The 576716-nt window shown below is 42.1% G+C and overlaps 3 protein-coding genes, 1 non-coding gene and 1 pseudogene across 7 annotated transcripts; 4 read left to right on the top strand and 1 right to left on the bottom strand.

Moving 5' to 3' along the window:
* The first annotated feature begins 970 nt into the window (after positions 1-970).
* On the top strand, positions 971-43827 carry LOC126248920 (phosphoglucomutase). Its single transcript, XM_049950414.1, has 11 exons — positions 971-1333; positions 2289-2451; positions 4523-4641; positions 7533-7689; positions 7772-7962; positions 8047-8201; positions 19295-19405; positions 23562-23702; positions 34113-34296; positions 38909-39037; positions 43642-43827. Exons 1-11 carry the CDS (start codon positions 1091-1093, stop codon positions 43729-43731), a joined length of 1683 nt encoding a protein of 560 aa, XP_049806371.1. The 5' UTR covers positions 971-1090; the 3' UTR covers positions 43732-43827.
* A 27496-nt stretch (positions 43828-71323) lies between these two features.
* Trnat-agu (transfer RNA threonine (anticodon AGU)) lies at positions 71324-71395 on the top strand. Its single transcript has one exon. It is a non-coding gene; the product is annotated as a tRNA-Thr (tRNA).
* Positions 71396-73392: 1997 nt separating this feature from the next.
* LOC126249799 (protein phosphatase inhibitor 2-like) lies at positions 73393-106985 on the bottom strand. The gene is made up of 4 exons (XM_049951491.1): positions 106852-106985; positions 103572-103736; positions 87611-87702; positions 73393-74673 (listed from the first exon to the last, which is right to left on the bottom strand). Exons 1-4 carry the CDS (start codon positions 106932-106934, stop codon positions 74432-74434), a joined length of 582 nt encoding a protein of 193 aa, XP_049807448.1. The 5' UTR covers positions 106935-106985; the 3' UTR covers positions 73393-74431.
* A 63134-nt stretch (positions 106986-170119) lies between these two features.
* On the top strand, positions 170120-557959 carry LOC126249798 (osmotic avoidance abnormal protein 3). 4 transcript variants are annotated; one of them, XM_049951490.1, is made up of 18 exons: positions 170120-170295; positions 220074-220164; positions 296380-296535; positions 297472-297757; positions 305074-305319; positions 305407-305546; positions 344893-345118; positions 368027-368196; positions 369156-369226; positions 383348-383392; positions 392414-392573; positions 397586-397651; positions 402821-402981; positions 434937-435037; positions 441408-441574; positions 461180-461297; positions 550339-550427; positions 557728-557861. In XM_049951490.1, exons 2-18 carry the CDS (start codon positions 220081-220083, stop codon positions 557746-557748), a joined length of 2307 nt encoding a protein of 768 aa, XP_049807447.1. In that variant the 5' UTR covers positions 170120-170295; positions 220074-220080; the 3' UTR covers positions 557749-557861. The 4 variants fall into 4 exon arrangements, with proteins under 4 accessions (XP_049807447.1, XP_049807445.1, XP_049807443.1 ...); XM_049951488.1 differs by lacking the exon at positions 550339-550427 and having other exon boundaries at positions 557728-557959; XM_049951486.1 differs by lacking the exon at positions 557728-557861 and having other exon boundaries at positions 550339-550748.
* On the top strand, positions 521523-521640 carry LOC126250190 (5S ribosomal RNA; annotated as a pseudogene).
* Positions 557960-576716: the final 18757 nt, after the last annotated feature.

Genomic DNA, 576716 nt, shown 5'->3' with positions numbered 1-576716 from the left:
TTTGGTGTTAGAGGGTTCGCGAGTGCTACAGTGAATTTTGCAACTGCCATTCTCTTATTTTGTTTTCTCTTCAATGACCTCCGTCGTAATCGTTCAACATAGGCTTTCGTCCGCGTTGTAACTTATCACATTATGTTTTTCCACTTTCTCTGCATACAGTATAAATCTTCGATACGGTGCGTGATTTGGCCACGACTGACACTTGCAACGTTTCGAGAACATTGCACAGGTGGCATTCGTAGTAAATTATGACAACGCCACCTGCACGCTTGGCTATCATCTGAATTTAGGCTATGTTCATTCATGCGTTTCTCGCGTTGGTTCAGTATTTTATGCCCAACCCCTGTATGTGAGAGCGAGACAACAAAACCGTTAATCGCATAAAACACCTATAAAAAGTCCGTTAGGTAATTTTAGATACCGGGTATTGCGGAACAAGCCTATTTTTTTTTTTTCAATTTTTGTCTGTTTCACTCAGTGGGTTGTTGGCTACTGATGTGAAAATGTCGGATTCCGTTCCCATTGTTCACTTGGAATTTTTCTGCGGAAGTAAAGTTGAAGGGATGTCACCCACTTTCATGATACTGGGAAACTGCTTGAGTTAATAGTCAGCGACTCTGATGCGCATGCCGCTGAATTCGAAAGCTCGTCAGATTTTCACAAGGTTGTGAGTTTCAAGTTTCTTTATCAACGTGCTGTTTACACAAAAAAGAATTCAGAATATAACCACACATTATTCTGATAAGCCCATTGGTGAGAGCAATATCTCCTTGATGTATGAATTCACGAGAGTACGGCTCCAAGCGTTGTTCAATCTGACTTAACACTATGCCGCACCGGAATTTCTGCTAAGATTTCATGGCGCAAATTGTTGTGATATTCGTGCAATTTTGAACTTGAAGAGACTCACATTAAGAACCAGTCCGCGTCCTCTAGTGCAAACTCTGGTAAATCACCTTCAAACGCCCTTCGCAATGAGATAAGAAACTGTGTGTGTGTCTGCTATAAGTATGTGTGAGAGAGCGTATATATAGGCACTTGAGAGAGCGCCGGTTAAGTGTGAAAGTGTGAAGGTGGTTAGTGGTCAGAGATGTCGTTAAATGTGGAAAATGTGAAAACAAATGCTTTCGGCGACCAGAAGCCGGGAACAAGTGGTTTACGTAAAGCTGTCAAAGTTTTTCAGCAACCAAATTATACAGAAAATTTTGTGCAGAGTATTCTTAATTCCCTGGGCGACAAACTACAAGGTTCCACGTTAATCGTTGGAGGAGATGGGAGGTACTATTGTAAAGAAGCTGTTGACAAGATCATCAAAATCTGTGCAGCAAATAAGGTTCGTAGCAGATTAAACAGTGCACCGGTGATACATGTGGTATGTCATGTTTACTGCATGCTCACAATGACATTACTGTAATTAAGAATTATGCTCGACCATGGAATTCGCAGATGAGTTGTATTTAGGAAAGAAGGTCTACTGTCAGTGAGCGTATATATTATGTATTCAGCTAGGTTTTCGATTTTTTATTTTAGTGGCCAACATTTTATACGTTCTAATAACGTGACAGCGTCACATTTTTTCCCTCCTGTTTGAATGCTGTTTCTGTTGTGTGTCTAGGATGGGGGAGAACCAACAATGTAATCTATTGAAATCAAATTACTGAAATTAGATGATTAAAGTTAAAATTATTAGCGTTCTGCAGTAATATTACTACAGACATTTAGGTGTAATGGACCAGAACAAAAGTAGGAAATTCATGAGAGGTACATTGTGATAAGTGGTGGGAACTTCATTTGTGTTCAGAATTTCACATGCTGCTCTGATCATCAGGTCATTCCCAATACATTGTAACTAAATACTGCATAATTTCATAAAGAAAATGTTAGTGAACTATGTTGTAACCATGACCTATGACTTAGTATTGGGGGATGCACAAAAGCGGTGCTGACATCTAGTATTCTCAATACAGTAATAATCGTTGATGGTTAATTCTGAAGGTATTGAACTTGGGCAGAGTAACTGTTGATGACTTGACAAGAATAACAATTCACTGTCAAAGCATGTCCACCAGAACTAATGTACCAGCAGTCAGCACAAGTTCACATCAATTTACTGTCATGTAAATGTGTAAAAATTTGTACATGGCTGAGATTGCTGGTATGTTTCCGTATTTATTGATATGCTCATTGATCTGCAAAAATCAAGGTGTTTATGATACATTAGTAATGTTTAATAAGATTCAGGTTTTTAAACTATTTTATTGACACAATGTTGATCAATTTTGTTTTAGGTTTCAAAGCTCTTTGTTGGACAAAATGGTATTTTATCCACACCAGCAGTTTCCGCTCTCATTAGGACACACAAAGCAACAGGGGCCATTATTCTCACTGCCAGTCACAACCCTGGTGGACCAGATAAGGATTTTGGAATAAAGTTCAACGTATCAAATGGAGGTAAGAATGTGGTTTATGGTTGTTGTTGACAGTATGGCCAGTCTGAGTTGTGTGTGTCTAAGAGCCCAAACATAGTGCTTTCTACCAAAAGATTTTATGTAAATATATTGCCTTCAGATCCACTGTGACTTTGTCCCATGACTTGAAGAACCACTGACATCTTTGCTGTCTGGCCGAGTATCCATTCAGTACCCACATTTGCCCAGGCTGACAGATCACACACACTGCCTTGATATACTTGTATATGTTATACACACATTTTATAGGGTTTGTTAATCAATTGTTATAAATTTTTCCCATCTTTGTGTTTGCGTCACTCATGGCACATGTTGTTCTGTTGTTTACCTGTGTGTTTCCCAGCTATTCCAGCAAAGAGAATCATAGAGATCATGCACATGAATGAGGAAATAGACATATTTTTGCCATACAACCTCTTCCATTACATAGATGAAGCACACTTAAGGCAGGGTATCCTTGCAGTCAGAGTAACAAATTACCTTGTTTTTCCATTTTTTTAATTAAAAAAAAGAAAACACTATGTCATGGGGCACTATTAGTCAGTTACCTTGTGGCAAATTGGCTCTGCACTTTAAATATGCATAAAACAACTTTCCATGTGAAACATATGTCAGATGCTGAACCAAAACACGTTTAGCTGTCTAAATTTCTGGTGGTTATTTTATTTGAACAACCAGTTTAAACACGACATTATGCCACCTTCAACCACCTCACTTACAGGTAGGAAGAATTCCATCTCTGGTCCAGTCAAAATAAAAATAAAACAGCAGCTGGAAATTTAGACAGCTGAAGGTGTTTTGATTCTACATTTTATATTGAACAGCTGAGGTCGTGCAACCATCTGTATAAAATGGACTGGCAGAGACTGTTTCCATATCAGTGATTTTGAAAACTACTTGCTTCCATGATAAGAATTACTCGTAACTCTTTCCTCCTGAAACACTAAAAGCATTCATTTCAGTTTTTCTATTACCTTATACACCTTTCTTGTTTTACATTGTGATTTAAGTTAGTGTACTTGTAAACAGAAGTTTATAAAATATGAACTGAATGTTAACAATTGCACACACTGAATGTTAACAACTGCATTAATCTGTGTGACACCATAATAAAGATTATGAGTAGGAATTGTCTAAAACACTGTTGTCATAAAATTGAGGGTCAACATGGTTTCAGCATCTGGTGAAATTCCCAGTAAGTTTAGCATAAAACTTAATTTCAAATTTATTTTCCCATGAAGTGTCATGTACCTTGTATTTATTACATGTTTTTTTAATTATTATTATTATTTATATGGTTTTGAAACACACATACTTGTGTGTAAGTCAGCTGATCCTCAAAGATACCATATTTCATCTCTAATATCTGCCAGTTATATTATTTTTTAACTGAAGAAAGTGATACTCTAGACTTCTCCATTGCAGTTATGTACACTGTTGGCTATTAAAATTGCAACACCATGAAGGTGGCATGCAGCAAGCATGTAATTGGCTTAGAAGTGTTCCAGTGTGTGTTTAGATATGCAAATGATTAGCATTTCTGCTCAGTTGTACAAAGTAGGTAAGAGCAATGTCAAATACAGTTTGGGAAAGATTATGCATAGCTTCTGATTCAGAAATTGCCTTTGAATGTTGTTTGTTTGTGAGGGGATAATGTTATGGCTTGTGTAACAAGGAAAAAGTCTACCATCTTTCGGTGGTTCCAGTTTTCATTTTTTGCCTCCGTCCATTTTCTAAAAACTGAGTGATTATAGTTAGTAATATTTATCAAGTAGTATCTCTTGAATGATCAACAGTCAAAGACATAGACCATAAATGAGAGCTTTATGTTGTGTTATATGTACAAAATTTTTTGCTGTTTTGTATGTGCATGAATGTGTTTTTTATCTATTCTTGGGTATGTGACTGACATGTGATTTTGCTTATAGATAGAACTTGATGTGCAACACTCCTGTTTTTTTCATATATTATGATCTTGTTCATCCAAATTATTTAACTAGCTGAAAAGTAGATTTTTTAGTATGTTTCATTCACATATTTCCTTATGTCTACAGGGCCAGCACCAGATGGTGTAACAAATGCAATTTTTGAGCTTTCAAAAACTTTAAGCTCGTACAGTATTGTCCCAAACTTGAAGGTTGACATTTCAAAATGTGGAAGTCAGGCTTTCACAGTAAGTTATTACTTTACTTCTGTGCATGATTTTTCATTGCATGGCAATTAGTAACACATTTATATAAAATTATCACAAGTGTTGAAGTTACCACTCACCCCAGAAGTCTAAATTTATGAACAGTATAATTGCCTTTGTAATTGTTCAGGCAATGGTTATACATAATTTTAAAGTTTTTTACTATACTGTGTTCTTTCATTCACATTTTACTGAAATAAAATTTGGCCATCAAAAAACTGGTGTAGGTAATCATCTATTTCCAAACTCCAGATAATTTGCACTGTGCCAGAATTTGATTAGTTACAACATTTTAACTGTATTGTATTTCATGAAGAAGTTTCCTTGTTCACTGAGTTGTACTTGAAAATCAAAAACACTGAAAATGCATAGTTTTTGTGTGAAATTGTTTCATTGGTTTTGCTGTGATTTAAGTTGTTGTATGCCGTTTTGCATAAATGCACACACAGCTAAGTAATGTTTCTGTTAAAAGTATGATAGTTTTTTAAAAAACTATTAGTAAAAGTGTTATGCACCTCAGCCATTAGAAACTTTATACTGTCATGGTAGTACGATATTTTATGAGCACAGAAGTGTTTCTTTATTCATAGCATTCTAGTTTGTCCTTCTAAAGTAAGCAATACTCATATTTTCAGTGGGCAGAGTGGAAGTTCTGCGGACTGCCATTTCTATTGTTAATAAAAATTATAGTATTGATCTCTAAGAAAAGATGGGATTACCAGTAGCATGATGGATTAATAAATTTTGTCCATCATGCTTCAAAACATCAAAATTATCTAAAGAGATGATGTTTTAAAAGAAATATCATCAGTATAGTAATGTTTATTTTGTCATATGTTATATACAGTAGATGACACTTCCATATTTATGATAATTTCACAGATAGTACTTTATCATCATGTTGTTTACTCTAGTAATTAAAACTTAAAAGTTAGCAGTTAGTTACAAAAGAACTTCTTCCTAGTCTCAACAGATTTTACTGTCTTTCTTGCCATTTGCAGCTTTGTTCTAGGCAGACATTGACTCTATAGCCAATGCAGTTTATTTAGTAGTCTGGTCTGCATTAACTAGACCCTATGAACCACTTTGTTGTTTTTGTGTGTGCATTGTGTGGGGGGAAGGGGGAGGGAGGTACTGTGTATACTACTATCATTTCTTCTTTCTTGCATTTCCATTCATTAATGATATGCAGGAAGAACTACCGTCAGCTACCCTCAAAATTAGATCACACTACTCGGATGGTACCATCATTTTGCGAGATGTGTGGGGAGGTAATATGTGCCTTGTCTCCTCTTGGAACATATGCCTCTGAAATTTTAACTGTAAACCTGCTGGTTATGTGCTATTGCCTCTCGTGTAGTAGCTGACAACGAAGATGGATTAGCATTTTTGACACTTTTGTTTATTTATTTATTTATTTATTTATCGGGTTCAGTGGGGCCCTGTGAGCCAATGTTACTTAACCATGGAATGAGTCAGTACATTCTTCAAGAATGCTAATTATAAAATTAATAAAAGAAAGAAACTAAAGAATTAAAAAAACATGGAAGAAAGAGAGGAAGTATATTAATAAATTACAGAGAAAAGTTTCCAACTACTGTGGGGAACCCTTGTAAAAAAAAAAAAAAAGAAAGAAAGAAAGAAAGAAAAAACTGCCACAAGGAAACCTTTCAAGATAGATTTAAAGATCTGGGGTTTATTATTCAGTTTTGTCAGTTCTGCTGAATAATGCACACTCTTCCATACAATGCTTAAGGAAGTTGTTATCAAAATGCATTTATTTTTCCATCCTGTGTTCACTGAATTAATTTTATAGTTTCTTCTGAGTGGTTCACTATTGTCAGCAACAAATGCCACAGTGTAATATAAATAGAGAGATGACAGACTTAGAATTCCCAGATGTTTTTCTGTGGGAAATCTGAAAACTGCTTTCTACAAGGACATACTAACTGATCCAAAAGATATACAATGATGTATTAACAGAACCTGCTCAGACTTCTCCAATAAAATGCTAGCACGTGTGCAGCAGTCATTTCGTATCAGATTGGAAATTTGTATTGCTGCTGCCAGTGTTCATTTTGAATACAACCAGTTGTCTTGTTGGTGGTCAGAATTCACATAGCTAGTGTATGCATTAGTATTGACTTTGTGTGTGCCACCACAGGTATTGTACAAGTGTCAGTGTGGAAACTTTACACAATACAATGCCTCATAAACAACTTGCTCTAGACTTCTGCATCAAATGCCACTGACATTCTAATTTACCCTACATTTAGTTTGGTAATGTCAGTAGGCATTGTTTCATGTAAAAAGCGTTTGTTTGCACAAAAATACACTTTATAAGTGTTATTGCACTCTGTTTACAGGATAACAGTACAGGCCCCTGACTACCAATCCATTCTGTGAAAACTGCACATGAATAGCACTTCCCATTTTGCAATATCCACAGTGCAAGTTTTAGGTAATTCACCCTGTATACATAAAATTGTTTATGAAGGATGTCAGATGTATTAAGGATGAAGAACTGAAGAAGTACATACAATATAAGAACAGACAAATACTAGCATCAAAAATGTAAAAGGAATGCTGCATACACATGGAAAGAAGTGTTTTGCAGAATGTCTTAATGAGTACTGGGGATTACCTGTATTTGTCAGATAGTGTCCCAGAATGTTTTGTATCTGAATGATTGGAGGAGCTATATTATTTGACAGGAAAATTGTTTGTTTATTTTTATTTGCAAATTCACTGTATCTGTGTCACAAGGTCATAAAACAATATTAATCGACAATTTGCTGATTTTTGGGAGTTTAACATTTTGGACTATTGTTTTGTACCTCTTTGTTAGTAATGTTTACTTATATTTTTCACAGGTTGACAACCAAAAGTTTGAAGTTGAAGTGATAGATTCTGTTGAGCATTATGTTACCTATATGAAAGAAATTTTTGATTTCTCTGCCTTGAGAGCACTGATTAAAGGTGACAGTACTGGGAAGCCCTTCAGCATTCTCATCAACTGTTTACATGGAGGTATGGTGATTAAGTTCTCTGTTCTGTACCTTTATGTGGAAAGAGTTTGTGGTTAGCTTATTTTCTTATGATTTTTTTCTAGTTACTGGACCATATGCTAGCCAGATATTTGTAAAAGAACTTGGAGCACCTGCAGATAGTGTAGTGAATGCAGTTCCCTTAGAAGATTTTGGTGGGCATCATCCTGATCCTAATCTTACTTATGCTGCTGATTTGGTGAATGCTATGAAAGCAGGAGAATATGATTTTGGAGCTGCATTTGATGGTGATGGGGTAAGTACCATTAGCTATCCTGAAATTTTGAGTGTATATATCAACATGTACTTTACCAGTAACTGTGACTTATAATTTTTTTAGGACCGTAACATGATTCTTGGGAAAAAAGCATGTTTTGTTACACCTTCAGACTCCCTTGCTGTATTAGCTGCCAACTTAGAATGTATACCTTATTTCAAGCGCACTGGTGTGAAGGGATTTGCAAGAAGTATGCCAACTGGAGCAGCGGTTGACAGGTAATCACTAAGCTATGTTTATACTGCACAAATTTCTGTTCATAGCATAATGTGAAGTCTCATGTCATAACTGTGCAGTTTTAGATTTCCAGGATAATGTCTTTGTTACTATTATTTATTACAGTTTTTGTTGCTATTTTTTACTACAGTTCACATTCATGTAGACTGTTAAGGGTGTACAGTGAGAATCAGTGTTAGATATCTGGAAAAAGTAGACCATAAAAATAAACAATATTACCAATTTTGTTTTCAGCCTTGGTGCTGAGAAGTATGAGAAGGAACAGTGTTCTTTCTCACTGATTTGGCAGGAGATTAGTTCTGCTATTACAAACAATACCTTGCAAATAGAAAATTTTCTACAATGTGTGGTTATTGTGTAGTTTCCATACTGTACTTTAGTGAGGATAAGACATGTATGAGGATATTCAGTTCAGAGTGCAGGAAGAACTTTATACTTTTGTTCACTCGTTTGCTGCTACAGTTGTCTTTGTAAGCATGTGTCCCTAGGGAAAGTGGAAGGTAATTACATCCACAGAATAGATTTTCTCAATACTGACAACTGTTGTTTGAAGTGGCTGATACTGTAGGGATTTCAGGGATTTGATGAAGAATATTATAATTGGTCTATTTTCCTGTTGGATTCACTTTTTCTGCCAGTATAATAGTTTGGTGAAATAATTTTAATTATACTGCCAATGATGTCTTACTCCTGTGAGAAATAACACGGCCTTGAGATACCTTTGGTTTCTAATTAAAGTTCAGTTCTTTTTGCTATAGGTTTCCATTGTACTATATTAAGTCCAATTTGTGTTAATACTGGACTGTGGAAGTATATAAAGTTAGAATAGAGCTCATATAGGTCTGTAACAGAACAATTTTTGTTTTCTTCATTTTTTAATACAGAGTGATAAAACTAGACTGCACTTGACTGTCACTTTTGTACTTTGCTTACTAAGAGCTCAGAAATATAAAACTAGCTCTTATTTTTGGATCTTGAATAAAATATATAATAATTTTCACATTAATGTAAGAAATTTGTATAATTTTTTTAAAAAATGTGATTCCAACTACGTATTAACACACCAGAAAGAGACAGAAATGACAAACCATCAGTCTGGTTGGAGCCCAGACAGTGAGCACATCAAAATAATCATTTTGAGCACCAGAAGATTATTACTGTGTCAGTCTTTGAAATATTGTCATAAATAGAATTTGTAGCACAACTGAACACTTGAAAATGTATTTTGTACTGATATGTTATTATGGGGACACCCACAGAGCATATATAGTAAAAATCAAAAAGTTTGTGAAACTTAGTGTACAAATTGTGATAGGATGATCACCAACTGGGATTTCATACTCCTCAAATCAGTAACTCTTGGATTGCAGCAGTGATTTTGAGTACTGTGCAGATTAAAGCAACTCAGTAATCAGTGCCATAGCAATACCAGCATTTTTGCATCATCGTATTTTGGAATGTCTTTTACTAAACGGTATGAGATCATCATATTCAGTATACTGCTACAGAAACCACTATACAGAGGATATAGAAAGGAGCCTACAGAAATTAATTAATAAAAATACCTCAAATGTTAGACTGGCACAAAGATTGTAGCTGTACAGCCATCTTTCTACTTTATCTGTGACAGAAATATTGACTCTAGTCATAAAATCATCCAGGCAGACAGATGACAAAAGATTCATTGAGGTTGCATCTCACTTATGTGTATCAAATGGGAGTGTTCAAAGCATTCAGGATAATATTTTGAAAATGTATCAGATTTATTTAACACAGGTTTCCAGCAATGTAGTTTACTGAACAAAAAAACTTAAATGGCAAACAATCCCTTTGCAATAGCAGACATAGATATGAACTTTATGAAAACTATGATGAAACCTGACATTCCTCTATGGCTCTAAAGTGAGACAAAGGATTTGTTAATAGAACATAATAATTTGTCAAAAGATGTGGGATTTTGCATTGTCAAAAGCAAAAGAAAAGTGCAGTTACTATTTTTGTTGAGCAGCACTCGTTTATTATAAATTCATCCAAGACGGATAGACTATGGCCAAAATAGTTTACTCCCCGTGAGCATCATCTCATCACACATATAATACTATCTGAAGAAAACATCCAAAGAAGTTCACAGCAAACAGTGGAATTTTGCTGCAGGACAACATCCTTGCATTAATGATTAAAATCCTTTGCTTTCCATTAATGAATTAACTTGACAGGCACCTGTGCTCCCCAGGGTACTGTTAGTAAGTTTAAGCATGGCCTCTGGGTTTTCCTTGAGCATTATTGACGTTGCCATCCTTCGAGCACTATTGACAGGTATAGTCATGTCACAGCTCTGGGCCCTATGTGCTGTTGATGCATTTAAGCACACATCAGACTTTGGTTGTTGTTATTATTCATCAGGATTGGTATCACACTGTTTTCTTGTTAACTATTTCACTGAGGAACAGATCATGGAGCTACTGATGAGCAGTAGTGAGGATGAATTAGTCAGCATCAAAATAGTTGTAGATGTCACAGTTTACATGATACATTTCCTTGGAAAAAAAATTAGTTTCAACTGCATATTATACATTTGATGATTTGCCTTCCGGACTTGACTGTCAGTTAGGCTGTGATCCAAGCATTCCGTCATTCTTCATGTAAGATACCGTGTGCTGACAATTACACAGACTGTAAGTTTGATGTGCTGGGATGTCTATTTCTTTTGTGAAGTGCATGAAATTAAAAATGCAGCACGCATCGCTTCAGACACACTAAAATAATAAATGGTCATTTATTACAGATATTGCCCTATTCGTATACCAACAAAAAATATTCATACACCTTGATTTCCAGTGCCTTGAAAATTTTCTTGCATAGCTGTACACAAAACACTGTTTTCATATGTTTCCATAATCAGTCCAGGCTCATACGCACCATGTCCTTTGTGGCAGTCAATGGACGAATGGTGGCACCAGAAAACACACAAGAAAGGGCGAACATTTTGGATTATGTAAGCCTGATTCTGAAATCTACATTAAAGTTATGAAATATTACTAACTGCATGACAGAGAAGTATGCTATCCATTTCCGATAGACAAGAAGTTATCAGAAATTTAAGAAATGCATTGCCAAATTTCGTAACAGGATGAAAGCTGTTCCATAGATGCACTGTTTACATATTGTACTTATTACGGACATGCAATGTGTCCTCCTCCAGTGATTAAGAAGTCAGTTAATCTGATGAAAAATTTTCCATGAGACTATCAAATAATCTCATGATACCATAAAAGTTTTTAATGTAGTTTAGAGTGAATGCCAATAGATGAGAATTATGTCACAGATGGTTAGTGTATTTTGTTCGCCATGCGAAGTGACAGGATGATCTTAACTACAAAACACCACAAAAGAGAACTGTGTCATTGATGGCTTTCATCCGTCAGATGTAACAAAATAGTAAAATTTGCACATGTACAGAAAGTAACCATCAGCATATGATTCAAAAATATCAGCATAACTAAAACCAAATGTGTTCATTTCTTTGTTTATTGGAGCAAATAGCACATGCAGTACAGAAGGTATTATTGATGTATAGCTATGAAGGAACACAGAACTACTGATTTATATTGAAAGTGACATGTAACAGTCAGAATGGGCTATCAAAGTGGCATAAGAAACCACTGGAGAAAAAAGCAGGTTTTAAATCTGTGGTTTTTTAATAACAGTTAAATTGCTGACAACTCTCAAAGTCAGAAACTAATTTTTACATTCACAATTATATTCCTCTTGGTGGTGACAAATCTTAGTGACAGGAGACATTGCAGATAGCACTCCAGAAGTATTCAGTACAGGCAAAGACAGGTCGTTCGGATAGCGTCAGTCATGAAAGAAGCCCAGGTGCATGCTACTTAGCACAGGTAGATTGGGTGATAACAACACAGCATTCAGCTCAGCTTTTTGCAAGCATGTCTGTACCAGCCAAAGGGTTAATAGTCCACAATGAGACCTCTTTGAAACACTGTAAGGTTCTAATAACACTGCCACATATGAGTTTGTGGCCTCTCCATGTCCTTCACATTGATCACTCAGTGATGCTGTACACGTCCCATATATACCCTACCAAGCCTGATAACAACACTAATGCACTCTGGTGACCATTCTACCTATCACAGAGAGTTGCAACTATAATAAGTTACGTATCCACCATTGGTGCGTACTACACTGACATCTGACCACGTGTTTTTGGTGCTTCACATTTTTTGTGAGGCAGTGTAGAAGTGGGTAAATGATAGTGGTACCAAAAGTATCCTTCACCACACATTTATGCCATGCCCTCTATTAAGTACGGAGGAGCTAGTGAGACAATCCAGATTTATTATTTTAGTTTCTTTCTGTTACCCTTATTATATTTCTATGGCAACTATATTACCAATTTAACAAATGTGAAGGGTGTGCTTGAGAGAAGGCAAATGAGATCCTTATTAGGTTTACATATTACCTATGTACTAATTTTAGATCTTCATCTCCAATTATGTTAATAATAATGTAACTGATAACTTTGTTGTTGAGTGATTAAATAATGATGACTATAGGAGCAGCAGCACCTGAACTTATGTAAAAACTGTAACTAATGAGCCATAAACAAGTGACTTACTTTGGACATGCCATGTATCGAACTCTTTGTTGGGAACATAGGGAATCATATGCAATGAGAAATCGTTAGACTTTAGACACAGTGACTAGGATGCAATCAGAAAAGAAGTTTGACGTCTGTAATGAGGAGTGGCTGTCCAACGTCATAGCGTCTTGGCAGGTTCCACCTTGGTTTCACCACATGTTCAAGACACTCACCACAGCACTGCTTGAACATCAGACAAGTAGTCAAGTCGTGCAGTTTATGAAATGCTCGTGCCAAGCCTATGGGCCATCACAATCTGCCCTCGGTTGATCTCAGATCGCATGCCTTCCCCATTCTATACATGGTCAGTATGCTCGCTGATATTGCGTGCACCGTGCATGTATGCACTAGCAGTGATTCCTCGCCAGGTGATGCAGCTATCGTCTGGACAGTTTTATATCGATTGTAGGTCAGTGGTTGTAATGTTCTGGATGATCAGTGTATTCTACCATAGTATAGTGTCACCACTGATGAGCATCTTATATTTTGAATGAGAATCCTAAGAGCATACATTAGTGTATTCAGCTTTTTATTTAGATTGGTAAGATGCATCTCCCACTTCAAATCCTCCTGAATATGCAAGCCTAAAAATTTTGTATGACTGACATTTGAGACGTTTTTTCCTTTAGTGATGAAAACAAGGTTTGCAGGATTGAAATTTTACGTGGTCTGAAAGTCCTCTATCACATTTTTTCAAAGTTTACAATGAGCCCTTTTGGTCTTGAATCACTGTGCTATGCTATTCATAACTGATGTTGCAGTTTCTTGCAGATTTTCCTTACTGTGTGATTTAATTAAAATATCTGCATTGTCTGTAAGGAGTACTATGGTTCCATCATGTATTTTATCAACAAAGTCATTGACATAAAGCAGAAATAGGACAGGTCCTAGCACTGACCCTTGGGGACTTCAGACTTTATTTTTTCCTGCAAAAACAAGAAATTTTTTTTATGTTTCTCTCTCTTTTATTTTACTTCTGTAATTTTTCATTGATTATTGAGGTAGGATTGTATCCATCTTTCAGAGTGGCATTTAATTCCATAAATTAACTTACACAAGTGACTTTCATGATCAGTAACATCAAAGGTTTTACTGAGATCAAGATATATTCCAGATACATGTTGTTTATCATCTACTGCTTTTAATATTTCATTTAAAATGTCAGTTTGCTGACTGGGTTGAATTTCCATTTCTGAACACATGTTGTGGGTCATTTATCAACATTTCTTTATTTAAGAAGCCTGCTTATCTTCTAAGGAACTTTTTTCAATAATTTTGTTGAAGGCTGACAAAACTGAAATTGGCCTATAATTGGAAATTTCATATTTTGTACTCTGCTTATGCAGAGGTGTTACTTTTGCAGTTTTGAGACTATTTGCAAATCCACCACTCTAAAATGATGTATTCACTATGTCTGCTAGTGGCTCTACAATAAATGTTGCACTACCTTTGGTGATAGCAACTGATATCTCATCAGCACCCATAGAATATTTATTACACAATTCTTTAATTATTTTTAACAATTCCTCTGGTGTCTCTGGATACATAATAATGTATTTGCTTGAATTTTTTGATCTGAATTTACTGTCCACTGTCTTGCTGTGTGTCATGATGTGTATTTATCAGCTGCTGTGTTTTGTTTGAGAAATAATGGTTGAATGCGGTAGCCATGTGTTTGGGATCAGTTAGCTTTTTGTTACTCATAATCAGCTGTAAATTACTATGATTAACTGACCTTGCAGCTGTTTCTCTTCTTATAATTTGCCAAGTTGCTGTAGTTTTATTCTTGGGATTACACATTATTTTATCATTTTGTAGTTTTTGTTGCTTTTGAAATAAATTGTGTTAGTATTTGTTTCTATCTTTTGAAATAGGTATCAATATCAGGACTAGTATTTTTCTTGGAGTACTCATATAGTCTCCTCTTATTTTGATGTGATATTCTTATCCCTTTCATAATCAACTTGTTTGTTTTTTGAACAGAGTTAATTGTTGTTTTCTTGGGCAAAGCTATTTCTTTAAAAAATGGCTTAAATGTGGCCATAAACTTACCATATTTTTCATTGGTATCATTACAGTTGTATGCGAGGTGTATTCAAAAAAATAAGGCAGCTATATTTTTATGAAAAAATATTTATTTATTCATCAATATTCATGTTGTCCCCTTCAAAGTAATCCCCTCAGATACTATACACTTGTGCCAACACTTCTTTCAATCCTCAAAACACTTCTCATAAGCACTTTTTGGTACAGCATTGAGTACTTCCAGCGATGCAGTTTTTATTTCCTCAATCATTGAAAATCTTCGTCCTTTCATAGGTCTCTTCAGTTTTGGGAACAGGAAGCAGAGGGCCAAATCTGGTGAATATGATGGGTGAGGCACGATTGTCATGTTGCTTTTGGCCAAAAACTCACTCACAAGCAACGATGAATGAACAGATGCATTGTCATGGTGCAAAAGCCGTGAATTTTTTTCCATGATTCCTGACATTTTTTGCATATTGCTTCTCACAAACGGGGCACAACATCAAGTTAATACTCCTTATTGACCGTATGACCTTCAGGCAAAATTCATGATGCACTATGCCACGGTAATTGGAAAAAACAGTGAGTAAATCTTTGACATTTGATCGAACTTGGTGTGCTTTTTTTCGGTCTTGGTTCTCCAGGATGCTTCCATTGGGACGACTGGGCTTTGATTTTGACGTTATAACTGTAAACCCATGTTTCAAACCAGTTATGACCCTCTTGAGCAAATCAGGATCATCATTGACGTCATTCAATAGCTGCTGAGCAAAGCTTATGGGATGGTTCTTCTGTTCAAAATCGAGAAGTTCTTGAACAAACTTCGCTGACACACATCTGGCGCCCAAAACATCCGAAAAAATTGCACAACACGAGCTGACCGATATGACAACATCCTCAACAACTCCTCTTATGGTAATTAAATGATTTTCCAAACCAATTTTCTTTGCAGCTTCGATGTTATCATCTGTTGTTGATGTGTGGTGCATCCAGAGCGAGGTTTGTCATTGGCATCTTCTTGGCCATCTTGAAAGAGCTTGTCCCACTTGTAAACATTTTTTTAAACTTAGAACAGACTCACCATATGCCACTGTCAACCTTTCAAGTGTTTTAGAGCACTTGATTCCATTTTTCACACAAAATTTGATGCATATTCTTTGCTCCATTTTTTATAATAATTGAAAATTGTCGATCACATTAAAACACATTCAACTTTTCGATCTGTCAAAAACGAACATACTATGCTGTACACTTGAAACTGTGAACATATGTGTGGGACATGTATACCAACATAACAAAAAAATAAAAAAATAAATCGATATTCAAATGTACGTTGTGCACGCAATTTGAAAAGTCACTTTACTGTTCGAACAGCCCTCTTACATCATTCCAGTTTTTACTCTTCAGGGGAAAACAAAAATATTCCACATTTTCTGTATTGAAAACTCCTAACAGTGCATCTTATTCCATTGAGTTTTTGAGTTTCCTGCAGCATTCATTGTAAGAATTTGAGGTTAGTGATCAGGAATACCTGTGTTTACCACTTGTATGTTATAGGCAGATTTGCGTGTATTTAACAAAATCTGGTCTGCAGAGGTTGTTGTTTTTTTGAAATAATCGTCTTTGAATTTATTGGATTTTGAAAAATTAATATTGAAGTCACAACATACAATTATATTTTCATTGGGAGAGAGAATTTCTTCCAAAAGTTCCTCCATGTGGTTGTGAAATACTGTTTTGTCTCCATCTGGTAACCTGTGCACACAAATAATTGAGCACAGGGAAAACTGTGAGACTGTGAAACTGTTGCATTCATTTGTTGCAGTTTATGTGACAAACTCTTATGTTTTCATCACTTTTTTGGAGTGATTATCACATCCACAAGAAAACCTAAATCGGACAAGGTAGAAGAATCTTTTTAACCATTCGCCAAGGGTACAAGTTAGGTGGGTCGACAACATATTCCTGTCATGTGACGCATATGCCGTCACCAGTGTCGTATAGAATGTATCAGACGTGTTTTCCTGTGGAGGAATCGGTTGACCTATGACCTTGCGATCAAATGTTTTTGATTCCCATTGGAGAGGCACGTCCTTTCGGCTACTAATCGCACAGTTTTGTGGTGCGGTCGCAAAACACAGACATTAAACTTATTACAGTGAACAGAGATGTCAATGAACGAATGGACAGATCATAACTTTGCAAAAATAAAGAAAGTAAAATTTTCACTCGAGGAAAGACTTGAACCAGGGACCTCTCACTCCTCAGCTGCTCACGCTAACCACGGAACCATGGCGCTCCTGAGCTCACATTATCCTTGATGTTGCATATCTTGCGCATGGACTGCTCAGTTTGTATGTTTTGCGTATTTTTTTCATAGTTCCACACAACTTCTTCTTGTTTTCTCTGTGTTCAATTTTTCAAGGCCTATCAACTGCACCAACTTATAACTAAATCTGAGACGGGTGTGATGGGGAGGTTCCCTTGTTAGTTACGTTGTTGAATTCAACAGTTGTTCGTGTACTGAGCAGGATTGCTGTCACAATGACACAGTTATCAGCAGAATAAAACTAATCTGTTTTGTGATATTTTATACCACATGACTTTAAAAAGCAGTAAAAGTGAAGGCTTGAATGTAAAACTAGGTATATTTTACTCAATGGAAATCAAAACACTGAGAGTCCTAGTAGATATTTTTTTGTAGTTTTTCCTTCTCAACCTGTCTATTGATTCAAGATTCCTTTTTTTATTTTAAAAAATAAATTTTAATCCTATTTTTTCTAAATACACATTGCACACTGATTTCAGTTTGATTAATTTCCTTTACAGTTTTATTCACTATCATTACTCTTATATTCACATTTTGCACATGTAGCACATGCATATTTACAGTAACAGCACACTTGAAAGTAACACCCATGTTGGATGCATCTGGAACCTTCATATGTAGCAACATTGCCTCAGTACTGTGGAGACTAATCTGTATCCAAGTTTGCTGTTGAAAGATGACAAATTACAGTGACTAGATTCTTCTGTGTGGGAAAACTAATAAAATTCTACCCTATAAGACAAATGTATTTTGAATTACACTGAGGTGACAAAAGTCTGGCGATAGTGATATGCATGTATACAGATGATGATAGTATCGCGTACACGAGGTATAAAAGGGTAGTACATTGGCAGAGCTGTCATTGTACTCAAGTGATTCATGTGAAAAAGTTTCCAACATGTATGGCTGCACAACGGGAATTAAGACTTTTAATGCAAAATTGTAGTTGGAGCTAGAAATATGGAACATTACATTTTAGAAATCACTAAGGAATTCATTATTCCAAGATTTGTAGTGTCAAGGGTGTGCCAAGAATACCTAATTTCAGGCATTACCTCTCACCAAGGTCAATGCAGTGGCTGACAGTCTTCACTTAATGACAGAGAGCAGTGGTGTTTAGTTCTCAGAGCTAACAGACAAGCAGCACTGTGTGAAATAACTGCAGAAATCAGTGTGGGATGTACGATGAACGTATCCATTAGGACAGTGCGGTGAAATTTGGGCTATGGCATCTGACAACTAACATGAATGCCTTAGCTAACAATAAGACATTGCCTGCAGTGACTCTCCTGGGCTCGTGACCATGCTGGTTGGACCCTAGAGACTGGAAAACTGTAGTCTGGTCAGATGAGTCCAAATTTCAGTTTGTAAGAGCAGATGGTAAGACTCCATGATGCCATGGACACAAGTTGTCAGCAAGGTATTGTGCAAGCTGGTGATGGCTCCATAATAGTGTGGGCTGTGTTTGCATGGAATGGACTTGATCCTCTGGTCCATCTGAACCAATCATTGACTGGAAATTGTTATGTCCGGCTATGTGAAGGCCATTTGCAGCCACTTGTGAATTTCATGTTCCCAAACAACAATAGAATGTTTGAATATTTTTGTATGGCAATGTGCCATGTCATTGGGCCACAGTTGTTTTCGTCTAGTTTGAAGAACATTCTGGACAGTTTGAAGCTTTCATGATTACGGATGCCTCTAGAGGCAACATGGCCCAATATTTCTGTAGGGGACTTCCAGTGACTTGTAGAGTTCACGCCATACTGAGTTGTTGCACTACTCCTGGGAAAAGGAAGTCCTACATGACATTAGGAGGTATTTGATTACTTTTATCACCTCAGTTTATGACTAACTACAATAATTTGATGCCTAAGCAATTTTTTTGTCGCATGATTATTTAGCATATGTGTTATCTGCAGTGCTTGATGATTCTGTGGCCACATTTGAAGTAATCTGAAATCAAAGATCTTGAATGCCAGTCCAGTTTTTCCCTGTTAGTGTGCTATTGAAGTTTCATTTGTGGTTCACAATTCTGAATGTACTGTTTATCTTTACAGAGTTGGCAAGAAGTTGGGTAAAGATGTTTATGAGGTCCCCACTGGTTGGAAGTACTTTGGTAACTTAATGGATGCTGGAAAACTGTCACTGTGTGGCGAAGAAAGCTTTGGGTAAGTTACTGTCTAATTCTGAAACATGTTAAAGAGAAACAGGATGTGAATATTAAAACAGAGTGGATGGGTGGGAAAGAGGGGGAGGGGGGGGGCAAATTTGTTTGGTACATAGCCCTGTGACTGCAGTAAAGAAATACGCACAGGTGCATATTAGAGGAAACCAGGACATAAAAGATTATTGTTCTTGTGCATGTCACTTTGTCACTATAACATTTTTGTCCTTGACAGTTTAGGATGTCTGCATTATCTGCTTGCCAATTATTACTTTACATCTCATCATTTGTGACAAAATACTTAGTGGTAAGACACTGAACTCGTGCTCAAAAGCATGGCAGTTCAAATCCCTGACCAGACATCCAGATTTATGTTTTGTTATTTATCTCAAATGTTGTGTTGGTTTCCTCAAAATTGCATGGCCAATGTCCTTCCCTATTCTTCCCCAATCTGAGCTTGTGCTCCATCACTATACAAGGTAGCAGCAAAACACACTCACTGTTGCCATGGTTGCCATGTGGGTAGCATCATAAGTAGCAGTGAGTACCAAATGAACTCTTATTGTTAACAGGGTTGATGAGGCAGTACTGCATTTCATTCATGCTGCTGCATTTGCAAATTTGTTGCTACCCAGCATTCACCTATGTTGTACATCTGTGAAGAGAGTAGAGATTTTCATCACATAGTCCTGCTGTTTTAATTTGTTATCTAAGATGATTGGGGTTGAAAATTCACAAAGCCAAGCAAAGGGAGCCATATACAAGATGTACGAATTTCTTTGTGACCTTGAAGACAGTGCCGGAAGGTACAAAATCTTGTCGGCATCACAGGCTACAACAGCGAAGATGGGCAGTGTTCCATTGTAAACCATACAGAGTATATTTGCAGAAGCACAGGCAGTGGAAACCTGTGTTCAGGAAGTAAAGTTTCAATCCCTGAGGAAAGATATTAGTGGCAGAAAAAGCGTCACTTATTTGGACAGTTTCCAGAAAGACAGTTTTTCATCACACTATATTGATTTTTATAACTGTGGTGAGTATCCTACAAGACAAAAAATAGCAGATGCTTCATATGACAAGATTACTTTCACAGGGTGCCGCCATTCTGAGATCTTTCATATTAGAACACAAAAATACAACAATGGAAGACACATTCTGATGGAAAGATCTTGTATTGTAGCAACTAGGGCAACTGTTCAGAGAAAAATGCACAAAATCAGAAAAGAAAAGCATTGTTGCCCTATTATTTATGTTGATGATGAGACCTGGCTAAATCAAAATAGTACCAGAAAGTGCATCCATGATCCTGATGTCGTGGCCTCCCCATGTAAGATACGGAAAAACTAGTAGAGGCCAATCTTGGGGAAGATCATTTTGGATTCCGTAGAAATGTAGGAACACAAGAGGCAATACCGACCCTATGACTTACCTTAGAAGATAGGTTGAGGAAAGGCAAACCTTCATTTATAGCATTTGTAGACTTAGAGAAAGGTTTTGACCATGTTTTTTGGAATACTCTCTTTCAAATTCTGAAGGTGGTGTGTAAAATACAGGGAGCGAAAGGCTATTGACAATTTGTACAGAAACCAGATGGCAGTTATGAGTCAAGGGGCATGAAAGGGAGGCAGTGGTTGAGAAGAGAGTGTGACAGGGATCCCCGGTGTTATTAAATCTCTATATTGAGCAAGCAGTAAAGGAAACAAAGAAAGAATTTAGAGTAGGAATTAAAATCCAGGGAGAAGAAATAAAAGCCTTGAAGTTTCTGTCAGAGACAGCAAAGGACGTGGAAGAGCAGTTGAACGAAATGGACAGTATCTTGAAAGGAGTATACAAGATCAACATCAACAAAAGCAAAACAAGGACGATGGAATGTAGTCGAATTAAATCAGGTGATGCTGAGGGAATTAAATTAGGAAATGAGACACTTAAAGTAGTAGATGAGCTCTGCTATTTGGGCAGCAAAATAACTGCTGATGGTCGAAATATAGAGGATATAAAATATAGATTGGCAATGGCAAGAAAAGCTTTTCCGAAAGAGGAAGTTGTTAATGTCAAGTATAGATTTAAGTGTCAGGAAGTCTTTTCTGAAAGTATTTGTATGGAGTGTAGCCACATATCAAAGTGAAACATGGATGGTAAACAGTGTAGACAAGAAGAAAATAGAAGCTTTTGAAACATAGTGCTACAGAAAAATGCTGAAGATTAGATGGGTATTTCATGTAACTAATGAGGAGATACTGAATAGCATTGGGGAGAAGAGGTATTTGTGCCACAACTTGACTAGGAGAAAGGATTGGTTGATAGGACATGTTCTGAGGCATCAATGGATGGCCAATTTAGTATTGGAGGGAAGTGTGGATGGTAAAAATAGTAGAGGGAGACAGAGAGATGAATACACTACGCAGATTCAGAAGGATGTAGGTTGCAGTAGGTACTGGGAGATGAAGAACCTTGCACAGTATAGAGTAGCATGGAGAGCTGCATCAAACCAGTCTTTGGACTTAAGACCACAACAACAACAGAATAGGTTAAAACTAATGTGCAAAGCAGAGTAATGCTTTAATGGTCAAAGAATTGAAACTGAAAGAGATTCATAATTTAACAGATGGACAGTAACAATATATCTGGCTGTAATATACCTTTGATATCAATGAGAATACTGTGTTGTTTCAGAGCCATAATAAATTGTTAATAAGTCATTACCTGCTTCTGGATATAAAATCTTTATTTCAGTGTGCTATCTGCTGATTTTAAATAGCATTTCAAATTGAGCACCTTGTAATGAAATGTGCCAGACAGCATTGTCTGTGGTATAGTTTGCCAGATTTGGCTCAACCTACAGGAACAGAAGACTTCCGGCTTGTGATAACTGAGGTGTGCTGAAAGGAAGTGTGCAGAAAAGGTGGAGGGAGGACCTTTTACACTTGTCCCATGAGCCACTACTTCCGCTGCTCTCTAGTGTAATGACTTTGTCATTCATGTGATGTTGAACCCTAATTTTCTCACTTCCTTTTTGAAAATACTCTGACCACTTCCTTATAACAAATGTCCAGGCAAGATCTCTCTTACCATTTTATTAACTGGTGCATCATTTGATACTGATATTGCAAGTTAGCAGCTGAAGTATTTATTATGGAATGGCTATTTCAGTCATGAGATCTTTAGCTACATATCTACTGCTCTCAGTGTAGCCTTACAAACAGTTGCTATATGACATGTGGAATGTGTGACTGTGCACTTCCTCTATCTAGTAAAGGAGATAGACCAACAGGTCCGGTAAGAGCAGTATAATGAGGCAAGATTGACATTGCCTCCTCATTGTAAGAACTGTGATAATCTGCTGCCCTCTGAAAAGTGAAAAAAGATTGAGGGGAGAGAAAATGTACGTCCTCTTTCTGCAAGTATCAAAAATACTGGAATAAATATTTTAAGGTACAGTATGGTACAAATTGCATGGGAACAATTCTCATACGTAAAAGGCTCAATAATAACAGAAGACAGTAAAACACTACCCGCTCAGATAGCCGATTGCATTAAAGTGCTCGCTTTGGGACATGGTAGGTGCGCTAGTCCCAGATCAAATCGGCTCTCCAGATTAATGATGGGGACTGGAGAGCTGGCCAGTCTGGGTGTGTTTTTTAGGTGTTTTTCCATATCCACCTAGGTGAATATTGGGCTATCTCCTCAGATACACAATGTGCAAACATTTTGTAGCACATCACATTTGATAATGCGGAGGAGCTGGCTGTAGCTTTAAAAAATCCCGCAAAAATAGATGAAGTACCATACCAATCCAGAGCCAACATTGGCTCGATAAAGGATGCATGATAGGAACAAAAGAAGAAAGGATTAAAACACTAAAAAGTATACTTCCAAATCTGCAGCAGATGTTTGCAAAATATTGTGTATGTATTCCTCTTTGTCACTAGTAATTATTATATATAAGGATTTAAAACTGCAATTGTCTTATTACTTTGAAGGGGACTTCATTATTGCAATGGATGAGTAAATTTTGGGATTGATTTTAGCATGATAAGGGATGCATGGCAGGAATAAAATTTGGGTGTACTTTCGGATAAAAGAAAGTATTCTGACCTGTGTATGTTTTTACTGTTTTTGCTAGAATATAAGTTATAAAGCGAATTATTGCTTTGTTTCAGGACAGGCTCAGACCACATCCGTGAGAAGGATGGGGTGTGGGCAGCTCTTGCCTGGCTTTCAGTTATCGCAAATTTAAAAAAATCAGTAGAAGAGATTCTAAAAGATCACTGGGCAACATATGGACGAAACTATTTTACTCGGTAAACTTCTTTTATTATAATAATGCTGTAAGAAGTAAGTCGGTTGGCCTGGTTTAGTTTTATACTGTCAGCTCAATGTTCATTTTGATAAAGCAGAAATGCTTCAGCTGTAGTTGAATTTTGCACTGCTACAATTAATTAGTGAGACATGCCAGTTTACTTCATTATTTTGATATTTGTAGACAAGTTAGGAAATTACATTGCTATTTGTGGTTATGCCTGCTTTGATACATGCACAACTGCAAGATACAATGTTTAATTTATTTTTCACTTGTTGGTGTAGTGTTTAGTGTTATTGTGACTAATAGTGCAGTTTCAGTTTAAAAAATTCTTCATTGTTAGGCTAAGAAAGAAAGAAAAATATTACCTGGAACTAGGAGTGAGAGCAAATTTCATACCTCTCTCAATTTCACAGCAGTTGCATTAAGCTTTAAGAAGCCAGGGTTTTCGAGCTGTGTGCTGGCCATTGTCACAAGTGCTCTACCAGTGTAAGGTTTGGACATGCTTACGTGTCCACAGTAGAGCATGATGATGGAATACTGTGTGTACAGCGTTGGTGTAATCGCTAAGAACATTGAATAGTAAGATTTCTATGAAACAAATCTCAGCCACAAGGTGAGCTGCACACCAATGAGGTGGATGCTATTGATACAAAACAATTGGTAGTGGACAATCCCTAGGAATCCTGCTGCCAGTAAAAGACAATCCTTGAGGCTCCTGCTGTATTCTCGTTGTATTAAGGTTGCCCAGGTCTTGCACTGATCATTATTTCTCATGCATTTTGTGGACTCAATACGGGTCATAATAACTGAAAAAACTACCGGGAACTAGGGTTGTAGGCTGTAATGAAGCTGTAACACCCCACGTATCGAGAATTCAACAGCAGAGCCCTCTTGGTGAAAAATCTGTTACAAAAAGTGGTACAACACATATTTTGTGTAATAATACTTGCATTGTCAAAGAGAAGAGATTTGCAAAATTACCTGTCTTCTACACACCAAGGACTGGTAAGAACTCTAAAATCTATGAAGTATGTTTATAATGGAATGCCTCTTGGGTTTTCTATAACTTGCAATGAAACCTGCAACCTTAAGAGAAAGAGAGGTAGGTGTTCCAGACACAACACCTGCTGTCAGTAAGAAGTAATAAACCATGTTGCAACACTGCACAGGGAATTTTCTTTGATATTTATAGGTGATTGGGACATTTCTAGATTGTTGGCAGTAGTAATTTTAAATCTCACTTAAACTTTGAAAGGTTCATACTAACCCCATCAGTTGCTGCTTTCACTGGTATCACAAGAAATATCTTGGAGTTAGTGGTGAACTGTTGCCCGATTTAGACATTAAAATCCAAGTATCTCAATAGGCACTATCAGTATGAACACAGACGGTTTCACTCCTCACTTTACATTATGCTTGATTATGTATTAACCGTCTGATAGTTACATTTTTTTGTTTTTGAGGAGGCTGTCTTCAATACTACATGCTGGTGTAAGATATGTAGACAGTACCACAAATGGTATTTCCTTGTCCAAAGTATATAATATCCAACAAAAGGAAGCCTGTACCTTGCCTTTAATTTGTAGATGACTTTTCTGTTTTAAGCCCCTCTTCCATCACTCTTACAAAAATTTATCAGTGACTGCTGACAGTGAAGTTAGAGAAGTTTACGGAGAACACAGGTTGTAACTTTTGACTGAGGAATAGGTGTGTTTATTTTAATAAAAGTGTTTTAAGCTTTCCTGAATGAATGCCGTCTGAACAATTCTAAAAATATAGTGACATATCAGGGATTTAATTGCAGTGATAAATTGACTTGACTACAATGTTTAAAGCCCCCTGCGGGTTCGGGGGTTAGAATAGGCCCGCGGTATTCCTGCCTGTCGTAAGAGGCGACTAAAAGGAGTCTCACATGTTTCGGCCTTACGTGATGGTCCCCTCTCGGGTTTGACCTCCATATTTCTAAATTATTCCGAAGAGCGAGCCAATTGGGGAAGGGCGCCTTACATGGTGCACTGTATCCGTCGTGCAATTAGACCTTTAGCCGGATTTCTCGTCGTTGCAATGATGTCCCGCTCGTTTTCGATCTCTTGGGCGATTACCACGCTGCACTCTGCAGTGTTTCTTTTAACTGCGACGACGACGTTGAACATTTTGCACCTAAGATCCAGCACGGTAGCCAGTCCGTTGTGGTGGGGCCGCCATGTACCCTCTTGGTTGTAGCCCCCTGACAACACAGGGATCGCTCTACTGATGCCTGCGCCGTTAACTCCCCACGTATGCCAAGGAGTAGATGCCCATCTCCCTGGGGCATCGGGACTCCCGGCAATGGCCATCCTGCCAGGTGGCTATTGCTGCGGCTGGGTGGCGCCCGTGGGGAGGGCCCTTGGTCGGAGTAGGTGGCATCAGGGTGGATGACACGCAATGAAGCGTGGCACTTCTTCTCTTGCTGGTGGCCAGCCACCAGCAGTCTCTAAGCGTTCTCGGGCTCACTTTAATGCTGACAAGTACAATCCGAAAACGTTCCCCTCTCTGGCCACGCCGTGGGAGGAACGTAAATCTCAGGATGGCAGTAGCAAATATTCGCCCCGATTCTTAGTTTGTACGAGAGCTGATGGGGAGTCTTTTCTCTCCACAAAGCCTCAGTTCTTCGTCGAGCATTTAGAGGACAAGTTTGGGGAGGTGGAGGGTTTGTCAAAAATGCGCTCTGGATCGGTCCTGATACAAACGGCATCCTCTGCCCAGTCACGGCGGTTACTTGCTTGTGACAAGTTGGGGGATGTTGCTGTTACGATCACACCGCATAAGAGTTTAAATATGGTCCAGGGTGTTATTTTCCATAGGGACCTCCTTTTGCAGTCTGATGACGAGCTGCGCGCCAACCTCGAACGACGAGGTGTTCATTTCGTCCGGCGCGTTCATCGGGGTCCGAGGGACAATCAGGTTGCTACCGGTGCCTTCATCTTGGCCTTCGAGGGTGATACGTTACCGGAAAAGGTCAAGGTGATGGTCTACCGATGCGACGTCAAGCCCTATATCCCTCCCCCGATGCGGTGCTTCAAGTGCTGGAAGTTCGGCCATATGTCTTCCCGCTGCACTTCCGGCCTCACATGTCGAGATTGCGGACGCCCATCTCATCCCGATACTCCATGTGCCCCGCCTCCTATCTGTGTTAACTGCGGAGAACACCATTCCCCCTGCTCGCCGGACTGTCGGATCTTCCAGAAGGAAAGGAAGATAATGGAATATAAGACCCTGGACCGCCTGACCTACACCGAGGCACGGCGGAAGTTTGAAAGGCTACATCCTGTGCCCATGCCGTCCACCTATGCTGCTGCTGCAACACCTGTTCGAACTTCTTCAGTGTCGTCCCCAACAGTTCGAACTCAGCTCTGTCAGCCATCACCGGCCCCCTCGGTTGTGGGGGGCACTTCACTCCCTGTTGCTCCTGCTCCATCTCCTTCAGGAGCAACACCTCCCCAACCACCGGGGACATCTGTTCCCCCTTCACAGCCGGAGAAGCGTGGGCCTTCTTCGGCTCCTCTCGCCCGGAAGGGGTCCCTTGGGGCCCTCCCATCCCAGGCTTTGCCCAGTGCCAAAGCGGACACTCGCCAGTCTGCCAAAAAACCACCGGTCGCTGGTTGTAGGGCGTCGCGGTCGTCTTCAGTCCCTGAGACTGACCCAGTGACGCCCTCCCAGCCAGAACCACCAAAGGCACAGCGAGCAAAGCAGTCAAAGAAAAAGGCTCCCAAGAATCCTGAAATTGCGGTGGCACCTGTCCCACCGCAACCTTCTCCCTCTGCGTCCGAAGATGAGGTGGAGATTCTGGCGTCCGCTGAGGACCTCGATCTCGGCGGTCCCTCAGACGCCATGAATGGCACTAGCGCGGGTGCTCAGTCGGAGGCAGCAGGTGATCCAGCGGCGTAATCTGCCTTCCCAGTCCCGTCACGCCTTTCCCAGCCATGGACAACACCATCCTCCAGTGGAACTGCAGCGGTTTCTTCCACCATCTAGCTGAGCTCCGCCAACTTATCAGCCTTCACCCTTTCTTCTGCATTGCTCTCCAGGAAACTTGGTTTCCAGCAATGCGAACCCCCGCCCTCCGTGGCTATCGGGGTTACTATAAGAACCGAGCAGCTTATGAAAGGGTGTCTGGTGGCGTCTGCATATATGTCCTTCACACTCTGCACAGCGAGTCTGTCCCTCTCCAGACGCCTTTAGAGGCTGTCGCTGTACGCGTGTGGACGCCACAGGCTGTTACCGTCTGCAGCCTTTACATTCCACCGGATGGTGATGTCTCGCAGCATGTCCTGGCTGCACTAGTCGCCCAATTGCCGCCACCTTTCTTGCTATTGGGCGACTTCAACGCCCATAACCCTCTGTGGGGTGGGTCAGTGGCAACAGGTCGAGGCGCCATCGTTGAGCGTTTATTGTCGCAGCTCGATCTCTCGTTGTTAAATGATGGTGCCTTCACACACTTCAGTGTGGCGCATGGCACCTACTCCGCCATTGACCTTTCACTCTGTAGCCATAGCCTCTTACCGTCTGTCCAATGGAGTGTGCATGACGACCTGTGTGGTAGTGACCACTTTCCGATCTTTTTGTCACTACCACAGCGCCACTCTTCTGGGCGCCCTAGCAGATGGGCTATGAATAAGGCTGACTGGGACTTGTTCTCCTCCACTGCCGCTTTTGAGCCTCTCCCTACTGATGACATTGATGCGGTGGTTCAATCGGTCACCACCGGCATCGTTACTGCCGCCGAATCTGCCATTCCCCGTTCTTCTGGGTCCCCTCGGCGGAAGGCTGTGCCTTGGTGGTCGCCTGAGATCGCTGAAGCGATTAAAGATCGCCGGCGGGCGCTCCAGCGTCACAAGCGACATCCCTCCATCGACCACCTTATCGCCTTCAAACGGCTGCGTGCGCGGGCACGCCTCCTTATCCGCCAAGGCAAGAAGGAGTGCTGGGAGCGGTATGTATCCACCATTGGCCTCCATGTCACTCCATCGCAGGTCTGGGCCAAGATTCGACGCGTCTACGGCAATCGGACCCCTGCCAGCGTCCCTGCGCTCTCACTGAATGGAGCAGTTTGTACTGACTCCGACGTCATTGCAATTCGCTTAGCAGAGCATTTTGCTATGAGTTCCGCCTCTGCGAATTACCCCCAGGCCTTCCGCTCCATTAAAGAGCGGATGGAACGTCGGAGCCTTTCGTTTCGCACCCACCACCTAGAATCTTACAATGCTCCATTTAGTGAGTGGGAATTTCGCAGTGCCCTAGCTGCTTGCCCTGATACCGCTCCTGGGCCGGATGGCATCCACTGTCAGATGCTGAAACACCTTTCAGTGGACTGCCAGCGGCGCCTTCTCGATCTTTACAACCGTCTTTGGGTCGAGGGGGAGTTTCCATCGCAATGGCGGGAAGGCGTTGTCATCCCCGTCTTGAAACCTGGAAAGAACCCTCTGGAGGTGGACAGCTACCGTCCCATTAGCCTCACCAACGTTCTTTGCAAGTTGCTTGAACGGATGGTGAGCCGGCGCTTGAATTGGGTACTGGAGTCTCGGGGCCTTCTTGCTCCGTCTCAGGGTGGGTTCCGTAAAGGCCGCTCCGCCACCGACAATCTGGTGAGCCTGGAGTCGGCCATCCGTACTGCCTTTGCCCGCCGTCAGCACCTGGTCGCTGTCTTTTTCGACATGCGGAAGGCGTACGATACGACATGGCGTCATCACATCCTTTCTACGCTTCATGGATGGGGTCTTCGGGGTCCTCTGCCGATTTTTATCCGCAATTTTCTGTCGTGTCGTACCTTCCGCGTGCAAGTCGCGGCCTCGTATAGTTCCTCCCACGTCCAGGAGAACGGTGTGCCACAGGGTTCTGTTTTAAGTGTCTGTCTGTTTTTAATAGCCATTAACGGGCTTGCTGCGGCCGTGGGAAATTCTGTCTCCGCTTCCCTGTATGCTGACGACTTCTGCCTTTATTACAGCTCTACTGGCATTGCAGCAGTTGAACGTCAGCTACAGGGCGCTATCCGCAAGGCGCAGTCTTGGGCTGTAGCGCATGGGTTTCAGTTTTCGGCAGCCAAGACCCGCGTTATGCATTTCTGCCGGCGCCGAACAGTCCATCCTGACCCGCAGCTTTATCTTGCCGACGAACTGCTTGCTGTGGTGGAGACCCACAGGTTTTTGGGGGTGGTTTTCGATGCCCGGTTGACTTGGCTGCCTCATATCCGGCAGCTCAAACAGGCGTGTTGGCGGCATCTCAATGCTCTGCGCTGTTTGAGCCACACCCGCTGGGGCGCCGACCGCTCTACCCTGTTACGGCTCTACCAGGCGTTAATCCAGTCCCGCCTGGATTATGGGTGCCTGGCTTATGGCTCAGCATCCCCATCTGCGTTACAGGTGTTGGACCCAATTCTCCACAGCGGGATACGCCTTGCCACTGGTGCTTTCCGCACCAGCCCTGTGGACAGCGTACTAGTTGAGGCAGGTGTACCTCCACTGCGGTTCCGACGCCAACGTTTGCTGGCCGCTTATGCTGCCCATGTTCTCAGCTCGCCCGGGCATCCTAACTATCGTCTCCTGTTCCCACGATCGGTCGTCCGTCTGCCAGAACGTCGGCCCCGCTCTGGTTGTACAATAGCGGTCCGCGTCAAAGAGCTTCTCTCTGGGCTTCAGGTTTTCACTGTTCCACCTCCTTTCCGGGCTACTTTGCATACACCCCCATGGTGTGTTCGTCGCCCTTGCCTTCGGCTCGACTTGGCACAGTGCCCGAAGGATTCAGTCCCTCCAGAGGCCTTCCGCCGCCGCTTTCATTCCATCCTGGCCACGTATCAGGGCTCTGGCATTGTTTACACCGACGGCTCGATGGTTGCTGGTCGAGTCGGTTATGCGCTCACTCTAGGGGACCATTCCGAACAACGTTCCTTGCCGGCTGGCTGCAGCGTTTACACTGCGGAGCTGGTCGCCATCTTTCGAGCCCTAGAGTATATCCGCTCCTGCTCAGGTGAGTCCTTCGTTCTCTGTAGCGATTCCCTGAGCAGTTTACGAGCTCTCGACCAGTGTTTTCCTCGTTCCCGTCTGGTGATGGCTATCCATGAGTCCCTGCATACTCTTGCGCGTTGCGGCCGCTCTGTGGTCTTTGTATGGACCCCCGGTCATGTCGGTATCCCGGGCAATGAACATGCTGACCGCCTGGCGAAGGAGGCCACGGGACAACCGTCTCTGGATGTTGGCCTCCCAGAGACTGATTTGCGGGCAGTCCTCTGCCGAAAAGTTTTTGCGATTTGGGACGCTGAATGGCACGATCGGATCACGCACAATAAACTCCGTGCCATTAAGGAGACGACGACTGTGTGGCGGTCATCCATGCGAGCCAACCGCAGGGACTCAGTCGTCCTTTGTCGGCTCCGAATTGGCCACTCCCGGCTGACACACAGTTATTTACTGCGACGGGAGGACCCACCTTTATGTCGCTGCGGCTCCATTTTGACGGCGGTCCACATTTTATTGGACTGTCCACTTTTAGCTGTGGTCAGGCAGTCGTTCGCACTGCCTGACACGCTCCCTGCCCTTTTAACAGATGACTCGGCTATGGCTGACTTAGTTTTACGTTTTATTCGGGCAGGGGGCTTTTATCATTTAATCTGAGTGTTTGATTTATGTTATTGTTTTGTTGATTCTGGCCTTTGGCTTATGCTTTTCAACTGGTTTTTTAACGTGTTTCTAAGTGGTTGGCTTTTCCTTTTTTTATTTCTATGGTCGGCCAACCACCGTCACACTCTGTGTGGTTTTAGTTCGTTTTGTCTTGTCTTTGCGTTTCTCTTGTTCTGTTTTCGTCTGCGTCCTATTCTGTTCCTCGTTTTTATTCTCTGTGGGTGTTCTTTGTCTGTGGAAAAAGGGACCGATGACCGTAGCAGTCTGGTCCCTTTCATCCCCCCAAACCAACCAACCAATGTTTAAAAGCAACAGCTCTGACTGCGATCAGTGTTCTTGAGTGCCACATTGTATGAGACAAAGGGATTGCTGGTCAGTAGTTTTCAGTATGCAACTTTTAAAGAAGATTCATTCTACAGTGCAGAATTACATGCTCTGAATGAACGCATTGGTGGATAAAATTATTGAAACTTTTGCTCTGATTCCTGAAATGGGAGTGTGTGCCTAAAAATCATCTTCATGTGGGAGAATGGCTGGCTGGAGATGGCAAATAAAGTTTTTTCCTCTGAACGTACCTTTTTCAGCTGTTTTGATGAATGGAGTTTTCCTTATACTTTTATGCCTGATGAAACATGACCATCTCCTCTAACAAGAGGATAAAACGGCAGGTTGTTCTTATAGTGTTACTGACTAAGCAGTTTAGTTCATATTTTAACTGAATGTCTTATACAAGGTAATTTTTTTTCATCATGTACGAACTATAAGGATTGATTGATAAGAGGATATGGAACATAAAAGTCTAATGAACTTATGTCCAGAAATGCATGGTTTCCATGCTAGAGACCATTTATTCCATTATACATTGTCACAGAGACTGTGGTCTAATACACACTGTTCCATGCAGCCACAGTTACAGTGTGTGTTAAACATGGTTTCCATGTGCCTAAACGCATGTGTGTATGTGCTATAGCATGTTCTGCCTCACACATTCACATTGGCCAGGCTGCATCCGAACAGTTCAAAGGGAGCATGAACATGCTGCTCCAGTGTCTCCACATGTGGAATGGGCTCTGCATACACAATACTTTTGAGATAGCCCCATAACCAGAAATCACATGAATTGAGATCTGGTGAATGAACAGGCCATGCAACTGGACCCGCTTGTCTGATCTATTGACCAGGGATCCATCGACCAGGGAAGACAAGATTGAGATGCATCTGGACATTAATGGCGAAGTGGGCTGTAGCACCATCATATAGCACCCTTATAAACCTTCGAATCATCAGTGGCACTTTTTCCAGCAAGAGAGGCAAAAGTCACCTGCAAGAAACACAGATAGTTCCAGCCTGTTAGGCAACATGAAAGGAGGACTACTCCCAAAATAGGGTTACCAATTATGCTGGCCCACACATCCCGGCTGCACTGATGCTGATGATTCTCTGTCACCATATCATAGGGTTCTCCATATTATCCCATAGATGACTGTTATGTTATGAAAGTTGAAGATACCACTCCATGTAACGGTGGCCTGATTTGTGAATAGGATGGTTGACACAAACCCCAGAATCATGGTTACCTGGTTAAGAAACCAGTGACAAGCGCTCCCGATGTGGAAAGTCTGTCGCTAGTAAGCCCTGCGTACACTGTAAGTAGTAAGGGTAGTAACGATTGTCGTGGAGAATGTTCCACACGGTCATCTGTCTTACACTTTCTGGTGGACCAACTGCCTGATACTGACACTGTGGTTGCCTTCAACAGTGTTAATCATGTTTTCCTCCAAGTCTGGTGTCTTAGCATTTCAGGTAAGTCCTTCATGATTTCCTGTTTCCTGAAATGACCCACTCTCAGACAAACAGCGAAACACTGTTGCAAACATTGAATGCTGCAGTTGTGGTCGGTATGGATAGGTCTCAGGATACAACCTTGCTGCCTGCTGCTCGTTGCCATTTGCCTTTCCATAAGTAAACACCACGTCGGCCAGCTCTTGGTTCAAATACGCAACTATCATGTAAAATGCTTTTTCACATCCACTACAAGGTGAGGTGAACCACCAAGGTAACAGAATTGGACTCAATATTACCAATTCCTATGGCAGGAGAGGTTGCTAGGATGTGACGTATGAGGAACAGTACCACCCTCTAGAAGGAAACCATGCATACTGTAACTGTGGCTGCATGGTACAGCGTGTATTAGACCACAGTCTCTGTAACAAAGTGACTCAATAAATGGTCTCTAGCATGAAAACCATGCATTTCCAGAAATAAGTTCATTAGAACTTTTTTGTTCTGTATCCTCTCATCAATCATCCCTAGAGTTTGTACACAGTGGAAAAAGTCATCCTGTATTTAGACAAAATAGCAACCGCAGGTTTTTCGAAGGAATGTGACCTTAATTTAAAGTGAGGATGTGCAACAGAATTGTAAAAGCCTTTTTTAGGTCTGGTGTTCTTAAATTGATGGGGATAGGATGTTGACATGTTTGCTGGGGGTCTGCCTCTTTCCCCCCCCCCCCCCCCCCCCCAAGTGCTGTGCCAGCCACATTTATGTGACACATTACTTTAGTTTTTTTAGATGATGTGTATTTTCAATATGATTTTAACACAAATTTTATGATTTGAATGAAATTATTATAGTTTTAATGTAATTAGGTGTGCGTGTGTGTGTGTGTGTGTGTGTGTGTGTGTGTGTGTGTGTGTGTGTGTGTGTGTGAGTGTGTCAATCAGTATTCATTGCTTTTTATGTTAAATTATTTGTAGGTATGATTATGAAAACTGTGAAAGTGATCCTTGCAACAAAATGATGGCAGAATTAGAAGCCCTGGTTACATCTGGAGCCTTCAAGGGCAAAGAACTTTCCTCCAATGGAAGGAAATATGTTGTCAAACTTGGTGACAATTTTCAGTTCACTGATTTAATTGATGGGAGTGTTGCAACAAAACAGGTAATAAAAAGTTGTGTAAACATAACTATATATCTCTCTTTAGCTTTAAAAATGTGCATGCCAGTTTCAATCACTGGCTTTCAAACATAACCTTACCATTTTTATCCTTCTTTGTATTTCATACAGTTCTCTCAATTACATGCACATAGTGACTTCAGCATTTGTAATGTTGCTAAGATAAGCTGAAATGTTCCAACCCATATTTTATTTTTTGTGACTGACTAGGAAGAGTTAAGCACTGCCACTATTTATTCCTGTATTTTTGTATGCCAGTAAAACGCACAGGGTAAGAAACTGTAGAAAATAGTGATGTGTTGGATTACTTGCAGCTGCAGACATAACCAAAGAGAGATGCTGTAAGAAAACTGTCAGCTAGAAGTAAAAGTGATGGAGGAACATCAGTGCACAGATACTTTATCACATTACATTACATCAGAATATTCATCCTCTAAGAAGACAGTAACAGTACTTGGTATTCTGCACGATTTATTTGCAGTCACAGCTACACAAGTCCTTTACAAGATGACTGATTCCAACACATGCGGCCATAACCAAACCTGTATTCATCACGAAATGATCAATCTAAGTGACAGCATGACTGAAATCCTTGGGCAGTCACCACCTTTCTCATTCAAAAAATATTTTTCCACTTTTGATTAACCAATTGCAGATGATGATCCAGGACCATTTCACACACTGATGAACTGAAATAATTCAAATATGCTATTACTAGATTTAGAAATTGATGAGGGCTCTGGTATCTGATTATGGGTTGTCCTATGTGTGGACAGTAGGCAGGAACTAAGCTGCTCATGGATCAAACATTGCTGTTTAGTAAAGTTTTTATTCAGTCATGGTTTCTGATTTGATTCAGGGTGGTGAACTCTTTATACTGAGGTGACAAAATTCATGGGATAGCGCTATGCACATATACAGATGGCGGTAGTATCACTTACACAAGGTGCATTGGTGAAGCTGTCATTTGTACTCAAGTGACTCATGTGAAAAGGTTTCCAACATGGATGGCTGTGCAACGGTAATTAACAGACTCTGAACACAGAATGGTTAGTAAGAGGTAGACACATGGGCATTCCATTTCAGAAATTGTTAGGATATTCAATATTCAGAGATCCAAAGTGTCAAGAGTGTGCCAAGAATCCCAAATTTCAGGCATTACCTCTCACCATGGACAACACAGTGACCGGTGGCCTTTACTTAACAACTGAGAGCAGCGGCGTTTGCATCGAGTTGTTAGTGCTAACAGATGAGCAACACTGTGTGAAATAACTGCAGAAGTCAGTGTGGGACGTACGATTAATGTATCCGTTAGGACAGTCCGGAAAAAAATGTGGTGTTAATGGACTATGACAGCAGATGACCAACAGCAGATGACCAACATGAGTGCCTTTTCTAACAGCACAGCATCGCCTGCAGTGCCTCTCCTTGGCTTGTGATGATATCTGTTGGACGCTAGATGACTGGAAAATCGTGTTCTGATCAGATGAGTCCCAATTTCAATGGTAAGAGCAGATGGTAGGGTTTGAGTGTGACACGAACTCCATGAAGCCATGGACCCGAGTTTTCAACAAGGGACTGTGCAGACTGGTGGTAATTCCATAATGGTGTGGGCTGTGTTTACATGGAATGAACTTGGTCCTCTGGTGCAACTGAACTGGTCATTGGCTGGACATGGTTATGTACGGCTACTTGGAGACCATTTGCAGCCATTGTTGGACTTTGTTTCCAGACAATGATGTCATGTCACGGGGCCACAATTGGTGTGGAGAATGTTCTGGACAATTCAAGTGAATGATTTGGCCACGCAGAGTGCCCAACATGAATCCCATCAAACATTTATGTGGCATATTAGAAAGGTCAGTTTATGCATAAAATCCTGCATCAACAACACTTTCTCAATTAAGGACTGTCTAATGGTAAGGTGACCACTGGTGATAAGTGGGAAATCTGGGTTCGAGTCTTGGTCCAGCACAGATTTTCTTTGTTGTCATTCCATTATACACCTGATGGTTGCCCATATTCACAATTACGAATACATTTCACGTATTTCATAACGGCTGTAATCATCATGCATGTCCAAAGGAGCATTGCATTGAAATTCAGAATAACACAGGCACTTCAGTACCATACTTCTCAGTGATGGTGCATGTTTGTGCTTCCACTCAGCTGAATGGCACTTTGTTTCAGGATTGTGAAACAGCATCCATTGTCACTGTTGAAATTAAAGTGCTACTCAAGCTGTCATTGTGTATCAGTATCACCTCGCAAAATGCCTCACACATAGCCATGAGGTCATAGGGCAGTATTCATGGCATCTGCCTGGAGGACACTTCCCACATTTTCAGGTCATAATGCAGGACTGTGCACAGATCCCACAGAATACTTTTCACACTCAGTCTGTGATCTTGTTTGTTTGTTTGTGTGTCTATCGACGTGCCAGCGCTTTCGTTTAGTAAGTCACATCATCTTTGTTTTTAGATATATTTTTTCCCACGTGGAATGTTTCCTTCTATATTATTATATATATATTACTTGTGGTCCCAGCAAAATTGAACCTCCTGAAGGTAAGTGTTGGTCAGACCTTCTGTCCCTTTGTAATTTTAACACTTTTCTCAACTGAAGTATCACTTATTTTACCTCTATAAATACTGCATATATGTGAAAAATGCCAAGTTGAACTGTGGTTCATATTCCTTATTAAATTTTAAGTTTCTCTGTTATTGGAGGAAACCATGATTGCACCAAAAGGACTATTGCCTAGTGAAGCACATTGGTATCCAAATCAACCTCCCACTTGAGGACAGATTTACATTTATTCCAAACAGTTAGAAGTTTGCTTTGAACTGGCACTACTTTTTACTGCTGAAATAATGTTGCTGCTACTGTTCTCAAGATTATGAACTTGACACTCAACTGAAAGGTTCTTAGCTATGATTTTATCTGCTTAAACTGTTATGTTAAATGACAAGTTACATTAGTATTCACGTGAAAAGAAAGAACATTTGTCTGAAAATGTAGCATCATTTTTTTGTGAATGATTAGATGTATAATTTTTAAAAGTTTGCCACATTACGTGCCTGAAGATGAAAAATTATTGTAAAAATAAAAGAACACTGACTGGAGATGATAAGAGAGAATAAATACTTTTTGTTCTTTACAGTAAGAGCTGTGTGAGTGGAATATTTGCTTTTCCAAAACTTAACCAGTTTTTCCCCATAATAGTCTTTGCTTGTTTTCTATTTTAGTAGGCTTTCAACAGATAATTGTTTCTGTTGAGACGCAGCAGCTTTTTCTCACCAGTGAACAAAGTTTATTTAACTTAAAGTTTTTCTCAACAGTCATCTTTCTTTTCACATCCAGTGTGATAATTGCAAAATTTGGAGAAGAGTGATTTCGAATCTGTTGCAACCAAGCTCTGAGAAGCATACTGCAGAGCCCTTTTATGAACCATATGACCAATTCTTGACAATGGTACAGATAGAACTGACTAGTACTTGAAGTAGAAGCAGGATTGAAATAGCTCTATTTGCATTTTAGTGGAAGATTCTTGGTTTAATCAAAATGTGTTGACAGATTATGTTTTCTGATCGCTGTAGTATGGAAACTGCAACCAATACTACATGGCAGGTGTTCATGAGCATAAACAAATGACTTTGACCACCTCAGAGGTGTGGGGTGATGCCGGGGGATCAAGCCCCACCTCCTTTTGACAGGGCACCCAGCCTATACCCATGTTCTTTGCTTCTGCGAAAGCAGAACTGACATGTGGTTGTAGGAATTGCTGATCCATTCTGGTGTTGTGAGAGCCATACTCAAAATCTGCAATGGATCAAGATCAGTGTTTTTAGTTATTTTAGAATAAGAAAAGAAAATGAGCTATGCACAGAGCGAAGAAAAGCCAAGTGTAAAAAGCAATTGATAGTGGCTACCGTACAGTTGCTTGCCAAGGTTGACAGCATTGTAAACGAAGTTGTTCAGGCACAACCTCTACCGTTACCTTGTGCAACAATCGTTCACATGTTCCAAATCTAAAATTACCACATTAAAGTGGTATAATTTTTCAGAATACAACATGCAGCTATGAGCATTTCATTGTTCTATTGTGGTATGTCCCACAGCTGAGTCCTGCACTGCCATACACAACTTGTACCCACTCATTGTTTGACGTGGCTCCAGAGCATAACTTACAGGAGTACGCTGATAAGTCACTGTGTTCATGCAGAGGTGTGCTGTTTATTTTGGAGACACATTCCTACACACATTATCTTTCCTGTTTGGCTTTTCCAGATGCTGTGCTATACCATTAATCACAACTGATTACTGTTTCAATGTTTACATTGAGAAAATAAAGCAGTTTCAAACCATCCCTCATGAAATTGTTCATCTGGATACAGTTAACTATGAAACAACATTTGTTATACATAAATTTGCATTTTGAGGCAGAATATGCATTGTGTTTGTATTTATAGCAAATGTGAATTTTCAGGTCTCTAGTAATTATGAATATGTGATAACTTTCACAAATAAGTTATTAATATTAGCCAAGTTTTCCTTCCACTGAAATATAATGCATTGTGTGTTGATGTCTCCATAGGGAATCCGTGTTCTTTTTGAGGATGGGTCACGTATAGTGTATCGTCTTAGTGGTACTGGCAGTAGTGGTGCTACTGTTAGAGTGTATATTGAGAGCTATGAGCCACAAGCATACACAGAAGAGCCTCAGGCAAGTAATATATCTACTACACTTGTAAATTATTGTAATTTCTTCTTATTAGATATTTTCTGGCTTTGTGTATACCATATTATGGAATTAAAGAAAGATGATTTATTTTTTAAATGAATCTGTCATGATTTCATGAGGCACAGAGAGAAAGTGAAATATACATCATATTTTACCTATATTTGTATCTCAGAATACAATTATTGGACTTTAATTCATAAATAAAAGGAGATTGGTGATTTGAGTAATTTTTCTGTCATTCATGAAAAACCGATTTTACTTCCAATTTATTCACATAAAACACATATACAGTTCTCGAGACTAATTAGACCTGTACCTTAAATTATGAATTATTTTGTCAACAGTTTCTACAGAGCTGTGTTCTTAGCATTCATTTTTGGAAAATGGTAAAAAAATATCGTTGGAATGATATTTGAGGTGATTGTGAATGTGGTAATAACAGATTTCTTTGCAACACTATTAAACATGTAAATAAAGAGCAGTGAACCACAAAAAGAACTTCATTGCAAAAAATATTAAGAGTTCTTGAGTTCAAACAGCTAAATGACCAAAACAATACAATTCTTTTTTACAGTGGGAGAAACAGACGTTACAAAAATTGATTTTTGTCTGGCTGTTGACTAGTTAGGAAATATGTGTTAGTTGTGATCTGACTGATATATATGCCACATAACATGATAACAACCTGCATGAGAACTTAACAATGAGGCTTCAGCCGTGAAACCAGTTGTGACTTAATAAATAAAGTGTGGTAGTGGAAGAGTTGTTTCCTAAAACATTAGTTACAGGCACATAACATGTTTTCCAGAACTATGTGGATTATTATGAAGTATCTTTAGTTACATTATTATGCAGCTGCACATTTTAATTAATGTTACATTTGTGGTTGACGTAAATGGGTTTGATCATACAAATAGTAAACCAATTTTGCCTGATAAAAGCATGAAAAAGGACTACATTGAGGATACATACATTGTAAGTCAATTATTAAGTGGTATTAGAGGCAAGGGATTGCACAGTAGAGCAGAATATATTTCCTAGTTTTCATGGTGTCCTCTGTTATTAATTTTGCTTCGTGAGGAGCTTTCAGATTTGTCGACAACCCACTCATCTATACAGATTTCTTCAAACTTCTAAGTTTCACTAAGTTTGATTTCTCAGTTTTAAAAGGGCTATGATGTTCAATCATTGCAGTATCACAAACCCTGATGTGAAATAATTTATGCATAAGGATAAATATTAATTTGAAAAGTGATGCACAAATCTATCATGTTGGATGAATATACGAGTATATAAATGACTAAGACTTGCAGGTCACAGTTGGTAGTGAATTCAGGAACTAGGGCAGCTTGATTATATGCCACGAACATACTGCATTCTTGTCTGAAAGTAAGGTGGTGCTATTTTGCATCGGGGTAATGCTCATCCACACAATACATGTCTCTATGAACTGTCGTCGCCTGTGGATTTTGAGGTACTAACATGGCCAGTAAGATCTGTCCCTGATAGAATGTGTGGGACCATCTCGGGTATCAACTCTATCCCAGTGGCAGCACCCAATGTGGGCCAGATTGCTTTAGGAAAGGATACAATGGTTTTATGACCCTCTTCCCAGCTGAGTTCGTGCATATATCCAACGATAGATGGTGCAACATCATACTGATAAATAAGTTTATACTATCAAGTTACTCATACATTTGACTCGATTTTGTAATCACTTAAATAACATCACATACCCTCTCAACCTGGGAAGTTTCATTTCAGTACCTTCTCCCCTTCAGGGTGCAGTGTATGTACCAGCTTTTTATGTTTAATCATCATTCTGAAGATTCTGAGAAATGAATACAAAGTAATGGTTTTCCAAATGCTTCTCTCCATGACTTCTTGAAGTTCAACACTTCAGCAGCTATCCATTTACCATCTTCACATTTTCCTTCATGAATGTTTAATGGAATTTTTTCCCAGGCGTAATTGGTACACAGATGCAGTTACTTTTAAGGGTTCAAAACAATCCTCATGGGCAGTGTCCTATGTTGTCAGTGGTCCCCTTAAGAAGGCTCAAATCTTAGCTGCTTTAGTGATGGGGTGTTTTGATGGCACAAGATCCTTTGCATACCAGTTCCTCTGGTTTTTTTCGAGGAACTAGTGCCAACAGTGAGGTGTTACAGAGAGCCCCTAGATCAATTGGAAATCAATGAGGGGAAGGTATTGTCATGTCTTTAGTCTAGTAATAAGACTCACTGATTAGTTACATTGAGATCCCAGGTTAAATTACCACACAAGACACTCCTGTTATGTAATGACATAGTACGGGCTCCACATAGCCTCATTATGCCAAATGAGAAGTTGCATGAATATCCAAGTACCGAAGCTGACACACCAGCTGCCGATACAGCAACAAATTGAAAGGCATTTACCCTATGAGATTTTGAGTAACCTAAGAAAACCTAAAACTGATGGCCAGACAGTGATTTTACCCTTCTCCTGTTACACCATATCATATCCTACCTCAGCTTTACAGTTGTGATTTGAAGATCGTGTGCATTTTCTGTGTTGCAAGTAGACTCATTTTGCATCTCACTTCATTTTTGTTGGATTAGCCTAATTCAAAATTAAGACACATAGTTGATACTTTACATAAAGGCCAATTCGCAGAACTGCATTCCATCACTAGTCAAGACTTCTAATATTGAGCTACCAAAATGAAGCATGTTTCCACAGGCTTCCAAATATCCAGCTCTCTGTTACTGGCTGTTGATATACTTTTCGGGATGTGAGGTCGTGGTCCAAGAACTTTTCTGCTCCTTACGTTTCGTCCAGAACTGCGCTGGACTTCCTCAGAGGCGCTGCTCCGCTGAGTCTTGCCGAGTCTTGGACCACGACCTCACATCCCGAAAAGTATATCAACAGCCATGTCACCCGGTCGTGAAAGCCTTCATTCTACAATCTCTGTTACTGGTTTAAGTGTGATAATATCAACTAACTGCAAACTTCCCTGATCTGTGTGCTATAAGAATAGATCCGAACACTACACAGAATGCATGGCAGTAGGTGCAGTGGGAGGCATTTTATATGAGAGAGTTTCTGTTGGTAGCCACTATTGCTAAGTATCTAGATCAAATTATTGCTTTCAAAACAATTCGTTTTGTTTCTGAATTAGTTGTACCAACATAATGCCATGACTATGAAAGGATGAAAAGCTCCAAATCCAAAATATGCACTATGCTAGCTGATACATACTGAGTCTCACTGAAACCCACTACACAGTCATTAAACTGGATCCATGAAAATATTGCTGTTCAGTGGTGTGACTGGAGCATCTGGAGGATCACCGTGGAAGCCTTTCCACCAGTTCTATTAATTGCACATTGCTTAACATGTTTAGTACGACAAGCATTCTGATGATTCGATGCTGTGTCTCATTACAATAACAAGATACTTGGAAATAATATAAATAAAATCATTTCATTTCACCATCAGAATACAGATAAGTTACAGCTCAGTCTAGTGAAAATTTTTTTGCTTACAATGGCATCTCAGTGAAACACGAATACTGGAAAAGCGTTACAGTAATTTCTTCCCTTTATTGTTGCCAAAATGTTATTCAAAACATGATTTGTATTCAAGAATGTGACATCACTTCGGTTAGGCTTGCACGGTTGTCCTCTGTGTAGTATTTCTGTTGGCCTCAGTCATAACCAAATTAATCACCTTATTGTAAAATACATTGCAAACAGAGTGATTCGAAGCATCTTGTTGTATGCAAAGTTTTCTTTTATTATAATATCTGTTTCACATGTCTACCACTAACATCATACAGTACCCAAGTGACCACAGATTGACATCTGCACCCAAACCTAGAGGTTTCTATCATTACTATCACAATCAGTGCCACTGACATCATGATTGTCAACAACTGTATTTTAACATACACCTGAGTGTTCAGAATCACCTATTTCAAACCACGAGTCTTCCAACAATGTCAACACCTGAGTGTTCAGAATTACCTATTTCAAACCACGAGTCTTTCAACAATGTCAGTGAAAATGTTTTGAAATGTTTCATTTTTGGTGTGAGAATTGTGTGAATTAATGCTATTCACAACAATACTGAATAAGCAGTCAACTTTTCAGTTTTAAAGTACATTTTGCCAAAAAAGGAAAAAAAACAGTAACGAGTTACTGAATCCATTTTCCTGCACATCCACACCAGCATAAACACAAATATATGTACAGGGTAGCAAGAAAATGATAACAAGTAGAACTGTAAAAATCTAAAGCTCTAGCAAGACTCCACTGTTCTCACCATGTATTGAGATCACTTCTAAATGCAACATGTCATATGTTTCAAGTCGCATATGGCCTCCCCTCCAGTTGTATTACAAATAAGACATCCTTTCTTAAAGAGGATCATAGGGCCAGTTCTGTCCTTACGGTAGTCAACAAAATTTTTTAATAAAAGTTTAGATTGTATGTCTTCTATGAGCGACAGTGGACCAGAATCCACTCAGTCTTAATATCCTCAGTGTAGTCATTTTAAAAGCATTGCTGCTGTTGCCTTATAATAGTTTCTTATTTTGATTTCAGGTTGTCCTCAAGCCACTTATCTCACTCGCTTTGGAGTTGGCTCGATTGCAAGAATTTACTGGACGTGACAAACCTACAGTTATTACATAATTGAAAATTATTTGTTGAAGTTGTTTTTATCAGTGATGTATGTTTGCATGGAATGTCTGTACAGTAATAAATATCGTGTATGCCGTTATCATAAAATACTGTGTTATAATCATTTTCTTCCTGTCTGGTACCACAGCCTTAGATTTGTTGAAGGGCATTGTAATGGTTCCACCTTGGTTGTTGCTTACACGTGTTCAATTTAGTTTCACTTAGTTGGTCAATTTTGACCATTTTCAGAACTGCCATTTCTGCAGTTAAATAGTGTGATATACAGTATTGTGACATGTTGCCCACAAATTGCCAATTGCGCAAAACTATATAAATATGTGTAAGAGCTGATGTGGAACCATTACAATGTCCATCTGTGTTACTTATTCAATTATTATTCTACATTGCACCCACAAAAAACAAATTAAGAAAGTGTGAATCATGCAGTAAACTTTCACTTTAGGAGGAGGCACCTGTTTCACTGCCAAATAACGCCCTCGCCAAGTTTCTTCAAGAAAAGCTCATTTATCAGTAACCTACTTATCTTTATGAAGGCTAACAGGATCTACATATTTTTCAGGTCAAGATCATAAGCAGCGTTTGTTGTACATAACGAGGTATTTCTGAAATCTAAACTTAGGAGATACTGCCATCAAAATAAAGTAAATAGTGTCCAAACAGCTGTTATTTTAGTTACTATTTTATCTTAATGAGAATCACATGTGATGCCAGTGTTAATGCCAGAAGAGTTGGCAACATGTTCGTGATTATGCAAAGGAAGTAATGATCTATACAAGAAACTAAAAACATAATTGTCTCATTTTAGAAATATACTGTACTTCCTTATGTAAAGGTGAAAGGTGTATTTATTTAATAAGTGGCAATAGATATGGGCACACCCTTTTATTTACTTGAATTTGAGTGTCAATTACAGTGCTGTAGAATTGACATTTGAAATTTATTTTCATGGACTATTCGCACAAATTAATTCCCAATTTCCACAATTGCCCCAACAAAAAGAAACCTGAATGTGGCAACTGTGCTCAGTTGAGAAAAACCTTCTCTGCCCATTCTTTTAGCCTCCTAGTTGTCAGATCCAATCATCTACAAAGAAGCAACTCTGGACAATACGTCTTACAGTGGTCATTGTACCATCAACAACAATTTCAGTGAGTCACACTTTAAACACTGCCTAGAGGGATTCCATTCTCTTTAGTCAGACAGGATATCGTAGTCTCTGTGTTTAAAATAGCAGGACTATAAAAATGGAAAGACACAATTTTGAAGTCTATGTCGTGAAGTAACTGGCGAATGTTGTTTCCAAATACTATTAAATTAGGTCGTGCAACAGTCTTCAACAGGGCCATGTTACCACTAGTGGAGTGATATATCTTGCACTCAAACTGATAGTGACAGAGGAACTTCCTGGATTCCAAGATCTAGATAAGGCAACAGTTGACCATCTGCTCAAAGATCTTACCCATGCAACCCATAAGGGAGAAGAATGATAACAACTTGAGTCCATGAGTCAGGAAATGGTCACCTTCAGCCAGATGAAATTCAAAGATGATCTTAAGAGATCGCTGCATTAATCCATCTGTGCGATGGAGGCAGGAGTAAACCTGGATTGTCAATAGTTCGGTAGGGTGCACTGCATCTCCAATTTAGAATGGAACAATACAGCTTATGTGCAATGTTAAGTCTGTTACCAGGCCTCGAATGATAATTTGAAGCTTAAACTTTACAGTAAGGGCTGTTAACCCAGAATTGGCATACGCCACAGCTACAGCATTCAATCAACTCCTGTTGTGAAACACAAAATACTGAAGATATGCCAAGTGATGGTTGGCTGCAATCAACATCAGGTGACACCACCTACAAATTATGGTCTCGCGTACCTCAGACAGAATGTAACAGAACTGTGCACTGTCTTTCTGGAGGTGGCAAGAAGGCCTGTGTTGACCCATTACTAACAACAGAACAAACCTCTGTAGCAATATGGTACATGAGGGTGGGCTAGGGCACATCTGCAATAGAACGTCACCCCACTAGTAATAACATGGCATCAGTGGAGTCTGCTTCTCTTCACTGCCGAATATAGGATGATGATAACAATGTAGTAGTAGTAGTAGTAGTAGTAACTGCTTGCAAGAAATGGCCTGAGCATACTTAGAACAGGTTGAAACTTGAAGCAGATCATCTCAGAAACCCACAAGCCTACCATCTACGGGCAGGCTGAAGTAGCAATGTTTCTACTGCCTCGTGGACAGCATGCCAAGGAGGATCCAAGCAACACAGACTTTAATGTGACCAAGTAGCATTTTTTGTTCTTTGAGGGTGGGCAGAAAAATGATTCTGAATTTCTGTGAAAACCCAAGAGCTTTATTTTTAAACTTTATTGACATTCTACATCTTTCCCAACACAGTCAGCCTGGCAATGAATACATTTCTCCCAGGGAGACACCAGTTTGTTGTTACTGTCACTGCATAACTTTGTTGACAGAGCCACAACCTCACCACTTCATCACTATTTAAGAGAAGTCCTCAAAGATGTTCTTTAAGTTTTGGAAACATGGAAAATCTGATAGGGCCAAGTCAGGACAGTATGGAGGATGATCAATGACAGTGAACACGAGGTGCCAGTGTGTTGCAGGACTTTTGCGTGGATGACCTCGAATTTGTGCTTCAGTTTTCTGATGGTCTCTCAGTATCTTGTAGAGTTTATGGTAGTGCCTTCCAGCATGAATTCAATCTTTCCCCCTCCCCCCCCCCCCCCCCACCATCAGTGATCATTTGTGGTCTAACTCCAGTGATGATCTTGCTTTTGGGATCAAAATGGTGAACACAGCTTTCATCATGACACAATGTTGTTATGGAACCCATCACCCTCATGCTTCATGCTCAAAATGCAAAAGAAATTGTTGACAGATGCCCACTCTCCTTTGTTTGTCAGGAGTGAGCATTTGAGGCACCCACCATGCACATTGTTTTATGTTCTGCAATAATGGCCTGTAAATGATCTCGTGATATGCCACACTTACCTGAGAGCTGCATGTGCATTATCTGACAATTTTGTCTCATAAGTTCATCAACCCGATTCCGATGAGCCCTCAAAGGCCAAGATGAAGGCACCGTGGCAACCTGATTATCCCTCGGATCCCGGTGGACACGCCGGACGAAATGTACATCTTGCCACTCTAAATTGGCGCACAGCTCATCGTCAGACTGCAAAAGAAGGTCCCTGTGAAATATGACACCCTGAAACATATTTAAGCTTTTATGGGGCGTGATGGTTACAGAAACATCCCCCAGCTTGTCACAAGCAAGTAGCACCCGTGAATGGGCAGAGGATGCTGTTTTGATCAAGACTGACCCAGATCTCATTTTGGACAATCCCTCCACCTCCCCAAACTTGTCCTCTAAATGCTCAACAAAAAACAGAGGCTTCATCGTCATGAAAGATTCCCCATCAGCTCTTGAACATACACGGTACTGGGGTGAATAAGATCCGCTGCTGTCATTAGCCTGACATTCCTCCCATGGTGTGGCCAGGGAGGGGAACGACTTGGGGTCATACTTCTGTGCGTTGAATTGAGCTCGTGAATGCTTAGAGACTGCTGGTGATTTACCACCAGCAATAGATGATGGACTACGCTTCATCGCATGTAGTCCGCCCTGACCAGGGGCCCTCCCCACAGGTGCCACCCAGCCACAGCGAAGGCCACCTGGCATTATGGCCATTGCCTGGAGACCCAATGCCCCAGGGCGATGGGCATCTACCCCTTGGCATATGTGGGGAGTTAACAGCACAGGCATCAGCAGAGTGATCTCCTTGTGGTCAGGGGGCTACAACCAACAGGGTAAATGGTGAACTCACCACAACGGACTGGCTACCGTGCTGGATATCAGGTGCAAAGAAGTCCATGGTCATCGTCTACGCAGGAAGTGACACTGCATAGTGCGTTGTGGAAAACACACCCAGGGTGTCCTCGCCCAAGAGATGGAGAATGAATGGGACTGATATGCGACGGTGAGAAAGTGGGCTAAAGATCTCAATGGACGATGGACACGATGCACTATGTAAGACGCCCTTCCCCAATTCGCTTACTCTTTGGGAAAATTTTGAAGAACGGAGGTCAAACCCTACAGGGGACCATCACAAAGGCCGAAATATGTGAGACTTCTTTTAGTCGCCTCTTACGACAGGCAGGAATACTTCAGGCCTATTGTAAACCCCAGACCCGCAGGGGGGACAGGGGGGTTAGGCATGTTGAGATGGTATTCTGTCAATCAACTGTTGTGCTGAGCTGATCATGAGAACAAAATTGTTTCCAGTTCTTCATATAAAACACTCACAATGGGATGGAAGGGCCATATGGGGGACAATACCTCCCACTCCTCCCTCTGGAGACCAGTGACTTGTAACAGCACTAAATACTTTAGATAATGTTTCTGATTGTGAAAAGAAAAAAAAATGTCTCTTGAAAACATGTATTAGGCTAGCTAAAATTAGTAAGCTCAGAAATGAGGTACTTTTCATACAGACAGTGACTTGGTGTCAAGTTGCAGTTAAATTTCCAAATTAAATGAAGATTACCAAATTACGAGAGCATGCTGAAAAGTAATACCTCAAAATTTTTTGCTTCATTCTCGATATCAGTTGCGGTATTACATGTGATGGATATTACTCAGTTAATTTTCCTGCTTCGCTGACCAAAGTTGCAACCCTCTGCTGCCAGAGGGCTCCACATTGGTGTGTAGCGTAACTATCAGCGCATGAGAAGGTGAGGTGATGGTCTACCGCTGTGACATAAAGCCCTATATGCCTCCCCTGACACGGTGCTTTAAGTGCTGGAAGTTCAGCCATATGTCTTCTGGCTGCACCTCCAGCATCACATGTCAAGATTGTGCACACCCATCACATCCCAATACTCCATGTGCCCCGCCTCCCATCTGTGTCAACTACGGAGAGCACCATTCACCTTGCTCGCCAGACTGCAGGATTCTCCAGAAATAAAGGAAAATCATGAAGAACAAGACCCTGGACTGACTGACCTACACTGAGGCTAAGAGAAAATTTGAATGCCTACATCCTATACATATGACATCATCTTAGGCCGCCGCTACAACCGATCTGGCCCCATCAACTTTGCCAACCCCAGTAACCTCTCAGAGCCGGAAGACTACACCTGCCCCCTTGATGGTGCGGGGCATTTCCCTCCCTGTTGCTCCCACACCACCTAATTTGGGGGCAACACCCCCCCCCCAACCATCAGGGACGTCTGTCCCCACTTCTAAGCTGGGAAAGTGTAAGTCGTCTTCGGCTTCTCTCGCTAGAAAGGGGTCCCTTGGATCACACCTTTCCCAGGTTTCTGCTATTGGGAAAAAAGACACCCGCCAGTGACTGAGGAGCTCAAAAGCAGCTGGTTCTAGGGCTTCATGCTCATCCTGAGTCCCACAGACTGAATCAGTTAGGTCCTCCCAGCCAGGGAAACCCAAGGAGCAGCGAGAAAAATAAAAAAGGAAGACCCTAAGACAAAGGAAATTGTAGTGGCACCCACGCCACCGGTTGGTCACAGCCAGTGTGCTCCCTGCCGCCTTTGGATAAGCAGCTGCAGCAGCAAGTCGTATAACCCTAGCTTACTTATTTGTTACATAGTTTAATTCTTAATTTCTTTGCGTATTTTTGGGTACTTGCAGTGTTTAATTCATAAATTTCGGGCGTATTATAGTATTTGAGAGTTGTAGCATCGCGCTTTAGTGTTTACTTCGTAGATTCTTACTTAAATTGCGTGTGAGTTTCGTATAGGAGGTGTAATTTCGAGTTTTAGTTACTGTAATCGTAAATTCAGGCAGATTGTAGCGCAGTCGTTAGGCATTTGTACAGGTTAGTTAATACATTCTTTGCGTGTTTCCCTTACGTTATCTAGGCACTGACTCGTATTTCAGTAACTGTTGTTCAACATCGATTAGAATGGACAGGGACTGTGATTGCTGTGTTCGGATGAGGGCTGAGTTGGCATCCCTTCGCTCACAGCTGCAAGTGGCGCTGACTTAGGTCGCAGCTTGGGGCTGTTGCCAATGGGCACCACTGTGGGGAGCCGGACTTGGGTATCACGGGGATGTCAACCTCATCCCGTCTGTCCCCAGATCGGTCTGCCACTGTGGTTGCCCCGGTTGCTGCCCGCAGTGGGGCTGAGCCCTCGCCTGTGGTCGATTGGGAGGTCTTTCCAAGGCGTGGCAGGCAGCGAAAGACGTCCCCGGAGGCTGATCAGAAAGCCTCCCCGGTCCGTCTGACAAACAGGTTTCAGGCACTGTCTCTGGCTGAGCCAGATGCAGCTGCCTGTCCTGTTTCAGAGGATGATTCTCAGTCTTCAAGGTCCGGGCAATCACAGAGGGTGGGCTTATTGGTAGTTGGGAGCTCCAATGTTAGGCGCGTAATGGGGCCCGTTAGGGATATGGCGGCTAAGGAGGGGAAGAAATCCAGTGTGCACTCCGTGTGGAGTCGTTCCTTATGTGGAAAGGGTCCTTCCGGATAGCATGAAGAGCACAGGGTGCAGCCAGCTGCAGGTGGTGGCACATGTTGGCACTAATGACGTGTGTCGCTTTGGATCTGAGGAAATTCTCTCTGGATTCCAGCGGCTATCTGATTTGGTGAAGGCTGCCGGTCTTGCTTACGAGATGAAGGCAGAGCTCACCATCTGCAGCATCGTTGACAGAACCGACTGCGGACCTTTGGTGCAGAGCCGGGTGGAGGGTCTGAATCAGAGGCTCAGACGGTTTTGCGACCGTGTTGGCTGCAGATTCCTTGACTTGCGCCATAGGGTGGTGGGGTTTCGGGTTCCGCTGAATAGGTCAGGAGTTCACTACACTCAGCTGGCGGCTACACGGGTAGCGGAGGCTGTGTGGCGTGGACTGGGCGGTTTTTTAGGTTAGAAGGCCTCAGGAAAGTACGGGGTGGGCTGCAATCTCAAAGGGTGCATGGCAAATGCAGGACGTGCTTGGATCAAGGAACATTCGGAATTGTAGTTGTAAATTGTTGTAGTTGTGCTGGGAAAGTCCCTGAGCTTCAAGCACTAATAGAAAGCACAGAAGCCGAAATCGTTATAGGTACAGAAAGCTGGCTAAAGCCTGAAATAAGTTCTGCAGAAATTTTTACGAAGTCTCAGACGGTGTTCAGGAAAGATAGATTAGGCAGAATTGGTGGTGGAGTGTTTGTGCCTGTCAGTAGTGGTTTATCTTGTAGTGAAGTCGAAGTAGATACTCCGTGCGAATTGGTATGGGTGGAGGTTATACTTAACAGCCGAACTAAGTTAATAATTGGCTCCTTCTACCGACCCCCAGACTCCGATGATATAGTTGCGGAACAGTTCAGAGAAAATTTGAGTCTCGTAACAAATAAATACCCCACTCATACGGTTATAGTTGGTGGGGACTTCAACCTTCCCTCGATATGTTGGCAAAAATACTTGTTCAAAACCGGTGGTAGGCAGAAAACATCTTCCGAGATTGTCCTAAATGCTTTCTCCGAAAATTATTTCGAACAGTTAGTCCACGAACCCACGCGAATTGTAAATGGTTATGAAAACACACTTGACCTCTTAGCCACAAACAATCCAGAGCTGATAGCATCATGACTGATACAGGGATTAGTGATCACAAGGTCGTTGTAGCTAGGCTCAATAGCGTTTCTTCCAAATCCACCAGAAACAAACGCAAAATAATTTTATTTAAAAAAGCGGATAAAGTGTCACTAGAAGCCTTCCTGAGAGACAATCTCCATTCCTTCCGAACTGACTATGCAAATGTAGACGAGATGTGGCTCAAATTCAAAGATATAATAGCAACAGCAATTGAGAGATTCATACCTCATAAATTGGTAAGAGATGGAACTGATCCCCCGTGGTACACAAAACAGGTCCGAACTCTATTGCAGAGGCAACGGAAAAAGCATGCGAAGTTCAGAAGAACGCGAAATCCCGAAGATTGGCTAAAATTTACAGACGCGCGAAATTTGGCACGGACTTCAATGCGAGATGCCTTTAATACAGTGCCGGCCAAACGGTGCACAGTGTGCAGACGTGCGGAAGTGCTGCACATGTGCGCACGTGTGCGACAGGGAGCGACAGCGACATCTGTTATTAGACATGTGTCCTAAATGAACGGCGGCGGCTCCACTTCCCTGTTTATGTGGTACAAGCAAGAGGAAAATTGGTCATTAAACCGATTGTTTCAATGTATACTTACATTTAGGGTTTTTTTTTTATTATTTTTTTTTAATGTGTGAAGGGCTACGCTCAGCTGAAGTCGATAAAACATAACACTCATCAACTGTCGGTTATTATGCAGATTTCAGACGGAACTGATGAAAGATATAGCAATAATGGTATTGAAATAACAGGTGATCATCGAGAGGTGTGCGGTTGTTATTATGTTCAGAGGTCAGTGAGACAGAAATTATGTAGGTGTAACTGAGGGCACCGAGAATTAGTTATAGGAAACCTTGCATTAGTTTAATGTTATTTGAAATCATGAATAAGGTTCGTTGGAATTCGCTAAGTGCTCTCTTTCTTAAATACTAGCTCAAAAACATTACGCGTATTTACCTGCCGTCAGTCAAGCTTGCTTAATAAAAACCCACGATTTTTAACTGTATTAAATGTCTTACTGGGTTAAACTGTTAACATAAAAGTAGATGTCTCAATGAGTAGACTGCGACAGTATTTTAAATGTTTAATACGCGAAATACCTTCCCATGGTTGGCTTGCAAGCTGTGTAAAGAGCACTAGAATGCGCCGGTACAGAGTATCCCAGCAAGTGGATAAAGCGACATCTGTGCGTAGAAACATGCACTACATGGACGCTGACGGCTGCGACGTGCACGCCGTGACCCGGTAGTTGCACATGTGCAGGATCACCGCACGCGTGCAGAATTTCTGGTCGGCCCTGCTTTAATAGGTTCCACAACGAAACATTGTCTCGAAATTTGGTAGAAAATACGAAGAAATTCTGGTCGTATGTAAAGTACACAAGCGGCAAGACGCAGTCACTACCTTCGCTGCGCAGTGCCGATTGTACTGTTACAGACGACTGTGCCGCTAAAGCGGAGTTATTGAAGGCAGTTTTCCGAAATTCCTTCACCAGGGAAGATGAATGGAATATTCCAGAATTTGAAACACGAACAGCTGCTAGCATGAGTTTCTTAGAAGTAGATACCTTAGGGCAGGGCCGGCCAGAAATTCTGCACGCGTGCGGTGCTCCTGCACATGTGCAACTTCCGGGTCACAGCGTGCACGCCGTAGCCGTCAGCGTTCATGTAGTGCATGTTTCTACCCACTTGATGTCGCCTTATCCACTTGCTGGGATACTCTGTACCGGCGCATTCTAGTGCTCTTTCCACAGCTAGCAAGCCAACCATGGGAAGGTATTTCGCGTATTAAACATTTAAAATACTGTCACAGTCTATTCATTGAGACGTCTACTTTTATGTTAACAGTTTAACCCAGTAAGACAAGTAATACAGTTAACAACCGTGGGTTTTTATTAAGGCAGCTTGACTGACGGCACGTAAATACGAGTAATGTTTTTGATCTAGTATTTAAGAAAGAGAGCACTTAGCGAATTCCAACGAACCTTATTCATGATTTCAAATAACATTAAACTAATGCAAGGTTTCCTATAACTAATTCTCGGTGCCCTCAGTTACACCTACATAATTTCTGTCTCACTGACCTCTGAACAGAATGATAACCGCAGACCTCTCGAGGATCACCTGTTATTTCAATACCATTATTGCTACATCTTCCATCAGCTCCGTCTGAAATCTGCATAATAACCGACAATTAGATGAATGTTACGTTTTATCGACTTTAGCTGAGCGGAGCCCTTCACACATTTAAAAAAAAACCCTAAATGTTAGTATACATGTGAACAATCGGTTTAATGACCAACTTCCCTGATAATAATGTAACATGGAGCAAAATGAGGCACTAATGCACAGTTAGTAAACAATAATTTTTAATTATGAAAGGAATAAATCCAAACACGTTTATCACTGGTCATGAGAAATGATAATCGAGTTGTGTCTCATCCAATTTCTTAAGGACATTTAATTTTGCTTGCCGTTCTTCACTCTTGAGTATACTACACTCGTCTTTGTGATATGTATTGTAGTGTCTTTCAATTGAAAACTTACGCTGGCCGCCTATTATTCCGCGGCATAGCAAACACTGTGAGTTTTCACCAACGGACACAAAAAAGAATTGCAGTTCCCAGTCATTTTTAAACGACTGAGAACATAGATCTCCTGTCTTTTGCTTTTTCACAGTACCTGCCATTTCTCAGTACTTCTCTGTTAAGGTTACGGTTACCAGGGGTAAACGAGACTGGGTATGTTGCGCTCTTGCTTGTACCACATAAACAGAGAAGTGGAGCCGCCGCCGTTCATTTAGGACACGTGTCTGATAACAGATGTCGCTGTCGCTCGCTGTCGCACACGTGCGCACATGTGCAGCACTTCCGCACGTCTGCACACTGTGCAGCGTTTGGCCGGCCCTGCCTTAGGGGTTGCGAAGCAACTCAAATCGCTTGATACGGGCAAGTCTTCAGGTTCAGATTGTATACCGATTAGGTTCCTTTCAGATTACGCTGATGCAATAGCTCCCTACTTAGCACTCATATACAACCGCTCGGTCACCGATAGATCTATACCTACAGATTGGAAAATTGCGGAGGTCGCACCTGTGTTTAAGAAGGGTAGTAGGAGTAATCCTTCGAACTACAGACCTATATCATTGACGTCGGTTTGCAGTAGGGTTTTGGAGCATATACTGTATTCAAACATTATGAATCACCTCGAAGGGAACGATCTATTGATACGTAATCAGCATGGTTTCAGAAAACATCGTTCTTGTGCAACGCAGCTAGCTCTTTATTCACACGAGGTAATGGCCGCTATCGACAGGGGATCTCAAGTTGATTCCGTATTTCTAGATTTCCGGAAAGCTTTTGACGCCGATCCTGACAAGCGACTTCTAATCAAGCTGCGGGCCTATGAGGTATCGTCTCAGTTGTGCGACTGGATTCGTGATTTCCTGTCAGGAAGGTCGCAGTTCGTAGTAATAGACAGCAAATCATCGAGTAAAACTGAAGTGATATCAGGTGTTCCCCAGAGAAGCGTCCTCGGACCTCTGCTGTTCCTGATCTATATAAATGACCTGGGTGACTATCTGAGCAGTTCTCTTAGGTTGTTCGCAGATGATGCTGTAATTTACCATCTAGTAAGGTCATCCGAAGACCAGTATCAGTTGCAAAGCGATTTAGAAAAGATTGCTGTATGGTGTGGCAGGAGGCAGTTGACGCTAAATAACGAAAAGTGTGAGGTGATCCACATGAGTTCCAAAAGAAATCCGTTGGAATTCGATTACTCGATAAATAGTACAGTTCTCAAGGCTGTCAATTCAACTAACAAGGGAACCTCCCCATCGCACCCCTCTCAGATTTAGATATAAGTTGGCACACTGGATAGGCCTTGAAAAACTGAACACAGATCAACCGAGAAAACAGGAAGAAGTTGTATGGAACTATGAAAAAACAAGCAAAATATACAAACTGAGTAGTCCATGCCTAAGATAGGCAACATCAAGGCTTATGTGAGCTCAAGAGCGCCGTGGTCCCGTGGTTAGCGTGAGCAGGTGCGGAACGTGAGGTCCTTCGTTCAAGTCTTCCCTCCAGTGAAAAGTTTAATTTCTTTATTTTCGCAAAGTTATGATCTGTCCGTTCGTTCATTGACGTCTCTGTTCACTGTAATAAGTTTAGTGTCTGTGTTTTGCGATCGCACCGCAAAACCGTGTATTAGTAGACGAAAGGACGTGCCTCTCCAATGGGAACCGGAAACATTTGATCGCAAGGTCATAGGTCAACTGATTCCTCCACAGGAAAACGCGTCTGATATATTCTATGCGACACTGGTGACGGCATGTGCGTCACATGACAGGAATATATTATCGATCCACCTAACTTGTACACTTGGGAACGGGTAAAAAGATTCTTCTACCTTACGCGATTTCGGTTTTCTTGTGGATGTGATGATCACTCCCTAAAGAGTGATGAAAACACAAGAGTTTGTTACATAAACTGAAAATAAAAAATCAAACTTTTCGCTGGAGGGAGGACTTGAACCAAGGACTTTTCGTTCCGCAGCTGCTCACGCTAACCACGGGACCACGGAGCTCACCTTAGCCTTGATAATGCCTATCTTGCACATGGACTACTCAGTTTGTATATTTTGCTTATTTTTTCGTAGTTCCACACAACTTCTTCCTGTTTTCTCGGTTGATCTGTGTTCAGTTTTTCAAGGCCTATCAACTGTGCCAACTTGTAACTAAGTCTGAGGGGGGTGCGATGGGAAGGTTCCCTTGTAAGTACCTGGGTGCTAAAATTACGAACAACTTCAGTTGGAAAGACCACAGAGATAATATTGTGGGGAAGGCGAGCCAAAGGTTGCGTTTCATTGGTAGGACACTTAGAAGATGCAACAAGTCCACTAAAGAGACAGCTTACACTACACTCGTTCGTCCTCTGTTAGAATATTGCTGCGCGGTGTGGGATCCTTACCAGGTGGGATTGACGGAGGACATCGAAAGGGTGCAAAAAAGGGCAGCTCGTTTTGTGTTATCATGTAGTAGGGGAGAGAGTGTGGCAGATATGATACGCGAATTGGGATGGAAGTCATTACAGCAAAGACGTATTTCGTCGCGGCGAGATCTATTTACGAAATTTCAGTCACCAACTTTCTCTTCCGAATGCGAAAATATTTTGTTGAGCCCAACCTACATAGGTAGGAATGATCATCAAAATAAAATAAGAGAAATCAGAGCTCGAACAGAAAGGTTTATGTGTTCGTTTTTCCCGTGCGCTGTTCGGGAGTGGAATGGTAGAGAGATAGTATGATTGTGGTTCGACGAACCCTCTGCCAAGCACTTAAATGTGAATTGCAGAGTAGTCATGTAGATGTAGATGTACCTACAAGCTCTGTGTCTGAGGATGCAGTGGGGATCCTGGCGTCTGCTGAGGATCTAGATCTCACCAGACGCTCAGACACAATGGATATAGACTGCTCAGGCAATAAGTCGGTGGCAGCAAGTGACCCTGAGGTGTAAACTGCCTCATTGAATGTTCCATGCCTTCCCAGTCTCACGAACACATAATCCTCCAGTGGAATTGTGGCGGTTTTTTCCACCACCTGGCTGAGCTACAGCAACTGTTAAGCTTTACACCTGCTATCTGCATTGCCCTGCAGGAAACCCGATTCCCGTCAATGCAGACCCCTGCCCTCTGCAGCTATAAGGGATATTACAGGAACCGTAGCGACTATAATCGAGTGTCAGGTGGAGTTTGCATTTATGTCCTAAACTCAGACTGTAGTGACACTGTGCCCCTTCAAACCCCTCTTGAAGCTGTGGCTGTCAGAATAAGAACGACACAAGAAATAACTGTCTGCAATGTATATCTTCCTCCAGACGGTACAGTACCCCCTGCATGTATTAGCTGCACTGATTGATCAGCTCCCTAAACCTTTCCTCCTTTTGGGAGATTTTAATTCCCATAACCCCTTGTGGGGTGGCACCGTGCTTACTGACCGAGGCAGAGATGTCGAAACTTTACTGTCGAAATTCAACCTCTACCTCTTAAATACTGGGGCCGCCACACATTTCAGTGTGGCTCATGGTAGTTACTCGGCCATTTATTTATCAATTTGCAGCCCAGGACGTCCCCCATCTATCCCCTGGAGTCCGCCCCGATAGCTGAATGGTCAGCATGACGGACTGCCGTCCTAAGGGGCCCAGGTTTGATTCCCAGCTGGGTCAGGGATTTTCTCCACTCAGGGACTGAGTATTGTGTTGTCTTCATCATCATTTCATCCTCATCCAGCGCGCAGGTCACCCAATGTGGCGTCGAATGTAATAAGACCTGCACCAAGGCAGGTGGACCTGCCTCGTAAGCAGCCTTCCGGCCAAAGACGCCAAACGCTCATTTCCATTTTTATCCACTGGAGAGCACATGACAACCTGTGTGGTAGTGACCGCTGCCCCATCTTCCTGTCACTGCCCCAGTGTCAGGGCCATGGACGCCTGCCCAGATGGGCTTTAAACAAGGCGGACTGGGAAACTTTCACCTCTGCTGTTACCGGTGAATCTCCCCCACATGGTAACATCGATGTCATAGTTGAGCTGGTGACTACAACAATTGTTTCTGCGGCAGAAAACGTGATTCCTCGCTCTTCAGGGTGCCTCCTGCGTAAGACAGTCCCTTTGTGGTCTCCGGAAGTCGCTGAAGCAATTGAGGAGCGTCGGTGAGCTTTACAGTGGCACCCTTCCCTGGAGCACCTCATAGCCTTTGAACAGCTCCATGCCCGCATCCACCAGCTTATCAAAAGGCGGAAGCAGGAATGTTGGGAGAGAGATGTCTCGACCATTAGGTGCCATACGTCACCTTCCCAAGTCTGCGCAAAGATCAAACGTCTTTTCAGGTACGAGATCCCAGCAGGTGTTCCCATAAATGGCGTGTTATCTACTGACGCAAACACAATTGCCGAGCACTTTCCTCGAGCCTCTGCATTGGAGAATTACCCCCCAGCCTTTTGCACTCTCATACAGCGGCTGGAAGGGAAAGTCCTCTCATTCACTACATGCCACAGCGAATCCTATAACGCCCCATTTACAGAGTGGGAGCTCCTCAGTGCCCTTGCACGTTGCCCCAACACAGCTCCTGGGCCAGATTGGGTCCACAGACGATTAAACATCTCTCATCTGACTTCAAGTGACATCTCCTCATCATCTTCAACCGGATCTGGTGCGATGGCGTCTTTCCATTGCTATGGCGGGAGAGCACCATCATTCCAGTTCTCAAACCCAGTATAAACCCGCTTGATGTGAATAGCTATCAGCCCATCGGCCTCACCAACATTCTTTGTAAGCTGCTGAAATGTATAGTGTGTCGGCAGTTGGGTCCTGGAGTCATGGGGCCTACTGGCTCCATGCCAGGGCGGCTTCTGCCATGGTCGCTCTACCACTGATAATCTTGTGTCCCTCGAGTCTGCCATCCAAACAGCCTTTTCCAGAAGCCAACAGCTGGTTGCCATCTTTTTTGACTTATGTAAACCATACAGCACAACCTGGCGACATCATATCCCTGCCACATTGTACGAGTGTGGTCTCTGGGGCCTGCTCCCGATTTTTGTCCAAAACTTCCTTTCGCTCCGTACTTTCCGTGTCCAAGTTGGTGCCTCCCGTAGTTCCCTCCATACCCAGGAGAATAGGGTCCCGCAGGGATCTGTATTGAGTGTGTCTCTATTTTTAGTGGCCATTAAAGGCCTAGCAGCAGCTGTAGGGCTGTCCGTTTCACCCTCTCTGTATGCAGACGACTTCTGCATTTCCTACTGCTCCACCAGTACTGGTGTTGTTGAGCATTGCCTACAGGGAGCCATCCACAAGGCGCAGTCATGGGCTCTAGTCCATGGCTTCCAGTTTTCTGCCATGAAGACTTGTGTCATGCATTTGTAGGCGGCATGCCATTCATCAGAAACCAGCACTTTACCTTAATGACGATCCATTCACTGTAGTGGAGACATATTGATTCTTAGGTCTGGTTTTCAACACTCATTTGACTTGACTTCCTCATTTTTGTCGTCTTAAATGGAAGTGTTGGCAGCACCTCAACGTCCCCCACTGCCTGATCAACACCAACTGGGGTGCAGATTGGTCCACGCTGCTGCAGCTCTACAGAGCCATTTTTAGCGGCAACTTCTGCCACCAAATGTAACAGCAACACCAAATGTAGCAGGAAGAGGCAGAAGGCACCGTATTAAGACTTGTTTGAGCTTCCCAAGTGATTTATTGTACCCAACTACAGTGCCCTCGTTCCTCTCGGTCTGCGTCACGGGGTCCTGCAATGCTGAGGACACCAATTCGCTGTCTGCGAAACGGCTTGGTGCAGAATGGCTGCTTCAGAGACCCATGCACGCACTGCTGTGTGTCGGCCTTGTACAGCAGTGGAGTTGCGGTGTCGTCAGGATGCGCCGGCAGCTGATTCAGCGGACTTCGACTCTGCCACCTCAGCACCGCCCGCTGCAAGGCGACCCGCGACACGCTACCTCGCCAGTGTGACTAAGAATGCGGCGACAACAAGTGCCCGCGATCCGGCGTCTGAATCTGTGGCCCTCGCCCTGGATGTCTCCAGTGCATGTTGGGAGCCAAGACGACTGCCATCGGTAGCCTGCTGTGGAGTGGCCCGTCGCTGGCTGCCCACGGACCCTGCATCAGCCTCAGAGGGTCGAACCAGTGATCTGCCAGGGACTGGAATGCTGGCACCCCATCTGCTGCTGTGTGTAGCCAGTTGTGTGACACACCCCACCATCCAGGAGAGCTGCCACACTTGAATGCCTTATTAGAAAACCGGCACCTATTTATATGCAGCTGTGCACCTCTGTTTTCCTAACGCGCAACTCCTAGTCACGTACTCGTAACACTTAAGTAGGCCAGTGGGCCCTTTCTGCCTGTAACTTGCGCCATGCAAACCACTGCGTGTACTTTTTCTGGTGGCTCTATGCCTGTGTGGCGTCTATTTTACTTTGCAACTGCTGGCGAGCGTAACTCACTGTAAACAGGCCCGCACCTGACTGTAACTTGTGCACTCCGAAATATTGCACCAAAACTGTCTTTTCCTATCCCAAACAGTAGTGCTGCTACACCTTGTTCAATCCCACCTTGACTATGGGAGTGTGATTTATGGTTTGGTGGCGCCCTCAGCTTTGTGTTTGCTCGACCCATTGCACCATTGCGGAGTTCGACTAGCGACAGGAGCTTTTCGGATGAGTCCGGTGATAAGCGTACTGGTGGAGTCCCTCCATTGAAGATTAGACATGCACAACTGCTCGCCAGTTATGTTGCACACATTCATAGCTCTCCTGAACATCCTAATTACCGTCGTCTTTTCCCAACCATGGTGGTTCACCTCCCGCATTGGAGAACCAGGTCAGGGCTAACAATTGTGGTTTTTGTGCAATCGCTTCTGTCTGAACTGGAGTCCTTCCCGTTACCACCTCTCCTCGAGGTCCATTCACATACACCTCCATGGTGTAGCTGTAGGCTGAAGCTTCGCCTGGACCTTTCGTGTGACCCTAAGGACTCCATTAACCGTGCAGCTCTTTGCTGTCACTTCCTTTCGATTCTTGAACTGTTCCTGGGCTCTGAACTGGTTTACACCAACGGCTTAATGGCTGATTGTAATGTTGGCTTCGCCTTTGCCCACAGAGGCCATACTGAACAGCATTCCTTGACCGATGGCTGCAGTGTATTCACAGCAGAGCTCGTGGCGATATCTCATGTACTTCAGTATATCCGCTCATGTTCTTCTGTGTACTGACTCCTTGAGCAGCCTGCAAGTTATCGACCAGCGCTACCCTCGACATCCTTTGGTAGTGTCCTTCCACGAGTCCATCTATGCCCTGAACCAGTCCCGTCATTCAGTGGTGTTTGTGTGGAACCCAGGACACATCAGCATCCCAGGCAACAAACTTGCCAAACGGGCTACGCTTCTGGCGATGGGCATCTCTGAACCTGACCTGCATTCTGACTTACGCCACAGGGTTTTTCGGCTTTGGGAGACGGATTGGCATAACAATACACACAACAAACTGCGTGTCATTACGAAGACTACGAATGTGTGGAAGTCTTCCATGTGGGCCTCTCGCAGGGAATCAGTTGTCCTCTAGTGGCTCCACATTGGCCATGCTTGGGCGACCCACAGTTACCTCCTGCACCGTGAAGGCGCGCCTCAGTGATGGTGCAGTTCCCGGCTGGCAGTGGCCCATATTCTGGTGCACTGTCCCACTTTGACTGCCCAGCGACGAAATCTTGGATTACAGGACTCGTTGCCGCTCATTTTATCTGACAAGTGGCTGATTTAGTTTTACGTTTTATTCGTGAGGGTGGGTTTTATCATTTGATCTAAGTTTTAGCACATGTCTTGTGTCCCTCTGTGTCCTCCACCCTAGTGCTTTTAGGGTGGAGGTTTTAATGTGCTGCAGAGTGGCTGGTTTTCCTTTTTATTGTCGTGGTCGACCAGCCGCTGTAATCTGCTTTCTTGTCTTACTGTCTTCTGTTTCTAGTGTCACTCTGTTGTTTCCTTGTCCTCTTTTGTTCCTTTTAGTGTTCGTTGCTTTTCCTTCGTTCCTGTGGTTTTTCCTTTCTATCCATTTTGTGTTATATGTCTCGTCTGTTTTATTCTCACACTTGTGGCATTGTTTTATTAGGAACAAGGGGCCAATGGCCTTGTAGTTTGGTCCCGTCCCCCTCTTTTAAACCAACCAACCAACATGCCTAAAATGTGACATGCCACAGATGTTTCCCACAAAAGCTGCTTCTTCACAATAGTCATTCAGACTCACCCACATGTAGCACAGATTGAGATTCATGTTTCATGGGGTGCTCAACATTTTTCATAAAATGACCACATAACACACACAGATCTGACTGAAATAGGGTGTCCTGGTGCTGATAATATCACATTAGTCCCACTATTACACATGATATGGCCCCTGTTACTCTCTGTTGATACCTTATCCTGGATCTTGTATTCAATACCAAAAAATCATATTTTTAGTGCCAGGGTGGTCCAGTGGTTTGCACATCTGCTTAGTTAGCTGGAGACATGGTGTCAAATCCCAGTCTTGGTTGAAATTTTCATTCATCACTTCAGTCTGCATATGAGGCACTGAGAGCAATAGTGGACTAACCCCAACCTTCCTTCAACAGTGATAATCAAGGTAGAAAGATACTGGATTTAGCAAACATATTGTCACGTAGATGAAGGTGTAAGTAGATGAATGACGAACACTAACTTTACTTAACGAAGGTTTATTCAGCACTTGCACATACAGGAGCCCAGAGCGAACTGCCTCCGGCCAGAACACACATGGTATACAGGGTGTTACAAAAAGGTACGGCCAGACTTTCAGGAAACATTCCTCACACGCAAATAAAGAAAAGATGTTACGTGGACATGTGTCCGGAAACGCTTAATTTCCATGTTAGAGCTCATTTTATTACTTCTATTCAAATCACATTAATCATGGAATGGAAACACACAGCAACAGAACGTACCAGCGTAACTTCAAACACTTTGTTACAGGAAATGTTCAAAATGTCCTCCGTTAGCGATGATACATGCACCCACCCTCCGTCGCATGGAATCCCTGATGCGCTGATGCAGGCCTGGAGAATGGCGTATTGTATCACAACCGTCCACAATACGAGCACGAAGAGTCTCTACGTTTGGTACCGGGGTTGCGTAGACAAGAGCTTTCAAATGCCCCCATAAATGAAAGTCAAGAGGGTTGAGGTCAGGAGAGCGTGGAGGCCACGGAATTGGTCCGCCTCTACCAATCCATCGGTCACCGAATCTGTTGTTAAGAAGCATACGAACACTTCGACTGAAATGTGCAGGAGCTCCATTGTGCATGAACTACATGTTGTGTCGTACTTGTAAAGGCACATGTTCTAGCAGCACAGGTAGAGTATCCTGTATGAAATCATGATAACGTGCTCCATTGAGCGTAGGTGGAAGAATATGGGGCCCAATCAAGACATCACCAACAATGCCTGCCCAAACGTTCACAGAAAATCTGTGTTGATGACGTGACTGCACAATTGCGTGCGGATTCTCGCCAGCCCACACATGCTGATTGTGAAAATTTACAATTTCATCACGTTGGAATGAAGCCTCATCCGTAAAGAGAACATTTGCACTGAAATGAGGATTGACACATTGTTGGATGAAACATTCGCAGAAGTGTACCCGTGGAGGCCAATCAGCTGCTGATAGTGCCTGCACACGCTGTACATGGTACGGAAACAACTGGTTCTCCCGTAGCACTCTCCATACAGTGGCATGGTCAACGTTACCTTGTACAGCAACTTCTCTGACGCTGACTGCACGAAGAATTGCCTTGTCCATTGCAGGTGTCCTCGTCGTTCTAGGTCTTCCCCAGTCGCGAGTCATAGGCTGGAATGTTCCGTGCTCCCTAAGACGCCGATCAATTGCTTCGAACGTCTTCCTGTCGGGACACCTTCGTTCTGGAAATCTGTCTCAATACAAACGTACCGTGCCACGGCTATTGCCCCGTGCTGATCCATACATCAAATGGGCATCTGCCAACTCCGCATTTGTAAACATTGCACTGACTGCAAAACGACGTTCGTGATGAACACTATCCTGTTGATGCTACGTACTGATGTGCTTGATGCTAGTACTGTAGAGCAATGAGTCGCATGTCAACACAAGCACCGAAGTCAACATCTCCTACCTTGAATTGGGTCAACTGGCGGTGAATCGAGGAAGTACAGTACATACTGACGAAAATGAAATGAGCTCTAACATGGAAATTAAGCGTTTCCGGACACATGTCCACATAACATCTTTTCTTTATTTGTGTGTGAGGAAAGTTTCCTGAAAGTTTGGCCGTACCTTTTTGTAACACCCTGTATACTGCTATAGAACATTCCACTACAATGATTCTTGCCATTTGTAGATACAGGGTGTTTCAAAAATGACCGGTATATTTGAAACGGCAATAAAACCTAAACGAGCAGCGATAGAAATACACCGTTTGTTGCAATATGCTTGGGACAACAGTACATTTTCAGGCGGACTAACTTTCGAAATTACAGTAGTTACAATTTTCAACAACAGATGGCGCTGCAAGTGATGTGAAAGATATAGAAGACAACGCAGTCTGTGGGTGCGCCATTCTGTACGTCGTATTTCTGCTGTAAGCGTGTGCTGTTCACAACGTGCACGTGTGCTGTAGACAACATGGTTTATTCCTTAGAACAGAGGATTTTTCTGGTGTTGGAATTCCACCGCCTAGAACACAGTGTTGTTGCAACAAGACGAAGTTTTCAACGGAGGTTTAATGTAACCAAAGGACCTAAAAGTGATACAATAAAGGATCTGTTTGAAAAATTTTAACGGACTGGGAACGTGACGGATGAACGTGCTGGAAAGGTAGGGCGACCGCGTACGGCAACCACAGAGGGCAACGCGCAGCTAGTGCAGCAGGTGATCCAACAGCGGCCTCGGGTTTCCGTTCGCCGTGTTGCAGCTGCAGTCAAAATGACGCCAACGTCCACATATCGTCTCATGCGCCAGAGTTTACACCTCTATCCATACAAAATTCAAACGCGGCAACCCCTCAGCGCCGCTACCATTGCTGCATGAGAGACATTCGCTAACGATATAGTGCACAGGATTGATGACGGCGATATGCATGTGGGCAGCATTTGGTTTACTGACGAAGCTTATTTTTACCTGGACGGCTTCGTCAATAAACAGAACTGGCGCATATGGGGAACCGTAAAGCCCCATGTTGCAGTCCCATCGTCCCTGCATCGTAAAAAAGTACTGGTCTGGGCCGCCATTTCTTCCAAAGGAATCATTGGCCCATTTTTCAGATCCGAAACGATTACTGCATCACGCTATCTGGACATTCTTCGTGAATTTGTGGCGGTACAAACTGCCTTAGACGACACTGCGAACACCTCGTGGTTTATGCAAGATGGTGCCCGGCCACATCGCACGGCCGACGTCTTTAATTTGCTAAATGAATATTTCGATGATCGTGTGATTGCTTTGGGCTATCCGAAACATACAGGAGGCGGCGTGGATTGGCCTCCCTATTCGCCAGACATGAACCCCTGTGACTTCTTTCTGTGGGGACACTTGAAAGACCAGGTGTACCGCCAGAATCCAGAAACAATTGAACAGCTGAAGCAGTACATCTCATCTGCATGTGAAGCCATTCCGCCAGACACGTTGTCAAAGGTTTCGGGTAATTTCATTCAGAGACTACGCCATATTATTGCCACGCATGGTGGATATGTGGAAAATATCGTATTATAGAGTTTCCCAGACCGCAGCGCCATCTGTTGTTGAAAATTGTAACTACTGTAATTTCGAAAGTTTGTCGGCCTGAAAATGTACTGTTGTCCCAAGCATATTGCAACAAACAGTGTATTTCTATCGCTGCTCGTTTAGTTTTAATTGCCGTTTCAAATATACCGGTCATTTTTGAAACACCCTGTACTTCTAGAATGTATTCAAACCGAATATAGAAATTAAAATTGCACAGTCCAGGTGAGTTTTGAACTCACGACCCTCGCTGCAACAGCTTAGTATCATATCCGCTACACCACGGTGCTACTCAGCTTCTTTTGCGGCAATATTCTGTTCTTTACCCGGTTATTGTATGTTACAACTTTTAGCTTCTAGCAGTACTGCAGGTCTCATAAGTGGATTATACAACCAAATTACATCTTGACCTCTAAATTTCCCTATTTTTATGTGGGTTAGTCCACTTTTGCATTAGGTGTACAGCCTCTTTCACAAAAGGATTTCCATTTACTTTTGGATTCAAACATATTTTAGATTGTGTACTTTGCAATCCAAGTATGAAAACATCATCATTGGAAAAGAAAGTAAAGTAATGCACATGAAACAAATGAACAAGCAAATACAATGAGGAATGAAATACAACATATTCATTGAAATAGCTACAAAATAGTGAGAATACACACAGTTATTGTTTTTTATAGACTATTGTAGAGGAAAAGGATCTATAGTTTGTTTACAGCATTGAAAAGCTTTAAGAAACGGTGTAATGAAATAATGCAATTACAACAACCACAAAGGTTTCCAGAAACTGTTATTGCACATCATAATCTTCAGTATCAAGATATGATAAAGCACTTCGTCTTCAGGCCGCAAGCGGCCCATCGGGACCATCCGACCACCGTATCATCCTCAGGTGAGGATGCGGATAGGAGGGGCGTGTGGTCAGCACACCGCTCTCCCAGTCGTTATGATGGTTTTCTTTGACCAGAGCCGCTACTATTCGGTCGAGTAGCTCCTCAATTGGCATCACGAGGCTGAGTGCACCCCGAAAAATGGGAACAGTGCATGGCGGCTGGATGGTCACCAATCCAAGCGCCGGCCACGCCTGACAGCGCTTAACTTTGGTGATCTCACGGGAACCGGTATATCCACTGTGGCAAGGCCGTTGCCCATCAAGATATGATACAGGCAACATATTTGCAGGCTTGCCAACAGCTGTCATCAGGTTCTTATAAAAATCATGGTGAACTTAAGTCCAGTAGACTCAGTAAATCTTTCTTCTTCAGTTCACTCATTGCATTACCTTCTGGATACAGCCGTTCTAACTCCTTATGAGTTGATGTCTTTTTGGACACATCGACTTTATTAAATACATTAAGTGTTTCATTGGAATATTTAGAAAGTACATCAAAAGGAAGCTTTTCCACAAATTGTAGCCACTGGATCCTGAACCACTCTACTTTGGTTTGATCAACCGATATTTTGCAGTTTGTAATATTCCTTTCAAGCGTTTTTGTTGAAAAAAAGTCTTTACCCATGTGAACTAATTTGAAAGGCTTTTTCTTCCTAGCAGTCTCAATAATCTCATTCCAGTGTTCTAGAATGTAAAGATTTTTAAAATACTTTTGTTTTTCAATCACGCCAAAATCTTGATCACAAGGTAAATATGAATGACCACTGACTACAAATTTGTGATCAATTTCATTTACTATGTAAACAGAATTGGAAACTATTTGCTGGCACATAAGTGACAGTTTAATATTCCTATTTTGACCTCCACACTGACCCGAGTACATAATTAACCAGGAAGATTTCACAAAATGGTTCACGTAGTACAACAAATATGAGCCAATCTCCTGAGGACCTCTAGATGCTATCAACTTGTTCCAAAGAAACATGTTACCATCATCATTCCCTACGTTATGAATACCGAGATAGGTCCACATTTGCGTTTTGTAGTAGCATACCCCTGTTGATAATACAGGTGTAAGCGAAGTTTTCATCAGGTCAAATGTTATAACTGTAACATTATCATTTGGTTTAGCAAGCAAAGTATCGTTCTGCAAGCCTTTACGTGCACACACAGCAATCCTCAAATGTTTGTCTTTCTGCGAGATGAATGAACTGTCATTTGGTAAGGTCACTATTTTGATCTAGAAAGAATCACATTTCTTACATGAATCTGAACCAGCAACTGTGTGCCACCACACGAGACATCCTTCCGGGTTCTCTGTTGATGCTGGACAAGATCCAAACAAGTGGCTGAAGGTATATGAGCGTATAGCAAAATTTAACAAATGGGATGACACCGTGTGTTTGGCTAACGTATTTTTCTACTTGGAGGGCACTGCCAAGCAATGGTATGAGGACGACGATGGATGGGAAGAAACTGTTCATTGAAATATATGATCAAATACTGGGTTCACTGTTTCTTTGCAATATAATGAATACATACTGATACTATATCAAGTGCCAAATACTTTCTACTCAATTTGTGTATGGCGTAGTGACTTCCATATGCTGAAAATTAGTCAACAAAACGCTTCAGCTATTCTATCTGACAGTGTTTTGTTGGCAAATTCATATCACCCTCATCGGTCAAGTGTAGCAGTTAAGCTAACACATTTCTGCTTCAATATTCTATCCATTCAACCTGCATATACTGCTAATGTGTGCTGAAAAAAAAAATGGTTTGCACACTTTCACATCATTGCCATGAATATCAGGCAAAATGTATTGCCTGTTATTTTCCCGTTGAGAAAGGAATGTTATATACATTCATGATGTTTTACAAAAATGGATACTGTTAATTAGAAAGGCCAATTGCAAATCTAAGTTCGCCAATCCATAATAATCATGAAATATTCTACACTGCCTGGCTGCATTTATCTTTAGGTGGCATTGCTTCATCCAAGAACATGGTCCCATTCGAGATTCTTTTTGAGGTGTGAGCTTGCCCTTACCATTTACATATTCTTCCCCTTTGGCTCGTCCAATTTCTTACATTCTGTTTCCAATCTTTCTCATTCCTCAAATGCTTTTTGCCTTTCATACTGTTCACATTATCAGGGATGATGATGCAAATGGTCCTGTACTGAGGACATTTCCAAACCATCGTTAACATCGAGCTGCTCTCTATCACGTGCTTGATCGCCACCTCCCTCCTCCGATTGAAACCTATCTGTGAAGTTCAATGTCAAACATACGGGACTCAATATTTTCATATTATCGCTACACAATACGATAACACACACCAACAATAACAACATACCTTGTAATTTGTTCCTCTATAGTTTTAGGTTGTGTGTTTTCATCCATCATTGTAACTTCAACAACTATCACCCAACCAACACACTACAACTGTACTACGTGATTCCAGGATGTGAATCAATGCGGAGTGACGTGAATACTGTGATAGCACTACTACAGAAGGCAACATCGTTGCATCACACTGGGCACGACTGCACGTAGCGAACGCTGGATTTGGTTTAGGGAACTGCTGTCGGTGCAGCAGTGGACTAATTAATCCTAGTCCACTATTGCTCCATGAAAACGTGACAAAGGCTCAGCACAAATAGTAGTAATTGGCCCCTCATCTACATTTACCATACAGAATTTAAATGTGTGGTTTTGTACGGTTTTTATACTTCACATAGGCATCATTTCATGTAAGTAACTTAACAAGGCAACAAATGTGGGTTAGTCCACTCTTGCTCTCAGTGCCTCATATGAGGGTTGGAACTTTAATAGTGGCAACTATTTATCTACAGCTCCTACAAAATACGCGTTTCAAAGTTTTACTGACCTTTAAAGTAGTCACCAGCATTGAGTATAGCCCGTTGCCAGCAGTGTGGAAGTCGTAGAATACTCTTAGCAGTGCTAGTTGTATTTGCTTGAGCATTGTCCTGCAAAATGATGGTCAGGTCCTGCAGAAAGTGTCATCACTTCTGTCTCTATGCTGTTCACTTTTTGAACACAACCTACGACCAGCTTAGAGACAGAAGTGATGACACTTTCTGCAGGACCTGATCATCATTTTGCAGGACAATGTCCAAGCACGTAGAGTGCAACCTGTTACCGATTTGTTTGACTGATGGGGCTGCTAAGTTCTATACAATCTACTGCACTACCGACTTAAGCCCTCGTAAGTTCAACTCTATTTCTATACTGAAGGAAACACTTCACGGCAATCGTTTCAGAACTGCTACAAATTCGTTGGGCAATAAACCGCACCACTCTGTCAACACAACTGGCACTGCTAAGAGTATCCTACAACTTGAACATTGCTGGCAACGGATTAAACACACTCACAGTGAGACTCAAATGTCCATCGTATGCAGTAAGTGCCGAGGTGCTATTCCAATACAGTTGAAGAGCCTCTGTAATGCTGTTTGAGTTTATAGTGAATACCAAGGGGGCTGTGTGCACAGGCATTTGGACTGAGGAGGGAGGCATGCTAGGGTAGTTTGTGCAGTTGTTCAAAGCCACTGTGCCTGGGTGGTATAGACGTTAACGCATCTACCTAGCGAGCAGGAGAAACATATGGCAACTGATGAGACTCATTAGAACTGGGCTGATGTACACACCATAGAAACTTATTGGATAACGCGGAGACAGCTCTCAGCTAAGTGTGGCATATCGAGAGCATGTACACACCATCATTGCGGAGCTGTGGTACAGTACAGAAGAATTTTTCTAGTAACACTGTAAACATGGTTGCAGGACAACTCTCACCAAGTCTGCTAGTAACTTCCTAACTCATGTTCACAATAACCTAATAAAAGATTAAGCTGTGGTACAAAAATCAACCCAGAACATGACTTAATGTGAATCAAACAAGACTAAGAATAGTATGAAAAGGGTTGAGTGTTATTCATCACATGGGAGGCAGTGAGTTGCAAACAGGCACAATGAAAAGACTGCTAAACAGTTAAGCTTTTGGACAAAAAAGTCCTCTTTCAGAAACAGAAAATGTACACACATGGCTGTATGTGGCCCACCTGTTTTACAAGCAACCAGGCTATGTGCATTTTCTATTTCCGAAGAACTTTTTTGTTGTCTGAAAGCTAAAATGTTTAACAGTCTTTTCATTGTACCTGTCTGCAACTCTCTATATCTGTGTGTGGTACTTGGTAACGAATTACACACTACGGACTAATTGCGTAATTTAAAATGGTACAAAATTATGACACTGCACCACACTACCAATGTCCTGGCAACCAGTTTCTTTGGCTCATTAATGGCTTGCAGCTCTATGCTGCTATGACCAGTGTTCTTTTACAAGGTATGTACATAAAATAAAGAAAAGGTAATCACTCACCTGTAGCTGACATGTGGCACATAGCAACACAAAACAGTATTTATACTATCTTTTGAGCTCTTGGTCTTTCTCTAGTGAAAGTACACACACACACACACACACACACACACACACACACACACACACACACACAAACAAACAATTACACCCATGATGAGACTCAAATGTTCATTGCATGCTGTAGGCGTTGTGCTATTCTAATACAGATGGAGGAGCCTCTGAAATGCTGTTCGAGTTTAAGGTAAAACCCAAGTAGGCTGAGGAGTGAATGGGAATTTGGATTGATGAAGGAGACACGCTATGGTTTTCCACGCAGTTGTGCAAAGCAACTGTGCCAGGGTGGCGTAGTGGTTAGCACATCTGCCTAGTGAGCAGGAGACCTGGGTTCTAATCCCAGCCTTGGTAAAAATTTTCATTCATCACTTCAGCCTGCATACACATACTTCACAGTGTTCACTTGGAAACTGGCCAAGACGGACCTGCTTACACTTAAGCAGCAATTCCTGTTGGGTTTGAATCAGATTGTCACTGAGATGGCGTTACATTCTTCTCTACACCCTGTCAATTAGGATCTGTTTATGGCCAGTGTCCTTATGCTATGTTACATGGCTAGGTAACGTCACTCCTAGTCAAATTGGGCGGTGTGTTGATTTACCAACAAATAAGGAACCTTAATTCACAGTGGGATCATCCAAAATACCTCCTTTCCGTCGCGTCTCCATGCTGACCTATTTTATTGTGCCAATTCCATATAATCTATTCACATAAAAATAGCACTTCAATGTGAAAAGTCACATGATTAACTGGTATCAGTGATATGCAAACTACAACTCTCCAAAGTATCCAATGGGGTAACTTATTTTATCTGGCGAGCTTATGTATGAATATGTAATACACTATCTAGCACAATGCACATTATTTCCTTTCACTGCACCAACGAATGACATGTGAAGGACCCCATATTTTGATTTCACATGTCACAAAAGTTGCAGTGTTCTGGAAAAGCCATAAGAATTGCTACATTTTCAAGATTTTTCTCTCAAAGTTCTGGTTTAATAGCATTGATAAGATTTTTTTTAATGTCAGAAGAAAAATTAACTTTGTATTATTACTACATTTTAATTAACGTCTTGACGACTTAGAAAACAGCAACATTAAAACACCAGTTAACACTGCAAAATGTTTGAGATCTCTCTTTTGGTACTACATAATTAATTCATGTTCAGGACACAAATGTGAAATTTTCTTGCAATACTTCCACAGAAAGTACAATTTTTTTTTTGTACTTCAATCTATCTTTCCCACAGGTTTGCTATTATCTGCTTTCTTCAAAAAAGTGGAGGAAGGCTACTCTCCAACACACACACATGCAGTAGGCCATATCAATTGTCTAACTGCAAATTGGAATGCTCTTTTCTCACTCCAACTTGGTGTACATTTATGCATATAAACAATAAATTAGCTATGGAAATTCCATATTTTATAAACTGTGTCACTGACCATGGCCATCTTTTCAGTGTCACAACTTAAAGATGTTAGCTAACACTGTAAACACCATTATTAATAACCTACAGTGCAAGTTCTTTATTTAAATGAAAGAAAATGTAATAAATTTTTAATCTTGGTAAGAAGGTAGCATTACTGAATATTTCCTTCATGGCATAACGTTCACCATTACTTTACATGCTAAGCAAATCAAATATAAAAGCAATGCTAGTTAGATGTTCTTGCACCCACTGTTCTCACAGAGCACTCTCTCTCCTACCTTCCCTAAAAGCTTCATCACCAATAACATACATCAGAGTTCCTTTCCTCATTACAATGGAACTATTACAGACTGAAATGTGTGCACAATACTCACCATTGAGTTTCTCTGTGCAATGGTGTTACACTCAATGTGTTCGCATTAAGAATGATCAGTATTTTATTTCACAACAAAAATGCAGGGATAAACTACTGTTCATTTTGGTTGCTAAAATCTGCAAAGAAATTATTAACTTTAAAGATTTCTGTAATGTTTATTGTGAAACACAGGTTGGGTAGGATTGCATTTGTTTGAAGAGAATAACCAGTGTTTTGAGTACAGTACACTGCATGAAAATGAACATGAAAAGTCAAGCACCAGTTTAAATTTTTGTTCTGCATCCAAGTGGTGTTCATACAAATATGCCTCCTGCACTATGAGGAGAGAGGAAAAAAAACATACCTTTTCTGCAAACAATGGAACTACAAAGAAACAATTTTAATGCATAGATGACAAACTAGTCCCAGGATGATGTATGATGTGTGTCTTACACAACACAGGGGGTGGGTGGCGGGGGGGGGGGGGGTGTACACAATTAATAAGGAACTTTGTCAGGGTGAAATATCTTTTTTATATACCAGAAATATGAAACAAAATATTTCAGAAAAAATAAGAATTTGCATTTCAGTACTTTATACAATTAAGAATAACATCTTACAACATATCCACAATATAATAAAGAAATGTATTTACAAATTTCTTACCAGTGGTTACAGGAATGTAGCATGATGCATTTCATCCCTATGAAAACAGATCACGAACATAACTGTTTGCACTAGCAATAAATCTATCACACTGGGAAGCTTAGGAATGGTACATGCTATATGACACAAATCACGACTGACAAAACTTCCTTGCAGTCCAAAGGTAGGAGCAAACTGTCACTGACCAGTGAACTGAAGCTATTATATATAAAGATAGCACCCAAATACAAATTTTAATTTGCTAGGTAAAATAAAAATAAAGAGCTTGACAGACTTCAATGCTGCCCCATATATGTGTGGGGAAAAAAATAACTGCATAGGAAAATAAAGCCATTTTATTTGTCTATTCTCATATGTGAGAATAACTCTTTCAAAAGTCTTTAAACAAAAAACTGTCCTTTCAGCCATAATTCTACCTTCAACATCATCTCTCTAAACCCTTCTAACAATTTCTTCAGTAGATTTTTATCAGCTCTGCCACATGTTCATCTGGTAAGTGACAGCCCACCAATCCTCAGACTTCAAATTTCCCTAATTTTTTTCTAAGTAACCTCAGTTTTGTTACAAACTTAAGCATTAATCTACCGGAAAAAAAAAAAAAAGATTTCAGTTCTAAAAGAATTCCAGCTTCCACTTTTCAAATCTCACACATATATATGCCCTACATTGGACAAAATACTGAAGGGTTTTTACATCTGATACATACATACATATATATATATATATATTAAAATTTTTAGCTGCATTTAATTGTGCATTCACATTTAGCAATTAATGTCAAAAACCAATGTTATACTTTTACTGATCAGTTTTGTCATTTGGGAAGGGGGAAAAGTATTGTTTCTTTTGATAAATTAAACTTAATGGACACAGATGAACACCAGTCTGTAATGTTTTAAATAAGATCCAGTTAGTAACACAATCCAGAAAGATTTAACTGCAATGTCCTGTTGCTGCAGGTACTGTGACACAGTTCATATTTGAAGCACTGGCACTGTTCTCAGTCGTTTGTTGTGCATGTTTATCATCCTCCTCCATTTCTACTGCGTCATCATGCTCACAGTAATCATCTTCTTCAACCTCTTCCTCTTGCTCCATCAGCTTCCGAGCAAGCTTTACAGCATAATACTCATTGTAGTGAGCTTTTCGTTTGCTTTCAAATGCCACACGCTTGGCTGTAATGCAAGAAAATATATATTAACTTTGTGAATACAATAGTGAACTGAAATTCATAAAACAATAACTGAATGATTGTCCACAATAACATATGAGTTCTTAGCGATGATAAAAAAAAATATTCATAAACGTGATGCGATATCCAGAAGCTCTATTTATGCTCCACTGTACAACAATCTAAAATATGAAACTGGTATATGAATGCATCAACAGAATTACAAAACCCACAATTTCAGTGTGCTGACAGATCGTAAAACATATTCTGAACTATTTAACGTTATGATACCGTTTGATAAAAAGATTCTTCTAAAAAAATTATGAAGGGTCCAGAAACTAGCGCTCTTGTGAAACAGCAGCTCATTTTTTTCTCTGCACAATATCTTGCAAAAAAACTTGGGTGAATCATCAAATTCTGCAAGTACGGATAATAGCAGCTCTAATGTTCTCAATACAAAAACAATTTATCAGATAGGGTCACTAGCACTCTCAGATTGTCCACTGAGGATGCTATTGTCTACAGAAAAGTATCAGTCACTGAATGATACGGAGATGCAGTGACTATAGCATTTCCAATTGATGTACTTACAGGCAGTTCTCTTTAAATGTGGGTAAATACATAATAATGCTCATAAATAAAGGAATACAAAAGGTTCCAAGAAGTTCGCCACCAATTCTATTACTGAATATTGCCATAATGTTTAAATAAATGGGAAACTACATGAAATAGAAAGAAGAATAATTAGTATTTAACATCATGTTGGGAACTAAGTCATCAGAGATAGAGCACAAATGCAAATTTTGGCTAAGATGGAAAAGAATTTGGTTGTTACTCTCAAAGGAACCATCCATGTATGTAAAGTTATTGAAGACTATGGAAAACTTTAATCACAATGGCTGGATGGTAGTTGAACTGCTGTTCTTTGTAATGTGAGTACCATCTGTTCACCATTACACATTCTTGCTCAAAACCATGAAACAGAATGAATTCACGAAACCTGTACCACGGAAGACCAATGGAAGACTTCGATTTCATGGTAGGATTCTCAAAGCATGTGGCACCTCTAACAGAAATAATAATAATAATAATAATAATAATAATAATAATAATAATAATAATAATAAACCCCGTGGAGGCCCGGGAAAAGAATAGGCCTCCGGTATGATCTGCCAGTCGTAAAAGGCGACGAAAAGAACAAACCACTAATAGGGCTAACCCCCCCTTTTAGTGTGATTACTTGGTTCAGGACAGAACTAAAGAAGCCTCGGACAAGCGCCGTCATGGTCGGGGACGACGCTTGAACCCTATGCCCGCCCACAATGGTAACGACACTGCTAGCCAACTGGAAAATGATTTAAATCCAAATAGAGGTGTTTTGCAGGATATGCTTCCTGCAACCACCCTAGAAGGAAAACAAAGACAGAGGATGAGATGGTCAGATGAAGTTAATCGACACCTCATGTTCTGTTATTACCAAGCAACAAACCTAGGAACCAACACAACTGGATACAGATCACAAGTATACACAACATTTATTACCAGATACCCAGAATTAAAATTTTTAACAGAACAACGTCTAGCTGATCAGATTCGTGTAATAATAAAAAATAACAGGATACCCCAGTCAGAATTAGAAAACATCAAACAACAAGTACAACAAATACTGGAACAAAATAATGTGCAATTAGAAGAAGAAGAAAATACAGTAATGGACTCAAACATCCCAGAGCAAACAAACAAAGAACAACACGCATCAATTAAACAATCAGAGGAAAATGAAATTTTAAGACAGCCACCAGCACAAGCACAAATAGAACACGAAGTGACACACATGTTAGATATAGAAGAAAAATTTCAGTTGACATATATAGAATACAAAGACACAAATACAGACATTAGACCATTCTTGCATAGACCACCAAATAGCCCACAAGTCGAAACAACAATAAAAACTATCAACACAATCATACACAACAAAATAAATGAATACACAACTATGGAAGAGTTACAACTACTGGTTTATGTAGGAGCACTCACTACACTAAATATACACACTAGGCAGATATCAGAACCAACCAACACACAGAAGAAACCCACAAAACCAGCATGGCAACACAGGCTACAAATCAGAATAGAAAAACTGAGAAAAGACATCGGACAGTTAACACAATTTATAAGAAATGAAATATCAGACAAAAAACGAAAAAGGTTAGGTAAAATCTCACAACAAGAAGCAATAGAGCAATTAGATGAAAAGAAGCAAAAATTACAAGCTTTGGCGAAACGACTTAGAAGATACAAAAAAAGTGAAAATAGAAGGAAACAAAACCAAACATTCAACACAAACCAAAAGAAATTTTACCAAACAATAGATAACACACACATAAAAATAGACAATCCACCAAACATAACAGACATGGAACACTTCTGGAGCAGCATATGGTCAAACCCGGTACAACATAACAGGCATGCACGGTGGATACAAGCAGAAACAGATACATACAAGATGATACCACAAATGCCTGAAGTGATAATTTTGCAACATGAAGTCACCCGAGCAATTAATTCTACGTACAATTGGAAAGCCCCTGGAAATGATAAAATAGCAAATTTCTGGCTAAAGAAGTTCACCTCAACACATTCACATCTAACTAAATTATTTAACAGTTACATTGCAGACCCATACATATTCCCTGATACACTTACACATGGAATAACTTATCTGAAACCTAAAGATCAAGCAGACACAGCAAACCCAGCTAAATATCGCCCCATAACATGCCTACCAACAATCTACAAAATATTAACTTCAGTCATTACACAGAAATTAATGACACATACAACACAGAACAAAATTATAAATGAGGAACAAAAAGGCTGCTGCAAAGGAGCGCGAGGATGTAAAGAGCAACTGATAATAGATGCAGAGGTGACATATCAAGCTAAAACTAAACAAAGGTCTCTACACTACGCATACATTGATTACCAAAAAGCTTTTGATAGTGTACCCCACTCATGGTTACTACAAATATTGGAAATATACAAAGTAGATCCTAAATTGATACAGTTCCTAAACATAGTAATGAAAAACTGGAAAACCACACTTAATATCCAAACAAATTCAGATAATATCACATCACAGCCAATACAGATTAAGCGTGGAATATACCAAGGAGACTCATTAAGTCCTTTCTGGTTCTGCCTTGCTCTGAACCCACTATCCAACATGCTAAATAATACAAATTATGGATACAATATTACTGGAACATACCCACACAAAATCACACATTTGCTATACATGGATGATCTAAAACTACTGGCAGCAACAAATCAACAACTCAACCAATTACTAAAGATAACAAAAGTATTCAGCAATGATATAAGTATGGCGTTTGGAACAGACAAATGTAAGAAAAATAGCATAGTAAAGGGAAAACACACTAAACAAGAAGATTACATATTGGATAACCACAGCGACTGCATAGAAGCGATGGAAAAAACGGATGCCTATAAATATCTAGGATACAGACAAAAAATAGGAATAGATAATACAAATATTAAAGAAGAACTAAAAGAAAAATATAGACAAAGACTAACAAAAATACTGAAAACAGAATTGACAGCAAGAAACAAGACCAAAGCTATAAATACTTATGCCATACCAATATTGACCTACTCATTTGGAGTAGTGAAATGGAGTAACACAGACCTAGAAGCACTCAATACACTTACACGATCACAATGCCATAAATATAGAATACATCACATACATTCAGCAACAGAAAGATTCACATTAAGCAGAAAGGAAGGAGGAAGGGGATTTATCGATATAAAAAACCTACATTATGGACAGGTAGACAATTTAAGAAAATTCTTTATAGAACGAGCAGAAACTAGCAAAATACACAAAGCAATCACTCATATAAATACATCGGCTACACCACTACAATTTCATAACCACCTCTACAACCCGTTAGACCACGTAACATCAACAGATACGAAGAAAGTAAATTGGAAAGGGAAAGCACTTCATGGCAAGCACCCGTATCATCTAACACAGCCACACATCGATCAAGACGCATCCAACACATGGCTAAGAAAAGGCAATATATACAGTGAGACAGAAGGATTCATGATTGCAATACAGGATCAAACAATAAACACCAGGTATTACAGCAAGCATATTATTAAAGATCCCAATACCACAACAGATAAATGCAGACTTTGTAAACAACAAATAGAAACAGTAGATCACATCACAAGCGGATGTACAATACTAGCAAATACAGAATACCCCAGAAGACATGACAATGTAGCAAAAATAATACATCAACAGCTTGCCTTACAACATAAACTTTTAAAACAACAAGTTCCTACATACAAGTATGCACCACAAAATGTACTGGAGAATGATGAATACAAATTATACTGGAACAGGACCATTATAACAGATAAAACAACGCCACATAACAAACCTGACATCATACTCACCAATAAAAAGAAGAACTTAACACAACTAATCGAAATATCCATACCCAATACAACAAATATACAAAAGAAAACAGGAGAAAAAATTGAAAAATACATCCAACTGGCTGAGGAAGTCAAAGACATGTGGCATCAGGATAAAGTTGACATCATACCAATTATACTATCAACTACAGGAGTCATACCACACAATATCCACCAGTACATCAATGCAATAGAGCTACATCCAAACGTATATATACAACTACAGAAATCAGTAATTATTGATACATGTTCAATTACCCGAAAGTTCCTAAATGCAATATAACACATACCATACAGTTAAAAGGAAGTGACGCCTGATCAAGGTCCGCGTCACTTTTCATTTTTAACCAGACTTAACGTCTGAGAAAGTAAAGAATAATAATAATATGAATACTACAGCTCAGTCCCTATCAAGTAGGTCTGGTAGGATGCATCAGAGGAATTCAGACACACTGTCAAGATTTTAACACATCAGTATAGCTCACACACAAGTCTGAGATGCTTGGTGAAATAAAATAGGAGCAGTCTGAAGATGTGAAATAATATAGGAATAGTTTAAAGCCAGGCAAAATTCTTTTAAACCCACATTGAATGAATTTAGATGAACAATATTTCACGTATACTGTACATAAATTCTGCTGTCTTTGACATATCTTGCATAGGGTGATACACAGTTACTTCTACACCATATGCTAGTAGAATAGGATAGACAATGCCTATTATTAGTAAAGATTACACTCTGTCATTCACAGCACACTGGCTTGGGAGTATACATGTAAGAGAGAAGAGCAACTGTTGGATTCTTCCTGGTTGCACACTGAAAATATTTATCATGTTTGTACTAAGAGGGTACCAATAAAGTTATTTTCATATTTCAGTGCCTTTGTAAGCCATCCGTTCTGACATATGCCTTTAGAGGCACTTCAGGTATTTTTATGTAGATGTGAAATGAACAGTGTAAAATCTAATTAAATATTAATGAATCACATCATCATCATCATCATCATCATCATCTCTGGCAACAGAATTCAACATATCAATTGGCAATTAAAAATTATGCCATACTCAACAATCTCACCATTGGCGGTAACTAATATTTAACTCTAAATGTGTTTTTGCACCTACAAATCACACATGAAAACTCTTAACAAAAGCACAAAATTTACATGTCTTGAGTATCTTAGTAGATGGAAAAAATGCTTCTACATAACTATTTTATCTGTCCCGGTAAAAAAAATAGTATTAAAATGGTATATCTAAACTTTCTTCTACCACTGAATTTCTTATTACTGCTAATTCACAGCCAAACACCTCTTCTGTATGGTAAGTTGGTTTCTTAATCCAGTCTACTGTTCGCATTTGACCAACGATTTCCCACCACCATTTTAAATATAAACTTAATAGAGGTTGAAGTTGTTTTCAGGTGGAAGGTACGTACACTCTGTGAAGAAATATCAATAACGTACAGAACAAGTGCTATTAGTTTTTTCAAATAGGTGAATAATACAGCATTTGATCGGACTTATCAATGTTGGGTATGTCACTGACTGTCTTGGGTTTCTAAGATTTTTGTGATTTTTTATAATGAACTATCATTTCAGTATGAAACATGTTATAAAGAGAGGAAACATCCCTTTGGCTTCCTATTCTGAAACAGCAATGTTATTTATTTCCCATGGTGTCACAGACTTCTTCAGTTTAATAGAAACTAACATTTTTGAGTTATCCTTCCTGATATGTAATGACCCAAACATTTTATAAGTCTATGACAGGTTTGTTAAAATTCTTAAAATCATCCATAAATATCACACACCCTTGGTTCCTGGGAGTTTTAAAAGAAAAATCAAATACATTACTGATCTCTGCCTTTTCCTCTGACTTGCCACAGCAGAGTTTCATTTCACAAGCAAAATTAGCTTCATACAGTTCATAAAGTTTCAAACCATATTTGTTTTTATATACTGACTGGGAAATAGGCACCTGCATCACAAAGTCACCGATTTACCACAAAAAGAGTACTGCCCTGAAAATGATTACTACTAACAGGGATACTGAAATGGTCTAAAGCTAGTGTATTTTGGGGTGGGCGTCATTAATTCTGCACTGAGTTGTCAGAGACATTGATAACAGTTCAATTCTTTTCTATTTAGAACCTGATAATGAAATGAAAATTTTTACAGCATTAAGGTTATACTGAAGCAATAAATCAAGGGCCTATGTACAGCAAAACTTCAGAAACAACTATTTTATAAATATGTTTATTCCTCCAGTCAGAGGGCTGCCCTATTATTTTGATTCACATTTTTCTATGTCATGGTTTACAGAGACATTTGTTTCTTCAGTTAATGAAGCCATGAACTCTTTGGAATAGTACTGAAAAAACTGTCTAACAAGAAGAGCCAGACTTTGCGAACCACCAATTTCAATATGGTACTGCTATAAAGTGACACCTGAGGAAATGTTTAGGTAATTACAGTCCCATTAAAAATAACTAAGGTCCAAGATCTTGAGTAACAATATGTTTCAGAGCAGATGGAATCAGAGTACTCAATAACACAGAAATTTTATTTTTATTATCAGGTTCACAATCTAACAAGCTTCAAGATTTCAAATAATTAATGATTCTGATCCACTGCAGATGTACTTCAGGTGGAAATCCCTTGCTAACTGAAGCACTGACCAAATGGCATCATCAGGCTAGCATGCAGTTGTTTACTGCTTCTGTGCACATGGGTTCGAATCACTTCATACAATTTTTTTTTACTCCTTAGCGCGAGAAATTCTGCAGATTGATCACTACCACTTACAAAAAGGAAGGAAGGAGTGGATTTAGCGTCCTGTCGACAACAAGGTTTACACATGGACAAGGAAAAAATTTCTGGGTTTTTCCCCAAATTTTCCAGGTGAAAATGCACTTTTTCTATGTTAAGTGACAGTATGCTTTCCCTCTGAACTGTAAAAATTATCAACCTTTCCAATGGTTAAGGTTTTATACACCATCTTAGAACTTTCTGGCACTTACAAAATTTGAAAGATCTTTGATGTGCAGCAACATGTATTATGAAAGTATAAATTTGAATTCCACCAAAACTAGCACGTCATTTCCAAAGCATTGAAATTGAGATTGCAATGCGATTTTGTAAGCCAATCATAGCTCGTCACATGATCTCGCCAGTCGATGATACCAGGTATTCAGAGCATAGGGCACATGATGTAGTCACCCAATAGCAACAACACTTAAGTACCATGAACACACAAATAGAAGAAGTTAATGGTTTAATTTAATACACATGGTGTTGCTACAAGAAAAGCTAACAAAATTCTTTTAAGTGGCTGGTCCTCACAGTGTTAAGTTCTAAATGAGAATAAAATGCCCTGCGATTTAAGAAATTCATCGAACATTCTCACACATAGCATCCACTCGCAATGTTTTCCTGCTACCTGTTACAAACAGCAGTTGCTAGAGAGGGCCAGAAAATAGGCGTTACTGTGTGTACACATCCACGATGACGTGGGAAGCCCATATGCTCGTATGTGTAATCTTAACAAGAGGATACTCCAAGAGCATCGGAAATTTGTAAACCATAGGAAAATGCATAATTTGACTCATAGTGCACATTCTTATGTCCAGATTCGCTATGAAGCACACCCCAACCTGATGTTAAGCTTTCAGTGTGGTTTTCGGGATGTAAATTTTCTTGGAATACCACCACTGCTATTATGCCATAATAAAGAACAAAACATGAAATAATATCTCTCATGTTTTGTTCTTCATTATGGCATAATTCCATATGTGCCAGAAGATGAAAACGTGCACTTGAAACTCAGTGAACAGTTGAAAGTAGCAGGGAATACAGAATGAAACACTGTTTCACATAAATTGAATGCATCAGCAGAAAAGATTAATAAAAGCCAAATTTCTTTAGCAAACCGACAAAAATAACTTCATTGTCCTGCAAGGGGACAGTTCTTACTAGTCAAAATTACGAAAAATTAACTGAAAACTGAAACGATGAAAAGTTCCCAGAATTCTTAAATATTCCCAGTTTTATCCCAGATGAAAAAACTCCCGGGTTTCTCCCTTATTTCCCAGTTGTCCCATGGCGTATACACCCTGAACAATGACATTAGAGAGCATGAGCTCTGATTGTTTCATGGATGGGACAGACATTGACTGTGCCCTTCCAAAGGAACCACCCCAATATTTGCCTGGAGTACTTTATAGGGAAATAGCAGAAAACTGAATGGGCAAATTGATATAGTTACCTATAATTCCATATTTCTGGACAACCCAAGTCAGCAGGTTTATAGAACCAGAGTCATTCTGGCAGAAGTGTACATCCCTCTGCCAATCATGTGACTTTCTTCTCTCATTAAGTTAAGGACTTTGGAAATTATGAAACTGCTGCACACTTCTTGAAACATTTAGAGAACTGCATAACCAAGCATAAGGGTGCAAACTTTATGCACAGTTAGCTGTCTGTTCCAGGAGTTCACACAAAGTTGTCATGTCATCAACTGTGTAGAGGATTTCTCTGTTTTCCCCCCAATAGTGAGTACCATTTGATGCACTGAGAAGGCTTGCCCTGACACGGGATGTAAGATAATGAGATAGAGGGTTGGGTTGTTTGGGGGAAGAGACCAAAGTGCGAGGCCATCAGTCTCATTGAATAAGGGAAGGACAGGGAAGGAAGCAGGCCGTGCCCTTTCAAAGGAACCATCCCGGCATTTGCCTGGAGCGATTTAGGGAAATCGCGGAAAACCTAAAGCAGGATGGCCGGACGCGGGATTGAACCGTCGTCCTCCCAGAGAGAGAGAGAGAGAGAGAGAGAGAGAGAGAGAGAGAGAGAGAGGGGGGGGGGGTGATGATGAGAGATTACCAATAAGTATGTCATGCTTTATTGCTCCCATCTTGATATTCCCTAAAGCACTATAATATATTTTGTAAGAAATCCAGAAATCCACACAAAATCCAGTCTGCAATAAGGATCAACAAACGTTATCAATGTTCATATGGATATACACTGATTTTTTTCCTTGTTCAGAAGTTTTTTTTAATGATAAACAGATTTCACAACTACTTTCATTCCCCTGCCAAGAAGTTAATAGTAATGCATAAAAAGTGATTCACAATCCATGGGCATGGAAGCTGACATGTGAATGCAAGGCTTGCACTACTTCGCAACAGCCCCAATTAGCAAATGTATCCACAACAGATCGAAATTACTACCATTCTACAATCTCTGACACTAACAGGTTGTGGACCTGATACACATAACTAGAATTTTATTATTTATGAGTGATCTAATGATTTCATTGAGCTCAAAATGGATCCTATAGCAATTTTTTACCCCCGTTACTTTTCATAAACAGAAGAACAGCAACCTAAAGCCTTTCACAGGAGTTTCTTTCAAGTAATCCCATACAGTATGCTGAAGCCAATCAAAATTGGTGATACTTGGTCTGGCCTCTCATTGTAAGGCACATTTCAATCCCATCTTTCAGATTTTAAATAAAAAAATAAAAACAAAACAACAACAGATTATCTGGAGAAATTTTATTCCATACATCAATGTCACTTGTAATGTCTGCCAATGGACCAATCAGTTCTTCTCCACTACATCCACCACTGGTTGTACCTGAATCTGGAGCATCTTTTGGCAAAATTCACACTTAAAATTTTTTGTCTGTAAATGATGAGACATCCAAACTTAAAAGGTTGCCATGCTACATGCCTGAAGTTGAAGCCTTAGTGCTTCTTGACTGGAATATTTGGTTCTGCCAAAACTTCAACAATTTTTTTCTGAAATCATTATTGCTTGTTTTCTTCTTTTGGCTCTATTTATGCTTTCAACACGATAGTTTCTGTTAAGAACCAGCAGTGTTTTCCCACTGGTGAACATAATCTTTGCTGATTTAAGGTGTTCCTCCACATTTTTCTTTTCCCACCCACTTCAATGATTACAAACTTTGCAGAATATTGATTTCAATCTTTCATTGGCATTAATAGCGGGAGACCCACAACTGACATCGCTACAGGAAGAATTGATAAGGTATTTAGCATAGAAGTAGAATCTAAAGTAACTATTCATAAGTTAGGGGAAGATTTTGACACTGTTGAAATATGTTGACAGGTTTTGTTTTCCTGTCACTGTATTAGATCCTATAAACTGGCTGCCAGCCCTCAGTGTAAATAAACTAGCATTAGGACCACCAGAGGGGCAGTGGGGGGAAAGAAGCTGTGCCTCCCTCCTGCAGGGCAGCCACCTTACACACATATTGTGTGTTACTGCAATAGCCAAACTGCTGAAAGGTCATAGGGCTCACCGACCCCTTCTGGTGTGATGAAGATTGTAATCTAAGTCCATGATAGAATCATTTCAAAATAAGAAAACAACCACCAATGTACAACACTCAGCAATCGGTAACTGCTACTACAATATTGCTTGTTGAGGTTAGCAGTGTTGAACTTTGTAGTTCAGACCCAACCTCTCCTGGTATTTGATGCAACCACAGTTCAAAACAGCCAGAACCCAAAAGTCTCCAGACTGTACCAACTTTCGAATTTTAGCTAGCAGGCGAACTATACATTTCTTTGTTCCAAGATGTTAAGTCTGCAGCTGAGTCCTGTATTGCCCTATGCAGTGTGCGTTTTATAGCACCATCTGAACCACAGACAATTGGATTGACACTAGAGCACTGAGCACACAAATACGTCGCCGCAGTCATGCAGTTTTTTATTTTACAAATATGTTATTAAGCACATTTTCTTGCCTAATTTGTTAAGATGATGTGCAAACACCAGTGACTGAAAATTGCTCAATATCGCTGATATTGGTAAATATCAGCGATATGGCAGAAATCATAATTTCGAGCAAAAAGTCTAGTAAACATGGGTCTAAAATGCATGAAGAGCTATGAGCACTTTAGTAGGAGGTAGAACCCATGTTTACTATACTGTTTTGCTTCGGATCATTCCTGACATATGCCTGAATATTAACCATTCCTCCTGGGACACCATGTTTATGCAGAAAATAAACATATTTCACACACTCAGACAAAAATAGTTCATCTGGATACAATTCACCATCAAATAGCATTTATTAGGTACGAGGGCATGTTAGAAAGTAATGCCTCCGAGTTTTTTATTCACTTTTCAATATCGGCTGAGGTATTACAAGGCATGCATATATGCATATTACTCTGTTGACTTTCCTGCTTCACTGACAAGTAGCAATCCTCTGACACAAGAGGACTCTGAATGTAAGTGGGTAACATGGTGGTATGTAACTGTCACTGCATGACCCCCCCCCCCCAAAAAAAAAAAAAAAAAAAAAAAAAAAAAAAAAAAAAAAAAAAAAAATCTGGAAATTGAAAACACAAATTCAAAGAGAGTGTCCTACACATGGAGCACCCTCTCCTTCGGCACAACGCTGCCAGACCACACACGAGCGCCACAACAACTGCAACAATCTGGCGCCTTGCGTTCACTTTCATCGATCATCCTCCATACAGTCCTGACTTGGCCCAATTCAATTTTCATCTGTTTCCAAAACTTAAAGAACACCTTCGAGGACTTCTCTTTGACAATGATGAAGCAGTGCAAGCAGAGGTAAGGTTGTGGCTTCATTAGTGAAGTCAGCCACTCTACACTGACAGTATCAGTAATCCGGTATTTCTTTGTGCCAAATGTGTTCGTCGCCCTGGCAACTATTTTGATAAAGGTGTAGAATATTAAGAAAGGTTTTTTTTTTTTAATTTTAAAAGCCTAAAGAGTTCTCAAATTAAAAAATTCAGAGGCCTTACTTTTCAGCACACCCTAGTAATTTCACATTTTTGCATTCTGGGGCAGAATTTGAATCTATATTTGTATTTGTACCAAATGTTAATTTTTTCAGGTACCTAGTCATCATATAATCACAGGATATGTTGACCGCAACCTGATTCATCATTTTTTCTTCTGCCTAGGAGACTAGAGTGAAATTCAATCTGCAAACCACAATAATGATGAAATGCCACTAAAAACCTAGAAGAATTTGAACTAAACACTGAAAACAATCTTTGCAAATTATTAACAAATTTATACACTATTCTGAGTGAACTGATCATTAATGTTCATGGAACTATTTGATGCACTGCCTTAAATTGAAGATAAATATAATATTAGGAAACCAATTACACAAAAAATCCTGTCAATTTACCCTGGGCACAGTCAAATATGTCTGTTTATACCATCACGGATATACTTATTTGAGCAAATGCACTAAAATTACTGTACTGCTGAATATGTATTTCCTCCTTGTTTCATGCACACTACCAGCAGGCAAACTACTGACAGTGGAACACACAAAATACAATTACTACAAAAACACAATGTGTTCATTTTCAATTCTTGTAGTATCGAAAAGTGCTTTGTCAAGTATTACCTTTCATTTCATCAGTTTCATCTTCACTATCTTCTTCGCTTTCTGAATCTTCTTCAATGCTTTTTGGTGGCTTTGTTGCCTCAAGTCGAATTCTGTGGAAATAAGATCAAAATTAAAGAATGTACACATACGCTGAATTACTGAGAATATGCAACATTACAACTATGAAGGTAAATGGCAGAAAGTACAAGAAACAGAGCATAGTGAAGTTAGTGGTACTGGCAATCTGCTTTTATCAGTGATGCCACCAATGACATTTTATTTATTAATTTTGGTGTAAAAGTTCAGGTGACTGACTGGTCTGTAGTGTAAACCAAGGTCTACATTAGGTTGAAATGCGATTGTTTTGTTGTGATGAAATGCCACTACATACCGAGCCAACAAATTTATCGTGGCACTTTATACATAATTCATTCTGTATTTATATTAATGTCCCTACTTTGGGCTCAAATTCTCAAGTTTTTAGTGCTTTTGACGGCATTAAGAACAAGAAAATGCCCACCCAAAAGTCCTGTATTCCCATGAGGTTCCCATTACTTTCATGGTTAAAATACGCATTATTGTACGAAATATATACAATATATATATACTTTTTAATGTTGTGACTTACCAAACGTAAGCGCTGGCATGTCGATACACACACAAACAAACACAAACATACACACAAAATTCAAGCATTCACAACCAACGGTTGTTTCATCAGGAAAGAGAGGGAAAGACTTACCTTATGGGGGAAAAAAAGGACAGGTATACACTCGCGCGCGCGCACACACACACACACACACACACACACACACACACACACACACACACACACACACACACACACACACAAAAATATCCATCTGCACATACACAGACAGACATAAGCCCTGTGACTGATTATTTAGAAATACTTCTCAAAGAGAGAGAGAGAGAGAGAGAGAGAGAGAGAGAGAGAGAGAGAGAGAGGCGTGGGAAAAAGGAACACCTAAATCTTTCCATTTGAGCTCTGATTTCTCTTATTTTATTATGGTGATCATTTCTCCCTACGTAGGTGGGTGTCAACAAAATATTTTCCCATTCGGAAGAGAAAGTTTGTTACAAATTTCTTAAATAGATCTTGCCGCAAAGAAAACAACCTTTGTTTCACTGACTGGCAACCCAACTCGCGTATCACCCCTACTGTGCAATAACACGAAACGAGCTGCCCTTCTTTGCACTTTTTTGATGTCCTCCATCAAACGTACCAGGTAAGGATCCCACACCGCGCAGCAATATTCCAGCAGACGACGGACACGTGTAATGTAGGTTGTCTCTTTAGTGGGTTTGTCGCATCTTCTAAGTGTTCTGCCAACAAAGCGCAGTCATTGTTTCACCTTCCCCACAATATTATCTATGTGGTCTTTCCAATTTAAGTTGCTCATAATTGTAATTCCTAGGTATTTAATCGAATTGACAGCCCTTTGATTTGTGCGATTTACCACATACCCAAAATTTATCAGATTTCTTTTAGTACCCATATGGATGATCTCGCACTTTTCTTTGTTTAGTGCCAATTGCCACTTTTCACACCATACAGAAATTTTCTCTACATCATTTTGTAATTGATCGTCAGATGATTTTACTAGATGGTAAATTACAGCGTCATCTTCAAACAATCTAAGGGGGCTGCTCAGATTATCACCTAGATCATTTATGTAAATCAGGAACAGCAGAGGGCCTATGACACTACCTCACTTCTGTTCTTGATGATTTACAGTCTATCACTACGAACTGTGACCTCTCTGAGAGGAAATCACGAATCCAGTCACACAACTGAGACGATACTCTATATGCACGCAATTTGATTAATAGTCGTTTGTGAGAAACGGTACCAGAAACCTTCTGGAAATCTAGGAATATGGAATCTATCTGAGATCCCTTGTTGACAGCACTCACTACTTCTTGGGAATAAAGAGCTAGCTGTGTTGCACAAGAATGATATTTTCTGAATCTGTGTTGGTCATGTATCAAGTTATTTTCTTCAAGGTGATTCATAATGTTAGAGTACAGTATACGCTCCAAAATCCTACTGTAAATTGAGGTCAGTGGTATGGGACTGTAATTCAATGGGTTACTCCTATTTCCTTTCTTGAATATTGGTGTGACCTGTGCTACTTTCAAGTCTTTAGGAACAGACCTTTCATCATCAAGTGAGCGGTTGGATATGATTGCATACTGTCATATGTTCCAGAAGATGAAAATGTGCACTTGAAATTCAGAGAATGGTTGAAACTAGCCAATAGCGTGAAAAGCCATACTTATTTAGCAAACTGACAAAAATAGCTTCATTGTTCTGCAAAGCAACTGACTGACAAAAACCATGGAAATAAAATAAAACCAGAAAACTAACAACATATGTTAGCCTTCATAGTTATGTGAATGTATTTTAATTCACTTTAAGCTCTCACCCACATACACCTGTTTTGATTTCATTTGATGTGAAACATATAAACAAACACGAAACAGCAAAATCACTAAACATGAACACTGCTTACGTGGAAACTAACCCCCTCCCCACTACAACCCAGACTGCTATGCACATGCGGCAATCTTTGGCAGCTTGGGCGAGTCAGAGAAGTTTTTCTGGATAGCATCTGGCTGGTTGCTGCTACTGCTGATACAGCTAACAGCCACACGTCAAGTAGTTGGAAGAGGGAGAAGGTACTACCCATATGCAACTCAACTGTGCACGCAAGTGAGCCTGTGGGCAACTGCTCAAACATACTTTATGTAAACAGTTGTGACGTCACACTCGCTGGCAGCAGTTTATTGTTATTAAGTATTTCATAGTCTTCATCCTAAAGCCTTTGACATATTTTGCTGTTCATCACTTCTTACCAGTCAAAATTACAAAAATTTAACTCAAGTCTAAAATAATGAAAAATTTCCGGGTTTTTCCCGGATGTCCCAGAGTGTATACACCCTGTCAACCTTTGAGACTACTGTGAGAAACCAAACCTACAAATCAAGTAATTTGTCAAGTATAAATTGTTGCCAACATGAGATGTGCTATTTGCCAGTTGTTACTTCATTAGACAAAAATTTGCACCATTATTCTGTTTAAAAAAATTAAGAAGTAATTGCTACAACATTTTTGCAATGTGGTACAATTATGTACAAAAGGTACAAGGCAAAGCTCTTTAAGAGATTTCCTCTCAACAGCTTTACCACCGATCGTACCCCCTCAACAAAACTGACACAGCTCTGAAATTACACATACATACATCCATTCATTGTCACAATTTATGATCATGAAGACCAACATTATTTCCAGTACAGAAAATCTTATCAAAGCAAGAGTTGAACAGTTTCAACATTTTTTTTCTGATAGCCCTTATGAAACAAACCTACTCAACCTATGTTAATAAACTGAAGAATATATATATATATATATATATATATATATATATATATATATATATATATATATAACAGAGGGAAACATTCCACGTGGAAAAAATATATCTAAAAAGAAAGATGATGAGACTTACCAAACAAAAGCGCTGGCAGGTCGATAGACACACAAACAAACACAAATATACACACAAAATTCAAGCTTTCGCAACAAACTGTTGCCTCATCAGGAAAGAGGGAAGGAGAGGGAAAGACGAAAGGATGTAGGTTTTAAGGGAGAGGGTAAGGAGTCATTCCAATCCCGGGAGAGGAAAGACTTACCTTAGGGGGAAAAAAGGACAGGTATACACTCGCACACACACACACACACACACACACACACACCCATCCACACATACAGACACAAGCAGACATATGTCTGCTTGTGTCTGTATGTGTGGATGGATATGTGTGTGTGTGTGTGCGCGCGCGAGTGTATACCTGTCCTTTTTTCCCCCTAAGGTAAGTCTTTCCGCTCCCGGGATTGGAATCGTCTTTCCCTCTCCTTCCCTCTTTCCTGATGAGGCAACAGTTTGTTGCGAAAGCTTGAATTTTGTGTGTATATTTGTGTGTTTGTGTGTCTATCGACCTGCCAGCGCTTTTGTTTGGTATATATATATATATAATCAATGGTACAGCTATACATGAGCACAGGGAAAGAGGAGTCATAAGAAGATGCCGTTATCACCAAAACTATTCCAAGTAATCTTACAGTAAGTTTTGAGATCCTTGAACTGGGAGAACTTAGGAGTAAGGCATAACTAACACACCTTCGTTTTCCTGATGGCACTGTGTTGTTTGACACTAGAACACAAAAACTTCAACAACTAATCAGAGAACTTATTAGAGCAAGTTTGAAGCCAGGCCAGAAAATCATACAAAATTGATAACATCTCTTCCACAGAGACAGAGCAGCCATTCGTTTCCTTAGGAATGATGATGATGTAGTATTACCAGCTGACAAGGGGAATGCCATGGTTGTAGTAATGTGGGATGATTATGCCCTAAAAATGGATTTACAACTCAACAACCCGGTGTACAGAAGTCTATCTAGTGACCCCACAAAAAGGATTATGCACAAGGAGTCCGTTGTCTAAAGATTTATGTAAGAAACTTCATCCTGGTGCTGCCGTTCTGTCTGGGTTGTATGGTCTGCCGAAGTTGCATAAGGAAGGGGTTCCTCTATGCCCTATTGCTAGTAATTTGAGTGCACCCACTTATAACCTGGCGAAATATTTATCATCTGTTCTCAGTCCATATGTTGGCAAGTGTGAACACCATATCTCCAATTCAGTGGATTTTATTCGGCGACTGAAATCTTTGAGGCTGGGTACTTCAGATAAGCGAGTTTTGACGCGGTATCTCTGTTTATACGAGTCCTTTTGGAAGAGTCCCTTAGTTTGATCAGTGGAAAACTGGATGATGAGTTGGTGAAGATTTGTCATCATGTGCTGACATCCACATATTTTTTATTTAATGACAATATTTTTTAACAGAACGACGGGGTGGCTATGGGCAGTCCTTTATCACCCATATTTGCCAGTTTATTTATGGAGGACTTCGAGGATATGGTACTGAGGATTTCGGCTTTGCAACCAACGTGCTTCTGGAGATGTGTGGATGATACCTTCTTCATCTGACCCCATGGACGTGATGCTCTTAAAAGAGTTTTGGACCACTTCAACTGTCTTCATCCCCACATTAAATTTACCATGAAGGTTGAAAGTGATGGAATGGTTCCATTTTCAGACATTATGGTTTATAAAAAACCAGATGGTACTTTGGATCATAGTGTTCACCAAAAGCTGATGCACACAGATCGGAATCTGTATTCTACCAGTTGTCATCCACCACACCAATGCAGTGGAATCCTTAGGACTTTGGTACACAGAGCATATGCCATTTCTGACTAGGACAACTTAACCTAAGAACTTGCACATTTTATGGCTGTTTTTAAGGAAAATGGATACTCTGAGAAGCATATTCATCGGGCTATGGAGTATGGACCATCACTGGAGGTGCATGAAGAGGAACATAGATAGGTGGCCCTTCTTCCTTATGCTGGAGGGATATTGTTTAAGACTGGAAGAATTTTAAGGAATTTTAATATTAAGAGTGTGTCTCTTCCACCTTCCAAGATTAGGGAACTACTTGGCTGTGTGAAAGACTATTTGGGGCCTAGGAAACCCAGAGTATACAAAATTCTGTATCAATGTGGGAATGCTTACATTGGCCGTTCGATTCACACAATTCATGACAGGTGTGTGGAACATTGCTGTCATATGAAGCTACACCAGACAGAAAAAAATCAGCAGTAGCAGCAAAACATTGCTTAAATGAGGGACACGGTATGAAATTTGATGAAACTGAGATAGTTGCCAACACTTCCGGTTTTTGGAACAGTGTCTATGAAGAGGCACTTGAAATTAGGTTGGAGGATAAGTTAATCAACAGATACATTGGCTTCTGTCTCTGGTTCTTCGGCCGATGTTCATCTAATGATTTTTCTGACGTTTCGCCAGCACGAGTGGCTGGCATTGTCAAAGCTTCACCCTCCATTGCCAGTGGTGATCTGGAGCCAAGCTCGTGGGCGCGGACTATATGTACCTGGCGCCCCAACGTCCGAGGGCTTCTCCGCGGTCATTTCCGGTGCGGTTCTCCTCTTGCTACCTGCGACGGTAGTTCGCTGCAGTATGGGAAGCCAGGATCCGTTTACATTAAGGCTTTCCTCTTTCTTGTTCAAACTGTTCGCGTGTTTTTGTATCTCTACAGCTTCTCTGAACAAGCGCGTGTGTGAATGGTTCTCTACAGCCAGAACAGTTTGAACAAGAAAGAGGAAAGCCTTAAGGTAAACGGATCCTGGCTTCCCGTACTGCAGCGAACTACCGTCGCAGGTAGCAAGAGGAGAACCGCACCAGAAATGACCGCGGAGAAGCCCTCGGACGTTGGGGCGCCAGGTACATATAGTCTGCGCCCGCGAGCTCGGCTCCAGTTCACCACCGGCAATGGAGGGTGAAGCTTTGACAATGCCAGCCACTCGTGCTGGCGAAACGTCAGAAAAATCATTAGATGAACGTCGGCCGAAGAACCCGAGACAGAAGCCAATAGGCAGTTTGTCAACAAGTGGCCACGAAAGCCTCAACAATTTTGTAGATACATTGGGTTTACTCTTGGCAGGAAGTGGAATCCTGTGCTATCCCACATCAAAAAAGAACGTTCTTCGGTGCGGCCCTGAGTGCAATATATTGCTGCCGCCAGTGTTCTAAGGGCAGCGCCACCTCCCCGTCTTGGAGGGCAGCAACCGTGATGGGCGGTGCATGCGCCGTGTACTGTGTGGTGGCCTATATAGGACGTTATTTCGCAGCCTGGCATTGGTTCTCAGTGGGCCTCATCAGCAGAAGCAGCATAGCATTCTCCTGAAGACGGTGACCAGTTGGATTGCCGAAACATTGAACTGAGTTGATTTTAGGCTCCGGCAGCAAACCTGAAGAGACTTCCAAAAATTACAATGCTTAACCAATAAATTGAAATGGAAACAGAATACATTAGCAATGAAGTCCTAGAATCAGTTGACAAGTTTGCTTGTTCAGAACAGTGATTGGATGGACAGCACAGAACAAGCAAAGTACAATATCCTTGAAACTAAATACAGGTTTCAAAACCGCACTTCTGATGTGTCTCAAAGCAAAAGCTTAGAATCAGCATGTCCTGCCAGTTTTGACTCGTGAAAGCAAGACAGACTTAATGTGAAAACCATTAAAAAAGTTGAGGATTGTCCAGTGAGCAATGGAGGAAAAGAAACACATAAATTAGAAAACACACCAGAGTTGAAGATTTTATTATGGCTATTATGAAAATGCAAGGGAGGTAGATGGGCTGCAGCTGGGTAAATACACTCCTGGAAAATGAATGCCGAACACCATTAATTCGTAGCCTCCGCAGGGGGAATTTTTGTTGCCACATTCTTGAGGACATATATAACACATGATCACTCAGACAGAGCCACACACGAGTATGTCAACAGAGCATGCACAACGTCAGTGCTAGTACTGTGTATACCCTCCTTTTGCAGCAAAGTAGGCTGCAATTCTCCCATGGAGACAATCGTAGAGGTGCTGAATGTATTCTTGCAGAATGGACTGCCATTCAGTTTCCACCTGGTGCTCCAGCTGTGCCAGAGTTCATGCCATACATGCAGACGACGCAAGACAACATTTTGTCCAATCCCAAACATGCTAAATGGGGGAGAGATCCGGAGATAGTGCTGGCCAGGGTAGTTTATGTACAACTTCAAGAGCATGTTGGGTGACATGGGACACATGTGGATGTGCCTTGTCCTGTTGGAGAAGCCCATCACCTTGCCTGTCCATAAACAGTAGCATGATGGTTTGAATGTACCATGCACTGTTCAACACTATGTCAATCACAAGAGAGGTACAGCCACTGTAGGATATTGTTCCCCATATTCTGATGCCGAGTGATGGCCCTTTGTGCCTCTGTCATATACACACCCGATTTTAGCACTCACCTGCGTAATGCCACACATGCGTACGACCCTCATTGGCACCAAGGCAGAAGCAACTCCATCACTGAAGACGGCATATCTCCATTCGTCCTTCGATAAACACCTATCGCAACACCACTGGAAGCTGGCTGAATGACGATGGGGTGTGAGTAGAAGATGCTCTGACAGTACGCAGGACTGTAGCCCAGCTCCATGGAGATGGTTGCGAATGGTTCTCGCTGATACCCCTGGAGCAACAGTGTCCGTAAGTTGTTGTGAAGTGACAGTGCAGTCCAATACGGAATTTTGTAGGATGTGATGGTCTTAGCGTGCAGCTGTGCATCACCTCTGTCCAGACTCAGGTCGATGGGAATGTGCACCTTCTGCTGACCACTGGTGACAACATCGATGCACTGTGGAGACCTCATGACCCATGTGTTGCACAATTCTGGGATATGTCCGCCCAGCCTTCCACAGGCCCACTATATGCCCTCGTTCACACTCTGTCAATTGCACAAACGGTTCACGTACACACTGTTGTGGCATGCTAACAATGTTGCAGACAGAGCTCTGTATGCCACGGCAAACTGGCAGTGACCAACCACAGCGCAATTAGCAACATTCCACTACTGATAACGTAGTTCCTGGTGTGTCCACAGCACTGCATGTTTGATCATTGCATGCACTGCCCTCTCGTAGTGTCCAGTGCAAATGTACCTCATTGCATGCTATCATTTGGAAAAACCTTGTTTCGATAACATGAATAATTTATGAGATGTGATAATTGATATGACCACAATTTGCCATGGACAAGGATATGAATGGGCGCATCACATGCAACAATCTGTCGGATATATGACTCAGTAATTCGAGAATGAAATAACATGTTCTGCTCTGTGTTTTAAATGTAATTCTGATACCTTATCTACATTTCATTCACTGCAACCATATGCAAGTTTATCTCTGGAAACTATTTAAAATTTTATGCAATGCTTTACTTAACCATATGAAGCACAGTAAGTATGGCAGATAACTAAAAAGAAATTCAGTTCTTAATATAGTGTAAGATGTGCAAAAATCAAATGTTTTCACCTAAAAGTTTTCAAAAAGATTAGTTCACACTGGCCGGAATACCAGGCACCAGCATTTGGCAAGCAGTACAGACATAACAAAAAGGCGCCCTCATCACAGATTGCAGAGCAATTTTGTAGCAGCAAAAGATTTAACTTATTTGCCATGTTTTCTAATATAAGGTGTCCTCAACACCAAACATTCAAGCATCTCACTGGAGATGTCTTTTCTGTCCAGTCAGTGTATGTGACAATTTGCAGTTATGTGCTATATCTCAAAAACTCTTATCCCTAAGTTTATGGCATTTAGATTAAGGGATAAGTGGTTTCTCTTGTGGAAAAATAATCTAGTTATTGACTAACTGGCATTAACGTGCAATGGTAGAACTACAGTGAATGCACAATACTGCACACATGTCGAAAACAAGTATAAAATGAAAGTTTGAATGTCCCTATGTGGAAAAGAAAATCAATCATCATCAATGGAGAATAACTGAAGTTTAACAAAGACGAAAGCTGCTGAGATATTGGAATTCAAGTCAGCTGCCTTGATGCACCCCAGCACCTAAGAAAAGCTACATGAGAATTTAAGTGTTTGGTATGGCTTAGGGCAAAGTCACCAAAAAAGGCACGACAGTGAATTAATATGACAAAACATACAGATGCAGCAAATAATGATGAAGCATACTTATATGGGTAAAACGGAAAAACATTCTTTTAAATTAATGGATTCCTCAGAAGATCCATTTGCTTTTACACGTGTATTTTTCCACGCAAGAAAGGAAGATATAGGTCTCAATTTTACAACACACACTACTTTCTAGAAACTTTTCTAAAGTTTTGCACCAGTGTATTGACAATTTTTTTGATCTAAATAATTCTTTCTCAGTACCTACTAGATCACAGGAAGTCACTAGTACCTGTACGTACAGTCACCTGTGTCACGTAGGTAACAGTAAACCCCTATTTTCAGTGCAATTAAGTAGACCAAAGAGTCATCAACTGTGAACAAGACAATATGGCTTGTGTAGAATACTGGATCCATCAACACTTTACAGGCCATTTCAAGCTTAATCCACATTTACTCAGAGTCCAAAAACACGTTTCTGTTCATACCATTGTTTCTGAACAGGTCTGCAACATGTTTATCGTCGTCTCCCCATCCATCCTAGTGACAAAACATTTCTGTATGTTAATTCACACTGACTGCAACAATGAAGCTGCCAATATTTTACATAGTGTACTTAATTGTGTACAGCAAAGAAAGACATTGCCATCAGGTTGGATGAAAACATACATGGTATGAATGATATGCTGTGTATGCTAAATGTGGAAGAAGGTCCCGCTTCTAGTAACTTTGATGTTGCCACCCAATTTTGTAATTATAGTTTATTTGATGCAGCCTTTTGTTAAAAAAATTCAGAAAAGCAATTCCTGTGAAGCAGTTTGCTGTTATTCTTCAGTTTTTGGCAATGAGAGATTCATTTCATTGCACTGCACATTTATTTCACACACTCATTCTCAGGAAAGAAGCTGTTCCCAGAAGGACGAGGTGGACTGTGTGCAGATGGTTCCACACACATGAAATCTTAACACTTTCAACTTTGAGGGCCCAACATGTACTATGCTACGCTGCCACAAAATGTACTTGCTAAAATGGCATTGGATACCCATTATTGTCACTGGAAGGGTCCAGATGCCACGGAATGGAATTGTCAAGGTATCAGATTTTCCCCTGTAATACTCCATCCTATGCCGCTTGCACCTGATCAAGCAGATCCCACAGAGGTGAGGGTCCTGATGACATGCTTCACGGAACCTACACATTGTTATCTGGGGAGCAACCATGTTATGTGGCTGGCCGTAGCAGTGTATCTATAGCTGCACAGCACGATCAGGAGGTAGCAGCGGTATGAGGATAGCAGTTGTCCGGTAGAAATAGGGCATAAGTGTATTCACGAAAAGCAGAGCTACCAATTGCAGGACATCATTCATGTACCGTGCAGCTGTCACCGAGCCCATAAGGAATACCAACAGTGAATAAGCACAATAGGATATCACCATCACATCAGTCTGGTGGGACATGTAATGGGGGACTACAAACTACTCTTTGTGGCACTCTCCACTGCGCTTCCAGACATGGACTCAGCTGCAAGTCTGAAAAGCCCCATGTTCATTGTTGCCAACAGCAGGTGAGTCGGGTGCGACACTGTGTGTCAGGCATCGTAATGGTCAGTGTGCAGTGCGCCACTTAAGCTACCACCTGCCAACAGTACTAACACTTGCAGTATGTTGTATAGAAGGCAGACCATCCCACTGACTTGCCCTTATTGTTGTGGTTGGATCTGCTCAAATGCAGCGGATAATTCTGTGGTGCTCATTCCTTGTGGTTGTTGGGCATCTAGATCCTACATGTCCAGCACAAATGATTTCCTGTATCCAATGCCACCAACAATGGGCACTGGTGGTGTTCGCACAACTCGCGTAGTGTGCAGTATGATGACAGGACCACCCAACCTCTCATGGGGCCACAATGTGGCCCCTCTCCAACACTTCCAGCTGGGCACCTGATCAACAAACATTGCACATGTGCAAAGTGCATGCATGTCCAGGTGATGTACCCTACTTCATACTTGCCAGCACAGCTCTTTGGGGCACTTTTATATCAATTGATGGGCTTGAAATCGTGGCCTAACTGCGCTCCTTGAGTGAGCAGCCAACTGTGCAAACCAATAATTAGCATAGCTGATGATGTACAACATAACCACCCAGTTTGCAGTGTACCGGTCAGGTTCTTCTGGGTGCAGCTGTTTATGACAATGAGTATTTCAAAGCAAGCTATATATCTTACAGTTCTTGTAGTTTGTGAACTGTCGGTTAGGAAATATGCAAAAGCATTCCAATTATGTACATAACATGGAAGTATATGAAGATTACAGAAAAAGAACATGCTTTGTCCACTTTTTTCCCTAACTGAGTTGTGCATGCTATGAAATTTAGGATTCCGTGTCACCCACAGAGAACATCACTAGATAATGACTGCTAACTACAAATTATAACTCTTTAGCATTCCAAGGAGAAAGCAACAGATTTGCATGCTGTCCTTTTGGAGCAACTGAGAGGACTAGGGCTACCCCGAAACTATACAACCATCTCCACATGATAAGTTTGGCCACTATGCATCAATTACAGATAATAGTGAGCACCCCCCTCTCCATCCCCACCAGCACTTTAGTGGATGAAGAAAGTGGGCAAGTGAACACCTAAAACATAGCCTGCATCATTTGTTCTCTTCATTCTCATGCACAAGATTTGTCTGATACCTTAATATCACCATAGGTGTGTGTGGAGGGGACTGGTATCACCACAAATCTCAGGAAAGCAGTCTCTCATATTCAGTATGGTGGTGAGTCAGTCACATTCTGGGTCTAAATTATGTACAGATTTCTGACCAGGGTTGCCAAAAGTTTCCTGAAGTGAAATTCCATGACATTTCCCTGATTTCCAGACAAATTTTAGCGTATTTCCCTGACAAATTTTGAGATTTCAACTGTACGCACAGACATAAGTTGACAAAAAATGTAAGGACTTCTGTATTTCTAAATGTGTGAGCAAAAGTCATAAGTGTTAACATCAACATCTTTTGTAATGAACTGTTTTTAGATGGAGAAAGCAAGCCAAATGGTATATATGCTTCATTAAGACAACAGATGTTATTTTATTTCAATAAAATGAAACATTTGGTAACAAAAACACACGTTTCATTGGAGTTGCAAGACAGATTTAAAATACCTTCACTGATTTAAGTTATAACCCCAGAAAAAGTAGGCCCTGTGAGAGAAGTGTATAAGGCAGGGAAGAGTTGTGTAAACCAACACTATGGGTTACCACCAATACGACGTTGGTTCTGCTATGTTCATTACTGTAAGTTATTACCCACTGTGTTGTCTATTATTTTACAGGTACTGTGTGGTTTTTCCTTCAAGAAATACTTGACTACATAGCGTACAAACTGCCAGCGACTGCCACAATTTTTTTCCTTCTTATGGTCCATACTCTCTAATATATAAACTACTTTTGAAGTGCCAAAATGTACTAGAATAAATAAAATGTCTACACGACACCGCACTGTACAATTTACTAGCAGTCAGACAGTCACAATTACTGAAGTCCATTGCCTGTGGCCTCTGGACTGCCGAGGAGCACTGCAGTCCTCGGTCCACAGATAAACCACGAAAATCCACTGCATTATGCCACACACAAACAGATCTGGCTTGCAGGCAGATCAGTGAGACTAGATCTGACAGGCAGGGCCTGCACATTAGTGGAAAATGATGGATTCAGATCAGCAGGCCTGATCCGTTAAATATACTCATAGAAATGGCCTGTGGTTTAGGCCCATCATGGAAGTCTACTCATGTGGCCAGCTATTCACGTGTCGCAGACACAATGACGATGAAATGAGACTGCGATGATCAATCCACGCACAGATAAGTTGCACGAATACTCTGAAAATCAATATCAATGAGGATAGGTAGCAACCCACTGCAAAGAGGATTGCTGAGCTGCAGACAGGCACAGAGAAAAGGCAATCACACTCACTACTAAATTTTTAGCCATAGCCTTTGTCATAAAACCAGCACGCACACATTCACACAGTCACAAATGTGCACACCACCGTCTCTCGCCACTGTGTCAACGATCTCTAAGAATCGGATTCAAACAAACCACTCCTCGCGCCTCTCTGCCTTTTGTCGGCAGCTGCTAGGCCAGCAGCAAGAAGTGGTGGCAGCACTGACTGCAAGCTGAGGGGAGTGGCAGGAAGAGGAGAATCAGTAGGAACGAGGGCATAGGGAAGCAACACACGCATTCAGTTGCGCCCAGCCAGCGAAAATGCGTAACATCTCAGTAAACAAACCATTTCGTCCACTGAGACAGAAAACATTTTTTAGTCTCCCCCCCCCCCCAAATTTCCCGGACACATTTGAAATTCCCTGATCCCTGATTTCCAGAACTTGTGGCAACCATGTCACACTTCACGTCACTGCCAAGGGTTATTGGAGGCCTGTGCCATATTGAGATAGTAACCACCAACCTGCTGTCTAGTCTTACATTCAAGATCTAACTAACAGGTTTGCTTTCAAGACTGCAGTGCATGAGCACATTTTGCTAACTTCATTAACACCTTCCTTCAAGAGGCAGGAGTCAACCAAATGGAATGGCTTGCAGAACCTGCTGACATTACCCCAATTAAACATGTCTCAGACCAAACTTGCAATGCAGAGTTGCAGAAATCCTAATCACACACCAGATTAAGACAGAGCTACACTATCAATGAGTGGGGGTAAACTGAAGCGTCCGATTCCACCTGTCTGGTTTGACCCATGATGTATGGGTGTTGTGTGTGACGTCATTGCGGCGTGGAGTTTGAGTTGGTTGTGTTTGATGGCGCCCTGTGTGTGTGTGCGCGCGCGCAGGCGCGCGCACGATGGCCGGCCAAAATTTGTTGGTGGTAAGTAATTTTTTTTTGGTCTATTTTTCTCTAGATGTAATGTTTTGTGTGTTTATTGTGTATTGAATGCATTTTAATTTACATAGGGATGTTTCAGTTTTTAATTTTTGAGGTGTTGTGGTTTTGATTTTGTTTTTGTAGTTGTAGGTGTTGGCTCTTTTGTATCAGTAGTTATAGTTGACCTAAACAGGTTAAGGGAAATGACCTATTCCTATTTTCGTATGTAGGTATAGGTGTTTTGGTACTGTCAGCTGAGGTCAAAGCATATGGGTGGAATTGGACACTTCCCTATTCCCAACGAGTGGGACAAATGTGTGTAGCAGCGAGCTCTGCTACACTGTAGACAGCATGTCTAGGAGTATCCAGGCATATTACAATGAATTGTGTAAAGCAACACTGTTAAATTTTACCCTTAGTAGATTTTGATTTCACAGATATGCAATTTCACACTGACTGCAGCTTTGTTGCTGCTTTGTTTACACCCTAAAACAGTTAACTTTTTCAGTTTAATAAAACTTTTTGTTTTTTCCCACTCCCTCTGCATATAAGCAGTCACATGGCCACAGATATGCTAGTGGTGCAAATTATTCTTGAACAATTTATTTCTCAGTACACCAACAATATGGCACTTCCCACATTTTTTTGCTCTTTAATCTTATTTGAAAAAAACCACTTTCCAAGCAACAGTACCATACCATTTGTATTCTATTAGAAAGATGAGAAATTTCAGGTGTTTAAATAATTTTACATACACTCCCAACTCTACATTTTTCATTATAGAACCCTAAAAATTCTGCCGACGATAAAATGAAGAATTTTACAACATTCCACACAAAAAACCTGTTTGCTTTTCTGATAGTTTGCAAGACGTGGATAAATGTGTCTTGCTTTATTTTTGTGAGGTCTTCCTTGATTTAACAGTTCTGTTCATTCGTATTTAAGTGTTCTAGAGTGCTAAAGGCAAAGTCACCAGTGCCCACAACAGTTCAAACAACACTATACCATGCTGACAAAGCAATGCCAATAATATAGGAAAGTCTTTAATCAAGACAAAATATGTGACCGTGCATATGCGGAGATAAAGGCAAATGCGAAATTCTGAGAAATAGCACTAAAGTAGACCACTTGGTAACCAGAACTGTAAGAAAGGAATGGTTTTAAATCAAAGGTTGTTTTAACCAGGTGACATGACTTAAGCAACACACAAAACTATCTTTAAATTCATCTTGCTCTCAAAAAGGCATAAACAAGGTGTTAGTCCTTTTCTTAGTACAAAATGATTTAACTAAGCACAATTCCAGCCTCAATGCATTCACACTTCATTGGTATTACAAGAATCACCTGATGCACTATTAGAAACCACAAAGGAGAAAAAACTGTTAAACAAAAAAAATGGAACACAGTACAAATACCTTTACAGTCAAAAACATGCACAAGCAGAATTTAAAACCAACTCACTTCTCTGCGAGTACAGCCGCATCAAGTTCATCTACCATTGCATCTTCATCAACCCAATTGAATGGTGTTTTGGGTTCCTCGATCTTCATATGGCCATACTCTTTGTCAGGTGGATGAAGTGTTGCTATTATATTCATTTCATCCCATTTTGTCTCTTTCTGTTTCCTATGAAAACAAAACAGTAGCAAGAAAATGCAAACATCTAGGGAAACAACTTAGTTTTAATGTATGTAGTCAACTGGTTCTAATACAATACATTAAGATATTGTGGTACCTAGTCTGTTGATGCAGATTTGGTTTTCATTAACTTACAAAACTTAATGATTCAAGATTACTTCAATGCCTGCTGAAGAATATACATCTGAATGACACTTACGCGATGCAAAGAATCAATAGTATTACTTGAAATCTGTCTTTTTCACACACTGCATTAGCACTGAAGGAAAGTTCTCTGATGGAATCATATTCTCAAAGCATGTCAGATTGGAGCAACAATCAGTAATTACTCTTGATGTAGAAATATGAAGTTCTGGAACTCACAAATTCACAATGTACTAAACTAACTTTGAAATAATTACTGAAGCCAAATAGGAGTTTAGTTATGTTTCACAGAGATGTATGTGTGACTGGACTGCCAGGTATTCATATTTTTTTTTTTTTTTTTTTTTTTACCAAACTGTTCGGTATTTCAGCCCTGTGTTTGCTAGCAATGTACACATTGCCTGGTACTTTTAGAATTCCATTCATATCACTAATTTATTTACTCATTATAACTGTACCTGCTCAGTGCTTCAAAAGTTACAAAATCATTAAAGCTAGCTGCAATTGTTATGTCTTGCATAATGCAGCAAAACATTGCACGAAATTATTATCTTTCAATACTGAAAGTCTTGTGCCAAATGTTTTCCATGAATTTTGCTATCAATGCTGAAACAGTGGAGGTGTTTAAAAATGCTTTGCTTTTGTTATAGTTAGGTGGGCAACTTTACTGCCAGCCGTGGAAATGCTTTTGCTCGGGTGGAAAGTGATCAAAATACATTTTCACCAAGGGGGGTGAGAATGAGTGCAATTAGCTGATTTGGTCTTTTGTTTGTAATGAAGAAAGTGGATTACCAAAGTGCTACATTTATTTTGTACACGATTTATTAAATGAAGTCCACAAATGCATCAAAAGTCTGGAATCAGAATAGTACATAAATCCTGTAGAATTATGTAATATTTTCGTCACATTAGAAGAGGATATTGAATTATGCAGGAGCAATTGTTTCTTTGGAGCAAACGCGAACCAAGAAATGTTAAAATCAAATTAAACCAAGGAAAATAAATTCAAGAACCCAGCTCTCATAGCTTACAAAAAAGCTGAAGGTTATCTTAAAAGGTGGTTTGACAAAAAAAAACTTTTGCCAAAAAGACAAAAATAACAAAAATGTATTGGAAGCTGTAAATAGCAACAATAACTGAAATTTTTATGGCTTCTTAGTGTTTCACTGTAGTCTCTGATTAGCATATTATTTCACCTTGCAATGTTTGATATGTTCGTCAATTTAATCTGGCAACCCTAATGTGAGGAGACACCAGTATTATCATGAAGACTCACTTGTTGGTCAAGTGATCAACAAGCTTCAATTTACTGGTACAACATACAGTAACTGTAACTCTTACAAGAATTCTTTACAAAATATTTGTAGCATCTGTACTGCAATACAACTCGGCAGTAAATCTGAAAGTTGGAACAACACGACACCTAATACATATATAGAAGGACAGCTGAACTTGGAAATATTAAAATAATGAGTTTTGTACTTTATATTTCAAAAACACCAAGAACTAGTTTTCAGGACACAAATTATGGATATCATTGCACCCCTATCTATTGCTTCCACAAATAAATTAGAATGACAACACCTTTCACGGTAGCATCTAAGAATTCACCCCTCCCCCTCAAGTCAGTGGAAATAAGAACTGGCCTTTACATGCTACAGAGTACACGCATAGATGTAAAACTCACTCTGAATGATTGGACACAATTCATTACCCACTCAACTTTCTCATACAATGCTCTGCTAACACCATTTTCTGAAGAGAGAAAAGTAACAGTTGCATGTAGTGTACTCAACTGGCATGCATGAATAAACTAATCATATTCATAAAATTCAACAATGTTAGCAAATCGTTCTAAGTAAAGAACAGCGACACACAACTAGAGCTAACTAACTAAATCAGGAAAGCAACAGACTGTCGTCAATAGTATAGTATTGTTAACTTTAAATCACAACTAATGAAACAACAAAATATGAAAAACAAAACTAATATTTACAGTATTGTTCATTTCCGTTAATGAGGAAATCTTAGACTTCTTGATAATTCAGTTGAAAAATGTGTTAACCAGAATATCATCTTGTCTTGAAGACTACTGCAGTTATGGAACCGTTGCACAAAATGTCTTTTACACACACACACACACACACACACAGAGCCCTTGATACCTCGCAATTGATTAAAAAGACAAGAATATAACAGACAAATTATTTTATTAGTTGCAAAGCAATAGCAAACATGGAAGAAGCAAAGTTTTCCACGTCCAGCTACTGAACTAAAAAAGTATACTAAACATGTATTTAATACGAATTGCCAATAAAACAGCGAAAACAAAACGGGTAAGAAAACTACACCGAATACGTATTAGGACTAACCAATGTTTAATGTAGTACACAATACATGCCACGAGCATTGTTTTTTAAACACAATGTGTATTGAAAACAAACAGTTCAGTTCACGACTGAACTCCCAACGTAACTAAACATTGAAAGTTGTTAATGATATCCAATGCACAATGACCGGCGTCTTTTCATGACATTGCATACTACGCCCAAAACCTATGCGTAAACCTCTACGTTGCTCCATTATATTCATTGCTTTTATTATGAGTACTGAAAGTTAATTATTTCGTATTTCAGAGAAATGTATGCAATGTTTTAAATCCTTGATGCTCTAGTGGGTCACGGGAAAAAAATCAAAGCAAATATTTTGGGCGAATGAAAATCTACGACTTACGACGAAACAGGAATGTACAAACTATCAACATGTTCTTGTCTACATCACTGCAGGCTTCTTTAGAAGTCAAAGGCAGAATGTGACAACATCGAAAAAAGTATTAGATTTTCGAAACTCACGTACACACCAACATAAAAATCTATACATTTGGAAGCACCATTGTGTAATATTTCTTTCATAAGATTTCACTACGAAATTCTGCCATAAACTAAAGAAGCAAAGTTACCTCTTCGGTGCATCCGGCTTCTCAAAACTTGAAGAGGTTTTCAGAATACCCTTCGATGGTCGTTTTCCCAAATTTTCAGCCATCGTTCACTATACCGATAATTTTGCCTGCGATGCTTTGACATTCAATTCAAAGATAAACAATATACTTTGTCGCATAGCTGCGATTGTCGATAGTGCGGTCTATATAATAACAATCGCAGTTTCCACAGTGGTTGCATTGCGTGCTTCTCTGCGGAAATTTTTGTACTGTTTATGAGAATTAAATGAATGAGAATTTCCCTAGTTTTCTCTTTGCATCAGTTTATCACTAACAATTTTGTCTAATGTTCTCAATGAGCCTGATGCTCAGTAGCTTAAAAAAAAAATGCGAAAGACAGACTATGGGATACTGGGTATTGACGGGTTTATTATCAGTTCTTTATTTCTTATCAAGCACCACCCATTGCAAAATTTTTGTTACGAAAAATGTGAATGGAGTTCCTTGGTAAATCGTGAGTGCTGAATTCGAAAACGAAATTAACTTTGGCTGTAGGGTTCAAGTTCCTTCCTGACACGCTACTCCATCTATCGAAATCTTTGATAATGCTCCAAATTACTCACTCTTCTGTGGCTTAACTCAGATGTTCAGCAGATTTAATGGTTAAAAATAATATAAATATGTTCAAGGAATTAGCACACATGGCTCTCAGTTCAGAAATCTACTTCAGGGAAATAAACATAATTAAATTCTCTCATGTTGACACATGAGAAGGAGCGACCTGTTTCACGTGATAAAAAGCTCTCTATAACCAAGATCACATAAATACCTCTTTGTTTTCGACAACGGGTTTTGACAAACTTTGCTGTAATCTTCTGGCCTTCAAAAATTTCTGTTACAAAACGTGTTCATTTGAGTTGGAACCTTGTGACAAGTTACCATACTAGTGGATAAAACGTAGCACATTATACAAATATTTGTCAGAAATAAAACATTTACAATGAGAAAGCATCTTGTGCACATGACGATGTCTGCATATGTAGCTCTCACAGACGATATCGAATCTTAAAAGTCAAAGTGTACAGCAACATTCACATTAGCACATCTGTTTACGTTAGCTTTACATGTTCTATTTCAAAGACTCGTCAATGATCTGTGAGCGTTACATATACAGACATGTCCATTGCGCGTGAGGTGCTTTTTGATCGCAAATGTTTCATTTCTGACAATCATTTGTACAGTGTGCTACATTTTACCTACTAAAATCACAAACTGGCATGAGACTTCAACTCACAATGAAAATGTACTGTAACAAAACTTTTTGAAAACCAGAAGATGACGGAGAAGTGTGCCGAAACTGATTGTTGAAAATAAAGAAGTATCTATGCGATCTTGGCTACAGAACATTTTTTATCAAGAAATAACGGTGGTTTGACAGCACTGCTAATGAGTCATGCTTGAAGACATAGAATCAAGCTGGGTTTCGAATTGCAAGAAAATTGACTTCACTTGAGTGACGCCACTTTTAGTCATGTTACACAAACTAAAGTCGCTTTAACTTTGTGATGCCACTTTTCTGCCTCCATCGCCGATTAGTGCCATGTCAAATATCTTTGTCAAACAAATATGACGAATATTGGATCATATCTTTGATTAAATTTTTGTCAAAGAAATATGATAGTGTAATACTAGCCTTAGTGACTTTCGACTGCCAGCTTATGGCTGAATTTCGAAGCACCATCGTTATGTTTTGGTTTATATGTCAGTAATTTAACTAATTCAAATGTCTAAGAAGACGTCAGTAGCAACAATTGTACAGTTTATTGTGTTGTATGAGTGATGATCTTGTTTGCAGAAACTCTGAAATCAGTGCTAGAAATGCAGGATTTTGAGTATTGATGGAAACTGTGGATGGAATCTGGGAACACTTTTCCAGTAGTGATTTACTTATTGCAAAAGATAAAATAGGGAATCACAATGCCTATGTCTGTGAACATGACAAAGTAGTATAATCTTATAAGAGTGGTGCATCTGCAGGTCCAGCTGGCACCAGACGATATTAATTTCTGAAAAATATTTAGCAAATATATAGTAATAAAAAAATATGTTGTATTAAAATACTTGTCACTTCCTTTTATGCATGGTTACAAAATATTTCCTACATTTAATTGAAAATGCAAGTGAGATAGTTTGTGGAAGTTGAATTTAAATAATCATAATACTGTACTTCGCCAATACAAAAGAAATTGATCATTTTATGCTGCAAGGTAAGCACACAGCTATAATGACAGTAAAATGATGTAGCATAAGATTTCACTCTGTGTAAGAGCACCAAGGAACTCCAACAACATGAAGTCTGTGTTTTTATTCCAAATTGTATGTGGCTAATCTATGACAACATGGTGTGTATTTTAAAAGAAATACAATGCCATCTTTCTGTATTCCTGGTTTCAGGTAGATCAAGGTTTTGTTACTGCAGTTATACATAAAAATGTCGTGAAAGTACCGCTATATGATACTTCTGTTATCTGATACAGGCATAAGATTCTTGTGTAAGTAAGTATTATTGAGTAGTTAATGAAAGGTGATTTATAGCTGCACAGTAACTCATTTAATTCTATAAGTGATGAGAAGTAATGCAATATTGGCAGTATATTCAGATTCAACTACTGGCAACATAAGTGCACTTAAACACCTGTTCAGCGAATTTTAGAAAGGAAGTAACAAGGTCTCTGGTGGTGGTATAGTTTCAGCTTGAAAGCCGCTTTTAATATAGGACCATGAGTATACCATCACCACCTAGATTGCAATGTCTTTTTGTGCACTTTTAGAAAGCACAGTTCCAATATTCAGCATAGAGTAGCTTTAATATTTCGTCTTGTTTAAGTAATGTCGATTGCAAAAGAGAAAATATTAGCTTCCAAATGAGCTTTGAGGGCTCAGCATCCAACTTTTGGGAATGTGGTATATATTGGAGAGCTGCCAGGTAGTTGCCAGATGTCAAATTTGAAGTGACACTTGTAGTTTCACTCGAGCAAGCACTGCATCTGTAATGTCCATATCGTGTTTTTTTAATAGACCTCCATATCCATCTCAACAAGTACTTAAATTTTACTTTTTTAAAGTGGTTTGCGAATGGATTTTCGCTTATGACTGCTACTTCATTTATAAATGTGTGTATGCCCCTGTGTTATTCCTGTGCAACAAAACCCACTTCCAGATTCCACATTTATACTTCCTCTTCTACTTGTTGGATTCTGGGCTTGATTTTTAATGCCATAACCTGAACGACAAAACCAATGTCTGTTCAAACAATCTTTCACAGTATTGGAAATGGTGTCACAGGAATTTTGACAGAAGTATGTAGAAACATCAGCACATGACATGACTGGTGTATCAGTTGTCATACAACAAGCTGTGGCTTCACTTAAGTTGCATATTGAAACTCGTCTTCACATTGTGTATGTTGCCACTTACGACTCAGCATTGATAGTTCTGGAAAGTGTTGGAAATGACTCTTCATGAAGGTTTGTTGTTTATGCTTTAATTCAGAAGAAAGCTGATTATATCTTTGTAAATAGCGCACATTCTTTCTGTAATGTATATCTGTGGCGAGTTAACTTTGAAATCACAAAAATGGAAACTTGATCCTCTTTTAAAGATGTATTACGAAATTTTGGTGACTTTTGCCCAACAAAAAATATGGAATCGCTTTGAAAACAAGGGAAACTGTACAAAATCCTAATTTAACGAATACTACAATGCTTATATAGCAGAGTGAAGAACTGTGATAGCAGTGTGTCCTCAGAATGTGGCAGCCAGTGAAGATGAATATGGTGATGAACTCAAAGAAGACAGTGAAGGAGATATACATGCCGATCCAACATTCCAAGGCCACTGTGAATCAAATGAGCCACACTTTTTGTCTCAAGGGGATCTCAGCGATCTTATTTTTGACTTAAACTTGATAAAGCAACAGGCTGAGCTTTTACCTTTGTGGTTACAAGGATTGAATCGTCATCTCTGCAAATTAAAGTGAGTGTTTATTATGACTATCGTGCTGTTTTTTGTGAATATTTCTGTAAAGAAAGTGAGATGGTTTTTTTGTAATGATATTAAGTCCATTATGGAGACTCTTGCTCATGATATCTGCGAAAATGAGTAACACTTGTTCACATATTTGAGTAAAACTGGTCTGAAAACAGTACTTCTTCACAATATCACAATGGTAACGAATTTCCTTCTTTTATAAAATAAACAACTCGCTTCAGTTGCCAGCAACTGAAGTGAACTTTTTATTCTATAAATATGTTTCTCAGTTGTTCCTGATCAAGACTTTCATTCTGTTACTGTTTCTCATATGGTTAATCTGAAGGAGACATATGAGAACTTCAAACTGCAGCTCACTCTTATCTAGTATTATGAATACAAATGGGATAAATGTGGAGATATAGGTAACTGGAATTCCTGCTGGTATGCAGCTGTGGTACAGAAAGCACTGCTGCTTTCAGTGTGAATGTGACAGCAAAGACAGAAAAAGCTTACTATTATTTAAAAAAAACGGCCTGCTCAGAAAGAATTACTGCCTGGGAAGAAGGTTGTGCTGAACTAATTTGGTAGCAAATCCGAAGAAATTCTGATCGTATGTAAAGTACACAAGCGGCAAGACGCAGTAAATACCTTCGCTGCACAGTGCCGATGGTACTATTACCGATGACTGTGCCGCTAAAGCGGAGTTATTGAACGCAGTTTTCCGAAATTCCTTCACTAGGGAAGACGAATGGAATATTCCAGAATTTGAAACATGAACAGCTGCTAGCATGAGTTTCTTAGAAGTAGATACCTTAGGGGTTGCGAAGCAACTCAAATCGCTTGATACGGGCAAGTCTTCAGGTCCAGATTGTATACCGATTGGGTTCCTTCCAGATTATGCTGATACAATAGCTCCCTACTTAGCAATCACATACAACCGCTCGCTCACCGATAGAGCTGTACCTACAGATTGGAAAATTGCGCAGGTCACACCAGTGTTTAAGAAGGGTAGTAGGAGTAATCCATCAAACTACAGACCTATATCATTGACGTTGGTTTGCAGTAGGGTTTTGGAGCATATACTGTATTCAAACATTATGAATCACCTCGAAGGGAACGATCTATTGATATGTAATCAGCATGGTTTCAGAAAACATCGTTCTTGTGCAATGCAGCTAGCTCTTTATTCACACGAAGTAATGGCCGCTATCGACAGGGGATCTCAGGTTGATTCCGTATTTCTAGATTTCCGGAAAGCTTTTGACACCGTTCCTCACAAGCGACTTCTAATCAAGCTGCGGGCCTATGAGGTATCGTCTCAGTTGTGCGACTGGATTCGTGATTTCCTGTCAGGAAGGTCGCAGTACGTAGTAATAGACGGCAAATCATCGAGTAAAACTGAAGTGATATCAGGTGTTCCCAAGGGAAGCGTCCTCGGACCTCTGCTGTTCCTGATCTATATAAATGACCTGGGTGACAATCTGAGCACTTCTCTAAGGTCGTTCGCAGATGATGCTGTAATTTACCGTCTAGTAAGGTCATCTGAAGACTAGTATCAGTTGCAAAACGATTTAGAAAAGATTGTTGTATGGTGTGGCAGGTGGCAGTTGACGCTAAATAACGAAAAGTGTGAGGTGATCCACATGAGATCCAAAAGAAATCAGTTGGAATTCGATTACTCGATAAATAGTACGATTCTCAAGGCTGTCAATTCAACTAAGTACCTGGGTGTTAAAATTACGAACAAGTTCAGTTGGAAAGACCACATAGATAATATTGTGTGGAAGGCGAGCCAAAGGTTGCGTTTCATTGGCAGGACACTTAGAAGATGTAACAAGTCCACTAAAGAGACAGCTGACACTACACTCGTTCGTCCTCTGTTAGAATATTGCTGCGCGGTGTGGGATCCTTACTAGGTGGGATTGACAGAGGACATCGAAAGGGTGCAGAAAAGGGCAGATCGTTTTGTATTATCACGTAATAGGGGAGAGAGTGTGGAAGATTTGATACGCGAATTGGGATGGAAGTCATTAAAGCGAAGACGTTTTTCGTCGCGGCGAGATCTATTTACGAAATTTCAATCACCAACTTTCTCTTCCGAATGCGAATATATTTTGTCGAGCCCAACCTACATAGGTAGGAATGGTCATCAAAATAAAATAAGAGAAATCAGAGCTCGAACAGAAAGGTTTAGGTGTTTATTTTTCCCACGCGCTGTTCGGGAGTGGAATGGTAGAGAGATAGTATGATTGTGGTTCGATGAACCCTCTGCCAAGCACTTAAATGTGAATTGCAGAGTAGTCATGTAGATGTAGAACACATCTCTAGTTAACCCCAAAAACGTGTGTCTGCCTGCACTGCACATTGAAATGAGCTCATCAGAAACTTTGTGGAAGCTATGGATAAACCTATACATAAATCCAGGTATTTGTGAGAGAGGTAGTCAAGGATCAGTGAAGTAAAAATAAGGGAAGGATATTGATTGGTTTACAAATTACGTAATTAATGCCTGATGAATACTTCCTCACATTGTTGAGTGATACTTAAATATAAGAAGTTCTTAGGTAACCATAGGGAAGAGAACTATAGTCACATTGCACTATAAATAATTTCTTGAATGATCAATTTGTGTTCTCCCAGATAACCTTGGTACACTGGTGATGAACATGGATAATGATTCCACTAGGCCAGTTCTCAAATGGAAAAGTATTGTGAAGGCAAATCGTGTAGGGCAATGTTGTCGAACTACTGCTTGTCCTTATGAAGCAACGTTACTGAAGCAAAATATCACAGAAAATTGGGAAGGAAATATTTATAGGTACATTTATTTACTTTTCTTTATTCTAATGCAATTAATTTCTTTGAGTCCTTTGTACAATGACACATTTGTTTGCCATTTATATTTGAGAGTCAGTACACACACACACACACACACTCACTCACACACACACACACACACACACACACACACACACATATATATATATACATATATACATATATATATATATATATATATATATATATATATATATATATATATATATATATATATATGTGTGTGTGTGTGTGTGTGTGTGTGTGTGTGTGTGTGTGTGTGTGTGTGTGTGTGTGTAATATATAGGCTGCTATAAGGTTATAGAAAAACCAGTGTTACATGAAAACTGAGGCCCCTACAGAAGTTGTGGTATCAGATATGTATTCAGGGACAAATTACCTTCCAGAAACAGTGTATATTGTTCTAGTAACAGATAATAAGAGTTATTTGTTGACCAATGTAATTGCTCTGCAGTACAGAACGAAGGAAGGACCACAGTTTAACATCCTCTCAAGGACAAGGCCATTAGAGACAGAGCATAAGCTCAGATTAGGAAAGGATGGGGAAGGAATTCAGTTGTGCCACTATTAAAGGAGCCATTCTAGCATCCAACCTAAGCGATTTAGAGAAATCATTGAATACTTGAATATAGATAGCTGGCCAAGGATTTGAACCATTATCCTTCTGAATGCAGGTCCAATGTGCTAACCACTACACCAACTCGAGCAGTAGCATAGAAAGAGTTGGCAGGGGAAAGCAACTCTAAAATATATTTTTAAAAATTCTTCTGCTGTTTCTCTGGCACTTTATATGTATGAGTGAAAAATCTCTACAGCTATGCCTTTTACATTGTAGTAGTCTGGCTTGGACACTGCTATTTAGTCATTCAAGAATAGCAGGATGGCCACCTAGAGTCAAGATGTCGAGAATGGGTGACCTCAGAGAATGGGTAATGCCAGGTCCAGGTTACAGCAAAGCCAGAAAATAACCAGCAGTTGTTGGCCACACATTCTATACAACAGAGTAAGCTAGTGGCCATGGTGAGGAAGCACTGATGTAGTGATATGCATTGAATGCTATGTTGGCAGCATCTCGCAGGGTGGCTTTGCTGAAGTAGATGATGATAATACTACTCAGCAGTGGATAGGCAGCCCTGGGGACAGCTAGCTGGATTCGATGTGGCCTGTGCCAAATCCATGATCTCCGCAGTCAATGGAGTGCTAGAAGCTGGTGTGTGCTGAACAGAACCTCTGCGTTAGTCCCAGTTTGATGCCAAAGAGCATTAGGCTAACAGGCCCGTGATTGAGTCTAATAGCAGATGCAGCCCTTACAGGCCACTATCTCATGCAGAGACTGCATCAGAACCAAGGGTTGATCAGAATTTGATCAAGGTTGAAGAGCAGCATGGTGGTAGACACGTCAGATGCCCTGTCTAATGCCAAGACAGGTTAAGTCAGAAGTCAGGTGATAAGAAAAGTCTCCATTGCAAGCGGTCTTCAGCTGGGCTGGTGGCCCAGATATATTTGTCTGGGTGGCGTTGGTGTGCCAGAAACACCACTTCCTGGCACATATGCCTGAAAAGCACTGCCCCAGACATTTGCATGGAGTACCTGAGCCATCACAAGGCAGCCTGCTTGTGCTGAGGTAGCAGTATTACAGGGCCTGCCACTAGAGTTCCATAACTGGCAGCCCACTTCCCCTGCTGGCATCTCACACTGAGGCCAATGACATAATAATGACTCCCCTTTAGGAAAGAAGTCAGTCCTCCAAATTCTAGACTGCTGCTGAACCTGTGAATTTCCTACAATTACATGATGGTGTTGTATTACTTGTATTTGTGTCTCTACTTTCCCACACCTACTGTGTACAGGTTGTCCTCTATTCTTCTTAATCAGAGTCACTACTCATGGCATAAAGTCTTTTGGAGCAGTGTACTCACTTCACACTTGGTGGACAACCCACTGGAGTGACAGATATTGGAGTGGAAGTTCAGAAGGACAGATAGTTCTCCACTGATAATGAACATAGACAACACAATTGGCGACTAAGATTAAGAAGGTTTCTGATACTGAGAGTCCTGTTACCATGATGTGACGCTGGTTTATGTTGCAGTGCTGTTGAATGTAGTGGAACAAGTGTTCTGCAACTAAAGCGTCCATTCTGTGCTGCTGTTAGCCTGTTGAGGGAATTTATCTTGGTGGTGTCAAGGGTATTATTAAAGTAGGTTGGGTACTGTCAGGCATATTCAACAGAGGATATGTTAGGTTCAAGAGTGTAAGCCTCTGCTATTGCAACAGGAAGATGAAAAGTCAGCCCCAAGATGTCTCACTGGGTTCTGTTCAACAGTAACCTACTGCCCCACACCTCTAAGCTCTATGCCACCCTTGTGCAGCCTTGTTTGTAGCAAGCAGTGATAGCTATGACTGCATCATACATCAAGTACATCCAGTGTGATACTTCTATCTGGAAGTAGTAAAAACACAATTCATTCCTCAATAAACTTTGTAAAGAATCCTTTTCCTCCACACTCACAACTTTCAAAAGAAAAAATGCTGTTGCCACAGCTGTGTCCACAGTAATAAATCAGAAAATACTCATAGTCATACTTAACTCACACTGCATCCATACAACAAAATAAACAAACATCATCTCTTGTCATTTGAAGATCATTATAAAACGAAAACAAACATCCAATTTACCACACTAACAAGACACCAGAATCACTTCAGTTAAACAATGCACATAATATCCCCTAATCAAGTGTTAACATATCACAAGAATGAAAATCATCCACATATTAAATCTTGTCATCTGTCAACATCGCGTGACTGTCAGTCAGTCAGTGACAATACATTGATATAGCCACAGTACACTCCAAGACTTTGATATACTTTCAAGCAAAATACATATACATGTAAAAAAAACATTTAGCATTTGTACATCATTTGCTTCACATATTCTCATTACGGCGGTACACGAGATGATATGTAAAAAAATTCACTTAATAAAAGCCTAAATTTTTAAATAACATGTTCGTTCTGTGGCTGGCAATGCTCTTTGTGGGCATTTCTGTCGGGATGTTATGTATAGCAGGGAAGCTCCAAGCATTCTCTCCTCCTCTTTATACTGGCCTAACTCTGGATCTTAAGGCCTACAGCAGAGTACACACAGATTGTATGGGAGTGGCTTAATGAACCTGATGTGCCATTTTTTCTTTCTTACCACCTCCCACTTTTATTGGGACTGGTACCAGTAATGTGGTAAAGCTGAAAGGGTAGAATACACCCTGCATAGACGACTGTTGTCCGCATAGGTTGTTGTAATATCACATTTACCAGGAGGACATCTCCACTACTTCATTCGAATCCTAATAATGACTATAAAACCTTTTAGTCTTCCTTTTTGGGGTACAAGAGCTTGTCAACATCAGCCTTAATCCCACACAGTATGTAGGTCACTTGGCATTTCATTGCTCCATTCAGTCTTGCCATTCTAAGGCTGTTGTATTTTCTCCCTGCAGTTCGAACCATACCATCTGTAATGTTTGCACGAACTTTCGTACTGATTCACTGTCCTTTCGCATTCCGGGTTTCAGTATCTCGAATGGTGATGACGTCTCCTGTGCACATAACGCACAGACCTGTACACTCATGGATTTTTTAATTGTATGTTGCGAGGGCGTGAGGTAATGGTGTATCCCAGCTGGTATGGTGACTGTTGACAATGCGAGTTAACATATTTTCTGCTTTTTTGTGCACCCATTCTATTCTGCCATTTGCTTGCAGGTGTAAAGCACTTGTTCAAAAATTTGTGATAAACGGCACAGTTGTTTTATTAGTTATGACATGAAGTTAGTACCTTGTTAGGTAATCAATAGTTCTGAAGTTCCGAATTTTAACAACCAATTTTTGTCCATTCCTTGTGCTACTGTAGGTAGCTGCTGATTTTTGGTAGCTATCATCTTCACATAGCATGAGAACCGATCTATTATTGTTAATACATAACGATTAGCTGTTGGCATTTGCCCTAAATGGCCCAGTAGGTCCAATCCCATTATCACAAACTATTTGCTTGCTTCTGGTAATCTCTGCAATGAAATACATTGGTGATGTAACTCAGCTCACTGCATGCATACATATTCTGACACATCCTTTTTCTGTGTTTGCCACCAGTATATCATCCCATGGTTCTACATCTCCATGATCTGCTAACATATGATAATGTACTTGTCTGAGTACTTTCTCCAACATTGTCGCTGGCACTACAACATGAGGTCCACGTTTTACTTCCTTACACAATAGTCCATTGTTTACAATGAATTCTGGTTGATTTGCAAATAGCTTGTAGTTATCATCCTGAGCTTGCGATTGCTGTCATTCTGCAGAAATGTTGCGCACTCTTCATAACAAACAAACCTTCCGACTGAGGCCATCTGCATTTCTGTGTTCCTTGCCATGTTGATAAATCCCCTCAAAATTCAATTCACTGAGTTTCAGTGCCCAGCATATTAACTTGCTAGATTGGTCTCTTAAACCTAATAGCCATTTAATGCTGCATGATCTGCTATGACCTTGAATTTCCTTCCATGTAAATGACATAGAAAGTTGGTTACTCCAACATTTCCAAATTGGCCATAAAGCAGCTTTTATCTGCTGCACTCAACTGTCATGATGCATACACAATCAAACGTTCTGCCCTCTCCACATCTTGGTTCAGTACACAACCAAGTGCACAACTGCTAACATTATGTGACAATCTGTATTCCTTTTCATAATTTGTGAAAACCTATACTGGTCCAGTTTTTAAAAATTCTTTCAGTTTACTGAATGCATCTTCACACTGCAATTACCAGTGAAGCTTTACTCTTTTCTTCAGTAGGTGAGTAAGTGGTCGTGCTATCTCTGCAAATTTCGGTACAAACTTTCGATAATAATTCGTTACATCTGAAGAATGTTGGAACTCATTCTCCATATGTGGTGTCGAAAAATCTTGTATGGCTTTTATTATCCCAGGTTCCATATTGACTCCCTCACAACTAACTGCATGCCTTAAATATTGTACTTCTTCCAGTGTAAAGTGTAATTGCTCTGTAGTGAGTATTAGGTGTTCCACATGCAACCGCTTAAACACTTCCATTAGTTGTAACATATGCTCTTCGATGTCCTACACAAAGACAATTATCCCATCTAAATATACCATACTCAGCCTAGTTTTCAACCCTTGTAAAACTCCATCCAAAAGGCAATGAAATATAGCTGGAGCAATTTTCAACGGGAACTGCATACATCGATGTTATAATGTCCCAATGTTACCAAAAATGCTGCTTTTGTCTGACGTTCTGGTGGCGCTTCTAGCTGATGACAACAACTCCACAGATCTATGGTAGAAAACTATATGTACTTCCCCAGATCATACGAAGTTCCCGTTATATTTACGATTGGACAAGCATCTGTAACCGGGCACTTATAAAGACGTCAATAATCACAACAAAACCAATATGGTTTTGCCCCTTCTGTATCTTTCTTCAGGACAATCACCATCAGTGTTCCTCGGGGACTGATACTTTCCCCAATAATACCATCTCGTAACTATTGATTAATAAACTTCTTCATCATTACTTGTAGGTGATGATGCACACAGTATGGTTTATGATAAACAGGCAGCTCATTCCCCTTTGGGGGTCTATGCAGTGTTACTGAGGTCACTGGCAATGGTCCATGGTCCTCAGACTCTAACAACTCCTCCATTGCTAACTGATCTGCTCCTTTCAAGTGACCTACCTTCTCCCATAATGTAACTGAACTGGCCGCTTGTTTAAGTTTACGTTCTGAATTTGTTCTGTCCAAATGGTCTACCTCTATAATCAATCCCATAAACAAGTCAACATCCATGGCCCCCAAAATTATCTAACCCAATGGACACTACCTGCTCACTGTCTAATTCGCTTACGTGCACAACACTCCTGGATACAAAACACTATGATTTATCCAATTCCTCATTCTCCTGAGGTAGCTGTCTTACACACAACGCATTTGAATAAAATATTTCCGGTTTTTCAAACGTGCAAGTGATAAGTCCCTGCAGTCGTGCTATTCATCTGTGTCCTCAGTGGCTCAGATGGATAGAGTGTCTGCCATGTAAGCAGGAGATCCCGGGTTCGAGTCTTGGTTGGGGCACACATTTTCAGCTGTCCACATCGAGGTATATCAACAACACCTGTCGGCAGCTGAGGGTTTCAGTTAGTCATCATTTATTTCAGGGAAAAGCTGCATGGTCATCAACAGTATTCTGTTCTTTCGAGAACAGTTACTGTCTTCATATATATAGTTAAAGGCTACCCAGCCATTGACCTTCATCTGTGCGAATGCGCACAGGTTGCCCAAACTCTTACGGGAATCGCCAAAGCGTGTGCTTGTAATGAGTGAATGGGCAAATGTCTATAAGGTACATTACATATGTAGAATTGTGGACAGTTGGGAATGTGAGTCTCACGGGAAGCGTGCAAGGGATAAGTCCCTGCAGTCGCGCTATTCATCCGTGTCCTCGGTGGCTCAGATGGATAGACCGTCTGCCATGTAAGCAGGAGATCCCGGGTTCGAGTCCCGGTCGGGGCACACATTTTCAGCTGTCCACATCGAGGTATATCAACAACACCTGTCGGCAGCTGAGGTTTTCAGTTAGTCATCATTTATTTCAGGGAAAAGTTGCACGGTCATCAACAGTATTCTATTCATTCGAGAACAGTTACTGTCTTCATATATATAGAGAAATTTGTGCCTAGTTAAATGTTGGTAGACGTGTAGACACACTGACCTTTGATGACTGTATGAATAATGATGATTTTGGTGACTGCATCACTTGGCACTGTAGTAGACTCAGGTGTATGGGCAAGGAGAGACTTACATACTGCAATATGTTTGCACTGCGAGGACAACATAGAAAAGGAGTTAGCTGATATTATTGACGACAAGGTATGTCACATAGAAATGAGGTATGAGTGGAAATAGTTAGATGGGATACTGAAAGCAAGCAGAATTGTATTTTGTGAATTACCAGGGACGATTAACAATTTTCTATAGTAGTTCCACATGATGGAGCACCAAATGTTCTTTATGTGGCCATATCCAAAACTGCAAGTTTACAAAGATGGAGTTGAAGCTGCAATTCAATTGATTTTAAAATAAGCCATAAAGAGCCAACAGTGTGCTCACATAACAGCCCATGGCTTTGTGTACCAAAAAGGCACAGAGCAATCGGGCTAATCCTAGACTCAAGGCAGACTAACAGCATTTTTGAAATGGAGATGCACTGACCAGAGACTTTAGACGAGTTACTCCAACGATTTCATAGAGCTAAGGTGTGGACATCAGTTGACCTGACAGTAGTCACTGGCAAGTAGAATTGCACCCCTCATACCAGGAGTACACAGTATTTCTGTGTTATGGAAAGTGTTATCAATTTAGGAAGCTACTATTAGGCTTGAACATGTCTGCATCGGCATTTATTCGAACATTAGCACGGCAGTAGCTGAATCATAGCCTAAACATGTCACTTTCTAGGTTGACAATGTCCTCACAGCTGAAAAATTATGGGCAGCACACAACCAAACGTTAGATACGTTGTTGCAAAACATTTCACGTGCGCGACATCACTGTGAATCTAAGTAAATTAAAGTTTGGAGGAAAGACTTAAACTTTTTAGGTTATGTTGTCTTGTCCAAGGGGATTCGTCCAGACCTGGAATTGCAGACAGTTTGGGAGCATCCTGCATCAGATGAAAGGTGCTAGGGTTTCCCAGTCTCATAAATTTATAAAAAGGGTTCATTAAAACTGAAAACTTAACGCCAACAATTTTTTGTAGTCTGGTAGGGGAAAAGACAGTATGGAAGTGAAGTGAGGATGCACAGAAATAATTTGAGGAAATAAAAAGAGCATTATTGTTGGCTCTGATATTTCCAGAATGAGATTTTTCACTCTGCAGCAGAGTGTGCGCTGATATGAAACTTCCTGGCAGATTAAAACTGCGTGCCCAACCGAGACTCGAACTCGGGACCGTTGCCTTTCGCGGGCAATTGCTCTACTATCTGAGCTACCGAAGCGTAAGGCAACGGTCCCGAGTCCGAGTCTCGGTCGGGCACACAGTTTTAATCTGCCAGGAAGTTTCAGCTCTGATATTGTTTCATCCTGATCTGAACAAGGAATCCTGTGTCTCATTGGTCAGTTTCCAGTCCATTTTAGGTGTGACTCTCTTTCAGATATTTTAGCATCTTGGGGCAATACGTCCACAAACAACGACATTCACAAGCTGAATCTTTAATCAAGTGGAGAAAAATTATTCGTTTACCAAGCTAGCCCTCTTTACCAAGCCTAGGCACTTAATTTTTGGTCATATAACTGAGGTGCATTCAGATCACAAGGCACTGCAATTTCTAATACCAGCAAAACTAACTCACAGATTATTAATACAAGAACTTCAACTCAAAATCATTTACGTGCTGGGACCAAAAAATGCAGTGGCTGATTTGCTATACTATGCTCCCATTGGACTCACACAAGGAATCAAAGAGGGATTAAATAAGAATCGTTACAGTTTAATGTACATTCGTTGATTAGCACTCGGAAATTACATAGGAACAGCTCTACAAAATCTTGTGCAAGAGCAAAGCAAAGACCCCACATCAAAATTAGGAATCAAGAGACAGGTAGCGCTCTGAATTTATATATGATAAAGAATAACGTTTTGTTCCACAGGGAAAGTCCTGGAGATGCAAACTGGGTAATATGTATCCTGGACGAGTTGATAAAGAAGTGTGTTTGTCATTTTAGTTCACGGAAATGTTTTAAAAAACTGCGAGAATCCGCCTATTTTTATAACATGGAAAAACATATTACGAAAGTACTTGCCACCTGTAAAGTGTGCAGAAGGCGAAACCACCTACTATCTCACGAAAGGCATCCCTCTTTCCAATTGTTCTGGAAAAACTTTGTGACTTTGTGGCAGTTGATTGTTTTGGACCGTTACTGCAGACAACACAACGATTACCGTCTGCCTTCGTAGCCATAGAGTATGTTTCCACATTTTTTACTCTTGCCCTTTTGGGTAACGCAACAACAAAAACCATAGTTACAGCATTCGCTAGTCATTTCCTAGAGGAAGTAGAGCACATTGAGAAAGTTACCTCTGATAACAGGCTGTAATTTTAGTCAAAATTTCAAATTCAAATGTGTGTGAAATCTTATGGGACTTAATTGCTAAGGTCATCAGTCCCTAAGCTTACACACTACTTAACCTAAATTATCCTAAGGACAAACACACACACCCATGCCCGAGGAAAGACTCGAACCTCCGCTGGGATCAGCCACAATTTTAGTCACACTGGTGGCAAACCCTTCTTAAATATCAGTAGGTGAAGTCCCTATTCATTTCAAGTTATCAACCATCGTTAAACCAAGCTGAATATATAACGTAAAAGTCAGTTGGGACATATTCTTAAGTCAGTTTCAGGAAGTAATGAATTAGCTACCGCATGGTTCAAGAGGAATATCTCCCCTGGCAGTTTTAAAAAAAAGCCGGCCGACTGCAGACATGAACTGATGAACTTCCCATGTACTTGAAGGTGCAGACGTGCTAAGGTTGCCCAACTCGCGATTGACCACACAAGGAAAAAGGAAGAAGGAAGGAAGTGCAGACAGAAGGGCCTACTGTATCTGTGGTAGATCACTTCCTTTCGCCATCTGCTGGGCTTCCAGAGTGATACTCTGCGCTTGCCGCATGAGCAGTTCATCATGTCGGCATGTCACAGCTGTGGCTTCTTGTGCTCATCTGAGGCTCGATAGCTGTATATTTTCGGCTGAGACCAGAGGCTACACCACTGCTTGTGGACTTTGGTTCTCTGTACTGTGAACAGCGAACAGCACGTGTTTTTCCTTCTTTTCACTCACCATGGACGAACTACCTTCAGTCATGCAGCAGCTGATGGCTCAACATATGGAAAGTCAAAAACGTATTGATGAGCTCTTGGGCATATGCCCCAGATTTAGATATCGATCTCCTTCCAGCCTGGACTGTTTTCAGAAGCATGCTAGAAAAGATTGTCCGGCAGGTGGACAGATTGTACTAAATCCTTGAAACATGGTCAACTCGCATCCGTTTGTAGGCCTCCATTTCATCTTCATGATAGTAAGATCAAATGGACGTAAATGTTATCGGTTTTGACCAATCAATCCATGGAAGATCGTCCAATAAACTACTCATTTCACTCTGAGCAGCTGGCAAATCAGTAAACGTTCAAGTTGATATGGATGTCGCTGCAAGTCTCGTAAATTTTCAAACGAATTTGCAGTTAGGGGCATATGTTCTAACTCTGTCAGCTCGACGGTTGGTCAGTTATAACTAGCAATAAGTTCCGTTTAAAGATCGGTTTAGCATAGAAGCCACTTACCCAAATATGACAAGGGAAATAACTTTCTTAGTTGTAACCAGTGCTAACAAGGAAAAACTTTTTGGTCCGGACACATTTACGTCTTTTGGATTCTTCACCAATGATGCGTATCAGAGAAAGAAGAATAATTTCGAAGCTCATATTTTGCTAAAAGCTACAGCATGATCTCGATTTTTCGTCCAGGCAGGTTCCACTGGCACTTTGTGATCAGGTCAAGGACGAATTACGCAGCCTGCCGGAGCTGGATGTGATCGAAACTATCTCATCGAGCAAGCGGACAACACCCATGGTTACTGACAAAAAACCATCCCGGAAACTCAGGCTTTGCTGGGATTTCAATGTCACATTGAATACTCAATCTAAAGTGGATATATACCCAATCCTGAAGCTTGGTAAACCATATGCAAAGCCGGCAGGCGGATACTTGTTCTCCGTTGTTGACTTCGCTGAGCATACTTACAGCTTTCTTTAGATAACAGTTCTGAGAAGATTTTAGTAGTCAACACAATGCACGGTTTATATATTTCTAAGCAGTTTGTCTGGAGGGTTCCCAATGCCCCTGCAATTTTACAGAGGTTTTGGGAACAGCTAATTCACAATGTGCCTGGTTGCATAAACTATTTGGATGACATCATGGTAATGGGCATTTCCACAGCATTTAGCAAACCTGAAGTCACTCTTTTTCGTTTTGCGGGAGGTAGGATTAAGGCACAGTCTCAGCAGATATAAAGTTTTTCAGCCTTCACTGAAGTACTTAGGCCACATCATTTGTCACAAATGTATTTTACCAATGAAAGAACACTTGAAAGTAACTGAATCAATTCCTTGGCCAGCAAACCTAGAGCGACACTAGGCTTCTCTGGGAAAATTAAATATTACAGAAAATTTATTCCCATTGCATCCCAGATGGTTCATCCATTACATAACTTGTGTAACAAAGGAGTGGCAGTCATATGGTCCATAGCGTGTAAAAAGGAGCTCACGGAGCTCAAGCAGCGTCTTCTCCCAGCACGCATCGGAATATGGGTTGGGGGCCTTCTTCATTCACAGAAATGACGATGAGCCAGAGCAACCCGGTGCAAAGTGGGCGCTGTACCAGACGCAAAAAATCATCGACATACAACACAGGGTGACTAGTGGCCCAACAGAGGCCACCATCCCATTAATGGTGATGAGGAAAAGAGTGACACTCAACACAGAGGCCTGTGGAACACTGTTCACTTGGACCTGAAGGGAGCTGAGTGAAGTGCTGATTCTAATCTGGAACAACTGTTGGGATAAAAACTAACGAATAAAGATCCGTAGGGGGCCTCTAAGCCTTATGAAGATCAAAAAGGGCTGTGAAAAGGTGTTGGCGTTCAGAAAAAGCCTGTTGGACTGCTATTTCCGACCTAAGCAGGTGGTCGGTTACGGATCGTCCCTCCTGGAAACCACACTGACAGGCGGACAAAACGCCTCGAGTCTCGAGAACCCAGCATAATATTTGGGCAACTATCCTTTCAAGCAGCTTAAAGAGCACTTTAGTCAGGCTAATCGCACGGTAACTATCGAGAGACTTTGGATTTTTGGCTGTCTTAAGGATAGGGACTACTATGCTTTCTCTCCATTGCAAGAGGAAGGCACCTTGGAGCCAAAGACAGTTGAAGATCCTGGAGAGGTGTTGCTTTTTGGGAACATTTAGGCACTGGATCACCTGACTGTGGATTGAATCAGGGCTTGAGGTGATGTCATGGAGCGAGGTAAGAGCCTGAAGTTGTTCCCAGTCAGTGAAGAGTCCGTTATAGGATTCAGCTTAGTGGGGACTGAAACATAAGGGAATATTTCAGCTTGTTGCTTCTGCAGTATAGAGGTAACCTGATAGGAAGAGAATGCCGACGCTGTCGCAAACTGGATCTTAAGATGTTCCTTAAGAACCAATGAATCAGTACAAAGATCACCCTGTAGGACCAGACCTGGAACGTCTGTTGACGATTGGAGGCCCATGAGACCATGGAGCTCGGCTCACACCTGAGATGAAGAGGCACAGGTCCCCAGAGAAGAATCGCAGCGCTCCAAGAATTCCTTCTTACTGCGTTTGATTAAATAGCGAGACTTAGCACGAAGTCACTTAAAAGTGATAAGATTGTTCTGTCCAGGATGCCGTTTGAATCGCTGTAGGGCCCTTCGGCGATCCTGAATAGCTATTGCAATGTCCCTGATCCATCAGGGCGCCGGTCGACGGTACGGGGGACATGTAGAGAGAGGAACGGCAGTTGCAGCGGCGTGGATGATCACGTCTGAGACTCCTTGCACAACCTCATCAATACAATCCAACAGAGAGACGGGAAATCTAATAGCAGAGGCATGCAAGGGCCAGTTGGCTCTGTGAATTGCCCAACATGATAGTCGGTGTGTCTGGCGGTGGCAAGGAAACGACAGGATAACTGGAAAGTGTTTACTGTCACAAAGGTTGTCGTGTAGTGACCAGTGTAGTGAAGCTACAAGATGATGGGAAGAGATATTAGATCGATAGCTGAAGGGTGCCATGGGCGGCACTGAAGTGGGTTAGGGAACCATCAATGAGCAGGCACAGATCATGGTCTGTGGAAGCTGGTCAATTAGAAGGCCTCTACCAGATGAAGCGGTTCTCCCCCACTGGTGGTGGTGGTGTGCATTGAAGTTCTTAAGCAAGAGAAGCGGTTATCCCCCACAGGTGGTGGTCTGCATTGAAGTTCTTAAGCAAGAGAAAAGAGGTGAAAGTCGTTGGATTAATGTGGCCAGTTCAACATAAACAAGTGGCCTGCCTGTAGGTTGGTAAATGTTGCAAATAATAATCGCTGAGGACGTTTCCGCCCACACCAGCAATCAGTTCACCAACGCCACCTGTATGAACCAACGTACAGATTCCTCCAGATACCTCTTCGGCCCATTAAGGTTCTGACAGAATGCATGATACGTACAGGGTGTTGGAGCATGATCACTACTGAAGTGTATTTCTTGGAGAGCAACGCGAACTGCCGAAAAACATGTTCAAAATGGTTCAAATGGCTCTAAGCACTATGGGACTTAACATCTGAGGTCATCAGTCCCCCAGACTTAGAACTACTTAAACCTAACTAACCTAAGGACATCACATACATCCATGCCCGAGGCAGGATTCGAACCAGCGACCATAGCAGCACCGTGGTTCCGGACTGAAGTGCCTAGAACCGCTCGGCCTCAGTTTGTGGGGAAGTAGTCGTCCGATAATGTCTCAAATGTGCTCGATGGAAGACAGATCTGGTGATCGAACAGGCCAGGGCAACATGTCGACGCTCTGTAGAGGACGTTGGGTTACAACAGCGGTATTTCCTATTGGAAAACACCTGCTGGAATGCTGTTGGTGAATGGCGGCACAACAGGTCGAATCACCAAATTGACATACAATTTTGCTTTCAGGGCGCATGGAACAACTATGAGATTGCTCCTGCTGTCATACGAAATTGCACCCCAGACCATAACTCCAGGTGTAGGTCCAATTTATCTAACACACACAAACACACACAAACAGGCTGTTTACAGGTCCTCAACTGGCTTCCTTCTAACTAATACAGGGCCTTCACTGACACCGAGGCAGAACCAGATTTCATCAGAAAACACAACGGACCTTCACCCCACCCTCCAAAGAGCTGTTGCATGACAACACTGAAGTCTTAAATGGTGGTGGTTTGGGATCAGTGGAATGCACGCTACAGGGCGTCTGGCTCGGAGCTGTCCTTGAAGTAACCGATTTGTAACAGTTCGTTGTGTCGCTGCAGATGCAGGACGATGCGTCAGAGCCACATGCCGAACACGATGGTCTTCCCTCTCCGTTGTGGGACGTGCCCATCCGGAGCCCGCTCTTCTTGCGATCGTACATTCTCGCGACCACCGCTGTCTGCAATCATGTACAGTGGCTACATTTCTGCCAAGTCTTTATGTAATATCGGAGGAGAAACATCCAATTTCTCATAGCCCTATTACAGGACCTCTTCCAAACTCAGTGAGGTGTTTATAATGGAGTCTTTGTCGCCTTAAAGGCTTTCTTGACTAACATCAACTCTCCACTTCCAATCTTAAAGGTAACTAACGCTCACGACCGTTTCAGCGTGTATTTAAATCAAACCCGATTTGCATCCTCATAGTAGCGCTACTAGCGCCCCTCTTATGCGACTACAGCGAAATTTGAACAGACATCATCTTTTAGATGTAGAAACGCGCCTACCAGCTTTCGTTAATGTCGCAACTCCTTCTTAGAGTTTTTTATTTTTTTTGTAGTCAGTGTATTTAAGAAAATATTTAAAAAGAGATGTGAAATTGGATGAGGCAGTAGTGGGGAGGACTTAGATTTATTGGATGTTTTCTGGGGAACAGCAGTGCATCGTAAATAGAGATCGGATACAAGTCGCTAGTGCCACCAGTTCTAGAGTACTGTTCCAGCTTTTGGAGTCAGCATTAAGTAGGCGGGACGTTAGTCATCGAACAACTTCAGTGACCTGGTGCTAGGATAGTAACAGATCGTTATGGCCTACGCGAACGTGTAACAGAGACGCTCGGGAAATTTAAAGGGGAACTTTGGAAAAAAAGGCGTCGTTAATGTTGTTTGTCAAGCATGTCTGACAGCTAGGGGCACCAAATATCCTATCACCTGTTTCGTTGTTGTAAGCTATAGTATCAATTTCTTCACTTTTTTATGTGGTTCGTAGGTTTTAAACTTTCATAATTTCATGTTTGGAAACTGTTGAATGCTAAATATCTTGTGATTGAGCTTTGCACTGTTCTGCAGTCATTCCGATATCCTATTCGGGAAACACGTGTTGATTTTTATGATTCCGTACCTCATTTGGTAAGAACGTCAATCTTACAGGATCGCTTTGTTGCCCGTCGATCTAGGTTTCTGTCTGTCCGTCCGACTGTTAATAATCCTTCTTTTCAGAACGGGCAGACGTATCAAGTTGAAATCTGTCACATACTATGGGCAGCGGCTTCTTGGCGGTAAGTCGATGAAATCCAAAGATACAGCTATTTATGCCATATATTTTGATACTCGCATTTCACTCATCATAACCTATATGGTACGTTGACCTACAATCACGGAATTCGGCAAGAAGCAAGGTTTCACAGTACAAGTAAAGGAAGAAATTCAAACATTGTTATTTTGTAATTATATCAAATAAAAATATTTTTTGTCTTTTTTATTCGTCTGTCCGTCTGTTAAAACCCCTTTTCCTCAGGAAAAAGTTGACGTATGGAAGGGAAATTTATGTCACGTACTAGTGTCTACAGTCCCTTAGCGGTGTAAAATATTTAAAGGTCGAAGTTAAAAGTTACAGCTACACTACTGGCCATTATAATTGCTGCACCACGAAGATGACGTGCTGCAGACGCGAAATTTAATCGACAGGAAGAAGATGCTGTGATATGCAAATAATTAGCTTTTCAGAGCATTCACACAAGGCTGGCGCCAGTGGCGACACCTACAACGTGCTGACATGAGGAAAGTTTCCAACCGATTTCTCATACACAAACAGCACTTGACCGGCGTTGCCTGGTGAAACGTTGTTGTGATGCCTCGTGTAAGGAAAAGAAATGTGTACCATCACGTTTCCGACTTTGATAAAGGTCGGATTGTAGCGTATCGCGATTGCGGTTTATCGCATCGCGACATTGCTGCTCGCGTTGGTCGAGATCCAATGACTGTTAGCAGAATACGGAATCGGTGGGTTCAGGAGGGTAATACGGAACGCCGTGCTGGATCACAACGGCCTCGTATCACTAGCAGTCGAGATGACAGGCATCTTATCCGCATGGCTGTAACGGATTGTGCAGCCACGTCTCGATCCCTGAGTCAGCAGATGGGGACGTTTGCAAGACAGCAACCATCTGCACGAACAGTTCGACGACGTTTGCAGCAGCATGGACTATCAGCTCGGAGACTGTGGCTGCGGTTACCGTTGACGCTGCCATCACAGACAGGAGCGCCTGCGATGGTGTACTCAACGACGAACCTGGGTGCACGAATGGCAAAACGTCAATTTTTCGGATGAATCCAGGTTCTGTTTACAGCATCATGATGGTCGCATCCGTGTTTGGCGACATCGCGGTGAACGCATATTGGAAGCGTGTATTAGTCATCGCCATAATGGCATATAACCCGGCGTGATGGTATGGGGTGCCATTGGTTACACGTCTCGGTCACGTCTTGTTTTCATCGACGGCACTTTGAACTGTGGACGTTACATTTCAGATGTGTTACGACCCGTGGCTCTTCTCTTCATTCGATCCCTGCGAAACCCTACATTTCAGCAGGATAATGCACGACCGCATGTTGCAGGTCCTGTACGGGCCTTTCTGGATACATAAAATGTTCGACTTTAACCCTGGCCAGTACATTCTCCAGATCTCTCACCAATTGAAAACGTCTGGTCAATGGTGGCCGACCAACTTGCTCGTCACAATACGCCAGTCATTACTCTTGATGAACTGTGGTATCGTGCTGAAGCTGCATGGACAGCTGTACCTGTACACGCCATCCAAGCTCTTTTTGACTCAATGTCCAGGCGTATCAAGGCCGTTATAACGGCCAGAGGTTGTTGTTCTGGGTACTGGTTTCTCAGGATCTATGCCCCCAAATTGCGTGAAAATGTATCACATGTCAGTTCTAGTATAATATATTTGTCCAATAAATACCGGTTTTATCATCTGAATTTCTTCTTGGTGTAGCAATTTTAATGGCCAGTTTACATTGCATTCATCATCACTCAAAAGCTTAACAGAAAAATGTTACTGCATGAAAACGTAACAAGTAAGTTGCAGACGTGTTTCAGTAAGTAAATAAAAAATATTTTATTAAATCTTCTCTCTCTACATATATAATCTGAAGTCCCCTGCTCCCTGATTTTAGTCTCAGGAACTACTGTAGAAATTTTGATACAGTCTTGCAATTCCTGGGACCGATATCTTGCCAGTATCGATATCTATAACAGGTAAAAATTGTCTAGATTCTCGGTTCTATGAATGTATGATGTATGTCAGCCCAGTGATGTTTAAAGAATCCTCCCAGCATTCATCTGATTTCATTTGGGGAAGTGACAGTACACCTAACTCAGAATGGTCGGAGGGGATTTAGAATTCCGTTCCTGCTGAATACGTATCCAGCGCCTTGTCTTTGCCATCCATCTCTCGGAACATCGATTGCTAGTAGATAGAAAGCAAAATTAGGATTTAATGTCCTTCCGATAACGACGCCATTAACTCTGGTTGGGCAAGGATCCGGGAGGAAATCGATAGTTTCTGTTTCAAAGGAACCATCCCTCTGTCAGCGGGAGACAACAAAATATTTGACATTGTGAGTAAAAGGTTTTTGGCTGAATTTTCATTAAAACTTTCCCCCCACCCCGAATCAGATTACTGGATATCTATGAACACTCTACATAAGGTTAAAAGGCGGTAGATGTAAGCGATTGGCTTGACGTACTTCATGGAACGCTCGGAAATTACCTAACGCCTGGGAAAGAAACTAAACTGCTCTTGCAACGCTTCTGCCCTTTATCTGGTGTCGGAGGACGTTAGATGAGAATTGCGGAAGAAGAACGAAGCTTAGAATGTAACATGCCGTCGACAATTAGAATACTTCAAATGGACAAGGACTGGAAGAAAACCGGCAGTGGTTTTGTGGAAGGAAACCCCGACGCAGTCCCGCGAAGTGGTTTGGGAAACCACAGAAAACATAAATCTAGATATTTCGATAGGTACTTGAACACACATCAAATACGAAATCAAATAGAAATTGCACCAACTCGTTCGACCTTTTTTTTATGGTAGATGTAAAATGTGCACAAACATGGAGTCACAACGAGGATGGCCGGCCTTGATGGCCGAGCGGTTCTAGGCGCTACAGTCTGGAAGCGCGCGACCGCTATGGTCGCAGGTTCGAATCCTGCCTCGGGCATGGATGTGTGTGATATCCTTAGGTTAGTTAGGTTTAAGTAGTTCTAAGTTCTAGGGGACTGATGACCTCAGAAGTTAAGTCGCATAGTGCTCAGAGCCATTTGAACCAATTTTGAACAACGAGGATGATTTCAGCTATTCTCAGTACACGCGACGGACGGATATATTAAACTCGCTAAAATTGTAGACACTCGATGAAAGACGTCGATTAGCTCTAGAAGCACTTCTTGTAAATTTTAGAGAGCTCGTTTGCGCAGAACTTTCGACATATGCTTGTATATCGTCAATGAAAAATCGGTTCGCACTACGCTTGAAAAATTAGATGTGCGAAAATACGGACACGCTCATTTTCCCACGCTTCATTTGGAAATGTAAAGGAGAAAGCGCTTGATAGTTTTGTTAGAAATAACAATTGTCTGACGCGAAAGACTGTATAGATACATATCTTTGTTGCTGTCTTTCAAAAACTCTCACTATAAATTTAAAATCAGATATAGAAGCATAACTGGAAAATGTGAGATATGTACCATTTATCAGACGCTTTTTGAATGGCTATTCAACAAACGATTTGGAAACTGAGCACACTTTAGTTGAAAGATTTGCTGGATAGCTCTTCACACTGAGGTAACGAAAGTCATGGGATGCTTCCCACTATTGTGTCGGAACTGCTTTTGCCCGGCGTAGTGCAGTGACTCGATGTGGCACGGACTCAAGAAGTCGATGGAAGCCCCCGGCAGAAATATTGAGCCATGGTGCCCCTATAGCCGTCCACAAATGCGAAAGTGTGGCCGTTGCAGGATTTTGTGCACGAACTGACCTCCCGATTACGTCCCATACATGTTCGACGAGATCATCTCGGGCGTTCTGGGTGGGCAAATCATTCGCTCAAATTGTCCAGAATGTTATTCAAACCAGTCGCGAACATTTGTGGCCTGGTGACTTGGAGCGTTGTCATCCATAAAAACTCCATCGTTGTTTGAGAACATGCAGTCCATCAATGGCTGCAAATAGTCTCCAAGTAGCCGAACATTCCAGCCAATAAACCGTGAGGACCCAATCAATTCCATGTAAAAACAGATCACACCATTATGGAGCCACCACCAGCTTGCACAGTGTCTTGTTGACAACTTGGGACCATGGCTTCGTGGGGTCTGCGCCACACTCCAACCCTACCATCAGCTCTTACCAACTGAAATCGGGACTAATCTGATCAGGCCACGATTATCCAGTCATATAGGGTCCAACCGATATGGTCACGAGTCTAGGGGAGACGGTGCAGGCGATGTAGTGCTTTTAGCGGAGGCACTCGCTTCGATCGACTGCTGCCATAGTCCACTGACGCCACATTTCGCCGCACTGACCTAATGGACACGTTCGTCGTTGGCAACACATTGATTTTTGCGGTTATTTCGTGCAGTGTTGCTTGTTGTTAGCACTGACAATTCTACGCAAACGCCGCTGCTCTCAGTCGTTAAGTGAAGGACATCGGCCACTGGGTTGTCCGTGCCTTTTCACATGAATCACCTTTGTACAAATGACAGCTCCGCCAACGTACTTCCCCTTTAAGCCTTGTGTACCCGATACTACCGCATCTGTAGATATGCATATCGCTGTTTTATTGACTTTTGTCAGCACAGTGTATATCAATATTCGAGCCTGAAACTTCCTTGAACGCAGATTAAAGATAGTGGTTCAGTGCAGCAGACCCAGAACAATGCATGCACAGTACATCAAGTTTTGATTCCATGTGTAATCAAACGGAACTTATTCTATTGCAAGTGGAGAAAGGTGTCTGTGTTGCCAACCCAAATCACCAAATTTAATTTCTGTGGGTGTTAGTATCTTCAGACAAACAAAAAATTGTGAGAACTTAGGTTATTCGTCGGAAAAACATGTCGGGGAATAATTTAATGCAGTTCTAATGCACGTGATGAACCGCATCTCAGTGGAGAGTTTGGCTCAAAACACAAATATAGCAACGGTAAGGGCAGCAGGCTAATCCAGAACTCATTTGCGACACTCGTTTCCGCAGCAGCGGGCTAAATGTATGAAACACGTACTTTTGCGATTCAATAAGGTTTAAAATCGTTTAAAGTGGACTACATTTCGCAAATACAAAAAATTGTGTTTTATTTTTAATGTAACTGGAGATCACCGCGATAATACGTAACGCTTCCGAAGATCGAATTGTGCTGACAAGAGGACCATACGAACTTCCCCCCACCCATTTCATTCATACTGGCAGTGTGTGTAGGTAACGACTAGCATTTCAGCGTATATAAACAGGAAGACGCAACTCTGAATCGTTTTCGAGAAAATCGAGTTTGAAAATTGTAGGCGTTTTCACTTACTTTGTAGGGTCGCTAGTAATCAACGAGACCGCAGCCAAGCGAGTAAGCGATGCGTTTCGTAAGTGCAAGGTCTCTGGTTTGAATGGCTCGAAGCACTATGGGACTTAACATCTGAGGTCATCAGTCCCCTAGACTTATAACTATTTAAACCTAACTAAACTAAGGACATTACCCACATCCATGCCCGAGGCAGGATTCGAATCTGCGACCGTAGCAGCAGCGCGGTTCCGGACTAAAGCGCCTAGAACCGCTCGGTCACAGCGGCCGGCCTCTGGATTGAATCTCGTACACGGTACCTTTTCTTTATGTCCACATAATCCTAACAACAAATCTGTTATGACTGTACAAATTATCAATATTTAATGATCCATTTTGTTATTTTCCTTGTTTTAATCCTGAAAAAAGGAGAAAAAAGTTTCTGTAGGAGACTGAAATTAAAAAAAAAAAAAAAACATACACGAGAACTTTCAAATGAGTGTCGTCATTTTGTTTATATTATTCTATCTACATTTGTGACAAGTGTAATATATAACCTATGGAGCACTTCAAGAATCAGGATGATACTGACAGTAGAAGCATGAGTAAACAATAGTTATCATGATGCAATGAACGCCGAAGTTTTCGATGTGCACAGTGTTTTCAACATGTCTGTTGAAAAACAAACTTGGTTTACATTCATAAACGGCTTTCGTTCGCCATACAGTTTCGCGGGGTACCACGCATATCCAAGCATATCACCGAATATCGATGCAGATGGCTCACAAAAAGACAGTAGCGGCGCGAGATTAGAATCCAGCGACTTCTCGCATATGAAAGTAAATGCTGGCTCGCTCGGCAGTGGACTCCTCGAACACTAGCGACCCTAGAAAGCATGAAAGCACGCCTAAAATTTTCAAACTCGATTTTTCCCGAAAACAGTTGAGAGTTGTATCTTCGTTTATACATATGCTGAAGACCTACTCGTGCCCTACACACCATGCCAATATGAATCCAATCGGCGAGAAGTCCGTTCGGTCCGCTTGTGAGTGCCTGGTTATCAGGTGTAAATGCGCACAACGCCTGCTCTCCTCAGGGAAGCGTGCGTGTCTTATCCTCCAACTCTTGTTACTAAAAGTTGGACTATTATTTTCTAATGACGATGTTATGTACATTTGTTCGTTCTTGGATGTAGGAAAGTTGTGCAATGATTACTGTGATCTTTTTGAGTTATAATCATATTTATGTCAAAGTGAATAAAAGTTCTTGTTACTCGCAAGTCGCAGATGCTCACTTACGTTCAGAACATTGGAATTATTATTGATATTTCTACATGCTGGGAACACGAAATCTCTTCGGAATATTTCAAATAAAAAGTGATGATAGCTTTTTACAAGACTGTGAATATATTTCAAGAGGGGAAGAAATATAAGTAGTTTGGTTTTGTTTTACATACACTGCCAGAAAAACAATTGTACACCCTTTTTGAGATTTCCAATTCGCTCAAGATTTATCGTTGTGACAGTGAGTATAGAGTACGTGAAATGATTACATTTCCGTATCAATAGCTCAAGCGGTTCTGAGGTATCAGGTATGGACACCTGCTGGAAGAACCATGTTAGTATGTGGTGTAGCCTCCATGGGAGGCAATGCAGACACTGACACTGGCATCCAGTCGATCGAACATATTGCGAATGCTGTCCGGGTATACGTTATTCCACGTCTGATCGACCTCTTCACGTAGTTCTGTAAGAGTTGTTGGTCGATGAGTCGCGTGAGTCACTTCTCGTGTCATAATACACTACTGGCCATTAAAATTGCTACACCATGATGATTACGTGCTACAGACGCGAAATTTAACCGACAGGAAGAAGAGGCTGTGATATGCAAACGATTACCTTTTCAGAGCATTCACAGAAGGTTGGCGCCGGTGGCGACACCTACAACGTGCTGACATGAGGAAAGTTTCCAACCGATTTCTCATACACAAACAGCAATTGACCGGCGTTGCCTGGTGAAACGTTGTTGAGACGCCTCGTGTAAGGAGGAGAAAAGCGTACCATCACGTTTCCGACTTTGATAAAGGTCTGATTGTAGCCTACCGCGATTGAGGTTTATCGTATTGCGACATTGCTGCTCGCGTTGGTTGAGATCCAATGACTGTTAGCAGAATATGGAATCGGTGGGTTTAGGAGGGTAATACGGAACACCACGCTGGATCCCAAGGGCCTCGTATCACTAGCAGTCGTGATGACAGGCTTCTTATCCGCATGGCAGTAACTGATCGTGCAGCCACGTCTCGATCCCTGCGTCAACAGATGGGGACGTTTGCAAGACAACAACCATATGTACGAACAGTTCGACGACGTTTGCAGCAGCATGGACTATCAGCTCGGAGACCGTGGCTGCGGTTACCCTTGAGACTGCATCACAGACAGGAGCGCCTGCGATGGTGTACTCAACGACGAACCTGGGTGCACGAATGGCAAAACGTCATTTTTTCCTCCAGGTTCTGTTTACAGCATCATGATGGTCGCATCCATGTTTGGTGACATCGCGGTGAACGCACATTGGAAGCGTGTATTCGTCATCTCCATACTGGCGTATCACCCGGCGTAATAGTATGGGATGCCATTGGTTACACGTCTCGGTCACCTCTTGTTCGCATTGACGGCACTTTGAACAGTGGACGTTACATTTCAGATGTGTTACGACTCGTGTCTCTACCCTTCATTCGATCCCTGCAGGATAATGCACGACCGCATGTTGCAGGTTCTGTAAGGGCCTTTCTGGATACAGAAAATGTTCGACTGCTGCCCTGGGCAGCACATTCTCCAGATCTCTCACTAATTGAAAACGTCTCGTCAATGGTGGCCGACCAACTTTCTCGTCACAATACGCCAGTCATTACTCTTGATGAACTGTGGTATCGTGCTGAAGCTGCATGGGCAGCTGTACCTGTACACGCCATCCAAGCTCTTTTTGACTCAATGTCCAGGCGTATCAAGGCCGTTATTACGGCCAGAGGTGGCTGTTCTGGGTACTGATTTCTCACGATCGATGCACCCAAATTGCGTAAAAATGTAATTACATGGCAGTTCCAGTATAATATATTTTGCCAATGAATACCCATTTATCATCTGCATTTCATCTTGGTATAGTAATTTTAATGGCCAGTAGTGTATCTCACTCGTGCTCTATTGAAGAGAAGTCCAGCGATGATGCTAGAGCCAGCCGCTGTGGCCGAGCGGTTCTAGGTGCTTCAGTCCGGAACCGCGCTGCTGCTACGGTCGCAGTTTCGAATCCTGCCTCGGGCATGGATGTGTGTGATGTCCTTAGGTTAGTTAGGTTTAAGTAGTTCTACGTCTAGGGGACTGATGACCTCAGATGAGTCCCATAGTGCTTAGAGCCATTTTTGATGGTGCTAGAGGAAAGTTGCTGCCCATCTTACAGAGCACGATGAGTTTCTCGGGCAATGTATGGGTCGATATTATCCTATTGGAACATTACACCACATTTCTGCTGCAAGAACGGCAAAAGAAAGGATCTAACAACATTATCCATTTCCGAGCGAAGGTTAATGTCCCCTCCAGAAACATCGAAGATGAACGAGAGTTGTAGCTTATTACCCGCCAGACCATAAGGTCTGGGGCTGGGCCAGTATGTCTTGGACAAATCCTCTCCACAAGACAGCGCTCAGCAGGTCTACGTCGGACGCGCAAACGATCATTACCTGCGTGCTGGCGAAATCTACTTTCATTGATGAAGATCATGGCGCGTCATTCCATCTACCAAGGGGTCCTCTGACGGCATCAGTCGGGCCGTGCACGTCCATGTTGTGGCCTGAGTGGAAGACGGACTAGAGATGTGCGTGCCCGTAGTCTCACTGTTAGTAACCGTTTCCAAACCAATCTACATCTACATCTACATCCATACTCCCCAAGCCACCTGACGGTGTGTGGCGGAGGGTACTTTGAGTACCTCTATCAGTTCTCCCTTCTATTCCAGTCTCCTATTGTTCGTGGAAAGAAAGATTGTCGGTATGCCTCTGTGTGGGCTCTAATCTCTCTGATTTTATCGTCATGGTATCTTCGCGAGATACACGTAGGAGGGAGCAATATACAGCTTGACTCCTCGGTGAAGGTATGTTCTCGAAACTTCAACAAAAGCCCGTACCGAGCTACTGAGCGTCTCTCCTGCAGAGTCTTCCACTGGAGTTTATCTATCATCTCAGTAACGCTTTCGTGATTACTAAATGATCCTGTAACGAAGCGCGCTGCTCTCCGTTGGATCTTATCTGTCTCATCTATCAACCCTATCTGGTACGGATCCCACACTGGTGAGCAATATTCAAGCAGTGGGCGAACAAGTGTACTGTAACCTACTTCCTTTGTTTTCGGATTTCATTTCCTTAGGATTCTTCCAATGAATCTCAGTCTGGCATCCGCTTTACCGACGATCAACTTTATATGATCATTCCATTTTAAATCACTCCTAATACCTACTCCAAGGTAATTCACGGAAGTAACTGCTTCCAGTTGCTGACCTGCTATATTGTAGCTAAATGATAAAGGATCTTTCTTTCCATGTATTCGCAGCACATTACACTTGTTTACATTGAGATTCAATTGCCATTCCCTGCGCCATGCGTCAATTCGTTGCAGATCCTCCTGCATTTCCGTACAATTTTCCATTGTTACAACCTCTCGATATGCTACAGCATCATCCGCAAAAAGCCTCGTGAACTTCCGATGTTATCCACGAGGTCATCTATGTATATTGTGAATAGCAACGGTCCTACGACACTCCCCTGTGGCACACCTGAAATCACTCTTACTTCGGAAGACTTCTCTCCATTGAGAATGACATGCTGCTTTCTGTTGTCTAGGAACTCTTCAATCCAATCACACAATTGGTCTGATAGTCCATCTGCTCTTACTTTGTTCATTAAACGACTGTGGGGAACTACACTCCTGGAAATGGAAAAAAGAACACATTGACACCGGTGTGTCAGACCCACCATACTTGCTCCGGACACTGCGAGAGGGCTGTACAAGCAATGATCACACGCACGGCACAGCGGACACACCAGGAACCGCGGTGTTGGCCGTCGAATGGCGCGAGCTGCGCAGCATTTGTGCACCGCCGCCGTCAGTGTCAGCCAGTTTGCCGTGGCATACGGAGCTCCATCGCAGTCTTTAACACTGGTAGCATGCCGCGACAGCGTGGACGTGAACCGTATGTGCAGTTGACGGACTTTGAGCGAGGGCGTATAGTGGGCATGCGGGAGGCCGGGTGGACGTACCGCCGAATTGCTCAACACGTGGGGCGTGAGGTCTCCACAGTACATCGATGTTGTCGCCAGTGGTCGGCGGAAGGTGCACGTGCCCGTCGACCTGGGACCGGACCGCAGCGACGCACGGATGCACGCCAAGACCATAGGATCCTACGCAGTGCCGTAGGGGACCGCACCGCCACTTCCCAGCAAATTAGGGACACTTTTGCTCCTGGGGTATCGGCGAGGACCATTCGCAACCGTCTCCATGAAGCTGGGCTACGGTCCCGCACACCGTTAGGCCGTCTTCCGCTCACGCCCCAACATCGTGCAGCCCGCCTCCAGTGGTGTCGCGACAGGCGTGAATGGAGGGACGAATGGAGACGTGTCGTCTTCAGCGATGAGAGTCGCTTCTGCCTTGGTGCCAATGATGGTCGTATGCGTGTTTGGCGCCGTGCAGGTGAGCGCCACAATCAGGACTGCATACGACCGAGGCACACAGGGCCAACACCCGGCATCATGGTGTGGGGAGCGATCTCCTACACTGGCCGTACACCACTGGTGATCGTCGAGGGGACACTGAATAGTGCACGGTACATCCAAACCGTCATCGAACCCATCGTTCTACCATTCCTAGACCGGCAAGGGAACTTGCTGTTCCAACAGGACAATGCACGTCCGCATGTATCCCGTGCCACCCAACGTGCTCTAGAAGGTGTAAGTCAACTACCCTGGCCAGCAAGATCTCCGGATCTGTCCCCCATTGAGCATGTTTGGGACTGGATGAAGCGTCGTCTCACGCGGTCTGCAAGTCCAGCACGAACGCTGGTCCAACTGAGACGCCAGGTGGAAATGGCATGGCAAGCCTTTCCACAGGACTACATCCAGCATCTCTACGATCGTCTCCATGGGAGAATAGCAGCCTGCATTGCTGCGAAAGGTGGATATACACTGTACTAGTGCCGACATTGTGCATGCTCTGTTGCCTGTGTCTATGTGCCTGTGGTTCTGTCAGTGTGATCATGTGATGTATCTGACCCCAGGAATGTGTCAATAAAGTTTCCCCTTCCTGGGACAACGAATTCACGGTGTTCTTATTTCAATTTCCAGGAGTGTATATCGAACGTCTTGCGGAAGTCAAGAAACACGGCATCTACCTGGGAACCCGTGTCTATGGCCCTGTGAGTCTCGTGGACGAATAGCGCGAGCTGGGTTTTACACGATCGTCTTTTTCGAAACCCATGCTGATTCCTACAGAGTAGATTTCTTGTCTCCAGAAAAGTCATTATACTCGAACATAATACGTGTTCCAAAACTCTACAACTGATCGGCGTTAGAGATATTGGTCTATAGTTCTGCACATCTGTTCGACGTCCCTTCTTGAAAACGGGGATGTCCTGTGCCCTTTTCCAATCCTTTGGAACGCTACGCTCTTCTAGAGACCGAAGGTACACCGCTGCAGATTCATGTTGACATGTCTGGGCTCACAAGCCCTCTTATCTGTGTTGTGTTAGCTGTACGATCTGCCACTGCTGCCACGATCCTGGCGGGTGTCTATGCTGCGTGGATGTCCAGAATGTTGTGTACGGGTGTGAGAATGTTCACGTGACCATTGATACAAGCATCGTTGCACAACTGACACAGCACGTCCAACTTATGCGGAAATTCTCCGAAAGGACCGTCTCGTCACTCGTTTGCCCATAATTTAACCCCTGTCAAACTCGTTCAGTTCACTGTCGGAAGCAAGAGTGTGTCTCCGCGACATAGCTGCTTGCACGCTTCCCATGTTTGCACCACACGAACCTTCTGGCTGTGAGCATTCCCTATAAAAGTGTAGACACAGATGGCCCTCTGGTAGCTGTGCCATGACGCTCATCTATTGGTGAACGACGTAAAACCATTATCAGTTCATCTCATATCCCTCAGGTGGCATATGCCGTCATCGGATCAAAATCGATGTCGTCTTTCCAGGTCCACTATTTTTTTCCGGCAGTGTATACACTTTTGTTGCCTATCTGAGGCAGATCTTTGAGTTACCGGTATATTGGAAGAAGGCAGTCACTATCGTGATCCCTCAACTTTCTTCTACCAGCTTTTCTCTCTTTTGTTGATAAACGAACCCTGCAACAACATTTTGACTAATTAATTTAGAAGAGAGCTTGGATAGAAGGAAACAGAATATGTACAAAGAAATTATTGAGTTTCCGTGACAGACAGAGTTGATTTTTATGTGAGTTACAAAACACGCTTCACTTGGAAGTTTAAAGGAGATTTCGAGAGTTCTGTTAGAAATAACATGAATTGTCTGACAATAAAGATTATTCTCTCTGTTAAAAGCATTCAGTAAAAATTTAATATCAGGAACAGAAACATAACAGAAAAATATGATTTATATGTACAATTTATTAGAAGATTACTTTTTAAATTGGTTTTTATAACTGATCTGAAAACTGTGTGTATTTAACTTGAATGATTTGCTGACAGTTCTTTATAACGGAGTTCAGCATGCAATGCAGCACAGTCAGAGAGCATTATATGCAAAGTACATCGTGTTTAGATACGGTGCGGAAAGAAACGGAACTCATTCTATTCTAGTGGAGAAATGTGTCTGTTTTGCCAACACAAATGACTAAATTTAAATTCTTTGGGCGTTTGTATCTTTAGAGAAACAAAAAACTATAGGATCTGAGGTTACTGGTTAAAAAAAATTCGGCAAATAATTTAAGGTAGTTTTAAGGCACGTGATGAATCGCATTACAGTGGAGATTTTGGATCGAAACAAAATACAGCAACGATAAAGGCACTAAAAGGGTGGTATTTAAATATTAGTGGGATTATTCAGACTGAGCTTATCTAGTGTTGTTTATAAAATCAATTGAGTGGAATACAGCATGTGTTGCTTCCAAATTGCCTCCATTATTCCCCTCCGCCTTGTTCATCTTGGTTTATCTAACGACTACAAGACGTACAGCTACGAACTCCTTTTCGCAAGGATAGCATTTCGAATATCCATTTTGTAAACCGAGATGATTCTGTGATGTTGAAAGTACGAGTAAAATATTATTCCTACCTACCACAACATTTAATACATACCGTTTGTGGAAATTGCAACACCAAGAAGGAAACGCATGAATTCAATTAATTTAATGCCACAGGTTAGGTACATGATTACCTTTTCAAATCTATACATGTCCTTTGAGCCCTACCATTCAGTATGTTGTGTGGCCATCAGGCCCTGCAATTAGAGCTGCTACACGCGGTAGCATAGAATCAATAAGGTTCTGAATACGTTCCTGAGAGATTTCCCTCCACGCAGTTTGTATCCGAGCCCACTAATCCGTGACACCAGTTACTGGAGGACCGTGACACACCAGCTGCCGACCAACCATATCCCAGACATGTTCAATGGGCGACATGTCTGGCGAACGTGCAGGCTCTTCGAAGAAGGCCTCTACATTCCTCGCAATATGTGGCCGGGCATTGTCCTGTTGAAATGTGGCCTGTGGAGATGCCTGAAGCAGGGGGAGTACCACAGGCTCCACAACCTCCGTTAGGCGGCTGTTGCTGTTCAAAGTACCCGCAATACATATGTTGTTGTAACCAATGGCGCCCCAAACTATCACACCTGATGTTTGTCCACTAAGCCGTTCCACAATGCAGCCCTCCAGGTTGCGCTCACCACGGTACCGCCGGACACGTATACTGCCCTATATAAGTTTGGAAACACCATGCTGCGTATTACAGCGGAGCAAGATGGAAGTGATCTGTGTGAGTTATTGGTTAGAATACGGAATAGCAAGCTCAAATAACGGTTAACAATGAAACGTACAGGACTGTACACTTAATTATTGTACATATACATACATATTGGAACATTCTAGTATTGTTCAAATGGTTCAAATGGCTCTGAGCACTATGGGACTCAACTGCTGAGGTCATTAGTCCCCTAGAACTTAGAACTAGTTAAACCTAACTAACCTAAGGACATCACAAACATCCATGCCCGAGGCAGGATTCGAACCTGCGACCGTAGCGGTCTTGCGGTTCCAGACTGCAGCGCCTTTAACCGCACGGCCACTTCGACCGGCACTCTAGTATTGTTCCGTTTTATGTAAACCGACGTTAGCTGTCCAAGCAGTTCTACTAAACACGCCAGGTGGCGCGAATAGGCCGCATGGCTATGTAGAGGTACGTTGTTTACATTTCTGCTCACTTGTGGTTGCGTTCGCATAAAGGTATAACACGCCGCGAAAGTAATTGAAAATGGCCCCAAAGTTCCAGATTCCTTATGAATCACGGGTAATGATAATCACTTTGCACCAATAATGCAATAGTGTCCGACAAATAGCAAAGAAACTGATGATTTCCATCAGCGAAGTTGTCAAAACCATACACTGGCATCGAGAAACAGGCTCCTATGGAGATAGTCCTCGCTCAGGAGCACCCAGGAAAATATCAGAACGCCAGGAAAAGTATTTAGTAGTAACAGATTAAAAACTGTCCGTGAATTGACTGATGAACTAAACGTAACGAGGGATACACCAGTGAGCGAGTCAACGGTGAGACGACGCCTGGCAGACAACAACTTCCGAGGTTATGTAGCAACAAGGAAACCACTGTTGCGCCCTGTTAACAAGAAGAAAAGGCTTCAGTGGGCTAAGACACACCATCATTGGACAGCGGGGGATTGGGAAAGAGTCTTATTCACTGATGAATCCATGTTCGAAATATTTGGAAGTAAACGCCGTCAATTTGTACGCCGTTTACCCCATGAACGCTTGAATCCTCAGTGCATAATTCTAACTGTAAAACATGGAGGGGGCTCTGTGATGGTATGGAGATTCTGTGGAGGGAATAAAGTTGGATATTTGGTGAAAATAGATGGAATAATGAACCAAAAGAATTATCATATCATTCTCCAGCGACATGCTAAGACATCTGGTTTTGCGTCTGATTGGGAAAGGGTTTATCTTGCAGCAAGACAACGATCCGAAATATACGTCTCGCTTGTGTCATAACTATGTGAAGTCTCTAGAGGTTCGTAAAATATCGAAAAAAAAATGGAATGGCCGCCCCAATCCCCTGATTGTAACCCAATCGAGCTGTCATGGGATAAATTGGACAGGAGGATCCGAAAACTGGAAATCATGCGTGAGTCACAATTGTGGGAGGTCCTGCAGAAAGAATGGAGATTAATTCCAACTGAAACGTTGGCAAAACTGACGCAGCGCATGCCGAGAGTGTGCAAGGCAGTGATGAAAGCAAAGGGTGGCTATTTTGAGGAATCGAAAATTTAATTGTTGCATCTCCCTGTGTATTATTTGAGTTTAATAAATATTTGGAAAACAACAAAATGCATTTTTATACTCTATTTCCTTTCCACTGTCTATAATTATTAGGTGTTTCCAAACGTATGGAGGGTAGTGTATGCGGCCATCACTGTAGGACACGCTGAACGGGACTCATCCGAAAAGATTACATGTTGCCACTCAGCACCCCAGTGACGTTGTTCACGTGCCCATTGCAATCGGAGGAGCTTTTGGTTTCTGGACAATGGATGCCGATGTCATGGCATGCGTGCAACCAGTCCAACCTGCAGCAGACGGCGACGAACCGTCGATGCAGACAAGTTCACACCTGTTACAGTGCTCCAGCGACGAGCCAACACTGTGGATGACGCTGTACGGTCCGTGATGGCCATGCAGACAAGATGACGGTCATCCCGTGCTGTGGTCATATTCCGTTGTCCAGTCCCCGCTCATCGCTACGTACGACCTTCCTCTATCCACTGCTTCCACTCACGCACCACTGTCGTAGCAGCATGCCCTGTGCGAGCCGAAATGTCACGGTAAGACAACCCCGTTTCCCGGAGACAGATCATTCTGCCCCGTTCGAAGTCGCTCATGCCGATATGGCTCCCTTTGACGTCGACGAGGCATGCTGGCACTCACCGTATTGTTTTCACCTTGTGTGACAGCTCTGCACCGACTACACTAGGCGCAACACCCACTCTGTCGGACAGACACGAGAGGGCTCTGCTCGGCTTACGTGTCCCCGTCTCGCTACAAAACGTATCACGTATTGCTTGCACACCCGTAGCCACTTCCACCTAGTGTGGCACTATCCGAGTAATTCCTTCTCGGTGTTGCAGTTTTCACAAACGGCAGTGTAGAATTGCGCTTGCGACAGGCTTCTTAGCAGCTGAAACTTACCGACAACTGGCATAATCAGATGTAGACCTTAACAGAAAATGTTTCCTATTTCATAAGCTTCACATTAACTTATTAAAACAACATTCCTCCCTGTCGCTGGCATTTTCGATACCCAAACGTCGTATAAATGCCCACTTGAAGGACCACTACATGCAAATTGACAGAAATGTGGCTAACGTTTACCCACAAACTCATTTTTTCCTAATTTGCACAAACTACAATTTCTGTATGCCATGTATCTTCTGTTGCTAGGTAGTCAACATCCTTACATCATTTTCTCCTCGAAATTCCTTCAATCACATACGGGGTGTGAAAAGACGCTGCTCGCTCGAAAATTCATAGTGGAACAATTAAAAGGCTACATATCTCCAGAGTTGATGCTAGTGTAAGCGCAGCAGTTAATTTCTAGTGTATTCTGTAATTCTTAACATTATTTGTTACAAATATAAAAAAGACGGATTCTTCACACTTGACTTTGGAACGGACAGCTGAAGTCTCCATTGAATGTCGAAAAACGTCAAAATTCAATATTACGGCGCCTGTAAAGTTTCCATTCCGGAACACCGAAAAAAGAGCAGCTGTAATAAAACCTGCTGCTGTTTTCTATTTATGGAAAATTTCTCAGACTTACTTATGAATGTGTGTAAAAGGATCAGATACATAAATGACGTAATTATAGTCCACGACATTTTCAATAAAATAATGAAAACGTTTTCTAAAGAAGTAATGAATATTATATTCAAGGTGCTGCCTGTTGGATTCTGTCTCGGGTTCCTCGATCGACATTTGTTCCATGATTTTTCTGATGTTTCTCCAGCACGAGTAGACAAACGTCGGCCTAAGAACCCGAGACAGAAGCCAGTAGGCGGTTTATCAACAAGTGGCTTCGATAACCTTAACAATTTTGTAATATTATGTTTATTTAAATTCCTGCTATCTTAACAAGCCTAGGCTGTTCTACATCTACATTTACATCCATGCGCCGCGAGACACCTGACGGTGTGTGGTGGAGGGTACCTTGAGTACCTCTATCGGTTCTCCCTTCTATTCCAGTCTCGTATTGTTCGTGGAAAGAAAGATTGTCTGTATGCCTCTGTGTTGGCTCTAATCTCTCTGATTTTATCCTCATGGTCTCTTCGCAAGATATACGTAGGAGGGAGCAATATACAACTTGACTCCTCGGTGAAGGTATGTTCTCGAAACTTCAACAAAAGCCCGTGCCGAGCTACTGAGCGTCTCTCTTGCAGAGTCTTCCACTGGAGTTTATCTATCATCTCCATAACGCTTTCGCGATTACTAAATGATCCTGTAACTAAGCGCGCTGCTCCCCGTTGGATCTTCTCTATCTCTTCTATCAACCCTATCTGGCACGGATCCCACACTGGTGAGCAGTATTCAAGCAGTGGTCGAACAAGTGTACTGTAACCTACTTCCTTTGTTTTTGGATTGCATATCATTAGGATTCTTCCAATGAATCTCAGTCTGTCATCCGCTTTGCCGACGATTAATTTTATGTGGTAATTCCATTTTAAATCACTCCTAATACCTACTCCAAGGTAATTCACGGAATTAACTGCTTCCAGTTGCTGACCTGCTATATTGTAGCTAAATGATAAAGGATCTTTCTTTCTGTGTATTCGCAGCACATCACACTTGTTTACATTGAGATTCAATTGCCATTCCCTGCATCATGCGTCAATTCGTTGCAGACCCTCCTGCATTTCCGTACAATTTTCCATTGTTACAACCTCTCGATATACTACAGCATCATCCGCAAAAAGCCTCAGTGAACTTCCGATGTTATCCACAAGGTCATTTATTTAAATTGTAAATAGCAACGGTCCTACGACACTCCCCTGCGGCACACCTAAAATCACTCTTACTTCGGAAGACTTCTCTCCATTGAGAATGACATGCTGCGTTCTGTTATTTCGGAACTCTTCAATCCAATCACACAATTGGTCTGATAGTCCATATGCTCTTACTTTGTTCATTAAACGACTGTGGGGAACTATATCGAACGCCTTGCGGAAGTCAAGAAACACGGCATCTACCTGTGAACCCGTGTCTATGGCCCTCTGAGTCTCGTGGACGAATAGCGCGAGCTGAGTTTTACACGATCGTCTTTTTCGAAACCCATGCTGATTCCTACAGAGTAGATTTTTAGTCTCCAGAAAAGTCATTATACTCGAACATAATACGTGTTCCAAAATTCTACAACTGATCGACGTTAGAGATATAGGTCCTTAGCTCTGCACATCTGTTCGACGTGCCTTCTTGAAAACGGGGGTGACCTGTGCCCTTTTCCAATCCTTTGGAACGCTACGCTCTTCTAGAGACCTACGGTACACCACTGCAAGAAGAGGGGCAAGTTACTTCGCGTACTCTGTGTAAAATCGAACTGGTATCCCATCAGGTTCAGCGGCCTTTCCTCTTTAGAACGATTTTAATTGTTTTTCTATCCCTCTGTCATCTATTTCGATATCTACCATTTTGCCATCTGTGCGACAATCTAGAGAAGGAACTACAGTGCAGTTTTCCTCCGTGAAGCAGCTTTTAAAAAAGACATTTAATATTTCGGCCTTTAGTCTGTCATCCTCTGTTTCAGTTCCATTTTGGTCACAGTGTCTGGACATTTTGTTTTGATCCACCTACCGCTTTGACATAAGACCAAAAATTTCTTAGGATTTTCTGCCAAGTCAGTAGATAGAACCTTACTTTCGAATTCGTCTAACGCCTCTCGCATAGCCCTCCTCACACTACACTTCGCTTCGCGTAATTTTTGTTTGTCTGCAAGGCATTGGCTATGTTTATGTTTGCTGTGAAGTTCCCTGTGCTTCCATAGCAGTTTTCTAACTCGGTTGTTGTACCACAGTGGCTCTTTTCCATCTCTTACGATCTTGCTTGGCACATACTCATCTAATGCATATTGTACGACGGTTTTGAACTTTGTCCACTGATCCTCAACACTATCTGTACTTTTGTGTTAAGCCGTCAAGTATTCGGAAATCTGCTTTTTGTCACTTGTGCTAAACAGAAAAATCTTCCTACCTTTTTTAATATTTCTATTTACGGCTGAAATCACCGATGCAGTAACCGCTTTATGATCGCTGGTTCCCTGTTCTGCGTTAACTGTTTCAAATAGTTCGGGTCTGTTTGTCACCAGAAGGTCTAATATGTTATCGCCACGAGTCGGTTCTCTGTTTAATTGATCAAGGTAGTTTTCAGATAATGCACTTAAAAAGATTTCACTGGATTCTTTGTCCCTACCACCCGTTATAAACGTTTGAGTCTCCCAGTCTATATCTGGTAAATTAAAATCTACACCCAAAACTATAACATGGTCGGGAAATATTTTCCAAATTTTTCTTCAGGTGTTCTGCCACAACAGCTGCTGAGCCAGGGGGCCTATAGAGACATCCAATTACCATGTTTGAGCCTGCGTTAACCGTGACCTTCATCCAAATTATTTCACATTTTATTTCACATTTCGGATCTCCGTCAATTTCCTTCGATACTATTGCACTTTTTATCGCTATAAACACGTCTTCCCCTTCACTGTCCAGCCTGTCCCTGCGGTATACATTCCAATCTGAGTTTAGAATTTCATTACTGTTTACATCAGGTTTCAGCCAACTTTCCGTCCCTTGTACTATGTGGGCATTGGGACCGTTTATTAATTAGAGCAGTCCTGGGACCTTTCTATAGACGCTCCTGCTGTTTGTTATTACCACATTAATATCGTCATTTCCTGTTGCGTTTTGCCTACTGCTACCTTGTCGCATCTCAGGAGGCGTCTTGTCGGGTCTAGGGAGAGAATTCTGTAACCTAAAAAACCCACATGTGCACTCCACACGTACTCCGCTACTCTTGTACCCGCTTCCTGCGTGTATCGCACGCCTGACCTATTCAGGGGGACCCTACATTTCTCCACCCTATTGCGGAGGTCGAGAAATTTGCAACACAGATCTCCGCAGAATCGACTGAGCCTCTGGTTTAAGCCTTCCACTCGGCTCCAAACCAGAGGACCGCTATCGGTTCTGGGAACGACACTACAAATACCCTCCTGGAAATGGAAAAAAGAACACATTGACACCGGTGTGTCAGACCCACCATACGTGCTCCGGACACTGCGAGAGGGCTGTACAAGCAATGATCACACGCACGGCACAGCGGACACACCAGGAACCGCGGTGTTGGCCGTCGAATGGCGCTAGCTGCGCAGCATTTGTGCACCGCCGCCGTCAGTGTCAGCCAGTTTGCCGTGGCATACGGAGCTCCATCGCAGTCTTTAACACTGGTAGCATGCCGCGACAGCGTGGACGTGAACCGTATGTGCAGTTGACGGACTTTGAGCGAGGGCGTATAGTGGGCATGCGGGAGGCCGGGTGGACGTACCGCCGAATTGCTCAACACGTGGGGCGTGAGGTATCCACAGTACATCGATGTTGTCGCCAGTGGTCGGCGGAAGGTGCACGTGCCCGTCAACCTGGGACCGGACCGCAGCGACGCACGGATGCACGCCAAGACCGTAGGATCCTACGCAGTGCCGTAGGGGACCGCACCGCAAATTAGGGACACTGTTGCTCCTGGGGTATCGGCGAGGACCATTCGCAACCGTCTCCATGAAGCTGGGCTACGGTCCCGCACACCGTTAGGCCGTCTTCCGCTCACGCCCCAACATCGTGCAGCCCGCCTCCAGTGGTGTCGCGACAGGCGTGAATGGAGGGACGAATGGAGACGTGTCGTCTTCAGCGATGAGAGTCGCTTCTGCCTTGGTGCCAATGATGGTCGTATGCGTGTTTGGCGCCGTGCAGGTGAGCGCCACAATCAGGACTGCATACGACCGAGGCACACAGGGCCAACACCCGGCATCATGGTGTGGGGAGCGATCTCCTACACTGGCCGTACACCACTGGTGATCGTCGAGGGGACACTGAATAGTGCACGGTACATCCAAACCGTCATCGAACCCATCGTTCTACCATTCCTAGACCGGCAAGGGAACTTGCTGTTCCAACAGGACAATGCACGTCCGCATGTATCCCGTGCCACCCAACGTGCTCTAGAAGGTGTAAGTCAACTACCCTGGCCAGCAAGATCTCCGGATCTGTCCCCCATTGAGCATGTTTGGGACTGGATGAAGCGTCGTCTCACGCGGTCTACACGTCCAGCACGAATGCTGGTCCAACTGAGGCGCCAGGTGGAAATGGCATGGCAAGCCGTTCCACAGGACTACATCCAGCATCTCTACGATCGTCTCCATGGGAGAATAGCAGCCTGCATTGCTGCGAAAGGTGGATATACACTGTACTAGTGCCGACATTGTGCATGCTCTGTTGCCTGTGTCTATGTGCCTGTGGTTCTGTCAGTGTGATCATGTGATGTATCTGACCCCAGGAATGTGTCAATAAAGTTTCCCCTTCCTGGGACAATGAATTCACGGTGTTCTTATTTCAATTTCCAGGAGTGTAGTTAACTCAGATTCCCCCCCACGAGCGAGGCTTTCTGCCTTCACCAACTCCGCTAACCGCCTGTATGAACTGAGGATGACCTCTGAACCCAGACGGCAGGAGTCATTGGTGCCGACATGAGCAACAATTAGCAGTCGGGTACACCCAGTGCTCTCTATCGCCCCCGGCAGCGCCTCCTCCACATCTCGGATGAGATCCCCCGGCAAGCAGACAGAGTGAACACTGGCCTTCTTCCCCGACCTTTCCGCTATTTCCCTAAGGGACTCTATCACCCGCTAACACTGGAGCTCCTAATCACTAATAAACCCCTCCCCCCTGTGCCTGTTCAGACCTTGTTAAAGAAATACACTCCTGGAAATTGAAATAAGAACACCGTGAATTCATTGTCCCAGGAAGGGGAAACTTTATTGACACATTCCTGGGGTCAGATACATCACATGATCACACTGACAGAACCACAGGCACATAGACACAGGCAACAGAGCATGCACAATGTCGGCACTGCTGGGAAGTGGCGGTGCGGTCCCCTACGGCACTGCGTAGGATCCTACGGTCTTGGCGTGCATCCGTGCGTCGCTGCGGTCCGGTCCCAGGTCGACGGGCACGTGCACCTTCCGCCGACCACTGGCGACAACATCGATGTACTGTGGAGACCTCACGCCCCACGTGTTGAGCAATTCGGCGGTACGTCCACCCGGCCTCCCGCATGCCCACTATACGCCCTCGCTCAAAGTCCGTCAACTGCACATACGCTTCACGTCCACGCTGTCGCGGCATGCTACCAGTGTTAATGACTGCGATGGAGCTCCGTATGCCACGGCAAACTGGCTGACACTGACGGCGGCGGTGCACAAATGCTGCGCAGCTAGCGCCATTCGACGGCCAACACCGCGGTTCTTGGTGTGTCCGCTGTGCCGTGCGTGTGATCATTGCTTGTACAGCCCTCTCGCAGTGTCCGGAGCAAGTATGGTGGGTTTGACACACCGGTGTCAATGTGTTCTTTTTTCCATTTCCAGGAGTGTAGTCTAATGTTTGGATTGTCGTTCAGTTACCAGTTGCTTTAGTTTCATTAATATCCTTGAAAGTATCATTTTCACTGTAAATTATCTTATTTTAATGCTTATTAACGTATATCTGAGATAACCGAGATTTTTAATTAGTTTAATTCGCTCTAAACACTCCATTTTTTATTTAAAACGGGTGGAATGGTATTTAGTCATAAACAAGAAACAAATAACTCCCTGGGAAACACTAAATATAATGAAACACAGTTTTGTTTCTGTTCTGTAACTGAAAGTATTTGTTCATCCATGGATTTAAGCCACAGTGTACGATACAGCCACTTTCAAAGAAGTGTTTGAATTACCGACCGAAGCGAAGTGTAAATATTGACAGTTAGGGTACGCTAAACTGAATTAAAAGATATTTCATTACCCAGAGCTCCGTTTCTTGTTCCAGAAGTGTTTCAGTAATACAGTACACACAGTTCCCTCCATAGCGCTTTCGATTTACAGTCTAAAAATAGTAGCTTTGTGCGTTTTACTGCTCTAATCACAAAGCTTTTTTTTAAAATAGCTGTCAGTCTTATCTAAAATACTACCACATCGAAATCTCCACTTAGTCATGCCTCAAGGAATGAACTGTGCATGTTCATGTTTAATCTGTTAACGATAGCCATAGTTCAGAGACGATTCATGTCAGTACTCTAAAATATAACTACATTTCTACGCTTACTTCTTTTAGACAAAGTCGAATTTCGGCTGTAACAAGACAGAAATGAAGATCTACTGCTAATGGTACTAATGTCGCTAGTGTATTTTATGTTAAACGGTGTCTGCCCTACGGGTTGTACTACTTATCTTGACTACCCCAAATACCTTTCTGTCCAGAAAAAACGTACCAAGCAAATGTTGTTTAGCTACCAGGCGGACATTAACCTGCATGATTTTCTTCCTTGTAATTTTATTCGTTACAGAGATATGAACGGCATTACGTTTTTTTAAAATATCAACCTATATTTCATTCGATAATCCACTTCCTCTCCTCGACAGCCGTCCATCATGACGTTATTAAAAACGTAACACAAAAATAACTTTGACTCTCCAGTACTAGCACACACATGTATGTAACTCGTCCACTTGCTAGAGTTGACGGTAAACAAACGGATGCACAAGGAAAAAGGAAGCGAGATTAGTACTTAACGTGTCGTCAGCATAGAGGTCGAAGTCATTAGAGACGGAGCACAAGCTCGGACTGTTTCAAGGATAGAGAAGGAAATCGGCTTTCCCCTTTCAAAGGGACCATCCCGGCATTTGCTTGGAACGATTTAGGTAAATCATGGAGAATCTAAACCAGGATGTTCAGACGTGGATTTGAACTGTCGTTCTCCCGAATGCAAGTCCAGTGTACTAACTATTGCATCACCTCTCTCGGTCCCAAGAAAAATTTGCACCGGTCATTCCGACAATTACCTCGGTTGTCTGAGTACAATGTCAACTGCGTAACAACATGTGCTTGAAACATTTTTCATTTTGTTTCTGGGCAACAAGTTATTTTGGATTTTCAAGGTAAATGGGACACCCTGATTACTAATTTATGTCAAACTGAGTGGAAATTACTTATTAATTTGCTTCTGTAATGTGCTCTTATATGAGTATTCGTGTTCTTCGTCTATCACTGTTGTATTGCTTGATGTAATTACTGTAGTGACCCTGGCCGTAGAGTACAACTAACGGAATGAAATCATAAAATATTGGCAGAAATCGAATGGAATAGGAGGAAAAAGCAGTGTTCCATCGTAATTTAGAAAATTTACGGAACGTTTACTACGCAGATAAGCATGTTTAAAAATACGTAGAATGCTGTTCCCCGTACGAACTTTGACGGGCGGCATAGTTACAGAGAAATTCATTTACATGTTGTTAGCACGAACGTAGCATCGATCGCAGTAAACTTGAGACACCACCCCTTACCACATGACCTCGACATTATCTTGCGTGACGAATGTAGGTGACTATGCTTCTCTTCCGTTTCTTGGAAGATGCCTTTAATGTTTCGCGTAATTAAGAAGCACTGCCTTTCTTTTCAAGAGTGGCTTACATAAAATAAAATGTTTTCTTCACAGAGAAAGACCAAAGATTTATGGATGAAAAAGTTACTTCAGAATAAAAACTATGTTGAATGGGAAATTATTTAATATCAATGACGCGTTTCTCCCTTTTGGCGGTTCTAGGCGCTGCAGTCCGGAACTGCGGGACTGCTACGGTCGCAGGTTCGAATCCTGCCTCGGGCATGGATGTGTGTGATGTCCTTAGGTTAGTTAGGTTTAAGTCGTTCTAAGTTCTAGGGGACTGATGACCTAAGATGTTAAGTCCCATAGTGCTCAGAGCCATTTGAACCATTTTGAACCATCTCCCTTTTGGGGCATCATCAGATTGTGTAAAAGTAGCTGGATATGTAACCTGTCCGTCATAAAGCCATATAGAATGGAAATGGCCGCATCATTAACTGTATATGTAATCCAACCGCCATAAAAACTTATAAAATGCAAGGTGGACCTTCAACACACCAGCTGACCCTGCCATAGGTGTACAAAATAGGACCACGCTTACAAATTAACGAGGTATGAGCATCACGTAGCTGCTATGTTAAATGTCCACCTTGCATTTTATATTGTTTTTATGACTGTTGCGTGCATTTGCTTTTTATATGGATGGCCTTATGATAGATGGGGTACATATCCAGCTGCTTTTACACAACCTGATGATGCCCCAAAAGGGTGAAACGCGTCATTGATATTAAATAATTTCGGAACTAACACTGTTTCTTCTGAAATATTTCGAAAAGGATTGCTGTAGCACCCTTCCACAATGGTTTGGAATAATTTTTGAAAAAGTTATTGCTGAAACATAATAGAAAATTTGTCAGCGGGACCGTATTTGAGACAGTTAGTAGCGATACACTTACGTTGCGGCAATGTCACAATGAAGGAATCTGCAGGGGAAAACATTAATTAAAGAATGAGCGTACACTAGGGAGACTGGAACAAGATAGGAGGAAACATGGAGGTGCGTGGCATCAGATGACAATGACAGCAGCAGCTTAGAGCCTCTTGTCTGGCTCTCTTCTCAGTGGACTTCGAACCTGACGTAAAAGCATGACCTGGTCTGGACGTGAGTAGACCCTTTAATCACCACCCGTCCCACGCTGGAAAGCTGTCAGCGCAATTAGGGAGTGCCTTCTATAGCGAATGATTAGTCGCCGTTTAATGGCTTACCGTCCTCTGCAGAGAACCGAAGGGGAATCGGAGTTCAGACACTACACTTGCATTCCGGACGACATCGGTTCAAATCTCCCACTCGTCATTTCCGTGATTTCCCGAAATCGATAAAGGCAAATGTTGGGATATATTCTTTGGATAGGGAGCGGCCGATTCGCTTCTCTACCTTTCCCAAATTCGAGTTCGTGGGCTGTTTTTAATTCTCTCGTCATCGGTGGCGCATTAAACATTTATCTTCCTTCTTTGCGAAGCAGGAACGAAGCCCTTGCGCAAAGAGCCAGCTTGCCTGCTATTTCTTGTCCAACCCAGCTCCCATTGCACACGTCGGTCTTTAGATTTACGATGATCGCTGAGGTTTGTCAACGTATGCTGCTAAGATGCGAAGGACAAACCGACATGATGATTTTAGGGGTTTAGGTTAGGGGATCTCGGGAAATTACAGAAAGGGCGTCAGACTAAAAGAGTGGAATGTAAACACAGGAAGGTAGACGTAGTAAAAATCGCTATTGTAGTTGTAAACTGTCGTAGCCATGTTATACGTACGGAAAGCTGGCTAAATCCGGAAATATGTTCAGCTGAAGTTTTAAGGGCTCAACCGTGTTCAGAAAGGATAGATTTAAACAATTGGTGGTGGAGTGTCTATTTCTATCAGGAGTAGTTTAGTGAAACTGAAGTAGATAGTTACTGTGAGTTAGTATGGGTAGAAGTTATGCTTGACAACTGGAATAAATTAATAATTGGTTCTTTTACTGACCCCACGACTCAGATGATACAGTTGCTGAACAGTTCAAAGGAAACTTGAGTCTCATCTCAAATAGGTACCCCACTCATTTGATTATAGTTGAACGTGACTTTTAACTACCCTCGATATGATGGCGAAAATACATGTTTAAAGTCGGTGGTAGGACTAATGTCGTCCGCAATTGTACTGAATGAATTCTCAGGAAATTATTTTGAACAATTAGCTCAGGAGGCTACCCGAAGTGTAAATGTTTGCGAAAACGTACTTGACCTACTAGCAACAAATAATCCTGAGCAAATTGGGAGCATTATGACAGATATAGGAATTAACGACCACAAGGTTGTAGGAAGACTGAATACCATAACATAGAAACCCACCAAAAATAAACGCAAAATACGTCTGTCTAAAAAGGCAGATAAAAAATTCGCTGACGTCTTCCTCAGAGACAGTCTTAACTCCTTCCAATCTGACTATGTGAGCGTTGACCAGATCTGGCTTAGATTCGAAGAAATAGTATCGACGACAATAGAGAGATATATACCAAATAAATTAATAAGACATCGTACTGCTTCCATGGTACACAAAACATGTCAAAACACCGTTGTAGAAGCAACCAAAGAGGCATGCCAAATATAAAATAACGCAAACCCCCAAGATTGGCGAAGTTTGACAGAAGCTCGAAATTTAGGGCGAACTTCAATGCAACATGCTTTGAATGTTTTCCACAACGAAACTGACTCTAGAAATCTGGCAGAAAACCCAAGGAGATTCTAGTCATTTGTTAAGCGCACCAGCGGCAAGACACCATCAGTAACTTCACTGAGCGGTGTTACTGATGACAGTGCCACTAAAGCGGAGTTACTAAACGCAGTTTTCCGGAATTCCTTCACCGAAGAAGACGAAGTAATATTCCCGAATTCGAATCATGAACAACTGCCAACATGGTTAACTTAGAAGTAGATATCCTCAGTGTAACGAAGCAGTTTAAATAACTTAATAAAGGCAAGGCCTCCGGTCCGGACTGTATACCAGGCACGTACCTTTCAGAGTATGCTGGTACAATAGCTCCATACTTAGCAATCATATACAACCGGCAGCTCGTCGAAAGATACGTACTTAATGACTGGAAAGTTGCACAAATCACACACATAACCAAGAAAGAAAATAGAAGTAATCCGTTGAATTATAGACCCGTATCATTAACGTCGAATAGTAGTAGGGATTTGGATCATATACTGTATACGAATGTTATGAACTACCTTGAAGAAAACGATTTGTTGATAAGGAGCCAGCATGGCTTCAGAAAATATCAATCTTGTAAAACTCAACTATTTCTTTATTCTCACGAAGTTATGAGTGCTACCGACGGAGGATGTAAAAATGATTAAATTTTTTAAAATTATTTTCAGAAGGTTTTGACTCCATTCCTCACTAGCGACTTCTAATCAAATTGCTTGCCTATGGAGTATCGTCTCAGTTGTGCGACTTGATTCGTGATTTCCTGCCAGAAAGGTCTTAATTCGGAGTTATTGTCGGAAAGTCATCGAGTAAAAGAAAATTAATACCTGACGTTCCCCAGGGAGGTGTTACAGGCCCTCTGCAGTTCCTGGTCTACATAAACGATTTAGGAGATAATCTGAACAGTCCTCTTATATAGTTTGCAGATGATGCTGTCATTTACCTTCTTGTAAAGTCATTAGATGATCAAAACCATTTGCAAAACGAATTAGAGAAGATGTCTGTATGGTGTGGAAAATGACAATTGACTCTAAATAATGAAAAAGGGTGAAGTCTTCCGCATGAGTGATAAAAAGAATCCGCCAAATTTCAGTTACATGATAAATCACAAAACTCTGAAGGCAGTAAATTCAGCTAAATATCAGGGATTACAAGAACGAACAACTGTAGCTGGAACGAACTTTTTGGGGAAAGCAAATCAAAGAACGCGATTTATTTCCGGAACATTTAGAAAATACAACAGGTCTACTAAAGAGACTGCTTACATTACACTTGTCCACCCTCTTCTGGAGTACTGCTGAGCGGTGTGGGACTCGCGTCAGATACGATTGACGGAGGACATAGAAGAAGTCCAAAGAAGGGCAGTTGGTTTTTTGTTATCGCGAGGCAGGGGAGAGAGTATGCTATGGATATGATACGTGAACTGGGTTGGTAATCATTAAAACAAAGGCGTTTTTCGTTGCACCAGGATCTTCTCGTGATATTTCAATCACCAAATTTCTCATCAGAGTGTGAAACTATTTCTTGGTGTCCACCTACAAGGAGGGAATGGTCATCACAAAATAAGGGATATCAAAGCTCGGCCGGAAAGGTTTAAGTGTTCGTTTTTCCTGCGCGTTGTTCGAGAGTCGAACAATAGAGAAACAGCTTGAAGGTGCCAGCCACAACTGTTAATTGCAGAGGAATCATGTAGATGCCAATGTAGATGAGGGTTTCAATGTCTTTCGTCAAAGAATTATATTATTTTAAGAAAGGGATAATTTCCCTTCTGTTTTTCCACCTTATTCATCTGATAATTCTCATCTTATTCTTCCGTGGATGTTTAACATATGGCTGTATCGGTTGCTATCAGAAACGATAAAATTTTCAAGGCTGCAATGTTATAAAATTCAATTACGTCATTATTTGTCTTCTTCACTATTTGTGGTTTTATATGATCTACATATTGGTCGGTATTGATCGACACTATGCTGGCGTAAGCTGTCGCGATCACGCCAGTAGGCAAAGATGCAGCGAAGATCGATTAATAGGCGCTGGATCGAGCGCGCCAGTCACCGTGAGAGGCCAGAGACACACCTGCAAGGAACACGCATCCAACACCCTCTTGGCAGCATGTATTTAGTCCGCCGCAGCTGACCGGAGGGCAGTCACTAACTCTCACTCCTGTTTGGCGTCTGTCAGCATCTTCGCTGAGGGGGCTCAGTTCGCGTAACAGGCTACGGCTGTGCATGACGCCCAGATTAGTGATTACAGCGGGACCAACAGCCAGACTAAATTTTGTAATAGCAAGATTACCGATATTGTCCACAAGAGGACTATTACTGATGAGTTTGTACCACAACACGTGCACTATATTCAAGACAAGTAAATACTTCAAGTTCATGTAAATAAAGAACTCTATTAATCCATGTGTGCATTTGTGTTGTAGAAGGAGGATGCCGGCCAGCCATAACAACATCCTCTCCCTTGCTTCCTTACGGTACAAGACTCAACAGACACAATACTTTTAATTGTATTTTTTAACTACGTCAAGATTATTTTCTTTTAAATGTTGTAATTTAATATGTTTTAAAAGCAGGCTCCTTTATGTGATGCCACGGAGAGTCGTGCGATATTGTGAAATTTTCTTTCACGAGTTCAGCAATAATTTGTCATTTATTTTAGCAGTGTGCCGATAGGTTGCTATTTTATTGCTTGGTGTTTATATGTGTTTCACTTAACGTCTGTTGAAAACTGCAGCTCATAAAAGAACACAATACGTAAGTCCATCCATTAACTCTAAAAGATCGTTGAAATGGCAGAAAACTAAATGAGTCTGTGGAGCAACTAAGAGACAGGGTATTAGAAGGGCAACACGTAAAACATGATTTTACAAGGCTTACCACGATCAGATCAGAAAATTCTCCTAACATTCGCTACCGTTCGATGCAAGGACGCCAGCCATTTAGCTAACAGGGTGTATGGCTTCTCTTTCTGTGTCTGTACCATTCTGTTTTGGGGGAGACATGCCACGCAATTACGATGCAGAAAAGGAGGAATTTGTTTACATTTATACTGAAGCACGGTAAATTGCTGTTTCTCGTTTTGGAGTACAGCGATCAGACACTCAACCGATGCCTAAATCATTCCAAAGGTGGTCGACGGGATGTTGGCTGGGGCTTTGAACTCGCCAGTCCGGCAAAGCCGCATGTTTTTCTTAGCTACCTTGCGTCGTCCTTGCTTTGTACCTGCACCTTCCAAACATTGGCACAATATGGTTCAAATGGCTCTGAGCACTATGGGACTTAACATCTGAGGTCATCAGTCCCCTAGAACTTAGAACTACTTAAACCTAACTAACCTAAGGACATCACACACATCCATGCCCGAGGCAGGATTCGAACCTGCGACCGTAGCGGTCGCGCGGCCCCAGACTGAAGCGCCTAGAACCGCTCGGCCACCGCGGCCGGCGGCACAATATGATCAAGGGGCAATTTCTTAAATGTTGTACAAAATTCCTATGTATGTTTTGTCATCAATGAAAACTAATCGTCCAATACCAAGCAAGAAAAGGTAGTGGTAGACTTTCATACCACTTCCAGCGAATTCTACTGTCGCCACGTCGCACTGAGCTAAATACAGTTCGCTTGCATCTGTCACTGTACCGAGACTCACCACTCCATTGAAAACCTTCTTCTACAGCTTTACAGACCAATGACAGTGCCATTTAAACCATTCTAAACGTCGCCTTGCAGTTCTCCTTGGGATTAGTGGCGCCTAGTCTGTAGCACGACCTTGAGAAGTGAATTCTGCACTTCTTGACAGACATTTTTGTTGCTAAAACTATGTACTCGAACTGTAAGGGAAGTCTTCCGTATAACTGACGAGGATGATTGACGACTGGTTTGTACAGCACGCTTTATAATCCAGTGGTCCCTTTCAGTTAATGCGAGGGTTGGAACTTTAATAGTGGCAACTATTTATTTACAGCTCGTACAAAATAGATACGTGTTTCAAAGTTTTACTGATCTTCAAAGTAGTCACCACCATTGTGTATAACCCTTTGCTAGTGATGTGGAAGTCGTAGGATACTCTTAGCAGCGCCAGTTGTGTTGACAGTTCGAGCGGCGCGGTCTATTGCTCGACGTATTTGTAGCAGTTCTGAAGCGAATGCCTTGAAGCGTTTCCTTCAGTTTAGAAATCGAGTTGAATTTAACGAGGGCTAAAGTCAGGGGAGTGCAATAGGTGGTATATCACTTAGCAGCTCCATCAGTCAAACAACTCAATAACAGAATGAGGTTTTCACTCTGCAGCGGAGTGTGCGCTGATATGGAACTTCCTGGCAAATTAAAACTGTGTGGCGGACCGAGACTCGAACTCGGGACCTTTGCCTTTCGCGGGCAAGTGCTCTACCAACTGAGCTACCCAAGTACGACTCACGCCCCGTCCTCACAGCTTTACTTCTGCCAGTACCTCGTCTCCTACCTTCCAAACTTTACAGAAGCTCTCCTGCGAACCTGGGTAGCTCAGTTGGTAGAGCGCTTGCCCGCGAAAGGCAAAGGTCACGAGTTCGAGTCTCGGTCCGGCACACAGTTTTAATTTGCCAGGAAGTTTCATGTGAGCGCACACTCCGCTGCAGAGTGAAAATCTCATTCTAGAAACATCCCCCAGGCTGAGGCTAAGCCATGTCCCCGCAATATCCTTTCTTTCAGGAGTGCTAGTTCTGCAAGGGTCGCGAGGGAGTACCCTTGCACGACACAAAGCTTTACGCCTCGCCTGGGACCGTCAACACCGACATTGGATTTTTGATGACTGGAAACATGCTGGCTGATCGGACGAGTCTCGTTTCAAATTGAATCGCGCGGATGGTCGTGTACGGGTATGGAGACAGTCTCATGAATCCATGTACCCTGCATGACAGCAGGGGACTGTTCAAGTTTATGGAGGCTCTGTAATGGTGTGGGACGTGTGCAGTTGGAGTGGGACTCCTGATACGTCAAGATACGACTCTGACAGGTGACACATACGTAAGCATCTTACCTGATCACCTGATCCATTCAAGTCCATTGTGCATTCCGATGGACTTGAGCAATTCAAGCAGGACAATCTCTTACGGATTTACGGACAGTCTGTAGGATTCATGGTGTCATTTCTCTCCAGCAGTACTTAAGACATTAGTCGAGTCCACGGCACGTCGCGTTGCGGCACTTCAGCGTGATCACGGGGACTCTACACTATATTAGGCAGCTGTACCACTTTCTTTGGCTCTTCAGTGTATAAGAATGCATGAATTTCGACCGCTGTATATTGAGGGCAGGTTGAACAGTAACTGTTGCATTGGGGAAGATTTAGAGATCAAGGTACTACTTCTCCTTCACGCAGGCCTATAAGACATATTTCAAGAGGACAATACCTGTCCATATGTGGTGAGAAACTTGCAAGTGTTCCTCGAAGAACGAATAGTACCACTACTACCCTGACTTACTCATTCTTCTGGTATGTTATCCATTGAAGATGCATGTGTTATGGTTGTTCGGCAAACTTTTCAGTATGGTTCTGCAGCGACCACAGTTAATGAGCTGTGGACTCGCGTATAGACTGCGTCGGGAGATAATCCTCAGAAATAGCTAGATACTCTTTGATTCAATGGCACGAATGTTGGATATCCTGAGTGTAATAGACCATCACGGCGAGTTCTGAAAGAAAGAAATAAGGCACAGTTTTGTTATCCTTATTATTTGTGTGTTAGCATGATACGAGCATGGTATATAGTTCATTTTAGTCACATCTTTCGGTCTTGATGCAGCAGTTCTCATAATATTTAGTGCATATGCTTCACCGAGCGAGGTGGCGCAGTGGTTAACACACAGGACTCGCATTCAGAAGTACGCTGGTTTAAATCCGCGTTCGACCATGAAGATTCAGATTTTCCATGATTTCCGTATGTCACTCCATCTAAATGCCTGGTGATGATTTTCGAAGGGTCTGGTCGATTTCCTTTCCTAATCCGAGCTTGCACTCTCTCCCTAATGATCTCGTTGTCGAGAGCACGTTAAACACTAACCTCCCTTCCTTCTTTTTTGGTGCATCCTGTGAAATACTTCTGACACAGTTTTCAGACCTATAGGCCTCTTCAAATCCGTTAGTTCGGTGTCTCTCCATACTTCCCATCGGCTTATTCTGACAGAAGAAGCGTCTATGATGTGTATACATATGTTTACATTTATATATCCTTAAGTGCATAGCTTGACAACCTACAGAATATGTTCAATAAAATAATGTAACATGATACTGTAATACGAAAGTAACGTCATGTCTCTTCTGTTACCACGTTTTGAACTAGGTAAAAATAATAATACGGCCGATGTGCTCTGGTTACAGCAAATGAGATTCATCGTTTCGGGGTGGTGTGTGACAGGTACTGTAGGTGGAGTGGTGACATAGCAGAGTCAGCACTTATCTTCATAGCATACTCCGTAAAGGTATGTTAAATAAAACACGATATATTGTTAGATGCAATTCGATTTTTGGAAGGGGAAGTCACGACCCGCAGCTCCCTAGATTGTTTTCTCCTTGTTGTGTTTCCCTGTCCAAAAATTTAATCCAATGCATTCACTGCATATACAGAATACTAACCTCATCCACCTATACGAGCACTCTGGCTCGTGGACTGGATACTCGAGTAACAATCTAATTTTAAATACTGAGTACTGAACTCGACTGTTGTGAAGTGATTAGAAATCCTAATCAACAGTACGTCCTTTTCATTACAAATGTTGCAAACTACGGGACCCTGGGATTAGTCTGCAGTCATTGTTAACTCATTTCTGGAATGAATGCTACTATTGTTTCTGGCTTAATCTTTAGCCACATTGTCAGACAGGTTTCACGTGACAGTGTTACAATAAGTTTGCCGGCCGGAGTGGCCGAGCGGTTCTAGGCGCTACAGTCTGGAACCGGGCGACCGCTACGGTCGCAGGTTAGAATCCTGCCTCGGGCATGGATGTGTGTGATGTCCTTAGGTTAGTTAGGTTTAAGTAATTCTAAGTTCTAGGGGACTGATGACCTCAGAAGTTAAGTCCCATAGTGCTCAGAGCCATTTCAACCATTTTGTTATAATAAGTTTAAATATTATTAATCTTATAAAATTAATTTATTAGCGAGGCGTTTCCAGACACTAGTGTTCATCATCAGGCATCAAGGCATACAAACTTAAATATTATTTACGCAAGTAATATGAGTACTGTTAACTAGGTTATCCATAGTTTATTGAATTGCCAGGGTTTTTGTTAAGCCCAGAACGTGCGCCTCCTTTATACAAATATCTAGAGGAAATGATGGAGGATATTAAACTGAGTATTTCGAAATAAGGGACTAATTTTTTGTTGACATACGCAACCTTACAGATATATTTTAAGCTTGCAAAAACTGTTCAGAATGACGACCATCAGTCTCAAATTTCATTACAATGGTGCATAGATTTTTTGTTGCACAATGAGAGAGGCAGCAAGGGCCCTACCAAATACTACCTCTGCAATTTCTTTTGAGATTTTATGCACAAACGACTAATTCCCTGGAGGGAAGGCAACGTTCTTTTCGAGGAACACTATCGAGAAAATTCAGAGAACATGCATTTGAAGCTGACTGCAGAACGATTCTACTGCCGCGTAAGGACTACTAAGAAAAAATGAAAGAAATCGGGTCTCGTGCGGAGGCATACAGGCAGTAGTTTTTCCCTCGCTTTATTTGCGAGTGGAACAGGAAATGAAATGACTAGTAGTGGTACAGGGTACCCTCCACAGAACATCATGAGGTGGTTTGTGGAATATGTATCTTGATGCAGAGGTACAAAAGTAACCTCATAGGACTGGCCCGCCCGGTTGGCCGTGCAGTCTAACGCACGGCTTTCCGGGCGGGAAGGAGCACCTGGTCCCCGGCACGAATACGCCCAGCGGAATTGTGTCGAGGTCCGGAGAACCGGCCAGTCTGTGGATGGTTTTTAGGCGGTTTTCCATCTGCCCGGGCGAATGCGGGATGGTTCCCCTTATTCCGCCTCACTTACACTATGTCGGCGATTGCTGCGCAAACAAGTTCTCCACGTATGCGTACGCCACCATTACTCTACCACGCAAACATAGGGGTTACAGAATGAAGGCTTTCACGACCGGGTGACATGGCTGTTGATACACTTTCCGGGATGTGAGGTCGTGGTCCAAGAACTTTTCTGCTCCTTACGTTTCGTCCAGGACTGCGCTGGACTTCCTCAGAGGCGCTGCTCCGCTGAGTCTTGCCGACTGACTGGTCGGGTGTCTGAGAGCGACTTATATATTGTGAGAAAGGGGGATGTGGTTCAGGTGACACGTGATGAGCAGTGATAATCCATAGCAAAGATAAGGTTGACTATCGATTTCCACCTTGTCAAAGATAAAAATTGTTAGCAATTTTGTTGAGCCACTGTCCATATATCGCTAAGTTTCATAGCCTCCTTAGCGATATATGGACAGTGGCTCTACAAAATTGCTAACAATTTTTATCTTTGACAAGGTGGTAATCGATAGTCAATCTTATCTTTGCTATGGATCATCACTGCTCATCACGTGTCACCTGAACCACGTCCCCCTTTCTCACAACATATAAGTCGCTCTCAGACACCCGACCAGTCAGTCGGCAAGACTCAGCGGAGCAGCGCCTCTGAGGAAGTCCAGCGCAGTCCTGGACGAAACGTAAGGAGCAGAAAAGTTCTTGGACCACGACCTCACATCCCGGAAAGTGTATCAACAGCCATAGGGGTTACACTCGTCTGATGTGAGATGTTCCCCGGGTGGTCCATCGAGGGCCGAACCGCACCATAACCCTGGGTTCGGTGTGGGGCGGCGGAGGGGTGAAGTGGACTACGGTAGTCGTCATAGGATTGTGGACCACTGCGGCTGCGGCTGCGGCGGGGACGGAGCCTCTCCGTCTTTTCTAGGTCCCCGGTTAACATACAATACAATACAAAACAACCTCATAGGAAAACAAAATGCACCATGACTCTTTACAGACCATTGTGTATTGTTGATCAAGGCAGCACCAGCGACGTTGATGCAGAGAGATAAAACTGTTGGGAAACACGAGTTGCCTATACATGTGGTGTCTGTTCTTTCGAACAAGTCCGAAGGCGAGGACAGCCAATGATCACTTCAGTGCGGATGAACACCAAGCTCGAACTCTTACGAAAATTGGCGAAATGTGGATAAGTTGAGAATTTGGGTCTAATGGGAAGCATGCTAGGGTAGCGCATGCAGTGACGCTGACCGCTGTATCTGGATGGCGCAGTGGTCAACACATCAACCTAGCAAGCAGGAGACCATTTGGACCAGGACAAATTTTGAACTTTCCCCATTGATTTGAATCATTGTTTCTAGGCAGCTAACGTTATTAATTCCTTTGTGCCTTGAAACACGAATTGCTTATTCAAGCCGACGTACCCATTGAAATATTCAGTTCTTGTCATTATCTCAAAACGTTCAGTTAAGGATCCCCTACCATCTATATACTTTTGAGCGTAAGCGTTTCGGACGTTCTGTATGTCGCTGCAGACGAATGCTGAGAAATTTTCTTCAAGAAGACTGCGGACGATTTCGTGCTCAGCTTTGTCCAGATGTGCTATTCTTCTGCCACTAGTCATTGCTATGCGAATGGGACTATAAAGCCAAACTTTTATCTCCATTTCGACAGCACGATTCAAAGGAATAGCTTACAACGAGAAAAGATTGGCGGGACCCTAGAAGTATAATGGGTGGTCCAGTGATCGTGACCGGGCCAAATATCTCACGAAATAAGCATCAAACGAAAAAACTACAAAGAACGAAACTCGTATAGCTTGAAGGAGGAAACCAGATGGCGCCTGAGTTGGCCCGCTAGATGGCACTGCCATAGGTCAAACGGATATCACTGCGTTTACATATTCGTGTAGTACGTAAAGAAATATGAATGTTTTAGTTGGACAACTTTTTTCGCTTTGTGATAGATGGCGCTGTAATAGTTAAAAACGTATAAGTACGTTGTATCACGCAACATTCCGCCAGTGCGGACAGTATTTGCTTCGTGATACATTACCCGTGTTAAAATGGACCGTTTACCAATTGCGGAAAAGGTCGATTTCGTGTTGATGTATGGCTATTGTGATCAAAATGCCCAACGGGCGTGTGCTATGTATGCTTCAGCCACATGTGAAACGTCAGTCACGACCCGCAACAAATGATGAGATCCAAGTAGCTGTCGTGGCTAATCCGCACATCAGTAGCAGACAAATTGCGCGAGAATCGGGAATCTCAAAAACGTCGGTGTTGAGAAAGCTACATCAACCTCGATTGCACCCATACTGTATTTCTATGCACCAGGACTTGCATGGCGATGACTTTGAACGTCGTGTACATTTCTGCCACTGGGTCCAAAAAAAATTTCGGGACGATGACAGATTTTTTGCCCGCGTTCTATTTAGCGACGAAGCGTCATTCACCAACAGCGGCAACGTAAACTGGCATAATATGCACTATTGGGCCACGGAAAATCTACGATGGCTGCGACAAGTGGAATATCAGCGACCTTGGCGGGTTGATGTATGGAGCGGCATTATGGGAGGAAGGATAATTGGCCCCCATTTTATCGATGGCAATCTCAATGGTGCAATCTATGCTGATTTCCTACGTAATGTTCGACCGATGTTCCTACAAGATGTTTCACTGCATGACGCATGACAGAATGGCGATGTACTTCCAACATGATGGATGTCCGGCACATAGCTCGCGTGCGGTTGAAGGGGTATTGAATAGCGTATTTCATGACAGGTGGATTGGTCGTCGAAACACCATACCATGGCCCGCACGTTCACCGAATCTGACGTTCTTTCTGTGGGGAAAATTGAAGGATATTTGCTATCATGATCCACCGACAACGCCTGACAACATGCGTCAGCGCATTGTCAATGCATGTGCGAACATTACGGAAGGTGAACTACTCGCTGTTGAGAGGAATGTCGTTACACGTATTGCCAAATGCACTGAGGTTGACGGACATCATTTTGAGCATTTATTGCATTAATGTGATATTTACAGGTAATCACGCTGTAACAGCATTCGTTCTCAGAAATGATAACTTCACAAATGTACATGTATCACATTGGAACAACCGAAACAAAATGTTCAGACATACCTAAGTTCTGTATTTTAATTTAAAAAACCTACCTGTTACCAACTGTTTGTCTAAAATTGTGAGCCATATGTTTGTGACTATTACAGCGCTATCTGTCACAAAGCGAAAAAAGTGCTCCAACCAAAACATTCATATTTCTTTATGTACTACACGAATATGTAATAAAAAATGGGGGTTCCTATTTAGAAAAAAACGCAGTTGGTATCCGTTTGACCTATGGCAGCGCCATCTAGCGGGCCAACCATAGCGCCATCTGGTTTCCCCCTTCAAGCTAAACAAGTTTCGTTGTTTGTAGTTTTTTCGTTTGACGCTTATTTCGTGAGATATTTGGCCCGCTAACGATCAATGGACCACCCTGTATACATTCGAATGTTACTGCTGCTGCATGAGAAGGCATGAACTTATTGTTGTGTTGTGTTACAGGCATAGAGTGTAACCTTATCGTTTTCTGGTTACGTTTAGGGCTAGTGCCAACTAGGTGCGTAAACCCGCGACAAAGCGTTGCACGATTTATCACGCGCAGAGCAGTGGCGGACGAAACGGTCGGCGGTTGTCTTGCAATGTCAAGCGACGGAGCACGAGCTACAAATCAGTTTGAATCTTGCGATCTCTCTTGCCCTGTAAACTGCACTACGTAAAAACTAACTGAGGCAGGAGTGGAGGCGTGCTGGTGTCACATGCCAAACCTGAAAACGAATATGCGGGTGGAGTTTCATGGTTCAAATGGCTCTAAGCACTATGAGACTTAACATCTGAGGTCATCAGTCCCCTAGACTTAGAACTACTTAAAACTAACTAATGTAAGGACATCACACACATCCATGCCCGAGGCAGGATTCGAACCTGCGACCGTAGCAGCAGTGCGGTTCCAGACTGAAGCGCCTAGAACCGCTCGGTCACAGCGGCCGGCCTGTTCTGTAGAAAAGTAATACATTTTACACTGTAACGACAGTATAACTGTCAAAGATGCTAGACAGTGGCGTTTCTTCACTCAGATGTTCTTCCTGAAGAACACATCAGTCCAGACAACACTCAACGCAGCATTAACGATGAAACGGAAAGCTTTGCTTCTGATGACTCGAATGAAACCTGTCGTAGTGAAGAGCATTTTACCAATGATGGAGATAATTTAGAAGAATATAGATGATATTCAGAGACAAGCGTCACAATATGAAACCCAGGCAACACTTACAATGCAAAAAAAAGTTTCAAGCGCCCGTACAGAAGTAAGATTCAGAAGATGAATTATGATGAGAAGTTACTTGAAATTGAAAATACGAAGCTTTCCCTTATTCAAGAAAGGCCTTACAAAGTGAGTATAGTTAATATCAGTTTTTGATGACTATGTTGCTACATCTGTGTGAAGTTTCTTCGTCTAGCACACTCTGATTTGATCGGACGACATCGTCAGCAAAGGACGCGCTGTTGTCGCGCAGTGTGACGCACAACGTGCAACGATCTGTCACATATTTACGCATACAGTGGACACGTAGCCTTAGTTTGTCAAGGTCATTGCCTGTCAACTTGAAATCGATCAACGGTAGAACTTCTGCGCAAGTGTAATTTCCCCGCTCTTGTCAGCAACAAAATAATTTACGTAATATTCTTAGAAGAGGAATAACAGCATGATATGTTAACTAGTATTTAACATGTGAAATCAAGTATGTATAAAAAAGTCTGTGCGGAAATGTAAAGTGAAATGCATCCGTAATTCGCCAGCGGAACTGTTGTCGCAACGTCTCTGGGGATCGATACGCGCATGCGCAGTGACAGCTACATTCCAGACGGTTATTCAAAGGCGGCTAAAACAGCGCACACCGTCGACGATTTGAACGCTCGCTAGCCGCTGGAAAGGATCATGTTCGCCGAAGTCTGACTGTGCCAATTATTCTCTTCGGAAGCTTACAGAGATGCATTTAGTAACAAAGATGTTCCTGACAGCAGACCAATAACATTGTAACATAACTATACAGTACAAATTTCCCTTGAAAAAGAAACATCGTCTCAGGTGAGTTTGATACCCGACTTTTTGGTACGGAACTGGCGGGGATATATCTATTTCATAAAATTACTCCATGCTACAGCATTTCTGTTTCACTGCTTCCTTCACGCGTTATAAATGCTATGTTTTGTTAAAGCACGATCGTTTGACTAAAATCGCACATCACACTATTTTGTTAACAGGTATACGATTTCCTGATCATATACGATATCTCACAATGCCACAAGTAGTACATGTCAGGTGGATAGTGATATTTATATTTTAAATGTCTCTGATGTAACTACGACATGGCAAAAAGATCAGATAAATATATCGCCGTCAATTCGAAATCACATAGTCATCTGTTTTGGCGCATTTGATGGCGTACTTGTATGCAAGCTCTAAAGTCAAGGAAAAATTTACGTAGCAAGTGTATACAGAAGCGTTATTTTCTGTAACAGCTGCTAAACTGTGGCAAGGCCGCAGTCGGATCTTTGGGTACGACTCACGACCCTCAGGGTCAGCTCCGCATCTTAATGAAGCAAGGTGGCCACGCGACGTTGCAGAGCAAGGTCGCCTGAGCCAAATCAGCTGTAGCAAGCTTTGGCGTTTCGAAACAAGCGGAGCGAGGAATTTCGCGGAATTTGAAAAGCGCTTTACGTTCCTTTAGGGTCCGAGTGTTTTGTTCCTATATGGCTCTAGAAGTCCAAATTTTCAGATCACATTACTCACTTTGAGGAGCATTGCTCACGAAAAGCAAAGGAGAGGTTTCGAATTCGGCTGTGGCACACAGTTCAGTCCTCCGAGAAATTTCATTATTCGCGCAATTTAGCAACTAGGACTAAGAATTTAAAGTGATTCATCACTTAAATGTCTAGCTATCATGAGTTAAATTCAGACAAAGTGAGGTACGCCGCTGAACTCTGAATGTTCGTCGTGACACGTAAATTAAAATACTGATGCTTTTTGCAGAGAAATGGATTTGAGACCTTGCTAGACGTTCCGAATGTGGTTTACCGTGTTTTCCTTAAATCAACCGATACGAATGCTTGGATGATTTCTTACATAAATCAGGGCCGCTCCCTACAACTGATTTACCTCCGCCTAGAATCACTACATCCTTGACAAAAACGATAAAATCTAAGCTGCTTTTTTCGTTAAACTTGTGTCTATTGTTTCCTTTCATTTCATTTTGGGAATAACGTGTTTTCTGCTGGTATTATGTTACACTATGAAGCTTTCAAATATCTGGGTTCGAGTATCGCTGCAAAACATAGTTTCAGCCCCTCAGATATATCCGAATATCTCAAAGCATGGAACTTGGGCATTGTGTGTCACGCCCAAGTAGACTGTGGGGGACTGTAATATGTACGTGTGTGGATGCACATGTGTGCATGTGTGCATGCGTGCGAACACGCGCGTTTGTGTGTGTGTGTGTGTGATTGTGTATGTGTGCAATTGCATGACTGTAGGTTAAGTTATGCGCTACGTTTGTGCTAGACTTCATATCGAGACTTTGTATTCAACTCAGGAAGTTGGCACACATTCTATTGATTAGCAACTATACGTTACATTTGATGAACAAAGACAGCTGATTAGACTACTTTTCGTTACTAGTATTATTTCCAACTAAATACAGCCTCAAAGCTCGGTTTGAAAAGCTCGATCACGGAGATGAACCATTCGATATGTATGAAGAACTTAACGGCTCGCTGAAGAGACTAGGAACGCATCATGTAGGGTCATATTACTCACTGGACTTCATGTAAATGTTCAGTCTCTGGTAACTGTTGAATTAAGGACACTTACTCTCAGACTTTCTCTGTTTCTTACTCTTCTCTCTCTCTCTCTCTCTCTCTCTCTCTCTCCCTCCCTCCCTCCCTCTGTCTCTGTGAGATGGTGCCACACTCCTGGCGTACGACTATTACTGCATTTTGTCCACCCCCAACTCTTTTACGTTAATCAGCACTACGCAAACTCCGTTATCTCCAATTCCTCTTTGATCTGAAAATGGCTTGATCGATTGCAAGAGTGGGAACAAGCCAGCACATAAATAGTCTTTCCTGCTGCTTCTCAAACCAACAACAGATGTGAGCACAGTGTTTTGCTACAAATATTGATACAAATCCGTGAACTATTTCTTTGGATTTTTTTTGCCATTGTTAAGGAAGGACGTCATTCTTTTCTGCCTTGACACACGGTTCTATCAACTAGTCTTATGCTGGCCCAAATGGCTTTTCTTTGTACCTCAGTCTGTCATAGCTCGTAATAAAGGATGCTTGGAAAACTAGGCATTTTTCGGTTTTGTGAATTTATCGATATCCATCTACATCCATGCTCCGCAAGCCACCTAACGGGGTGTGGCGGAGGGTACCCTGAGTACCTCTATCGGTTCTCCCTTCTATTCCAGTCTCGTATTGTTCGTGGAAAGAAGGATTGTCGGTATGCTTCTGTATGGGCTCTAATCTCTCTGATTTTATCCTCATGGTCTCTTCGCGAGATATACGTAGGAGGGAGCAATATACTGCTTGACTCTTCGGTGAAGGTATGTTCTCGAAACTTTAACAAAAGCCTGTACCGAGCTACTGAGCGTCTCTCCTGCAGTCTTCCACTGGAGTTTATCTATCATCTCCGTAACGCTTTCGCGATTACTAAATGATCCTGTAAAGAAGCGCGCTGCTCTCCGTTGGATCTTCTCTATCTCTTCTATCAACCCTATCTGGTACGGATCCCACACTGCTGAGCAGTATTCAAGCAGTGGGCGAACAAGTGTACTGTAACCTACTTCCTTTGTTTTCGGATTGCATTTCCTTAGGATTCTTCCAATGAATCTCAGTCTGGCATCTGCTTTACCGACGATCAACTTTATATGATCTTTCCATTTTAAATCACTCCTAATGCGTACTCCCAGATAATTTATAACTGCTTCCAGTTGCTGACCTGCTATTTTGTAGCTAAATGATAAGGGAGCTATCTTTCTATGTATTCGCAGCACATTACACTTGTCTACATTGAGATTCAATTGCCATTCCCTGCACCATGCGTCAATTCGCTGCAGATCCTCCTGCATTTCAGTACAATTTTCCATTGTTACAACCTCTCGATACACCACAGCATCATCTGCAAAAAGCCTCAGTGAACTTCCGATGTCATCCACAAGGTCATTTATGTATATTGTGAATAGCAACGGTCCTATGACACTCCCCTGGGGCACACCTGAAATCACTCTTACTTCGGAAGACCTCTCTCCATTGAGAATGACATGCTGCGTTCTGTTATCTAGGAACTCTTCAATCCAATCACACAATTGGCCTGATAGTCCATATGCTCTAACTTTGTTCATTAAACGACTGTGGGGAACTGTATCGAACGCCTTGCGCAAGTCAAGAAACACAGTATCTACCTGAGAACCCGTGTCTATGGCCCTCATAGTCTCGTGGACGAATAGCGCGAGCTGGGTTTCACACGACCGTCTTTTTCTAAACCCATACTGATGCGGAAAATGCTCTCGTTTCCGTGGTGCAAGGTATCTTCGACGACCATGAGACAACATCAACTGCGATATAGTGCGCTCTGAATGGTTCGTTAGCAACGTTGTGATATAATGAGACAGGTAGGAGGAAAACCGCGTTACGTGCGTGGCCAGACTCGGCCGATAGTATGCAAAACGCCAATACCCCGCATGTCAATACAGGATACACAACAACAGTATTTTCTGTAGATCTGCCAATCCGAAATGATTGCAACAGCATCTCCCGTTGTTGGACAAACACCTTTCGGAGGCCAACCGTGTTCTGCTCTGGCGATGTTGTTGCATTGTTTCGGCCACCAGTATGTCACGAAGTTTAACAGTACGTTGATATGCGACATGACTTGCGGAAGTCGAATTTGCGGAACAATTATTCGCTGCCGTCTTTAAATGTTCGACCTAAATCGATTTTCCTAGCTCAATCAAATATACGTTTTCAGAGCGTCAGCTGCTTTACGCAAACGGTATCTGTAAACCAATTTTTCGATTTCGTCTGTACAGTGAATTACGGTTCTCAAATGGTCAAATGTGTGTGAATTCCTAAGGGACCAAACTGCTTAGGTCGTGGGTCCCTAGACTTACACAATACTTAAACTAATCTATGCTAAGAACAACGCACACACCCATGCCCGAGGGAGGACTCGAACCTCCGGCGGAAGGGGCCGCGCATTCCGTGACATGACGCCTCAAACCGCGCGGCCACTCCGCGCGGCTGCGGTTCTCAATACTTTCGTAATGTTTATAGTGAAGAGAGAGTATGTTTCGTTTGTGTGTGTTTGTGAACTCACACGGAGTAGGAGGTTCCACAATAAAAAATGGTTCAAATGGCTCTGAGCACTATGGGACTCAACTTCTGAGGTTATCAGTCCCCTACAACTTGAAACTACTTAAACCTAACTAACCTAACGACATCACACACATTCATGCCCGAGGCAGGATTCGAACCTGCGACCGTAGCGGTCGCTCGGCTCCAGACTGTAGCGCCTAGAACCGCACGGCCACAAGAAAAGATGTTTAAAAATCTTATCCACGACAATTAATGTATCATAAGCTGTTTTACTAACCCAGTCCAAAGTACAGTCGTACTGGAAAAAGTATGCAGTGTACACTGGTGAAAGATTATTGTAGTCAAACGTTTTGAAGGTCTGTAATGGCTAGAAAATATCCTAATGATTAGATATGTTTATGTTCTTGAGCGTAAAAAGAGCAAATATTTTGATGATAGCTACTGATAGTGTACGCAGAGACAACCCTAGCCCATCCGTTCTCGGGTTGAAGTACTTTCTTGGCGCCCCTGATAGGTTAACCAGCTAAACCAGCCCCACCATTTAAAAAATTGTTGGGATGCTAATTTTGTTTTAGTATTTACACAAAAACAAATTTATTATTTACTTTAGAAAATTTAGCTTTCACTAAATTCTTGACAAACTAATGTCAGTTCAGTTTACGGGAGGGTCCAACTGAACAAGTGAGTCACAAGTGTTTAGAAGTCTGTCACTCATACAGTACATATCTTATTTCCAGTTACATCTCTCTTCTCTTCTCTTCTCTTCTCTTCTCTTCTCTTCTCTTCTCTTCTCTTCTCTTCTCTTCTCTTCTCTTCTCTTCTCTTCTCTTCTCTTCTCTTCTCTTCTCTTCTCTTCTCTTCTCTTCTCTTCTCTTCTCTTCTCTTCTCTTCTCTTCTCTTCTCTTCTCTTCTCTTCTCTTCTCTTCTCTTCTCTTCTCTTCTCTTCTCTTCTCTTCTCTTCTCTTCTCTTCTCTTCTCTTCTCTTCTCTTCTCTTCTCTTCTCTTCTCTTCTCTTCTCTTCCCTATACATAGTGTGTCTCTCCTAAGAGTGGATCACAGGATCCCGGGTTCGAATCCCTGCTGGGTTGGCGATTTTATTCGCCTGGGGACTGTGTGTTTGTGTTGTCCTCATCACCTCATCATCTTTGGGGTAGTGGCGAGACTGGAAATGGAAAGATTGTAACTTGTACGGGCGCCAATTACCATGATGTTGAGCGCCCTACAAACCAACATCATCATCATCTTCTCCAAAGAGTCGTCTCGCACATTTTCTCTGGTGTTTCGGCAGATATCTGCAATTTCGTTTTTGCATTATGTAGCTGAAGTCAGGCCAAACAATTACTGCTCGCCACGTCTTCCATGCGACGGCCAGTGTCAGCAGAAAGTGTCGAATTTTATGTGCCCATTCGACAGAGCACCCCCAAATTAGTCAAGTCGTTTTATCAGCATGTATTAAAAGGGACATTAAAACACGAAGAATAAATAGCAATCCAGCAGCGACTCAGTAGAGCTGCATGTTTGGCGCTAGCAGTCAGCGCGGACCAGCGCAGTGCTGTCGCTGCTCGAATATATATGGCAGCGAAACTTGGTACATATTCTAGTGCGTTACCTCAGAAGCAATTTACGCTGAAAAAAAAAGAGTTCTAATTTTGGCCACCAGGTGCAAATCTGGCGCTGCGAATGCAAGAATGACATATAAAGATGTCCCCATGTGTAATCGACTACGAACGATACATGGACAGACAAGGTCAAACAAGAGAGAAAAAGCACAATGTTGATTTTAATATTAACCACTGCTAACACAATCCTCACAGTATGAGCACTAGAGACGCCAACTAGATGCTGCATTCATAAAACGACGTATTAACAGTTGCTCGCAGCAGTTGTGATGGTATCTGAGCCACGTGTTCCTATGTACTGGCCTTCATATCAGGTAGGGACTGAATGTCTCCCTGGCCAACACGATCTTTTAGATATCCCCAGAGCTAAAAATCAGATGGATGCAAATCAGGCGATCTGGCAGGCCATACATTTGGAAAATCTCTGGAGATAACACGTTCGCGTATGGTTTTACTAACAAGGGAACCTCCCCATCGCACCCCCCTCAGATTTAGTTGTAAGTTGGCACAGTGGATAGGCCTTGAAAAACTGAACACAGATTAACTGAGAAAACAGGAAGAAGTTGTGTGGAACTATGGAAAAAATAAGCAAAATATACAAACTGAGTAGTCCATGCGTAAGATAGGCAACATTTAAGACAATTTAAGCCAAAGAGTGCCGTGGTCCCGTGGTTAGCGTGAGCAGCTGCGGAGCGACAGATCCTTGGTTCAAGTCCTCCCTCGAGTGAAAATCTTAACTTCTTTATTTTCGCAGAGTTATGATCTGTCCGTTCGTTCATTGACGTCTCTGTTCACTGTAATAAGTTTAGTGTCTGTGTTTTGCGACCGCATCACAAAACCGTGCGATTAGTAGACGTAAGGACGTGCCTCTCCAATGGGAACAGAAAACATTTGATCGCAAGGTCATAGGTCAACCGATTCCTCCACAGGAAAACACGTCTGATATATTCTATACGACACTGGTGACGACATGTGCGTCACATGACAGGAATAGGTTGTCGACCCACCTAACGTGTACACTTGGCAAATGGGTAAAAAGATTCTTCTACCTTGCCCGATTTAGGTTTTCTTGTGGATGTGATAATCACTCCCAAAAAAGTGATGCAAACATAAAAGTTTAATACATAAACTGCAACAAATGAATGTAACAGTTTCACAGTCGCAGTTTTCCCTGTGCTCTATCAAAACATATGTTTTTAACGTTTTCAAATTTTTCCGTGTGTAGACCGTCAAATCCTGCATATGCCCAAGTAAATCTGAAGATGTCCTGAAATTTTGGAGAGCGTATTTGATTATGTGTGAGTGCCTGGACTTTGATAATTGTCTGAAAATTAAACTTTTCACGCGAGGGAAGTCTTGAACCTAGGACCTCTCGCTCCGCAGCTGCTCACGCTAACCACGGGACCACGGCGCTCCTGAACTCATATTCTCCTTGATGTTGCCTATCTTGCGCATAGACTATTCAGTTTGTATATTTTGTTTATTTTTTTCATAGTTCCACACAACTTCTTCCTGTTTTCGCAGTTAATCTGTGTTCAGTTTTACAAGGCCTGTCCACTGTGCCAACCTATAACTAAATCTGAGGGGGGTGCGATGGGGAGGTTCCCTTGTAAGCAGATCTTTCACTGAGCGAGTGGCATGAGGTGTTGCCCCACCTTTCATGAAAACAGTGGTTTCCACGCAGTTGAGTTCTTCCAAACCGGGAATCACATGCTGTACAAGGATGTCCTGGTAACGTGCAGACATCACGGCACACCTGACACGCGCCTTGATGTCCCTTCAAAGAAGAAAGGACCTAAAATAAAGGTGCTTGTGAATCCACACTACACAATCGCTTACGGCGAGTGTACTGGCTCTTCGTGCACCACACGAGGTTAAATAGTACCTCATTTTCGGCAGTTATTCACTGCACCCTGTTGTGTAAAATGTGCCTCGTCACTCCATAGAATATTACCTGGGCACATTTCGTCTACTTCGATCCTTGTCAGAAACAGAAGAGCAAATTCAGAACGTTTCTGCGGATCATGAGGTTTCAGATGTTGCACCATCTGTATCTTGTACGGGTACCAGAGTAATACAGCCTGCAGAACTTGCCATACTGTTGACCATGGAGTGAACAATTCTCGCGATACTGCCCAGGGCACGTGCTGTATAGTCAGTTACAGCAACAGTGACTTCGTCAGTAACTTCCATCGTGACTGGACGTCTTCCTTTTCCAGTTGACATACCAAGCTTACCCGTGTTTTCGAATTTCGTTATCATCTTCTTTAAATCATTTAGTGACGTCAGGCCTCTCCTCAGACCTTTCAGTTGACGCTACTCTGTCAATGCAGCACTATAATTGCTGCCATTCTCATAAAACAGTGTCACCAACAGCGCACAGTCTCTCTCTCGATAACCATTATATTTACTCAAGTTATGGCTTGTCAGACGAGAGCGGCAATGCCATAAAGTCATACAAACAGTGTACAGCGCCAGATTTACACCTAGTGGCCAAAATTGTAAATAATTTTTCCAGCGTAAATCGGTTCCGTATTAACGCATTAGCAAATCTACCAAGTTTCGCTGCCATACGATAATTACACCTCACACTGGGTCTTCGTGAGAAGCTGCACTTTAATTATAACCTCTTCATATAATGTGGTTCGGAATCTACGTTAAGCTATATATGTCATTTTCAAGAACTAAATCGCAGTTGGGCTTGATAGTCTAGCAGGCCTGATCCTAGAGCAAGTTGCATGTGTGTGGCGACTCCTGCTCTACCCTCCGCCCTACTCCCGCAGTGCTTCTTTTCTTGAGGGGGGAGGGGGGGGGGAGAAGTGGTTAAGAGGAAAGGCGTTGGACAAAAAAGAAGTGGTGACGGTGTTGAACACAAAAAAATAGGAATGTAGGAATGTGCGTGCTTGTTAACGGACGCATCCTGCGACTGAATCATGGGAAGACCACAAATTCTTTACGTTTCTTTTCAACCTTGCAAGCATCTGTCAGTGATATGGGGCTTCGCCACAACCGAAGCGTGTTTCAGATTCCACGTTAAACTGCAGGTAGCCTTTTCCCGGTTGGAGAACTGGCCAGGGAGAAGCATTCGCCGCAGTGACGCCCAATGGAAACACTTACACCAGGACACAGACCGACACGAAATAATCTGTACATATACAGTGTGTTTGGAATTTTCCGTTACAAACTTCTGCGACTTTCAGAGGTAGTGGGTACATAATATTTTGAACATCCATATCCGGAAACGTCGTCCAAGAGGCTAGAGAGTTTCAAAGTTATGGATGCCTGGGTGATTCCATGATGATGTTACAAACTTTCTAGGGTGATGGAGGAGGATAAATGTATAAACTTGAGGTTATGGTCTCTGTACCGGAAACGGACGAGTCGAAAGTTATAAGCGAAAACCGTTCTCATACCTCTGACGGTGGAATACATGAACTGGTACAGTTGTCGTTAAGATTGTAGGGTAGGCAACTTTAAGAGACGATAGCATGGGCGAAAACAAGGAAAAAATATCCAGTGGAGATGGGCTTTGAAATGCACACCTGAGTTGCTATGAGCACTTGTTCATCTTCGCTACTGTGCAACACATCTCCTCTACTGAACAAGTGCTCATAGCTCTTAAGGCATGCATGTTACAGCCCATAATTACTTGACATTTTTTTCTCGTTTTGGTCTGTACTGCCACCTTCTAAGGTGCATACGCTACATTCCTAGCAACAACAGTACCAGTACATGCATTCCACTGTCCGAGATATCAGAACGGTTTCCTCTCATAACTTCTGAATCGAGATATCAGAACGGTTTCCGCTCATAACTTCTGACTCGTACATATCCGGCAGTCGTTCTTCCCGTGAACCATACGCGACTGGAACAGGAAAGGGAGGTAATAACAGTGGCACGTAAAGTGCCCTACGCCACACACCGTTAGGTGGCTTGCGGAGAATAAATGTAGATGTAGATGTGAAGTTGATACTTTTCTCCTTCTCCATCATCCTAGAAAGTTTGTAACGTCATCACGGAATCACCCCGTATATACATACATTTATAGGCACCGGCGCCTATGACTTTGACGCTCTGTAGCATCGTTGGATGACGTTTCCGGACATGGGTTCCTATTCAAAATATTACGTATTCACTCCCCTCTTCAATACCTAGAAGTTTGTAACGGGAATTTCCGAACAACCTGCATACATACATTCCACTTCTACACATTGCTTGTTATTTAAAGTCCCCGCCGCCTTTTTCTGCCTGTATATTAAGGTTAATCTCTGGAACTATCGTAGGAATTTTTAATAAGGTTTTCACTAATAGACACACCGATTCACGAGGAAGCTTCTTGTATATAATTTATAAATATTTGTCGCAAATTGGCTGAAATACGATGAATTATATTCCCCCACCACACTTTTCTGTCCGTATGTGAAGGCTATTCGCAAAAACTACTGTATGAATTGTGATACTCGCGACGCATCTACATCTACATCTACATTTATACTCCGCAAGCCACCCAACGGTGTGTGGCGGAGGGCACTTTACGTGCCACTGTCATTACCTCCCTTTCCTGTTCCAGTCGCGTATGGTTTGCGGGAAGAACGACTGTCTGAAAGCCTCCGTGCGCGCTCTAATCTCTCTAATTTTACATTCGTGATCTCCTCGGGAGGTATAAGTAGGGGGAAGCAATATATTCGATACCTCATCCAGAAACGCACCCTCTCGAAACCTGGACAGCAAGCTACACCGCGATGCAGAGCGCCTCTCTTGCAGAGTCTGCCACTTGAGTTTATTAAACATCTCCGTAACGCTATCACGGTTACCAAATAACCCTGTGACGAAACGCGCCGCTCTCCTTTGGATCTTCTCTATCTCCTCCGTCAACCCGATCTGGTACGGATCCCACACTGATGAGCAATACTCAAGTATAGGTCGAACGAGTGTTTTGTAAGCCACCTCCTTTGTTGATGGACTACATTTTCTAAGCACTCTCCCAATGAATCTCAACCTGGCACCCGCCTTACCAACAATTAATTTTATATGATCATTCCACTTCAAATCGTTCCGCACGCATACTCCCAGATATTTTACAGAAGTAACTGCTACCAGTGTTTGTTCCGCTATCATATAATCATACAATAAAGGATCCTTCTTTCTATGTATTCGCAATACATTACATTTGTCTATGTTAAGGGACAGTTGCCACTCCCTGCACCAAGTGCCTATCCGCTGCAGATCTTCCTGCATTTCGCTACAATTTTCTAACGCTGCAACTTCTCTGTACACTACAGCATCATCCGCGAAAAGCCGCATGGAACTTCCGACACTATCTACTAGGTCACTGGTAGACCGCCCCGTAGACAAAGGAGCAGCCGAGACGCCTTTGATGCGAGGTTCGCATTGTTAGCGGGTCGCGGTCGAGCAGCGCACTTAGGCCTTCAGACGCTGCAGTACGCCAGCAAGTGGCCCGTACTGCTTGCATCGTTTAATTTTAAGGGTCACTACGTAGAGTTGCGGATAAAAATCAGTGAACAACGTTGGGTAAGTGAAAATATTTATTTGCAGAGGTGGTAGAATGGGCCAAAACAAAGAAAAAAAAGTCCAATAAACATGGGCTCTGAAATGCATACCTGAGGAGCACTTGTTCATCAGTAAACAACGTCAGGTAAGTGAACATATTCACTTACCTGACGTTGTTCACTGATTTATTATGCTTAACTCTACGTAGTGACCCTTAAACAAAATTATCGCTACGCGAGACAGGTCGTCCGTGGCCGTAGATATTTACAAGGGAAACTCCCAATCGTATTCCTCTGCCCCCCTCCTCCCCCCCCCCCCCACATTTAGTGGTAACAGGGCCCAGTGGACAGCCAGTGAAAAACTGAACACAGATCTGGTATGAAAACAGGAAGGAGGTGTACCGAATTGTGACAAAAAAAGCAAAATAGAACCACTGAACGGCCCAAGCGTAAGAAGTATAACATAGAGCAGTCTAGACTAGCCATGGCGTCGTGGTTAACGCCGGTACGGTAGCTCAGCGTGTTCGGTTGCCGGTTGTGGCCGAGCGGTTCTAGGCACTTCAGTCTGGAACCGCGCGACCGCTACGGTCGCAGGTACGAATCCTGCCTCGGGCATGGATGTGTGTAATGTCGTTAGGTTAGTTAGGTTTAAGTAGTTCTAAGTTCTAGGGGACTGATGACCTCAGATATGAAGTCCCATAGCGCTCAGAGCCATTTGAACCATTTTTCGTGTTCGGTCAGAGGGTTTAGCTACCCTCTGCAATAAAAAAACTGAATGAACGAATCAACGAACAACCTGCACGAGTGTCATCGGACGACCGCCACGAACAAATTCAACGAACAGTATAGAACAAAAAAAAAAAAAAAAAAATAAAAAAAATAATAATAATAAAAAAATAATAATAATAGAAAAACTGAGTGCATGGATCAACAATGAACCTGACTGGGTGTCACGGGGCATCCGCCGTGGGCGAATACAGTGAACAATAACGAACAAAATGAGATTTTTAAAGAAGTGGTCACGGTGTAGGACTGTAAAGTGGACTAGCCGTGTTCAAAGCTCCCTCGTGTCAATTCTTTTTCCGCTGTTCTCTGTATTCAAATTTGTGTCTGTGTCGTGGTGTAACATCCGTTTGCAACAGCGATGTGTAAGGTAGGCACCTAGAAAAAGTGTTGACTCTGCACAACTACTCTATTAGCAGCCGGAAGGAAGTGGCTTTCGAATGGTAACCGCAAACGTTTGATAACAAGGTGAAAAGTCAGCCGAATCCTCCATCGGAAAACACGTTTGGTGTGTCATACACGACATTAGTCACAGTACGCGTGTCATATGATAGGAATCTCTTATCGGCGCACTTAATTCGTAGGCCTGGTGAGTGAGTGAGTGAGTGAGATATGCCTCCTTGTCCGATTTAGCTGTTCGTATGAATGTGACTGTGATCCCTTCTAAGGAAATGATGAAAACATAATAGTTTGTCACATAAGCTGCAACAAATGAAGGCAACAGTTTCACAATCACACAGTTTCTCTGTGCTCTGTCGAGATATACATTTTTAACGTTTTTCAAATTGCATTCAGTTTTGGATGTTTTGACTATTGAATTCCTTGGTTGTAACATAGTTCAAACCAGTTTATTTGTTGCTTTCATTTCCATGAGACGTCTGTTTAGTATCTCGCCTGCTCTCACTGTTCATCACATTTACTTGCGACAGCAATTTATTCTTACCACATGACTCATATTCTATAACCAATGTATAGTATGAGAACTGCCAAGACTACAGAAGAGGGACCGATGACCGTAGCAGTCTGGTCCCTTTAATCCCACAAACCAACCAAGCAACTACAGAAGAGAACAAACATTTCAATGACCAGACGGACAGTTCATAATGTGGTGAAAAAAATAAATAAAGAAATGGTACACCGGAGTTTTGACTCCGGCTCATCCTCTTTGCAATCCAAAACGCGACCACCACGACGCCGTGGTTCTTCCATTTGGCTTGATGTTCTCACTTGAGCTTCGACCGTCCACTGTTCCTGTTTTGCTTTTTTTCACACTTCAGTACACGTTCTTCCTGTTTTCATGGTTGATCTGTGTTCAGTTTTTGACGGGCTATCCACTGAGTCGTCTTACCACTAAATACGAGGGGAGTGTGATGGGGAGTTTTCCTTGTTAGTGCTACCCGTGGGAAGCCAGGGCGGTTCACTCCTGTAAAATAATTAGTAACGTAGTAGCTTTTAGTACAATGAATAATTAACTTAGTGATAGAAGCTGCGGTCAGTCTTCAGGGCCCCGCTGTAGCCGGCGTCCGGACTCTCTTGCATCCTCCACTGCTAAAGATAAAATGCGCCTCTCTTCAATTAAAAAAGGAAATGAATAAATACTTTCTCAGTCGAATATGCGTTCTCTCGACTGCAGAAGAGAGATTTCGGCCGCTAGGACCACATTTCCAGAATCGATAATGAAGTGTTTACACAAAAAAAAAAAAAAAAAAATGAAATGAGTGTATGGCATCGTTGGCCGGGAGGCACCATTCGGGGAAGTTCGGCCGCCAAGTGCAAGTCTTATTTCAGTCGATGACATGTTGGGCGACTTGAGGATGAAATGATGATGAGGACAACACAACGACCAGTCCCTGAGCGGAGAAAATCTCCTAACCGCCCGGGAATGGAACTCGGGTCCGCTTGCATGGGAGGCGAGCACGTTACCACCTTTTTTTTCTTTTTTTTCTCATTTCGTTCAGTATAGTTCGTTGCGTTTGGTCTGTGCGGACGTGCCGGCCGCGGTGGCCGTGCGGTTCTAGGCGCTTCAGTCCGGAACCGCGCGACTGCTAAGGTCGCAGGTTCGAATCCTGCCTCGGGCATGGATGTGTGTGATGTGCTTAGGTTAGTTAGGTTTAAGTAGTTCTAAGTTCTAGGGGACTGATGACCTCAGATGTTAAGTCCCATATTGCTCAGAGCCATTTGAACCAACCTGTGCGGACGTCACATGGCGTGCGTTAAAGTTGATCGTTGATTCCTTTACTCAGTTTTTTTATTACAGAGGACAATCGGCCCTCTGACTGAACAAGCTGAGCTACCGTGCCGGCACCGCCCAGCTAAGCAGGCGGACTGTGTTTACACAAATAACCAGACATGGTATTGGGCAATCAGTCTACGAAAACCGAATTTGGGAGCCCAATGTAAATATAAGTATAAAAAGGACAATATAATTTGTAAATATGTAAGGGGCGTGTACAGTGTCAGATGTCGAGTGTCGCTGTCAAGCACACGGAGATGCCGCGTACTCATGTGAGACAGCGTTATCAGCATCTAACTGAGTTTGTGGGTCTCTATTTGGTCGGCTAGTCGAATCGTGCAATATCAATATTTGTGGGACATTCTGATGTGACAGTGGCCCATGTTCTATTGCACGCGACCGTGAGGGCAGGCGTAGTCATTATGAAGGTTCCGGTCGACTACGTGAGATCGCCATATTGTCTACCAAACACGTCGTGATCCGTTCACATCTGCGCGTGCCATCCGAAGGAAGAAAGATTATGGTTTAACGTCCCGTCGACATCATGGTCATTAGACAGAGAGCACAAGCTCGCAATGTTTCAAGGATGGGGAAGAAAATCGGCCGTATCATTTCAAAAGAACCATCCAAGCACTTGCGACTTGAGCAATTTAGGGAACCAAGGAAAACCTAAATTTGGATGGCCGGACACGGTTTTGAACTGTCGTCCTCCCGAATACGAGTTCATTGTGTGAACCACTGCGCTATCTCGCTCGGTGCCTGAAATCTCAGAACAAGTAATAGACTTCCTGTAACGTTCTGAGTCATGCCGCACTATTGGTCGTAGGCCACCAGCAGTCGGACTAGGGAATTACCATTCCATGCGTAGACTGCCGTTAACCCTGCAACATAAACAGCTGCATCTGGAGTGGTCCCGTGACCGGGAACCGGACTGATGGTGAATGGCATCGCATTGTGTTCAAAGATGAATTGCAGTTCTGCACTACCACGGACGGCCGTTGTCGGCGAATATGGAGGCTTCCTGGGGAGAGATCTCATCATTACGACGCTTTTGAGAGTCCTAGCGGTGTCATGGTGTGGGAAACATCGGGTATGACTTCAGGGAACCACTGGTAGTGATCGAGGGAACTCTGATGGCACAACGGTAAATTACGGACTTCCTGCACCGCCATGTGCTACCTCTCATGTGACAGTATCACGGTGCCATTTTTTAACAGGACAATGCTCTTCCGCACAGGACACGCGTCTCTGAGAACTGTCAGCGTGATGTTGAGTCCCAGGTAGAACGTACGAGTATGTGGGATCAGGTCGGACGTCAACTCCATCCTAGTGCCTATACCCAGGATTTCAAGGACCAGTTACAACAGTTGTGGGCCAGTTTGCCTCAGAAGAGGATACAACAATTTTATGACATCCTTCCCAACCGAATCAGTACACACATCCAGGCCGGAGGAGATGTAACGTTAGACAGACAAGTGCGCTCACACTGCCAAGTTATCTGTAATTTTGCTCGAGTTTTTAAATCACTGCTTTATCAGCCTGAGGCGTCTTCAGTGGTTAATGTGGCTGCCTGCGAAATGCAGAGGAAATCAGAGTTTGAGCCCGGTCTAGCACAAATTTTCAATATTTAAATGATTTGACAACGCATGCAGTTGTCATTTTTCTTACAGAGACTAGTAGGCATAATGTACCACCATCGATTCCTGGAAACGGTTTACGGCTGAAATTGTACAACAGTACAACTAATAAAGAAAAAGTGACAGCCACAGGCGGTCTCAAATAATTTAAAAAATTTGTCACACCTGTGGACCCACATTCAATGAAAATTTTCATTGTGCACGATATATTCACTACGCTGTGGACCTCTGATCGGCTTTAGTTGATTTAATTTCATTTAATAGCATCTCCATTGATTTCACCCGCACCATCCATTAATTTCATTTCAGCAAAGCTAACCCAATTCATTTAATGCGCTAATTATTTTATCCAGCCACGTGTAACATTATGTAAATCCGATCCTTTGGCAATTGTGCTTCCCTGCCTCTCGACTTCTGTAAGCTGAACGAACAAACGTGCAGTCAGAACTACACTGAATAGCCAAAGAAACGAGTACACCTGGCTAATAAATATCGTGTAGGGCCCCCGCGAGCACACAGAAGTGCCGCAACACGATGTGTCATGGACTCGAATAATGTTTGAAGTAGTGCTGGAGGGTTCTGACACCATGAATCCTGCAGGGCTATCGATAAATCGGTAAGAGCAAGAGGGGGTGGAGATCTCTTCTGAACAGTACGTTGCTAGGCATTCCAGATATGCTCAATAATGTTCATGTCCGGGGAGTCGGGTGGCCAGAAGAGTGTTCCTGAAGCCACTCTGTAGCAATTCTGGACGTGTGGGGTGTCGCATTGTCCTGCTGGAATTTCCCAGGTCCGTCAGAATGCACAATGGATATGAATGGATGCAGGTGATCAGACAGGATGCTTATTTACGTGTCACCTGTCAGAGTCGTATCTAACCTTATCAGGGGTCCCACATCACTCCAACTGCACCCGACCCACCCTATTACAGTACTTCCACCAGCTTGTACAATCCCCTACGGACATGAAGGGTCCATGGATTCATTAGGTTGTCTCCATACCCGTACACGTCCATCCGCTCGATACAATTTAAAACGAGACTCGTCCGACCAGGCAACATGTTTCCAGTCATCAACAGTCCATTGTCGGTGCTGACGGGCCCAGGCAAGCCGTAATGCTTAATGTTCTGCGGTCATCAAGTGTAAACGAATGGGTCTTCGGCTCAGAAAGACCATATCGATAGTGTTTCGTTGAATGGTTCGCACGCTGACATTTGTTGATGGCCCAGCATTGAAATCTGCAGCAATTTGAGGAAGAGTTGCACTTCTGTCACATTGAACGATTCTCTTCAGTCGTCGTTGGTCCCTTTCTTGCAGGATCTTTTTCAGGCCGCAGCGATGTCGGAGATCTGACTTTTACCGGATTCCTGATATTCACGGTCACTCGTGAAATGGTCATACGGGAAAATCCCCACTTCATCGCTACCTCGGAGATGCTGTATCCCACCGCTTGTGCACCAACTATAACACCACGTTCAGATTCACTTAAATCTTGATACCCTGCCACTGTAGCAGCAGTAACCGATCTAACAACTGCGCCAGACACTTATTGTCTTAGATGGGCGTTGCCGACCGACGGGTCGTATTCTGCCTGTTTACATATCTACATCTACATTTACATCTACATCTACATGAATACTCTGCAAATCACATTTAAGTGCCTGGCAGAGAGTTCACCGAACCACCTTCACAATTCTCTATCATTCCAATCTCGTCTAGCACGCGGGAAGAACGAACACATGTATCTTTCCGTACTAGCCCCGATTTCCCTTATTTTATCATGGTGATTGTTTCTCCCTATGTAGCTCGGTGTCAAAAAATATTTTCGCATTCGGAGGAGAAAGTTGGTGATTGGAATTTCGTGAGAAGATCCCGTCGCAACGAAAAATTCCACCCCGAATCCTGTATCATTTCAGTGACACTCTCTCCCCTATTTCGCGATAGTACAAAACGTGCTGCCTTCTTTGAACTTTTTCGATGTACTCCGTCAATCCTGTATGGTAAGCATCCAACACCACGCAGCAGTATTCTAAAAGAGGACGGACAAGCGTAGTGTAGGCAGTCTCCTTAGTTGATATGTTACATTTTCTAAGTTTTCTGACAATGAAACGCAGTCTTTGGTTAGCCTTCCCCACAACATTTTCTGTAGGTTATTTCCAGTTTAAGTTGCTCGTAATTGTAGTTCCTAGGTATTTAGTTCAATTAACGCCCTTTAGATTTGACTGATTTATCATGTAACCGAAGTTTAACGAATTTCTTTTAGCACTCTCGTGGATGAACTCACACGTTTCGTTATTTAGAGTCAATTGCCAATTTTCGCACCATACAGATATCTTTTGTAAATAGTTTTTCAATTTGATTGAGCTTCTGATGACTTTATTTGTCGATAAATGACAGCGTCATCTGCAAACATCCTAGGACGGCAGCTCAGATTGTCTCCCAAATCGTTAATACAGATAAGGAACAGCGCAGGGTCTATAACATTACCTTGAGGAACGCCAGAAATCACTTCTGTTTTACTCGATGACTTTCCGTCAATTACTACGAACTGTGACCTCTCTGACAGGAAATCACGAATCCAGTCACATAACTGAAATGATATTCCACATGCACGCAATTTCGCTACAAGCTGCTTATGTGGTACAGTGTCAAAAGCCTTCCGGAAATCCAAAAATACGGAATCAATCTGAAATCCCTTGTCAATAGCACTGAACACTTCATGCGAGTAAAGAGCTAGTTGTGTTTCAGAAGAACCATGTTTTCTAAGTCCATGTTGACTGTGTGTCAATAGACCCTTTTCTTCCAGGTAATTCATAATGTTCGAACACAATACATGTTTCAAAATCCTGCTGCATATCGACGTTAATGCTATGGGCCGGTAATTTAGTGGATTACTCCTACTACCTTTCTTGAATATTGGTGTAACCTGTGCAACTTTCCAATCTTTGGGTACGGATATTTCATCGAGCGAACGGGTATCTATGGTTGTTAAGCATGGAGCTATTGCATCAACAAACTCTGAAAGGAACCTAATTGGTATACAGTCTGGACCAGAAGACTTGCTTTTATTAAGTGATTTAACTTGTGTCGCTACTCCGAGGAAATTTACTTCTACGTTACTCATGTTGGCAGCTGTTCTTGATTCTAATTCCGGAATATTTACTTCGTCATCTTTTGTGAAGGCATTTCTGAAAGATGTGTTTAGTGACTCTGCTTTGGCAGCACTGCCTTCCATAGTATCTTCATTGCTATCGCGCAGAGAAGGCATTGATAGTGTGTTGCTGCCAGCATATTTCACATTCGACCAGAATCTCTTTGGATATTCTGCCAGGTTTCGAGACAAAGTTTCATTGTGGAAACTATTATAAGCGCTAAATTTCGGGCTAAATTTCGGGCTTCTGTAAAAGATCGCCAATCTTGGGGATTTGGGTCTGTTTAAATTTGGTATGTTTGTTTCGTTGTTTCTGCAACAGCGTTCTGACCCATTTTGTGTACCAAGGAGAGTCAACTCCGTCGCTTGTTAATTTATTTGGTATAAAGCTTTCAATTGCTACCGACAATATTTATATGAATTCAAGCCACATTGGTCTACACTTACATTGTGAATTTGGAAGGAGTGGAGATTGTCTCTCAGGAAGGCGTCAAGTGAATTTTTATCTGCTTTTTTGAATAGGTATATTTTTCGCTCATTTTTGGAGGATTTGTGGTTACAATATTCTAGGTCTCTACGACAACCCTGTGTTTGCTATTCCCTGTATCCGTTTTGATGTTCGTTATAAACTCAGAATCATTTATTGCTAAGCGGTCTAGTGGGTTTTCACAACCGTTTACTACTCGCGCGGGGTCATGAAGTAACTGCTCGAAATAATTTTCAGTGAATGCGTTTAGCATAATTTCGGATGATGTTTTATGCGTACCTCCGGAATTAAACGTGTATTTTCGTCAACATATTGAGGGCAAATTAAAGTCACCACCAACTATAATCTTATGAGTCGGGTACGCGTTTGAAATCAATCTCAATTTTTCTTTGGTCCTTTCAGCAATTGTATCATCTGAATTGGAAGGTCGGTAAAATGATCCAATTATTATTTTATTCCCGTTGCCAACAATGACCTCTGCCCATATTAAGTCACAGGAACCATCTACTTGAATTTCGCGACAAGATAAACTACTTCTAACAGCAAAAAAACACACCACCGCCAACCGTGTTTAGCCTATCCTTTTGGAACACCATTAGGTTCTTAGAAAAAAATTTCGGCTGTGCTTATCTCCGGTTTTAGCCAGTTTCAGTGTTTGAATATGCATGCCTATACTAGTTTCTTTAGCGCTTCAGTGTATATTCAAAGAACTCTACCCTCACGAAGAGCAGACACGCTAATCACTCTCGTACTGGACCACCATATTTGAAGTGAACCAGAACTCTACTGTTAAACTTTCAGAGGTTGTTCAGCGAAACCTTCCGAGTCTTTTGGTAGGTCAGGGACCCACAGTCTCTGGCAGCTTGTTACAGAGTTATTGCATTTCATTTGTTTTCTAGCCCCAATTAGCTTTTCAACTGAATTGCTCTGAAAACGACACAACAGTTCAAATGTTTACGGTATGTACTGTGCCTCTTGTTTCCATTGGATCACGGCATCTGCTGTGAACAACAATACTGCTCTCTTTAACTCGTCGCCCTCAAGCTTGCATTCAGTGCTGCTCGGCTCTATCTATCGTTTTGTTTTCCGGCAGTATCAGTTGTGCGTTAACGGTGACACACAGCAGTACTATGGATAGCTTTACTGGTGAATAGTTGGCTAATTTGCACCTCGTGTCTGGCTTCGCTGAATGCGATGGAAGAGCGGCGCAATGACGTAAGGTTGAGCTGTCGCCACAGCGACGCCGACCACGTCAGCTGTACATAGTCACCTATGACAAACTAAATCCTGTGTTCTATGTTGTATGCTTTTGCGATTACTTTTTACAGGATTTTTCACTGCTGTGAAGGTAATTTCTGACAAACAACGGTAATTGACGTAGCAAACTAAATATACGCACATCAAAAAAAGTTTTGTATCACCCCGGTTCCCAGAACTCCTGAAGATAGACGTTGACTGTGGATATTCTATCACAGACACAGTCCGTTTGACTGTTCAGTGACGTCACTAAACCTGCCCAAAGACGTAAACAACAATGCATGGGCAGCGTCCATTAGACGAAGGGCATCTGACAACTGATCAGTTCCAGTCATTCCACCAGGAAGGAGGTACACAGCTCGTGTTGCCTGTAGTTCAACCGTCCCGAGACGGTCAATACCGCTGTTCGATCGCGTCCGCATTGGTACTTTGTGCCAGGAAGCGCTCTCAACAAGAGAAGTGTCCAGGCGTCTCGGAGTGAACCAAAGCGATGTTGTTCGGAGATGGTAGAGATACAGAGAGACAGGAACTATCGATGACATGCCTCGCTCAGGCCGCCCAGGGTTTACTACTGCAGTGGATGATCGCTACCTACGGATTATGGCTCGGAGGAACGCTGACAGCAACGCCACCACGTTGAATAATGCTTTTCGTGCAGCCACAGGATGTCGTGTTACGCCTCAATCTGTGCACAATAGGCTGCGTGATGCGCAACTTCACTCCCGGCGTCCATGGCGAGGTCCGTCTTTGCAACCACGACACCATGCAGCGCAGTACAGATTGGCCCAACAACATGCCGAATGGACCGCTCAGGATTGGCATCACGTTCTCTTCACCGATGAGTGTCGCATATAGCTTCAACCAGACAATCGTCGGAGACGTGATTGGAGTCAACCCGGTGAGGCTGAATGCCTTAGACACACTGTCCAGCGAGTGCAGCAAGGTGGAGGTTCCCTGCTGTTTTGGGGCTGAAGGACGCCGCTGGTGGTCATGGAAGGCGCCGTAACGGCTGTACGTTACGTGAATGCCATCCTCCGACCGATAGTGCAACCATATCAGCAGCATATTGGCGGGGCATTTGTCCTCATGAACGACAATTCGCGCCTCCATCGTGCACATCTTGTGAATGATTTCCTTCAGGATAACGACATCGCTCGACTAGCCAACATGTTCTCCAGACATGAACCCTATCGAACATACCTCGAATAGATTGAAAAGGGCTGTTTATGGACGACGTGATCCACCAACGACTCTGAGGGATCTACGCCGAATCGCCGTTGAGGAGTGGGACAATTTGGACCAATAGTGCCTTGACGAACTTGTGGATAGTGCGCCGCGACGAATACAGGCATGCATCAAAGCAAGAAGACGTGCTACCTCTAATAAGATGTACCGATGTGTACAGCAATCTGGACCACCACATCTGCAGATCTCGCTGTATTGTGGCACAACATACAATGTGTTGTTTTCATGAGAATAAAAAGGGCGGAAATAATGTTTATGTTGATCTCTATTCAATTTTCTGCACAGGTTCGCTAACTCTCGGAACCAAGGTGATGCAAAACTTTTTTTGATGTAAGTATCACAATTACATTATTTCTCTGTAACGAGCCAGTGGCAACTGTGTGTTTGTTATACCAAAATACTGATTAGGTAACTATGGATAACATCTGAAAGTTTGTGGATGCAGTTCTAGTTCACCCTTTACAACACCTGTTTCCACTTGTCCCCTCAAAATGTCCCATTATTGTCGGAATGACTGATTTGTCTTTTTAGCTCTACGACCCCCTACCTTATGTCCATGAGTGTAATTCTTTGTAATCACTTACTTCCACCAAGTTGCAGAAATTTCAGTCGGTGGAGGAAGAGGGTCTTACGCATCTTACAGAAATGTTGAACTGGTCTATGACGCTAAATTGATACATACACTCTGTTTTTACGTTGGGGGAAAATTGTCTTTTCGCCTCAACATGTAAACAGCTTTAAATACGCATCTGAAGGAACAGAGTACATCACACAAAAATATAAGGACCAAAGAAACAATTTCGTGTACACCGAATACAGTATTAAGTACATAACTTTAAATTAAGTAACTTTCTTATTTTTACCGAAGATGCATAAGTAGAGTCACTTTCATTTTGGTGGGTATGTGAAAGCGCAAAACTATCTTTGATGGTTACGATACTGTTGCATGAACATACGACAACGGTGCTTAGCTCTAAAATCTTAAGCAGCGTTAAAAGCTTTCCCATGTATAAAACAGCTTCAAACATCTGATTACTTAACAAATGAGTTAATGTGCTGATTGTTTGACTCTAAGCATGTAAGCCAGAAAAAGTTTATAAAATGTTTGAAATTATGCTTAAAGTTTATTGGAAGTCGCTGAATGCTGTCATTATGAAACCCTGGATGAATATTCCGTAAAATCGTGTTCAATAACTCTCCTTCAGAGTCTGAAATACTACAATTACTTTCAAGCATTGAAGGTACTGATTTTTTCTTAGCACCCATATGCTTTACATATGACCAAAATTTATTGAAGTTTTTGCCACATTTCGTGACCGAATTTCATTGTGGAGATAATTAAAGCACCTCAATTTAAATCAGTACTTAATTTCGATTTCTGTAAACAGTTTCCAATTATTAATTTGTTTCCGTTATCGTGTATAAATTGTACCCTCAGAACTCACAGAACTTCAATTTAGCTACAAGACATATCATTTCTAAGAGTAGTATACACGCCATCACTACCCGAATTTGATCTATCCGTTACGTCCTTAGTAAACATTTCCGCTCGGCTTATCTCTGGCTTTAGTTAGCTTTCAATATCTATAACGTTTTATGCTTCAGTGCTTTCTATGAGAAAGCGGAGCTCTGTTTTTTCGCAACAGTTACGACAGCCGACCACTGCGATATTAAATGTTTTCTTTATCTGTCCTTGTCCTATGTTTAATCTGTTCCCTTTCAGACTGTTCCCCTAAATCAACTTTTCCGAGAATCGTCGAACAAAAAACAGTCCAGTCCACTTCACACAGACTCCGCTGTTAGTATAGCTGTCTGAGGTCTGTAGTGGACTCCTGACCTACTTAAGGAGTTTGTGTTTAATAAACATATCAAGTTGAAAGTAATAGGATATTTATTTTTGATATTACATGTACCTAAGTACAGAAATTTGTGTTTTGGGGAAAATGGCCATTAAAGTTTCTGCTTGTATTAGGCATTCTTTTAGAAATTTCCAGCACCATTAGGAGGATCTTTTTCATTTTTAGAAATCAGTTTTCTTCCTTTTCACTTTCCTATGATGCACTCTTCTTGATTTTATCACCTCCAAAAATGTTTTGTCTGCTTTCACTACACGCTCTCTGTCCATAGCATACAAAGCTTTGATGCAGTTCATCCGGGCTTAATTCCCATCATCTGTAAAACATATTTCCTGCTTTGCACACCTTCATTAAAACATGAAGCTGCATCATAAACACCAATAGCAAGTGCATTTCTTCTCACAAAAACGGTTTTTGGCAATCTTTCCCATACATATTGGTTAAAACTTTCATTTCTTTTTTGGGAACCGCCATGAAGACATTTCTTCAATAAGTTTTCATTTGCAAGGTCCCTGAATATAGGTTTGATGGCTTCCATTACAGCAGTTGGTAGGGAATTCCTGTGATGATATTCTTCACCACCAGCAATTGACCTTTGGTAGTCACACCATGATGAACATTTCATGTGGCACCCTTTACTGTGTGTCTGTCGCCATGGTGACGTTGTTGAAGGTTGAAGCAACGAATTCTAGGCATCTTGTGGATAATATACCACAAAGTAACATAAAACAACACAACCAAATGAAAATCGTTTCGAAATTCACAATACCACACTGCAACCCTTTCAAAACAGAGAACAAACGAAATCAGCGATTAAAACAATGCACGTCGATAGCAGCAGAGAAAGTATCTCGCGTATGACAATCTCTGGCGCAAATATAAACATTCGAATTCTACAGAGCGAAATACACTTACGTATGACGGAAGAATACTGTGCAAATGGGTGTGGCGCTGCATCTTGGTACACTTAAGACCAAATAACGTGCCTTATAATCTCTCAAATATGTAACTTTTATATAGCAAACTATTCAGGAAGATGTGTGCTACAAAATAGGCATATTTTTTTAAAAATCGAATTTTTTTAAATTTTTGACGTCCTACACGCCTTAAGTTGTCATTTTATCTCTCGGAGTCCAATAAGAAACTTCCTTTATCCATCTACCATCCATCCGATTGTAAGGTAGTAGCTTCCAAAAATAATTGATTTAGTTCTTCTAGATAAGCTGTCCAATTTTTTCCCTTTCTTGTTGTCTTTACAGAATGTAAATCATCATGGTATCAGTTCATGTTCTTTACGAACAAGGCACTCTTCTCTCTACTGCCCAATTACTCCACCTTTATCAGGGCGGTATCACGTTTCATCTTCGTTGTGGTGCGTGCTCGATGGTGAGAAGAAAGGAAGCAATATTAGGGTTCGACGATGAGATCGTTAGAGACTGAGCATAAAATCGTATTGGGGAATGATGAGGATGGAAATGGCCTTCCTCTTTTCAAAACGACCATCGCAGCATTCGCCTTAAGGATTCATTCTCCTCAGTCAGCCTATAAAGTAAGCGATTTTTACTTTTTTTGTTGGAAAGATTAAGTAATTAACATAGATCTTTTTGCACATTATTTATTGATTCTTGGACAACATTTTCTGATTTTTTAAGCAATTCAGTCATCATTAAGCCCCCATCCGAGGAGTTAAAGTTGCCCTGTCCAAAATGAAGTGTGCCCATGACGTAAGTCTTACAGTCTTCAAATCTCACCTGAAATAAAAAAAAACTAACAGTTTTGTAACCTATAGGATATTGCGCACGGAGTAATAACACAGTTTTTCGAAACAAAGATGTGGTATTGTCGTGTGATTTGGTTACTTTTTTGCAATAACTAATGAATAAATTAAAATAAAAGAAATTAGCAGTATCCTATATAGATTTCCTATATGTATTTCCCTAAAAAATCAGAAAAAGTTGTCCAAGACTCAATAAATAATGTGCAAACAGATTTACATTTATTGCTTCACTAATTTTTCTAAAAAATCGAAAAAACGCGTATTTTATAGACTGACTGAGGAGAATGAACCCTTAAACGATTTAGAGATTTATGGAAAACGAAAATCTGGACGAGAGGACAGGAACGTGAACCACTGTCCTCCCGAATGCCAATCGAGTGTCGTATCGCCTCACTCGGCGTTTATACTCTACAGTTAACTCTGACAGATATAAAGTATGTTGTCTGATGAAGTTTTCGAAATTATTTATCGCAAAGGACTTCATTTGTTGAGAGTCTCACGCAGGGAACCATCGAGATAAAATAAAGAGAGCCTGTTCAGCACACTAAAATTGTAGTCCTTAAAGATCCCGAGATAACGCTGTGGCCCTCCAGTTTGGGAGTTATGAGGAAGATCGTTATCCTCTCTTCATAAAAATGTCCTATGTATAAGATCAAACGCAGCTTTGCAAATGGAGAAATACATCTTCAACCACAGTCTTTTTTTAGTGTGCGAGACTCAAGTCCAATTGATTCTTGTTATCTCTATTGTTATTTAAATTGTTTCAAACTGACCTACAACAGATAGCTCGATTCAAAGATTATAATATTATTGTCTACCTTAAGAACCACAGATATTGCCTAGGTAAGGTGCCTCAACGGTACAGATAGCCGTACTGTCGGTGCAACCACAACGCAGGGATATCTATAGCGAGGCCACATAAACAGGTGGTTCCTGAAGAGGGGCAGCCTTTCAGTAGCCAACACGACCTTGCTGTGCTGATACTGTGAACAACTGAAAGCAAGTGAAAACTACAGCAGTTATTTTTCCCCAGGACATGCAGCTCTACTGAAAACCAAAACTGGCATTTTACGTATCGGAACGGCGAGTGTTGTATTCCTTTATCGGTTAGGTAGGATAGAAAACTGAAAAATGGGAATGGCCACGTTGAAGTTAGATATGGTGGGGGTGGGTGAAGTTCAGCTGCAGGATGAACAGGGTGTATGGTCAGATGAGTACCGGATTATAAATACAAAATCAAATAGAAATATTGCAGAGGTAGGTATAATAATGAATAAGAAAACAGGAATGTGAGTAAGACGCATTATCATACCCAGGATAGGTGCAAAGCTAACACCCACCGCAGTAGTACAAATTTATATGTCAACTAATTACGCAGGTGGAGAAGAGCTTGAAGGAATGTACAGGGTGTTTCAAAAATGACCGGTATATTTGAAACGGCAATAAAAACTAAACGAGCAGCGATAGAAATACACCGTTTGTTGCAATATGCTTGGGACAACAGTACATTTTCAGGCAGACAAACTTTCGAAATTACAGTAGTTACAATTTTCAACAACAGATGGCGCTGCAAGTGATGTGAAAGATATAGAAGACAACGCAGTCTGTGGGTGCGCCAATCTGTACGTCGTCTTTCTGCTGTAAGCGTGTGCTGTTCACAACGTGCAAGTGTGCTGTAGACAACATGGTTTATTCCTTAGAACAGAGGATTTTTCTGGTGTTGGAATTCCACCGCCTAGAACATAGTGTTGTTGCAACAAGACGAAGTTTTCAACGGAGGTTTAATGTAACCAAAGGACCGAAAAGCGATACAATAAAGGATCTGTTTGAAAAATTTCAACGGACTGGGAACGTGACGGATGAACGTGCTGGAAAGGTAGGGCGACCGCGTACAGCAACCACAGAGGGCAACGCGCAGCTAGTGCAGCAGGTGATCCAACAGCGGCCTCGGGTTTCCGTTCGCCGTGTTGCAGCTGCGGTCCAAATGACGCCAACGTCCACGTATCGTCTCATGCGCCAGAGTTTACACCTCTATCCATACAAAATTCAAACGCGGCAACCCCTCAGCGCCGCTACCATTGCTGCACGAGAGACATTCGCTAATGATATAGTGCACAGGATTGATGACGGCGATATGCATGTGGGCAGCATTTGGTTTACTGACGAAGCTTATTTTTACCTGGACGGCTTCGTCAATAAACAGAACTGGCGCATATGGGGAACCGAAAAGCCCCATGTTGCAGTCCCATCGTCCCTGCATCCTCAAAAAGTACTGGTCTGGGCCGCCATTTCTTCCAAAGGAATCATTGGCCCATTTTTCAGATCCGAAACGATTACTGCATCACGCTATCTGGACATTCTTCGTGAATTTGTGGCGGTACAAACTGCCTTAGACGACACTGCGAACACCTCGTGGTTTATGCAAGATGGTGCCCGGCCACATCGCACGGCCGACGTCTTTACTTTCCTGAATGAATATTTCGATGATCGTGTGATTGCTTTGGGCTATCCGAAACATACAGGAGGCGGCGTGGATTGGCCTCCCTATTCGCCAGACATGAACCCCTGTGACTTCTTTCTGTGGGGACACTTGAAAGACCAGGTGTACCGCCAGAATCCAGAAACAATTGAACAGCTGAAGCAGTACATCTCATATGCATGTGAAGCCATTCCGCCTGACACGTTGTCAAAGGTTTCGGGTAATTTCATTCAGAGACTACGCCATATTATTGCTACGCATGGTGGATATGTGGAAAATATCGTACTATAGAGTTTCCCAGACCGCAGCGCCATCTGTTGTTGAAAAGTGTAACTACTGTAATTTCGAAAGTTTGTCTGCCTGAAAATGTACTGTTGTCCCAAGCATATTGCAACAAACGGTGTATTTCTAGCGCTGCTCGTTTAGTTTTTATTGCCGTTTCAAATATACCGGTCATTTTTGAAACAGCCTGTATGATGTCATCAGAGAAATTATTCATATAGTTAAGGAAGAGGAAAATTTAATTGTGATGGGTGGCTGGAATTCGGTAGTACAAAGAGGAATAGAAGGAAAAACAGCAAGAGAATATGTGCTGATGAAAAGGAATGAAGGAGCAAGCCCCCTCGTAGAATTTTGCACAGAGCACAATTTCACCATCGCTAAACGATTGGGTTAGAATCGTGAAAGAAGGTTGCATACGTGGAAGAGACCTGGAGATACTGAAAGGTTTTAGATTGATTATATAATAGTAAGACGGAGGTTTCGGAACCAGATTTTAAACTGTGAGACATTTCTGGAGGCGGATGCCATCTCTGGCCGTAATCTAGTGGCGATGGACTGAAGATCAAAACTGAAAAAATTGCAAAAAGTTAGGAAATTAAGAACATGGGACTTGGACAAGTTGAAAGAACCAGATTTTTTGAGAGTTGCAGAGGGAGCAATAGGCAAAGATTGCCTGAAAAGGGGAAAGGAATACACCAGAAGACGGATGGTTAACTTTGAGATATGAAATAGTAAAGACAGCAGAGAATCAAATAAGTAAATAGACAAGTCTTCATCCTTGAATATCACAGCAGATATTGAATTTAATTGCCTGAAGAAAGGGAATACCAACGCCTAGAGAATGAGAGTGGCAGAAAGTGCAAAATGGCTAATCAGGAATGGCTTGAGTACAGATTTAAGTTTATAGAAACTCGTATAACTATTAGAAAGATAGATATGGCCTATAGGAAAATTAAAGAGGTCTTTGGAGAAAAGAGAGGCTGCTGTACGATATCAGTAGCTCAGGTGGAAAACCAGTACTAAGCAAAGAAGGGAAAGTTGAAAGGTGGAAGGAGTGATATAGAGGGGCTATAGAAGAGAAATGAACTTGAGGGTAATATTATAGAAACGGAAGAGGAAGTAGATGAAGATGAGATCGGAGAAGAATCTGACAGTGCTGAAAGGCCTAAGCCGAAACAAGGCCCCTGGAGTAGTCTACACTGCCACGCGGGATTAGTCGAGCGGTCTAAGGCGCTGCAGTCATGGACTGTGCGGCTAGTCCCGGCGGAGGTTCGAGTCCTCCCTCGTGCATGGGTGTGTGTGCATGTCCTGAGGATAATTTAGGTTAAGTAATGTATAAGCTTAGAGACTGATGACCTTAGCAGTTAAGTCCCATGAGATTTCACACACATCTGAACATTTTTTAGTAGTCTACATTCTCACAGAACTTCTGACATCTTTGGGAGAGCCAGCCGTGACGGAAGTGTTCCACTCGGTGTGCAAGACATATGAGACAGGGGAAATACCCTCAGACTTCAAGGAGAAGGTAATATAGTAATTCCAGTTCTATAGAATGCATTGGATAGGTGTGAATATTACCGAAATATCAGTTTAATAAGTCATGATTGCAAGATACTGACGCGAATTATTTACAGAAGACTGAAAAACTGGTAGAAGCCGACTTCAGGGAAGATAACTTTGGGTTCCAGAGAACAGTTGGAATACACTAGGCAGTACTAATCTTACCACTGATCTTAGAAGACAGGTTAAAAAAGGGCAAACCCACGTTGCTTTTGTAGACTTAGAGACAGCTTTCGGCAGTGTTGACTGGAATGCACTCTTTTGAATTCGATGGTAACAAGAGTAAAATACAGGGAGCCAAAGGTTATAAACAACTTGGACAGAAACCAGACGGCCGTTATAAGTGTCGAAGGGCATGAAAGTGGCTGAGGAAGGAGTGAGACTTGGCTGTAGCTTATCACCAATTTTATTCATACTGTGCATTCAGCAAGCGCTAAACGTAGCCAAAGAAAAATTTGGTGAAAGGATTATAGTTCAGAGAGAAGGAATAAAAACTATGAGGATCGTCGACGAAACTGTAGTTCTGTCAGAGACGCAAAGGACTTGGAACAGCAGTTGAATGGGTTGGACAGTGTCTTGAAAGGAGGATAAAAAGTGAACGTTAACAAAAGCAAAACAAGTGTAAAGGAATGTAGTCAAATCAAATTAGGCAATGCTGAGATAATTATTGTTGCTGTTGTTGTTGCTGCTTTTGTTGTCTTCAGTCCGAAGACTGGTTTGATGCAACTGTCCTGTGCAAGCCTCTTCATCTCCAAATAGCTACTTACGTCCTTTTGAATCTACTTATTGTATTCATCTCTTGGTCCCCCTCTACCATTTTTATCCTCCCCCCCCCCCCCCACACCGGGCACACACAAAAATTCCCCTCCGATACTAAACTGGTCGTCCCTTGGTGAGTCAGAATGTGTCCTATCTGAGATAATTAGGTAAGAAAACGAGGCAATAAGAGTAGTAGGTGAGGATTTCTACTTGGGCAGTAAAATAACTGATGATAGCCAAAGTAGAGAGGATATAAAATGTAGACTGGCAATGGTAAGAAAAGGTTTCTGAAGCAGATGAATGTGTTAACATGGAATGTAAATTTATGTTAGGAAATATTATCTGAAGGTATTGTCTAAGTGAAGTCTTGTACTGAAATGAAACGTGGACGGTAAGCTGTTCCGAAAAGAAGAGAAGAGAAGCGTTTGAAATGTGTTGCTACAGAAGAATACGGAAGAACAGTTCGGTAGGCCTCGTAACTAATGAGGTACTCGATGGAAATGGCGAGAAAAGAAATTTGTGACATAACTTCACTAAACAAAGGAATGGTTGCTACGGCACATTCTGAGACGTAAAGGAATCGTCAGTTTAGTATTGGAGTGAAGTGTGAGGAGTAAAAATTTCAGAGGGAGATCAAGAGACGAGTATAATAAGCAGGTTCAAATGAATGTGGGTTTCAGTAGTTATTCGGACATCGAGAGGCTTGCACAGGATACAGTAGCGTTTTGAGCTGTATCACAGTATCCTTCGGATTGAAGACCACAACAGCAACAACAATATTATTGTTGCAGTTATTTGTATCATGTTGGATAACGTCCTAAGTCTATTACACACATCAAAAAAAGTTTTGCATCACCTCGGTTCCGAGAGTTACCGAAACTGTACAGAAAATTGGAATAGAGATCGACATAAACATCACTTCCGCCCTTTTTATTGCTCATGAAAACCACACATTGCATGTTGTACCGCCATACAGCGAGACCTTCAGAGGTGGTGGTCCAGATTGCTGTTCACACCGGTTCCTCAGATACCCAGTAGCACGTCCTCTTGCATTGATGCATGCCTGTATTCGTCGTGGTATACTATCCACAAGTTCATCAAGGCACTGTTGGTCCAGATTGACCCATTCCTCAACGGCGATTCTGCGTAGATACCTCAAAGTGGTTAGTGAGTAACATCGTCCATAAACAGCCCTTTTCAATCTATCCCAGGCGTGTTCGATAGGATTCATATCTGGAGACATGCTGGCCACTCTAGTCCAGCGATGTCGTTATCCTGCGGGAAGCCATTCACAAGATATGCACGATGGGGGCGCGAATTGTCGTTCATCAAGACGAATGCCTCGCCTATACGCTGCCGATATGGTTGTACTATCGGTCGGAGGATGGCATTCACGTATCGTACAGCCGTTACGGCGCCTTACATGACCACCAGCGGATTACGTCGGCCCCACATAATGCCATCCCACAACAGCAAGGACCCTCCACCTTGCTGCACTCACTGGACAGTGTGTCTAAGGCGTTCAGCCTGACCGGGTTGCCTCCAAACACGTCTCCGACGATTGTCTGGTTGAAGGCATATGCGACACTCATCGGTGAAGAGAACGTGATGCCAATCCTGAGCAGTCCATTCGGCATGTTGTTGGGCCCATATGTACCCCGCTGTATGATGTCGTGGTTGCGAAGATGGACCTCGTCATGGACGTCGGGAGTGACGTTGCGCTTCATACAGCCTATTGCGCACAGTTTGAGTCGTTATTCAACATGGTGGCGTTGCTGTCAGGGTTCCTCCGTGCCATGATCCGTAGGTAGCGGTCATCCACTGCAGTAGTAGCCCTTGGGCGGCCTGAGCGAAGCATGTCATCGACAGTTCCTGTCTCTCTGTATCTCCTCCATGTACGAACAACACCGCTTAGGTTCACCCCAAAACGCTGGACACTTCCCTTGTTGAGAGCCCTTTATGGCACAAAGTAACAATACGGATGCGATCGAACCGCGGTATTGACCGTCTAGGCATGATTGAACTACAGACAACATGAACCGTGTACCTCCTTCCTGGTGGAATCTGATTGGCTGTCGGATCCCGTCCGTCTGATAGACGCTGGTCATGCATGGTTGTTTACATCTTTGAGCGAGTTTAGTGACATCTCTGAACAGTCAAAGGGACTGTGTCTGTGTCACCATATGCACACTCAACGTCTATCTTCAGGAGTTCTGGGAACCGGGGTGATGCAAAACTTCTTGATATAACATCTTGTATTAAAGGTACTTCCGAGACGTATTTCTCATAGGGCATGAATGTGTGTGATGTCCTTAGGTTAGTTAGGTTTAAGTAGTTCTAAGTCTAGGGGACTGATGACCTCAGATGTTAAGTCCCATAGTGCTTAGAGCCATTTGAACCATTTGAACTCGATCCAGGGGTATTGTAGTTAAATGAAATTTTCGTTTACATTTGAGAAACTGAAGTGCTTCAGTACAAGCTGACTCCTCTGTGTCCGCCTATTGCGGGGGCAGCTAGATTTTCCCGTCTCGGATATGGAGACGGGTTGAACATTCGTAAGATTTGTTTGTTGTAGTTCTTCGATATTGGGAAAAAGCGTCCTGAAACGATTAGAGTTCTTGCTGACCTATAACCTCCTTAGTCTTTATGTAGGATATATGCCACATCCAGTTTCTATTTCGATATACCTCAAGGAACAAATTGTAAAATATAGACAATATTGTGTTTTTCATTTATTATAAATAGTAATCACTTTGAACATGTCCTAAAATTTTGCTTCATCACACAATTTTTTTTTAAATTTGGAGTTTAAGTCTTATTTAGTACCAGAACAATTCACTGAAAACCAATATAAATTTTTGATTCATAAAATCTAAGCTCAGGACTGAAGGGGATGAAGAGCGACGTACACATCGAAGAGCAATCCCAAGTATATTACCATCATCATAAATATCAAGCTGTCTCACAGAAATAGCGTAGTTATGCCTTGTCATTAAAGGCAATCACACAATTTAGCATTTGTCACATGCGTTTACAAAGAATAAGGACGCGTAGATATCTTTCCCTTAACAGCCAACAAAAAGCCACCTGACGATACGTAGAATATCTGTTGTACAAATGTCTCTTGAATTGGTACTGAGACTGTTACGCCATCGGTTGTCAATTGTGTGTTAATTTTACCACAACGTGTTTCGGGCCGACGTTATCCTATTATGGAATACAAACTTTAAGCACTTGATAATGGGGTAATGTAGTCCTGAAACATGTCGTGGGAAAATTATCACACTTTTTAGAACTGATGTCATAATATTCTCAGTACCGATACATAGAATACTTCAACATTTTTGTAGAACCTGAATCAGCCCATTAACTTGACATTTGAATTATGCGGAAAGTGATTTATTAACATTAGTTCTGCACCCTGACTCAACAAACACTAAATCAGCGTCATTTCGGTTTTGAGATTCTCTCAAGCAGTGGCTTGTACTCGTATGCTCGCCCTCTGTTCAAGGAGGAACTGCGCCTCAATAGGTCGCTGTTTCATTCTACGTTCGGAGATGGGATTTGAGAATTCTCATACAGGAACTGTCCATCATGTGGGAAGACAGTTTGACATTTAGACAGATATGCAGTGCGCGATGTTCTGTCTGGGAGACGTTCCTACTCGTAGGTCATTGGTCATAAACAGGTGTTCATTTCCCAATGACGGAGAACAAGTCTTCGTGTCGACGGCGTCACTTGATAGCTGCCGAGGTTCTGCGCAGCCAGGAATAGAGCCGGCAGTCACGAAGGCCTTGATACCAGCTATTCTGTTTCCGACTAACCGAGGTCCTTGCAGTAACCATGCGAGTAGTTAAACCAGTAACGAAAATTCAGGGAGAATATTTCATTACAGTTTCATTACCATACTGAAATATTCACACTTTTGCGTCGCAAAATTAGGGCACTTTTATTCTGTATAAGTCCCGGTGTGAAGAGTGAATTTCACAATCCGAATATGGCCTGGGGGACGTTTAATGTAAGTTCAGATATCGGAAACGCACGTTCAAAAATGGTTCAAATGGCTCTGAGCACTATGGGACTCAACTGCTGTGGTCATTAGTCCCCTAGAACTTAGAACTACTTAAACCTAACTAACCTAAGAACATCACACACATCCATGCCCGAGGCAGGATTCGAACCTGCGACCGTAGCAGTCGCACGGTTCCGGACTGCACGCCTAGAACCGCGAGACCACCGCGGCCGGCAAAACGCACGTGCTGGCACTGATACAGGATCTGTATTTGAAAGGACGACAGTTCAGATGCCCGTCAGGTCATCCTGGCTTTGGTTTTCCATCGATGACGATTATCGCTGAAGGGAAATGCTGCAAAGATTGCTTTGGAAAGGACGTGTCCGTTGTCCTCCACAGCCCAGGCTGCACAGCTGCGTCTCTGGGACCCTCCTTGTTAACGGACAGTAAACCCTGTTCTTCTCGTCTACAGCTACATCTGTATAGATACTCCGCAAGCCACCGGACGGTGCGCGGCGGAGGGTACCGTGTACGACGACTAATCATTCCCCTTCCTGTTCCACTCGCAAACAGAGCGAGGTACAAAAGACTGTCTATACGCTTCCGAACGAGTCTTAATTTCTATTTTTTTTTTTTTTTTATGATCCTCTCGCGAAATGTACGCTGGCGGCAGTAGGATCGCTTTGCAGGCAGTTTCAAATGCCAGTTCTCTGAATTTTCTCAATAGTGTTCCGCGTAAAGAAAGTCATCCTTCCTCCAGGGGCTCCTATTTGATTCCACAAAGTATCTCCGTAATACTCGCATGTTGGTCGAACCTACCAGTAACAAATCTAGCGGCCCACCTCTGAACTGCTTTGATGTCTTCCTTTAATACGTCCTGTTAGCGATCGCAAACGCTCTACTTATATTCAATGATGGGTCGCACTAGTATTCTATACTCGGTCTCCTTTACAGATGAACCATACTTTCCTAAAATTCTCCCAATATACCGAAGTCGACCATTCGCCTTCCCCACTAACGTCCTTATGTGCTCGTCTGATTTCATATCGCTTTCCAACGTTACACCATGATATTTCACCGACGTGACTGTGTCAAGCCGCGCAGGACTAGCCAAGCGGTCTAGGGCGCTGCAAATTGTTCAAATGGCTCTGAGCACTATGGGACTCAACATCTGAGGTCATCAGTCCCCTAGAACTTAGAACTACTTAAACCTAACTAACCTAAGGACATCACACACATCCATGCCCGAGGCAGGATTCGAACCTGCGACCGTAGCGGTCGCCCGGTTCCAGACTGCAGCGCCTAGAACCGCTCGGCCACAACGGCCGGCTAGGGCGCTGCAGTCATGGACTGTGCGACTGGTCCCGGCGGAGGTTCGAGTCCTCCCTCGGACATGGGTGTGTGTGTTTGTTCTTAGGATAATTTAGGTTAAATAGTGTGTAAGCTTAGGGACTGATGACCTTAGCAGTTAAGTCCCATAAGATTTCACACACATTTGAACATTTGACTGTGTCAAGCAGAACACCACTAATGCTGTATTACGACATTACGGGATTGTTTTTCCCACTCATCCGCATTAACTTACATTTTTCTACATTTAGAGCAGGCTCCAATCATCACCCCACCTAGAATGGCTCTAAACACTATGGGACTTAACATCTGAGGTCATCAGTCCCCTAGACTTAGAACTACTTAAACCTAACTAACCTAAGGACATCACACACATCCATGCCCGAGGCAGGATTCGAACCTGCGACCGTAGCAGCAGCGCGTTTCCGGACTGAAGCGCCTAGAACTGCTCGGCCACAGTGGGTGGCTCACCCAACAAGAAATTTTGTCCAAGTTATCTTGTATCGTCCTACAGTCACTCAACGACGCCACCTCCCGTATACCACGGCATTATCAGCAAACAGCCGCGGATTGCTGCTCGCCCTGTCCGTCAAATCATTCATGAATACAGAGAATAATAGCAGTCCTATCACAATTCTCTGAGGATATCTTTGTCTATATCTTCTTTCTTTAGCCGCCGAGCTGGTTTTTTTTTTGTGCCACATAGCGTGGATATGTTTCTTGATATGAAATGCTCCCTGCTATTGTCGGTTGCGGGATGGTTTTGTTCATCCTCTAATCACTAACGGTTACATTACAAAGAATTTAGTGTTGCGATTTGTTTGAAAATGATTCAGTTAAAGATAAGTTAGATGAGCAGACGCCATGGGCCATTTGTATAGACATATATCATTTATCTATATACCCCAAAAACCACAGCGAAAGGCACCTATTCCCCGTCTCCCTTGCTGTCTTTTCATTTCCTTTCATGTATGATGTACAGAAAAGATAACTGCTTTATCGCTTTGTTATGTGAATTAATTAATCTAATTTTGCGACAGTTACGCGATTTGCAGTGGATAGGCCACACTAATATAGTATCATCTTTGCCTCAACGCTGATGACATATTGTCAAAGTTTTGAGAGTGCCCTACAAGCTATGAATCGCGACTTTCTTGTGATGAAATGGCGTTTATCGACCATTTCTGCACTTGTGGAAAATTGAGAATAAAAAGCATCTGTATAGACGTGACGTAGGAATATCATACTTGCACGGGAGATCGACGAATGGAATTAAAGGGAATAATTCAAAGCGCCATACCGTGGACGGTGTAAGAACAACGTTTATAGCGTGAAAGCGCTGCAACAGAACATGACTTGCTGAAAGGATGGGTCTTTGTTTCGATCACCGAACAGCATTAGTAAAATCTGTAGAGATGGCAGGATGATACCGATGAACATAATTTGTGGAATTAATTGAATCTTAGTGGAGTGCGGTTGAGGCAATTCTCCAACAATTTACTCACCTCTGTAGACGTTATCGCTAAAGCACGCCCTTGAGGTAGTGTTCGATTCGGACGTGGTCGATTCGAATCCTTTTGGTTGCAGAAATTGTCACTAAAAGTATTTCGTTGACAAAGGGAAGTCTCCAATCAGTAGCTGGCCGCGGTGGCCGAGCGGTTCTAGGTGTTTCAGTCCGGAACCGCGCGACTACTACGGTCGCAGGTTCGAATCCTGCCTCGGGCGTGGATGTATGTGATGTCCTTAGGTTAGTTAGGTTTAAGTAGTTCTAAGTTATAGGGGACTGATGACCTCAGATGTTAAGTCCCATTGTGCTGAGATCCATTTGAACCATTTGAACCAATCAGTAGATTTAGCACCAATGGCTTGGATCAAATTCCAAATTTCAAGTCAATGTCTCTTGAAGCGAGAGCATACGATACTGTTGGTGGTGATACGTCAAGCGAAGGAGACATTTAGCACGGCGATCCCCTTGTTGTTATTCGAGACTCAGGCTACGTGCCGGCATTAGGTTTCATCCTCTCCCTTCTCTAATCATAAGACAACGGACGCACGACACCACTCTACTCACATACCTATTACCATCACTCCTCCTCAACAGATACATTTAAGGCACAACTGACATACACCGGTTGGAAAGAAACCGTTGTGAGCGAAGGAAGACATTCCTTCCCGGTTAGGTGCCTGAGAAATCCTCGAAGTTACCCATTCAGTAATGCCATACGAATTTTCTCTTTATTCCAGCGAGTTTGACATTGCTGCTGTTTGTGCTTACACAGTCATTGTCCTCTTTCCGATGGCAGAGGCAAACAGATTAATTCCTCGAGCTCGGCAATTAAGGAGCTGCCATTGTTAAGCGCACGAAGACTGAAGCACAATACTGAAACGAGAATATTGCTAGCCCCATAGGAAACGTTTGCTGAAAGTTTGGTTACGAATGGAATGCCCCTGATACGCTTTCTCTCACACCTCATCCCCGTGCAACCATGCTCCGTCAATGTAGAAAGAGGTGCAGTTAGAGGGATGTTAAGCTCCAAGTTTTGTTCATTGACGAAAACAGATTTTTCCTTGGGTCCGCTGATACTCTTCTAGTCTACAAGAAGAACAGCAGATGCGTGAGGGAATTGGGAAGTTACATAAATGAAATCTCTGAACATCACGAAGTGGAGAGGTGGAGCCAGCAATGGTGTTTGTTAAGGGAAAACTTAACGTGCATGAGTATGACATGAAGGGGCAACATCTGGTCTTGTCTCTGTTGTGAATAACATAGTGTGAAAGACTGAAAAATAATGCGTTTACTTATTCAAATGTTTCAGTTTGGTCTTTCAAGTTATCATTGTCTTTGGAAGTACGGGTCAACACAACATTTTTCATTTCCTTTAACATTTATTTTCGCACCAGGAAGTATGCATAATACACTACTGGCCATTAAAATTGCTACACCAAGAAGAAATGCAGATGATAAACGGGTATTCATTGGACAAATATATTATACCAGAACTGACATGTGATTACATTTTCACGCAATTTGGGTGCATAGATCCTGAGAAATCAGTACCCAGAACAACTACCTCTGGCCGTAATAACGGCCTTGATACGCCTGGGCATTGAATCAAACAGAGCTTGGATGGCGTGTAAGGTACAGCTGCACATGCAGCTTCAACACGATATCACAGTTCATCAAGAGTAGTGACTGGCGTATTGTGACGAGCCAGTTGCTCGGCCACCATTGACCAGACGTTTTTAATTGGTGAGAGATCTGGAGAATGTACTGGCCAGGGCAGCAGTCGAACATTTTCTGTATCCAAAAGGGCCCGTTCAGGACTTGCAACATCCTGCTGAAATTTAGAGTTTCGCAGGGATCGAATGAAGGGTACAGCCACGGGTCGTAACACATTTGAAATGTAACGTCCACTGTTCAAAGTGCCGTCAATGCGAACAAGAGGTGACCGAGACGTGTAACCAATGGCACCCCATACCATCACGCCGGGTGATACGCCTCTCTGGCGATGACGAATACACGCTTCCAATGTGCGTTCACCGCGATTTCGCCAAACACGGATGCGGCCATCATGATGCTGTAAACAAAACCTGGAGCCATCCGAAAAAATGACGTTTTGCCATTCGTGCACCCAGGTTCGTCGTTGAGTACACCATCACAGGCGCTCCTGTCTGTGATGCAGGGTCAAGGGTAACCGCAGCCATGGTCTCCGAGCTGATAGTCCATGCTGCTGCAAACGTCGTCGAACTATTCATGCAGATGGTTGTTGTCTTGTAGACGTCCCCATCTGTTGACTCATGTATCGAGACGTGGCTGCACGATCCATTACAGCCATGCGGATAAGATGTCTGTCATCTCGACTTCTAGTGATACGAGGCCGTTGGTATCCAGCATGTCATTCCGTATTACTCTCCTGAACCCACCGATTCCATATTCTGCTAACAGTCATTGGATCTCGACCAACGCGAGCAGCAATGTCGCGATACGATAAACCGCATTCGCGATAGGCTACAAACCGACCTTTATCAAAGTCGGAAACGTGATGGTACGCATTTCTCCTACTTACACGAGGCATCTCAACAACGTTTCACCACGCAATGCCGATCAACTGCTGTTTGTGTATGAGAAATCGGTTGGAAACTTTCCCCATGTCAGCACGTTGTAGGTGTCGCCACCGGCGCCAACTTTGTGTGAATGCTCTGAAAAGCTAATCATTTGCATATCACAGCCTCTTCTACCTGTCGGTTAAATTTCGCGTCTGTATCACGTCATCTTCGTGGTGTAGCAATTTTAATGGCCAGTAGTGTAGAAACGAACATTCATTCCAAAGAAGACGATAATGCGAAATTCAACCCAAATTTGAGCACACGGTCATCACCAAACGACGCGAGCATTAGATCTTTCACGCGTCTAGCAGTATGAGGCGTTTTTTTTTCTGTTTTGGTTCTAATAAAACCCCATGTCATTCCAAGCATGTGTGTCAATTTTTACCTCTCTATCTACATTATCCCGTGGTTTATTAAGTTTTCAAATTTATACTGACTTTTTGATCACCCGGTACTTTCCTTTTCGTAACGTACGCGCAACGCCACCAGGCGGCGGCATTCACCTGGCTGTGGAAAATGGAAATTTGTGGTAAGTTCCTATGGGACCAAACTGCTGAGGTCATCTGTCCCTAGGCTTACACACTACTTAATCTAACTTAAACTAACTTACGCTAGGACAACACACAAAATGCCCGAGGGAGGACTCGAACCTCCGACGACGGGGGAGGGGGGGGGGGCCTAGACCGCCAGGCTGCCATCTGGCTGTGGGTCCCATAGTGTTTTGGCTCACCTGTGTAGCATCCTTCACTGTACTGAAACGAAATGCTGTCTGGTGATGGTTCTGTGCTTTTGAGTACTCAGAGACTCAGACTGTACTCCTGTCCAGATACTCCATCATGTGACTCAGAGGGCCATAGACACGCGTTCCCTGGTAGATGCCGTGTTTCTTGACTTCCGCAAGGCGTTCGATACAGTTCCCCACAGTCGTTTAACGAACAAAGTAGGAGCATATGGACTATCAGACCAATTGTGTATTTGGATTGATGAGTTCCTAGATAACAGAACGCAGCATGTGATTCTCAATGGAGAGAAGTCTTCCGAAGTAAGAGTGATTTCAGGTGTGCCTCAGGGGAGTGTCGTAGGACCGTTGCTATTCACAATATACATAAATGACCTTGTGGATAACAACGGAAGTTCACTGAGGCTTTTTGCGGATGATGCTGTGGTATATCGAGAGGTTGTAACAGTGGACAATTGTACTGAAATGCGGGAGGATCTGTAGCGAATTGACGCATGGTGCAGAGAATGGCAATTGAATCTCAATGTAAACAAGTGTAATGTGCTGCGAATACATAGAAAGAAAGATCCTTTATCATTTAGCTACAATATAGCAGGTCAGCAACTGGAAGCAGTTAATTACATAAATTATCTGTGAGTAGGCATTAGGAGTGATTTAAAATGTAATGATCATATAAAGTTGATCGTCGGTTAAGCCGATGCCAGACTGAGATTCATTGGAAGAATCCTAAGGAAATGCAATCCGAAAACAAAGGAAGGAGGTTACAGTACACTTGTTCGCCCACTGCTTGAATACTGCTCACCAGTGTGGGATCCGTACCAGATAGGGTTAATAGAGGAGACAGAGAAGATCCAACGGAGAGCAGGGCGCTTCGTTGCAAGATCATTTAGTATTCGCGAAAGCGTTACGGAGATGATAGATAAACTCCGGTGGAAGACTCTGCAGGATAGACGCTCAGTAGCTCGGTTCGGGCTTTTGTGAAGTTTCGAGAACATTCCTTCACCGAGGAGTCAAGCAGTATATTGCTCCCTCCTACGTATATCTCGCGAAGAGATCATGAGGATAAAATCAAAGAGATTAGAGCCCACACAGAGGCATACCGACAATCTTTCTTTCCACGAACAATACGAGACTGGAATAGAAGGGAGAACCGATAGAGGTACTCAAAGTACCCTCGGCCACACACCGTCAGGTAGCTTGCGGAGTATGGTTGTAGATGTAGATGTAGACTCTATGATTACCATCATGAAAATAATAGAAAACGTCTACATGTAACCTTACCCTCTTTGTTACATTGTTCTTCTGTAAATCACTGCTTCCATTAATGCTTCGTCTCTGATGTGTAATGCTGAAGCCCATTTCATCTACTGACGAACAATGTCGTTTGAACATACTAGAATTACGTTTAAATAAGTGTGCAAAGTCTTGAGAAGTATTCTTTCTTAAGTACATTCTAAGACAAAAAAAAAAAAAAAAAAAAAAAGGACGCACCACGAAGGAACTATCCGAATGAGACGGATATCGGTAGATGAGATGTACATTTACAAACAAACAAATGATTACAATTTCAGAAAAACTAGATATTTATTCAAGACAAAGAGCTTCACAAATTCTGGAAGTTAATAACGCGTGGACCAGCTCTGCCCCTTATGCAAGCAGTTATTCGACTTGGAATTGAGGGTCCAATGAGCCACCTTCAAGCTGTCTCTCTACCGTTCCACTCTCGAATGGTACGCGGGAAAAACGAGCACTTAAATTTTTCTGTGCGAGCCCTGATTTCTCTTATTTTATCATGATGATCATTTCTCCCTATGTAGTTGGGTGGGAACAGAATGTTTTCGCAATCGGAGGAGAAAATTGGTGATTGAAATTTCATCAGAAGATCCCGTCGCAACGAAAAACGCCTTTGTGTTAATGATTACCACTCCAATTCACGTATCATGTCTGTGACACTATCTCCCCTATTTCGTGATAATACAAAACGAGCTGCCCTTCTTTGTACTTTTTCGATGTCATCCGTCAGTCTCACCTGATGCGGATCCCACACCGCACAGCAATACTCCAGAATAGGGCGGACAAGCGTGGTGTATTCAGTCTCTTTAGTAGACCTGTTGCACCTTCTCAGTGTTCTGCCAATGAATCGAGGCCTTTGGTTTGCTCTACCCACAATATTATCCATGTGATCGTTCCAATTTAGGTCATTTGTAATTGTAATCCCTAAGTGTTTAGATGAATTTACAGCCTTCAGATTTGTGTGACTTACCGCGTAATCGAAATTTAGCGGATTTCGGTTAGTACTCATGTGAATAACTTCACACTTTTCTTTATTCAGGGTCAATTGCCACTTTTCGCACCATACAGATATCTTATCTAAATCATTTCACAAGTCGTTTTGATCATCTGATGACTTTACAAGACAGTAAATGACAGCATCATCTGCAAACAATGTAAGACGGCTACTCAGATTGTCTCCTATATCGTTAATATAGATCAGGAACAATAGAGGGCCTATAACACTTCCTTGGGGAACGCCGTATATTACTTCTGTTTTACTTGATGACTTCCTGTCTATTACTTAGCACTGTGACCTTTGTGACAGGAAATCACGAATCCAGTCGCACAACTGAGGCGATACTCCATAGGCACGCAGTTTGGTTAGAAGACGGTTGTGAGGAACGGTGTCGAAAGCCTTCTGGAAATCTAAAAATATGGAATCAATTTGACATCCCCTGTCGATAGCACTTATTACTTCATGAGTATAAATGGTTCAAATGGCTCTGAGCACTATGGGACTTAACTTCGGAGGTCATCAGTCCTCTAGAAGTTAGAACTACTTAAACCTAACCAACCTAAGGACATCACACACATCCATGTCCGAGGCAGCATTCGAACCTGTGACCGTAGCGGTCGCGCGGTTCCATACTGTAGCGCCTAGAACCGCTCGGCCACAACGGCCGGCACATGAGTATAAAGAGCTAGTTGTGTTTCACAAGAACGATATTTTCTGAATCCGTGCTGACTATGAGTCAATAAATCGTTTTCTTCGAGGTACTTCATAGTGTTCGAATACAGTATATATTCCGAAACCCTACTGCAAATCGACGTTAGTGATATGGGCCTGTAATTCAGCGGATTACTCCTACTTCCCTTTTTGGCAATTTTCCAGTCTTTAGGTACGGATCTTTCTGTGAGCGAGTGGTTGTATATAATTGCTAAATATGGAGCTACTATATCAGCATACTCTGAGAGGAACCTGACTGGTATACAACCTGGACCGGAGTCCTTGCCTTTATTAAGTGATTTAAGCTGCTTTGTTACACCGGGGATATCTACTTCTATGTTTCTCATCTTGGCAGTTGTTCTTGATTGGAATTCAGGAATATTTACTTCGTCTTCTTTGGTAAAGGAGTTTCGGAAAACCGTGTTTAATAACTCTGATTTAGTTGCACTGTCATCAGTGACTTCACCGTTGTTATCGCGCAGTGAAGGTAATGATTGCGTCGTGTCATTGGTGTGCTTTATGTATGACCAGAATCTCTTTGGGTTTTCTGCCAGATTTCGAGTCAGAATTTCGTTGTGGAAATTATTAAAAAGCATAGAGTTGTTGGATGTCCTCCTGAGGGAGGGACGTCGTGCCAAATTCTGTGAAGTTGGCTCATTAGAACGTCAAAATCCCGAGATTGTTGGAGGACACTTCCCACAATGTTCCAAACGTCCTCAGTTGGGAAGAGATCCAGTCATCAGCGCTCATTTCTACTCCAGTCAATGAAATTCCTATCCCGCATCTCGTGGTCGTGCGGTAGCGTTCTCGCTTCCCACACCCGGGTTCCCGGGTTCGATTCCCGGCGGGGTCAGGGATTTTCTCTGCCTCGTGGTGGCTGGGTGTTGTGTGCTGTCCTTAGGTTAGTTAGGTTTAAGTAGTTCTAAGTTCTAGGGGACTGATGACCATAGATGTTAAGTCCCATAGTGCTCAGAGCCATATGAACCATATGAAATTCCTAGGTGAAGACATTTCTAGAGACCCCCCGGACAGCAGTGGGATACCAGCATGACTGTCGCCCACTATACTGCCCGACAACCATTAGTGATGGCCTGGTAAGCCATTTCTTTTCATAGCAGGACCCATTCGGTTGTCAACCGCTGCAGCCTTACAGCACAGCGGTAGTCGTCGATATTCTACGCCCCGTTGTGTTGCCCTTCATAGCAAGTCATCCTGAGCTAACATTTTAGCAAGATAATTCCCACCTGCACATGGTGAGAGTTTTCACTGCTTGTCTTCGTGTTTGCCAAACCCTATCTTGTCGGGCAAGGTCGCCGGATATCTTCCCAATTGCGACCGTTTGGAGCTTTATGGTTAGGTCTTTCCAACCAGCTCTGGATTTTGACGAGCTATCGCGCCAATTGGACAGATTCTGACACGGTATCCGTCAGGAGGACATCGAACAATTCTGTCAATCAATACCAAACCGAATAACTCCTTGCATAAAGACCATAGGTGGACCAACGCGTTATTGACCTGCCCAATTTGTGAATCTCTTTCTCTTGAATAAATCATGCAGTTTTTCTGAAACTGTAATCATTTGTTTGACTGTATATGTATATAACATCTACCGATTTCAGTCCCATTTGGATAATTCCTTCGTGGTAAGTCGTCTGTCTTAGACTGTATTTTCAATCTTTGGTTAGCATACGTGGGACCCATAAAGTGAAAAGCTCTGTAATGCACAAAAATTCGTGTAAAATGACCTGGGCACGGCCTATCGGGATCCTTGCGACGTCAGCGAGCTCGCATACCTTCAATCAGTGATCACTGTTCCCACAATCTCGTCAGTGGTTGTACAGGTTTTTATACGTCCTTAATGCTCTCATCTTCAGTGGATACATGCCCACGGTTAGATTCAGCAGCTTAGGTCTTAATCTGGTCTGGCCGCTGGCGAGCCGTAAGCCCGGGGCCAGCCGGCATCGCTCGCCGCCGGAAGCCCTATCTGGCTGGCTGGCCGGTGGACCTCGCTGTAAGATAAGCAGCTTACGGAATTTCACCTGTCAGCAGAGACGATGTCAACTGCCCGCTGCCGTCCGCTCGCATCAGGCAGCACATCCGTTACAGAAAGAGCTGCGCAGCGCAAGCCACATATCAAATGCAAGCGTCAGCACGTTCTCTAAAATCACGCATGGCCGAAAGCAGTCTTGAAAAGTAGAAGAATTCACTGAGCTTGTGATTGTTGTGTGTGTTATACTGACAACCTTTTGTTGACTAATGCAAATCTGCTTAGGAAGATTCTTTACGCAATTTACATTCATTTTTAGTACCTAACCAATTATCTGTGTTGTGGGAAACCAATCCCGTATTATTTGGGATGCACATCAAATATTGTGAGTGGTTGGACGGTGAGAACCTGCCTTCAGCCTATTGTGTATGAAAAAGATGCAATAAAAGCATCAAAGCGTATGACAAAGGCAAATGCTATAGCAAACCACAGCTAAAAGCAAGCTCACGGTTCAGCAACAAATACACACTAAACTCGATGTTATACATTATGCAGTCTTTGGCATAAAAAACAGATCTTATGATATATGAGATGTTTACACACATTTGTGAACGAATCTGTTGTGTGTGAACGTGTTCTCGGCTTATGGAGAGTCTTTCTTGGCTACAGTGGAAGCGCTCATAAAAAACTTCCCAGCTAAGAAGCACTGTAATATTAAATAACAAAAAGTGTTAATAATTTTCTAATATAGACAAATGCAAACAACTTGAAACACCACACACACAAGCAATACAAGCTGAATGGATAATAAATTACTATACACCTGAAAATAGCAAGATTTCTCCTCAAAAGATTTCGTAAGAAAGTAATAAAACGGAAAAAAGTAACTGATTATATTGCTAATAATTTCCAGCGATCACACTAATTACCACAGTTCCAGTATTTTCCAGACATACAAGTAATAACATGGACAACGAACTGAAACGAGAAGAACGGCTTCACCCTTTCTAAAATTTTGACAGTTCTCTTTCAAAGGTGACTCCGATATCCTATGCTATACCATTAATACATACAGTCATAATGATACATCCAGTGAAATAAGTGAAAAGATACAGGAATATAAACAGTTATATCCTTCAGTCTCCATGAGAAAGAAAACAAATGCTGTCATAAACCATTCTCCGTACACTTACAGATTGCAGCAGTGTAAAATGGTTCAAATGGCTCTGAGCACCATGGGACTTAACATCTGAGGTCATCAGTACCCTAGAACTTAGAACTACTTAAACCCAACTAACCTAAGGACATCACACACATCCATGCCCGAGGCAGGATTCGAACCTGTGACCGTAGCGGTCGCGCGGGTCCAGACTGTAGCGCCTAGAACCGCGCGGCCACACCGGCCGGCATGCAGCAGTGTACACCGATATGTTAGGCCTATGTCATGAGAAGCTTTAAGTCAAGTAGACCTTCCCATAAAAAGATTTGCGAAACCATCAAGCGAATTGTAATACACAGAATCTACGTTGTAGATTTGCTTTCTACAAACACGCGAATTTTCTGAAACATGAAGATGGTATCTGATTTTTTGTCACTTGCGATTATTACAAAATATTGTTTATTCGACGCTGCATTTTGTTTCTCCCTCGTCGAAAGTTTGCGACAGTGGAATGACGTACAGAAAGATTCATGGTCAAAGGTGTGTTCCATATAAAATTTTCCTGTTTGTAGTTTGGAGAAAGTTTGTTCACAAACTGTTATTTTATTCAAATATTGACCGCTGTCAACGTATCGAAGTGCTCCAGACATAAATTATGACAACCTAATTGGCTGTTGGTCGTGGAAGTTGCTACTGCATGTTACAAGTTATTGGCAGCTACACTCACCGTAATTTGAAGACATGATAGAAGAGAGGCACTGGTACCAAATAATTACTCTCAAGTCATCGCAGAAAAGATGGCTAATAAATGGAAAAGACGTTCTGCGAGGGCGTGGTGAAAAGTAATGCCTACGAAGTTCTAGTGTGAAGTTTCGCTCCCATGCGATAATTACAGCCCGTACTGGAGCTCTGTGAGTAGCTACACTATAATTATGACTACTTGGTATAATTGCGTATCTGCATTGGCTAAAAATCTTACTCTCATCCACATCGATGAATAGCTGGAGGCGTTAGCTGTTGATACACGTATTCTGAAATTCTGTACGTACTCATTTTTCGTATTCGGTCACTGGTTCTGGCGTTAACAACATGTAATATTCAGTTCATTTAACTGCTAATTCTCTACCACGTAAAATATTCTTCCTTCGAAAATTGGATGTAATTCTTCATCGCCATTTTAAGCTTTTCTCCAGACTGTTTACTGTATGTTTGTTAAATTTAAACCCGTTCGTGAAATGTCAGACTACAGACATTTCCTATTCTTCCCTAAAAATACTTATGCAACGTTCAACATTATAATATAACGACGCCGGCCGCGGTGGTCTAGCGGTTCAGGCGCTCAGTCCGGAACCGCGCGACTACTACGGTCGCAGGTTCGAATCCTGCCTCGGGCATGGATGTGTGTGATGTCCTTAGGTTAGTTAGGTTTAAGTAGTTCTAAGTTCTAGGGGACTGATGACCACAGATGTTAAGTCCCATTTGAACCAATATAACGACAATTGTTCACACACCATTAGAAGCTCCCATAACCGCAATAAAATAGCACATTAAATATAACTCTTGAAATCTCTATCACCTTAATCAACACAAAAACAAATTTTAATCATAATAAAATTGTGACCTTTATTAATGTGAACGTCCCATATATTAAAAGGACGTAAAATGGTCTTTAGAGGGGTTTTGTTATGGCAACAGATGAATTTATTAGCAAGAGCAACCGGTTGCGTGACTTAAGTCTGACATCTTGTAGCAGCTCTAGACTCGTGATAGTCAAGTTTCGTAACTGGACATTGATTGATTGGCGACTGGACATGCGCGTTCCAGTGTGGAAGGTTAGTGCAGCAGCACCAGAGGTCAGCAGGCGGCCACTCAACTACGCAATAGCTCGTTCAGCTCACTTAACAGTTTTTCGCCGGTCTGTCTTTGACAACTGGTTAGCGATAACAAGAACTGCTATTTTGTGATACAAGAAGGACGTACGTAAGAATCCTTTCGTTAAATAAGTTAAAAAGTATTAAGCGACGTTTATCAACTTTAGAAAATGTCGGTAAATAAATGCTACTCTTTTCATGGTGATCATGTGTTTCAAACATCTGAATTCATAAATTACCCACTTCATAGGCGAGGAGTCGTAAAATTCCCAGTATACAGAATGACGAAAGTCGGAGACTTTAGAACATTTGCTGCTATATCCAAGGAAAAAAATGTAGTAGCTCTCTATTATTAAATACATTTAACGATAATATTCGCTGAAAATAACAATCGCCACTAAATTACTTCAGACTGTGAATACTCTTGCTTAGCTATTTTACAATGTAATTCTTAACAAGTCATAAACAATGTTACTGAAAATACAATTTTTGTCTCGGAGAGATTATTTCATAATAGTTGTTGTCAAAACTGGCGAAAGAGTTATTTAATATCTTGTTGCATAGAGTGGAACTATGGAAATACGATGTTATATTTTGTGTTCTAATATGGACTTATTCTGTTGTCACAGGCGATTCATGGTGTCGGCTATGGCAGAATGCGTGAGAGTGGTGGTTCGCTGCCGCCCCATGAACAAAAGAGAACTAGACCTACGTTGTAAAGTAAGTCCTTACAAAATAATTGCCTAATGCCACAGTCTACATATAGAGTCACTTTTCGACACAGCTAAGCGACTTATCATATGAGTTTACTTTTCCACGAAGACGTGCAGGAACACGTATGAGATTCGTCAGGAAGTAGACGGTGATCTAGCAAGTTGTTGTCCAGCAATTTTGTACACTCCTTTGGAAAAATTCTCCACTTCATCCACCCTCTCTACAAATGCGCACACAACAAAGCATATATGAATAGTCAGGCATTTTGTTAACACGACGCTTTCTCAAAAATATAAATTTTTATGAAATTTACGGTGTAGCAAACAAATAATGTACCACATGTATGAAGATAAATGTTGAAAACCTCGTTTGGTAAGTAAATAGCTTACAAACGAAAGGAATTCTTCTATATATTGTGTAATAAGGTATTTACTCAGAACTTTATGATGAATACTCTGTTATTCCAGAGGTATGTTTATGACCAAAAAAGTAAGGACGAAAATTAGTTCTTCTTTTCAATGAAAGTGCTATACTTTATCCCATAAAACATGAAACAACATAGAAAATTGTAACCGGTTGTTTAAATAATTATTAAGTTGTGTTCTCATAAAGAACGAATCCTTTTAGATATAGAGCATTTAATTTTAAGGAAAGCATCACAGAGCTCTACAAGCAACTGAATTGAACCACTGTTATAATTTGTGTTTGTGCTAGTTTTGGGAAAAGACTGTTTGGTAAGGTGTCATAGAATTTGAGCTCAATAGGCTCTGGACATCTCACTATGTGATGCCCGGCTATGCATTCGGAATTAAACAGAAGTAGTCGCAATGTATTAACATCATTGTCTTGTAGCTTGTCAATAAATCCAAGGTGACAAATGTGTAAGATCAAATACGGCGTAATTATAGGCGTCCACTCTGGGTTACTGTGTCAGAAAAATTTCACAGGGTTGCACGCGGCCAGATTTTTAGTCAACGAAGTTATTGTGAAACAGCCTGGGAAACGCTAAATTCTGTCGAAGCCTTAGTGGGCCTAATAAATTAACGGTAGGCGATCACCAAATTGTAAGGCTACTGTGCAGTCCAGTCGCCAACAGTACTGAATTGTTATAGTTAATTTGCAGCTGGTTAGAGAGGTGTAGTGTGGGCTGTAACTATCGTACGGCCGAGCAACTTGGTAGATATTCTAATGCGTTAACGCGGAACCGAAGAACGCTGGAAAAAAATTGGTTCCAATTTTGGCCACCAGGTGCAAATCTAGCGCTGTGTATAGAAGAAACGCGTATGTAAATATTTCCATATGTAGTGGATTACTAACAGGAGATGGGCAAAAAAAAGTGAGAAAGACATAATATTGATTTTATTAATAACCGCCGCTTGCACAATTGTTTCAATATGAGCGCCGGAGACGTCGACTACATACTGTATAGCGTCAGATTTGCACCTGGTAACCGAAACTGGAACTAACTTTCTTCAGTGTAAATCGGTTCCGCATTAACGCGTTAGAATATCTATCAAGTCTCTCTGACGTACGATAATTACAGTCCACACTGGACCTCCGTGAACAGCTGTGCTTTAATTATAACCAACCGGTGCCTGCTATGAACCGTGGAGAATATTCATTGCCGCTCAACCAGAGAGGTCAGGAACAGACAGACTCCTTAAGAGGCGGTACATTTCCGTTCTCATGGCCGCGCAGCTGTCCAGAGGTCACGGATCACCAGAACGAATGCAAGATGTCGCATACAACTGTAAGGGCGCTTATTACGAGTACAAACGAAAGGGGGGGGGGAGAGGAGTAGAGGACAATGAAGGAAGCAAATAATCCTAATTAACATAGGCCCGGAAACCACTGGTTTCCCCGACACGATAAATTACGACAGATTACATGAACACTTTGTAACTGAGTCCCCGAGGATACAAACTGCAGATATATACTTGAAGGCAAGCATATTAAACAAGTGTTCCACATAACCCCTGTTCATGTGAAGCCAAGCTTCAACATGTGTCCTCATCGATGCCCCTGCATTTTCAAAAATGCTAGGCGTGTTCCGAGTGCACTGAAAGCCATCCACAATGCGTTGCTGGAATTAATCGATGTTACCAACATGGACTGAATGAGCCAAAATTTTTAAATATCCAAATACAAAAAAACTCCAACGGGTTGAAGTCGTGGGTTGTGGAAGGCCATGATATAGGCAAGCCACGACCGATACATTTGTCGTCGAAACGCTATTTACCTATACTTAGGTATCCGTTATGATGATGATAAAATCAAAAGAGGGCAGTTTCTCAGTTTCCAATTAACGCCTCATTTGCGGTGTTTCGAAATAAACGTAGTGTTGGATATTAACAGTGCGGTAATATCGGCATGACAGCAGTTATGCATACATCGTACTGGGGAAACCTTTGATTTCCGTGTCTATGTTTATTAGCATTATTTACCTGTTTCATTATCCTCTACTCACTCCTTCCTAAAATAGGCATACAGTCTGTATAACTGATTTCTGGAGCAGTGGAAAGTGGTTTTATGGAGTGATGAGTCGCGATACATAGAGAACAGCAAACTGGCGTATATGGAATACGCGAATGTCTAGCATGTCATTTACTTCCGTGCTGAGATGACAGTAAAATTAGGTGAATGCAGTGTGATTATTTAGAGCTGTTATTTCTCGTCTGGACTCGGTTCGTTAGTCTTCGACGATCGTAAAATGATCAATCACAGGTGTTTTTGAAAATATTATTTCCATAATGTAGTAACTGGTATGGAATTGAACAGTTTTGTACCACCGCTATAAAAAAGTTAGGACCGTTCGTAAAAGACCATATGCCACATTGGTAAAATAAGAAAGTGAAACTTCTAACATATGGAAACAATACGTAAAGAAACTACCGAATGCTCCAACAGTAAATAGCTCTCATGAAGAAAATACTGAATATTTTATCGCTGACCCAGTTCTGAAGAACTCAGTTTACTAGAAATTAAAGTAAGCACAAGGAAATGAAAAAGCTAGAAGCTCCTGGAAGTGATGGTGTAGACACGGGTTTATGGAAGTTCTATAAATTTCCTTTTATAAACAGCCCCCACAAAATTACCAGCCCTCTCCGGAAGGAGGAACGGGCCCCACATGACTGGAAATAACTTTTTTACAAAAAGGAAGACCTAACAAATTGGTCGAACTATACAGAGAGTCGCTCGTAAGAATCGCCAGACAAATTTTCTCTGGTGTTTCGGGAGATGTTTGCAATTTGGTTTTTGGAATATGTAGCTGGAGTCAGTCCAAACAAACACTGCTCATCACGTCTTTCACGCGACGCTCGGTGTAAACGGAAAGCGCCGGTTTGTTTCCCGTTAACAACACAAACACATTGCACAAGGAAGCATCAAAGCCATCCACACGACATAGCTATCCAGCTGGCATGGGCATACTACACTCAAGAACTCTCATGAGATTCGATTGTAACATTCCGTTTCGAACTAATGACATGGCTGGTTTTATAATATCGCTCAATATTAGCTTAGACGCAGTACTCTATGGTTTCATTTCATACGTGGAAGCGTTCTCAATTTAAAACAGGAAACAGATACTCGGTTGCGTCATTTTGCAAAAAGTTTCCGTCCTGTTTAGGAAACAGCTCCAGTTGTATTTCAGTTCTTACAATGAAAAAATATTGTTGAAGGAACTTATCGGTAAAGAAAGGTTGTTAAATGAAGGTAAAACGGCTATGAAGTCGTTTTAAGCGGTGTTCTCGTGTGGATAGTACAGAAAATACTGCTGCGCGTAACTGCAGTGTGATGGGTGAGTAATTAGGTAGCTCGGATCGATCGTGACAATATTTACAGGCCAACGAGGCCAATAAAGCGAACGCAGTGCCACGCGCCGCTGCCTGGCCAGCCATTTTAACGACCGAGCGCAAATTAAAATCACTATCTACTTATTTAGCTGATGTGCTACCGTTTTCCATACTGAGCGTGGTGGTACTTTTTGTATGTTGTAGACTTTTATGGAACCTGCCGAGTGAGAGCTCCAACAGACTTAGCAGAAAAGAGGTGTAATTTCGTGCAATTCTACAGCTCTTTTGTAATATACAACTTGTTTGAAGTTACTGGCAAACAGTTACTTAGCAGAGCATTAAGTAATCTTGAAGCCGTCTTAAATAAAAGTTACCGCACCTATCTGTACTAGACATTCCATCACACAGTCCACGAAGATGCACTGATGAGTAAAAGAATTTACAGTTTGAGTAAAGCTGCAGCACCACACTTCAGATGTATTTAGTAAATAGTAAACTCTGCTGGAGACACTTTCAGTGAAATGTCTATGGAGCAATGGGAGATAATTCTTGTGTCCGTAAGAAAACGGTTCAAATGGCTCTGAGCACTATGAGACTTAACATCTGAGGTCATCAGTCGCCTAGAACTTAGAACTACTTAAACCTAACTAACCTAAGGACATCACACACATCCATGCCAGAGGCAGGATTCGAACATGCGACCGTAGCAGTCGCGCGGTTCCGGACTGATGCACCTAGAACCGCTTGGCCACCGCGGCCGGCTGTCCGTAAGATATAGACTGATGAGCCAAAACATTATGATCACTGCCCAAGGCGACGTTGGATGCCGCCTGACGGCGTTGCGGGCACGTAACGCGGTAACATAAGTATGTAAGCGGAGCAGATCGGACGTGGGACCACCCTAGCGAACATATGGGCTGCAAAAGGGGAAATTCGTTGAGAAAAGCAACTGACAAAGGGCAGGTCATTATACGCGGATCCTGTGAACGAATATCTCGAAAACGGCGAAGCTGGTCGAATGTTCACGAGCTCCTGTCTTGAGCACCTACGGAAAGAGGTAGAAGGGCAGTGGAACTACCACTAGGCGCTAAATGGTTGGACGTCCTTAACTCTTCACAGAACTTAGGGTTCGGGGTCTTGTCTGCTCTGTAAAGTAGGATAGAGTAATGACCTCGATGTCGGCCAGGTAAACATTAAGTACGAGCAACATTTATGCACTCCAGTGGCCAGCATGCCTGAGGAGACGAACAACGGCTTTATGACGATCTTCCCAACCGAATCCGTGCATGCATCTAGGCCAGCGAGGGCAGAGAGAGGAAGGAAAGAATATTAGGGTTTAACGTCCCGTCGACCGTTCTGCCTCTCGCCAATGGTGTATACGTTTACGAAGTTACATTGACATCCGACCATTTCTTCTGGATGCTTCATTTTTTTTCGTCATGCAGCGTATTTTAGACATCCTGGCTAGACACAGAAATGGTCTCTTCCAGGGCGTCGTTTATGAGAGAGCAATTAAAAAAAATGGCTCTGAGCACTATGGGACTTAACATCAGAGGTCGTCAGTCCCCTAGAACTACGTAAACCTAACTAACCTAAGGACATCACACACATCCATGCCCGAGGTAGGACTCGAACCTGCGACCGTAGTGGTCGCGCGGTTCCAGACTGAAGAGCCTAGAACCGGTCGGCCATTCCTGCCGGCGAGCAATTATAGACTGTGATGCTATTACATGAACGATAGTCACAGAATGCAAAAAAAGTCATCAAGAAAGCATGGTGAGTATGTGTGTTTGGTCGAACTTATAGACGGTTTCACTCACGCCCTTGTGTGATCATTACTTTCTCTCGTTTTTCCCTAACGAGAGAAGATGGTTGGAGGGAGCAGAATCGTTCTGCCCTCTGTCAGTAATGCTACTAGCTGTCTAAACTTGCTGAAAACCGTTTCGCGAAAAGACCGTCTTCTTTCCTCTAAGGTTTCGCATCAACACGTCTAGCATCACCTCTGAATTGCTTCGATGTACAGGGTTACTCGTAAGTCCGGGATTTCGGAAGACGACTACGTGAAAACCACAAGACATATAGAAAATAGATAGAAAATATAGAAACATACAGAAAATGGATAGAGCGTCTCTCTCGATTCGTAATACGCGTCGTGGCGTAGCTGCACTAGGAACTAGGCGTGACAGTACATGATAACATGTAAACAAATCATCTGCTGTGTACTGTACCATCATTCTAACTCGCGGCCGCGCGGGGTAGCCGCGCGGTCTCAGGCACCTTGTCACGGTTTCGCGCGGGTGCACCCGTCGAAGGTTCGAGTCTCCCTCGGGTATGATTGTGTGTGTTGTCCTTAGCGTAAATTAGTTTAAGTTAGATTAAGTAGTGTGTAAGCATAGGGACCGATGACGTCCGCAGATTGGTCCCATAGGAACTTACCACTAATCTCCAAAAAAATTCTAACTCGCGCCTGCAGATAGGCATCCTAATGAACTGATTTCCAAAGCGTGCTATGTAGCGCCTTCCCAGCCTGCTCGTGTCTGCGACTTCAGTGAAGTATGGACGTTTGTCGTGTCACAAACGGCGCCCATGTTCATCACCTGTAACTTGCGTTAAAAACTTGGAGAGATGCGCTATCCACTGATATGTGTATTTTCTGTTTGCCTTATAGTTTCCGTGCAGTCGTCTTCTGTAAGCCTGGAGATACCCATGAATAACGATGTACCCGTTTAATCCTGCCTGGTGTGGATCCCAAATACTCGAGAATGGAATTTCACAAGCGTTCTATTTGCAGTCTCGTTTAGCGATGCGGTACAGTTTCTCAGAATCCAAATAAACCGAAGTCAACCATGTGCCTAGCCTACGGATAAATAAATAAACGTCTTGTGACTAGGGCCTCCCGTCGGGTAGACCGTTCGCCGGGTGCAAGTCTTTCGATTTAACGCCACTTCGGCGTCTGGCGCGTCGATGGGGATGAAAGGATGATGTTAGGACAACACAGCACCCGACCCAGCCGAGAATCGAACCCGGGCCCTTAGGATTAACATTCTGTCGCGCTGACCACTCAGCTGCCGGGGGCGGACGCCCTACGGATTATCTTTTGCAAAGTTGCTAAGACACGCCTTCCATGAAAAATTCGTGTAACCAAGTCCATCCAGCCTGATAGCTAGACTTTCATACGAGTGTAACACGAGCGGCGTTCGATAAGTAATGTAACACTTTTTCCTCGGCTAATTTCAGTTGAAAAAATGCAGAATTCATTGTGGGACATAGAGGAATATCCCCGCTTCAGCTCCTACAGTTTCATGAAGTTCTGATAGGTGGCGGCGCTATAAGTAGCCTTCAAAATGACGTCTCTAACAGAGGTGCTTTCCAAGCAGAGAGCTGGCGTTGAGCTTATTTTGGCTCAAAACCAGAGCATCGCAGATATTCATAGGCACTGGCAGAATATCTACGGAGACCTGGAAGTGAACAAAAGCACGGTGAGTCGTTGAGCGCGGCGTCTGTCATCATCGCAAGGTCGTGCAAACCTGTCGGATCTCCCACGTGCCGCCCAGCCTCACATAGCCGTGACTCCTGGATTGTTGGAACGTGCTGACTCTTATTCGAGATGATCGACGGATTACAATCAACCACCTAGCTGCTCAACTGGACGTCTCTGTTGGTAGCGCTGACACATTCGTCCACAAAACTTTATTGGACTGTTCTTCCTCATCCATCCTACAGCCAGGATCTCGCACCTCCCGACTTCCATTTACTTGGCCCAATGAAGGACGCACCCCGCTGGAAGCAGTACGTGGGCGATGTGGAGGTTACTGATGCGGCAAGACGTTGGCTTCGACATTGACAAGTAGAGTGGTGCCATGTGGATACAGGCCTTCCCAGTAAAGTGGAGTAAGCCCGTCGCACTGAACGGAGATTATGTTGAAAAATAGAGTTTTGTAGCCAAACGAGTGGGGAATAATATGGTGTAGTGGAATCCTGAATAACACCAACCTGCTTTCAGAAAAAAAGTGTTGCATTACTTATTAAACGCCCCTTGTTTATTTGCTACGTTCGACTGTCTCACAACCGACCTAAAAAGTTTCTAGGCTCAGATATCCATCTACGTCGATACTCTGCATAGAATGGCTCTGAGCACTATGGGACTCAACTGCTGTGGTCATAAGTCTCTGCATAGAATACTTACAGTTCCTCTCTTATTGCCCACTTTCCTTTTTCCACTCGCGAATACTGTGTGGAAACAGCGACTGTCGGTAAACCTCTGTATGAGCTCTAATTTCTCTGTTTATCTTACTGTGGTCATTTTGCGATATGTATGCGGGACAAAGTAATATATTACCATTTTGTTATTGGAGCGTACGCTCTCGGAATTTTAACTGTAAACCACTTCTAGATGCGCAACGCCTCTTTCGTAGAGTCTGCCACTGGAGTTCGTTGAACACTTCCGTAAAGTTCTGGTGCTTACTACGCGACCCGGCGACGAAACGAGTGGCTCTTTGTTGGATATTGCGTTTCTTCTAATAAGCCAGCCTGGCAACAGTCCCAGAATGAGGAGAAATACTCAAGAATCGATCGACCTCCTTAGGTCATATTTAGGTTTCCTTTAATAAAGACAAGGCAGTTATAGATGTACAGGCTAGGAACTGTCATTACGATTACATTAAGATGATTGAAATAAACCCTATATTATTCATGTTGGCTAGGTCCTGAACTGTACCTGATAGCTTTCTTTTGCTATTCGAACAGCCCTCAGTAGAAATCCATAACTCAGATGATAGTGGGCTAATGTGAAATATGCGTATAATAGGAGCTGTTTACTGACACTGCTCCTCAGCTTGTGGAGCAGACGGATGATATCTGCTGGTCTGTCGTATAATTCCCCTGTGTGGGTATCCTAGCTGAGTTTTTGATCCATGTGAAATGCCGGCCGGAGTGGCCGAGCGGTTCTAGGCGCTTCAGTCTGGAGCCGCGCGACCGCTACGGTCGCAGGTTCGAATCCTGCCGCGGGCATGGATGTGTGTGATGTCCTTAGGTTAGTTAGGTTTAAGTAGTTCTAAGTTCTAGGGGACTGATGACGTCAGAAGTGAAGTCCCATAGAGCTCAGAGCCATTTGAACCACTTTTTGAACCATGTGAAATCCTAAGACTTCGACTGTTTTACTGTCAGGAGTGGAAGAATTCGGACAGGATATGATGTCTTCAGTTTTTCTGTCATTTTTCTGTACTACATATACCTCCACACTGTGTTACGCGATTTCAAGGTTGGTATCACATGTGATCAGTGTTGTGTCATCTGCCCACGAGGCACATCTGTGAATCAATCATTTATATAAATAATGAATAGGAAAGGTCCATGAACAGATTCGTGAGGTACGCATTTCGTAGCCGGTAGATAATCTGACATTTATTATTTATCTTCACTGACTGTTTCGTATTGTCAAAGAGATACTGCACTCCACAGTGGTCGAATTATCAGAGAAGAATATTTTTGGGGACCATATTAAATGCTTTCCTTAGGTCCAATAGTGTTACACAGAATATCTCTTTATCTTCAAAACGATTTTATATTTTTGGTACCAAGCTCTGAACTGCTTTGGGTGGAGAAAAGGTGGACATGAACCCATGTTGTGAGGTGCTAAGTATAACATTAGTTTCAAAGTAGGGCTCATCTGTTTATGCACGCAATATTCAGTTATTTTTTATCATAAGAGTACGTGATATACATCTAGTTTTATGCGGTCATACCATGTTAAGTGCGTATGTTAAGCGGCATGCCGAGAACTTAATCGTCTGTGGAAGGAAGATAAGCTGAAGTTCACAGTCCAGAATTCTCTTAGTGATCATATACTCGTAAATCGAGAGATTGAAAAGATTCGTAATCATTCAATTCAACGGAAAGCACAAAGAACGTTGTCTCTCGTGTACAAAGAAGATAACGTTCAATCACATTTAATGTATATAATGTATCAATAAAAGGTAAATGCTTTAGGGACCCATCATAACAAAGACCATTTTCGCGGACATTTTTTTTTGTCTGTCTGTCTGTCTGTCTGTCCGAATACTTCTCAGGGTGCCGTATTTAAGATAAACTGTTTTTAATAACATGTTAAAAACACTGTTCAATACACTTTCCAAATCTACGTATTATATTTTTTCTGTGAAATTGGATGCGGAAATAACTACGATTAAGGTGGACTATAACGAGTTTAATTCATTGTGTTGAAAGTGCCAAATGGCAGAGAACATTCAGAGAATATCCATTCTTATAACATACACTTTTGTTTTACAAAATTAATTTTGAGCAATCTTATAGGTATTTTTAGTGGTATGAAGTAAAAACATGAACATATCAAATTTAATTATTTAAAAAATATAGGATAGGTCCCACGTGCGAGGGAGGGCGGTTCCCCCACTTCACGCAATTAATGGGCGTTCCCTTAGGTGTTTTACAGATACGGTAGAACCTCGCTAATCCGACATCGGATGGTCCGAGTCCTCGCGCAGTCCGACCATGCCACTTCCGATATTTGTTTGCAATTGTCGACGACTCAGCGTCTGCGATATGGCTCAGTAAGTAGCTGACGATGATAGAAGCGGGAGTTCGATGAGTTTTAGTACGAAATAATTTGTTTCTAACTCGAGCAATAAGTGTTATTGAGCTCACATTTGAATTATAAATTACTGACAGTGTTCTTCTTACATATTAAAGAGTGCAAAACTAAATTATTGCATGAACTAAACGTAAACGTTCAACGCTGCCTTAGCGAAGAAATTGAAAGTGCATGAAAGGTAAGACAAAGGTGAGTCTCTTTAAAACATTGCAAGTGAGGTATGGTTGTCTTAATAATGTTAAAGACTGAAGAAGAGATAGGAGAACTCTTGGAAGTCATACAATGATAATTGATGATGAGAAATGAACGGAAAACACAGGACTTTGAAGAAGCCGGCCGGAGTGGCCGAGCGGTTCTAGGCGCTTCAGTCTGGAACCGCGCGACCGCTACGGTCGCAGGTTCGAATCCTGCCTCGGTCATGGATGTGTGTGACGTCCTTAGGTTAGTTAGGTTTAAGCAGTTCTAAGTAATAGAGGAGTAGTGACCTCAGATGTTAAGTCCCATAGTGCTCAGAGCCATTTGAAGAAGCTTAAAAGTGAAATTCCAGGTAATGCTTTGTGGGTGTGAGTTGAACAGGAGAGACGAAAAGGAACTCTGTAGTCTGGATCAGTCATAAAAGAAAAGGCACTGTTTTTTCTATCAAATATTAGACGGAGACAATGAAAATGAAATGTTTACAGCGAGTGAAAGTTGGCTACAGCGGTGGAAAAAGCTGCACGAGATTCTAAAATGTAACCATTTCCAGCGAGAAGCTGTCTGCTGACGAAACAGTTGCCAATGAATTTGTTCCGAAATTTTGAAAACTTAGCTAAAGAGTTTAAGCTGATTTTTGATCAAGTGTATAATATCCATGAATCTGGCTTAAACTACAAAATGCTTTTTCCCTATAAGAACTCTTCCTGCTCAAAATGAACCAGCTGTGTGTCAGTGCAGTACTATAATAAGGTACATACGGATGTCAGCTGCCGGCCGGAGTGGCCGAGCGGTTCTAGGAGCTACAGTCTGGAACCGCGCGACCGCTGCGGTCGCAGATTCGAATCCTGCCTCGGGCATGGATGTGTGTGATGTCCTTAGGTTAGTTAGGTTTAAGTATTTCTAAGTTCTAGGGGACTGATGACCTCAGATGTTAAGTCCCACAGTGCTCAGAGCCATTTTTGATGTCAGCTCACAGAACCATCATCTTACCGTGTGATACAGACGTATTAAACAGTACTGGCACTACCGTACATTGCACTTTCGTCTAATATTTTTTTGTGTATCGACGATTTCTTTTCGTTTATTTGCTGTTTTATTACGGAATAATATTTCAGACCGTATTTTGAGGTGAAAATCAAAATTTTACTGTACTGTATTGTGATGTTACGCGTTTATGAAAGTGTTCCTCTGATTTTCCGACCTTTTTTGCGTTCCAACCTTGCTGCCGATCTCGTAGGGAACGGATTAGCGAAGAACCTCGCTAATCCGTTCCCTGTATTACTGTTCACAGTAATTTATTGGCTATAGTGTAATAATCGAACGGTAATTGACATCTACTACCATTTAAGCTTAATACGTGGCGTTTATTTCCGTCGAGTATTAACAGTGAGGTAGCGCAGCAGTCGTCAGTTATGTGCAGGTCTTCGTGCCATTGTTTTCTGTGCTCCGTTTGCCGCACGAGAGGGAGAACGTTCTCTTGCGAGACAGAGCTGCTTACAGTGCGGCGATCTCTTACGTGGTGTCCTTCCGGAGCTGGAGAAAGGAGGGGGCAGAGCTGGCCCCCGGGACCAGCCTGTGGCCCACTGACCCCAGGCCGCGTGCCTGGCCTACACTCGCGGCCCCCGGACACCCGCATCCACACGGCGCAGCCGCGGCCCGGGCAAACCAGCTGCACAGCCGCCTACCTCCTCTCTCTGCTATACACCGAAGCGCCAAACAAACTGGTATAGGCACGAGTATTCAGATACAGAGATATGTAAACAGGCAAAATACGGCGCTGCGATTGGCAATGCCTATACGAGGTGCGGCTAGAAAAAAACCGGACTGATGCTGGAAAAAACATTTATTTACAATTATTTACAATTTCATGTTATCTCCTTCAATGTACTCTCCTCCTCGGTCTCTACACCGCTCCATACGAATTTTCCACTGTTCGTAGCAATGCTGCAGATCATTTTCGGTAAGTCCATACATTACTTCCGTCGCTTTTTCTTTTACTGCTTCAACAGTCTCAAATCTAGTTCCTTTCAAAGCTGACTTGACTTTAGGGAAAAGAAAAAAGTCACAGGGGGCCAAATCAGGTGAGTAGGGTGGATGATCTAAGATGGGAATGTTGTGTTTTGTCAAAAACGTCTTCACTGACGACGCACTGTGAGCTGGGGCATTGTCTTGGTGAAGGATCCATGACTTTTTTCTCCACAAATCGTTCCGTTTTCTCCGTACTCGCTCACGTAGGGTAGCCAGGACGCTAATGTAGTAATGCTGATTCACTGTTTGTCCCTCTGGTACCCAATCAATGTGCACAATCCCTTTGATGTCAAAAAAAACAATCATCATTGCCTTGAATTTCGATTTTGACATTCGTGCTTTTTTTTGTCGTGGAGAACCAGGAGTTTTCCAATGCATCGATTGGCGTTTAGTTTCGGGATCGTAAGTAAAAAACCACGATTCATCGCAAGTAATAACATTTTGTAACAAGGTGGGATCACTTTCAATGTTTTCCAGGATGTCAGAACAAATCATTCTTCGGCGTTCCTTCTGTTCAATTGTGAGACACTTTGGAACCTTTTTTGAACACACTTTGTTCATGTTGAAACTTTCATGAAGAATCTGCCTAACACTTTCCTTGTCAACTCCTGTTAACTCAGACACTGCTCTGATTGTTAAACGGCGATCTTGTCGAACAAGTTTACCGATTTTTTCAATGTTTGCATCAGTTTTTGCTGACAATGGTCTGCCAGTGCGAGTGTCATCACTGGTGTCTTCGCGGCCATGTTTAAATCGTTTAAACCACTCAAACACTTGTGTTCGCGATAAACAATCATCGCCGTACACTTGTTGTAACATTACAAACGTTTCACTTGCAGATTTTCCTAGTTTGAAACAAAATTTGATGTTAACACGCTGTTCTTTCTGTACACTCAACATTTTCCGACGCACAGACAAAACGTCAACTACTTAAAACAGACGCCACGGGCAGACTGAGTGCAGGAGGCAGATGAAACTCGAGCAGTAGGCGGAGCGAGAGTCACGTGACAGGCCACGCGACTTTCAGCCTTATTGCATTCGTTTTATTGTTTCACCAGTACTAGTCCGGTTTTTTTCTAGCCACACCTCGTATATCACAACAAGTGTCTGGCGCAGTTGTTTTATCGGTTACAGCTGCTACCACGGCAGGTTACCAAGATTTAAGTGAGTTTGAACGTGGTGTTCTAGTCGGCGCACGAGCGATGGGACACAGCGTCTCTGAGGTGGCGATGAAGTGGGGATTTTCCCGTACGACTACTTCACGAGTGTACCGTGTATATCAGGGATCCGCCATCCTCGCCGCCGGGAAAAGATCCTGCAAGAACAGGACCAACGACGACTGAAGAGAATCGTTCAACGTGACAGAAGCGCAACCCTTCCGACATTGGACTGTTGATGACTGGAAACTTCTTGCCTGATCGGACGAGTCTCGCTTCAAATTGTATCGAGCGGATGGACGTGTACGGGTATGGAGACAACCTCATGAATCCTTGGACCCTAGAATTTAAAAAAAATGTTCAAATGTGTGTGAAATCTTATGGGACTTGAAACTTCCTGGCAGATTAAAACTGTGTGCCAGGCCGAGACTCGAACTCGGGACCTTTGCCTTTCGCACGCAAGTGCTCTACCAACCTTTTTTTTCCCCGTTGTTGATCGTTGTGTTTGGTCGTTGCAGACGTCGCATGACATCCGTTCAAGTTCGTTGTTGATCCTTTCACTCGGTTTTTTTATTACAGGGGCCAACCAGCTCTCTGACCGAACACGCTGAGCTACCGTGCCGGCTTTACGGGATCTCAGAGACCAACTGAACTACCCAAGCACGACTCACGCCCCGTCCTCACTGCTTTACTTCTGCAGTACCTCGTCTCCTACCTTCCAAACTTTACAGAAGCTCTCCTGCGAACCTTGCAGAACTAGCACTCCTATATTGCGGAGACATGGCTTAGCCACAGCCTGGGGGATGTTTCTAGAATGAGATTTTCACTCTGCAGCGGAGTGTGCGCTAATATGAAACTTCCTGGCAGATTTCCTTTCTTTCAGGAGTGCTAGTTCTGGAAGGTTCGCAGGAGAGCTTCTGTAAAGTTTGGAAGGTAGGAGAAGAGGTACTGGCAGAAGTAAAGCTGTGAGGACGGGGCGTGAGTCGTGCTTGGGTAGCTCAGTTGGTAGAGCACTTGCCCGCGAAAGGCAAAGGTCCCGAGTTCGAGTCTCGGTCCGGCACACCGTTCTAATCTGCCAGGAAGTTTCATATCAGCGCACACTCCGCTGTAGAGTGAAAATTTCATTTTTATGGGACTTAACTGCTAAGGTCATCAGTCCCTAAGCTTACACACTACTTAACGTAAATTATCCTAAGGACAAACACACGCATCCATGTCGGAGGGAGGACTCGAACCTCCGCGGGGATCAGCCGCACTGTCCATGACTGCAGCGCCTTAGACCGCTCGGCTAATCCCCCTAGAATTTAGCAGGGAACTGTTCGAGCTGATGGGAGGCTCTGTAATGGTGTGGGCCGTGTGCAGCTGAAGTGATACGGGACCCCTGATATCTCTAGATACGACTCTGACAGGTGACACGTATGTAAGTATCCTGTCTGATCACCTGCAACCATTCATGTGCATTGTGTATTCCGACGGACTAGGGCAATTTCTGCAGGACAATGCGACACCCCACACGACCAGAATTGCTACAGAGTGGCTCCAAGAAGTCTCTTCTGATTTTAAAAATTTCCGCTGGCCACCAAACTCACCATACATGAACATTATTGAGCATATCTGGGATGCCTTGCAACGTGTTGTTCAGAAGGGATCTCCTCCCCCTCGTACTCTTACGGATTTATGGACAGCCCTGCAGGATTCGTGCTCTCAATTCCCTCCAACACTATTTCAGACGTTAGTAGAGTCCATGCCATGTCGTGTTGCTGCATTTCTGCATGCTCGCGGGGGCCCTACACGATATTAGACAAGTGTACCAATTTCTTTGGCTCCTTAGCTTATTTAGTGTGGTAGCGGCCAATTGTATCTCTGAAGATGTCTCTCGCAGACGGGGGCCAAATTTTAGTAAATAGTTTGAAGCGACCCTCACACGCGCAGTATACTGACTAATATTATCCGAGGCTGCGAACGGCACAGTAATATTGCACAATGTTTATTTTCGGGAAGCGTCAGTTAGAACTCAGCCTTGATGGCGAACACGTCGGCGGGCGACGATGTGAAACACACGTGTATTGTGATTGAGTTGCTTGCCTCGCGTAACTAAGTAGACATTACGCAGAACAGATGAAGCAAGTCCGAGAAGCTTCTAATTAACATTTCAGTGGAGCAGGGGTTTATTCGTGACAGTATACAGGGTGTTACTAAAAGGTACCGCCAAACTTTCAGGAAACATTCCTCACACCCAAAGAAAGAAAATATGTTATGTGGACATGTGTCCGGAAACGCTTACTTTCCATGTTAGAGCTCATTTTATTACTTCTCTTCAAATCACATTAATCATGGAATGGAAACACACAGCAACAGAACGTACCAGCGTGACTTCAAACACTTTGTTACAGGAAATGTTCAAAATGTCCTCCGTTAGCGAGGATACATGCATCCACCCTCCGTCGCATGCAATCCCTGATGCGCTGGTGCAGCCCTGGAGAATGGCGTATTATATCACAGCCGTCCCCAATACGAGCACGAAGAGTCTCGACATTGGGTACCGGGGTTGCGTAGACAAGTGCTTTCAAATGCCCCCATAAATGAAAGTCAAGAGGGTTGACGTCAGGAGAGCGGTCACCGAATCTGTTGTTGAGAAGCGTACGAACACTTCGACTGAAATGTGCAGGAGCTCCATCGTGCATGAATCACATGTTGTGTCGTACTTGTAAAGGCACATGTTCTAGCAGCACAGGTAGAGTATCCCGTATGAAATCATGATAACGTGCTCCATTGAGCGTAGGTGGAAGAACGAAACTAAAATGAGCTCTAACATGGAAATTAAGCGTTTCCGGACACATGTCCACATAACATCTTTTCTTTATGTGTGTGTGAGGAATGTTTCCTGAAAGTTTGTCCGTACCTATTTGTAACACCCTGTATATTCCTAAGCCATAGCAAAGACTAATTACACATTTAACAAATGAACTGTATAATTTATCGCGTGCATGTGCTGTTTTCTATGTATTTCCCTAGTGCAACATCTGTTGTAAATGGTATAAAACAATTATTTACTGATTACTAGTTGAAATCTTCTGTGATCTTATGTCTGTGGTGTAACAACTGTTGCAAGAAAATAAACATGGGCTCACTGGGCAGATGTGGTGACCTTAATTTTTAATACTAAGAACTACTGCAGTACAATTAAAATCAACACTTCTGATTCTAATCCTTTGTCATTTCCTTTTTTCGGCTCTTTGCGGAAATTGTTTCGGAGGAAATTGAACTTCTCTCTGTCTCGGCAGGTACTGCCGTGTATTGCGCGACACCACCCTTAAACCGTACAATTTTTAAAGCTCTGCTATCTTATCCAGTATATTGCGCGAACGGTCAATACTGAAGCGTATTATTGCTTAATACCCAGTATTGCGAAATATGCAGGGTATCCCATAAGGAATAGTCAATATTCATGGATGTCACAGGAACGATCACTCGAAGCAGAAATGTCTGGTAAACATGGGCGCTAATATGCATACTTTAAGAGCTACGAGCCCTTGTTCATCTTCCCTACTGTGAAACACATCTCTTATACTGAAGAACTGCTCATAGCTCATAATGTATGCAGTATAGAGCGCGTGTTTACCACACAATTTTTTCTAGTTTTGGCCCATACTATCTCCTCGAAAAATATGGAAAGTAAAGCTCTAGCAGTAGAAGAGATTTATGTAGCGGTCTTGAAGATGAAGAGCTGCTCATAACTTCTTAAGGTGTACATTTCAGAGCCCAAGTTCACTAGACATATTTGATTCGTTTGGTCATTCCTATCATACCCTTAAATACTGTCAGTCCTGCGACATGCTATACATTGATCGTGTGAGGACCCTATTATACACCAACCACGGACTCTGCCCGGAAGTTTTATCTGAAGAAATGTTTTCTGTTGTTTAGCTCTCCATGTTAGTCTAACCTGTGCAACCCTTTTAATCTCTGCATAACTACTGCAATCTACATCCATTTGAACCTGCTTAATGTACTGGAACCTAAGTCTCCCTTTACAATTTTTACCCCTCCCCCCCACATTTCCCCCCATTAGCAAACTGGCGATACCTTAATGCCTCACGATGAGTCCTATCATCCGATCTCTTCTTTCAGCCTAGTTATTGCATAAGTTTATTTTCTGCTCGATTCGATTCAGTACCTCGTCATTATTTCGAGCTACCCATCCAGTCTTCAGCATTCTTATATAGCCCCACATTTGAAAAGCTTCTCTCTCTTCTCGTCTATACTGCTTACTGTTCACGTTTCACTTTTGTACAAGGCTACACTCCAAACAGGTACCTTAAATTTATATTCGATATTAAGAAATTTCTCTTTGTCAGAAACGCTCTTCTCGCTATTGACAGTCTGAACTTAATACCTTATCTACTCCGGCCATCGTCATTTATTTTGCTGTCCAAATAACAAACCTGTTCTACTACTTTTAGTGTCTCATTCCCTATTTTCACTCTCTTAGCACCGCCTAATTTAAACACACTACACTCCATTACTCTTGACTTATGCTTGTTGACGCCAATCTTCTAAATTCTTTTCAAGACGTTATGCACTTCATTCAACTGATTTCCAAGTCTTTTGTTATCTCCAACAGAACCATACCATCCTAGGCAAATTTTAAAATTTTTGTTTCTTTTCCCTCAATTTTAATCCCTTTCCAGTATTCCTCCTTGGTCCCCTCTACGTACAGATTAAATAACATGGGAGTCAGATTACAACACTTTTTCTCTCCTCGTTTTATTACAGCCTCACATTAATTTCCTTTGACTCTTTATATCTTCAGTCTGGTTTCTATGCAATTTGTAGATAACTTGTCGCTCCCCGTGCGTTACTCTGTTTAATATTTGGAACTACTGTAGGTTCGAACTACGTCCTATCTCTGCAGTGGCAACTGCAGATTTGTCTGAAATACAAGGATAATCGGAGTTGTGCCTCGACATTAAAGATTTAGTATAAACAACTTCTTGTTACGGACATCTGCAACTCTGGATATATAATCATTTCATCGCTACCTGTTCACAGCAGATCTTCCCTTATGACCTCCTGTAAAACATTGGGATCGTTAATCACAGAACTGCATGGTGCTATGATTTAGTGTCTGTTGGCACAAACTAGTTTTGCTCTTTTAAATTAGACTACAAGCTTCATTTATGGTTGTCTGGACGAATGTAAGACGAGAAATTATTTATGGTCGTTACACAATAAACTCCAGTTGTCTAAACGAACAGACAGAACATCTGCCGTTTGAGCATCTTAACTTTCTATACGACCTTAGTTATTCCTAAGTGTGTACAGGTAAGGCTGAAACGAATATTTAGTTTTTCATAAAAATAACAACTTAAACAGTATAGCGATAGAAAAAGATCATAGCAAAAGTCCAAAAAGCGATGGACACCTGCATCAGAGCATGAATTACAGCTGCGAATGAAATGTCCTTGAACTATATCTTTTGTCTGTTGTGCTATATCATGGGCAGCTAGGACACCACCAAACTTTTCCATTTCAAATTCTACTGGTGTCACACATTAAGGATCCAATGTAAGCCAGCAGAAAGAATCCACAGTGGAAGCATCACAGACGACTGTGTATTCCTTCAAGAACTTCATGGTGACTAAAAAGTTGACATCGAGTAGAAGGTAGGATTGATTTAAAATTTGTTATGCCAGGCTGGTGTCGGGCCTGATGCTCATCTTCAGCGGCACACCATAAAAGACAAGGCAGAACGTTAAAACACGTATAGTAACACACCTAAGTCAAGTGTTCAACAGGGATTATTTAAGCAGTGTAGCACTGCATTTTAATACACACAGTGTCTAATAGAACACTTTTGGCATCATGATTAACGTTTCTGAAGTCTCATGCCTAACACAAGACATAAATTTTAACCTGAAAAGCGAACTGAACTTCTGGCAGCGAGGCAGCAGTGTTGTGTTTACTTTCCTGAAATAGGGAAAGGAGTGTACACTTCATTATTCTTAAAAGTGGAGCGCTGTTACAGTCTACGATCAACTATTCGTCAATACCCTCCTTAGCACAACAATTGAACGTTGACAGGCAATCTCATGTGACAATATTACTCAGACACTATCACCATGCCTGCATTTGTTCACAGTGTAATATGAATGAGTCCACTGGCTGCTCTTATTCCACGACTTGATTTTTTTCAAACTTTTTATGCTGTTTGCCTTTGCTTAAACTATCTCATCTCGTTCGTACATATCTTGTTCATTCTGGCACCTTTTAAAACCAAATCCCACTGACAGAACAATTTTTCTCGGAATTTATTTTCTGGCATTCAAGAAAAGTTCCACGCAACAAAAGGTGTGAAGTTTTTGCAAAGTTGGTGTTTCATTATGTTGATCATAATGTGGCGATAATTGCTGTGTAATAAAATATTTATCCACATTATCAATGGGACATTTATTTCCCGCAGTTTGCTGCTTGTTGTCTGAGATGGATACCTTAATTCCATTTAATTGCACATTCCGTCATCTTCTCCATCTGTACTGTCATTTCATTCTCCTTCTCATCGTCAGTAAATTAAGAGTAGAAATCTCAAACGTTTTAAGTGCCAAATTATACATTTGTCATGAGAATAAAAAATGCAGCTCTTTTTTACATAAATTATTTTTGTCTAACAAATCGGAAAGGTATTCCAGCAGCTGAGAATTATGGTACTTACCTCATCACTGCAAAAAATGAGACACATTAGGAAATACATGGTTTGTAAAGAAGATCCAAGCTGCTATACTGTGGAACTGATTGGTTCTAAATACCAGTAAGAAAGTTTTTGTTTAAAGTGCCATTAATACTGAGGCTCTGCGTTTAATTTGTGATAATAGAAGTACAGAAATACAACAATAATGTTTTAACTAGTAGGATGTAGTCTACACAAACCGTTTTTCATATCTTTTACATTTTTACAAGAGAAGAACAAAATTAAATTCAAGAAAAAATATCTCAGTATTGATTTCTGTTTCTTACAGAACTCCATTCTTGGGATCAGATGTTGCAAAGTTTATTCTAGAAATCACTGTGCTGTTGACGAAAAAATGGAAACACTGCCAACACATCTATATGTTTTGTAAATGATAAACATGGCTGGTTATACATATGAAGTATGGCGTCCCATACAACAGCCGTGGTCTTTCCTCTTTTGAATACAATGATATTTACCCACTCTTGTGTGCATCAACTACGATGACTATTTTGAAATTAAGATCTGATTGGGTGCAAAATGGAAAACACAGTGAAAATCCAATGAATCTTTGCACAGATGTGCTGGGCAGCACATCTTCGATCTCATTATGTCGCTATTTTCAGTTCTGAGTGCGCAGTGAGCACAAAAGATGTCTGCAACAATAGTGTCTTCCGCCATGTAAGTAGTACATGTATACCAATTCTTGACCAAAAGGTATATTTTTTTAAAAACTCCCAGCTTTAAAACCAAGATTTTAATTTCGCTGTTTCACCCAGGTAAAAATTTAAATATCCAGCAACGAAATTTTCATTTCACTAAAAAACAAATTTATTCAATTAAAATTTATCATTCAAAAATCTAAATTTCAAAAAATTCCAAAATTTATGCAAATTCAATAACATCAATCGAATGATCTTCATTTTGTCTTTTACTTCGATAAATAAATTTTAATCCAACATTATTTTCTAATTAATCATCTTCTAATAAGATTTTAGTATAACGATCTGGAAGAGTAATTTTATATCTCTTATCTAAAAGTAATAAAACTTTTTGTTCATATCTAGTTATTAATATTACAGATTTTTTTCAGCTCTGATAATTCAGTGAACACTTCTGCATAGCCATTACTAGACCTGTTATGTTCATTTATTAGAGTATTATCAAAGTAGTTAATGCTGCTTTTGTTTTGCTTCTATTTATATAAAGAATTTAAATTTTCAAATTTTTTAAAATTAAAAATTTATATATTTGAAATTGATAGTTCTGTAAATTTCAAAATTTTGGTTTTCAAAAATTAAAACGTTTGACCAAATGTTTCAATTTTTGAAACACCAAAGTTTTCTGATTTTTTATTCATTTATGAATTAAAATTTTCAATTAAAATTATATGTTGTGATTCATAAGTTCTTTTTGTTATACATAATTATTGATGCAATTTTATCTTTTATAATGTCTATATATAAGGTTTTTTCAATTGAATAATTTTTTAAAATTTTTCAAACTATATTGAATAAAAGGAATTTCTATTGTTTCTTATTAGTATGTAATTCAGTATTTTTCGATATAATATTTGAAGTTTAAAAAAGTGAATAAAAACCAACTAGTGAAGCATTTTTATATATTTCTTTTATTAGAATACTTAATCTTTTTTCAGAACAGATGAATTGTCACTTAATTGAAATATATACTTATTTATATTAAAAATTATTTAAAAATGACAAATTGGGAACCAAAAATAACAATTCCAGAAAAATTAAAAATATACATGGTAAACTTTCACCAAATTCTCTTCAGTGTTCAATAATAGGACCAAGTGGTGAGGGAAAACAACACAAATGAGTCATAATTAGATTCTAGCTCCAGGATGGCAGATTCGGAAAAAAGTTTATCATTTGAATGTGTGTTCTAAAAGTTTAGATCAACCAAAATATCAGGAACTTATAAAAAGATGTTAAAAAATTGAAGACAAAATTAGTGAAAAGGTTGCCACTTTCATTGAAAATAATAATGAAAATATTTTGTTAAATGAATGTGAAGATAATTTAGTTGTAGTTTTTGATAAATTCATTCTTGAAAATCAAGATATAATTAGAGAATATTTTACTAGAGGTAGACATAATGGAATAGACTGTTTTTACTCAGCTCAAACTTATTCAAAATACTAAAACAATTAGTTAGAGACAACTGTATTTTTTAAAATATTTTCTGACAATTGATACAATTAAAATCTTTTTATAATAAATTTGTTGGTGGCGATTTAAAATTTGATGATATTAAAGAATTGTTGGTACATGTTTGAATTCAGATTAATTTGGTTTCATAACAATAGATATGACAAGAAAAATTTGTAATGACAAATAAACAGAAAAGTTTGTGAATTTTTTGAACCTTAAATGTTGAACATAAAAACGTTAAACATAAGCATTGAACACAAAAATGTTGAGCATAAACATTGAACATAAAAGTATTGAACATAAATGTTGAACATAAAAACGTTGAACATAAGAACATTGAACAGAAAAATGTTGAACAAAAAAACTTTAAATGGAAATGTTGAAGATAAAAACGTTGAATGTGAAAACATTGAATGTGAAGTAAAAACTTTCATTGTATTGTTATGCTTAATAAATGTTTTCAAACCATGATTCAGAAATTTTTAAAAAAGCTAAACAAAATAGAAAAGTTAAAGAACAAATAAATGATTAGTTTTATAAATGGAATAAACTACCAAGAACAGAATATGAACAATTTAAAAAAGATCAACTAGTTACTGATGCAATTGATTCAGTTAAACAAGGAATCCAAGGATTAGTTGCTAATATGTTAATAGCTATTGAAGAAAACAGAGAAGCTGAAAAACAAATGATTCCTTATTGTCATTATACAAAAGATGTTTTATTTTTTAGGAAATTAAATTTTACGAATGTTCACAATGTGATTGTACATTAAGTGAATCAGAAATATTGGATGTATCAGGGAAGTATGAAGAAGAGACGAAAAGTAAATCCAAGAGAGGCACTTTTAAATAATAATGAATAGTGATGTTAACAAAATAAATGTTAGTAAAAGAATGTTAAGGTATGTTAATCATAGTAGAGATGAAGTTTTTGGATTCAGAACGGTAAATATAGGGGTTGGACCTTAATTGTGGCAAATATTAATTCACAACCGATACAAAAGAATTACATGTTTGCACCTGTTACTGTCCTTTAAAGTAGTCACCAGCATTGTGTAGAACCCATTGCCAGCGATATGGAAGGAGTAGTATATCGTTAGCAGAACCTGTTACGTTGATGGTGCGAATGGAGCAGTCTAAAGTTATGGTGATTCTTGTGTACAACTGTGATGGTGTTATCCTAATGCATTATGGCTCTCTTTGGCAGACCATCAATGAACAGTATTACTGTTCGTTGTTGGAGCATCATCTGCGACCAGCTTTGTGACAGAAGCTTCAACAATTTCTTGTGCAACCCACCCATCATTTTGCTTTTACAATGTGCGGGTGCATATAGCATAGCTGTGACTGCTCTGTTCAGTCGATGGGACTGGGAAATACTGTACCATCCACCATACTCCCCAGACTAAAGTTGTTGTGATTTTGATTTGATTCTGAAGATGAAGGAACCACTTCATGGCACTCATTTTAGAACTGTTCCAGAGATTCAACAGCCAGTCGACCGCTCTATTCGCACCATCAACAGGACAGGCTCTGCTAATGGTATACTACGCCTTCCACATCACTGGCAACAGGTTCTACACAACGCTGGTGACTACTTTAAAGGACAGTAATAGATGCAAACATGTAACTCTTTTGTGTCAGTTGTGAATAAATAGTTGCCACCATTTAAGTTCCAACCCTCATATGTTGGTAAATTACCAGTCTAATTCAATGGAGATATATTAATTGTTGGTGGACAGGAATATGAAGGAACAGATGGATTAATGAATCTTTTAATTAAAAAAACAGTTTAATATGGCTGATATGAATAAAACAGAAAATGGTGTTGATTTATCTGAATATGTTAATATATAATACAGGAGCATTGTATTCTGATAAAAATCCAAATGAAATAAAATCAGATGGAGGTAATAAACATAAATATCTGATAAAAAATTGTTGATGACTGTTTCCCAAACTTAAGAAAGCCAACTACAGATTCTTCAGATTATTCAGAAATAAGTTCAACTGAGAAAAACGGTAAAGGCTTAGTAAATAAATCTACAGAAAAAGGAAATGATTATATTTGGATGAATGATGTTTGTCAATTAATTGATAGATTAACAGTTATCCATAGTCAAGAATTAGCTAGAAATATAAAATTATTATAATGAAAAAGTTGGAATAACAAAAATGTTTGGTAAAAATTTATTGATTTTATAATTAACAAACCAAAAGGAATTCCATATCATTTTAGAATTTTGAATAATTTACCTCATACATTTTGGGAAAGTGAATATAGAGAAGGTTTAGTTATTGATGCAATTAATAATTTAGCATTTGAAATGCATTTACCTGGTTATAACTGGTGTGGCACTGGGACCAAAGTAAATGAAAGACCAGCATGTGGTGATCCTGGAATAAATAAGTTAGATGCCGCATGCAAAAAAACACATGACACCACCTATTACGATGATGAAGATTTAGAATCTAAACATTGAGCTGATAAACTTTGATTAACAGCAAAAGAAAGAGTGTATGCTTCAGTTTGTGATACGTTAGCTGCAACTGTAGTAGCAGGAATGATGTATGGAAAACGAAAATTAGGACTTGGATTAAATACTGACGAAAATATAAGGAGATGATAATGAAAAAATTCTTTATTAATTGTTAATCTATATAAAAGCATAACTTTAGTATTGATTATACAAAACTTACAAATGGTAAAATAAAACCAAAACCGATTAAAGTTAACATGAATAATGAAGAATTAAATTGCATTGTTAAGTTTTTAACTGATGAACAAAAAGAAAAGGTGTAATTATTATATAAGGTATTTATGTTGTGATAAAAGTAATGCATGTTTAATGAACAAAAAAGAAACAGTACACAAAGGTGGATTTTTCGCATTATAATTAACTGCATTACTGTATCTGGCAACTATTGGTTCACACACTGGTGAATCTGCAGCAATTCTAAATGCAGTTATAAAAATAAGAAAAAAGTTGATAAAGAATTAGAAACACAAAAAAGGCATAATTTAGCAATAGAAAAGAAATGAAGTGCATGTAGAAAAAAATTTATAGGAATTAATTAAAAATTCAAGAATACTTAATCTAATTTTGATATTGAAGAACTAGTTAAACAATTACAAATTATATATTTTCCTAGCGTTTTATGATTGATGAATTACCTGATAAACCAAAAAAATGTGCAATGTGGAACAGTAAATTTAGATGCATCTGATCATGTTGATACTCATTGGATTTGTTATTATAAGAATAAAGACATAATATTTCTTTTTCATTTGTTTGGAGGTAATATAACAAAACAGCTACTAAATTATTTAGGAAAAAAACATCGAAAGGATACAAAATTTTGATGCAGTAATATGTGGTCATTAGTGTTTATTTGTTTTAAAATTATTATGTATGAATTATGATGTTAATGATACTTTAAATATAATAAATGGACGCTTTTGGAAGTAAGTTAGATGCTAAAGTCAATAGTGACATAGAAGAAGTAAAAGATTTTCAATCATTACAGCCAAAAATTATTAATGAATCAATTACAAAAATTGAAGATTTTCAATCAAAAATCAAAGAATTTCAATTAAAAATATTCAGTCAACAATAGGTCTAAAAATTCAGGTAGAATTGGCATCAGAATTTAAAGAATTCGAAACATCATAACAGTTGAAACTTTCTGGCAGAATAAAACTCTTTGTTGGATGGAGACTCAAACTCGGGACCTTTGCCTTTTGCGGGCAAGTGCTCTATCATCTGAGCTACCCAACCACGACTCGCATCCCGTCCTCACAGCTTTACTTCTGCCAGTATTTCGTCTTCTACCTCCCACACTTCATAGAAGCTCTCCTGCAGATCTGAAAGTGACTTAATTTATATATAAAAAGTTTAATATATTTTTATTTCTTTGATTCGAATCAATTGACTTTTATATGAAAAGTGAAAATAAAATTATTTGTGCATTGTGCAGTCAAGAAAAAGAAATTCATAAAGAAATACAAGTAACGAAGCAGAGTACACCTTGAAAAATGGGTTTTATTGATTGTATGAAAAAAGAAACAGAAAGAATATGCAGAAAATAAAAATGAACATACAGGAGAACTTGTTAATAACTTGAATAAAAAAAAATTATTTGTGAAAATTGTAAAAAAGAAATTAAGAATTCCTCTAAATATATTCTTGAATGTGACCATAATCATTTGAAAAACGAGATAATAGCTTTCAATTATCAAAAACATAAAGATATTTCAAAAACTTTAATATTTTTGTGGAAGTTTGTTTATTAAATGTATCTGGAAAAATGTCGAAAGTTACCTTAGCATGAAAAATATTAAAAACTGATTAATTTTTTTTATTTTGTGTTTTTCGGTAATCTTTTACACAAATGCTTTATTCCCATAAGAAATGATTGTTATTACATATTATTTTAATCTAGGTTGATGTGTAATATCCATATGGTAATGTATTAATTCTATTTCGTAATTTAATATGTTTATCAACATCAGAACTTAAAATAACTTCAATACATTCAGTTCTATACAATTCAAATTTAAATGATCTACTTAAATTTATTTTTCTTCATTTTTATGTTATCCAAAAACTTTTTATAATCATCAAACTAATTGCCCTTTTTGCAACACATTTTTTAAATCCCTTAGATCTTTTTCTCTTATCACTGTCTGTATAAGCACACATTCTCGATCTAAAACTAATGTTCTGTAACGCATTTTTTTCACAGTTTTCATCTTCCATTGTCTCTAAAACTTTCTTATGGAATTCCATAAATATTATCTTTTGAATAATCAGTTGTGTCTAACTCGTTTATCATCGATCATATCTCCATAAAAATCTTCAGTTCTTATATAATAAATAAAGGACTCTTTATCCATATGACATATATTAATATTTTTGGTTTAAATAACATTATAATGAAAATCATAAATTTTTATTTTCGAAACTTCTAGAATAGTCATTCCAATAAAATTTTTGTTTATTAAATGTTGTTATTGTTTTGTTCATATTAACTGCAAGTAGATTTTCTGAAAATACAGTAGTATAACTTAACACTTCCGGCCTGAGATACCATGGTCCATACATAAACTCTCCCCAGATGTTTCACCTTCGACTGCGGAAGGCATTCTTTGGTGCCAATGGGTGAACTGCCATCCTCTGAGGATGCCTTCTGCAGTCAAAGGCGAAACATCAGGGGAGAGTTTTATGTATGGACCATGGCATCTCAACCCAAGAGTGTTGACTGAAGACAACACCTGCCATGGAAGCCTTCCTTCTGTGATACAGTAGTATGTTCATAATTTGGTTTTGAAATATGTTTTGTATATTTATGTGGATCTGTAATTTTTCTATTTTTTGTCTGTTTCTAATGTTTTCCATTGTTTTTCGAGCTACTGAATTATTCATCAGTTTATAGAAATCTTATTCAGAATCATTTTGGGCTTTAGTACTCATTTCTGTATTAAAAACAATACATTTTCCCCACCAATCTGATCATTCAAATAAGATTCCATGAATTTTCGTTAATTTTAAAGCAAGATATAAACATCGTTTTAGATTCATAAATATAAAACATACTTTTATTTATTATTTAATGTTGTTAATAATTAATTTCCTCCATTGGTACTAAGCATATCTCTTCATACATTGAGAAATTCCATGTCAAAGACCTTTTTCAAAAAATTAAATGATATAATAATTGTTTAATAAATCCAATTCAATTTTTGTTATTTTTAACATTAAATACCAAGGTAAACCAATAGCTGTAAAATAACAAGATAGATTGGGTATATAATATTTAATACATGTGTCTTTAATACCTTCAAAAATATCTGCTAGTATTAAACTATAAGATTTGTTATATGTTCTTTTATATTCATCTGAACTTTTAAAATTGAATTTTTTCCAAATTGTTTTTAGATGATTATAATCTTCATCAGAATCATGGTCTTTTTATGTCTCAAAAATATATTCTTTGAAGACAATTTATTTTCTTGTAGTTTTTTCATCCATATATTCATAAGGATAAACTCGTTTTTTTAATTATCAAATCTAAATTTTCACCTTCAAAATATTTTACTGTTTCTCTAAATTTTTCTTTTTTTTATTAGAAGATAATTTAACATTACGTCAGGCCATATAATTAAAGTGTCTAAAAACTTTAATATAAATCCACCTTCAACATTTTTAATATAAGAAATATATTTTTGTTCATTATTTGGGATTCCATCAATACCTCGGTTACCTATGGCTATATCTTAAACAAACAAATGAACATCGTAATTCTTGAAATTATGAATATAAACTGGAATAAAATTGGGATTTTGATAATTAATTTTACATTCTTTGTGTGCAGCTTCCCAATATTTACCCATTAAATGACAATGATCTCTTATTTTATTCCTCCTTTAGTAAATTTCTTTTCACAAATACAAGGTTTTGAATTTACAAAATTTATTTTATCCTCATTTCTCATTATCATTATAATATTTCGTTGACATATTTTAGCACTTTCTCTGGATCATTCTTTTAATACTTCAACGAATTTTTTGCTACATCCTTACCAGTATACATAAGTTTTTTATATTCACAGTTACAATATATTTAATATAATAACTAAATGAAACTGGTAATTTTTTTATATTTATTAATATAGGCTTTTTTTGGATTTGTTTGACAAGTGTTAATACCTTTTAACACACATTCTAAATCTGCAAATCTTCCAACAGATACTTATAAAGAATGATAACATATTTCAAATTCAGTTTTTTCACCTTCTACAGCATATCTATTTTTATTTGTTTATTTTCTTTACAATCAATGGCATGATTGTTTAATTTATGTTGTGTTTAATTTATCTTAAATGTCAGTCATAAAGATAAATTTAATGTCCATATATAGTTAGTTCTGAGATAAGTAATCTACATAAATCCTTTACCCAATAATTTGAATTATATTTATTTTGAATGACAAAATGATTAACATGTTTGCCTAGTTTGTTTTTTGCATGGTAAAGAGGATATACAGTTAATTCTTCATTATATACATAAACATCAACTTATTATTTGACCTATTTTCATATTTAATAGGAAAAGTTTCTCTTTTTCAAAAATTTCATCTTATTCTAATCGAATATTTTTATATCTTTTAGCTCTTACAAGATGATCATTTGCTGGATATAAAGCTGATTTTATTGAATAAAAGGAACATTTTTATATGTGAATTTTACACTAATAACAGCTTTTTTGTCTTTCATTTCTTTTGGTAAATCTATATAAGAATAACCAAAAATCGGATTGTGTCTATTAACATTTAGTTCTAAACTATTTGTATAAAATAAAACCAACCATGTTTGTTTCTTTGCATGTCTTCCATTTCAGTTAATAGTTTACTCATTGATTTTTTATTATAACTTTCTATATCAGTAGTTCTTAATAATACTTCATTACTTGCTTTAAAATCAAATTCTTGTGTTTTATCTTGTTTTTAAAATTACAATAAAATTTTTTATTAGTTCTAATCACTCTTTTTTGCATTAAAATATTCTTTAATTTGGTGATAACTTCTTCTTTAATTTATTAAGAAGTTCTTTTGGTTCAACAATATTACCAGTATTGTAAATTTCATAAGTTTTAATTCTTGATTTAAAAGCAGAAGCTTTTCTATTAATTTTGTAGGTGCTTTAAATAAATTGTCTTCCTCTAGGAAATTATAATGTGAAGATTTTTTTAAGTGAATTTTTTTATTTATTTATCAGTATTTATCTGTTAGAAGGATTTGAAAATAAGTCTCACTATCGGTATTATTAACATTATTTTCAGATCTATTTCTAAGATCGTTGAAATGTTGCTTATTAAGTTTATAATATTTTTTAATTTTTTTATCTTACAGATTTGATGAATTTCTTTTCAAGATTTTTTATTCAATTTTTTATCATTATTGAAGACATTGCTCTCAGATTTTTTGATAAGATCGATTAATTGTCATTTATTAAGTTTGCAAAACAAACAGATTAAAGGATTATAACAGAGTTTATGAAGTTCTTTTAAAGAGATTTTATTTCATTTCTTATCGTTATTATTAATATTGTCAACAGGATTTAGCTTAAGATCGATTAGTTTCTCTTGATTAATTTTAGAATATTTTTTAAATTTTTTTGTTTTCCAGATTGATGAAACTACCTTTTATACTTTTATATCGAATTTATCTGCTCTTGATTTCTTTCATATTAAAACAGCCAATAGAATCTTAGAGATCTTGTCTAGTGACATTTGAATAACCATTTTATTTACAATAATTTTCTAAATCTGTATAACTCAAGCCTTGATTTTCTTTACATTAGTTTTCCAAGTTTTTAAATAGTTCAGGTTTTGATTACATTTAGTTTTTGTTTTTTATTTACATAGAAAAAATTAGATCTTTAATTTTTAAAAACGTTTCCGGTTGAATTGTACCTTTGAAAATTTCAAGTGCTGTTATATATAGTCGAGGTTTGACAAAGCCTATTTATAAGTAGCAAATTTTGTTAGACTTTTTGTTTTTCAAATTAATGAAAATTTGGATCATGGATATATAAAAACACACAATCTTGGCAAACGTATTTATAAAGAACATATTAAATTTTTACTTTTTAAGTAAATTAAAATTTGCTGTGTGGATATAGATAAACAAATCTCAGAGAACCTGTTTATAAAGAAAAAAACTTATTACATTATTTTTTAAATTTTTTGAGTAAATGAAAATTTCGTTCACAGATATAGATAAGTTCTTAAATGGGGTAACAGCGAAATAAAATACTGGTTTTAAATCAGAGAATTTATATAAAAAAACATGCTCTTTGGTTCAGAATCAGCATACATATACTACTCATGTATGAGGTCTTGATGGGAGATTTGGACTGATGTGTGTTGCCCACATAACATAAGTCACATGTATCCTTTTTCATGACAATTCTCGGCTGCACACCCACAATGCACAAAGCATGCTGTAATTGTCTCCTATATCACTTATGTCGACCAAGAGCAGGAGAGGGCCTGTAACACTTCCTTGGGGAAAACTAATATTACTTTCGTTTTACTCGACGACTTTCCCTCAGTTACTATGGGCTATGACCTTCCTGACAGTGAGTCACGAATCCTGTCGCAAAACTGAGACGATGATCCATAGGAACGCAATTTGATTGGAAGTCGATTATGAGGAACCGTGTCAACAGCCTTATGGAAATCTAAAAATGTAGAATAAATTTGACATCCCTTGTCGACAGCACTCATTACTTCGTGAGAATAAAGAGCTAGTTGTGTTTCACAACAACGATGTTTCTGAATCCGTGTTGGCTGTTTGTCGACAAATCGTTTTCTTCGAGGTAACCCATGATGTTCGAACACAGCATATATTCCAAAATCCTGCTGCAAATCGACGTTAGCGATATGGGTCCGTAAGCCAGCAGATTATTTCTATTTCCTTTCTCAGGTGTTGGCGTGACCTGTACAACATTCTAGCCTTTAGGTACGGACAACTACTTCTAAGTTACGCAAGTGATTCTTTATTCGAGTTCAGTAATGTTTACTTCCTCTTCTTTGGTGAAGCACTTTCGGGAAACTGTGTTCAGTAACCTTGCTTTAGTGGCACTGTCACTCTTACTATCATCATTGTTATCACGCAGTGAGGGTACTGATTGCGTCCTTCCGCTACTGTACTTTACATACGACCAAAATATATTTGGCCTCTGTCATATTTCGAGTCTGAGTTTCGTCGTGGAAACTATGACGCATTGAAGTTTGCTCTAAGTTTCGAGCATCTGTATAATTTTTCCAATCTTGGGGGTTTTGCGTTCTTTGAAATTTGGCATGATTTTTTTCGTTGCTTCTGCAATAGTGTCCTGACCATTTTTGTGTACCATTAGGGATCAGAACCATCTCTTGTTAGGTTATTTGGTACATATCGCTCAATTGTCGCCGACAATATTTCTCTGAATTTAAACCACATGTGGTATAAGCTCACATAGTCAGATGAAAGGAGTGGAGACTGTCTCTTAGGAGGGCGTCAAGTGAAACTTTATCTGCATTTTTAAATAGACGAATTTTACGTTTATTTTTGGTGTGTTTTAATTTTACGGTATTTAGTCTTGTTACAACCACCTTGTGGTGACTAGTCCCTGTATTCGCCATGATGCATCGTATTTGCTCATACCATTTGTTGCAAATAGGTGAAGTATGTTTTTGCAACCATTTACACTTTGAGTAGGCTCCTGTACTAATTGTTCAAAATAATTTTCTGACAACACGTTCAGAAGGATTTCGCATGACGTTTGATGCCTACCACCGCCTTTAAACATTTATTTTTGCCAACATATAGAGGGTAGATTTAAGTCACCACCAATTGTACTGGTATGAGTGGGGTACCTATTAGAATTGAAACTCACGTTTTGTTTGAACTGGTAAGCAACTGTATCAACCGAGTCGGTGAGCCGGTAAAAGGAACCAATCATTAATCTATTCCCGTTGTCAAGTTTTAACCTCTACCCATACTAGCTCACAGGAACTATCTACTTTAATTTCATTTCAAGGTAAACTACTTCAGACAGCAATAACCACTCCACCACCAGCTGTATTTAATTTATCCTTTCTGAATACGGTTTGGTCCATTGTAAAACGTCGGCCGAAGTTACTTCCGGCCTTAGTCCGTTTCCGTAACGATTTGAGCTTCAGTACTTTCTATTAGCGACTGGAGCTTTGGTTCTTTTCCAACACACCTACGACGATTTACTACTACAATACCGATTGTTTCTAGGTATACCTTCCAATCTTCGTCCTGCACCCTTTTAGAATGATGCCCTTTCTGGTGGGCAGGTTCGATCAGGTGCCGACGCAACACACCGTCCCGGATGTGACGCTTTAAGACGCACGGATATCCGGGCGGTTGCTTTGTAGTAATGAATCTTTGAAACCTTTGTTCCGTGATGTGTCACATGGAATAAGTCGAGCGACATATAATAGAGTACCAAGAACACAACAGCTGTTTTGTGAAAAAATGGCACTTCGAGCGTTTTGACATTTCCTGCTTCAAGTGTAATGGAGCTCCCACGGTCACGCGCTAAGGCATTGTCTGCGGCCGCTTTCGTCACTTGCACTGCAAGGTAACAACGCGTAATACTTTGTACTAGAATCTGACTGCACCTAGTCACGTGGCACAGCTGTCGCTTCGCCCGGATATACACTTACAGAATAGAAGCTTTTGAAATGTGGTGCTACAGACGGGTGCTCAAGAGTAGATGGGTAGATAGAATAACTTATGAAGAAATATAGAATCGAACTGGGCAATACAGAAATTTATAGCATAACTTGACTAAAAGAAGGGATCGGTTTATACTACACATCCTGAGGCATTAATGATTCGTCAAATTCGTGTTGGAGGGGAATGTGAGGAGCAAAAATTGTAGAGTGAGAGTTACACGTGAATAAATTAAGCAGGTTCGAATGGATGTACATTGTAGCAGTTATTCAGAGATGAAGAGGCTTGCACAGGATAGAGTGGCGTGGAGAGCTGCATAAAATCAACAGGACCAGAATTTCTACATCTACATACATACTCCGCAATCCACCATACGGTGCGTGGCGGTGGGTACCTCGTACCATAACTAGCATCTTCTCTCCCTGTTCCACTCCCAAACAGAACGAGGGAAAAATGACTGCCTATATGCCTCTGTACGAGCCCTAATCTCTCTTATCTTTGTGGTCTTTCCGCGAAATGTAAGTTGTCGGCAGTAAAATTGTACTGCAGTCAGCCTCAAATGCTGGTTCTCTAAATTTCCTCAGTATAGATTCACGAAAAGAACGCCTCCTTTCCTCCAGAGACTCCCACTCGAGTTCCTGAAGCATTTCCGTAACACTCGTGTGATGATCAAACCTACCAGTAAGAAATCTAGCAGCCCGCCTCTGAATTGCTTCTATGTCCTCCCTCAATTCGACCTGATAGGGATCCCAAACGCTCGAGCAGTACTCAAGAATAGGTCGTATTAGTGTTTTATAAGCGGTCTCCTTTACAGATGAACCACATCTTCCCAAAATTCTGCCAATGAACCGAAGACGACTATCCGCCTTCCCCACAACTGCCATTACATGCTTGTCCCACTTCATATCGCTCTGCAATGTTACGCCCAAATATTTAATCGACGTGACTGTGTCAAGCGCTACACTACTAATGGAGTATTCAAACATTACGGGATTCTTTTTCCTATTCATCTGCATTAATTTACATTTATCTATATTTAGAGTTAGTTCACTGAGACGGGAAAGAGTGACGTGTTTCAGTATGTAATGAAAGAGATTGCGTTATATGAGGAATGTTAAGGAAGATTATTATTTTTACATTCTGGTTCAAATGGTTCAAATGGCTCTGAGCACTATGGGACTTAATAGCTATGGTCATCAGTCCCATGGAACTTAGAACTACTTAAACCTAACTAACCTAAGGACAACACACAACACCCAGCCATCACGAGGCAGAGAAAATCCCTGACCCCGCCGGGAATAGAACCCGGGAACCCGGGCGTGTTTTACATTCTGTCCACAACGAGGTCGCTAGGTACCTACCACAAGCTCGAATTGTGGAAGGATGTCGAAAGAAATTGGCCGAGGCATTTCCGAAGGAACCATCCAGAAATTCACCTCAAGCAATTTAGGAAAACACGGGAAATGTAAAGCTAGATATTCAGATGGGAATCTGACCCGCCGCCCTCCCCAACGCGAGTCCACTGTTTTACGACTAGCTCGGATGGACGTCAGAGTACAGAGAATCGCTGAAGCTTGAACTAAAGAGAAACAACAGATTACATAGCTGGAAGCTTCCCGAGCGTATAAATTAAACGCAGCGCAACTGCAGCTTGTAACAAGATATATTAAAGCTAACAAAGGTACAGGAGTTAAAAAATAATATGGAAATGCATGCTTGAACATAAATGCAGATGTTAGCCAAAGCTGCACATTGCGCTGTTGTATTTGACAACGAATGGCACCTGTGTAACATTCTAAACACGTTGCAAGTGTCAGTCTTGGTCAGAGCAGTGTTTTGTGTAGTTGTGAGTGCACTGTGTCGGAGCTAAGTGAATTAGAACGTGGGAAAATTGCTAGCGCTCGTATGGTGGATGTTTCGTAACCAAGATAGCTGAAGTGCTTGGTGTTTCAAGAGGCACCGTATCGAAAATTTATATCGCATAAGAGGGAAAGCAGAAAAACATCATCCACTAACAAGGGGAGGCCACGACGTTTGGAACGCGGATTTACTGCAAACTTCGTACACTCGTAGTACTCCATTAGGACAACAAAATGTGTAAGCAGTAGCGCGTACTTCTCAAGCGTTATTGAAAAAATCGCGAGATAATTTCGGTCGTCAAATATATACATGTGCGTGGCCGTTTTTACCATGAAGCGGCGGCAGCCGAGTGGTTAGCGTTCAAGCCCCGTAATCGCTGGATCGAGTTCCGTTCGTCTGTTTTTTTTTATTTATTTTTTTTTATTTTCAACACAGTCATTTTCTTTACTACTTACATTACAATTGATATGATGGGAAAAATACATGTAATCGGATGAACTTTTATTAAATTTACAATGTTGTTTGGCAGTTTACTAATTTTTATTATCACAAATAATGTATTATTCATAACTATCGATTAGTAAACGACTAAAAGTATAAAGTGATACTGAAAATGTATGCTCCGTGATTTGAGAAATCCCTTATACCTGGAAGGACCCCGAAATGACTTGTTACCTCCAATTTTTAACCGGCACAGATGGCTTTCGAAAGATGTACAATTAATCATCGCTTTCGACACTACGAGTACAAGTTGCAGGTTGGTATTTCTCGTAAAAACATGGAAAACGAAGTTAAACGGCACCAGCTGCATTGAATAAATTCTATGTTTCCTCATATGCAAGGTCTTTTGAAGTTTTCCGTGGAAATATAAACCTCGTTAACATTTTCAAAAACCTCTCTTTTCAGACGATAATTTGGAAGCACACCATGCATAACGCAGTATTTCCTTAAAAATCGGCGCTGATAATTGGTTATGCAGTATCGAGTGTACTTTAATAGCGTCTTCCGAGAAGCATTTTCTCGTTCTCTTTCGATTAAATACGAACTATTTTGAAGACACGGACAAGCATACATTTTCTGTATCACTTTATGCGTTTGGTCGTTTACTAGTCGATAGTTATGAATAATACTTTATTTGTGATAATAAAAATTAGTAGACTGCCAAATAACATTGTAAATTTAATAAAAGTTCATCGGATTACACGTATTTTTCCCATTATATCAACTGTAATATAAGTAGTAAAGAAAATGACTGTGTTGAGAGAAAAAAAAAAAAAAACAGACGAACGGAACTCGATCCAGCGATTACGGGTCTTGAACGCTAATAATTTTTTTTTTTTTTGCTAATGCTCTACCGACCTTATTTTAAACATTTATTTATTGCTATTCTATTTGGATACAAAATCAGGCAGTTCACAAACACTAAATGAAATGCATCCTCTGAAAAAAAAAAAAATATTTTAAAACAAATCACAAATTTAAAGGAACAGGGATGTTGTTTTTTTTATTATTTATTGATTTATTTTCAATAAAGATCACTCTGTTAAAAGGAATATGTAGATCATTTCATCGTATAGTATGTGCATTACATATTGAGTGGCGAGGGAAGCGTGAGGTTCATTATCAACTGTCAATGTGCACACCGACTGCACCCGGCACATCCCAACTGCGTGGGGGGTCAAGGAAGACTGCCTCAAGATGGTTGGCAAAGGTTTTCCGATAGTGTGACCATCTATGAACCTCATTGTGGGCTTGCTGCAAGAAATACCAAAAGTCAAGTCGCGACTTGGCAGCATCCCCATAGAGGTACGCGATCGTCCAACCTTTGACCCAGATGATTGATTGTGATTTAGTCGCCGGAAAGTAGTCACTCTCCGGATGTAAGAAGGAAGCAGGGGTAATATGTTGCGGGGTCACACGGAGGTAGCAAGCCACCACCTGTCTTCCTAGGAGCCAGACGTCCTCCACCGCGATACAAGTTACGCGGTGATGGTCGTCATCCACTTGGCGACATTTCGGACCACTCGGCTGCCGCCGCTTCATGGTAAAAATGGCCACGCACATGTATATATTTGACGACCGAAATTATCTTGCGATTTTCTCAATAACGCTTGAGAAGTACGCGCTACTGCCTACACATTTTGTTGTCCTAATGGAGTACTACGAGTGTACGAAGTTTGCAGTAAATCCGCGTTCCAAATGTCGTGGCCTCCCCTTGTAAGTACAACACCGACGAAAATGTGTTTTGATTGATCGTTACAGACGGCCATGAAGAGGATTGTGACGAAGAAGAAGAAGACGGCAACTGAAATAGTCAATGCAGAACTGAATGTTGCGTTCGTGAATCCTGTCTGCACCAAAACAACACGAAAAAGGTTCCATGAGCATGGAATCGCAGGGAGAGCTGGAATTCCAAAACCACTCATCAGTGATACAAATGCCCGTAACAGGAAGATGTCTAAGGGCTTCCCAGCGAAACTCCCGCAGCGTCGTAGAAACAACTTTGGCAACATGTGGGCCTACCCAGAAATTTCGCTGGGAAGCCCTCACACATCCTTCATACAGTCCCGATCTCTCCTCATGCGATTTCCATATTTTTGGGTCAATGAGGAAAGACATTTGTGACTGTCGATTTGTTTCTGACGAAGAGATGCACGCCTGGCTACAATCATGATTCCGTAGGCAACCGCAAACACTTTTCCACATAGTTCTTGTCTCACAGTAGTATAAATGTATTAACAGTTATGGGGGCCGGCCGGAGTGGCCGAGCGGTTCTAGGCGCTTCAGTCTGGAACTGCGCGACCGCTACGGACGCAGGTTCGAATCCTGCCTCGGGCATGGATGTGTGTGATGTCCTTAGGTTAGTTAGGTTTAAGGAGTTCTAAGTTCTAGGGGACTACTGACATCAGATGTTAAGTCCCACAGTGCTCAAAGCCATTTTGAAGTTGTGGGGCTTACTTTTGAAATAATAAACAGTTTGCTTACTTTTTTTCTATCTGTCTCGCTTTCGTTTGACTCCCGCTTATAATAAATGGCTCGAATTAAAACTGGATGGGAAAATTTATGATGAAAATTTTCAACAAATAACTGGTTTTCTAGCTGAATTATACAATGATTACGTAGTTTGGTTGCATTCTAAACCACAATATTTGTTTTAATCCTAACCCGTCTTTAAACTAAATTTTTATGCTCTCTGGATCCAAAATAATTTGCTTCTGTGACATTTATAACAATTTATATTTTACCCTTACGTTTTTTCTGTTATTCCAGCCCGTTTTCAAGCCATTTAATCCTGACGTTGGGTCCATTCATAATTTAATCCCACCCTCTGACGAAACGAATAAAAAGTGCTCAACTTGAGACCCTACAACAGATACAAGCAACCATTCAAATCCCAAAGTAACACCCATGAAAGCAGACTTAAAATAAGGCCAAAAAACTCACACTGGATTACCTTATAGCCGACGCGATCTTTGCCACTTCACTCTTTCTAGTAGACATAAAATTCCCTTCAATACTATTGTCCAACCCACCCAGTTCAAGCACATGATCTTCCTTTGTGAAGTCTTTACGCAGTGCTCCTATATGGTTTATCACCTCACCCAGATGAGAACAAGGTTCACAGAAAATGAACTTTTGTGTTTCTTGGAATAATACGCAAAAAAAATTGAGACCGCCATAAGAATGTTTAGGATAGACAATAATATACGTGCATTAGATGCACTCTTAAACAATATGAATGTTATTGAAAGTTAAATAACTTATTTTTACGAGGTCATCGCCCCATACATCTCGTCTGGTGTAGGCGGGGCTGCCAGCTATGTGTATGCAAAAGAAAGACTTCGCTGACCCAAGAAATACGAATACTGGACTGCTGACTAACAGAAACAAACTGTGGTCACATGAGTTTACTTTTACACATTACCGTAGGCTGTGTTCACATGTGGAGAAGACCAGAGAAAGTGTACAATCGAGTCTTTATCTCTCTGTGAAGCAAGATGGACTTTCCGATTTGACTTGAGTGGTTACATAATGGTTTTAAGTGAGTTCTGTGGGCACACTTAAAGAAAGGTATCTGGTTAGATCTACGAAATTATTTTAATCTACATATTTATTTAATGGCGAAAGATTTGCGTGTTCCAATACCATAATGTAGTCCTTAGAATTGTTCTAGACTGATTTAAATAAGTATCAAAATAAAATGACACTTAGTTTGCCTTCACAATCGCCGGATTTGAATATTACCGAACCATCCTGATCTGCAGTGGGGAAACACCATGTTTCAGTGGATGGAGAGTGTCTTTCATTGCGTGCAACAGAATCCAATTGTCCATCATTATGCATATATTTGCATCGGTTTCCAGGAGAACTGAGCCTGTTTTTGATGAAAAAGTTGACCTGACATCATATGTGGGGGATGTTTTGTTCACCGTTCCTGAATAAAAAGTAGAATTTTTTCCCTTTCATTTATTCAGTTATTACTCATCACTTAAACGAAACATCTTTTGGTTCTAGACAGGTGAACAAGTGGCAGCTTCCACTTCCACGCCATTACTGAAACTTTCGAATCATCAAATTACGGTAAACGGGGCACTGATATTGGAGATACGTGTTTTTTTTTTTCGTGAAAATTGAGTTCCTTGTCAATATATTGTCTATGTAGTGTTTACACATACCAAGTAAGTAAAACGTTTTTTAGGACAATGTAACATTATGAAACTGCTTGACGTGCTGTAGGCGTTGGGCATTATTATTCTGAATTATTTTTGTGTTTCTTTTTCCTCTAGAGATAGAAATACCGTAATGGGGAAATTCAGATATAGTCTCAAATTTTCCTATTTTCGTTGGATCTGAGTAGACGTAAAACTCTACCTGCTTGTCTTTGAGGAGCAATACGGCACACTGCTTATCTCATTGGCAGACAGACAGACACACACACACACACACACACACATACATACACACACACACACACACACACACACACACACACACATTTCGCTTGTTAACGCAATTTCCAAACATTTTCCACGAGTTTCAGACAGAGACCTTCTGAACGGTATACTACCGACCACCAAACATAAGAAACCTGAAAACGAAAGAGCTTCGTTGTATATTGACCTCATCTCTAAACTATTGTACCTGGTGGTCTGGTGCTGCCGGCACGGTAGCTCAGTGTGTCCGGCCAGAGACTGGCTGCCCTTTGTAATAATAAATAAAAAAAAGAAACTGACAAGGGAACATTCCCAAGTGTCAATAAACGATCTTGATAGAACTTCACGATTGTGTAGAGGGTGCAAAATAGCCCAATATGTATTTTTTGTTCACGTCCAGTTTCACTTTTAAGGATTAAAACACATTTCGAAAGGTAGTTTGGTATATTAAGTTTGGAGGGAATATCTTCGAAACGATAATATACAAACAATGTTACTCATGAAAAGTTGATATGTAATTAACGTTCTTGAAAACTTTATAATCGAATTTTGTAATAACTGGGAGTTTTGCAAAATATAACTCCACTATTAATTAATTTTAAAAATTAAAGCTTTTGTTACAACGTAAATTAAAGAAGCTTTCAAGCTACATACTTCCATGTGTAAGAAAGCTGGTTTCGAAATACCATTTTTGGAAAATAAGCTGTACACGATGTCCTGTTGGAGTATATTCAACATACATAATTAAAATACCTAAACATTCATTATTAGTCTGGTAATTTATTTTTCTTAGATTTACTTCATGTTTTCAATTGGTATTTTAAGTTTTATACTCTTTTTGTTTTGTTTTTTAGTTCGCTATGTCACATACGTGTATTTTGTTAGCTGAAATTAATAACTCATTATTATGATTGGAAATCATTATAATAATGATAATCTGTCAATAGATGCTTAACACAACGTTAAAACCTTTTTTTTATATCATGCACATAAAATGAATGAAATTTCTTCACATAATATACACAATAAAGAACACAGTATGAAACAAAATTCAGTAGCTTTTTAAACTGTCGCAGGTGATCCTCTACATATCCTGATTTGACTCAGACATATTTCAGTAGATTTGTATGCCTTGCCGAGGAGAACTGATTATCTACTAGTGACTTCAGCTTGATTATATTGTTTCTCAAGTGGAGATTGATATCACAATCATTCAACAGAACTAGATCTGAAAATCTTCACACAAAGTTCTTCCAACATCGAAAGCTGTATATATCCCACGACGGTACGTCTGCCGTCGAGCCCCTTGGGATCCCCAGATGAATAAGATCCTTGTCCTCGGGTATAATGATGAACCGGTTTTTTCACACTGACCACCCACATTTTAGAGTTTTGAAAGAAACTAATGCTGAATTTGGACCGAGGATCTGAGAGTCTCTTTTTGAAACCCCAAATGTCATTGCGACAGCACCGAAATCTGGTAAACAAACGGCTGACCAGATCAAAAGATATTTGAAAGATGTTTTATTTCCCAGTGAGGGAGAAAAAGCTGTATTATTCTTAGATTTTTGTGGCTGTCAATGTGAAAGAATCGTACAGAGCGTCGTACATGAGGACAAGGAACTTGTTCATCTGGTCATCCCAAGGGCTCGATGGCACACGTTCCGTCGTCATATGTATACAGCTTTCGAAGTTGGTAGAGCTTTCTGAAAAGAGTTTCAGATCTAGTTCTGTTGGATGATTCTGAAGCCCATCTCCACCTGAGAAACAATATAATCAAGTTGCAGTCACTAATAATTAATCAATTATCTTCGCCAATGCTCATCATCGTACTTAAATATGCCTGAAACAAATCAGGATATTTAGAGGGTCACCTATGACAATTTGAAATGCAACTGAATTTTGTTTTATATTGCGTTCTCCGTCGTGTATGCTACGTGAAGAAATTTCGTTCATTTTATATGCGTGGTATAAGAAAATGTTAAGTTTTAAGCATTTATGTACAGATTATCGTTACTGTAATGGTTTTGTATCACAATAATGAGCTGTTATTTTCAAGTAACAAAAGACAAGTTTGTGACACCGTAAACTAAAAAGAAAACAAAAAAGTATGTAAAACGTAAATTACCAATTGAAAATAGAAAGTAAATCTAAGAAAAATAAATGACTAAATTAATAATGAATGTTTAGATATTTTAATTAAGTATATCGAAAATACTTCGACAGCAAATTGTGTACAGCTTATTGTCCAAAAATGGTATTTCAGAAACTAGCTTTATTACACATGGATGTATGTAGCCTGAAAGCTTCTTTAATTTATGTTGTAACAGAAGTTTTCATTTCTAAAATTAATTAATGGTGGTTGGCTAGTTTGCAGAATTACAAATTATTACAAAATTCGATTGTATAGTTTTCAAAAACGAGAGTTACTTATCAACTTTTGTATGAGAAACGTTTTTTATATATCATCGTTTCGAAGATATACCCTCCAGACTTCATGTGCCAAATTGCCTTTCGAGGTGTGTTTTACGCCTTAGAAAATGAAACTGGGCATGAACAAAAAATACGTATCGCATTATTTCTGGCCTCTCTACACACCCGCCGAGTTTCATCAAGACACTTGGGAATTTTCCCTTGTGAGTGAAAGTTTCGACGATGAACTTGAAGGGGTGTCATTGGACGTCTGCCCAGACCCAATGACGAGATCAACGACGAAAAATGGCTTCTTAATTGCCTCGTACTCTGAATTAAGGGAAATGAATTACAAATTCTGACATTTATACGCCTCAGATTGACTGTGGTCTATATTTTCAGTATCACTGTGCACAATTTCATTCACAGCGACTTTGATACCAAATGGCAGCCATACAGTAAACCAGAAAGATGAATTCGGGATATTGTGTAACAAGTAGAAATACGAATTTCTTTACGAAATCGCATCAGCTTGTGTTTCCAAACACCTGATGCGTGTAATACGTTCCTGACAGCAGGACGTTAATCGGAAACTTGTTACTCAACGCGCGTGTGGCGTCAGCACGAGCCACAAAACCTGGTATAGATCCGCAGCGATGGTGACTACCGGGCCCGTTAAGCTTTCATGACAATGCCGGAAGGACGGAAGTCCCCAGGACACGAACTGTCATTGCATTAACCGTCGACATGACAACCGCACTCACGATCTCGCATTTTATCCGTTTCTTCCGCACGCAAGCGTAGTCACACGGCAGGTTCCCTCATGCAAATGTTACTTCTTCTGTAGTGCGTTGGCCCGTGGTTTCATTAATAGAGCACAAGACTGTAGCTTTCAGTTTCGCTCATCATCTAATATCCATGGTGCCAGACCGTGTCTACAATTTTAATCAAAAGTTAGCATGTATAACAGTTCAAAAGAGGTTGGGCGTTACGAGAGTAACTGTTCAAAAATAACAAATGAAAAACAATTTTGGCACAAATAATTTAATTGGTTCTCAAATCATTTACCTTGAAAATTCATACATTTTCGCAGGCGTTTGAACCAGTTCTGAAAACATTTTTTTCAATTCCGACATTGGAACCGCAAAAACATGGTTTTGGAATTTCTTTATTGTGATGGACATCACTGACCGCGCAGTTTTGTTTGACGTAATGGAGCAATAAGAAGTCGTTAGGCAATGATCGGACGGTCACTGCCAATGAGATGTTAATCCCACGTTTTTCAACGACAGATAATCAATTTTGCGATAGCAGGCATTATCGTGATGAACAATGATGCCACGTTTTGGTGTCTGATACGATTTCATTGTTGACTTGTGGCAAGCAAACTCCGCTATACACCTGTTTTGAGTCATCAGTCTTCTGACTGATTTGATGTCGCTCGCCCCGAATTCCTCTCCTGTGCCAACCTCTTCATCTCAGAGTAGCACTTGCAACCTACACGTCCTCAAATATTTTCTGGATGTCTTACAGTCTCTGACTTCCTCTACAGTTTTCACCCTCTACAGCTCCCTCCAATCACATGGAAGTTATTCCAAGATGTCATAACTGGTGTCTTATCATCTTATACCTCTTCTGTCTGTGGCTCGTGGTCTTGCGATAGCGTTCTCGCTTCCCGCGCACGGGCTCCCGCGTTCGATTCCTCGCGGGGTCGGGGATTTCCTCTGCCTCGGGATGACTGAGTGTTGTGTGTCTTTCATCATCATTTCATTCACTCGCAAGTCGCCGTAGTGGCGTTAAAGAACTTGTGGAGCGGCGGCCGAACCGCCCCGCGAGGGGTCTCCCGACCACCAATGCCATACACTCATTATTATCCCTCTTCTAGTCAGTGTTTTCCATTTATTACACTACTGGCCATTAAAATTGCTACACCAAGAAGAAATGCAGATGATAAACGGGTATTCATTGGACAAATATATTATACTAGAACTGACATGTGTTTACATTTTCACGCAATTTGGGTGCATAGATCCTGAGAAATCAGTACCCAGGACAACCACCTCTGGCCGTAATAACGGCCTTGATACGCCTGGGCATTGAGTCAAACAGAGCTTGGATGGAGTGTACAGGTACAGCTGCCCATGTAGCTTCAACACGATACCACAGTTCATCAAGAATAGTGGTTGGTTGGTTGGTTTGGGGAAGGAGACCAGACAGCGTGGTCATCGGTCTCATCGGATTAGGGAAGGAAGTCGGCCGTGCCCTTTCAGAGGAACCATCCCGGCATTTGCCTGGAGTGATTTAGGGAAATCACGGAAAACCTAAATCAGGATGGCCGGACGCGGGATTGAACCGTCGTCCTCCCGAATGCGAGTCCAGTGTCTGACCACTGCGCCACCTCGCTCGGTCCAAGAGTAGTGACTGGCGTATTGTGATGAGCCAGTTGCTCGTCCACCATTGACCAGATGTTTTTTCAATTGGTGAGAGATCTGGAGAATGTGCTGGCCAGGGCAGCAGTCGAACATTTTCTGTATCCAGAAAGGCCCGTACAGGACCAGCAACATGCGGTCGTGCATTATCCTGCTGAAATGTAGGGTTTCGCAGGGATCGAATGAAGGGTAGAGCCACGGGTCGTAACACATCTGAAATGTTACGTCCACAGTTCATAGTGCCGTCAATGCGAACAAGAGGTGATCGAGACGTGTAACGAATGGCACCCCACACCATCACGCCGGGTGATACGCCAGTATGGCGATGACAAATACACGCTTCCAATGTGCGTTCACCGCGATGTCACCAAACACGGATGCGACCATCATGATGCTGTAAACAGAACCTGGATTCATCCGAGAAAATGACGTTTTGCCATTCGTGCACCCAGGTTCGTCGTTGAGTACACCATTGCAGGCGCTCCTGTCTGTGATGCAGCGTCAAGGGTAACCGCAGCCATGGTCTTCGAGCTGATAGTCCATGCTGCTGCAAACGTCGTCGAACTGTTCGTGCAGATGGTTGCTGTCTGGCAAACGTCCCCATCTGCTGACTCAGGGATCGAAACGTGGCTGCACGATCCGTTACAGCCACGTGGATAAGATGCCTGTCATGTCGACTGTTAGTGATACGAGGCCTTTGGGATCTAGCACGGCGTTCCGTATTACCCTCCTGAACCCACCGATTCCATATTCTGCTAACAGTCATTGGATCTCGACCAACGCGAGCAGCAATGTCTCGATACGATAAACCACAATCGCGATAGGCTACAATCCTACCTTTGTGAAAGTCGGAAACGTGATGGTACTCATTCCTCCTCCTTACACGAAGCATCACAACAACGTTTCACCAGGCCACGCCGGTCAACTGCTGTTTGTGTATGAGAAATCGGTTGGAAACTTTCCTCATGTCAGCACGTTGTAGGTGTCGCCACCGGCGCCAACCTTGTGTGAATGCTCTGAAAAGCTAATCATTTGCATATCACAGCATCTTCTTCCTGTCGTTTAAATTTCGTGTCTGTAGCACGTCATCTTTGTGGTGTAGCAATTTTAATGGCCAGTAGTGTACTTTCGTCGCCGTTACTGCGGAGAACCTCCTCATCGCTTACCTTAATAGTACACCTAATTTTTAGCATTCTTCTGTAACATCACATCTCAAATGCTTCGATTCTCTTCTCTTTCGGTTTTCCCACAGTCCATGTTTCACTGCCATACAATGCTGTGCTCCAAACGTACGTTCTCAGAAATTTCTACCTCAAACTAAGGCCTACTTATCTTGACCAGGAATGCCCTTTTTGTCATTGCTAGTCTGATTTTTATGTCCTCCTTGTTATGTCCGTCATGGCTTATTTAGCTGCTTAGGTAGCAGATTTACTTAACTTCTTCCGCTTCGTGCTCGCCATTTCTTATGTTTCTAGGTATTCTCATTTCTGCTACTTCTCATTACTTTGGTCTTACTTCGATTTACTCGCAGTCCATATTCTGTACTCATTAGACGGTTCATTCCACTCAAGAGATCCTGTAATTCTTCTTCACTTTCACTGAGGATAGCAATGTCCTCAGCTAATCGTATCATTGAAATTGTTTCACCTTGAATTTTAATCCCACTCTTGAACCTTTCTTTTATTTCCGTCAATGCTTCTTCGATGTATAGACTGAGCAATGGGGGCGAAAGACTACATTCCTTTTACGGCGAGTTGAAAGAGAGGGAGGAAAAGGGAGAGAGGGAGTGCGTATGAGAAACCCCTTCCCTCAAAAATATTTCTCTCCTTCATGCCTCCTGTGTGTTACCACAGATGACGTGTCACTGATATCATTTGTACTATTTCAGTAGACGCGAGATGCCTGTTTGCTTCCAGCGCTCTAAGTGGAATGCGTAAGTGCTAATAAATGTTCACCAGCCTGCAGTCCTCTATAGTTATCCCCGCACAGAAAATAGCACGTAGGTCGTGAATCCGTAATCTTGAGGCTGTAAGAAACGCTTAGCGAGCAACTGTTATTTTAGAAATGATTAAATTTCCAATCAGTTTGTTTATATAGTATGCTACTCGCTTTTTATTGGCATAACACGAGAAACTGCACATTATATTCCACTTTAGAGTCACAAATGATTTCCATTCTTCAACAAATTAATGAACTGCGTATTTTGGTAATCACTGTCACACTGTTCTCAACTGTATGTTCCAAATAACCATACATTCATAACAAACACCGACCGAGGCAGGCAACGTGTCTGTCCTCCGAAGTTTCCCAATCAGCTCTGATCTTACAGCCCAACCACTTCGCCCGCCATCCAAGTTAGGTGTGATCCGAAGATTGCCGAAGTGCCTTTTCGTTTAGCAGTTGTTCATTATTCTGCTGGTTATTAATACTTGTGAAATAATTGAATGATAGCACTCTATTGAGAGATGCTTTAAATATGAAATACAAGAAAAAACGCTGTCACTGAAGATTAACGTTTTGGCGCGCAACTTACGAATGCAGCAGCCAATCGCGGAGAAGGACCACAATTTGTACGGTCTTTCTCACGATACCCGTACGGAACAAACCATCTGTCATCAGTACTGAAACGTCCCCTTTGAACATTTATACAGGACTGTGCTTAAACTGACACACAATATTTTTAGCGCAACGCAATCTGACTTTCAATAATCCCTACAAGAGAATGGCCCTGACTAACATTAACCTGTACTTTTCACAAATCACTTACCTCACAAAAATCTTGGTTACTCCCACTACTGCAATAGAGCAAGCGCCACTACTGCCAGCTAAATAAAAGATTCAAACTATAGAAGGCACTAACTACTGATAGGGATAGTTAGCAAATGAAAGATATTAATAGAGAACAATCAATGTATTTACCATGATATCATCATATGTATATATATATATATATATATATATATATATATATATATATATATATATATATATATATATAGAGCAGTTCATGACAAATTCCAAAACTCCGCCATCTCTCTCCCCACATCCACCACTGCTGGCGGCTCACCTCCAACTGCGCAACGCTACGCGCTGTTCACAGCCAGCTGCCTAACACTACAATGGCGAGTATTACAACAATGCAAAGCAGCCACAGACTGCACACAGCACAGCCAGTGATTTTCATACAGAGGTGGCGTTACCAATAAAAAAACCTAAACAGCCTACTTACAGTACCTCATACTACATTACGTCATCTTGGCACTTCTGCCTTCTCAACTGCTCTAAGAAGAGCTTCTTGTACCTGAATGTGATGGCTGCAAAGCCAGAAATATTACTGTCTTACCCATTTTTTAAACGAAGCACATCGTCCTTAGTCTTCCACTCTTTTTGTTCCCTCTTGGTTCTTGTACGTATTGTATATTACCCGTCTCTCCTTATAGCTTACCCCCATTTTTCTCAGAATTTCGAATATTTTACCTCATTTTACATTGTCAAACGCTTTTTCCAGGTCTACAAATCCTATGAACATGTCTAGGTTCTTCTTCATCTTGCTTCCATTGTCAAACGCAACGTCAGAACTAGCTATCTGTATCCAATTAAAAGTATCTGGACACCCATGTGTAATAATAAATTGACCACTAGATATCACGAGAGCTGGACTCACCAGTATAGGAGGCACGGGGTATTGTCTATTCAGCAGTGAAGCAGTAACCTCAGAATGGATCGATCAGGAGAGCTCAGTGACTTCGAAAGTGGGCTAGCCCGCATCTCGTGGTCGTGCGGTAACGTTCTCGCTTCCCACGCCCGGGTTCCCGGGTTCGATTCCCGGCGGGGTCAGGGATTTTCTCTGCCTCGTGATGGCTGGGTGTTGTGTGCTGTCCTTAGGTTAGTTAGGTTTAAGTAGTTCTAAGTTCTAGGGGACTTATGACCACAGCAGTTGAGTCCCATAGTGCTCAGAGCCATTTGAACCATTTTTTGAAAGTGGGCTAATTGTTGGAAGTGACCCGAGTAAAAAACTCCATCAGGAACATCTCAATCCTTCTAAAGCTGCCGAAGTCGACTGTTGGTAATGTGACTGTGAAGCGGAAACGTGAAGGAACAAACACATCTAAAACTAGATCAGGCAGATCTCATGTACTGAAGGACAGGGCAGTCGAGCACTGCGGAGGATGGAAGTAAAAAATCGCATGAAATCAGTGGAAGGAATCGATCGTAAGTTCCAAAGTACTACCAGCAGTCCAGATAGCACAGTGACTCTGCGTAGGAAGTTAAAAATGATGGGGTACAATGTTAAGGCAGCCCCACTTGGGTCACACATTTCTGTGGTCAGTGTAAGCGACGCTTGAGGAGGCGTAAAGAGTGACGCCACTGGGTAGGGGATGCATGAAACGAGAGATTTGAAGTGATGAAGCACGCCGTATCCTATCGCAATCCGATGCAAGCGTTTGGGTTTGGTGAATGCCTGGAGAACGTCACCTGCCAACATGTATAGTGCCAACTGTCAATTACCGAAGAGGTGGTGTTACGGTGTGGAGATGTTTTTCTTGGTTAGGGTCTGTCCCCTTCTTGTGCTTAAGAAAACGCTAAGTACGGAAGGATACGAACACACTTTACAACACTATGTACTGCGTATAGCAGAGGAACAGTTCGGAGACGAGGACTGTTTGTATCAGCACGATAATGTACCTGTCAGAGAGCAGCATCTGTGAGACAGTGGTTTGTGGACAATAACATTCCTGAAATGAACTGACCGGAACGCAATGGGGCAACTTTGGGATGAGTTAGAACTTCACTTCCTCCAGACCCCAGCGTCGAACATCACTATCTTCTCTGGTTTCGGCTCTTGAAGAAGAATTGGCTCTCACTCCTCCACAGATTCAGACACCTCATTAAAAGCGGACCTACCACAATTGAAGCCATCATAAGGGATAAGGGTGGACACACCCCATATTAAATGTCCACTAATAGTTGTCCAGATACTTTTGGTCATATTGTGTACCATTTAAAATTAGCTGCTCTTCGATTCTCTAAAGCAACTTTCGGAAAATGTGCAGTTTAACAAAAAAAAGTCATTTTCTTGAAAATGCTCCACGAACCGAGGGAGCTGATTTTACAAAATTTCTGCGGGTGCATGTCAATGCCCCCCCCATGAACCATGGACCTTGCCGTTGGTGGGGAGGCTCGCGTGCCTCAACGATACAGATAGCCGTAGCGTAGGTGCAACAACAACGGAGGGGTATCTGTCGAGAGGGCAGACAAACGTGTGGTTCCTGAAGAGGGGCAGCAGCCTTTCCAGTAGTTGCAGGGGCAACAGTCTGGATGATTGACTGATCTGGCCTTGTAACACTAACCAAAATGGCCTTGCTGTTCTGGTACTGCGAACGGCTGAAAGCAAGGGGAAACTACAGCCGTAATTTTTCCCGAGGGCATGCAGCTTTACTGTATGATTAAATGATGGCGTCCTCTTGGGTAAAATATTCCGGAGGTAAAATAGTCCCCCATTCGGATCTCCGGGCGGGGACTACTCAAGAGGACATCATTATCAGGAGAAAGAAAACTGGCGTTCTACGGATCGGAGCGTGGAATGTCAGATCCCTTAATCGGGCAGGTAGATTAGAAAATTTAAAAAGGGAAATGGATAGGTTAAAGTTAGATATGATGGGAATTGGTGAAGTTTGGTGGCAGGAGGAACAAGACTTTTGGTCAGGTGAATACAGGGTTATAAATACAAAGTCAAATAGGGGTAATGCTGGAGTAGGTTTAATAATGAATAGAAAAAATAGGGGTACGGGTAAGCTACTACAAACAGTATAGTGAACGCATTTTTGTGGCCAAGATAGACACGAAGCCCACGCCTACTACTGTAGTACAAGTTTATATGCCAACCAGCTCCGCAGATGACGAAGAAATTGATGAAATGTATGATGAGATAAAAGAAATTATTCAGGTAGTGAAGGGAGACGAAAATTTGATAGTCATGGGTGACTGGAATTCGGGAGTAGGAAAAGGGAGAGAAGGAAACATAGTAAGTGAATATGGATTGGGGCTAAGAAATGAAACAGGAAGCCGCCTGGTAGAATTTTGCGCAGAGTATAACTTAATCATAGCTAACATTTGGTTCAAGAATCATGAAAGAAGGTTGTATACATGGAAGAACCCTGGAGATACTAAAAGGTAGCAGATAGATTATATTATGGTAAGACAGAGATTTAGGAACCAGGTTTTAAATTGTAAGACATTTCCAGGGGCAGACGTGGACTCTGACCACAATCTATTGGTTATGAACTGTAGATTAAAACTGAAGAAACTGCAAAAAGGTGGGAATTTAAGGAGATGGGACCTGGATAAACTGAAAGAACCAGAGGTTGTACAGAGTTTCAGGGAGAGCATAAGGGAACAATTGACAGGAATGGGGGAAAGAAATACAGTAGGAGAAGAATGGGTAGCTTTGAGGGATGAAGTAGTGAAGGCAGCAGAGGATCAAGTAGGTAAAAAGACGAGGGCTAGTAGAAATCGTTGGGTAACAGAAGAAATATTGAATTTAATTGACGAAAGGAGAAAATATAAAAATGCAGTAAATGAAGCAGGCAAAAAGGAATACAAACGTCTCAAAAATGAGATCGACAGGAAGTGCAAAATGGCTAAGCAGGGATGGCTAGAGGACAAATGTAAGGATGTAGAGGCTTATCTCACTAGGGGTAAGATAGATACTGCCTGCCGGCCGAAGTGGCCGCGCGGTTCTGGCGCTGCAGTCTGGAACCGCGAGACCGCTACGGTCGCAGGTTCGACTCCTGCCTCGGGCATGGATGTGTGTGATGTCCTTAGGTTGGTTAGGTTTAACTAGTTCTAAGTTCTAGGGGACTAATGACCTCAGCAGTTGAGTCCCATAGTGCTCAGAGCCATTTGAACCATAGATACTGCCTACAGGAAAATTAAAGAGACCTTTGGAGAAAAGAGAACCACTTGCATGGATATCAAGAGCTTTGATGGAAACCCAGTTCTAAGCAAAGAAGGGAAAGCAGAAAGGTGGAAGGAGTATATAGAGGGTCTATACAAGGGTGATGTACTTGAGGACAATATTATGGAAATGGAAGAGGATGTAGATGTAGATGAAGATGAAATGGAAGATGTGATACTGCGTGAAGAGTTTGACAAAGCACTGAAAGACCTGAGTCGAAACAAAGCCCCCGGAGTAGACAACATTCCATTAGAACTACTGACAGCCTTGGGAGAGTCAGTCCTGACAAAACTCTACCATCTGGTGAGCGAGATGTATGAGACAGGCGAAATACCCTCAGACTTTAAGAAGACCGTAATAATTCCAATCCCAAAGAAAGCAGGTGTTGACAGATGCGAAAATTACGGAACTATCAGTTTAATAAGTCACAGCTGCAAAATACTAAAGCGATTTCTTTATAGACGAATGGAAAAACTTATAGAAGCCGACCTCGGGGAAGATCAGTTTGGATTCCGTAGAAATGTTGGAACACATGAGGCAATACTGACCCTACGACTTATCTTAGAAGAAAGATTAAGAAAAGGCAAACCTACGTTTCTAGCATTTGTAGACTTAGAGAAAGCTTTTGACAATGTTGATTGGAATACTCTCTTTCAAATTCTGACGGTGGCAAGGGTAAAATACAGGGAGCGAAAGGCCATTTACAATTTATACAGAAAGCAGATGACAGTCATACGAGTCGAGGGGTATGAAAGGGAAGCAGTGGTTGGGAAGGGAGTGAGACAGGGTTGTAGCCTCTACCCGATGTCATTCAATCTGTATATTGAGCAAGCAATAAAGGAAACAAAGGAAAAGTTCGGAGTAGGTATTAAAATCCATGGAGAAGAAATAAAAACTTTGAGGTTCGCCGATGACATTGTAATTCTGTCAGAGACAGCAAAGGACTTGGAAGAGCAGTTGAACGGAACGGACAGTGTCTTGAAAGGAGGGTATAAGATGAACATCAACAAAAGCAAAACGAGGATAATGGAATGTAGTCAAATTAAGTCGGGTGATGCTGAGGGAATTTGATTAGGAAATGAGACACTTAAAGTAGTAAAGGAGTTTTGCTATTTGGGGAGCAACATAACTGATGATGGTCGAAGTAGAGAGGATATAAAATGTAGACTGGCAATGGCAAGGAAAGCGTTTCTGAAGAAGAGAAATTTGTTAACATCGTGTATAGATTTAAGTGTCAGGAAGTCGTTTCTGAAAGTATTTGTATGGGGTGTAGCCATGTATGGAAGTGAAACATGTACGATAAATAGTTTGGACAAGAAGAGAATAGAAGCTTTCGAAATGTGGTGCTACAGAAGAATGCTGAAGATTAGATGGGTAGATCACATAACTAATGAGGAGGTACTGAATAGGATTGGGGAGAAGAGGAGTTTGTGGCACAACTTGACTAGAAGAAGGGATCGGTTGGTAGGACATGTTCTGAGGCATCAAGGGGTCACCAATTTAGTATTGGAGGGCAGCGTGGAGGGCAAAAATCGTAGAGGGAGACCAAGAGATGAATACACTAAGCAGATTCAGAAGGATGTAGGCTGCAGTATGTACTGGGAGATGAAGAAGCTTGCACAGGATAAAGTAGCATGGAGAGCTGCATCAAACCAGTCTCAGGACTGAAGACGACAACAACAACAATGTCAATGGAGGAATGTTGTATATGTTTCCTGGGGAGTGTCGATATTTTATAAAGCGATTACCTTTCATTTACAATCTTTTATGAAGACTGCCTGTGTAATTAAGGTCTGTACTGTGATAAAGTAAAATATACCGCTACTAGAAGCAAACACTGAGGTTGCCTTAGCTCAATTGTTAATATAGCTGCCTTAAAAGCAACAGAAATGAGATCAAAGTCGGTTTCAAATGTATTTGGGCGAACCCACCGACCCAGAGGCGTAATGTACGCGATACGGGCCCGCTTGCAACAATAAAAATCCTGAACCCTGAACATAAAATGTATAACCTATCATTAACTTAAGTAACTTTCTTTACTGCAGGCAGAAATAGAAATTTAATGGAGTGTGTTGTAAAATCCCATGTAATGTAAACAAACAGATCATTCGTTTACTATATTCCAAGTGTTAAACAAAAATTATTAATACCGGTAAACGTTATTAAAAATTAAACACATTACAGTGATTTACAGTAAATATAAAACTGCATAGGCCTTTAGTTCTATCTGTTGTTTGATTGATTTGTACTTACAAAACCTCACTGTACTCACTCTGACTTCTCGTGAAACTCGTTCATGCTGCGTGCTTGCTGTGTTGGAATATATTGATTATTTCATTGGTATCAATAAATCACTTTTGATACTGTGGATTCAAAGAAAATAACACGTTCATACAAATTAAAATGAAAAATCTTCATAAATCAGTTAGTTTTAATTTATTGGGGAAAGAAGTACGCAAAGATTTATTTGTGAACAGAATTACAAAATAACTCACTTCACGTACCAAATAATAATCATGGAGTAATAACTTTCAGTACAAAACAATTTCCTTCTTAGGTCATTTGCACTGACGAATTTGTTTACAATTTTGGTAATATCAAAAATTTAGTCATTTCTTTATCAATATGCAAAACTGTCAACTCATGCAACCTTTTTGTCATTGTTGACCGCTTAAACGTTCTCAATTATTTAAGCGCTGAATACTGCCGCTCAGAGGTACAAAAAGGAACAGGTACAGTTAAAATGATCCGAACAAACTTCACAAATTCTGTGAGCATTTCACGCGTGCGACCACTGTTTTCTCTCCTTATAATATTTGTAATGCCTGAAAATTCGGCCAATTCCTTTTCCTTCGTTCCTGAGCACATCTAGAAACATGTACCTATGAATTGTTAGCTTGTCCGCCCCATAGAACTGCAGAATTCGAATAGCACCAATTTGACCGATAGAGCTTTAGGTTGTGAAATAGGTTCCAGAACCTTTGAGTCAAATCTACGATTCAGCAAATCCACAGCCCCACCAATTATTTAAAAAAATATTTGTCTGTACATTTCCTCCGGCGTTTGATGCGTAGCGTTTTGGCATCTTTTTTTTCTAGGCAAAACTGCTTCATCACTGTTAAGTTGCTCCGCTTTCCTAATGGTTTCATTCCACAACTCAAGAAATATATTCCTCTGTGAACCTAAACTTGCAGACAAGATTTCCACCAATGTTTTAATTTCTCCGTGTGACAATGATTTCCTTTGAAAAGAAGAATGAAGTTCCTCAATTCTGCCGAAAACTGAAGTCAACATTTTCAGGGAAATAAGAAATCTTAATCCACTAGCCTTCCCACCGACTTCACTTTTTCTACTGACAGATCTTCCAATAATTTCAAGAGAACGTCATAATTACTTTCCAACGGTTTTAGTGCTTGTACCCTGATACAATGGCCTCGTAGGATAGAATGGTCGCAAATTCAGTCTGTGAAATTTTTTTACAATATCATCTTTGTTGTCTTCTTGTAGGGATTGAAACACCGGTAGCCTCTTTGGCGAATGTCTTAAAATGATATTAATTCACGAAGAATCACCAGAAAGTCTCGCACGTAACTAATTCCTTGAATAGCATCTTGTACTACCAAATTCAAATTATGCGCCGAACAAAGAACAAATATAACTCTCGGTTGCAACTGAGTACTCATACTTTGTAATACTGTTAAATGTACAGTGACACTGCTCGCGCAATCGTAACATTGACCACGATAATATTTTATGTCGAGGGATAATCATCTTATGACATCCTGAACGACCTCAACTCCTAGAACTTGTTGAAACTACTTCTTAGAATCCCATAAAAACTTCAACTTGAAGATTTTTATTGACATATCTGAAACATATGGATTCCTGCACTGTTACGTCGGAAGTCCCATCTACAGTAAGAGAAAAATATACTGCCTCCTTAATAGATTTCACAATGTTCTGCTGCACATCGCTGGGCAGTAACGAGACAATTTCATTCAATTTATCGTGAGATACCTACTTATATGAAGTTCGCTGCAGCCAAGATTTAAAGTCAGGAACATGATCTGCTCTAAGCAGCAGCAACTGATGAATATTTGATGATTCATCGGTGTGACCACGAATTGCTATTTCTTGCTGACTTAAAAAGTGGAGGGGCTTTATTATCTTTCAAATCGCTTTGAGTGCATTTTTCATACCTGCTAATTTATGTGCTGAGATAAGGGATGACACATTGGCACCTGGTTTCGTAGTTGCCGGAGCAGTCACGGACGAACGGTGAAGTGAACATTTTTCATGAACTCTGAAACGTTTAACTGCCTTTTGCCACTGGGAAAATCCATTTCGAACAACTGCAATAAGCGAATCCCCGTCTATAGAACTAGCAGTTGCCGACGGAAGCACTATACTGGAATCAAAAGCTTTTGTACACACACTACAGAACACTTTGTCCAATTCTCTTTATCGTAATAAATCCAAGGAAATGTGTTTTCCATCCTTCATGGTATGACCTGCCCGACGATTTCTTGACATTTCTTGCTGAAGTACTACAGAAACGCAGAAAACACATTCTCGGGTTCCTTATTTTTTGGCTGTACATGCTTTTCACTATTGTCGGAGTTCGTAATATCCACCCGCGATGATGACAACAAACATATGTCAAATTTATAAATGTTGTTGTTGTGGTCTTCAGTCCTGAGACTGGTTTGATGCAGCTCTCCATGCTACTCTATCCTGTGCAAGCTTCTTCATCTCCCAGTACCTACTGCAGCCTACATCCTTCTGAATCTGCTTAGTGTATTCATCTCTTGGTCTCCCTCTACGATTTTTACCCTCCACACTGCCCTCCAATGCTAAATTTGTGATCCCTTGATGCCTCAAAACATGTCCTACCAACCGATCCCTTCTTCTAGTCAAGTTGTGCCACAAACTTCTCTTCTCCCCAATCCTATTCAGTACCTCCTCATTAGTTATGTGATCTACCCATCTAATCTTCAGCATTCTTCTGTAGCACCACATTTCGAAAGCTTCTATTCTCTTCTTGTCCAAACTATTAATCGTCCATGTTTCACTTTCATACATGGCTACACCCATACAAATACTTTCAGAAACGACTTCCTGACACTTAAATCTATACACGATGTTAACAAATTTCTCTTCTTCAGAAACGCTTTCCTTGCCATTGCCAGTCTACATTTTATATCCTCTCTACTTCGACCATCATCAGTTATTTTACTCCCAAAATAGCAAAACTCCTTTACTACTTTGTGTCTCATTTCCTAATCAAATTCCCTCAGCATCACCCGACTTAATTCGACTACATTCCATTATCCTTATTTTGCTTTTGTTGATGTTCATCTTATATAAATAACGGCCAGGAAATTGTTGGAATTCGAAAATATGTATAGAAGCAATACTCAATACTGTAATTCAGATTTCCGCACGCGTCCAGTAATCCCGCAACGTTTGAAAACTGCGAAAATTTTTGCCCGGCGAAGAGCTTTTGCTCCACTCATCCCGTGAAGACCCGCTTCTTTGTACTAGCTATTAATGCGGTAGCACCCCTTCAATCTACGATATAAGTTTTCGCGTCCTTCAAAGCCGTAGTCTTAACAAACAGAACGATAACAATCCAGATTACTTGAAAGACTTTCACTTAAATCTTAAACAACACCTTGCTATGTTTAAAAAATAACTATTGAGGTAGTCTATCAATTCGCTTCTCCCCATAAACTCGCTCGTTGCTAACCCGATAGGCCGATGGTGCAGGACCACATTCCAGATGATATGTGGTCGCCATGATGGAATAGCAACAGGCGTAATCTACTAAAGATTGTGAGTGCTCTCCACAGTAGCCAATATCTCACAGAAGTAATGGAAGCTTTCGTATCATTATTTTATCAGAGTTTGTGACCAACTGGAAGTACACTGATGAATCAAAATAGTATGACCACTATCCACCGCGAGGTTGGATGCCTCCTGGTGGCTTTGCGGGCTCGTGACTCAGTAAGGGAAGAACGTAAGTGGAAGAGAGGCGAATTGGTGGTCACTAATGCGGAAATCCACTGATATAATAGGTTTTGCAAAAGGCCCATTGTTGTGGCGCTGAGGCTAGAAACAAGAATCTCTGAAACCGTTAAGCTGGTCTCCTGTTGGCATACTATTGTCGTGAGCACCTATGGAAAATAGTTGAAGGATGGTAAATTAACCAGTAGGCCATATGGTGTTGGGCAACCACGTCTCATCACAAAAATAGAGGCTTCCTTGTATCTCGGATTATTCTTTATTATTGCTCCATAATGGCAAATAGATATTTTAAAACAGTTGGACGTATCGTAGCGTGTCACTTGTAAGTAAATATGAAAGCAAGCCGAAAGGGTGGGATTCCATACACAGTATAGTGCGACTGTTATTCTGGGGAGTTCCTTTGACGTATTTAGAGAAAGGCAAGAAACAGGGGGGGGGGGGGGGGCGGGGGAGGGGGCGCTTGATTGCCTTTGCACAAAGAAATCTGAAACAAACAGATATGTTTTAGAGGTCAGAAATTTTTTGATAAAGGCAAGAGAGAAACATTTGTTTTATTTTATTTTTATCCGACTAAAACTTTTATGGGTGCAGCGCACCCACAAGATAATGTATGTGGGTGCTCGAGCCCCGGTGCACCCACGTAGTCGGCGCGTAGGCCGCGAACTACCCATATTTGTTGCTTTTGCTCCATCTTGGGAAACCCAAATAGTTGCTGTTTAGTTTCCTGTTCCTACGAATATATCCAAGTCTCGTCTCATGTTGTATACAGATTTTATAATTCTTCGGTAGAATTTTTTTAGTAGTTCCTTACGCCAGTTGTGAGAAATGTGTTTTTCAAATTCGATTAGACTGTGTGGAATCCATCGGGAACGATCTTTTTCGCAGCTCAATGCTGTTACACCTAAATAACCTCTAATTTGCCGGTAACTTCCTTATACACTGATGCGCCAAAGAAACTGGTACAGTCATGCATATACAGAGATAAGTAAGCAGGGAGAATACGACGCTGCGGTCGGCAACGCCTATATAAGACAAGTGTCTGGCCCAGTTGTTAGATTAGTTACTGCTGCTACAATGACAGGTTATCAAGATTTAAGTGAGTTTGACTCTGGTGTTATAGTAGGCGCACGAGCGATAGGACACAACATCTCCGAGGTAGCGATGAAGTGGGGATTTTCCAGTACGACCATTTCACGACTGTACCGTGAGTATCAGGAATCCACTAAAACATCAAATCTCCGAAATCGCTGCGGCCAGCAAACGATCGTGCAAGAACGGGACCATCGACGACTGAAGAGAATCGTTCAACGTAACAGACGTGCAACCCTTCCGCAAATTGCTTCAGATTTCAATGATGAGCCAGCAACAAGTGTCAGCGTGCGAACCATTCAACGAAACACTATCGATATAGGCTTTCGGAGTCGAAGGCTCACTCCTGTACCCTTGATGACTGCACGACACAGAGCTGTACACCTTGCCTGGGCCCGTCAACACCGACATTGGACTGTTGATGACTGGAAACATGTTGCATGGTCGGAGGAGTCTCGTTTCAAATTGTATCGAGCGGATGGACGTGTACGGGTATGGAGACAACCTCATGAATCCATGGATCCTACATTGTCAGCAAGGGACTACTCAAGCTGGTTGAGGCTCTGTAATGATGTGGGGCCTGTGTGGTTGGAGTGGTATGGGACCCCTCATACGTCTAGTTAAGACTATGTCAGGTGACACGTACGTAAGCATCCTGTCTGATCACCTGCATTCATGTCCATTGTGCATTCCGACGGACGTGGGAAATTACAGCAGGACAATGCGACACTCCACACGTCCATAATTGCTACATAGTGGCTTCAGGAACACTCTTCCGAGTTTAAACAATTCCGCTGGCCACCAGACTCACCAGACATGATCATTATTGAGCATATCTGGGATGCATTGCAACGTGATGATCATAAGAGATCTCAACCTCTCGTACTCTTATGGATTTATGGACAACCCTGCTGGATTCATGGTGTCAGTTCCCTGCAACACTACTTCAGACATTAGTCGAGCCCATGCCTCGTCGTGTTGCGGCACTTCTGCGTGCTCGCGGGGGCCGTACACGATATTAGGCAGGTGTACCAGTTTCTTTGGCTCTTCAGTGTATAATTACCTGTGCCAACTGACAGGATAATATTAACCCCTTGCTGTTTCATGCGCCGGAAGAACGGCTGTCGGTAGGCCTTTGTCTGAGCCCAAATTAAACTAACACTATAGCAATGGATATCGCGGAATAAGTCTCTGCGAGGGACCCGTCCTGGAAAGCGTGATGCACAATGTCTTTCCTGTAGAGACTCCCTCAGTAGCTTGCAATCAGATGTGTGACGCATCGTCCAGCGCTTCTTTAAGTCGTCCTTGTCTCGTTCGTCACAGCAAATTGGAAGGGTTCCAGAGAGATGAATAACGCACGTCACTTATAAAGAGTTCTATAACGGACCTCTTCGTAGATGCAGTGTGCAATCTCAGGATTCTTATAATGAATCTCAGACTGTCATCTGATTACCCCCAACCTGAATCCATACATATTACAAAAATGGATGTACGTATATTTGCATGTATGTATGTTGCATATCTGTTCCTAAATCACTGGACAAATTTAAACTAAACTTGGTATACATATCACGTACTGTCTGCAAAGAATCACTATGGAAGTAAGAACCAACTACTTATCAAAGGGGTTGGGGGTGGGAGTCAGGGGGAAAAAAAGCAACGTAGCCCCACGACACGCGAATACCCTTATCCATAATTTGAGAATGTCTTAGTGTCTTGTAACAAACATTACATGTAATTTTTAACCTGTAAGAAACTTTTTGTCGTAGAAACCCTCACAAAATGATGAAAGGTTAAAAAAAAAGGCTCTGAGCACTATGGGACTTCTTCTGAGGTCATCAGTCCCCTAGAACTTAGAACTACTTAAACCTAACTAACCTAAGGACATCACACACATCCATGCCCAAGACAGGATTAGAATCTGCGACCGTAGGGGTCGCGCGGTTCCAGACTGTAGCGCCTAGAACCGCTCGGCCATCCCTGCCTGCGAAAGGTAAAAAGTTCGTCGCTTACCGTATTTTCGATGTTCATGCTGTAAAACTGCCGCGAAAACCACGACGTTTTAATTTGTTACCTCTTTACTACTAACAATATTCCAAACACATTTTGCTGACAGTGTTCAGGTATACCACTGAATGTACCAGCAAATTTGTATCATTGTACTACAGATAGTTCAGAAAAGATGACGTCATAAACACTGAGATGCGTGAAAAACTGCCGCATCATGCAAGACGTTTTAATTTATTACTTCTTTACTACTTACTCTATAAGCAGCACATTTTGCAGTTAGTATTCACGTATTTCGCTGAATGTACCTACAAAAATACATCATTGAACGACGCATAGCTCAGGAGATATAACGTCAAATATCGAGATGTGTGAAAGACTGTGGCGTCATGCATGACGTTATAATGTATTGCGTCTTTACTAGTAACGATATTCGCAAAAAATACTAAAAAATTGCGAATGGTACTGACATATACCACTCGATGCGCCTGCAAAATTATATCATTCTACGACATATAATTCAAGAGGTACGACGTCATATGCATCGAGCTGCGTGAAAATGAAACTGCAGGGTGAGACTCGCTAGAAATAAAACTGAAATATGAGTACAAACACATGTTAAATATGTTAAATGTATGTGAATATATTTGACATGTGTGTTCACGGACAAAGCCACGGATAGAAAGCTGATCCTAAACCCTTGGAACGATTTCAACTAAATGTGGTACACACATTAGTTACGATTTGGAAAGAAATACTGTTGAGGTAAGAACCACCAGTCTGGTATCGGGGTGATGGCGATAATGCGAAGAGAGAATGGGGAGAGGAGGCTGACAGGCAGAGAGGGGGAAGGAAGAGATAGACACAGATAGAGGGAGAAGGAGGTGAACAGAGAAAGGAAAGAGTGGGAGATGACATGGAGAGGGGCGGAGGAAATGGACAGAGAAGGAGGGTAGAGGAGAAGAGGGACAGAGAGAGGGGGAAGAAGAGATGGACAAAGAGAGTTGGAAGGAGAATATGGAATTAGAGGGGAAAAGAGGAGATGGACAGAGGGGAGAGGAGCAGGTGGACTGAGAGAGGGAGGGAAAAGATGGACAGAGAGAGGGGCAAGTTGAGAGAGGAGGTGGACAGATAGAGAGGGTGGAGGAGATGGAGGGAGAGGGATGGAGGAAGAGTTGGAAAGAGATAGGGACAAGGATGATACGGACTACTAGAAGACTGGAATACATACTTATCCGTGCAATGCTGGGTATTCAGCTAGTATGAAAATATTCTTTGGCGTCTATGATGGGTGTGTTGCGGTTCTAAGTCCTCCATCTGACTTTAATTTGCATATTTTATTTGGATTTAAATTTGCTTTATCTCATAAGGCTCTTCACAGGTCTAACAAGTGAAGTGTATCACCAACATAAATGACAAAATAAGCCCACACCGATACCACATTCACTGATGAGAGTGGTGGAGGGGCGTGGGGCATGCTACCCCGCACTCTTAATAAATCTCCTTTGCTATTGCCTTCCTCTGAGCTGTAAGGAAGGGCGAGCATAAAACCTGGCCCTGGCATATTGTTCACACCCCTCAAATAGCACCAATTCGACTCACTCCTCCTCTCTCTCTCTCTCTCTCTCTCTCTCTCTCTCTCTCTCTGTACATCTCCTCCTTCACCCTATCTCTCTGTCCACCTCCTCAACCCCATTCTCTTTCCATCTCCTCCTACCCTTCTTTATATCCATCTCCTCCTCTCCCCTCTCTCTGTCCATCTGCTCCTCTCATCTTCCTCTGTCCATTTCTTTCTCTCCATCTCTCTATCTATCTCCTCCTCCCCCATCTCTCTATCTATCTCTGCTTCCCCCTGTCTCTGCCCATCTCTTCCTCTTCCCTTTCACCATCCATCTACTCCTCTCCCCTCTCTCTGTCCATTTCCCCTCCCCCTCTCTCTGTCTGTCTTCTCCTCCCTGTTACTATGCCCATCTCCTCCATCCCCTCTCTGTCTGTTCACCTCCTCCTTTCCCTTCTCTCTCCACATTATCATCCTCACCGCAATAGGAGGCTGTTGGTTCTTACCCCACAATATTTCTTTCAATATTGTAACTAATATGTGTACCAAATTTGGTTGAAATCGTTCATTCATTTAGGATGAGAATTTTACCCATGGACTTGCCCACGTACACACATGTTAAACATCATTCACATATATTTAACATTTCCACACGTATTTGTACGCATATTTCAGCTGTAGCTCTAGTTAATTTCGCCCTGCAGTATCATTTTCATGTAGCTCTATGTTTATGATATCGTATCTCCTGAACTACATGTCGTATAATGATATAATTTTGCTGGTTCATTCAGTGGCATATGTGAATACTGTCTGTAAAATACGTCGCGGATACAGCTATTAGTAATGAAGTAATAAACTAAAACGTCATACTTCAAACAGCTGTTTTACCGTATGAACAGCGCAAATGTGGTAAACGATAAGCTTTTTTTCTTTCATCATTTTGGTGAGTTTGTCAGCGAGAAAAAGGTTTTAAAGGTTTGAAATTATGTGTAAATTTTGTTGCAACTCACTAAGTGCTCTCATTCTCAAATACTGGATGACGAAGCAAGGATATTCGCGCGTTGTGGGCTAAGCTGCTTTTCTTCCTCCAGCCACCACCCCTTCGATACGTTTTACACTGAAGCGCCAAAGAAACTGGTATATACATCGGTATTCGAATACAGAGACATGTAAACAGGCAGAGTATGGCACTGCCGTCAGAAACGCCTATACAAGAAAACAAGTGTCTGGCGCCGTTGTTAGATCTGTTACTGCTGCTACAACGCAGGTTGTCAAGATTTAAGTGGGTTTGAACGTGATGTTATAATCGGCGCACGAGCGATGGGACACTGCATCTCCGAGGCAGCGATGAAGTGGTGATTTTCCCGTACGACCATCTCACGAGAGTACTGTGAATGTCAGAAATCCGGTAAAACATCAAATCTCAGACATCGCTGCAGTCGGAAAAAGATCCTGCAAGAACAGGACCAACGACGACTGAAGAGAATGGTTCAACGTGACGGAAGTGCAGGCCTTCCGCAGATTGCCGCAGATTCCAATGTTGGGCCACCAACAAGTGTCAGCATGCGAACCATTTAACGAAACATCATCGATATGTGCTTTCGGAGCAGAAGGCACACTCCTGTACCCCTGATGACTGCACGACACAAAGCTTTACGCCTCGCCTGGGTCCGTCAACATTGACATTGGACCGTTGATGACTGGAAACATGTTCCTTGGTCGGACGAGTCACGTTTCAAATTATGTCGAGGGGGTGAACGTGTAAAGGTATAGAGACAACCCCATGAATCCATGGATCCTGCATGTCAGCAGGGGACAGTTCAGGCTGGTGGAGGCTCTGTAATGGTGTGGGGTGTGTGCAGTTGGAGTGATATGGGACTGCTCATAGGTCTAGATACGACTCTGACAGGTGACACGTACGTACGCATCCTTTCTGATCACCTGCATCCATTCATGTCCATTGTGCATTCCGACGGACTTGGGCAATTCCAGCAGGACAATGCGCCACACTACACGTCCAGAATTGCTACAGAGTGGCTCCAGGAACACTCTTCAGAGTTTAAACAATTCCACTGGTCACCAAACTCCCTAGACATGAACATTATTGAGCATATCTGGGTTGCATTGCAACGTGCTGTTCAGAAGGGATCTCCTCCCCCTCGTACTCTTACGGATTTGTGGACAGCACTGCAGTATTCATGGTGTCAATTTCCTGCAGCGCTACTTCCGTCATTAGTTGAACCCATGCCACGCCGTGTAGCGGCACCTCTGCATACTCGCGGGGCCCTACATGATATTAGCTAGTTGTATCAGTTTCTTTGGCTCTTCAGTGTAAGTGGAAACAAACATATGTACATAAAGACGTAAGTATATGTACATAGACGTACGTATATGTACATACACAACTGACCATTAAAATTGCTACACCAAGAAGAAATGCAGATAATAAACGGGTACTCTTTGGACAAATATATTACACTAGAACTGACACGTGATTACATTTTCACGCAATTTGGGTGCATAGATCCTGGGCATTGAGTCAAACAGAGCTTGGATGGCGTGTACATGTACAGCTGCCCATGCAGCTTCAACACGATACCACAGTTCATCAAGAGTAGTGACTGGCGAATTGTGTCGAGCCAGTTGCTCGACCACCATTGATCAGATGTTTTCAATTGGTGAGAGATCTGGAAAATGTGCTGGCCAGGACAGCAGTCGAACATTTTCTGTATCCAGAAAGGCCCGTACAGGACCTGCAACATGCGGTCGTGCATTATCCTGCTAAAATGTAGGGTTTCGCAGGGATCGAATGAAGGGTAGATCCACGGGTCGTAACACATCTGAAATGTAATGTCCATTGTTCAAAGTGCCGTCAGTGGGAACAAGAGGTGACCGAGACGTGTAACCAATGGAACCCATACCATCACGCCGGGTGATACGCCAGTATGGCCAAACACGGATGCGACCATCATGATGCTGTAAGCAGAACCTGGATTCATCCGAAAAAATGAAGTTTCGCCATTCGTGCACCCAGGTTCGTCGTTGAGTACACCATCGCATGCGCTCCTGTCTGTGATGCAGCGTCAAAGGTAACTGCAGCCATGGTCTCCGAGCTGATAGTCCATGCTGCTGCAAACGTCGTCGAACTGTTCGTGCAGATGGTTGTTGTCTTGCAAACGTCCCCATCTGTTGACTTTGGGATCGAGACGTGGCTGCACGATCCGTTAGAGCCATCTCGACTCTCGACTGCTAGTGATACGAGGCCGTTGGGATCCAGCACGGCGTTCCGTATTACCCTCCTGAACCCACCGATTCCATATTCTGTTAACAGTCATTGGATCTCGACCAACGCGAGCAGCAATGTCGCGATACGATAAACAATCCGACCTTTATCAAAGTCGGAAACGTGATGGTTCGCATTTCTCCTCCTTACGCGAGGCATCACAACAACGTTTCACCAGGCAACGCCGGTCTACTGCTGTTAGTGTATGTGAAATCGGTTGGAAAGTTTCCTCATGTCAGCATGATGTATGTGTCGCCACCGGCGCCAACCTTGTGTGAAGGCTCTGAAAAGCTAATCATTTGCATATCACAGCATCTTCTTCCTGTCGGTTAAATTTCGCGTCTGTAGCATGTCATCTTCTTGGTGTAGCAATTTTAATGTCCAGTGGTGTATAGACGCACATCTGTTTTTATAATATGTATGGATTAGGAACATGACAATTTTTAGATTAGATTAGATTAGTTTACGTTCCATAGATCCGTGCTGAGGAGATTCTCGTGGACGTGGAACACGTCAATTTTTTTTTTTTTTTTTTTTTTTTTTTACATAGAGGAATATAATTACAGATCTGTACATTAGTGTTGTGGACGGTGTGAGGTGGCCACTTGCTGCAATGATATAGAATCAAACAGGACCAGCAGGATCTCAGTCTTACACAACATTGTTCGAAGAAGTCTTGCAAATACCTTACCACATGTGGCTGGGCTTTGCCCTTGCCTGGATGCCTAAGACGTTCCTGATGTCACTGTTGCTGCTCAGATTCCCTTCAATATCTACGACGCGAGATCACAAGCTACAGCCAGTGGCGGCGCAAACCATCTCACTAGGCACTTGGTGCAATGTGTCGCTCACAATGCATTCTTCCTGACTGCGTTCACCACTGTAGCGTCTAACACGTACGCGGCCATCACTGTTCGATAAGTTGGAGCGCGATTCGTCCGAAAACACTACATTTTGCGGCTCAGCACGCCAATGACGGCGTTCATACGCCCATAGTAGGCTGGGACGTAGGTGGTTACTGGTCAGTGGAAGTAGACGCAGTGGCACCAGTCCGGTCCTCAGCAGACGGCGGTGAATCGTAGACGTAGAGACGTCGACATCCGTTGGCGTGCTCCAACATCGAGCCACCATTGTGGACTAAATGGTTTTGTCGGTTACGGTCGTGCGGACAAGTTGACGGTCAATACGCGCTGCGTCGTAGGCTACGGCTGGGGTCACATTGTGTGGCCAGGTACCACATCAGCGTCACTGTCGTAGAAGCCTATTCTGTTCCAGCTGCAACGTCACGGAGCTGCAAATTCATTTCACGGAGCTATCATTCTGCCCCATTCGCACTCATTCACATGGTGTCATTATGCCCTTTGACGTCGACGAGGCACACCGGCACTCTCGTGCACGTTTCCACTTACGTTGGCGGCTCAGGGCTGACTGAAGCGTTGATTATGACTCACTTGTCCCGTCAAGAGGGCGCTGCTGGGCCAACGTGCTCGCCATCTCTCTGCAATCTTAATCTGCCTTTACGTAAAGACAAACTAGAAGTGAATCCATTGTCTACATCTACATCTACATTTATACTCCGCAAGCCACCCAACGGTGTGTGGCGGAGGGCACTTTATGTGCCACTGTCATTACCTCCCTTTCCTGTTCCAGTCGCGTATGGTTCACGGGAAGAACGACTGTCTGAAAGCCTCCGTGCGCGCTCTAATCTCTCTAATTTTACATTCGTGACCTCCTCGGGAGGTATAAGTAGGGGGAAGCAATATATTCGATACCTCATCCAGAACCGCACCCTCTCGAAACCTGGCGAGCAAGCTACACCGCGATGCAGAGCGCCTCTCTTGCAGAGTCTGCCACTTGAGTTTATTAAACATCTCCGTAACGCTATCACGGTTACCAAATAACCCTGTGACGAAACGCGCCGCTCTTCTTTGGATCTTCTGTATCTCCTCCGTCAACCCGATCTGGTATGGATCCCACACTGATGAGCAATACTCAAGTATAGGTCGAACGAGTGTTTTGTAAGCCACCTCCTTTGTTGGTACATTTACTAAGGACTCTCCCAATGAATCTCAACCTGTCACCCGCCTTACCAACAATTAATTTTATATGATCATTCCACTTCAAATCGTTCCGCACGCATACTCCCAGATATTGTACAGAAGTAACTGCTACCAGTGTTTGTTCCGCTATCATATAATCATACAATAAAGGATCCATCTTTCTATGTATTCGCAATACATTACATTTGTCTATGTTAAGGGTCAGTTGCCACTCCCTGCACCAAGTGCCTATCCGCTGCAGATCTTCCTGCATTTCGCTACAATTTTCTAATGCTGCATCTTCTCTGTATACTACAGCATCATCCGCGAAAAGCCGCATGGAACTTCCGGCACTATCTACTAGGTCATTTATATACACTCCTGGAAATGGAAAAAAGAACACATTGACACCGGTGTGTCAGACCCACCATACTTGCTCCGGACACTGCGAGAGGGCTGTACAAGCAATGATCACACGCACGGCACAGCGGACACACAAGGAACCGCGGTGTTGGCCGTCGAATGGCGCTAGCTGCGCAGCATTTGTGCACCGCCGCCGTCAGTGTCAGCCAGTTTGCCGTGGCATACGGAGCTCCATCGCAGTCTTTAACACTGGTAGCATGCCGCGACAGCGTGGACGTGAACCGTATGTGCAGTTGACGGACTTTGAGCGAGGGCGTATAGTGGGCATGCGGGAGGCCGGGTGGACGTACCGCCGAATTGCTCAACACGTGGGGCGTGAGGTCTCCACAGTACATCGATGTTGTCGCCAGTGGTCGGCGGAAGGTGCACGTGCCCGTCGACCTGGGACCGGACCGCAGCGACGCACGGATGCACGCCAAGACCGTAGGATCCTACGCAGTGCCGTAGGGGACCGCACCGCCACTTCCCAGCAAATTAGGGACACTGTTGCTCCTGGGGTATCGGCGAGGACCATTCGCAACCGTCTCCATGAAGCTGGGCTACGGTCCCGCACACCGTTAGGCCGTCTTCCGCTCACGCCCCAACATCGTGCAGCCCGCCTCCAGTGGTGTCGCGACAGGCGTGAATGGAGGGACGAATGGAGACGTGTCGTCTTCAGCGATGAGAGTCGCTTCTGCCTTGGTGCCAATGATGGTCGTATGCGTGTTTGGCGCCGTGCAGGTGAGCGCCACAATCAGGACTGCATACGACCGAGGCACACAGGGCCAACACCCGGCATCATGGTGTGGGGAGCGATCTCCTACACTGGCCGTACACCACTGGTGATCGTCGAGGGGACACTGAATAGTGCACGGTACATCCAAACCGTCATCGAACCCATCGTTCTACCATCCCTAGACCGGCAAGGGAACTTGCTGTTCCAACAGGACAATGCACGTCCGCATGTATCCCGTGCCACCCAACGTGCTCTAGAAGGTGTAAGTCAACTACCCTGGCCAGCAAGATCTCCGGATCTGTCCCCCATTGAGCATGTTTGGGACTGGATGAAGCGTCGTCTCACGCGGTCTGCACGTCCAGCACGAACGCTGGTCCAACTGAGGCGCCAGGTGGAAATGGCATGGCAAGCCGTTCCACAGGACTACATCCAGCATCTCTACGATCGTCTCCATGGGAGAATAGCAGCCTGCATTGCTGCGAAAGGTGGATATACACTGTACTAGTGCCGACATTGTGCATGCTCTGTTGCCTGTGTCTATGTGCCTGTGGTTCTGTCAGTGTGATCATGTGATGTATCTGACCTCAGGAATGTGTCAATAAAGTTTCCCCTTCCTGGGATAATGAATTCACGGTGTTCTTATTTCAATTTCCAGGAGTGTATATTGTGAAAAGCAATGGTCCCAAAACACTCCCCTGTGGCACGCCAGAGGTTACCTTAACGTCTGTGACGTCTCTCCATTGATAACAACATGCTGTGTTCTGTTTGCTAAAAACTCTTCAATCCAGCCACACAGCTGGTCTGATATTCCGTAGGCTCTTACTTTGTTTATCAGGCGACAGTGCGGAACTGTATCGAACGCCTTCCGGAAGTCAAGAAAAATAGCATCTACCTGGGAGCCTGTATCTAATATTTTCTGGGTCTCATGAACAAATAAAGCGAGTTGGGTATCACACGATCGCTGTTTCCGGAATCCATGTTGATTCCTACATAGTAAAATGGCTCTGAGCACTATGGGACTCAACTGCTGAGGTCATTAGTCCCCTAGAACTTAGAACTAGTTAAACCTAACTAACCTAAGGACATCACAAACATCCTACATAGTAGATTCTGGGTTTCCAAAAACGACATGATACTCGAGCAAAAAACATGTTCTAAAATTCTACAACAGATCGACGTCAGAGATATAGGTCTATAGTTTTGCGCATCTGCTCGACGACCCTTCTTGAAGACTGTGACTACCTGTGCTCTTTTCCAATCATTTGGAACCCTCCGTTCCTCTAGAGACTTGCGGTACACGGCTGTTAGAAGGGGGGCAAGTTCTTTCGCGTGCTCTGTGTAGAATCGAATTGGTATCCCGTCAGGTCCAGTGGACTTTCCTCTGTTGAGTGATTCCAGTTGCTTTTCTATTCCTTGGACAGCGCAAATTTCGCATTCACATCACACTGCGGCTGTGAATATTTGTGGTTCTGTGATACTACCCTACGTAGTGATTTACAAAGTAAGTCGAAGCGATGAGTGCATCATTGTGCCTTGTTCTCATTTTGAGTAACACAGTTGCTCGCTTGATCATGGAAATGAAAAGTGGAATTTTAAGGGTATCCTTTCACAGACACTATTAGTCATCTCTGAGGAGAAAGAAGGCAGAAAAGTAAGACAGGCATCACGGTCAAGGTGCACGCCAAGAAATTCCAAAATGCATTGTTGTCTTTCCAGCTGTACTTATCGGTTGGTTAGCTGTAACACGGCGGTGCAACAACTATTTTACGTACCTACCACGCAAAGGTCATTGTTTCAGTCGAAAATAGATTACAAAAAAATGGCTAGAAGCACTATGGGACTTAACATCTGAGGTCATCAGTCTCCTAGACTTAGAACTATTTAAACCTAACTAACCTAAGGACACCACACACATCCATGCCCGAGGCAGGATTCGAACCTGCAACCGTAGCAGCAGCGCGATTCCGGACTGAAGCGCCTAGAACCGCTCGGCCACAGCGGCCTGCAGATCACAATTAGCATCTTCTTGTGTGCTGTTTAGGTTAATGACAAGTATATATAAAGAAGAACAGTACATAAACTTTTGGCGTGTATGAAATTAATTATTTGGTTTCTATTTTTAATGTTAACGTACGAAGTTCTATGGTAGTGTACATGGACTGTGAAATTTCTGGGATTAATAGAACAAGTAAAAATAAACATTTTCGCATACTTATGAAGGATGTCCAGATCTACGATAAACCGGAGTGCAATATAGCCACCACAAACTTTGGTTAAATTGCCTCATTTGGCTGCTAGGGCTTTCCGTCTTCTTCTGCATCACAAATCATTCCTTGATGGACGGCGTGACGTAAAAGAATTTGTCAGCTGATGGTTATCATTGTCGGCAGTAATTTTCTGAGAGCTGGGTGTATCAAAAGTGGGAGAGAGAGAGAGAGAGAGAGAGAGAGAGAGAGAAAGCTGTTAGGTGTTTCCACATCTAGAACTTAAAGAATTGCAGTTTTTAGATTTTATACATCTTTTCATCATACCATAGGTAGAGGAACCTTAATATATAGAGATTGAGAGGAAGACTCCTTTACTTGCGGTGATAACGAAAAATTGTTTCAAAAAATTTAAGCCGAAGAGGCTGAAATGTCCACCTTAATTTCTATATCAGAAGTGTGGAAACCTCTGCAATCGATCTCGAATTACACATAATGGCAGCCTGTATGAGAGTTTAATGTTCGAATAATAAACAGATCTTCAGACATCTTGAAGAAAATGGTTACTTTAAAACATTACAAAATCCTCCTTAAAACAACTTGTCCTATAGTCCCTAAATAGTAAGTTTACTCTTAGAGTAAAGGCCTGTTTCTGTTATTGACGTGTTGAACCTCCTACACATTTTCTTTGTCTAGTTTAGATCTTTTCTTGATAGGAAATGAATGCTATATTTGCTTACTGAATGCTCTTTGTAGTGTAAACAAAAACATCAAATGTAAAGCACGTGAGCGAAGCTCAAACTGACATGAAGAATATTATGAAGTGTATGTGTGTCCGAGTAAGTTATTTGAAATATGTGTGCTGTTTACACTGCAACAGCTTATACATTCCCCTGGAAGAGCATTAGGACCCATAGCAAGACTAACCGCCATCCACGGGAACGAATGCAAGTCTACACGACTGTTTCACCTTACATCTAACAAATACAGACCACATTAGGGAGTTTTTGCTATTGAAACAATATTTTAAGTGGCGCTAAATATTCAAACATTCTTTTGCTGTGTAGGAGCGGCCGACATGCTGCTGACGAAAGCCTTGATGCCATCGGAAACATTAGCAATCTGAAGATGGACATGATAGCATGCAACCGGTTGTAGCAATGAAATTAAGCTTTTTTACAAGTATTTGTGACTAAGTGCATTCTTCATCAACAATACTTAACGGTCGCGGAGTTCACGAGATGCAACATGGATAAAATAACGTATACTGTATTTGCGATATCCGCATGAACTTATCGACAAATGTTCATTTCATCACGATTCCTTATTATATCTCGCCACCAGTGTCCTACAGTGATTATAATTATTATTATTGTTTATTTCCGGAGAAATATGACTCATTGTAGCTATACAAATGTTCGGTTGAAGACTACAAAAAAAAGTGCCGAGACTTCTAGTCTTGACGCCTTAGCCGGTCGCTCTGTTGAACGGAGCGACCGGTGGGCGCTCTCGTAAAACTTAGAAGCTCGATTTCTCGAAAACGCCTGAGAAGCGTATCTTACTAGAGCAACATTTATTACGTCTAAGTAACATGGGCAAAGTCGCTCGCCTGACGGGTGTATGCTTCGCTTGTCAGAAAAGCAAGCGTTTTGCACGTGGTAGCTACTTTCCGGCTCCTTATACCAGCACAGTTCAGTAGGAATACAGACACTGTTTCCGTGTGGGGTTTTGCTAGATTTTCTTCCATCGGTAGCCTCTCCAGGTGGCGCGTAGGGGAGTGCCTCTCAGATGTGGATGGCATCGAAGAAATGAAATACCCACGTCGGGCTTTATGCAACTAGCCTGACATTAGGTAGCAGGACTTTTTTTTTCTTCTTCTTCTGTAGTGGTCAATCCAAGGATTGGTCTGAACAGCTACAATGGCAGCTTGTCTCCATTCTGTGCGTCTTTCAGCTTTTCTCTTCATTTCTTTATAGGTGTTACATCCCACATCTTTCACAATTTGATCCATGTACCTCAGTCGTGGTCTTCCTCTTGGTCTTTTTCCCTCGACATATCCCTCTATGATTGTGTTCAGGAGTCCTTTATGTCTTAATAGATGGCCTGTAAATTGCACTCTTCTTTTAACAATGAAACTCCAGAAGCTTCTCTTCTCACCTGCTCTTTCCAGAACCACTTCGTTTGTGACCTTGTCGATCCATTTTATTTTGAACATGCGTCTATAGCACCCCATTTCAAAAGAATTTAGCTTCTGGTCTTCCTCTGTCCCGAGAGTCCATGTTTCACACCCATAGCATGCCACACTCCACACATATGATTTCAAAAATCTTTTCCTGATTTCAAGGCTGATGCTCTTAGATGTTAATATGTTTTTCTTCTTGTTAAAAGCAGCCTTTGCTTGAGCTATTCTACTTCTCACTTCTGTCTTGCTCCTTCCATCCCTGGTAATATTACTGCCCAGATAAGTAAATTTATCAACTTGTTCAAGCAGTTCATCGCCTACATGAACTTGGACTTTCACTTGATCTTTTTTGTCGCATGCCATTACTTTTGTTTTTGCTTTATTAATTCTCATATTATATTCTTCACCCATAACTTTATCCATTCTATTCAGTAGGACTACAAGATCTTCTTCACTTTCAGCCAGGACAGCTATATCATCGTCATATCTTATCATATCTATTCGTTGGCCATGAATTACTACACCTGTCTGTGAGTTTTCCCTTACTTTTTCCAGTGCCTCTTCAATGCATACGTTAAAGATAACAGGGGATAGTGCGCAACCTTGTCGGACACTTTTCCATATCTGCACCTCTTCTTGTTTTGTCCGTCCACGGATAACTGCTGTCTCGTTTTTGTACAGGTTCCATATCATTTTTCTATCTTTATGGTCTATTCCTACTTTTTTGAGTACCTCAAACATCTTATCCCATTTAACATTATCAAAGGCTTTCTCTATTATTAGTTTTAGAGCAAATATTGCTTCTCTGGTTCCTCTATCTTTCCGGAATCCAAACTAGTCTTCGGAGAGTGTAGCTTCGACTTTTTGTTCTATGTGTTTTAGGATAATTGAGGTTAATATTTTAGAGGCGTGAGTAACTAGGCTGAGCGTCCTATAATTTTCACATCTTGTAGCATTTGCCTTCTTTGGAATGGGGATCATAATGTTTTTCTCAAAGTCTGTAGGAATTTTACCCTGCTCGTACATGTTGAAAACAAGATTATACAACTCCTGATTCAGTTTTGCTCCTCCAGATTTCAGAAGTTCGGCTGGGATATTGTCTATACCAGGCGATTTGTTGTTTTTCAATTTTTTCAGAGCTAGTTCAAACTCTTCCTTTAATATAGGTTCACCTATGTTGTGTGCATCTACTTCTGTTTCTTCTTCCATGATGTTTTCAGACAGGTCTGGTCCGCTGTACAGTTTTCCTATATATTGTTTCCATCTTCTTGCAACTTCATCATCGTCATCCAACATACTTTTAGTACTTAATAAAGTTAAAGTCAGTACAGCTATAGAACAAATACAAACAGGCGAAGATGACAATCATCGATTTGGTTCGCTTTCTGTGATGTGTAAAGCAAGGAGAAGCTACCAACATAATTTATCTCACTGCATAATACTTTCACTTCCACTTATAATGTTCCGCATTCATCTGTGCGATGTCATTAAAAACTAAAGCGTCACCGCTGCATTAATAATTATAGAAAACGCAAGGACTATCTGAAGAGACTGTCTGGTAAGTAAGGTCTACTAGATGTGTATCTACGATGGATCCATTCGGATCTCCGGCTGGGGATAGTATCAGAGGCCTTTAATAATCGTAAATGTTATTGTTATAATCAAGACAACAAACTTAAAGAAAAAAACTATATAAGAAAGTGGCAACATCAGTGAGATCACTGAAAGCTTGTGATTAAAAAACAAGTTGTGTGTATAAAATAGGAAACACAAAGGTTCCAAATCGATATTACGAATGAATGAAATAAAATAGGAAAATAGTGACCTTTTGAGTGATAATTTCCCTGTAATGTGAGGTGTATATACGAATGTGTTTCATACCTGTTAGAATTGTTTTCAAAGCTCTTTGCTTCCTATTACGAAAGAAATGTCATTAATGTATTTTATAGACAATCATTCAAACCTGTCATTCTAGTGTGTCATAACAAGTTTAACATTTAAGCAACATGCAAAATCAACTGTGTACTTTAAGTGATTATTGGTTTCAGTTCGTTTCCACGATGTTCTTACTGCACTGGCCGCATAATACCGACGTGACTTCGTTGCGTACCACTAATATTTACGATATCTCGAATTTAAGCAATTTTTGTTTTCATTTGCAGAACGTAGTGTCTATGGACAACTCTCAGGCCGAATGCAAACTTATTAACCCTGACGACAACTTCGCTCCACCAAAAACATTTACCTTCGATGGGGTGTACGACGTTAATTCAACAACAGAAGAGTTGTACAATGAAGCAGTCTATCCTTTAGTAGAGGTAGGTTTTTATTTCTCAAGACCTTCAAGTTTATTAGGATTAATTATTTTTATCGACATCTTATTTAATTATGATTTAGAACTGACATTTGTTTCCTTGAGACACATAGGTAGACATGATGATGTTATTTATTTCGGTGTGTTCTAACACTGGTTTTCCCTTCTTTCAAAACCAGTCATTTTGTGTTATTTTCTTCTTGTCTTTTATGTACAAGGAAATAATAACATTTGCTTTTCTGTCATACGTATTTGATTTCCTTATAAAGGCAGAGATATTGGTTTCGAGAGGAACAGCAGCTATTAATGCAACAACTGATCCTTTGTTTCCATCACAGCTGCGAAATGCTTCATTTCTATTCGATTAGAAGAATCGTTCACGACCACTATTTTTTTAAAACTTGAGTCTACAAATAGTAATTTACAACTGAAATAAACTTACATTCAAAAAAAATATTATTCCTCACACAAACATTACAGCAATGTGATTAATTGCTAGATCTTTCATGAAGAAATAGGAAAATTTCGGTGGACATTGTCCTTAGACCTAATAGCTATTGTAATAATTGCTATGAACTAGCTGTTGATGACAAGTAACTTTTATATCAATACACTGCCTTTAATCCGTCGATTATAGTTAAATAATTGTAGTCAATAGCGTAAGTCTACATTAATTAGTAACAAGTAATTAACAAAAAACGTGTAAGTAAAAACTGAACCATTTACCTTTGTTTATGATGGAACAGTAACGATTAAACCTTGTCTGTCATTACTAATACCAAAATATTCTAAATCGATGTGATCATCATTTAGTCTTCGTTTTTCTCTCTTAATAAGAAGGTACATGTTTCTTCGAAATGATAATTAGTAATTTATTTACAAATAATGTGATATGAAAACCCCTCGCCAGAACTAACATTCACTGTTCTGATTCTCGCAGGGTGTGCTGGAAGGCTATAACAGCACAATATTTGCTTACGGTCAGACTGGATGTGGAAAAAGTTTTACAATGCAAGGTATCTGCGAACCACCGTCGCAACGTGGGATAATTCCAAAATCGTTTGAGCATCTGTTTGAAGCAATATCTGTATCCGAAGGAACCAAATATCTTGTACTGGCGTCATTTTTGGAAATTTATAATGAAGAGATAAGAGACCTGTTGGGAAACGAAGTAAAACGGAAACTCGAATTAAAAGAGCACTCAGATAAGGGTCTTTACGTCCAAGGTAAGTTCTTAATGTGGCAGAATCACTGTTTACCAAGTAAAACAGTCAGCTATAGATACATAAGAACTACACTCATGCAGTTCAATACACTCCTACCAGCAACGTTAAAGATGTTCATATCACGTCAATGAACAGCTTTGTCACAACACTAAACAACCGCGGAATCCAAAGCCTTGCAGAAAAGTGAAACTAAGTTCTAAATACGAAGAAAGAGCAATAGTTAAGAAAGCGAACTCATATTTACGTGGAAGTGCATTCAAATCTCCTTCCAGCCATTACGTTTTCGATTATTCTTTGGTTCCCTTAATCATTTCAGACGAATGCCAGAATTGTTAAATGTCTCGGTCCGCCACACCGTTTTCATCTGCCAGTAAGTTTCATATCAGCTCACACTCCGCTGCCGAGTGAAAATTTCATTTTGGAAACATCCTCCAGTTGTAACTAATCCATGTCTCTACAATATCTTTTCTTCCAGGAGTGCTAGTCTGGCAGGTTTCGCAGGAGACCTTCTATGAAGTTTGGAAGGTAGGAGCCGAAGTACTGTAGGAAACAAAGATATGGGGAGTAGATGTGAGTCGTGATCGGGTTTCTCAGTCGGTAGAGCACTTGACGGCGAAAAGTAAAAGTCCTGAGTTCGAGTTTCAGTCCGATACACAGTTTTAATCTGCCAGGAAGTTTCCTATATATGTTCCTTTCCGCTTCCCGTGACTGCGACTTCAGTAGGCGGCATTCAGTCTCGTAGTGGAGTAGTCATAATGTTTTCGTTCAACTGTGTATGCCCATCAAAGCAGATATAAAAAGTGAGAGGCGTAGTTATGGTAACAACCATTTCCAAGTCAACTCATTTCTGGTCTCAGAAAATTGTGTGAGAAGTCAAGATATCGAGCTTCGATCACAGTTCCTGCAACAATTGTTTCCTATATAGCTAAATGCTCAGAGTTTTAAATCCTACTAAAGTGATCCATAGGACGCCATAGAATGAACATCCATGAGGGCTAACATATGTCCAGTTCTGAGATTTTATTTTTGTTTTCCTAAATGTGCAACACACATACAAATCCTCTATAACCATATTTACACTGTCTCAAAATATACGAGGGCGTGCTGAAAAGTAATGCCTCCGAATTTTGAAGCAAATATTCTTAAATATTCTTTTAAATAAAACAAAATTTATTCACATTCCACATCTGTATTCTTCATCTCTACATATTTATTTCTCAACATAGTCAGCCTGGCGACGAAAACATTTCTCCCCACGAGAGAACAGTTTGTTGATACTGTCACTGTAGAATGTTTGACTTTGTCGACGGAAACACAACCTCATCTCTGCTTGCACCTCTTCATCTCTATCAAAGTGAAGTCCTAGAAAGGGGTTCTTTATGTTTTGGCAACAGATGAAGACCGGATGGAGCCAAGTAGAGACTGTATGAGGGATGATCGGTGACAGTGAACACAAGTCGTCGGACTGTTGCAGATGTCGCAGCGCTCGTGTGTGTCATGCTGAAGGAGAGGGTGCTCCATGCGTGGACGAACTCTTCGAGTTCGAAACTCGATTTCAGCGCGCTGTTTCTCAAGCAGCGACATAGTTACGTTACACACCGCCACAATTAGGAGACCTCTAGCGGCAGAGGGCTGCAAATAAGACATGAAGGATAAACATGCAGAATGTTAGTAATGTTTGTTTTATTTAAAAAAGCCTTAAGAGTTTTCACATTAAAAAATTCAGAGGCATTACTTTCCAGCACGGCCTCATACTAAGACGAATCCCGGGATGTGAGACCTGAGTTTCTCCTGGCGTATACAACTTTCAAATAACTTCCGGGAATTCAGCCAGGTAACACTTTCAGCGACCGCCGATATTTCGGCGGGAGAACACCCCGCCATTCTCAAGGCAAACTGCAACGGACAGGCGGCGTACGTGCAAATTTAAAACCTCGGTTCTCGGACTGAAGTAGGAAAGATAACACACACACTGAACACTAGTGCCACCAAATATGACCAAAGTCACAACTATCGATAGTGAGACTACGAATTCGTAGGTGAGGTAGCATTGACTCTGTCCCTCTGTTTTTTTTGACAAGGGAGAGAGCCGGATTCCAAACAGAGTTTAAACAATAACCCCCATCCCTGTTAACGAGGTTGCTCGCTAATTTAATCACAACTGCCTCCTTAATAACACTGTCCCAATAGCTGGACGTGCATGCCAATATCTCGGTGTTATTATATAACATGGGGTGACCAGTATCCCGTATACTGCCTTTTTGCCTTACGTAGGAAACACTTCCAACAAGATCGGTCGTATTTTACGGAAATACGATGTGAAATGTGTTTTCCGACCTCCATCTAAAATTATCTAAAATTAGAGCGCTTTTGAGTTCTGTTAAGAATGATCTTGGTCTGCGTAAGGCGGGTGTATATCGTATTTCTTGTAGCTGCGGCATGGCATATATTGGTCAAACTATCAGGACCGTGGAGGACCGATGTACTGAGCATAAACGGCACACACGATTACAGCAGCCAAGTAGATCCGCTATTGCCGAACATTGCTTGGATACTGGTCACCCCATGTTATATAATAACACCGAGATATTGGCATGCACATCCAGCTATTGGGACAGTGTTATTAAGGAGGCAGTTGAGATTAAAGTAGCGAGCAACCTCGTTAACAGGGATGGAGGTTTCTGTTTAAACTCTGTTTGGAATCCGGCTCTCTCCCTTGTTAAAAAACAGAGAAACGGAGTCAGTGCTACCTCACCTACGAATTCGTAGTTTCACTATCGATAGTTCTGACTTTGGTCACCTTTGGTGGCACCAGTGTTCAGTGTGTGTGTTATCTTTCCTGCTTCAGTCCGAGAACCGAGGTTCTAAATTTGCACGTAGGGCGCCTGTCGGTTGCAGTTTGCCTTGAAAATGGCGGGGTGTTCTCCCGCCGAAATATCGGCTGTCGCTGAAAGCGTTACCTGGCTGAATTGCCGGAAGTTATTTGAAATTCTGGGATGGTTCCCTTGAAAAGTTTGCTGCCGCTTTACTTCCCCATCCTTCTTCATCCAATCATTTACTCCGTTTCTAATGATCTCATCGTCGATGCGACCTTGAACCACAAATTTCCTTATGTTTTCCGTCCTCACTGCTGAACAGTAACATGAAGAGTGGGGAGGTGGCATGTTGTTAATTTCCCAGGGTAATGTAGTTTCTCATTCTCTCTCTCTCTCTTAAATGAATTAGTAACTTTGGTATGATATTGGGAGCTGAACTATACGCTAACGGTAGAGGCACTAAAATCGGAATGCCATTCTTTATTTGCTCATATTGTTCCCCTTTCCTTTGCTAAGCGTGAGTGTTGAGTCTTTAATGTGCCTATGATGTTTGCTTTTGGCATGTAGAGTCTTGTTTCTACTGTTGGTGATGACACGGGGCGAGCGGATGAAACCTGATGCCGACACGTTACCTATTCCGTTGGATAGCACCAAGGGGTCAGCAGAACTTAACGTTACTTCCGACGGAGGAGTCACAGTCAAAATTGTCACATGCCTTCAATCAATGGGAGAAAGGAAGGAAGAGAGAGAAGGGTTTATCGTTTCGTTGACGTGGGGATAATTAGAGGCTGAAGACAAGTTCGGACTGGACAAGGATGAGGAAGGAAATCAGCCGTGTCCTTTTCGAAGGAGCCATAGCAGCAGTGTTCCCCTTAATCGTTTTAGGGAAATCACAGAAAACTTAAAGTTGGATGGGCATACCTTATCTCCAGGGAATAGGCTGAATTTTGACAGCAGATTTTACACTCTGTCTTCCTGCTGTTCCATACTTATTCCTAACAACAGAAAACGCTACACAGCATACAGACAGAACATATGTTAAAACGATGTGAATATGTATGCCCTCTTCTGGCGATCGCTACGCGTAATCCATTATACAAGAAAGCCGCAAATACGACACTGGTTAAATTCACTTGCTCGGGGTTCACAGTCATGTAGAATTTTTAAAAAGATATCATATGCACCGTTGACTATAATAAAAAAAATTACAACACTGTTTCGTGTGATCTGAGGAAAATAATATTTGCGACGTCGTGAACCGCAAGAGGAATGGACTAGCTGAATAAATTTTTGGAAATTTGTGGTAAGTTCCTATGGGACCAAACTACTGTGGTCATCGTCCCTAGGCTTACACACTACTTAATCTAACTTAAACTAACTTACGCTAAGGACAACACCCATGTCCGAGGGAGGACTCGAACCTCCGACGGGGGGAGCCGCGCGAACCGTGGCAAGGCGCCCAGACCGCTTGGGACTAACAGCATAAGTTCCTCTATTAGTGACATCCGTGTACTGTAATGTCACACTGATAATGAATGCCGGAGAATCAATATTCCGCTGCTTTGAGGTAGACAGCAAATCACAGGACAATAGTTAAGCTATTTTAGATGTCGGTGCCACCTTTGTGGGCTTCTATCAACTGAAACAAGCAAGGACGTCTATTCATTGATTTTCGTTACTGAGGGGCTTTCATTACGGAAACAATTATAATTGCGTGTCAAGGTTGAGGTTTGAGTATCGACGGATTTTCAGCTAACCTGAGACTTGTGTTTGGTGTTACGTATGCGGATACTACGCCAGTGCTTGCAGCATGTGTTAACAAACGATTAGCATTGTGTGTTTACCGAACAGTTCAGCGTCACCCTGGTGCGCTCCACGGAGTTTGTTACAGCGTGCCGATGATCGGCCGTATCTGTCGCCATAACAGAAAACTTTACGACCTACCTCGGAACTGCGCCTTTTGTCTCTGTCTACACACTCTAACCGATAATCTGCCAGATCCGCTTATTTAGCTTTCCGGCCTGATGATCCTTAACCGATTTGAATGTACCATTCGTTTCAATTTATAAACCTGGAATTTTGGGGCAAAAAATTTACCCACGCGGACACTTAAAGAAGCTCATATTAATACCGTACGTCACAAACAAAGAGTGCCTCAAAATGTACGCTACAACTACAATGTGTTATAGCACCCAAACTAATTAGTATATTCACACCATGTTTGGCTTATTTGAGAAAGTCACAAAGTTTTGTTTGTGTGCGGTCCCGGTTGTTGTGAGTAAAGCATAATGACAACGGTTCAAGAAAAGGCTCAGTGTGTAGTATGGCTTTTTCAGACCAAATTGGACACGCAGGTTCAGAGGAACTTCCAAACACGTACAGGAAGTAACCAGCATCGCGGACGTCGATATGCCGGTGGTACAGGAAGCCTTGATGTGAAGTTTCATACTGGACGACTTGGAACAAGTGAAGCCGGCACAGAACGGATACGGTTGGCGTTTCAACGTCCACCACACAGGTCTGTTCAGAGGGAGTCACAGGAGCTGCATATCCCTAGAGCGACCGTGCACCGTGTTAATCTCAGACTGTGCGAAATGTTTTAGACGAGGTGTTTCCAGATCGCTGGCTTGGCAGGGGCGGTCCAGTTCCCTGGCCTCCTAGGTCGCCTTACGTTACGCCAATGGACTTCTTTCTGTGGCGGAATGTTAAGGACAGAATCTACCAAACGCCTTTCAACCACATAAATGATTTGAGGAACCGAATCGTTGGTGTCATTGCCACAGTTGATGCGGATATGTTGCACCGAGCATGGATAGAGCTTGAATACAGACTGTATGTTGTGTGTGTCACCGAATTTCCTACCAATCACTCAAAGTCTGCCACCTGTTTTACCTACGAATGAACCTATGTGATTATTCCATTTTATATCCCTACAAATTGTTACACCCACCTGTTTGTATGCGTTGACTTATTTCAATTGTGACTCATTAACATTGTAGTTATACAGGGTGTTACAAAAAGGTACGGCGAAACTTTCAGGAAACATTCCTCACACACAAAGAAAGAAAATATGTTATGTGGACATGTGTACGGAAACGCTTACTTTCCATGTTAGAGCTCATTTTATTACTTCTCTTCAAATCACATTACTCATGGAATGGAAACACACAGCAACAGAACGTACCAGCGTGACTTCAAACACTTTGTTACAGGAAATGTTCAAATTGTCCTCCGTTAGCGAGGGTATATGCATCCACCCTCCGTCGCATGCAATCCCTGATGCGCTGGTGCAGCCCTGGAGAATGGCGTATTGTATCACAGCCGACCACAATACGAGCACGAAGAGTCTCTACATTTGGTACCTGGGTTGCGTAGACAAGAGCTTTCAAATGCCCCCATAAATGAAAGTCAAGAGGGTTGAGGTCAGGAGAGCGTGGAGGCCATGGAATTGGTCCGCCTCTACCAATCCATCGGTCACCGAATCTGTTGTTGAGAAGCGTGCGAACACTTCGACTGAAATGTGCAGGATGTTGGATGAACCATTCGCAGAAGTGTACCCGTGGAGGCGAATCAGCTGCTGATAGTGCCAGCACACGCTGTACATGGTACGGAAACAACTGGTTCTCCTGTAGCACTCTCCTTACAGTGACGTGGTCAACGTTACCTTATACAGCAGCAACTTCTCTGACGCTGACATTATGGTTATCGTCAACTGCACGAAGAATTGCCTCGTCCATTGCAGGTGTCCTCGTTGTTCTAGGTCTTCCCCAGTCGCGAGTCATAGGCTGGAATGTTCCGTGCTCCCTAAGACGCCGATCAATTGCTTCGAACGTCTTCCTGTCGGGACACCTTCGTTCTGGAAATCTGTCTCGATACAAACGTACCGCGCCACGACTATTGCCCCGTGCTAATCCATACATCAAATGGGCATCTACCAACTCCGCACTTGTAAACATTGCAGTGACTGCAAAACCACGTTCGTGATGAACACTAACCTGTTGATGCTACGTACTGATGTTCTTGATGCTAGTACTGTAGAGCAATGAGTCGCATGTCAACACAAGCATCGAAGTCAACATTACCTTCCTTCAATTGGGCCAACTGGCGGTGAATCGAGGACGTACAGTACATACTGACGAAACTAAAATAAGCTCTGACATGGAAATTAAGCGTTTCCGGACACATGTCCACATAACATATTTTCTTTATTTGTGTGTGAGGAATGTTTCCTGAAAGTTTGGCCGTACCTTTTTGTAACACCCTGTATAATACTATGTTTTTGCGCTTTGTTGAGTGCATAATTTCACATTTATTAACATTTAAAACAAGTTGCTGTTATTGACAATATCTGACCAGATATTTGTTCAACTTTTTTCAGATAATTCTTCATTATAGATAACAGCATCATCTGAAATATGTCTGAGGTTACTGTTAAGATTGGCTACTTCTGTAACTAAATAAGTAGAACTGTGAACATATCGTAGGGTTTTGAACTTGCAGATCTGTCGCTTCATCCTGTTCAGAGCGTTTCTGAGAGCGAGCAGCTGATGGCGAGGGGCTGGAAGAACCGCGCCACGGGCGCTACGCTCATGAACGCCGATTCGTCGCGATCGCATTCCATATTTAGTATCCAGCTGGAAATGATGCCAGTGAGTGCATTGGAATGTGACCTCCCAGTCAACAAAGTGCGGAAAGGAAAGTTAAATCTAGTCGATTTAGCTGGAAGTGAAAGACAATCTAAAACAGGTGAGCCAGCAACTAGTTTTATTAGCAATTTCTGTGGTGATTTTATATTTAACTCATATTCCATCCATGCGTTTTTATCTGTTTAAGGGGCTGCTGGAGACCGACTTAAAGAAGCAATCAAAATTAATCTCTCGTTAACAGCTCTCGGTCATGTGATATCAGCATTAGTCGATGGAAAGTCAACGCATATTCCGTACCGAGACTCCAAGCTTACGAGATTACTCCAGGTAAGCGAGGTTTCTCTCTGGTGAAAAGCAGTTGCTAAGACTTTATGATTACATGCAATCAGTTTTTCGATTAATTCATCTTTTTATACAACAGAGTCACTTTAACGTAAGCAACGTTAACGTTTGTTAATAATCTCAGGCGATGGAACATACGATGTCTATGATCACGTCTTTTTCAATCGGTTTTATAGTTCAAAGGTAATTATCATATCTCTGACAAGGGAACCTCCCCATCGCACCCCCCTCAGATTTAGTTATAAGTTGGCACAGTGGATAGGCCTTGAAAAACTGAACACAGATCAATCGAGAAAACAGGAAGAAGTTGCGTGGAACTATGAAAAAATTAGTAAAATATACAAACTAAGTAGTCCATGCGAAGATAGGCAACATCAAGAACACTAGGAGTCAAGGAGCGCCGTGACCCGTGGTTAGCGAGAGCAGCTACGGAACGAGAGGTCGTAGGTTCAAGTCATCCCTCCAGCGAAAAGTTTAATTTTTTATTTTCTGTTTACGTGACAAACTCTTATGTTTTCATCACTTTTTTGGGAGTGATTATCACATCCACAAGAAAACCTAAATCGGGCAAGGTAGAAGAATCTTTTTACCCATTCGCTAAGTGTACAAGTTAGGTGGGTCGACAACATATTCCTGTCATGTGAAGCACATGCCGTCACCAGTGTCGTATAGAATATATCAGACGTGTTTTCCCGTGGAGGAATCGGTTGACCTATGACCTTGCGATCAAATGTTTTCGGTTCCCATTGGAGAGGAACGTCCATTCGTCTACTAATCGCACTGTTTTGCGGTGCGGTCGCAAAACACAGACACTAAACTTATTGCAGTGCACAGAGACGTCAATGAACAAACGGACAGATCATAACTTTGCGAAAATAAAGAAAGTAAAATTTTCAGTCGAGGGAAGACTTTAACCAAGGACCTCTCGTTCTCCAGCTAATCACGCTAACCACGGGACCACGGCGCACCTTGATTCCTAGTGTTCTTGATGTTACCTATGTTCGCATGGACTACTCAGTTTGTATATTTTACTAATTTTTTTCACTGTTGCACACAACTACTTCATGTTTTCTCGAGTGATCTGTGTTCAGTTTTTCAAGGCCTATCCACTGTGCCAACTTATAACTAAATCTGAGGGGGGTGCGATGGGGAGGTTCCCTTGTGAGAGAAACTGAAAATGATTTTGAATATTAAAGTATATGAGAAGTAGCCATTACTTCAGTATGGCAAATTTCATTATGAAAATTTCTAAAAATTACTTTGTTGCTTTCTGTCACCCCTTCATATAAAGAATTTTCATCTATGAGGCTACGTGCGATTTGACATACCGAAGTAACCCGCATGCGTTGCTTAAGTTATTTGATTGCAGGTTTTGTGCCGATTGAAATCCGATATTCATGTAGAACTAACTGCCGTTTACTGCCCCTAAGACAAAGTGGCCAGCTGATATTAGCAACAGTATACTGAGTCACAACTGTTGGGTCCGCTGCCATAGCTTAAATGTTTTAAACATGTTGATCTGTTCAATGTGCGTACTCTTATGCACTTGTGACTTCGAAGATTTTCAGAGTAACACTAAAAGTCAAAAAATTTACGTTTTCTATTTCCCTGAAGCCAAGTGTCGTAATGATTTTAGATAATAACAAAACTCTTGCTCGGAGTTGTCAGGTACTCCTTTCTTTGTTGGAAATAATTTTAATACTATATTGAGAAATGATTTTTGAGGATACGAAACCCGTTAGTTCGATGTCTAGAATAACTGCTAATAGTTCTCCTTTATTCCAAAAATTGTATTATATTTATGAAAGTTTTCAGTACGTTGCGTCTTGCAGCCCTCAGACGTTGAAGCAAAGACCTTATAACACCGAAGCTGCTGTTTATTTACTGGCTGCCTGGTGTCAGGCTTTGCTCATTTTCACGACCTGCCTATTACAGAGAACAAAATTTGTTATGAGTGTATGTGTAGACTGTGGATAATAAAAGAATCAGTGATAAAATTATTTTAAGCACTTATGTATTTGTGTTTTGTATATGGTTAGTGTCTACAGTTTTGTTTATGTCATCGCTCTTAAATACACTCCTGGAAATGGAAAAAAGAACACATTGACACCGGTGTGTCAGACCCACCATACTTGCTCCGGACACTGCGAGAGGGCTGTACAAGCAATGATCACACGCACGGCACAGCGGACACACCAGGAACCGCGGTGTTGGCCGTCGAATGGCGCTAGCTGCGCAGCATTTGTGCACCGCCGCCGTCAGTGTCAGCCAGTTTGCCGTGGCATACGGAGCTCCATCGCAGTCTTTAATACTGGTAGTATGCCGCGACAGCGTGGACGTGAACCGTATGTGCAGTTGACGGACTTTGAGCGAGGGCGTATAGTGGGCATGTGGGAGGCCGGGTGGACGTACCGCCGAATTGCTCAACACGTGGGGCGTGAGGTCTCCACAGTACATCGATGTTGTCGCCAGTGGTCGGCGGAAGGTGCATGTGCCCGTCGACCTGGGACCGGACCGCAGCGACGCACGGATGCACGCCAAGACCGTAGGATCCTACGCAGTGCCGTAGGGGACCGCACCGCCACTTCCCAGCAAATTAGGGACACTGTTGCTCCTGGGGTATCGGCGAGGACCATTCGCAACCGTCTCCATGAATCTGGGCTACGGTCCCGCACACCGTTAGGCCGTCTTCCGCTCACGCCCCAACATCGTGCAGCCCGCCTCCAGTGGTGTCGCGACAGGCGTGAATGGAGGGACGAATGGAGACGTGTCGTCTTCAGCGATGAGAGTCGCTTCTGCCTTGGTGCCAATGATGGTCGTATGCGTGTTTGGCGCCGTGCAGGTGAGCGCCACAATCAGGACTGCATACGACCGAGGCACACAGGGCCAACACCCGGCATCATGGTGTGGGGAGCGATCTCCTACACTGGCCGTACACCACTGGTGATCGTCGAGGGGACACTGAATAGTGCACGGTACATCCAAACCGTCATCGAACCCATCGTTCTACCATTCCTAGACCGGCAAGGGAACGTGCTGTTCCAACAGGACAATGCACGTCCGCATGTATCCCGTGCCACCCAACGTGCTCTAGAAGGTGTAAGTCAACTACCCTGGCCAGCAAGATCTCCGGATCTGTCCCCCATTGAGCATGTTTGGGACTGGATGAAGCGTCGTCTCACGCGGTCTGCACGTCCAGCACGAACGCTGGTCCAACTGAGGCGCCAGGTGGAAATGGCATGGCAAGCCGTTCCACAGGAGTACATCCAGCATCTCTACGATCGTCTCCATGGGAGAATAGCAGCCTGCATTGCTGCGAAAGGTGGATATACACTGTACTAGTGCCGACATTGTGCATGCTCTGTTGCCTGTGTCTATGTGCCTGTGGTTCTGTCAGTGTGATCATGTGATGTATCTGACCCCAGGAATGTGTCAATAAAGTTTCCCCTTCCTGGGACAATTAATTCACGGTGTTCTTATTTCAATTTCCAGGAGTGTATATATCATACATGCTTTAAAAGATGTTACACATGTAGTTACATTTTATAGTTTTATTTTAATGTGTAGGCATAATATATACTTTTTCGGAATTCTGGTACCATTATTATGCGTCTTGATGTGATCCAAGTGACAACGATACTTGATACACGATGGAGAATTTGTTCTTATAGGATTACACTGTGTGTCACGCCGGCTTATTTATCGTAGGTGGTATCGTAATTTTGACATATGTTGATGCAAAGAATTTTATTATAACGTCTTATATACACGCTCAGTGTAATCCACTGAGAACAAATTCTCCATTGTGTGTAAAATATCGTTGTCACGTGGATCGCATCAAGCTGGATAATGAAGGTACCGCACTTAAGAAATAAATATACATCGTTTATACACATTAATATAATAATACCAGGTGTAACTACATCTGTGACATCCTTTAACGCCGATACGACACGCATTTAAATTTGAGGACATAAATAGAACTGTCCACATTAATCATATCCTAAATACCAATACGTAACTAGTTACCATCTGAACAATCTTATCACTGATACCTTTATTATCCACGTTGCGCACATACACTTATAACACATTTTGTCTCTGTAATAAGTGGCTCGTGAAAAGGGGCAAAGCGCGGAACTAGTCACTCAGTAAATAAACACCAACTTCGGTGCTATAATGTCTTTTTTTTCATTATTTATATTGCCTAAAAAACACAGCTTCAATGTGATTTATTAGATTTTATGGTGCGACTGAAAAAATATTGCAGGGCGTTCAGCCGCGGTGGTGAGACCATGTAATCTCCGTTATTTACTTAACTTTTATGACTGTAAGCTCATTTGAGTTACAGAGGTAAATTCCAAGGCTGGCTATGAAGTTCTACGATCTTGTTGCTTCTAATCTGATCAGCCAACCGATCTGTACATTTGAAACCGCTAAAGGCGGAGCTGAAACGATGCGTGTATCCTGTGTAGAATCTTTGGCCGAAACAAAAATGTTAGCACCCTGACATCAACGCCTCGGTTTTGGAATTATTTTCTCTCTTACTCGTAACACAGTGGCTTTTCTCCTTGGACTACAACACTTCTGGAAGTGTTTCGAACACAAGCAGTAAAGGAAGCTAAGGAAAGTTTAATAACGGCAATTGAAGGTGAACGAAAAGAAATGAAAACGTTAAGATTTGCCAATGATATTTTAATTCTATCAGACAGACAGGAAGAGAACAGAACCTTTTGAAATATGATGTTACAGAAGAATGCTGAATATCGAAGATAAAGATCGGATAACCAGTGAAGAGGTACTGAATCGAGCTAGAAAGAAAAGAGAGAGGACTATTTAGTCTGGTAATGGAGGGAAGTGAAAGTGACAAAAATTGTAGAGGGCGACCATAGCTTGATTACAATAAGCAGAATCAAATTGATGTTGATTGTCGTCGTTATACAGAAATGGAGAGACTTCCACAGGATACACTAGAATGGAGACATCGAACCAGTTTTCGGACTGAGGACGACAGCAACAGCAGTAACAACAACCACCATAACAACAACGTCTAGATATACTGTATCTAGTGTAACGAAAGTCTACAGAGTTCAGGGGGAAAAAACCTTCTGCTGACACAATATTGGACTAAAAACTAAGCGTATAGGTTGAGACAGGAGGACATTAAATAGGAGTGTTACCTGAAACAAGATTTGTTTGCGTCTCAGTGGGAACAGTGGGACGTAAAATGAGTGAAGCTGTTCCCATACCTGTTGTAATCCAGTGAATGTAAACAATTCGATGAATTTACGTACAGAAATCTCCATCTGACCATCCAGATTTACGTTTTGGGGCCAAACGCCAGCGTGATTTCTTTGAGAAACGTTCACAGCCCGAAGTTGTGCAACGTTTCTGACGACCACCTCATCAATGAGACGTTAAATATCTATCTTCCTTTATTTTCCTTCTGACGTGTGAAGAATGCCAGGAGATACGTACAGTCCAGACTTTTCTTTCAGCTGCGGAGTTTGTGTAATGTTATGAGTGATCATGTTGTAGTTTCCAGTTGGTCCTACGATCACACTAAAAAGAAGACTGCTGCTAAGGTCTATGAAACCATTCTAAGTGATCATTATCATTCACTTGAGAAGGAGCAGTTCCCAGCAGAGAACTGCATCTTCTATGTAGTTAACGACCATACTCGTAGAACAGGAATGTGAAATAGTAATTTGAAGACCATGAGAATGAAATATTGTCTTCTCTGGTATCGGCAATTACTGAATTTGAATATTTTTATGGCATTCTCATTTCTATTCTTTAAACTATTAAGGGAGCACCACCCTCCACCAACATCTCTAAATAAATTGTATTAGTTTTAGTGAAAAAGAATATAAATCGCTCTGAAAAACATTAAAAATTATGTATGTGTAAATTCCCAAGATATCATTGGTCTGCTTATGTGCTTATGTGATTGGTATTGACACTATTTTATTCTACAAATGTGGACGTTTCGAGAACAAAAGTACATAGTTAAACTTTCTCACATCCCACTCTCGGTGATTCTCATTTCTGGCGCTCGTTACACACACACGTTGGGAGATAATTATAGCGACGCCAAATGCGGTTGTTTATTTTGAGACTTAGACACTCTGCACTAATCCGAGTAGAAGGACGTTCATGCACTTACACCGTGTACTCTCTTTAGCAAAGACATCTACAACTAAGGAAACAACAAAAGACACAGATCGTAGTACGTTGATACGGAAGCATCGCCTGTTGTCCTGTGCTGGGTAGAAGATCGAACATTTTCTTCATGCAGCTATCAAAAAAGTAATATGTTTTGAAAAGCGCATAACACACAGCTGTATTGTATTTATTTCTTATTACTACCGATTTCGGTCATAAACCATCATCTTGGTGTCTGTAGCGTACTACGATGTGTTTTATTGTTTCTGTAGTTGGCTTCTTTATTTTGCGTTGATACAGATACCATTATGATGGCTTATGACCGAAACCGGTAGTAATAATAAATGAATAAAATGCAGCTCTGTGTCATGCATTTTCCAAAACCATCTACAACTGTCATGCCATTTGAAAGATATAAGGTTCCAATGTTATTTACAGGTTAGAGACTTCGTACTGCATGATGTATATTACTTACAGGTTACAAACATCTGAACTGGCTGATGCATGTGAGATGTCATGAGCCATAAAATGTGAATGCACGCATTCAATCTTTTCTCACCAGCATTTGACCTTAGTCATTTTCCATGAAGAATACTGATCAGTTAAGAGCTATATAACCCCTCAGTGGCTCAACTTTTGATTTTTGTGTATGCTTGTAGTATGAGGGCATTCTACAAGGTAAAGAAAAATAAGATTTTGTTCTTCTTGACGATACCTCCTTGCGTCCACGCTTGAAATAATTCCATAACTTCTATTGCAATATTTTTATTCTCATGAGCAGTATCGAGATTTTAAACCTTATTCTCAGATTAGCCGTAGGTAATTTGCCGTACAGCTAAAAATTAGACTCAAAGTAACGCAGTGTATCACTGTGACGAGGCCATATGACAAAATGCTGAAGAAAACATTAGAAAATGAGATCTAAGATCTTGAAACGGTCAGTTGAATAAAAATATTCTAACAGTGGCTGTGGGAAGGTCATTCATTGTCTTCCTAAGACACAATAATTTGGAATACGGAGACTGCATATGTTGATTATTAGCATATCAGTCACGATCTTGGATTTTACTCCTTTGTAAATGGTAATTCATTATGAGAATTAGAAATACTAGGGGTAAATTGTGGAGCGGTAGTCAGAGGCTTCAGTGTTGTTAGGATCCAAGGGACCACGACTAAGGCCATGGGAAATTGACGTATCATTCGCCCTTCAAGTTGTCTGGTATGAGGGTAACGGGCTTACACTGGCAGCAACACGTATGTGCTATAGAGGTAAGGTATCAGTAAGCTCCTCTGTAGTGACTCGTTAAACTCTGGGGATCCCAGTTCTCATTGCTGCCAGGTTGCTGGAAGTGATCCTCTTCGGAGGATCCGATCCTTCAACAGGGTCATTTTTCTGTTCTACAATTTTTCTTCGTTAGGGTCGGCAGCGTAACATATGTCTGATAACGACATGATTATTAGAGTACATACATCAAATAGCTGCTTATAATAAGTAATCTTTATTTACGACAAACTGTTTCGGCTTAATCGCCATTTTCAAGTACCTGCAATTACAATTTTGGTGGTATGGATGCCAATGTCATTCATATCAAAGTAGGTGTCTTGTACGTCCATATTGCGTCGTTAGTGGGCTGTTTTGAAACTGTCACTGCTTTAATAACATCGTAAATGATGTCAAGATTTTGAAAATTAAATCTTAATTACGACGTGGCAGCAGTTTGACAGTTCCACTCGTACGACGCTATATGTTTACAACGATTGTGCAGATGAACAGCGATATTATTTTATTACTTAAAATTTGTTACGATTATCTTTGGTTGTTGCATATGTTACTTCCGATGTACCCATTTTCGTGTTCTAGAAGACCAATAAAGTTTTTAAGGTAGTACTTGTGTCTAAACTCTGTAGTTCGTTCAATATTTCTTGTGGGTATTTTATCGTGTGCATATAAATTTCTAATTCCACAAGAATGCTCATTGCAAAACCTTTTGGCATCGTGTGCAGAATCTGTAGTGCGTTTTTGATAGTATCTGCAGTGTGATTTTGATTTTGCAGGTATAGAAAGAAGTTCGATTGACTATATTCGCTCTCTCTAGCGTGTTCTTTATATTTCACGTTAAAATTTCTTCCTGTTTGGCCGATGTAAAAGCTATTACAGCTGCCACATATGATTTTATAAATGCCTGGGTTATCATATGTCGATGTTCTAGTGGTGGCGGAACGTAATTTTATTGAAAAGTTGTTATTGGTTCGAAAGGCTAGCTGAATATTTTTGGTGGATATTTTCGATATCTGTGTGGCTGCCACCTACCAACGTGAGGGTATCACCTACATACCTAAAATAGTATACAATTTGGTTGAGAGTAGGTCAATCTGAGTTAAAGAATATCTCTTCCAGAGAATTTAGGAAAATATCGGTTAATGTGCCTTCTACACTATTACCCATGCCTACTCCATCTGCTTGGGTATAGATTTTGTTGTTAATTTCAAAATAATTTTGCGCTAATTGTATTACATACCGAGGCGGGGTGTGGAACTAGTGGTGGGTACTCCCAGGTTCGACTACCGATAACCTAAATGAGAGCCATGTAGCAGAAGACTCCTCTTGATTTCGAGCTGTTTAGCTTCCAGGTACATCACAGAACAAACCGTGGCCTTCTGCAATAGGAATTCTTTGAGACAAGAGAGTAAAAAATATCTTCAGGGGCAAATCAGGAGAGATATTCGAGAACAGTTACGCAGCGCTTAGCCAAACAGTTGCGCACACGAATCAGAACTTACTATCGGGCGTTGTGCATTAGACTACACTTTTCAGATCTTGATGGCTATGATAGAACACGCCGCGTGCGTTGTAACAATCGTTCTAACCCTATGTCATTGAAGTAGGCTTTAATGATTTGACCCTCAGAACTGATTCTCGATGGATCATTGCGTTACTGTCGGAAAACGTGATCAGAATTGTCTTGATCCACGATATTTTGACATGAGGGAGCCATTGAGCTCCACTCATTGTCGCTTGGAATCCAAATCAAACTGTTAGCACAAAATAGCGTTCCCTCGGACATGGTGCTCAATGAAATGTCTGATATTTTCCACCTGTATTGTCCTCTGCTCATCAGATGTTCTCCTTAACGAATTTTGTGGATGATGGTGGGTAACACTGTTGATACGAAGCCGCAATGTCTGTGATATTAACACAGATATGTCGTATACATATTCAACTTCCCTGGTCATCCTTCCTCACTCAGATACATCACAAAAACACAATACTTTCTCAACATCACACCGAACTCTCGCTGGAAAGACATCGAGTGTGCTTAGGCTGCTATCTTGGGTCTTAAACGGCTGCTGCGTTTGTGGTTGACCTTGCTCCACATGTATGACGATGCCATCTCACACGGCTAGCGACCTCATCTAGCTGAGGTACATCCACTTTCAACATTGACCTCGTTGATTCCTCACGTGCTGAAGCCGATTGCGAAGACTCAAATAGCGGAGGGTTTTACAATACATTAAACACAGATAATTCCACAATATACCTGTACACCTTTGCTTCTGTGAAACACATCTCTTTTACTGAACAACTGCTCATAGCTCTTAAGGTTTGCATTTTAGAGCCCAAGTTAACCAAACAATTTTTTCTGGTTTTGGTCCATACTACCTCCTCCCAAAATATGGAAAGCAAAGAGAATGCAGCAGACGAGTTCTACTGTCAGAGGCATCAGAACGATTTTCACTTATGACGTTCGACTCCGTCGTTTCCGGACCAAGACCCCTACCTCAAACTGATAAATGTATCCTACTCCATCATACCTGAAAGTTCGTAGTGTCATCACGGAATCACCTTGTCTAATCAGTCTGAAGTCTTTCAGTGTCTTCAGGATGCTTCCACGTACTCAACCTTTTTTCATGATTCTTAAACGAAGTATTAGCGATGATTAAATTATGCTCTGTGCAAAATTCTATCAGGCGGCTTCCTCTTTCATTCCTTTCCGCCAGTCCATACACTCCTATTATTTTTCGTTCTCTTCCTCTTCATTCTATCGACTTACAGCCTTCATAACAATTAAATTTACCTCTCTCTTAACTAACTGAATAATTTCTTTTGTCTCATCATACATTCTTTCAATCTCTTCATCATCTGCGGTGCTGCATATACACTGGTATTACTGTCGTGGGTGTTGGCTTCGTATCTATCCTGGCTACGATAATGTGTTCACTGTGTTGTTCATAGTGGATTATCCACATTCCTATTTTCTTATTCATTCATTACTAGACCTACTCCTGCATTACCCCTCTGTGGTTTTGTATTTTGTATTTGAGTCTGACCGGAAGTCCTATTCTTACTGCCACTGAACTTCACTGATGTCTAACTTGAACGTATCCATTTCCATTTTTAAAATTTCTAATATGTCTATTAAGAGATCTAAAATTCCAAACTCTGCCCCTTAGAATACCAGTTTTGTTTTTCCTGGGCTATTTTACCTCTGGAATATTTTGCTCGAGAGGATACCGTCATCATTTAACCACACAATGGAGCTGCATTCCCTCGGGAAAAATGGTTCAAATGGCTCTGAGCACCATGGGACTCAACATCTGAGGTCATTAGTCCCCTAGAACTTAGAACTAGTTAAACCTAACTAACCTAAGAACATCACACACATCCATGCCCGAGGCAGGATTCGAACCTGCGACCGTTGCGGCCTCGCGGTTCCAGACTGCAGCGCCTAGAACCGCACGGCCACTTCGGCCGGCCCTCGGGAAAAACAGTGGTTTTAGTTTCCTCTTGATTTCAGCCGTTCGCAGTATCAGCACAGCAAGGCTATATTGGGTCATGTTACATACCCAGATTAGTCATTCACCAAGACTGTTGCCCCTGTAACTACTGAAAAGGGTAATGCTCCTCAAGAGAAACCATATGTTTGTCTGGCCTATCCACCGACACCGCTCTGTTATGGTACGACTACCTGTTTCGATGCGGCATGCAAGCCTCCCCACCTCGCCAAGGTGCGTGGTTGATCTCACTCGATATAGTTCCGAAAATTGGTTATTCGGTATGTTTCCGGAAACTGAAGGCAACTTCCCTTTGATACCGGATTGTTTCAGTGCTACCTTGCTCTGAAAAACTGAACTGCCGCCTTGCTCGTTCTACATTCATCTCTTAACTGGTTATTTTCAACTGACCATAACAAACCAGAAGGTGATCTCCGACGGACTTGGCATTCAGGATCGTTGCTAGGTATTTTGTCGCCCTAGACGAGAACTGAAAAACGAGCCCCCTCTTGTTTACTACCATCGGTTTCTCTGATAACCCCACCCTACTCCCACCCCAACCTCGCCCGCCACCACCAACATCCAACTTCACAGCAATTCTTTCAATGATTATTCAACTTAGCTGACCAGACGTCCTCCTTTTCTGAGGACAGTCCAGAACTTTCATGCTTTGTCGTCAATTCGTTTAAAACTCATTGAGAACAACAAACACCCTCAGTTTCTTATTTTCTATCCTCAATTTTTGAAATTTACTAAAATAATTCAGATAGGCGTGATGAACATTTTAAACTAGGACTTAACTGAATATACTGGTGCAACCGAACTTGGCATCAATTGCTGTTTGATTTGAAGTTAACTTTTTTGCCAGCCCTAAAATTTTGCTGTCTTAGGGGGCCGCCTAGTCTTGCCTAATGGTAGTAACGGTCCTGTTTACAGTCATTCTCTTTCGCGGCACACGCAGTCTGCTAACTTCTTATTATTAATCATGTGCTTCTAAAGCATCTCTCTTTGGCATCCTACACACTAAACATTGGTACTTATTATTGCTAACCAGTACTGGATGAGTATCGCAATAGGCAAATGCCTAACGCTTGAAACGCTGATCGTGAAGATTCAAAAAAATGGCTCTGAGCACTATGGGACTTAACTTCTAAGGTCATCAGTCCCCTAGAACTTAGAACTACTTAAACGTAACCAACCTAAGGACATCACACACATCCATGCCCGAGGCAGGATTCGAACCTGCGACCGTAGTGGTCACGAGGTTCCAGACTGTAGCGCCTAGAACCGCACGGCCACCTCGGCCGGCTCGTGAAGATTACTAACCATGTTATTTTAATGCAAAAATGTATTCAATACGTTAATATAAAAATAAACAAATCATCCTTCATTTCAAACTACTGACGTACAATACTTTACTTAACTATGCGTCCTACTGGTGTTCCACATCACTTGAATTGCTTTGTTACGCCAGTTGTCATATTCCGGTTGTCTTACATATTCGTAAAGCTTAAGCTGTTGGCACACGGGACGAGTTAGCTGTCGTTGACCTGGCACTCTACCAGTTCTGTGGCGTCACTTACTGCTATTTCTCGTTGAGAAGACATTTCGTCACGTGAAACACAAAATAAATTCTGTGACATTTCGGCAATGTACCACGTAAAGTAGAACCAATAGGAAGTAAAAACGCTCCCTAAGTCACAGACAGAAAGCGGGTCACCATACTGTATTTGTCGTGTTCAGCAGATACCAGCATTCGATGGGTTTTATGTTATACGTTACACCCTATGAAAATATGCTGTTTCTAAGCACCAGCCCGTTTAATGTCTAGAGGACGAATCGTTACTGGTACGATTTTTTATAATGAAATGACGGGAAACGTCATATTGTTGGTTAAAGAATTTTCGTATTTAGTTATTTTCGTATTATAACTTGCGTGGTATGAGAGTAAGCCGTTTTAAGGCAACTATCCATTTAAGATTCATGAAAACGTGTCGCTGTTGTAAGGAGCTGTTATAATTAAATGTCAATAACATCAGACGATCGGAGTACAATCCTCAGCATAGCAAGTCAACGTTAACCGCCTCGTCCCTTGTACAGACGGCTTTAGCATGCGTTGCCCCAGTGGTTGTGTCCCCACTTCATTGCTTACAATACCTACTGACCGTCCTTGGCCCGAAGCCGTTTAATAGGTCAGCTGAGTACCATCTGCTAAGGCGTTAAACCCTTTCTTAGCAGTTCATTCAACCGCCGCGAGACTCGGGATGCATTACAAGTCATTTTGCACTCAACACAGTAAACACTGATACACTTGCAGTTTACTTTTTCATATCACTATGACTGAATCATATTTCTAACATTGTATTCCAGCGCTCAGCGGCGCGTTTTCTTTTCTTCCGTGGAGGAAAGGTGGAGTTGTCGTACAAGTTGGCGTAATTAATTACCCTCTTTTGCCTCATTAACAGTTAGATATTTTATTTCATCAAATAGTTATACGTCGAGCGTCGTCGTTATACATTCAAAATTTTGTCTGTCATTCCAGTAACTGGGCAAAACTCCTTCAAATTGTTTGCTGAAAGCTACTGGATGCATATTTCCTGTAGTTGAAAAATTATGGAATTTACCCATTCGCAAATAATGATGCCCCCCTAGCATTCTCTCCCCATCGCTTCCTCTTCTGGACGTGTTATTATTACGATGCTAATCTTGACCATACTTCGCGCTTTTCTTTTCCTTAAGTCTTTTTTCTTGTTGAAACGAATTCCGAAATTTTAAATTAACTCATTACTACAATTTTTCAATTTGCTCAACAGTTAGCGTCCTCCACTAATTGCTCAATAATATCACACTGAATGTCCAAATTGTCAATACAAGTTTTATAAACATTATAGGTTTCACTCTGTTTTAAAACATGAAGCGCCGGCCATGGTGCCCGAGCGCCGGCACGGTAGCTCAGCGTGTTCGGTCAGAGGGTTAGCAGCCCTCTGTAATAAAAAAAACTGAGCTAATCGATCAACAACGAACTTGAACGGACGCCTTACGACGTCCGCCCCGAGCAGATGCAACGAACAAAAGTGAACAAAATGAGAATTTATAAAAAAAAAAAAAAAAAAAAAAAAAAGAGCGGTTCTAGGCGCGATAGTCTGGAACCGCGCGACCGCTACGGTCTCATGTTCGAATCCTGCCTCGGGCATGGATACGTGTGATGTTCTTACGTTCAAAAAAATGGTTCAAATGGCTCTGAGCACAATTTTTTTGGTCTGAAAATAAAAAATTAAAATTTTTCACTCGAGGGAGGGTTGAACCAGGGACCTTCCGTTCCGTAGCTGCTCACGGTAACCACTTTTTTTTTTTTGCCTTTCGCGGGCAAGTGCTCTACCAACTTTTTTTTTTGCACGGCCACTATATTTTTTTTTTCCTGGACGTCTTCCACTTCAGGCGTTGGCCCCTATCATCCATATCACCCCCAAAATCCTATCTAATCTAAAAAAAAAAAAATCTGTTGCCACCGCCACTTTCACCCTAACTTAACCTACTTTTTTATTTATTTTTTCATTATTTTTTTCTAAATAATATATAAAGGAACTGAATAAATCTTCTTGCCGTGACAATCTGTCCAAAATGAGTTTTCCTGGGGCACTTTCACCTGCTGTACTATAAAAATAAATAAATAAATGAATAAATGCCAACTTAATTATAATGAAGCACAATTAGTATGGACTCGCTGTAGTGTTGTGCACCAACCAAAAAAAAATTACCGCTCAATTATGGCAAAGTGTGAAGTAAGAAATTTTGAAACAAAGCTTTGTATTTCCGACTCGTTTTAAGGTTGTGGTGCTCTTCCATTATATACTGTATGTACTCGTCTATACTCGCATGTGTATTCGTAACTGCAAAATATGCAAACTGGCCGATAATCCAAGCATAGCTATTGTGCTTTGTTGCAGGAAAGAAATGCCAGTCTGGTTGAAGTACATCTTTAAGTGTTATAACAGAGTCTGTGGTTCTAGTAATTATTGCGAGTTTTTTTCTAGTCCAGTTCCATATGTGGTATTGGTCGCGGCAGATGAGAATGTGTGCCAAGGTATCTACAGTATGGCAATGATCGCAGTACGGATTCTGCTTCAGTTTGATATTGTGCAACTTTTCACCTGTGGGGACCTTCTCGTTCACAATGTCATACCACGTGGACACTACTTTGGAGTGGAGGATGGGATTGTTAATGTTTTTCCAGACGTTACTCCAGTTGACCGCTGGATTAGCACTATGGGACTCAACTGCTGAGGTCATAAGTCCCCTAGAACTTAGAACTACTTAAACCTAACTAACCTAAGGACAACACACACATCCATGCCCGAGGCAGGATTCGAACCTGCGACCGTAGCGGTCGCGCGGTTCCAGACTGTAGCGCCAGAACCGCTCGGCCACCAGCGGCCGGCTGATGTTCTTACGTTAGTTAGGTTTAAGTAGTTCTAACAAGGGAACCTCCCCATCGCACCCCCTCAGAATTAGTTATAAGTTGGGACAGTGGATAGGCCTTGAAAAACTGAACACAGATCAATCGAGAAAACAAGAAGAAGTTGTGTGGAACTATGAAAAAATAAGCAAAATATACAAACTGAGTAGTCCATGTGTAAGATAGGTAACATCCAGATCGGTGTAAACACATGAGTGCCGTGCTCCCGTGGTTAGCGTGTGCGGCTGCGAAATGCTAGGTCCTTGGTTCAAGTCTTCCCTCGGAAGAAAATTTTAATTTTGTATTTTCAGACAATTATCAAAGTTCAGGCACTCACATATAATCAACTTCGCTCTCCAAAATTCCAGGACATATTCAGATTTGCTTGGACATATGCAGGATTTAACGGTCTACACACGGAAAAATTTGAAAACGTTAAAAACATATGTTTTGACAGAGCACAGGCAAAACTGTGCGACTGTGAAACTGTTGCATTCATTTGTTGCAGTTTATGTGACAAACTCTTATGTTTTCACACTTTTTTGGGAGTGATTATCATATCCACAAGAAAACCTAAATTGGGCAAGGTAGAAGAATCTTTTTACCCATTCACCAAGTGTACAAGTTAGGTGGGTCGACAACATATTCCTGTCATGTGACGCACATGCCGTCACCAGTGTCGTATAGAATATATCAGACGTGTTTTCCTGTGGAGGAATCGGTTGACCTATGACCTTGCAATCAAATGTTTTCGGTTTCCATTGGACAGGCACGTCCTTTCGGCTACTAATCGCACGGTTTTGCGGTGCGGTCGCAAAACACAGACACTAAACTTGTTACACTGAACAGAGACGTCAATGAACGAACGGACAGATCATAACTTTGCAAAAATAAAGAAAGTAAACTTTTCACTCTAGGGAAGATTTGAACCACGAACCTCTCGTTCCGCAGTTGCTCACGCTAACCACGGAACCACGGCGCTCCTGAACTTAGACTCTCCTAGATGTTGCCCGTCTTCCACATGGACTACTCGGTTTGTATATTTTGCTTATTTTTTCATAGTTCCACACAACTTCTTCCTGTTTTCTCGATTGATCTGTGTTCAGTTTTTCAAGGCCTATCCACTGTGCCAACTTATAACTAAATCTGAGGGGGGTGCGATGGGGAGGTTCCCTTGTAAGTTCTAGGGGACTGATGACCTTAGAAGTTAAGTCCCATAGTGCTCAGAGCCATTTGAACCAAAACATGAAGCAGATTGTGCGTTATAAAAAGAGGTCCTCGTCCAGTCCGTGAAGGCTCAAGGCAGCTCTGCCGGCTGCCGTGTCATCCTCTGCCTAGCGACGTCATGCGAATGCGGTATGTTGGGGCATGCAGTCAGCACGCCGCTCTCCCGGTCGTTTTGCGGACTTTGCAGACCGCAGAGCCGCTTATGCTCAGTCAAGTAGTTCCTCAATTGGCTTCACGAGGCTGAGTGCATCCCGTATCAGCCCTTCCACCAAGCCATTTCCTGGAATCGGACCCGGTCCCTCCGCATGACAACCATCTGCGCTGGCCAATCAGCTACCGAGGCGGACGATTGTACCTTGTACCACCAAGTATAAGGGGCAGTCAAATGAAAACTGAACACCTACCGCAACGGGACCATGGAATGGTTCCATTCAAAAGCAGTCACCACAAGCGTTAAGACATTTCTCCCACTGGGAGACGAGACAACCACTTCGTGTTTCGTAGAACGCGGTCGACCACTGACGGATACACAACCGCACCCAATCTTGCACTTCTTTGTTCTACTGAAACCGACGTCCACGCATATCTTTCTTCAGGTCATCAAAGATGTGAAAATCACGCTATGGAAGATCCAGACTGTGCGGAGGATGTTGCAGTGTTTCCCAACCAAACTACCTACAAATTATGGCGCGTTGGTACCTCGAAAATGATGCAACACAACTGCATGCTGCCTGTAGGAGGCAACTGGAAAACCTGTGTCTAGACAATACACAATCTTCTCCATACGGTCAATTTGGAATCTACACATCCATTAAGAACAACAGCAGAAACTCCCTAGCATCGTGTTGCGTGAAGGAGGTGGACAGGGAAACATTAGCAGAGGAAACTGAATCGTAATCATCGGGCTCTGTTCACCAACGAGTGCAGGATTTGCCTAGCCTCTCATGGTCGTCACGGAGGTAGACAGGTACTAATGCACATCTGAGATGTGCAGTCCCAAGGGAGCTTTATAAAGGTGGGTCTGTCATGTTATGGGCTATTATCATATATCGATGTCGGACGCTTTTCAGTGCTGACAGGTACTAATGCACATCTGAGATGTGCAGTCCCAAGGGAGCTTTAGAGAGGTGGGTCTGTCATGTTATGGGATAGCATCATATACCGATGTCGGAAGCTTTTCAGTGCTGTCGAAGGTAATCTGAGGATTCTGCAGTATGAGACCGGATCCGCAAACCTACTGTCAAGCCCAGAACTTCATATTTCGGCGATGGGCTCCTCTTTCAAGACGATGATGAACGAGCATACCTCTTACTCTTCGTAAACAGCTTCGTCCAAGAGGCAGACATCAAACGAATGAAATGGCCTGTGCTATTGCTGATATCTGCTGATATGAGAGCGACTGCATATGCTTGAGACCAACTAAGACTTGCAGTTCATATTCTCAGGGAACCTTCTCACACACCCGGTTACTTTAGTAGAGCCGCCGTTGTAGAACGGAACAAGCTTGAGGACAGCATTCCAAGGAGGATACAAGTATGTTGCAACACACAAGGGGGAACGACACGTTATTGCATGTTACGTGTCACAGACTTTTATTTCAAAGACGTGCGTTTTCGATCAGAGGGCCTTTATTTTGTTTATTGTTTTGTTTTTATCTCACAGTCAAGCTACCTTACTTTGATTTCACAAGGTTAGTCTTCCATTCCCTGCTCCCCTTGTTTATAAGCCCACACGCTATATCAGATATTTATGTTTTGTAATCATATTATCCATGCATCTACTGAGGAAGACCATTTAGGGTTTAGACAGGGTAAAGATGCAAGAGATGCTATACTTTGTATGAGACTGAAGCCCGCAGCTCGTGGTCTACTGGCTAGCGTTGCTGCCTCTAGATCACGGGGTCCCGGGTTTGATTCCCGGCGGGGTTGGGGATTTTCTCTGCCTGCGGACTAGATGTTTGTGTTGTCCTCACCATTTCATCCTCGTCATCATCATCATCATTTGTGACAGTGGCTAGACAGGACTGCGTAAAAATTGGGACCTTGCACGGGCGCTGATGAGCCCGTAGTTGAGCGCCCCACAAACCAAACATCTGAGGACGATTGGGAAAAATCTCAGTACTCTTCGTTCAGTTACATTGAAAATTGTTGCAACTGACAGAGGAATAGTGTGTGCAGCTTCAAAAATTTCCTTTTCATAACACCAATTTCTTCACATGCTGCATGCCTTTCAGATTTAGCACAAAGTGCTCCTTGATGTTCTGGACAATGACTCCAGTCTATTGATCGTTGTAATTTTTTGCTCTTTCATTGTCAACTAAATCTTTAAATTCTTTCTGCATGGTATTGTAACATCGTTTCATAGCCCGCATCTCGTGGTCGTGCGGTAGCGTTCTCGCTTCCCACGCCCGGGTTCCCGGGTTCGATTCCCGGCGGGGTCAGGGATTTTCTCTGCCTCGTGATGGCTGGGTGTTGTGTGATGTCCTTAGGTTAGTTAGGTTTAAGTAGTTCTAAGTTCTAGGGGACTGATGACCTCAGATGTTAAGTCCCATAGTGCTCAGAGCCATTTGAACCATTTTGAACCATCGTTTCATAGCAATTTTGCACCACCTCTCTCTCGCTTATGCGACTGCATAATAGATATTCAGAATTGAATGGTGCAAATGGCTCTGAGCACTATGGGACTTAACTGCTGAGGTCATCAGTCCCCTGGACTTAGAACTACTTAAACCTAACTAACCTAAGGACATCACACACATCCATACCCGAGGCAGGATTCGAACCTGCGATCGTAGCGGTCGCACGGCTCCGGACTGTAGCGCCTAGAACCGATCGGCCAATCTGGCCGGCCGACATTCAGAATTCTCGTCCCTCTCTTCTGTAATTCCCTATCATCTTTAAAGGCTTGTGGCGCCAGATCGCTAGACAGCTTCGTTTTGAGTAAACGTCCACAGGACCTGTGAACGTCCTTCATACCACAAACAAATAGAACAACTAGTGGAGGGTAAACAGCACTGACACCACGATTCTGCCGAAACGAAGAGTGTTCTGCCGAGCGGAAAATGCCGCACCGCAGTACTAAAGGAAATGTCGCGCTGCGCTGAGTACTTCCTGGAAGGAACGAGCGAAGCCTAGACAGGCTCAGCTGTTGCGCGCACGCGGCTCACGTCAAGTTTGACACGCCGTGGGCGGCCCTGGGACTGCTGAGAGACGAAGTATATCGAACGTGCTTTCGTCTGTGTTTGCTAACCGTGAACAGCTGGATAACATTTCGTCGTTACTTTGCGCATTATCCACTACATCTCAAAATCAGTCCCTTCCCGTTTGACTAAATGAGATAAGACATGGCTAGCTCAGATTCCTTCCTTTTGTCCTTTATGCAGCCCATGAGTAGGGTAATTGTACTGGGTAAATGTTGTCGACTTCCTTGGCTAGATTTAATACTGTTTGTCTCTGATGAGGACAGCTTCTAAATTTCTGGCAATTTGGCGATTGGGTGTGAAATCTTATGGGACTTAACTGCTAAGGTCATCAGTCCCTAAGCTTACGCACTATTTAACCTAAATTATCCTAAGGACAAACACACACACTCACGCCCGAGGGAGGACTCGAACCTCCGCCGGGACCAGCCGGCTTCTAAATTGGTAGTTAGTGAATTTATTCCATGAATAAAGTCGGGGTGCCAGTTTCTTGAAGTACACGATGTGATGATCTTCTATTAATCGATCACGGAATACTAGAAACGCCACTCATGCTTGTCATTAAATGTAGTCCACCCGACCACCGTCATCCAAGGGCTATCACCACGTTCCCACTCAATGCGAGGTTTCGTACTGACGCTGCGACCAACTAACCAGTTCAAAAAATGCCTTTCATCACTTGCATATCTGAAAAAGTGTGCAGGCGAGCTTAGATTCAAGGGGAGCAGGACTAACTAAAAAAACATTCATTGTGATATAATATCAAAATAATATCCAAAATAAAAGCAGTCTTTTCGAAAGTGGACATCTTTGCACAATAGTGAAATCAAAATCTGCTGCAGGGTAACATTCATTTACCGTAACTGGGCAAGGAAGCCAACAATTATAGAAGGAAGTCCGAGAGGCGTTTTAAGATTTCCAAGTACGAATGTAACTTTAGTAGAGCTATAGGCTTCCAGCTTCGTAGTTTCCCACCACCAGGGAAGTAAATACGCATCCACGGTCAGCGAGGAATACAAATACGGCCAGAAAGCTATCTCTGCTGTACGACAACAATAATATTTCAATAAACATCCCCTCTCTCTTGCTCTGCCTGTTTCGTTCTCTACCCATTGACGACAGCCCACCAATAACAGACGGAAGAATTTTACCGAATAAGCCCAAGTCTTCAGCGGAAGCGCGAGAAAACTTCCTTTTATAAGTGAACGCGTCATTAGTCTTTGATACTTTTCAGTTAACTGTGAACACCAGAGGATCCTGATAAAGATCCCAGGAGAGGGGTCGAAACATCGAGCGTTTAGAAGAAACTGAAAAGAAACACAATGCGGTCTAACAGGCTAGAAGATTTTACTTTCATTCATTACTCTATTTCTCCATCCTGTGCACTGTAACATACTTGAAACCTGCTTTGGATGACCTGAACCAGGTGGTCGAGACACTGGTGCTCAAATCTGTCAGTCTTCAACGGCGGCACTCGGAAGTCATTCAGTGAGGGAGGAGGGACCCTGCGACGAGGCGTTGCAAGTTTCAACTGGTCCCAAGAATTCTCAATCTGATTCCTGTCAGCAAATACCCCAGGCCGTTCCGTTATTTTGATTCCTGCCTCCTGGAGTGTGGTGTTGAAGAGGTGGGTGCCATGTACCTATTCATCATCGTCATGAAAAACGAATTCATCGTTGAAATGTTGACTGCTGCACTAGACAACAGGTTGAAGGATCTTGCCACAGTACTCAACAGCCTTCAAATTATCTTCGATAGAGATGAGAGGCGTCCGACATCTGTTCATGATACAGGCACGACACGTGACTCATCCGTCTCCCTGTCAGCCCATAGGACTGCATGCCTGAAGAGTGCAATGGTATCTGCCCCCTCAACACTCCTCTACAACAATCTTCAGTGTTAAGAGATATCCTGCACTCACTAGTAAAGAGATTCCGACGCCATTGATTCAAGTTCTATTTGAGGAGTTCCCTTCCCCAACTCCCTCATACATCACAGGACTTTGTACTGTTGCTCGTTACGGACGCGTAGGGACGAAATTGGTCGTGGGAGGTCGTCTGGACCAACACAGCTCTTCCAAAAATGCAGCGTGCAGTTCTGTTCATTCGCCTCGGACTACCTTCGAGCCATTAATTTTTAGCTATTGGTCATCAGATAGCGTTTTTCAGCGCGGGCAACCATTACGAGACAGATCTGAAATGTTTCGTGTCTCACGACAGTGGCTGAACGTTGGAATGACACCTTTGTAGTGTATTCCAAAGAGGTGGTTCAAAATGGTTCAAATGGCTCTGAGCACTATGGGACTTAACTGCTGAGGTCATCAGTCCCCTAGAACTTAGAACTACTTAAACCTAACTAACCTAAGGACATCACACACATCCATGCCCGAGGCAGGATTCGAACCTGCGACCGTAGCGGTCGCGCGGTTCCAGACTGTAGCGCCTAGAACCGCTCGGCCACTTCGGCCGGCCCAAAGACGTGGGCAGCTTTCCGTGTAGACAACCTTTTTGCCATAAAGTGTCAATGCGCGTATGGTCTAAGCTTGAAACGACTCTTTGAGGTATGTTTACAGCCGATAGGGTGCACAAGCTGCATTTTCTCGTTGACAAATTGGAGTCAAAGTTCCACTGAAACTCACTGAAAATGCTTACTTTTCATCCATAAGACAGGTGGCTGTACGCAGCGATTTCCTGTGGTCAAAATAATATTGAGAAAAAGATTACCGATAAAAAGCAACACAAACTATGCAAGTCACGAGGATGATGCAATTTTTTAACAGTTTTCTTGTCCGCATTAAAAGAACTGAGACCCCATGACGCTTCCACTTCATAATTGTACAGCAATTCTCTGAAATCCTCTCGAACAACAAACATATGCATGTGTTCTTTCATATTTGTATGTTAAATCTAATCAGAGTTAAATATTGGCTTAGAAACTGCAGAAAATTCATCGTCTGTTTTCTGTTCTATCGTTTACTAAGCTGAGGAACTATTCGGATCATACTGATGTACGCTTCATATGTGTATGATTAAAAATAATTCACTGACTTGTACTGCGTAACGTTGACCCAAGAACCATTTCGAATGCAAGTGTCTTGCATCACAAAATGCTCTCATCGATGATATTTATGAAAGATATTCTCAATGGTCACGTGCTAACCAATAACTAGGTATCGAGATGACGCTCTATTTAAGATACTGAGCTCGCATGCGCGAGGAGAGGGGTTTAAATTGCTGTTCTCGTAATATAGTTTAGATTTGTGTTGGTAGCCATACATTCCTTCTGGTGAAATTTGGATGTCGTTTTCAGCGAAGTACGTTGGTGTCCTGCTCTCATACTAGAACTGCAGAGCTAGTCTTCCGTCTATAACGATCCCGATGGCGATAACTGTAGCTCTCCTCCTAGTAAGAGTGAAAAGTGACAGTTACGGCCTCTTAACACAGCCATGTAGGGAAACCGGCAAGGGCTGGGCCAGTGGGGATCGTACACACTTCATTCACTGGTAGAACACAAATTTATTTTAAACAGTTTCAATCACACAGCAGCGAAGTAACCGATTGTTTTTAATTAATTAAAAGCCCAAGCAAGGACGCTCTTTTAAAATTCAGTGCCAGTTTAAATAATTTACAGAAAATTTTGAGTTAATTTTAACCCAAGGTTACTTAATAGTCTTAAAGGCAAGTCACGCCCCATGTAAGAAACAGAATAATAAGAGTAAAGTTGTAATAAAGGCAGACGTAAATCTAAAGAACAGTACTAGAACAGATCAGAAGGACCTTAATTTACCAAATTGTGAAAATAAAACATGATTTAAATTTGACTGATAAAAAAACTAAAACCATGCTTAAAACAATGAATAACAATTTAACGCCAATATCTAGGCAAGATAATTTTGGGACAGAAACACACATCAATTGAAGATTTAACACATTTTCCAATAACACAAGACTAATTAGGTTACAACAGATCAAGGTATAGGATGAAATCCTAACGCACGTCAAAATTTGCTTAAGGTGATGGTCACAAGCTAACGAATACAAATTCGGAATTATTGCAACTACGCACATAACTTGAACGGGAACATTATGTAGTGCGGCTGCGATTGCAGGAAAGTGCGAAAAAGACACAGCGGCGAGAGCTGGCGAGTGTATGCACTCCAAATGACGTAAACACCCGCCAAAGCAAGCCGGCGGGAGTGAATAAGTGGGGCCCGATGCTGGGTAACACGTACCAGTAATTAGGTACAAAAGATTATTAACGACAGTTCCCAGCAGCACAAATAATCTTAATTAGAATTTCAACTCACAGGCTCTTACCAAAAAAAAAAAAAAAAAAGACACCCAACAGATATAAGAAAACAGCCACAAATATTTAAAAAAATTATTTCAGCAATAAAATAGTAATACCAGAATTTTTTTTATTTGGCAAACTATTAAAGCACGTACAAGGACACTCGCATGACTTTCAAGGCTTATCCTTAAACACATTAGTCCATACCGGTTCGGAGGGAACAAATGCGTCCTGGAACAGACTAAAATTTATCTGAAACTTCCTGGCAGATTAAAACTGTGCGCCCGACCGAGGTTCGCAGGAGAGCTTCTGTAAAGTTTGGAAGGTAGGAGACGAGGTACTGGCAGAAGTAAAGCTGTGAGTACCGGGCGTGAGTCGTGCTTCGGTAGCTCAGTTGGTAGAGCACTTGCCCGCGAAAGGCAAAGGTCCCGAGTTCGTGTCTCGGTCGGGCACACAGTTTTAATCTGCCAGGAAGTTTCATATCAGCGCACACTCCGCTGCAGAGTGAAAATCTCATTCTGTTAAAATTTATCTTCTTTCTTTTGCTACCGCCTTTATTCCGCATTGTGCGCAGGGTCGGCAGGGTTAAGTACGTATTTGGCATAGTCAATTGTAAGGCGTGGGCGGATGCCCTTCCTGCCGCCACCCCATACCCCCCGGGACGGAATTAGTGTACCCCTGCTGCCTGCGTCTAGTGTAAATTGTGAAATAGTGTGAATGTGTTTCAAATGGCTGCGAGTCGTGTAACTGAGGCGGGACGTGAGGACCAGCCCGGTATTCACCTAGGAGGATGTGGAAAACCGCCTAAAAACCACATCTAGGCTGGCCGGCACACCGGCCGTCGTCTTCAATCCGCCGGGCGGATTCGATCCGGGGCCGGCGCGCCTACCCGAGTCCAGGAAGCAGCGGGTTAACGCTCTCGGTTACCCTGTCGGGTCAGACCAAAATTTATCTGAGAACCTTAAATATCACAGGCGCACTATATAATCTTTTAGACAGCATAGGCCTTTAGCATAGCTTCAAGGAAACCAGAACAACGAAAGCAAACTACATGTAGGCCAGCAAAATAGCAAAACTTACACACATTATGACATGAACATTTAAACATCCGTGGTAACTGGTAATACTAAACATTTCGCTACGACTCCAATTGAAAATTACATGACCAATCATTAACTGTAAAAATCAGAAAAATTAATTGGAGGCGGACAAGAACGAGTAACGCGTACACTAATGCACACCGTCAACCTTTCAAATAAGCTTCCTTCTGGAACACGGCGCTTTACCAGATCTTGGAATCTCATTGCCATTCGAACACACTGGAGACACGGGAGTCCGTCCCCCAACAAACAGAAGGAAGACAGACCAAAATGACAGTCAACTCTGCCGTGACAACTCGGTGCCTTTCTTATACATCACAGCACAAGCCACGTCGGTACTCAATAACTTATACGGGGTAACGTGACCCCAATATAGGTCGCCCGCCAACAGCTAACGCCACGGCGAAGAGGCCCCACGGACAGCCCGTTTCAGCTTCGTTCCTCAGTTCATACAGCCCAGCAAACCGGCCACCACGCCCAGAGCCGCCACACCAGAGGGCGCTGTGCTCCAACGGCAACATGTTACACAAAAATCATAAGAATAGTAACATCGATACACTGATTGTGAGAGCCGCGCGGAGTGGCCGTGCGGTCTGGGGCGCCATGTCACGGATTGCGCGGCCCCTTCCGCCGGAGGTTCGAGTCTTCCCTCGAGTATGGGTGTGTCTGTTGTTCATAGCATACGTTACTTTAAGTAGTGTGTAAGTCTTAAGGACCGATGACCTCAGCAGTTTGGTCCCTTAGGAATTCACACACATCTGAATATTTTTTTGAACACTGAGAGAAAGCCAACACGGCTCAAACTCGATAATATATCCAGTGATTTAGAAATTTCTTTTCCGAGCCTGATCTAGCGTGATTTTCCTTAATTATCAAAAAAAAAAAAAATTACTAGCACAAGCTGTTTCATTTTAAGACTATTGCCAAGGCTCTCAATCTGTGAAGACAGTGAAGAGTAATTGCTAAGACCAAGATGGATGAATGCTTGCCGGCTGCGGTGGTCTAGCGGTTCTAGGCGCTCAGTCAGGAACCGCGCGACTGCTACGGTCGCAGGTTCGAATCCTGCCTCGGGCATGGATGTGTGTGATGTCCTTAGGTTAGTTAGGTTTAAGTAGTTCTAAGTTCTAGGGGACTTATGACCACAGATGTTGAGTCCCATAGTGCTCAGAGCCATTTGAACCATTTTTTTTTATGAATGCTTATTGTGTGTGGACTTAGAAAACTGGAAATTGCAAAAAGTTCAAATGGGCAAATTGTTCTATTTTTAGTGATTTGGCTGTTGACAAAACATTTAACATAATAAAACCAGTCTGAGTAACTTGCAAAGTTGATGGAAATAGGTGAATGCAAACGAAACAACATATTTAAGTGGTACTTGTTAGAAGTGCAGTGGCCCTCTGACAGCAGATCTGGGCCAGAGGGGCACGCTTACCCTGTTCGAGTATCGACCACAACAGCGGTCCAGTAGCCATTGGAAGGAGGGCAGTTATGTAGGGAGACGGTGGTGGAAAGGATTATTAAACATGCAGAGCGGAAGGTGACTTTCATTAGTAGAGAGCTACGACTGTCTTCTAGAAGTTAGAGGTTATATGTTTCAAAAATAACTGTAAAGGAATTCTCTGGACCTCGGACAATTGGTCTATGAGCTTATTGGCGACAGTGTATTTTAGACGCTTTAGCTCAAAACAGACCAGCGCTGTCATCACAATGTTACGGGCCACACCTTTTGAATTAACGCCTTATTTAATTATCCACCGTCACAGTCAGTTTTGTCTATGATCGAATAAGGTTAAGAGTTACCTGTATTCCGTCTGAGAATGTAAAATACAAACATACTCCTGCTATTTAGTGCAAGTGATGTATTACTAGTATTGATACGAAGGTGTCGTTGACCACAGACAGTCTAGAGAAGTTTTCAGGCACTGATACAGCTCAACAAATGGCCGCTCTGCATGTACATATGTACACTATTTGATCAAAAGAATCTGGACATCTATGAGTGGATATTAATACGGCATGTGTCCACCGTTCGCTTTATGACGGGCTAAACTCTGCCGGGAACACTTTCAATGAGGTGTCTTTGGAGAAATGGTATTTCATTCTTCCTCAAGAGTCGAAACCAGAGAAAGTAGTGGTATTCGACGCTGGGGTGCGGAGAAAAGTCGACGTTTTAATTCATCCCAAACGTATTCCATTGGGTTCAGGTTGGGACACTGAGCGGGCCAGTCCATTTCAGGAATGTTATTGTCCACATACCATTGTCTCCAATTGCTGCTTTGAGACAGGGTGCGTTTTCATGCTCACACAAGCAATTATCGTTCCCGAACTAATCTCTACTGTACACAGTACAGAATGCTATAAAGTGTGTTCATATCCTTCCCCATTTAGCGTTTTATTAAGCGCAATGAGGTGACCACTTCTTCTACTTCTTGTTTGGCCCTACAGTCCTTGAAGAACCTTGGCCTCTTGTATCACCTGCCTCCATTCTTCTCTGTCCATCGCCTTCCGTCTCCAATTTCTTATCCCATCGCCTTTAGATCTTGTTCTATATCGTCCAGCAACCTTTTCCTGGGACTACCTTTTCTCCTTCTCCCGTCAGGTTTTCCCATGGAAACTTTCTTGACACTCCAGAGTTTCTGGCATTCTCTGTACGTGTCCTGCCCATTTTATTCTTCCCTGCTTAATTTTAACAACAATATTCATCTGCCCAAAAATTTTTGTAGTTCTACATTTGTCCTTATTCTCCAGCCATCTTCCTCTCTCACTGCTTCAAAAATCCTCCTCAGTATCTTTCTTTCCCATCTCAATAACCAGTTCTCCTCCTTTAATGTCAATACCCAGCCTTCTGATCCATATATTATTATAGGTCTTAATATGGTTCTGTAAATATTGATTTTTGTATTCCTACTCACATTTCTGGAATTAAATACATTCTGCAAGGCAAAATAGCAATGATTTCCACTCGCTATCCTTTCTTGAATTTCTACTGCTACTTTATTGTCCTACAGCACCTAAATATTTAAATGTTTTCACTCTTTCATATTCTTTCCCATTCATTACTATTGAGTTCTTCTGTCCGTTTATATTGGTCTCCCCCATCACCACATACTTTGTTTCGTTTATATTTACTTCTAAACCTACTTATCTTGCTGCTTCCTCTAACGTATCATAGTTCCCCTTTAGTGCCCTTACATTCTTTGCCATTAATGCTACGTCATCCGCATATGCTACCACTTGAACTTGCCAATTAAGTATTGCTCCTACTGGGTTTATCGGCATTTGCCGCATCACCTTTTCTAAAACTAAATTAAATAGCATTGTAGGGATCACATCTCCCTGTCGTAGCCCCCTCCATACCTGGAATTCACCAGACAGTTCTTGCTCTATTCTTACTTTACACACTGTTGCTTTCATTGCCATTTCTGTTAAATTGACCAGTTTTAGTGGGATTCTAAATTCTTTCATGATCTGTATAATTTTTTATTTTGTTTGTAACTCTTGTTTCCTGTTTTCTGAGACCATTCCCCCAATCTTTCAGATGCAACTTGTATTTCCTACCATCGTAATTATTTCTGCTATTAATTAAGGCATACCTATAGCATACCTATGAAGAACACTATTATTGCCTTACAACTTGCTTCTCTCATATATGTCACTGGTAAACCCTACAGCTAACTGAAACAGATTGCCGGCCGGGGTGGCCGTGCGGTTCTAGGCGCTACAGTCTGGAACCGCGCGACCGCTACGGTCGCAGGTTCGAATCCTGCCTCGGGCATGGGTGTGTGTGATGTCCTTAGGTCAGTCAGGTTTAAGGAGTTCTAAGTTATAGGGGACTGATGACCTCAGATGTTAAGTCCCATAGTGCTCAGAGCCATTTGAACCATTTGAAACAGATTATAAACAGCAGTAACACCAGTTTTTGTCTGCTACATTCCATAATGCACTCCATCGCCCTCCTGTCGGTAGGCACACCGTGCCGGTATCTTCGGCGCTGCGGAGGGTGTTATGGTTGCATCTACCTCTTGCACTGTCTGTCGACTCCCCAGTTGCATGGGCCAACTACCCTAGACCGAGGGAGTATCGTTGTTGCTGGTGAGAAGTGTAGCCACATGCTACACGGTTCTAGTTCCTTGAGTGGCGAGACACAGCACAAGGCTGCGTTCCCACTCTGGTGTTGTTACGGTCGCCGCGAGTGCGGATTTGGCTATTCGTCCTCCGTAGCTGTTCGAATGGCTCCAAGCACTATGGGACTTAACATCTGAGGTCATCATTCACCTGTCAAAAAGTGACATTTTCGGATTATTACCTCTTATTAATATTTGATCTCTCCTGAATAATTTGATGCATTATTTGTGCCCGCATCTCGTGGTCGTGCGGTAGCGTTCTCGCTTCCCACGCACGGGTTCCCGGGTTCGATTCCCGGCGGGGTCAGGGATTTTCTCTGCCTCGTGATGGCTGGGTGCTGTATGCTCTCCTTAGGTTAGTTAGGTTTAAGTAGTTCTAAGTTCTAGGGGACTGATGACCATAGCTGTTAAGTCCCATAGTGCTCAGAGCCATTTTTTTTTTGCATTATTTGTCGAAAAATTCCAATTGGAAGTGTAGTTTTTATCATTTCAAAGTTAATAGTGCGTGTGTAAAATTATCCGGTCGTTCTGCACTGACTTGCCTAAGTATCTCTATCTCTTGAACTATTCAGTCTAGAAGGCTGTAGTTTTCAGCTGTTTATTCCTTGAAATCATGGTAATGTTCGTGTTAAGAGGTTGGATGCACTGTGTAAACAGAAATGGCGGTATAGCACATGCATTTTGTTTATTTACTTTGTGGTTGTCGTGTTTCATAAGTTTTGAACTGAAAACATAGTGGTTTGGTGTGTTGTTATACGCTCTTATACCTCTTTTCAACCTGAGGAAAAGAAAGGGTTGTTTTAAGAAGCGACGTTTCCATGGAAATCAGCATATCACAAAATCTGAATCCAGTGTTGATCCCGAAATAGATTTTTCACATACCTGTGATAAGGACACGCCTACTAGTGTTTCGAAGAGGAAACTTGGAGATCATGAGGATTTATTTATTGGCAAAGATCAAAATAGTTTAGGTTATGTTCTTTTAGATTTGAGTGTGTTAGAACAAGTTTTGCAAGATGCTGTGTCATGTAAGGTTTGTCGTGGGAAAATTAGCATCTCTGAGAACTCATCTGCAAGGTGTGGACTGGCTAACAAACTTGATATTCAGTGCGAAGTTTGCAGGCTCTCGACATCATTTTGGACTTCTGAAAAGTGCAAGAATGACTTGTTTGAGATCAATGTTAGATTCCTGTATGGAATGAGGTGCATTGGGAAAGGATTGACTGCAACTGAAGTATTATGTGCAACGCTGAACTTGCCAAACCCACCAACCATATCAAGTAAGTACACAGAAATAGTTGGTGAATGTGTCAACTCTGTTGCTGTTGCTTCTATGAAAGCTGCTGCTAAAGTAGCAATAGAATTAAATAACACAACAGACTTATCTGTGGCAGTTGATGGCACATGGCAGAAGAGAGGGCACACATCAAAAAATGCAGTTGCAACTGTCACTAGTGTTGACACAGGTAAAGTTTTAGACATTGAAGTGCTAACTAAATACTGTCATTAGTATAAATTAGTTGATGAAACAAGTGAAAGCCATAAAAAAATTGTGCGAAGAATTATTAGGGAACTAGTGAGGGTATGGACGCTACTGCAGTTGTTTCTATGTTCAGACGTTCACAACAGGAGAGGGGTGTGTGTTACACTGATTACTAGGGGGATGGTGATTCAAAAGCTTACAAATCAATAGTGGAAACCCAACCTTATGGTAATAAGCAGATTGTTAAGATTGAATGTGTGGGCTACGTTCAAAAACGGATGGGAACACGTCTCCGAAAATTGAAGCAGACAAAAGCAAAAGAGAAGTTATCAGATGGAAAGACTCTAAATGGTAAAGGAAGACTTACAGACAAAAACATTGATGAACTCCAGCATTATTATGGAATGGCAATAAGAAACAATACACATGACCTACAAGGGATGAAACGAGCAGTGTGGGCTACATTCTTCTACAAATCTTCCACTGATGATACACCTATACATGGTCTTTGTCCACCTCGTGCTGATTCATGGTGCAAGTACCGCAAAGCTCAGGCAGCGGGTACCGAGGAACAATTTAGGCACAAGAAAAGCATACCATCTACAGTGATGAAAGCTATTAAACCAATATACAGGGTGATTCAAAAAGAATACCACAACTTTAGGAATTTAAAACTCTGCAACGACAAAAGGCAGAGCTCAACACTATCTGTCGGCGAATTAAGGGAGCTATAAAGTTTCATTTAGTTGTACATTTGTTCGCTTGAGGCGCTGTTGACTAGGCGTCAGCGTCAGTTGATGCTAAGATGGCGACCGCTCAACAGAAAGCTTTTTGTGTTATTGAGTACGGCAGAAGTGAATCGACGACAGTTGTTCAGCGTGCATTTCGAACGAAGTATGGTGTTAAACCTCCTGATAGGTGGTGTATTAAACGTTGGTATAAACAGTTTACAGAGAATGGGTGTTTGTGCAAAGGGAAAAGTTCTGGACGGCCGAGAACGAGTGATAAAATGTAGCACGCATCCAGCAAGCATTTGTTCGCAGCCCAGGAAAATCGACTCGAAGAGCTAGCAGAGAGCTGCAAATTCCACAATCAACTGTATGGAGAGTCCTACGAAAAAGGTTAGTTATGAAACCTGAACGTCAACTACCAGAGGCGATGGATCGGCCGCCAGGCAGCCCGTGACAGAGCACTTCATCACTGGCCTCCAAGAAGCCCTGATCTTACCCCCTGCGATTTTTTCTTATGGGGGTATGTTAAGGATATGGTGTTTCGGCCACCTCTCCCAGCCACCATTGATGATTTGAAACGAGAAATAACAGCAGCTATCCAAACTGTTACGCCTGATATGCTACAGAGAGTGTGGAACGAGTTGGAGTATCGGGTTGATATTGCTCGTGTGTCTGGAGGGGGCCATATTGAACATCTCTGAACTTGTTTTTGAGTGAAAAAAAACCTTTTTAAATACTCTTTGTAATGATGTATAACAGAAGGTTATATTATGTTTCTTTCATTAAATACACATTTTTAAAGTTGTGGTATTCTTTTTGAATCACCCTGTATAGAGAATTAGCTCATCCTGACCTTCTTTCCAAATGTCTCCATGGTCGAACACAAAGCCCGAATGAGTCTTTCAATAATGTAATTTGGACCCGCATATCAAAAAATGTCTTTGTAGAAAGGAAAACTCTATGCTTGGGTGTTTGTGATGCTGTGATAACGTTTAATGATGGTATAAGGGGAAGAATTGGGGTACTAGACGAACTTGGTATCACTACAGGTGCCAACACACTGCAAGCCTTTCAGCGAATGGATCGACTTAGGAACATGAAAGCCTAGCGTGCAGCAGAGGAAATGACTAAAGAAACAAGAGGCAGGAAAAGAAGGAAGCTTCTAGGTTTGCAGGATAGTTAAGGACAGGAGTCAGATAATGCTGATTATGGGCTTGGCTGTTTCTAGAAGCTGGCATGCCTCCAAGTATAAGTTAATATCAAATAAAATGTTTCAACTTGATTTGCCGGAAATGACATTTTTTAAATTATTTGACCCATTATCTCAGAAACTAGTACAGATACATATCTCTAATTTTACACTATGTTCCACTTAGTATACTGCAGCTACTGAACCTCCCAAAACATCTCTACCTCTAACGGTTTTTTACTTACGGAAGAAAAAGTGGACTTTTAAAAGAAAATATTGAACAACATTTTTAAAAAATCATAACCAGCCAATTATTTCTCTGTACATTTTGATTCTGGTTCAGTAATCAGAAAAGGAGTGATACTATACATCCCAAAAATTTCAGATCTCTATGTGTCACAGGTTCTGAGATAATGGGTCATCAATATTTTAAATTTAACACTGTGGGTGTAGGACGTACGTACTCCCCTTAACTGCTGTTTGGAGACACAGCGATTCTGTTGCTGGCACTGATCTTTCTACGGGCAATCGTGTCAAAGTTGTTGTTGTCAGGATCTAAACTCGGAAAGAACTGTTGCCACCAGTCAAATGTCGTGGATAAAAATTTGTTGATGACACTTTTCAAGTTACCTCCACGATTGGCCAAGAATCTGTCCTACCACTTTACCTGTAGATGGTACTGATGCCACTACAGACTTACTCTGGCGCACATCACACAAAATGCTGCTGTTTGGATCAAGCGCTTACTTGTAGTGTACCCTGAGCTGGCGTCGATCTGGTCGTTGCAAAGTACCACTCTGATTTGTACTTGGTATCCCTCGCACAAAAAGCTCTCGTTGGCTGCAGCAAGAGTTTTTTCAGAGGTGTCTAACTGCTTACCTCATGGGTTCATTTGCAGTCGTTTTAAAATAATATTAGGATACAAATAAGCGTTAACTATTGGAGGCAGCCAAATATACTGTACAAAAACCTGATTCTCTCCTGTAAACGTATCCACACTTAATTGTTTATCTCCAATTACACGCAAAAATCGCACCACGAAGGAATTATGTGAATGTGACGGAAATCAGTAGGTGCGATGTATACGTACATAAAACAAATGATTACAATGTCAGAAAAATTGGATTATTTATTCAAGAGAAAGAGCTACACAAACTGAGCAAGTCAATAACGCGTTGCTCCACCTCTGGCCCTTGTGCAAGAAGTTATTCAGCTTGGCATTGATTGATAGTGTTGTTGGATGTCCGCCTGATGGATATCGTGCCAAATTTGGTTCAACTGGCGCGTTTGATCGTCAAACTCCCGAGCTGGTTAGATGGCCCTGCCCGTAATGCTTCAAACGTTCACAGTTGTGGAGAGGCCCGTCAACCTTGCTGGCCAAGGTAGAGTTTGGCATATTGCATAAACCATATGTTTCGTATTATTTTCAGGGATATATCTTCTAGTGCATCTTGGAGTGTTGTATGTAAAGGTTTTTAACTACCGCTACCAATCACAAAATTTGTTAACTAATGTATTATTTATTTATTGTGCGACGTGTTTCGAGGGAATATCTCATCATCAGGCTATATGGCATAAGAAAAACAATTTCACAATGAGATCATACAGATGTTAAACACGCCATACAGATGTTAAACACGACATAAGAACAAAGTGAGTGACTGTTACAAAACATTTTCATGCAAACATCAGTCCAGCTTACAAAGTGACATCGCCTCTTACTAGGTTTTCTCTTCTTCCACAGAATAACCACAGCATTTATGAAAAAGCAGTTTAACATCTGTATGATCTTATTGTGAAATTTTTTTTGTAATGCCATATAGCCTGATAATATGATATTCCCTCGAAACATGTCGCACAACAAATAAATAATACATAAGTTAACAAATTTTGTGACTGGCAGCGGTAGTTAAAAACCTTTACATATTTCTTGAGACACTCAGGGTCGAAAAAAATACTCCAAATTACTTCGAATTATCTTGGAGTGTGGCCTGAATGAAGTTTTTGTAGACAGCACGTGTGATACGTGCTGGGAGAACAAGCGGACCGTTCAGTCAGTCACCTACAGTTCTACCCAACGTATTAATCTTAAACTCATGCTGATGTCTAGCCTGAACGAAATACTGTTCACTAAATGAATATCCTCCCATGGTCGAAAGGAACACTTTCACTTAACTCAGAAGATGTACACATTTGAAATGCTGAAGATAGACTATTGACAACTATAAACAAATCTCCATAGCACCACATCTACATCTAGGATAAAATGGACACAATGCATCAAAGCCTTATTTGAGTGAGTGTATCGAAGTTTTTGGGTTGCAGCCAGAAAGCCATTGAACGTTAACTTTCATTAATAATTCGAAAACGAAGAATTTTCGGACACATATTATACAAATAATCTTTCTTGTTTTAGTGTAAGGAATGTGTCCCCAAATTTTGTAAAGGTATTTTCTAATCACCCTTTATATAGTTCCATTCAAGAAAAAAAAAGAAGGAATAACGAAGGCGGTGTCATAATTCGGCAGCTATAAACGTTACAAAGTGCGTCATGATATTTGCGACATTGTCCGCTATAACTTAGCGAGGACCGCATCTAGTTATATTTACTAGTTTTAGCTAAGTTTCCGTTCTTAGTTTCCTCGCCCTGTACTGTTGTGTTCATTGATCTGTTTGTTCTCTCCGACGTAGTTGCAGTTAAAGCAGACGTATTGTGACCAGCAACAACAAGCGTACTCTTATTACTCGCTCAACAAACTTAAAAGGAGGCCGGAAAGTGTTTTGTGTAAAATATCAGACGATGAAACGTGTTTGTGAGCTTTGGATTCTGAAATAACGAGCTCCATTCTCAGTTTACTACTGCAGAAGTAATTTTCGCTCTGCGTCTTCTCCGCGCGGGGTAGCCGCGTGGCCTAGGGCCCCTTGCCACGGTTCACGTTTAAGTTAGTTGGATTAAGTAGTGTGTAAGTCTAGGGACCCATGGTCTCAGCAATTTGGTCCCACAGGAATTTACCACAAATTTCCAAAAAATTTTTCTGCGTCTTCCACCGAGCAGATTGTCACCAGAGGGGGAGGAGGAGGAGATTAGTGTTTAACGGCTCAAATGGCTCTGAGCACTATGGGACTCAACTGCTGTGGTCATAAGTCCCCTAGAACTTAGAACTACTTAAACCTAACTAACCTAAGGACAGCACACAACACCCAGCCATCACGAGGCAGAGAAAATCTCTGACCCCGCCGGGAATCGAACCCGGGAACCCGGGCGTGGGAAGCGAGAACGCTACCGCACGACCACGAGATGTGGGCAGTGTTTAACGTACCGTCGACAACGAGGTCATTAGAGACGGAGCGCAAGCTCGGGTGAGGGAAGGATGGGGAAGGAAATCGGCCGTGCCCTTTCAAAGGAACCATCCCGGCATTTGCCTGAAGCGATTTAGGGAAATCACGGAAAACCTAAATCAGGATGGCTGGATACGGGATTGAACCGTCGTCCTCCCGAATGCGAGTCCAGTGTGCTAACCACTGCGTCACCTCGCTCGGTTTGTCGCCAGAGATGATGTTCATGTTGACTACTGTGTTTTTGATGAGATCAGAGTGGCACTCCTCCAGAAGATGTGCATCTAAATTTCGTATCTTTCTCTTTCAAAATCGACTCAAGTGAAGAGTCATATCGGCACTAGCGTAAACAAATTTTAGAATATTTTTATTTATATCGAATGTTTAATAAAAATGTAAATAAGTAATTGTTCAGAAAAATTACTGCCTTATAATTGGCTTCGGCGAAACTTGGTGTGTTCAGATGACATTTAAAATGAACTTGTGAGTAGCTACTTCAGACCATTCAGGTTCGCCTGAGCAGTGTAAAAGGATTTAAGACCTGAGAAAAACAACACATATGAAAAATGGACATCTCTAAAGACGTGACACATTTGAGTGAGGTTCTGACAGATGACGGTCAAGGCAATGATTCAAAACACCATTCTGAATACAGGGTAGGAAACACGTAATTAGCATGAAAACGCCGAGCCCATAACATCTCCATTTTCCTTGCCGCAATGGTCTGTTGCGCTATTAATTGAATTTCAGCAAGACTGAATTGTGGATTTACGGGAGACCGGATAATGGTTTTGAAGAACAACCCAACACTCTGAACGTGAGGTGTTAGTTGTGTATCAGTCATCGCAAGAGCACACCATCTGAACTAACGCCTATGTTTGAACACATTCATTCCGCCCTAAATGTGCAGAAAATTGGCCCGATGAATCAAGATCTATCTCGAGATGAGACACCGTGACGGAATTGATCCTTGATGTCAGTAAGGCAGCGTGCAATGTAATGGTTGTTCTTAATGGGAATGGATGTATTTTGTTTGCTTTGTGAAGCTTGGGTTCTCTGGCGAAACTGAACCCTTCATAGTTATGTAGAAGGCCACATGCACACCTCGTCTCCTACTAGCGATGGTGTTGCCCAAGATGAAAGTGCCGCAGGTCACCCTGCCAAAAATCTTTCGTGCTTCATTTCCAAATTATTTGGAGGAATTTCAGTCAATGATATGGCCACCTACACTCCTGGAAATGGAAAAAAGAACACATTGACACCGGTGTGTCAGACCCACCATACTTGCTCCGGACACTGCGAGAGGGCTGTACAAGCAATGATCACACGCACGGCACAGCGGACACACCAGGAACCGCGGTGTTGGCCGTCGAATGGCGCTAGCGGCGCAGCATTTGTGCACCGCCGCCGTCAGTGTCAGCCAGTTTGCCGTGGCATACGGAGCTCCATCGCAGTCTTTAACACTGGTAGCATGCCGCGACAGCGTGGACGTGAACCGTATGTGCAGTTGATGGACTTTGAGCGAGGGCTTATAGTGGGCATGCGGGAGGCCGGGTGGACGTACCGCCGAATTGCTCAACACGTGGGGCGTGAGGTCTCCACAGTACATCGATGTTGTCGCCAGTGGTCGGCGGAAGGTGCACGTGCCCGTCGACCTGGGACCGGACCGCAGCGACGCACGGATGCACGCCAAGACCGTAGGATCCTACGCAGTGCCGTAGGGGACCGCACCGCCACTTCCCAGCAAATTAGGGACACTGTTGCTCCTGGGGTATCGGCGAGGACCATTCGCAACCGTCTCCATGAAGCTGGGCTACGGTCCCGCACACCGTTAGGCCGTCTTCCGCTCACGCCCCAACATCGTGCAGCCCGCCTCCAGTGGTGTCGCGACAGGCGTGAATGGAGGGACGAATGGAGACGTGTCGTCTTCAGCGATGAGAGTCGCTTCTGCCTTGGTGCCAATGATGGTCGTATGCGTGTTTGGCGCCGTGCAGGTGAGCGCCACAATCAGGACTGCATACGACCGAGGCACACAGGGCCAACACCCGGCATCATGGTGTGGGGAGCGATCTCCTACACTGGCCGTACACCACTGGTGATCGTCGAGGGGACACTGAATAGTGCACGGTACATCCAAACCGTCATCGAACCCATCGTTCTACCATTCCTAGACCGGCAAGGGAACTTGCTGTTCCAACAGGACAATGCACGTCCGCATGTATCCCGTGCCACCCAACGTGCTCTAGAAGGTGTAAGTCAACTACCCTGGCCAGCAAGATCTCCGGATCTGTCCCCCATTGAGCATGTTTGGGACTGGATGAAGCGTCGTCTCACGCGGTCTGCACGTCCAGCACGAACGCTGGTCCAACTGAGGCGCCAGGTGGAAATGGCATGGCAAGCCGTTCCACAGGACTACATCCAGCATCTCTACGATCGTCTCCATTGGAGAATAGCAGCCTGCAATGCTGCGAAAGGTGGATATACACTGTACTAGTGGCGACATTGTGCATGCTCTGTTGCCTGTGTCTATGTGCCTGTGGTTCTGTCAGTGTGATCATGTGATGTATCTGACCCCAGGAATGTGTCAATAAAGTTTCCCCTTCCTGGGACAATGAATTCACGGTGTTCTTATTTCAATTTCCAGGAGTGTATATCGTCAGGCGTGATACCCTATGGCGCCGCTTTAGGATACAGTTGAACGATACATGATTCTAAAATCCTCGTCAACATGACAGCATATCTTCAACGTGATTTTGCTGGTTAGCGGAGTCCTTATAAGTAGGGTTGCTGCTGTGTCCCAGGCTGAAGGACGTCCTACTCCTATCATTCCTGAAGTGTCACTATCAGTGCAAATTAGAAATAGATTTAATGGTATTAATCCCAGCAGAGAAATAGCATAACACCACAAACGAGGAGATGCAGTGATCGATAACCGAACTTCTACTGGGAAAGATGAAGTTCAGATCCCCGTCCGATCATCTTGATGCAAGTTTTCCATCGTTTTCGAAAGTCGTTAGAGGGCGAACACAGAGATGAGTCTTCTAACATGGGGATGGACTATTTCCGTCTCCATCCTTCTCCAGCCTGTCCTTATGTTCCGTTTCTAATATTGACTTTTCAACAAGATGTTAAATTATAACCTTCATAAACAATGTTGTAGTATGTAAAAGCACAGAAACATAGTTTAAGGAGTATTTATATCCATTCTCGTAAATCACTATAAAAACGTATTCTCATAATTTCAACATTTTTTCGTAGGATTCCTTAGGAGGCAACACGAAAACTCTTATGGTAGGTTGCATATCTCCTGCTGATAACAACTACGACGAAACACTGAGCACGTTACGGTACGTGAACAGAGCAAAAAATATAAAAAATAAACCACGCATTAATGAGGATCCCAAGGACACACTACTGCGAGAGTATCAAGAGGAAATACGGAAACTGAAGCAAATGCTGGAATCAACATCAGTCTCGGACAAAGGTAACTATTTCCTCTTGCTTCATCACCGCAAAAAGCTATTTGATATTTTCTTGTACCAGTGCAACTCACTCAACACAGTTTTGCACTGCAACGCCTTTTTTTGCCTCGATACTTCCTAATATTCAGGGCCACAATGAAAAAGTTCCAGTTTTTGACAGTGGTATTGCCGTATACAAGGTGTCCCCGGAAAGTTGAGACAAACTTCGAGGAGATATAGAGAACGTCTTGAGGAACAAATCGTGCCAAGGAACCCGTGTCCGCAAATGACATCCAATGACGCTACAGAACGTCGAAATTATAGGCACCAGCGTCTGCCACTAGTCAACCCTTCCGGCAGCAAACGTCACTTTTTACGCTGACGGAACGTAGGCGGGACGTCTCGCACTGTTGTTTGATATGCACTGATGTCGACTAATTGCCACGATCGCCAGTGGAGTAGGTCAATGTAAATCCGCGGCCACCTGCAGGGATATCACTCACGAATTATTACTGCGACAAATGAAACAAATAAAGGAGAATGTACACGTGCCACATAATTTTAATAGCTTAGTGTATGCCTCTACCATCTGTAGACACTGAAACTAAAGAATTCCACGACAATCTTATATTTTCAACACTTTCTTCAACACTACTTAAAATATCACCTCCGGTTGTAGTGTTCTTCATGGCTGCTACATCGAGGAGCTCCTCCCTCACCTGAAGCGGCTAGCTGCGTAGAAAGGTCTTATCACCTATGAATACGATGTCTGTTGCCTTGGTGGATGACGGTTTTGGATACGAATTTCCATCAGCAGTTCATTTTTGTTCTGGAACCTTCTACAATTGCAGTCTTTTTCTGTGCGCAGGCGACATATGAACTGCAGATGTAAACCCGTATCCGAAAGCATCATCTTTCAAGGCAACAGAACATAGCGTTCATGGGAGTCAAGGCCTGTCAACAATGGGAATCAGTCGCGATCACTGAAGAACAAACAACAATGCTAGACGTACGATCCGATAGTGTACAAGTTTACGTTTGCTGCCTAATGGCAGGCGCCAGCGCCTATAGCTTCAACGCTCTGTAGCGTCGTTGGATGACTTTCCGGACACGAGTTCCTATCCTCTTTTGTTCCTCAAGACACCCTCTACAACTCCTCGAACTTTGTCGCAACATTCCTGGGACAACCTGTATAATTAAATAAGTCCGTGATAAAGTACACATTTAGCAACGCCTTTAGACTAATGGTTGTTTACAGTATATTGTGAAAATATCACTCTAGCACCAGGGGAGAGATTCTTCAATTTTCGGAAATATATCGGGTAAGAGTCTCTTGAGCTTTTTACATGTCTACCAAAGGATGTATACAATTTATTCGGAGTACAGTGAAGCACTGGTTTATTTTAGGTGTATATAGTGCTGAGAATCTTCCTACCTATCTCCAGACCTCAAATAGCAAAATTTCTCCCTTAACTACAATGTAGAACAGATGCTAAACTCTGTCTCAGTCTCCCTCTCTGCTGTACCATCTGTATCTCTCTCTCTCTCTCTCTCTCTCTCTCTCTCTCTCTCTCTCTCTTCCTCTCTTTCCCTCGCTTGCTCTCTACAGCAGTAAGAAAAGCATGAAAGATACTGTTGGTCAAAACTAGAAATATATTGAGATATGGACCAGCTCGTTGTAGGATAGCAATATTTCTATTAACACTACGCGGGTGTCCCATATGATTCCCACCAACTGTTAACACATTCTGCAACTCTCTTCCACAACGAGAGCGAGGTGGTGCAGTAGTGGACGGTTGGACTGCATTCAGGGGACTGGTGGTTCAGATCCTCACTCAGCCTTCCATATTTTCGTATTCCATGGTTTCCCTAAATTGTTCAAGGCAAATGCTGGGATGTTTCCGTCCCCATCATTTAACCAATCGGAGGTTGAGCTCCATCTCTATTGATCTCGTCACTGATGGGACGTTAAACACAATTCTTCTTCTTCCTCTTCCTCAAAGAATCACGAACTCGTGCAGACACAAATGGTTGCCGTAGATTGGGACATTTCCATGGGATACGCTCAAATAAGTTAGGCCCGTCGTAAAACCCATAAATGGCTGCATGGCCTGAAATCTAAGGGAGTGAGGTCAGGTTAACGCCATTCTATTAGACCTCCTCGACTAATCCATCACTCACATAACATTTGGATTAAATGTTGTCATAAGTGGCGTAGAAAATAGAGTGGTGTCCCGCTGTACACAAACCATGTCCCTAGTGTCTCTGAAAGGGTAACGTTTTCCAATAGTGGGGGCAATTCTTTGCGCAGAACTTGTTCATTAACAGCACTTACTGACGTGTCCAGTAAAGTTTATGACTCTAATAGTCTGTTACTCGTAATTCTCGATACTGATATTGATACTAAAGCGAACCTGATAACTTGCTCGTGAATTTGCATGTGTGCACAAGCGTATATTTTGGTACTATATTGTGTGAACGTAGTGTAGCGGAGCGGCCACAAGACGAGGCCTATTGCCGAAATCCGATCGCTTGCCAAAACACGAGATCTCAGCAGTACCGCCTTACCAACGCCTCTGCAACTGCGACCCAGGCGCTGGGGCGGGCCTCGCACGGACTTCAACCGCAGTAAGACATGCCTCATCTGCGCACGTGACCTCAACCGCAGTAAGACTTGCCTCATCTTGTATAAAAGCAGGCCGTCCCGGCAGACTGGGCATATCGACACAGCCAGGCTACGAATTGTCGACCGCTGAGTGTTGGCTTCCGCCAACGTCCATCCATCATGTCGTCGGGACATCCTGATGGGGTCCAGCTGTGGCCTGGATGGGCCGGGGGTCGAGCTAACGTCCTCTCGTTTCCAGCTACCGGTGACCGTCAGCGCCTGCCACCAACTCCGAATCACCGGCTCCGCTTTCCGACCGCAGTTTCGAAGGCAGAAGCGAACTCCTGACACTGCAAGGGGCCGAACTACAGTGAAGAGCCAAAGAAATTAATACAACTGCCTAATATCGTATAGGGCTCCCGCGAGTATGCAGAAGTGCCGCAACACGACCTGGCATGGACTCGACTAATGTCTGAAGTAGTGCTGGAGGGAACTGACACCATGGATCCTGCAGGGCTGCCCGTAAATCCGTAAGAGTACGAGAGGGTGAAGATCTCTTTTTGACCAGAACATTGCAAGGGATCCCACGTATGCTCAATAATGTTCATGTCTGAGGAGTTTGGTGGCCAGCGGAAGTGTTTACACTCATAAGAGTGTTCCTGGAGCCACTCTGTAGCAATTCTGGACGTGTGGAGTGTCGCATTGTCCTTCTGGAATTGCCCAAGTTCGTCGGGATGCACAATGGACATGAGTGGATGCATGTGATCAGACAGGATGCTTATGTACTTGTCACCTGCCAGAGTCATAACTAGACGTATCAGGGGTCCATATCACTCCAACTGCACACACTCCACACCATTACAGAGCCTCCACCAGCTTGAACAGTCACCTGCTGACATGCAGGATTCCTGAGGTTGTCTCCATAACCACACACGTCCATCCGCTCGATACAATTTGAACTCATCGGACCAGGCAACATATTTCCACTCATCAACAATCCAATAGCGGTGTTGACGGGCCCAGGTGAGGCGTAAAGCTTTGTGTCATGCAGTCATCAAGGGTACACGAGGGGCCTTCGAGTCCGAAAGCCCATATCGATCATGTTTCGTTGAGTGGTTCGCACACTGAAACTTGTTGATGGCCGAGCATTGAAATTTGCAGCAATTTGCGGAAGGGTTGCACTTCTGTCACGCTGAACGATTCTCTTTAGTCATCGTTGGTCTTGTGCTTGCAGGATATTTTTCCGGCCGCAGCCATGTCGGAGATTTGATGTTTTACCGGATTCCTGATATTCACTGTACACTTGTGAAATGGACGTACTGGAAAATCCCCACTTAATCGCTACCTCGAAGATGCTGTGTGCCCATCGCTCGCGCGCCGAGTGTAACATCACGTTCAAACTCATTTAAATCTTGATAACCTGCCATTGTAGCAGCAGTAACCGATCTAACAACTGCGCCAGACACTTGTTGTCTTATATAAGCGTTGCCGACAGCAGCGCCGTATTCTGCCTGTTTACATATCTCTGCATTTGAATATGCATACCTGTACCAGTTTCTTTGGTGCTTCAGTGGATACACCGCTAGCAAGGTCGCCACCGTGCCGTATTGACGGAAGCGCTAATAGCGGCGCCTTCTCGCCTGCCGTCCCGATCTGGATCGCCGACGTATCCGTCTCTAATGACCTCGATGTCGACAGGACGTTACACCATAATCTTCCTTCCTTCCTGTCGTCGACCTCCGCCGCCGCACGCCTCCTGTGGACGCTGTATCTACGCCTTTTTAACCTAGAAGTCGAGAAATTGTTTGTTACCACTTGCTGCCTACATTTCCTGCATCAAGCTACCGCCTCCAACAGAGAACCACTTGCCTACACCAAGTACATACTTTTATCGTAGCCTCTTTCGATGCTGGATACAAGTGTCCACTGGACTTTCCGAAGCATTACACTCGCTACTGATACGCATTTATGCTGCTCCGGCATACTTTCTAGTGTCATCTGCGTATCTTCCATTTGAGTGTCTCTCGGTTCGTTCTTACATCTTTGAATCCAGTATAGAGCCTTTTTGGTCCCTCTACAGTATGGGCAAAATACATGTGGCGCAGAAAATACAGAGTGGGTATAATTAGACTTTGGCTAATTGAAACTCTGTAGACGAAAAACTGTTTACCTTATGGATACAAGGCTGTATAGGAACGATGTTCACACTGTGCGCTGCATTATTTTAGTTGTTATTAACGTTAGTGTCATGACTTGTTAGGCGCCGGTACTGGTGCGGCGACATAGTGCTGAAACACAAGCGTCAGTGTGCACTACAGATGCAGACAGTCAACATTGATTTGGCCAAGCTGACCAGGGCCTTACTTGTGAAGCCGCTTCATCAAAACAGAAGCAATAGTGCTGCTCCTCTTCGCGAGTATCGACGCATTGAAGGAATTCGGAGAGGTTCTTTCCGCACCGTGGTTGAAGAACATGATTCGTAACTTCAAATTAACTGCCGATTTGGGAATTTCTCCTGGGAGAGACGGGAGGCCATTTGCGCCACATATTGTTGAAGACGTTACTGTTGCCATGGTTGAGAGTGCTGGACGCTCTCTGCGATCTTCAAGCAGTGTGTCACGACCGTTAGGAAAGTGCAGTGAACAGTTGTGAAATGGCATCTCTAGTGCGGTTGCAGGCTGTCGTAGATGTAGTTAGTCGTCACACTGAGCAACGTTTGTAACCTGGAACTTAAACATGGTACCCAATTAACAAATGTTACCCTCTCATGTGAAAATTAAAATATGTATCTTTCAATGGTTTATTCGTTATTTCTCTTCCGCATGTCCTTAAAAATGTTTCCACAGTGTTTCATTGTCCTACGATCACTCGTTTCTCGTGAGACACTCCCACGTAACGAAATTTTAATTATAACCTCCCTTTATTTAATGTACTTTAAGATAAGCAACTCAACTAACATAACCTGCCCCGGCTGTGGATTGCCTATCTTAAAGTACATCAAATACTTTCTGAGCAAATTTTATTTTTCCCGTCCTATTTAATCCTTTCGCTGACTTCATGTTCCGCTCAGCGTTTAACTATCATCTACTACTGATCATTAAAATTTCTACACCAAGAAGAAATGCAGGTGATAAACGGGTAAGCATTGGACAAATATATTATATTAGAACTGACTTGTGATTACATTTTCACGCAATTTGGGTGCATAGGTCCTGAGAAATCTACCCAGAACAACCACCTCTGGCCGTAATAACGGCCTTGATACGCCTGGGCATTGAGTCAAACAGAGCTTGGATGGCGTGTACAGGTACAGCTGCCCATGCAGCTTCAACACGATACCACAGTTCATCAAGAGTAGTGACTGGCGTATTGTGACGAGCCAGTTGCTCGGCCAGCATTGACCAGACGTTTTCAATTGGTGAGAGATCTGGAGAATGTGCTGGCCAGGGCAGCAGTCGAACATTTTCTGTATCCAGAGAGGCCCGTACAGGACCAGCAACATGCGGTCGTGCATTATGCTGCTGAAATGTAGGGTTTCACAGGGATCGAATGAAGGGTAGAGCCACGGGTCGTAGCACATCTGAAATGTAACGTCCGCTGTTCAAAGTGCCGTCAATGCGAACAAGAGGTGACCGAGACGTGTAAGCAATGGCACCCCATACCATCACGCCGGGTGATACGGCGGTATGGCCATGACCAATACACGCTTCCAGTGTGCGTTCACCGCGATGTCGCCGAACAGGGATGCGACCATCATGATGCTGTAAACAGAACCTGGATTCATCCGAAAAAATGACGTTTTGCCATTCGTGAATCCAGGTTCGTCGTTGAGTACACCATCGCACGCGCATCTGTCTGTGATGCAGCGTCAAGGGTAACCGCAGCCATGGTCTCCGAGCTGATAGTCCATGCTGCTGCAAACGTCGTCGAACTGTTCGTGCAGATGGTGTTTTCTTGCAGACGTCCCCATCTGTTGACTCAGGGATCGAGACGTGGTTGCACGATCCATTACAGCCATGCGGATAAGATGCCTGTCATGTCGACTGCTAGTGATACGAGGCCGTTGGGATCCAGCACGGCGTTCCGTAAACCCACCGATTCCATATTCTGCTAACAGTCATTGGATCTCGACCAACGCGAGCAGCAATGTCGCAATACGATAAACCGCAATCGCTATAGGCTACAATCCGACCTTTATCAAAGTCGGAAACGTGATGGTACGCATTTCTCCTCCTTACACGAGGCATCACAACGACGTTTCACCAGGCAACGCCGGTCAACTGCTGTTTGTGTATGAGAAATCGGTTGGAAACTTTCCTCATATCAGCACGTTGTAGGTGTTGCCACCGGCGCCAACCTTGTGTGAATGCTTTGAAAAGCTAATCATCTGCATATCACAGCATCTTCTTCCTGTCGGTTAAATTTCGCGTCTGTTGCACGTCATCTTCGTGGTGTAGCAATTGTAATGACCAGTAGTGTATAATTGTTTCCCGATCTATTTCGTTCTTTTCTTTCCCCCTCTACTGCAACCCTTCGTCGCTCGCTGCAGAAAGCTCCTTTTTGAAAAATTATCGCATGAAAAGTCTGCGTCACGCTGCCGTAACTCCAAGTTGGTCAGACACACTGAGTTTCCTTTTCGAATCACATTGAAAGTTAGCTTTCAAATTCCTATTTAGTTTACCAGAAGCATGACTGACCAGTTTTACTTTTCTTTCTATTCTTATGCTCTCCATCCAGTCACGCTCTTCAGCTGCCCTAAAATTTTTAAAAAATCGTTCGCTGTGTCTGTGGTATAATGTTAATTTGTGCAAGTTTTTCTTCGAAGTGTTGATTATACGTTATTGTAGTCGTATTACATTTCATTATTAGGCTTACTTTCAAACTTCTTCCATTAGTTGTTGTAGTATATATGCACCAGGAACTTAAATACACCACCATCAGCAACACGAAAGTGATTCACCTTTGTTCACATATTCCTTCAATCTTTTGCCAGTTTAAGGACCTTCTTATAGGATTTCCGAGAGTATTTTTGATGTTATGGAATATATTTTCCTGGCTGATACCTCGTTCAGAATACAAACATAATTATGTTAAATCAATGCCTTTTTACTCAAGGGCTACTAGTACAAACTTTCTCTAAACTGAGTCAAAAACTTTTCAGAATCTGCGAATCCCAGACAAAGTAGTAATTGATACTGCTCCGTTCCATAATATTGTTTACTGTACTGTTAATTTGCAAGTTTCAAATCTAAATTCCCTTCTATGCGGATGGTGATACTTTTAGTGCATATCTTGCACATTACGGTGGAAAGTCTGATAGGTCTTCAGTTTTTTGTCTTGTCTGTCTCCTTTTATATGAAGTAGAATAATTACAACATTGTTTAAGTTCTGAAGAATTTTTGTAACCCTCTTTTGTATTACTTTGCCTCTAGTTTTAACCATTTTCATTGGAACTCCATCATCTCTAGGAGCATTTCCTTTCTTCGTGCCTCGAATGGATTTGTGCAGATCATCTGTCTTTATCCGAGAAACGACTTGTCCGTTATTATCTGTGTTTCTGAAACTATCTTAATGTTTGTACAGTTTTCTCTCTTACGTTCGTTACTGTACCTTCTGACACCTTAACTGAGGGAATTAGGTGTTTATCCAAAATAGGTTTTTGTTTTATTTTCCTCAGATACCTGTTGTTTTCAACTGAAGACATGCACGGAAAAACGAGCTAACCCTCAAATGTAAAAGCTTAGAGGTAAGTGTTGCCATATGTTGCTGTCCTCACCTCTAAATATCATATTACGATATTTAGGTGTGAGACCGATGTCAATTTTGATACTTCCTGTACCCAGCAACAGATGGCAACACTTATCTGTAAGTTTTTACGTTCGAGGGTTATCCCGTTTTTCCGGGCATGTCTTCATTTGTTTACCTTAACAAATTTTCATTGTCTTTCCTCAGATCCTCTCTAGAAGACATTATCGAATAGTTCTCTTTAATTTAGGATATTATATAATATTCCTACTATCATTTATTTAAAGTTCTGTACTTTTATTTAATACACTCCTGGAAATGGAAAAAAGAACACATTGACACCGGTGTGTCAGACCCACCATACTTGCTCCGGACACTGCGAGAGGGCTGTACAAGCAATGATCACACGCACGGCACAGCGGACACACCAGGAACCGCGGTGTTGGCCGTCAAATGGCGCTAGCTGCGCAGCATTTGTGCACCGCCGCCGTCAGTGTCAGCCAGTTTGCCGTGGCATACGGAGCTCCATCGCAGTCTTTAACACTGGTAGCATGCCGCGACAGTGTGGACGTGAACCGTATGTGCAGTTGACGGACTTTGAGCGAGGGCGTATAGTGGGCATGCGGGAGGCCGGGTGGACGTACCGCCGAATTGCTCAACACGTGGGGCGTGAGGTCTCCACAGTACATCGATGTTGTCGCCAGTGGTCGGCGGAAGGTGCACGTGCCCGTCGACCTGGGACCGTACCGCAGCGACGCACGGATGCACGCCAAGACCGTAGGATCCTACGCAGTGCCGTAGGGGACCGCACCGCCACTTCCCAGCAAATTAGGGACACTGTTGCTCCTGGGGTATCGGCGAGGACCATTCGCAACCGTCTCCATGAAGCTGGGCTACGGTCCCGCACACCGTTAGGCCGTCTTCCGCTCACGCCCCAACATCGTGCAGCCCGCCTCCAGTGGTGTCGCGACAGGCGTGAATGGAGGGACGAATGGAGACGTGTCGTCTTCAGCGATGAGAGTCGCTTCTGCCTTGGTGCCAATGATGGTCGTATGCGTGTTTGGCGCCGTGCAGGTGAGCGCCACAATCAGGACTGCATACGACCGAGGCACACAGGGCCAACACCCGGCATCATGGTGTGGGGAGCGATCTCCTACAGTGGCCGTACACCACTGGTGATCGTCGAGGGGACACTGAATAGTGCACGGTACATCCAAACCGTCATCGAACCCATCGTTCTACCATTCCTAGACCGGCAAGGGAACTTGCTGTTCCAACAGGACAATGCACGTCCGCATGTATCCCGTGCCACCCAACGTGCTCTAGAAGGTGTAAGTCAACTACCCTGGCCAGCAATATCTCCGGATCTGTCCCCCATTGAGCATGTTTGGGACTGGATGAAGCGTCGTCTCACGCGGTCTGCACGTCCAGCACGAACGCTGGTCCAACTGAGGCGCCAGGTGGAAATGGCATGGCAAGCCGTTCCACAGGACTACATCCAGCATCTCTACGATCGTCTCCATGGGAGAATAGCAGCCTGCATTGCTGCGAAAGGTGGATATACACTGTACTAGTGGCGACATTGTGCATGCTCTGTTGCCTGTGTCTATGTGCCTGTGGTTCTGTCAGTGTGATCATGCGATGTATCTGACCCCAGGAATGTGTCAATAAAGTTTCCCCTTCCTGGGACAATGAATTCACGGTGTTCTTATTTCAATTTCCAGGAGTGTATTAATAGCATCCCATTTGAGAATTTCTTCCTTTTGCTTTCTTCACAAATGCAGTATCTTTTGCTGTTTACATAAGTACCTTTCTCAAATAATTGGCCCTTTCGTCTATGTAGAATATAACGTCCAGTTTGTCATATTCTGGAATTAAGGCTTAATTTAATCTATTATTTCTCATGTTCGTGAACAGTCTCATCTACATTTCCGATTTCCTGCCTAAGTAAGTTGTTTCCTTACAGCTATGTATCCGTTCTCACTCTGCATCTACTGGCTTGAGATCACACGAAATAGCAAAGTGATTTAGGACCGTCACACTCCGTCCACTTTCTTAGCTATTTCATAAAATATAATCAAGTTGATTTTTATTTTACCAAATCCATTTGCCTCTTCAGCAATAATAGAGAGGGGTAAAACATCGATCTACTCGGCAAATTCTATTAATGTATTAACTCTGTCATTTCCACTATTGTACCCTACATATCATACCGAGAACTCTTTCTTTAGTTTTTGTCCTACGTTTGTATTAAAACCACCCATTCTCGTCTCGTAACGACATTTGATGTCATTTAGCAATTCCTGTAACTATTACGCTAGATCTTATACCTTCTCATGAGAATGGCAGAAAATTGGAGCATAAACTTGAATAATTTACACTAATTATATTACGTTTACTTCCAAGATAAGTCTTACTATTCTGTTTGAGAGTCCTTCGATGCCAGTAAAATTCTTTTTGTTCTTCTAGTTCACAATGAAATCTACATTCGAATTTCCTCCTTGATTTGTTCCTCCATAATGAAACACAGCTCCTCGTTGTAATAATATGTTTTTCCTGTATTGCTAATTACTATATCCCATTTGATGTTATTTGACTGCTCTTCAGAGTCCGTTAACCAGTCCTCAGATTGTAAGGATCTTAAATTTACTGTTCGTGGATAAAAAGAAGTGGAGTATATGGATTGTATGTGTCAGTTTTTAGTTACGCAAACTTCCTGTAGCTAGGAGCCGGTACAGAAATAGCTGCGCGTGCCCCATTGCTTAAGGTCATTGCCTGGTTCTGCTGCCGCCAATATGCTTTAACACATTTGTGCAGTGTCTGTTTATGACAGTGTCTGTACAGTTCGATGCAATACTCCTTCGGATATGCATACATATCCGAACAGGCATTGCTGGCGATCCAAGTCACAGTTTGGATTTCTGAAGGGTTCTGATATAGAGAAAGCTATTTAAACTTACAGTGAGAATGTACTCAATTCATTAGGTAATAAATTACAGGCTACTGGCATTTTCTGTGACCAGTCAAAAGCCTTTGACTGTGTGAACCACAGCATTCTCCTAAGTAAATTAGAGTATTATGGTGTCACCGGTAATGCTGCGAAATGGTTAGGTCTTATCTATCTAACAGGAAACAAAGGGTGTCGTTGCGAAATACCTGTGCAGTAAGCAGTCAGTCTTCATCTGACTGGGAACTAATTACATGTGGCGTTTCTCAAAGTTCCATTTTGGGTCCATTTCTTTTTCTTGTGTATATTAATGACCTCTCATCTGTTACATTGCCAGATGCTAAGTTTGTTTTGTTTGCAGATGATACAAACATTGCAGTAAGTAGCAAGTCAATTATAGATTTAGAAATAGCTGCTAATCAAATTTTCACTGACATTAATAAGTGATTTAATGCTAATTCGTTGTCATTAAATTTTGAGAAGTCCCACTATATACAATTCAGAACCTGTAAGAGATTTCCTTCCAGCATTAGTATAACGTATGAAGACATGCAGATCGAAGAGGTTGACAGCCTTAAATTTCTGGGATTACAACTCGATAATAAATTCAGCTGGGAAGGGCATACCACAGAACTGCTTTAGCGCCTAAACAAGTCTGTATTTGCCGTGAGAATTATGTCAGATGTAGGAGATATGAATATAAAATAACTTGCATACTTTGCTTACTTTCTTTCTATTATGTCGTATGGGATCATATTCTGGGGCAACTCATCAAACCGAGCAAAAGTTTTTAGGGTGCAAAAATGTGTGATAAGAATCGTTTGTGGTGTAAATGCAAGAACATCTTGTAGAAACCTGTTCAAGGAACTTTGTATTCTAACCACTGCTTCTCAGTATATTTACTCCTTAATGAAATTTGTTGCAAGCAATACATCTCTATTTCCAACCAATAGCTCTGTACACTGTATCAATACTAGTATTAAGAAGAATCTACATAAAGGCCCAAAATCACTTACCTTGGTCCAAAAGGGGTCCAATATTCAGGAACACACATTATTAATAAATTGCCAGCAACCATTATGAACTTGGTTTCAGGTAAAGCACGGTTTAAACAGAGTTTTAAAGACTTTTTGATAGGCAACTCCTTCTACTCCATAGATGAATATCTTAACAGAGACTGTTAAGTCAGCTTAAGTAAAACCATCTGTTAGATTTCAGTTTTGACAACAGTTGGTCACAACAGTCAAGATTAGGTATTTTGCGTACGATAAATTTATTAATAGTGAATAACAGTGTTTCACTCTGACAGTGTGTTTACTCTGTAAATATTAGCTGTCCCAGTTTACTGCATTGTATTAACTTATTTTCGACTATCTCCTGACAAATTATCAGGGTAGTAAGTATTATATTCAAATGTTTTATGTTTTTATGTCATACTTTCTGACATGTTCTACACCCACGAGAATCATCTCATTTTTTGGGTCTATAGAACGAAAATTAAATCTAATATAATCTAAAAGGATAGCGATATTAAAGCATGAAACGTATTAGTAAACTATGAATACGGTACCACAACAGTTATACAATTTACTGGAAACATATGCAGGCATATCCGAAAGAAAATTACATCGAACTATAGAGATATTATGAGATACAAATACTTCACTAATATACTTCAAGCCAAAGTCCATGCGGGAATCACATAACTGTGCAAGTACTATGGGGAGCAGATACTAGGACTTATGGAGAGTTGGGGCGATTCTGGAAGAGTGTTCGGATAGCAGAAATGACTAAGGCAACCACACGCGACAAGCGGAAAATGCAGTTTCGAGTCCCGCTCCGGCACAAATTTTCATATGTTTACAGCAAACAGTATAGCTGTTGTGGTACCGCATCTGCAATTTACGAATGCATTTCATTGGTACGCTTTCATCCGGTCCGTAATACGAACATCCTGGGAACTCGTACGTGTTAGCAGGGCCTCCGACAACCATACCCTTGGCACACTGGTCTGCGAGGCTCGAAGGGTTTTGCAAGACACGTAAACAGCGCTGAATCTTGGCAGAGCTATTCTCACAGAAATCTCGGCGCGGGTCAGCATGTTTCTAAATCCCAGAACCTAGGATCAACGCAACCAGTTCGCGTTAGAATCACGTGACAGCAGAGCACAAAAAAATACTTTCTCATTTACTAATCCGTCAATCGTCGGGTGACTCTTAATGTATTCTAGAGGTTTGCAGACACTGACAAGGGGAGGCCGCCAATTGTGAAATTCAGATTCGATTCATACTGCGCATAATAAAAGCTCATGACCACAGGTGTAATGTGGCAAAGCACCAAGATGCACTTCTCAGCCGTTGTCGAGAAAATCGACAGTTAAAAGAAACCGTTGCGGTGAAATACTCTCTAAGATTAATAATTTTCTACAGCGTCGTGGCGCAGCCGTAAGCGCTCGGGTTCGTAATCCGAAGGTCGCCGGATCGAATCTCGCGCCATGCAATTTTTCTTTATTATTAGTTTTTTGTAATATATATATATATATATATATATATATATATATATATATATATATATATATATATATATATATATGAACTATTAATGAATTGCTTATGCATGTTGGTGAAGGCGGATCGCTCTCCAATTGTACCGCCTCCATTTCTCCGTTTTTTTAACAGGGTGTACCAAAGCTCTCCCGTCCGCACTGATTTTCGACGATGTTATAAGTTGCGCTAGGAACCGCATCTACCTTCTTTCGAAGTTAGCAGGCAACTACGCTGTTATGCAGCGGCTCGTTTCGGCCCATTCAGCATCTGTCCTTCAAGTGTAACGAGCGAGTAACGGAGTTTATATTTCATACCTGCCGCAGCAAATTTGTGTTCGTGGGGTCTCTATTCTAATTCGAACGTTTGACTTACGCCAGACGTATTCGTTTCGGAATACCGTTTCTACGTCTTCCGTTAACTATACGTGGTTAACATTATGAAGACAATTAATAACATTTGTGAAATACAACTTTGTTTGCGGAAAACATAATGATGTTCGAAGTCGCCAGTTTTTCCACGACAAAAGACTTTCAACAACTTATTATATGCATAATTGTTGCAACTGATTGCCGGGAATATATATATATATATATATATATATATATATATATATATATATATATATATATTTGAATTACAAAAAACAAATACTAAAAAAAAGGGTTGCATGGCGCGAAATTCAATCCGGCGACCTTCGGATTACGAACCCGAGCGCTTACCGCTGCGCCACGACGCTGTAGAAAATTATTAATCGTAGAGAGTATTTCACCGCAACGGTTTCTTTTAACTGTCGATTTTCTCGACAACGGCTGAGAAGTGCATCTTGGTGCTTTTCCACATTACACCTGTGGCCATGAGCTTTTATTATGCGCAGTATGAATCGAATCTGAATTTCACAATTGGCGGCCTCCCCTTGTGAGTGCATCGACTGACCACACTGTCTACATGCGAGTTGGTAAGCAGTCTATTCGTTCTTTACCTCTACCCAACGATCTATCAAGATAGTTATCTGATGAGTACTGACGCAAGCACGGCTGAATGTGTTTGACCACTTGCTTAGTCAGCCTTCACGCTTCGGAATGCTCTGTAGTGTGAAATTCCACGTTGTGATGTTACGAAGCTGGACCAGTTCCTCGCCGACTAACGCTATCCTATTGCGTGTGAGGACGGCCTTAGGCTTGGTCATATATCAAAATACGAGTGGCATTCAGTAGCTAGATATTAAGGTAATAATAAAACAATGAACCATTTCAAACAAACAGGAAATCTACTTATAGAAGTAAGTTGATTGGTATTCATATTCTTTGTTTCTTTGTGGAACAACTGAAATAGAAACAAGTGTAGAATGCCTTCTGCAAGCAGGCTATGAAGCGAAAGTGCGCAATTTGTTCGATCACTATCGGTCAATTCGTTAGGATGTTGACGTTGCTTGCAGTACCTATCCAACACACTTATTTAAATATATATATGAAGATGGTATCTGTTCTTTCAGACATGTCCAAAAGAACAGATACCATCTTCATCTATATATAGTTAAGGCTCACCGGCCATTTGACCATCTTCTTCTGTGCTGATACACAAACAGTTGCCGAACTCTTACGGGAACCGGCAGTAAAGCCGCGAGTAATGAGTAAAATGGGCAGGGGCACGCACTATGAATATGCTGTGGGACAATAAGTTGCGAATGTGGGAGTCACGGGAGGCGTGCTAGACGTAAGTCCCTGCAGTCGCACTATTGTCTGTGTCCTCGGTGGCTCAGACGGATGGGAGCCGGCATGGTAGCTCAACGTGATCGAGTCCCGGTCGGCGCAAACATTTCCCGCTGGCACGGTAGCTCAGCGTGTTCGGTCAGAGAGCTGGCTGGCCTCTGTGATAAAAAAAAAACTGCGTGAAAGGATCAAAAGCGGACTTCAACGGGTGTCATGTGACGTCCGCTACGGCGATATACAACGAACCATAACGAACAAAATGCAAAAAAATATAAAAAAAGCGTGTTCGGTCAGAGAGCTGGTTGGCCTCTGTAATAAAAAACTGAGTGGAAGGATCAACAAACGAACTTTAACGGATGTCTTGTGACGTCCGCAACGACAAAACCCAACGATAAAAAAAAAAATGTATGGATAGAGCGTCTGCCATGTAAGCAGGAGATCCCGGGTTCGGGTCCCGGCCGGGACACAGATTTTCAACTGTCCCCGTTGACTTATATCAACGCCTGTATGCAGCTAGGGGTATTCATTTCATTGTAATTTCACATTTATTTAAATTTAAAAGTCTAAAAACACAAACATCAGACTGTAGGACTGCACAAGCGAACGATGAAACAACTTTTTTAATGCAAGTTGGCTTATTCGAGTAGTTTTCAATGCGCTGTTCCTAATACAATGGCAGAAAAGGCCGTCTACCCACTATTTTTTTAAAATTACGAGGGTAATCCCAAAAGTAAGGTCTCCTGTTTTTTTATAAGTACATAGACCTGTTTATTTCTACAATTGCTTACATCAGTTTACAGCTTGAACATTTAGCTATTTTTCGACATAAGCACCATTTCTGTTGATGCATTTTTGTAGACGCTGTGGCAGTTTTTGTATGCCCATGTCATACCAGCTCGCCGCCATGCTGTTCAGAAAGTTATGAACCTCTTCTTTCACCTCGTCGTCGGAGCTGAATCGCTGGGACCACAATTAACGCTGACAGGTACTGTGAGACTGAAGAAATTCAAACGGGCAATTCAGAACCGGAGAAGAGGAATGCTGAGCAAGGGCGTATACATTCTCCATGACAACGCTCGCCCACACATCGCTCGGCAAACCATTGCTCTCCTGCAACAGTTTCAGTGGAACATAATCACCCACCCACCCCATAGTCCTGACTTGTCGCCCAGTGACTACCACCTGTTCCGTATGTTAAAAGAAGATTTGGCCGGGAAGCGATTCAGCTGCGACGACGAGGTGAAAGAAGATGTTCATAACTTTCTGAACAGCATGGCGGCGAACTGGTATGACATGGCCATACAAAAACTGCCATAGCGTCTACAAAAATGCATCGACGGAAATGGTGATTATGTCGAAAAATAGCTAAATGTTCAAGCTGTAAACTGATATAAACCATTGTAGAAATAAACAGGACTATGTACATATAAAAAATAGGACACCTTACTTTTGGGATTAACCTCGTAATAGTCGATTCTATACATAGGGAATTTTAACGATTTTGGTGATAGACGTTTCATACACTATCTGATCAAAACTATCCGAACACCGCTATTCAATGCGAAATGGACCACTAGACGTCACGAGAGGCAGAACCGCCAGTATAAAACGAGCCAGGGAGTGTTGCGTTGTCGGTAGACAAGCAGTAACAGCAGAAGGGTCGGTGTGAGACCCAACTCGCTTTATTTGTTCATGAGACGCAGAAAATATTAGATACTGGCTTTCAGGTAGATGCCATTTTCCTTGTTTCCGGAAGGCGTTCGATACAGTTCCGCACTGTCGCCTGCTAAACAAAGTAAGAGCCTACGGAATATCAGACCAGCTGTGTGGCTGGATTGAACAGTGTTTAGCAAACAGAACACAGCATGTTGTTCTCAATGGAGAGACGTCTACAGACGTTAAAGTAACCTCTGGCGTGCCATAGGGGAGTGTTATGGGACCATTGCTTTTCACAATATATATAAATGGCCTTGTAGATAGTGTCGGAAGTTCCATGCGGCTTTTCGCGGATGATGCTGTAGTATACAGAGAAGTTGTAGCATTAGAAAATTGCAGCGAAATGCAGGAAGATCTGCAGTGGATAGGCACTTGGTGCAGGGAGTGGCAACTGACCCTTAACATAGACAAATGTAATGTATTGCGAATACATAGAAAGAAGGATCCTTTATTGTATGATTATATGATAGCGGAACAAACACTGGTAGCAGTTACTTCTGTACAATATCTGGGAGTATGCGTGCGGAACGATTTGAAGTGGAATGATCATATAAAATTAATTGTTGGTAAGGCGGGTGCCAGGTTGAGATTCATTGGGAGAGTCCTTAGTAAATGTACCAACAAAGGAGGTGGCTTACAAAACACTCGTTCGACCTATACTTGAGTATTACTCATCAGTGTGGGATCCGCACCAGGTCGGTTTGACAGAGGAGATAGAGAAGATCCAAAGAAGAGCGGCGCGTTTCGTCACAGGGTTATTTGGTGCGCGTGATAGCGTTACGGAGATGTTCAGCAAACCCAAGTGGCAGACTCTGCAAGAGAGGCGCTCTGCATCGCGGTGTAGCTTGCTGTCCAAGTTTCGAGAGGGTGCGAATCTGGTTGAGGTATCGAATATATTGCTTCCCCCTAGTTATACCTCCCGAGGCGATCACGAATGTAAAATTAGAGAGATTCGAGCGCGCACAGAGGCTTTCCGGGAGTCGTTCTTCCCGCGAACCATACGCGACTGGAACAGGACAGGGAGGTAATGACAGTGGCACGTGAAGTGCCCTCCGCCACACACACGCCAGAGGTTACTTTAACGTCTGTAGACGTCTCTCCATTGAGAACAATTAGGCTCTTACTTTGTTTATCAGGCAACAGTGCGGAACTGTATCGAACGCTTGCGGAAGTCAAGGAAAATGGCATCTAACTGGGAGCCTGTATCTAATATTTTCTGGGCCTCATGAACAAATAAAGCGAGTTGGGTCTCACAAGATTGCTGTTTCCGGAATCCATGTTGATTCCTACAGAGTAGATGCTGGATTTCCAGAAACGACATGATACGCGAGCAAAAAACATGTTATAAAATTCCACAACAGATCGATGTCAGAGATATAGGTCTATCGTTTGGCGCATCTGCTCGACGACCCTTCTTGAAGACTGGGACTACCTGTGCTCTTTTCCAATCATTTGGAACCTTCCGTTCCTCTAGAGACTTGTGGTACACGGCTGGTAGAAGGGGGGCAAGTTCTTTCGCGTACTCTGTGTAGAATCGAACTGGTATCCCGTCAGGTCCAGTGGACTTACGTCTGTTGAGTGAGTAGTGCAAAAAGTGAAGTGCCGAGGAAATTGTGTTCCAATATGAGTGTAATTGTCGTGGTTGGGGTGTGGCCCCCTAACTGCACTTAAGAAAATCAGAAATGCGGAAGGATATGAACATATTTTCCTGCGCTATGTACTGCACGCAGCAGAGGAATAGTTCGAAAACGATTTGTAACAGAACAGTTTAAGAAGTTAGGCTGTTTGATGAGCCTCAAGACTCGCTTTTTTAACAGTTAACTAGAATTTTCCTTGAAAATTTGGGTCTTGTCGGTAACTAACAAAGTGAGAGCTTTCAAGACGCTGTCATAAAGTAGCTACTGTGGGGCGGTGGTTTGTGGATACTAACATTCCTGAAGTGGCCTGGCCTGGCCAGAATCCTCACCTGCAACAAATGGAACACCTCTGGAATGAGTTACAACGTCACCTTCACTCCAGACCCTGGTGTCCTACATAACTACCTTGTCTGGTTTCGGCTTTTGAGAAAGAAGAAAGAATGTCCTGCCATTGTTCCACAGACATTGAGACAAATGGTTCAAATGGCTCTGAGCACTATGGGACTCAACTGCTGAGGTCATTAGTCCCCTAGAACTTAGAACTAGTTAAACCTAACTAACCTAAGGACATCACACACATCCATGCCCGAGGCAGGATTCGAACCCGCGACCGTAGCGGTCTCGCGGTTCCAGACTGCAGCGCCAGAACCGCGCGGCCACTTCGGCCGGCAGACATTGAGACATCTCACTGAAAGTGTCCCCAGAAGAGTTCAAGTCGTCATAAAAACGAAGGGTGGTAGTGACACATCATATTAATGTGCACTTGTAGGTGTTAATAATCTCAAGTTATCATTTTACTGAGAGTAGTTAACCGATTAGTGTATGTCGTAAATATTATAATCTATTTCGTTCTTCTTTATTATTATAGCCGGCCGCCGTGGTCGAGAGGTTCTAGGCGCTTCAGTCCGGATCCGCGCTGCTGCTACGGTCGCAGGTTCGAATCCTGCCTCGGGCATGGATGTGGGTGATGTCCTTAGGTTAGTTAGGTTTAAGTGGTTCTAAGTCTAGGGGACTGATGACCTCCGAAGTTAAGTCCCATAGTGCTTAGAGCCACTTGAACAATTTATTATTACCAGAAATGAAAGGGAAATGTATTGTTTTTGTTGGACATGAAACTCGAAAAATGATATTCAATTCCAAGTTTGAATAAAAAGTGACTAAGTGACACATGAGCTTAGGTTTCATTGTCCTGAGGTAGCAACAAGATCCATATTACATTTCTGTTGTAGTTAGCCTGTTTGACGAGCCTCAAGATTCGCTTTTCGAACAGCTACTTACAATTTCCCTTAAAAATCTGGGTCGTGTCAGTAACTAACAAAGTGAGCACTTTTAACTCGACGTCAAAGTGATGGAAACACGCTATGACGGTCACTGGAGTAACGACATGATGGGAAGCTGCTGTTAGGCACTTCACCGAAACGTACAATAGGCTATTCCTCGCGGAAAATGCTATACAAGACGCTTTAGGGGGAAGAGAGGAAGGAAATACAAACCATTGGACACACAATTCCAATGAAATAAAGATGTGTTTCTCCCTCCAATAAAACATATGTTCACACTGGAAAAATTCTTTTCATTCCAATTACACATGATTTGCTAATGTTCTTGTTTATGACCTCGTGACACTAGAAACTGAGGTAGATATACGAATTCAGTGTCTACAACACCATGGGATTAAGCTTTTACTTAACAAAAAGTAACAAAATTATTTTTTCGTTGGCATGTATTGTCGCGCAGACCTTTGCGACACCACAGGACACTGCGGTCTCACCTGAAACACCATGAGCCTTTCATATTTCGTCTACATTTCAATGTTTGTGTCTCCTTGGATCCCTCCCTCCCATTCCTTCCATTGTACTGGCCACGAAAGCTTAAGCTGGTGCAGACTGCGTCTCGACTGTATTGTAGGAACATTTAGAAGGATAAAAATATCGAAACACGGCGAGAAACGGGTACTTGAACATAAATGCAGATAATAGTCAACCCTGCAGGTTGTGATGATGTATTTGACCACGAACGACACTTGTGCAATCTCCTCAACACGTTTGAAATGTCAGTCATAGTCAGTACAGAGTTCTGCGTAGCTGTGATTGCATTATGGTGAGGTAAGTGAATTCGAACGTGTGCAAATTGTTGGTGCCCGTATGATCGGTGCTTCCGTAACTGCTGGAATCCAAAATCACTATCAGTGATACAAATGCCCGTAGCAGGAAAATGTGGTGCCGAAGCCATAAAACCTGGACTATGGAGAATGGAAGAAAGTCATTTGGGCAGATGAGTCTTTTTTCATACTGTTTCCAAATGTTGGCGGTGTTTTATTCCTAAGAGTGAAAGAAGGTGGGTGTGCGATGATTTTTTGGGCAGCCATGTCGTGGTATTCCATGGGTCCCAAGGTCGCAGTAGTGCCAAGGATTATGTGATCATTGAGGGTGATCAAGTTCATCTCATGGTACAATGCTTGTTCCCCAATGGTGATGTTGTGTTCAAAGACGACAAGCCACGGATTCACCCAAAAAATGGTTCAAATGGCTATGAGCACTATGGGACTTAACTTCTGAGATCACCAGTCCCCTAGAACTTAGAACTACTTAAACCTAACTAACCTAAGGACATCACACACATCCATGCCCGAGGCAGGATTCGAACCTGCGACCGTAGCGGTCGCACTGTTCCAGACTGTAGCGCCTAGAACCGCTCGGCCACCTCGGCCGGCGGATTCACACAGCTCGCACCGCCCAGATTTGGTTTTTTGAGCACGAGACGAATTGTAGCATCTACCACCCAAGCCACAGCCACCAGATCTCAATATTATTGAGCCTTTGTGGTCTGCGCTAGAGAGAAGGCTGTGTGATCGCTATCCTCTTCTGCCATTGTTACCTGGACTTACCACAATTTTGCAGAAACAATGGTATAAGATTCCCTTGAAAACCATACAGGACCTGTATTTATCCATTCCGAGATGACTGGAAGTTGCTTTGAATGTCAGTGGATTTCCTACACCTTATTAGGCACGGTAATGTGTTGTATTTTTAGTGTTTCCATATTTTTTTCCAACCCCTGAGTTTTTGCATGCGTGCATTTATATAAATTATCTAGGTGATAATCTCAGCAGCCTCCTTAGATTGTTTTCAGATGACGCTGTAATTTACCGTCTAGTAAAACCATCACACGATCAATTCCAATTATAAAATTATTTAAGAGAGAATTTCTGTATGGTGCGAAAAGTGGAAATTAGCACTAAACAAAGAAAAGTGTGAGGTCATCCACATGGGTACTAAAAGAAATCCGATAAATTTTGGGTATACGATAAATCGCACAAATCTAAGGGCTGTCAATTCGACTAAATACCTAGGAATTACAATTACGAGCAACTTAAATTGGAAAGACCACATAGATAATATTGTGGGGAAGGTGAAACGAAGACTGCTCTTTGTTGGCAGAACACTTAGAAGATGCGAAAACCCACTAAAAAGACAGCCTATATTACACTTGTCCGTCCTCTGCTGGAATATTGCTGTGTGGTGTGGGATCCGTACCAGGTAGGATTGACGGAGGGCATCGAAAAAGTGCAAAGAAGGGCAGCTCGTTTTGTGTTATCGCGCAATAGGGGTGAGAGTGTCACTGATACGATACACGAGTTGGGGTGGCAGTCACTGAAACAAAGGCGGTTTTCTTTGCGGCGAGATCTATTTACGAAATTTCAATCAACAACTTTCTCTTCTGAATGCGAAAATATTTTGTTGACACCCACCTACGTAGGGAGAAATGATCATCATAATAAGATAAGAGAAATCAGAGCTCGAACGGGAAGATTTAGGAGTTCCTTTTTCCCACGCGCCATTCGAGAGTGGTATGAAAATGGTTCGATGAACCCTCTGCCAGGCACTTAAGTGTGAATTGCAGAGTAACCATGTAGATGTAGATGTGGATGTAGATGGTACGTTTATGTATTCTGTGTCTGTCTTTCACATCTACTGTATGTGTGGTAAACAGTGCACTTTAAAAGACAAATGCTATTCTCTGCAGGCAGCCTTGTGGAACAGGAGAGAGAGAAGCTGAGACTGGAATACGAGAAACAGATGGAAGAGATGAGGAGGGAATACGAGGCAGAGCACGTGAACAACTGCAAGCTGCAGGCAGACATGCACGCCCTCAAGAAGCATTACGAGCAGCAGCTGGACAAGATCAACCGACAGGTGATGCAGGCACTGTCTTTAATTTTTGTTTAACACTCTTTCTCTGAGCAACTAGTTAAATTCTAAGTAACTATTACATATATAATTTTTTGTTTAGGAAATTTAGTATGTGACAAACACGTGACAACTCTATAGCATGGTGCGTGCTTAAATGCTGAAATCAGTACCGGAATCTGTTCCAAACGCAGCTTTATACTATTTTCGCTGTGTCAAAAATGGTAGTACGATCGATATTGGCCCGCCCGGTTGAGGCGGGAAGGAGCGCCTGGTCCCCGGCGCGAATCCGCCGGGCGGATTTGTGTCGAGGTCCGGTGAACCGGCCAGTCTGTGGATGGTTTTTAGGCGGTTTTCCATCTGCCTCGGCGAATGCGGGCTGGTTCCCCTTATTCCGCCTCCCTGGGGGGTCCACCGGGGGCCGAACCGCACAATAACCCTGGGTTCGGTGTTGAGCGGCGGAGGGGTGAAGTGGACTGCGGTAGTAGTCGTGGGGTTGTGGACCACTGCGGCTGCGGCGGGGACGGAGCCTTTCCGTCGTTTCTAGGTCCCCGGTTAACATACAATACATACAATGATCGATATTGCTATCCACAAAGAAATATATTTGTGCAAGTCACTATAATAAATTGAGTAATTGAAGATAAATAAATGAGTAATATCGGAAACACTTCGCAGCGCCAGCGAACATTTACACGGTCACATATCTTAAACGCGGCTTCACAGGCCTCACGTCTCCTATGAGAAAGCGTTCAATAGAGCATTACCCATTTCCTTTTTATTTTTTGCACAATAGCCATTTATAAATTATTATGTGCTATGAAATTGTTCTATTGTAGCAGATTTTTTTCTATTACCACTATGTTTGACAAGTTGCAAGAGCTGTTTCGGAGTAACACGAATCTCAACCTGCTATACATTTCAAACAATTTTATTGCGTGTTATTGATCGGCGTTTTGTTACAGGAGAAGTACGATGCAGCCTTTCCATCAAATGGAGTCTCAGATGAGAGTGGAAAACTGGAAGCCTCAATCGGGTAACTTTCTTTGTGACTACTATTGCGTCTGTATTTAATGAAAATTCAGTCAGTAACATTGCTTCAGATTGGAATAATATTTGTGCAAAATTAATATGACATGCTGATACATCTTTTTTTTTAATATGTCCGCCTCTACTTTGCTTTCATATCTACAAGATGTAAACTCCGCAATCGACTATGTATTACATGGAGAAAGGAATACTTCGTATTGTCACTAGTGTTCCATTTCCTGTTCAGTTCACGTACTGAACGAGAACACAATGTCTATAGCCCCACACGCGTCTTCGTCTCTCCACTCTTGGCCTTATGCGCTTTCATTGAAATACACGACACAGCCACCAGATACTTACTGGGCCTCTGTTTCGTGGAATGACCATCGCCGTTCTCCCAAAAATATCTATTTCAATTTCCTTAGAATCCAAATAACATTCTCGTACTTCCCAAACAAGCCTTTTATTGATCCAACATACCCTTTCTGAATTGCTTCGACTTGTTCCTTCACGTTAACTTTATGGAGGTCCTAAACACTCAGGTACAGAAAAATCCGTATGGCATTATTATAAGCAGATGTTTGCAGATGCGTTACACTTCAAAAATTCTCCCAAAAAATCACCATATGTACAACTAATTGTACGTCTTCTTCAGTTTTATATGGTGACATAACCACTGGATGTGGTTACGCGCCGTTTTCGCTGCGGCAGCCACTAAGACAAAATCCTCAGTACATAAGACGATTTAAAGAAAGTTGAATCGCAATCTTTCGACGTCAATACCATTCTCATCATAGACAGGAAATAAAAAAGTCTGAGTGCCAGTTTGTGTCCCATAAATACTCCTACACTCGCCGAAAGCGCTGAAAAAGCCCTATGTGACTTCAGAGTATGACATCAGATTTTTATCTCCTGACGATGAGGACCTCGATACTGATTCTTGAGAACTTCAGTACCAATTTTGGTTTGATGTAGCTTTTGAACAGATAACTTGATATTATTATCGCTGGATATGTCTAATTTGTTTCGTCATACCGAACATTTTACCTCCGAAAGCACAGACTGCAAGACATTTGACTGACTTTTAATGATGTTCTGTTTCCTCGAACGTCTACACTTACCGGTCTGCATTAGTTAGGAAAGTTAACAGCAGCGAATAGCAAATCAGTTTCACCTGTTTTGTGTAAGCGCTCTGCTGACGTACGAAACTAAAGTGTCTTTGTGTGGCTCGATAGCCTGGTGCAAGTATTTTTACTGGACGCCACTTCGGCGACTTGCGTGTCCCTAACCTCCCCCAGTTATCCAACTGGGGAAAGCAGAGCTACAGTTCAACGTGGAATCCGAACCACGTGTCGTTTCTGGCGACTGGTCACATCGTTATGAGGTGAAGGCTAGGTTAAAATTAAGACTGAAAAACGGGCGGTCCGATCGAAATTCGATTCCACTACTTCTCGGTTTCTAGGCACGCGGCTTACCGCTACATTACCACGCCCGACATGCATGTTTAGGTAGCTCATCTATAGGTTTTGATGAGTGGGTTCGGGCATATCAAAATATGCGAGTTAATGGCAATATCTTTTGACTGCTATGACTTAGAAGCTTAAATTTTTTACACCCCAAAGGCACCTTAAACCTTAGTATTCCACGTAAATTTCAACATCATACCTCTACCTGTTCCTGAGAAAAAGGGGTCTTAACACGCCGACAGACAGACTGACGGACAGAGAGTGGCAAAAAATACTTTTTTATGTGATATAATTACAGATAATCAAAAATTCCGGATTTATTACTTTTCTTGTACTGTGAAACCTTGCTTTTTGCCAAATTTAATGTATTTGACATACATTTTAACTTTATGCCACTACCAGTTCATGACAAGAAGGGATCTTAACTGTCGGACAGAGACAAACAGACATGCAGACAGATGGACGAGAAAGTGATCTTTAAGGCTTTCGTTTTTCCGATCGAGGTACAGAACCCTAAAAAACGACAATTAACATATAGTTACCACATATCAGCAAAGGAATCGCTCCTTTTCACAGGTAAAAATAGAAAACAGATTCATTATACCGTATCTCGTACGCCAACTTCATTGTTTCATTGGAAGGAATCAAGTGAATTGGCAGACGTCTATTCCCACGTTAGCCTTCAAAGCTAAAATATGAAAAGTAATCACCGAAGTGCGGCATACGACAGAAGATACAACGAAAAAGAGTTAAATTTACAGCCGCAGTTAAGTAAAGAACAATAAAGGCGTTTTGATGAATGAAGGAATCTTATAATTCCCTTCCACACACTAAGCCTAAGGAACGCTGATTTATTAAAATATCACATGAGGTTGTACTATTAACCTCGTCACAATTGTTTCGCAACCTTTGTTTTATATCGAAACATATTCACTATCATCTATTACCATGGTAAAATAAAGCCTTTGGATTTAAGAAAGTAAATACTTAAACTGTACTAATTTCTCGGCATTGTCGCTGCTCTGATGTGTACCCGAAAACTCATGAGGAGGTGACACTATACATATATTCGGACGGACACTTCCGTACAATGGGTAAACAGAAGCTTATTAGTGCAATTACAGAGTAGCGCCTTTTTGTGAGTATACATCATACCATCAGGGGATTTACTCTGGGCGTAGTTCTTTTCCTGCAACCTCAGAATTTTCTAATATTTTGCGTTCTCCGCCATCATTTTAGTTTTGCAGTCTGTCAAACTCAGCCTGCTGTTATCTATTAGCTATCATCTTTTCTGTCCGTTTCGTCCACTCACAGTTTGTTCTAAGGCTACCTTCATTATCCTCTCCATTTTCGTCGAATTGCCCACACTACTGCTTTTCCTACTCTTCACTATCCTCACTAACTGCCTTTCTTCATTCACCCTTTTAATACGCCTCGGTGTTTTGTCTTCCCACATCACACCTTGCACCTTCCTCCACGCCCACATTTTCAAAAATTTGCGTCTTAGCAGTGTTTGCGTTTTACTACCGTGTAAGTATACACTCCACACGAACCACTTCACTTAAATTTTTCTATTTGGTTCACAAAAAAATTACATTACTCTGTTGTTTCCTTTACCATTGCTACTCTTGTCTTCTTCTTCTGCATAGTAAAAACTTAAAATTGTCTTCCTTTTTTACCATTTCTCTTCCAGATCCAACATTAATGATTCCTTCCCATGGCACTGTCATCGTCTTCTTAAATTTTATATTTTTACCATGTTCTTCGCAGTCGTTTGATGAATTTATTACTGATTGCATTCTCATCTTCAGCTAATAATCCCACATCTCAAGTAAACTGTATAAACCTGATCTTGCTTCCATCTACCAATACGCCTTCTTCTTCCTGAATACAGTTTTTCATTATTTCTTTCACATAAATAAGGAATAATGTTAGTGGCAAACAGTGGGCCTAACTTTCTCTTACATCTCTGCCAATTTCAGTTGTCTCCGTTATTTTTTCTCAAAGTCTTATTTTTTTATTGTGTCTTACTTAAAATGGTTAACAGTCCTTTTTTTTGCCATTTCATGCCAGTATTTAGTGAAATCTCCGTAAGTTTTGTCCGTTTTGCACTGTCATATGCTTTCTCTCGATCCACGAATATTAAATGCAAGGTGCACAAGTTTGCATTTCTCAAAATATTTTTCGACATTTCTCCTTAATATTTCAGTTGCATCGCTTGCCCCTCTCCCTTTCCTGAATCCAAGCCGATCTCCGTACAGATCTCCTTCTACTTTTGACTGTAGATGCCAACTAAATATCCTTAAGCGGAATTTTAACCACATGAGTTCAGACTTAAAGTTCTGTAGTTGCAGCATTTTTAGCATTACTTCTCTTTGGGACTGGGCTCTTCACGATATCGGCGAAAGTTCAAGCTATTATCTTTCACTTTAATATTGTTACATATGTACAATAGCTCCCCTTTTCTTTCTTTTAGCCTACTGTTCATTCCTATAGAAATGCCATCCTTCGCCACTGATATTCACTTTTTTTCCATTTCATTAAGTTCTGCCTATATTTCTTCCATCAGAAATTCAAGGTTTTTGTCTCTTCTGTCAAGTGCCGTTCTTCCTCTGTCACCATCGAATCAGGGTGGTTCCAAGTTCTGCAAAATTCTTCGTCATAATTCTTCCCCTCGTCAACTGTTCCTTCTTTGTCAGTAACTGTTTCACCGTTTGGTTCAAATGGCTCTGAGCACTATGGGACTCAACTGCTGTGGTCATAAGTCCCCTAGAACTTAGAACTACTTAAACCTAACTAACCTAAGGACATCACACACATCCATGCCCGAGGCAGGATTCGAACCTGCGACCATAGCAGTCGCACGGTTCCGGACTGCGCGCCTAGAACCGCGAGACCACCGCGGCCGGCTTCACCGTTTGCACCTAGTGTCAAGCGTAGTTATTTTAGTTGTTGCATTTGAAGTCCAGGTGATTTACTTCTCGGTGCCGTTCTCTCCTTTTTTTTCACTTCACGTTTCTGTCGTAACCAGACCTCTTTCGCTTTTTCCGTCTCTTACATGAGGTATTTACTGAGCGTCATGCGACTTCTGCGGCTCTCCTCAGAAGTTATAATTTTCTATTACCTACATCATATGTCTTTTTTGTCTCACTTTGAACTTTGTCATCGTGCAGGAACGCAAATACAGAAAGGAATATCGCTTGGCTCATATCATATAAGGAATGCGTCTATTTCTGTCTGTTAGTTAACCATCGCAACATGCAGGATCGGATTTGAGAGTCTCTCCTATGCAGTAAAGTAGCGTTTTCAGCATCCCTGAACGTTCTCGTTCATACTCTGTAATTTTTCTGTACTCTTTCTTTCCTTAACGAGGACTCCAAACAAGATCTTTTAAGGCCACAGTCGTCTAGGAGCGCATGGATCCATTAGGCGGCCAAGCAGTACGGAGATAAACATGCAGCACACGCAGGCGTGGTCGTAGTTGAGTCAGCGGAAGACAGTATGTCATGCGTACATTTGTACCGCTGACCTCTGTCGAGAAGCAGACACGTATCTGCGCAGTAAGAGCTCCAGATCGGCATTATTGGTGAGCACAACGTGACAAACGACCAAGGATTCCGTGCAAATTGTGATACAACTCTGTAATAGTAGTTGCCGAAAGCCGCGCAGAATTTGCGCATTGTTTTGGTCTTCTGTCTGAAGACTTATATTAGTATATCTTGTGCAGCCATCTTCGTCTCTGCATAACTGTTGCAATTTGCATCCATTTGACTCTGCTTGCTGTAATCAAGCCTTGGAATTTGTATACTATTGTAATGTTGTGTTGTGCGGGTCTTCTGCTATTAAAATAATGACATCCTGATTACAAAAAATAATGACGATTCTGATTACAAAGTAAGTGAAAACATACAGATTCGATTCAGTCTTCACGAGAAACAAGCAAGGATCGAGCAAATACTGATGGCGTCAAACACATCCCGCTCTTTTCAACACTCATTCTACAGGGTGAAAAGTATTTTTACCAACAAACTCTGGGAGGTTGCAGGGGACATCAAAACAAATATTTTCCCCTAATGTCATTTTTTCCTATGAGGATTATTTAAATCGGGCGAGCCGGCCGGTGTGGCTGTGCGGTTCTAGGCGCTACAGTCTGGAACCGCGCGACCGCTACGGTCGCAGGTTCGAATCCTGCCTCGAGCATAGTGCTCAGAGCCATTTAAACCGGGGGAGGGCGTATTACGCTCTTCAGTTATTAGAGGGCGTATTACGCTCTTCAGTTGTAGGCAACTGCTGTCCACCAATGTAGTAGTGCATTGTCTCTGTCTACTAATGGAGCGATACACCTGGAGTGAGTACACTGATATGGTTGGTGCGTACTGCATAGCGCACCACAACAGACGAGCTGCACAACGGGTTTATCAACAATAATATCCTAATCGCCGTATCCCGGATCATATGACCTTTGCTGCTGTCTACCAACGTCTGCTTGAGACCGGGTCATTTAGCGGATTACCTGGACAGGGACACCACGGACGGTAAGAACGCTGCAATTTGAGGAAGCTGTCTTGCAGCATGTGGAGCAGGATCTTTCAATCAGCACTCGTGCAATTGCACGTAACATGGGGACGAATCAGACGAATGTAAAAACAGTCCTTCGAGAGCAGTTGTTACGTCCATTTCACTTACAGTGTATCCACAACCTGGAACCAGTTGATTGTCCACCCACAGCACAGTTCCTCTACCGGTTTAAATACTCCTCATAGGAAAAAAATGACATTAGGGAAAAATATTTGTTTTTATGTCCCCTACAACCTCCCAGAGTTTGTCGGTTTAAATACTTTTCACCCTGTATAAATTGGAGTTGCAGGTCCGATGATAGACTCCGTTTTTCTAGACATTCTAAAAACTTAAGAAAAGGTCCTTACTACTGCGCGACAACAAAAGTGTGACGGTGCGTATAATTTTCACGTACAGGGTGATTTCGTGAGAATGTTACAAACTTTTAGGGATGATGGAGAACGGTGTAAATGTATCAATTTGAGGTAAGGAACCCTGGTCCGGAAACGACTGAGTGGAAAGTTATAAGCGAAAATCACTCTGATAACGGAATACATGTCCTGGTACTGTTGTTGCTAGTACTGTAGGATACACAACTTTCAGACGTGATAGTATGAACCAAAACAAGGAAAAATACTCTAGAAACATGAGCCTTAAAATGCGTAATTATGAGCTATGGGCAGTTATACATCTTCGATAGTGTGAAACACATCTCTTGCGCAGCAAGCTCTTTGGTCTCATATTTTAGAAGATGTAGTATAGACCAAAACAATAAAAAGTACAGTAAATATGGGCCCTAAAATGCATACCTTAAGAAATATGAGCACTTGCTTATCTTTGTTATTGTGAGCAAGTGCCCATAGCTCTTAAGCTATGCATTTTAGAATCCATATTTACTGGATATTTTTTCTTGTTTTGGTCCATACTACCAGCTCAGAAAGTTGCCTACCGTACAGTCTTAGCAATCAGTATTCCACTATCAGAAGCATTAGAACGATTTCCTCTTATGACTTTTGACTCGGTCGTTTCCGGTACAGAGACCATTAGCTCGAATAGATACATTTGTCCTCCTCCATCATCTCGAAAGTCTGTAACATCAGGACGGGACTCGGGGCAGACCACCCCATTTCAGTAATCTTGTAGGCCACAAACCAATGCCTCACAGACCCTGCTTCCTGACAGGATGCATGGTCATATTGATACAATCAATCATCGTCTATGAACTCTAAAATATGTTCATATACTTCCGTATTTAGAATTTTCTTAAGTTCAATAGGGGATCACACCCTAACCACGATAAACACCCCTATATCACTCTCCAGACATTCTCCCAACCCAAATTCTTCCGTCTGATTGCCACAGAGTGTAGCGTGAATCAACACTCCAAATCACTCGGTGCCAGACGCCCACTCCTTATAATATCATATAATGAAATAATAAGTAACCAGTTGCACAAAAGAAATTTAATTTCTTTACCCGTTACGGACACTTAATGCCCTTCTTCAGAAGGCGCACCGAGACGTGATGTTCTTGACTCCAGTCCTCCAAATACACTGAAGTGCCAAAAAAACTGGTATAGGAATGCGCATTCAAATACAGAGATATGTAAATAGGCAAAATATGGCGCTGCGGTCGGCAACGCCTGTATAAGACATCAAGTGTCTGGCGCAGTTGTTATATCGGTTGCTGCTGCTACAATGGCAGGTTATCAAGATTTAAATGTGTTTGAACGTGGTGTTATAGTCAGTGCACGAGCGATAGGACACAGCATCTCCGAGGTAGCGATGAAGTGGAGATTTTCCCTCATGACCATTTCACGAGTGTACCGTGAATATCAGGAATCCGGTAAAATATCAAATCTCCGACATCTCTGCGACCGGAGAAAGATCTTGCAAGTACGGGACCAACGAAGAGTGAATAGAACCGTTCAACGTGACAGAAGTGCACCCCTTCCGCAGATTGCTGCAGATTTCAATGCTCGGCCATCAACAAGCGTGAACGTGCGAACCATTCAACGAAACATCATCGATATGGGCTTTCGGAGCCGAAGGCCCACTCGTGTTTCCTTGATGACTCCATGACACAAAGCTTTACGCCTCGCCTGGGGCAGTCAACGCCGACATTGGCTGTTGATGACCGGAAACATGTTGCCTGCTCGAACGAGTCTCGTTTCAGATTATATCGAGCTGATGGACATGTACGGGTATGGAGACAACCTCATCAATCCATGGACCTTGCATGTCATCAGGGGCTGTTCAAGCTGGTGGAGGCTCTGTAATGGTGTGGGGCGCGTGAAGTTGGAGTGATTTGGGACCCCTGATACGTCTAGATACGACTCTGACAGGTGACACGTACGTAAGCATTCTGTCTGATTACCTGCGTCCATCCATGTCTATCGTGCATTCCGACCGACGTGGGCTATTCCAGAAGAACAATGCAACACCCAATACGTTCAGAATTGCTATAGAGTGGCTCCAGGAACACTCTTCTGAGTTTAAACACTTTCTCTGGCCACCAAAGTCCCAAGACATGAACATTATTGAGTATATCTGGGATATCTTGCAACGAGCTGTTCAGAGGCGATCTCCGCCCCCTCATACTCTTGCGGATTTATGGAGTGCCCTGCAGGATTCATGGTGTCTATTCCCTCCTGCACTACTTCAGACATTAGTCGAATCCATGCCACGTCGTGTTGTGGCACGTCTGCGTGCCCTCGGTAGCCCTACACAATATTAGGCAGGTATACCAGTGTCTTTGGCTCTTCAGTGCAGGAAGGTCCTCAATGCATCGAGGCCAAGAATGGTCTGCATCCACTGCTTAGCATCGACTACAGAAATGTATGGCCTCTGAGGAGCTGTTCGACCACAGAACCCTCTTCTTTATAACTCCCTACGCAATGTATTTTGCTAGCTGGACTGCTGACAGCACATAGGAACTAAAGAGTGATTCCTTCTGCCGATTTCGTGCGATTTTCTACAACCACCCTTGTCAATGCTCTTTGGTCCCTGTCCGTCAGTACATAACGTTTGCGTGGTCTGGATTTAGCCGTGGTTGTTCCTACGCGTTTCCAATTCACAGTAACATCACCAACAGTCGACTTTGTCAGCCTCGGAAGGGGTTAAATTTCGCTGATTGATTCCTTACATCTGTACGTTCCTTAGTACAGGAACATTTGATTAGGTCGCGTAGAGAGGTATATAGACGATCATCTTCCCTCGCTCGATTGGTAACTAATCCACATTCGAAATCCCTGAGCTCTCCCGACCGACCCTGTCTCGTGTTATTGACAACGTCATATTCCTCGCCTCCTTTTATATTGGCGGATGGTCGCAGGTTTGAATCCTGCCTCGGGCGTGGATGTGTGTGATGTCCTTAGGTCAGTTAGGCTTAAATAGTTCTAAGTCTAGCGGACTGATGACCTCAGATGTTAGTGCTTAGAGCCATTTGGACCATTTTTTATATTGGTGGGTCAGCCTGTCATAACATCTAGTGGTCAGTACCGCATCATATAGTGGTGTCCGTATTCTTTTGATCGGATACTGAAACTGTAACGCACTGCGCATAAACAGGCTGAAAAATTAATTTTTGTTCGATTACACTATTAGCGATAAGTCATTGTAAATAGTAACGACCTAAAATATTTTTGAGCTTCTGTCCGGAGCGACATAAAAGTGGAAGGACCAAATAAACTTGTTTGCATGTCATGCAGAGAATCATTGGTAGAGTTTTATGGAAATGTTGTCTACCCGCTAAAGAAGTAACTTACAAATACCTCTTTCGATCGGTAAATGAATATCTTCGATCAGTTTGTGATCCTTAGCAGGTAGGATTAACAGAGAATATAGAAAGACTGACAGCAGAGCAGCACTTTTAGTCACCGGTTCGTTTCGGAAGCGCAAGAGCGTGATGGAGGTGTCTATCACAATCCACTGGCAGGCGCTACCAGGGACTTGTGCATAACGGAGGAGTTTCATCCTAAAATTCCAAGAACAGTTGGCTGACATGTTGCTTCCTCCCACATACATCTCGCGAAATAACCATAATGGAAAAAACAGAGAAATTTCACGTCATAGTAATCATAACAACAGTCGTTCTGGACGCTCATCATTTGCTTATGTAGACGGGAAACGGGAGGGGGGGGGGCGGAGGGGGGGCGGTTAATAACAGTACCAGACGGACCAGCATACACAAATTCCACAGTGGCTTGCAATGTATATATTGCGATGGATAATTTCTTACACGTGAAACGAGTTAAAAAATGGAAACACAAAACTGAAAGTAAAATAAATATTGGAACTGCAGCGGGTAGAGACTGAACGAACCCAGTAACTGTTATTTTTCAACTAGTCTTTTTAGCCTTTAAAACAAACATATTCAATACTCTTTCCAGACTAACTTTCCCATAAAGATGGAAGAATAACAAACGACAGTTAAGATTACAGGCTTTCAGCGAATGAAACAGGAAAATAAAATAGTAAAAATAGCATAAATTTACCCGTATTCTGGACCTACCAGTGGCCTACTGGGTGTTAATTCAAATGTATGAATTGTAGCAATGCATTTCTTTGTTTTATCTGTACTCGAATTCGGCTGATATTGAAGTTTTAAATACAAACTGTTAAAGTTTTCAGCACCTACACATCTGCGAATGTGCGTAAGATTAGATTCACGGGAAGCATGAAATGAGAGAATAAGCTCTACGAAACCAAATAAATAACTGCACTGTGAAAGAGAAACCAGAAGATAAATATAATAAAGACAGCCTGTTCAAAGCGTACGAAACTTCACAGTTTTGAAAGTAAAATCTGCCGCTAGTTTACATTCAGTACTCTGTTGTTCTACCCCATGCCTTGTGACATAATTATACTGTTTTGATAAGGTGTCGGCAAAGATTTCGAGATGTTACTGTCCATGCCTGCCCCACATTTCGACGGCAGACCTCCTGAGGTGACCCAGTATGTAAGGAGAGTTACTGGGACAAGGCAGTGTTGGTTCCCAAGCGTGTTGGTTCATGCTAGAAGATATGACAGGTCATTTCATTTGGTTGGTTACTATAAGGCTCGACAGTAGGCTGCCGGATCGTCGCTGATATTGCACAACCCACGCATTACGCTCGATAGCGATGAGAGCTGTCCAAGATATGTACATGACGCTGGCCAAACCATGATTACCCACTGCCCTGCTGAGTCCGTGGGACTGAATGTATGACATTTGCAATCGTACATAGATGCCTCCACATACTTCTACGATGATCATTAGGCTTCAGACAAATCCTGCTTTTGCCAATATTGGAAACCCGATGCCACTGATCAAAGCTGAAATGAAGATATTCCCTTACCCACCTTCTTCGCACTTCACAGTAATGTCTCCTGATGCTGTGGTTCATAATGACTCCTAGAGTGTGGAGACGGTTGTATACTGTCTGGGTCGACGGAGCCCTCTCAGTTGCCTCCAAAAATGCAATCCGCAGTTCTGTTGGGTCATGCTGGGGTAGTTATGAGACATAATTTGTAGATAGCGTCCATCAGCTGGCGTTTCTGACCGTGGGCGACCACTGCGAGGCAGATTTTCAATGTTGAATGTTCAAATTACATCGTTATGACTTACGTCAATTCATCGAGTAACATCCCATTGTGACAACCCTTCTTCCCCTAAAGTGACTATGCGAGCACGAGCTAAGCTTGAAATGAACATTCGAAACATGTTGGCAGACAGAACAGTGTACGTAATCCGCACAGCCCTGCTCACAGTTGAAGAAACAGCGATATACTGAACCACAGATCTACTTTTACTTGAATTACACAAGTTCAAATGGTTCAAATGTCTCTGAGCACCATGGGAATTAACATCTGTGGTCATAAGTCCCCTAGAACATAGAACTACTTGAGCCTGACTGGCCTGGGGACGTCACACACATCCGTGCCCGGGGCGGGATTCGGACCTGCGACCGTAGCGGTCACGCGGTTCCAGACTGAAGCGCCTGGAACCGCACGGCCGCACCGGCCGGCGAATTACACAAGTGGACGTACACTGGGGTTTGTAAAAGTTGCAAGATCCAGAAGTTGACAAGTATTTACAATGAAATTTGTTCCACAGATGAGGGACATGACATACAAATTATTCGAATTACCTTGAGGATACCCTGCGGTGTGAAGCCGCCGTGTGGTGCAGTCAGAGCCTCCAGATATCGTAACATGGAACCAAAGAAGGCATGAAGCTGGGGAGCATACTGCCACCCGGAATGTAGGCGCGTCCACATAGCATCGACACTGGTTGCAGGACCACCATATTCCGGACATGTTCCATGGGTGATATGCAAGGTGAACGTGCAAGCCAGAGAAGCAATGGCACCCGTAGATATTCGAAGAATGATTGTACATTCCTTGCTACATGTGGCCAGGCATTGACCTGCTGAAATATAGCACGTGAGGCCAGTGCCTCGGACTCTTAAGACGTACCTGATGCAGCGACTGCTGTTCAGACTGCCCTCTGTAAGTAAGAGGCGAGATCGCTTGTTATAGCCACTGCCTCCCAATTCATCACACCTGGCATTTGTCAGCTATACCGCTCAACAGTGCAGTCTGCCAGTCACCACGGTAGCGTCTAACACGTACGCAACCATCAGTATAGGGTAAGTTGACACGGGACTCGTCCGGAAGCAGTACATTTTGTCACTAAACACGCCAGTTCATGAGCCCATAGCAGTCTGAGGCGTTGATGAAGTCGGTGCAATGGCATACGTGCCACCAGCACAGGCCTCAGCAGAAGGCATCAAACCGTTGACGGAGACATGTCCAAACCCCTTGCAATACTTCAACGACGCGTCAATGCTGTGGACGAAACTGTTCTGTAGGGCCATATAATCGGGTATCCGCTCGTCGCGATGTACAACACTTTCCTGTCTATTAGATCCTCACTCGCATCACTGTCAAAACACGGTGCACTGTACAACAAATCCGTTTCCCGGAGACCATCCACTCTGCCTCTTTCGAACTCACTCCGCGCAGTTTTACGTCGACGTGACATACTGAAACTTGCTTGCACGTTTTCATTTCGTTTGACGATTCTGCGCCGCCTAAGCGTGGCTTGGCAAGTAACCTGTCCGGACATACAAGAAAGGACGCTGCTGGGCCTACGTGCACGCCATCTCTCTACAATCTTAATCACTTGTTATGGGTCAATGTTCTATATGTTGTGTTGGCAGAAGAGCCAACACCGTGTTACTAGTGGAGGCGGAAATGCACGCGTTTTAGCTCACGCAGGCTGGCGTGAGGAGGGAAGAACTATACTGACGTGAGGTCTGGAACATGACAAGGAATGAGAATTCAGTAAGCGGACGTAATTAGTTTGATACTTAACTTTAATCCATTGACGGTACATGATTCACAATATTATCTGTTCAGAATACATTCTTGAAGAATATGGCGCCTTGCTAGATCGTAGCAAATGACGTAGCTGAAGGCTATGCTAAACTGTCGTCTCTGCAAATGAGAGCGTATTTAGACAGTGTACCATCGCTATCAAAGTCGGCTGTACAACTGGGCGAGTGCTAGGGAGTCTCTCTAGACTAGACCTGCCGTGCGGCGGCGCTTGGTCTACAATCACTGATAGTGGCGACACGCGGGTCCGACATATACCAACGGACCGCGGCCGATTTAAAGGCTACCACCTAGCAAGTGTGGTGTCTGGCGGTGACACCACACTATACATCCTCCGACTTCGGTGTGATTCATAACATTCCTCCTGAAGGTTGCAATTTTCATAAACTTAACGACTCACATGGTAACAAGAGTGTTGAGGAAGAGGTTTCCTGTTAAAACACACACACACACACACACACACACAAATTGTGCAAGGTACGAGAATAGTAAAAAACGTTTTTTGGGCATTTTATTTTGGAGAGAGTTTCAGTAATGCTAAGACTAAAGGTTTCATGCGAGATGTTGTAACTTTCAACTGTCTAGTTCTAAGATGTGTACGTCAGTTCTTTGTGATTGTGTTATCTGCTTTAGGACAATGTGTAAAGACGACATAGAATATCCCACGAAACACAGAGAAGATACGTTGATTATGGGAAGCATTAATTTCATTTTCTCCTTTTACAGGACTAAAATGAAGCTGAATGCAGCACACCAGGAAGTTCTTCAAAGGTAATAACCACGCGAAGTACACTATCGCGTGCATACTTGATTTATAACCTAATACCAAAACTAAGACTTCTACATTTGATACCATATTGAGATGTAATCATATTTCTTAATTTTGTTTATTACCAATTGGATAGAATTTGGCGCGACATACTTCAGAGGACATCCAACAACTCTGTCAATCAATGGCAATCCGAATAACTGCTTGCATAAGAGGAAGAGGTGAGCCAACGCGTTATTGGCTTGCTCAAATTGTGAAGATCTTTCTCTTTAATAAACAGTCCAATTTTTCTGAAGCTGTAATCATTTGTTTGTCTGAACAAGTACGTCATATCTACCGTTCTCTGTCCCATTAGGACAATTCCTTCGTAGTGCGTCTTTTTTTTTCTTAGAATGTATCTTTGTCATTTAGCTCTTTAGACGGATATGTCAGTAGCATCTGCTCACAGTGCAGTGCACCATCTCAAACTGAAACCTCACAAAGTAACGATAGTGGATTCGCAGACCAATTTAGATGATATTGCTCGACGTCAATATTGCAGGGGGCTATTGCATTCTGTGCACGGCGGAGAGGCTGATCCTGAAATACTCAATTTTTATGATGAAGCATGACTGCAATTGTCGGAGTAAGTGAACTCGCAGAACAATCGATGTCGGAGTTCTAAAGTTTTTCACGTTTCACAGACTGCAATATCCAGGTGTAGCAGTGAGATCGAGCAACTCCATTCGCTCAGGCTTCGGAAGGCTCAGCGGTACCGACCAGCCGCCGTGTCATCCTCAGCCGATAGGCGTCACTTGATACGTATATGGAGGGGCATGTGGTCAGCAACCGCTCTCCTGGCCGTTGTTGGTTTTGGAGCCGATACTTCTCTCTCAAGTATCTCCTCAATTGGCCTCACAAGGGCTGAGTGCACCCCGCTTGCCAACAGCGCTCTTCATACACGGACGGTGACCCATCCAATTGCTAATGAAGACCGACAGCGCTTAACTTCGGTATCTGACTGGAACCGGTGTTACCACTGCGGCGATGCCGTTGACGAGATCGAGCAACACTATCTGAATTTTTAAAGTTTCAATTCGAATTTATACACAGCACTCTAAGCAGATGGAACAAATACTCCAGTCAAAAACGCTAAACGGCGGAATGATTTTCCTCACACCTCTCTTACCCATGATTAGTGTAGTTCTGCTAAAATCGGTACGCAACCTGCTAGAGAAAAATCTGGGTGGAATGATACTGATTGTTGTTGTTGTTGTGGTCTTCAGTCCTGAGACTGGTTTGATGCAGCTCTCCATGCTACTCTATCCTGTGCAAGCTTCTTCATCTCCCAGTACCTACTGCAACCTACATCCTTCTGAATCTGCTTAGTGTATTCATCTCTTGGTCTCCCTCTACGATTTTTACCCTCCACGCTGCCCTCCAATGCTAAATTTGTGATCCCTTGATGCCTCAAAACATGTCCTACCAACCGATCCCTTCTTCTAGTCAAGTTGTGCCACAAACTTCTCTTCTCCCCAATCGTATTCAATACCTCCTCATTAGTTACGTGATCTACCCACCTTATCTTCAGCATTCTTCTGTAGCACCACATTTCGAAAGCTTCTATTCTCTTCTTGTCCAAACTGGTTATCGTCCATGTTTCACTTCCATACATGGTTACACTCCATACAAATACTTTCAGAAACGACTTCCTGACACTTAAATCTATACTCGATGTTAACAAATTTCTCTTCTTCAGAAACGATTTCCTTGCCATTGCCAGTCTACATTTTATATCCTCTCTACTTCGACCATCATCAGTTATTTTACTCCCTAAATAGCAAAACTCCTTTACTACTTTAAGTGTCTCATTTCCTAATTTAATCCCCTCAGCATCACCCGATTTAATTTGACTACATTCCATTATCCTCGTTTTGCTTTTGTTGATGTTCATCTTATATCCTCCTTTCAAGACACTGTCCGTTCCGTTCAACTGCTCTTCCAAGTCCTTTGCTGTCTCTGACAGAATTACAATGTCATCGGCGAACCTCAAAGTTTTTACTTCTTCTCCATGAATTTTAATACCTACTCCGAATTTTTCTTTTGTTTCCTTTACTGCTTGCTCAATATACAGATTGAATAACATCGGGGATAGGCTACAACCCTGTCTCACTCCTTTCCCAACCACTGCTTCCCTTTCATGTCCCTCGACTCTTATAACTGCCATCTGGTTTCTGTACAAATTGTAAATAGCCTTTCGCTCCCAGTATTTTACCCCTGCCACCTTCAGATTTTGAAAGAGAGTATTCCAGTTAACGTTGTCAAAAGCTTTCTCTAAGTCTACAAATGCTAGAAACGTAGGTTTGCCTTTTCTTAATCTTTCTTCTAAGATAAGTCGTAAGGTTAGTATTGCCTCACGTGTTCCAACATTTCTACGGAATCGAAACTGATCTTCCCCAAGGTCCGCTTCTACCAGTTTTTCCATTCGTCTGTAAAGAATTCGCGTTAGTATTTTGCAGCTGTGACTTATTAAACTGATAGTTCGGTAATTTTCACATCTGTCAACACCTGCTTTCTTTGGGATTGGAATTATTATATTCTTCTTGAAGTCTGTGGGTATTTCGCCTGTCTCATACATCTTGCTCGCCAGATGGTAGAGTTTTGTAATGACTGGCTCTCCCAAGGCCATCAGTAGTTCTAATGGAATGTTGTCTACTCCCGGGGCCTTGTTTCGACCCAGGTCTTTCAGTGCTCTGTCAAACTCTTCACGCAGTATCTTATCTCCCATTGAATCTTCATCTACATCCTCTTCCATTTCCATAATATTGTCCTCAAGTACATCGCCCTTGTATAAACCCTCTATATACTCCTTCCACCTTTCTGCCATCCCTTCTTTGCTTAGAACTGGGTTGCCATCTGAGCTCTTGATGTTCATACAAGTAGTTCTCTTCTCTCCAAAGGTCTCTTTAATTTTCCTGTAGGCAGTATCTATCTTACCCCTAGTGAGACAAGCCTCTACATCCTTACATTTGTCCTCTAGCCATCCCTGCTTAGCCATTTTGCACTTCCTGTCGATCTCATTTTTGAGACGTTTGTATTCGCTTTTGCCTGCTTCATTTACTGCATTTTTATATTTTCTCCTTTCATCAATTAAATTCAATATTTCTTCTGTTACCCAAGTATTTCTACTAGACCTCGTCTTTTTACCTACTTGATCCTCTGCTGCCTTCACTACTTCATCCCTCAGAGCTACCCATTCTTCTTCTACTGTATTTCTTTCCCCCATTCCTGTCAATTGTCCCCTTATGCTCTCCCTGAAACTCTCTACAACCTCTGGTTCTTTCAGTTTATCCAGGTCCCATCTCCTTAAATTCCCACCTTTTTGCAGTTTCTTCGGTTTCAATCTGCAGGTCATAACCAATAGATTGTGGTCAGAATCCACATCTGCCCCTGGAAATGTCTTACAATTTAAAACCTGGTTCCTAAATCTCTGTCTTACCATTATATAATCTATCTGATACCTTTTAGTATCTCCAGGATTCTTCCAGGTATACAACCTTCTTTTATGATTCTTGAACCAAGTGATACTGATTGGACAGTACTTAATGAGTTAGCAGCTCTCTATAATGAGTGTGATGTTGAGCTCAGAAAGAACATAAACCTTTAGTATTATACATTACACAGCTTTGGGAGAAAAATTTTCCAGAGAAGAAAATAATAAAAAAAAACATTGTGTGAAACTGTTATGTATACAAATTGGAGAGAACGATCTTCATGGTTTCAGACTAATAGTACAGTTCATTAAAGAAGTACACTGCCGCCACTACTGTTCATCACTGTTACGAATGATATAATAAAGAAACTCAAGAAAAGTTTTGGTAAACTTGAAAGAGGAAAGGACTTTTAGAGCAGATTTTCAACGTGTGGAAATCCCAGTTCCAGGAATACAACCTCCACACCAGCGAGACAAAGGCAGTGGTGACGACAGTTAACAAAGAGGGGCATACCGAAAGTGAGAAAGTAGGAGAGCACCAGCCAGAGTGTGTAGGCACCTTCCCGGACGTCGGAAGTATAATCTCCAGGGATAATTTGATTAGACAGGAGGTTACCAGCAGAGTGCAAAAGGGTTCGGAATTCTACCAACAAGTGAGAATACTTTCATTTGACGACATGATTCCAGAACCAGTGAAATGAGTGCTGTTCGACAGCTATTTCATACCAATATTGAATCATGATATCGATGGCATACACTCTCACAAAGAGAGGAACATAGAGACTCCAGGCATCAGAAATGAAATTCCTTAGATCTACCATCCAGAAGACAAAGATGAATAGGAATGAAGAGGTGAGAAAGAAAGCTGTCATCAAGACATCCCTTGTAGACTTGATCAGCACGTCCAGAGTACGGTGGTAAGGGCATTTAATGAGATTGGAGCTTACAAACCAAATGATGTAAATGTGAATTTTTAAATCTGTTTCTATTCTAGTTGGCACGCACGCACGCACACACACACACACACACACACACACACACACACACACACAGAGAGAGAGAGAGAGAGAGAGAGAGAGAGAGACGCGCGCGCGCGGGAAAAGAGAGATAAAACTAAGCAAAATTCAAATTCGGCGCCAAACTCTCTCGGGAACAAATGAACGCCGACGGGGTTAGAACTCACAACAACATAGTGCTCACCGCGTTTCGCGGAGTGAAAAGGCGTTCGTAAAACCGAAATTACACAGAGTACATTAACATGTACGTGCAGTGCCCTTAGAACGCAAAATAAAAAGGATCAGTCACAATTAAACCTGAGTAATATCAAATATATACGCAAAACATTTTGCCACACCAATATCACGCCGCGCGGTCTTGGGTACCGTGTCACGGAATGGCCGCGCGGGATTAGTCGAGCGGTCTCGGGCGCTGCAGTCCAGGCGGAGGTTCGAGTCCGCCCTCGGGCATGGGTGTGTGTGTTTATCCTTAGGATGATTTAGGTTAAGTAGTGTGTAAGCTTAGGGACTGATGACCTTAGCAGTTAAGTCCCATAAGATTTCACACAAATTTGAACTTTTTTTTTTTTGTCACGAAATGCGCGGCCCCTCCCGTCGGAGGTTCGAGTCCTCCCTCGGGGATGGGTGTGTGTGTGTTGTTCTTAGTATAAGTTAGTTTACGTTAGTTTAAGTAGTGTGTAGGTCTAGGGACCGATGACCTCAGGAGTTTGGTCCCTTAGGAATTCACACCCACTTGAACCAAAATCACGTTTTTTAAAATCAAGGGATGTGTTAACTCGCCGATAAAATTCACATTTACATTATTTGTGTTGCAGATGACAAGCTATCAGTGCAGGACACCATACAGATGGCCCTGCAAAACCATATTATGTAAAATCGCGGTAAGAAAAAAACGAACAAAAACTATCTTTAGGCCTCACTTTGTTAGATCAGTTACAATCTAAAATAGGTTCACTTCTTACAGATTTCAATAAACAAAATCCTCTGATGATGGAACAAAGGTGTCGAAACATGTTTGGGTAATAAGAGAAAAAACAGTGTTTTTGCATAAAAGACGGAACCTATATCCAATAGTTGTAATTGCAAAGACAGAAAAAATACAAGAGCTGCAAATCCAAAAGTTGAACAATTTCTGTCGGGCTTGAAACCGACTGTTGCATGTGACACCCGTCTCCGGTTCCTGTCAGATAGAATCGTTTTACGGTCACTGTTCTGACGCCGTCTTGCATGGTTGCGAGTAATACACCATTCCTTGTAGCCACGCTGGACAGTGCGTTGATGAACCAACAAATCTGACAACTTCATTCTCGGCGTGGTCATGGACACGCCGAACACAATAACTCCTATCTGTCATTCAGTCACATCTCCATGTCGACCCACCTTACAGCTCTGATTCCACACAACCGACTGACACATACAGACTACATCATTTCAATGACTTACGTCAGTACTGGAGCGACATTAACAGTCCCTTGGAAACTAGAACTGTACAGTCATGGTGATGTTACATTCTTTACCAAACCCCTACTTAGTGTTAACAAAATAATCCTTCACCGTGTAGAGCGTGTCGCTTAACAGGTAATTTTTAACATCTTTTTAGGTAATTTCGTTTTAGTAATCTCATCCTTGAGCAGTTTATTATACAGTTTTATTTCTCGGTAGAAAATGATACGAGGGTTACTCCAAAAGAAATGCACACTATTTTTTTAAAAAGCCATCTTTTATTCTACATGTTTGAAAGTTTTACGGTGTGTAGATACATCCTTTAGGAACAATATTTTTATTTCTCTACATAATTTCCATCCCTCTCAACTGCCTTAGGCCATCTTGGAACCAGCGCCTGTATATCCGCACGTTAAAATTCTGGACCAACCTGTTAGAGCCACTGTTAGGTAGCGTGCACAAGGGAGTCATCATCTTCAAACCTTGTTCAACGAAGATAGTCTTTCAGTTTCCCAAAGAGATGATAGTCACATGGAGCCAGGTCAGGACTGTAAGGCGGGTGTTTCAGTGTTGTCCATCCGAGTTTTGTGATCGCTTCCATGGTTTTTTGACTAACATGTGGCAGTGCATTGTCGTGCAACAGCAAATCATCCTTCTTTTGCCGATGTGGTCGAATACGACTCAGTCGAGCTTGAAGTTTCTTCAGTGTCGTCACATATGCATCAGAATTTATGGTGGTTCCACTTGGCATTATGTCCACGAGCAGGAGTCCTTCGGAATCGAAAACACTGTAGCCATAACTTTTCCAAAAGAAGGTGTGGTTTTGAATTTTTTTTCTTGGTTGAATTTGCATGATGCCACTCCATTGATTCCCTCTTCGTCTCTGGTGAAAAATGATGGAGCCATGTTTCAACACCTTTCACAATTCTCCCAAGAAATTCATTTCCACCATTCTCGTACTGTTCCAAAAGTTCGCGGCATACCGTTTTCCTTGTTTCTTTGTGAGCCACTGTCAACATCCTGGGAACCCACCTGGCACAAACCTTTTTTAACGCCAACGCTTTCAGTACTCTGCAAACACTTCCTTCCCCTATCCCAACGTAGCGTAACAATTCGTTCACTGTGATGCTTCTGTCAGCAGCCATCAATTTGTTAACTCTCTGCAGATTGTCTGTAGTGTGTGCAGTACGAGGTCTTCCACTGCGAGGACAATCCTCAATATTGCCGTGCCCGCTTTCATCACGTAACCTGCTTGCCCACCGACTAAATGTACTGCGATCGACAGCAGCATCTCCATACACCTTTTTCAGCCTCTTGTGGATGTTTCCCACTGTCTCGTTTTCACAGCACAGGAATTCTATGACAGCACGTTGCTTCTGACAAACGTCAAGTGTAGCAGCCATCTTGAAGACATGCTGTGACGGCGCCACTCACGGTAACAGGTTGAACTAAGTTTGAAAACAAGCGGGAATGATGTATCTACACACTGTAAAACTTTCACACATGCAGAATGAAAACTGTATTTTTACGAAAATAGTGTGCATTTCTTTTGGAGTGATCCTCGTATTTTGAATTTTACACTACTGGCCATTAAAATTTCTACACCACGAAGATGACATGCTAGAGGCGCGAAATTTAACCGACAGGAAGAAGATGCTGTGATATGCAAATGATTAGCTTTTCAGAGCATTCACACAAGGTTGGCGCCAGTAGCGACAACTACAACGTGCTCACATGATGAAAGTTTCCAGCCGATTTCTCATACACAAACAGCAGTAGACCGGCGTTGCCTGGTGAAACGTTGTTGTGATGCCTCGTGTAAGGAGTAGAAATGCGTACCATCACGTTTCCGACTTTGATAAAGGTCGGATTGTAGCCTATCGCGATTGCGGTTTATCGTATTGCGACATTGCTGCTCGCGTTGGTCGAGATCCAATGACTGTTAGCAGAATATGGAATCGGTGGGTTCAGGAGGGTAATACGGAACGCCGTACTGGATCCCAACGGCCTCCTATCACTAGCAGTCGAGACGACAAGCATCTTATGCGCATGGCTGTAACGGATCGTGCAGCCACGTCTCGATCCCTGAGTCAACAGATGGGGACGTTTTCAATACAACAACCACCTGCACGAATAGTTCGACGACGTTTGCAGCAGCATGGACTATCTGCTCGGAGATCATGGCTGCGGTTACCCTTGACGCTGCATCACAGACAGGAGCGCCTGCGATGGTGTACAACGACGAACCTGGGTGCACGAATGGCAAAACGTCATTTTTTCGGATGAATCCAGGTTCTGTTTACAGCATCATGATGGTCGCATCCGTGTTTGGGGACATCGCGGTGAACGCACATTGGAAGCGTGTATTCGTCATCGCCATACTGGCGTATCACCCGACGTGATGGTATGGGATGCCATTGCTTACACGTCTCGGTCACCTCCTGTTCGCATTGACGGCACTTTGAACAGTGGACGTTACATTTCAGATGTGTTACGACCCGTGGCTCTACCCTTCATTCGATCCCTGCGAAACCCTACATGTCAGCAGGATAATGCACAACCGCATATTGCTGGTCCTGCACGGGCCTTTCTGGATACAGAAAATGTTCGACAGCTGCCCTGGCCAGCACATTCTCTAAATCTCTCACCAATTGAAAACGTCTGGTCAATGGTGGCCGAGCAACTGGCTCGTCACAATACGCCAGTCACCACTCCTGATGAACTGTAGTATGGTGTTGAATCGGCACGGTCAGCTGTACCTGTACACGCCATCCAAGCTCTGTTCGACTCAATGCCCAGGCTTATCAAAGCCGTTCTTACGGACAGAGGTGGTTGTTCTGGGTACTGATTTCTCAGGATCTATGCACCCAAATTGTGTGAAAATGTAATTACATGTCGGTTCTACTATAATATATTTGTCCAATGAATACCCGTTTATCATCTGCATTTCTTCCTGGTGTAGCAATTTTAATGGCCAGTAGTGTATATTCATTCTTTCTTGGTAAATGTAAGTTCAGCCTAGATCTTGTTCCAGTGTACCAGCGCAGCATTCGGGTCTCGTTTCTTAAAAAGTGAGTATGTTTCTGTTGTAGGTTAGAAAGGCTGCAGAAGAGCATGATAGGCGGCGAGTGCGCCAACGATGAGGAACTGAAGGAGAAGCGGTTGCGGAAGAAGCGCGCGTCCGAGCGTCGCCTCAGAGCCCTCGCACAGGTCCTGTCCAAGGTCAGCGACGACGACGGGCTCATGCTCAAGGTGTGTAACTCAGTATCCAGCGTGCGCTAGAGGTTTCCTTACACTATACTGTATTGTAATAACACCAGCTTCTCGGCCCGCACCTGTGCGGCACGGTGTTGGTCAAATGTTATCTTCATTTCTCCTTCGGAGCGATCAGAATGAGTTAAACAATGTAAATGTAATCCTTAATGAAAACCAATTCTCACAGCATTTTAAGCAGGTTCTCGTGTCGTACTAGGGGTCTTTTCTTCAGAGTGTATGCCAGTTGTGATATCTCAGAATTTCTGTTACACAGCCCACTGAGGCAAATAAGACTCTGACCACTCGTGTTGCGTTTTGTTCTATGTACTCGTTATCCACTGCCAGTTCTGTCTGATGCGGATCAAGCATACTGCAGAAGTCTGCAGGAGGATGCAAGACGACTTAGACAAAATTTGTAGTTGGTGAATGGCAGCTTTCCTTAAATATGGAATAATCTAAGTTGATGTAGACGAGTAGGAAAAACAATTCAGTAATGTTCGAATACAGCATTATTAGTTTACTGCTTGATACAGTCACATCGATTAAATATCTGGGTGTAACGTTGCAAAGCGATATGAAATGGAACTAGCACGTAAGTACGATAGTAGGGAAGGCGAATGGTCGACTTCGGCTTATTGGGAGATTAGGAAAGTGTGGTTCATCTGCATAGAAGACCGCGTGCCCGCATCTCGTGGTCGTGCGGTAGCGTTCTCGCTTCCCACGCCCGGGTTCCCGGGTCCGATTCCCGGCGGGGTCAGGGATTTTCTCTGCCTCGTGATGGCTGGGTGTTGTCCTTAGGTTAGTTAGGTTTAAGTAGTTCTAAGTTCTAGGGGACTGATGACCATAGATGTTAAGTCCCATAGTGCTCAGAGCCATTTGAACCATTTTTTAAGACCGCGTATACAACACACTGCTAGAGTGTTTGGGGTTCTTACCAGGTCGGATTAAAGGAAGACAGCGACGCTTTTTAGTAGCGGGCTGCTAGATTTGTTACCGGTAGGTTCGAAAAACACGCAAGTGTTACGGATGTGCTTCAGGAACTGAAATGGGAATCCCTGGAGGGAAGGCGACATTCTATTCGAGGAATGCTACTGAGAAAACCTAGAGGACCGGCATTTGAAGCTGACTGCAGAACGATTCTACTGCCGCCAACGTACATTTCGCGTAAGGACCACGAAGATAAGAGAAATTAGGGTCCGTACGGAGACGTGTCGATAGTCATTTTTCCTTCGTTCTGTTGCCACTTAAACAGGAAAGAAAGTGACTAGTAGTGGTACAAGTTGCGGGGTATGTAAGCGGATGTAGATGTAGAGCAATCTCTAGGATATGTAAACTGAAGTGACTAGTAGTGGTACAAGGTACCCTCCGCCACGCACCATACTGTAGTTTGCGGGGTATGTATGCAGATGTAGTTGTAGAGAAATCTCTACGCTAGATAAACAGAACTGATTGGCAGTGGTACAAGGTATCGTTGGCCACGCACCATACTGTAGTTTGCGGGTTAAAGCAATCTCTACGCTAGATGAACTGAAGTTCTCCGGTACCTTAACAATAAATCTGTTCCGTCCATTTTCTTTGCCTACAATTGAGTCCCTGTGATCCATCCCCCTTCCTGTCCCCATGCATTGTTACTCTCAGATATTTGTGGGTGGCGACTTTCCTCGACTGTATGTTATTAACTGTTCAGTAAAAAGCTACCACATTTTGACATTCCGTGAAATGCACAAATTCACATTTCTTTACGTCAAGAGGTAATTGCCTATCTTCGTAAGAGATAAATATTTTGTTAAGATCCGACTGAACAACAATACAATTTTTGTCATATAAATCGTCCCCATAAGTAACTGCATCATTTGCCAATAATCTGATATTACAGGTAATAGTATCCGCAGAGTCAATAACGTAAGAGAAGTAAGAACTGCGCTATCACACTAGTTTTCTACCTGCATTTTATGTAGCCGACGTACTCACGGCGATCGCAGGATAATCAGTTAGTCTGCTACGGTTGCCCGGTTCAAGCGCAGCTAAACTTTATGCAGTGGATCGATAGGTGATTGGCCCGCCAGTAACAGGTGTGGTTGCGTGACCACACGTCCCCTGATCGAATGTCCGTGCCGACTGACAAATTCAGGAACTCCCAACATTCATTTTAACACACTATCGTACGGACCTCTCGCGCAGCTTACGTCTTTCTAATCACTGATTTTCTCTACTGAATTAATTTTAAACAATCATTTAACCTTGGTAAATTAGTGTTAAACTTCATTATCAGTTATTTTATTAGTTATTCGCAGAGTATTTCTACTTATAAACGCTAACAGATGCATTAAGAATTTATATGTCGTTGTGAATGGTATTATCAACAACAGCTTCATTTCATTACTTGACAAAGGTACTACATCTACACGCGCCTCAAATCATTGCAGAGCATATGTTGGAAGGTACACAGTAGTAGTAATACTAGTAGTATTACTGGCAGGAGGAGGAGTATTTATTGTTCTTCAGTTATGATAAAACACAGTATTTGACACTTTAAACGACACAAAATGCAGAATATATATCAAAACAAGATTAAACCCTAGTTGTATTCCAATATTATTCTACCTTGCCTTGAAATACATACAGATATATTTGCATACCATCCCACATACATCACTTTACTCATTTGTCATTTACCGACTTCAATCACTTCAGTTATCCCACTGCAAAGTTTACTTCAGCAGCCTGCTGCGAACTTTAATATAACAAAAACAAGGACACAACCATTGTTGGAAACATTCTTATACAAAATGACATCACTTGATTGGCATACATTTTGTGTGTATATGTACGTAGATGAGTCAAATGGAAACAGTAAACAAAACAAAAGAAAAATCTGGGAAGGAGACTTAAAGTTCAGGGAGAAGAAATAAAAACTTAGAGGTTTCCGGACGAGGATGTAATTCTATTAGAAACGGTAAATGACTTGGAAGATCAGCTCAATGGACTGCACAGTTCGCCTATGGCGCGTTCGTGTGGCCGTATCCTAAGACATTTGACGATTATATAGGAAAACAATCTCAAAGTCTATTTTCTATACAATCAAAAATTTTTGTTTACCTTTCAGTCTGTGTTTGTCTGCATCGTCCAACGTCCAAAACTGTTCTTTAATAGTTTTGTTTTATTTTTGATTACTGTAAACGCATTGAAGACACTGTCTTTCCTTGTTAACTAGCCGGCCGGTGTGGCCGTACGGTTCTAGGCGCTACAGTCTGGAGCCGAGCGACCGCTACGGTCGTAGGTTCGAATCCTGCCTCGGGCATGGATGTGTGTGATGTCCTTAGGTTAGTTAGGTTTAATTAGTTCTAAGTTCTAGGCGACTGATGACCTCAGAAATTAAGTCGCATAGTGCTCAGAGCCATTTGAACCATTTGACTCTTGTTAACTAGGTAACTGCGCAAGCTATGTGTTACAACTGCGTCTACTCACGTATAACCTGCAAGAGAAGAAGAGCAACTTCTTTTTTCTTACCGCTTAATGTCCCTTCGACAGAGAGATCATTAGAAACGAGGAAGTACACTGTGTGATCAAAAGTATCCGGACACCTGACTGAAAATGACTTACTTTTTTGTGGTGTCCTCCATCTATAATGCTGGAATTCAGTATGGTGTCGGCCCACCGTTAGCCTTGATGACAGCTTCCACTCTCGTAGGCGTACGTTCTGTCACGTGCTGGAAGGTTACTTGGGGAATGGCAGCCCATTCTTCACGGAGTGCTGCACTGAGGAGAGGTATCGATGTCGGTCGTTGAGGCCTGGCACGAAGTCGGCGTTCATAAACATCTCAAAGGTATTCTATAGCATTCATGTCAGGACCCTGTGTAGGCCAGCCCATTAGAGGGATGTTAGTGTCGTATAATCACTCCACCACAAGCCATGCATTATGAACATGTGCTCGATCGTGTTGAAAGATGCAATCGCCATCCCCGAGTTGCTCTCCAACAGTGGGAAGCAAGAAGGTGCTTAAAACATCAATGTAGGCCTGTGCTGTGATAGTGCCACGCAAAATAATAAGCCTCCTCCATGAAAAACACGACCACACCGTAACACCACCGCCTCCTAATTTTACTGTTGGCACTACACACGCTGGCAGATGACGTTCACCGGGCATTCGCCATACACACACCCCGCCGTCGGATCGGCACATTATGTACCGTGATTCGTCACTCCACACAACGTTTTTCCACTGTTCGATCGTCCAATGTTTACGCTCCTTACACGAAGCGAGGCGTCGTCTGGCATTTACTGGCGTCATGTGAGGCTTATGAGCAGCCGCTCATATCCAAGTTTTTTCACCTCCTGTCTGTCATAGTACTTGCAGTGGATCCTGATGCAGTTTGGAATTCCTGTGTGATGTTCTGGATAGATGTCTGCCTATTACACATTACGACCTTCTTCAACTACCGGCGGTCTCTGTCAGTCAAGAGACGAGGTCGGCCTGTACACTTTTGTGCTGTACATTCCCCTTCACGTATCCGCGTGGCTCTTTTGCTCCGGTTCTGATGAGTTCGATGCCGATGGGACGTTAAATCCTAAACTTGCTTTCCATTTTTTGACGAATAATCATCTGAGGAAAAGACTACATTACGTCTTTCAGCACATCTGCCCAAATAATGTTTCATTAGTAATAAATTAACTAATGTTTCATTAATAAAACTTTTCTGTAGTGTATCTGGAGATAAATACCAGTCAAAAGCTGGAGTTGTGTTTCCAACGTTAATATAAGTTGTGATTATTAAAGTAAATATCCTCTCACTGCTATGTAATCTAACCAAAGTATTTTCCAAATTCTCACGTTCCACCATTTCAGAATTGTCTTCTTCATCGGAAAGATGAGAGTTTGTACACTTTAAACTGGTTCACTTGTATGAACACCTTCTGCAAATGGCCTTCAGCTCTATGCTTAAATTTCTAACCTGTTTTAGAGACAATAATGAGTAAAATGTAAACCGATAAATTCTTATTGTTGCAGGTTTATGATGATATAGACCAAGAGCTCCGTACAAAAACAGAATTGCTGAAGAAGTACAAAATGAAGGTTAGTGTGGACTTACTGTTAAATTTATCTAGTTTCATTTTGAAATTGAAAAGCGTCATGTTTGGCACAGAAATACGAAGTATCACTACTCAACAAAACGATTGTTCTTTGTGTCTATTTTTGTATGTCCGTCTAACGGGTCATTTTGTTAGCTAGTTCAGAAAATTTCATAAATTTTATCATATCAGCTCTGATGTAAGGCACAATTAATAAATTTGTAGTCTGCTATCATTGCGATTCTATGTAGTAGAACGGAGATAGATAAAAACTAATATACACTGCCAGACAAAAAAAGTGAAGCACCTAAAAGGGGAGGAGGAAACGAAATGGAATTTCACGGGTTGGCGAGGTACGTGATGTTATTTCAGTGACTACAAAATCGAATCAAATTCATATAAAACTTGGCAATATGGCCCCTCTACTCGGTATGACGTAACACCCCTTCTGGCATGGATGTATGCAGAATTCCGTTGGGAAGGGTGTCATAAAGCTGTTTCATCTCCTCCTGAAGCAAACTGGCCAACAACTGTTGTAACTTGGCATTGTTATCCTGGATAGTGGCATTGGGACCACGTTTACGTCCGAGCTGGTTCCATACATCATCTATCGAAGACAGATCTGTGGATCTCGCTGACCCACGTGACCCACAGTATCACAGTTCACAGAGACACGTCTAATGTGTGGACTGGGATAGCCCAGTTGAAAAATGGCACCACAATATTGTCGCATTGGAGGTAACACATGAAGATGCCGAATGGACGTCAGAGTTCCCTCAGCCACTACTAGCCATCACATGAAGTTATGCCCGTTGGCTCTCCGCAGCATGTCAAGAGTAACAGCGCTGTACCTCTCCAAAACATTGGAACAATGGGATCTCTCGCCAGGTAGGCTCTATACTTACTGACGATCGTCACCTGTGGTAGTGCAGAACCGCAATTCATCGCTGAACACAATACGCCATTCATCAGCAGTCCTTGTTTCCTGGTCACAGCACCACTCCAACCACAGACGATTGTGTTGCTGTGTTAACGGCAGACGACGCCTGGGACAGTAATTCCCTACTCCGGCAGCAGCTATTCTCCAACTAATGGTGCGGGATAACACTGAATATTGCAGAGAGTCCATTAACTGTTCTCGGAGGACAGGTCCATATGCGATGGAGTGACGACGTGCTTGCTGCACAACCCTTGTGGTCAGATCCTATGGACCGGAACTTTGACGACGAGTATGGCTGCCACCGGATTCCCATGCAGACTAAATGATGCCAGTGTCACATCCGAATGCCCCATAAATCTGGATATTGCGACGTTCTTTTCGAGAAACGCTATTGCGAAAATTTAGAGAACCGGCATTTGAAGCTGAGTGCCGAACGATTCTACTGCCGCCAACATACATTGCGGGTAAGGACCGTGAAGGTAAGATACGAGAAATTAGGGCTCATACGTAGGTTTATACGAGGTGTGGCTAGAAAAAAACCGGACTAGTACTGGTGAAACAATAAAACGAATGCAATAAGGCTGAAAGTCGCGTGGCCTGTCACGTGACTCTCGCTCCGCCTACTGCTCGAGTTTCATCTGCCTCCTGCACTCAGTCTGCCCGTGGCGTCTGTTTTAAGTAGTTGACGTTTTGTCTGTGCGTCGGAAAATGTTGAGTGTACAGAAAGAACAGCGTGTTAACATCAAATTTTGTTTCAAACTAGGAAAATCTGCAAGTGAAACGTTTGTAATGTTACAGCAAGTGTACGGCAATGATTGTTTATCGCGAACACAAGTGTTTGAGTGGTTTAAACGATTTAAAGATGGCCGCGAAGACACCAGTGATGACACTCGCACTGGCAGACCATTGTCAGCAAAAACTGATGCAAACATTGAAAAAATCGGTAAACTTGTTCGACAAGATCGCCGTTTAACTATCAGAGCAGTGTCTGAGTTAACAGGAGTTGACAAGGAAAGTGTTAGGCAGATTCTTCATGAAAGTTTCAACATGAACAAAGTGTGTTCAAAAATGGTTCCAAAGTGTCTCACAATTGAACAGAAGGAACGCCGAAGAATGATTTGTTCTGACACCCTGGAAAACATTGAAAGTGATCCCACCTTCTTACAAAATGTTATTACTTGCGATGAATCGTGGTTTTTTACTTACGATCCCGAAACTAAACGCCAATCGATGCATTGGAAAACTCCTGGTTCTCCACGACAAAAAAAAGCACGAATGTCAAAATCGAAATTCAAGGCAATGATGATTTTTTTTTTGACATCAAAGGGATTGTGCACATTGATTGGGTACCAGAGGGACAAACAGTGAATCAGCATTACTACATTAGCGTCCTGGCTACCCTACGTGAGCGAGTACGGAGAAAACGGAACGATTTGTGGAGGAAAAAGTCATGGATCCTTCACCAAGACAATGCCCCAGCTCACAGTGCGTTGTCAGTGAAGACGTTTTTGGCAAAACACAACATTCCCATCTTAGATCATCCATGGCCCCCTGTGACTTTTTTCTTTTCCCTAAAGTCAAGTCAGCTTTGAAAGGAACTAGATTTGAGACTGTTGAAGCAGTAAAAGAAAAAGCGACGGAAGTAATGTATGGACTTACCGAAAATGATCTGCAGCATTGCTATGAACAGTGAAAAATTCGTATGGAGCGGTGTAGAGACCGAGGAGGAGAGTACATTGAAGGAGATAACATGAAATTGTAAATAATTGTAAATAAATGTTTTTTCCAGCATCAGTCCGGTTTTTTTCTAGCCGCACCTCGTAGATAACCCGCCAGGTTAGCCGAGAGCGCTAATGTAGTGCTTCCTGGACTCGGATAGGCGCACCAGCCCCGGATCGAATCCTCCCGGTGGATTACCGACGTCGGCCGGTGTGCCGGCCAGCCTGGATGTGGTTTTTAGGCGGTTTTCCACATTCCGCTAGGTGAATACCGGACGGGTCCCCACGTCCCGCCTCAGTTACACGACTCGCAGACATCTGACCAAGTTCGCACTATTCCATGAATTACGCTAGACGCAGACAGCAGGGGTACACTAATTCTGTCCCGGGGGTACGGGGTGGCGGCAGGAAGGGCATCCGGCCACCCCTTAAACATTAACATGCCAAATCCGTTCCTAACAATGCCCACCCTGCGTCAGCGTGGAACATGGCACCAGTGAAAAAAAGAAAGAAAGACGGAGGCATATAGATAGTCGTTTTTCCCTCGCTCTGTTTGCGAGTGGGACAGGAAAGGAAATGAGAAATAGTGGTACAGAGTACCCTCCGCCACGCACCGTACGGGGGCTTCCGGCCAGCCAGCAAAATGGAGGTCCACATTGAGGCTCCTTTCCAACTCTGCCAGTTGCTGATAACGCTGCTTCATACACGTACGCGCATAACCTGTGTCTGTCATTGATCACTCAACATCTGGCGCTGTTCACACCCTACCAGGCCTGATAGCAACACTAGACACGAACAACACCAATTCTCTCTGGCTGCCGTTCAGTGTGTCACAGAGAACTGGGACTCCATTACTTATCAGGAGTACAACTTTGTTGCGTCCGCCGTTTGTCGATATGTGGTGACAACGATAAGTAGCGGTCGAAAGAAACAGATCGCAGACGTCAGACAGTTAGCTTGGACCTCGCTGAACATAACCTCATTCAAACATTAGTCGATTTGTGTCTGCATCATAAAGTTGTTCTTGATTGAAAATGTCAGTTTACGAGCCTAATTCTCGTCATTTGCGGGAGATGTTACTGTGTTGTTTCAGTATGAAGAAAACAGCGGCTGAGTCTCACCGAATGCTCTCAAGTACGTATGGTAAGGACGCTATTAGTGAAGGAACGTGTCGTGAGTGGTTTCAACGCTTCAAGAATGGTGATTTTAACGTCGTAGACCGGCATAGTGGTGGAAAAGCGAATGTTTTCGAAGATGCAGAACTGGTGACATTGCTGAGTGAAAACTGGTGTCAAACTCAAGAAGAATTTGCACATTTAGTGGGAATGACACAGCAAGCCATTTCAAAACGTCTCAAGGCTATGGGCATGATTCAGATAGAAGGAACTTGGGTCCTGTGTGAGCTCAAACCAAGAGACGTTGAACGGCGTTTGTGTGTTTGTGAACAGTTGGTTCAGAGGCCAAAACGAAAGGGATTTCTGCATCGCATTGTGACAGAGGACGAAAAATGGGTTTATTACGATAACCCTAAACCTAAAAAATCATAGTGATATCCCGGCCATGCTTCCACGTCGATGGCCAAACCGAATATTCACGGCTTCAAGATCGTGCTTTGCATTTGTTGGGACCAGCTCGGTGTCGTCTACTATGAGGTGTTAAAACCAAGTGAAACAATCACAGGTACTCGTTATCGAACTCAATTAATGCGTTTGAGCAGAGCATTAAAAGACGAACGGCCGCAATACAGCGAGAGGCACGATAAAGTGGGACTTGGAAACGTTTAAATTGGAAGTCCTAACCCGCTCGCCGTATTCTCCAGACATTGCTCCCTCTGACCATCACCAGTTTAGATCAATGGCGCATGGCCTAGCTGACCAATACTTCCGATCTCATGAAGAAATCACAAATTGGATCGATTCGTGGATCGCTTCAAAAGATGAACAATTCTTTCGACGCTTTATTCGTACACTGCCCGAAAGGTGGGAGAAAGTAGTGGGCAGCGATGGAAAATACTTTGAATGATACATGTGTAACCAATTTGTTTCATTAAAGCCTCAAATGTTGGGGAAAAAACGGCGGAAGCAAAGTTGCACACCTTGTACATACCGGCCGATGATGTGTGCGTGCAGGAAGTTACATTGACATTCGACCACATCTTCGGAGTGCTCACCTTTTTTGTTAGAAGTGCAGTGAGTTCGTTTACACAATGAAAATAACTGTTGTTCTATTTCAGTATATTACTCTATCATGCTGAAACAAGTCGGTATGTTTTCTGTTGTTTGAGTTATGTAACACAGATATTATAGGAAAATATATAGAATTCATGTGGGGTATACGCATCCTGCTAAGCAAGGTGACATATCTGAGTACATCGTCTGGTCTCATTTAGAAGAAATAAAACCTTTAAATCTCAATATTTGTACTTTTATTTATTTCAAAGAGGAAGCGTTACAATCCGTCTTTTTTTTTTTTTGTAAAATAGCGGAAAAGTCAATATGTTTGTTTTCTATTGCAGATAAGAGAGCTGGAATGTGAGAACTCCGACCTGCAAGGCGAATTTCAAAAAGAAAGAACTGACTACCTTGAAACAATAAGAAAACTTAGCCGCGAATTGAAACTGTATCAGCAAATAACCGAGAAAATAGTGCCAACATTAAGAAAGGAGTGCAACTATAGGTAAGAAAATATCTGTTACTGGTTATTTATTTATTGCTTCTTAGATGAACTTTTTAATTTTCAAATAATACAAATGACTGTATAAAATCAGTGTTTTGTGTATTGCACCAAACGTCGGGAACACTAAACTGTGAAATATGGATCCCACAGAAAACGATCGTGCGTTAACCGTCTCACACCGTTCGTCCACGAGATCCAGAAGACAGAAGATACAGGCATCTAGGTTGATGTGGCGTTCCTTGAAATATGGAAAGCGTTCCATACAGATCTTTACTGTCGTCATATAAACAGGAATGAGCACACGTACGAGGGTCGTTCAATAAGTAACGCAACACATTTTTTTCACGGCCAGTTTCGGTTCAAAAATGTGGAATTTGTTGTGAGATATGGTGGAATATTCCTGCTTCAGGCCCTATAGTTTCATGAAGTTCCGATTGGTTGCGGCGCTGTACGTAGCCTTCAAAGTGGCTTCTGTAAAGGAGGTGCGTTTGTGTCGTTTGGCGGAAAACCAGAGCATCGCAAATATTCATAGGCCCTTGCAGAATGTCTACGGAGACCTGGCACGGTGAGTCGTTGGGCGAACCGTCTGTTATCAGCGCAAGGTCGCGTAAACCTGTCCGATATGCTGCGTGCTCGCCGGCCGCAATGATTCCTGCAATGTTGGAGCGTGCCCCTTATACCAGGGGCGTTCAACAAGTAATGCAACACAATGTTTTCTAAAACATGTTGGTTTTCTCAGGATACCAGTCTTTCTTTCTTTCGCCTGCGCCTTTGTCCTGCAGTTTGCGCAGAGTCGGCGTGGTTAAATCGGATTTGGCATGATAAATTGAAGTGGTGGCCGGATGGCCTTCCTGCTGCCACCCCATACACCCCCCCCCCCCCCCCCGGGACAGAATCAGTGTACCCCATCTGTCTGCGTATAGTGTAATTGAGGCGGAACGTGGGTACCAGCCCGGTATTCACCTAGTGGGATGTGGAAAACCGCCTAAAAACCACATCCAGGCTGGCCGGCACTCAGGCCCTCTTCGTTAATCCGCCGGCAGATTCGATCCGCGGCGGCCGCGCCTACCCGAGTCCAGGAAGCAGCGCGTTAGCGCTCTCGGCTAACCTAGCGGGTGTTTCTCAGGATACCAGTACACCATATTATTCCCCACTCTTCTCGCTACAAAAACTCTTATTTTTCAGCATAATCTCCGTTCATTGCGACGACCTTATGCCACCTTAGTCGGAGAGCCTGAATGCTCGCATGGTAGCACTCTACTGGCTTACGTCGGAGCTAACGTCTTGCTGAATCTCCCCATCTTCCTCGTACTGCTTCGCGCAGAGTGCATCCTTTATTGTGCCAGACAGATGGAAATCGGAAGGTCCGAGATCCGGGTTGTAGAGTGGATGAGTAAAAACAGTCCACTGAAGATTTTTGCGCTCCTCTCGGGCGCGACTTGTGTGAGACCTTTCGTTGTCATGGAGAAGGAGAAGCATGTTTACATTTTTGTGGCGACGAACACACTGAAGTCATTTCTTAAATGTCCTGATGGTGGCACAATACACTTCAGAGTTGATATTTGTACCACGAGGGAGGATATCAAACAGAATATCACCTTCAGAGTCCCAGAAGACCATCTCCATCACTTTACCGGCTGAGCAGGAGAAGTAGTGTGGCGTCATTCCATGGATTGGCGTTTTGTTTCCGGTACTAAGTGATGAACCCATGTTTCACGGATGTTCGACAGAAAATTGTCACGATCAGCCTCGTAAAGTGCAAGCAGTTCCGCATAGATGGTCCTTTATTGTTCTTTATGATCTGCTAGGCGGCGAGGAATCCAGTGGGAACGCCCCTTTCAGTACCCCAGCTGGTGGACGACTGTTCCACCACTACTAACACAGACGTCCAGCTGAGGAGTGAGGTGTTTGATTGTGATCTGATCCGTCGATCACCTCCAATGAGAGTGTCCGCACGTTCCGAGATTGCAGCAGTAACAGATGGTTGCGATGGTGACAGACGCTTCGCCAAACTATTCGTCGTGCTTTTGTTCACTGCCAGGTGTCTGTAGGTACGGCTACGAATATCTGCGATGCTCTGGTTTTCCGCCAAAAGAAACTCAATTACAGCTCTCTGCTTGGAACGTACCACCGTTACAGCAGTCATTTTGAAGGCTATAACGCGCCGCTTAACCCGAACTTCATGAAATTACAGCTGCTGAAGTGAGAATATTCCGCGGTGACCCACAACAAGTTCCGCAATTTTTCAACCAAAATTCGGTGAGAAAAAAATGAGTTGCACTACATATTGAATGCCCGTCGTAGAACACAGGATATCTTTCTCAACGGGGAGATATTTTAAAATGTGAAAACTTTAGCAGTGTCTGAAGGCAATGTTACTGGACCTTTACTATTACAATAAATATAAATAACCTGGTGAATAAGGTTTAAACCACCATGGGGCTGTTTGCAGGCAATTCTGATATATGCAGCAAAGACTCAACGCTATAAATTTGTTGCGGAGTGTTGAAAAACCTGAAGAGTATCAACGCTTGGTGCAGTGATTGGCAGTTGACTCTCAACATAATGCACTATCGGTACCCATGAATTTTTGGAAAAACCCGTTATCATTTGATTACACGATTTTTAACATTCAATGGAAACAATAACATCCATGAAATATCTGGAAGTATGTGTACTGGCTATTTAATGCGGAAAGACCACAACCACATAAAACTTATCACTGAAAAAACAGATACCAGACTGAGATTCATTGGAAGAATTTTTAGGAAGTGACGTCCACCCACAAAGGAAGTAGCTTACAAAACACTCGTTCGGCCGATAATTAAGCATTTCTCCTCACTCTGAGACCCTTACCAACTGCGACTGACTGAGGATATGAATAAGATCTAAAGAAGAGCTTCATGTTCAGTGACGGGTTCACTTAGTATGAGCGAAAGCACCACTGAGTAAATACTCATCCATGTGCGGTGGCCGGCCGGTGTGGCCGAGCGGTTCTAGGCGCTTCAGTCTGGAACGGCGAGACCGCTACGGTCGCAGGTTCGAATCCTGCCTCGGACATGGATGTGTGTGATTATGTCCTTAGGTTAGTTAGGTTTAAGTAGTTCTAAGTCCTAGGAGACTGATGACCTCAGATGTTAAGCCCCATAGTGCTCAGAGCCATTTGAGCCATGTGCGGTGGCAGATGATAGAAGACTGGCGTTGTGCATCACGGTGTGGCTTGTTAAAATTCCGAGAGCATACGTTGCTAGAAGAATTAACCAATATACAGCTTGCTGCTACACACATCTCACGAGAAGACTTTGAAGATAAAATTTTTGATTCGAGCTCTCCCAGAGGCTTACCAACAGTCGTTATGGGGGCATAGAAATCGCGATTAAAATAGGAATGCGGGAAAGTGGCAGAGGGACACGAAATGAGCTTCACTACACACCATAACGTGGGTTTCGGAGTGTAGATGTGGGTCATACGTGGATTTATCAGGGACACACACAACTACGGAAAAATACTACAGAGTAGCAAATCTAAGTGGAGTGAAGCGGAGGAAATGTCGGCGACCAGCAATGTGCTAATTTCTGCTGGATACATTACTAATTTTACTAATCAATATTTTGTACAATTGCTCATTCCAAGTACGTCACTTTAATATGGAGGGACTGTGACGTGAAGATGGGGAGAAATTTATTCTCGGATTAGTAGCTGGATTATGGTAACTGCGTGATGACGTCGGTAAAAGCGCACAGTATTTAGCCAAATAACCTTTGGAACACACAGACTGACAATTTTTTATGTGTAAATCTCTCATCATACCTGACAGACAGTGTGTTTGCTTCGTAGTTAGAGCGGGGTCAGCCTCAAAACCGACAGCGATCAGTCTGGAGAGGTCCACTTAACTGCCATTACTTAAAAGGAATGGATATAGCAGCTAATAGAGCAATGAAACATTGCTTGGAGCACCGCCTTAATCGCAGGCTGCAAACAAAGGAGGCTAAAAGAAAATCACGGCCTGTTTTCCGTATGAGGGCCACTCTTCCTTAAATATTTAAAGAACCATGAAAATAATAGCAACTAAAATGCGAGTTTTGTCCGCTAACAAACGCCTAGGCGCAACTTAATTCTGTCATAAACTAAGTCTTCGAAAATCAGATCTCTCTACGATTGTGGTCTCAAACTTTTTTCCATCATGAAAGAAGTGAATGAAATTCAGTTGGATGAAAGTATCATCTACCATGGACAGTGGTTCTAACTAAATAAGGTGTGAATAACTTAATCTCAGTGGGTCGAGTACACCGTGAGGTACAATTACGGTCGACCTCTCCTGTAGTTCAGGCTACCAGCTACCCGATTGTCAATAGCGTATAGTCTATGCTAATGAAGAATTCCGTATCCATGACCGTTCAATCCAAATGATACGTTAAATTTCAAGTTATCTGGAGTGTCTCAGCAGCACATTCCCAAGTCGTAAAGGTCGTGTGAGGAAATATCGTGCTCCCCTAAGATATCATCTGGCTGCAAACATGATAAGTATTTCCTGAAAAAACAAAGCTTCTACAGCTGCTTTTAATTGTGACGCTGGTTGTTTCAATTCATATCCAAACGATAATGCCTTGTAACCTTCCATTATAAAGACAAAAGGCATCGATGCATATGGTATTTATCCGCTAGCTAAGATATAACGCAAAACGATCTATCGTGAGTCCAACAAGAATTGGCACATGTTCAAAAGCAGGCGAAGCGGTTCCATCTCCCGATATCGGTCAAGCTCACTCTAATTCCAGCATTTCGTTACGCAAGTAGACGTAGCTATAATTAGAAGCTGCTTGATACATGAATACAATATCAGATCTGACAAGGTTATGCGGAAACGTGTCCCGTGCAGCAAAGCCTGCCCTAAGCATCGGTGATAGAACAATTTTTGTTAAAAGAACTTACTTCACAAATAAAATAGAGCATATAATATATCAGTTTCTGACTGGTGCAAGCAGGAAACAGATAATCAGTTAATGATGGCATGATTCAGATGACGAGATGAGACAGGTTACCATGATAGGCAACATTTAATTCCTTAAGTAGGCCATAGTACCCTTCTCCCTTCATGTTAATGATTCAGATGCCAGTTCCGAGAGAGAGGACCAATTCTGTGAATGGAAGTAAGACCATGTCAAATCATTTCCAGAAACACCTAGTCGGTACTTCCAATACGGCGTTCTTAGATTTCTAATGATATTCGTCGATGCCTGGTATGAAATTAGATAATTCGAAGCATTGTTGTAACACAGAACATCTTTAATTAGATACAGAGGCGGGTTATCAATGCATCATATGCAACGGGTCCCGCACTTTCACGGACCCCGAAGCCACACTGTGCAGTGTTTCAGGGAAACTTAACCGTTAGCAGTTTAGAGTTGAAAATGCTAATACTGTGAAATATTGTGAGCACATAATTGTGCAGCACCGGAAGTAATAAGAAACGGTATTTTCTGACGTTAGATGAATACACTGGATATATTTCTCCTTCATTAAATCACATTTTACTTATTACCCTGGTGGTATAATAATTTTATTCACGTATTACTAAGTAACATCACAATATTGTCGCCAGAGATGGTTTGCATTACGTTATGAACAGAACTCTACTAAAATTAATTTGTTGATATAGCCTTGTAGCAAACGCCGTAGGCTGCTAAGCGAAACAGTCTCACAATCAGAATTCCTTTGAATTAAGGTTAGTGATAATCTCGCTCACTTAGTGCTGTTTTTGAGCTCCTATTGTACGTTCCTTGTTCAGCCAGTGAACCTTTACAGTAGTTTTGTCAAACATGTTTCAATTCTCTATTGAGGTCGAATTTTGAGTATGACAATGACGTTATCTGGTCGCTATAACAGTTCTAGGTGAAATCAACTTAATTGTTGGATTTTTTTTTTACCACCCACCCGATTCCGTTGTGACGATTTTAGAATCATTGATAGAAAGTCTACGATCTGTAGTGCGGAAATATCCGGATCATACAATATTAGCTGGAGGCGACTTTAACCTACCGAGTATGCACTGGGATGTCTATAGATTCGTTGCAGGGAATACAAACAGACAGTCTTGCGAAGTTTTTTTTTGAGCACATCTTCCGAAAACCGTCTTGAGCAGCTAGTTCGACAGTCCGCACGCAGGGAAATATTTTAGACCTCGTAGCTACAAACAGGCCTGACCTAACGGACGGTGCCAGCGTAGAGCCAGGGATTAGTGACCATGATGTCATCAGCTTTGGTTACTAACGTTAACAAATCAGTCAAGAAGGCTAGGAGAATATTTCTGCTAGAAAGGACAGATAGACAGTTGTTAGCATCTCCCTTAGACAGTGTATTGGTATCATCTAGTTCCAGTACGATGGACGTGGAGGAATTATGAACAAGGTTTAAACGGAATACTCTGAAGAAGTATGTACCGAATAAGTGGACTGAGGACGGAAAGACCCACCGTGGTTTAACAACGAAATTCGAAAAATGGTAGGGAAGGAAAGGTTGTTGCAATCTCGGTTCAAATGACGACAGGAAAAGTTAATAGAAATTCGTGCGTCTGTAAAAAGGTCGTTGCGCGAAGCTTACAACTACTACCATCATCATACCTTAGCAATATACCTTGTCGAGAACCAGAGAAAATTCTGGTCCTACGTAACATCGCTAAGTGGGTCTAAGGCTTCTATCCAGTCACTTGTTGACCAGTTTGGTGTGGCAGTAGAAGGTAGCAAAAGTAAAGCCGAAGTTTTAAATATCGCATTTAAGGAATTGTTCACGCAGGAGAATCGTACAAAGATACTGTCGTTTGACCATCGCACAGACTCCCGTATGGAGGAGATAGTAATAAGCATCGCTGGTGTAGAGAAACAACTAAGAGAATTGAAAGAAAATAAATCGCCAGGTACTGATGGAATCCCAATTCGTTTTTACAAACAGTGCTGTACAGCATTGGTCCCTTACTTAGCTTGCATTTATGGCGAATCTCTCACAGGCCAAAGTCCCAAGCGACTGGAAAAAAGCGCAGGTGACTCCTGCATATAAGAAGGGTAAACGAACAGACCCACAAAATTACAGACTAATATATTTAACATCGGTTTGCTGCAGGATCCTTGAACATATTAGAAGTTTGAATATAATAAATTTCCTTTAAAGGAAAAACCTTTTCTCCACATATCATAATGGTTTTAGAAAGCTTGCCCTTTTCTCACATGAGATCCTGCGAACCATGGATGAAGGGCAACAGGCGGATTCGATATTTCTAGATTTACATAAAGCATTTGACGCGATGCCACACTGCCGACTGTTAAGGGAGGTACAAGCATGCGGAACAAGTTCCCAGGTATGTGAGTGGCTCGAAAACTTCTTAAGTAACAAAACCCAGTATGTTGTCCTCGACGATGAGTGTTCACCAGAGACGAGGGTATCGTCAGGAGTGCCCCAGGGAAGTGTGATAGGACTACTGTATTTTCCATATACATAAATTATCTGGTGGACAGGCACTAAACAAAAAAAAGTGCGAGGTCACCCACATGGGTACTAAAAGAAATCCGATAAATTTTGGGTATACGATAAATCGCACAAATCTAAGGGCTGTCAATTCGACTAAATTCCTAGGAATTACAATTACGAGCAGCTTAAATTGGAAAAATCACATAGATAATTTTGTGGGGAAGGCGAAACAAAGACTGCGTTTTGTTGGCAGAACACTTAGAAGATGCGACAAACCCACTAAAAAAACAGCCTATATTACACTTGTCCGTCCTCTGCTGGAATATTGCTGTGTGGTGTGGGATCCTTACCAGGTAGGATTGACGGAGGACATCGAAAAAGTGCAAAGAAGGGCAGCTCGTTTCGTTTTATCGCACAATAGGGGTGAGAGTGTCACTGATATGGTACGCGAGTTGGGGTGGCAGTTACTGAAACAAAGGCAGGTTTCTTTGCGGCGAGATCTATTTACGAAATTTCAATCACCAACTTTCTCTTCCGAATGCGAAAATATTTTGTTGATACCCACCTACGTAGAGAGAAATCATTATCATTATAAAATAAGAGAAATAAGAGCTCGAACGGAAAGATTTAGGTGTTCCTTTTTCCCAAGCGCCGTTCGAGAGTGGTAATGGTAGAGAAGTAGTATGAAAATGGTTCGATGAACCCTCTGCCAAGCACGTAAGTGTGAATTGCAGAGTAACCATGCAGATGTAGATGTAGATATAGAAGCAGCAGTTTGCGGCTGTTTGCTGATGATGCCGTGATTTGGGGGAAGGTTCCGTCGTTGAGTGACTGTAGGAGGATACAAGATGATTTAGACAAAATTTATCGTTGGTGTGATGAATGGCAGCTAGCTCTAAATGTAGAAAAACTACATATTAATGCAGGTGAGAGGGAAAAACAAACCCATAATGTTCGAATACGATATTAGCAGTGTTCTGCTTCACACCGTCACGTCTATTAAATATCTAGGGGTAACGTTGCAAGGCAGATGAAATGGAATGAGGTTGTAAAGACAGTAATAGGGAAGGCGAATGGTCGACTTCGGTTTATTTGGAGAGTTTTGCGAAAGTACAGTTCATCTGTAAAGGTTACCACATATAGGATATTAGTACGACCCATTGTTGAGTGATGTTAGAGTGTTTGGGATCCGCAACAGATCGGATTAAAGGAAGACGTCTAAGCAATTCAGAGGAGGGTTGCTAGATTTGTTACCAGGAGTTTGAACAACACACAAGTACTACGGAGATGCTTTGGGAACTCAAAAGGGAATCCCTGGAGGGAAGACGACGTACGTTTCGAGGTGCACTACTAAGATAATTTTGGAGAACCGGCATTCCAGGATGACTGCTGAGCGATTCTACTGCCACCAACTTACATTTCGCTTAGGGACAATGAAGAAAAATGGCTCTGAGCACTATGCGACTTAACATCAGAGGTCATCAGTCCCCTAGATCTTAGAACTACGTAAACCTAACTAACCTAAGGACATCACACACATCCATGCCCGAGGCAGGATTCGAACCTGCGACCGTAGCGGTCGCTCGGTTCCAGACTGTAGCGCCTAGAACCGCACGGCCACTCCGGCCGGCGGACAATGAAGAGATTAGGGCTCGTACGGAGGTATGTAGATAGTCGTTTTCCCCTTGCTTTATTTGAGAATGGAACGGAAAAGGACATGACTAGTAGTAGTAGAGAGTACCCTCCGCCGCGCACCATACGGTGGCTTGCGGAGAATGTATGTAGACGTCTCTAAGATTAACATGTGTAATTTAATGTTTAACCCATTCAAATGTACCAGTGTGCTGTTCTCTCCAGCCGAATATCGTACTGTTCATTGATCGTGGTTTCCCAGGCAGTGGTTCGCGAAGTTTCACTGTGCAGCGCAGTTGTGTGGAGTGTATCGCAAAACTTTTTTCTATCCAGAGGTCTATAATTCATAAATCTATGAAACAAAACGTTTTGCTTTTTAACGAATGTTTTGTATCCTAATACCGACGTTCTGGTTATCTTCCTTGATGGGAACGACGTGCCTCCATAGCATTTCAAGCCTCGCCAAATTCGGGCAGACAGCAGCACAACTGTTTCAATAATCCATTAGCTTCGTAAATAAGACTTTCTGAACCCATGTTGATATTAACATTTATTCTCATTTCTACGTATCCCATATGCATCCAATATGAAAATGCTGCCCATCGTTTTAGACATGCCACGTGTAGCGTCTAGTATTTAAACAGTCGTGCAAAAGGGACGGTAATCATAGTCTATTGTGTCCTTGCTTGTGAACTATGCATTTCTGAAACCACACTAATACTAACTGGCTACTATTTTCGACACGGCCCGTGTAGCTACTGACTGAAAAGATTCTGTTATGTATTGATCCATGTTGGCTTCAGGTACCCGTTAAATAATTCACAGTGTAGATTTGATCTCGCTAGTTGCCTCGAATGCGTGTAGCAGTACACGTGGAGCGTAACAGGGGAGGGAGTCGGGCCCGGATTGAACTATTGATCGTTGGTCTAGTACGCCAGCTAGCCCGGGCGTAGGTTCCAGGCTGTTCGGCAGACCAGCTCAGGTTACTGCACGACTGGCAACTCATCTCCATCTCAGAAACATAATACGAGGATAGTTCTGTACAGAAACGTAGTTTACACGATTCGCGTACTTATAGCGTACTCTAAATTCTCCGCTTAATTTATGACGGCGTTCTTTGGTCGTTGCATACCAGATACAGTGAGCAGACGCTCCTCAAGTACGGACAGTGCAGTAATAGGACAACGCCAGGAGAAATAGATAGCTGTTGATACACTACCGTACAAGCAAAAACAGCGTTATTTGTTTTACTCAATTTTCATTTGCGTTAAGTATAATCAGTGACCTGAAAATGTACTGTCACCATCAGTAACCTTCTGTTCATCTTTATCACCTATTCTCCTCAACCTTACATCTACACACTCTAAGAACTATTTCCCGGCGATACTTTAAACACGTCCAACTCTTAAGTCATGAAATATGGGTCGGTATGTATCCGAACTGCTAAACGAGTCAAGACCGTTGCTTTTACATCCAACAGCAGATCTTCTCTCATCGCCGTCTTTCTAAACACAATTAACTGCCCTTCTCCCTCCTATTTCGTCGTTTATTTACGCAGGTGGCCCTTACAAATTCAGTATCAGGAAGGATAGCAAATAATGATATTTTCCTTATTGTGCGTATAACGTATAGTAGGAAAAAGACGTTATTAAATTTGTATGCGATTTGTGAATATGCAGTGTGCGAAATTTAGTACACAGAGCTGTCATCTCTGGTTGCAAAAATGGCTCTGCACGGCCGGGCATCGCCTCGAACTCACCTTCAATGACAAATTCTTGTACGTCACTCCATGCTGCTTTAACTCTATGCCAGTCTTCATCAGTCGTAGCGTCTGGCGAGTTGTGGCATTCTTGTCTCTCAGCACCCGTTAACCATATGTTTACAACGAGTGGGAAACCTGGAGATTATGCTGGCCAAGAAAACAGTCGAACAACAGCTGTATTGACCTAGGTCAAAAAAATTGTTCAAATGGCTCTGAGCACTATGGGACTCAACTGCTGTGGTCAGTAGTCCCCTAGAACTTAGAACTACTTAAACCTAACTAACCTAAGGACATCACACACATCCATGCCCGAGGCAGGATTCGAACCTGCGACCGTAGCAGCCGCACGGTTCCGGACTGCGCGCCTAGAACCGCGAGACCACCGCGGCCGGCTGACCTAGGTCAGAACAGCGCGGAAAACATGCGTTCTTGCGTTATCTTGTTGAAAGATAATGCCATCGAGACTTCCAAGAAAGGATACAGCTACCGGCCTTAATGCGTCAAAAATATAACGCCTGCTGTTCGTATAATCTGTTACGTAAAACTCCATACTATCACGCTAGCTACTGGACCTGTAAGGAGATGAGGAATGCAAACCTGCAACGTTCGTTCTCCTTGCAATCTCCTCTGGATCTCCTTTGAAAACACGACGTGGTACCACTCCTTTGTCAAGTATTGTCACTGGACGCAACACTATCGGCACCTCTCCATCTGTTGTCGCGCCCAGGGGATACACAAGAATGGTCGCCACGCTAAAAATATGTGGTGCTCCAGATGTCGTCGCACCGTCCGCGTGAATACTTGCCTTGCAACAAACAAGTAATTTCCTGATTCAAAGTACATGACGTGGCTGTACGACCAGCATGGGCGAGAGAAAAATATGTCCATCCACTCGGGCGCTAGCAGCGTGGATCCTTTGAGATCCTGAATGGCGTACATTATGACACTCATGAACCTACTGGTTTTATACATGACGTACCATAATCAGTGGCGTAAGCGCATACAGTTGACAGTGCACGATACCAGAAGCAAAAAATTCTCAATCAACCTGGGGTGCTAAAACGCATACCTTATAAGAGCTATGAGAACTTGACTATCTTCGATACTGTGAAACAAATATCTCCTACTGCAATCTCTTTGCTTTCCATACTTTTGGAGGAGGCAGTATGGACCAAAACAAGAAATAAAAGTCTGTTGAATATGGTTCTAGAGTGCTTACCTTAAGATGTAAGAGTACTTGTTCAGCAGAAGAGACGTGTTTCGCAGTAATGAAGGTGAACAAGTGCTTATAACTCTTAAGGTATTCGTTTTAGATCCTATGTTTTCTGGACTTTTTTGTTTTGGTCCATTTTACCACTTCGAAAGATATGGAATGTAGTATCGAAGATAAAGAAGTGCTCATAGCTCTTAATTCATTCGTTTGAGAGCCCATGTTTACCGAGATTTTTTTTCAAAAATGTTCAAATGTTTGTAAATTCCTAAGGGACCAAACTCCTGAGGTCATCGGTTCCTAAGCTTATGCTAAAAACAATACACACACATCCATGCCCGAGCGAGACGAGAACCTCCGGCGGGTGGGGTCACGCAATCCGTGACATGACGCCTCAAACCGCGCGGCCACAACGCGCAGCGATTTCTTCCCCTTTATTCAAATGTGTTCAAATGTGTGTGAAATCTTATGGGACTTAACTGCTAAGGTCGTCAGTCCTTAAGCTTACACACTACTTAACTTAAATTATCCTAAGGGCAAACACACACACCCATGCCCGAGGGAGGACTCGAACCTCCTCCGGAACCAGCCGCACAATCTATGACTGCAGCGCCTCAGACCGCTCGGCTAATCCCGCGCGGCTTCCCCTTCATTACTGTGTCCTTTCAACTGTATATGTTTATTCCATTAATTATGATACGCGCTGTATTCTCGTGACGGTCGTGGCATCTAGAAGAACGTGAGCAGCGGTATCCCGGAGCTATAAACCGCAGTTTCGATAGGCCTGAGTCCTGCCGATGCCGAATTCCGACACATGCTGGTAGACATTCCTCCTCCTTAGATGAATCATAATACTAGCTTCTCACAAACAACCAAAGTTCAAATAAAATTTGTGAATGAGAAAGCCGGTGCGTAATGTTTCGTTTTGTACGTAATCCATATGGCCTTACTCCTATTTCTTTGTGCAGTTGCCCTGAAATGCTAATCCCTTGCGTATCCGAGCATATTGTACAGTTCTCGCCAGTTTAAAATTTGTCGTATACCTTCTTCATGATGTTGCAGTTTTAAGGGCCAGCACCGTATTGTTTATAATTCCAATAGCGTCCACCGGCGTGACGAACGGTCCGTATCTTGCCTTTCTAAAGCGCATCTGTCCGCCAGATACTGTTTTTCTAGTACCCTCTTTATCACTGTTTCAGATCCCCTTAACAATTAATTTTAATTTAAAACGCCAAGAAAATTGTCCAGTATACATTTAATCGTAAAATAACGGTTATGTTTATGGTTTTCAATATTGAAATACGTATTTTATGTGCACTTTTGAAAACTATATAACTTCAGTACATATTTTTGATGGTGAGGGCTGACAGTCAGTACGGAGGTAGCAGTGATCCAGTATTATGAAATTTAATAAATACCACAACAGTCTCTAATCGCAAATGTTTGTTTTTCAGTTACTGGTTTCAATCATCATGATCATCTTCAGATTGATCTAACATTTGAAAAAAACATGCATTTTTATGAAAAAAACTGTACGTAATAGTAGGCTATCAACTGTTACAAACAGTATCGTAATATACATAGTCTGTTATCAAACATACTGGTCTTCGTGAAGTTAACAGAATAAGCAAATAACATATATAGCCATTAATGTCATCGTCACATAAAGTAAAATCTGTAGGTCTTCTATGCTGGCGAAGCTCTGTTTCTCTCCCGGCCCTGTGCTGCCCACGTTTGCTTGTATTGAATTGCGCGAGCCTGCTGTGCCCGCAGCCTTTTTATCGTGTTTTCATATTCTGCTTTGAATTAGTTTAATTATGCACTGTATATGTCACAGACAACCACTAGTAACTAGCTTCTATAATTTTAAATGACATGTCATTGTGATACCTTAATTTAAGCTTTAGGGCTTTTATTAATTGGATTTTATTCTGTCCATTTGCATTATGTCGTGTCCCTGCACCGGCCGCGATTTGTCACATCTGTTTTCGGCATGCCCGCTGTTCCTGTGGCTTTATTTATCTTTTGACTTGCTCCTGTGAATTAACTTTATTGTACTGGATATTTCTCAGACATTTATTTGCAGCTACCGTTTATAATTTAAACTAATATATAACTGGCAGTCATGTGTGTGTGAGTTGCGTTTGCGTGAGTGTGTATGTATGTGTGTGTTTCTCGTCTAATTTTCACGAAGGCCTTACTGGCTGAAAGTTACATTTGAGACAGTTTTTTGTTGTGCTTATCTACGACTCAGCATCTCCTCTATATCGTGAGTAGTATCGTAATATATATAGACTGGAAGGCTATAGTAAACATACCTGTCATCATGAATTTAACAGAGAATGCAAATAATACATATAGCCATAAATAGCGTCGTAGAGTAAAATCATGATAAGTGGTAAACACTCATTACTCGCAATGTCGGGTCGTACTATACTTAAAATTACGGTACAAGCAACTGAGGGTGAGTAGCTGCTATACGAGGTGCGGCTAGAAAAAAACCGGACTGATGCTGGAAAAAACATTTATTTACAATTTCATGTTATCTACTTCAATGTACTCTCCTCCTCGGTCTCTACACCGCTCCATACGAATTTTCCACTGTTCATAGCAATGCTGCAGATCATTTTCGGTAAGTCCATACATTACTTCCGTCGCTTTTTCTTTTACTGCTTCAACAGTCTCAAATCTAGTTCCTTTCAAAGCTGACTTGACTTTAGGGAAAAGAAAAAAGTCACAGGGGGCCAAATCAGGTGAGTAGGGTGGATGATCTAAGATGGGAATGTTGTGTTTTGCCAAAAACGTCTTCACTGACAACGCACTGTGAGCTGAGGCATTGTCTTGGTGAAGGATCCATGACTTTTTTCTCCACAAATCGTTCCGTTTTCTCCGTACTCGCTCACGTAGGGTAGCCAGGACGCTAATGTAGTAATGCTGATTCACTGTTTGTCCCTCTGGTACCCAATCAATGTGCACAATCCCTTTGATGTCAAAAAAAAAATCATCATTGCCTTGAATTTCGATTTTGACATTCGTGCTTTTTTTTGTCGTGGAGAACCAGGAGTTTTCCAATGCATCGATTGGCGTTTAGTTTCGGGATCGTAAGTAAAAAACCACGATTCATCGCAAGTAATAACATTTTGTAAGAAGGTGGGATCACTTTCTATGTTTTCCAGGATGTCAGAACAAATCATTCTTCGGCGTTCCTTCTGTTCAATTGTGAGACACTTTGGAACCATTTTTGAACACACTTTGTTCATGTTGAAACTTTCATGAAGAATCTGCCTAACACTTTCCTTGTCAACTCCTGTTAACTCAGACACTGCTCTGATTGTTAAACGGCGATCTTGTCGAACAAGTTTACCGATTTTTTTCAATGTTTGCATCAGTTTTTGCTGACAATGGTCTGCCAGTGCGAGTGTCATCACTGGTGTCTTCGCGGCCATCTTTAAATCGTTTAAACCACTCAAACACTTGTGTTCGCGATAAACAATCATCGCCGTACACTTGTTGTAACATTACAAACGTTTCACTTGCAGATTTTCCTAGTTTGAAACAAAATTTGATGTTAACACGCTGTTCTTTCTGTACACTCAACATTTTCCGACGCACAGACAAAACGTCAACTACTTAAAACAGACGCCACGGGCAGACTCAGTGCAGGAGGCAGATGAAACTCGAGCAGTAGGCGGAGCGAGAGTCACGTGACAGGCCACGCGACTTTCAGCCTTATTGCATTCGTTTTATTGTTTCACCAGTACTAGTCCGGTTTTTTTCTAGCCACACCTCGTATGTCGTTGGCCGAGCACAGTTTGCAGCGGCTTGATTCAAAGTCAGAAATATGGTAGTAGGCATTCTCCGTAAAACTAAATCGGATGCATTGAAATGCAGTTTAGGAAAGAGCTAGAGTTTAGCGTGGGTCAAAAGAGATATATTAGTCTAAATTAGTCGTGTTTGTGTGAGTTGTGTTTGCGTGTGTGTGTATGTGTATGTTTGTCGTCTTCTTGGTAACATTAAGATTGTAACGTTTCACTACCACGAGTGTGACTGTTGCTTGCTAGCATTATGACACTGGCTGAGCGCGTCCCATGCTGCAGTATCTATTCGACGAAGAAGCGCACACCTGGGTACAATAATGGGTCTGCGCCGGCCGAAGTGGCCGTGTGGTTAAAGGCGCTGCAGTCTGGAACCGCAAGACCGCTACGGTCGCAGGTTCGAATCCTGCCTCGGGCATGGATGTTTGTGATGTCCTTAGGTTAGTTAGGTTTAACTAGTTCTAAGTTCTAGGGGACTAATGACCTCAGCAGTTGAGTCCCATAGTGCTCAGAGCCAATAATGGGTCTGCAGACAACCACCAACATTTTTCCATGAACGCACTGTCCATCTTATCTCCCAGTTGGATAAATGTATTAACAGTTTACTTACTTTTTGTCCATCAGTATCGTCTTCATTTGACTGCCCATCATACACTGTTGGGTACGAGATTGGCGTTATTGCTGCAATGCCAACAGCTGTGAGGTTGGCAACGCAATGCTTTGGACTGATTCCTCCATGACCCTAGCAAGGATGGATACGGGCAAACCCTGTCACCAGGAAGTTGATCGCCCCATGTGAGGCTTTGTGGGGATGCTGGTGGGAAAGAATGGTTGATCTGGTAAAACGATACTCTGGTGAAGCAGTCTGGACGAGGAGAGACTTCAAACTGTTCTTGTAAGCATCGAAGCCGCACTCACTTCGAGTCTTACCTCTCAGACTACGCAGCGCTCACGCCGGCGTAATTCCTGGTAGGGGAAAGCTTCCTATCTTACCGTGAGGTACCAAGCCCTTAGCGGCAACTGACTTAGCAAAGGAATTCAATCTCCAGCAGAAACTGTCAGAAGACCTCTGGAACCCCGGTAGAAAGAACTGCTTACTGCTACCCACTTTTCGTCAGTTCAGAACGTCGGTAAAAGCCAGGTGATCAGAATCGGCGGCATCCTCCTTTTCCAAGAAGACGACTTGACACAACAGATGTGGAAAATAGTGAGGATAAAGGACTTATAAGTTTGGGGAGACGGAGTTTATCGAACGTATCCTCGATCCAGAGTGAAGAGAGATTACCTGGCCATTCCAACTGGCTATACCGTTGGAGGTTCTCCAGATTGGGAAGGATGTCACGGCCCGTTAATTGGAATTATGTAGTAAAATTTCTTTGTATGACTCATGTGATCTTTTTCTCTTCGATATAAATAGATGTTCTTGTCCATATGAAAGCAAGTGGCGCGTCATATTTAGTTACTTGGAGCTAAACCGAATAGATGAGTCAACTTAATCCTTCGTGCAAAGAAAATATTCTTGAAGATAGATCTCTTGAGAGCGTGTTATTAAATCCCACTTGCAAAGAAAATAAACAGAAAACGACAACTATCACTCCATTTGGCCTCTAGGAATTTAATTTAACACGATTCGGATTAAGGAATGCACTTAGAACTATTCGAGGTTTATCAATGAGGTACTGCAAGGATTACGTTTCTGTTTCGCCTAAAGAGGTGCCAGTCTGACTTCGTCTAGCTCAGAAGAAGACCGCTTGCAACGTCCAAGCAAACTTTTCAAATGTCTTGATAAGTATGGTCTGAGGATTAATGTTAGAAAGTCTATGTTTGGCACTCAGAAAATAAGCTTCTGGGGACAAATCACTGTGCCAGAAGGCACCAAACGACTTGGAGGGCTTAATAGCCATTGTAAAGACATCACGTCCAGAAACAGTCAAACAGTTGCGAGCGTTTCTTGGCATGGTCAACTTCTATCGCTATCATCTAGAACAAGCTGCACAAAACCAAACTCTTGTAAGTTACTATCTAAAGGAAAGAATGAAAAATTATAAAAGGAACAGTGACACAACTCCATAAACAACAGAGTAATTTGAAAAATACACTCCTGGAAATGGAAAAAAGAACACATTGACACCGGTGTGTCAGACCCACCATACTTGCTCCGGACACTGCGAGAGGGCTGTACAAGCAATGATCGCAGGCACGGCACAGCGGACACACCAGGAACCGCGGTGTTAGCCGTCGAATGGCGCTAGCTGCGCAGCATTTGTGCACCGCCGCCGTCAGTGTCAGCCAGTTTGCCGTGGCATACGGAGCTCCATCGCAGTCTTTAACACTGGTAGCATGCCGCGACAGCGTGGACGTGAACCGTATGTGCAGTTGACGGACTTTGAGCGAGGGCGTATAGTGGGCATGCGGGAGGCCGGGTGGACGTACCGCCGAATTGCTCAACACGTGGGGCGTGAGGTCTCCACAGTACATCGATGTTGTCGCCAGTGGTCGGCGGAAGGTGCACGTGCCCGTCGACCTGGGACCGGACCGCAGCGACGCACGGATGCACGCCAAGACCGTAGGATCCTACGCAGTGCCGTAGGGGACCGCACCGCCACTTCCCAGCAAATTAGGGACACTGTTGCTCCTGGGGTATCGGCGAGGACCATTCGCAACCGTCTCCATGAAGCTGGGCTACGGTCCCGCACACCGTTAGGCCGTCTTCCGCTCACGCCCCAACATCGTGCAGCCCGCCTCCAGTGGTGTCGCGACAGGCGTGAATGGAGGGACGAATGGAGACGTATCGTCTTCAGCGATGAGAGTCGCTTCTGCCTTGGTGCCAATGATGGTCGTATGCGTGTTTGGCGCCGTGCAGGTGAGCGCCACAATCAGGACTGCATACGACCGAGGCACACAGGGCCAACACCCGGCATCATGGTGTGGGGAGCGATCTCCTACACTGGCCGTACACCACTGGTGATCGTCGAGGGGACACTGAATAGTGCACGGTACATCCAAACCGTCATCGAACCCATCGTTCTACCATTCCTAGACCGGCAAGGGAACTTGCTGTTCCAACAGGACAATGCACGTCCGCATGTATCCCGTGCCACCCAACGTGCTCTAGAAGGTATAAGTCAACTACCCTGGCCAGCAAGATCTCCGGATCTGTCCCCCATTGAGCATGTTTGGGACTGGATGAAGCGTCGTCTCACGCGGTCTGCACGTCCAGCACGAACGCTGGTCCAACTGAGGCGCCAGGTGGAAATGGCATGGCAAGCCGTTCCACAGGACTACATCCAGCATCTCTACGATCGTCTCCATGGGAGAATAGCAGCCTGCATTGCTGCGAAAGGTGGATATACACTGTACTAGTGCCGACATTGTGCATGCTCTGTTGCCTGTGTCTATGTGCCTGTGGTTCTGTCAGTGTGATCATGTGATGTATCTAACCCCAGGAATGTGTCAATAAAGTTTCCCCTTCCTGGGACAATGAATTCATGGTGTTCTTATTTCAATTTCCAGGAGTGTACTATGAAAATGTGCACAAGCTAAATTACTAACTTTTCCAATTGTGTAGCATGAACTTGCATTGTTTGTGGCTGCATCAAATTTCGTTGCAGGAGCAGGAGCAGCCCTGCAACATATTCAGGGTGGAATTTGGAAGCCTATTCGTTTAATTTCAAAGAAATTTTCCGTTGGTCAGAAGAATTACCTAACTTTACATAGGGAATTTTTCAATATTCATTTAGTAACAAAGTATTTCAAATGTGCATTTACACAGAACAATGAGAAGGCTTCACCGTTCCAGCTCCGTTATCCAGTATATTTCCAATTCGCAACTGATTTACGTTATGTGCTTGGCACAGGAAATATAGTGGTTGGTCATCCGTAAACGTTAGAAGATTTAGAAATGATAGACTATGATGAAATAGTTATTTCACGAGAGAAGATGAAGAACTTCAAAATCTCAAATCATGTTGCAGCGCTTCACTAAAAATTTAAATAGTTTAAAACCACTTATTGATTAAGACTGTGGTGTGACATATCAACTGGAACCGTTCGTCCACATATTCCCAAACAATTCAGGAACACAGATTTTAAAAATTATCACATCATGGCTTATCCATGTGTGAGGTCGTCAGTAAAGTTCATATCATTTACATTTTTCTGGCGAAACTTGAAGCATGTACAACAATGGACTAAGGCATGTAGAGAATGCCAGAAGAGCAAAATAACAAGGCTTACTTTATCATCTATTGGAAAATTCTCCACTGTCGATGAACGTTTAGTGGTGGTACATATTGACGTTGTGGGTCCTCTATCACTCTCAGATGGATTTTACTCACTGTTTAAGTTGTTTCGACATGTTTACCAGCTGGACAGGAATTATGTCCCTTCGATGCGTTGAAGCAGAGACCGTAGCAAAATAATTTTTTAATTCCTGAATTACCAATTAGAAACATCACAACATACAGTAACAGATCAAAGAACGCTGTTTTTAACTGGCATACGGCGAGCCTTAGCAAAGATTTGTAGCTGTAAATTGACTAGACCTACAGCATAACACAAACACACTAATAGAAAAATTGAAAGGTTTCCCTACACGCTGAAGAATGCCATAGGAGCCTATGCCACAACTAGATGGAGTGCTATATTACCCACAATATTTCGTTGTGCTTTCTGGAGTGAAAGCAGTACTACAACAGCAGCAATGTTGTATGGTACTTCACTGAAACTAAATGAAAAAAATAAGGGCTTTTTTTTCAAAATGGAAGATAATTTGTTAGTGGTGACCGGTTTCAATCCATACAATTTTCAGGCCACGAGGCATCTGCTTCAGTGATCCGTCAGCTCTCCATTGCGTATGTGCCTTCTGGCATACAGATCAGCTCCGCTCAACGCGGAAGGAAATGCCTTGTTGCCTGAAAATGATCTGTATAGTTGGAAACCGGGCACTAATAAATTATCTTCTGTTTTGCGATCAACGTTGATTTTTTTCATTGCAACGGAATATAAACAGCCGTATCCCAAATGTGTTATCAAAAATCATACACTGAAACTACCTGGAGAATTCTCCAGGAACCTCATATCTCAATGGATATTGAGCTTTCAGCTTAACTCATCGAAATGAAGAAAGGGATGAATGATCTGAAACTTAGAGTGTTCTTACAACGCCAACGAAAATTCGTTTCATCCATAAGGATATAAAAAGTACAAGTCATGTGCCTGTTGAAATTGACAAGTTAGACAGTGGCCTCAGACTACTATATGAAGGTTCTTATGAAGTGGTTCAACGTTTATACAAGGTTCACCACCTAGATTAAAGATAAATTAATCAACATTTCTACTGATCGACTGCAGCCAGTTTCCAAGTGCCCCAAAAAATTGCAAGTTGCAAGTTGAAATTCCATGCAAAGTTCACAGACATCACTGAGTGACACCCACATTGAGGGGGGAGCGATATGAGAGCACACAGAAATGTACTCACTAAAAAGTAAATTATTTATTTCAAGCAGTCCCAAATTGTATTTTCACTCGTTTTACAAATACATCGTTTAAAAAACTGTATGAAATTCTCCGCCTGTTACCGCACTACGGTTTGTTTTTTAAGAACAAAAATTGTAGAAAAGTGACTTGTCGAATAAAATATATTGTAATCAAAAATGGTCTAGCTAGTTTTCATATTAAACACAAAGAACAGGCTTCCACACTCTTTTGACCTCAGAAGCCTACAGATAAATGAATCTCGTTTGTATAAGACTATGAACAACAACAATAAACTAATTTCAGACATATCAATGCTCACAAAATACTGCAAAAGTAAACAGAGCGCTATAGGCTACTTCACACTAGGCCAGTAATTTACTCAAGTGGCGAGTGATTTAGTAAACAGACGTGTGATGTGATGGTTACAGTTAATTTCGTGGTTTGGAGCCCCACGCTCCTGTAGCCACTTAACTCGTCAAGGTTCAGTATGTACATACTACGTACATGCAAAGTAGGCAATACAGCAACCGTGCGGAGCTGTGGCTGGCTGATGCTGAAACGTCAATCACAAAATTATTTCACTCTATGTATAGTAGTCGGTCAAGTAGCTTCCCCCCCCCCTACTCCCCCTCCCACCCCGCCCCCACCCGAACTCAAATATCACTGGAGCATCATTGTACTGATATGGACGCCATCAGTGGAATACAGTAGTTGTCCGTGTTTGTTGTGCTCTCTTTTCTTCGGTCATCTGTTTCTCGTGGATCAGTGTCACGGTACTTTGGAGTCAATTTGGTTAATGCTGGCGTATAACAGGAGTTCTTGTGCAACATGAAATATCTCCCGTGAATAAATGAAAGATCCAAGGCATAGAAATCAACGAATTGGAAAAGCCGAAAGGAATACTGGTGTTTCAATAGCAGAAAATTAAAGGCACCAGGTTATGAATACTGAAAGAGTTGGCTTCCCTCCTCGAAAGAAGTGTGCCAAAGTCTTTAAACTACATCCAAGTCAACACAGTCTGTAATTTTGTTGTTGTGGGTTTGTCTACTCTCACATGAGAATCAGTACGCTGGATTTTACCTCAAACCTTTTCTATTAGAAAATTCAAGCAACTTTCCAGCATTATTCTGTGTCTTTAAGAACTAGTTCTGTAAGGAGAATACTGGGGGCTCCATGCTCTTTGCAAATCTCTTAGACCAATCCATTTTCGTACCCATTTCTTCTTTTTAGGATTCCGTGCCTCAGTTGGTAAAAACTACACCCTTATAGGATCACTTTGTTGGTATGTTCGGCTGTTAAGACTCCTTTTCTCAAGAACGGGTATAGGTATCAAGTTGAACTGTATGTCAGATACTAAGGTCTACGGTCCCTTGGCCTTATGAAAAATTTATGCTTCTAAGTCAGTGCAATCAAAAGATACGACCATTTACGTCACAAATTTTGACTCTCGCAAACCCACTCCTCAAAACCTATAGGGTACTTCCCGTTGACCTAGAATCATAAACTTTCACAAGAAACAAGGTTTCACAGTACAAGTAAATGAAAAAATCCGAAAATTGTTTTTTGTAACTGTATCAAGTTAAAAGCATATTTTTTTGCCATTTGTTGCCCGTGCATCTGTCTGTCCATGAAGACCTCTTATTCGCAGGAACGGGTACAGGTATCAAGTTGAAATTTATGTCAAATACTGAAGTCTACAGCCATTAGCGATGAAATAAATTGGAGCTTCCAAATCAATGCATTCTAAAGATACGGCCATATATGTCACATACACTCCTGGAAATGGAAAAAAGAACACATTGACACCGGTGTGTCAGACCCACCATACTTGCTCCGGACACTGCGAGAGGGCTGTACAAGCAATGATCACACGCACGGCACAGCGGACACACCAGGAACCGCGGTGATGGCCGTCGAATGGCGCTAGCTGCGCAGCATTTGTGCACCGCCGCCGTCAGTGTCAGCCAGTTTGCCGTGGCATACGGAGCTCCATCGCAGTCTTTAACACTGGTAGCATGCCGCGACAGCGTGGACGTGAACCGTATGTGCAGTTGACGGACTTTGAGCGAGGGCGTATAGTGGGCATGCGGGAGGCCGGGTGGACGTACCGCCGAATTGCTCAACACGTGGGGCGTGGGGTCTCCACAGTACATCGATGTTATCGCCAGTGGTCGGCGGAAGGTGCACGTGCCCGTCGACCTGGGACCGGACCGCAGCGACGCACGGATGCACGCCAAGACCGTAGGATCCTACGCAGTGCCGTAGGGGACCGCACCGCCACTTCCCAGCAAATTAGGGACACTGTTGCTCCTGGGGTATCGGCGAGGGCCATTCGCAACCGTCTCCATGAAGCTGGGCTACGGTCCCGCACACCGTTAGGCCGTCTTCCGCTCACGCCCCAACATCGTGCAGCCCGCCTCCAGTGGTGTCGCGACAGGCGTGAATGGAGGGACGAATGGAGACGTGTCGTCTTCAGCGATGAGAGTCGCTTCTGCCTTGGTGCCAATGATGGTCGTATGCGTGTTTGGCGCCGTGCAGGTGAGCGCCACAATCAGGACTACATACGACCGAGGCACACAGGGCCAACACCCGGCATCATGGTGTGGGGAGCGATCTCCTACACTGGCCGTACACCACAGGTGATCGTCGAGGGGACACTGAATAGTGCACGGTACATCCAAACCGTCATCGAACCCATCGTTCTACCATTCCTAGACCGGCAAGGGAACTTGCTGTTCCAACAGGACAATGCACGTCCGCATGTATCCCGTGCCACCCAACGTGCTCTAGAAGGTGTAAGTCAACTACCCTGGCCAGCAAGATCTCCGGATCTGTCCCCCATTGAGCATGTTTGGGACTGGATGAAGCGTCGTCTCACGCGGTCTGCACGTCCAGCACGAACGCTGGTCCAACTGAGGCGCCAGGTGGAAATGGCATGGCAAGCCGTTCCACAGGACTACATCCAGCATCTCTACGATCGTCTCCATGGGAGAATAGCAGCCTGCATTGCTGCGAAAGGTGGATATACACTGTACTAGTGCCGACATTGTGCATGCTCTGTTGCCTGTGTCTATGTGCCTGTGGTTCTGTCAGTGTGATCATGTGATGTATCTGACCCCAGGAATGTGTCAATAAAGTTTCCCCTTCCTGGGACAATGAATTCACGGTGTTCTTATTTCAATTTCCAGGAGTGTATTTTGATACTCGCGAACTCAGTCATCAAACCTATAGATAATCTATCTACATACATGTTGGGCCTGTTGGTTTAGCGGTAAGGTTAGCTGCCTCTGTAATAAAATAAAATAAAAAAAATCTGAGTGAATGGATCAACGATGAACTTGAATGGGTGTCATGGGACGTCCGCCCCGAAAAAAAAAAAAAAAATTGGTGAAGTGCAAGACTGGAAACCGAGAGGTCGCTGAATCAAATCTCGATCGGACCACTAAGTTTTCAGTTTCATTTTATCTAGCCTTCACCTCTCGAAGCTGTGAGGAGTCACCAGAACAACCCGGTTGGACAACTGGTGTAGGATAAGGACACGCTAGTCACCGAAGTGGCATCCAGCAGAAAAACTTCCACCAGGACACTGAGCCACACGAAATTATTATTGTTGTCTACACACACAATTAAGTTTGTACGGAACTCTCGGAGTGCGACTTCTTCTCGGCCTTGTCCTTTTTTTCTTTTTTTTCCAAAGGCTTTTTTCACCTTTTCCTCGTGACGTGCTCGTGTAGAATGACACGATGGGCAAGAATGGGGGCGAACCGGATCCAGAACAAATCTACGCAGCACATTAAAGAAAGTTGGTCTGGTAGCCGTCCAGATTGAGTGTGGTTTTTAGGCAGTATTCCACGCTCATTTAGCCAAATGCTGGTCTAGTCTACATCTACATCCATACTCCGCAAGCCACCTGACGGTGTGTGGCGGAGGGTAGCTTGAGTACCTCTATCGGTTCTCCCTTCTATTCCAGTCTCGTATTGTTCATGGAAAGAAGGATTGTCGGTATGCCTCTGTGTGGGCTCTAATCTCTCTGATTTTATCCTCATGGTCTCTTCGCGAGATATACGTAGGAGGGAGCAATATACTGCTTGACTCCTCGGTGAAGGTATGTTCTCGAAACTTCAACAAAAGATAATACATACAGAGATTTACACGATTCATAGACAGATGGTACACACGATTTTCCTCTTAGGTCGACCCATCAACTGCCAAGATTCCCATTTGGGGATTTGTCTTTGTAACGGAAATTTTGTATGATTGTGTTGGCAGCAATTACTATCTCTCATTGTCTAGATCCTTGTCAAGCTTGTGCATTGATTATTTGTATGAAGAAGTAAGGTTTTTCAGAGTTGCAAAGTTGAACGTTTTCAAAACAGTGTAAGTTATGTTGCTACGTAAACAAATTCCAACATCTTTGATGGTTTTAGATGATGTTCATCGATTATTTATTTCCAGGGCATTTATTTTACCATGACGGCTCTGCGAATTTCGATTCCCATTTGGGACTCATGGGAGGTTCCGACTAAAACATTTTGTTCTTCTTTTTCCCCAGGCACACTGAGTCACTATAAAGCACTTCCTGTAATGGAAATTGAAGAAGTTCTAAATGACTACAATTTCATTGCTTCTTCTGATCAGGGTGAAGTAAATCAGACCATTGGCATTGTCGAGCTCTTTCCACATCGCGTATAAATGTCTGACTGTGATGATATAGACGAAAATACTCTTCCAGATGATGTGACGGATAATGTGGAAGTTCATACTAATGAAGAAAGGAAGGACGAAGAAAACGCAGTCCATTACAACAAGAAAATGAAAACTAATATCACTTCTAGTTGTACAACAGAAGATGCAACTTACAGTAAAACCTACCCCGATCTAGGAGAAATTGAACAGCGGAAACGCAATTTTGTAGCAGCACTAAAAGGAAAGTCTGCAGCTGAGTGTTTTGTAGAATTTTTTTTATGAACAAATACTGGAATTGATTGCCAGTGAAACTGTCCGATATACTGCACAAGAGAATAATCATAGCTTTGAGTTATTCAATGAATGCATAAAACAGTTCTCAGGTGTACTGCTTTTCACTGGATACCATGGACCCCCATAGGAGCAGTTATGTTGGAATTAAGATGAGGACTTTTATGGAAGGTGTATGAGCCGCAACAGGTGTTTGTAAATCAAGTACCACCTCCATTTCGATGTTAACACACACCTGAACAGAATTCCAAGTGACAAAAGGCATGACTTTTGAAAATTCGTCTCTTGATGGACTTGCTGAATAAGAATTTCAGGAAATTTAAAATTTTTTCTGGTGGTTTGAGCATTGATAAGCAAATGGTTCGATATTATGGACACCATCATCTAAAAAGATTAATTCGAAGGAAACCAGTGAGACTTTGATTCAAATAGTTGGCTATCTGCCGTTCCGAAGTGGTTGCTGTCATCATATGTCAGTCTGTTAATGATTCAAGTGATGTTCCAGTTTTGAGACTTGCCTAATCGGTTTTACTGGATATGATTTCTGTTCTGCAATCTCCTGAACTTCACAAAAACTGTTTTGGCAACTTTTAACTGGTTTCTGTTTGATGAATGAGTTCTGAGAAATGAGAGCAATAGCAACTGGAACTGCCTGAATGAACCAGATGAGTAATTGTCCCATAGAAAGTGAGAACAGAACGAAAAAGAAACAAAGAGGAACATTTGACTAGATCTGAAAAGAACGCGAAGATAATGGCAGTAATGCTTAAAGATAACAATTGTGCAAAATTCTTGTAAAACAGTTAGACAGTGCATGCAGTAAGCCAAGTAAAGAGATGGAGCAAAGCTGAGAATCAAAAAATAAACAGCCACGAATGATAGCAGATTACAACAAGCATATGGAATGAGTGGACAAATTGGACTGGAATGTGCAGAAGTAACACTTGAGAATTCGAGGTAAGAAATGGCCGCTTCCATTGTTCACGTACGTAATAGATCTAGCACTGGTCAACGCCCACATTATCTACTGCCTCCTGTTCCACTGCTCCAATTCAGAAGGATGGTGGCAAAGGTATATGTTGCTCAATCATTCATTGCTTCTGATCCGTCATTCCATCATACCCAATGGCATCCACTTCAAGTGTTTCATGTGAACTCAGGACATCCGAAAATGGATATGTGATCGAACGTACGACATTGGGGAAGCAAATAAAATGTGGAATTTGCAAAGAAAATGCAAAGAACATGTACATTGTGGGACACCGTATTGAATGTTTTGTTGTCTGACACAGAAAATAAAGGAAAATGTAGAAAGAGAGTAGCATGTGTCATGGTCCCTATTTGGATATCGACTAAAATACAGCGTTTATTTCAAGGTTATTTGTTTTTTTTTTTTTTCATTTTACTTTCCTTTTCCCAGTCTCTATGTCAGTCATGCAACTCATAAATAAATGTAGATTGAAGAAAAATATTTGGTAGTTAATGGGTTAATCGACAGCTCTGGTGAGAGGAACAGCATCCATCCACAAAGTTAAAATAAATCTCCGAAACCATGAAAACAGCTGTCCTTGAACGATTGGATAAACTCTGAGGGTCCCATCTCTTACAAGATAAGTTTCGCTACAGTATATATTGTTTCATTTGCCCTCATTCGCCAAAGCAACTTGCAGAGTACATTCTACATCAGTCGACAGTTGACCACCAGCCACACAATGTACGATCGTAGCTCGCCCACTTGTCGTTTCCTCATTAAGCAGAGCTGCTAAATCGCTCACCACTTGACTAAATTACTGGCCCAGTGGTGAAAGCAAGTGCGTACGCTTACTCGTCCTCAGCATGCAATGCAAAATACTGCACTGACCAAACCGGGTTTTCCATAAAGTAGTTGTGATTTTAACGATACGGAATGGTGCTGGAGGTTTTGCTGTGACACCGGCACTTTCCGGGAGCGTCACAAGTGCTGTCCTACACTATCTGATAAAAAATACTTGCACACCTATTAGTGCATATTAATATAGGATATCTCCAGCCTTCGCCTTGATGAAGGCGTTAACTCTGCTGGCGATACTTTCAATGAGCTGTCTGGATATCTGTGGAGGAATGGCAGCCCATTCTTACTCAAGATCCGAAACCAGAGAAGACAGTGATGTTGGACCCTAGGTCTGGAGTGAAGTCGAAGTTATAACTTATTCCAGCGTTGTTTCGTTGGGTTCAGGACGGGATCCGGGACGGTCCAGGCCACTTCAGGGATCTTATAGGCAACAAGCCATTGCCTCAGATTATTTAGCGTATGGCTAATACAGACATATCATAAAATTAAATTACATATACATATGTACATATTGACACACAAGAAACTTAAGTTTGTCTTTACAATTGAATATGCAGTCCTTCAATCCAGCGCACTGCATCTGGAGTTGCTAGCAGGAAGTCCTCTTCAGCACCGTGTTAGGCTCGAATCCTGCATTCACTGACAATGTGGTGAACAGTCTGGTATGGAGCCCCGCACTCACAGGCTGGATTAGGCAGCTATTTCCAATTAAAGAGAGCATCCCCGCATCGGCCATGGCCGGTACGGATTCTGTTGAGAGTAGTCCAGGTCTTGCGTGGTAGGTCGAATCCACTTGGAAATTTAGCACCTGAGAAGATGTTATGCAGGCGCACATCTGTCACTGCTTCCCACCGACCTTTCCATTCTTCGAGAGGTTTGAAATCCTTAGCAACCATGTCAGCAGCATCGCACAGAGTTGGATGGCGTGATTTCAGTCTCTTACGATTTAAAAGTGGTAGGTCGCTACGCACGGGTAGGTTAGAATTCGTGGAGAGCTTGTGGAATTCTCTCATAAGGGCAGTACATCTGCGTACATCAGGAGGCATTATACCGGTTAACAGTAGAAGCCAAAAAACTGGAGTGATCTGATTGCGCCAGATATTATGCGCATTGTCGTATTCAGCTGGGTGTCAACAAGCCTTGTATGATGACTGTTCATCCAGACAGGTGCACAATACTCAGCACTTGAGTACACCAAGCCCAGAGCTGAAGGCCGCAGGGTGATTGCTCCAGATCCCCAGGTAGTTCCGCATAGCTTATGGAGGATGTTGTTTCGAGTCCTCAACTTTTGAGCTAAGTTAAGAAGGTGTTGTTTGAAGCATAGTGTACGGTCCAGGATGACACCAAGATATTTTGGGTTCCAATTATGACGAAGAATTCTGTCTCTGAAACTTACTTCCAGTTTTACGTTCGCCAACCGATTATTTAAATGGGAGCAACAAACTTCTGTTTTACTCATACTGGGTTGGAGTCTCCAGATTTTGAAGTAATTATCCAGTGTAGACAGGTCATTGGTTAGAATCTCTTCTGTTGTCTTCATTTCCTGCTGTCGTACGGCTAGAGCCAGGTCAACGGCATAGCAGTATTTTCTGGACGAAGTGTCAGGTAGATCAGATAGATATAGGTTGAACAGTAATGGTGAGAGAACTGATCCTTGAGGCAATCCGTTGTTCAGCTTCCTCTCCTTACTTATGTTGCTTCCAGTGATTACCTGGAACTTCCGATCGCTTAGCATGCCGTTAATCAGTCGAGCCATTGTTCTGCAGGGTATAATGCGGAGAAATTTGTAGATAAGGCCCTCCCTCCACACAGTGTCGAAGGCGGCAGCTAGATCAACAAACGCCACAGATGTTTTCTGCTTCATTTGGTATCCTGAGTCTATGAAGGATGTGAGAGACAATACTTGGTCGCAGCAGCTACGCCCTGGTCTGTAGCCTGCCTGATCAACTGGAACGTTCTCTAGGATAGCTCTACTTATTCTATTATATACTAGCCTTTCAAAACACTTGTGGCAGCAGCTAAGTAGGGCAATGGGGCGATAGCTTTCTACTATGTTGCTGGGTTTGCCAGGTTTTAGATGATGTTTTATGACAGGGTGGATGGTCATGCTGATACAAACACTCATCATCTATAAACTGTTCTTCTACTATACGCAGCACACACGGCTGTAAAATGAGCTCATATCCTTCCACATTTAGCGTTTTCTTAAGTAGAATAAGCGGACCACATCCTACCCACGAAAAACACTCCCATACCGTAACTCTCCTTCCTCTGTACTTATGTTTGTACTGCACATGATGGCAGGTAAAGTTCTCCAAGCATTTGCCCAACCCAAATACTTCCATCGGACTGCCACAGAGTATAGCGTGATTCATCGCTCCGAATGACTCGTTTCTGTTCATCCGCTGTCCAGTGTCGTCGCTCTTTACACGACCTCAAGGGTCGATTAGCTTTGACCACAGGAACCTGTGGCTTATGAAGAGCTGCTCGATCATTGGACCCCATTATTTTAACTCCCTATGTACAGTCATTGTACTAGCTAGACTACTGGTAGCACTTCAGTTCACGAGGGATTCCTTCCGCTGATTTCATGCGATTTTTTATGATCGCCCTCCTCAATACTCGACGGTTCTTCTGCTTCAATACATGAGGTCTGCATAGTTTTGGTTTAGCTGTGGTTGTTCCTTCGCGTTTTCACTTCACAATCACATCATCAACTGTCTACTTGGACAGCTCTACAACAGTTGAAGTGACCCTGATGTATTTGGTACTCAGGAAGGAGGGAAGGAAGATCTGAGTTTAACGTCCCGTCGACAGCGCGATCACTAGAGACGGAGCATAACCTCCAGTTACGAACGGATGGAGAAGGATATCAGCCGTGCCATTTTCAAGCGGACCATCCCAGCACTTGCCTGTAGCGATTGAGGAAGAATCACGGAAAACCCAAATCTGAATGACCAGACTCTGTTTTGAATCGTCTTCTTACCGAATGCTAGTCCAGTGTACTAACAACTGCGTTATGTCGCTCGGTTAATTACTCAGTGACATCCAATAGTTAGGCCATGTTCGAAATTACAGAGCTGTGCTGACCGAGCCATTCTGCTGTTACTGCTACTCTGCTAATAACAATATACTCCCTACCTCCTTTTCTGCTTGAAGGTCCGTCTTTCGTGGCATCTGGCGGTCAATTCTGCATTACAGAGGAGTCTTCGAAGACTTTTGATGAGATAATGCATTCACTGAGCAATCATTTTCTCAACATTGCACATATTAACAACAGACTAAATAATCACAACGAATAGACACCTATTGGGACGCATCCTGATAATTGCGCTATTCGTGTACAGAGACAAACAGTCAGCGTTTGGATACGCACTTCGATCTCGGTTCTAGATTAGAACATCGACGACAGTGAGTCCCAGACTGCACCGGGTAGGTGTAATCCGTACACTGCTACTTCACTTCCAACGGAACAAGAAGCGACTTACAATTTCTTAAGTTTATAATCAGCAGGTGTGCAATTAGCACTTTGTACTATTCAGTTTACATTATGCAATATTGTTTTCTCTGGTGTATATTATTTATGCCATTGCTGAACTGTTTCCTTTTACATATTAGCATCCATATAACCTAAAATAATATGACTGTAAATGACATGAAAAGTTTCCCATAATGACTTTTCTTGGAGTGCAGTACGTCCTTTAAAAATGTTGTTTTTTTCCAATGAACCGTGCGAAATACCGGACTGTCTCGTTCAGCCCGAATAATAGAGTACTTCTTTGTCGACAGTGATTTGGAAGCAATAAAAAAGGAAGCATCGTGGAATGAAGACACGGAGCAATGGAAGTTACCCGACCTCGTCATCACGCGCACCAGGCTGCCTCCAACAGGTAATGGGGACCTGTTCTTCTCTCTGATTATACTTCATGTACCACTATGTTAACCAAATACTACATGCACATTGCGCTATTTACTTTCAACCATAATTCCACATATTGATATGGTCGCATTACACGTCATTATACACTCTAAGACAAAAAGACAAAGAAAAAGACAATGCACTACGGAGGAATTGTCCGAATGGGACGGAAATCGCTAGATATGATGTACGTATATAGACAAATAAATGATTACAGTTTCACAAAAATTGTATGATTTATTCAAGAGAAAGAATTTCACAAAATTGAGAAAGTAAATAACTCGCTGGTCCACCTCTCTCCCTTATGCATGGCGTTGCTGGATATCCCCCTGAGGGATGACGTGCCAAATTCTGTTCAATTGGCGCGTTAGATCGTCAAAATCCCGAGATGGTTGGAAAGTCCTGCCCATAATGCTCCTTCTCAATTTGGGAGAGTTGTGCTTATTATTGAAAGGACGATCGTATGGTGTATCAAACGAAATTTGTCACTGGTTTGACAATTTATTGATAGGTAGGACGTATCAAGTTATCTCGAATGGAGAGTTATTGACAGAAGTAGAAATAAGTTCAGGTACGCCTCAGGGAGGTGTGCTGAAACCCTTCCCGTTCAAGTTGTACATTCATAAGCTTGAGGACAATATTGACTGCAGCTTCAAACTTTTTGCAGATGATGCGGTTATCTATAATGAAATACCCTCTGAGAAAAGTTATACAAATATTCAGTGGGATGATGATAAGATTTCAAAATGGCGCAAAAATCGGCCACTTACCTTAAATGTTCATAAGTGTAAAATTGTGCAGTTCACAAAATGAAAACACGTAGTACCCTGTGATCGCAATATCAATGAGACATAATACGAAACTTCCTGGCAGATTAAAACTGTGTGTCCGACCGAGACTCGAACTCGGGACCTTTGCCTTTCGCGGGCAAGTGCTCTACCAACTGAGCTACCGAAGCACGACTCACACCCGCTACTCACAGCTTTACTGCTGCCAGTACCTCGTCTCCTACCTTGCAAACTTTACAGAAGCTCTCCTGCGAACCATGCAGAACTAGCACTCCTGAAAGAAAGGATATTGCGGAGACATGGCTTAGCCACAGCCTGGGGGATGTTTCCAGAATGAGATTTTCACTCTGCAGCGGAGTGTGCGCTGATATGAAACTTCCTGGCAGATTAAAACTGTGTGCCCCAGTAAAGCAGGTCCATTGCTAGAATTCTAGAGAAATGCAATCAGAACGCAAAAGAGACTCCTTAAAAAACACTCATGCGACCCATTCTAGAATACTCTTCAAGAATATGGGAGCCTTACCAAATAAGACTAACGAGGCAATTTGGACGTACACAAAGAAGAGCAGCAAGAAAGGTCACAAGTTTGTTTGACCCATGGAAGAGTTACGGTGATGCTGAAGAAATTAAGCCGGTAGTCGCATGAAGATAGATGCACACTGTCCGGAGAGAACCTACTTACAAAGTTTCAAGAACCAGCTTTAAGTGATGAATGAACAGCTAAACAGGGTGAAAAGTATTTAAACCGACGAACTCTGGGAGGTTATAGGCGACATAAAAACAAATTTTTTTCCCTAATGTCATTTTTTCAAAAATAGTTCAAATGGCTCTGAGCACTATGCGACTTCACTTCTGAGGTCATCAGTCGCCTAGAACTTAGAACTAATTAAACCTAACTAACCTAAGGACATCACACACATCCATGCCCGAGGCAGGATTCGAACCCGCGACCGTAGCGGTCACGCGGTTCCAGACTGAAGCGCCTAGAACCGCACGGCCACACCGGCCGGCTGTCATTTTTTCCTATGAGGAGTATTTACACCGGTGGAGGAAGATTTCTCTGGCCACAAATTAATTAAACCAACAAAAAAGTCCAGAGGGGACACATCTGGGGATCGAGCAGGCCATGGTACAGGACCCCCTCTGCCAATCCACGTTTCTGGGAACCGTCAGTCCAGGAATCGACGCACATGACGACTGAAATGTGCCGGCGCCCCGTCATGCTGGAACCACATGCGTTGCCTTGTAGGAGCGGGATGTTTTCCTGCAATTCTGGCAATGCTCTGGCGAGGAAATTGTAATAGTTCCTGCCCTTTAATGGCCTAGGTAGCATATACGGCCCAATTAAACAGTCCCCAATAACACCGACCCACACATTAACGAAGAACCGCACTTGATGAGCGCTAGTAACTGTGGCAAGTGGGTTATCCTCACTCCAAACATGCGAATTGTGCATGTTGAAGACTCCATCATGCCCGAAAGTTGCTTCATTGGTAAACAACACAGAGGATGGAAATGTAGGATGCATTTCTCAGTGTCCCAGGTACCACCGTCAAAACTGTGCTCTGGGTGGATAATCAACTGGTTCCAGGTTGTGGACACGCTGTAAGTGAAATGGACGTAACAATTGTTCTCGAAGGACTGTTCGTACATTCGTCTGATTCGTCCCCATGTTATGTGCAATTGCACGAGTGCTAATTGAAGGATCGCGCTCCACATGCTGCAAGCGAGCTTCCTCAAATTACAGCGTTCTTACCGTGCGACGGCGTCCCTGTCCAGGTAATCTGCTAAATGAGCCGGTCTCACGCAGACGTTGGTACACAGCAGCAAAGGTCGCATGATGCGGGATACGGCGATTAGGATATTGTTGTTGATAAACCCGCTGTGCAGCTTGTCCGTTGTGGTGCGGTACGTAGTACGCACCAAGCATGTCAGTGTACTCACTCTAGGTGTATCGCTCCATTAGTAAACAGAGACAATGCACTACTACACTGGTGGACAGCAGTTGGCTACAACTGGAGAGCGTAATACGCCCTCTAACAACTGAAGATCGTAATACGGCCTCTAACAACTGAAAAGCGTAGTACGGCCTCCACCGGTTTAAATAATCCTCATAGGAAAAAATGACATTAGGGAAAAATATTTGTTTTAATGTCCCCTACAACCTTCCAGAGTTTGTCGGTTTAAATACTTTTCACCCCGTACTTCAATCCCCTACATACTGTTCCCATAGGGATCGTGGAGCAAGATTAGACTAATTGCAGCCTGTGCAGAGGCATTCAAGCAATCATTCCTTCTGCATTGCATAGGTGTACGAAACGGAAAACAAAATCGTCTGAACAGGCCTTGGAGCCCCAACGATACCGACCGGCCGCCGTGTCATCCTCAGCCCCGAGACACCATCGTATGTGGATACGGAGGGGCATGTGGACAGCACACCGCTCTCCTGGCTGTTGTCAGTGTTCGTGACCGGTGCCGCTACCTCTAAATCGAATAGATCCTCAATTGGTGTCACAAGGGCTGAATGCACCCCACTTTCTAACGGTACTCGGCAGGCCCGGACGGTGACCCATACAAGTGCCAGCCAAGCCCGACAGCGTTTAACTTTGGGGATCTGACGGTAACTGGTGTTACCACTGCGGCAAGGCTGTTCGTGTATGAAACGGAAAGAAGTCCTAATAACTGGTACAAGGGGATTTACCATATGCCTTGCACGTCGCAATGGTTTGCACAGTATGGATGTACTAGGGAGTGCCAGAAAGTAATGCCTCCGAATTTTTTATGCAAAAGCTCGTAAAGTTTTTTAAAAACATCTTATTAAAATTCTGCATATTTATTCGTCATGACTACATATTTATTTTTCAGCATAACCACCCTGGCGACGAACACAATTTTCCCACCGAAACACTGGTTTGTTGATACCGTCACTTTCTTTATAGAGCCGCAACGTCACCTCTGTTTTCATCCCTTCATAACCATCAAAGTGAAGTCCTCGAAGGTGTTCGTTAAGTTTGCTCTCTTGTTTTCGGACTCAAAATGGTGAACTCAGCTTTCATGACCCATCACAATGTTGTTAAGGAACCCGTCACCTTCACCCTCAAGCCGCTAAAGTAATTATTGACAGATGTCGAATATCTTCTGTTTCATGTCGGAGTGGGCATTTGAGGCACCCAAAGTGCACACAGTTTTCTGTGCCGCAATTGTGTAATGATGGCCTCGTGATACCCACACTTACGTGAGATCTGTATCTCTGTTATCCGATGATTTTCTGTGATGAATTCGTTAACACGATTATGATTAGTTTCATCGGCTGCCTTGCGCTGTTGGCCACTCCGAGCTCTGTCGTACATGTTGTGGTTAGCACCACCGTGTCCTTCATCACGAGCACGAACAACCCAACATCACACAATACTGATGTCGATACAATAATCACGGTTCACAGCTTTCATTCTTTTATGGATTTCAATTGGAGGCGCGTTTTCTGCAGTTAGAAACTGGATGACAGTACGCTGTTTCTCACTCATCGACATAGTTACGTTACATATCGCCATTTTACACGCTACAATTCGGAGCCCTCTAGCGGTAGAAGGTTGCAACTTGCATCGGCGAAGCAGGAAAGACGACAGAGTAATATGCGTGACATTTAATACCTCTGCCGTACTGAGAACAGAATAAAAAAAAAAGGCATTACATTTTAGACGTAGAAGGCATTTTCCGCGAACGCTATCGGTGCTTGGACTGCTAGTTAATAGCGCGCACTACATGGAACTGGAAAGTCACTGTGCCTTTTCACATGACCAAGTTAGTTCCCACTACTGCCAGCTCCGCAGTAAAATGTAAATGTCGTGTGACTAGGGGCTCCCGTATCCATAACACGGATTCCTACACCTTCAACCACTCAGCTGGTGTGCCCCAAGGTTCTGTCCTCTCCCCTCTTCTTTACCTTCTATATACGGCGGACATGCCGCCGCCTTCACCCCCAGTCCACCTTCTCCAGTACGCCGATGACACCGCCTTCCTTGCCCTCGCCCCCAGCCTGCAACGCTCCCAGCACCTTCTCCAATCCCATATTGACTGGTTCACCACTTGGTGTAACCAGTGGCTGCTCAAGGTCAATCCTTCCAAAACCCAGGTAATCATTGTAGGCAAAATCACCCCTTCCTTCCGCCTCCTTGATTTTTATATCACCATCTATGGCCATCCCATTCATTTCACCTCAAGTACCTTGGTGTCACCCTTGACCATCGCCTTTCCTGGAACCCCCATCTCTGGACGATTCAAGTCAAGGCACATTCCCGACTCCGCCTCCTCAAACTCCTTTCTGGCCGCACATGGGGTCTGGACCCCTCCACCATCCTCCACACTTATGAATCCCTCTTCCGCCCCATCCTCTGCTATGCCCATCCCGCCTGGATCTCCACCCCTCCCACCTACTATAAGTCCCTCCAAATCCTTGAACGCCCTGCACTCTGCCTTGCCTGTCGCATCCGTCTCCCATCCCCTATGCGAATCCTATATGACTTGATTCCCTTCCCTCGCCTTCTCCTTTTCCTCGAATGGATATGGATCCTTTACACCTCCCACAAGCTCAATCCCCCACACCCACTTGTCTCTCCCATCCTCGCCCATCCCGCTGCCGCGCCTGTACTCTTGCATCCCACCAGCTCTCCATCTTGACACCCTCCATACCCTTTCCCAAGGTGGTTTCCGCCAACTCCCCTTCCCTGATGATGTCCTTGTCCTGTCCATCTACCCCTCATACCAGCTCTGACTCTCCCCTTCTGTTCCCCCCTTTTCCCCCCTGGGCTTCCTCTCTCCCTCCTCACCTTCCTTTCCCCCCCCCTCCTCTCTCCCATGTCTCCCGCTTCCCCCCTTCTCCCCGGATTTCCAATCCTCCCCCCTCTCTCCTCACCAACACTCTCCCTTCTTTCTCCCACTGGCTTCCCCCCCCCTTCCCCCCTTCCCGCCTTCCTACCTCTCCCTTTGACCTGGAGGCAGCCCCCCCCCCCACGTCAGTGTGAGAGCTTCGCCGATTATCTTCGCCAGTGTTTTCCGTGCATCAGTGTTTCTCCGTTTGTGTACAGTGTCTTCTTCAGTGTTTTCTACTACGTTCGTGTCTCCACCTGGACATCTTCATCAGTTTTCAATTGGTGCCACGCTTCATTACAGTGTCTTCCGCCAAACGACTTCTGATTTCTTGTGCAGTGTTCATCTCGTGTTTAGCCTGTTTTTTATGTTTCCTATGCCTTCCGTGTATTTATGTTGTGTCTTTTGGCCGAAGAGCGGCGTATGTAGGCCACTGCCGGCCCGCCTCACCTGAGACATGAAATCACAATAAAGTAAAAAAAAAAAAAAAAAAGCCTCCCGTTGGGTAGACCGTTGTTATTCTGTCGCGCTGACCACTCAGCTACAGGGGGCGGACAGCTCCGCAGTTAGCTTTGTCGAATAATATATAACAGTAGCGTTCGTCTCTTATACAACCTGAACAGACTTACCTCTGTCAGTACTGAAACTGAGTGTGAGAGCGTCAGAGCGCGGTGTGTGTTCTGACAGGTCTGCAGCCTAACGGCATCAGCCTGCGGACGTCGTCGGCGGCGTGGTCGCCCAGCGGCTCGTCCAGAGGCAGCTCCACGGCCAACGAGTCCAGCCACTCCACGTCGCCTCCCATCCTCACCAGATCACCCGAGTTCGTCGAGCCGGACAACAAGGTTGTCTTGCAGGTACGTCGCACTATAACAGTTTAAAAGTCTAAACGAAAACCACGTGTCCAGTTACACTGAAGTGCCAAAGAAACTGTTATAGGCGTGCGTATTCAAATACTGATATATGTAAACAGGCATACGGCGCTGCGGTCGGAAACGCCAATATAAGAAAACAAGTGTCAGGCCCAGTTGTTAGACCGGTTACTGTCGCTGCAGTGGCAGGTTATCAATATTTAAGTGAGTTTCAACGTGGTGTTATAGTCGGCGCACGAGGGATGGGGCACAGTATCTCTAAGGTAGTGATGAAGTGGGGATTTTCCCGTGCGACCATTTCACGAGTGTACCGTGAATATCAGGAATCCGGTAAAACATCAAATCTCTGACGTCACTGCGCCGGAAAAAGATCCTGCAAGAACGGTACCAACGACGACTGAAGAGAAACGTTCAACGTGACAGAAGTGCTACCCTTCCGAAAATTGCTGCACATTTCAATGCTGGACCTTCAACTAGTGTCAGCGTGCGAACCATTCAACGAAACATCATCGATATGGGCTTTCGGAGCCAAAGACACACTCCTGTACCCTTGATGACTGCACGACACACAGCTTTACGCCTCGCCTCTGCCCGTCAACACCGACATTGGACTGTTGATGACTGGAAACATGTTACCTGCTCGTACGAGTCTCGTTTCAAATTGTATCGAGCGGATGCACTTGTACGGGTATGGAGACAACCACATGAATCCATGGACCCTGCATATCAGCAGGGGACTGTTCAAGCTGGTGGAAGCTCTGTAATGGTGTGGGGCGTGGGCAGTTGGAGTGGTGTGGGACCCTTGATACGTCTAGATACGGCTCTTGTCAGGTGACACGTTCGTAAGCATCCTGTCTGATCACCTGCATCCATTCATGTCCATTGTGCATTCCGACGGACGTGGGAAATTCCAGCAGGATAATGCGACACCCCACACGTCCAGAATTGATACAGAGTGGCTCCAGAAACACTCTTCTAAGTTTAAACACTTCCGCTGGCCACCAAACTCCCCAGACATGAACATTATTGAGCATATCTGGGATGCCTTGCAAGGTGCTGTTCAGAAGCGATCTCCACACCCTCGTACACTTGCGAATTTAAGGACAGCCCTGCAGGATTCATGGCGTCAGTTCCCTCCAGCACTACTTCAGACATCAATCAAGCCTATGTCACGTCGTGCTGCGGTACTTCTGCACGCTCGCGGGGGTCCTACACGATATTAGGCAGGTGTACCACTTTCTTTGGCTCTTCAATATACTTGGTAGAAATAAGAGAAATTGTACCCCGAGGAATGGCTGTGCTCTAAGAAAACCACATTTTTGTCAGATATTCAAAAAGCGTGTGTAAAAACACTAAATATTGTTTCTATCTGTTTCACACAAGCAAGAAAAATGTCGCAAGACAGGTACCAACACTGCTAATGAATGACCATGTATTGTACTACAAATTGTTTAACCTAGGTAATATAATATCAGGAATATCTGGATATGTAACTAATATTTCGACTCCGTTTTCAAGCCTGAACAAAGGGGCGCAGCGGTTATTACAATGGACTCGTATTTGGTTCCCATAGTACTAAAATCTCTATCTGGTCATCCAGATCTGCTATATACTTTCTTTAAATTGCTTGAGTTAAATGACAGCATGATACCTTTCAAAATATAGTCGTTGACGGGACGTTAAACACTAGTCTCCCTATCCCTTATTTTTATGATCGCAGAAGTTCCCTACTGTGGACAGGCACTCTATGAAAAAAAAAAGGTAGCTACGTCTGAAATAGTATCAGTGACGACAAGAACTGTCATATTATACGCATAAACAGATCAGTGAGAAATATGTCCAATGCAGACAGTAATGTGCAGTGTCCATCTGTTTGGGTCTCAGTCTCCACAAGTCTGTTCAGATTCTCATTAATCATGTTGCCCATTCCTCTCTTAATGCTAAGTATTTGTATATACCAAAAAATCCGAAATGGTAGCATCCACTGCGAGGGACGCACATGACAGTGTTCCATGTGTGTTTGATGCGACTCCAGTTTCAAAATATACACTCGTGAGCAAATACACTGATCGTCATAAACAAAAAGCTGCACCCAGAGGACAAGGCGGGTTTTGATCATTGTTGGCAGCCAGGTAGGTGAAGCTACACGTACCAAATGATTACATTTTCAATTTTGAAGGACCAACATTTATTGTGCTAAATGGCTAAAAAAAGTACGTATACACTGAGGTGGTAAAAGTCATTGGATACCTCCCAGTATCGTGTCGGACCTGCTTTTGCCCGGTGTAGCTCACAACGCTATGTGGCATGGACTGAACAAGTCGTTGCAAGCCCCTACAAAAATACTGACCCATGTTGCCTCTGTAGCTATCTGTAATTTCGAAAGTGTTGCCCATGCAGGATTTTGTGCTCTAACTGATCTCCCGATTATGTCTCACAAACGTTCGTTGGGATTCATTTCGAGCTATCTGGGTAGCCAAATCATTGTCTCTCATTATCCAGAATGTTCTTCAAACCACTCACGAACAGTTGTGGCCCAGTGGAATGGTGCATTGTCACCCACAAAAATGAAATCCATGAATGGCTGCAAATGGTCTCCAAATCGCCAAACATAACCATTTCCAGTTAATGATCGGTTCAGTTGGACCAGTAGACCCAGTCAGTTCCATGTTAACTCAGCCCACACTAACCACCAGCTTGTAAAGTGCCTTGTTGACAACTTGGGTAGCGTCTGCCCCACACTCGAACCCTACCATCAGCTCTTACCAAGTGAAATCGGGACGAATCTGATCAGACCACGTTTCCAAGACCTCTAGAGTCCAACAGATATAGTCACGAGCCCAGGAGAGGCGCTGCAGGCGATGTCGTGCTGTTAGCAAAGTCTGTCGTCTGTTGTAATAGCCCATTGACGCCGAATTTCACCACGCTGTCCTAGCGGAGAAGTTCGTCGTACGTCCCATATTAATTTCTGCAGTTATCTCACGCAGTGTTGGTTGTCTGTTAGCATTGACAGCTCTACGCAAACACGACTGCTCTCGATCCTTAAGTGATGGCAGTCGGCGACTGCGTTGTCCATGGTGAGAGGTAATGCCTGAAATTAGGTATCCTCTGCATACTCTTGACACTGTTGATATCAAAATATTGAATTCCGAAATGGAATGGCCCATGCATCTAGCTCCAGCTATCATTCCGCGTTCAAAGTCTGTTCATTCCCGCCGTCCGGCCATAATCACGTCGGAAATCTTTTCACATGAATTACCTGAGTGCAAATGAAGGCTCTGCCAATGCACTGTCGTTTTATGCCCTTTGTACGTGATGCTACCACCATTTGTATATGTGCATATCTCTATCCCATGACTTCTGTCACCTCAGTGAAAGTACGGCGTCGGGCTTCTATGGTTGTGGAGACAAGATTGCAGACATCGTGTCATGGAGTTGAACAGGTCTAGTGAGTAGTCCTGTGATATTCCATCCCATGCCGCTTGCACCTGAGGGCGCAGTTTCCGCAGATAGGTGGATGCTACCACCATCTGTATATGTGCATATCTCTATCCCATGACTTTTGTCACCTCAGTGAAAGTACGGCGTCGGGCTTCTATGGTTGTGAAGACGAGATTGCAGACATCGTGTCATGGAGTTGAACAGGTCTAGCGAGTAGTCGTGTGATATTCTATCCCATGCCGCTTGCACCTGAGGTCGCAGTTCCCGCAGATAGGTGGATGCTACCACCATCTGTGTATGTGCATATCTCTATCCCATGACGTTTGTCACCTCAATGAAAGTACAGCGTCGGGCTTCCACGGTTGTGAAGACAAGATTGCAGACATCGCGTCATGGAGTTGACCAGGTCTAGTATGTAGTCTTGTGATATTCCATCCCCTGCCGCTTGCATCTGAGGGCGCAGTTCCCGCAGATTGGTGGATGGAGGGGGAGTCCTGATGGTACGCTTCATGGGACCCCACACGTTTTTAATCAGGGAGAGATCAGGTGATGCCGCTGGCCGTGGCAAAGTATTCACAGCTACAAGGTAGACTCGGGAGATGGCAGTGGTATGACGATGAGTGTCATCCTGTTGAAATAGGGCATGGGCGTGGGCGTCCACAAACGGAAGAACCACTGGATGCAGGATCCCATTCAGGTACCATGTGGCTGCCACGGAGACCGTTAGGAACACTAACAGTGAATGGGTGTCATAGGATATCGCTTCCCACACCACACCAGCGTAGTACCTGCCACCTAAAGGGTTCCCCATCTGAATCTGGTCTATGGCAGGTACTGAATTAAAAATACAAATAATGCCTCTTCCCCTCTTACAACAATACAACACTTAAAAAAATAATTGTTTATGTAACAGCTCGATGCAAATGGAAGTCCCGTTGAATCAAAATATTCTCGTTCGTCTCATGAAGGGAACTGCAGTTTGCTCTTTTCGAACAGATATGTCCTTCTTGTCGCATCTCTATCCGTAAATGCTCTCTCGGTTGCAACATGGCACATCACAGAGATTATTAAACTCACATGAATAATTAAAACATCGTATTTCTTAACAGCTATTCCCAGCATAAAATCGTGGCTCACTTGAGACGCAAATGTCACTAATAATGATTCTATTTATAATTAATTTCATAGCAGGTCGTCAAATTAAATGGTCCATTCAAGGCTTGATTATTTCTGTTCGTTTTATTTCGTTCTCGTGAACATAACTGTAGTGACATTACTCGCCGCACAGCTTGCAGCTCGACAATATGACAACAAATTTCCATATGCACGAATGCTTACCGTTTGTTCCCATTCAAACTACACGATATAAATCGTATGACAATCTGCCGTGTTAGTGATTCTGAAGGAGAGTTTAACACTCATTGTCCCCAGCGCACTAGCTCTTGTTGTCTTATGGATTCGCGTGGCAGTGACTACTATTGATTCTCACACGTAAGGTCAGAGTTGAACGTTCTGTTGACATAGAGGTCCTTAGTTACCCAACACTAGCTTTGGACTGGATAGGGATGCGGAACGAAGTGAGCGTGGCCTTGCTGAAGAGTCCGCCTGACAGCCTGAAACCTAAATCCAGATTATCCGAAGAGAATTTGAACCCCATTTCTCCTGGATGTAGTTCAAATGTCAATCTTACTTCTTCCTCCTCCTGGGCGTGTAGGAAAGTGAAACATCCAGCCTCCATAGTGGAACTCCAGGCCCACTCTAGTTCACTTTGAACACTGGTCATAAATAAATTTTATTAGCCGGTATTTGGTTGGCGAGGGGAGAAGAGGTGGTACTGTACAGTTCATAATTACACTCTAGGCCGAATTCCTGGTTTAAATTCAAAAACATCTGCTCAGTGTCTCATAGAGTGAAGGTATGTAACACTATTATTAGTGATCGACCCATCAGCTGGGAACATTATTCTCTGTGGCTCCCCGGGTATTCTTCGCGAAGAGAAGGCTATGTGCCGGCAATGGATTTCACCCTCCCGCTTCTGAGATATGTCACCTCTCAGGTGAAGAGGTCAGTCGGCGTCGAGGTTGGACACGCGAGGCAATGACGCTATAAGTTCAAATGGTCCAAATGGCTCTGAGCACTATGGGACTTAACATCTATGGTCATCAGTCCCCTAGAACTTAGAACTACTTAAACCTAACTAACCTAAGGACAGCACACAACACCCAGTCATCACGAGGCAGAGAAAATCTCTGAACCCGCCGGGAATCGAACCCGGGAACCCGGGCGTGGGACGCTATAAGTATCACAGGGAACCCCCTGAGTGCGACGTAGCAAAAGGTCAATGATGTTTACGGCATTCGATGCCCCACATATTTTCTCCCATGCAACCACAATATTGGCTGCTAATGGCAACAGGGGGTGGGACTGGAGGTATCCAATCGTGAGCACAGCATGAGGCTACGGAGCGTATTTGAACTGCTTAGTCGACGAGTAACTCACATCAGTGTTACAGTGCTGCTGGTGTTGATACAAAGCAGAGCAAGAGCAACGGTAAACGAAGCAAACATTGCATTATATCTACGACAACAGTTGCCGAAGTTGACATTTCGTCAGAAAGAAGCTCAAGGAATTTCGCAGAGTGAAAAAGAAGTGGCAGATGAAGTATTAGCGTTTCTGCAAGTTGAGTTAGTGGAATGTGTGGTGTCGTATACAACGATGACGATACGAGCTTAACAAGTGAAAGTGGTACTGAAACAGACCTGAGCGATGTAGTTCATCGCCGGCCGCGGTGGTCTAGCGGTTCTAGGCGCTCAGTCCGGAGCCGCGCGACTGCTACGGTCGCAGGTTCGAATCCTGCCTCGGGCATGGATGTGTGTGATGTCCTTAGGTTAGTTAGGTTTAAGTAGTTCTAAGTTCTAGGGGACTGATGACCACAGATGTTAAGTCCCATAGTGCTCAGAGCCATTTGAACCATTTGATGTAGTTCATCATCCTTGTCGGATAAGGAGCCAGAAATCCCGTCTCCAGTGAAACATAGTAAAGAACAATTGTTGTCCAAGGAGCAGGTACTAAACATAATTACACACATGGAAGATCATCCACAACACATTAAAAAAACAATTATCAACAGATTACGAATAAGTCCACAGCAATATGACCCTGTAGTACATAAGAAAAACTACAGATACTCAAGGGAGGACAAGGCGCACTTGTTACAAAAACTGGTGTTTGCGCGTTTCAAAGATGCTGGATACAATCTACAGGATGTGCATGATAGTGACCTACTACGTTATGCACATCAAATTGCGTGCGAAATAGATTAAATTGATTTCTAGGGAAGCAAAGGATGGTTGCATAACTTCATACAGTGCTACAGAATTGGAAGACGTAAGACAACGAAATTTCAAACAAAGCGTCAACTTGACGATGCACAGCAAACTGCAGAATCGGCCCGAAAATTTGTAAATGAGATAAACAAACTTATCCCATCGCTCATTGGGGAATTTGTTTTCAAATCCGACCAGTTGGAATTTGAAGAGGAAATGCATATGAAAGGAACCCCGGTAATCAGAGGTACCGAGTCCGCCCCAGGTAGCTGAATGGTCAGCGCGACAGAATCTCAATCCTAAGGGCCCGGGTTCGATTCCCGGCAGGGTCGGAGAGTTTCTCCGCTCAGGCACTGGGTGTTATGTTGTCCTAATTATCATCATTTTATCCCCATCGACGCGCAAGTCGCCGAAGTGGCGTCAAATCGAAAGACTTGTACCCGGCGAACGGTCTACCCGACGGGAGGCCCTAGTCACACGACATTTACATTTAAAGGTACCGAGAGAGTTGTGTCAACATCATCTAACATCAATGGCTTAACGGACTCGTATACAATTATGCTGACTGTTAGTCCGGATAGTAAAATGGTTCAAATGGCTCTGAGCACTATGGGACCCAACTGCTGAGGTCATAACTTAGAACTACTTAAACCTAACTAACCTAAGGACATCAAACACATCCATGCCCGAAGCAGGATCGAACCTGCGATCGTAGCGGTCGCGCGGTTCCAGACTGCAGCGCCTAGAACCCCTCGGCCACTCCGGCCGGCAATCCGGATAGTAAATTGGCTGGAAACTTATTTATTATGCTACGGAAAGTTGGGGGTGCTTTGCCCCCTACGATTCTTTCTCGTGTGTGTGATGTTGCAAGGGCAGTAGGAAATATTTACGTCACAGCAAGCAAGAGTGGGAAAATGGGCGTAGGAGAACTACAGTTAAAGTATGAGCACGCCGGCCTCTGTGGCCGAGCGGTTCTAGGCGCTTCAGTCTGGAACCGCGCTGCTGCTACGGTCGCAGGTTCGAATCCTGCCTCGGGTAAGGATGTGTGTGGTGTCCTTAGTATAGTTAGGTTTCAGTAGTTCTAAGTCTAGGGGACTGATGACCTCAGATGTTTAAGTCCCATAGTGCTTGGAGCCATTTTTTTATGAGCACTGCTTTTGGTCAATAGCTGGTCAAAATGCCTTTCTGTTGCTTGATTCCTGGTTTCTGCATAAAAATCATACTCCTTTAGGGCAAACTATCCCTCCTGAAAAGTGTGTAACGTTGCAATTCATACCACTTGGAACTACTGGAAAAATTCAAGCTCTGGATGTTTGTTTTTCCGTGCCTATAAAACGTATTGTTGCACTATCTGCAGTTATGCCTTAAAGGCTAGCCAGTTTCACGAAAAGCTCCACGACAAACTGTTTCGTATTCGTTTGCATGCCATCATATTCCATCAGTTCTCATTACCCCGTTACACTAATATGATTCTATATGCAGTAATAGTGGATAGCTAGCTGAACGTCCTGCACGGTTTGTGACTCCCAAGGAGTCGACCGTGATGGTGCGAAGCTTTGCGATCACTGTGGCTCGCCATTTTTCATTCGGTGTTTATGGTGCAAGTTAATGATTTGTTTCGAACATTTTATGAATACGACGATGTCTATTTTGTGAAGTGTAATACATGCATCCCATAGAACGTTGATCTCTGCACTTCCCGCACACTCATTTTCTGTCGACCTCCTGATGCACACGGTGAATCACTAGCAGCTAATATTCTTCCTGTCGCAACTGTTAACACAACACTTTCTAGCGGTCTTACTAAAGACTAGACTTGCGACCTCGCATTCCACGGGTTATTTGTAAGATGTCGAGCTCCGAGGGCTGATGAGTGATCCAGTCTTACGCCCGAAGTCATCAGTGAAACAGCGGTACCTGTAGATTTTATTAACGTGACTGCTAAAATGAATAATGTCTACACCGGCGACGCCGGCCGCTGCGGCCGAGCGGTTCTAGGCGCTTCAGTCCGGAACCGCGCTGCTGCTACGGTCGCAGGTTCGAATCCTGCCTCCGGCCTATGGGACTAAGCCTATGGGACTGATGACCTCAGATGTTAAGTCACATAGTACTTAGAGCCGTTTGTTTTTCTTCACCGGCGTGTGTGAAACGGGCCGGGCAGCTCGCCCAGGCGCCCGCAAGGCATGCTGGACACACATCTCCTTCAGCTGATGTAGCTTGCAGCAGGTCAGGCACGCTGCCTGCATAGAGTACCGTAAAGGGGCCCTGCGAGCAGGCCGGCGGACGCATTTCTTTGAATAGGATGTGCCTCAAGAACTCTGGAAGCTCTTCATTCACATACACTACTGGCCATTAAAATTGCTACACCAATAATAAATGCAGATGATAAACGGGTATTCATTGGACTAATATATTATACTAGAACTGACATGTGACTACATTTTCACGCAATTTGGGTGCATAGATCCTGAGAAATCAGTACCCAGAACAACCACCTCTGCCCATAACAACGGCCTCGATACGCCTGGGCATTGAGTTAAACAGAGCTTGGATGGCGTGTACAGGTACAGCTGCCCATGCAGCTTCAACACGAGAACACAGGTCATCAAGAGTACTGACTGGCGTATTGTGACGAGCCAGTTGCTCGGCCACCATTGACCAGATGTTTTCAGTTGGTGAGAGATCTGGAGAATGTGTTGGCCAGGGCAGAAGTCGAACATTTTCTGTATCCAGAAAGGCCCGTACAGGTCCTGCAACATGCGGTCGTGCACTATCCTGCAGGGATCGAATGAAGGGTAGAGCTACGGGTCGTAACACATCTGATATGTAACGTCCACTGTTCAAAGTGCCGTCAGTGCGAACAAGAGGTGACCGAGACCTGTAACCAATGGTACCCATACCATCACGCCGGGTGATACGCCAGTATGGCCAAACACGGATGCGACCATCATGATGCTGTAAGCAGAACCTGGATTCATCCGAAAAAATGAAGTTTCGCCATTCGTGCACCCAGGTTCGTCGTTGAGTACACCATCGCAGCCGCTCCTGTTTGTAATGCAGCGTCAAGGATAACCGCAGCCATGGTATCCGAACTGATAGTCCATGTTGCTGCAAACGTCGTCGAACTGTTCGTGCAGATGGTTGTCGTCTTGCAAACGTCCCCATCTGTTGACTCAGGGATCGAGACGTGGCTGCGCGATCCGTTACAGCCATGCGGATAAGATGTCTGTCATCTCGACTGCTAGTGATACGAGGCCGTTGGGATTCAGCACGGAGTTCCGTATTACCCACCTGAACCCACCGATTCCATATTCTGCTAACAGTCATTGGATCTCGACCAACGCGAGGAGCAATGTCGCGATACGATAAACCGCAATCGCGATAGGCTACTATCCGACCTTTATCAAAGTCGGAAACGTGATGGTACGCATTTCTCCTCCTTACACGAGGCATCACAACAACGTTTCACCAGGCAACGCCGCTCAACTGCTGTTTGTGAATGAGAAATCGGTTGGAAACTTTCCTCATGTCAACACGTTGTAGGTGTCGCCACCGGTGCCAACCTTGTGTGAATGCTCTGAAAAGCTAAACATTTGCATATCACAACGTCTTCTTCCTGTCGGTTACATTTGCGTCTGTAGCACGTCATCTTCGTGATGTAGCAATTTTAATGGCCAGTAGTGCAGATACTCCACAGGCCACCGTACGGTGCTTGGAGGATACCCTGAACCACTACGAGTCATTTTCTATTCCACTCGCAAATAGAGCGAGGGAATAACGACCATCTATATGCCTCCGTATGAGCCCTAATTTCTGGTATCTTATTTTCGTGGTCCTTACGCGCAATGTATATTGGCGGCAGTAGGAATCGTTCGGAAGTCAGCTTCAAATGCCGGTTCTCTTATTACTACGTCGCCTTTCCTCCAGGGATTCCCATTAGAGTTCCCGAAGCATCTCTGTATCACTTACGTGTTGTTCGACCCTACTCGACACAAATCTCGTTGCCCGCCTCTGAATTGCTGCGATGTCTTCCTTCATTCCGACCTGGTACAGATCCCAAACACTCGAGCAGTATTGAAAAATGGATAACACTAGCCACCTATATGTGGTCTCCTTTACAGACGAACTACATTTTCCTAAAATTCTCCAAATAAACCGAAGTCGACCATTCACCTTCCCTACCTGTACCTTCCTACAGTCACTCAACTTCGACATCTTACCGTAAACCATAGCGTCATCAAAAGGATGCGCCCTTAGATCTGCACCCACATCAACTTCCCGGACGACGGTTGTTGGGAAGTCGAAAGCGCAAGGCTCCGTTGGCACACACAGCGTATAACCAGGAAGACGGTACACGTACAGCCTTGTATGCGGCACTCAGCTGCCCACCCAGCAAGTAGAAGATGGCAGCTTGTAATCAGTCGGTTTGGCCCTTCACCAGAGAAAGGCCCAGTATGTCCGCATCTTCTAGCAGTCACGGCTGTGACTCATCAGTAGCGGCAGCGTGGATCGGTGAAGTCTAAGGCTGCTGTCTCTTAGCTGAAGTCTTCGAAAAGGCAGCACATCACGGGTCGCCAGTAACTAACGAGACTGTGATTTCGTCGGGATCGGTGATGCAAACGCTGAGGACGAGATGTCTGAACCACGAGTATTTAAAGCCAAACATCGCGTCAAATTGTAGCAGAGGTGTCAGCTGCCCTCTCTGCGGCGTTGTGTCTCAATTATGGACGGTTTTCCCTGTCTCTGCATTTCTAACCAGTACTAGAATGCCTTGGAGTGGCGGAGCTCGGATGTTTCATTTTATTGCTCCGTACTGTCCAGTTTTCAGAACGAATTTCTGGATGCTGTCACACTGCAGCGTTTGCGCTCCTTGCTGTGGCTTTGCTCGCTGCGTGGAAATGAATCGTAAGCGTTGCACTGCTTTTGCAACATTGGCACTTTGCTCTAGATTATGACTGTGACACACGGACTGAGTCGGACTTGGTTCTCTTACCATAGCCTTGAAAATTTATTAGTGCACCCGGGGACAGGGTTTGTGTGTAAAAATACACACAGAGTCACCTGCGCGATACAGTTACACTTAAGGCACAATCCATCCAAGTGGTGTCAATTAAGAATAGCTTGGACTATGCTGTGAGCAACATGTTCCTTAGTTGACGAGGTCAGAATTTTGTAGGGCTGTGTGAGCAATTGTAGCGAAATCTGCCAATATTTATTCTCATCATGACCATCAGCATCCGAAGTTTTGATGATGTAAACGTCATCCATTATATTAATAACTATTTGTACATTACCCCAGAACATGGACATAAGAGACGTGTTAAAAAGCAACGGGAATTTTTGCTTTTTGGAAAGAATTTTATTTAGTCATCTACATTAATGTTATCCCTTTCAAAATAATCCCCAATTACGCTTGTAAAACTACGGCCGTTTAAGATTTTCTTTATTTTTGGAATTAGAAAAAAAGTCACGTGGAGGCTGGGGCATCTTGTTTTTGGCAAAAAATTCTCTTACAAGCAGTGTGAGCATGTGCATTATCGTGATGCAAAAGCGATTAATTGTTTCGCCTCAGATCCGGGAGATTTTCTTGGATTGCTTCAAGCAAACAGCGGTTGAACTTGTACGTAGTACTCCTTATTAACCGTTCGACCTTGTACCAAGATTATGCACTATGCCGTTGACCGCACTTGTGTAACTTTCTTCGGGCTTGGCTATCCAAAATGTTTCCACTGGAACAACTGAGATTTAGAGTCCACGTCATATCTGTAAACACATGTTTCATCACCTTTTGTGACACGTTTCAGTAGTTCTGCATCGTTGATAAGTTTATCTAGCGAATTCCGAGCAATTTGCATTAGCCGCCTTTTTTCGAAATTCAGCCATATCCGAGCAAATTTTTCAGTCATAGATTTTATTCCCAATACATCCGAAAAAATTTCATATCATGAGCCAATTGATTGCCAATATCATCAGTGGCTTGTGTGACTGTGTTCTGTGCACAATCATTTCTCTCATTTTTTTCAAAATTTATCGGTTGATAATGCTAAGGCGTGTATAGCGCTCCTCGTCATCCGCGTCTTCAGGGCCTTCTGCGAAACGCTTATAGCACACGTAAACCCTTGGTTTACTATTAGTAGACTAACCACAAGCAGTATCTAACAATTCTATAGCAAAATTAAATACAAATACTCTGGCCCATTCTTACATAAAACAAGTAATCATCGATACTACCAAAACACATGTAGCCTTTGTGACAACTGCCAACAGACGAAATATTCGGTATGGATAACACTGTACAGATACTTCTCAGGCACGTTTACCAACACAACAACGAAATAAAATACGGGGTACTTCCCATTAGCTTTTGAAGGCACCTGCTTTACCCGCTCATCCATTATGTTACTAGGAGAGCGTTGCCAACTGTGGCATACATTATCTCCAAAGCCATTCAGTTGTTTAGAATTGATTTCTAAAAGAGGAGACCCAAATGATGGAAAGCTTCATTTGGCTGTAAGAGGCTTAACGGAGAGTTACTTCACCTCTTTACCTAAATGTTATAATACACCCATCAAAAGATATAGCTGCGGACTGACTTTATGAACGTATATATACACTCGTGTTTAGGAGGAGGGGGGCTGCGATGGTCGTACATGATGACTTGAAATCTTGGCTACTGGAAGTACACTACACCCACGCAATATTCTGTCTATGGACTAATCGCTGCATTATGGTGTAAGTAGGCTGTTTATGTTTTCTTATTGGCAACGTTACATAGCGCTCTGTATGAAAATCACTGGCTGTGCTGTGTGCAGTCTGTGGCCAGTTTGCATTGTTGTCTGCCATGGTAGTGTTGGGCAGCTGGATGTGAACAGCGTGTAGCGTTGCGCAGTTGGAGGTGAGCCGCCAGCAGTGGTGGGTGTGGGGAGAGAAATGGCGGAGTTTTGATATTTGTAAGAATGGATGTTATGAACTCCTATATATATTATGACTTTTGATGACTATTAAGGTAAATACATTGTTTGTTCTCTATCAAAATCTTTCATTTGCCAACTATGCCTATCAGTAGTTAGTGCCCTCCGTAGTTTGAATCTTTTATTTAGCTGGCAGTAGTGGCGCTCGCTGTATTGCAGTAGTTCGAGTAACGAAGATTTTTGTGAGGTAAGTGATTTGTGAAAGGTATAGGTTAATGTTATAGTCAGGGCCATTCTTTTGTAGGGATTTTTGAAAGTCAGATTGCGTTGCGCTAAAAAATATTGTGTGTCAGTTTAAGCCCAGTCACACGTATATAATTTTTCAAAAGGGGACGTTTCAATGGTGTCGGGTGAACCCTCAAAACAATGTGAGTACCTGAGTGTCAGTTCGTCGTGGTAAGATACAAAGTTTCCATTTGTGGAAATTATTCAACAAAACACATGTAACGCGACGTCACAAAGTGATAAGATTCGCATGGGAGGAAGCACCCGTTCGGCAAGTTGTGCGCATCTCCCCGTCTGTCATTCGCGGACGTGAAATCGCTACAACCAGACCGGTCAGGCCTCACGACGCGTTTCACAAAGTCGTCGACGCATTACGGTTCCGAACTCTGCGTTGCGTCGTCGTATGATTATTGTCTTAGAACTGTAACTAGATGTCAGTAGACCTCTAGAATGACGGATCAAGTTGTAAGAAACTGCTTTCGAGAAACGAAGTTATGATCCGGACACCTTGTTCGAGTGCCCCACTAGCCGGCCGAAGTGGCCGTGCGGTTAAAGGCGCTGCAGTCTGGAACCGCAACACCGCTACGGTCGCAGGTTCGAATCCTGCCTCGGGCATGGATGTTTGTGATGTCCTTAGGTTAGTTGGGTTTAACTAGTTCTAAGTTCTAGGGGACTAATGACCTCAGCAGTTGAGTCCCATAGTGCTCAGAGCCATTTGAACCATTTTTGAGTGCCCCACTGAAGACTCTTAACATTTCGCATTTCGCCTTTCATTCGCTCGCACTCACGTCAATTGGCTTCTTCATTACTGAAAAACTGAATTACGCCACAGACAAGTTGAGATTTCCTACGACGCAAGATGACGGGCGTGTATGTGTATGGAGATGCCATGATGGGCGGTACATAACAAACGCTGTCCAGCCAGTCAACAGATTACGGTAACCTTCTGTGAGGGAGTGGAGTGTCATTAGTCTGATCTTGCCCCTGTCCGTAGTCGCCTGACCAGGAAGTACATCGAACAGGTACTACTAGACCACGTGGTGGCACTGAAAGCTGGCCCATAGATTACATTAAATTATATTAGATATACTTTTTGTCCCACAAATCCATAGTGATGAAATTCTCAAAGATGCATAACATATCATAAAACAAGAACACATAACGTATATTTACAAAAAAAGTATGTATTATTATGCCTACCACACATCCTAAGTGAAAGAGTCCTCATGGATGTGGAAGAAGTCAGAAATTGTGAAACAAATTTCCATTAAAGAGATAATAATAAACATGTAAATATGCAAATTATGCATAAGATAACCCTTATGCGATTGTAAGCACACATCATCAAACAGGAAGCAGTTTAAAAACTTATTTACGTTGTTTACATTAGCGCACCGAAACTGTACAGAAGTCAGATTTTACGTACCACTCAGTTTGGTACCGGGTCGTTATAATTATTAAAATACTACTACCGCCGCGCGGGATTAGCCGAGCGGTCTAGGGCGCTGCAGTCATGGACTGTGAGGCTGGTCCCGGCGGAGGTTCGAGTCCTCTCTCGGGCATGGGTGTTTGTTTCTCCTTAGGGTAATTTAGGTTAAGTAGTGTGTAAGCTTAGGGACTGATGACATTAGCAGTTAAGTCCCATAAGATTTCACACACATTTGAACATCTTTTGGACACTACTACTAAGAGAGGTCCAGTGTCGGCTGTAATTGTCGAAAGTTGGTATAAATTGTAATGCTTTAATGCGGAACCGATTTACGCTGCAAAAAATTAGTTCCAATTCTGGCCACCAGTTGCAAATCTGGCACTGTGAATGGCAGAAAGATGTATAGAAATGTCTCCATACGGAAAGGATTAGGAACGAGACGTGGTCACGAAAGGTCAAACAAACGTGAAAGGAATATTGCTGATTTTATTTTTAACCACCGCTCACACGATCTGTTCAATATGAGCATCGGAGACGTCGACGTCGACGAGATGCTGACTCAGTAAAGTGACATTATCAACAGTTGCTCGCAGCAGCTCCGGTGGAATCCTAGCAACGTGTCCCTACATACTGAAACCGAACGTTTCCCTAGCAAAAGCGTTCTTTTAGAGATCCCCAGAGCCAAGAGTCACATGGATTCAGACCAGGTGATTTAGCAGGGCATGCATCCGCAAAACCTCTGGAGATAACACGTTCATGGAACTTTGCATGAAGCAGATCTTTCACTAGGCGAACGAAATGAGGTGTTGGCCCATCTTGTATGAAAATAGCGGTTTCCAGACAGCTGCGATCTTCCAAAGCAGGAATCACATGCTGTACAAGAAAGTCTCGATAGCAAATGGTTCAAATGGCTCTGAGCCCTATGGGACTTAACTTCTGAGGTCATCAGTCCCCTAGAACTTAGAACTACTTAAACCTAACTAACCTAAGGACATGACACACATCCATGCCAGAGGCTGGATTCGAACCTGCGGCCGTAGCGGTCCCACGGTTCCAGACTGTAGCGCCTAGAACCGCTCGGCCACTCCGGCCGGCAGTCTCGATAGCATACAGACGCCACTGTACATCTCACAGGTTCTCTGGGGGTGTTGTCTTCAAAGAAGATCGGACCGAGAATAGAGGTGCTTGTGAATCCACACCAGTCACATACAGCGAGTTAAATGGCTCGTGGTACACAACACTCGTTTAACAGCGCCCCAAATTCGGCATTTCTATGTTTTCACTGCACCCTTTAGTGTAAAATGTGCCTCGTCACTCCATAGAATATTATCTGGCCACATCTCATCAACTTCAATCCGTGTCAGAAACCGAAGAGCAAATTGAGAACGTCGCTGCAGTTGCTGCACCGTCTGGATCTTGTACTGCTACCAGTGTAAAACAGACGGCAAAACTTTCCATACTGGTGACTCCATGTTGGAAAATTCTCGTTACACTGCACGAACACTAGCACAACCAGAGGCATGCTGCATGGTCAGTTATAGCAACAGCAACCTCGTCAGTAACTTCCACCGGGATAGGACGCCTTCCTCTTCTAGGTGCCACACCAAGCTCACCCGTGTTTTCGAGTTTCGTTATTATTTTCTTTAGACCATTTAATGACTTCGGGTGGCTCCTCTGATGTTTCAGTGGGTAATACTCTCTCAGTGCAGCACTGTAATTTGCTGCTGTTCACGTGAAACACTTTCACTAACAGTGTACGGTCTCTCTTCTCGATATCTATATTGTTCACTCACGTTATGGCTTGTCAAATGGCAGCGTGGATGTCATACCGTCATGCAAACAGTGTGTAGCGCCAGATTAGCATATGGTAGCCACAATTGGAATTAATGTTTTTTCCAGTGTAAATCGGTTCCGCATTAACGCATTAGCACATATAACAAGTTCGTTATGCGATAATTATAGCCTACACTGCACCTCCGTGAATGGGTGCACTTTAATTATAACCACCTGGCATTATAAATAATACTTCCATCAGTTGGGTCTAAGTGGCTGACCACCAATAACTTCTTTAGGCTCTTCTTAAACTAAACTCTATTAGTAGCTAAACTTTTTATGTCTGCTGACAAGTTATTGAAAATGTGTGTTCCTGAATAATAGACACCTTTCGGTGTCAAAGTAAGTGACTTTAAATCTTTATGTGGATTATTCTTGCATCTAGTATTGATTCTATGAACTGCAATATTGATATAAGGTAGATACATTGTTATAATTATAGTGGAAACCAGTATTTAGTATCCCCAATTCTGAGCAAACAAGATACCGCGGCTTAGTGGGTGGGCCAGGCAATAGTGCTGACAGTATGCGGTACAGTGTAGAGTGTGACCTGGTAGAGATAGCCTCAGTATCAAGACATACCAGTGCCGAATTTGCATCTGTTCTGAGGCCTCATGATCGACCTCGTTTCAGCTCTTCTTTTAAGTGAGTCAATTTTGATTTGGATGCTTATGGCGGGTCTAGTGTTGTTCTCTGAGTAAACACTGCCATGAGTTACGGGTGTCACATATTTCAATTGTAGGGAGGACAGAAAGAAACACAGAAATTTTATTTCCCTTCGTTAATATTTCGGTCAGTGTAAAATACCAGGTATCCATACTGCATCTGAACATTCGAGGACCAAAGAGTAAATTTAATGAACTTCTTATGAGTACTGACTTGATAAATTACAGCCATCACTCCCACTTGACAATCTGTCTTTCTTATCATGTGGCCAGTAGTATAGATATGTAAAGTGTTACAGGACTTAGGTTAGAATTTCACTTCTGTAGAGCAGAAACGGAGAAAGGAAGTGTGCCACATTCTTAAGGAACTGCCATACATTTAAGAACATAAACACCAATAAATAATCGCTTGGAGTAGCATATGGAAGCATGTGCGATGGAAGTAGAATTGCATAACAGAAACTAATTACACGTGTTGTCCCACAAGGTTCCATAATGGGGCCCTTACTTCCCTTGTAAGTATTAAAGAACTTTCATCTGTAACATTCCTAGACGTCAAGTTCGTTTTGTTTGCAGATACACACATTGTAACAAATAGCAAATCAATTACAGTTTTAGAAGGAACAATTAATGGAATTTTCGTTGACATTAATTGATGTTTCCTTGCCCATTATGACCAAACATTGAAAAGACAGACCACGTGCAGTTCAGAATTTATAACAGATTTCCTCCCAGCATCTGTCTAAATTATGACTACAAGAAGATAGAAGTGGTTGGCAATGTTAAATTCTTAGAATTACTAGTTGCAATAAATTCAATCGCCGAGTCCAAAAGCTGTTAATATGAATTATTTTTGGTGTGAACTCAAGCTTGATTATGTCAGGGGACCTATAACGAGTGTCACCAAGGATGTAGTCCGACCGAACGTTCAAGTGATGGAATGGACAGCTATTTCTCAACTTCTACTCCATTGAGCACGTATGGGTCGTGCTTGACAGATGCATTCATCCCACAACAGACTCTCCAAGAACTTTCTCACGTGGTTGTTGAAAAATAGAAACAAAACGACAGATTAACGTCCGTGGGCTTATTATGGTCCACGGCACTAGTGTTGCAGACTGTGATGACGCTCACAGAGGGCATATATTCTGATGAATATCATCCTCAATACGTATGTGAACGGGTGTTGTCACTTCGTTTTAGACACTATTTGTACATTTCGCTAGATTCTGAGAATCCAGTGATTCAGTGAATCCATTTTCGTTGAACTGTCTCAAAGTGAAATGTCACCACTACATTTCCAAAAACAACAAACAAAATAAAAAATTAAAAATAATAATAAAAAGTCGCAACCGTCATTAAACTTTTAGATTGAATATCTGTCGCAATAGTAAGAAATATTTAATATGAACTTGGCGTGAACGTACTCTTTAGAACCATAGAAAGGAAATCTTACTTTGGAAAACTGTATTGCATTTTATAATTGCCACTGCAATGAATTTATCGTCAGAATAACTCTGTGAATTCTCCGGTATGTTATAATCCTCATCATCAGTAACCATATCCCTGAAGATTACACGGTCGCTAGCATGATCAGGTAGCTTTGAAACATGTGGTCCGTACTCTAACTGCAAAGAAATTGAACTGCTGTTAGTAATTATTGAACTATATCAAATGAATTTCTGTTTTTTATTTTTCAGAGGTTCCACCGAAGTGACGAACAGAGCATTGTTACCGACTATTTCAAGCCAAAGAGAGCTGCAGAGCGGCTGAACAGAGTGAAAGAAGAGGCGAGCCACGCGTTCAATACGTGGAGGGGTGAGTTCCCAATTCTTTACTGCAGTCACATTTGCTAGTATGCCACCGCTCTCCGCATTTGGGAAAAAATTTCCTGGCTGATAAGATGCTTGTAGATTATTACACATAAATAGTTCAATATGCATGTGCTTAGTGAATTAACACTTAACGGTAGCTACCGTTTGCTAGGTAAAAAGAACTTTCCAGAAGCGCGCACAGCTCCTCCATACGTAATATAGTTAGATGACTAGGGTTTGACGCTCAACAAACGATATGGTCATTAGAGACGGAATGAAAGCTCGGATTGCAGAAGGATTTGGAAGCAAATCGGTTGTGTATTTTTCGAAGGAACCTTCCTGGCATTTGCTTTAATTGATTTAAGGAAACTGAAGAAAACTTTGTGGTTACTCACACTGGACAAGCTATTTGTGTTGTCATACATTTGTTACCATTACGCATCTTGGAGAGATAATTTACATTAATTACATTTGTTATTTAAAATACAACACTTAAGAGTGACAAATAACAATCAGATATACTAATTTGAGTAATGTATTTGAGTGTAGAATAAAAAATGAGGTGCGCCAGCTGCATAAATGTAATGAAGATACGTTACAATGAATTTTATGTCCATAAAAATCGTTCGTTTTAAACCACAGCTGATGATGGAGGTGATTCTTTACTAAGTTAATTACTATCTTATTCGGAAGCGTTTGCACCAAAAAAGCAGCATCTTTGTATTACAAAACAAACTTTAGAAAAAATAAAATGTCCACTCTGTTAATAACAATACTAGGGTGATTTTACCGCGCGTAAATTATTACAACTTTGAGACAAATGGAACATTCACTGACAGACTTTAACTCAGGTACGTTAATGCGTTTCAGTATCAGCAGCGATCGGTTTGTTGACCACATCAGGCTACGCATGAATTTTACATTGTACGGAGGAACAGGCAGCATTTGCTCGAGGCAGCTGTTACGTGTTAGTAGACCTGGGATCAGTCAGCAAGTACTACTATGACTACTGTCAGCACTTAGTCTTGAGCATTCTTCCAGATGAAGTCAAAGTCTCTCACATCAGATGCAGACCATGGTGTCCCTCAGTAGCAGTATCTCCAAGTTTCTGAAAAAATGTACTCGTGGCATGTACAGCTTGGACTTTTCAGCCCACCAATCTGATTACATGCTAGCAAATTTCTTTACTCTTCAATAAGGCCTCTTTTCCCACACTAAAATCACGCATTTCGCAAAAAAAGTTTCTTCTACGAAATTCAAGTGTAACACTTAGTTTGCCGATATTTACTTCAGAATCTGCGCTTTAACAAATCATTACGCCCAATAGGTCCTTTGGCAGACCCTGGAAGATAGACGCGAACCATCCCGAGAAAGCCTACATACAAAGTTTCAAGAACCAGCTGTAAGTGAGGTATCTAGGAATATACTACAACTCCTACGACATACGAGGTGCGGCTAGAAAAAAACCGGACTGATGCTGGAAAAAACATTTATTTACAATTATTTACAATTTCATGTTATCTCCTTCAATGTACTCTCCTCCTCGGTCTCTACACCGCTCCATACGAATTTTCCACTGTTCATAGCAATGCTGAAGATCATTTTCGGTAAGTCCATACATTACTTCCGTCGCTTTTTCTTTTACTGCTTCAACAGTCTCAAATCTAGTTCCTTTCAAAGCTGACTTGACTTTAGGGAAAAGAAAAAAGTCACAGGGGGCCAAATCAGGTGAGTAGGGTGGATGATCTAAGATGGGAATGTTGTTTTTTGCCAAAAACGTCTTCACTGACAACGCACTGTGAGCTGGGGCATTGTCTTGGTGAAGGATCCATGACTTTTTTCTCCACAAATCGTTCGGTTTTCTCCGTACTCGCTCACGTAGGGTAGCCAGGACGCTAATGTAGTAATGCTGATTCACTGTTTGTCCCTCTGGTACCCAATCAATGTGCACAATCCCTTTGATGTCAGTTTTTGCTGACAATGGTCTGCCAGTGCGAGTGTCATCACTGGTGTCTTCGCGGCCATCTTTAAATCGTTTAAACCACTCAAACACTTGTGTTCGCGATAAACAATCATCGCCTACACTTGTTGTAACATTACAAACGTTTCACTTGTAGATTTTCCTAGTTTGAAACAAAATTTGATGTTAACACGCTGTTCTTTCTGTACACTCAACATTTTCCGACGCACAGACAAAAGTCAACTACTTAAAACAGACGCCACGGGCAGACTGAGTGCAGGAGGCAGATGAAACTCGAGCAGTAGGCGGAGCGAGAGTCACGTGACAGGCCACGCGACTTTCAGCCTTATTGCATTCGTTTTATTGTTTCACCAGTACTAGTCCGGTTTTTTTCTAGCCACACCTCGTACGTATCCCGTAAGGATTGCGAGTACAAGATGAAACTAATTAAAGAGCACATAGAGGCGTTTAAACAATCATTCTTCCTGCATTCCATACGTGAATCTGGGAAGAAGCCCTAATAACCGGTAGAATGGAAGTGTCCCATTCTACGCACTTCACAGTGTTTTTCACAATATGGATGTAGATGCGGATCTTCTACATCTACATACGTACATACTCCGCAAGCCGCCGTATGGCTTTCCTCTTCCACTCGCAAATAGAGCGAGGGAAAAACAACAATCTATATGCCTCCGTGCGAACCTTAATATACCTAATCTTATCTTCGTTGTCCTTACGTGAAATGTACGTTGGTGGCAGAAGAGGCGTTCTGCAGTCAGCCTCAACTGTCGGTTCTCCAAAATTATCCTAGTAGTGCTCCTCGAAAAGAACGTCGGCTTCCCTCAAGTGATTTTCATTTGGATTCCCGAAGCATCTCCGTAATACTTATGTGTTGTTCGATCCTATCGGTAACAAATCTAGCAGTCCGCATCTGAACTGCGTCTATGTCTTCCTTTAAACCGATCTGGTACGGATCCTAAACACTCTTGAAGTTCAATGGTTCCTCCATTGAGCTCTAGTTTTTCAACTGTGTACTGTAGGTTACCTGCAGAACAATAGCAAGCCTGAGGTCCCTCCTACACGTGTAATACGAGGGGTAGTGATCTATCAATATAAACGATTTGGGAGACAATCTGAGGAGCCGTCTTCGGTTGTCAGAAGATCAAAACAAACCGCAAAACGATTTAGAAAAGATATCTGAATGGTGGGAATTTAAGGAGATGGGACCTGGATAAACTGAAAGAACCAGAGGTTGTACAGAGTTTCAGGGAGAGCATAAGGGAACAATTGACAGGATTGGGGGAAAGAGATACAGTAGAAGAAGAATGGGTAGCTTTGAGGAATGAAATAGTGAAGGCAGCAGAGGATCAAGTAGGTAAAAAGACGAGGGCTAGTAGAAATCCTTAGGTAACAGAAGAGATACTGAATTTAATTGATGAAAGGAGAAAATACAAAAATGCAGTAAGTGAAGCAGACAAAAAGGAATACAAACGTCACAAAAATGAGATCGACAGGAAGTGCAAAATGACTAAGCAGGCATGGCTAGAGGACAAATGTAAGGATGTAGAGGCTTATCTCACGAGGGGTAAGATAGATACTGCCTACAGGAAAATTAAAGAGACCTTTGGAGAAAAGAGAACCACTTGCATGAATATCAAGAGCTCAGACGGAAACCCAGTTCTAAGCAAAGAAGGGAAAGCAGAAAGATAGAGGGTCTATACAGGGGCGATGTTCTTGAGGACAATATTATGGAAATGGAAGAGGAGGTAGATGAAGATGAAATGGGAGATATGATACTGCGTGAAGAGTTTGACAGAGCACTGAAAGACCTGTGTCGAAACAAGGCCCCGGGAGTAGACCACATTCCATTAGAACTACTGACAGCCTTGGGAGATCCAGTCCTGACAAAACTCTACTATCTGGTGAGCAAGATGTATGAGACAGGCGAAATACCCTCAGACTTCAAGAAGAATATAATAATTCCAATCCCAAAGAAAGCAGGTGTTGACAGATGTGAAAATTACCGAACTATCAGTTTAATAAGTCACAGCTGCAAAATACTAACGCGAATTCTTTACAGACGAATGGAAAAACTGGTAGAAGCCGACCTCGGGGAAGATCAGTTTGGATTCCGTAGAAATGTTGTAACACGTGAGGCAATACTGACCCTACGACTTATCTTAGAAGAAAGATTAAGGAAAGGCAAACCTACGTTTCTAGCATTTGTAGACTTAGAGAAAGCTTTTGGCAATGTTGACTGGAATACTCTCTTTCAAATTCTGAAGGTGGCAGGGGTAAAATACAGAGAGCGAAAGGCTATTTACAATTTGTACAGAAATCAGATGGCAGTTATAAGACTCTTGGGACATGAAAGGGAAGCAGTGGTTGGAAAGGGAGTGAGACAGGGTTGTAGCCTCTCCCCGATGCTATTCAATCTGTATATTGAGCAACCAGTAAAGGACACAAAAGAAAAGTTCGGAGTAGGTATTAAAGTCCATGGAGAAGAAATAAAAACTTTGAGGTTCGCCGATGACATTGAAATTCCGTCAGAGACAGCAAAGGACTTGGAAGAGCAGTTGAACGGAATGGACAGTGTCTTGAAAGGAGGGTATAAGATGAACATCAACAAAAGCAAAACGAGGATAATGGAATGTAGTCGAATTAAGTCGGGTGATGCTGAGGGAATTAGATTAGGAAATGAGACACTTAAAGTAGTAAATGAGTTTTGCTATTTGGGGAGCAAAATAACTGATGATGGTCGAAGTAGAGAGGATATAAAATGTAGACTGGCAATGGCAAGGAAAGCATTTCTGAAGAAGAGAAACATCGAGTATCGATTTAAGTGTCAGGAAGCCGTTTCTGAAAGTATTTGTATGGAGTGTAGCCATGTATGGAAGTGAAACATGGACGATAAATAGTTTAGACAAGAAGAGAATAGAAGCTTTCGAAATGTGGTGCTACAGAAGAATGCTGAAGATTAGATGGGTAGATCACATAACTAATGATGAGGTATTGAATCGAATTGGGGAGAAGAGTAGTTTGGGGCACAACTTGTCTAGAAGAAGGGAACAGTTGGTAGGACATGTTCTGAGGCATCAAGGGATCACCAATTTAGTACTGGAGGGCAGCGTGGAGGGTAAAAATCGTAGAGGGAGACCAAGAGATGAATACACTAAGCATATTCAGAAGGATGTAGGCTGCAGTAGGTACTGGGAGATGGAGAAGCTTGCACAGGATAGAGTAGCATAAAGAGCTGCATCAAACCAGTCTCAGGACTGAAGACCACAACAACAACAACATCGGAATGGTGCGAAAAGTGGCAGTTGATCCTCAATAACGAAAAGTGTGAGATCATCCACATGTGTGCTAAAAGGAACTCGTTAAACTTCGGTTACACGATAAATCAGTCTAATCTAAAAGCCGTAAATTCAACTAAATACCTAGGTATTACAATTACGAGCAACTTAAATTGGAAGGAACACACAGAAAATGTTGTGAGGAAGGCTAACCAAAGACTGCGTTTTATTGGCAGGACACTTAGAAAATGTAACAGACCTACTAAGGAGACTGCCTATACTAAGGTTGTCCGTCCTCTTTTAGAATACTGCTGTGCGGTGTGAGATCCTTACCAGATAGGACTGACGGAGTACATCGAAAAATTTCAAAGAAAGGCAGCACGTTTTGTATTATCGCGAAATATGGGAGAGAGAGTCACAGAAATGATACAGGATTTGACTGGACATCATTAAAAGAAATGCGTTTTTCGTTGCGACAGAATCTTCTCAGGCCGGTCGGCCGAGCGGTTCTAAGCGCTTCAGTCCGGAACCGCGAGACCGCTGCGGTCGCAGGTTCGAATCCTGCCTCGGGCATGGATGTGTGTGATGTCCTTAAGTTAGTTAGGTTTAAGTAGTTCTAAGTTCTAGGGGACTGATGATCTCAGATGTTACGTCCCATAGTGCTCAGAGCCATTTTTGAATCTTCTCACGAAATTCCAATCACCAACTTTCTCCTCCGAATGCGAAAATATTTTGTTGACACTGGCCCACATAGGGAGGAACGATCACCACGATAAAATAAGGGAAATCAGAGCTCGTACAGAAAGATATAGGTGTTCGTTCTTTCCGCGCGCTATACGAGATTGGAGTAATAGAGAATTGTGAACCCTCTGCCAGGCACTTAAATGTGATTTGCAGAATATCCATGCAGATGTAGATGTAGATGATTCAACTATCACCACAAAAGTTAACCTGCGACCATGAAATCTGGTGATGGTATTAGTTCTTGTCTGTAAGTTCGCCCTTCAATGCGACACATTTCTTCCCAACAGTAGATGACTCGGCAGAGATCTTGGTTGTACAAGTCTGCATTGTGGCTGTTTAGGAAACGTTCCACCTCGACAATCAGTTCGACATAGTTCCTGAAATGCCTGCCACACAATTATTTCTGTATACGGGTCAAGCGGAATAAGTTATTGGGACACATGGTGCCATGTAAGGAGAATGTGGAGGTTGATGTAAAAGTCTAACACCCCCAAAAAAAGCGGCAAGTGAGAGACTGTGTGCTCTGCAGAGTGAGATGAGGCACTGTCGTGGAGCGAAAGCACTCCCTCCTACTGTTCCATATGATACTTCGTCTTGACGGCTTCCAGAACCCTCTTCAACAGATTTTGATAGTATGTTCTTGTGATGGTTTGCCCGTTAAGAGCATAAATTGTTAGCAACATGACAATCCCAAAAAATATTCAGCATCACCTTGCACGATGGTGGTACGGTCTTCGCCTCTTTCGACGCTGGTGAATCCACATGTTTCCACTACTTGCTTTTCTCCTTTGCCTCGGAGTCATAGTGTCTATCCAGCGCTCGTCCGTGGAGATTAGGTGGCTAAAGAATCTTCCCGACTGGCCTGACACTACTGCAAAATTCCTGATGCCGCCTATAGTCGGCGCGCTTTTTGAATGAGTGTGAGCAGTCGCGGAACTCAGCGGACGACTACCTTTCTTATGATCAAAATGTAGTGAAACATGTTGAAAACTGGTCCGTGATTGATCTTCACTTTTTCCATTGTTGCTGTAGTCGTCACTCCGAAGACTGGTTTGACGCAGCTGTTCACACTACTCTATCCTGTGCAAGCCTCTTGATCTTCGAATAAATACTACAACCCACGTCCATTTGAACCTTCGTACTGTACTCATCTCTTGATTTCTCTCTCCAGTCTTTGCCCCCAACACTTCCCACCAATAATGAGTGGACGATTTCTTGATGTTTCAGATTGTGTCCTATCAACTGATTCCTTCTTTTAGTCAAGTTTTGTCACAAATTTCTTTTCTCCCCAATTCGATTCAGTACTTCCTCATTAGTTACATGATCCACCCATCTAATCTTAAGCATTCTTCCTTCGTAACATATTCCAAAAGCTTCGATTACCTTCTTGTCTGGACCGCTTATCATACAAGTTTCACTTTGGCACAAGGCTGCACTCCAGAAAACTGTCTTCAGGGAGACTTCCTAATACTTTTTTGCCATTGCCAGTCTACATTTTATATCCTCTCTGCTTCGACCATCATCAGTTATTTTACTGCACAAATATCAAAACTCATTTATTACTTCCAGTGCTTCATTTCCCAATCTAGTTCTCACAGCATCACCTGATTTAATTCGACTACGTTCCAATACTCTTGTTTCGCTTTTGTTAATTTCCATCTTGCGTCCTCCTATTACAGGTTGAATAAACTCGGCGATAGCCTACAAACATGTCTCACTCCTTTCCCAGTCACTTTCATAACCTTCGATTCTTAACAACTGTTTTGTATTTTACCCCTGCTACTTTCAGAATTTCAAAGAGTGCGTTCCAGTCAACATCGTCAAAAGATTTCTCTGAATCTAAAAATACCATAGACGTAGGTTTTTATTTCCTTATCCTATCTTCTAAGAGAAATTATACGGTCAGTATTGCCTCGCGTGGTCCTTCATTTCTCCGGAATCCAACCTGATCTTCTAAGATGTCGGCTTTTACCGGTTTTTCCATTCTTCTGTAAATAATTTGCTTCAGTATTTCTGTCACCATGATTTATTAAACTGACAGTTCGATAATATTTACACCTGTCAGCACCTGGGTTCTTTGGAAGTGGAGTTACTACATTCTTCATGAAGCCTGAGGGTATTTCGCCTGTCTCATATATGTTGTACATCAGATGGAATAGTTTTGCCATGGCTGGCTCTCCCAAGGCTATCAGTGGTTCTGAGGAAATGTCTATTCCAAGAGCCTTGTTTCGTCTTATGTATTTCAGTGCGCTGTCAAAGTCTCTCGCAGTATCGTATCTCCCATCTCATCTTCATCTATAAGCTTCCTCTTCCCTTTTTATAATGTTATCTTAAAGTTCATTTCCCTTGAAAAGCTCCTCTATACATTCCTTCCACCTTTCAGCTTTCCCTTCTTTGACTAGTACTTGTTTGCCATCTGAACTCTTCCGATATTCATACAGCTTCTTTTCTTTTCTCCAAAGGCCTCTCTAACCTTCCTGCAGGCGATATCTATCATTCTCCTAGCTATACGTGGTCTAGCTATTCTCTAGCCATTCCTGCTTAGCCATTTTACACTTTCTGTCAACCTCAATTTTTTTGACGTCTATATTCCCTTTTGCCTACTTCATTTGGTGCATTTTTATATATTCTTCTTTCATCATCAGTATCTCTTGTGATCCTCTGCTGCCTTTATTGCTTCAACTCTCAAAGCTACCCATTCGTGTCTTACAGTATTCCTTTCCTCCATTTTAGCCAATCGTCGTCTAATGCTCGCTTTGAAACTTTCAACACCCTCTAGTTCTTTGAACTTGTCCTGGTCCCATCTCCTTAATTTCCCATCTTTTTGCGAAATTCTTCAGTTTTAATCTACAGTTCATAGCCAGAGTCCACATCTGCCCCTGGAAATGTCTTACAGTTTAAAATTTCGTTCCGAAATTTCTGTATCACCATTATATAATCAATCTGCACCTTTCCAATGTCGCCAGGTCTCTTCTGCATATACAACCTTCTTTCATTATCCTTATACCAAGTGTTAGCGATGATTAAATTATGCTCTGCGACCGGGCAGATTCCTCTTTCTTTGTTTTCCTCCAGTCTATATTGTCCTATTTCTCCTTCAGTTGCTCTTCCTGCTACGAAATTCCAATCACCCTTCACAATTTAATTTTTCTCATCCTTAACTATCTGAATAATTTCTATAATCTCATAACACATTTTTCACTCCCTTCATCATCTTCGGAGCTATTTGGCATATAAACTCGTACTACTGTGGTGGGTGTTGGCTCTGTGTGTATCTTGGCTACAATAATGCTTTCACTATGCTATTTATAGCAGCTTACCAGCATTCTCATTTTTCATTCATTATTAGCTCTGCCCTGTATTATCTCTGTTTGCTTTTTTGTTTATAAACCTGCACTCACCTGACCAGAAGTCCTGTTCATTCTGCCACCGAACTTCACTAGTTCCCACTATATCTAACTTCAACATATCCGTTAAGAGATGTAATTCCACGCTTCTATCCGTAGAACGCCAGTTTTGTTTTTCCTGATGACAACATTCTTCTGAATAATCCCCGCCTGGAGATCCAGATGGGGGACTATTTTACCTCTGGAATATTTTACCCAAGAGGATGCCACCATCATTTCACCGCGCAGCAGAGCTTAATGTCCTCGGGAAGCATAATGGCTGTAGCTTCCTTAGCTTTCAGCATTCGCAGCAACAACACAGCAAGGTCATTTTGGCTAATCTTACAAGGCCAGATCAGTCGATCATTCAGAATGTTGGCCCTACCATTACTAAAAGGCTGCTACCCCTCTTCAGGAACCACAAGTTTGTCTGGCCTCACCACAGATACGCCTACGTTGTGGTTGTACCTATGGTGCTGCTATATGTATCGTCGATGCACGCAAGCCAGCACGCCTCGGCAATGTCTGTGGTTCATCGGGCAGCTTTCTCCAATATTGCCTCGACAGTCTTACGCCGGTCTTCGAGCGCCAGGGCTTTCATATTTCTCTTACGGTTCCAGTTCTTCACAGAGCGATGTTCTACCATTTCGTTCCTAGTCATTCGGACTTCTTTGATCCCAAGGGAAGGATATGCTCAACCTAACCATTGTTACATGATGGTGCATTGTTACACCAAGTCAGCATGGTTTGTTGCAACTATTTTCGCCTTCAGATGCAGAAAACAAATTACTGCACGATACTTAACTTGATCAATGAGCAGCCTCACTTTGTTTTGGCTCTTCCAGCGGCGAACTACGTTATTTCCGGGAATGTACCTGGGCTGCAGCCACGTACCTGCAAACAAACAAAAAATTAATTACTTTTCTTCGAGGTAATAATTACTTCTCTTAGAGACGTCTGGGGCGTCATTGTCTGGCGAAATGCGTTTACTTTTCCGGTCGACGAGGTCACACCCCTACATAAACATTTAGAGGTAGTCCAAACTCAAAGATAGATGACTGAGTGGTTAAATCATCATCCTATTGTGATTTCTAAAATGTGGAAACGATTCCTGAGTAATAGTTCAGCATCCAGAACGCTCAGCCAGGCAATAACTATGACATCAACTGGAGACCAACAATTATGTTACACAATGAAGCGCCAAAGAAACTGGTACAGGCATGCGCAGTTGTTAGATCGATTACTGCTGCTACAATGGCAGGTTATCAGGATTTAAGTGCTATAGTCGGCCACAAGATATGGGACACAGCATCTCCGAGGTAGCGATGAAGCGCGGATTTTCCCATATGACCATTTCACGAGTGTGCCGTGAATATCAGGAATCCGGTAAAACATCAAATCTCCGACATCGCTGCAGCCGGAAAAAAATTCTGCAAGAACGGGACCAACGACGACTGAAAGGAATTGTTTACCGTGACAGAAGTACAATCCTTCCGCAAATTGCTGCAGATTTCGGTGATGGGCCATCAACAAGTGTCAGCGTGCAAACCATTCAAAAATGGCTCTAAGCACTATGGGACTTAACATCTGAGGTCATCAGTCCCTAATCACTATGGGACTTAACATCTGAGGTCATCAGTCCCCTAGACTTAGAACTACTTAAACCTAACTAACCTAAGGGCATCACACACATCCATGCGCGAGGCAGCATTCGAACCTGCGACAGTAGCAGCAGCGCGGTTCCGGACTGATGCGCCTAGAACCGCTCGGCCACAGCGGCCGGCGCGAACCATTCAACGAAACATCATTGATGTGGGCTTTTGGAGCCGAAGACCCACTCGCGTACCCTTGATGACTGCACGACACACAGCTTTACGCCTCGCCTGGGCCCGACAACACCGACATTGGACTGTTGATGACTGGAAACATGTTGCCTGGTCGGACGAGTCTCGTTTCAAATTGTATCGAGCGAATGCACGTGTACGGGTATGGAGACAAGCTCAAGAATGCATGCACCCTCCATGTCAGCAGGGGGCTGTTCAAGCTGGTGGAGGGTCTGTAATGGTGTGGGGCGTGTGCAGTTGGAGTGATATAGAACCACTGATACGTCTAGATACGACTCTTTGACAGGTGACACGCATCTGGTCTGATCCCCTGCATCCATTCATGTCCATTGTGCACTCCGACGGACTTGGGCAACTCCAGCAGGATAATGCTACACCCCAGACGTCCAGAATTGCTACAGAGTGGCTACAGGAACACTCTTCTCAGTTTAAACACTTCCGCTGTCCACCGAACTCCCCAGACATGAACATTATTGAGTAAATCTGGGATGCCTTGCAACGTGCTGTTCAGAAGAGATCTCCGCCCCCTCGTACTCTTGCGGATTTATAGACAGCCCTGCAGGATTCATGCCGTAAATTCCCTCAGACATTAGCCGAGTCCATACCACGTCGTTGCGGCATTTCTGCATGCTCGCGGGGGCCCTACGCGATATTAGGCACGTGTACTAGTGGTTTTGCTCTTCAGTGTATATCATGTCTCCAACCCAACCACGGACTGCCACTGCTGAAAAGAGTAATATTATCGAATATTGCGCGATTAAGATTGTTATAAACGTATGCTACAACATTCGTTGCAGCAGTTAGCGCTTTCGGACTGTGGTGAACCATTATCTTGGTAGAAGAATTCCAGTTTACCTTGCAAGGTGACAGTATACGTACTCTCATTAGGCGAGAAGCCCATCAAACATGAACCATGAGTGAAAGGGTGCGTTCGAAATGGGCAGCTCCTTTATATGGACACTCAGTGTGCTTCATTATAGAAATGTGAGTGCATAGGTCTATGGAAATGACGTCGTTGAAGCGTATATACATCTTAGACCTGCTCCTATAACGTAAAGCTGTCGTCACACAGGACGAGTTAGCGACAGAGCCCTCGAGAAATGCAGGCCGTGTACGAACTTGTGACGTCACACTAGTCGTCTTGTCCACTACACTTAGGAAACACTCGGTTCCGCGCAGGGCCCTCGGGAAATCAATATGTAATTAAAAAGGTATCCACTAAAGATCTTAACTTTGTCGTGTGCTGTCGAGAGCTTGCATGCATTTAAACACGCAGTCCAGAATTATTAAACTCGTCTGAAATACACTCCTGGAAATTGAAATAAGAACACCGTGAATTCATTGTCCCAGGAAGGGGAAACTTTATTGACACATTCCTGGGGTCAGATACATCACATGATCACACTGACAGAACCACAGGCACATAGACACAGGCAACAGAGCATGCACAATGTCGGCACTAGTACAGTGTATATCCACCTTTCGCAGCAATGCAGGCTGCTATTCTCCCATGGAGACGATCGTAGAGATGCTGGATGTAGTCCTGTGGAACGGCTTGCCATGCCATTTCCACCTGGCGCCTCAGTTGGACCAGCGTTCGCGCTGGACGTGCAGACCGCGTGAGACGACGCTTCATTCAGTCCCAAACATGCTCAATGGGGGACAGATCCGGAGATCTTGCTGGCCAGGGTAGTTGACTTACACCTTCTAGAGCACGTTGGGTGGCACGGGATACATGCGGACGTGCATTGTCCTGTTGGAACAGCAAGTTCCCTTGCCGGTCTAGGAATGGTAGAACGATGGGTTCGATGACGGTTGGGATGTACCGTGCACTATTCAGTGTACCCTCGACGATCACCAGTTGTGTACGGCCAGTGTAGGAGATCGCTCCCCACACCATGATGCCGGGTGTTGGCCCTGTGTGCCTTGGTCGTATGCAGTCCTGATTGTGGCGCTCACCTGCACGGCGCCAAACACGCATACGAGCATCATTGGCACCAAGGCAGAAGCGACTCTCATCGCTGAAGACGACACGTCTCCATTCGTCCCTCCATTCACGCCTGTCGCGACACCACTGGAGGCGGGCTGCACGATGTTGGGGCGTGAGCGGAAGACGGCCTAACGGTGTGCGGGACCGTAGCCCAGCTTCATGGAGACGGTTGCGAATGGTCCTCGCCGATACCCCAGGAGCAACAGTGTCCCTAATTTGCTGGGAAGTGGCGGTGCGGTCCCCTACGGCACTGCGTAGGATCCTACGGTCTTGGCGTGCATCCGTGCGTCGCTGCGGTCCGGTCCCAGGTCGACGGGCACGTGCATCTTCCGCCGACCACTGGCGACAACATCGATGTACTGTGGAGACCTCACGCCCCACGTGTTGAGCAATTCGGCGGTACGTCCACCCGGCCTCCCGCATGCCCACTATACGCCCTCGCTCAAAGTCCGTCAACTTCACATACGGTTCACGTCCACGCTGTCGCGGCATGCTACCAGTGTTAAAGACTGCGATGGAGCTCCGTATGCCACGGCAAACTGGCTGACACTGACGGCGGCGGTGCACAAATGCTGCGCAGCTAGCGCCATTCGACGGCCAACACCGCGGTTCCTGGTGTGTCCGCTGTGCCGTGCGTGTGATCATTGCTTGTACAGCCCTCTCGCAGTGTCCGGAGCAAGTATGGTGGGTCTGACACACCGGTGTCAATGTGTTCTTTTTTCCATTTCCAGGAGTGTAGTTACTCGCTCCCCGCCAGAGACAACTGCTGGCACTCAAAATCCTGCAGTTTCACGCCATGGCCTGTCTTTCTCGTGGGCCTTCATAGGCTCTATGAGTTTTATGATGTCACTGTTGCACGTTGAGGATCCATTTTGTCACGCAAAATACAAAATATGTTCTGCGGTATTTCGGCAACGTGCCACGTAAAGTAGAACCAAGAAGCAAGAACGCCTTTTGCACCACTAGCAAAACGTGCGAGATGTCATATTGTATTTGTCATGTTCAGCTGCAGCCCACATCTGGTGAGTTTTATGTTATAATTTACACCCTCGGATATATGCTGCTTCTTAGCACCAGCGCATGTAATCTCTCGAAAGCATGTCGTGTTGGCACTATTTGCTGTTATAAAATGACGGGAAACGTCATATTGGTGGTTAAAGAATTTTCGTATTTAGTGTTATAAGTCGCATGTTATGAAAGTACGCCATTTTAAGGCAATAATATATTGAAGATTTATCAGAAACATTTCGTACTTGATGGTATTTGTTATAACTACATGCCAGTTAATAATATATCAACGATTAAAGCCTTCAGAAGACTGTAATGTAAAATACAAGGCTACCCATTGCAGAACATCAGTGTAGTGTAGTTGGTCGAGGTATCACATTACAATAAAGTCGACAGTGGGTTCGTAGCCTGCTGTCTCCTGATTTTTTTTCACCTTCGTGTCTTCTAAAAGGTTATGACACTTTCCAATTACGTTAATGGAAATATTTTCTGTAATATTTGAGATTATGTAAATATAAGTGCACTCTTTGTCAATAATCTGTTCGATTTTATGAACTTTTATAAGCTGATGTCCTTGCTGACTTCCTTTTTTGTCATATTACATGGTCATGGATACTGAAGCTTTTATTTGTGTATACTATAGACAGAACATCATTATTAACATATGGACAAGCGAAGGAATGTACGTTTTAACAGAGCAAATGTAGAAATTATATACACATTCATTTTCGTAAACAAACTGTGTGGATTGCGAACCAAATAAAGCCCACAACTGCCACAGGACAGCGCAAAATCACGTCAACCAGCTCGTCCCGTGTGCAGACGGTGCTGTGTCTCACGGCGCTGGATTTCTCCTCCTCGTGACGTCAACGTTAGCTGCCTCGTCCCGTGTCATGGTGGTTTAACATGCAGCAAGCAGGCTTGCGAGACAGGGTGTGTAACCTCCCCCTCACTTATCGACCTTAATGACAGTGAAAAATTAAACCGCGTGTACCTAATGGAAATTTGGGAAAAAGCAATCGTCACCGAAGTCAATTTGTCGGTAAAGAGGGAGGAAAGGGTTACATCTAAATGAAAGGAAAAATGCAAATGAAACTGGTGGAAATTAATTTTGAAAAGGGGTAAAGTTAATAAAGAAAGTAAATGTGCGGCCGTTACGTTAACAATTAACTAGCGGTAATTAGATATTTGAGATTTGGGGGAAATTACGGTCGCCAGTCCTTAGGACAATTATTATAGAAACTGAAAAAATAAAAGGTTATTACACATATAATTAGCACTAGAAGCGTGGCAACTGAAGGTTGACACGTGTAGTGTGAAAACTGAAAGTTTGCCAGAAGTAATAAATTTCGCTACACTCTGACTTAATTTAGCAAAAGAATTAATAAAACCGGAAAATCGAAAGTTAATTTAGTGACTGAAGTTAATAGTGAGCTTTCTTTCTGAAGCACATCGAAATTCAGTAAAATACAGTAAGTCTTGGACTACCTCAACAATCATTTCAAAAGCTACTTGAATCTACGCAATTTAGAAATAAGAGATTTAACTTCAAACTTGAAATTAAAGCAGTGAAATCGAATGATGCTGGCGTTTGAATTTCAACGACGCTCATTTCGGAAAAGGAAGGGAGGGACCCTGCTTGGCAATGCAATTGGGACAATGAGCAACAAAGGTTCATGCTAAGTTGCTGTAATTTTGTGATGCAACAATTTTAAAAGTTTGAAAAGCTGAGGTCTGCCATACAGTTCTAAAACTTTACGTGCTTCCAGTCTTCCTTGTTGGCTGATTGAAGGTTTGAAGCCGTCCATCGAGGAGGTGGCGACAGTCACTCATTGTCGGCCGTCGCTGTTGCAGAAGCTGGATGTTGGCGCGCCTTCTTCTCGACACGGTCACCAGACGAAACGGGCTCTTGATGTGCGCCAGCTAATGCTTCCCGTCCGCGACACCATGTCAGAAACTATCGTCGCAAGTCGAGCGCAATTACATGCTGCCAAACCCCGAAAGCGCGGCAACTCGCGGGAGCTTCACACAACACACCTGCTCCACTGCACCACCCCAGCCAGACTCTCTCTGCCCTGCCCGCGCTCCACGTGGCAGAGTTAACACTACCAAAGATCCTAAACACTTTGGTTCTCCACACGACCTAGCGATGTAATGGTTCGATAGCATAGTTTCCCTAGGCCAGGCCCAGCGTAAAAATACAAATAATCTTTACACAACAAACCAATTATACATCGACATAAATGCATATATATACAAATACACTCCTGGAAATGGAAAAAAGAACACATTGACACCGGTGTGTCAGACCCACCATACTTGCTCCGGACACTGCGAGAGGGCTGTACAAGCAATGATCACACGCACGGCACAGCGGACTCACCAGGAACCGCGGTGTTGGCCGTCGAATGGCGCTAGCTGCGCAGCATTTGTGCACCGCCGCCGTCAGTGTCAGCCAGTTTGCCGTGGCATACGGAGCTCCATCGCAGTCTTTAACACTGGTAGCATGCCGCGACAGCGTGGACGTGAACCGTATGTGCAGTTGACGGACTTTGAGCGAGGGCGTATAGTGGGCATGCGGGAGGCCGGGTGGACGTACCGCCGAATTGCTCAACACGTGGGGCGTGAGGTCTCCACAGTACATCGATGTTGTCGCCAGTGGTCGGCGGAAGGTGCACGTGCCCGTCGACCTGGGACCGGACCGCAGCGACGCACGGATGCACGCCAAGACCGTAGGATCCTACTCAGTGCCGTAGGGGACCGCACCGCCACTTCCCAGCAAATTAGGGACACTGTTGCTCCTGGGGTATCGGCGAGGACCATTCGCAACCGTCTCCATGAAGCTGGGCTACGGTCCCGCACACCGTTAGGCCGTCTTCCGCTCACGCCCCAACATCGTGCAGCCCGCCTCCAGTGGTGTCGCGACAGGCGTGAATGGAGGGACGAATGGAGACGTGTCGTCTTCAGCGATGAGAGTCGCTTCTGCCTTGGTGCCAATGATGCTCGTATGCGTGTTTGGCGCCGTGCAGGTGAGCGCCACAATCAGGACTGCATACGACCGAGGCACACAGGGCCAACACCCGGCATCATGGTGTGGGGAGCGATCTCCTACACTGGCCGTACACAACTGGTGATCGTCGAGGGGACACTGAATAGTGCACGGTACATCCAAACCGTCATCGAACCCATCGTTCTACCATTCCTAGACCGGCAAGGGAACTTGCTGTTCCAACAGGACAATGCACGTCCGCATGTATCCCGTGCCACCCAACGTGCTCTAGAAGGTGTAAGTCAACTACCCTGGCCAGCAAGATCTCCGGATCTGTCCCCCATTGAGCATGTTTGGGACTGGATGAAGCGTCGTCTCACGCGGTCTGCACGTCCAGCACGAACGCTGGTCCAACTGAGGCGCCAGGTGGAAATGGCATGGCAAGCCGTTCCACAGGACTACATCCAGCATCTCTACGATCGTCTCCATGGGAGAATAGCAGCCTGCATTGCTGCGAAAGGTGGATATACACTGTACTAGTGCCGACATTGTGCATGCTCTGTTGCCTGTGTCTATGTGCCTGTGGTTCTGTCAGTGTGATCATGTGATGTATCTGACCCCAGGAATGTGTCAATAAAGTTTCCCCTTCCTGGGACAATGAATTCACGGTGTTCTTATTTCAATTTCCAGGAGTGTAGTAAAACAATTACAATATACAAAGACACAGAAACGTCATATATTCAGGTAACAAAATAAGGAAAAAAAATTATAGTACAATAGATGGAAATACGAGGATATGCATTTCCGGCGTTACAGGTGGGTAGCCAAACCCGGATCGAATCCAAATAGCGGATTAAGGATCATAGGCTGGTACACTGGCCAGCCTGAGTATGGGTTTTAGGCGATTTTCACGTTCGTATAGGCAAATTCTGAGCTGGTCCCCAAATTCCTCCTCCAGTAATACGAATTCGACCACTTAAAAAACGATAAAACACAGAACAAAATTTACGTGATTCACAGAAGGATGGCACACAACATTTCCCTCCCTTAGGTTACCTTGACGACCGTGATGTCAGGAAGGGCTTCCAGCCAGGAAGTTCAATAAAAAAATAAAATTTGTCAAATCCTGAAAAAGCGAACCCTGTATTAGTTGGGATAAACGCTAGGGAAAAGAAAGAAGCTTATATGCAACTTAATATCCGTACAGTAGTTGATCATTTCGTCCTATAAGAAAGTAACCCTCTACAACACAAGCAGTCAATCCCAAGGGCTACTGATGGTCACAATGTTAGCAAAAAGTTGAGCAAAAATGGGCTACTTACAATACAATAACGACACACGCTTGAAACCCTATACGTTTTGCAAGATAGTAACACAATAACGGTTTATAAACCCAAAAACACATGAAAAAAGTAGCAGAGCGCGTTAACCAGTACTAGGCCATGCCTCGAAGGTATCAGGTTCGAAACCTGATGGTGAACGAAAATTACATTGCCAGTATTTGTCCGGCAAGGGGAGGAGAGGTGGTGGAATACAGTTCTTGATCACCAGACTTTTTGCGCCTCTCCACAGCGTTGCATGCGGGATAGCAGCATGTTGGCGTGTCCACGAGACACTGTTCAGTAAGCATAGAACCACATGTCAGCATGCTGCCATCCCAGAATCGCAACATTCTGTACAGATGGAGGGAAGGCAACTGAGATCACCGACCACTAAACAAAACAATTTTCAAGACAATTCAAGGAGTTGGTGCGCGTGATTACGGAACTGTAGATTCTAAGAAGTTGCACTGAATCGTGGAATCGATCGTCACAGTGAAAATGCTGCTGACGTGTTCCCTTACGCCCAAGGAATCCAGCAGACAATGGCTGTTGACCGGGGTAGTTGGAACGCGGACACAGTAGAGGAAACGACCTTCTACAGTTTTGATGTGCCGTAATGAATGAACAAAAACAAGTTACCGATTTTACTCACAGAAGCAGTAGTACAAACAGTAGCAACGGTAGTTAAGTAATTCGTTTAGGGGTTAACAGTAGTTTTGTAGTGTTAGAAAGTAGGTTTTTTTCCCTTCTTATGTATCTTTGTTACAGTTTAGGTTTTTTCTTTGCAGTATTTGTAAGTACCAAGCAGAAATAATTATTATATACGCTTTTTATTAGACGCGAAATTATGAGTTTTATGGCCTATTTTAGCTTTTCAGGTAATAGGCTACAATTGTGAATAATGAATAAATAAATATTAAAATAAAAATAAATAAAATGGCACTGGTGATAGCCTCTCCCTCGCACGGACACACATACGATAGTTTGTAGGGGAGAGGGCGGACGGCGGGGTAGACCTGGGAGTTTGCAGTATTTTTAATACTTTAGAAGACGAATGCCGACTTGAATCAGATTTTCATTCTGCAGCGGAGTGTGCGCTGATTTGAAACTTTCTGGCAGATTAAAACTGTGTGCCGGATCGAGACTCGAACTCGGGACCTTTACCTTTCGTGGGCAAGTGCTCTACCGACTGATCTACCCAAGCTCGACTCGCGACTCCTACTCACAGCTCAATTCTGCCAGTACCTCGTCTCCTACCTTCCAAGCACTTTCCCACGATAGGCAAAGGTCCCGAGTTCGAATCTCGGTCCGGCACAAAGTTTTAATCTGCCAGGAACTTTCGATTGACAACTTGTAAGTAACCATAAAAAAGTTCCAGTTCTTATGCTGTTAAAAACCTGCGTAATACCGACTTTTAAAATTTTTGTTGAAAGAAAAACACCTGACTACACTGCATTTTCTTCCTTTCCCTAAGAGCTAGTGGTGGGGGCGCAGAGGGGGGGGGGCGGCGGTGCCCCCTCGCTCCCGGGTATGTGCGTCCTTGCTCTGTCGGATGGGGACTTCAGGTTCGACGGCAGGTTGAGTTCCGTTCGAGGAGAGCTGGGTCTCACCCCCTACCTCCTCACTCATCGTCACCAAAAACACAATCATGACAATAAATTCTACACGAACTTACCACAGCTACCTGGGGTGGGTAGGTGCACTAACGGTACAACCCTAGCATTTCGCTAGAGAAGGATGCCACAGTGCGCAAGGGAGGGAAGGTTTTCCAATAATTGCGTGGCTCAACAACCCCTGAGGGATCCGCAACAAACAATACCACACGCTTTTACTTTACGACACAGCACAAAATTCAGTACACTGAACGGCAGCTCAGTGCCCCAACCTGAATTCCACTGCGCATATTATGACGCTCTCGCTGTTGCAATAAGAACTGCATTCATTTCTTATAGAGCTCATACACATCTTGGTTAACGTCATCATACATAGCTTCGGATTGCTCCTCGATGCAATCACAATCTGCACTAACTTTAATTGTTCTATACTAAAATGACATATCCATTTTTTATTTTTGAAATCTGTTCGAACTTTGAACATAACTGCGAGTTGGCGAAGTGGCTAGACGCCGGACTCGCATTCGGGAGGACAGTGGCTCGAATCGCTAGTTAGCCATTTAACTTTTGGTTTCACGTGATTGCCCTAAATTGCTTCAGGTAAATGTGGGTGTTTCCTTAGAAATGGATGCGGCCTATTTCCTTCCACAACCCGAGGTTGTGCTTCGTCTCTAATGACTTCGTCTTCGACGGGAAATTAAACCTTAAGTTTTCTTCCTTCACTCAGTAACAAAGTTTTATTAATATCTTGCCATGTTCTCTATACTATGGTATTTAGCAGTTAATCTCTTTCGACGCCAAGCCTATAACGTGGCACCATTTGTGTGATGTTTTCAGTGTTTTTATGGTACCTGTCGCTACAATGTTGCCACTATCCCTGCAACTACATTTGCACTTCGCACAGCTTGCTGAAGCAGCCTTTCTCTCTATGGCGAACTGCCGGAAAATAGGTTTTTTTTTTTAATTGGCTTTCAGGACAGGCTCATACAGTCATCTCAATAGTAAAATGTCAATTATGACGAGAACGTAAGGAAAACACAACATTCAGTCCCCGAGTGGGGAAATAATCTCCGACCCGCCTGGGAATCGAACCCTCACCCCTACGGTTAACAGTCCACTGCGCTGACCGCGCAGCTACCGAGGCGGACAGGAAATTAATTGGTCGCCCATTAGCTTCGCCGCCTGATTGCATGCGGATTGTAATTTGGGAGGAGGAGGACGAGATTAGTGTTTAACGTTCCGTCGACAATGAGGTCATTAGACGGAGTACAAGCTCGGATTGGGGAAGGATGGAGAAGGAAAGTGGCTGTGCCCTTTCGAAGGAACCATCCTAGCATTTACCTTAAGCGATTTAGGGAAATCGCGAAAACCTAAATTAGAATGGCCGGACGCGGGTTTGAACCGTCGTCTTCCAGAATGCGAGTCTCGTGTGCTAACCACTGCGCTATCCCGCTCCGTTTGTAATTTGGCAGTCCTCCGTCTGTACAGTGTACTATCTTGTCTTCTAGTGGCGACAATACGCGTTGCTAGTCCCGGTGCAATAGAAATATGCTGTTACGTAATTATTTAGTGTGGTCTACAAAAGTATTGAAATACTTCTGCAGGGATTTCGCGTACCAATAGATAATAAATAAATAAAGATACATCTACAACTACATGAAAACTCTGCAACTCACACTTAAGAGCCTGCCAGAGAGTTCAGCATCTTTAGACAACTAGTCCACCGTTCCACTCTCGAACAGTGTACCGGAAAAACGAACACTTAAATCTTTCCGTGCGAGCTCGGATTTCTCTTATACCGCGCGGGGTAGCCGCGGGGTCTAAGGTGTCTTGCCACAGTTCATGCGGCTCCCTCCGTGTGTGTTGACCTTAGCGTAAGTTAGTTTAAGTTAGATTAAGTAGTGTGTAAGCCAAGGGACGGATGACCCCAGCAGTTTGGTTCCATAGGAACCTACCACAAATTTCCAAAATTTCTCTTATTTTATTACAATGATCTTGTCTCCGTTTGTAGGTAGGCGTCAACAAAACAGTTTCGCACTTGGAGGAGAAAGCTGGTCATTAAAATTCCGTGAAATGATTTTATCGCAACGAAAAACGCCTTTGTTTTAATGATTGCCATCCCAACTCATGTATCATATCAGTGAAATTCTCATCCCTATTTTGTGGTAATAAAAAACGAGCTACCCTTCTTTTAACTTTTTCGATATACTTCGTCAATACTATCAGATAGGGTCCCATATCGTGCAGCAATACTCGAGAAGAGGACGGACAAGCGTAGTGTAAGTAGTCTCTTTAGTAGATCTGTCGCATCTTCCATGTGTTCCGTCAATAAAGCGGCGTCTTTGGTTCACCTTCCCCACAACATTTTCCATGTGATCTTCCAAATTTAAGTTGGTCGTAATTGTAATCCCAACGTATTTTGTTGAATTTACAGCATTTGACTTTGTGTGATTTATCGTGTAACCGATCTCTTTTAGTACTCATATGGATTACCTCACACTTTTAATTATTTATAGTCAATTGTCGCTTTTCACAGCATGCAGACATCTTGTCTAAATCATTATGCAATTGGTTTTGATCTTCTGATGAGTTTGCTAGGCGGTAAACATCAGCATCATTGACAAACAACCTAAGAGGGCTGCTCAGACTGTCTCCAAAATCGTTTACGTAGGTTAAGAACAGCAGGTTCCTTGAGGAACGCCAGATATCACTTCACCTTTTTTCGATGACTTTCTGTCGGTTACTTAGAAATGTAACCTTTCTGTGAGGAAATTACGAATCCAGTTGCACAACTGAGACGATGCTCAATTGGCACGTAATTTGATTAGAAGCAGCTTGTGAGGAACGGTGTCCACAGCCTTTTGGATATCTAGAAATATGGAATTAATCTGAGATCCCCTGTCGATAGTACTAATGACTTCGTGTGAATAGAGAGCTAGTTGTTTTTCATAAGATTTATATTTTTTTAATCCGTTCTGACTATGTGCAATGAGATCGTTTAGTTAGAGGTAATTCGTAATATTCTAATACAGTATGTGTTCCAAAATCCTACCGCAAATCGACGTCAGTAATTCAGTGGAAATGTGATCTGCGCATCATTCGTCGAGCGGGAGGGTGTGTATGGTTGCCAAGTATGGAGCTATTGTATCAGCATACTCTGAAAGAAACATAATTGGTCTACAGTCTAAACCGGGAGACTTACCTTTATTAAGTAGTTTAAGTTGTTTCGCTATACTGAGGATATTGACTTCAAAGTTTCTCAAGTCTGTAATTTTTCTTGTCCGCAGCTCGTGGTCGTGCGGTAGCGTTCTCGCTTCCCGCGCCCGGGTTCTCGCGTTCGATTCCCGGCGGGGTCAGGGATTTTCTCTGCCTCGTGATGACTGGGTGTTGTGTGATGTCCTTAGGTTAGTTAGGTTTAAGTAGTTCTAAGTTCTAGGGGACTGATGACCATAGATGTTACGTCCCATAGTGCTCAGAGCCATTTGAACCAATTTTAATTTTTCTTGATTCTAATTCTGGAGCATTTACTTCGCCTTCGTTGCTGAAATGTAAATAGATAGAAGAGAACGTAAAGTGCGCTACTGCAAGTATATTTCAGCTTAATTGTACAATGTAATGCTTCTCGCTCTGTATACAGATTACCTACGCTCTTGCATGCTGTATTACAAGGTGTCCCGAAATGTGTCTATAAATAAAGTACATATAAATGAAAAGGTTTTGGTATTGTATACATTAAGGTGTAACTTAGGTAGGTATGTGCTCAAAACGACCACCTTCCATTTCAATGCATCGTCGAAAACGATTTAGAACGAAGGAACATAGCAAATGTATTGTTTCTAATGGAACAGCATCATCACGGGCTTGCTCAATTTGTTCTCTTCTATCATCCGGTGTTTGTAATTTTTTGTCTTACACTGCGCTCTTGATAGTACTCCAAAGATGGAAGCCTAAAGGGGTTATTCCGGTTATCGGTCTGGATACTCCACAGCATATCTTCTTCGTCCTAACCATCTCGAAGGGGATGTGCAATTCAGAAATTCCCTCACATCAAGCTGAAAGTGAGATGGCGCCACATCATATTGAAAGTAATCTCCTCTGTCAAAAATGTCTTTAAGACCTAGAATTATCATGTGCAACCTTTCTGGGGGAAACGTCTCTCGCGAGACTCACTCTCAAATTTATGCAGTGTATTATACTAACACCTTATCCTCATTCTGAGCTCAACACTCACTCGTTACAAAGGGATGCTGAATCAACTTTTCGTGCTAGCAAATGTGACGTTGCGGTAAACGAAATGGTCCTGACGTTAGCTGACAGTGTGTGTCGTGTTATAAAACGATGATAAAACGATGTTTGTATGGTGTTTGCAGTGACTGGGGGTGAGAAATTAATGAACAGTGTAGCATTAGCGTTTTATATTATTAGATAACTTATTTGTAAAACAGTTTTGTACACTAGGGATAAACCGAACGAGGCAGCACTGTTTTAAACAGTGTCCTTGTATTCGGGAGGATGGAGGCTCCAATCTTCATCCAGCCATCCTGATTTAGGTTTTCGGTGGTATCCCTACATTACTTCAGGTAAATGCTGCGATGGCCCCTACTGTAACGCCACGGGCGACTACCTGCCCACCGAGCGAGGTGGCGCAGTGGTTAGACACTGGACTCGCATTCGGGAGGACGACGGTTCAATCCCGCGTCCGGCCATCCTGATTTAGGTTTTCCGTGATTTCCCTAAATCACTCCAGGCAAATGCCGGGATGGTTCCTCTGAAAGGGCACGGCCGACTTCCTTCCCCATCCTTCCCTAATCTGATGAGACCGATGACCACGCTGTCTGGTCTCCTTCCCCAAACAACCAACCAACCAACTACCTGCCCCATCCTTGTCGCATTCGAATTGTAAGCTTGTTGTCCTTAAATTGTAATTTCACGACATCCAGTATCCTTCTTAGAGAGATCTACAAAAGTATAAAACCACCATCACGCCTACTACTACTGCTGCTACTACTACTATTAGCTATGGATCAAATCTGACAGTCTATTCAAAAAAGTACGGCCCGATTAACACTGTAGACGACACACCACACCAAACTGATACTCTTGGTAGATTAACATACCTTTCTTCAGTTATTTATGGATTTTCATTAGCCCAGTACACGGAAATCTGGCGATTAATTGTACCGTCAAGTTTAAAAGTCGCTTCATCCGGCCGAAGAATTCGATATTGGAAACGTTCACCTTCTTCACACAAGTTGATAAAACACTCACGCAATCCAATTTGGCTGTTGGAATCACCGGCGTTGAGAGCGTGGAGCAGTGTCCCAAGTGAGTACGAAAAATTCTGTGAACGTTGGTCTTGCTGATCCCAGCCTCACGACAGCATTGCCTCACAGACTTTTTCGAGGATTGTATTTGCGTCTGAATCACTGCACCGACAATTTCGTTCCCTGTTGAACTTCTGGTTCTTCAGCTACGGCCGGCCGCGGTGGTCTAGCGGTTCTAGGCGCTCAGTCCGGAACCGCGCGACTGCTACGGTCGCAGGTTCGAATCCTGCCTCGGGCATGGATGTGTGTGATGTCCTTAGGTTAGTTAGGTTTAAGTAGTTCTAAGTTCTAGGGGACTGATGACCACAGATGTTAAGTCCCATAGTGCTCAGAGCCATTCTTCAGCTACGTCCCTTCTTCACATCGTGAACCATTACACTTTCTTTCTGATATGCCTCATATCCTTCTATGTGTCAACTGACGAGATGGTGGTTTTCGAAATACAAATTTCCAACTACATCGAACCTCACTTACACTCTCCGTTTTCCCGTAACACTTTGGTCCACCTTCCGTTCTTCAAACTAAAACTCCATGTTTATTTCCAGTCCTGCAACAAATAGAAACGCTGCTAAGTTTTTCACTACCTTCTGAATTATTACCCACAAAAAAATTATTTCTGTCTACTGTAACACGTTGACTGCTGCGAGACCGCCGGCAGACACGGCGAGGTTCACGTCTGACGCCGTGTGCCTACCGGCGGCCACACGCTACACTCTATTCGGCTCGGAATGTAATGCAGAATTGTTCATTAATTTGTATTACTTGAGTAAGTTGACAACGGTGTACAGAAAGTCGGGTAAAATATCTTGTTCGCCGTCTAAATAGAATCGAGTGTTGCAAAACTACCGTAGACTATCACCAGTAAGCTTAGGCTATGATAGTTCTCCTAGTGACTTTAGTCAGTTAACATCGTAACCACGTTTTATGAATATTGGGCGTGTTGCATACCTATCGGTCATTACCTCATTTCGATCGCTTTGTCTGTGTAAGAGGTCAGTGTTTTACTAAATTCCCCAATAAACCGGAAGCAGTGAACCGTCTAGAAACTGACTGACGCTATACAGGGTGTTACAAAAAGGTACGGCCAAACTTTCAGGAAACATTCCTCACACACAAATAAAGAAAAGATCTTATGTGGACATGTGTCCGGAAACGCTTAATTTCCATGTCAGAGCTCATTTTAGTTTCGTCGGTATGTACTGTACTTCCTCGATTCACCGCCAGTTGGCCCAATTGAAGGAAGGTAATGTTGACTTCGGTGCTTGTGTCGACATGCGACTCATTGCTCTACAGTACTAGCATCAAGCACATCAGTACGTAGCATCAACAGGTTAGTGTTCATCACGAACGTGGTTTTGCAGTCAGTGCAATGTTTACAAATGCGAAGTTTGCAGATGCCCATTTGATGTATGGATTAGCACGGGGCAATAGCCGTGGCGCGGTACGTTTGTATCGAGACAGATTTCCAGAACGAAGGTGTCCCGACAGGAAGACGTTCGAAGCAATTGATCGGCGTCTTAGGGAGCACGGAATATTCCAGCCTATGACTCGCGACTGGGGAAGACCTAGAACGACGAGGACACCTGCAATGGACAAGGCAATTCGTCGTGCAGTTGACGATAACCCTAATGTCAGCGTCAGAGAAGTTGCTGCTGTACAAGGTAACGTTGACCACGTCACTATATGGAGAGTGCTACGGGAGAACCAGTTGTTCCCTACCATGTACAGCGTGTGCAGGCACTATCAACAGCTGATTGGCCTCCACGGGTTCATCCAACAATGTGTCAATCCTCATTTCCGTGCAAATGTTCTCTTTACGGATGAGGCTTCATTCCAACGTGATCAAATTGTAAATTTTCACAATCAACATGTGTGGGCTGACGAGAATCCGCACGCAATTGTGCAATCACGTCATCAACACAGATTTTCTGTGAACGTTTGGGCAGGCATTGTTGGTGATATCTTGATTGGGCCCCATGTTCTTCCACCTACGCTCAATGGAGCACGTTATCATGATTTCATACGGGATGCTCTACCTGTGCTGCTAGAACTTGTGCCTTTACAAGTACGACACAACATGTGGTTCATGCACGATGGAGCTCCTGCACATTTCAGTCGAAGTGTTCGTACTCTTCTCAACAACAGATTCGGTGACCGATGGGTTGGTAGAGGCGGACCAATTCCATGGCCTCGACGCCCTCCTGACCTCAACCCTCTTGACTTTCATTTATGGGGGCATTTGAAAGCTCTTGTCTACGCAACCCCGATAGAGACTCTTCGTGCTCGTATTGTGGACGGCTGTGATACAATACGCCATTCTCCAGGGCTGCATCAGCGCATCAGGGATTCCATGCGACGGAGGGTAGATGCATGTATCCTCGCTAACGGAGGACATTTTGAACATTTCTCCTGTAACAAAGTGTTTGAAGTCACGCTGGTACGTTCTGTTGCTGTGTGTTTCCATTCCATGATTAATGTGATTTGAAGAGAAGTAATAAAATGAGCTCTAACATGGAAAGTAAGCGTTCCCGGACACATGTCCACATAACATATTTTCTTTCTTTGTGTGTGAGGAATGTTTCCTGAAAGTTTGGCCGTACCTTTTTGTAACACCCTGTATAAAAAACCGTGTAACCTACGGAACATTTTTGTTCTACACACTTATCCTCCTGTTTGTTACTTATAAAATCAATATTTATTCCAAAATTTAAACTGTCAATATTTAATTCAAGTTTTGTTTGAAAATTCTTGATTTGCAACTTGAGGCAGAGAAATGTTGTAGTAAAAATAAAGACAACATAAAGATTTATCATTTAGCGCTAGATACCGCAAAAAAGGTAAAATTTTAAAAAAAATGCAAAACGAAAACATGTCAAACTTCACTTCGACACTTCATAGAATTTATATAAAACATGCTCCTGTTATTCATAAACAACTTTCACACTTATCAGTATTAACACGAAACTCTTGACTTTGATCATAATGAAGAACGTTCTATTGAGTAAAAAAAACCAACAATAATAATAATATCGTTTTTTGTTTGTGCCTGTAAACAGTACTTGCATCAAAAGTAATCGCTTTGGTTACATAACATCATACACGTTACGCGATCAATTAAATTTTTTATTACTTATAAAATGCAATTTATACATTGGAGCGCCAAAGAAACTGGTATAGGCATGTGTATTCACATGTAGAACATGTAAACATGTAGAATACGGCACTGCTGTCGGCAATGCCTATATAAGACAAGAAGTGTCAAGCGCAGTTGTTAGATCGGTCACTGCTGCTACAATGGCAGATTATCAAGATTTAAGTGACTTTGAACGTGGTGTTATAGTCGGCGCACGAGCGATGGGACACAGCATCTCCGAGTTAGCGATGATTTTCCCGTACGACCATTTCACGAGTGTAGCGTGAATATCAGGAATCCGGTAAAACCTCAAATCTCCGACATTGCAGCGGCCGGAAAAAAAATCCTGCAAGAACGGGAGAGAATCGTTCAACGTGACGGAAGTGCAACCCTTCCGCAAATTGCTGCACATTTCAATGCTGGACCTTCAGCAAGTGTCAGCGTGCGAACCATTCAACGAAACATCATCGATATGGGCTTTCGGAGCCGAAGACACACTCGTGTACCCTTGATGACTGCACGACACACAGCTTTACGCCTCGCCTGTGCATGTCAACACCGACAATGGACTGTTGATGACGAAACATTATGCCTAGTCGGACGAGTCTCGTTTCCAATTGTATTGAGCGGATGGACGTTTATGGGAATGGAGACAAGCTCATTAATCCATGGATCCTGCATGTCAGTTGGAGTGATATGGGACCCCTGATGCGTCTCGCAGGTGACACTTACGTAAGCATCTTGTCTGATCACCTGCATCCATTCATGTCCATTGTGCATTCCGACGGCCTTTGGCGGTTACAGCAGGACAATTCGACACCTCACATGTCCAGAATTGCCATAGAGTGGCTCCAGAAACACTCTTCTGAGTTTAAACACTTCCGCTGGCCACCAAAATCCCCAGACATGAACATTATTGAGCATATCTTGGATGCCCTGAAATGTGCTGTTCAGAAGAGATCTCCAACCCCTTGTACTCTTACGGATTTATGGACAGCCCTACAAATTCATGGTGTCAGTTCCCTCCAGCATTACTTCAGACATTAGTCGAGTCCATGTCACATCGTGCTGCGGCACTTTTCCGTGGTCGCGGGGGCCCTACAGGAGATGAAGGACTTATTTCAATAGTGGTACAAGTCCATTTTTGTTCATATTGAGATACAGAATCGTAAAGTTAAATGAGCGCTGAAAAATCTGCAATTGAGATACCAGAAATATTCAAGCATATGGCTTCTTGCTAGAGATGAACCTTTCTTTCTGTTTGTTTGGCTCATTAATTTCAGGAGCATTACAGACAGAAAAGTGGAGGTAATGGACTTGTACCACTATTGAAATAAGCCCTTCATATTAGGCAGTTGTACCAGTTTCTTTGGCTCTTCAGTGTATTTTGTAAGGCTAGAGAATACGCAATGAACTAACACTGAACGACGTACGGTGTTAATTACGTATAAAACAGACAAAAAAGAGAAGTCGTCGACTCCCAGTTTCTCCTTCACACTTTCATTTAGGTTTGTTTCTCTACCAAATCTACAAATACCACCTGTAATTCCACCATTTTTTTTTTCTTTATTGTATTTCAATTCCCCATCGGGGCGGGCTGGCAGCAGCATATGCGCTGCTCTTCAGCCGAAAGACATAGAACAAAACAATAGAAGACATTTAAAAACAGCAAAGGAGAGAATAAGGTGAACATAGATATAAAAAAAGGGGGAACATCATGGAAGGCAATAGACAAAAAACGGGGTGACTGTAAAATGGAGATAAAAAAACTGTTTAAAAGTAGCACACACAAAAAGCCACACACTGCGACGATTAAAAGAACACAAGGCACAGTAGGACTGGAGCATAAAGGTATCGACGGATGGCGTAGCACATAACGTAACACTGACGGCGAACCTCAAGGCAGTACACAATTAAAATCACACCTCTTGACGCACAGGAGAAACAGCACTAAGCACAACACTGATGTGGCACACTGACAATGATCAATACAGAGGATCTGCCAGGCGCTAGGAGATGAGGGAGACCTGAAGAAGGGAGGGAGGGGAAGAGATGGGGGAGATGAGCGGGGGGCGCGCTGAAGAGGGCCAGGTAGGGAGGGATGTGGGAAGGAAAGAGGCAAGTATGGGGTGCAGGGTCTCAGGGGAGGGGGGGATGGAGGAAAATCCGCTCTGGGAGAAGGAGGGAAGAGGAAAAAGGGGGCCCTGGGGAGGGGGGGGGGAACAAGGCCAGGTTACAGTTGGAAGGAAGGGTAGATGTCACGGCGAAGTTCGTCATCCGTGAGGGGGAGGCGTTGGAAATTGCCCTGATGAAGGAGATGGAGGGTGTGGAGGTGGAGAGAGGGAGGGATACAGCGATAGAGGCGCGGCAACGGGCAGGGGGTGGAGAGGAAGGAGGAAACCAGAGGGTGGGGGGGATCAAGCCTGCGAACAATGTAAAGGATGTGGAGATGTTGGAGGAACAGGAGGAGGCGGGGGAAGGGGATCAGTTCATACAGGAGCCGTGTGGGGGAAGGAAGGCGGATACGGAAGGCAAGGCGGAGCGCATGGCGTTCAAGGATTTGGAGGGCCTTGTAAAAGCGGGTCGGGGTGGAGATCCAGGCAACGCTGGCATAACAGAGGATAGGATGGATGAGAGATTTGTAGGTGTGGAGGATGGTAGAAGGATGCAATCCCCATGTCCGGCTAGACAGGAGTTTCAGAAGGCGGAGGCGGGAATGGGCTTTCTGCTGGATGGTCTGGAGATGAGGGGTCCAGGTGAGGTGTCGGTCGAGGGTGAGACCAAGGTATTTCAGGGTGGGGGTGAGCTGGATAGGACGACCATAAAGGGTGAGGTAGAAATCATGGAGGCGAAAGGAGCGAGTGGTGCGGCCTATGATGATTGCCTGGGTTTTGGAGGGGTTGAGACGGAGGAACCACTGGTTACACCAAGTGGTGAACTGGTTAAGGTGGTTTTGGAGGGTACGTTGAGACCGTTGAAGGGTGCGATAGAGAGCCAGGAAGGCGGTGTCATCAGCATACTGGAGAAGATGGACTGGTGGGGGTGGCTTGGGCATATCAGCTGTATACAAGAGATAAAGGAGAGGGGAGAGGACACAACCCTGGGGGATGCCAGCCGTGGGATAAAAGATACGGGAGTTGGTGTTGTGGAGGGTGACATAGGAAGGACGGTTCGAGAGGAAGGAAGCGACCAGACGGACATAATTGATAGGCAGGGCGTAGGTTTGGAGTTTAAAGAGGAGACCGGGATGCCATACACGGTCATAGGCATTTTGGAGGTCAAGGGAAACAAAAATGGCGGAGCGACGGGAGTTGAGCTGGAGGGACAGAAGGTGAACAAGGTTGAGGAGTTGGTCTTCAGCAGAGAAGGAGGGTCGGAAGCCACACTGGGTAAGGGGGAGGAGGTGGTGTTGAGCAAGGTGCTGATGGATACGGTGGGAGAGGATGGATTCAAAGACCTTACTGAAGACGGAGGTGAGGCAGATGGGACGATAGGAAGAGGCGGCAGAAGGGGGTTTGTTGGGTTTGAGGAATAAGAGGACGCGGGAGGTCTTCCACAGGTCAGGGTAGAAGCCAGTAGAGAGGACGACATTATAGAGATGGGCGAGGACAGTCAGGAAGGAATAGGGGCTTTCTCGAAGGTGACGGTAGGTGACACAGTCGTGACCAGGGGCCATGTTGCGTTTGGACTGGAGGATAAGTTTAATGTCTTGTGCTGTGATGGGAGTGGTGACGTCGGAGGGGGGCAACTGCCGCAAGTACTGGAGACTAGGAGCAAGTGGAGCGACTGAGGTATCGGCACGTTCCATGACGGTGGGGAAAAGAGAATAATCAAAGTGGGGATCATCGGGGATGGAGAAGACCTCGGAAAGGTGGGAAGCGAAGTGATTGGCCTTACTGAGGTTGTCAGGAAGGGGGGCGATCGTTATGGAGAAGGGGATAGTGGGGAGCGGAAAGGGAACCAGTAAGACGATGGAAGGCGGACCAGTACTTGGAGGAGTTGATAGGGAGGGAGGCGTTGAGTCGTGTGCAGGTCTGGCGCCAGTCTCGGCGTTTCGTTGCTGTAATAAGGTTCTGTACATGTCGCTGTATTTGCCGGTGGCGTTGGAGTGTATCCCTGTCACGAGTGCGCAGGAAGGAGCGATAGAGGCGGCGGGATTCACGGAGGAGGAGGACAGCCCGCGGAGGGAGAGTGGGACGGTGTGGGTGGATGGTTTTAGTAGAACATGGGCCTCCATAGCGTCAGTAATTACCTTCTGAAGGAAGGACAAGGTGTGGGTGATGTCGTCAGGATGGCGATATGTAAGAGGGTGGCTTTCAACCTGGGTGGAGATGGAGTCCCGGTAGGCATCCCAGTTGGCACGGCGATAGTCATGGACGACCTTGCAAGGGGGTGCAGGGTGCGGAGCCAGAGGGGGCGGTGAGGAGACGTTATGGTGAGAAGGACAGGGATGTGATCGCTACCTGTGAGGTCAAGGACGGCGACAGCGATACGCCCAAGGAGGTTGGCGGAGGCAATGACAACATCGGGGGTGGTGTCACTTTGGGGTCGGGTGTGCTGGGGAAGGGGAACAAGGTCACCTTGGATTGTGGAGAGGAACTGATTCCACCGCCGAAGGGCAGCAGGAGTGCGGCTATGGATGTTGAAGTCGGTGGCAATCACATAGGTGGAGAAGGTGTGGTCAATATGTGAGATGAAGTCGTAAGGAAGAGGAGCAGTGGAGCGGACATAGATGGTAGCACAGGTAATGGTGAGGGAGGGGAAGAAGACACTAAGGATAAGGTGTTCAGTGGGGTCATTGAGGAGAGGTTGTCGCCGGACGGGGATATGCTTAAGGTGGCCAATCGCGACTCCACCCTGCGCACGAGGACGAGGAGCGTTGGTGCGGTGGAGGATATAGGGGGAGGTGCGGATAGAATGGTGGGGCTGGAGAAAGGTTTCGTTCAAGAGGAAGGTGTCGACCTGGTGGTGGGAGAGGGTGTGCATGAGGAGGTATTTGTTGGAGCGGAAGGAGCGAATGTTCTGGAAGAGGATGCGACACTCGTGCCGCGCTATGACGGGAAGGAGGGGGGGGGGGAAGAGAGGGAAGGGAAGAGACTTAAACTAGGGTGTTGAGGCGGGTGAAGGTGAAGTGGGCTTGGTTGTGGGAGTAAGTGGCGAAGGTGTTCAGGTGGAAAACAGAGCGAGCAGCAAGGGAGATTTGTTGGAAGGTGTGGGGGCGCTGAAAAGGGTGAATGTTTTGGAGTACAACGGTAATGAACCGGATGATGTCCTCGGCCGTGGGGGGTGGATGGAGGGAATTGTTGGGATGGACAGGGGGATCGACAGGACGAACTGGGACTGTAAGTTCAGGGGTGGCTGGAGGGGGTTTAGCTTTACACTTGTGGGAGTATGTGGGGTGGGGGCCATTACAGGTATTACAGGAAGGAGGAGCAGCGAGGTTGGGGCAGTTCTTAAAAAAGTGGGAGGCCTTGCAATGGGGACAGGGGGGGGGGGTTTGCAGTTGGGAGTCAGGTGGTCATTGTACATCAGGCACCGCTGGCAACGGTAGGATTGGGGAGGGGATTTGGAGGATTCAACGGGGTGGCGACGGTGGTATATCAGGGCACCCTGGGTAAGGAGATGGTCTATGGATGGGGCGGACTCAGAGAATACCCACACGAGGTAGGTGGGACCAGAGGCATTGTGGATACGGCGGGCAGAGCAGATTTCCTAGTCTGGGTGGGAGTTCAGTTCTACCAACACTTCATCCTCTGTGATAACCGGGCTGAGCTTGGTGATCACAGCGGTGTAGGTGGGGGGGGCGATGGGGAGGCTGGGGCTGACGAGGAGTGGAAGCGGAAAGGAAGGGTGTCAGAGAGGTGTGGGGGCCGAACATAACTCGTGGGAGTTTTCGCAGGAGGTCTGTGTGAAAGGATGGGGACGGGGACTAGATAAGGACTGAGTCCCTGCGGGGAATGAGTTGGGAGATGGGAGCACCAGGTAAGTACTTTCGTATTTCCTTGGTGAGGGTACGAGCGTCGAGGAACTTAGCATCGGGAGTTGACAGGACAAAGGTGTGGAGGGTGGGGGCCAAGGTATGGGTGGCAGGAGGAGGGGTGGTGTCCATGGTGACGGCAGGGGGAGGGGGAGGTGGTATTGATTTTTTGTGGGAAGTGGCGGGAGCAGAGTCGGTAAAGACGCGCTTTTGGGGTTTTTTGAAGACTGGAGGCTGGGAGGAGGGGAGAGGGATGGGGAGGAGAGGGAGGTGGCGGGTGGCAGATCCCTGCGGTATAGTGGAGGCACCGGGAGAAGCAGCTGGTTCAGTGGTGGCGATGGTGGCTCGGCGCGACGTGATGCGTGCGGGAGATGCAGATGACGAAGCGACGGTGTCCGTGAGAGAGGGGAAGCCAACCACCTGAGGGGCGGCAGCAGAGGCGGCAACAGAGGCGTACGTGAGGGCGGGGGTAGTAGTGGGAGCTGTTGATGGTGTGGAGGCTGGAGGAAGGGTGTAGAGGTGTGGGTATACAGCAGGGGAGGAGATAGAGGGATGGGTGAGTGGGGGGAGGGAAGGGGAGGTGTAAGGAGGGAGGCCAGGGGCGGCACTCCAGGAAGTGACTGTGGGAGAGGGGGAGGCGGAGGTGTAGATGACGGTGGAGGTGGGAGTACTCATTGCAGACGAACGGCGACGGACAGACGGACGTGCAGCTGCAGGCGGCGGCGGCGGCGATGATCGGCGGCGAACAGACGGACGAACAGCAGGTAGCGGCGGCGGCGGCGGTTACGACGACGGCGATGGACAGCGAGCAGGCAGGCGCACGGACGGACGAACAGTGACAGCAGCAAGCGGCGGGCAGACAGACAGACAGACAAACACAATCTTCGAAGACGGAGATTCCACCCTGAGAGTAGCCCAGGCTTTGCAATCTGACGCTTTCGAAGGAGGGGATCCAACCCTCTAGATGTCCACCATTTACTGCCTCATTTATGTATGGCACTGTCCGAATCGTAGTTTTGGTATAGCGCAACTCTACTCAGGCCTGAACCTCTACTGTGACCGTCGCCAGCCTTGCGGCCGTCATCTTGTTAACTGAAGAAAGATTCAGTTTCAAAGAGTGTATACAGGGTGGTCCATTAATATCTCACGAAATAAGCATCAAACAAAAAAAAAAACTACGAAGAACGAATCTTGTCTAGCTTGAAGGGGAAAACCAGATGGCGCTATGGTTGGCCCGCTAGATGGCGCTGCCATAGGTCAAACGGATATCAACTGTTTTTTTTTTAAATAGGAGCCCCCATTTTTATTACATATTCGTGTAGTACGTAAAGAAATATGAATGTTTTAGTCGGACCACTTTTTTCGCTTTGTGATAGATGGCGCTGTAATAGTCACCAACGTATAAGTACGTGGTATCACGTAACATTCCGCCAGTGCGGACGGTATTTGCTTCGTAATACATCACCCGTGTTCAAATGGACCGTTTACCAATAGCGAAAACGTCGATATCGTGTTGATGTATGGATATTGTGATCAAAATGCCCAGCGGACGTGTGCTATGTATGCTGCTCGGTATCCTGGACGACATCATCTAAGTGTCCGGACCGTTCGCAGGATAGTTACGTTATTTAAGGAAACAGGAAGTGTTCAGCCACATGCGAAACGTCAACCACGACCTGCAACAAATGATGATGCCAAAGTAGGTGTTTTAGCTGCTGTCGCGGCTAATCCGCACATCAGTAGCAGACAAATTGCACGAGAATCGGGAATCTCAAAAACGTCGGTGTTGAGAATGCTACATAAACAACTATTGCATATTTCTGTGCACCAGGAATTGCATGGTGACGACTTTGAACGTCGTGTACACTTCTGCCACTGGGCACAAGAGAAATTACGGGACGATGACAGATTTTTTGCACGCGTTCTATTTAGCGACCAAGCGTCATTCACCAACAGCGGTAACGTAAACCGGCGTAATATGCACTATTTGGCAACGGAAAATCCACGATGGCTGCGACAAATGTAACATCAGCGACCTTGGCGGGTTAATGTATGGTGCGGCATTATGAGAGGAAGGATAATTGGCCCCCATTTTATCGATGGCAGTCTAAATGGTGCGATGTATGATGATGATTTCCTACGTAATGTTCTACCGTTGTTACTGCAACATGTTTCACTGCATGACAGAACGACGATGTAGTTCCAACATGATGGATGTCCGGCACATCGCTCGCGTGCGGTTGAAGTGGTATTGAATAGCATATTTCATGACAGGTGGATTGGTCGTCGAAGCACGTTCACCGGATCTGACGTCCCCGGATTTCTTTCTGTGGGGAAAGTTGAAGAATATTTGCCATCGTGATCCACCGACAACGCTTGACAACATGCGTCAGCGCATTGTCAATGCATGTGCGAACATTACGGAAGGCGAACTACTCGCTGTTGAGAGGAATGTCGTTACACGTATTGCCAAATGCATTGAGGTTGACGGACATCATTTTGAGCATTTATTGCATTAATGTGGTATTTACAGGTAATCACGCTGTAACAGCATGCTTTCTCAGAAATGATAAGTTCACAAAGGTACATGTATCACATTGGAAGAACCGAAATAAAATGTTCAAACGTACCTACGTTCTGTATTTTAATTTAAAAAACCTACCAGTTACCAACTGTTCGTCTAAAATTGTGAGCAATATGTTTGTGACTATTACAGAGCCATCTATCACAAAGCGAAAAAAGTGGTCCAACTATAACATTCATATTTCTTTACGTACTACACGAATATGTAATAAAAAAATGGGGATTCCTATTAAAAAAAAACGCAGTTGATACCCGTTTGACCTATGGCAGCGCCAACTAGCGGGCCAACCATAGCGCCATCTGGTTTTCCCCTTCAAGCTAGACAAGTTTTGTTGTTTATAGTTTTTTCGTTTGACGCTTATTTCGTGAGATATTTGGTCCGGTCACGATTAATGGACCACCCTGTATATTATTTATGGACACCATGGATAGCTATTTGTTACTGCAGCTCAAAAATGGAGAATATAATTTCAAATATTCTTCTAAAACTAGCGTTTCTTATCCTTGTGCTCATTAAGAGCCTCCAGTCAACACTCTCGTTGTTAACCATGAATATCCGAAACAATTAATATCATATATTCGTAGGTGATGTCGTTAGGTCATGTTCGAAGAATTTCTCAGAACAATATGTACATAAATTTCGCAAGTAACTTGCTTCACAAATTAGTTGTCCCTGAAGCAAAGACAGCAGCCTCAGATTTCTGCCTATACTCTACTTGCAGATTACTCAGTGACAGATATGGAGCTGTTAACCACATAATCGGCAGAGAATCTGAAGGTATTCCGCATTACTTGTGTAAATAATACTGAACAGCCACTCCCTTTCTCTATTGATAGGCTCTTCCTCGGCACAGGAGGACGCCTTTATTTCGTGTCCTAACAACCTGTATTTCTGTCGACGGACTTTGGGGGATATCTAATAGGAACGATTATTCTTTGAGAGAATAAAAAACTACGAATTGAGGTACCCAGTACCAAACGTACCATCATGTTCTAGTTGGTTCATGTATTTTACCAAAACAGCCTCGTTAGCGCAAAAACATGTTTTAATCGCTGCCTTCCCTAAGCAAGAGCCTGGATTCCTTTTGACTATACAGATGTTCTTTCGCCTGTAGCTATATTTTCAGATCTTCTTCTTCTTGTTTGGCCCTACAGTCCTTGAAGAACCTTGGCCTCCTGTATCACCTGCCTCTATTCTTCTCTGTCCATCGCCTTCCTTCTCCAATTTCTTATTCCCATCGCCTTTAGATCTTCTTCCATATCGTCCAGCCACCTTTTCCTCGGTCTGCCTCTTCTCCTTCTCCCGTCAGGTTTTCCCATGAAAACTTTCTTGACACCCCGAGTTTCTGGCATTCTCTGTACATGTCTTGCCCATCTTATTCTTCCCTGCTTAATTTTAACAACAATATCCATCTGTCCAAGAAGTGTTTGTAGTTCTACATTTGTCCTCACTCTCCAACCATCTTCCTCTCTCACTGCTCCAAAAATCCTTCTCAATATCTTTCTTTCCCTTCTCAATAACCAGTTCTCCTTCTTTAATGTCAATACCCAGCCTTCTGATCCATATATTACTATAGTTCTTAATATGGTCCCGTATATTTTGATTTTTGTATTCCTACTAACATTCTTGAAAATAAATACATTCTGCAAGGCAAAATAGCAACGATTTCCACTCGCTATCCTTTCTTGAATTGCTACTGCCACTTTATTGTCCTCCGTCATTACAGAACCTAAATATTTAAATGTTTTTACTCTTTCATATTTTTTCCCATTCATTACTATTGAATACTTTTGTCCGTTTATATTGGGCTCTCCCACCACCATATATATTGTTTTGTTTATGTTTACTTCTAAAACTACTTCTCTTGCTGCTTCCTCTAACGTATCGTAGTTCCCCTTTACTGCCCATACATTCCTTGCCATTAATGCTACGTCATCCGCATATGCTACCACTTGCACTTGCCGATTAAGTATTCTTCCTCCTGGGTTTATCGCCATTTGCCGCATCACCTTTTCTAAAACTATACTACTGGCCATTAAAATTGCTACATCAAGAAGAAATGCAGATGATAAACGGGTATTCATTGGACAAATATATTATACTAGAACTGACATGTGATTACATTTTCACGCAATTTGGGTGCATAGATCCTGAGAAATCAGTACCCAGAACAACCACCACTGGCCGTAATAACGGCCTTGATACGCCTGGGCATTGAGTAAAACAGAGCTTGGATGGCGTGTATAGGTACAGCTGCACATGCAGCTTCAACACGATACCACAGTTCATCAAGAGTAGTGACTGGCGTATTGTGACGAGCCAGGTGCTCGGCCACCATTGACCAGACGTTTTCAATTGGTGAGAGATCTGGAGAATGTGCTGGCCCGTACAGGACCTGCAACATGCGGTCGTGCAGTATCCTGCTGAAATGTAGGGTTTCGCAGGGATCGAATGAAGGGTAGAGCCACGGGCCGTAACACATCTGAAATGTAATGTCCACTGTTCAAAGTGCCGTCAATGCGAACAAGAGGTGACAGAGACGTGAAACCAATGGCACCCCATACCATCACGCCGGGTGATACGCCAGTATGGTGATGACGAATGCACGCTTCCAATGTGCGTTCACCGCGATGCCGCCAAACACGAATGTGACCATCATGATGCTGTAAACAGAACCTTGATTCATCCGAAAAAATGACGTTTTGCCATTCGTGCACCCAGGTTCGTCGTTGTGTACACCATCGCAGGCGCTCCTGTCTGTGATGCAGCGTGAAGGGTAACCGCAGCCATGGTCTCCGAGCTGATTGTCCATGCTGCTGCAAACGTCGTCGAACTGTTCGTGCAGATGGTTGTTGTCTTGCAAACGTCCCCATCTGCTGACTCAGGGATCGAGGCGTGGCTGCACGATCCGTTACAACCATGCGGATAAAATGCCTGTTATCTCGACTGCTAGTGATACGGGGGCGTTGGGATCCAGCACGGCGTTCCATATTACCCTCCTGTACCCACCGATCCCATATTCTGCTAACAGTCATTGCATCTCGATCAACGCGAGCAGCAATGTCACGATACGATAACCCGCAGTCGCAATAGGCTACAATCCGACCTTTATAAAAGTCGGAAACGTGATGGTACGCATTTCTCCTCCTTACACGAGGCATCACAACAACGTTTCACCAGGCAAAGCCGGTCAACTGCTATTTGTGTATGAGAAATCGGTTGGAAACTTTCCTCATATTAACACGTTGTAGGTGTCGCCAACTGGCGCCAACCTTGTGTGAATGCTCTGAAAAGCTGATCATTTCCATATCACAGCATCTTCTTCCTGTCGCTTAAATTTCGCGTCTGTAGCACGTCATCTTCGTGATGTAACAATTTTAATGGCCAGTAGTGTAAATTAATAGCTTTGTAGAGATCACATCTCCCTGTCGTAGCCCTCTCTGTACTTGGAATTCTCCAGACACTTCTTGCTCTATTCTTACTTTACACACTGTTGGTTTCATTGTCATTTCCGTTAAATTGCCCGGTTTTAGTGGGATTGTAAATTCTTTCATGATCTGTATAATTTTATTCCTGTGTAGGCTATCGTACGCTTGCTTGAAATCAATGTACAACTGACGTAGTTGCTTGTCATACTCATAAAACTTCTCTAGCACTTGTCTTAATAAAAATATCTGATCCATCGTGGATCTGTTCCTCCTAAATCCTGCCTGATAGACCCCAATATCCGTTCTATCATTTCTTCAAGTCTGGAGGCTACAATTATATTTTCGGGTGGTTAATTCAAATACAATTTTCTTCGCTAAATGGAGGCGAAACTGTGGCAGCTGAATTTTTTTTTTTTCCTTCAGAAAAGAAACGGTTATACGAGTGAGAAAGGTACGTTTCAATGCGTGAAAAACGTATTCTGAAAACAATGTCCAGTAAGTGTAAGACATGAACGTAGGGTGAAGTTTGAAAATGCCGTTGGACTTAAATGAGAGTAATAGAATTTGTATTTGTGAATGTCTGTTGTATGTGTTCCAGAGTCAATGACTATGGTTCACAAACGTGCCGTATTGAAATTCTTCCGAAAATGATTTGTTTTTATCGGCAGGATACGGCTAACTTTATCGAGTGACTTGCCGCTACGGTTTGTACCTCACTGCATAGTCATAATAATAACAATGTAGAAGCAAAGCCACAGCTCTACATTTCACTCACATATCTCATTGACTAAGCCAAATGCAGCTTAACGAACAGGAATTTCAACAGATGGCTGTTAACCACTTACAAAACAGTCTTTTCTTTTTTAAGGGCATTTTTGACGTTCACGAAGCTTACCCTGAAAACCTGTATTAAACACTAGCCTTCTTTTTTAGGTAGACATTGTTACGTTTCTAGTCAAATGAAGGAGTGTACACAACACTGTTTACGATTACCGATTATCGTAGTATTTAAGTCAGACAGCTACATGCAGCACCCCCAGGAAAGGGTTGTGATATAGGTTCATTATTGATTTCAGAGCCTGGCCAGGTCCGTCGTGTGGTCAGCATAGTTACATATGCACGGTTCGATTTTCAGCGTCGGGGTCGAAAACTTTTGCTGCAACTCCCGAAGGCAGCTAGAAACAATCACGTAGGCCATTCCGGGGAATCGCGCTGTTACTGGCTAAAGCATATGACGTCATACTGTTCGGGGCTCCCACTCGCGGACCTTGGAATACTGTCTCCGCGATCCGTAAGCGTTTTGACACCAGTCTCACGAACTGTATGTTGTAAAGTGCTGATGCCCATTATTAAGCATCGCTTCAGTCTAAAATTATTAAATAAACACTTGTATGTTTAGAACATCTTACTGCGTTCATAAATACTCACTGCATATCAGAAAGTTCACGAGACATCCCACTGAAGATTTTTCTTCACGGCAAGTTTTTTTTTATGTTTCCTGTTTTATCTTGTTTGTTCAGATGCCTCGTTTTAATGAAGGTACTTCGCCTAACGTAGAGAGAATCCACTTTGTAACGCATTTCAGGAAACTTTGACGTTATTGTAGGACTTATCTATTGCATCACTCTGTAACGCGTAGCAACATGGTGCCCATGAAAACCGCAAAATATCACTTCAAACTCGTCTACTTTATTGAACCCGTCAATTGAAGGAGAAGTGACCTCTCCTCTGGAGATTACGGGGATGCAGTCACTACGTGGCGTGATATGAAACGTGAAGTGGTTTCTCTAAGACTGAACCCAAGGAACTGTCAATGTAAGACAGAATCTGGCTTGGTGCGAAACACTGTCTAATTCGTTGTTTTATTCCAGAAGAAAACTAGCAATTGACTCTAAATAATGAAAATGTGAAGTCATTCACATGAATACTAAAAGGGATCCGCGAAGTTTAGGTTACACGACAAAATTACACAAATCTAAAGGCTGTAAAATCAGCTGAATACTTAGGGATTACAGTTACGAATAACTTCAATTGCAACAATCACATAATAATATTGTCAGTAAAACACACCAAACACTGCTATATATTGGCGGATCGCTTAGAAAATGCATCAGGTCTACTGAGAGACTGCATACTCTACGTTTGTACGTCCTGTTATGGAGTATTGCTGTGTGGTGTGCGATCCGCATCAGATAGGATTGACGGCGGACATCGAAAATATTCAAGGAAGGGCAGCTCGTTTTGTATTATCGCGAAATAGGGGAGAAAGTGCCACGAATATGGCACGCGAATTAGGATGGCAATCATTAAGATAAAGACGTTCTTCGTTGCGGTAGGATCTTCTCATGAAATTTCAGTCACCATCTTTCTCCTCAGAATGCGATTATTTATTTATTTATTTTGGCGCCCACCCACGTAGGGAGAAATGATCATCGTAATAAAATAAGAGAAGCCAGAGCTCGCACGCATAGATTTAAATTTTGTTATTCACCCCCGCTGTTTGTGTTTGCAATGGTAGAGAAATAGCTTGAAGGTGGTTCGATAAACCCTCTGCTGGGCTCTTAATTGCGAAATGTATAGTAGTCGTGTGGATGTAGAAGACGCACATATATTTACTTCCATAACATATTTCGAAGACTTGGTTTGCAGGACGCTGTTACTTCTTTTCAGTGCGTAGTTTTCTCTCCTCATCAGTTGCATCTCAATTTTTGATTTGCCTGTTTCATACAGGCCCGCACAACCGCACGAGCAGTCGACTGTGAAGAGCGGAAAAATTGAATAGCTGGCCGGCGGCCATTAGAGTGGTAAACTGACGCGCGGAGTTCGAATGTTTATACATCGTGTAAGAGTCGCCTAGTCGTAGATATTCCTAATTGCTATAATCGCACTATTTCACTCCCATTTACGGAGCTTGTTAGCACTTGATGTTAGGTTGGCACCATTAAAATGCATTGTGGTAATCGCTGCTGCTTGCTGGATCGCTGCTGTGTCTCGATGCTGATGCTGGCTCTAAATCTGGTTGTCTAGGGTTAAAAACATGAGGTCCCGTGTTTTTTATGTGCTTTTGATGATAAAGAACGAGCGAAACCAACAAATATGTAAACTTCAAATATTTATTACTCTGGTGGCCATCTTAATTCCACTGTCCACCAAAGACCATGACACAACACAAAGTAGTACTTCCTTTACATGTTCTTTGCATTGTTTATCCACCTCAAACAATAACACACAAACACACTTTACCAAAGTGACGTTCCGACTGCGTCCCTGACCCTTCTTGCTGCTTGTATTTATAACATTGTCAAAGAACTACTAAAAAGAGATATAGTTTATAACTCACATGTACATCTGTTATGATAATTTGTGCAGATAAGTTATTAATTTGCATCGAGGGATATAATTTAATATGTTATTAAAATGACAGACAGATTTGTTGACTTGACAGAATAATTCTTTGTTACAAAAAGGCCGTTTTTTAGAAGTTTGTCAATTGACTTCTCTAATTTGCATAAGTAAGTAAGTAACATGAATTATTAAGAATTACATTGGTTTTCGTCTAAAATAGGATTGATTACGTGAATACTGAGTGAAAACGCTCCGAGTGAACAAATAGGTTTCACTGGGTGATTTTTATTTAAGGAGATCCAAAATACCTAAGTTGGCCACTATTTTTCGTACTTCATATTAATTATTTAAGATGAACTTAGTGTTTTTACATGATGACATTTGCTGTATCAGTGATCAAGTGATCTTAACTTTTGTGTGGGTCAGTTATTCAGTATAATTAAATGGGTTGACTGTTTATGGAGACATGCTATGCAATCATTGTTAACATACACAATAACTTTTCTATAATCATAAATACTCGTTAAACTGGTTGAATTTGGAGGGTATTGCATACTTAATTAAAGTAAAGCCTTTAATATGTTCCGTTACAATACCCCCCTCGGGTAATATCATTTACAGAATGTTAATAATATTAGCCGACTAGGACAAATGTGTCAAATGGTTAAAATTTGGAAAAGTACTACTTTAATAATTTTTTTTTGTTTTACTATGCATAATGTGTATGTATACAATGACCGTTTCCTGCAAATATTTTAGTTGTGTTGTTTCAAATGCACTTTGTGCTATGGCACTCAGTATGACAGCATAATAAAAATATTTAGTAATATATGAAAGTAAAAAAAACTGTTAATCTTTGCTGCCAGTGAGTCGCATGGAAAATGATCAAAAACAGACACAAATATATCACATGCGATCTCAAGATATATAAAAAAATATACATGTAAATTATTTCAAAGTCAGCTCTCATTGAGTCACAGAATAATCAAGATAATAGAAGGAACATAAATATAATACATAGATGGACAGGCCAGATGTCCATAGGAAAATATTGCAACTGTCTGCTCTTTTTGAGCCACATAAAGGAAATGAAAACAAAGAACATAATTATAAGTATGGACATGATATATAAACACAAACACTAGAGAAGTCACATGTATGAATATAATATGCATTTGAAAAAAAAGAAAAGTTTTTTTAAAATATTGTCTCCCATTGAGACACATAGTCAAGATAGTACAAGAACATATGAATACCAAAATTGCACACTTAAATTGGTCACAACATAACACAAACATCAAACTTGGTGAACATCTGATTAGCTGTAGAAAATTGCACACAAATCTTATGCCTAAGAAAAGAATAGTAACAAAATGATGGGTCTTGCACAACAATTTTTTACATTGTCTTTTATATTTGGTGCAAGTATGTCCCATATTCAACAATAAAAACAGAAAGTAATAAATGTTTGTCACCTCTTTGGGTGCATGGTTAAACTTGCCCCTTGCAAGTAAAGAAGATGTCTCCAAATTTAATATTCAATAGTGACAATAAAAATATAAAAACATTGTCTCAGAGATCTGGAACTTTTCCAGGGTCTGTAGGATGAGTGGTAGTTGCTATTTGACACAACCAGTAAAAATCTTTGCTGATAACATGCTTTACGGAAAATGGGTAAGTATCTGTATGCAAACAGGGAAATGTGCTTAATCATGTTTATATGGTTTCAATTCAGTGATGTTTCTTAATCCAAATAACCTTCTTGATCTGGGAAAGATAAGTCTATACACATTAGGATGTGGGCTTTCTTTTATTTCAAATGGACCCATGTCAATGTTTACTTTAACATATGGACAACCTAGCTCAACATCTTTGTCTATTTCAGTATTTTCAAACAATAGATCATTTTCAATTTCTTTAGTTCCTAAGTATAATGTCTCTTTCCTACATTTAGCCACATCCCTCTGTTTGCAAATCATTGACATTTAAACATAAACCTTTGTTTTCAACTGTTCCTCTTAACACTGTGTTGCCACTCAACAAACTACTGTTTTCACCCCATTTTTTATAAAGTCCACTACGGATTCTTATCCACCATATAGGATACAAGGTTGCACTTACCTTTGCTAATTCTTTCCAAAAGGAATCTTTGTTTATACAGTTCCCATAGTTGTTCCACAAAACTTCTAAAAACTTTTCCCCTTTTTCTTGAAAACACACATTTACATTCCATCCCTTTATATTTTCTTTAATATTGTTATTATTACTATTCTCATAGATTAGTGTTTCATAGTTCCCAATAGGCAATAGCTTGTCCTCAGATACACATTCCCTAGTCTGCATTTCACTTAAATTAACCTCATTATTACCCATGTTTGTCACATCACTTACCTTTACCACATAATCACTTTTCAATTCTACAAATACTTTTATTTCTTCCTCCAGACTCTCATCAATAACATTACTTGATTTAGGATCATCATTTAAATGTCCCTCTATTACTTCTTCCTCCTCCTCCACAACAACCCCATCTTCAGTTTCCCCCCTATGTATCTGAATTTCGGCAATTGAGTCTTTGGCTCCATTAAACACTTTGTCATCCCCCATCTTATCAAATAAAGCCCCCAAAATAGATTCTATTTGTGGTGTGTCTGACTTGTTATTAACACCAGTATCTTTTTCAGCCCAACTATGGAACTCTGCAATACCTTCAACTACCGCACTTTCACTAACTACCTGTGCTTGAACACTGTTTTTATTAACTGTGTCACTTTTACTCATAGTATCCCAAAACCTTTTATTAAATTCTAATTTATTCATTCTAACAACATCAGTATTTTCATGGTATTTACTCTTTACATTGTATCCTCTCCTTTTCCAGTTTCGGTTATGTGTTGTCCTGTCATAATATTGTCTAGCCCCAAAACTACGGACATCTAGTGGGACTGTCCACCGTTTCCCGGCTGGTTCCCTCGGTCTGTCCGTTTGTAGTTGTCGTTTTGTTCAGTAGTTTCAACAAACCCCCTTCTATCTTGTTCTCTTCCCCAATACATATTTCTATCATTTCTGTTATCTCTCCTCCATCCTCCCTCCTGTGTATTGTTTCTGAAATCATTTTCATATCTCCTATCTCCCCTATTTGGAGCATTATTTCCAGAATTTTCAAAGTCTCTCCTCCCATAATAATCTCTATTTACATTCCTGTTCCATCCCCCCCCCCATACTGGTTGTTGCCAGAGCCAAAACTTTGGTTATTTTCTCTTTCCAAGGCCCTATCTAATCTATCTACAAATTTCAGGAACTCTTCCATTGAATCGTCTGGTCCATGGACCAATTCCCACTGAAATATCTCTGGTAACCTTCTTTTCAAAACATCAATTTGTGTCATAATATCAAAAGAGTTATTCAAGTGAGCAAGTTTTTTCAATTGATCTCTGCAAATTTTTTGCATTCCCCCTACTTTCCCTCTATACACTGGTCCATTTAGAAATTCTGACTTTAATCTGGCTTGTATGGATTGTGACCAATATTTACAAATAAATTTAGCTTCAAACTCTTTAAAAGTATTCCAAGAATCATTATTCTCATTTGCCCAGGATAGGGCCTCCCCTTCTAGAAACCGTTTTACTAACTTCATTTTTATGTTATCTGACATTCCTACAACAAACATATCCTTACATTGGTGAATAAAGTCAATAGGGTGCAGATTTTCACCAGGAAAGCATTTCACTTGGATGTGCCCATACGTTGTATTTTGATTGTAAATCGTTTGTTTGGACATCAATGCGTCCTCCAATTGTGTATATTTAGTGTGTATATTTTCTACTTTTGTATCACACTTCTCATTGAGATGAGTATTTAATAGATCAAAATTCAAACTTAACTTATCCAGTCTATCTGTGTTTTCTTTAAGTTTCAAACTTACTTGTTCACTCGATTGTTTAAGTTGCGAGTTTATTTGAGTTGCAAACTCTGCTAGCCACTCTGTTAAGTTTAACTGTTCGCCATCCCCTGGTTCAATTTTTACATTTCCTACAATCTCATCACTCTCAGGTAGAGATATGTTAACTATTAATTTTTTTTAAATGACAACAACAACAAAATACCTTGCTTTATGTAGCTATGCTATGATGTCGTGATCGGTGTTCTTGTTGGCTTTCTTCACGTCTATTCGGTTTTATCGAAGCTGAAGTCTTGACTGATGAATTCCATTGACATAATCCAGACGTTAATCTTCCGAGCGGTGTGATGATAGTTTTTTGTAGTCGCACATACACACGTTTTTTTTGTTTTTCACTTTGACATATTTTCACTGTTGCCACACTGCACAAATAAACTTATGTGGAGTGCTAAGCACTTACGAAATTTATCGCTGCACTATTATCATCGATGCACTTAAAGATCCCGGACGAGCCCCCACTTTTGTAATGGTCACCTAGTCGTAGATATTCCTAATTGCTATAATCGCACTATTTCACTCCCATTTACGGAGCTTGTTAGCACTTGATGTTAGGTTGGCACCATTAAAATGCATTGTGGTAATCGCTGCTGCTTGCTGGATCGCTGCTGTGTCTCGATGCTGATTCTTGCATTACTTTAATGAAGTATGCAATACCCTCCAAATTCAACCAGTTTAACGAGTATTTATGATTATAGAAAAGTTATTGTGTATGTTAACAATGATTGCATAACATGTCTCCATAAACAGTCAACCCATTTAATTATACTGAATAACTGACCCACACAAAAGTTAAGGTCACTTGGTCACTGATACAGCAAATGTCATCATGTAAAAACACTAAGTTCATCTTAAATAATTAATATGAAGTACGAAAAATAGTGGCCAACTTAGGTATTTTGGATCTCCTTAAATAAAAATCACCCAGTGAAACCTATTTGTTCACTCGGAGCGTTTTCACTCAGTATTCACGTAATCAATCCTATTTTAGACGAAAACCAATGTAATTCTTAATAATTCATGTTACTTACTTATTTATGCAAATTAGATAAGTCAATTGACAAACTTCTAAAAAACGGCCTTTTTGTAACAAAGAATTATTCTGTCAAGTCAACAAATCTGTCTGTCTTTTTAATAACATGTTAAATTATATCCCTCGATGCAAATTAATAACTTATCTGCACAAATTATCATAACAGATGTACATGTGAGTTATAAACTATATCTCTTTTTAGTAGTTCTTTGACAATGTTATAAATACAAGCAGCAAGAAGGGTCGGGGGCTCAGTCAGAATGTCACTTTGGTATAATGTGTACTATGTGTGTTATTGTTTGAGGTGGATAAACAATGCAAAGAACATGTAAAAGAAGTACTACTTTGTGCTGTCATGGTCTTTGGTGGACAGTGGAATTAAGATGGCCACCAGAGTAATAAATAATTGAAGTTTAAATATTTGTTGGTTTCGCTCGTTATTTATCATCAAAAGCACATCAAAAACACAGGACCTCATCTTTTTGCCCCTAGACCACCAGATTTAGAGCCAGCATCAGCATCGAGACAGCAGCGATCCAGCAAACAGCAGCGATTACCACAACGCATTTTAATGGCGCCAACCTAACATCAAGTGCTAACAAGCTCCGTAAATGGGAGTGAAACAGTGCGATTACAGCAATTAGCAATACCCACGACTAGGTAGCCATTACAGGAGGGATACAAATATGAACTCACTGCAAGACGAGCATATCATGTTACATGAATTAGAACAAAGTGCAGACTCAGTGGGCATATATACTATGTATAAATGAACAATTGAAAAGTTCAAGAATAAAATACGTCATAGTATTAAAAGTGTAGCTGAAAGTGAATTTCTCATAATTGGCGATTCCATGTTGAAAAATGTCGTAGTGCCTACGTGTGAAGCTGAAGTCTGGACAGGAAATTCAAGAGAAAACATCGAAAAAGAAGCGAACAAAAATTACAAAGCCGTTTACATCCATGTTGGGACAAATTCCCTCCAAGGATATAGCGAAGAGGAAATTATAAACGAATCAAAAATTATAATCCGATCAGCCAGAAATATTTACCCTGCTTCCAGGATAGTGATCAGCAGAATCATAAACAGGAGTTCGTTGAGTGACAGTTATATCGATCGAATCAATTGCAGAATTAATGAGTGTTGTGACAGACTAGGTGCTATATTTATAAACTCATATAAGTTTTTGGGTGAGTGTTGTGACAGACTAGGCTCTATATTTATAAACTCATATAAGTTTTTGGGCAAGGAATGTCTAGCCAAGAATGGATTGCATCTAAACAGACTAGGATCGATGGCCTTCAGCAAAATGTTTATGGATGTCTGTAAAATCATTAAAACTAAGGGAAACTAATATTTACTGGAGGGGATGTAAAAGAAAAATGCCTATTAGTTGAAAAGAAAACTGCTAAAGAGTGTTTACGAAAATGAATGTTTAATACCATTAAAACAAGCGAAAATTCTTATTTGATGCACTGGAATATAAATGGCTTAAATTCGAAATCTTCGAGCAGCCTAAGCTACGAGCTCCATGAGTTACAAATTCTTCTCTCAGAACATAAAAACATAAAAATTATTTGTTTCAATGAACACTGGCTTAGCTCTAATACAATAAATATTTTAAATAAAACTGAAATTTTCAATGTTGCAAGCAGCTATTGCAGGAAGAGAAAATCTCAGAGAGGTTGCTGCACACTGCTGGACTCTTCTACAAGCTATGAAGTGAAAACACATTTTAATTGTTTAAATGAAGATTGTATATTTGAAAGCTGTCACGTATAGCTTAAAGACCTTAATATGTTAATCATTTCAATTTATACAATTCCAGAAAGGGATTTAGTCGCACCATTCCTCTCTAAATTCCAGTGCTTCCTACATAAACTAAAGAAAGAAAAGAAGAAGAAAATTGTAACAGCTGCTGATTTTAATATAAACACTGCAAACAACAATAAAGAATCAACTAAATTTATTGACACAATTAAAGTCTGGTTTTAAACTAAATTTTTCCGTGTTCATCAGAGAAAATATTTACTCAGCAACATGCATTGACAACACTGTAACAAATTACTACTTTGATAATGAATATAAATTCTGTCTACACTTAGGACTTTCTGATCACTCAGCCTTGTTTGTCTCACTGCCAAAAACTGATAAACATAATATATTGAAATATTGAAATATTTAAATATTTAAATATTCTACGACAAACTAAGTAAAGTTAAGCGTTTTGGGGATGGTGACTCAACAAATGAAAGCTTCAGTACATTCGTAAAGAGTTTCTTGAAGTATTTAATGAAACTTTCCCACCTAGATCATATTGCAACAACACATCAAGTAAGATAACATGGATCACACCAGGAATATATATTTCCAGTGAGAGGAAAAGGAAACTACACAATCAGCTGATGTACAACAAAGATCCTGATTTTTGTAAAATATGTTAGGAATTACAAAACTATTTTTTAAAAAGTTGTGAAAGCTTCAAAACAAATGGCAAATAACAGATTCATTCTAGGGTAGAAGTATAAAACAAGAGGAGTATCAACTGTAGTTAAGTCTGAATTAGGTGTCCAAAATCAAAAACGAGACATTTCAAAAATCAGACTTAAGGAAACATCTGTTGTAAATTCAGCTCAAATATCTGAGTGCTTCAATGAGCACTTCATAAATGTAGCAAAATCAGATTTAGACATAGAAAATTATGAGCAGAAAGTAAATAGTTTGGGATTAAACGGCAATACCAGTGAATATCTAAAAAAAATTCAGCACAGTCTCAACAAAATTTGTCATACTCTCCTTAAAAGACAAAAACTCTGCTGGCTGGGATGGGATATCCACCAAAGTAATTAAAAACGCTTACAACATAATAGCTCATTCTCTCTCTCTCTCTCTCTCTCTCTCTCTCTCTCTCTCTCTCTCTCTCTCTCATAATAAACAAATCCTTTAAGGAAGGTTACTTCTCTGATCTCTTGAAATATGTAGAAGTAAAACCACTGTAAAAAAGGTTCAAAAGATTATATGGCAAATTGTTGCCACATTTTATACTCCCTGTCTTATTAAAAATATTTGAAAAAAATTGCTGCTTTACAGATACAAAGCTTCATCACACAGAATAATATAAATTCACATAACGAATCTGGCTTCCAACAAGGCAAAACACAGTTGATGCGATAAATGAGTTTACTGAAAAAATTACTTCATCACTAGATAGGAAAGCTAAGGTTGCAGGAATATTCCGTGATCTTACAAAAGTATTTACCTCTGTAAACCATGCTCTCGTGCTTTCAAACTAAGCAGGTATGGAATAAGGAACATTGCTTTGAAATGGTTTGAATCATATCACTTGGAGAGGAAACGAAGTGTAGTAATCACATCAAATGGAGCAGATTACTTCTCAGAATGGAAAACTGTATCACAAGGCGTTCCTCAAGGCTCAATCCTTGGACCAGTTTTATTCCTGTTCTACATAAATGACTTTCCTCTCAATATAAATACTTATTTAACCTTGTTTCCAAATGATACTTCTGTCTTAATTGAAAATGAAAATTCTGGCAATATACCACAGAGTGTCATGAATACGTTAAGTAACTTGGAAACATGGTTCAATCTAAATGGCGTAAGGCTAAACATTTCAAAAGCAGATGATGGGTTTTAAAACCAAACAGTCAAAAACTGAAGAAATCTGTATCACTCACAACAATCAAAAAATGGAAGAACTTGACTCAGTCAGGTTCCTGGGAATAAACTTAGACAGAACTTCGAGTTGGAATTCTTGGATAGAATATCTAGCAAATAAATTAAACAGTCTTGCATTTGCAATGGAAATTTTAGTCTATGCCACTGATATGGACACCAGTAAAATAGCATACTATAGCTACTTTGAATCTGTTATTCGATATGGCATAATTTTGGGGGGAACTCAGGGAACGTTACACGAATTTTAAAGTTGCAAAAAAAGAATCGTTCACAACATCTGCACTGCACAGTCGAGGGCATCATGTTGACCATTACTTAAAGACTTAAAGATATTAACTGTCCCCTCTTTATACATCTTTGAGGTGCTTCGTTTCCTACGGAGCAGAGCTCATCTATTCAGAAAAAATCATTTTGGACACTCATACCACACAAGGCATAAAGAAAACTTTATGCTCACCACACATCGCTTAAAACTACGTGTTCAGACTCCTCAGTATACAGCCATGAAAATTCACAACACAATAAAACGGTGTGACATAATGATATGAAGATAAATATTCTAAAAATCAAGTTACGTGATTCTCTAATTGAATGATGCTACTACTCCATGGAAGATTTCATGAAGGATCAAGTGATACTTTGAACTGGATCCCAAAAATGGAATAAAAATTTATGGTAGTTATAGTAGTTGTAAACAATGTAAGTTTGACAAATTTTAAATAAGTAAATTTTTCACAAAGTGTTATTGTAAGTGTGACAAAATTCCAAATAAGCAAATTGTAACCTTGACATGTCTCCTGTACATCAGACATATGTTCTGAAATATGTACGTTGTGAGATGAGTAAAACACATTACACGTTTCACATTTCAATGCACGTCTAGCGTTCTCGCCGAATGACGTTCCACCGTTTCGCCCACCAGCATTCTGCGCAGGAAGCTATGGTCTGGCAACACCCATTGCCTGGAAGGTGACACGTAACGAACAACGCAGCAGTATCTCCAACATTTCTACATGTTAAATGCTCTGTGCTACACAGATGTGTAACTCCTCATAAGTAGCGAAAGATTGATCTGTAGTTTCTATGAACATGGCTTCGTCTTCGAAATATTCAAATTTGGTGGTTCTAATGCTTTTGGGCATGAATGCCTAGACACAAAATGGAAGAACTTGACTCCACCACACGGTTGCGGTATGCTGTGAAGTACGTACGATTGTTTGAATGATATAAAATGTGAAGAAGTCATAAATCTGAAGATTGATTTGGTCACATTAGCGCTTCTGTAATCAGGGTTCTGCAGAAGATGGTTTGCCATTACCCTCCATACAAATATTAACTGTCCCCTCTTTATTCATCTTTGAGGTTGTTCTTTTCCTATGCAGCAGAGCAGTGGTTCAAGACACATTCAAGAGAGGTGAGTCCGAAATCCCCCTCTCACTAAGTAGATTCTGGTCCCTCGTCGCTCGACTACGTCGCTGAGAACAAATGTCATGGTGGCTGCTTTGGAAAGGTTGCGTACGGTGTCCTTCTTCCATCCTTGTTCAGTGCTAGCATATGGAGCATTCCTAATGACGTGATCGTAGAGTAAACGGTAAACATTAACCTCCCTTTTTGTTCTCCTGTGTGTAGGTGTACTAACCTCATGTCGGGGACCTATGCACGAACGTGAATTCCGAAACACGGTGCAAGTTAGAATTTTTCATACACACAAAGCATTGAAATGAAACTGACGATAAGTACCAGAAAAAATGGTATGATCGAACAAAACTCAAGCCTCAAATCTTGGGTTTAGTAGCTTCATACTTTCGCACTCTATTTATTGCGCTACGCAGACAAAAATAGGGTGTGTAATGTAGCCTAAATTACAGCTTATACAAGGCCGAATCCCGAAGTTTCTACGCGGCTGCAAGACTCTTCTTGCCAGTTGTTAAGCTGAGGACTTTGTTTCTCCTCTGCTTAACGAAATTGAAGTATTTCCATTTATTGTCAAACGCAATCATATGAAAACAAAAGGATAGTTCATGAACATTCTATTATCTTCCTGTCAATGCTTCGGATGAGTGTACAACAGCATGAAAGCAGCGAAGCAATATACTCGTGTGTGGAGGCTTATTCATTCTACTTGTAGCAACACAAAAAGTTAGTTTTAAATGTGCTCAGTCACCACGCTACTCCATCACTGACATAGCTAGAGCATCACTACCCAGAAATCTTCCACTACATAACTTTCTGAGTTCCTGAAAAAATTGCTGTCCTGCGGTCGAGAGTACCAAAGCTAGGAAGTCAACACTGTTAACCACAGCATGTTCGTGTCAGCTGTTGTATGTGAATGTACACGTATAGCACAGTACATAAACTCACAATACATTAGGTAGAAAATACATTGTTAGTGCATGTAATGGTATAACCTACATCACTTATATCTAATCTAAAGTATCCAGACACCTATTAGCGAACATTAATATGGAGTATGTCCCCCTTCGCATTTATGATGGCTTGAACTCTGCTGGGGACACTTTCAATGAGGTTTAGGGTTTTCTATGGAGGAATGGTGGTCCTTTCTTCCTCATGGGGAAACCAGAGACAGTAGTGATGTTGGATGCTGGGGTCTGGGGCGAAGTCGATGTTCTAACTGATCCCAAAGGTGTTCCATTAGGTTCACGTCGGCACTCATGGCAGGCCAGTCCATTTCAGGAATGTTATTGCCTATGTAACATTGCCTGACAGGTGCTGCTTTATGACAGGTTTCATTGTCATGCTGATATCAACAGTTGTCATCTCCGAAGTGTTGCTCTTCTGTATGCTGCACACATTGCTGTAAAATGTGGTTATATCCATCCATATTTAGTGTTTTTTATTTGCAATAAGGCGACCACAACCTAATTATGAAAAACATCCCCATACTGTAAAATTACCTCCTCTGTATTTTAGTACTGGCACTACACATGATGGCAGGTAACATTCGCCTGGCATTCACCAAGCACAAACACTTCTATCAGATTTCCACACCGTATAGTATGATTCATCACTCCAAATAACTCATTTCCAGTCATTCACTGTCCAGTGGCATTGCTTCTTACCCCACCTCAAGGGTCGTTTGCCACTGACTACAGATATCTCAGGCTTGTGAGGAGCTGCGTGGCCATCGTACTCCATTCTTTTTAACTCTTGGTGCACAGTCATTGTGCTAGCTGAACTGCTGGTAGTACTTTGGAACTTATGAGCGATTTCTTCTGATGATGTGATTTTTTAAAACCACCATCCGCAATGCTCAACTGTCCCTGTCCATCACTACATGAGGTCTGCCTGGTCTGGGTTTAGTTGTGGTCATTCTTTCACGTTTCCACTTCACAGTCACCTTCACCAACTGTTGACCCAGGTAGCTTTAGAAAGGTTGAAATGTCCCTGATGGATTGTTCCTCAGGTGATGTACAATGAGTAGCCCACATTTGAAGTCACTGAGCTCTCCTGACTGACTCATTCTGCTGTTACTGCTTGTCAACTGACAAGACAATAGTCCCCTCCTTTCATACTGGCAGGCAGGACCAGTTTAAGGCCCGACTGACACAAGCAACCACATGGGGCACCGAGCTGAGAGGGGTGCCAGAGGTGCGGATGTAAAAAATCTGTATATGTGGTATATATATCATACATAGTAGAAAATAATTGCACAGTTGAAAATATACAATAATAGAAACAAAAATGTTCCGGCAAGCATGGGTCCACAAATGAGACATGCGAGATAATTGTGACTGTGTGGTTACGAGCGATACCTTGAAGTCAATAGAGTTAGATTCTACTTTGAAATAGTTTGCTACGTTAAAGGCTAGCAAAATTTCATTATAGTGTTTTCATTTTCAGTTGCATGCGTAAGACGTTTGACCATATTTATCAATTTTCAACTACTTTCATTGTTGATTTTCTACAGTTTAACTACTCACTCGTGAATTTCCTACACATGTACCCTACAAACTATTCAGTTACACAGCATCTTACGATTAAAAAGTCAGTTTAAAATTAGATGAAATGTTTTTATCCCATTTTTTTCATGGAAACTGAAATAATTTCTAAATTATATAATTAACAAGTTCCATTATTAAACTTAAAAGCTAACAATTTTTTTATATTTCCATTCTTTACACTCAGTTTAATAGATATCATATTTTACTAAAGCTAGAACACAATAACTCTTTTTAAATTCAAGCAAGTCGTTGTGTTCCAAATGCTTCACAAGAATACTATACCAATTAAACATCAGGTCCACTACTGATATGTTGTGCAGAAAGTTTGCTTGGTACTATAGAGAATCTCCTCAACCACAGAAGTATGACATATGCAGAATGTTGGAAACTACTTTGCAGACACTGAATAATTGGTAGAGTATGAGACATGTCAGTCACCTGCTGCTCCTCTAACTTTTCATCCTGAAAATATGATAAATATGGTATTCTCCTAATGTGTAAATTGGATTTTGTAACAGGAATGTCTTTAGCTGAAATACAAGCTTCACTGTGGGTAGGGTCATAACTTTAATGGGCAGTGCATTGGCTATCTTTAAATCTGCATATTGCGGACCCTTTTCATAGAGTGCTGTATTGTGGATGCTAATGTAAATTTTTTGTTTATTTCTGCTATTGTACTGATAAAAATTGGAACAAATGTTGGGTTGCAGTCTTTTAACAAGTAAAATGGCTTTTAGAATGTACACGTTTACTGTGGTTAGTACACTAGTTTTTGAAAACAAGCTACAGCATGATTGCTTATATTTTGCATCACAGATGATTTTTATAGCCCTTTTCTGAAGTAGCAATAGCTTATTTAGATTTGCTTTGGTTGTTGCTCCCCATGTTTCTATTCCATAATTCAGGTGAGAGTAAAATAGAGCATGGTATGCAGTCCTTAGGGACAACAGTGTCTTTGCAGAACTTGCTAATCATATTAACTGCAAATATATTCTTAGACAACTTATATGCTAGGGTGTGAACATGTGTGTCCCACTTCAGATTGCTTTGAATTGTTAAACCGAGAAATTTTACACTAAATTCTCTTTTTACTAATTCATTGCCTATGTTTAGTTTCATTTCATCATTAAAACTACTGTTGTTAATCTCCATGAGACTACTGCTTACATTTAAGTGGCTTTCATTAACGTTCTTTACAATTTCATTTGCCACTATATTACAGTGTGTTTCTAGTTCATTAAATGATTCCTTTTTACAATCAATGGATGTATCATCCGCATACAGAACAATTTTGGAACTCTGAGTTGCAATATCTTATGTCACTTACATTAATCAAAAACAGAAGAGGAACCAATACTGAGCCCTGGGGCACTCCATATTTTATATTAGATATTTTATATTAGTGATTTTAGATTTGTGAACACCACTTTCAGCTTTAAGCAGTACAAACTGTTTTCGGTTACTCATATAAGATTTTATTAGGTCATGGGCAGTGCCCCTGATACCAATGTTCCATAGCTTTTCTAATAGGATTGTGATGTTCACACTGTCAAAAGCCCTCTCACGATTGAGGTATGTACCTGCAACATGTTGCTTATTCTCAATGCCACTTATTATCTCTTCAATTAAATGAACAGCTACTGTGCTGGTTGATTTACATTTTAAGAATCCCTTTTGATTTTCAAACATTAGGTTGTGCATCTGGATAAAGTTTATAATTCCGCTGTATATTACTTTTTCAGCTATTTTGGAAAAGACTGGAAGTATTGAGATGGGTCTGTATTTTTAAATTTTGAGTTTGTCTCCTTTCTTAAAGATTGGTGTTACCTGAGCTATTTTTAGTCTGTCTGGGAAGGTGCCTGACTCTATTATATTATTTACTGCTACAGACAGAGGTACAGACACACTTTCTCTGCACAATTTTAATACATTAATACTGAGGCCATCATGCCCTGCGGAACTGGAAGATTTTAGAGAGCTTATGATGTGAATTATTTCTTTGCAATTTGTGGGGGCTGGATATATCCTATGCTTAAATGGATTGCCTTTAAAATTATACTGCAGGTTATTATGTTTGCCATTGATATCTTCCCCTACTGAAGAAAAATATTCATTGAATAAATTAGCAATTTCAAGTTGATATTTTACTACCATCCCATTGTGGTCAATATTAAAGTCCATACAGCATTTGTGTCTGTCTGTTCTAAAACTGTTTGTCACTCCCCAGACACCAGAAGTAACACTGTGTGACGCCTGAAGGTTGTTTGCAATGTAGCTGCTCCTGGTCTATATTAATAATCCTTTATAGTATTCTTGATAAGTTTTGAAGGCCTCCTTTAGCTTGAGATTTTGTCTACTATTGCACTATAGAACAATTTTAATTTTTCCCTTGCTTCAATGACATCATTATTTATCCAGATACTTTTGTTTATATTTTTAGTTTATTTAACTTTTGTGGCTACAACTGGGCATGTGGCATCAAAACAATAGTAGAAGTCAGCAGCAAAGCAATAGTAGGAAAACCTACCATTCTCAAACCATGGTATGTGTACTAAAATGCAGTTCAGTCTATTGATGTTATCATTATACAAATTCTTTTGCTTACATATAGTTTCTTTTTAGCAGCAAAGGACATCTTATTTGCCTCCAATTAAAGCTATACTGCATGGTGATCAGAGATGGCTAGTTTTAGAAGAACTTTACTGTAGGAAAGATGGGTCATGTTTGTTATTATATTATCCAGACAGGTTTTGCTGTTGCCAGTCTCTCTAATTGGCTCAGGGATAAGTGGCGTCAGATTGAATTCATCGAGTAGGAGATGTAGCTTTTTGGTGTTCTATCAATGGTTAGTAAGTCTATATTTATATCCCCTGTTGTTATAGTATTTACATGACCATTTAACCTAGAAAATGTACTGTCTATATTTATCAGCAAGTCAGATAGATTTTTGAAAAATGTACCCACACATGCCCCAGGTGGCCTATACACACCGATAATTGCTACATTTTCTCTACCCCATTTTAAATTTATTGCAGCAAATTTTGTGATTCCTTCTACGCAGAATGTACTTACATCAATAACACTGAAATTACTTGCTTTAACAGTGAAGATTGCTACGCCACACCCAGCCTTGTTTTTCCTACTAAAGGCAGAACAAAATTTCATGGAGAGTGGTTGACTAATGCTAATTAGGTCTTCTGTGTACCAGTGTTCAGTTATGACTAAAATATTAGGTTTATCATGGCATGTAATAATATCCGGATCATTGTGCTTGTTTTTAAGACTACCAAAATTCTGGTGTATTACATGAAGTCTGAGTTTCTCCTGCTGGACTATACAGGATGATTTAGGGCTGTCAAAATGTCCAGCAGGCTTTACACGTTTCCAGGCTTGCCTACAGTGGCTCTTGGTGTGGCAGATTCTGATTTGGTGGGTTCAGCCATTACATGGCAAAGCACTGATTTACACCACTTTGTGGAGAATTTCATCTAATTTCCTCGACGGTTAATTTGCTGACAGTCTTTTTGCCTCTTTTATTCATGTGCATACCGTGAGTTGTATGCAGGTCTCTTTCTAGATTGCTGACATTAACCAGGGACACATTGTGAAGTTTATTACATATTGTTTTCAGCCTATGGCAACGGCCTTGCCGCAGTGGATACACCGGTTCCCGTCAGATCACCGAAATTAAGCGCTGTCAGGCGTGGCCGGCACTTGGATGGGTGACCATCCGGGCCGCCATGTGCTGTTGCCATTTGTCGGGGTGCACCCAGCCTCGTGATGCCAACTGAGGAGCTACTCGACCGATTAGTATCGGCTCCGGTCAAAGAAAACCATCGTAACGACCGGGAGAGCGGTGTGCTGACCACACGCCCCTCCTATCCGCATCCTCACCTGAGGATTACACGACGGTCGGATGGCCCTGATGGGCCACTTGTGGCCTGATGACGGAGTGCTTTTTCAGCCTATCATTAGTCTTGTGCACTTCCAAGTTCACTATTGATTGTTCCATTAGATCGTGTCTCTGTGGAATATTAACGATAATTACTTTAGTGTTAATCAGCTTACCGACTGCCACTTTCATGTGCCTGATAGCGTCATTCGCTTCATTTTTTGGTACATCATTTGTATGGTACCTCCTATGATTACGACACAATAATTTGATGAAAAAGACTCACTATATTGCACACACGGCTTCACCACAGCAGAAAGAGGTGTTCTAGGTTGAATGTGGGCCACAACTGCAAAGTCGTTCTGGATACTTCCGATGCTTTGCGCTATTCCACGACCATGGTTGTCTCCATATATTAGAATCCGTCCCTTCTTGTGTTTCTGGTTCACCTCGCTTTACAGATTTTACTGTTGTTGTCTTGGACAGTTTGTTTACGTTCACTTAGGTTAGCACACGAGGTAAGGGCTTGTTTTTTGAACTTATAACGAGCAGTTTTTGTTGCAGTTCGGATTGTTGCTCTTTGTTTGCACATATTTAAATGCTACATGTTCCACTATTTCATCAAGAATCTGATACTTGTTTTTAGTAATAACGGCCGAAAAGATTTATTTTGTTTTTAATTTACGACTTCAGTTGTCGAGCAGGCACTGTTGATCTATTTCGTTCACCTTTTTATTTAGTAGAGAAACCTCAGCCTTTAGACACTGAATTTATCTTATTAAATTTTCAACTAATGCTGCAAATTCGCACTTCCAGTCACAATTATTCGCGTTTGTCATTTTACCTGTGTTTCTGAGGCAGCTTTTAATACAGTTCCAGCCTGTCATGAATTCGTTGCTTTCTTTCACTGATGGATCAATTCTAGCACATCTAATATGGAAAGAATGTTTACATTTCATACACCTGATGCCGGTTTTCAACAATTATTCGCATTTTCTACACTTTTAATCGTCTAAATTAGGGTTTTTACGAGGACTAAGGAACGTTGCACTTCTACTTCTACATCTACATCCATACTCCGCAAGCCACCTGACGGTGTGTGGCGGAGGGTACCCTGAGTACCTCTATCGGTTCTCCCTTCTATTCCAGTCTCGTATTGTTCATGGAAAGAAGGATTGTCGGTATGCTTCTGTGTGGGCTCTAATCTCTCTGATTTTATCCTCATGGTCTCTTCCCGAGATGTACGTAAGAGGGAGCAATATACTGCTTGACTCCACGGTGAATGTATGTTCTCGAAACTTTAACAAAAGCCCGTACCGAGCCACTGAGCGTCTCTCCTGCAGAGTCTTCCACTGGAGTTTATCTATCATCTCCGTAATGCTTTCGCGATTGCTAAATGATCCTGTAACGAAGCGCGCTGCTCTCCATTGGGTCTTCTCTATCTCTACTATCAACCCTATCTGGTACGGATCCCACACTGCTGAGCAGTATTCAAGCAGTGGGCGAACAAGCGTACTGTAACCTAATTCCTTTGTTTTCGGATTGCATTTCCTTAGGATTCTTCCAATGAATCTCAGTCTGGCATCTGCTTTACCGACGATCAACTTTATATGATCATTCCATTTTAACTCACTCATAATGCGTACTCCCAGATAATTTATGGAATTAACTGCTTCCAGTTGCTGACCTGCTATTTTGTAGCTAAATGATAAGGGATCTATCTTTCTATGTATTCGCAGCACATTACACTTGTCTACATTGAGATTCTATTGCCATTCCCTGCATCATGCGTCAATTCTCTGCAGATCCTCCTGCATTTCAGTACAATTTTCCATTGTTACAACCTCTCAATACACCACAGCATCATCTGCAAAAAGCCTCCGTGAACTTCCAATGTCATCCACAAGGTCATTTATGTATATTGTGAATAGCAACGGTCCTATGACACTCCCCTGCGGCACACCTGAAATCACTCTTACTTCGGAAGACGTCTCTCCATTGAGAATGACATGCTGCGTTCTGTTATCTCGGAACTCTTCAATCCAATCACACAATTGGTCTGATAGTCCATATGCTCTTACTTTGTTCATTAAACGACTGTGGGGAACTGTATCGAACGCCTTGCGGAAGTCAAGAAACACGGCATCTACCTGTGAACCCGTGTCTATGGCCCTCTGAGTCTCGTGGACGAATAGCGCAAGCTGGGTTTCACACGACCGTCTTTTTCGAAACCCATGCTGATTCCTACAGAGTAGATTTTTAGTCTCCAGAAAAGTTATTATACTCGAACATAATACGTGTTCCAAAATTCTACAACTGATCGACGTTAGAGATATAGGTCTATAGTTCTGCACATCTGTTCGACGTCCCTTCTTGAAAACGGGGATGACCTGTGCCCTTTTCCAATCCTTTGCAACGCTACGCTCTTCTAGAGACCTACGGTACACCGCTGCAAGAAGGGAGGGCAAGTTCCTTCGCGTACTCTGTGTAAAATCGAACTGGTATCCCATCAGGTCCAGCGGCCTTTCCTCTTTTGAGCGATTTTAATTGTTTCTCTATCCCTCTGTCGTCTATTTCTATATCTACCATTTTGTCGTTGTGCGACAATCTAGAGAAGGAACTACAGTGCAGTCTTCCTCTGTGAAACAGCTTTGGGAAAAGACATTTAGTATTTCGGCCTATAGTCTGTCATCCTCTGCTTCAGTACCATTTTGGTCACAGAGTGTCTGGACATTTTGTTTTGATCCACCTACCGCTTTGACATAAGACCAAAATTTCTTATGATTTTCTGCCAAGTCAGTACATAGAACTTTACTTTCGAATTCATTGAACGCCTCTCGCATAGCCCTACTCACACTACATTTCGCTTCGCGTAATTTTTGTTTGTCTGCAAGGCTTTGGCTATGTTTATGTTTGCTGTGAAGTTACCTGTGCTTCCGCAGCAGTTTTCTAACTCGGTTGTTGTACCACGGTGGCTCTTTTCCATCTCTTACGATCTTGCTTGGCACATACTCATCTAACGCATATTGTACGATGGTTTTGAACTTTGTCCACTGATCCTCAACACTATATACACTTGAGAGAAAACTTTTGTGTTGAGCCGTCAGGTACTCTGTAATCTGCTTTTTGTCACTTTTGCTAAACAGGAAAATCTTCCTACCTTTTTAAATATTTCTATTTACGTCTGAAATCATCGATGCAGTAACCGCTTTATGGTCGCTGATTCCCTGTTCTGCGTTAACTGTTTCAAATAGTTCGGGTCTGTTTGTCACCAGAAGGTCTAATATATTATCGCCACGAGTCAGTTATCTGTTTAACTGCTCAAGGTAGTTTTCAGATAAAGCACTTAAAAAAATTTCACTGGCCGGCCGAAGTGGCCGTGCGGTTAAAGGCGCTGCAGTCTGGAACCGCAAGACCGCTACGGTCGCAGGTTCGATTCCTGCCTCGGGCATGGATGTTTGTGATGTCCTTAGGTTAGTTAGGTTTAACTAGTTCTAAGTTCTAGGGGACTAATGACTTCAGAAGTTGAGCCCCATAGTGCTCAGAGCCATTTGAACCATTTTGAAATTTCACTGGATTCTTTGTCCCTGCCACCCGTTATGAACGTTTGAGTCTCCCAGTCTATATCCGGCAAATTAAAATCTCCACCCAGAACTATAACATGGTGGGGAAATCTACTCGAAATATTTTCCAAATTGTCCTGCAGGTGCTCAGCCACAACAGCTGCTGAGCCAGGGGGCCCATAGAGACATCCAATTACTATGTCTGAACCTGCTTTAACCGTGACCTTGACCCAAATTATTTCACATTTCGGATCTCCGTCAATTTCCTTCGATACTATTGCACTTCTTATCGCTATAAACACGCCTCCCCCTTCACTGTCCAGCATGTGTCAGCGGTATACATTCCAATCTGAGTTTAGCATTTCATTACTGTTTACGTCTGGTTTCAGCCAACTTCCTGTCCCTAGTTCTATATGGGCATTGTGACCGTTTATTAATGAGAGCAGTTCTGGGACCTTTCTATAGACGCTCCTGCAGTTTACTATTAGCACATTAATATTGTTATTCCCTGTTGCATTTTGCCTACTCCTACCTTGCCGCGTCTCAGGAGGCGTCTTGTTGGGCCTAGGGAGGTCTTATCCATTTTCAAATTCAACATCACTAGAACTTGATAACAACCTTAAATTGGAGTAAAATCAAGACTAATATTACTTGGAATTTTGTTAAATTAAATATCCTGGCATTTGTCTAACCTGATTTTTGCGAACCACAGGAAATGTAACTATGGATTGCCTAATTAGGATTTAGACCCCACTTCTTCAGAATATGGGACCATTACTTTAACCACTATGCCACTTCTATTGTTCCTGTAGAGTGGATTCCTCAGTGTATCATCCAACTGTCTGCACCACCATTTCCTCACATATACCCTTGAGTACATTGACACTGGGAAGTTTTTCTTTGAAAATATTGAGCATACTTTTGTTGCTGTCATTTATATTTTCCAATTCCAGTCTGAATTACCAAGCGCAGTGCAATGGTTTGATATAGGGGGAAATAGTGTGTTTGATTATGCCTGTCACAGACCATACAGTCTTCCACATCTACATCCATAAGTAATTTGCATCTATGTTCATGTGTCTGTCAGATCAGTTTTTTCCGCATCTCTGTGACTCCCACAGGTCAAACAAACGTGTCACCATTAATGCTATCCTTCTCTGTATATGCTCAATATCCCCTGTCAGTCCTCTTTGAAACAGGTCCCACACACATGAACAACATTCTAAGGGTTGATGACACAAGCAATTTGTAAGCAAATCTTTAACATAATGCAGTGCGTCAGCAACCGTATATGTATAGAAATAAACAATTTTTTTCAGCCTTCAGTTTCAAGGTAATTTTTACTCATTTACCTAGGTTTCGATTCCAGTAATGGAATCTCCTTCAGAACAAAAAATTAAATTATTTTGAGAGCCAAACACTGGCCATGTCACAGATTAAAAGTTAAAACAATAGAGATACATAATCATAAGATTACGTCTGTCAAAATTAAAACCATTAGGGCGAACGTAGACGAAGCTACGCCGGCCAGAAATAAGGACCACATTTCTGGCCGGCGTAGCTTCGTCTACGTTCGCCTTAATGGTTTTAATTTTGACAGACATAATCTTATGATTATGCGTCTTTATTGTTTTAATTTTTAATCTGTGACATGGCCAGTGTTTGGCTCTCAAAATAATTTAATTTTTTGTTCTGAAGAATATTCCATTACTGGAATCAAAACCTAGGTAAATGAGTAAAAATTACCTTGCAATTGAAGGCTGAAAAAAATTATTTATTTCAATTTGTAAGCAGTCTCTTTTGTAGATTGACTACATTTCCCAAGTATTCTACCAACGACCTGAAGTCTGCCACCCACTTTACCTACCATTGAACCTGTGTGATCATTCCATTTCATATCCTTACAAATTATACAGTTGACACACTGCTTGGTCGCTTCTTTCTTAACACCAACAGACATTAAAACTTTTACAGATGTCATGTTATAATCCAAATGGACACTTTTGTTTGACAGTGAAGGCATGGAACACGTTTTAAAAATTCTGATCATTACACCACATTCTATTCTTTTCACCACTTCAGAGTAAAGCAGCGGAGTATAAATAGATTGGTAGCATGTGTGCTGCAAGGCAGCTGAACCAGTAAACACTTAACTGATTTTGTCCAAGTTAGTGACAAAACTGTCAAATTTTGCAAGTGGATGACGCGCAGCAGTTGGACATGCTTTAAAAGGGTTGGTCTGCTCGCAGATGTGTGTATCACTATTATTTTGAATTTCCTTATAACATGTTTTTGACTGTGTTATTTGTGTATGTCACTCTCATTCCTTTTATGTTTTCCCTCAACACTCCACAACAGATTCTTACATTTAATTTTGTAAATTGAAAAACAATGTGTCAAACATGACTAAACTTAATTTAAGTGTTGAGCACATGCAAAGGCATAAGTAAAATGTGAAAACACCATCATACAGTGAGGGTACTAGACACACTATATGCAGATGTGACTTTTCAGGTGTCCCTGACAGATCTGTTACAAATACACTTCTTGGGTCTGGCACTGGGTAACTGTGTGCAAGTCCTACAATATTTCATTGAAACAACTACTTGATGTCAACAGATGGTAGTAGCAAGCTGTTGCAGTGACAACAGCAACCACCACAACTATGGTGAAACAACAGGTGATGATTTCATAAGAGAGAGAGAGAGAGAGAGAGAGAGAGAGATGCTCAGCCACACACAGTGCGTCTCCTGACCTGAACTGCAGACAGTATGTGAATACACTTCTCAGGTTTGCAGTGAGATAACATTGTGTGTCCCACAATGCTTCATTGAAACAGCTGTTCGTCATCATCAGGTGGTGATAGTTACTGTCATCCACGCTGCAATAAGCTGTGCACTAAATTGGATGAATTGTTTGCTGTTCAGGATATTCATGCAGAAAATGAGCTCTATGTAGGTGAGCATTTTTGTGTTTCATGCTTAAACGGTCACCTGTTGTACCAGCATAAGGATGAATATAAGAATCAAGAACGTCATCTCACTTGAGCTATGCAATCACTCTTTTATGTGGAAAGACATGGATCCATTTGTATCTGCCTAAAAGTAAAAAAACACCAAAAACTGCCACTACCTCAGCTGAAGACATCCTTATTGTATTTGTTTCATAGATCATAACAAATTATAATTTTTTGCCAACTAGCAATGCAACTTCTATAACTTCACATTCTAAACTTAGCAAAACTACTAGTGATTCATTTGACTAATTAAACTGAGAGGTTAACTAAAAAACTAAACTGGTAGATAATGCAATAAAGACTTTGGACAAACATACAATTTCAGGAGCCTGTCATCAGGATGGAAACGTCATACTGCCACCCGAACAGATCTCATGTGGGGGTTGTGCAAACAACGTGTAAATAATTACTATGTTTGTAGACACATCAAGCATAAATTTTGTGATGCTTATTTCATGAATTGAATAGCAAAACTGTTAGTCAGTAGTGTTAATCTATCATCTGTCATATGACCCACAGTGAATTTTGTGTTATAAGTTTTATGCAAACAACAGAATTTAAGTTAAATACTGAATCATCAGTTTTGGAACACACACCTCTACAGTAAGTAAATGGTTGCTTTTACTGATGGCTACTATCATACAGTTTTCAATATACAGGGCGTTTCAAAAAGAAAGAGCAGATTTCAAACATTTATTTCTCAAAAACTACAAATGATAGAAACACAATTCCAACGGTCCTTCACTCAATATGAGTACCAAATGTTACACAACAAATATCAAAACTGTACCTCAATATGAGCACCATTTGTTACACGACAAATATCAAACCGGTATCTCATTTCTTGCCACACACGACGCAACTGGTCTTTAGTTACCGAATTCACGGCCGCAACAATTCGATGTCGTACCTCTTGAAGAGTAGCGGGCATAGGTGGGACATAAACACAGTCCTTTATGTACCCCCACAAATAAAAATCGCAGGGAGTAAGGTCTGGTGACCTGGGAGGCCACAGACGATGACATTGATCTTGTGCTCCTGCTCTTCCAATCCACCGTCCTGGAATGGTGTTATTTAGGTACCGTCGTACAGGTTCAGAGAAGTGTGGTGGGGCGCCATCTTGCATGAAGATGAAGTGATTTGAATCTTCCTGAAGTTGAGGAAATAGCCAGTTTTCTAACATGTCCAGGTAAATGGTTCCTGTGATAGTTTTCTCCATGAAAAAGAAAGGTCCATAAACTTTGTTTACCGAAATTGCACAAAAGACGTTAACCTTTGGTGAGTCTCTTTCATGTTGAATAACGTCCCTCGGAGTTTCACTCGCCCAAATTCGTACGTTATGCCGATTAACTTTACCAGAAATGTGAAACGTTGATTCATCTGAAAAAATTAATCGTTCGGCAAAATTGTCCTCTTCCATGTCCTGTAGAATTGCAGTTGAAAATTCGAACCTTTTGTTGTGGTCGTCAGGACGCAATGCTTGCAATAACTGCAGTTTGTACGGCTTCATGTGCAGACGGTTACTCAGAACGCGCCATACCGTTGTTTTAGACATGTTTAGTTCGTGACTTGCCCGTGCCGTGGATTTTCTAGGGCTCCTTTCGTAAGCTGCACGGACACGCTCGACATTTTCATCCGATGTGCGTGGACGACCCGTGCTTTTTCGCTTGCAGATGCAACCATCTTCTACGAATCTGTGATGCCACTCATAAATTTGCTTATGACGAGGCGGCTGTTTGTTGAATTGACGGCGGAATGCACGTTGCACACCAACAATGGACTCTAACTTTGCAAATTGCAGCACACAAAATGATCGTTCCTGTGGTGTCGTCGCCATTTTCCTACAAACAAACGCCAGCGCCACTGCGGATTTGCATGGAACTTCTGCGCGGACCATTGAAAAACTTTGAACCTTTCTCTGACAAGAAACGTTTGAATTGTGTTTCTATCATTTGTAGTTTTTGAGAAATAAATGTTTGAAATCTGCTCTTTCTTTTTGAAACGCCCTGTATACATGTCTAACTAAATGGTACCTACATACAAGATACTAAAGTTAAGATGTATATCACTGTTAATGCATAACTACCACTGCTGGAAAAACAAACCCAAGCAGAATTGAATAATACTGAATGCAGGGTTGAAGACGAAGTATAAAATGGGTACTACTGGTGTCAACAACATGTACCGCGAGTGAATAGAAACAAAACACACATCACATGCTGTTGACATCTGCACTGTTGTGCGCTGTTTTCAGTGCAGTACAGATAGAAAGATAGCTGGGTTTAAAAACCAAATGAAAACCAATAACTCAGTAATGAACTGCTGGAGACCATTGGTCCCTTGTAGCAAAATACTCAGAATGTGTCTTTAAACAACCATCGAAAGTTAGTCTGTTGAGTTATGGTTCACCCTGTATATCAATGATGACTCAAAAAATTTTCTGTTTGCGGATAACACAAGCATTATTGTGAAAGACATGAGATATAATATAAATGATGTAACTAACAGAGTAGTCAGTAACAGCATGTGGCTTCCAGAGAACAGAAATAAATTAAAAAATTGTAATGCTTACAGTTTATGGCATGGAACTCTTGTAAAAGAGAAATTTTAGTGTCCAAAGTTGGTCAAACAGTCAGTGAAGTTGACCATTTTAAATTGTTAGAACTGAGGGTTGATGGAAGAGTTTCTTGGAAGTATCATGTTCAAGATCAGTTGCTGAAGCTAAATGCTGCTCTCTTCACTATAAGAATGATCTCCACTGTCTCTGATGCTGAAACACAAATACTTGTTTACTCTATTTACCTTCACTCTATTATCTCATATGATGTCATATTCTGAGGTACTCACCAAGAATATTCAAGGCCGAGAAAAGGGTTGTCTGACTGATCCATGGTGTCAGTCCACGAACTTCATTTTGGCTCTTGTTCAGGTGTCTCAAAATTGTAATCTGCTGTCCCTGTATACAGATTGCATCATGGGACTTGTTGTTGTTGAAAATATGTATTCATTCAGAAGAAACTACAAAATTCATTCATTGTACACTAGACAAAAAAAGATATGCACTTGGATAATACTTCCTTAAGCTTTGTACAGAAAGATTTGTGCTATTCAGCTGGTTTTATTTTCAATAGACTTGCAAGATAACTGAAACAATTGAGCAATTAACCTCAAGTATTCAGATCCAAGTTGAAGGTTTCCTTATGGCACACTACTCCTTTTCTGTACAGAAATTCCTCACAGTAGTTAAGAATTTTTCTCTGTAATGTGTTATTTATACATACACATTTCTTATCAGTCTTGTAAACTATGTACTGCCTCATTCCATGATCAAGTACCATTGGCTTGCATGGTCCTACGGAACCTGACAGATAAATAAAAAATAAATAAATTTGTGTTTCAGTGCAACCACACATACAGGCTGCGGTAGAACTGACTAAGCAGTTTTGAGGGATAACTGCTTGATCAGTGCGATGGTAGGAAGTTGCACATAGTTTCCCTTTGTTCCATCAGTGACCCTGTTTCAGTAGCCAATGTGGTTTGGACCAGAGCACATTGGGCTTTGTCATGCATGCATATTTTGAAAATGATCAATCTGTGATCATGACACAAAGAGCTTTTTGGCAACAGCACAACAATGCTGTTCCTAATGTGAACATGATGCACTTCTGGGTATGGCAGTTGGAGGAAAATGGTAGCACACTAAGAAGAGATACACATGGCCAATGCAGATCTATCAGAACACCAGAAAATGTGTAGCTGATAAGAGCAGCAGTTGAACGATCACCAAGACATTCTGCTCGAAGGCATCCTGTTTCACTGAAGATTACAGACCATAATTTGAGTAGTAATATGCATTTTGATTCAAATTTTGAATTTCCATAACTTCAAAGTAATGATGGTTCATGAATTGGGCCTGCCAGGCTTTGCCAACTGTCCCAATAATAGTGCTAGGTCTTCTGTTCATAATGTGGGTTGTTCTACAGACTTTCATTTAAAATATTGACTGAAGTTATGTAATTTATTGTCTGATATACTTCTCACTTCCCATCAAAGTAGTAAACAATTTTTAGAATTTATAAGCTTTTAAATTTTCTTTTATTTTTATGCAGAGTTTAATGCATCTCACTCTTCTTTTCTATTTTTGTTTTCACACTATTTATCATGTAGTTTAATAGCTCTGTTGGTTAAGTGGTAGGTTAAAAATGTAAATGGAAAGGGCTATATTCCCTGTTTATTGGGATTTTTTTTCTATCATTTGCTGTTATCTCTGAATGTTTTCTGTGTATGTGAAACAAGCCACTCAACATCATCATTTTGTTACATATTAAACTGCAGATCCTTCCAACACTGGTAAATTGGACTACTATTTTGTCAGAGAAAGGCAAGTGTGTTCCTCATTCAACATGACCACGCCCAATAAAGCATTGAAAATCAAATTCATTCTGGTGACTTATGTTGCTACTGACTACAGATTTATTTTACATATAGTTTGTACACTGACTCATGCACTTTTGATATGCAGTAGATTCCAAGCTCAAGAAATATCTTCAAGGATTTAAATAGAATGTATGAACAATTAAAAGCCTTCATTGTAGGAAGGGTACATGCTTCAGTGTTTAACACTGAGTATGCAGTTTATTTATCTATTATCTCTTACAAGTTCGGCTGTTTCACACTGCAAACAGTCAGAGCAAGACCATGGCAGATCGTCACTTACGAATTTTAGGTTCACTCTAGTGCACTTTTCATGAAGCCAATAGTTGCACTTTACACATAAGATTCCTTTCATAACACGCTTTTTACACTGTTTACACAATGAACTGTTGTTTTTACTATTTTTGTACGCATGCAATGTGTCATTACACTGTTCAGTCAACGCCATCTTCAGTGTCTAACATTTGATATAGATTATTATGCCACTGATCTGCAATCATTTCATATCTAACACTGTGTTCAGATAAAGTCTTTCCTTAAACTCTTCGTGGTAATAAAGCAACTGTGCCCAATGCTTACCCATCTTTTTGCATTCGCATTGATGACTACTATTTCTAGCAAACTAGTTATGTACAAATAATTTCTTTTATTGTCCACCTTCTTATTTTCCTTTGTGATAAAACATATACAGTAGTTACCAGTCTTCTATACCAGGTTGTAATTATCTTTGACGCAACAGAAGACCATGATAACAAAAGTGACCAAATTCTGCTATAAAGAATTCTCTACACTTGGCATACATTATTCACACACTACACTAAAAACTAAATTTTACTTTTATGTACCCAACAAACAGAATAATCTCAAGTTATACTGATGCAACATTCAGTTCAGTGATATTTATGTATGCTACTTCCTGCAAAGACTGAGTAGGACCAGGGGCACCCATGTGATTAATATGATTACATTTGAGGTGCAAGGGGAGGGGGAGGTGATGAGGGTTGCCTATGAATTGTTCTTGACTCAGTCAAGACTTTTATGTTTCCAAGTAAGATGGAAACACAGCTCTTCCACGAAACTCAGCCCTGGGCAGTGATACACTACTGGCCATTAAAATTGCTGCACCATGAAGATAACGTGCTACAGACGCGAAATTTAACTGACAGGAAGAAGATGCTGTGGTATGCAAATGATTAGCTTTTCAGAGGATTCACCCAAGGTTGGCGCCGGTGGCAACACCTACAACGTGCTGACATGAGGAAAGTTTCCAACCGATTTCTCATACACAAACAGCAGTTTACCAGCGTTGCCTGGTGAAATGCTGTTGTGATGCCTCGTGTAAGGAGGAGAAATGCGTACCATCACGTTTCCGATTTTGATAAAGGTCGAATTGTAGCCTACTGTGATTGCAGTTTATCGTATCATGACATTGCTGCTCGCGTTGGTCGAGATCCAATGACTGTTAGCAGAATATGGAATTGGTGGGTTCAGGAGGGTAATATGGAACGCCATGCTGGATCCCAATAGCCTCATATCACTAGCAGTCGAGATGACAGGCATATTATCCGCATGGCTGTAATGGATCGTGCAGCCACGTCTCGACCCTGAGTCAACAGAAGGGGACGTTTGCAGGACAACCACCATCTGCATGAACAGTTCGGCGATGTTTGCAGCAGCATTGACTATCAGCTCGGAGACCATGGCTGTGGTTTCTCTTGACGCTGCATCACAGACAGGAGCGCCTGAGATGGTGTACTAAACGACGAACCTGGGTGCACGAATGGCAAAATGTCATTTTTTTGGATGAATCCAGGTTCTGTTTACAGCATCATGATGGTCGCATCCGTACTTGGCGACATCACAGTGAATGCACAGTGAAAGCGTGCATTTGTCATTGCCATACTGGCGTATCACCCAGCGTTATTGTATGGGGTGCCATTGGTTACACGTCTCGATCACCTTTTGTTCGCATTGACGGCACTTTGAACAGTGGACGTTACATTTCAGATGTGTTACAACCCGTGGCTCTACCCTTCATTTGATCCCTGCGAAACCCTACATTTCAGGAGGATAATGCACAACCGCATGTTTTAGGTCCTGTACGGGCCAGCACATTCTCCAGATCTCTCACCAATTGAAAACGTCTGGTCAATGGTGGCCGAGCAACTGGCTCGTCACAATACGCCAGTCACTACTCTTGATGAACTGTGGTATCGTATTGAAGCTGCATGGGCAGCTGTACCTGTACACGCCATCCAAGCTTTGTTTGACTCAATGCCCAGGCGTATCAAGGCTGTTATTACGGCCAGAGGTGGTTGTTCTGGGTACTGATTTCTCAGGATCTATACACCCAAATTGAAAATGTAATCACATGTCAGTTATAGTATAATATATTTGTCCAATGAATACCCGTTTATCATCTGCATTTCTTCTTGGTGTAGCAATTTTAATGGCCAGTGGTGTATTTAAACCACCAAGTGTAGTCCTTCATCATTGGTACAGTTGGACCATACTATGATGCATAGACCATGACAGTCGTCACCGAACTTATGATGGAGCCACATCCACCATCTTCAGGCCATGAATCATCAACTGCCATCTGACTGCCTGAGCTCAGTTTTTGTAAGTTCTTGGTGGATACAGGATCATAGATATCTATGACTAGCCAGATTGTAATTGGCACCATGAATTTGAACCCCTAACATTGAATACTAAGCAGTGACGGTGGTAATGGTCTTCACTCATTTGGTTTGGCATTGTTGGGTTTCTGAATGGGGGGGTCGGGAATTTCAGGGTGTGTGTGGATGTTCTCCCTAGTGTACACATAAGTTGTATCATTCTTGGACTAGACTTCCTAGTTAAACATCACATCAAAGTTGATCTACAGTTGAGCACAGTGGAGCTGGGTGGAACATCGTTCCATCTTGATATTACTGCTGAAAGAACTGAACTGTCACAACAAACACTTGAGACATTGAATAAGCCATTTAAACTGTGTACGTGGTCTGTTAGACTCAACTTGTGAGATACAGTACCAAAAAGTTCAGGAAGGCCACTCTGAATAAATGTAGTAGATGATCTACCAATTAATACTTTGTATGTAGTAGAGTTGTTGCTATAGAAAGAGGAATTGGATCAACGATTTTTCATACAACATACTTTATTTTTTATATGGGAAGTTGATGGAAGCTGTGTAGTGCCAGACAGTGGAGACAATTTTGGTTTGGAAGAGGTGAGGCTATCAAAAGGTGCACCAATAGCTACAGGTGCTGGAGGAAGAGGATTTTAACAGGGATTTCAGTATAGAATACACATAGCTGTGATATTCTGTTGGTGGACTTAGCTGCAAAATACGCACCATAGAGTGTATTGGAGTAAGTGTGGAAGAATGGCACAGAGCTCACGCTCCCAACCCAGTTTGTCAGCAGTTCACAAGGTAAGCACAACTCAATGGGGCGCTGTACAAGCAAACATGATGTGGGTGACACATAGTTATGCCAGCAAGTTTGATAAATGACGTACTGAGGCAGGCTCATGATTACATATTAGCAGGGCATAGTGGGCGATGTGCCACAGATTGCTGCATTGTGGAAAATTATTGTGACCAACAGGGATACAAGATGTAGCGCTTTGTGTAAAGAGCTGTATTCCTTGCACTCAAAAAGCCAAGGTGAGTCATCAGCAAATCCCATTAGAAAGGAGAAAAGATGAGAAAGAAAGGTAAAACTAAGCAAGTGAAGCAGTATGTGCCAGCAGCTGGCCCAACACAGCTGTATGCCTAAGACCACGAGGTAACCTGGGGAACTAATTTTTGTGTTTTATAATTAGTTATCAGGGATATTTGTTAGTATATGTTGTTGCTATGCTTTTATGAGAGAAGCTCACAGGAAACATTTTTGTTTAGGTAATAGGTTAAGAGAATTTTCAGGTGAAAATTTATTCACAATGTTAGTAGAACCTTAGCATGTCTAATTTAATTTTGAAAGGAAATATCAATGTTATATGGTGCAGTACATGTACTATTTTGCTAAGTTAGTTATTTAGTTTGTGTAGAAGTAGATCAGTAGACTTGCAACAAGAAGTATATTGCCAGTTAATGAGACTGAGTATGTTTGTTTGTGATACATTTTGGTGTTTAGCTCTAGATTTAAGGATTCATTATGATGGACATTTTCTAAGTCAGTCTAGTCATTTAAGGTGATGGGAGATCTGAGGAAGTACTACTTGCGATTGCAGAGTTACTGCAGTGCTGAGCTAAGCAAATCTGTCTACCTCACAAAAAGAATACACAGAGTTCCTGAGTCTCACGAGTACACACTGTTTCACTCTGAGAAGCCTTGCGACAGAGTGCCCAACGAGGTTATTACAAGTGGAACTGATTTCTTCCAAAATCTAAGGCTATTCTCAGTACCAGAATTGGTAGTTATCATTTGTACCCACTATGAACGAGGTTATTTTGGCAGCACACAGCAAATAAAACTGCAGGGGAAGTAATTGTTGATAAATGGTACATGATGCAACATCTCAGGGCCTACTTTCCAATTGCCCCTCACAATCACCAGAACCACAACACTAAACACCAACTACTTATCAATCTACCTGCTAGACCTACCATTTGAGATCCTGCCTGAGGAAAACCTAACCTACTTAAGATCAGATGAAAGCAGCGCAAAACAGTTGCTCAATGATGGAACATCTGAATGATCATGTGAAAAAATATTGAACCCAACACTGCCACCGATTCATCACCATAGGATCCAGCACATTGGCTGCCTGCATAATTCTGATGATAGTAAGCACTGTGTACTGCCACCTCAGATGCAGAGTTGCCCAAATCCAATCTTTATCTTCCTTTAACCTGCATATCCATAGTAGTCATGTCAGCACCAGTGACTCAACCCCACTGAGTAAAGCAAAGTGGTGAAAACAAAACAAGGGACCTAGAAACTCCACATTTGAGCATCCTAAGTGTGATATCGTGTGTACAGCATGATATAAAAAAGAAAAAAAGACATGCAAAGGGGAGAAGTTAAGCAATAAGTGTTTACTCTGAATTCATGCAGATGAATGTAAAGTATAGAAACAGTGCTGGACAGATCAGCGTCTCTGTTGCAGCCACTCTCTTAAGCAGTAATCGAGTAGTCTGGATTAATCTAAGCAGGGAGGAAATGTAGTGATATAGAACTTTAGCAGTATGAAAAGCAGCCCAGAATCATAATCAGGCCACAGTCACAGCCTGCTAGCCAGAGAACACCTCTGCCAATACAGCAATTTGGCAGACACCACCACTCTGGTACCAATGCTCCTGCATGCCATTGTCGTGGGAATGGAACAGCTTTCAGGAAGCTTCTGTTGTTTGACACACTGCCACATGACCACAGCAGGACCCCGGTCATTGAAAGACAGAGTCAGTTGTCATCGAACATCTGTGGCAACTCCGGCTGCCATCATTGGACTGTGATCCAACAACTGCCATCTGACTGCCTCAGCTCAGGCAGCCAGAAGTCTGCTGTGGCTCTTGGTCTGGACCACGCAGTTAGTTCCAGGCAGTTTCGCACCCTTAGGCACTGCCACCAACCATAGCTGCTATCCAGCCTGTATTTCTGTGTTCATCAGCAGCATAATTCTTCTGAGTTAGCTTGCCTAGCCTTGGCAACCATTTGCCCCATCGCTGTCCTACCGTGCTGTCTCTCACTGCAGGCACATCCATGCTGGCATGCCCGCATCTGAGGAACACTGCTTACCACTGCCACAGGTGCATTACACTATGTTCATGTATAATTGTTAATAACGAGTTTTGGCAACTGACTGGCCACCTGAATTGTCTACACTTCCACTCACCTCCAGAAGAGGGCTGCTTGCCCACATCTTCCCAAAGTATGCCCCATTACAATATCTTTTATCATCTCTCTGTGACAAATTAATAAGCACATATTTTAAATATGCTTTTCACTAATTGTGCTTCTCTGCCACATGTTCAAATGCCTGTGGGTGTTAAATGATTTGTCAGCAGTACATTTTGTTATTGGAAATGTCATATAATTCTGCAGAGCCTAAAACGGGTTACTAAATTTTTACATCACGCTCCTTACTTCTCCTTAAAGCACACAAAATTCTGTTTTCCACTTCTACTTCAAGATGTACAGCGCCATAAAAAAATAGTCCCTTCATAGTTTTCAAAAAGTAGCTTTAGTTATATATATATATATTTTTTTAATTGGGAGAAATGAAAACTGCTTTGACAGGAGTATTATTGTATTCTGAAAATCTCTGTTCATGTTGCACATTCACATTCAGAGAGTCTATGAATGGTGATCTGCAGTACGTAAGTGCAGCAGCCACAGGAATGTTCAAATGATGAATTTTTGTAACAAACGTTATTGGCATTTGAATGTCAATTTCCAGATATCTATTTAAAACTGAGATTCTTTTCTGGTTTTGTGTTGGATAGCACATCATCTTGAAATTTATGCTCCTGTCAATAGTGAAACGCTTCCCCAAGGTAGCTGTCAAATCTGTTCTGTATTGCCCTTTGATGTATTTGAATATGAAGCAGTTTGAATCATCTAATAAAGGCAAGTCCTATGGCCCAGATTGTACACCAATTAGGTTCTTTACAGAGTATGCCAATACAATAGTTCCATACTTAGCAATCATGTGTAACTGTTTGCTCAACAAGAGATTTGTACCTAAAGATAGAAAGTTGCCCATGTCGCACCAATACTCAAGAAAGGAAATCAGAATAATCCACTGAATTACAGATCCTTATCACTGATGTTGATTTCCAGTAGGATTTTGGAACACATACCGTGTTCGAAAATTATGAATTACCTTGAACAAAATGATCTATTGACAAATAGTCACCACAGATTATAAAATATCATTCTTGCGAAACACAACTAGCTCTGTATTCACATGGACAGGAGATCTCAGATTGATTCCATATTTCTAGATTTCCAGAAGGCTTTTGAGACCGTTCCTCAACAGAGACTTCTAATAGTATTGTCTGCACATGGGATATAGTCTCAAATTGTGCAACTGGATTCATGATTTCCTGTCAGAAAGGTCACAGTTCATAATAATCAACAAAAGCCATCCAATAACACAAGTACCATGTGGCATTCCCCTGAGAAGTGTTATAGCACTCTGCTGTTCCTAACCTACACAACTGATTTAGGAGATAATCTAACAAGGGAACCTCCCCATCGCACCCCCCTCAGATTTAGTTGTAAGTTGGTACAGTGGATAGGCCTTGAAAAACTGAACACAGATCAATCGAGAAAACAGGAAGAAGTTGTGTGGAAGTATGAAAAAAATTAGCAAAATATACAAACTGAGTAGTCCATGCGCAAGATATGCAACATCAAGGATAGTGTAAGCGCAGGAGCGCAGTGGTCCCGTGGTTAGCGTGAGAACCTGCGGAACAAGAGATCCTTGGTTCAAGTCTTCCCTCGAGTGAATAAGTTTAATTTTTTATTTTCAGACAATTATTATCTGTCTGTCCGTCCGTCCGATGCAAGGTAACTGCGCCGTAGTATGGGGACGCTACACCTAAACAAACATCGAAACACATGATGACAGTCGACTACAGCACACGGAAGAGAGGTTATTCCTGATAACGAGGCTCCCTGGCTGGCAGTTGACTGTTCGCTACTTTGGACGAGAGTGCATTAAATACGTGAGATGTGTTCCGGGGGAAATATGTTTTCGGTTCCCATTGGAGACGCACGTCCTTTTGTCTACTAATCACACGGTTTTGCGGTGCGGTTGCAAAACACAGACACTAAACTTATTACAGTGAACAGAGACGTCAATGAACGAATGGACGGATCATAACTTTGGGAAATAAAGAAAGTAAACTTTTCACTCGAGGGAAGACTTGAACCAAGGACCTCTCATTCCGCAGATGCTCACGCTAACCACGGGACCACGACACTCCTGAGCTCACACTCTCCTTGATGTTGGCTATCTTACACATTGACTACTCAGTTTGTATATTTTGCTTATTTTTTTTCATAGTTCCACACAACTTCTTCCTTTTTTCTCGATTGATCTGTGTTCAGTTTTTCAAGGCCTATCGACTGTGCCAACTTATAACTAAATCTGAGGGGGGTGCGATGGGGAGGTTCCCTTGTAAGCATCCCTTCTAGATTATTTGTAAATGATGCTGTAACTTACCATCTAGTAAACTCATCAGAAAAGCAAATCCAATTGCAAAATGACTTAGATAAGATATCTGTATGGTAAAGCGGCAATTTTGACTATATAATGAAAGATGAGGGGCCATCCAAATGAGTGCTAAATGGAATCTGCTAAATTTTGATTACATGGTAAATGATACAAGTATAAAGGCTTTTAATTCACCTAAGTGCCTAGGAATCACAATAACAAACAGCTTAAATTGGAATGATCAAGTAGATAATGTTGTGGAGGGGCAAACCAAAGACTGTGTTTTATTGACAGAACAGTTAGACTGTGCAATAGGTCTACTAAAGAGACTGCCTACACTATGCTTGTCCATCCTCTGCTAGAGAGTTACTGTGTGGAATGGTACCCTCACCAGTAGGATTGATGGAGGACATTGAAAAACTTCAAAGGGCAGTGGCTTCATTTGTATTATCACGAAATAGGGAGAGAGAATCACAGATATGATAAGCAAGTTGAGGTAGCAATCACTAAGACAATGCTGTTTTCCATTGTGGCAATATATTTTCACAAAATTTCAGTCACCAACTTTCTACTCTGAATGTGGAAGTATTTTATTGATGCCAACCTACATAAGGAGAAATGATCAGCATAATAAAGTAAGAGAAATCAGAGCTCTCATGGAAAGACGTAATCTTAATTTTTACTGTGCTCTGTTCAAGAGTGCAAGAGGGAGAAATAGCCTGAAGGTAGTTTGATGAACACTTTGCCAGGTACTTTGCTGTGAAATGCAGAGTATTCATAGAGATGTAGATGTAGAATGAAGTGCAGTGGTGGTAATATGTACATGGATAAGGTTTATTTTAGACTTTTCCCTGTGGCTTCATGTGTGTAAGTCATCTCCTGCCCCCCCCCCCCTCTTTTTTGTCTCCTCCTCACACACATCCCTTCTGCCCATCATCTCCTCCTCCACCTTTGTCTGGCCACCCTCTCCTTCCCCCATCTCTCTGTTGATACCCTTCTCCACACTCTGTCCATCTTCTCTTCTTTAACATCTCTGTCCATCTACTACTATTCTCCCATCTCTCTGGGTCCATCTAGTTCTCCACTTCCTTTCTCTGTCCATCTTGTCTTCCCTACTCTCCCTTATCTATCCCAACCTTTCCCCAGTCATCCCCATCCACGTGTGCAGTTGCTGCACAACAGGTTCACGAAGCATGCCAGTACTACTCCCAACACGTGCATGTCATGCTGGGCAGCCTACATGTCAGGGGCTTGAAAAATCATTGGTTGTCCCTGATGTGTAGGCTGCCATGCAATGCAGGTCGATACTACTCTAACACAACACACCTACCGTGCAGGTCAGCTTACACATATGGGGCTGGAAAACTGTTCCGCAGCTCTGACGTGTGAACTGCCCTGCAGAGCAGGTCAATAAGATAGGTCAATGCTACTCCCACACAACACATCTGTTGTGCAGGGAACCCTATACAGCATGGACTGAAAAAACATGTTTTTCCCCACATCTGAGGTTATAACACCCCCCCCCCTCCCCACAAACACACTGCTTTATGTATTGATTTAACACTTGGCAATGACAACGCCAACAATTGCGATTTTTTTTTATGTGTGTGTGTGTGTGTGTGTGTGGCTGGGGGGGGGGGGGGGGTAGGCATGAGCCCTCTCTATCCCCCTATAATGGGTGGCACTGAATAAGACTGCCGCTTGGTAGGACTGTGAAGACAACACAGAATCTGCACTGAATTATTTATTTTTTTCTGTCACCTTCAATAAATATCGTTAAATTTCTCTATTTACTTAATGAATAGAATTGTATTTTAGACAATATTTTGGTTTTAACTGGAGCAAAAATAATATTTTATGTACACTAGCACTCACAAAAAATACCACAGAAACAGTTTCTGTGTGCATAGACTCCACATATGCATCACAAGGACAATATTGAAAGTATCTTCAGAAACACCACAGAAATTTGTCTGGTAACTCATAGAAAAGATACTCTGTACAGTGTTGCTAATTTCCACAATTCTGCTGAAATATTTGTTTCTCTGACATTATCGTTCCTTCAACGTAAAACAATAAATTCTTTATGAGTTTTCTACAGAATATAAAATTGTTGACATTTTTTACCTTTTGTTTCTAGACTGATAGTTTGGCACAGAGGTAATATGTGTGTATCTAGAATCCTTCTACTCTGCAGTGGAGTGTGTGTTGTTTTGAAACTTTGTGGCAGATTAAATCTGGAACCCGTGTCCTTGCTTTCCATGGGAATTGCTCTTACTGACTCTTCTATCTAGGACAGTCCATTTGGCAAATGCATTGTGTGAGATAGGCAAAATTCTGGTTTTGACTCTAAATATGGTACACCATTTTAATCTAGCATGAAGTTTCAAAATGTCCAAAGTCTTCATTTCCTTAGTTTCTAGTGAGTTAAGTAAAGAAGCCTAGTGTCATTAGGATCTATTCATTGTGCTCTCTTCATTACTGACGATATCATATTCAATCATGATCAATGATGATATCATATTCAATCATCATCAGGTTTAGGCTTCATAGCCCCCCCCCCCCCCCCCATGCTTCTCTGTCTTCTGCTTTCCTATTCATCATTTGGTCCCTCCTTGTGGTCTGCCAAAGTCATCCAGGATTCTGTATTTTCTTCTGCCCTTCACTGTCTTACCCAGAATAAAACATTCAGTTGCCTCTACTAGAAGGCAGTCTTGTCCCAAATTATGTTCTATACAGTTTAGCTTCCTATTCTTCACTGTCAGCAACATCGATCTTCTCCAACTCTTCTCAGTACTCCTCATTCCAGACTATCAATCCAGCTGATCTCCATTCTGTGCCATATCCACACTTCACAAGCTTCATTTCTTGTCTTGCTTTCTCAATAACCATGTTTCTGCTTTGTAAATTACCATGCTCCATATCAGGTATTCCACTAATTGCTTTCTTAATTATGTGTACAAACCATTAGCTAAGAATTTTTTTGCTTTTGAAATGCCTCTTTCAGCAGTGTCTGACTTTGATGTCCTGTTCACAATGAATATCTGCCGTACTCCAACTCCTAAATAATTGAGTGCTATCATATAACTTATACCTCGCTCTTCTTTTCTTTAAGCCTGTAACCATGACTTATTTTCTTCTTGTTTATTTTTATACAATGTTCATTAAGTTCATTTAGTATTTTAGTCAGCATTTCTCCATTTTCTGAAAGAATCGCCATGTCACCTGTGTATCTTATGCATTCTATTTTCCAACCATCTATCTTGATGCATCTTTTCCAATCCAAACAACTTTTCATTATTTCCTCAAAATAAATATTAAATAGTATCAACGAGAGACACCAGTCCTGACTGACCCCTCTCCTGATATTGCTGTCTTCCAAGGTCTCATTTCCTATTTGCACCCTTGCCATCTGATCCAAGTACAGACTTGCAGTCAGCCCTCTCTCTTTCCACTATATTGCCACTATTCTGTATTACATTCAAAGTCAAATTAAACTTTCTGCATTTTTCTGTAGTTTTTTCCCATATTGTTACAAAGAAAAACAAAGTGGTGTTACTAAATTCATTCATTCATTCCTTCATTCATTTAATTTACTTACTTGCCTCTACATATTCCACCATGTGAAACAACTATAAGCATTTGGTCACTATCACAGAGAGGCTATGATGAACTGCAGCTGTAGATTGTTAATATGTAATTGTCATTAAAAACTGATGTATTATTTTGCTTAACAGAGGCACTTGTCATTGTTTGTTTACGTTTGAAAAGACAGCACTGTATTGTCTTAGATAATCATAAAAGAAGCCACTGCTTTAAAATAAGAATCTGCTGCACTTCTATTTACTTAATTATTTTTGTGTTCCGTACATCCTTGATGCAAGTGTGTCACTACAATGAAGAACGTGTCAGGTTATTACAGTAATAACCAGATCTAAATGGTCATGAGGCTTACAAACTAAATAATATACAAACAGATACACGATGTTCAAGTGTTCAAACAATAACACAGATTATAATAGTAATAATGATTACACAAACAAATTTTAAGTCTTGCATTCTAATACATATTAAAAGCATTCTGTCATCAATTGATATGCCAGTGCTATATAGTCAGTGCTTATAGGAATGCTTACAATAAAACACATTGTACTAATTTTTACACTCTGCCAAAAAATTCCTGTAAAGAATTCAAAAGATAAAGTTTCATCTGCTTTTTGAATTTAGTCACATCTCAAATGACTGATTTAACATGAAATGGAAGTGTATTGTATATTTTTATGCTTGAATAATGTACTTCTTTCCATACCATGCTGAGATTTCTTTTGTGAAGATCATGTTTACTTCTTGTATCATGATCATGATATTCACTGTTTATTTGGTAAACTGTATGATTATTGTTCAAAAAGCACATTAGTGAAATATGTAGTGAGGTGGCATGGTGAGGATCCTGAGCTATTTGAATAAATTCCTGCAAGAGCATCTGGGGTGCGCTTTAGCCGTAATTCTGATGATTCTCTTCCATGCAATAAAGACTTTGCTAACTCATGACTGGTTACCCCAAAATATGATTCCATATATCAAAGTGAATGGAAATATCATATGTATGCAGCTTTAATTGTTTCCAAGTCACAAGCAGATGAAATTTAGCGAATGGCAAATGCTGCTGAATTCAGTCTTTAACATAGGTTGTTGATGTGAACTGACCAATTTAGACTGTTGTTTATGTGTAATTCCAGATATTTGGAAGACTCAACTCTCAATACTTCTCTGTCATCACATTTTATTTAAATATTTTCCTGGTTTTACTTGCTGTTTGAAACTGAATGAATTGAGTCTTTTTAAAAATGAGTAACAGACCATTTGAAGTGAACCAGTCTAGAGCTTCTCTGAATACAGTGGTCACAGTGTTCTCTAGACTGCAGTTGGGTGTTTTGTCAATCAGAATGGTTGTGTCAACAGCAAATGGAGAAGTGTGCTTTTTGTGTCATACAGCATGGCAGATCATTGATCACCGAGCCCTGTGGCACTCCACATTTTACTGTACCCCAGTCAGAGCAGGCAGGTGGCATTGCAGAATTGTTCAATACTACCTTCTGCTTTCTGTCATTGGGATATGACTTGAGAAACATCCTTACTTTACCATTTAATCCATAGTTCTCATCCTACAGTTGAATGTTTTAGACAGATCACAGAAGATTCTGTCTGCAGCTCATGGTCTAGTCGCTAACGTTGCTGCCTCTGGATCACAGGGGCCTGGGTTCAATTCCCGGCCGGGTTGGGAATTTTCTCTGCCTGGGGACTGGGTGTTTGTGTTGTCCTCATCATGTCATCATAATATCATCATCATCATTCATGACAGTGGTCAGATTGGAATGTGAAAAATTGGACTGTGTGAAAACTGGGACTTTGTACTGGCACTGATGACTGCACAGTTGAGCATCCCACAAACTAATCATCATCATCATCATCATCAACAGACGTTTCCAACAGGTGATATTTTATTGTTTATGGATTCAAGGAGTTGGTTGACAAATGAGAAAATGGTGTGTTCAGCTGAAGTACCCTTTTGGAATCCACACTGATTTTATTAAGGATTTTATTTTTATTCGATGATCCATGATTCTCTTGAACATTAGTTTCCCTAGTTTTTTAGAGACTTGTTAACAACGAAATTGGCTGGTAGTTGGAAACATCAGCTTCATCACCTTTTTCAAACAGCAGTTTCACAATTGCATATTTGAGGCTATTAGGGACAGTACCTTGATTTATGGACTCATTAAATATGTGACAGAGAACTTCAAGAATAAATTTGCAGCAGCACTTCAGTATTTTGATAGATATGTTATCCACACCAATGGAATTTTTATTTTTCATTTTCTTATTACCTTATCAATCTCTTTGGTTGTAATATAGGGTACATGCATCTGACTAATTTTGTTCTGCACTGGTTTTTTTTGCACAAGACTCATGGCTTCAGCTCTAGACCGTTTACAGCCAATTTGACCTGCTACTGTCAAAAAATGGTCGTCGAAGATATTAGCAACTGTATCACCTTCATATACCATGCTCCCATTATGGGAGTCGATACTGTCTGTACCTTCTTTAATTTTTCCTGTCTTCCTTTTGACCACCATATAAACCGTTTATATTTTATTATTTGAATTGTTAATATTAGATTTAATAAACATTCTCTTGGATTTTTTAATGACACTCTTTAGAACACTACAGTATAATTTGTAGTGTTTCCCAGCCTGAGATTTGTTGTGTGTGTGTGTGTGTGTGTGTGTGTGTGTGTGTGTGTGTGTGTGTGAAGCCAACCCAAGAAGTATTGTCAGCAGTATATGCCAGGAGAATTTGCATTCATGTATAAAACCAAACAACCAAACAATGATTGGGAAAATCATAGGTCAAAGAAGGACCAATTTATTAAAATATTCTATGTTTAATGAAAGTAAAAGCTTTGTGTATCAGCTATTACCTCCATGAGCTTTGTCAGGATTTATGCTGCTATTGTGCCATTTTATAATCAGTAGTGATTATGATTAGTTAATCTACATCTATGTGACATCGAGCTGCCAGAGAATGTGACGTTGTCTGCAGTAGAGGGATGCCAGTGGCATCATCACTTGTGTTGGCACTTCTCTCTAGTCTCTCAACACTGAGAGCCTGCCTCCATGCATCACCAAGGTTATAGTCACTGTTCCTGTTGAAGCTACTGTCACAGATTGTGATCTATACAGCTTCTTTGGTGACAGATGGATTAAGATGTACGTTTCATCAAATATAATTTACAATTATTTGTGGGACTGTGATCTGCAACTTCTGACTTTTTCTAATTTCTATTTGTAATGTGCCACCAATTTTCTGCATGAAGTGCACTTTACCTAGGACCATACCTATTTTACTACATGTAACCTCAAAGAAAACAAGGAACACAACATGTGGATTATCTCATGATTGTTAAACGTCTTTCTTTTTTTGTTTGTTATAGAGTACCATTTGATGTGTTGATCCATATAGCCATTCTTTTGGAACATGTTTAATCACGGAATCCAAGTGCTTTTTGTCAGAAACAATCAGCAGCTTTTTGTATTAGTGTATTTAAAACCACTCTCTTATGGACTGACTGTTGCAAGCTCTGTGTGTTGACATAGAAGTCAGTATGTAGCACAGGAACATATGATCCGATGAACAGTTATGAGGATCAAGAAATGAGGTTGGCACACTGTAAGAAACAAAATGCAGATATGTTCCTTTCTGCAGGTCTATATATAGTACAGTAGGTAGGGTCCTGGGCAGTCAAGACATTAAGACATATTTTCTAAATACTCAAGAAGTTAAAACAGATGGTGTCCACAGTTAAAGGATAGTCTTGTTCCCTGGATCCCTGGAATTTATAACATTCTTCATTACTATGGAAGAAGATACTATGTCAGTCAGACCATCTGTACAGTCTCACAAATAAACATAAAATTATGACTGATAAAAAAATCATGTCCACGCATCTTCTCACTAGGACTCTGTTATCAAAGGAGCCATCGGGGTCATAATGGACAAACAACTACTTTACATGAGAAAAAAGCTCTAATTTTAATGTTGCACAGAGGCAAGGTCACAACATTGAAAGATTACAAGAAATTCACAAAACTGTTTAGAGTACAAACGGAGTGGTGGTACCCCTAGCATCCTCCCACTGCAGACATCAATACAATGTGGTAGTACATCATCACATGAATGTCAACCAATCATAGGATGACAATGTTTTATAAAAGACCACTACACTAGCAGTTATGGCAGTCAGCTGCTCCTGATGATTTTGGTGTAGGTAATCTTTGAAAAGATGGCCAAGAATATTTTGTGTGTTCACATAACTTTTCTTTGCTTTTGTTTCACCTACTTTCACCTACTGGTATATAATGATTACCACAGCAGCCGAGGGTTAATACTTTTCAGTGTCTATTTTTGTCACTTTATTACATTGAACAAATGTTGGGTTACCAATATTTGCATGCTTTGCACAAGATACTTTGCCAAGTAGAGTGCTCGCTGGCTGTATGTTCCCATGATGAAAATTTAACTGAATTATGTAACTTATGGAAATAACAACAATTTATTTTGAAGTGTGTTTTTAATTTGTTTCTTGCTTGATAAGATGCCACACAATTTTCACTGTATTGTCAGAGCTGGCAATATTTTTTGTAGCACATATTGCATACTGTGAAATGTTTTAATTGTAGATGTACTTATTAATGTTTTACAAATGCCTGTAACATATTTTTCTTGTTCTCTCAAACCTTTTATTCTTGGTACAGGGTTGTCTTGTATTTAACATATCATATATTCCATAAATTCTGTTAATAGAATGAGATTTTCACTCCACAGTGGAGTGTGCGCTGATATGAAACTTCCTAGCAGATTAAAACTGTGTGCCAGGCCAAGACTCAAACTCAGGACCTTTGCCTTTCACGAGTACTTGCCCGTGAAAGGCAAAGGTCCCAAGTTCGAGTCACGGCCCGGCACACAGTTTTAATCTGCTAGGATGTTTCAATTCTGTTAATATTTGCTGGTGTTATCCATCTAAGAAGACTGATATCCAACTGGCATATTAAAAATTTCTAGAAAGGAATTAACTGTCATATTTTCAGTGGATATCAGTGAATTCTACCATCTCTTGGTTTGATATACATTTTCTTCAAAACTTTTGCTTCTTCATTCAATCCTCATATCACCTTTTATTTCCTCTAGTACATCTGTTGCATCTTTGTTGTTGTCTATAAATGTGTCTCATTTGTCCTTTTTCATAAACGATTGCAGACAACTTTCAATGACACTTCATCTCCCTCCATCATCATAATTATATTTCACAGTTCCACTATGGAAGCTCTATCAGTACTGCAAATCTCCAGTACTGTAAATAGAGTAAGCATATATTATCCATTTATTTCCACATAGCTGGAAGTTTGGAGGGTGATGCATATCCTATCCAAAGTCATCTATTGACTAGCGTACATATTCTGCTTCTTTTACCTGACACTGATGTAGTCCCATTTCAAGGTGGTAATATCACCTCCTCCCCCCCCCCCCCCCACTTTCCTTTTTTTCCCTTTTTCCAGGCTTTGGTCTGATAGCAGTTACTAACATTGTTTATTCCAAAAACAAATCAAAATCATTATGCTGAAATAATTTTTTTTCATCTTTGAAGCATGTCTCAGGGTTTTCATGAAAACTGCATATTTATTTATTCTATTTCTACATTATAATTCTCTCCTCATCCATCACTTATTATCTAATGCATTTAAATGACTTGGACAAAATTTATAAATAAAACTGAAATTCAAATTCTGTAGCAAATATAAATTTTGCTTTCTATTGCAGGTTACAAAAATAAACGCAAAGCTAACCAGGCAAGTGAGGTGAATGGCATTTCAAACTTGAATCTCAGCAAAAGTTGTTTGCATTCTTCGGTGGGTGACCTTTCATTTCTTTCACCTGTGAAAGGGAATACATCATTAAATAATTCATGGTCTGGTGGAATAACCACTAGTGAAGTGGGACATACACGCGACATAAAAAAATAGTTGAAAATTTATTTTTGTATTTTGAATGGCTCTAATTTTATTTGTTGGAAACTCATTGCTCATATTGTGTGAAGAAATTCCATCAGAATACAGAATTTATTTTCATACCTTTGAAAATGAATTATGTAGAAATGTGTAAATATTCTTAGAATTTAATGAGACAGATATTAAAGCAATACATGGACTTTGTACAAAATGTTAACATTTGAAAGATGTGTGCAATTTATTCTACACTTGTTATTTGTGGCATGATAAATAAAGAATATATAAAGAAGCAGCCAGCCTGAGGTGCTATTTTGTTTATGGAGCTTGTAGCTACTTTATTATTATTATTTTTTAAGGAATACGTGAGCTGAAAGGGAAAATTGGGGTGTGAGTTGGCACATTGATTGATTTATAAGCTAGCTAACTATATTTTTAATGTGGCTTACTGAACCTGCACACAGATAGCAGAGCTATAAGATAAAATGTAGCTTTATGAGAAGGAAAAAAGTTACAATGAAGATGGTGAAGTACTTTTAGAAAGAGATACAAAAAGTATTTACTGATAAAATAAATAGAAGAATACAACATTGTAATGAAAGGAACAGATCAGAATAACAAACTGTAATTAATCACAATGAGGATCTGATTGGGAATAAAATGAGATCTTAGTGGATTTAAGCAACTGCTATAAACCAGATAACAGAAATGGTCTGTGTAGTTTCATGTTGGACACATGACTTGGGTTTGAAATGTGCCTCATGCTTGAGCAAATCAGGCTGATATCTAATGTTGGGGTATAGAGATATTCTTGGTATCAAAGCAGCTCTGGAAGTTGTGGCTATATTTTGACAATTGGATGTTTCACTTTACTCTTATAAACATTACAAATGAGTCCATTTAACCTGTCAGATAGTTATGCACTGCTTTCGCTTCCACAGACTTGATTAAGTACATTGTGTTAGTAACACACTCAGACCTTACACAACTTCTGTTCACATGTAGTGAGGTGATGTAGAATGTACTCACAAAAATGATTGAATACACATGACACAGATGCACAATGCAGCAGTGCAAAATTATGTTTAGTGTTTGCTAAATATTGTCCATATTTGTGACCAGATTTTCTTGCTCTGTTGTTTATAATTTTTGGTGATTGCCTCACATTTGATTTTAGTACTTTTAATATGGATGTGCTTGAACTAATACTGGAACAAAACTGAAAATGAAGTTATATTCTGTTAAACATTCCCCTTACTATACTGCACGTTTCTCACTGTGCTGTGGAAGAGCACTTTTTGTTCAAAGTTGTACTGAATGCAAAATAAGTACATATGTGACAAATATATAGATGAATAAAAACTATTATTACTGTAGTCAGTTGCTATAGTGAGCTCTGTTCTGATGGAAAATACTGCCCCATAAATGTTCCACGCAGAGAAACATTATATTGTCTGTCAGTGCCCACCTGGACCATAAAAGTGACTTGTAAGAGTATCACAAGCTGTAATTACTTAGTGTGTTTCTTCAAGGAAACTTACTATATTACAAGACTTTTTTGTAAAACTGAGAATAAAGTTAAATAATTTTGAAGATGTACAATTTCTTTGGCTTTGTTTGTGAGAAGATTTATTGTAAGTTATAAATTTTAGTAAGCACAGAACATAGAATGGTGTAAGTAATCATTAATGTTCCCAGTAATCAATGTCTAATCTAATACCCATAGTTGTGTCGTTAACATGTTCGCTATGATACCAGAATTACTTATGGCTAGTTGTGGTACAGGGCACCCTCTGCCACACACCATATGGTCACTTGTGTGTGGGATATGTATGTAGCTGCAGATGAAGAACTGTATATTTCACAGTAATGAGGGAGCAGCTCGTGTAGTTGAGTACAATATTATAATGGATATTCTAAGTCGCCAGGTTACTAGTTTATGCTCTAAATTACTTTCTGTTTTCTAAAAAGATGTTTAGAATGGAAATTCTTAATTTACTTTGAACTTGTGGACAAATACTGTTTCTTACGCTAAGCTAATGTACTGCTGAGAAGAGGGATTACTAATTACATTACTTAAGATGTGCACATATTGTCTTCAGGTTATGGCATGTCAGTTTTAATGATCACTTCTGTGTCTGAGTAACATCGATTAATTAACCTCAAGTTCATAATGGATATGAGTATAATAAATGAGTGGTAATTCATGGTAACATAATTTGATTTTTGTCTAATGTCTTGAATCCCCTAATGTATATTTATTTATTACCATCCAAGTTAAAATGAATAGTTTTATGAAAACATTAGATTGCGAGGAACTCTGAAAAGTCCAGTGAGAGATTGTAATCAGCTGAATTTTATGTTCTACATGATACCATTCCTCACTGAGTATTTATATTTTTCATTTTTCTCCCATTTCCCTTTAGCTGTCAAATCTTTTTCTCGTGTTTCTGTTAGGAATACTGAAATTATTATATGTGTGTACACCTGTACTGCTGTAGTATGTTGTGGATTTATGTTTTTCTTGGTTATGATAATCCATTCACTTTGCTGTTATTGTTAATAATGCTGCCTTCCCATTTCATTGTTGATTATTAGATATGCTCCTGAATGACCCTTATTTGACTTAGTTTTGATAACCTTATACTCATTTGATCAGAAACAGATTCTTTTTTCCACTGCATTTCACTGACTCCCAAATTTCCACTATGCCTAACTTCAATCTCTCGATTTCTCTTTTTAAGTTCCTTAATGTACCAATAACATTAAGGTATGCCATCAGCATGCCAGTCTGGAGAAGGCTGGATATTTTTTCTTTCTGATGTATTCTCCCTAGTAGTCCCCATGTGGAGATCTGAATGTGGGACTATTTTACTTTCAGAATATTTTACCACAGAGGATGCCATGATCATTATTAATCAGTATACCCACATAATTGTTGTGTGTATTTAATTATCACCTTGAAAAATAGAGTTACATAATTAATTTTTCATCTGTTTCCAGGTACATATCTGCAGCCCTGGTACACACTGAAATCCCCGCATCACAATACTGAAGCACAAAATAGCACAGTCCACCTTCACTTTATCAACTGTCTGTGCTGTTTTGTTACAGTTCCTCTAGTGAAACTGCAGACAAACAAACAAAAAAATAATCATTTAACTTTATTTTTTTCGAGGTGATAATTAAACTTTTATGACTACCCCTCATAGTAGATGAACAGCAGCTCATCAATATATATTCAGAAAAGCTGCAGCACATTGTAAAGCAGCAGCTTCTTTACTGATTATGTAAAACACCAATTTTAGAATTTTCTAGTATAAATATGCTAAAACAAGTGTGTGTGATAAACATTAAATAACCCAACTAGCTTTAACATTAGTAAAGTATTAATATTATCTGTAGAAATATTTTGTCACAGCAGCATCACTGCAGCAATGTATATTTTAACGTGTTTCACGTTCTGAAGGGTTTTTCCTCAGAAAATAGTATGTGAATGAGGATGACAAGGTGTACTCCCTATCACTGCTTTTTTAAATTTATGGTATCTGCATTACTTGACCACAAATGAAAATGACAGAAGTGGGAGCTCCAGATGGCAAAGTTTTTAGAAAAAATAGCACTTTTTGGCACAGGTTGAGTGAGTCATGAGGCATTTACATTAGCATATTTTCCAGGCAGTGGTTGGCGAAGTGGAAAGTGTACAGAATGGTAGTCCGAGGGTCATGGGGATGAGTCCCTATGCAGAAACCTTTTTTATTTTCAATTTTTACTTTACTTATACTGCACATAAACCGAAAGATGTTCAATAATTATACTTAGTAAAAATTTCATAAAAAAGCTTGAAAAGATAAGGCAAAGGAAAATTTTTGTTTTCAAATAAATTCGGAAGTAAGGCTTATATTTACAGCACCTATGAGGGCTCTGCTAATAACTTGGCAAAAAGGGGTTGTAATTAATGTGTACATAACTTTATACTCTGTTAGTTTCATTTTGGCCTTCGAGAACCCCTCACCAGCTGCATGTGAACAGTAGGTACCCAGTGCAGGTAACAATGCTATCTATGGCTTTGGAGCTTATTTTCTTGTTAGCTCTTGGCCAAGTAACATGTAGAAACTTTAAAACAACCATGAAATTGTAAATATGCAGTGTTTATAATGAGTGCAAGGTTTTAACAAAATTATTACCCCCCGACCCAGTTTTATGATGAATATCACCCCAGCATGTGTATATCATCATCTGTAAAGCAAAAGCAGTATCTAATTTTATACAAGAAATTCTCATGTATGTCTTATAATACTGTAAATTTATTTGGACTCCGAAATTTGCCTATGCCTTTCCTTTTCATACCTTTTATGGAAATATTAATAAATAAAATATTTGGCATTATTTCAATTTATTTGTAATATATGTCATGTAAAAACTGAAGATAAAGAAAAAGTTTCCAAGTGTGGACTCCACCCCACAACCCTCAGATTACAGTTCTGTACCATTTCCTCTCCGCCAATTGCTGCCTAGAAACTATGCTAACATAAATGACATAAATGACACATACCTCGCCTGACCCACACCAAAAATTCAATTTTTTCTAGATGCTTTGGCATCTGGAGCTCCTGCTTTTCTCACTTTCATTTCTGGTCAAGCCTGGCATACATCACAAATTTGGACAAAATTGTTCCACTTGTGATTCACTATTCTAAGCGTATGCTGTTCAGTTTTAACATTCAGTCATCAAATTTCAACAGCCAAAGGTATTATCATCTTCAGCTATAGTTTACCTTTTATAAAAATTACAAAGAGAGAGTAAGACTGCCTAGAGCTTACCATTATGACATACAACTTCCAGTACTGTCTATACAAACACAAAAAATAGAAAGTAATTCTACTAGCTTTTGGAACAATATGTTCCTTCTTCAAGCATGAAAGAAAAATTAGCTGGGCAAAATTAGAAAGCTAGGAGAGGTCGCTTAGGTCCTAGGTTAAAAGGAATCCACTGCCTGTGGATCCCCAAGTCTTTGAATTTTGTATGAATGGCGTCAATATTCAGACATTAATGTCTGTTTCTGAGATTTTCAGGTTATTTTTCACTGCCTAAAAGTGGATAAAGTTGCTTTTGAAAGACTTAGGATCATAATATTTGTTTCAAACTTTTTGTATGTATGAACTGACCAGTGGAAAGGCACAGAAATAGGACCTTGAAAACAATAACTTAACTTACAAGTCTACATTATTCTTCAGAGCCTATGGACACACACATACACAGATCGCTACATTGTGCCAGCACTGTGAGTGGTTATCTTTTCTCATTTATTGCTAGTATTTCTCACAAAGGATTCCACTATCACATACAATTTATTACTGTGGCTTCCTTCCATTCTGTAATCCATGCTCTATTCCTGTGTCTATGTTGGATTTTTGTCTTTATACAAGCACTTCCTTCCTTATGTTTTCTTTTTCACTCTTCTAAACAGAAACTATGCTGTACTCCCTATCTGTGTGGTGACCCTGAATATATACAACACTTTTTCAGAATGACTGCACTTGCACTCACTGGATAGCTCAATTATCACTAGCCTAAAACCGCTGGAATTCAGTATTTTGTATATGAAGTTCATTACTGTTTCACTCATTTCTTGTGTTTTAGAGTTGGGACCCTTGACAAGGACATTTTTATCAGTGACACATATATCATTATCTTTGTTTGTCTAATTTAATGATATTAGAAGACCTGCTGGATATTTGTCAGGACACGTGTGTACTTCTTAAAAGGCACACATCACTGCAGATTTAGCCCAGCTGCTAGACACTTCCTTGACTGCAGGAATAAAAACTTCCTCTAGGCACTGTCTTTGCTACGGTACCTAGAGTATGTAGCATCTAGAAATTTTCAATATAAAGACAGAGGAAAGGTCAAATTTTGGTACTATCTCTTGCACATTTGAGGTAGCTCAGTATCCTATTATAATCTTACAATACTGAATGTATTTAAATACTTCACATAATGCAGAAATCTTCAAACACATGTTTGTAGTGGGTGGGCAGATTAGATGTTGAGGGAAACTTTATATCCTAGGTTTAGTATTGACTGATGCAAGTGATGATACTGAGAAACACTGAAGTAGCTGAGGGTCTAACATGCCAGAATAAAATAAATGCATAAACTTTGTCAGAATTTCTCAAAATTTTGAGTTTAAATGCTTGATATTTTCACTCAGCTGAGTGCAAGGGTTTGCTGTATTGGCTCACTGAGGAGCAACATATCTTTCATTACATATTGTTTCATCAAAATCCTGTTTACTAAGTCAAATTGAATGATAATGTGTGCTGTTATGGCACAAGCAGCAAAGGCATTAAAAATGCAATTCGTTTCCATATAGTTAAAGAAGTGCCTGTACAACATCTGTAGGATTCTTTATCACTCAGTCCTCTCATAATGTTTTAGAACTTATTGACATAATAAATATTTCATCTTAATTTTTCAACTAATACCAATGAAAAAATGGGTGAGATAATAAGTGTGTAATACTTTTATCTATTAATATAAAATTTACACTGAAAACAGATTACTGAATCTAGTTCCCATCGCAACATAAATTAACTGCACAAGACTTGAAAGACTTACTAACATGAACACTTTACAGAATGAGATTTTCACTCTGCAGCGGAGTGTGCGCTGATATCAGCGCACACTCCGCTGCAGAGTGAAAATCTCATTCTGGAAACATCCCCCAGGCTGTGGCTAAACCATGTCTCCGCAATATCCTTTCTTTCAGGAGTGCTAGTTCTGCATGGTTCGCAGGAGAGCTTCTGTAAAGTTTGGAAGGTAGGAGACGAGGTGCTGGCAGAAGTAAAGCTGTGAGTACCGGGCGTGAGTCGTGCTTCGGTAGCTCAGTTGGTAGAGCACTTGCCCGCGAAAGGCAAAGGTCCCGAGTTCGAGTCTCGGTCGGGCACACAGTTTTAATCTGCCAGGAAGTTTCATGAACACTTTAATTTAGCTGTAAAATATGAATACTGCAACCATTTTGCAAGTATTAGAAATATTGGTACTGATAAAACATAATCTTAGAAATGCTTTAAGATGGCTGAAACTATTATAAAATTTAAAACATGCTGTATGTTAACAATCCACAAAAAATATTGCACACAAATTTCACAAAGAAGTAAAGTTTTGTCTTCACAGAGGAATATCTTGATTCCATTGTAGGGAGCCGTCCAAGAGGAATAGTAAATTTATCAGTGCAGGAGCAGCTTCGACTGGAGCCACTGGACACAGACTACAAGAAAAAGAAGAGGAAGAAAAGACCAAAGAATAATGAATTGAATATAATTGATATAATGTAGTAGCCAAAACCTATTTTTTAAATAAATTTAAAATGTATGTGCCAACACTGTAAATATGAATTTACTTCATTGTCATCACTAAGTTGTAATTTTAATTTCCAAGCCTGAAAACAAAATTTTAAAACTGCTGTTTAATTGTAGTTAGTATTGTCTAATGTAATGAGTCCAAATAAAATCTACAACTGATCTGCTTCTTGTATATAGAAACTGTATACATGTCAAAATTTATGATGATTTTTAAATTTAGTTCTACAAAGACTGTAAAATGTGTTTATGGTTCAGAACACTTGAGTAAAATTATATATTGATTATTATATACACTCCTGGAAATTGAAATAAGAACACCGTGAATTCATTGTCCCAGGAAGGGGAAACTTTATTGACACATTCCTGGGGTCAGATACATCACATGATCACACTGACAGAACCACAGGCACATAGACACAGGCAACAGAGCATGCACAATGTCGGCACTAGTACAGTGTATATCCACCTTTCGCAGCAATGCAGGCTGCTATTCTCCCATGGAGACGATCGTAGAGATGCTGGATGTAGTCCTGTGGAACGGCTTGCCATGCCATTTCCACCTGGCGCCTCAGTTGGACCAGCGTTCGTGCTGGACGTGCAGACCGCGTGAGACGACGCTTCATCCAGTCCCAAACATGGTCAATGGGGGACAGATCCGGAGATCTTGCTGGCCAGGGTAGTTGACTTACACCTTCTAGAGCACGTTGGGTGGCACGGGATACATGCGGACGTGCATTGTCCTGTTGGAACAGCAAGTTCCCTTGCCGGTCTAGGAATGGTAGAACGATGGGTTCGATGACGGTTTGGATGTACCGTGCACTATTCAGTGTCCCCTCGACGATCACCAGTGGTGTACGGCCAGTGTAGGAGATCGCTCCCCACACCATGAGGCCGGGTGTTGGCCCTGTGTGCCTCGGTCGTATGCAGTCCTGATTGTGGCGCTCACCTGCACGGCGCCAAACACGCATACGACCATCATTGGCACCAAGGCAGAAGCGACTCTCATCGCTGAAGACGACACGTCTCCATTCGTCCCTCCATTCACGCCTGTCGCGACACCACTGGAGGCGGGCTGCACGATATTGGGGCGTGAGCGGAAGACGGCCTAACGGTGTGCGGGACCGTAGCCCAGCTTCATGGAGACGGTTGCGAATGGTCCTCGCCGATACCCCAGGAGCAACAGTGTCCCTAATTTGCTGGGAAGTGGCGGTGCGGTCCCCTACGGCACTGCGTAGGATCCTACGGTCTTGGCGTGCATCCGTGCGTCGCTGCGGTCCGGTCCCAGGTCGACGGGCACGTGCACCTTCCGCCGACCACTGGCGACAACATCGATGTACTGTGGAGACCTCACGCCCCACGTGTTGAGCAATTCGGCGGTACGTCCACCCGGCCTCCCGCATGCCCACTATACGCCCTCGCTCAAAGTCCGACAACTGCACATACGGTTCACGTCCACGCTGTCGCGGCATGCTACCAGTGTTAAAGACTGCGATGGAGCTCCTTATGCCGCGGCAAACTGGCTGACACTGACGGCAGCGGTGCACAAATGCTGCGCAGCTAGCGCCATTCGACGGCCAACACCGCGGTTTCTGGTGTGTCCGCTGTGCCGTGCGTGTGATCATTGCTTGTACAGCCCTCTCGCAGTGTCCGGAGCAAGTATGGTGGGTCTGACACACCGGTGTCAATGTGTTCTTTTTTCCATTTCCAGGAGTGTAGTTCTCTTTCAAAACTGAAACTACTGATGTCATCCAAGTGTCCATACAATGAAAACACCATTTTGTATTATATAGCAACATAGTGTAAGTGCATGCATTTTCAATTATAATGTCACACACAAAATCAGAGCAGTCAATATGAGTGTGTATCATGTAATATGTTGCTCATAATAATTTATTATAACCACAGCAGATTATATGAGATATTGCAGCAAAATAATATGGAATCACTGAAAACTAATGATGAAGGTAAAAATGGGTTACAAGTAACATATGAAACTTAATATCTAAATTCAAGATGTTACAGAAACAAGTCAAACAAACAAGAATTTTATCCCCCTAAAAATGTCAAAGGTTATATCAGTACAGGCAAAAAACATTAAAAAAAAATTTCTGAATTCAACCCAAAAGTCACAAACAAAGTAAACTAGAGAACCAGCATTGGAGGCTGACTCCAGATCATTCTGTTGCCGCAAACATACATTTCATGTAAGGACCACAAAGATAAAATTAGAGCAATGACGACTCATATTGAGGTTATAGATAGTCATTTTTCCTTTGCTCCATTTATGAGTGGAACAGAAAAGGGATTGAGTAGTACTGATACAAGGTACCCTCCAATCTGCACCATACGGTAGCTTGAGGAGCATGTAGACGTAGATCAAGGGTGAAGAAAGTGATATCATCAGTGATGCAAATAAGCTTGGAGTGCTACCTGTTGGCTTTATTCTTAGGTTCCTTGGTGAACAGTTGATGGCTTGTTTTTCTCACATATGCCCACATGAGTGGCTCGATTTCAGATGGCAGGTTGGAATTGGGACTGTGGTTGGAGGCTATATGCACACACAGTGTCAGTGCCTACCAACCATTCTCCCCCTGATTCTGCTGTGGGTACAAATAACCTCTCATTGTGAGGTTATTTCTGACTTCAATTCCAGTCCGCTAACAATGCTGTAAGCTGAATTTTGTCACCACTTGTGCTGCCAAAAGTCAGAAATATTTAAAAAATAGTTTATTGAAGAATTTGAGATGAATATCAAAAGGTATGACATAAAGAAGTAGCCATAAAAGCTTCAAGAGTTTCAGAAATTTCTTCAGTTACAACGCTTGAGACTGTATAATGTAGTTTCAGAAACACAAACCATTCAGCGGAATACACAAAGTGCCTCTTGCACACATAAAAGGTAAGTGCTTATTTACTACCTAATTGAACTCTTGGCCTTCCTTACCAACGAATTATTTATGACTGGATGTTGTTATTATCTACTAAAAATTTTCAAGTATGAAGCAGTTTTCAAAAATGCTTCTGTGTTTTATTTAAACAACTGTCATCCTCGGTCAGTATTGTCTGTACGATTGGAAACGATTGAATGGGCAATGAATAAGTACAAGATTAGCTTTATTGTTGAATAAAACACATTATGCCATTTTTAAGATGGATACAAACTCAACATAAGTAATGAGCCATCATTACTGAATTTACACAAAATGTAAATAATGTAGTTGATAATGATGATAATGTGATTAAGTTATGACAGCTATATGACACTAGTTACCATAAATTACAAAAGATTGGAGTTAGATGCATAGTAAATTTTAGTCCTAAATCTTACTTGAGAAAACTAACACAGTTGGTGCAGGTATCCAATATGGGAACACATAACGGTTTTTTATTGGATGCTGTTTGTATCTTCATACTGGTATTTGATATCATCTGTTGTGTCCAGTGAGCAAATTTAATTTTATATGTATGTGACAAAAAGTTGACAATCAATGGACCTAAACTTACAACACATGCATGATTGCATAGTTATCTAAAACATTCTAATCTGGTATCACAAAAATGATTTAAAAGTTAACATTTTAGTGATAAATTAAAATTGTGTACTAAACCAGGACTTGAAGCTGGAACCCATGCCTTTTCCCAGAGTGTGTTCTACCAATTATGCTACCCATGCACACTTACTGACTGCCTCAAAGTTTCGATGTGTAACTTGTTTCCTTCTTTACCTTCCAAGCCCAAAGAGGTTCTCCTGCTATTTTGCTGGACTAGCACTTCTGAGAGAAAGCAAATAGTGAAGAGTTTGTCTAGTGACCGAAGATTGTTAGTGTTGGTGACATAATGTTTTTCATTTTTTTGGGTTGAAGAATATGTTACATTTAACATTTCTCAGAAAGATAGGGGTCCAGAATTAGAGTTCTAGTCCATGATATGACTTTAAATTTCCACAGAAATGTTAATAGTAGTGTATAATCTGTAAAGAGGAATGAGTTGTTAAATTTGTGTTTACAGGGGACTGCAATCAATTAGTTAATTACAGTTACAAAATTAAATCAAATGGACACATAAGACCAATAGAAAATTTCTGGGAATCCCCATAAATGGCAGAGAAGGCTGGGGTAAACACATATTAAATGAGTTGTCTTCCCTCTGATCTGAGGTTTAGCTACCACCTGAGATTTGTGCTACATATGTAACTTTGTGTATATAGGTCAGATGTTTGCACCACATATAGAGTGAGTATGTTATAACACTAATGCTAGTCATTAACAGGACTAATGGACTGTTTTAATCATGTCCATGCTTAATTAGCTATTATACAAATGATTTGAAAAAGATACAGTAAGTGAGGTTACCAGAGAGTGTTCACACTTTTCAAGCATAGCAGCTCAGTAAAACGCCACAATTTATTTTACTCAGCTGCAGTCCCAGTGTGCAGAACTAAACAAAGTACATAGATTATTGCTATTATTGCTAAACAGGAGGGAATATTTCGCAACAAACATTTTTGATATAAATAAGTTTCCAGAGTAGCATGGTGGTTGTCACTGATGGGCTATGAGGCCACATCATATTTCTTCTACGAGATCAATGTTTCGACCCCTCTGCTGGGATCTTCTTCAGGTTCTTGTGGTGTTCATAGTTAATTGTACACTATCAAAGACAACTGTCATGTTCTCTTATAAAAGGGTAGAGGGGTTTCCCTCACTTGTGCTGAAGAAGTGGATTTATTAGGTAAAATTCCTGTGACTACCATTGGCAACAATGAAAGCCAAAGGCTATGACAGTTTGTCCATACACAAGGCTTTTGAAACAAATATTAATTACACTAATAGGAAGGATGGGAAACTGCTTTCTCACTGTCAGTTCACCATTTGTTTCTGGGTTTACTGACCACAACAGGGGAATTCTTTGGAAAATAGTGTAAATACATCTATTACATCTATTTTTTAGGCAAAACAAAATTCAAGACCTTTTCTGAGACAAAACGGATATACCTGATTACCTCCATACTGTGGGGAGGGGAGGGGGAGGGTGGGGGTCTATGAAAAGATATCTGTGGCAGAGTGTATACAGGCAAAAGGGGAAAGACTGTAAAATAATGTATTAAGGAACATGAATGCCACATGCAGTTAAAACAAAGTGTGAAATCTGCAGTGGTAGAACAACAAGAGAACTTCAGCCATGAAATTGATTTCAACAATGTATGAGTGCTTGCCAAGGAATCCAATATTTATAAAAGAAAAGTCTGCAAAGTAACTGAGATGTCTGAGAATGAATGTAACTGCAGTAGAGAGGATGGCTATAAGCTTCTGGTTTTGTGGCTTCCAACCTACAACAAAGTGAATATACAGCTGTTGCATATGAACAATACAAACAACGTCCAAGAAACCAACTCTGTGGACAATAATATTTTTGATAAACGTTCCCCCTCTCTTGCTCTGTTTGTTTCATTTCTATTCACTGATGATGGCCCATCAGTAGTAACAGAAAGAATTTTAACCTATAACTCTTCATCAGCATAGGGATGGGGGAACTGCCTTTTCTATCCAATGACAATGGGAGCCATAGGAATTTTACCCAGTAACCCCACATTTTCAGAATAAGCATGGGAAACTCCCTTTCTACCCAATGGCAATGGCCTACCAATAGTAACCACAGGAATTTTACTCAATAACAACACTTTCTCAGCATAAGCCCTTTTATAAGAGAACATGACACTCATCTTTGACAGTGAACACCACAAGATCCTGCAGAAGATCCCAGCAAAGGGGTCAAGATATCGACCATGCAGAAGAAATATGATGTGGCCTAACAACCCAGAGGATTTAACCTTGTTTTACAATTTAGGTTTAAAAATTTCATGTCGCAGCTAGCCTTTGATTTTTGGGTGAAACCCCCTTCAGTTGGAAATTTTTGATTACTCTACATTGTTTTGGCAATAATAACAGCTGTTATCTCTAACAGTTTCTGAGCTTTCTATTTATTACATGATTGCAGCAATTTGTTTCGAATAAATACAGTGTGTTTCACAAAGACTCCTTTAGAGATGACATAGATGCATAACAGTGACAAAATATTGTAGTTTCTGGCAATTAGCATTATTGATAGTACTTTTTGGACAACCAGAACAGGCTTCTATTTATATTTACAGCAGTTGGTAAACATTGTCCTCTCTCTCCCTTCTTCCTGCTCATTGACTTCAATAAATGTACAACAATCCTGCAAAAACTGCTTCTGCATATGTTAATCCCTGCATCATAGAAACACGATCAAAGCCTACAATGATTGCTGCCAAGTGTTCTTCTTCACACTTTATAAACATCTCATAAACAAAAAGTTCACAAAATGCTCTAAACAATGTAGGGGATTTAGATCACTGGTCAAGGAACGTAATTTCCTATTTCTCTACACCTTTTGGGTGGACTCTGGTTAGAATACTCATTAAATGCAATGCTATTCTATATACAAATTCAGTTGGAGACCATTGTGTTCAACACACATGCATTGACAAAGCTAAGGAAATATGCTCTTAAAGAAAGTCAACCACTGAACTATAGCTGAATTGTGTGTGGCAACAGAAACATGCAACAGAAAACAGTTTTATACTAGCTTTCAAGTTCTTGCTCTTTCTCTAGAAGAAGTATGCACATTCATGTATGCAACTACACTGACAACAAAATGCACATGTCTATGGCTATGTCAAGACAGACTGTTGATTATTGATAGCAGTTGCCCTGACAGATGGAGGTGGGGAGGTGATATGGAAGGATGCACCAGGTGAGGATTGGGTAGTGGGATAGTGTCAGGTGCTTTCGCAATCTCTCTGGCCTAAATTTCTGCTAACCTGTTTCCCACTGCCTCACCTTACCTTTTCACATCTCTCTTCCATCCGCACCACACCCTTCTCCCTCCCCCCGTCCATATCATATACTGCCATCTCCAACCACTCTTCCTCCATCACCCCTTATATGGACGCTCTCACTGTCTGACTCATCCCCACACGCACCCACCCTCCCACCCCTTTCTCTCTTCCCTTTTCTCTCCTACTTCTTCCTCTCTCTACTTCTTATGTAACCATATAACTTACCCACTGAACTCCTTTCATCTTGTCCTGCTGAGTCTTCTGTCAAAGAGCCTACCTCACACTAAAAAAGGCTCTGAGCACTATGGGACTTAACATCGGAGGTCATCAGTCCCCTAGAACTTAGAACTACTGAAACCTAACTAACCTAAGGACATCACACACATCCATGCCCGAGGCAGGATTCGAACCTGCAACCGTAGCGGTCACGCGGTTCCAGACTGAAGCGCCTAGAACCGCTTGGCCACACCGGCCGGTGTGCATCCTTCCCCACCCCCTCCCCACCTCCATCTGCCCAGGCAATTACTATTGATAATCAACTGTCTTCTTATCTAAATACAGGCTTGTTCTCAAGAATAATATCAGAGGAAAAGACAGTATACAGAAGAGTTATCTGAGAAGCTTTTCCTGTGGGAACTTCCAATACTATCACTCATTTTCTAGAATTATTCCTACTGGCCCACATTTTATATAGTGCATATTATTTCATGCACCTTCCACAAGGCTGTTTTTCTACTGCATCCTTGTCACCTGGTTCCATAAGAAAGTTTTTCAATTGTTACTTTTAACACATTTAAAAATGCCTTTTAAAATTCTTTACATTGAAGAAGCACTAACTTAGAAGCCAATTTTCTCATGCATCCTTCTTACAACATTATGTGAGGACCACCCCAAAATCATCCACTAGTGTTACAGTATTCTTGCGGTTTGGGTGCTTTTCAAGTGATCTGAACTTTTCCAAACATTTCTACAGCTTTGTTGGTTGCCTTTTAAATTTGTTGTACAATTCTTGTACTGTCACCACATGCTTCAGTAGTTTGTTCTCATGTCTTCAAAATGCTAACAACAGGAAGCCTACATTCTGATTCACATCTGAAAGACATACAAAATAATTCCCCTTGCCTGACCATGAAGTATTTCACATTTCAGCTGACAGACTTATTTACAGATTGCGCTGGTGTGGTTAACAAACACTTCTACCACAAAATATCTATGATAATTTAGCTGCAAAGAATAATAATAATGCTCTATGAATGAAATTTTATTGCTGCTGAAGGAAAGCAACAGTGCAGACTGGAGCAGAGCAGTTATTGCTGTCTGGTGTAACTCACAACTAGGTGCCCGAAAAGAGAATAAATCTTATTGGCTGTTGGAGTTTAGTAGAGGGGATGTGCAGAACAGCTGAAGCTTAGACCATCTTCTGGGCTAATGTGAAAGAAGGTACTAGCATATTGAGTAATCACCCAGTGTGCTTGCCACATGTTACTTGCAAATTTTTGTTGAAACTTCTCACAAATGTGGCACTGGGATTTACATCAAGCTGTATATGACTTACACCCCTTGTATTGTGAAACAGGTGAAAACTATTACTTTTAACTGGGATTTAATACAGTATTATAATTGTTTCTCTTATCTTAGCTTCCAAAGCCTCTCATCTTCCCAATTTTCTCTTTGTAAATTCCTCTCTAACATAACTCTTCTGACTCCCTCTTTTCGTGTTGCTTTGGGTGTTTTCATCTTCTATTAGTTGCAATCCATTCCATCCTCACCCAAATGGCATACACACCCGCAACATTTCAGTTGTTTTTCTTCAATTGTATCTGTTATAATGGTGCCCAGGTCCGTTCTCTTATGTATACCTTCATTTTAATTTTTATTCCATAGTGTCAACCTACAGCAACACTTCCAAAATCTCATCCCCATCTATCAGTTATTTCCCATGTTTCTGCTCCATATTATGTTTTTATACTTACCATAATAGTTTTAAATATCCTAATCTATGTTTTTGATCTAACATGTGTGCATTATAAAACTTCATTTAATTGGTTGTTTGTCTGCCTTGGCCAATGTGGTCCTTAATTTCACTTTTACTGGATCTATCTTTGTTCATTATGACTCTCAAATATTTATAAGAGTCCACAGACCTTACTATGTCAAAATCTAATGCCATGTCTTGACTCACACTGCCAGTAACAAAATATTCCATTTCCTCTAAATTCATGGTTACACCCCATTTACGACATTTTCTACACAACTTTCTAACCATGTACTTCATGGCATCCTCATCAGCAAAATGCAAAGCGAATAGCTTTTAATTATTTACACACATACCCGTACTATGACAGGAATATTTCTATAACCTTAAGGTAGAATTCAAGTATACGAGGTCTGTCCATTCATAATTTCACACCAACAGTGTGCTGCAGCAAAATGCAGTTTGCATCCCTGCACACACCTGTGTTTAATGTGTACCGGCCAGAAGTGTCATTGTTGTATGTTTGTTAGTTATTTTTCAGTGCTGTATTGAGTAAAACGTTGTGTCGCACAGTTTGCGAATTTTGAGGTGGCAGAGTTAGAGGAGCAATGCGTCTGCTTTAAATTTTGCATGAAACTCAAGAAAACCATTACACAGACACACCAAATGATGCATGAAGCCTACAGTGATGAGTGCTTAAGCCATACTCAGTGCTACGAATGGTTCACATGGTTTAAAAATGGTCAGACTGAGGTTAATTCAGGACGCTCTGTCAGGAATGTCAACGAAACTGTGCATGCCAATTGAAGATTGACTGTTCGAGAGATTGAAGAAGAATGTAGCATTTCAGTTGGATCATGTCATAAAATCCTGACACAGGATCTTGGAATGCATCGTGTTGTTGCCAAGTTTGTCCCAAGGCTCACAAGTCAAGATCAGAAAGACATTCACACTGCAATCTGTGAAGAGCTTTTGGATCACACAAATGACAATGAGATGTTGCTTAAGAGAATCTTAACTGGTGATGAGACGTTGGTCTACGGTTACGGTGTTGAGACAAAGGTTTGAACTTCTGCCACAAGGACAAACTGTTAATCGATGGTACTAATGGGATGTGTTGCGATGCCTGCAAGGAAATGTGAGAAGGAAACAGTCTGAAATTTGGCACGACAGTTTATGGCTCTTGCATCACAATAATGCACCCATGCATTCATCCCTATTGGTGCATGACTACTGCACAAAAAGCTGAATCACTGTGCTGCCTCATTCTCCATACTCCTCAGACCTGGCCCCTGCAGACTATTTTTTATTTTATTTCCGAAGTTGAAAATCCCTTTGAAAGGATGAAGATTTGTAATGGTAGATGAGATAAAAGAAAATTTGTGGATGGCACTTCAAACAATCCAGCAAGTGGCTTACCAAGACAGCTTCCAGAAGTGGAAACAGCATTGGGAGCGGTGAATCAGTCATGGAACAGGGTATTTTGAAGGAGACCATGCACAAGTAAAAGGTAAGGGTAGAAAACTTTTGTGGACCAAGTTCCAGAATTTTATGAACAGACCTCATATTTTAAATAATGTAGGTCCTATTGTGCATCATCATCATCATCATAATCCTTTTGTCACTGGAATCTCTCCAGATATTTTTGTATCTACTTTTATTCTACAAGTTTTGCTAGTAGAATTAACATATAAATTACTCACTCCATTCTCTAACATCGCAGAACACAATTTACTGGGGGGGGGGGGGGGGGGCATGCTATCACAGGATTCCTTAAGATCAATGAAGATCATATGGGCCACTCCTTGTCAGTCTTTTTTCAATGAGATGTTTTAGGCAAGACATATTGTCTGTGCATAATCTTCTGGGACAGAGCTCATTGTGTTCTTCTTTGTCCAAAACCTGTGATTCAGTTCTCTCCTCTTATTGTATTCCCATATCTAGAGACTGAATATGTTACACTTACTCCCCTATAGTTTGAGCATTTATATTTTTCTTTACACCCTTTTTATGTCTGTTGGATATGTATGCTGCTTTCCATTCCTCTGGCAATTCTTCCTCCCTTAGGAAGCAATTGAAAACATATGTCATTCATTCCAGAAGTTTATATGGTCCACTTTTGAACAATTTGATGGGCAATCCATTTGGACATGAAGCTCATCCTTCTGCAGCCATAATTATTTCATTTTCTTTGTACAATGCATCTGAGATAAATCGTTGTCAACTTTTACAAAGAATTCTGGATAGCTTTTTGTAAACAGATTCTCATAATGTTTCCTCCATTTTTCCTGTGGAATTAAGGTAACTGGAATCACTTCTATTCTTTTGCATCATAGAGATTTCCAAGCTCTCCATGGTTCATTGCTTGGCCCCCTCCAGTACATTGATCAATGTGTCTACATGTATCATCCCGTACTTCATTCTTTGTATTCCTGACTGCCCTCTTCGTCTTTTTCTATATTTTACATATTCATTCCTGTCTTATTTGCTCTCTGACATTAACCATATATTGTATGCTCTCTCCTTTTCCTGTACCAGTTTCTCAATGTTCTCATACTAGCATTAATTTCTCTTTCGAATTCATGAGTTGCTCTGTAATACTCCTAAAACTTCCTTAACTGCTTCCCTTACACATCTAACAATATCTTGTTACGTATTATTTCCTGAAGAATATGTTACATTACTCAATAGTGGATAGAATAAAAAATTCTCACATTTCCAGCCATGTCAAATGATTAAAATTACATGAGCTTTTAGCCAAACACAACTTGGCCATTGTCAAATGGTATGACTGTCAGTGGCTGCTTGTATGCACATTATATACACTAGCTCCCAGCTGTGACGTCACTGGTGCCCATAGCATTGCCATATGTTGACTCTGCGTTCAATGCGCCTGCTTCACCTGCATGATCACTGGATCCCACAATGTGCTTTGCTGCGGGTGTTATTGGTGATTTTTATTTCAATGGCTTCTTTAATTACGCAATCCCAGAAGCCATAGTGTGAGCCACAATGGATGTTTTGTCAAATTTTATCTGGTGTCCATTTTCTGAAGCATGCTCAGCTAAAGCGGATTTCTTGGGGTAGTGTATGCTATAAGACCTCTCAGGCTACTTCTTTTGTTGTTCCACAGTCAATACTGTTTGTCCAACATAAGACTGGCCACACTCGCAATGTATCTTGTAGACAACAGGTGTTCTGAGACCGCCTATGTCTTTAACTGGGCTCAGTAATTGAAGGATTTTCATTGGGGGCCTGAAGATCGAATCAATCTTGTGTCGCTTCAGCAGGTGGCTTATCTTACCCGACACAGAGCCACAGAATGGCTCAGTGATCTTATTGTGAGTCTTGCTTGAAATAGCTTCATTTATATGATGGACGTTATAGCCAATGTCCCTGAAGACCTTGCGTGGGTGGCTCAGCTCAAGGGGCAGGTTATCAGCACCTATCATTCTTGCACGATGCACCAATGTCTGTAAAACAGAGTGCTTCTATGCCAGGTGAGGATGGCTGATGGCATGCAAGTACATATTGGTGTGGGTGGGTTTTCTGTAGATGCTGTGGCGAAGGTATCCATTTCATCTGTGGTGGATGAGGATGCTGAGGAAAGGCAGCACATTGTTTTTTTCTACCTCCATGGTAATCTGGATGTTACTATTAATGCCTTTGAGGGGTTCTACAAACTTGTCAACCTTCTCACGTGGATAGAGTCAAAGGACAAATGTTTCGTCAACATATCAAAAGAAACAACTAGGCTTTAATGTTGCTCTGTTTAAGGCAATATCCTCAAAATTTTCCGTGAAGAGGTTTTCAACAGCTGGAGCTAATGGACTACACATTACAATGCCATCCATCTGATCGTAATACTGGCCATTGCACCGAAAATAAGACGATATGAAAGGGTGCCTAAATAGCTAAACCACTTCACTTACAAAGAACTGGGATGCTAGGTCCAAACAGTCTGTGACACACACATTCGTAAACAGTGCCACCACATAAAAACTGACCATAATATCACCATCATCAACTCCAAAACAGTTAATTTGGTTGATAAAATCTACTAAATTGTTACTATGATGTTCACTGTGTCCCATATGTGGGACAAGGAAACTGGCCAAGTACTTCACCAGCTTGTATTTTGGTGAACCAATACTGGGTACAATGAGGCAGAATGGCATCCCGTCCTTGTGTATCTCCAGTACAGCATAAGCAGCAGGTGTCTAGGTACCTGTGGGAGAAGATTCTTGACCACACTGTCATCCACTGAAGTGTGTTTGAGAAGTTCAGACATCTTTCTTATTATTTTAAATGTTCGGTCATGGTGAGAGTTTCCAATAAGTAACTTCATCCAGTAGTGCGCATATCTTTGTATCATAGTACGTGTATATATAAATACAGCTGCATTCCCCTTGTCAGCAACAAGGACCACAACACTTTCAGCATTGTGTAGTGCTCGTAGGCCATTGTGCTCAGCCCTGGTCATGTTACGTGCTGGTATCTTTGCTTTTATGAGAATCTGGCTCGTTTCACACCATATTTCATCTGCTGTTTCATTTGGGAGCCTGTGGAATTGCTGTTCGATGGCACTTACTATATCAGAGACAAGAATGTTTTGCAGAGAAGATGTGAAATTAAGTCCTTTCCTAAGTGCAGACATTGCACATGTAGCTATATCTCTCACTGTCAAGTGGATGGCAGTACGTTCTGAGAGTCTGTGGCCCTCACCATGTTGTTGCAAAAGATGGCTGAACCTTCCTTTCTGCCTATGTGTAGTTTGTTTCTGTGATGATGGTTGTTGAGAAATCATAACCACATCAATGCATTACCAGTCCAAAGCTGTGAGTGTCCTTGATAGTCGTAGACCCAAGGCCATAAGAGCAGGTCCGTCTGAATCCAGCTGTTGCGTGGTATTGTGTAACCTTTCTAGTAGTAGCGTGAAGCTGGCATTATGAAATATCCCCCTGGAGGCGATGCTGTTGATTCGATGGTATACCATATTAAATTGTGGCATAGTCTGCTCGCCATGGTAGCACAGTAGGAAGGCTAGTGAACTCTGGGAGGAAATGTGACACAACATTAAACATCTAGGGCACCTGCATGTTAAGAAGGTTAACTTAGTTTGCTAGCCTTCCTACTGCATGAGAAGATGCTATCTACACTCTTTAATCACTATTGCCATTGTCTACTATGAGAGGATATAATGGGCTGCAACTTTGTGACAAATTCCAGCAGTTGCTATATTACTATTGCCAGAGCCTAGCCAAATTTTCAGTTAATATACTGCATCAAAATAATCAATCAATGATGTTACTGTCAACCATTTTAGAGGTTGGCTCACAACCTAGCATCCAAAAAATGTACACAGAATCAGCAATGGCTATCACCCAGGAGACTGGCTGCACAATGACAATAACATCATATCTGGTAGCAAAATCATTTTAATTCATCATGTTTCTTATGACGAACAACAAATGTCCAATGCAGCATGTTGTTTAAAAACAGACAGATCTTCATGTGAGTTTGGAACCCGTATACAGGCTTTCACTGCGTGCAACAAAACTGTTTCGTGAATTATATTACTTTTATATTCTATGTGCGAATGGTAATCTGCTATTGTGTGATAGAAGTGAAAAAGAAATTATGACTATTTGAATTGGGAATCCCCCAAAATAATCAGTCTGATAGTGGCTTTGCATCAAATACCATTTCAAACTGAAAGTGCAATGCTCCAGGTTGCTGAACTCCAAATGTAAGGCAAACTGAAAGAACATTTGACCCATATGTTAGTACCTGTTATTAAGTGAACAGCATTTTAAAAAGTACAGAGACAAATATATTTTCATGAGCAAGTGTTTCAGGATGTAGACCGAACCAGATAGTTGTGAATGTTAAAGCACTGCTTACGGGATGGGGAGATGCACTGGCCCTGGATCGATTCTGCACAATGGATTAATGATGATGGTTGGTGTGCCAGCCAACTTGGACATGGTTTTTAGATGGTTTTCCATATCCCACTACATGAATATCAGACTGGTATCCATGTACCACCTCAGTTACACCAGACAACTGGGGTACACATATTCTGTCCCAGAAGTAACAAGGTAGTGACAGCAAGGGCATCCAACCATCCCTTAAATTAACCATGCCAAATCCATTCACAACAATGCTGAGCCTGTGCCGATGTGGGGCAAAGGCAGCAGCAGCAGAAGAAGAAGGAGGAGGAGGAGGAGGAGGACGACGAAGAGAACAAAAAAGAAGTGTTTCAGGTGTAACGAAATGAACTGATAATTTTACAGTTACTTTTCAACCATATCTCAAAGTATTGCACAATAATACAAGTACTAAATTGAAGGAATCAGGATCTGTGAAGTGAAAAATCGGATTCACAAAGAAACAGCTGAAGAGTAATTCAAAGCTCAAATGACTAAAATACACACTGAAATAAATAGTTTGTTGTGTAAATGAGGGATAGCTACTTGTAAAAAGAATTGCATCAGCAACACCAATATCCGTGATGAAAATGACAATTCACTTTGAAGATGTGGTTGTTATTGTCAAGTTGCAGCAGAAAACTACCCAAGAGTTGTGCAACAATACTGCTTTAGTTGTACACAACATGCCATTAGAAGGTGGGGGTAGCAAAAAGAGAAAGAGAGAGAGAGAGAGAGAGAGAGAGAGAGAGACGAAAGAAAAATAACGAAAAGAAAAGTGTGAGTGTGTATATGTGTGTGTGTGTGTCACACGGAAAGATATGTCATAACTGAATCTAAAGCACAGATTCAGTTCTACGTAAGGTAAGGGCACAATAGATGTCAGGATTTTGCAGTGGCACAACTACTAAAACCGATCTCTCATCTAACACTCTAGAACTAAGCCTCGCTTGAACTACAGATTCAACTTAAATAAGTGTGCATAATTAAATCACAGATCACTATAATAAAAGCTTATCACAGTTTACTTGCTTGTATTTATGTTCACTTTAAAATATCAGTGAATGCCTATATGCCAGTATTATTTTTATACATGATTCTCTAAGTCCTTGTACGGATGTTTCGTACGTATGGTGCTCTGTAGCTTGCAAATAGTGAAAAAAACGTCACATCAGCTGGTATGTATTCTTCTGTACTAGTATTCAGTCCTGATTTTTTATATTAGTCGTGTTTGTCTAGAACGAAAAATTAAAATGACACTATAAACACGAGAAAGTCGGATGGTAGGGGTTTAACTTGACCTAAATTGCTGAATACTATAAATATTTTACAGAAGGAGGAGAATGGCCAAAGAATCTATTGGAGATTTTGTGGTACAAGACCAGAACAAAGTTGAGTGACATGGTAAAATTCTTAAAAAAATATATAAACTCTAGAAGTAACTTCCTTACTCCAACATTACACTGTAACAGACTTTACATAACACAAAATTTGTTAAAAGCTCACTAAACTTATTTTTAATATGGTGACAAAGCATTCTATCAAGTGTAACTGGGAGCACTGTATCTGACACTATCTGAAGTAATCTCATTGTGTTCTGTTGTTGATATATGTTTCACTTGCTGAGCTACCACTATTTGAGTGAAATGTGGTATACCATTTGTTGCAGTTATTGCAGTGTCTGACTTACTGGAGCAACAATACTAAATTATTTTACCAAATGATCATCTATGTAATGGCGTAGAGGATAAGAGGGATTTTCATCTCTTCCTTCCTGAATTTGTGGTTACTGTCTCTCTCACTGACAGTCCCTCCTCTTGCAGTGCCTCTTTTAACCTATTCTTCCATGTCTCTCTTGGTTATTCTCATCCTTTCTTATTACCATTTTCCAGTACCTACAGAGCTGTACCAACATGATCCTGTACCCCTGTCAGAAATGCCAAACTGACTGACCCCCACACCCGTTTCCTGGAAAACTAAATTTTGGTAATTTCTTCTGTAGATTTAGTAAACTTTATAAATGTGTTTAATAAAATAAAGAATTATTGAAAAATATTGCTGCCATGAGTTGCCATACACAACAGTCTTTTGTTTCAGTTGTGCCACAAATAAGACAGGTTGTTCACCTAACAAAATAATTGTGATTGTTGAGTATGTAACCTGCCTTCAATACTGCAAGTTATTTGAACATCTGATATGGGAGAAGTTCAAATTTCAGAGCAAAAGTACTCCCTGGAGGGGCTAGTGAATTATGTATACCCTCTGCCTTTTTTGCTTGCTTCCTACACTGTCACATCTTACTCAAGTCATCAGTCAGCAAAAATCGGAAGCCTTCTGTCAAACATCATATATGCTTCAACACCCTCACAACAACCTCTGAAATCACACAAGACCTAAGAGAGCAGCAACAATTATTACACTATTGAACATAAGTGAGCTTTGTAGGCAGTAGTGGTGTGAACCACACTGTTCGCCACATTAATCATAGTAGCAACTCGTGTCTGTTCAGCACTCATCATTTCTTTGTGATTCTACTTGGAGGAAATGAGACTATAGAACTGACAATGTGACAACAGAGGGTGTTTACAGTCGTGGACTGAGGGTAATGTAAGGATGATACAGGAACATGAAGGAAAGGTGAACTAATGTAATTTTTTTTTATTCGTGTCAGAAGCACCATGGATACAGGAATATAAAAAAATGAATAGCACACAGAAAAAAAAATTAATTACAGGCATATGAAAATATATATAAATATATATACAAATATGTGTGCACAGAAACAAAATGTTATAGGCATTTGGCCCGTAAGCGGGCTACGTCGACGGCATTTGGGGTTGCCAACATCAGATCCTGTGCAGTGGGAAGGACATTCAGGGCAGTTATACATGTGCTGGGTCGTCTGCACCTCTCCACAGTCGCAGAGATTAGATGTAGTAGAATATCCCCACTTCAGAAGGTTATCTCTTGACCGTGCAGTGTTGGTGCGTAGCCTGTTTAGTGATCTCCAGACCACCCAGTCCTCATTGTAACCTGGTGCCAATTCTTCCTTTGGTTCCATCCAGTGCCCTTCTCCCGACCGCTTCCATCTCTCCACCCTAGATCCAGGTTGGTCGCTAAAATCTTCTGTTGCTCTGAGAAAACTGCATCTAGATTTCAAGCGTTTGGTGGCTGGCTGAGTTTTGTGGAGGGGGTGGCTCTCTGCCATCTCAGCCCTCGCTCTTTCACTATAGGCTGCCGCTTCTCTTCGCACTGCAGGAGGTGCAATCCCAGCAAGATGATAGAGCTTGTCTGTTGGCTTTGGTTTCAGACACCCAGTGACGAGCCTGCAGGTCTCGTTCAGAGCAATGTCGACCTGTTTAGCGTGGGTAGAGTTGTACCAGACACTGCTTGCATATTCGCCTGCTGGGAAGCAAACTGCTAGTGCTGTGGTCCTCACTACCTCTGGCTTTGCGCCCCAGGAGGAGTTCGTTATTTTCCGAAGAATATTATTTCTGCCGCTCGCCTTCATTTTGGTGTTAATACAGTGCTGTTTATATGTCAGAGCCCTGTCTAGGGTTACTCCTAGGTATTTGGGGTTAACGCAGTGTTCGAGGAGTGTGTCCTTTCAGAAGACACGCAGCTTACGGGTTGCCTGCTTGTTACGGAGATGGAAGGCGCAAACTTGTGTTTTGCTAGGGTTCGGCTTGAGTTGATTGTTGGCGTAGTACTGACAGAGCAGGTCTAGCGCATCCGTGAGCTTTGTCTCAACATCCTCAAAGGAGTCACCCTGTACAGCCATAGCACGGTCATCGCCGTAGATATAGTTTTCCGTACCAGCTGGCAGTGGTTGATCGTTGGTGTATATGTTAAAAAGTAAGGGTGCCAGTACGCTGCCCTGAGGGAGACCATTTTCCTGGGCCCGCCACCTGCTATGCATCCCTTGGAATTCCACAGAGAACCTACGGTTCTCTACCAGACTTCTAACTGTGGATGTGAATTTAAAGTCCCTCGTAATGGCATACAGCTTCTTCATTAGCAGACGTAAGTTGACAGTGTCATATGCGGCTGTCAAGTCT

The sequence above is a fragment of the Schistocerca nitens genome, chromosome 3, assembly GCF_023898315.1.
Source record: "Schistocerca nitens isolate TAMUIC-IGC-003100 chromosome 3, iqSchNite1.1, whole genome shotgun sequence".
Lineage (NCBI taxonomy): Eukaryota > Metazoa > Arthropoda > Insecta > Orthoptera > Acrididae > Schistocerca > Schistocerca nitens.
This window is presented reverse-complemented; position numbering and strand designations above follow the sequence as displayed.

Bases quoted from the DNA above. Each gene is read 5' to 3' on its own strand.
- LOC126248920 (XM_049950414.1), top strand. From the start codon at position 1,091: ATGTCGTTAAATGTGGAAAATGTGAAAACAAATGCTTTCGGCGACCAG. The intron at 23,703-34,112 runs GTAAACTTCTTT...AATTATTTGTAG, and splicing joins GGACGAAACTATTTTACTCG to GTATGATTATGAAAACTGTG. The intron at 34,297-38,908 runs GTAATAAAAAGT...ATGTCTCCATAG, and splicing joins GGAGTGTTGCAACAAAACAG to GGAATCCGTGTTCTTTTTGA.
- LOC126249799 (XM_049951491.1), bottom strand. From the start codon at position 106,934: ATGGCTGAAAATTTGGGAAAACGACCATCGAAGGGTATTCTGAAAACC. The intron at 87,703-103,571 runs GTGAGTTGGTTT...TTATTTCCACAG, and splicing joins GCGGCTGTACTCGCAGAGAA to AATTCGACTTGAGGCAACAA. The intron at 74,674-87,610 runs GTAATACTTGAC...CTTGCATTACAG, and splicing joins TGAAACTGATGAAATGAAAG to CCAAGCGTGTGGCATTTGAA.
- LOC126249798 (XM_049951486.1), top strand. From the start codon at position 220,081: ATGGTGTCGGCTATGGCAGAATGCGTGAGAGTGGTGGTTCGCTGCCGC. The intron at 397,652-402,820 runs GTTAGTGTGGAC...TTTCTATTGCAG, and splicing joins TGAAGAAGTACAAAATGAAG to ATAAGAGAGCTGGAATGTGA. The intron at 461,298-550,338 runs GTGAGTTCCCAA...TTTCTATTGCAG, and splicing joins CGCGTTCAATACGTGGAGGG to GTTACAAAAATAAACGCAAA.